Source organism: Brassica rapa, chromosome A02, assembly GCF_000309985.2.
Source record: "Brassica rapa cultivar Chiifu-401-42 chromosome A02, CAAS_Brap_v3.01, whole genome shotgun sequence".
Lineage (NCBI taxonomy): Eukaryota > Viridiplantae > Streptophyta > Magnoliopsida > Brassicales > Brassicaceae > Brassica > Brassica rapa.
In genome coordinates, this window is record NC_024796.2 from 12,716,365 (window position 1) to 13,271,576 (window position 555,212).

The 555,212-nt window shown below is 33.3% G+C and overlaps 85 protein-coding genes, 12 long non-coding RNA genes, 9 other non-coding genes and 6 pseudogenes across 172 annotated transcripts; 53 read left to right on the forward strand and 59 right to left on the reverse strand.

Moving 5' to 3' along the window:
* Positions 1–1,696: 1,696 nt before the first annotated feature.
* LOC103852848 (LYR motif-containing protein 4) lies at positions 1,697–5,690 on the forward strand. Its single transcript, XM_033283047.1, has one exon. It carries the CDS (start codon positions 3,448–3,450, stop codon positions 3,709–3,711), a length of 264 nt encoding a protein of 87 aa, XP_033138938.1. The 5' UTR covers positions 1,697–3,447; the 3' UTR covers positions 3,712–5,690.
* LOC103852849 (mitogen-activated protein kinase kinase 9) lies at positions 5,539–7,097 on the reverse strand. Its single transcript, XM_009129747.3, has one exon. It carries the CDS (start codon positions 6,616–6,618, stop codon positions 5,698–5,700), a length of 921 nt encoding a protein of 306 aa, XP_009127995.1. The 5' UTR covers positions 6,619–7,097; the 3' UTR covers positions 5,539–5,697.
* Positions 7,098–13,014: 5,917 nt separating this feature from the next.
* On the reverse strand, positions 13,015–15,007 carry LOC103852851 (organelle RRM domain-containing protein 6, chloroplastic). Its single transcript, XM_033283091.1, is given in 5 exon segments — positions 13,015–13,330; positions 13,434–13,787; positions 14,759–14,856; positions 14,858–14,937; positions 14,939–15,007. Coding segments are annotated over 4 exon segments (327 nt in total). The 3' UTR covers positions 13,015–13,330; positions 13,434–13,707.
* On the forward strand, positions 13,307–14,718 carry LOC117129876. Its single transcript, XR_004453413.1, has 2 exons — positions 13,307–13,547; positions 13,592–14,718. It is a non-coding gene; the product is annotated as an uncharacterized LOC117129876 (long non-coding RNA).
* A 209-nt stretch (positions 15,008–15,216) lies between the features above and the next one.
* On the reverse strand, positions 15,217–16,224 carry LOC103852850 (nudix hydrolase 21, chloroplastic). The gene is made up of 2 exons (XM_009129748.3): positions 15,975–16,224; positions 15,217–15,869 (listed from the first exon to the last, which is right to left on the reverse strand). Exons 1-2 carry the CDS (start codon positions 16,133–16,135, stop codon positions 15,464–15,466), a joined length of 567 nt encoding a protein of 188 aa, XP_009127996.1. The 5' UTR covers positions 16,136–16,224; the 3' UTR covers positions 15,217–15,463.
* A 64-nt stretch (positions 16,225–16,288) lies between these two features.
* Positions 16,289–17,964, reverse strand: LOC103852853 (lipid transfer-like protein VAS). Its single transcript, XM_009129750.3, has 3 exons — positions 17,576–17,964; positions 17,396–17,434; positions 16,289–17,283 (listed from the first exon to the last, which is right to left on the reverse strand). Exons 1-3 carry the CDS (start codon positions 17,904–17,906, stop codon positions 17,207–17,209), a joined length of 447 nt encoding a protein of 148 aa, XP_009127998.3. The 5' UTR covers positions 17,907–17,964; the 3' UTR covers positions 16,289–17,206.
* A 611-nt stretch (positions 17,965–18,575) lies between these two features.
* Positions 18,576–21,905, forward strand: LOC103853398 (ERAD-associated E3 ubiquitin-protein ligase component HRD3A). The gene is made up of 5 exons (XM_009130314.2): positions 18,576–19,189; positions 19,270–19,758; positions 20,065–20,289; positions 20,842–21,165; positions 21,425–21,905. Exons 1-5 carry the CDS (start codon positions 18,635–18,637, stop codon positions 21,848–21,850), a joined length of 2,019 nt encoding a protein of 672 aa, XP_009128562.2. The 5' UTR covers positions 18,576–18,634; the 3' UTR covers positions 21,851–21,905.
* Positions 21,906–22,600: 695 nt separating this feature from the next.
* Positions 22,601–27,308, forward strand: LOC103852854 (protein C2-DOMAIN ABA-RELATED 3). The gene is made up of 3 exons (XM_009129751.3): positions 22,601–22,750; positions 22,967–23,062; positions 23,141–27,308. The coding sequence occupies exons 1-3, from the start codon at positions 22,631–22,633 to the stop codon at positions 23,429–23,431; spliced, it is 507 nt and encodes a 168-aa protein (XP_009127999.1). The 5' UTR covers positions 22,601–22,630; the 3' UTR covers positions 23,432–27,308.
* Positions 27,309–28,045: 737 nt separating this feature from the next.
* On the forward strand, positions 28,046–31,419 carry LOC103852855 (auxin efflux carrier component 1). The gene is made up of 6 exons (XM_009129752.3): positions 28,046–29,502; positions 29,694–29,928; positions 30,088–30,173; positions 30,587–30,744; positions 30,890–30,966; positions 31,065–31,419. Exons 1-6 carry the CDS (start codon positions 28,275–28,277, stop codon positions 31,129–31,131), a joined length of 1,851 nt encoding a protein of 616 aa, XP_009128000.1. The 5' UTR covers positions 28,046–28,274; the 3' UTR covers positions 31,132–31,419.
* Positions 31,113–37,576, reverse strand: LOC117129883. The gene is made up of 2 exons (XR_004453419.1): positions 32,969–37,576; positions 31,113–32,074 (listed from the first exon to the last, which is right to left on the reverse strand). It is a non-coding gene; the product is annotated as an uncharacterized LOC117129883 (long non-coding RNA).
* A 4-nt stretch (positions 37,577–37,580) lies between these two features.
* LOC117129890 lies at positions 37,581–42,190 on the forward strand. Its single transcript, XR_004453421.1, has 2 exons — positions 37,581–37,805; positions 37,858–42,190. It is a non-coding gene; the product is annotated as an uncharacterized LOC117129890 (long non-coding RNA).
* Positions 42,191–45,230: 3,040 nt separating this feature from the next.
* LOC103852856 lies at positions 45,231–47,821 on the reverse strand. 3 transcript variants are annotated; one of them, XM_009129754.3, is made up of 10 exons: positions 47,320–47,821; positions 47,113–47,182; positions 46,942–47,009; positions 46,793–46,854; positions 46,482–46,563; positions 46,174–46,410; positions 45,962–46,090; positions 45,830–45,891; positions 45,619–45,735; positions 45,231–45,520 (listed from the first exon to the last, which is right to left on the reverse strand). In XM_009129754.3, the coding sequence occupies exons 1-10, from the start codon at positions 47,368–47,370 to the stop codon at positions 45,463–45,465; spliced, it is 936 nt and encodes a 311-aa protein (XP_009128002.1). In that variant the 5' UTR covers positions 47,371–47,821; the 3' UTR covers positions 45,231–45,462. The 3 variants fall into 3 exon arrangements, with proteins under 3 accessions (XP_009128002.1, XP_009128003.1, XP_009128004.1); XM_009129755.3 differs by having other exon boundaries at positions 45,231–45,516; positions 47,320–47,811; XM_009129756.3 differs by lacking the exon at positions 47,320–47,821 and having other exon boundaries at positions 46,645–46,854.
* Positions 47,822–48,504: 683 nt separating this feature from the next.
* LOC103852857 (alpha-dioxygenase 2) lies at positions 48,505–51,897 on the reverse strand. Its single transcript, XM_009129757.3, has 9 exons — positions 51,681–51,897; positions 51,278–51,538; positions 50,664–50,813; positions 50,429–50,559; positions 50,145–50,358; positions 49,678–50,051; positions 49,398–49,600; positions 49,086–49,329; positions 48,505–49,009 (listed from the first exon to the last, which is right to left on the reverse strand). The coding sequence occupies exons 1-9, from the start codon at positions 51,771–51,773 to the stop codon at positions 48,784–48,786; spliced, it is 1,896 nt and encodes a 631-aa protein (XP_009128005.1). The 5' UTR covers positions 51,774–51,897; the 3' UTR covers positions 48,505–48,783.
* A 2,356-nt stretch (positions 51,898–54,253) lies between these two features.
* On the forward strand, positions 54,254–54,868 carry LOC103853400. Its single transcript, XM_009130315.1, has one exon. The coding sequence runs from the start codon at positions 54,254–54,256 to the stop codon at positions 54,866–54,868; it is 615 nt and encodes a 204-aa protein (XP_009128563.1).
* Positions 54,869–57,162: 2,294 nt separating this feature from the next.
* On the reverse strand, positions 57,163–65,428 carry LOC103852859 (F-box/kelch-repeat protein At5g49000-like). Of its 2 annotated transcripts, XM_033285416.1 has the most exons (2): positions 65,411–65,428; positions 57,163–62,112 (listed from the first exon to the last, which is right to left on the reverse strand). In XM_033285416.1, the coding sequence occupies exon 2, from the start codon at positions 62,026–62,028 to the stop codon at positions 61,018–61,020; it is 1,011 nt and encodes a 336-aa protein (XP_033141307.1). In that variant the 5' UTR covers positions 62,029–62,112; positions 65,411–65,428; the 3' UTR covers positions 57,163–61,017. The 2 variants fall into 2 exon arrangements, with proteins under 2 accessions (XP_033141307.1, XP_033141306.1); XM_033285415.1 differs by lacking the exon at positions 65,411–65,428 and having other exon boundaries at positions 57,176–64,237.
* Positions 64,126–65,570, reverse strand: LOC103852858 (annotated as a pseudogene).
* An 839-nt stretch (positions 65,571–66,409) lies between these two features.
* On the reverse strand, positions 66,410–75,207 carry LOC103852860 (ETHYLENE INSENSITIVE 3-like 3 protein). 2 transcript variants are annotated; one of them, XM_033285414.1, is made up of 2 exons: positions 75,203–75,207; positions 66,410–68,148 (listed from the first exon to the last, which is right to left on the reverse strand). In XM_033285414.1, exon 2 carries the CDS (start codon positions 68,099–68,101, stop codon positions 66,683–66,685), a length of 1,419 nt encoding a protein of 472 aa, XP_033141305.1. In that variant the 5' UTR covers positions 68,102–68,148; positions 75,203–75,207; the 3' UTR covers positions 66,410–66,682. The 2 variants fall into 2 exon arrangements, with proteins under 2 accessions (XP_033141305.1, XP_009128008.1); XM_009129760.2 differs by lacking the exon at positions 75,203–75,207 and adding an exon at positions 68,586–68,843 and having other exon boundaries at positions 66,410–68,303.
* A 106-nt stretch (positions 75,208–75,313) lies between these two features.
* On the forward strand, positions 75,314–76,723 carry LOC103852861 (clumping factor B). 3 transcript variants are annotated; one of them, XM_033285424.1, is made up of 4 exons: positions 75,314–75,794; positions 75,885–76,073; positions 76,152–76,406; positions 76,501–76,723. In XM_033285424.1, exons 1-3 carry the CDS (start codon positions 75,593–75,595, stop codon positions 76,400–76,402), a joined length of 642 nt encoding a protein of 213 aa, XP_033141315.1. In that variant the 5' UTR covers positions 75,314–75,592; the 3' UTR covers positions 76,403–76,406; positions 76,501–76,723. The 3 variants fall into 3 exon arrangements, with proteins under 3 accessions (XP_033141315.1, XP_009128009.2, XP_033141314.1); XM_009129761.3 differs by having other exon boundaries at positions 75,315–75,794; positions 76,119–76,406; XM_033285423.1 differs by having other exon boundaries at positions 75,316–75,794; positions 75,885–76,406.
* Positions 76,724–76,957: 234 nt separating this feature from the next.
* Positions 76,958–77,526, forward strand: LOC103852864 (non-specific lipid-transfer protein 2). The gene has a single exon (XM_009129763.2). The coding sequence runs from the start codon at positions 77,021–77,023 to the stop codon at positions 77,315–77,317; it is 297 nt and encodes a 98-aa protein (XP_009128011.1). The 5' UTR covers positions 76,958–77,020; the 3' UTR covers positions 77,318–77,526.
* A 1,324-nt stretch (positions 77,527–78,850) lies between these two features.
* On the forward strand, positions 78,851–88,016 carry LOC103852865 (transcription factor BEE 3). Of its 6 annotated transcripts, XM_033285422.1 has the most exons (8): positions 78,851–83,087; positions 83,174–83,467; positions 83,548–83,616; positions 83,708–83,785; positions 83,919–85,074; positions 85,240–85,323; positions 85,413–85,482; positions 86,041–88,016. In XM_033285422.1, the coding sequence occupies exons 1-5, from the start codon at positions 82,713–82,715 to the stop codon at positions 84,000–84,002; spliced, it is 900 nt and encodes a 299-aa protein (XP_033141313.1). In that variant the 5' UTR covers positions 78,851–82,712; the 3' UTR covers positions 84,003–85,074; positions 85,240–85,323; positions 85,413–85,482; positions 86,041–88,016. The 6 variants fall into 6 exon arrangements, with proteins under 6 accessions (XP_033141313.1, XP_033141311.1, XP_033141312.1 ...); XM_033285420.1 differs by having other exon boundaries at positions 83,919–85,323; XM_033285421.1 differs by having other exon boundaries at positions 83,919–84,911; positions 84,994–85,482.
* Positions 88,017–95,632: 7,616 nt separating this feature from the next.
* Positions 95,633–97,979, reverse strand: LOC103852868. The gene is made up of 2 exons (XR_630022.2): positions 96,201–97,979; positions 95,633–95,966 (listed from the first exon to the last, which is right to left on the reverse strand). It is a non-coding gene; the product is annotated as an uncharacterized LOC103852868 (long non-coding RNA).
* Positions 97,980–98,050: 71 nt separating this feature from the next.
* LOC103852869 lies at positions 98,051–99,133 on the forward strand. The gene is made up of 2 exons (XM_009129767.3): positions 98,051–98,534; positions 98,826–99,133. The coding sequence occupies exons 1-2, from the start codon at positions 98,094–98,096 to the stop codon at positions 99,000–99,002; spliced, it is 618 nt and encodes a 205-aa protein (XP_009128015.1). The 5' UTR covers positions 98,051–98,093; the 3' UTR covers positions 99,003–99,133.
* A 1,075-nt stretch (positions 99,134–100,208) lies between these two features.
* Positions 100,209–100,280, forward strand: TRNAD-GUC. The gene has a single exon. It is a non-coding gene; the product is annotated as a tRNA-Asp (tRNA).
* Positions 100,281–100,611: 331 nt separating this feature from the next.
* LOC103852870 (protein DENND6A) lies at positions 100,612–103,131 on the reverse strand. Its single transcript, XM_033283127.1, has 4 exons — positions 102,895–103,131; positions 101,280–102,849; positions 101,014–101,206; positions 100,612–100,908 (listed from the first exon to the last, which is right to left on the reverse strand). Exons 2-4 carry the CDS (start codon positions 102,785–102,787, stop codon positions 100,744–100,746), a joined length of 1,866 nt encoding a protein of 621 aa, XP_033139018.1. The 5' UTR covers positions 102,788–102,849; positions 102,895–103,131; the 3' UTR covers positions 100,612–100,743.
* A 136-nt stretch (positions 103,132–103,267) lies between these two features.
* On the reverse strand, positions 103,268–106,955 carry LOC103852871 (inorganic pyrophosphatase TTM1). 4 transcript variants are annotated; one of them, XM_033283110.1, is made up of 12 exons: positions 106,787–106,955; positions 106,152–106,496; positions 105,954–106,068; positions 105,513–105,708; positions 105,314–105,427; positions 105,037–105,210; positions 104,730–104,924; positions 104,512–104,634; positions 104,330–104,442; positions 104,082–104,244; positions 103,780–104,001; positions 103,268–103,653 (listed from the first exon to the last, which is right to left on the reverse strand). In XM_033283110.1, the coding sequence occupies exons 2-12, from the start codon at positions 106,486–106,488 to the stop codon at positions 103,435–103,437; spliced, it is 1,971 nt and encodes a 656-aa protein (XP_033139001.1). In that variant the 5' UTR covers positions 106,489–106,496; positions 106,787–106,955; the 3' UTR covers positions 103,268–103,434. The 4 variants fall into 4 exon arrangements, with proteins under 4 accessions (XP_033139001.1, XP_033139009.1, XP_033139005.1 ...); XM_033283118.1 differs by having other exon boundaries at positions 104,082–104,205; positions 106,787–106,954; XM_033283114.1 differs by having other exon boundaries at positions 106,152–106,526; positions 106,792–106,911.
* An 8,536-nt stretch (positions 106,956–115,491) lies between these two features.
* Positions 115,492–116,888, forward strand: LOC108870770. The gene has a single exon (XM_033283181.1). The coding sequence runs from the start codon at positions 115,670–115,672 to the stop codon at positions 116,699–116,701; it is 1,032 nt and encodes a 343-aa protein (XP_033139072.1). The 5' UTR covers positions 115,492–115,669; the 3' UTR covers positions 116,702–116,888.
* An 823-nt stretch (positions 116,889–117,711) lies between these two features.
* LOC108870771 (putative F-box protein At5g62660) lies at positions 117,712–118,986 on the forward strand. The gene has a single exon (XM_018656432.2). The coding sequence runs from the start codon at positions 117,712–117,714 to the stop codon at positions 118,984–118,986; it is 1,275 nt and encodes a 424-aa protein (XP_018511948.2).
* Positions 118,987–121,941: 2,955 nt separating this feature from the next.
* Positions 121,942–122,748, forward strand: LOC103853403 (receptor-like protein 51). The gene has a single exon (XM_018656371.2). The coding sequence runs from the start codon at positions 121,942–121,944 to the stop codon at positions 122,746–122,748; it is 807 nt and encodes a 268-aa protein (XP_018511887.1).
* A 108-nt stretch (positions 122,749–122,856) lies between these two features.
* Positions 122,857–125,588, reverse strand: LOC108870772 (inorganic pyrophosphatase TTM1). The gene is made up of 4 exons (XM_033283186.1): positions 125,410–125,588; positions 123,757–123,951; positions 123,553–123,675; positions 122,857–123,479 (listed from the first exon to the last, which is right to left on the reverse strand). Exons 1-4 carry the CDS (start codon positions 125,554–125,556, stop codon positions 123,363–123,365), a joined length of 582 nt encoding a protein of 193 aa, XP_033139077.1. The 5' UTR covers positions 125,557–125,588; the 3' UTR covers positions 122,857–123,362.
* Positions 125,589–128,712: 3,124 nt separating this feature from the next.
* On the forward strand, positions 128,713–136,708 carry LOC103832998. 9 transcript variants are annotated; one of them, XM_033283159.1, is made up of 5 exons: positions 128,713–129,562; positions 129,638–129,701; positions 129,841–129,899; positions 130,069–130,598; positions 130,994–136,708. In XM_033283159.1, the coding sequence occupies exon 5, from the start codon at positions 134,339–134,341 to the stop codon at positions 135,362–135,364; it is 1,026 nt and encodes a 341-aa protein (XP_033139050.1). In that variant the 5' UTR covers positions 128,713–129,562; positions 129,638–129,701; positions 129,841–129,899; positions 130,069–130,598; positions 130,994–134,338; the 3' UTR covers positions 135,365–136,708. The 9 variants fall into 9 exon arrangements, with proteins under 9 accessions (XP_033139050.1, XP_033139047.1, XP_033139053.1 ...); XM_033283156.1 differs by having other exon boundaries at positions 128,713–129,701; XM_033283162.1 differs by having other exon boundaries at positions 128,713–129,701; positions 129,841–129,867.
* Positions 133,272–133,811, forward strand: LOC117131948. Its single transcript, XM_033285191.1, has one exon. It carries the CDS (start codon positions 133,272–133,274, stop codon positions 133,809–133,811), a length of 540 nt encoding a protein of 179 aa, XP_033141082.1.
* Positions 136,709–139,813: 3,105 nt separating the features above from the next.
* LOC103852872 (NEDD8-like protein RUB3) lies at positions 139,814–145,767 on the reverse strand. 3 transcript variants are annotated; one of them, XR_630023.3, is made up of 5 exons: positions 141,437–145,767; positions 141,123–141,370; positions 140,990–141,054; positions 140,391–140,923; positions 139,814–140,106 (listed from the first exon to the last, which is right to left on the reverse strand). XR_630023.3 is itself a non-coding variant. In XM_033283138.1 (3 exons), the coding sequence occupies exons 1-3, from the start codon at positions 140,876–140,878 to the stop codon at positions 139,968–139,970; spliced, it is 282 nt and encodes a 93-aa protein (XP_033139029.1). In that variant the 5' UTR covers positions 140,879–140,983; the 3' UTR covers positions 139,814–139,967. The 3 variants fall into 3 exon arrangements, 1 of the variants encoding a protein (XP_033139029.1); XR_001957337.2 differs by having other exon boundaries at positions 140,990–141,370; XM_033283138.1 differs by lacking the exons at positions 140,990–141,054; positions 141,123–141,370; positions 141,437–145,767 and having other exon boundaries at positions 140,391–140,456; positions 140,802–140,983.
* Positions 145,768–146,732: 965 nt separating this feature from the next.
* On the forward strand, positions 146,733–148,017 carry LOC103853405 (F-box/LRR-repeat protein At2g40920). Its single transcript, XM_009130318.1, has 2 exons — positions 146,733–147,293; positions 147,382–148,017. The coding sequence occupies exons 1-2, from the start codon at positions 146,733–146,735 to the stop codon at positions 148,015–148,017; spliced, it is 1,197 nt and encodes a 398-aa protein (XP_009128566.1).
* Positions 148,018–149,179: 1,162 nt separating this feature from the next.
* LOC103852873 (protein STRICTOSIDINE SYNTHASE-LIKE 11) lies at positions 149,180–152,231 on the reverse strand. The gene is made up of 3 exons (XM_009129770.2): positions 151,636–152,231; positions 150,188–150,457; positions 149,180–149,725 (listed from the first exon to the last, which is right to left on the reverse strand). Exons 1-3 carry the CDS (start codon positions 151,863–151,865, stop codon positions 149,248–149,250), a joined length of 978 nt encoding a protein of 325 aa, XP_009128018.1. The 5' UTR covers positions 151,866–152,231; the 3' UTR covers positions 149,180–149,247.
* Positions 152,232–152,538: 307 nt separating this feature from the next.
* On the reverse strand, positions 152,539–155,531 carry LOC103852875 (protein STRICTOSIDINE SYNTHASE-LIKE 12). The gene is made up of 3 exons (XM_009129771.3): positions 155,054–155,531; positions 154,403–154,672; positions 152,539–154,127 (listed from the first exon to the last, which is right to left on the reverse strand). The coding sequence occupies exons 1-3, from the start codon at positions 155,284–155,286 to the stop codon at positions 153,647–153,649; spliced, it is 984 nt and encodes a 327-aa protein (XP_009128019.1). The 5' UTR covers positions 155,287–155,531; the 3' UTR covers positions 152,539–153,646.
* Positions 155,532–155,988: 457 nt separating this feature from the next.
* On the forward strand, positions 155,989–158,099 carry LOC117130043. Its single transcript, XR_004453518.1, has 2 exons — positions 155,989–156,851; positions 157,124–158,099. It is a non-coding gene; the product is annotated as an uncharacterized LOC117130043 (long non-coding RNA).
* A 6,835-nt stretch (positions 158,100–164,934) lies between these two features.
* On the forward strand, positions 164,935–167,543 carry LOC117130030. Its single transcript, XR_004453508.1, has 2 exons — positions 164,935–166,100; positions 166,449–167,543. It is a non-coding gene; the product is annotated as an uncharacterized LOC117130030 (long non-coding RNA).
* A 3,843-nt stretch (positions 167,544–171,386) lies between these two features.
* Positions 171,387–173,759, reverse strand: LOC108870858. The gene is made up of 2 exons (XR_001957424.2): positions 172,198–173,759; positions 171,387–171,923 (listed from the first exon to the last, which is right to left on the reverse strand). It is a non-coding gene; the product is annotated as an uncharacterized LOC108870858 (long non-coding RNA).
* A 471-nt stretch (positions 173,760–174,230) lies between these two features.
* Positions 174,231–180,499, reverse strand: LOC103852877 (protein STRICTOSIDINE SYNTHASE-LIKE 12). Of its 2 annotated transcripts, none has more exons than XM_009129774.3 (3): positions 180,211–180,499; positions 179,276–179,545; positions 174,231–174,907 (listed from the first exon to the last, which is right to left on the reverse strand). In XM_009129774.3, the coding sequence occupies exons 1-3, from the start codon at positions 180,444–180,446 to the stop codon at positions 174,430–174,432; spliced, it is 984 nt and encodes a 327-aa protein (XP_009128022.1). In that variant the 5' UTR covers positions 180,447–180,499; the 3' UTR covers positions 174,231–174,429. The 2 variants fall into 2 exon arrangements, with proteins under 2 accessions (XP_009128022.1, XP_009128020.1); XM_009129772.3 differs by having other exon boundaries at positions 180,208–180,496.
* Positions 180,500–183,060: 2,561 nt separating this feature from the next.
* On the reverse strand, positions 183,061–184,648 carry LOC103852878 (60S ribosomal protein L6-3). The gene is made up of 4 exons (XM_009129775.3): positions 184,318–184,648; positions 183,922–184,028; positions 183,479–183,660; positions 183,061–183,399 (listed from the first exon to the last, which is right to left on the reverse strand). Exons 1-4 carry the CDS (start codon positions 184,572–184,574, stop codon positions 183,244–183,246), a joined length of 702 nt encoding a protein of 233 aa, XP_009128023.1. The 5' UTR covers positions 184,575–184,648; the 3' UTR covers positions 183,061–183,243.
* Positions 184,649–189,986: 5,338 nt separating this feature from the next.
* Positions 189,987–192,204, reverse strand: LOC108870843. Of its 2 annotated transcripts, XM_033284279.1 has the most exons (3): positions 190,967–192,204; positions 190,803–190,876; positions 189,987–190,322 (listed from the first exon to the last, which is right to left on the reverse strand). In XM_033284279.1, the coding sequence occupies exons 1-3, from the start codon at positions 191,140–191,142 to the stop codon at positions 190,153–190,155; spliced, it is 420 nt and encodes a 139-aa protein (XP_033140170.1). In that variant the 5' UTR covers positions 191,143–192,204; the 3' UTR covers positions 189,987–190,152. The 2 variants fall into 2 exon arrangements, 1 of the variants encoding a protein (XP_033140170.1); XR_004455103.1 differs by lacking the exon at positions 190,967–192,204 and having other exon boundaries at positions 190,723–190,925.
* A 211-nt stretch (positions 192,205–192,415) lies between these two features.
* Positions 192,416–194,082, reverse strand: LOC103852879 (peptidyl-prolyl cis-trans isomerase CYP26-2, chloroplastic). Of its 2 annotated transcripts, XR_004455102.1 has the most exons (4): positions 193,737–194,082; positions 193,100–193,674; positions 192,775–193,016; positions 192,416–192,554 (listed from the first exon to the last, which is right to left on the reverse strand). XR_004455102.1 is itself a non-coding variant. In XM_009129776.3 (3 exons), exons 1-3 carry the CDS (start codon positions 194,004–194,006, stop codon positions 192,899–192,901), a joined length of 963 nt encoding a protein of 320 aa, XP_009128024.1. In that variant the 5' UTR covers positions 194,007–194,082; the 3' UTR covers positions 192,723–192,898. The 2 variants fall into 2 exon arrangements, 1 of the variants encoding a protein (XP_009128024.1); XM_009129776.3 differs by lacking the exon at positions 192,416–192,554 and having other exon boundaries at positions 192,723–193,016.
* A 249-nt stretch (positions 194,083–194,331) lies between these two features.
* LOC103852880 (transcription factor MYB122) lies at positions 194,332–208,154 on the forward strand. Its single transcript, XM_009129777.3, has 3 exons — positions 194,332–200,589; positions 201,133–201,262; positions 201,645–208,154. The coding sequence occupies exons 1-3, from the start codon at positions 200,457–200,459 to the stop codon at positions 202,384–202,386; spliced, it is 1,005 nt and encodes a 334-aa protein (XP_009128025.1). The 5' UTR covers positions 194,332–200,456; the 3' UTR covers positions 202,387–208,154.
* Positions 208,155–210,123: 1,969 nt separating this feature from the next.
* Positions 210,124–211,485, reverse strand: LOC103852881 (cytosolic sulfotransferase 16). The gene has a single exon (XM_009129778.3). It carries the CDS (start codon positions 211,442–211,444, stop codon positions 210,290–210,292), a length of 1,155 nt encoding a protein of 384 aa, XP_009128026.1. The 5' UTR covers positions 211,445–211,485; the 3' UTR covers positions 210,124–210,289.
* Positions 211,486–214,191: 2,706 nt separating this feature from the next.
* Positions 214,192–219,169, reverse strand: LOC103852882 (cytochrome P450 78A5-like). The gene is made up of 2 exons (XM_009129779.3): positions 216,918–219,169; positions 214,192–216,592 (listed from the first exon to the last, which is right to left on the reverse strand). The coding sequence occupies exons 1-2, from the start codon at positions 217,902–217,904 to the stop codon at positions 215,981–215,983; spliced, it is 1,599 nt and encodes a 532-aa protein (XP_009128027.1). The 5' UTR covers positions 217,905–219,169; the 3' UTR covers positions 214,192–215,980.
* Positions 219,170–220,831: 1,662 nt separating this feature from the next.
* On the reverse strand, positions 220,832–225,721 carry LOC103852884 (cytochrome P450 78A5-like). Its single transcript, XM_009129780.3, has 2 exons — positions 223,793–225,721; positions 220,832–223,467 (listed from the first exon to the last, which is right to left on the reverse strand). The coding sequence occupies exons 1-2, from the start codon at positions 224,777–224,779 to the stop codon at positions 222,856–222,858; spliced, it is 1,599 nt and encodes a 532-aa protein (XP_009128028.1). The 5' UTR covers positions 224,780–225,721; the 3' UTR covers positions 220,832–222,855.
* A 232-nt stretch (positions 225,722–225,953) lies between these two features.
* On the forward strand, positions 225,954–238,800 carry LOC103852886 (acyl-CoA-binding domain-containing protein 4). Of its 2 annotated transcripts, XM_009129781.3 has the most exons (10): positions 225,954–234,751; positions 234,901–235,050; positions 235,126–235,293; positions 235,368–235,520; positions 235,594–235,746; positions 235,835–235,999; positions 236,074–236,323; positions 236,391–236,520; positions 236,609–236,684; positions 236,751–238,800. In XM_009129781.3, the coding sequence occupies exons 1-10, from the start codon at positions 234,580–234,582 to the stop codon at positions 236,789–236,791; spliced, it is 1,458 nt and encodes a 485-aa protein (XP_009128029.1). In that variant the 5' UTR covers positions 225,954–234,579; the 3' UTR covers positions 236,792–238,800. The 2 variants fall into 2 exon arrangements, with proteins under 2 accessions (XP_009128029.1, XP_033141674.1); XM_033285783.1 differs by having other exon boundaries at positions 234,901–235,293.
* Positions 238,801–239,152: 352 nt separating this feature from the next.
* Positions 239,153–244,104, forward strand: LOC103852888 (protein LONGIFOLIA 1). Of its 3 annotated transcripts, XM_009129782.3 has the most exons (6): positions 239,332–239,608; positions 239,958–240,273; positions 240,648–240,718; positions 240,791–242,626; positions 242,715–242,850; positions 243,037–244,104. In XM_009129782.3, the coding sequence occupies exons 2-6, from the start codon at positions 240,138–240,140 to the stop codon at positions 243,876–243,878; spliced, it is 3,021 nt and encodes a 1,006-aa protein (XP_009128030.1). In that variant the 5' UTR covers positions 239,332–239,608; positions 239,958–240,137; the 3' UTR covers positions 243,879–244,104. The 3 variants fall into 3 exon arrangements, with proteins under 3 accessions (XP_033141672.1, XP_033141671.1, XP_009128030.1); XM_033285781.1 differs by lacking the exon at positions 239,332–239,608 and adding an exon at positions 239,153–239,319 and having other exon boundaries at positions 240,648–242,626; positions 243,037–244,069; XM_033285780.1 differs by having other exon boundaries at positions 239,330–239,608; positions 240,648–242,626.
* On the reverse strand, positions 243,688–248,544 carry LOC103852887 (annotated as a pseudogene).
* A 2,922-nt stretch (positions 248,545–251,466) lies between these two features.
* Positions 251,467–256,893, reverse strand: LOC103852889 (receptor-like protein 14). The gene is given in 7 exon segments (XM_033285789.1): positions 251,467–253,348; positions 253,351–253,845; positions 254,324–254,398; positions 254,505–254,579; positions 254,665–254,733; positions 254,902–255,057; positions 255,306–256,893. Coding segments are annotated over 7 exon segments (2,925 nt in total). The 5' UTR covers positions 255,688–256,893; the 3' UTR covers positions 251,467–251,675.
* Positions 256,894–257,115: 222 nt separating this feature from the next.
* Positions 257,116–262,053, reverse strand: LOC103852890 (receptor-like protein 15). The gene is given in 4 exon segments (XM_033285782.1): positions 257,116–259,592; positions 259,692–259,766; positions 259,891–260,046; positions 260,436–262,053. Coding segments are annotated over 4 exon segments (2,967 nt in total). The 5' UTR covers positions 260,824–262,053; the 3' UTR covers positions 257,116–257,244.
* Positions 262,054–262,393: 340 nt separating this feature from the next.
* LOC103852891 (probable LRR receptor-like serine/threonine-protein kinase At1g74360) lies at positions 262,394–266,053 on the reverse strand. The gene is made up of 2 exons (XM_009129785.3): positions 265,075–266,053; positions 262,394–264,738 (listed from the first exon to the last, which is right to left on the reverse strand). The coding sequence occupies exons 1-2, from the start codon at positions 265,160–265,162 to the stop codon at positions 262,484–262,486; spliced, it is 2,343 nt and encodes a 780-aa protein (XP_009128033.1). The 5' UTR covers positions 265,163–266,053; the 3' UTR covers positions 262,394–262,483.
* A 631-nt stretch (positions 266,054–266,684) lies between these two features.
* LOC108870728 lies at positions 266,685–267,165 on the forward strand. The gene is made up of 2 exons (XR_001957252.2): positions 266,685–266,768; positions 266,903–267,165. It is a non-coding gene; the product is annotated as an uncharacterized LOC108870728 (long non-coding RNA).
* A 163-nt stretch (positions 267,166–267,328) lies between these two features.
* LOC103852893 (probable LRR receptor-like serine/threonine-protein kinase At1g74360) lies at positions 267,329–271,455 on the reverse strand. 2 transcript variants are annotated; one of them, XM_018656333.2, is made up of 3 exons: positions 269,977–271,455; positions 268,695–269,693; positions 267,329–268,622 (listed from the first exon to the last, which is right to left on the reverse strand). In XM_018656333.2, the coding sequence occupies exons 1-3, from the start codon at positions 270,056–270,058 to the stop codon at positions 267,430–267,432; spliced, it is 2,274 nt and encodes a 757-aa protein (XP_018511849.1). In that variant the 5' UTR covers positions 270,059–271,455; the 3' UTR covers positions 267,329–267,429. The 2 variants fall into 2 exon arrangements, with proteins under 2 accessions (XP_018511849.1, XP_009128034.1); XM_009129786.3 differs by having other exon boundaries at positions 267,329–269,693.
* On the reverse strand, positions 270,779–274,935 carry LOC103852894 (annotated as a pseudogene).
* Positions 273,539–277,346, reverse strand: LOC103853407. Its single transcript, XM_009130321.2, has 3 exons — positions 276,523–277,346; positions 275,474–276,432; positions 273,539–275,439 (listed from the first exon to the last, which is right to left on the reverse strand). Exons 1-2 carry the CDS (start codon positions 277,167–277,169, stop codon positions 276,225–276,227), a joined length of 855 nt encoding a protein of 284 aa, XP_009128569.1. The 5' UTR covers positions 277,170–277,346; the 3' UTR covers positions 273,539–275,439; positions 275,474–276,224.
* A 240-nt stretch (positions 277,347–277,586) lies between these two features.
* Positions 277,587–279,578, forward strand: LOC103852896 (glycine-rich RNA-binding protein 5, mitochondrial). 4 transcript variants are annotated; one of them, XM_033285784.1, is made up of 6 exons: positions 277,587–277,670; positions 277,886–278,015; positions 278,112–278,180; positions 278,293–278,396; positions 278,830–278,992; positions 279,038–279,578. In XM_033285784.1, exons 2-6 carry the CDS (start codon positions 277,898–277,900, stop codon positions 279,331–279,333), a joined length of 750 nt encoding a protein of 249 aa, XP_033141675.1. In that variant the 5' UTR covers positions 277,587–277,670; positions 277,886–277,897; the 3' UTR covers positions 279,334–279,578. The 4 variants fall into 4 exon arrangements, with proteins under 4 accessions (XP_033141675.1, XP_009128036.1, XP_033141676.1 ...); XM_033285785.1 differs by having other exon boundaries at positions 277,592–277,670; positions 278,830–278,956; positions 279,017–279,578; XM_009129788.3 differs by having other exon boundaries at positions 278,830–279,578.
* Positions 279,579–282,220: 2,642 nt separating this feature from the next.
* LOC103852897 (DNAJ protein JJJ1 homolog) lies at positions 282,221–284,729 on the forward strand. The gene is made up of 3 exons (XM_009129790.3): positions 282,221–284,018; positions 284,103–284,164; positions 284,254–284,729. The coding sequence occupies exons 1-3, from the start codon at positions 282,288–282,290 to the stop codon at positions 284,309–284,311; spliced, it is 1,851 nt and encodes a 616-aa protein (XP_009128038.2). The 5' UTR covers positions 282,221–282,287; the 3' UTR covers positions 284,312–284,729.
* A 1,626-nt stretch (positions 284,730–286,355) lies between these two features.
* Positions 286,356–287,376, reverse strand: LOC103852898 (60S ribosomal protein L35a-1). Its single transcript, XM_009129791.3, has 3 exons — positions 287,160–287,376; positions 287,014–287,049; positions 286,356–286,815 (listed from the first exon to the last, which is right to left on the reverse strand). Exons 1-3 carry the CDS (start codon positions 287,189–287,191, stop codon positions 286,545–286,547), a joined length of 339 nt encoding a protein of 112 aa, XP_009128039.2. The 5' UTR covers positions 287,192–287,376; the 3' UTR covers positions 286,356–286,544.
* A 434-nt stretch (positions 287,377–287,810) lies between these two features.
* LOC103852899 (dolichol-phosphate mannose synthase subunit 2) lies at positions 287,811–289,322 on the reverse strand. 2 transcript variants are annotated; one of them, XM_033285787.1, is made up of 3 exons: positions 288,595–288,613; positions 288,289–288,394; positions 287,811–288,156 (listed from the first exon to the last, which is right to left on the reverse strand). In XM_033285787.1, exons 2-3 carry the CDS (start codon positions 288,376–288,378, stop codon positions 288,004–288,006), a joined length of 243 nt encoding a protein of 80 aa, XP_033141678.1. In that variant the 5' UTR covers positions 288,379–288,394; positions 288,595–288,613; the 3' UTR covers positions 287,811–288,003. The 2 variants fall into 2 exon arrangements, with proteins under 2 accessions (XP_033141678.1, XP_009128040.1); XM_009129792.3 differs by lacking the exon at positions 288,595–288,613 and adding an exon at positions 289,080–289,322 and having other exon boundaries at positions 287,812–288,156.
* Positions 289,323–289,366: 44 nt separating this feature from the next.
* On the forward strand, positions 289,367–293,027 carry LOC103852900 (annotated as a pseudogene).
* An 840-nt stretch (positions 293,028–293,867) lies between these two features.
* Positions 293,868–297,431, forward strand: LOC103852903. Its single transcript, XR_004455632.1, has 6 exons — positions 293,868–294,555; positions 294,644–294,820; positions 294,942–295,034; positions 295,117–295,231; positions 295,325–295,451; positions 295,533–297,431. It is a non-coding gene; the product is annotated as an uncharacterized LOC103852903 (long non-coding RNA).
* A 1,197-nt stretch (positions 297,432–298,628) lies between these two features.
* On the reverse strand, positions 298,629–306,408 carry LOC103852901 (aspartate--tRNA ligase). Of its 10 annotated transcripts, none has more exons than XR_630034.3 (5): positions 305,127–306,408; positions 304,858–305,012; positions 304,704–304,765; positions 304,419–304,608; positions 300,371–303,692 (listed from the first exon to the last, which is right to left on the reverse strand). XR_630034.3 is itself a non-coding variant. In XM_033285786.1 (3 exons), exons 1-3 carry the CDS (start codon positions 305,245–305,247, stop codon positions 304,361–304,363), a joined length of 435 nt encoding a protein of 144 aa, XP_033141677.1. In that variant the 5' UTR covers positions 305,248–306,395; the 3' UTR covers positions 304,162–304,360. The 10 variants fall into 10 exon arrangements, 1 of the variants encoding a protein (XP_033141677.1); XR_004455631.1 differs by having other exon boundaries at positions 304,900–305,012; positions 305,127–306,406; XR_630033.3 differs by having other exon boundaries at positions 304,419–304,612; positions 305,127–306,396.
* A 3,525-nt stretch (positions 306,409–309,933) lies between these two features.
* On the forward strand, positions 309,934–313,019 carry LOC103852904 (transcription factor MYB41). The gene is made up of 3 exons (XM_009129796.3): positions 309,934–310,082; positions 310,626–310,755; positions 310,851–313,019. The coding sequence occupies exons 1-3, from the start codon at positions 309,950–309,952 to the stop codon at positions 311,326–311,328; spliced, it is 741 nt and encodes a 246-aa protein (XP_009128044.2). The 5' UTR covers positions 309,934–309,949; the 3' UTR covers positions 311,329–313,019.
* A 2,297-nt stretch (positions 313,020–315,316) lies between these two features.
* Positions 315,317–315,421, reverse strand: LOC117132308. Its single transcript, XR_004455863.1, has one exon. It is a non-coding gene; the product is annotated as a small nucleolar RNA snoR17 (small nucleolar RNA).
* Positions 315,422–315,498: 77 nt separating this feature from the next.
* LOC117132287 lies at positions 315,499–315,594 on the reverse strand. The gene has a single exon (XR_004455846.1). It is a non-coding gene; the product is annotated as a small nucleolar RNA R44/J54/Z268 family (small nucleolar RNA).
* Positions 315,595–315,739: 145 nt separating this feature from the next.
* On the reverse strand, positions 315,740–315,819 carry LOC117132283. Its single transcript, XR_004455843.1, has one exon. It is a non-coding gene; the product is annotated as a small nucleolar RNA Z267 (small nucleolar RNA).
* Positions 315,820–322,664: 6,845 nt separating this feature from the next.
* Positions 322,665–326,629, reverse strand: LOC103852905 (GDSL esterase/lipase At1g74460). The gene is made up of 5 exons (XM_009129798.3): positions 324,220–326,629; positions 324,011–324,141; positions 323,676–323,915; positions 323,344–323,593; positions 322,665–323,141 (listed from the first exon to the last, which is right to left on the reverse strand). The coding sequence occupies exons 1-5, from the start codon at positions 324,446–324,448 to the stop codon at positions 322,888–322,890; spliced, it is 1,104 nt and encodes a 367-aa protein (XP_009128046.1). The 5' UTR covers positions 324,449–326,629; the 3' UTR covers positions 322,665–322,887.
* A 296-nt stretch (positions 326,630–326,925) lies between these two features.
* Positions 326,926–328,981, forward strand: LOC103852907 (geranylgeranyl diphosphate reductase, chloroplastic). Its single transcript, XM_009129799.3, has 3 exons — positions 326,926–327,668; positions 328,015–328,411; positions 328,551–328,981. The coding sequence occupies exons 1-3, from the start codon at positions 326,970–326,972 to the stop codon at positions 328,853–328,855; spliced, it is 1,401 nt and encodes a 466-aa protein (XP_009128047.2). The 5' UTR covers positions 326,926–326,969; the 3' UTR covers positions 328,856–328,981.
* On the reverse strand, positions 328,702–331,611 carry LOC103853408 (protein RKD2). 2 transcript variants are annotated; one of them, XM_033284444.1, is made up of 4 exons: positions 329,911–331,611; positions 329,714–329,829; positions 329,296–329,630; positions 328,702–329,200 (listed from the first exon to the last, which is right to left on the reverse strand). In XM_033284444.1, exons 1-4 carry the CDS (start codon positions 330,096–330,098, stop codon positions 328,985–328,987), a joined length of 855 nt encoding a protein of 284 aa, XP_033140335.1. In that variant the 5' UTR covers positions 330,099–331,611; the 3' UTR covers positions 328,702–328,984. The 2 variants fall into 2 exon arrangements, with proteins under 2 accessions (XP_033140335.1, XP_033140334.1); XM_033284443.1 differs by having other exon boundaries at positions 329,714–331,611.
* A 5,687-nt stretch (positions 331,612–337,298) lies between these two features.
* LOC103852908 (transcription factor PRE3) lies at positions 337,299–338,180 on the reverse strand. Its single transcript, XM_009129800.3, has 2 exons — positions 338,020–338,180; positions 337,299–337,931 (listed from the first exon to the last, which is right to left on the reverse strand). Exons 1-2 carry the CDS (start codon positions 338,149–338,151, stop codon positions 337,782–337,784), a joined length of 282 nt encoding a protein of 93 aa, XP_009128048.1. The 5' UTR covers positions 338,152–338,180; the 3' UTR covers positions 337,299–337,781.
* Positions 338,181–344,488: 6,308 nt separating this feature from the next.
* On the reverse strand, positions 344,489–355,054 carry LOC103852909. 4 transcript variants are annotated; one of them, XR_004455105.1, is made up of 3 exons: positions 353,677–355,054; positions 353,397–353,527; positions 344,489–353,319 (listed from the first exon to the last, which is right to left on the reverse strand). It is a non-coding gene; the product is annotated as an uncharacterized LOC103852909 (long non-coding RNA). The 4 variants fall into 4 exon arrangements; XR_004455106.1 differs by having other exon boundaries at positions 344,489–353,056; positions 353,279–353,319; positions 353,397–355,054; XR_004455104.1 differs by having other exon boundaries at positions 344,489–353,527.
* Positions 355,055–355,220: 166 nt separating this feature from the next.
* On the forward strand, positions 355,221–356,595 carry LOC103852911 (F-box/kelch-repeat protein At1g74510). The gene is made up of 2 exons (XM_033285193.1): positions 355,221–355,268; positions 355,325–356,595. Exons 1-2 carry the CDS (start codon positions 355,221–355,223, stop codon positions 356,399–356,401), a joined length of 1,125 nt encoding a protein of 374 aa, XP_033141084.1. The 3' UTR covers positions 356,402–356,595.
* An 84-nt stretch (positions 356,596–356,679) lies between these two features.
* On the reverse strand, positions 356,680–358,121 carry LOC103852910 (HVA22-like protein a). The gene is made up of 5 exons (XM_009129802.3): positions 357,886–358,121; positions 357,724–357,750; positions 357,522–357,644; positions 357,192–357,435; positions 356,680–356,933 (listed from the first exon to the last, which is right to left on the reverse strand). Exons 1-5 carry the CDS (start codon positions 357,945–357,947, stop codon positions 356,847–356,849), a joined length of 543 nt encoding a protein of 180 aa, XP_009128050.1. The 5' UTR covers positions 357,948–358,121; the 3' UTR covers positions 356,680–356,846.
* A 445-nt stretch (positions 358,122–358,566) lies between these two features.
* TRNAL-AAG lies at positions 358,567–358,647 on the reverse strand. The gene has a single exon. It is a non-coding gene; the product is annotated as a tRNA-Leu (tRNA).
* A 452-nt stretch (positions 358,648–359,099) lies between these two features.
* LOC103852912 (glutathione S-transferase U10) lies at positions 359,100–360,052 on the reverse strand. The gene is made up of 2 exons (XM_009129804.3): positions 359,685–360,052; positions 359,100–359,608 (listed from the first exon to the last, which is right to left on the reverse strand). The coding sequence occupies exons 1-2, from the start codon at positions 360,006–360,008 to the stop codon at positions 359,234–359,236; spliced, it is 699 nt and encodes a 232-aa protein (XP_009128052.1). The 5' UTR covers positions 360,009–360,052; the 3' UTR covers positions 359,100–359,233.
* A 148-nt stretch (positions 360,053–360,200) lies between these two features.
* Positions 360,201–363,224, reverse strand: LOC103852913 (pentatricopeptide repeat-containing protein At1g74630). The gene has a single exon (XM_009129805.3). The coding sequence runs from the start codon at positions 362,454–362,456 to the stop codon at positions 360,522–360,524; it is 1,935 nt and encodes a 644-aa protein (XP_009128053.1). The 5' UTR covers positions 362,457–363,224; the 3' UTR covers positions 360,201–360,521.
* A 41-nt stretch (positions 363,225–363,265) lies between these two features.
* LOC103852914 lies at positions 363,266–365,711 on the forward strand. The gene is made up of 4 exons (XM_009129806.3): positions 363,266–363,578; positions 363,930–364,245; positions 364,819–364,981; positions 365,050–365,711. Exons 1-4 carry the CDS (start codon positions 363,405–363,407, stop codon positions 365,516–365,518), a joined length of 1,122 nt encoding a protein of 373 aa, XP_009128054.1. The 5' UTR covers positions 363,266–363,404; the 3' UTR covers positions 365,519–365,711.
* A 19,624-nt stretch (positions 365,712–385,335) lies between these two features.
* On the forward strand, positions 385,336–387,345 carry LOC103852915 (transcription factor MYB96). The gene is made up of 3 exons (XM_009129807.3): positions 385,336–385,716; positions 385,811–385,940; positions 386,299–387,345. Exons 1-3 carry the CDS (start codon positions 385,584–385,586, stop codon positions 387,053–387,055), a joined length of 1,020 nt encoding a protein of 339 aa, XP_009128055.1. The 5' UTR covers positions 385,336–385,583; the 3' UTR covers positions 387,056–387,345.
* A 5,823-nt stretch (positions 387,346–393,168) lies between these two features.
* Positions 393,169–397,481, forward strand: LOC103853409. The gene is made up of 5 exons (XR_004455098.1): positions 393,169–395,263; positions 395,804–395,901; positions 396,003–396,527; positions 396,609–396,701; positions 396,781–397,481. It is a non-coding gene; the product is annotated as an uncharacterized LOC103853409 (transcript).
* Positions 397,482–410,112: 12,631 nt separating this feature from the next.
* On the forward strand, positions 410,113–410,882 carry LOC103852917 (gibberellin-regulated protein 6). Its single transcript, XM_009129808.3, has 3 exons — positions 410,113–410,266; positions 410,348–410,375; positions 410,470–410,882. The coding sequence occupies exons 1-3, from the start codon at positions 410,171–410,173 to the stop codon at positions 410,649–410,651; spliced, it is 306 nt and encodes a 101-aa protein (XP_009128056.1). The 5' UTR covers positions 410,113–410,170; the 3' UTR covers positions 410,652–410,882.
* Positions 410,883–411,163: 281 nt separating this feature from the next.
* On the reverse strand, positions 411,164–414,428 carry LOC103852918 (protein IQ-DOMAIN 31). Of its 3 annotated transcripts, none has more exons than XM_009129809.3 (7): positions 414,179–414,428; positions 413,476–413,584; positions 413,135–413,368; positions 412,854–413,057; positions 412,618–412,692; positions 411,607–412,528; positions 411,164–411,512 (listed from the first exon to the last, which is right to left on the reverse strand). In XM_009129809.3, the coding sequence occupies exons 2-7, from the start codon at positions 413,557–413,559 to the stop codon at positions 411,481–411,483; spliced, it is 1,551 nt and encodes a 516-aa protein (XP_009128057.1). In that variant the 5' UTR covers positions 413,560–413,584; positions 414,179–414,428; the 3' UTR covers positions 411,164–411,480. The 3 variants fall into 3 exon arrangements, with proteins under 3 accessions (XP_009128057.1, XP_009128058.1, XP_033140099.1); XM_009129810.3 differs by having other exon boundaries at positions 414,089–414,320; XM_033284208.1 differs by lacking the exon at positions 414,179–414,428 and adding an exon at positions 413,915–413,934.
* Positions 414,429–415,733: 1,305 nt separating this feature from the next.
* On the forward strand, positions 415,734–417,497 carry LOC103852919 (tRNase Z TRZ1). Its single transcript, XM_009129812.3, has 8 exons — positions 415,734–416,115; positions 416,187–416,349; positions 416,428–416,498; positions 416,579–416,674; positions 416,761–416,874; positions 416,950–417,018; positions 417,096–417,170; positions 417,259–417,497. Exons 1-8 carry the CDS (start codon positions 415,915–415,917, stop codon positions 417,331–417,333), a joined length of 864 nt encoding a protein of 287 aa, XP_009128060.1. The 5' UTR covers positions 415,734–415,914; the 3' UTR covers positions 417,334–417,497.
* Positions 417,498–417,729: 232 nt separating this feature from the next.
* LOC103852920 (isochorismate synthase 1, chloroplastic) lies at positions 417,730–428,272 on the forward strand. 2 transcript variants are annotated; one of them, XR_004455097.1, is made up of 14 exons: positions 417,730–423,963; positions 425,040–425,290; positions 425,377–425,494; positions 426,163–426,279; positions 426,355–426,501; positions 426,587–426,730; positions 426,825–426,943; positions 427,048–427,105; positions 427,192–427,302; positions 427,399–427,483; positions 427,566–427,663; positions 427,768–427,860; positions 427,942–428,090; positions 428,130–428,229. XR_004455097.1 is itself a non-coding variant. In XM_009129813.3 (13 exons), the coding sequence occupies exons 1-13, from the start codon at positions 423,661–423,663 to the stop codon at positions 427,990–427,992; spliced, it is 1,695 nt and encodes a 564-aa protein (XP_009128061.2). In that variant the 5' UTR covers positions 417,730–423,660; the 3' UTR covers positions 427,993–428,272. The 2 variants fall into 2 exon arrangements, 1 of the variants encoding a protein (XP_009128061.2); XM_009129813.3 differs by having other exon boundaries at positions 427,942–428,272.
* A 338-nt stretch (positions 428,273–428,610) lies between these two features.
* On the forward strand, positions 428,611–430,056 carry LOC103852921. The gene is made up of 2 exons (XM_009129814.3): positions 428,611–428,883; positions 429,510–430,056. Exons 1-2 carry the CDS (start codon positions 428,743–428,745, stop codon positions 429,951–429,953), a joined length of 585 nt encoding a protein of 194 aa, XP_009128062.1. The 5' UTR covers positions 428,611–428,742; the 3' UTR covers positions 429,954–430,056.
* Positions 430,057–435,529: 5,473 nt separating this feature from the next.
* LOC103852922 (boron transporter 4) lies at positions 435,530–440,586 on the forward strand. 3 transcript variants are annotated; one of them, XM_009129816.3, is made up of 14 exons: positions 435,530–435,773; positions 436,300–436,479; positions 436,564–436,646; positions 436,887–437,079; positions 437,176–437,314; positions 437,649–437,814; positions 437,949–438,115; positions 438,205–438,378; positions 438,724–438,819; positions 438,906–439,022; positions 439,101–439,438; positions 439,569–439,848; positions 440,070–440,189; positions 440,283–440,586. In XM_009129816.3, the coding sequence occupies exons 2-14, from the start codon at positions 436,361–436,363 to the stop codon at positions 440,340–440,342; spliced, it is 2,052 nt and encodes a 683-aa protein (XP_009128064.1). In that variant the 5' UTR covers positions 435,530–435,773; positions 436,300–436,360; the 3' UTR covers positions 440,343–440,586. The 3 variants fall into 3 exon arrangements, with proteins under 3 accessions (XP_009128064.1, XP_009128065.1, XP_033140211.1); XM_009129817.2 differs by having other exon boundaries at positions 435,544–435,773; positions 436,318–436,479; XM_033284320.1 differs by having other exon boundaries at positions 435,564–435,773; positions 436,283–436,479.
* Positions 440,587–440,775: 189 nt separating this feature from the next.
* LOC103853411 lies at positions 440,776–442,605 on the reverse strand (annotated as a pseudogene).
* Positions 442,225–445,827, reverse strand: LOC103852923 (transcription factor MYB1R1). Its single transcript, XM_009129818.3, has 3 exons — positions 443,853–445,827; positions 443,548–443,759; positions 442,225–443,428 (listed from the first exon to the last, which is right to left on the reverse strand). Exons 1-3 carry the CDS (start codon positions 444,100–444,102, stop codon positions 443,222–443,224), a joined length of 669 nt encoding a protein of 222 aa, XP_009128066.1. The 5' UTR covers positions 444,103–445,827; the 3' UTR covers positions 442,225–443,221.
* A 97-nt stretch (positions 445,828–445,924) lies between these two features.
* On the forward strand, positions 445,925–449,453 carry LOC103853412. The gene is made up of 3 exons (XM_009130325.3): positions 445,925–447,976; positions 448,110–448,170; positions 448,272–449,453. Exons 1-3 carry the CDS (start codon positions 447,896–447,898, stop codon positions 448,712–448,714), a joined length of 585 nt encoding a protein of 194 aa, XP_009128573.1. The 5' UTR covers positions 445,925–447,895; the 3' UTR covers positions 448,715–449,453.
* Positions 449,195–452,488, reverse strand: LOC103852926 (mannose-1-phosphate guanyltransferase alpha). The gene is made up of 15 exons (XM_009129822.3): positions 452,235–452,488; positions 451,951–452,048; positions 451,776–451,876; positions 451,612–451,690; positions 451,474–451,534; positions 451,354–451,400; positions 451,186–451,278; positions 451,018–451,108; positions 450,873–450,921; positions 450,678–450,791; positions 450,016–450,163; positions 449,853–449,945; positions 449,717–449,785; positions 449,585–449,627; positions 449,195–449,507 (listed from the first exon to the last, which is right to left on the reverse strand). The coding sequence occupies exons 1-15, from the start codon at positions 452,293–452,295 to the stop codon at positions 449,407–449,409; spliced, it is 1,248 nt and encodes a 415-aa protein (XP_009128070.1). The 5' UTR covers positions 452,296–452,488; the 3' UTR covers positions 449,195–449,406.
* Positions 452,489–453,213: 725 nt separating this feature from the next.
* On the reverse strand, positions 453,214–454,793 carry LOC103852925 (protein TIFY 10B). The gene is made up of 5 exons (XM_009129821.3): positions 454,533–454,793; positions 454,179–454,347; positions 453,825–454,078; positions 453,672–453,729; positions 453,214–453,572 (listed from the first exon to the last, which is right to left on the reverse strand). The coding sequence occupies exons 1-5, from the start codon at positions 454,687–454,689 to the stop codon at positions 453,488–453,490; spliced, it is 723 nt and encodes a 240-aa protein (XP_009128069.1). The 5' UTR covers positions 454,690–454,793; the 3' UTR covers positions 453,214–453,487.
* Positions 454,794–459,066: 4,273 nt separating this feature from the next.
* On the reverse strand, positions 459,067–466,863 carry LOC103852924 (3-oxoacyl-[acyl-carrier-protein] synthase II, chloroplastic). Of its 5 annotated transcripts, none has more exons than XM_033284321.1 (18): positions 466,452–466,863; positions 466,230–466,336; positions 464,945–465,187; positions 464,221–464,829; positions 463,869–464,136; positions 462,201–463,689; positions 461,643–461,851; positions 461,225–461,539; positions 461,050–461,145; positions 460,927–460,972; positions 460,769–460,848; positions 460,588–460,656; positions 460,415–460,499; positions 460,198–460,352; positions 460,010–460,090; positions 459,877–459,936; positions 459,577–459,742; positions 459,067–459,406 (listed from the first exon to the last, which is right to left on the reverse strand). In XM_033284321.1, exons 6-17 carry the CDS (start codon positions 462,586–462,588, stop codon positions 459,626–459,628), a joined length of 1,701 nt encoding a protein of 566 aa, XP_033140212.1. In that variant the 5' UTR covers positions 462,589–463,689; positions 463,869–464,136; positions 464,221–464,829; positions 464,945–465,187; positions 466,230–466,336; positions 466,452–466,863; the 3' UTR covers positions 459,067–459,406; positions 459,577–459,625. The 5 variants fall into 5 exon arrangements, with proteins under 5 accessions (XP_033140212.1, XP_033140213.1, XP_033140215.1 ...); XM_033284322.1 differs by lacking the exon at positions 466,452–466,863 and having other exon boundaries at positions 464,221–464,392; positions 464,660–464,829; positions 466,230–466,338; XM_033284324.1 differs by lacking the exon at positions 466,452–466,863 and having other exon boundaries at positions 462,201–463,443; positions 463,599–463,689; positions 466,230–466,338.
* Positions 466,864–467,080: 217 nt separating this feature from the next.
* On the forward strand, positions 467,081–469,564 carry LOC103852928 (probable 1-acyl-sn-glycerol-3-phosphate acyltransferase 4). 2 transcript variants are annotated; one of them, XM_033284325.1, is made up of 3 exons: positions 467,081–467,582; positions 468,255–468,832; positions 468,922–469,564. In XM_033284325.1, exons 2-3 carry the CDS (start codon positions 468,270–468,272, stop codon positions 469,496–469,498), a joined length of 1,140 nt encoding a protein of 379 aa, XP_033140216.1. In that variant the 5' UTR covers positions 467,081–467,582; positions 468,255–468,269; the 3' UTR covers positions 469,499–469,564. The 2 variants fall into 2 exon arrangements, with proteins under 2 accessions (XP_033140216.1, XP_018512357.2); XM_018656841.2 differs by lacking the exon at positions 467,081–467,582 and having other exon boundaries at positions 467,595–468,832.
* Positions 469,565–470,265: 701 nt separating this feature from the next.
* LOC103852929 (pathogenesis-related protein 5) lies at positions 470,266–471,454 on the forward strand. Its single transcript, XM_009129824.3, has 2 exons — positions 470,266–470,451; positions 470,544–471,454. Exons 1-2 carry the CDS (start codon positions 470,403–470,405, stop codon positions 471,236–471,238), a joined length of 744 nt encoding a protein of 247 aa, XP_009128072.1. The 5' UTR covers positions 470,266–470,402; the 3' UTR covers positions 471,239–471,454.
* A 1,161-nt stretch (positions 471,455–472,615) lies between these two features.
* On the reverse strand, positions 472,616–476,930 carry LOC103852930. Of its 2 annotated transcripts, none has more exons than XM_009129826.3 (6): positions 474,455–476,930; positions 473,553–473,679; positions 473,338–473,477; positions 473,198–473,257; positions 473,028–473,096; positions 472,616–472,937 (listed from the first exon to the last, which is right to left on the reverse strand). In XM_009129826.3, exons 1-6 carry the CDS (start codon positions 474,665–474,667, stop codon positions 472,839–472,841), a joined length of 708 nt encoding a protein of 235 aa, XP_009128074.1. In that variant the 5' UTR covers positions 474,668–476,930; the 3' UTR covers positions 472,616–472,838. The 2 variants fall into 2 exon arrangements, with proteins under 2 accessions (XP_009128074.1, XP_009128073.1); XM_009129825.3 differs by having other exon boundaries at positions 473,198–473,260.
* On the forward strand, positions 475,983–476,054 carry TRNAD-GUC. Its single transcript has one exon. It is a non-coding gene; the product is annotated as a tRNA-Asp (tRNA).
* A 706-nt stretch (positions 476,931–477,636) lies between the features above and the next one.
* On the reverse strand, positions 477,637–479,336 carry LOC103852932. Its single transcript, XM_018656842.2, has 2 exons — positions 479,010–479,336; positions 477,637–478,889 (listed from the first exon to the last, which is right to left on the reverse strand). Exons 1-2 carry the CDS (start codon positions 479,273–479,275, stop codon positions 478,847–478,849), a joined length of 309 nt encoding a protein of 102 aa, XP_018512358.1. The 5' UTR covers positions 479,276–479,336; the 3' UTR covers positions 477,637–478,846.
* A 101-nt stretch (positions 479,337–479,437) lies between these two features.
* Positions 479,438–487,511, forward strand: LOC103852933. 3 transcript variants are annotated; one of them, XM_033285489.1, is made up of 5 exons: positions 479,438–480,831; positions 481,441–481,800; positions 482,311–486,431; positions 486,887–486,946; positions 487,048–487,511. In XM_033285489.1, the coding sequence occupies exons 1-3, from the start codon at positions 480,487–480,489 to the stop codon at positions 482,794–482,796; spliced, it is 1,191 nt and encodes a 396-aa protein (XP_033141380.1). In that variant the 5' UTR covers positions 479,438–480,486; the 3' UTR covers positions 482,797–486,431; positions 486,887–486,946; positions 487,048–487,511. The 3 variants fall into 3 exon arrangements, with proteins under 3 accessions (XP_033141380.1, XP_033141379.1, XP_009128075.2); XM_033285488.1 differs by lacking the exon at positions 486,887–486,946 and having other exon boundaries at positions 487,037–487,511; XM_009129827.3 differs by lacking the exon at positions 486,887–486,946.
* LOC117132278 lies at positions 486,748–486,837 on the forward strand. Its single transcript, XR_004455838.1, has one exon. It is a non-coding gene; the product is annotated as a small nucleolar RNA R16 (small nucleolar RNA).
* Positions 487,512–491,562: 4,051 nt separating the features above from the next.
* On the forward strand, positions 491,563–492,815 carry LOC108870929. The gene is made up of 2 exons (XR_001957599.2): positions 491,563–492,116; positions 492,206–492,815. It is a non-coding gene; the product is annotated as an uncharacterized LOC108870929 (long non-coding RNA).
* A 12,167-nt stretch (positions 492,816–504,982) lies between these two features.
* Positions 504,983–507,206, forward strand: LOC103852937. Its single transcript, XR_630042.3, has 2 exons — positions 504,983–505,999; positions 506,400–507,206. It is a non-coding gene; the product is annotated as an uncharacterized LOC103852937 (long non-coding RNA).
* On the forward strand, positions 506,277–506,367 carry LOC117132280. Its single transcript, XR_004455840.1, has one exon. It is a non-coding gene; the product is annotated as a small nucleolar RNA R16 (small nucleolar RNA).
* Positions 506,685–517,485, reverse strand: LOC103852936 (uncharacterized protein At1g01500). 3 transcript variants are annotated; one of them, XM_009129831.3, is made up of 7 exons: positions 517,364–517,484; positions 517,170–517,212; positions 515,128–516,889; positions 515,017–515,049; positions 508,875–508,927; positions 507,795–508,525; positions 506,685–507,726 (listed from the first exon to the last, which is right to left on the reverse strand). In XM_009129831.3, the coding sequence occupies exons 6-7, from the start codon at positions 508,422–508,424 to the stop codon at positions 507,517–507,519; spliced, it is 840 nt and encodes a 279-aa protein (XP_009128079.1). In that variant the 5' UTR covers positions 508,425–508,525; positions 508,875–508,927; positions 515,017–515,049; positions 515,128–516,889; positions 517,170–517,212; positions 517,364–517,484; the 3' UTR covers positions 506,685–507,516. The 3 variants fall into 3 exon arrangements, with proteins under 3 accessions (XP_009128079.1, XP_009128084.1, XP_009128080.1); XM_009129836.3 differs by lacking the exon at positions 515,017–515,049 and having other exon boundaries at positions 507,795–508,522; positions 517,364–517,485; XM_009129832.3 differs by lacking the exon at positions 515,017–515,049.
* On the forward strand, positions 508,924–510,657 carry LOC103852935 (trichohyalin). The gene has a single exon (XM_009129830.3). It carries the CDS (start codon positions 510,162–510,164, stop codon positions 510,528–510,530), a length of 369 nt encoding a protein of 122 aa, XP_009128078.1. The 5' UTR covers positions 508,924–510,161; the 3' UTR covers positions 510,531–510,657.
* A 355-nt stretch (positions 517,486–517,840) lies between the features above and the next one.
* LOC103852938 (sugar transporter ERD6-like 6) lies at positions 517,841–521,240 on the reverse strand. Its single transcript, XM_009129837.3, has 17 exons — positions 520,806–521,240; positions 520,636–520,698; positions 520,452–520,541; positions 520,301–520,360; positions 520,154–520,219; positions 519,987–520,052; positions 519,825–519,900; positions 519,682–519,746; positions 519,507–519,599; positions 519,340–519,423; positions 519,168–519,252; positions 518,971–519,080; positions 518,831–518,890; positions 518,673–518,738; positions 518,527–518,586; positions 518,321–518,435; positions 517,841–518,232 (listed from the first exon to the last, which is right to left on the reverse strand). The coding sequence occupies exons 1-17, from the start codon at positions 520,998–521,000 to the stop codon at positions 518,120–518,122; spliced, it is 1,467 nt and encodes a 488-aa protein (XP_009128085.2). The 5' UTR covers positions 521,001–521,240; the 3' UTR covers positions 517,841–518,119.
* On the reverse strand, positions 521,099–536,735 carry LOC117131790 (annotated as a pseudogene).
* Positions 536,736–537,343: 608 nt separating this feature from the next.
* Positions 537,344–539,298, forward strand: LOC103852940 (zinc-finger homeodomain protein 5). 2 transcript variants are annotated; one of them, XM_018656174.2, is made up of 3 exons: positions 537,344–537,968; positions 538,146–538,234; positions 538,331–539,298. In XM_018656174.2, exons 2-3 carry the CDS (start codon positions 538,177–538,179, stop codon positions 539,059–539,061), a joined length of 789 nt encoding a protein of 262 aa, XP_018511690.1. In that variant the 5' UTR covers positions 537,344–537,968; positions 538,146–538,176; the 3' UTR covers positions 539,062–539,298. The 2 variants fall into 2 exon arrangements, with proteins under 2 accessions (XP_018511690.1, XP_009128086.1); XM_009129838.3 differs by having other exon boundaries at positions 537,359–537,968; positions 538,146–539,298.
* On the reverse strand, positions 539,228–546,634 carry LOC103852941 (protein RADIALIS-like 6). 2 transcript variants are annotated; one of them, XM_033284684.1, is made up of 2 exons: positions 546,085–546,634; positions 539,228–545,765 (listed from the first exon to the last, which is right to left on the reverse strand). In XM_033284684.1, the coding sequence occupies exon 2, from the start codon at positions 543,872–543,874 to the stop codon at positions 543,569–543,571; it is 306 nt and encodes a 101-aa protein (XP_033140575.1). In that variant the 5' UTR covers positions 543,875–545,765; positions 546,085–546,634; the 3' UTR covers positions 539,228–543,568. The 2 variants fall into 2 exon arrangements, with proteins under 2 accessions (XP_033140575.1, XP_009128087.1); XM_009129839.2 differs by having other exon boundaries at positions 539,228–542,640; positions 543,609–546,634.
* A 240-nt stretch (positions 546,635–546,874) lies between these two features.
* On the forward strand, positions 546,875–548,546 carry LOC103852943 (isoflavone reductase homolog P3). Its single transcript, XM_009129843.2, has 5 exons — positions 546,875–547,170; positions 547,299–547,436; positions 547,624–547,867; positions 547,955–548,158; positions 548,239–548,546. The coding sequence occupies exons 1-5, from the start codon at positions 546,985–546,987 to the stop codon at positions 548,403–548,405; spliced, it is 939 nt and encodes a 312-aa protein (XP_009128091.1). The 5' UTR covers positions 546,875–546,984; the 3' UTR covers positions 548,406–548,546.
* On the reverse strand, positions 548,498–551,141 carry LOC103852942 (glutathione S-transferase DHAR2). The gene is made up of 4 exons (XM_009129841.3): positions 550,987–551,141; positions 549,487–550,906; positions 549,296–549,386; positions 548,498–549,180 (listed from the first exon to the last, which is right to left on the reverse strand). Exons 2-4 carry the CDS (start codon positions 549,545–549,547, stop codon positions 548,688–548,690), a joined length of 645 nt encoding a protein of 214 aa, XP_009128089.1. The 5' UTR covers positions 549,548–550,906; positions 550,987–551,141; the 3' UTR covers positions 548,498–548,687.
* Positions 549,688–550,626, forward strand: LOC117131949 (isoflavone reductase homolog P3-like). Its single transcript, XM_033285194.1, has 3 exons — positions 549,688–549,718; positions 550,137–550,355; positions 550,460–550,626. The coding sequence occupies exons 1-3, from the start codon at positions 549,688–549,690 to the stop codon at positions 550,624–550,626; spliced, it is 417 nt and encodes a 138-aa protein (XP_033141085.1).
* Positions 551,142–553,196: 2,055 nt separating the features above from the next.
* LOC103852944 lies at positions 553,197–554,284 on the forward strand. 2 transcript variants are annotated; one of them, XM_033284682.1, is made up of 2 exons: positions 553,197–553,670; positions 553,713–554,284. In XM_033284682.1, exons 1-2 carry the CDS (start codon positions 553,254–553,256, stop codon positions 554,079–554,081), a joined length of 786 nt encoding a protein of 261 aa, XP_033140573.1. In that variant the 5' UTR covers positions 553,197–553,253; the 3' UTR covers positions 554,082–554,284. The 2 variants fall into 2 exon arrangements, with proteins under 2 accessions (XP_033140573.1, XP_033140574.1); XM_033284683.1 differs by having other exon boundaries at positions 553,755–554,284.
* The last annotated feature ends 928 nt before the right edge of the window (positions 554,285–555,212 follow it).

Genomic DNA, 555,212 nt, shown 5'->3' on the forward strand with positions numbered 1-555,212 from the left:
AACCCTAATTCCAAAACTCTACCCCTTAACTCTAAACTCTAAGGTTTGGATTAATTAACCCAAGGGGTATTAGTGTATATTTTTTTTTTTTTTTTTTTTTTTTTTTTTTTTTTTTTTTTAAATATATACTATTATTATTAATCAGCCGGTCAAACCGGAATTCAGTTTCGGTACAAGCTTGATTCATATTTCTAAATCAACCATTACAAGAATAGCTTCGCTCGCCCACTTAACCGACGCCATCCGCTAATCTGTTTCGGAGATCTTCGAAAATACAATCCCTGTTCTCAACCATTGATGTTGACCGCAAGAAGGTGGGGTTTACCTCGTTGCCTCGGATGCCGGACTTCTCGTGACATCGCCGGAGTAGCTAGATCATGTTAATCTCCTCAAATTCGTACTTCAACTGATCATTTAAGCTCTTGACTCGAATGGATGAAAGTAAGAGATAGCAAACCATAACAGACGCCACCGGAACTTACTACACCATGGACTGGGGAGGAATGAGCACACCATGAACCGCGAACAGTGTAGGCAGCGCAGAACCTCCGGACAAAGCGGGCTGAGATGAAGGCAATCCAAACACCGCGCTTCAGTACCTGCAATAAGAAAGAGAAAAGCCTGCAAAGATCACCAAGGAGCAATCTGAGCACTGGGATGGCTATATGCTCTAATCAAGTCACCCCGTCGAACTAGGAACAATCTGACTCAACGGAAGGTTCCAACCGACGCCTTGACCCGAAACTAGAGAACCTAGCTCGGTCTTCTTGCGCTTCAGAGCTACGCCTCGCTGGTGAAACGAAGAAATAGCCGTTGAGGCGGCACCAAAGGCTCACAACCATTTGCGAAACGGAAAGAGCAACAACACAGGTTTGAAAGTGAAGCGGACAAGCAAGCAGAGAGAGTCATCGGAGGCGCATCTGACTCTGCCATAGACGACAGATGAAGGTGAGCCTCTTAAAACACACATGCAAACCCACAAGGAGACCCTGGCCACACGACCAGCAAGCATCCCTGTGTACGCGCCGACGATGGACCACCGTCGCCTCCCCTGTGCAGAAGCACAACCCGGACCCAGGACGAGACACCAAGCCCTGACTCCACGAAAGCTAGGTACTCCACTCCACAACGAGAACCTCGCCAAATACCATACAAAATGAAGAACAGGAGGAGAGAGCTCGACACAAACCAACACGCGCCTTCACCTCCACGGAAACGGACAGATCTGCAAGACGAGATCCACCACCGTCGTACCCTAAAACGCCGACTCCACTCCTCGAAAGACCTCGCCGCCTCGTTGTAGTTCCAGACGTTCACCACCTACCACCAGATCTAGATCCCCTCGAGGTAGATCTAGGGTTCCGGCGAGTGACGTTCCCCCAGAAGCTCAAACATATCGACGACAAAGATGGATCCAAGGAAGAGAAGCAAAAGGAAGACAGAGTTGAGGGAAGAAGGGACCGCCGGCGCGGCGTTTAACGTCACCGGCCGGAGGCAATCAACGATTTTTTTTTTTTGGGCTACGGAGGAGATAGGGTAGAGAGAGAATAAAAGAGAGCGTGTGTGTTTTTTTATTTACCACATATTAGTGTATATTTACCTCTTTAATGAAACCTATTTTTGTGATTTTGAACCTTGAGTGCTACTTTGGAAACAAAAACTTGGTTTGGTGCTATCTTAGTCTTTTTCTCTTAGTTTTATAGCTAGATTATTGTCATTTTTATATCCGATTGTAAAGGCTGGTTTAGGTTTTAATCAGTCAAGCTCTTTGACGGGTTGTTGTACGATCTCCTCTTCGAACCTGCGCTAGAAATTATCGCTGGTGCCATATTAGTTTGGCTAAACGAGCAGAGTTTAGTTTCATTCAAACGAGGCAATTACTATCACGTGTGAATCAAGAAACTTCTTGATTCATACAAAAAGAATAATATATTCTGCCGAAATTTCTGAGCATATTGAGTGAGAAAAGTAACTACTTAAAAAGTGAGTTTAGCAACTTCTTGGTTGATTTTTCTCAAATCAAAAAGATAGAGAACTGGACTCTTTTGGAGGAGTTTGATTGGTCTCTCAGAACGTTCTGACGCCAGTATATTGTCTGCCATAAATCAATTATTTTGTAACACTTAGTATTGTATCCATATTGATGTGATTCTAGTTCTTTTTTTATATGGGAATCTATTTTATGAGATTTGCATGTTTCCGCTTGTAAATAATTTTCTTAAATTATTGATGTGTGTTGTATGAATTGAGCAATTTGGTGGTCCAAGAACAGAGAAGAACAGTTTGGTAATCATTGTGGATAACTTTTTACAAAGTAACATTTCTATGTTGTTTGACTTTTTTTATGGATAAAGGTAAATTAGCGGAGTTTTTTACTGTCTCAGTTTTTTGAACTAACAAAACTGACATATCTAAGAGCACCCACAATGGGGGATGAAGAGAAATCCTTAGCTCTTACTCCTAGGTTATTACTAATATAATAATAATATAAATACTTAATTAACTAAGGATTGGTCCATGAATAAGGATTTTAAGGACCAAATCCTTATAGAGGTGGTGGCTTGGCATTGGGTGGGGAAAGTATTGTGTTTTGTTTGGAAAGAAAAACATTTTATTTCGACTCAACACGAGAAAAAAAAATTTGCTCTCAGCCACAAAGAGGCGATTGTGCTCTTGTTGATTTCTCTTGGCGACAAATCCGACAAAGGCGAGAAAAAAAATTGTTCGTTTATACGAACTTGGAGTTTCGTTTTCTCAAATTCTATTCTTATTTGGTATAATAGTTGGTGAGAATTTGATTGGATCCTCTTCTGTGAATTAGATGTTCTTGTTTGTGTCTGCAATTCTATAAATTTTCGTGGAGGTTTGAACTTTAGTTGTATGTCTGCTGTTAAGTTTCTTCTTTTGATTGTCTAAGGACGTTGTTTTAGATACAATTTAATCGGTTTAGTTTTAAAAGTTTTGTTTTTTTTATTGCTTCTTTAGCATATTTTTCAATGAAGCTTTTGTTTGCTAATGTTAGATATCGAATGCTGATAAGTGAATATCCTCACTAGTTTGATTTTCTGGAGAGAAAGTTTGGTTCTTTTTTGCTTTTATACAAATCCACACTGTCTATGAATCATCTTGTTGCATTCCCTTTAATATGTGGTTGTTTTAGAGTCAATTTAATCGGTTTTGTTTAAACGTTTTGGTTTTCTATTTCTTCTTTAGCATAGTTTTCAATGAAGCTTGTGTTTAATGTTTGGTTTCCTGGAGAAAATTTGGTTCTTTTTTTTTTCTTAAATCAAATTGCACTGTCTATAAAATCTGCTCGACAGTTCTCAAAGTTTGTATCTTTAGCCCTTATCTTGACTCATTCTCTTTTGTTTTTGGCACTTCCAATCACTTTCTTGTATTCCTTTTGATGTGTTTGTACTATAAAGGTGTTAGTTTCCATTCCCTGCGATGGTAGATAAAGGTCCAGTCATCAGCCTCTGTCGTTCCCTGCTTCGGGCAGGGCATCAGTACCCTGACTACAACATCAGGGAGTACGCTAAGCGAAGGACCTTGGAGGGGTTCCGCATGAACAAGAATCTCACTGATCATTCTAAGGTGGAAGAGGCTTATGCTGAAGGTAAGAAGCAGCTGGAGGTTGTAGAGAGGGTGGTGAAGGTTTACTTGGCATATCCTCCCAGGACCAAGAACATCATGGAACTCAAGCTTCAGTAGTGGATATGTATGTTTGTCACTTTTAATACACTCAAAGCTATTTGCTATGGTTATTGGTCATGTTTCTTAGTTCTTTCCCAACTATGAGACATTTGCTTTGTGTGATTCTCATGTAATCTTTGTGGCATCAGACCTTTATTAAGTGAAGAGATTAATCTTGTATTAGAGCGAAGAGATAAAGAGTCCTTTTTGCTGATTGTTCTTAATAATAAAATCTCACACAGTTCTGCAGTTGTTTGCATTGAAATGTTCCCAGCTTTTCTGTAGTTTATGTCTATCTTTAACACTGATGATGTTAGGTTATAAATCTCTGGATTCAAATACATTCTTGATCTCTTGTCAGAATTTTTGGGAGAAGAATATTATGTAAAGAACAACAGCAATATTGTTGCTTGTGTTGGTTTTCCATAATAAGAACGGTTTTGAGTTTTAAGCAACAAGATCACCGAAGATCAAAACAAAAGAGAGTATGTAATGAACATATATAACTCTTGTTCATATACATGAACAATTGAAAAATAATTTAATTGAAAACATTTGGAACAAATTTGGTGATGAAGATTAATAATTATTGTATTTTAATATTTAATTATGTAATAAATAAAAATTAAATTTTACTTTAAAAGAAAAAATATTTTTTATTTTTAAGGACTCCTAATCAGGGATCATCATTGGACAGACCATTTTTATTAGAGTCCTTAACTATTCAAAAAAATATATATATACTAAAATAATGGTAAGGACTCCAAGAAGGAGTCCACCATTACATATGCTCTAAGAGCTCTTTAATAGTTTGTTTGTGTGACTATTGGGTATCGGTTTTTTTTTTCTTTTGTGTGGTCAAATTGGGTATCGGTTTCTCCGTCATTTATTTAGAATTATGTTTCCCTCTTTTTTTATGAACAACCGAATTATGGTTCCCTCATTCCAACTTTTTCGAAATTTTAGAAGTTGTGTGCATACATTTAGATGATAAAAAGATATAAGTGGACGAAGACACTGAAATTAAGACCGAATAGTCTTAACAATAATTCAAAATACAAAGATATAAATTTGTTTCGCTTGGTCACCATACATATACACATCTCAAGTCAAGGGTGACTTTTATTTCTTTGTCACACTCAAGAGACTGACACCTACGGGAGCTTGGATCATCAATCCTTACGTACGCCAATACGTCAGCGTCTCCATTTCATAATTATTTAGATTTATGAGTGATTTTGTAAAAAAAAAAGTAATTTTGTAACAAAGAAACAAACAAAACAAACAAAAAGTAGTAGAGTTGTTATTATCATCAACTCTTCCACTAAGCTATAATAATCCTCCGAATCTTCCACGAACATCCAAAGATAGATTTGCTCTCCAAGCAAGCTATCATTTGCTCTCCAAGCAAGTTGATAAGCCGATAATATAGTTTTCCTTGCATAAGTGGCAACTAGATTTAAACTTCGACCTGCCCCCCTTTATCTTTTTTTGTTTTTTTAACGTGTGCTCATTGCATTTGTTTTTTTATGATTATTGTAATAATATGCAGATTTAATGGGCCAACAAAACAAACTATAAAATAAAGATATCAAATGATTCGCCAAGATAAACACCATTTTTGCAATAAAATACTATTATAAGATGTCTGATTCTGCTGATAAAAAAAAAGGGTGTCTGATTGTTTTCGCAAATAAAATATTTACTAGCTTATTTGCTTTGTGGTTAAACACCTCTTCAGTTGTATGATTCGCTTTAGATATCATATTTTATACGACGAGCATATGGCACTATAACTTAATTAAAAAACATGTAAAATACCAGCAGATAATTAAATCTAATGAAACTGAAAAAGATTGAAGAAATAGTTTTATCATTGACGGATGATATTACAATGCCAATGTTAGGATTCTTACAAATCTCTCATTTTATCCAGAGTATATATTATATGTACAAAATTCTACAAAAATAAATTAATTTTAATTTAACAAACGAAACTGAAAATCAAAGCTCTTCCTGGAGAAAAGGGTGGCCGAGAAGCTGCGACGCCGTCCATCTCTTAGTAGAATCTTTACGTAAACAACAATCAACAAAGCTCCTAAACTCTTCAGAGCATCCTTCGGGCGCTCGCGGCGGTTCTCCAAAACACACTGCACACATCAGCGTCGCCCAGTCTGGTCTCTGTCCCGGCGGTAATAACGGAAAGTGACCGAGAAGAAGCTCCAACATCATCAATCCGAAACTCCAAATATCTCCAGCGTATACATCAGAGCTTCCTCCTCCCGAGTCAAACCTCTCCGGACTCATATAAGCACACGTCCCGACATAAGAGTTGCAAGAATCCAACGACCGGACCAAGATCTTGCTAACTCCAAAGTCAGCGATCTTAACCTCGTCCTTCGAGTTAAGCAGCAGATTCGCAGGCTTTATGTCTCTGTGTACGATCTTCAGACCGTGCAAGTAACTCAGACCTTTCAAGATCTGTCTAGCGAACCCCGCGAGACGCTGCTCCGTCACGGCGCCGCGGAGAGACTCTAGAGTCCCGCCGTCCATGTACTCCATCAGAATCGATACTTCGCCGACGAGAGGTTTCTCGAAGATTCCGTGACACTTAACGACGTGAGGAGAGTCCGTGCGGCGGAGTATCTCCATCTCTCGCATTAGTTGTCTCGTTAGGATCGGGTCCATGTCGCCGTTGACTGTTTTCAGAGCGTAGAGAGTGTTCTTGTGGCTGACTTTGTAAACTGTTCCGCTGTTTCCGCATCCGAGGACGTTGAGTTTCTCTAGATCGGCGGCGGAGATGGAGTTAGAGAGGACGGTTGAGGTGGCAGCGGTGGTGATGGAGGGGAGGGAGAAGCGGCGGTCGGAGATGGGAGGGAGAGGGAGACGGAGGTTGAGCTGACGACGTTCTCTAACAAGAGCCATAGAAAGAGAGATAGGTAGATAGAAAAGTGAATGTGATGGAAGAAGAAGATAGAGAGACGCTTCAGGTTTTATACGATTTTGAGAGACGTTCAGTGTGAATGGAGACTACTAGGAAGGTGAAGATGACCTAATTATCCCTCTTTTTTCCTTTTTGTTATTTAAAATTTTAAACTTAAAAAAAAATATTATGCATACAATTTTCTTTTGCCAACATGTATACAAGTTTAAAAAATATCAAACTTGTATGTTGACAAAAAAAATAGTACACATAAATTTAAAAGTATTAAAAAAAGAATTATTAATTATTTAACTGAACATATTTCAACCTATACTAAATTAATTTATAAACTGTATATAGTTTTATACCATATCCCTTATAATTTTACATTAATTTTGAAAATAGCATTTAGTATAAAGAAAAAAAAAATCTACAACATTAGAAATGGAAAGAATATTTAATTTCAACTAGTGTTTTATTATCTTAAAATTACAGTCCCATGGGTCGTGCGGCACGTGGTTAAATGCATCAGACTGTAATTTATCCAAACTATATATCATGGAAAATGACTAATCCTATTGCTCTCGTAGTAATCTTTTTTATAAAGAATATTCATTTTTAAATTAATAATACTATACTATGTATAGTAGATAACGGTAACAAAACAATCAGCACTAATACATTTATTTAAGAGTTTTTTCATGCCCACTAATACTAATAAATCATTAACTTACTTGATTGTCACGAAAAAATGGGAAAATGATTTGTTTTCTTGGTGGTGGTGGTGTGAAGGTTCGATGAACCGAGGAGGCTAAAGGACGAGGAATGAGAGCGACCAAATAGCATTAACATTTTTCTCACGCCAACGTGGAAAAGCTTGTTACACCCATCTGCTTAATTTCTAAGGCCGTCGGATTCACGTATAAAGTTCGGATAATGTCCTTAATTTGTGGACACATAAGACCATAGACTTTACATATGTAGTTAGGCTTTCGCATTTGTCATGTGTGTGTAATATTGTGCACACTGCACATTGCACATGCTTATATATTATTTGATGGTATGTAGTAGGGCTGGGCAAATAAACCGAACCCGAAAATCTGAACCGAATCCGATCCGATAAAAATGAATCCGAAACGATCCGAACCCGACATAAATACCAAATGGATCTTGTTTTGTGGTATTTCGGGTTATGGGTATTATCTGAACCGAACCCGAATCTAAATTGATATCCGATAAAACCCAAAACATTCAAAACCTCGAAAAGATCTTGTACCAAACATGATCTCAATTTCTAATATGTATCCAAAATACACTATGAAATATTGAACATCTAAAATACTTATCTATTACATGATGATTGGTGGTTCTATTGCATGAAGGTTGGTGGTACTATTACATGAAGGTTGATGGTTGAAGATGGCCGTTGAATCTTGAAGTATTTAGATTTTGATTTTGTTTTCGTTAAACAATGATTCTCATATTTCATGAGAAATTGGTTTTCATTTTATGCTTTTATTTATTTGGTTTTCTTTTTATCAGTAAATATGTTTACTTTTCGTTTGATTTTGAATGATCAAGGTTGATGTTCCTTATTTTTGAATCGATTTTATTTAAGTTTTGGTTACAAAATAGTTACAAATCAGGTATTTTAAAACTGAAGAACCGATTTTACTCATGTTTTGGTTATAAAATAGGTAAAAATCAGGTACTTTTAAACCGAAAAACCGATTGGGATCCGAACCCGAAAGTATATTGGGTTGTACCGGTTATTTGAAGATTTACTAACCCCGACCCGAATCCGATAGAACCCGAACCGGTCCCGAACCGAACTTTCATATAATCCGAATGGGGCCGATTTTGATAAACCCAAAAAACCAAAACCCGATTGGATAAAACCGAAACCCGTTTGGGACCCCGAATGCCCAGGCCTAGTATGTAGGTGGTTATGTTTTGTTAGACTAACTAGTATATAAACAATTGTCGAATTAAAAACATGAAAATAATATTTTCCGAGATATTTCTAATTTATACTCCCTCTATATCATTTTAAGAGGTGTTTAAGGTTTTTGTACATATATTAAGAAAATACAAATTTTTATGTAATTGGCTTTGGTTACACAAAATAAAATTGAATAAAATTAATTCAACCAATAAAAAAAATTTAATATTTTATAATTGGTCAAAAATTTAAAAATTCAAATGACATTAAATTTTACTTTAAATTGTGAGAACATCACTTATTGAAACAAAATCAAAATTCTTAAATACCAGCTAAACTGATACGAGGGAGTACTAATTAACTCATATAAACATGGTGAACATTTTTTATATAAAATTACTATAAATTGGAAATAAAATACTCCCTCCGTTTTTTAATATAAGTCATTTTACAGCTATACACGTAGATTAAGAAAACCATTAATTTCTTATATTTTCTAGACAAAAACATCATTAATTATTTACCTAACCACAATTCAACCAATAGAAAAATAGAAGATATATTACCATTGGTCATACAATATTAATTATTAATAAATTTTACATAGAAAACCGAAAATGACATATAATTTGGAACAAAAAAGTTTCTCTAAAACGACTTATATTAAAAAACGGAGGGAGTAGTAGCTAGGACAGAAAAAAAAAACACCTATCAGAATCAATAAAAACATGCCATTAGAATTTATTAATTCTTGGTGTCTTTCAGCACATGCTTCTTGTTGTTTAACCGTAGAAACATGTGATATTTTTTCGAGGTATTAATTAGACATATCAATACTAGGCTAATCAATACCACCCATGTCGACACATATTATATACTACGTACATAAGGGGACAACAATTCTCAGAGCTCAAAACCATAAATCGTGTGCTAACGTGCGGCTTGTTTTGTGAAGTGCTGAAAAGAAACCAAATGTAAGATTTTATTTGATGATAAATGCATGAGGGTGATCAACCAACGTAGTTGTCTGGTATATAATTGAGAATCTTCAAAATTCTGAAGAGTAAAAACTCTAACAAATTATGCTGCCATTATCCGTGTTCGATTCCACAATATATATAACAAATACAATAAAAATTCAACTTTGATCAAAGTTGTGACTTGTGAGCCGAAGACAACTAAACTTCGATTTGAAGTTCGTTTGTATCAAAGTTTATAACTAATACTACACATAAATAAAGGAAACTGATTACATTATATATTTGTTTTGAAAGATAAAAATGCATTTTTTTACCAAACCTGAGTCATATAAAATAGCTTTTACTTAATTTAGACAATTTTTTTGTCAACATGTATACAAGTTTTTTAAAAAATATATTTTTTAACAAAGATAAAAGAATTAGTAATAATTTAACTGAACATATTTCAACCTATAGTAAAATAATTTATAACCTGTAATACTTTATAACATAACTCTTATAATTTTACATTAATTTTGAAAATAGCATTTGTATAAAACAAAAGATAAAATATTAAAATGGAAAGAATATTTAATTTCAACTTACTTAAATGGCAGTCTCTTAAAAAAAGAAATGGCAGTCTCTTCTTATTTTCTCATTAAAAATGCAACTTGTTTGAGTGTTTGATTACGCACGTACTTAAATGCATCAGACTGTAATTTGTCCAAACTATATATCATGGAAAATGACTAATCATATAGCCCTCGTAGTAGATAACGGTAACAAAACAAATAACACTAATAAAATGATTTAAGATTTTTTTCCATACCCACTGATACTAATAAATCATTAATTTACTTGACTGTCACGAAAAATGGGAAAATGATTTGTTTTTGGGGGCGATGGAGTGAAGGTTCGATGAACCGAGGAGGCTAAAGGACGAGGAATGAGGTATGAGAGCGACCAAAGAGCATTAACATTAGTCTCACGCCAATGTGGAAAGGCTTGTAACACCATCTGTTTAATTTCTTAAGCGGTCGCATCACTTATAAAATTTTGGATAATGTCCTTAATTTGTGGACACATAAGACCATAGGCTTTATTATGTAGTTAGGCTTTTGCATGTCTCATGTGTGTGTAATTGTGCACATCGCACATGCTTATATATTGTTTGATGGTATGTAGGTGGGTTATGTTTATAAACAATTGAAAAAATTCTGTTAAACAATCGTCCAAAGGATCCTAATTAAAAACATGAAAATAATATTTCCCGCCTGAGATTTATAATTTATACTAATTCACTCATATAAACATGTTTAAAATTTTCGTATAAATTTGTGAGAAATTAGAAATAAAATAGTAGGACAGAAAATAATTCACTGGCCAGAATCAACGAAAACATGCCATTAGAATTTAGAAAAAAAACTGACTTCTTAATTCTGAACTTTCAAAAACAAGTCAAAATAATTTTGAACTCTAAAACAAACCATTTAAAACATGAATACTTTATCAAACATGAATAAATCATGAAATTTCATTGACCAAGCATTTTTAACTTTGTAATTTAATTATACGTTAATTAAAAGTTAACAGACATTAAATGTCAAAACGTCGCCGTTTTGACAACACGAGAAAACTCTAATCTAAACCTAAAAAATTCTCAATTCATTTCTTTTAAATCTTTAATTTCTCATTTCATCCATTTCTCTAGCTCATCTCCTTCATCATCATCTTCATGATAATTTCTCCAAGCCATAAACTTTTTGCAATCTTTAGACTTTTCTTTAGTAACTTCTATTTCTTTATGTGCTCTCTTAGTGAATTTTGCTTTCAGCTGTGAAGTTACAATAGCTCTTTTGACATTACGAACCATGCATTGTCTATTTATATTTTCTAACAACTCAAGCAAAGGTTGCTAGAGAGAGATGATGAAGGAGATGAGTTAGAAAAGAGATGAAATGAGAAAATTAAGGTTTTGAAGGAGATGAATTAAGGATTTTCGGGTTTATATTAGAGTTTAACGGATGATTAATTACTAAATGATTAATCAACGGATGATTAATTACGAAATTAACGGATGATTAATTACAAAATCAATTAACGGATGATTAATTACGAAATTAAAAGAGCTTGGTCAATGAAAGTTGATGATTTATTCATGTTTGACTAAGAGTTCATGTTTTAAATGACATGTTTTAGAGTTCAAGATTATTTTGGCATATTTTTTAAAGCAGGGTTAAGAAATCAATTTTCCTTTAGCATTTATTAATTCTTGGTGTCTTTCAGCATGTGTTATGTGTGTATTTATTATACACATGCTTGTTGTTGTTTAACCATAGAAACATGTGATACATATATTTTCTTCTAGGTATTAATTAGACATCAATACTGCGCATGTCAATACATATTATATAATGCGTACCCTTCTGAGTGGACAACAATACTCAGAACTCAAAACCATAAATCGTGTGCTAACGTGCGGCTTGTTTTGTGAAGTATTGAGAAGAAACCAAATGTTAGATTTTATTTGATGATACATCATACATGCACGAGGGTGATCAACCAACATAAAGTTGTCTAATCTATAATTAAGAATCTTCAAAATTCTAAAAAGTAAAAACTCTAAAACACTGCCTTCTGATGTCAATATCAGTGTTCGGTTCCACAATATATATAACAAATACAATAAAAATTCAACAAATGCATATAGTTACAAAAAAAAAATTTCTACAAATGTGTTTATTGTTTAAAAGTGATCAAAACTTGTGAGCCGAAGAGTGAAGACAACTAAACCTATTAGACTAGGAGCAATGAAGTTGTTGAATGAAAAATTCACTGTTCATTCAACTGTTTAAAATCCAACTTAGATTAATACATGCTGAAAAGATTCAATTAGTTGAATACTAAATGAGTGGGTCCTACAGTGACAAGTGTTTAAATGTGAAAGAAAAAGGTGAATTCACACGCTAAATACATTGTGAGTGGGTCTCCAAAAAACAATTTGATTGGTTGTGAAAAACATTAGAAATTTTATTTCTTTCAAATTACTGAAACTCAATTATTTTAAAGTAAACATTTTTTTAAAAAATTAAAATTTATATTAGAATTTATGATTTTTTATGATTTATAAATAGAGATTAGTCTCATTTCATTTGGATACAAAAATTTCTTTTTATCAATTTTCATTCTACTTTTTTTATTTTTTAAAACTAGTTAAATATAACTAAAAATTATTAAAAATATCTCATTTTAATTATTTTAATTAATTACAATATAAACTATTATTAATATATAGTTATTAATTTATAAAAGATAAAAATATGAATTAAAATAGTGGGGTAGAATGTTGAATTTTACTAAACAAAATTATTGTATAAGTAAAAAATAAGGTGGATGTTGAATGATTAGGTGAAAGAGAGATAAGATGATGTGTAGTGTTAAAAAGAAAAAATTAGGGTGTTGAATTAGTAACCATTGTAGATACTCTTACACCTAAATAAAGGAAACTGATTACATTTGTTTTGAAAGATAAATATGCATTTTTTTTCCAGACTTTAGTTTACTTTAGACTGTCTCCCTCAGTGAAATCTTGGTAGGAGTTAAGCAATGAGTACATTGTATGACCTCAAAAGTGAAAAGAAGATTGAAAATTACACAGAATCATAGTATGGAGACATGATCAAAGTAGCTACCAGGTGCGAAAGGTACACGACGTTTAGTCTGAGCTCTGTTGAAGTCTGATCTGGGTTTAGCTCTTTGAATATCTGACATTGGTTTAGCTTCCTCCACGAATATAACCCTTCCATCCAAAAACTGTACACAAACCAAATCAATAGTTAATACAAGTTGGCAAACTTTTTATTTGAAACGAACCCTTTCTTGTTCTCAACCGACGAGCGTGAGAGTAATGTGTTACCTTTCCGTGCATCCCTTCAATAGCTTTCATTGACTCCTCCTCTGTTTCATACCGCAGGAAAGCAAACCCTCTTGGTCTATTTGCTACTTTATCCATCACCAAGTTAACTAAAAGGTTTAGCAAAAAAAAAAAAAAAAAAAAAAAAAGTTAACTAAAAGGAGACAATCAAGAAAATGAATTACATTTTGAGTTTTCTTACCTGATCATCGTACATGGTAACTAAACAGACACCTAATAAAAAAGATCTGACGAAGAAGTTGAACAAGGGAGGGGGTTATGGGTTACCAAGTGTGAGCTTACCAAACTGTTCAAAAGCTTTTCTTTAGTTATCTTCAGTTGTGCGGAAAGAAAGCCCTGTGCATAATAAAACCATCAAACCCCTTGTTATATGAAGTTCAAGTCTTATACGGTAAAGGTAGAGAGACAAACTAGGCATCAAAAGGTGGTAGAAAGCTAGCAAGTAACAAGAAAAAACAGAAGAGAGCATTAAGACTCTTTTGGCCATTTCTGAACACCACTAATTAACTTGCAATAATCCCCTTTACATAAAGCTTAACAGCAGCAGAAAGATGTATCTATCTCCCCAGTTCATCAGAACATATACCAATTAAAAAAAACATTCTTCTTAATTTTTAAACTAAGGATGTCTAGGCCAAAGGCCAACTAAATCGTATAAGAGACCGGTACCCGGCACCAAGTTTACTAAATGAAACCTAAGACATGGTCTCATGCTCGTTTGGCCAAATAATAGCAACTTAGCCCCAAGTTTGTTAGTCTTTTTTTGGTAAAATAAAAGGTGGTTTCACCTCTTTGCCCGGAACCCAAGCATTTTAAATAGTCCCTCCCACTGTGAATTGAATCCGAGTGGCGGTAGTTACAGTCGTAACCCTTTTACCACTAGGCCAACTCAACGTTAGTAAGTTTGTTAGTTTTGTCAAACAATAGCAACTTAATTCCTAGCCGGAATCAAACCCATGAGAGATATTTTACTCAATGCCCACCAGGCTGCCACCTGCATGGTTAAAAACAATAATTTGATTTGGGTGCTACTCGGGCTTGTAATCGTATTCCCGTTTTCATGTTGATTTAATATATTTGAATTTAAAAAAAAAAAAAAAACAGATAGATTCCCTCGCCCAGAGAATCTCTAGAAAAAACACTAGTCATGTTCAACTAAACAGCAAAGAATAATAACGTACAATGTGTCCACAGGACCATAACCACATTTAGTTCCCTACAGAAGTATCATTCATGAATTTGAGATTAAGCAAAAGATGAAAGAATCGAAAAGAGAACTGGAAGGAGGAGAAAGGAAGGGAACTTACCACTCAAGTAGAGCTTCGTATTAGGACCAGAGATAGACGAAGACGGTGGAGATGTAGAATCCGACGAAGACAGACAACCTGAGATGATTACTAATCCGCCGAGCTGAATTTACCACATTGATTCGTCCGCGCCAGTACCGGGAATAGGCAGACGAAGAGACGCTGCAGGTGCCCCCATAAGTTAGGAGAGAACAGACGATGTCCAGAACACGACGGAACAATGACTATCCCTAATCTATTAACTGCCATTGTTCGCTCCCTCTTCTTCTTCCCCGTATACCTTCATCTTTTGAGGGTCAAATTGGTACTTCCGTATCTTTTTTTCTGCAACACACACAGTTTTGACTCAAAGATTCTGTTTGTTTGCATTTAGCTGCTGTGATATGCGACCGCAATTTTAAATCAAATTTCCATTAATCGCAACTATCAGAGCAACAAGCTGTGTTGGCAGCGACTAGTAAAATAAGAAGCCTTGCAGTCGATTTATTCAAGATCAAGAAGATTGCTGATTCAATTTATATACACAAACTACAGATTAGTTACATGAAAGCCAAAGATTTCAAACAATTAGTGGATTTCAAATGAGTCTATCTAAACTAAATACCCTGCCTACCTAACAAATGAATAAATCAAATCACAAGACTTAACTTTGACCTGCTTTTCACCCACTCCTATTAAATCTTTAATAACAATCAAAAGTTGTTATCACCCTTGGCATTTCCGGTTAATGAACACTTCCAAAGCTTCTCTCATCCACCCATTCCGACACAACTCAATCGCTTCAGACAAACAAACCCACTTCCGTTGTCTAAACCCACATTCAGGCCAAATCTCAAACTGCTCGCTAACGAGCATAGGAAACATGTACCCGTCGTGAACCATCATGTTGTCTCTTTTGCTTTTGTACTGCCACATCCCAAGTGATTCCTCGAGCTGTCCCGTTACACCAGCTTCCTCTATCGTCTCTCTCAAAGCAGCTTCCTCAATTGATTCGTCAATCTCCCAACCTCCTTTAGGTAATAACATCCCTTTCCCTTTCTTCTGTGCGCTTATCAAAAGCACTTCAATCTCTCCACCACCACCGTGTTTCTTGTATCTGTACGGTATACATCTGCAAGAAACAAAGAATCAGATTCCATTTTGAAAGAATAAATCAATTTTTTTTTTAAATTAGTTTTTTTTTTGTTTAATTTTCAATTGGACGTAACGTACGTACCCGACGACTTGACGATACCCTGTGGTGTTGTAGCGTTGCAGATCTCTTCCGGTTCGAGAGACTAAAGAGATTACTTTCTTCGACGGGATGTTGTTGTTGTATGTCGGAGGAAAGTGTGATCCGATGTTTGAGATGCATAGAGAAACATATAACTCTGTCATTGTTTTTGTTTGTCTTCTTCCTTTTCTGCCGAAATTGATTTTGATCAAGTCTGAGTTGAGATTGTGAAGATGATTGGGTTTGGGGAAGTGTATTTATAAGGAAAATATCCCACGCGCTTTGAAGTAAATTTAAAGTTGATTATACACTTTTTCGGTCAACTAACTTCCTTCCTCCTGTATTTGAAATTAGTTCGGTTAAGGGACGGAGATTCCGGTTTTGTTTTCGGTTATTGAATTGACTTTATCGGTTAATCAAGCTTTTGTCTTCTGTTATAATCTGTCTTTTATTATTATTTTGAGATTAGTTCACGTGACAACTGTTCCCACATTGTAAACAAATACAGATTAGAACGAGGTTGATAACAAATTCTACAAATTGAAAATCAAACTCTGTTGTCAACAGACACATCATACATTACCCCTAGGCCTAATTACCCCCACCAACGCGGAAAAGAAAAGAGTGTTGTGGAGGGGGGACGCGCTTATGCGCGTGGAGAATCCAAGCAAGTGGTGAAGGTCACACAATATGAACACGCATGTAATTCGGACACGGTATATACAGAGTATTTAGCTGTGTTTAGAGCCTGATTAACCTAGGTTTTTAATTTGGGACATTTATTTTTTAATTCATGATTTGATATTTTTTAACACTTTTAGACTAAGAACGGACTCTTAGACCATCATTAACCGGCTCTTAAACCATCATTAACTCTAGTCTCTTAACTGGGATTATTAGGGATAATCATGATCTTAGAGCATGATTATTATAGTTTTTTAAGGTGAGATTTTTAACGGAATATAAGAATATAAGAAGAGATTAATCATCATCTTAGCATTGACTTTTTTATTTTATTTTAAGATTATGAAAAAAAGAATTATTACTCGTAGCACGCACATTTCTAATCATAAATCTGGCTTATGAGACAACAATGACATTAATACAAAACACAATACTACGGAGGACATACTAATGTGTTTCGGCCACAAACGTGATTGTAATTTGAAATTGAGACGTATAAAAATCTGAAAATATAAACTTCATTTCTGGTTTTAAGAAGAATCAAAATCATCTCAAAGCCAAAGGAAGCTAAATCCCAAGAAACTCATAGCTAGGGCTGCATTTTTCGTCGTGCTGCCAGAAGAGCTCTCTGTTTCATTTAGAATATCACATCAGTTACATAGATAATTATAAGATTGTAAATTCAATATAGCAAATCTAAAATCTAAGCTTGATATCAGAGAAAGTAATTAAGTGCATACCGGTGGTCGTAGCTCCCGGCGACGTATCAGGCGAAGAAACTTCAGTGGGAAAATAAACATATTAATTAGCATGGTGTCGTTTACATAACACATCGAGGATATATCAATGAGACGCGTATTTACTCTAAGCGATACAATAGTCACACTTAATATAGCTAGAGCTGGACGAAGAGAACTCACCAGTGCTATTGCTACAAAGTGATTCATCATAACTAGCTCCACATGAACTAATGAAATTTAGAGCGTCATCTTGAGTGATATTAATGAGTGCGAGCATGTCCGGATGGTTGAGGAATCCGCATAGACATGTCACGTCTTTCTCGACGATCTCTTTCACCGGATAGCAACACCATGGCGGCGGAGGAGAGTCCGTGTTAATGTACGGATGACACGGTATTAGTTTTTCTACACATCGCATTGCTTCCTCAGTTTGTTCCATTTGTGCTGTGATTTGAATGGAGTAGATAATTATGAGGACGGTGGCTACGCCGAGTGATCTTGTAATATCCATTTTTTTTATATTTGTTATCCAACTTACTTATTTTTCTTATATGATTTTGTATAACGACTATATATTTTTTGTTTTATATAGAACGGATACGTGGGAATTAACTTTTTGTTGATTTCTTGGGTGGGTCAACTATATATTTTATTTCTGAATTTAGGAGCATAATTACCTGATTAATTCTAATAATATTGAATGCGTACAGAGAATTAATTCCTTCAAACTATTAATTAACGTCTTAATCCAGATTCTTGCAATTTGACTGAATATATTAATTACCCGGCCTAATGCATGTAATAATGATATATTTTCCTTATAAATCCATTGAATGAGAATAACAAATATGTAAAGTAATTTATATTGTTGACCAATAAATTGTATATTGTGTTACTAGTCTCACATCTATGATCTCTAGAATATATAACCTTTAAAAGTTAAGGATCGATAAAATAAATCAATAGATTTTTCTTGTTTGGAATTAATTTTCTAAACCAATTAATACTTTTTTGTAAATTAATAAAATAGTATAGAAGTTTTATGGCTTATGTCAACACTAATTAACTTTGGCTACAAAACCCGGTCAAAGGCTGAATATCTTGATTTAGTTATTCGGTGATAATATGAAAGTCCAACGAACTTTATGGAGTTAATCACCCCTGCTTCCTCTCCATCGTTTTGACTTCTTGAGTTCTCTCTCCTTGTTCTTCCCAACTCAATCGAATCACGGACAAGAAATGCGAAGCTGCAAAGAAACTAGAGTAAGTAGAATGAGTGTTTCAAGTCGCAAGATCATAGCCTTCTGTCTGCTCACTTTCTTGCTTTACATTCATCGCGTCCAGGCGCAATACTTCATCCTCAACTTCTCTGATGAAGATTTCCACAATGGCTTCGACAATAACAGCACAAAAGAAGACTCTGACTACGAGAACTTCGGACAAAAGGAACCTAAACCCGACCAGGAGCTTGATCCTGGTTCTTGGCGACCAGTCTTGGAGCTGAACGACTCAGTCGTCGACCCTGCGTTGACTCTGTACTACTCTGCTCTCAAGAAGATGGTCTCGGCAGCGAGCAAAGGAAACGTTAGTTTGATGGAGGAAGCTGTAACCGAGGTGAACGCTTCTGCATCGGCAGGAGACCCCCCAGCACAGTCGGTGATGGGGTTCGTGTATGGGATGGGGATGACACGGGAGGCTAATGGAACAAAGTCGTTTCAGCAACATCAGTTAGCAGCTGAGGGAGGGAATATGCAGTCCAAGATGGCCCTTGCATTCAGATATATACAACTAGATGTAAACAACGTGAAACAAGTGTAACATTCTTGTTATAAATGTTCTTTCTGGCTGAGTTTGTGATTTGATCCTTTTGACAGATGCATGATAAAGCTGTCCAGTTATATGCTGAAGTAGCGGAGGCAGCACTCAGTAACTTCCTGATCTCTAAGGATTTCTCCACGGTTGCACCACTTAGAATTCACAGAGGAGCAGTGGAAGACGAATATGTGCCAAGGAGATTCCGTGGTGAAGACGATGAAGGTATCAAGATATTGAAGTACCACGCACAAATTGGGATGCCTTCAGCAATGTACAAAGTTGGATTGTTTTATTACTTTTCTCTGAGAGGATTAAGACATGATCACGCCAAGGCAGTGTACTGGTTTTCAAAGGCAGCAGAGAAAGGAGAGCCGAGGTCAATGGAGATTCTTGGTGAGATATATGCCCAAGGAACCTGTGTTGAGAGAAACTATACCAAGGCGTTTGAATGTCTCACACTTGCTGCAGAAGGAGGTCTGGATTCAGCATTTACTGGCCTAGGGTACTTGTATCTCAAAGGCTATGGAGTAGATAAGAACTACACTAAGGTCAGTTTGTTCCTTGTTGCTTCATACTCCCCTGCTTACTCTGTCTCTTAATAGAAGTTTAGTTTCTATCATGGCCGAACTTGTACCCAAAAAAAAATAGTTGGGATTCTTGACTGTGTGAACAAATAGTCTTGATTAGTTTTAAAGATACCATAGTTTGATGTCAGTAATATTTATTAAGCAAACATTGAACAAAGGAAGTTGATGTTTCTTTCATTTTACTCCTTAGGACATCTTTACATAAGTTAATTATATATCAGTGCCCCCAAACAGATTACATAGATATATGTATATCTTACATTGCAGGCGAGAGAATGTTTTGAGAAGGTTTCTGATAGTGAAGACCCAAGCGGGATGTACTACCTTGGAATGTTGTATCTTAAGGGCATTGGAGTCAAAAGAGATGTGAAGAAGGCAACCAAATACTTCCTTGTCGCTTCAAATGCTGGCCTACCAAAGGCTATGTATCAAATCGCCAAGATGTTACATGCTGGCGCCGAGCTCAGGAAGAATCCCAACATGCTGAAACTGGTAACTAATTTCCTTACCATGAATGCCAAGTGCAATGAACTTCATTTCCGTAGGGTTCAAGTGAAAAGTCAAAATCAACAAACAATTTATGATAGTTTAATATATAAGGGATGTCTTTTTTAAACGCATAGAAGTGGAGCGTTCGTAGTATCATTTAAGGCCATGGATATCGCTGTTTCTCAGAGTGGTTTCTGCGCAGCCAAATAAGGATCGATGTTAGGGAAGTTTTTTGCACTGTTTGTAAGCTTCACTGACACGTGGCAGTCCGCAATAGGTTCATTTTTTTTAGAACAAATTTTTTTTTTTTAAGGACCCCATACCGTTAATCATGCTCTAAATAAATGTATAAATTAAAGCCTAAAACTTTAAATTATATTTCTCAATTAGACATAATTTTTTTAATATAGCGTTAATATTTTTTTTGGAATAGACCCTAAGATTAATGTGAGACGGCAATATGTCAGTAATTATTTTAAGAGGAACTATTTTGATCGCTTATTCACTTCACTATCATTTTTTCGGTAAAACACTTCATTACAATTTTATATCCAGGCTGCGGCTTTTTACAAGTCAGTAGCAGAAAGAGGGCCATGGAATTCTCTCTCTAGATGGGCTCTTGAAGCTTACATGAAGGGTGATGTAGGAAAGGCTTTTATATTGTACTCAAGAATGTCAGAGCTTGGTTACGAAGTTGCACAAAGTAATGCTGCCTGGATCTTGGATAAGTACGGTGAAAGGAGCATGTGCATGGGAGTTTCTGAATTTTGCACGGCTAAAGAGAGGAAGGAGCGTGCTCATGCCTTGTGGTGGCGAGCCTCTAAACAAGGAAACGATTATGCTGCTTTGCTTGTGGGAGATGCATATTACTATGGCCGGGTAAGTATTGGACTTGTTCACAAACTTTCAATGTCCTGAGCGTTCTCGGCATAGCTAAATGAAATATCGTCTTGGGTCTTCAAATTTTTAAAAATTAATATATATATATAGACATAGGTTCCTAAATTGTAAATAAAACTTGTAAAGTTTTAATAAAATCTTTGGCCCCCCTCCAAAAAAATAATATATATCTTTGGCCCTCAAAATCTTAAGGCTGGCTCGGTGACTTGTATTGGGCTTATATTTGTATGTTTCTCAGGGTAAGGAGAGGGATTTTGTGCGTGCAGTAGAGGCATACATGTATGCAAAATCTCAACTAAATGCACAAGCCATGTTCAACCTCGGTTACATGCATGAGTATGGTCAAGGGCTTTCTTTTGATCTCAATCTTGCTAAAAGTTACTACAACCAAGCTCTCGAGAACGAGCAAGTATCCAGATTGCCAATCATGCTTGCTCTTGCCAGGTTGTGGGTTCGCAGAAACTATGCTGATATTTCCATCATGTTGACTCTTCTTCTAGCCTCTCTTGTAACTGTTCGACATCTCCGGACGAAGAGACCACAACACAGAGAGGTCACCGTGGATTCCATTGGTGCTGACGCTACACAGCCTCTCGTTGAGTATGCTGATTTCCCCAACGATCCGGATATGTTAACATGTAAGCTACGTAGTTGTGAGTTGTGACACCGTACAGATTGATTCCTACGTATTTTATGTACATTATGGTTTGTCATTTCTCTGTAACTCAATTTGATTCTTATATATTATGTTACATGTTAAGATAAATGAGTTTCCAACCTCAAAATCAAGTGCTGATAAATGGATTAACTCATCTATCTTCTATATCATTTAGATCCTTTCCAATGATCGATGTGTGAGACCTAGTTTCTAATCCGTCCCTTTAGGATTCTTTCCAGTGATCGATGTGTGAGACCTAGTCTATAATATGTTCTCTCGAGATGATGGTTATCTAAGCGTCAATTTTGGATGCTGGACAAAGATCAACGGACCAACTTTGAGCTAGATCGATGTGGATCGGACTTCCAACCTAAAACCAATTGGTGATAATTGGATTAACCCATCTGTTTTATATATTACTTAGAATCTTTTCCAACTACTACTGATGTTTGAGACTAGTCTCTAGTATTACCGTAGATGACAACAATGGTTAAAGCCTTCGTTATGAACTTTTGATGTCAAGAACGTGGTGTACAGAAAATGGTAGGGTATTGTTTATGACTTGCATGTCGATTTTTATTTAATTAAATAGAATCCACGAAGATGAACAACCGTTGAATATATACAATTTAGAATCCCACGAACTTGCGCTTGAGTGGTTCTCACGTTAAGCCAAAACAAATAATGTCATGACTCATGATAACAAAGAAAATGAATATATAATATTTCGCGTCATTCCAAGTAGTAGCCAAACATTGCAGTTTCGTTGTCTCTTGTCGGAGAAGAATGTCGCTGATGGATAATCTGTTAGGTATCCTCCGCGTTCGCGTCAAACGCGGCGTCAACCTCGCCGTCCGTGACGTTTCCAGCAGCGATCCTTACGTCGTCCTCAAGCTTGGCCGTCAGGTTCTTTCAAGATTTCCACAAACCTCTCCAACGATTGTTTCAAGTTTTAACCAGTATTTTAAAAATCAGTTTAAGCAGCAAATCGATCATTAGCCAAAAGATTTTTTTTAAACAATTTTTTTAAAGAAATCAATACAGGCGTGAGAAATTTTCTATAAAATGCCTAAGTAGCTCTTCGACATTGGTTTCATCTGCTTACAGTGTAAAATCTTGTAGAAACTCAAAACCAAAGTGGTGAAGAAAAACATAAACCCACAATGGGAAGAAGACTTGACCTTCACGGTTACCGACCCGAATCTCCCGCTCAATCTGGTAACTTTAACTATAACATCATCTAAACCGAGCCGGTTGACAATCTTTTAGAAATCATCTTGGTTTAAACCTGAACAGGTTGTATACGACCATGACTTCTTTAGCAAGGATGATAAAATGGGAGATGCCCAGATAGATTTGAAACCGTACATTGAAGCTCTACGAATGGAGCTATCTGGCTTACCAGACGGAACCATAATATCGACGATCCATCCGAACCGCAGCAACTGTTTAGCCGAGGAAAGCTACATACGGTGGAGCAATGATCGAATCGTTCAGAGCTTTTGTCTCCGTCTCCGTAACGTTGAGCGTGGTGAAGTGGAACTCGAGCTTCAGTGGATTGATCTCCCCGGTTCCAAAGGCTTGTAAAACAAAACTTGTAACACTACCTTATTGGGCTTTGCCCATTATATCACCACAATACGAGGCCTTCGAAGATGACGGTTCGGTTTGGTGATATATTCTTACAATAAACATTTTTAAATAAGAATTAATATTTTAATTATGTGTGTGTGTGTGTGAATGTGAACCATTTTGGTTTGGCGTCTCTGCCCAAGACGGCACGAATTTTAGTGATTGGTGTTTAGTTTAAAGGAATCGTCACGTTGTCGCAAGGAGGAAAAATATATTTTTCTACTTCGTGAAGTTAAAAAAGAAATATATGAAAAAAATATTTTTTTTGTCAACACTTTTATCACTGAAGCCCAAAGGCTTTGAATCTTGAATGAAAAAGATACTTTAAATGCAGCAATAGCAGCTTTTGAAGAACACAATATTTTATACAAACGAAGTAGAAAAAGTTGGTAATTTTAAAAAATATTCTCTGTTCTATTGCTATATACTCTTTTTAAGATCAGCCTTTTAAAGAATCTAAAACCGTGCAACGAAATTTATATTGTTTAATTTTAATCTCTTATAAGAAAATGTTGACAGCATCTTATCTTTACATATGCTTTTTCCACTGATTCGTATATGGAAAATTGCATTCACTATACACAACAAAAACCAAAATTCATTAACTAACTAAAAACACCTCCTCTCTCCTACTTTCTCTTCCTATCTCTCTCTACTCTCTCTCTAAAAATCTAATTTCCCTTATTTTTTTGGTTATTTAGCAAATAAGCCCTTCGTGTATTTGGTCTGATGTTTTTCTTTTGGTCGGGAGAACTTTCGAAATTGTAAAACAGACCCCGTATTCTTACCCCGTATTCTTACTTCATACCTTAAAACATACCCCTACTTTTAAGATATGTTTTAAGGAACAAAAAAACATTGACCATAGACTTTGGGAGCTTAATGAAGGTGACAAGTGCCACGCCTCTAACTTTTAGTTTTCAGTATTCCCCTACCCCATCATTAACTTGTACGCATGCCCTCTTGATTCACTTCTCTACATCTTTCTCATGCGGTAAAAGAGTAGAAGATGCTATTTTCTTTTTACCATTTCATTAAAGCTGCACCCGTATTTCTCACTTGTCACGAGTCTCATTGGTCAACTGTTATACAAATGTTTTAAAATACTATATGGTTTGAGTGAAAACTTTGAATTGTAAATATGAATCACAAAAGGAACTTTCATGATTTGGTTATAAATCATCTGAATAATATCTAAATACAAAAACTACGTGTTTTAAGAAAAAAAAATCAACTCTATAATTAGTTTATTCTCAAGTTACTATGCATGCATGATGATGTATTTCACTTGCATGTATATATATTTTCAAGGTTCATGCGTTTGTGCTAGCCTTCTAATTGAAATCAAATCAAATAATATCACTACTCAGCAATGATGACTAATGAAGTTTGACTGATCTTATATGGATCTAAGTTCAATCATTACACTTTAATTAATATCCAAATTCCTAATACATTTAAATATACGTACAACAAAATATGCAACTTATATTAGACTTAAAAACACAAGAATTTATGTCCAAATAAACAACATTCATTGATTATATTGTGGTTTTAGGTATTATGTCTACTGCTGCATATACTAGCATAGAGCTTAGCTATAAAGATAACGCATGCAGTAACAACTTGAATTAATAAGTGAGCAAAAAAAAAAAAACAATTTGAATCAATAGATAATACGATTGTATAACTAATAACTATAACTTGGTCGAAAAATAACATCTATTTTTTTCAGATCGAATAGGTGTAAATTTGTTAAACATTTTACATCTGAAATTGAGTTTGAATTAAAAAAAAATATAAATGGTCTAACAACCTTATATTTTGGAGTTATCTTCATTATTAATGTAGTATTATAGAGCTCAAATGTTTTTATTGCTACAAACTTCACGATTTAGATGACTAATCTTGCATGTACTAAACATCCAACATCGAAAATTGAGTGTGAGTGAAACTAATATATAAGTGATATGGCAACCTTCCACTCTCAAAATAGTTTTAAAATGTGAGTTAGTTTCACTCTTTGGTCTTAGTGGTTTAATAGTCCCTATCTACGAAATTGAAAGTGAAATAATCTTTATAGAGATTTATAAAAGCGAAGGAAACACAAATAAAGTAACTATTACCTACTTTTCAAATACAATTACAACTCTTTATATATTTATGTTTAAAAATCCACATGAACTGTTAATTATGCAAGTATTATAGGTCTATTAGATAATAGAATATAACATGTTTTCCATATTTATCTTCCTGTTGAGACACAAAGACTCCTCCGACAAAAATTGAGCTTTTATTTCTGAATATTTTATTAGAGCAGCTACGATCAATATTACTCTCTTACTATAATTGGTTAGAACTTAAAGGTTACTTTTTGTTACCAAAAAAAAACGTAAGGTTACGTTTTGAAAATTAACTAATTTCTTTTTATTAATTGCTTGACATTTTCACATTCAAATCATAGTTTATTCTATGCAAAAAAAATTAGAATCAATCGATAAATCATAATTGCCTATATAAATAAATTATAGTGTGATGCAAAATATGTATCACGGCACATATCATTCCCATTGATTAACATACTTAGTTGTGCGGGTTTTATTTTATATATTAAATTATTTTAGTTTATAAGATAAAATTTATTAATAAATTAATATAGTTTAGTATATATATTATCTAACTCTATTATACATGTGTTTATGTGATTTATGATATTATTATTATAAAAATTCAAATTTTGTATTCTTGTAACAGATTTTGTTTTGAAAACATAATTATGTAACACTACTATTTTACATATTTTTTTATTTTTAAACTTGAAATATATATAAAATTTAAATCAAATTGGACGTACTGTTAAAAACTAAATCAAATTGGTAATAGATAAAAAAAATTTGAGATACTGTTAAAAACATCAAATTTTTAACACTATAATATATTGTGCCTGTAAAATATTATGGTGCAATTAGTTAGTTTGTAATTCAGATTTAGTGTATAAAATTTGTTTTATAAATGCAGTATACATATGGTGATTAATTAAACCCATTTGGCATAGTGTTCGTCGTTAGTCTAAAGGATTAGTCAAAATTTGATTTATATTGCATGTTCAGAATAATAACAATAGGATAATGTATTGGTCCACATACTGGTTTGATAATGGTTTATATCTTGACTATCTATAAATTGATTTTACATTTAATAAGGATTAAAAATTGGTCTTATTATTCCGGTTTTGTAAGGATTATAGTTATATTAGTTGTGATATATTATTAAGCTATGTTATTAGTTATAAATGAATGATAACTGATTTATAACGAGAGTCTATTTTAAAAAAAAATCACAAATCAAAGTTGTGATTTCTACTTTAATATATAAGATTGAGATTAGTTTTTTTTGGGTTTTAGTATCAGCCGACCAGGCCCACTTCATCTATATACTAGTGCAAGTCAAAAATAAGCTTTAATTAAAGTGACTAATTAGTCAAAATTTGCTTTATGAAACCTAATTATCTCTACCAGCTGCGACTTTCTTTTCCATTTTTCACGTTCCAAGTGTTTGCTTAAAAGGTCAATTATAATGTGCTCGTCTCAAGTGTTTGCAAATGGTTAAGTAGAAGCGGTGCAAATATAACAATCGGAAACCATCAACACTGAGTTTAGCAGTACATGGAGTCGTAACTGACATGAGGAGGATTCAGTTAAAAAAAAAAAAACTGACATGGGGATCAATGCAAATATTGAAAAGAATGCAGAATAAAAACGATTGTATAGATTTGAAAAAGCTTGTAAACACATATTTGATTTTTAAAAAATTATGATATAATTTTAAAAATTAAAAGATAAATTGTATAAAATAAAAAAGTGATGATGTTAAAACATACTCTATTTTGATTATTCAGATTGCATAAACCTAATTTGTATGTTTTAATTGATCCGCTGTGTATTGGCACACCATAGAATATTTTACGTAAAAATAGAAGTTGATAAAACCAGTTGGAAAAATAAAAAGCTGGAAAAAAGAAGAGTTGTGTTTGTATGGAATGATGGGAAAATTTGAAGAGCAGACTGTTGATGGAATATCGTGTTTCCTCAAATATCAGCACTCCTCATGATATCGACCGATTGCTTTTGTACGGATTTTAATATGTGTATATTATATAAAACGTGTAAAATAAAATATTAAAATATAAACCTTTGAAATTTTTTTGATGTTTCAAGATGTTTTTATATTTTTAAAATAATTTAACTTTATTAAAAATTAGTTAACTAATAATATTTTGCTGTATTATTTATGATTATATAATATATTTTCAATTTATATTATTAATAATATTATTTATTAAAATGTAAAATTTTATATTCTTGTGCGTTCAAACAAAATATCTGACATTTTCGTTTTATAATAATGAGTATATAACATAGCAAAAAAGCATAGAAGAACCCTTCAGCTTATATATATACTATACTCAATTAACTCAACTGAACTGACCTATTCAGAATTTTATTTGCATATTTAGCTCTTAAATAAAGCTTGTTTATAGATAGAAATAAGTTACAAAGTAATAAATTCAGGAAGACACAAAAACACTATCGAGTGACGACAAAAACCAACGAATAATATATCAAGATTTAAAAAAGCATACTGTATTAAATATTAGTGTTTCCTCAACGAAAAAATCAAAAAAGTAATATAAAAACGTGTTCTCTTCTTCACACTCACTTTACTCCCTCTTCCCCTCTCCACCGCTTCTCTCAACACCGAAGACACTTCTTCCTCTCTCTCTCTCTAAGATAACACGATGATAACGGCGACGGACTTCTACCACGTCATGACGGCGATGGTTCCGTTATACGTAGCCATGATCCTCGCTTACGGCTCCGTCAAATGGTGGAAGATCTTCACACCGACCCAATGCTCCGGCATCAACCGTTTCGTGGCTCTCTTCGCCGTCCCTCTCCTCTCTTTCCACTTCATCGCCGCCAACAACCCTTACGCCATGAACCTCCGTTTCCTCGCCGCCGACTCTCTCCAGAAAGTCATCGTCCTCTCTCTCCTCTTCCTCTGGTGCAAACTCAGCCCCAACGGCTCCTTGGACTGGACCATCACTCTCTTCTCCCTCACCACTCTCCCCAACACCCTCGTCATGGGCATACCTCTCCTCAAAGGCATGTACGGCGACTTCTCCGGCGACCTCATGGTGCAGATCGTGGTTCTCCAGTGTATCATATGGTACACGCTCATGCTCTTTCTCTTCGAGTACCGCGGCGCGAAGCTTCTGATCTCCGAGCAGTTTCCCGACACGGCTGGCTCTATTGTCTCGATCCATGTTGATTCCGACATTATGTCGTTAGACGGTCGGCAGCCGCTTGAGACCGAAGCTGAGATTAAAGAAGATGGGAAGCTTCACGTCACTGTCCGTCGTTCTAACGCCTCGAGGTCTGATATTTACTCGAGAAGGTCTCAGGGCTTGTCGGCGACTCCTCGGCCTTCGAATCTCACCAACGCGGAGATTTATTCGCTTCAGAGTTCGAGAAACCCAACGCCACGTGGCTCGAGCTTTAACCATACTGATTTTTACTCGATGATGGCTGCTGGTGGTGGCCGGAACTCGAACTTTGGTCCCGGAGAAGCTGTTTTCGGTTCCAAGGGACCTACTCCTCGGCCGTCTAACTACGAGGAAGACGGCGGAGCTAAACCGGCGGCGGGAGCTGGGAGGTTTCCTTACCAGTCGGGAGGAAGCGGTGGTGGTGGAGCGCATTATCCGGCGCCGAATCCAGGGATGTTCTCGCCGCAGAGCGGCGGCGGAGGTACGGTGGCGAAGGGAAACAGTGCGGTGGTTGGTGGGAAGAGAGGGAATGGGCAAGATGGGAATGGAAGAGACCTTCATATGTTTGTGTGGAGCTCAAGCGCTTCGCCGGTCTCAGATGTGTTCGGCGGAGGAGGAAACCACCACTCCGATTACGCCGCCGCTACGAATGAGCAACACAAGGACGTTAAGATCTCTGTACCCCAGGGGAATAGTAACGGTATGGTCCCCCAACAATATTACTGTTTCGCTTTAGTAGCTCCAAATTATTTCTTTTGCAAAAACAACCCCACACTATCTGTCTTGTTAGATTATGTTCATGTATACATGTTTTGCATCTTCAAATCAAGATTAAGGCTTTGATTGATGTTGTCTTTAGATTAGTTGCTGAAGTGTTTAATCTTATTTCAGATAGCCAATATGTAGAGAGGGAAGAGTTCAGTTTTGGTAATAAAGATGATGATAGCAAAGTCTTGGCCACAGACAACAACATAAGCAACAAGGCGCAGCAGCAGCAGCCAAAGGTTATGCCACCAACAAGTGTGATGACAAGACTCATACTCATTATGGTCTGGAGAAAACTCATCCGTAATCCAAACTCTTACTCCAGTTTATTCGGCATCACTTGGTCCCTCATCTCTTTCAAGTACTGTTTTCTAACAACTCTTAACGTTAATATTTTGACATTTTTAATAAAGTTCCTTGATAAAAATGTAAAGGGCAAAAGTAGTCTTAAATGCGTCTATGTTTGCAGTAAAAAGATTTGAGAGAGATCTTGGAATTAAATTTGATTTGGTATGTGCAGGTGGAACATTGAAATGCCAGCTATTATAGCAAAGTCTATCTCCATACTCTCAGATGCAGGTCTAGGCATGGCTATGTTCAGTCTTGGTCAGTTCCTACTATTTTTACTTCTTTACATTTACTATTACATAATAAATACCATAAACAGTCAATTTGTTCTCTTTATTCCTGACCTTCATTCTTTAAAAGATAACTTAAAAAACTTAATCATGTGATTGCATGATTCTCCCTCCTTTTAAAAAAGGTTTTTTTTTATAAAAGAAAGAAATGTTTGAATGAAAAGAGCAAACAAAACTGGCTTTCACAGAAGAATGCATGCTCCACAGTTCCCTGCTTATTTATCATAATAACATGTCTCTTTTGGAATATATTGGTGGTGGAATAATGGATGTAATGATCATTGTATATCACTCTTTTGAAGTTAATCTGGTAAAAGATTAATTAACCAAATACAAAAGGTAAAACAATAGTATTAAATTATAAGTTTTAATGTGTTTAAGGGTTGTTCATGGCGTTGAACCCAAGAATAATAGCGTGTGGAAACAGAAGAGCTGCTTTTGCGGCGGGTATGAGATTTCTCGCCGGACCTGCCGTCATGACTGTCGCTTCCTACGCCGTTGGCCTCCGAGGCGTTCTCCTCCGCGTTGCCATCATTCAGGTATTTTTGTTTATATGCATGATTAAATAAATGCTTTTTATATTTTTTGTTACCATCACTTTTGTAGTCTTGTTCTATATTTAAACTTTTTTTTAAATTATTCTATTGATTTGCTCACAAAAAAATATTCTATTGATAAAATCAGGCAGCTTTGCCTCAAGGAATTGTACCCTTTGTGTTCGCGAAGGAGTATAATGTGCATCCTGACATTCTTAGCACTGCGTAAGTTTATTCCCTTGTTCATATATGAAATCTGTGAAACTAAGGATACTTTGATTAGGGTCTTTTGTTAACGAGTCTTGTATATTTTTTGGTTGTAGTGTGATATTCGGAATGCTGATTGCATTGCCCATAACCCTTCTCTACTACATTCTCTTGGGGCTATGATGAGATACTACCAAGTATGAAAAGAAAAAAAAGACAAGGACCCTCTTTAAATCTTTTGGGAGATTATGGAATTAGAGAAGAGTAATGCCCATTTTGTTGAATACCCACAAAATTACATCAATAGCACCTTTAGATAAGCTTCTAAATGAATTTGGAGAAAGAAGCTCTTGAAGGAAGGAAGAAGATGTAGCTTTGGAAAAGTTTCTGTTTTCTTAATTTTAATGAGCATTCTTGTTTTTTCTTTCGGTAGTTGTTAGGAATTTATAAAAGCGTTGCTACTTTTCTGAATATGATTAACAGTATACTGGAAACTATATGCATACTTTTTAGTTGAGATGGCGTGACACATATAAGCATGTGGTTCTAATAAATAACAGAGGAGTTTGCATTCAACATAACACTCGATTAAACGTAGAAAGATCAAAAGATCAATGGAGCCCGTAAAGATATTTAGCGTTCATCCTGGTCAAGATTCCTCTTCACTGCGTTTGTGGAACCGTAAAATATTCGTTTTAGTATTGAGTATTCCTTTTCTGATTCTTCTCAGAATCATTATGTACCACTTAAGTGGTGATGCTTTGCAGGGTTATTAACCTTTTCTATGATCATTGAAGACTGTTTAGTCTGCAAATTTCTACGAAGGTTGTACACAAAGATAAGTTTTGATGTTGGTTTATCAAAAATCCTACTTTTAAGTTTAATGAGACATAAAATGCATACATATTAGCTAACTTAGTTTTGTCGTTACCTAAGTTTAAATGGTAAAGAAATAAGAATCAATTTGATATGCTTTCGAGCTGGATTGATTCTTTCTTAAACAAGTGGTACATCTTCTTGTAGTGCTATATTTTAAGAAAGAGTGTTTATGTATTTATTAGTAGAATATTTAAGATATTGGCTCAATTAAAGAAAAAGTGGTTGCGTTTTCTATTTATTTACATACCTAACTAGGGCTGTTCAATATGGTAAAACCAAACCGTACCGAACCGAACCGAACCGAAATAGACAATATGGTTTAGTTTTGGTATATACCATATAAACCGAATGGATATAATTTTATAAAAACCGTAGGATTTGGATATGGTTTGGTATATAACCGATTAAACCGAATAAACCGAACAAAACCGATTAAAAGTAGAAACATGTAAATATGTATCTATTTTATAACAATACATGAAAATCTATTTGTTACATAAGTTAAATTTGTGTTAATAACTATTACCATAATTTTATAGTAATAAAAAACTTTAATTTGTAAAACACTTGAACTATAACTAAATAACAATACATCGCAATTCAGACATCTTATTTTCTAAGTCTTTTTTGATCTTTTTGCTTTATTTTAGTCTTCACTAGATTAATATGAAGATTATAAATTTGATGGACAATAATTAATGGAAAATTTTCAATTGAAAAATCATGACTTTAATGAATACTAAATATGGAAGAGTGGAAAAACTTTTCTTTTATGTTTATGTTTTGTTTCATATTTTTATTTTAAAATTTCAAGCTTTGATTTTAGTCATAGATTTGATTATTTTATTTGATGGTAGAAGCATTTTTACTTTTTTGTTCATTTATTTGAACATGTAATATATTTTTAATAAATGACGGTGTTGACAATATGACTCTAAAATTCATATAATATAATCTCAAACAAAATAATTATGTTTTTTGGTATAAAACCGAATAAACCGAAAACGACGGTATATAAACCGAACCGAACCGAAGTAAATATGGATTTAGAATGGTAGTTATATTTTACTAACCGAAATACCAAAAACAAAAAAAAAACGAACCGAAACCGAACCGATATCCGGATTGAACACCCCTATACCTAACTAATCTCGTTAAAGCAAATATTGAAAGGAGTAATAATTAGAAGAGAAGAAATAGTTGAAGAAAGCATCCCTCAATTCATGGCACGCATCACATAAAAATCTATTATAAATATTTCTGCATGAGACGGCTATAGCCGCCGTTGTAACTCATTCTTCAAAATGTTCAACGTCTCCCATAATATACCTACTATGATAATACTCTCCCCAGTTCTTGTATAAAGGTCGGACTGTTTCAAACGCATCGATTACGATTGCAGTAACGATTTTTAGCGATTTTAAAATATTTGTACGACTAGTTCTGTGATTAAAAATTAGTGCGTTTACAAAATACTTATGACTGGTTAACTATCAAATACAACATCAGTAATATAATAAATTAACAATATTTACATTTTATATAATTATAAAAATATCAAAATCTAAAAATTATATTTAGTAATTTATAGTTTTAAAATTTTTAAAATTATAGAAAATATTTTTATTTTTAAAAATTTATAATATTAATTAAAATATAATAGATATACTTTAGTATTTTTATAATTCTAATTTAAAAATTTTATTGAATATTTTTATTTTTATATTTATATTGTTTAAAAAAAATTATCCTCCCGCAACCACAAACGCTAACTAGAACAAACTTTTGAATTTATGAGGTTTAGAACGGTTTGAGTGATTGTTGCAAAACGCCAACAAGTGCTACAAACCGCAAAAACTGAGTTTGCGGGTGGTAGCGAAGAAACCACCCATACCCTAATTTCTTCTAAATTTATTAAACCTTTGTTCCACAAAAATATAGTACTACTATTTTTTATTTTTTATTTCCTAACACATATTTAAAATATTAAATTTATATTATAAATACATCTTCTATATATTATCTATTTTCAATAAAGTTAAATTAAGAGAAAATGACTGGAATAGCACTAAAATTTTTTTTGTCACAAATATAACCTCTAAGAATAAAAATGATCAAAATAACACTTAATATTTTATCAAAAGAGATAAATATACACTTATACCCCAATGGTAAATTAATTTAGACATTAGAGTTTAAAGTTAAGGGGTGGAGTTTAAGGTTTAGGGTTTAGAGTTTAGAATTTAGGTTTTAGGGTTTAGGTTTTAGGGTTTAGAGTTGGGGAGTGGGGTTCTGGGGATAAGATTTCAAATTTTGAAAAATAAAAAAATTTAAATTTTTCAAAAGATAAAATGCTATTTTGATCATTTTAGTTTTTGAGGCTATTTTTATGACATAAACTTAGAAATGTGCTATTTTAAAGATTTACCCTTAAATTAATAGTAATTCGTTAAGTTTACTTAGTTTTGTGGAAGTTAGTCTACAGTTATTAAAAATAAAAATTTATCAAACATAAAAATCTATTTTTGTGCAACATCTTTTTTCTAACATTTTTATAAACTTTACGAGATCCTAGAACCCTAATTTACCATTGCTCATATACATTTAAAAATAAAAACAAAAACAAGTAAATAAAAGAAGACTGAGACAAGAGAGAAGAAGAAAGACGATGTGCAACTTCCCTTTCTAATGCCACTGAACGCATAAACATTTTTCAGAAGCTTCCATTTCGGGGTTCATTCTCTGCTCTTCTTCACAGTGTATCTGGTACCATTTATCGAAACAGCTATTACCTATAGCCTATTTTTTTTTTTAACACACCTATAGCCTAATTAGATTTTTTTTTCATCAGCTGAGATTGTGATATTACATGAGAGATTGAAACTTGAAAGGACCGAGAATATCATAAATAAGTTAATCTCGTCACGGAATAGAAATCTTTAATTTATTTTGAGATTTTAAAGTAATCTGATTTTAAAAAGAAGCAAGAGAATGACATGGAACAGCAAAATGGTATAAACGTCTTTAAAGGTTCATAGTTGCAGATGTTAGTGTCTGCCTGCCACTAAGCGATGTTGGGTCGGCCGTCGTCCAGACAGAGCTTTGAGAGCTTTCGTTATTTGTCTTTATCTCTATTCTTTTCTTGGCTTTTAATTAATTTTACTACTGTACTCTCTTTTTTTAACACATGTACTTCTTTTTATAAAATAGTATTGGTAGTTTATTTTGAGATTATATTTGAAAAAGGGTAGAAGTAGAAAATAAATGAGTGACGAAAAGAAGATTTATTTTTCTATCCCTACGTGAAGATTAGATATGTTACATATATGATATGAAGATCTAGACCTGAGCATATTATCCAAAACCAAATCCGAATCCAACCGAATCCATCAAAATAACCGATTGGTTTTGATATGCTGATACTTTGGTTATCAGGTATGGTTTGGTTTAACCCAAAATCCAAATTAGAATTCAAAATAACCAAAACACATATATATATATATATATATATATGAAGATGTATTTGCAGAGGGAGATTGCTATAAAGAAGTGATTTAAAGCAAATAATATTTATCACTACTGATATTTGGGTGGCTCATGTAATCCGTAAGTTCTTCAATCTTCAATGAGTATGTATTGATATTATAATAAAATTTTGAATTGATCTTAATGTGTTTGTTATTGTTCACGGAGGCAACTTACATGATGGTGATTGCATATTACATTGATGCTTCTTGGCGACTAAAAAAGCTTATCATCGGGTTCAAACATGTCATCGATATCACAAAGGTTATACAATCTCTAGAGTTCTTTTAGAAGTCTTAGCTGACTGGAGAATCAGTAAATTGTTTTGTGAAACTGTCGACAATGCTACTGCGAATTCATCCGTAATGAGAAGGTTTCAGAGTGAATTCTCTTCACAGTCTCAAGATGCTTTAGTTTTAGATGGAGAATCCATGCATTTGAAATGTAATACACACATCATTAACTTGATTGTGAAGGATGGGATGGCTGATGCAAATAAAATGTGAATGCAGTTCGTAATGCGATAGTCTATGTTAGAGTTTCAGGGAATAGTTTAACATCATTTAAGCAGAAAGTTGATCCAGGTAGACTGACTATGGGAAGCTTGCCCTTAGATGCTAATACTAGGTGAAACTCCACTTATCTGATGTTGAATACAACACTGAAGTTCAAAGTTGCGTTTGATAAAATGGAGGCAGAAGATAAACACTATAACGATCATTTTTTGAAGGTGGAGAAAGGAAAAAGAGGGAAGGACTTCCTCAGTATAGTGACTGGAAATCAATAGAAATATTATGCAGGTTTCTAGTGATCTTCTACAACTCCACTCTAGTTGTGGTTGCGTCTACATCTCTCAACGCTTACTAGTGTTACAAATAGATTGTGATCATAGCCACTAACCTGATCGGGTTGAGCCAAAGCACATATCAAGAACTGAAGGAAAAGGCAGTAGAGATGTTCAGGAAGTTTGACAAGTATTGGGATGGACTGAAGAACATCAACAAAATGTTAATTGAAGATGGTGCTTGCAAGAATGTGTTTTGAAGAGCTTTATGGGGAGGACAATTTGAAAGGGAAAGAAATGTATGAGTCTGTGATGAGTGTGTTGCTTAGTTTGGTTAAAGAGTACAGTGAAAGACATGAGAGAACATCAAGTGGGCAAAGCGATCAAGTTAAATCCAGTAACACTCAATCATCTGAGTGTTCTCGAGAACTGTCCATGATAACGCCGAATTTAGTTGATGATGGTATATGATATAAGAGGATTGACCGAAGGTACAAGTCGATGCTAAAAGAGATTGGACTGGAAGAGAAGCGGGAGAAACTGGATATATACTTAAAAGAAAGAGTTGAGAATCCAGACTTGATGGCTGGTGTAGAGTATGATGTCCTTTCATTCTGAAAAAGAAACTGTACCAAGTTCCCAATACTGTCACAGATTACAAAGGATGTCCTTGCAATGCATGTATCTTCTGTTGCATCCAAGAGTGTTTTCAGTACATGTGGAAGGATCATAGACCGATTTAGGAGTTGCCTTACTCATTTCATGGTTAAGGTACTGATGTGTACTGAGCAATGGTTGAAGCAAGACATTCATTGTGAGTCAATGGTGCTTACAAATGAACAAATCCTTAAGCAAATTGAAGAGAAATAAAAAATAGAAAGAGGTATGTCATCTTACTTGTAACATATTTGCTTAAAATTTGGTTTGATTATTGATCTACCTCTCTTTGTCTTTGCTTCTAAGTTCCATCACCACAAGCTGGTTCCAGTTTAAGTCTTTCAGTTTCTATGTTGTTATTTTCTGCTTTGTTCTATTTCTTTTTTGGTTTCACAGTAAAACTTTCACTTATCTTCAGTTTGTCTTTCATTTAAAAACTTTATGTTTCTATTATCGTTATTGGTGTGTTGTTGCAAACATTTCTACTAAGTTTAAGTGACATGTTTCTTATGTTTACCTTGTGTAGCTATTATCTGTTGCAATCGAATGAGTGTGTGAGAGAACTTAGACATACAAGTAGATACGTTCATGATAAAGAAATTGGAAGTATGAATGTACTGATTGAACCTGCTTGAAATATTTTGTTTAACTTACATGTGTCTTATGTTTCTATTCTTTTTTGTATTTTACTTCAGTAAAATCCAAACCGACACAGAAAAAACCGAACCCAAACGATATACATTTGTTTCAGTATAACTCAACTCAAACCGAAATTACGTGTTATATCTGATTCCGATCTGTATTAAAGAATTTATTAAAATGAGAGTTAGGGAGTGTTACAAAATAGAACCGATATCCGAAAAATTCCATCGAAACCCGAACGCTTAGGCCTAATCAATATTACTATTAGCTTTTTCAAAAAGAAACATGTCAACCCATGATAATACCATTATATGATGGATACTAAAATATACCATTACAATATCCCCACCCAATCGAATTTTACCAAAAGGTGTAAGGGTACGACCTGAAATTTTCCTCCATTCTAACCCTACATGTAAAAGAAAATTAACGCTAAGCGCAATTGATAGATAACCAAAAAAAGGATAACCAAAAATATGTTGCTGGGAAAAAGAGGGTTGAGTTTGAACCTCGAGCACTATTAAATATTTATAGGGTTTTTAATAAGAACATAACGATTTATGAAGTTGAAAAGACAAATGATTCAAACTTTATGTTGTGCCACATGCTCACACGTATAGTTATATACTGCATTTATATTATGAGTTACCACGATATTTTGAATTATATAGTGTTTTGATATGTTTTGATATGACTATCATTGGTAATTATTGGTTATCTCTCCTCTTCCGAGAGAGAGAATTATCTCTATTCTCTCCCCTTCTTCACAATACAAAATCTTTCAGAAGGATAGATAAATCATTTTGTTCTTTTGTTGCAATATAGATTCGATCTTAGGATCAATGTTTTCTTCCGATTAGCGGATTTTAAATTTAGCGTAGGCAATTTTGTTGTAGTTTTCAAACCAACCTTGGATCTGTTCTTCATGTTCATCAATCTTATTTTCCAGTTTTGGTTTGAAATTTAATAAATTCGGATCATGTTTTCGGCTTGTCCGATAGTATATATTCGTTTGGCGACTTTTGTTTTGCTCTAAATAAACTACTCTGATCTTTGTGATTAGAGTTTTCTTAGTTATAATGATCATCATGTTCTGCAAATCCTCTGAATCCTGTTTTGCTTGGATCAAGACTTCTTCTTCAAAGGCTATGCACGAATTCCTTCTAGACAAGAGTCAATCTTTACTCATCCATAAATATGGATTCGATAGCACCAAAGAGTAAAGTATCTTCAATGGAAGAAAGATGCGTTGTGAAATATTTCAGCTGATTTAAAGGAGATCGGTAGAGTTAGCATCCCTTGAGCAAGGATGGTCTAACGAAGATTCTACTCTTCAACCAGTTGGGTTTTTCTTGCTTTATAACCGGAGCGGATATAAGCTTTAATATAAAGTAGCAGCTACGGTGGAAGATCGGAGATGGAGTACAAGGACAGAGGGTTGCAGCTGAGTGGTGAAGCACATGTTGGAAGACACAGTGGTTTGAAGATGAAAACTACCGGCAGCGATTCTATTGTGAATCTCGATTTGCTTGTATTACTTTTGCCACCTAGCTTAATATTCTTTATTCTGCTTACACACGTGTATCTGTGTTTGCACGCATGATGGACAAAATGTTGTACTCCTTGTAATCAAATCAAAGATGTTAACAAAAACAAGATATGACTATCATTCTTTTTGTCGCGTTTAAAATTATAGTGTTTGTTGCACATGAAAATGACTTGGGGTTACTAAAATCCCTAAGAATATTATTAATATAGAGCTATTTTGTTTTGTCTCGATCTATAATAATATTTTAATATAAAAGTTATTTTATTTTAATTTGATTTCAACACTACGTCTCTTCCACCATTCACAATGGAAGTGTTGAAACTCTTGCAATGAGAGTGCTGATAAATTGAATTAATCTACATGGCTCCAACATCCGTTACAAAGTTTCAACAGTTGAAAAAAAATTGTGGACCGCTGCTGTTACATATCGCGTTGTGAGCGGATTTATTGACTGTACAAATTGTTTTTGATTTTTATCCTCACCCAATAATTTAAATGTATTTTTTATATAATAAAACCTTTTTAAAATAATAAAATTATATCAAAATTTAAGATTTTTTCTAATCTATAAACAGAAACTACTCTTTTTTTATTTGGATACAAAAAAATATCATTTTTTTTATAATCAACTATTTTAGTTTTTGAAACCTTTTTTTGTTAAGAAAACTTTTATTAATATTGATTTTGGTATTATTTATTGTACATGGTCTTAGCGAGCAGAGGTTTCGTAAACCATCGTGCCACTTTATTATAGCCGTTGATTTTTCTAACGGAACTGACTTGATCATTTCTCTAATATAAAATTAATTAAAACAAAGATTTCCGATGAGATAATTAAATCGCCGATTCAGTACTCTTTCAAGTAACCTAGTGAATCTTTGCATGTGTGAGTCTGTGTGTATAATATACTAATATAACTTGACGTATATTGTTGATGATAAGTATATTTTGGGAAAATATCCCAACATTCATAATCAGTTACAAAAAGTACAAAATTGAAAAAAGGTACAAAAATCTATACGAGTCCAAAAGACACGATGAGTGAGCTTTAAATAGCTTTTGGAAAATATCCCAACACTTAATCGCAAAAAGACCAAATACAGACAGACTCATGTCTTGCCTATGGATCTTTCTCGTTTTTTGACATATGTTAAATCAGTATTTTACGTATACTATATATACTTTATATATATATATATATATATATATATATATATATATATATATATATATGCTTAATGCTATATTCTATGCAGAATTCGTTGAATTTCAGTTTTTTTTTCACTTATGTATGAATGTCACGATACCATTTTTTTTTGTCATCTGTAATTTTCATTCAAAGACCATAACAAGTCATAAGGTAACAAAACAGTGAGGAACCTACAATTAGATCCAACAACAACCAAGTCTACAAGGATTATGCTCCTTCCCCAAAAATATGATCTATCAAGAGGATCAACATAAGGCCAACCAATGAACTTCACACAAAAAAACAACAAACATTTTCAGCCATCAGCTTAAGGAACCAACTACACATAGGGAATGGCTTCCTCACCTTCAAAAAGATAACGCAACCAAAGCGGGGCGCCCTTTGCAACATATGATTGATAATAACCCCTTTTGATGACGCTTTAGCTATGAGGAAAGCCCATGTATTAGTTGATTTATCTTCCTTCATCACTCTCCACCGCTCCAATTTCTTTAATCTAGTCATGATCTCTGCATACTGACATCTGAAGTTCGGCCATGCTTTTGGTATGAGGATCACATTAGGTAGTGTTGCATCATCTATCGCCAAGATCACTCTGTTTAGATGATGTGCATGGCAACTGTCCAAATCCCAAAGGAGACCATTGTACTTTGCGTCCTGAAGAGAGTTTGTGTCCGAGAAGGCCCTCCGACTGTGCATTTGGACCTTTCCACGATCATCCCTTACCACCCATGAAACTCCAAGTTTGATTCTTGTTCCAAGCTATTCCAACATTGCATTTTAGCCAACCACGCGGAGGAACGGACCAAGATTTCATAACTTCCATCTCTGCCTCCTGTTCTTCCTTCTTTTTCCTTGACTCATTTTGTTGAGCCAAAAACGAAAAGTCTGCCTCTTCCCTTATTTTCAAAACCAGTTCCATCGGAGAGTACTTTTTTTCCTTCAAAAATCACCCTGTTTCTATATTTCCATAAATACCACACTATCCAGGGAATGGTATTTCTCACTCTCTCCTCGATTGCTCTATTATTCATCATCAAGAACAGACAGTGAAAATTAGAGTAATGCGAGATACTGTCGAAACCAATTGAGGGAGAGGGACATTGGCTAAGGCCCACACTAGTCTTGCTATAGAACATCCAAAGATGATGTGATTGATAGATTCACCCTGAAACCCACAAGCTTGGCACACTGGATCCAAATTAATTCTTCTTTTGACCAGCAGTTCACCAACAGAGATTGCATTACTGATTGCTCTCCATATAAAAGTCTTGATCTTAGGGGCAGTGGCCATTTTCCAAACTTCAGCTTTCAATTCATTCAACGAGGGCCTCGCTTCTGCTACTCTGATCTCCTCTGGTCTGTTCAGTTTGTTGATGAACCAATACCCAGACTTGACTGAATAGCTACCATTTTTATTATGTAACCAGACCCAGTAGTCTTGTTGATCAAACGCAGTTTTCATCGCCAGAATTCTGTTGATATCTTCCTCATAAAACAGCTCTTCCAGTTTTTCGGAGTTCCAACATTTATTTTGAGTATCAACTAGTTGATCAACCGTAAGCAGCAAGTCAACGAAGATATTTTTCATCAACAATACCATTTATAAAAAAACAACTTTTATAACACAACAAAATAATATAATGTCTAACCATAAATTATATATTTCCTGCATAACTCCCAAAAAATATAACACAATCTTAAAAACTAAATTTCAAATGCAAAAATGTGAACTATATAACCAAAACTATGTTATACATCCCAAAACAATACATTTTATTCTATGTAGAGCATATATAATAGAATGTTACATTTTCTTTTTGTTAATCTATATTTTCTAACTCAACAAAACAACGTAAAAGCTTCCAAAAAAGAAAAACAACGTAAACCTAAATAATAGATTTAGAAATTTAATTCATCCCCAAAAACTAAGACTAATATAACAAAACTATTACAAGGCCAACAGAAAATGAGAATAATCACGCCTTGTAAAATCCATGATCGATTATTAAATATAATTGAATTACAACCATGCATGCATGTTTGATCTAACTATACCACGTTAAGCAAACAATAAATTCTCAAAGTAATTGAACATTTACACCGCTTATATTAATTAAGGCCCTATTAGTTACGAGCAAAACCCTTTTCTACCAGCAAGACCAAAAGTACTTAAAAGGAAAATTAAATACAATAAACAGTACAAAAGAAAGATCAAGAAGATGAGTTCGAGTTTTTGGGGAGATGTATTAAAGTTTGTCATACCGGCTGGGATTGTGATTATTGGATTAACATGTCTGTCGTTAATCGCAGTTGGTACTTACGGGAACGTGCGATTAGTACAATCTGCTAGCACAAAAGATACAAAATTCAATTTCATGGGTGATATTGTTAATGTCTTGTTTTGTGCATGTGGCTCCGTTTTCTTCCTCATTGTCGCTTTCATCTGCTTCAAACGAGCCGTTCTTCGTATCAAACATTCGATGCAATCACAGAATGAAATAACCCCCGCATAGTTTTCTCTTACTATTTCTAGCTAGTAGCGCACATGTACATATAACATATACTAACTAATATGGGCTTATACAGATTTTCCGTTCAATGATTAATTTTTATAAAAACATGCTGCATAGCCTATAAATCATATAATTGGTAACATCTAGTACACTTGATTTAAGTTGAGTTAAGCATATAAATCAAAAATGTTACCAATCATGAATTAGTTTTAAGATTTTGAAGTTGTGTTTGAGTTATAATTGATTATTATTGAGTTACAATTTTGAGTTATAACCTTTGTAAAAATGATAACTAAAATCTTAAATCTACATCAACCAAAATCTCATGTATTAAGATTTGAGTTAAGGAAAATTTTGGGTTTGTCAATTAACTACCCACTACCTTTTGAATATTAACAATTTACAATACATAATCACTTAGCCTGTACGTTTAGTTTATATTATTTAATACAATATATTTAACAATTTAATATGGTTATATGCTTGTTAGCCAAAGTTTTTCTCTAAATTATACCAAAAATGCTTTTCTAAAATCATATTTTCATTTTAATTAGTTAAAAAAATCTATAATTTTTAATTTTATTTTATGATTAAAAAGTTATGTAAAGTAAAATATTTGTATAGTTTCCACTTAAATAGTCAATTAAAATTTTCAATTAGTTTTAAAGCAAACCGACAGCTGTACAATATATATGAAGTATGACATAGTAACATTATCTTATTTGTGTGATGTATGACGGGCAATTTGTGTGTGTATGAATGGCACTTCAAAAAGTCAGAGTTCTCTCATTTTCAATGATTAATTATAAGAATTTCAAAATTCATTTTATAATATCATGCATTTATCTTGGCTTACAAAATTATTATGTTAGAATTTATAATATATTTATAATAGCCTATATATCATGTATAAAAATATTTATAAGTGTTTAAAAAACATTACAAATGCTTATAAATATATTTATAATTTATTTGCTTAAATCTTGTATAAACATATAATTGTATAGGTATTAAATCACTCAAATATATAACTGGATAAGTATACATAAATTTTCTTAAAGATATTTATATTAATAATAAAAGTATCAGTTGGCAAAAAATATAATTGATATTACAAATTATTATTTATTGCAAAAAAATCCTACTATGTATTAAAAGAGAAGTTACTTAATGATTTTTTTCTTAGATGTCTTTTGTATGAAAAATCTAAAAAAATGATTATTTGATGATTTTTTAATTTTATTTAGTTTCGTTAAGAATTAAGAAAAATAATTATAAAACCAATTAATATTAGTAGAAAATAATAAATAATATTACATATAATGGAGTACTAAAAAGTCACCAAATCATGGTTCATTGGACTAAATTTGTGCAGTTGGATCACCAAATCATGACATTAAAGCCTGTTTTGAGAGTCCAAAGAATTAGAATCTCATTCAAGATTTTTGCCAACCAGGAGAATAAGAAATATGTAATATGTGGTAGCAATGATGAAAACCAAAATAATAGTAATTTCTACTTTATACCTTTTAAGAATTTGCTAGTCAAACTAAAAGTGTTTTGAGATTCAATTTGGATATGTGTGGATAATAAGGTTATGACTTAAATGTCTCGAGAACACTGTAAAATCACCTCAAAAGATAGTTAAAAGCTATCTCTCATGATTACTTTCCTGCTGATTGTGGTTAATTTGTCTACCATATTCATGTTTAATAAAAAATACAATTTAAACTAGATCAGAAGTGTTTAAATTTTGGTAACTTGTTGTTAATTCACAAACTTCCATGATGATATGATAGAGCTGTCTGATTTGTGTTTCCAATAAATTAGACACAATTGAAATAACCATTTTAAAATAGTACACCCCAGTTAGAGACTTTTTTTTTTATCAACACCCCACTTAGAGACTATTTACTAAGACTCTCTCACCTAAATTTTCTGAAGAATTTTGTATTTTGACCAAGAGAGTTGAACTCAATGAAATTCACTATTTTTAACCCGATGTCAAGACAAATTACATTTACAGAGATGTGTTAAAGATGGCAGAGGCTTATTGGTACTTTAGACTCTTGGATTCTAGCACACCATAGAGGAATATGTTGCATTAACATCTTACACGTTTTGAGTGGAATGAGAGTTGTGTTGCCGAACATCCCAAATGGACAAAGGCCAACTGTTTTTTCAATGGACAAGAGCCCAATGGAAGCTGACGTCACAACTTAATATATAGTAAAGAGACTCAAGTTTATCTTTTCAAGCTTCAAAAAGATGACGATCATTAGACAATCACCAATTTTTACTTGGATTTTAATCCAAGTTTCATAAACAAACTATTTCTCAGTCATTAAAGTTACGGTATGGTTTTCCCTTCAGTAAAGTGATTGTGAACATCGACCAAGTCACTGCAACTTAACCGGTAGGCTCTTCTAACAATTGTTGTTTCCAGTAAATAATTAATGTTTTTTTATTATTGGTTTGGAATACTTTAATGATGTTATTATTTTCATGTACAACGTTAGCTTGTGTTCCTGAAGTTTTCCGACTTCGTTGCATAATTCGACTTTGTTATCGTATTTATATACATATAGTCAATCATCTAACTTAAACACATGATCCAATATATAAATAAATCTAACAAATCACAAACTGAGATACGGTTCAATATGTAAACCAAATTCAATATCTTACCAGCAATCTTTTACTTAACATCAGGGAGTCTTGTAGGAATAGAAACTCAGACTGAGTTCACAAATCAGTAATCTTTCAGTTGATACTTTCTCTTTGCCGTTCTTGGAGTCTCCTCTAACTTTCTTGCACGCAAAGATACACCAAAGAGAAAGCCAAACTTATCAGACACTATAACAAGACAAAACAAAGATGAAGCTGAAATTTGAATAGAGATACTTACGAAACAGCAGCTTCTTCAGGGAGATTTCTGCTGTAAAATGGAAGCTCTAAGAGAAAAACTGCCTTGCACCATCCTGGTAAGTTCCCATACACTCCTCTCGGTAACGGAATCAGAGGACTATGGGTCGAAAACGCAAACAAATTAGGTAATACTTCTTCAAGGCTTTTTTTTTTTTTAAACGGTATCAATAGCAAGGTTCATATCGTTAAACCTTGTTGTTTTCTTATAGAATCGGTAAGCTCCCGAATTGCCATGCTTCTTGTCAGACGATGCCTGTTTATATTGAAATTAGCCATGTGAAATTCAGAAAATGGTCTTAAGTAGAGAAAGAGAGTGACAGAACCTCGAGTAATGGTATGCCGCTGACGAATATAAGTAGCAACGTGAGAAAGAGTGGTCCAAATATGACAAGATACTCAGCACCTTCAAGAACTGGTGATGCAGCCACAAATATTCCCCACCAAAGTAATATCTGATAACATATCCCATTTATGCATTACAGTTACCAATTTATACAAAAATTCAACATTTGTTATTATATGTGGAAATACTAACCTCACCAAAGTAGTTTGGATGCCTTGAATACTTCCACACGCCAACATCACACCATTTTCCTCTGTTCTCTGGAGAGTTTTTAAAAGAGAGTTTCTGTTGATCAGCTGCAGCTTCAATCAAGAAACCGAAAACCCACATCGTCCAACCGATTATATCTGCGGGTTTAAGAGATCCTCCACCATCACTTGCAGCGTTAACAACAGTTAGAGGTAAGCTCACTGTCCAAACCCACACGGCCTGCAATGTTAGAAAACAAGAAGTTAAGTAGTTTGACAACACAAGCATCAATGCCAAAAGCAATAGTGTACCTGGAGAGTCCAGAAAACTATTAGTTTCACCAAATTTCCACGCATTTCATCAAAGCGTCGATCTTCACCCCATTGCAAGATCCTAAAACAACAGATAAGGCCATGTTAGTATGATTTTTTTGTCCTAAAAAGGTGGTTTCACCTCTTTGTCAGGAATCCAAACATTGTAAATAGTTTCTCCCAGCGTGAATTGAACCCAAGTGGCAGTAGTTACAGCCGCAACGCCTTTACCACTTGGCCAACTTGACGTTGATGCCGTGCCATGTTAGTATGATCATAGAGGTAATGAAATATTTTGTCTTGGTAGAGACCTCATTAGAAGAAAAATCCCCAAGCGAAGTCCCCATACCACAACAAGCAAAGTCAAGACAATCTGTGAGGAGAAAAGAGTTTCAAGAAAACAAAACATATAAGAAAAAAACACAGAGAGGAAAATAAGACAAGAAGAGATGAGACTTACCTGGCGAAAATGCCAAGTGGACTTGAGAATAAGAGTCAAGAGAGCAAGTATAACAAAGTTTGTGCTTCCTGAACATACAGAGTTAAGATGAAAACTAAATCTTGACTCCTACGTAACAAATACTCAAAGGACAAGAAACCTCTCTTATATTCAGAAATAAAGGTTTTTTACCTGCAAAATCAGTGACTTGATCGATTTTGAAAAGAGCGGTGATTACGAAGAATATAAACTGATAAACCACCTGCAAAACCATGACAAACAGAATTCAGACAAGAACGCATCAGTAAAACACCAGATCAGATATTAATAAAGACAACCAAACACGTAATTTTCCTGAGAAAAAAGAGAGACCAAGATTCAACATGACAGAGAACTTACAGTAACAATGGCAGTGAGAGCCAGAAAGTGCGAATCGAGAACCGTTCCCATTCTACCCAACGAGAAAAGAACAAAAAAAAAATAGAGTATTTTCCCCCAAAATAATTCCCTTTTAAAGCTTGGTGCAACAAAATAAAAATGGATCGAAGAGAGACGAGATGCGTGATCTTTTCTTATTTGTTTCCGACTGTTAGAAAATCAATAAAAAAAAGATTAAGCAGACTTGAGAAAAGTCGCCATTTTTACCGTTCTTGTATGGCTGAGACTGAGAGATTCAGATAAACTTATGTGGATGCAAACCAAACACCGCGCCGTTTTCCTTGGTACACCCAAAAAGACATTAAAATGTTGACTAATACATGATTATACGATACTTGGCTTGTACTCCTTACTTTCAGTATTAGCCTTGAAAAATCAAATATTTGGCAATGTTAAATTGGGTTACAAATTGACAAATCTTCTTTTTCAAAAAAAAAAAAATCAAATATTTGGTATTGTCAAATTGTACAATTTTATTACTTCCAAATACAAGTTAAATATCAAATAACTTTATATACTTTAATAGTTGTCATGTTACTTTGACTTGTTATCTATTATTTGTTATTCGTTTTAGAAAATATGTGCTACTTGTTAAAGTATTTTCTTTTATTGACATTACAAAATAAATCAGAAAAAAATATATTAGATTTTATATAAAAATAGATAACGAATATACTTATTTTGTATGTGATCGTATGTCATTTTAATTATTTCCAAAATAATAAATATTTAGAGGTAAATATTTGATTTTAGCAAATGACAAATCGGATCAAGTAATTTAGCGGGTATGATTTATCTGAGTATTTGATATAGCTATTACTTGTTTACATTTTTATCTCCAGACCCTACGGACGATGGGATGATATTGACCTTTGAACATACTCTATCCCTTGTCATAGTCCCTTGCTATATGGTCTTTAGTCCATTACCATTGCAAGTGACTTCCTGCTTCCAAATGTATCGAGAAACACTTGTTCTGTTCCATGTACTAGTCCCTTCATATCAAGCACTACCAAGTATCCTGAGCTTGGAGTATCTCTGCTTCCTACTTGTAAATCATAATAACACCTGCCACGGTTCAAATTCCATAGACAAAAGAGCTTGCTTGGTAAGACGATCTTCTTGTCGCTTTATAATAAGTATATCTTAATAAAATGGCATAGTAACCTTATCTTATATTTAAGTGGTGCATGAATCTGGTTCTCATTCTCTACATAATACTTGGGCATCTCTTTCCGTTACAAAAGTTGTACAAGCAAACTTTGGTTCTCATTCTCACTCAGGGTACGGGTTTGCTTGTTTTAGCATGAAAACATTATTTATAAAACTTAGTTATCTGAAAAACCAAACTGTACCCAGAAACATATATATACCAAGGACCTAACTACGTGACGCATACAGTTGTGCCACGTGACATCTGACCACTTAAGGCGCGGATCGGAGGTACAATGGAAGCCAATTGGTTGGGTCAGGATCCGAGCTCCAGACCGAGAAAGCGCTGGTACATCGCATCCACTGGTTGGTTAAGTTCGGGAAGTGTCGGTCTATTACATCCTTCAGTGTCTCTGTTGTATTAACCCACTCTAATCCTTCTTTAGTATACGTTCTATCGTTGAAATTCGTCGTGAAAAACCTATCTGCTTCTAACCTCCTAATTAAAATTCAAGATTAGTAAGTTTTATTCCTTGTAACGCAAGTAAAGCCTTTGTTTTAATAAATGTAGTAACCTGGAAGCAACAAGGAGGAAGATGAAGAAAGCAGTTTCGCTGATGGCGAATCCTTTGATCTTTTTCTCCGCGTGCAATCCCACGTTTACATCAACCTTGTCTATATCGTCTTCGTACACTTCCTTTAAAGCATGGATAGCTTCTTCATCATCTGTCAAATCTTCCCATTTTTTGATAGGACTCATCAGCAGATTCTTTCTGAATTCGTTGTATCTAGGAACTCCTCTCTCACGATCTCTATAAACTGAGGAAAAATTAAGCAAATTGTCAGAAAATTGGTGATATAGAAGAAGAAGCATGGGTTTGACTTACTCTCCAAGGCAGCCATATCTATAAGGTTAGGTCTATCTTCTCCATAGATATCTTGAGCCACAAGGTTCCTCATCCAATTAGGGTAATTCCACAATGTCAAGGCACCACAAGATTGGTGTCCCATTGAAACTAGTAACTGCTCAAACCCGATCCTTGAGTCCGTTTTTCCTCCTTCCTTCCCAATTAGTTTTGTCATCGGTACCCTGTTAAAAACATCTTTCTAGGTTAACAAAAACCACACTCGGATCCGCCAATGAACCAAACATTGTATGTGTCTTACTCTCGTTCTATTGCAGGGTTTTCTTTGTCTACATTCTCAGGTCTCATGTCTCGGAGGATGAGTGTGTCTGGAAGTAGACAATGCATTCTGTAGACACTAACGAACTCTTCGGTCAACGAATAAGGAACTCCATGATCTCTCGGTTTCTTCAGACCAACTAATCCGCTAAGTATTGGTCCAAATCTTGCCCCAATCTTGTCCTTCACTTTCTTCCCTAAAAATCCATACCAGTTGATCCTCATTCCTGCAGTAAGTGTGTCTGTCTTCAAGAGTTCTAATGTCCAATCAATTGTGTGAATCTTAGCGATAACAGCTGCAGTTACCAATCTCGAAGTCCTGTAGAGTTTCTCATCATCAAAATCTGGATACCGTTCCTGAAAAAGGAGTCAAAACTTAAGTGTGATTCTCCATAAATATACGTTGCTTGCATCACAAGAAAGATACTAAACCTAAGTTTAATCACTTACTTTTAGCATTTCACATACGGAGTTGTGTTCTTTGACAAAGAGGGCTTGCAACAGAGAGAAGCCTGACCAGCTGTTTCTTATATCACCGGAGATGGGAACACCTCTTTCGTCTCGCTCCAACAAACCATCCCCGGAGATTCTTAGCTTCCCGTCCTTGAAAACCCTAACTCTTTTCATTCCAGCCTCGTCATTTCCATATATTACACTCCCGTCCCTGTTTCCAATTTTTCATAACAGTAAATAACAATTAAGCAGTGATTAGTTAAGCACATATTAATACGTACCACCATGGGGTTCTAGTGTTGACAGCACCAGATTTGTGGTGATCACCGGATAGTACTTTCTTCGTTCTGAAGAACTTAAATGACTTCAATGGACATCCACTTGCTACTTCTTCTGGAGCTTCAAGCTCAATCTTGTTGAGGTTTTAAATTGGAAATAATATAAGTTAAAATAAAGTAAAGTTCAGGGAAAGAAACTTAAAATGCTGAATGATTAAGGGGGATTCAAACTAACAACCTGGTTGGTATCTTCTAAATGATCAACCCAATCATGGATCATGAATTGAATCCAAGAACAAGCTATCACGTTAAATTGGTCTCCATTGTCTATGAATCTTTTTCTCGCTAACAACTTTGTAGCCACCACACTTGGATGTGGATCCAAAATCTGTAATAGTTAACCTTCATAAGTTATAGTATTATAAGACAAATTGATGATTATTCAAGAAAAGATCAGCCGTTTTGCATTTAGACAGAAGAATGAAATGCTTAACAGGATTTTTAATAAGGAAAAAATATAATATAATTTCGTATATTATCTACTAACCATGCAAAAAAAAAGCACATTCATATAAACAAAAAACTTTATAACATGTAAAAGAGCTACATAAAGTTAAAGCTAAAGAAGATCATACATCATGATTTCAACCACTAGTGAGTATAGAGGTAAGAAAAGGAAGTGTATCACAAAAGTTGGTTCTATCGTTTCATCATGCCACTATCAATTCGGTATTATATAATAGATCATGTACAATCTTGATCAATACTTTACTACACACAATTAATCTTAAACTAAGTAATGTGCATGGTATGTAAATGTAATTGTATAAATAAATTAATTAAAAAACGTACGCCGTACTGAGAAGTACATGGAGGCATATTCCGGCCAATAAATGTGCCTTGGCTACCGATAGAGTCATCGGAGGGGTGGTTGCACTTGCCATCAGCCGTGCGATAAGAAAACTCATCGGTGTCGTAACCCTGACCGTTTATTCCACCGACATGTATCAGATTGTAACGTTGATGTAGATGTCTTCGTATCCCCAAGTAAGCTACTCCCAATAGCACTGGAAATCTATGCCATAATCCTAGCTTGTCCACTAAGTGCACAATCTATATGTTAATAAAAAGAACAAAATTTAATTAATCATAATAAATAGTAATCGTCAAACAATTATGATTATTGATTTGATAATTGTCGTAGAAGATAATTAATTATTGTAGTTTATATAAAAAGACAGAGATGTATACTTACATAGAACAGAAAGGAATCAAAGAAAGACATCTTGGAAACAACATGATGAAGCTCAGGGTGAAGAAACCAGGAAGAAGATAGAGAGAAGGCCATTTTTTGGCCTCTCAATTTTTTTTAATGGGTTTGGATTATGTGTGTTTGCTTTGTGCTTTAAATGATAGTCACACAATTGTAATGGGTGAATTCACACGATCACTCGCAATGTATTTATATAGACCCACACGCATACTCGTTTGCATATTTGTATGTATGTAGAATGACTTGATTATTGTTTTTTTTTTGTTGAATAATTATATTAAATAAGTCAACGAGTCTTATAACTAGAGATATCTAATTAAACATTTTTCTATACTAAATCTGACAATACTGGAATAATATACACAAAGAGAATATACTATCGTACAAATATATGGTTTAAACATTATAAATCTTGGACGTCAAATTATTGATATTCGTTCCTTATTTGATCAACCTTTCTTATATTGCATTATTATTAGAATAACTTCTACGTATAAAAAAGAGAGAATTTTACTTCCTATCAAATTGGTCATATTGTTATATATTGATATAATAGTGAGTGTGGCCATGAATTCATGAATTATTGTTTTAATTACACACACACACTCAAAGGCATGCAATTTTTATTTTATTCCTTATTCGGTCAATCTTTCTATATTGCATTGTTATAATTGTTATTTGATCAGTAAAATATTCACATTGATGATAATAGTGATGTATCGTAGATTCATAGTCAATTCATGCATTAGAGCATATGTGCAGCCATTATTCTATAAAAAAAGATTGCAGTACTGATTTTCTATACTATTTAAACCTTTGTAGATAACTATCTAAAGTATTAAAGTGTTATACAAAGATGTCTTCTTATTCTTTTTTTGCTTCATCTTGTTTCAAAACTCTATGGTTATTAGATACGTAACCATTTTATAATTAGAATCAGTACTGTATCTATGATAGCGATACGAAATAAAAGCGACATAACATACTACAATGATAAAAAAAACATACTACAATGCTACAAGTACAACTACTTATTACCACGTGGCGGTTGTTCTTTTTTTTTTCTTTTTTTTTGTCAAACCGTGGCAGTTGTTCTTGCTATGGGTAAAACACCGTCCAATCTCTAATAATAGCTTCTTGAGCATATAGCCATCACTCAAGTTCTGGAAACGAATACAAGGAATAAAAATCAAAATAAATTTTTTTTGAAATGTTGTTGAACCTTCGAAAACAATTTTTTATCTAAAGGTACGTTGTGTTTTCTTATCTAAACCAGTCTTCGAGCTTTTATTTATACTATTAGGTTATATAGTCGGTGATTAACCAAATGATTTTCACGAAAAAAAAGATATTGAACACTATAGCTATAAACTGGTAATGTATTGGTTACTGTCGTTTTTTTTTCGTTAGACGAAGTCATGGTAGATGAAGTAGACCATAGTTTTAATTTGTCTCGGTAAGATATATAGATAATTACAGCACACTATAGTACTATATTTAACCGGCATGTTTATAGATTCCTTTTGAGAATTTGGACTTTGATCTCAAAACCAAGACACGACAAGTGTACGGATGTGTGATAGTGTGTGTCGTAAGGGTTGACTTAGATGAAATGAATGAGTGAGAGCGAAGGATTTGTGACCTAATAAATGCGTAGATAAGCTCTTAAATATGACCTTTATCTGTTTTTCGCTAGAATCTCGGTTTTTATATTAAAGTAGTAAGCATATTTAATATATGCCACTCTATATTATCAGAATATTTGGCTGGTTTCGATTTAAAATATATTTTTTAAATCTGAATACTGAATATATTTCCTATTTATAGGAGTTTGTCTGTTTAGTAACGCAATCAGATTTTTTAGATGGTCGTGACAGGACACCACCAATATTGATACCAATATTTTCTTAACTTGCTCTAAACATTTCCGATTTTCATTAAATTGAATGTAAACTTTACTTGCACATGGTCTTGATTTCCTTTTAAAGTAAATTAGCCCAGCTACCAATTTACCATGCACGGCGTATTTTAGGAAATAGTTCATTTTATATCGTCGTCTCTTCTCTTGTGTGGTGGCCAATCTATATCGCCAAAAGTTCTGCTTACAGTTCACTGTTAAAAATTTAGAAGAGTCTAAAGAGTGGTCTACCAGAAAAGAGTCTTCATTGGTGAAAGACTTGTACTATGCGACTAGAGATACATATGAGTGGAGTAATACTATATGATTTAACACAGCAAGATCGTGATGTATCTCGGAGACTTCAAAATAATGTCAGCGTGACTCGGTAGAAACCTCATTCAAATTGGACGAAATAAACCTAAGATGAAATTTCTTTTGTCCGAAAGGCATAACTAAAAAGACCAGTTGAGTTGTCTAATTGTCTTGGTGAGTTTCCATGGGAATTCTTGTCATTGGTGAGTCTATTTGTGGCGGGAAGCTGAGACGATGATGACAGTGTTATCGATCAGTGTTGCGATGTCTGTGATCATGTCAGTGTGAGCAAGCATCGTGCCCTGCAGCCTTGCTCAACGGTTCCTGAGATGCCAAGTAGGTAATGGGACATATGGCTAGCTTCTGGTATGATTACTGGACGCCAATGGGACCTCTCATTAAGTTCCTAGGTTTCAGAGGCCCTCTTGACTTGGGGATCCCTATCCACTCATCGGTTGCAGAGGCTTGTACTCCAAACGGTTGGAAATTCCGCCATGCTCGATCTCCTGCGGCAGAGCTCCAGATTCATCTATGTATGGTACCCCTTCCCTCTACGGTTATTAACTCCGATGCCTATGTGTGGGAAGTAGATGGTGAACCTCTGGATGATTACTCGGCCAAGTCAACTTGGGAATCTATTCGCAATCGTAGAGATCCTCAATCCTGGACAGAAAATGTTTGGTTTAAAGGAGCAATCCCAAGCCATGCTTTTATGATGTGGATGACCCATTTAGATCGCCTTCCTACAAGATCTCGTATTGCAATTTGGGCTGTAAACATAGTGGACTCCTGCTGTGTTTGCAATGTTTACATGGAATCAAGAGATCACCTATTCTTGCGTTGTGCCTTCAGTGAAAGCATTTGGCTGCTGGTCCTAAAACGATTAGGGTACAGACCTGTCAGGTTTCATACTTGGACTGCTCTTATGGATTGGATGGGTTTAAAGGACACTACATGAGTCAGTGGTTGAAATATGAGTAATCGTTTTCAGATATTTAACTCTAGTAGCTCTTTGTAGTCATTCTCTGTTTTTCTTTTTTCTGGCAGAGGAGGGCTAGCCTGCTTAACCTTTGTAAACACAAACTCTCTCATTTTGTAATGAAATTCAAATACTTAGCAAAAAAAAAAAAGCATCGTGCCCTTCCATACCAGACATTCCGCCATTGTCGATGCTTAGATTAGTTTCTTGAAACTTAAAGGCTTCCCCTCTTTTTCCAGGACAATGGGGTTTCCAACGAAAGGAAAATGTTGAAAATATTTATATGGTAAGATAGTCTGAGTGTCTAAGGAAAACGAGTAGAGATTACACCAATGGCCTTTGGTTGGGTTTAAGTTTTAAACTTAAGTTAAATAATTATTTCGGTAGACAAAATTAAATTTAAAACAAGTAATTACTATGATATTTTACTTTTTCACTTAGCCGATCTGTATTTCGGTTCGGTTTTGGTTTTTTTTTTTGGTTTTATAACAAAAACTAATTATATTTATATTTTATAACAAATTTTAGTTTTTATGACTAGAAATTAAATTTATTAAAACATAATATTAATTTCTTACTCTAAGTTTTAAATATAATATTCAATTTTTTGGTATTAAAATAAAAATAAGAAAATATTAATATTATAATATTATTAAATAATTATATTTAAACACAACTATTTACCAATAAAAATAAAAATAATGTTTTATTTAATTTGATGAAAATAAGAAAATAAAATAACATTTTAACTTGAAAAAGTAAAATATTTATTGAAATCAATTTTTTTAGTTATGAATATCATATTAATAAACTAACTTATGTATTATAAATTTTATTAGAAATTTATATATAAGTATATTGATACTGTATATTTTAAATATTTGGTTTATTGGATTTATTTGGTTGGATCGGTTTATATACCAAACTATATTCACATATTGCAAATTTTAAAATATTAAATTCATCCGGTTTATTATGTATTAACAAATCCAAACCACTTTTTATATTTATTTTATTTGGTTTTGTTTTACCGATTGAATTAAACATCCCTACTTCCCTTGATAATAGAAGAAATAATATTTTACAAACTAAAAAGGTACAAATTCGACCAGGGCTCTACTCGACGTGTTTGAATCACAAAAAATGTATATATAATTATTTTTTTTGCGTTTGGTACTTACTTTTAAGTATTTCCTCTGTTCTACAACTTTTATATATTTTCATAAGTTTATACATATTTAAAAACACATTAAATATATATAATAAATGCATCATTTTATTATAAATTTTCAATAAATTTGAATCAATAAATTTAATTAACATTTTGAAATTTACAATTCACTATTTTTAAATAGTAGAAAATTTATAAAAAAACAAAATTTTATCTTTATGAAACTTTTATTCAAAATATTTTATCATGGAAGAATGGAGAGAGTATGAATTAATGTATGATAAAACTGACAAAGTCGATTTTCAATAATCTCTCATTTTGGTATCATTGACCAACTAGTAACAAATGTATTTTTTTTTGTTTTTGATTGGTATTCTAAGTATCCTTTAAATTTTCTGTGTTAAGACATTTTATGTTTGATATATAAACACTAAGTAATTCTGATTTTTGGCATTAGGTGTTATCTGCATTACACAAAAGATACGGTGTGTTTTATACTGCTTCACGTTGCCTAGTGGGACGGAAATGACTTGAGTGTCAGTCTGATTTTGGGTATAGCCAAGCTAATAATGATAAATTGTGCCATTGCAGCTTGCATTGTATATTTAAAAGTTAATTAACACGTCGACCTTATCATGTATTAAATCATTTGTTTTAGTGAGGCTAACTGTTATTACTGAACGAATGAGAAATAAGCAAACAGAAAGTTACAGTTTAGTCATTACCCTTTTGAGCAATAATAGAAAAACTGCTATATATTCTCTCTGAAACAAGTGATCATACATATATGCACTGTACTATAAATTTTTAAACGTATGTCATTTAGTATAATATTCTACTCTAGACTATTGTAGCCTTCGAACCTTGATAAGTTATCAATTTAGATTTCGCATAAAGAGCCACTATTCAGTGAACTCTTATTCTTCAAGTTACAATTGTTCAAATTAATTAAATTATTTATCCTTCAATGCTTTTACTTTTCTTAATTAATTATCATAATACAAATGGATTATCTAAAATCTTATCAGATCAATTTATTTTTGATTGATATGGGAAGAGTTTATGCAGATCGCAATAGTTCGAACTTTGAACACTGAGATTAACCAGGAAAGATATAATCATAAAAAAGAAAGAAAGCATTGCTTTTGATAATAAAGAACCAAAACATTTAGAAAGTTACAAATAAATATGAATCGTCGCATATACTGAAGCATTTCATTTACCCTAATTACTTACACATCGCTCAAGTATCAAAACAATCACCATAAAAGAACAGCATCTGCAAAATTAACTAGCACCGTCTGCAAAATTAACTAGCACCGTCCTTCGGAGGGATGCTTGTCAATACAGAAAAATCAAAATCAACACTAAATTCATTCATTACTGTAGAGAAATAAATCTAGATAAATTGAAAGATGTAGAGCTCCCTTCAATCCAAAGAAGAGTAAAAGCCATTAAAGGGCAAGTTAAAGCTCCTGAGATATGCAAGCCATACAGCCAAATCCTTTTTCTATTTTAAGGTTAGGGCTTATGGGATCCATAGCTTAGCAGCTTTTCTTTACCCTGCTAAACTCTCGTTTGAACTTTAAGGAGCTCTACTTCTGTATTTTTGTTGTTCTCATGAAAATCATATTGGAAGGCCAAAATCTGACAGAACACAAAGATGCTTGTCAAATCAAGATCCATTTATGATATGCATCAGATCTGAGAAACTATGTAAGCTCAAGATATCTGAACTCATATGATATGTATCAGATCTAAAAAACTATGTAGGCTCAAGAATCAAGATATCTTAACTCATATGATCTAAGCTAAGGAAAACTTCTGTCAGAGATAAACATAATCCTATAAGTTTAAGCCACAAAATAAAGTGGAAGAGAGTAGAAAACTAAAGATTACCCTCATAAAACTATTTAGCTCTTTAAAAAAGAGATATGTGTATATATATAGTGATTTTAGCAAAAAAGAAAACGATATGTTTAAACAATAGAACCAAGCAAAAAAAAAACTTAGATTAAAGAACTTTGAAGAGGCTATAGGAAGAAAGAGATGAAGAACCCTAATTAACTCGAAGCAGATTTAAAGAGAAGGAGAGAGAAGACACGTCAAGTTTTCGGGAGGAGTATAGAGGTTACTTATTAGGAGTATTATACTACTCCAGTAGTTTAGATTATTCGTTATGGAAGAAAAATAGGAAAATAATAAAATGAAAATAGGAAAAATAAACAGGTGGGTGCATATGAAAAGAAATGGGCAGTGTCTGACATTGTTTAGATTCCCTACGCGTCACATGCGTCCTTGTTAGACTCCGAATGGTGAATGCGGATTGAGCGGTGAAGAACAAACGGTTTAATTACGGTACGTTTTAATAATTGTAAAAGTTTATAAATATAAAATATATATAAAGATTTTTGTTACTATTAACTGCCGGGCGGGGCGAAAAACCGGTTACCATTCAAAGCTGGGCGAAAAGCCGGTTACCATTCAAAGCTTTAGCTTTTGTGTGTTTGTTTTCTGCAAAGACTTATTACTACTATTTATAATAATAATTCTACCAACCACTAGTCCATTACATTATTAAGGTGGTCTAACTTTAAAATTAGAGTTGGCCTACCAAATTATTCTATAACGAACAATGTGTTTTTGGATTGTGTAAGACAGACAGTAAGAGTAATCGAAGGTATATTAACCAACTCTAATGCTCCCAAATTAAAAAAAAAACACTAGATATTGAAGTAGTTGGATGTTTTAGCAAAAAAAAAAAAAAAAAAAGAAGTGGTTGGATGTGCGGTCACGATTAAGTCAGATGGTGTGTGCACAAAAGCAGGGAATTATTATGAGACCCTGAGAATCTATGGCTAGATTTCATGCAGATGTTCCCTCTGAAGCTTGCGCCATTATATAAGAAAATAATGCTTGGACCGTATAGTTTTCTAATAGATTAATAGTAATGGACCATTAAGTTAACTTTTTCCTAGTCCCCTGACTTGTCAAATATCAAACCGAGTCAATGTTGAGTAAACTGGACGGGGGTGATTGGTTAGATTGTAGAAACTGGTTTTACTTTTAATTTTCATCTACAACCTTAAATACTATCAATTATACTTTATCTTAATTTTTAAAGGTACAACCAAAAAACTAAAACTACAGCAAAAACAACAAAAAACGGTTGTAAAAATCTTATTTTCTAAAACCCCATTTTTTTAGCTGTAGAAAATTTTAAAGTTATATCCCTTAAAGCTATATTAAAAAATTCTACAGACTAAATTTTAATATAAATTTTTTACAGTTACAGTCTAACCAATCACCCCCTAATCAAACATTTTGGTTTTAGTTATGAACATGAAACGACTTCGCTTCTACGAACGGATTTGAAGATTTCTTCGGTGTGAAGAAACTTACTTCGTTTGTTATTCCAATGGTTAGTGAAGATACTCTAGATTTGCTGTCAAAGATGTTCACCGATAACCTCAATTCTATATCTATTAAGCAGACTATTTAGTATAGAGAATACAATAAAACCAAAGAGGTCATTTAGTTTTGTTCTCTTTTTTTTTTTTTTTTTTTTTGAAAACACATTTAGTTTTGTTCTCAAACCTTTGCTTTTTAAAAAGGTACTTTACATCTCACATTTGCACCAGAGTGTGGATGTCACGAGAAAATCTAGCCATGATGTACAAGCACTAATGTCTTTAGATTAATAGATTTCACCATCCTAACCGAGCGGCCACCATACTCGCCAATCATCATCACCAGGTACAAAACAATTGGTTCAGTCCGTTTTGAGTAAGTTCTTGTTCAGCCTTAATGAAGAGAGCTTAATCGTGATTTTGGTTTTGTAGGACAAATAGATCTAATCTCAAGACGAAACTAGATTTTAGTCCTTGTAGGATATAACGTAACAAGCTTCTTCTTCTTGTCGTTCTCAAGTGTCCATTGTTCTTGCTAGCTAGTTCCCTTCACCATTTCCTGAAATTTTATTAGTTTACCATAAACACAAAGCATATATATATCTTAATTGACAGATGATGATTAACTAATCATCATTTACACCCATCTTTTATAGATATATGTTTATTCATCAACATAAATATGCTTAACAGTATGACATATTTCTTGTCTTGGAAGAAATTGAAAAATAAACAAAAGACATGTCTATTTGACAAAGATTTTTAATATAATTTTGTTATCCAAACTTTTAGAATACATAGTGTTGTGCTTTTCGTCTGACTACATATTTGACTATATGGGTTAGTTTTTGACAAAAATATTGAACTGCATCGAAATAAAGAATTTAACATTTTGTTAACTTTTGACCGTGTGGTTGAGAAGCAGTTACAAGTCACTAATTAATGTAAAACATTCTTGTAAAGGGGACAGAATAATCATATACATCTTAACCTTTCTTATCTACAAATAATGCTTTTGAAACCAAATTAATGGATTGAACAACAATACCAACACTTCCATGGAGAAGGCTTTGTGCTGAATATTTGGATAGTAAGTGATAAACATATGAGATTCCAAAAAGATCCAGATAACTGGAAGAAGATGCTCCATAAGCTTCTCACATTCATAATCAACAAGCCGCCGAGTTGCTCAAGTCAACCACGAGCCTTACCGTTTCCAAGTGTAAGCTCCAAAGAGTCTGTATCCAATTTAGTTGAATAAATAGAGGCATTCATCATTCTATATATAGTAATAGTACTACCCAGAAACAAAGTCGTAAGCATAGCCTATAACAATTACACATGTATATCAATAATATCTTGCAATCTATGTTATCTTTGAAGCTAAAACACTTTGACAAAAGGGACGAGCACAAGAGATATATGTATCTTGGTTCTGACTCAAATTGCAAATTAAATAAAAATTAAAAATGCAGACAAAGATGCTTAAAACAACTTAAGATATCAATAGATATTAGTTTTGAACCAAGGAGGTGAGAACATCGTCATCAGGCAAAGACACTAGCAGCAAACAAGACCTTAACTCTATTTGATTCTGAGAGAGGGTAGTCGAGTTTGTAGACAGAACCGGACCACTCGATCTTCCCCCGAATCTCTAGTCCCTGGCTTGTCTCGATTTGCGTTAGGGAAATCTCCGCAGACCAAAGCTCCAAACTCTCAGTAGCACCACCTTGAGGAGGCTGGGCGTTCCAGAAGATGACAATGTTGGACGCATAGTTTGTGGAGAGTTTGGTGATACCGTATTCAACCAACTGTTGTTGTTGCAGCTCTTCCAAACCCTTGACTTCCTTCCAATCGAACTCTTCTGGCAAACACCAAAGTATCGTCCCGCGGGCACCACGGGAAAATAAGAATCCTCCGATCAAACACCAGTCGTCTCTGTCTCCTGGTTTAGAATCTGTTTTTCTGCACGACACAAACATAGGAGGAAGTTTGCTTGGGGAGAAGGAGAAGATTTGACGATCCTCATCCACCACGTAAACCTTCTTCTTGCCTATCACCACGCTTTGTTTTATATTCTTTGGCCGAGTCGTAGTAGGCACACACAAAAAATTCCAAGTATAGGTGCGGGGATTGTAGACCTCTGCCCAGTTTGAGGAATCAACGTCATCCCCGCACCCTCCAAACACGTATAGCTTGCCGTCGATAACGCTTGCTGAGGCGAAAGCACGAGTCATCTTCATGGGCGGGATTTGGTACCACGCATGCTCGAAACAATCGAACATGGTGACATTCGATGTGGGTTTGCCGTTTACGAGTCCACCGATGATAAATATACCCCAATCCACCACCATAAAAGAGGAACCTGATTCTGTACACCAAAGCGGGAGGAGCGGTTTCAGCTGACGTTTCACCGGGTGGAGGATGAACCACCGTGGGACGGAGTCTGGAAATATGTGCAAGCACACGTAGTAAGATGGCTCAATGCGCTTCATCCGCCATCTCAAGTCCCATAGAGAAGGGGAGGTTGCGAGAGACCGGTGTGCCTTGGAGGTCATTGCTAAGGCCGCGAGGTCGAATCTCGATACATGAACCAGACAGTTCGTAACCACATCAACTGGCAACGACGTTAACCCACACACCTCTTCCTTTCCTTCCTCGATCTTCCTTTCCTTCCTCGATCTTCCTTTCATTGATTTTTTTCTTTCTTTGGTGACAAGTGAGACAAAGAAGCCAGAAACTGTCTTATATAAATTACCGTGAAAAAAGGAAAAAGGAAAAAGGAAAAAAGGAAATTAAGAATTATAAACAATCTCTTTGCTTTTATCAAATTTATCCAAAAATAACAAACAAAACTGGAAAGTTCGACCATTTTTGTAATAGAATCGTAAATTGTTACAAAAGTAAAGGTAAATATATCATGAGATAGGTATTTTATGTCTATGAAAATATAATTTTAATCTTTTTTGAACTGTCGCAGTTTTTATCAATTTAATCTAAGAGCATGTCCAACAACCTCATTGTAAATATCACAGCCACAATTTATTATTATTTTAATATAATTTTGAAGATTTTTCTTTTAATTTAAAAATAAAAGTAAGTGAATGGGAATCAGACATCTAATCTATTAATTTAAAATCCTATTTTTATCTATTGTACAAGAGTCTATGTTGAACCAATTGTAGATTATTAATGTTTTATTTGATATTTGTCTTAACTCATTAAAAATCTAATCAATTAAACAACACATATTATTTGTAATTTTGTTATGGAGAACCTGAAAATTAGGTCAATGGAGAAGAAAAGTTTTGCGACTTAGTTTAGTTTACGTTAAAAGTTTCTACAACATTTTTGTTTAATAATGAAAATTAATTCGTGTTGGTCTTAAGAGAGGCCACTTATGTTATGTGTACTAAACTTTGCCATTTGGGGTTGCTAATAAATAGAGTTTGTTGACAATTTTTAACTATTATATAGGTGAAACATATATGCATTTACTATTTACCTATAAAATGATAATTCTCTCTTCTTTTTAATTGGTAGCAATGTGACATTTGCTCCTCTTTTTACACAAAGAAGAAAAACTAATTAAAAATGTTACGAACTAAGGAAAAATTAAAATAACTCTTTGTTAGTGCAAATAATATTCAGGTTTGTTAATGTTAGTACTTAGTAATTTACTAACACCATATTCATTTTCTGCTTTTACTAGCACTACGGTTTGAGTTTTATTTCTGATATATATTCTCCCAAATCTACTTTTTGAAATTTAAAATTGTCAACAAATAAATAAAATATTATTATTCTAGTTATTAAACCCTATTGTTTACATTTTATTTTCCTATAGATATTCAAAAGCGTTTTGGATTAATGAAAAATAGTTAAAATATGCTGGTTTATTCTGCATAACAAATTGTTTAATGATCATCACGTGTATGATAGTAAAAACAAAGTATTTTATTAAACTCAAATTACTAATATAATGGATATCTGTCAAAAATTAATGTTGAACCTAAATCCACATTATCAACATGAAATCCTAAATAGCTTATAACCTATTTTGTTAACATTTGCAATATTTTTTTGTCGATGAGCTTTATGTCTTGCGGATGGGATGACCAACCGATTCAAGAAATCCAGGATATTGGCAAACAACATATTCTCATGATCATTACCACAGTAAGCTCTATCTACTGTTTTCTATTTTGGGGGTTATGGAACTTTTAGTTCTTAAGACACAGAGTCCAGTAGATGTTAGAAAATCCTACTAAGGCCAAACAATAAAAAAACAAAAACTCTTAGTCACTGATGAAGCCACGAGAAACATAAGTATCTCTTAACCACTAGTGAAGTTCATTCCCACAAAACACAGTTCTCATGATCAGTAACCCTTAAATCCACTGCACAGAAACTCAAGAGGTTTTTGGTTGTTTCTTATGGTCTCCTCAATTATGGGATAACATTTTTAGGATTGAGCATGGTTACTCAGGAAGAAAGCACAAGCTGAAGAGTTTACTCTAGTTGTTGACTTGTTTCGGAAAGAGTGTGCATCCCAATTTGGTTGAATAAATAGAGGCATTCATCATTCTATAATTAATACCACCAAGAAACAAAGTTGTAACTTGTAAGCATAGACTATAACAATTACGCATGTGTATCAATAGTATCTTGCAATCTATGTTATCTTTGAATCTAAAACACTTTGACAAAAGGGACGAGCGCAAGAGATATGTATCTTGCTTCTTACTCAATTGCAAATTATATAAATTAAAAATGCACACGAAGATGCTTAAAACAACTTAGATCCCCGTCAATAAGTCACAGAGATGATATCAATAAATATAGTCTGAAACAAGGAGTAAGAACATCATCAGGTAAAGGCAGTACCAGCATACACAACCTTAACTCTATTTGAGTCTGTGAGAGGGTAGTCGAGTTTGTAGACAGAACCAGACCACTCAATCTTTCCCCGAATATCTGGTCCGACGATCTCCTGAGGGAAATCTCCGCAGACCAAAGCTCCAAACTATCAGCACCTTGAGGCTGGGCGTTCCAGAAGATGACAATGTAGGACGCCTTTTTGGAGAGTTTGCTGATACCGTATTCAACCAACTGTTGTTGTTGCAGCTCTTCCAAACCCTTGACTTCCTTCCAATCCAACTCGTCTGGCAAACACCACAGTATTGTCCCGCGGGGACCACGGGAAAACAAGAATCGTCCGATCAAACACCAGTCGTGTCTGTCTCCTGGCTTAGAATCTGTTTTTCCGCATGACACAAACAGTTTGCTTGGGGAGAAGGAGAAGCTTTGAGCATCCTCATCCACTGCGTAAACCTCCTTCTTGCCTATCACCACGCTTTGTTTGATATTCTTCGGCCGAGTAGTAGTAGGCACACACAAGAAATCCCAAGTTAAGGTGTCGATATCGTATACCTCTGCCCAGTTTGAGGAATCAACCTCATCCCCGCACCCTCCAAACACGTATATCTTGTTGTCTATCCTGCTTGCTGAGGCGGAAGCACGAGGCACCTTCATGGGCGGGATTTTGTACCACTTATGCTCGAAACAATCGAACAACGCGACTTCCGATGTGGGTTTGCCGTTCACGAGTCCACCGATGATATATATACCCCAAGCCACCACCACGAAAGAGGATCCTGATTCTGGAGACTGATACGCGTACGAGTCGATCGGTTTCAGCCGACGTTGAACCGGGTGGAGGATGACCCACCGTGGGATGGGTTCAGCAAATATGTGCAAGCACACGTAGTAAGATGGCTCGATGTAATCCATCTGACATCTCCAGTCCCAGAGCCAAGGAGAGGTTGCGGGAGACCGGTGTGCCTTGGAGGTCATACCAAAGGCCGCCAGGTCAAATCTCGATACATAAGTCAGGCAGTTCAAAACCACCTCATCTGGCAACGACGTTAACCCACACACCTTCGTCTTGTTCTTGTTCTTCCTCTTCCTTTCCTTCCTCGATCTTCCTTTCATTGAGTTTTTTTTTTCTTTGTTGACAAGTGAGACAAAGAAGCTATCTTATATAGATTACCGTGAAAAGAGGAAAAAAAAAAAAGGAAATTAAGAATTATAAACACTCTTTTCCTTTTATCAAATTTATCCAAAAAATAACAAACAAAACTGGAAAAGTCTGACACTTGAGAACATCCCCGGCTTGCTGCTGAACTTCCTTCTATTGATTACAGGAGGGATCAATTTCCAGAGTAATTGCAATTGAGAGAAGAAGAAAGCCAGACCGAACTATCTTATATAAAATTATAATTTACATTTTATTACTAAATTAAATTATTATATTCTTAACCATAAAAATATTTTATCAATGTTACATGAAGTAATAAATTTATTATTGATATATGTAATTTATTTTCACTACATATTTATTTAAATTTGACATAATTAATTAAATTCTGACATTTATTTTCAAAAAAAAACATAGTGGTATATTTACTTAATTTTAATTATGACATACTTAATTAGAATTTGAAAGATTTATTTCTTTTAATTATTATTTTTTGTTTAAAAAAGCTTATTTCTTCTTTATCCACAAATTTACTTAATTTTGTTAGTTTTATTATATTCACAGATTTATTTTTACTTAACCATAAATTCACTTAGCTCTGAGTCTGAGACTTTCTATGGAATTCCTTGAGAAAAAAAAAAAGAAACAACAGAGAGGGCAAGAAAATGAAGAAGATTTGAAGACACGAGGCGGCAAAGATTTTAGGATTTAGAGTCAGTTAGCTTAATGACGTGACTGTCAAGTAACATACTAAAGCGCGAAAGAGTTGAAACTAATAATTTGGTAAAGTGGTAGATACGTCTTATGCAATTCACTGGATAAGATTTCTGTCGATGATCTTTGCAAATCATTTTAAGGTTAAGGTCAAAGATCTCATAATCAAGCTCATAGTTAGCTCATTTAACTTGATGAATTCCTCACATGGTTAATATACACAACAATACAACATACACCCACTGCTTTCCCTGGCAAACATTACAATGGGGGAAAGCTGTGTCTGGCAAGTTATTCAAAAGTAAAAAAACTAAGCCAGACTATTGCCATGTTCTTTTGAACCTGCAACATAACTTGCAAAAAGAAAATTTAAGACAATACCAAAAGATTATAAACTATGATGGTTTGGTGTGTGACATACACATGCCATGTAACCTCTCAACAAAGATGTCAAGAAACTAAGCTCCAAACCATGAGAAGTCATCATCAAATGCACCATACGAATCAAACCCAGAGTAAAATGTGCTACTATCAAACGCCGCCAAGTCATTGAATGGAGACAGAATGTTACTGTCCCTCTGAAACTGAGGAGGCAAATCTCTTCCTGCTACACCGTCTTCATGTAAACCATCAGGTGCACCTACACCTACTGAGGCCTCAAATCCGTTGCTGCGAGGTGCGTTCATTTCTATCCGCGTATGGATGAGGTCTTGTTCCTGATTATTCACAAGCACTGCAGAGGGATTATAGAAGTTGTAACCTGACCCAAACTGCAACTCCTGGTTAGGGTTTGGTCCGTAAAGCATTGGCCTCTCGTCTACAGGCATCATAGCTTGTTCACTGACAGGTGGAAAATAAGTATAGTTGTTATCAAACTCAGGAACTATCACTTCCAGACCGTTCTCCTCTGCTCCTAAGGCAATGTTTGGCTCTAGAACACCTTCCTGATGGTGATGAGTACCGTTGATGTTATGTCCTAGCAGAGAGGCATCAACATGATACATGTCAGGTAAAATATTTCTCTGTTCTTCCTCTTGTCTACTGACAGTTCCTGATATGCTTCTTGGTCTTTTCCTTCTCCTTTGTTTCTTTGCTTTGTCTTGATCTCTTACTGGCTGCGACGTAGCTGTTAGTGAACCTGAAGCCTCCTCTGTCCCATCAACATCATAATCACCGTCACTGTTGACCATATTTTCAGCGTTATTATTACCTCTCCGGCGTATCTCAGTTACATTAGATGTTCCATTATCACTACTATTCTGCTGAATCAAGGACTCCTCTTGGTTCAAAACCGCCAACCAAATCGCGCTCTCTTTCGCCGTCATCTTATCCTGCAAACACTTAGACTGACGAACATGCCTCTTAATCTTCGCAACATCAGGCAACATATGGTTGATCACCGCCGTCAAAACCCCAACTTTCCACATCTTCTTGAGATCGTGCGGCTTCCTATAAGGAGGACTCTGGCTTTTACCCAGACCAAGCTTCACCCACCACTCTTCATCCCCCGTCGGCCACCACGGAGGAGGAGTCCCTTTCTCCAACGGATACTTCCTCTGAGGAGGATCACAATGCTGCATCAAAGAAGACAGCAAAGACCCTAAAGTAGCGTCTTGAAGATCTTGCAGAACAAACTGCGAGTTTCTATTCCGGTCTGACTTCCCAAACGCTAAACACTCCTCTTCGTATTTAGCAATCGCAGCTGGCCCGTTCTTATCAAACTTCACTTTCTCCTTCCACCAAGCTCTTATATTGTCGGAGGAGCCGCTCACCGGCTTCCCCTTTTCGGGTATGATGCCGTACACAAACCCGCGGACTTTGCAGACTTCCATTAGCTTTAGCATGTACTTGAGTATACCGTCTTGTGCTCTAGACATTTTCTTCCTCTGCGCTTGGTCAGAGATCTTCTTGGGCGCTTCCTTCGCTTGAGAACCGCTTTTAGTTCGTTCTTTGATTCTTTTGAGACGTACACGATCCTTCCACATCCTTCTCTCAAGGTCTTCCGCATCAATGTCTTCATCACTCACGTCAATCTCTGCTACATTGTCGCTAGCTATGTCATCAGGCTCGTTCTCCATCCTATACCAATACATAAACAACATAAACAATCAGCGAAACTCATATATTCATTGGTCCAGCAGTTTCGAATGAGATTGAACCTAAAGGCTAACACTTTGATTCAACCACAAAAATATATCATCTCTGCGTATTAAAAGTTAGAAAACTTTTTTTTTGGGAATCATGTCTGTCATCAGTTCGAACCCACCTCAATACAATAAAGGAGCATAAACCTTGAATATTTTAAATTCACAGCATGAAGGAACAAAAACACTGAAACTGAATTCGAATGTTTTTCCTCACCTGATGTCTGCTACGGACATAGCGAGATCGGTTACGCAAGTCTGTTCGAAGAAGATGAAACCTTTCGAAAATAGTTTAAGGTTTTTTTCTTTTAATTCTTCTCCTGTCGTTCAGGTGGAGGAGCTATTATATAAAACTAGATTTTTTATCCGCGCTACGCGCGGATAAGATATTATATGTATTTCACAATTCTAAAAAATAATGTATAATATTGTATTATATTATTTAAAGAATATAAAATAAGATTACATAACATAAATATATTTTTTATTTTTTCTTTGTGAAAATCATTATGTTGTTTGATTGTTGTACTTAATTCACATATTTGCATAGATATTTGTGATAGATGAATAACTATATTTTTATTATCAGTAAATAATATATATTTATTATATAATATAAGAAAAATGAAATTATTTACTTTTTAACAAACTTGTCTCATGTTGGGGACTCGGTTATAGACATATCATATTCGAATGAAACATTTTTACACTTATCAATCTTCTTAACAATTAAGAAACAAATCTGAATATCAAAACAATATCTCATACGATCTCTTTGTGGAATAACTGCTCTGAAGAAATTGAATTTATGCATAAAAAAAGACTGGAAATGGATGTGCATATGTGTTATCTAAGTCAGCTTAAAAAAAAACTATTTATAGTTCATATATCATTTATGTCCATCCTATTTTTTTGTCGATCATTTCTTAAACATCTTGAAATAAGTAATGCTAATTAATAATAAACTTTTTGCTCACAAAATAAAAATCAAATTTGTTTAATTAACGCTTAATTTGTCTAACTGATATATGTATTTCTCAATTCTAAAAAAATAATGTATAATATTGTATTACATTATTTAAAGAATATAAAATATGACTACATAACATAAATATACTTTTTAAATTTTCTTTATGAAAATCATTATGTTGTTTGATTGTTGTACTTGATTCACATATTTGCATAGATATTTGTGATAGAAGAATAACTATATTTTTATTATCAGTAAATAATATATATTGATTATATAATATAAGAAAAATAAAATTATTTACTTTTTAAACAAACTTGTTTCATGTTGGGGACTCGGTTATAAACATATCATATTCGAAAGAGACATTTTTACAGTTATCAATCATCTTAACATTGAAAAAACAAATCTAGATATCAAAACAATATCTCATATGATCTACTTGTGGAATAACTACTCTGAAGAAATTGAATTTAGGCATCAAAAAGGACTGGAAATGGATATGCAGATATTTTATCTAAGTCTGCTTCACAAAGTACTATTCATAGTTCATATATCATTAATGTCCATCCTATTTTTTTGTCCACCATTTCTTAAACATCTTGAAATAACTGATGCTAATTAATAATAAACTTTTGCTGGAAAAAAAATCAAATTTGTCTTATTATCACTTAAATATTTTATTAATATGGTTTAAGAATCTTTTAAGTGATATCATAGTTTAATTTATTAGTTTTTTTTGTTACTTTTTAGAGGTTTTTGTATTTAAGATTTTTTTTCATATTAAACTTCTATTTCTTTCACAGAATTGATATATATATATATATATATATATATATATATATATATATATATATCATAAAAATTACCATCAAATCAGTTTTACTTATTTATTATTTTGTTTGAACGAAAATACACTTTTTAAATAATTTAATTTAAAATAAAATTATATATTAATTTGCTGTATTTTAACAATTTCATTGATATAATTAATTTGCTTTGGTGGATAACCTAAAAAGTTTTCATATGAATCTGGGAAAGCAAGCTTATGTTGTTATATTATATTTATTTTGTGTATATAGAATCTATATATAATGTTAGTTTAATAAAGAAAGAACATTATTTTTTTGTAACTTCAAAAAGATACGTTATTACAATTTGAAATGAATCAAAATTGAATAAAATGGTAATTAAATATTTGTAAATCTAATTGTTTAGTTGGATTCTCATGAAAAAAAAATTGATTGGTTAAACAAATGTTTTAAAAAAAATTGTGGTCTTTTTTTGTCTATAAATTATAAAATTTATTGAATTAATATATTTAATTATTGCATCCTTAAATAATATTTTATTAAGACATTAGAAAAATATGTTTTGAGTTGTTTTGTCAAATTGTACAAAACTCTATGCTTTTTCATATTTGTAACTTCAAAAAGATACATTATGACAATTTGAAATTAATCAAAATTGAATAAAATGGTAATTAAATATTTGTAAATCTAATTATTTTTTTTATCTTGTTTAGTTGGATTCTCATGAAAAAAATCGATAGGTTAAACAAATGTTTCAAAATTTGTTGTGTTATTGTTTTGTCTATAAATTACAAAATTTATTGAATTAATATATTTAATTATTACATCCTTAAATAATATTTTATTAAGACATTAGAGAAGTATATTTTAATTGTTTCCTATGCTTTTTCATATTTGTCACGAAAATTTATATGTTAAACTTACTTTTACAAAATTCTTAACTTTGTCACGAAAACAAAAATCTATGCTTTTTCATATTTGTCAACGTTCTCACACTTTCTAATAATATATTATCTTAGTCACTTACTTATTTTTTTTTTACAAAACAAAGTATCGGAGTCTTGAAAGTTGAATTTATATTATTGTAAATGTACATAAGAGTTTGTGATTATATATTTAGTGGTTCTTGTATATGTGTCCAAGAATGTTTCAATGGCTTAGTGGTAACTGTCCTATATATATATCATACTAACCCGGGTTCGATTCTCACCTTCGCATTGTTTTTTTTATTTTTTACGAAAAGTAAATGAGATGACATTGCAATTTCGGGTTCTCTGATTGGTTGATTTTTCTATCATATGTGGACACCCTCTCCATGGCTTATATCTCCCTTTTAGTATAGTATAGATGGCTGTGCATTGGGAAGGAAGAGGCGACGATTCGTCGGGGACTGAATCCAAAAGTATTTTTCTTTTCTTTCTTTTTTTAACATATTTTGTTTTATTTTACTTTTGTTACAAATACCAAGTTGTGTTCTCTTTCTGTCGTGTTCTGTTTTTTTCTAATCTATACTATACTAAAAGGGGATATAAGCCATGGAGAGGGTGTCCACATAGAATAGAAAAATCAACCAATCAGAGAATCCGAAATTGCCATGTCATCTCATTTTTTTTCGTAAAAAATAAAAAAACAATGCAAAGGTGAGAATCGAACCCGGGTTAGTATGATATATATATAGGACAGTTACCACTAAGCCATTGAAACTTTCTTGGACACATATACAAGAACCACTAAGTATATAATCACAAACTCTTATGTACATTTACAATAATATGAATTCAACTTTCAAGACTCCGATACTTTATTTTGTAAAAAAAAAATAAGTAAGTGACTAAGCTAATATATTCTTAGAAAGTGTGAGAACGTTGACAAGTATGAAAAAGCATAGATTTTTGTTTTCGTGACAAAGTTAAGAATTTTGTAAAAGTAAGTTTAACATATAAATTTTCGTGACAAATATGAAAAAACATAGATTTTTGTAAAATTTTGACAAAACAACTCATAACATACTTCTCTAATGTCTTAATAAAATATTATTTAAGGGTGCAATAATTAAATATATTAATTCAATAAATTTTGTAATTTATAGACAAAACAATAACACAACAAATTTTGAAACATTTGTTTAACCTATCGATTTTTTTTCATGAGAATCCAACTAAACAAGATAAAAAAATAATTAGATTTACAAATATTTAATTACCATTTTATTCAATTTTGATTAATTTCAAATTATCATAATGTATCTTTTTGAAGTTACAAATATGAAAAAGCATAGATTTTTGTACAATTTGACAAAACAACTCAAAACATATTTTTCTAATGTCTTAATAAAATATTATTTAAGGATGCAATAATTAAATATATTAATTCAATAAATTTTATAATTTATAGACAAAACAATACCACAACAAATTTTGAAACATTTGTTTAACCAATCGATTTTTTTTTCATGAGAATCCAACTAAACAATTAGATTTACAAATATTTAATTACCATTTTCTTCAATTTTGATTCATTTTAAATTGTAATAATGTATCTTTTTGAAGTTACAAAAAAATAATGTTCTTTCTTTATTACACTAGAATTATATATAGATTCTATATACACAAAATAAATATAATATAACAACATAAATTTACTTTCTCCGATTCATATGAAAACTTTTTAAGTTATCCACCAAAGCAAATTAATTAAATCAATGAAATGGTTAAAATACAGCAAATTAATATATAATTTTATTTTAAATTAAATTATTTAAAAAGTGTATTTTTGTTAAAACAAAATAATAAATAAGTAAAACTGATTTGATGGTAATTTTTATGATATATATATATCAATTCTGTGAAAGAAATAGAAGCTTAATATGGAAAAAAATCTTAAATACAAAAACCTCTAAAAATTAACAAAAAAACTAATAAATTAAACTATGATATCACTTAAAAGCTTCTTAGACTATATTAATAAAATATTTAAGCGATAATTAGACAAATTTGATTTTTTTTCCAGCAAAAAGTTTATTATTAATTAGCATCAGTTATTTCAAGATGTTTAAGAAATGGTGGACAAAAAAATAGGATGGACATTAATGATATATGAACAATGAATAGTACTTTGTGAAGCAGACTTAGATAACATATATGCACATACATTTTCAGTCCTTTTTGATGCCTAAATTCAATTTCTTCAGAGTAATTATTCCACAAATAGATCGTATGAGATATTGTTTTGATATGTAGATTTGTTTTTTCAATGTTAAGAAGATTGATAACTGTAAAAATGTCTCATTCGTATATGATATGTCTATAACCGAGTCCCCAACATGAGACAAGTTTGTTTAAAAAGTAAATAATTTTATTTTTCTTATATTATATAATAAATATATATTATTTACTGATAATAAAAATATAGTTATTCATCTATCACAAATATCTATGCAAATATGTGAATCAAGTACAACAATCAAACAACATAATTATTTTCACAAAGAAAATTTAAAAAATATATTTATGTTATGTAGTCATATTTTATATTTTTTAAATAATATAATACAATATTATACATTATTTTTTAGAATTGAGAAATACATATAATATCTTATCCGCGCGTAGCGCGGTTAAAAAATCTAGTGAGTTTTTAATGTTACTTTATCTGGCCTTTTTTGTCCTGCCAAAACAATTTTACCTTTTTTATTTGTCCTGCCAAAACAATTTTTTCTCTTTAGATTTCAAAAAAATATTTTATCTTTTTTGCTAGCAACATTTAGTATAATAAAAATTAAAACGATTCAGCTAATCTGGTATAGTATAAATATCTGAATGAAAACTACAAACACTGCATGACTTATTTTGTCTTAAAACGATTCAGCTAATCTGGTATAGTATAAATATCTGAATGAAAACTACAAACACTGCATGACTTATCTGTCTTTGGTATTTTAATTACCCAAAATATATGCCGGCTTTAACACGAAAAACAATAGTATATATTAATATACTAGCTTAATAAAGCTCACTAGAGAGAGTCAAAGACTCAAAGAGATAGAACCTGAGTTTTGGTGGGGATGGCAATGTCAATAGAGTTGAAGAACTTGTTTCTTCGCATACCATTACTTTTTAAAACGGAAATATTTAGATCATGGTTGCAATTACGACTGCTAATCATATGGGGTGTCAAGATTATACACGTAGTTTTTTCTGGGAACCAAACAATATTTAAATATTCTGAAGGCTATATGATAATGAATTAACTCTGTCAAAGAAAATAAGAGAAGATTATACTTGTAGTTTGTATTGGGAACCAAACACAAAGAGATTTTAATATTTTGGAGGCTATATGATAATGAATTAACCCAGTCAAACAAAGAAGAAGATAAGATTATGACTTAAAAAATCTCTGATAAATTGTAAAGCCAAGAATCTTTCACAATGACTCCTAAATTTTTATTTATTTATTTATTTTTGCTTTTCTAATGTGTTAATTAATTCATCGTACTTTGAATCAGTATTACCTCGTTCGTTGTACTTATAATGTTTCCACGGTTATTATGTATTAGTGCTTAATATTCTGATCAAAATATTAGAAAGCTTGATATGAATAATACGTGGTTTAGAGTAACTAACAACTTAACTAAATCAATAACAGTGTTTCTCTCGTGGCAAAGAAAACAGAACAAAGAAAGTACAAAAGAAGTTGACCTTTTACACTACAAACTTTGACTCTACCTACAAGAAAAATCTTAAAGATGATCAAGAATCTCTTTCTCATCGATTCTTAGTGACAGAACCGTTAGTTTCTTTTACAAGGATCATATCAGCAAAACCAATGTCCCAAGTTTAGCTCTGTAGCGACCTGGGACGTAGTCTGCCCTCTTGATGCAGTACACGGTAGTTACTCCACAAAATATTTAACCGCGAATTCAAGATTTAGTTATCTATAGATTGATGTAATCATTAATCGGTGTGCAATGGTGTTGATCTGATGAGCAGAGACTGTAGACTGTAGTAAAGCTGATTCCAGGACATTTAGCTACTTTCAAAGTCTTTGGATCACCATGAGGTCCTCATTATGGCCACCAGGATATGATATGTGATCGAACTGTATGTATGATCAATTTCTCTTCATTCTTATTTTTTCTTCTTAACAAATTATATTGGTTTTATGTTTTGATTATATTCACCCTTTTCTTTTTATCATTACAGGCCTCAAAAGATTAAGTCAACAACATCTCAGTTACCAAAGTTAGTTTAGTTGAATACGAATCGGGGTTTTGTGAGCGAAAGAGTGTGTCAAATTTGGGCTGGGTTGGGCCAGAGTGGGCAAGCTCATCCGTTTTAAAACGAGAACAAGAACGAACCGGTTCCATTCGATCGGACCGGTTTAAGGTATAAACCTCATCCCCTTCCTCATTCAATCATAAACCCTAGTCTCGAGGCGAACCCCATGAGACGATTCGTGCAGAGGTTTCCCAGTTTATTGGCTCGAAATCTCATCCACCACCCTCCCACGATTCTCCGACATCCGAAGATCAACCCTCGCGTTGTTGTTCCTTCACTCAACCGAGTAACTTCCCGGTTCGTCTTCTTCTCTTCCGAGTCCAACTCGGCTCGTGGCTCGGGAAGCGACGAGGTTGTTTCTAAAGAAGGTGACACGTTCATCTGTCTTTGATCTGATCACGTGTGAGCTCGTACAATTTGTGTTTACAGTTTCTTAAACCCTTTTTTGGTTTCTACAGAGCTGAAAAAGAGGATACAAAGCTTCTTGGATGATGGAGACGAGGATGCGTTGCCTGATTTGTTCGAGGCGATGATGACTAGGAAGTTGTCTGGTAAGCACGATGAAAGCGACGATGAGGTGATGGAGGAGGTGCGTAAGTATCCAATTAATGACTCACATAAGGTCGATGACAATGTCGAGAGTGATGGTGACTCGTCTAATCCAGATGTCGAGAATGATGACATGAGTGATGGTGATTCATCTGATTCCGATATCGAGAGTGATGACCTGAGTGATGGTGATTCAGATGAAGAGAGTGATGACCTGAGTGATGGTGATTCAGATGAAGAGTGTGATGACCTAAGTGATGGTGATTCTGATTCGGGTGAAGAGTTTGATAGTCTGAAAGATGTTAACTTGTCTGGTCTTGATGTCAAGATTGATGGCCTGAAAGATGTTGACTTGTCTGAGCTTGGTATCAAGATTGGTGGTCTAAAGCCTGATCACTCGTCTTTTTCCGACTCTGAAAGTGATTAACTTGGTGAGTTTCGATTTCCCATGATTAATGGTATCTTTATTTTATTTGTTGCATGATTAATAACTATCTTAAGGCAAGCGTTTTTGTTCTGTTACAGACTTACATTACATCCTAGTAATCGAAGATTTTTGAGAGGAAGCAACTGCATAGTGAATGGAACCAGAACATGTTTTGGTGCAAGTTGGCCTTAATTTCTAACTTTAGAACCATGTGTTTGTACTTCCTTAGTGGTAATACCTTATATCGTACTCTACTCTAATGAATTTATGTATACTTTTGAACGTGCTTTTATATTTAATTTTAACTGTCCAACAAGTTTATTATAGCAGAAAGCTGATGAATATGTTGGGTGGGTGCACATGGTTTCATCACTTCTCCCAAATGATGTTGTCTGTATAAGCACCTTTTTACAATTTTAATAATCTCTTTGAGCTTAGACAGAGATTGAGTTATAAATCTTGAGATCTCTGTGTAATCATGAACTCTCGTTTGAGTAACGTGACTCGCACAAAGCCATCTCCTATATTTATTGAACGAGAGAGAGACCCACTCTACACTCCAAACCAGAATTCTTCTTCTTATTCTCTCTCTTATAGAACTCCAACTTAGAGGAGACAATGAAGTTTTCTTGCTCAAAACCAGTGTTGTTCACTTGTGCAATCCTTCTCTTGCTCATTGTTGCTCAAGAAAACAGAGTTGTTGCAGGACAGTCATGTGACCCTATGCAGCTTATCCCATGCGAGGAGGCCATACTGAAAGGCTCTAAGCCGTCGGATACATGTTGCACCAGGCTGAACCAGCAACAACACTGTGTCTGCCAGTACATGAAGAACCCCAATTTCAAATCTTTCCTCGACTCACCAAATGCTAAAAAAATCGCCACTGATTGTCATTGTCCTAAACCCAAGTGCTAGTCTATCTTCATCTTCAGTCTTTTGTTTTCCATGCTTTATTGGATTTGCTGTCCTTTTGTGTCAAGTTTGATACCCATAATGTTTTAATGGTTTTCTTCATGGTTCCTACTTTGATTAATGATTTTTCTGCAAGTGTTCGTCTTCAAAAAATCTCGCTTTCTGTGACATAAATCTCAGATTTACTAATAAATATTTGGCTGATAATTCAATTAAGAAAAGATCTATCATCTATGTAACATCCAGTTCAATAACTTTTTTTTTTGTCAACTGATTTATTACTTGAAAATTACAATGGTTTAGAGCCAGAATATTACATATTGCTGAGACATTATCCTTGCTCTTTTTGCTAACTGATCAACATGTTGAACAAAGTTTCTAGGATCATGCTTAAAAGTAAAATTATTCAGCCTAGCTAAAACAAGGACATCTTGAACTATAGTAGATATTTCATTCTAATTACTTCTTTTGTTCTCTCCTTGCGATAAGATGTCCAGGTTGTTAAATAGCTGTGCGCAGTCACTTAGTAACATCACATTCTTATAATATAGGGCATGTAACTGTTGAACAGCAAGCAAAATAGCCATTGCTTCGGCTTGTAAAGCCGTTTCTGTCGGTTCAATTGCTGAGCTGCCTTAGATGAGTAGAGTGCCTTCTTTGCTATGCAAGGACCACCTTATTCCTGCTAGTTCATTAGAAGTTTTCCAAGATGCATCAGCAATACAATAAAGCATTGTATCTTCTCCAATGATGTCGCTGATGGAATTAGGAGGAGTTGGCTGAGAGGGTAACTGCGGCTGTTCCTTGAGTTGGATAGCTTCATCCCATAGTTTCTTATCCATGATAGCTGCATTAATAGTATGGGTGATATGCTCTCTCTTATTTTGGAACAGCAGTTTGTTTCTCATCTTCCATATGAGCCATCCTAGAAACAATGCTAGGTTGTTCTTTGATTCAAAGCTTTCTGATCAAAGGGTATTAAAAATGGTATTTGCATCACATATAAATTAAAAATTTACATCTATGTGGTCATTTTAAATGATAATTGCAACACATAAATATTTTAAAATATTGACAATCTTTTTTCACATAGTTTCTAATTATAACTTAATTTCAGATATTTAAAATATATTTAAATATTTTTAGTTTGCAAAAGAGATCAAAACAATTAACAACAAACAAATCAATCGTAAAATTAAGAGCTAGTTAAAATATGAGATTTTACTGCTGTTCAGTTATTTAAGAAATCTTAAAACTAAATATTGCTGGATTAAATAGATTTAGTTAGGATTAAATAGATTTAGTTAGGATTTAAATAAAAAAACATATGTTTTAAATAAGACAGTGGCATGAATCTGTAAATAGTTTCAAAATAAAAGTTTACCTCAAAAATGCCCTTCTTTTTTAATAGTATAGATTTACCTGTTTTTTTGTCTTCTTTGGTTTAATTATAAAGCCAACGTAAGAGTCTTATATATATATATATATATATATATATATATATATATATATATATATATATATATATATATATATATATGGCTTCTAGTTGTAATGATCTTATTTGTATATAGTTCCGTAAATAGTTCGACTGCCATAACTAAATCACCAAACCTAAGAAAATAATTATTAGTGTGTTACGTAGAGTTTTGGGGTAGTGTTCATCTTGCATTTGCTTATTTTTGCATCACTTGTGCTTAAAGCCTTAAACCAAAGAAGACTTCTACTTTGGCTTTGCTTTTGTTTAATTAGTCCAACATTTTAAGAATTAAGATACTAAGACTCGCTGAAGGTCATTAAAATTTAGATTGAAAAACTATTAATTTGGTACGTAAATTTTTTTTTTTTTTTTTTTGATAATCTAGGTATCCGGATCTCTCACTTAGTCCGACTATCCCACCGCGTCCAATCGGAACTGGCTAGAAAGGTCCTGGATGCCAAACGGAAACCATGTTAAATCCGCTGTGACCAGGGCTCAAACTCGTGATGGCGGGCACCTCAACCGAGGTTCCTTTTCCACCAGACTACGAGGCTCGGTTATTTGGTACGTAAATTTAAAAATATTCAACGACTTTACGAAGTTTTGGAAATCATGCATTCAAAAAAGTTAGTTCTTCCCTCACGTTTTCGGCATTTCTGGTATCTCAGTTTGCTAGTAGGTAGTAGTTACTAGGTACACTAGCATATAGCAATGCTCAAAGTCAAAGTAACTAGATAGAAACCAAACTCCAAAGTTAGAATCCAGAAGAAAAACGTGTTTGATCGGACTACATGTTGCTAAACAAAAGACTATGGAACATTGACTAAAACAATAGTCACAAAAGCAGACAGACATAACTATATAAGTACACTCCATTAGTCATTTGTTCTCACAGTAGATTAGGTATTTAAGAAAGAAGAAGAAAAGGGTACTAAATGATTTTATTTTAAAGACTTCGAGTTCTTTGATCAAAAAAAAAAAATTCTCGAGTTCTTCCCCCTTAGAGCATGATTAATGCATGTCTCTTAGAGTGAAGTTTTTTTAACGAGATATAAAAGATGTCTTTTAGATTTTTTAGTTAAAAGATATAAAAAACGTTTTTTAATTTTTTTTTGTTAAAAGTTAAGAAACTGTATTTTATATTATGCAAAGAACTTCACTCTAAAAAACATGCATTAATCATGCTCTAAGAAGTTGCCTAAATAGACCTCATGGTCCCATTCAAACAAGAAAGAATTACACTCAAAGGCAGTTTTAAGCTATTTATAACACAATAAGACAGTTTATACTACAGACACATTTTTCTCTAACTTCATCACATATCGTTGGGTTTTCCAAGTTAAAACAGAACTATATTGTAAATAGGACCAACTTTCATCTCTCTCTCTTATCTTCTTGACCCACTTTCAGCTATCTTTTATCTTCTTCTTTTTTTCTCTCGAACTTTTTCATCTTCTTCATTTTAAAATCTTTGACTTCTAATCTTTTTATTTTAAAAGATTATCTTTGCAAAATTCAGATTGAGCCACAAATTTAGCTCATAGTGACTGATTTACCATCACAAACCATAGATATCATGATTGATGTAAGTCAACAAGTTTTCCACCATAATTCACAAGTACGACGAGCTCTACTACCATCTCCTTTCTTCTACACAGATCTTTTTTTTGTAGTATCTCAAATCCGATGGAAAGCCTCAACCTTGTGCCCTCAGACTATCTTCCACGGTGTCCCAAAAGGTGTTTGTGGTGATCTCAGTCTGTCTTTGTGCCTCCGGTGGACCGTAAAGGGAAGCCGCCACCGCATCTGAGATTATTTCGCCATTGTTGGACCTTGAAATTAATTTTCTTTAATTTTCATATGTGATCTTTGTAATTTTAAATATTTCCACTGTTGCCCTAAAACTTTCAGATTTGCAAATAAGTCATCTTCAGTTAAACTAAAACTTTTAAATTTGCATTTTAGACCCTTTCGAATGAAATGAAGAAATTTTTTTACCAAAAACCTATAAATACATCTTTTTAGCAACTATTCTCAAAATCATTAGAATTATTAAATATCATAATATGAAAAATGTACAAATGATTATGTGTACATGTATCATTTCATATAATATTGTACATATGGACAGTAGAATATATGTGTACACGTTGATGATATTTAACACACTAAGTACCTTTCAAGTATCATTCAAAATTTGATTTTTTTTTTTGTTTTTGGGTTTTTAACCAGACAATGTGATTTGCAGTTTTAGTGAAAAAACACGATATCTAATTGTGATCTAACCATATAATTTTATTGTAATTATGATATTTTATGCAATTGTGGTGCAATTTGTTTATATCTAAAGAACATATGCAGTGTACACATGTACACTTTGATGTTGATGTATATATGTACATCTATGAAATAGATGTACAAGTACAATATGAGCATTTAGATGTTACTATTGCATCTTATTAGTTAATTTTGATTATTTAAGTAGTATTTAATTGTTAATATTGTATTTGTATACATAATTGCATAATCAGGGTTTGGAATGCATACATGTGTAAATTTGTACATGTTAACATGTGTACACGTGTACATGTTTATATGTGTTTATGTGTCCATCATCACTTGTGTGTATATTATATATCATTAAAGCAATGTACCGTACAATCATGCTTCTCCACTAAAACCGCAAATCACATTGTCTGGTTAAAATCCCAAAATCACATTTTGAATGATACTTTAAAACTATTCAGTGTGTTAAATATCTTCAACGTGTACACATATATTTTACTGTCCACGTGTATCATATTATACGAAATGATTCATATACACCGATTCATTTGTACAAATGGTTGTTCCCACGTTGTCCATATGAACACTGAACATGTAAATGTACATATTTACTTATATTACACAACATGGACATGTTCAAACTTACCAATATCAGAACACAACTGAATGCAATATATCTGATAAAATATTGTACATACTTGTAAATTTCTTTTATAAGTAAATGTTAAACACGCAAACACTTTTATATGTGTTTACAAATTATTAATATAATAGTGTACATACACATTATTATCCATGTGTACGACCCATGAATGTGTACATATTTTGTTTATTTTCAAAATTTTTAATTAGTGGCATTTTAGTAAATATGTCTTCGTCTTCCTCAAAATTTTAGGGTTTTCTCCAAAAAATTTACGGCCGCCATTGATTTCTTTCACATAATCTTTCATTCTTTTACGTTTAATTATATGTTACACTTCAAGATCGTAGTTTTATCATCTATAAAATATTTTTCACATTCAGATTTCAAAAATAGTGAGTTTTTTGTCAAAGAAGATGAGTTAAAGAGCACAAGTGGAGATGAACTGAACACAAGGGCTTTGGCGGTATATATTATTACGGGTCTGGAGTGTTTGAGATCTTCCTGTCTTCTTTTTCTTGTTTGGGAAGATTAAGAGATAATAAAATTTATTTTTGGCTAGAAAAAAAAACAACAACAAAAGAAGAAGAAGAAAGAGAAACGTATGGGTCCCTCTAGTTGGAAAAACCAATGTTTCGTTCTGTTTTAGTTGAGATAAACTACCTTAGTAGTTGAAACTGTCTCTGAGTGTAATAAAAACTCAGAAACTGTCTTTAAATGTAAATCACTCTTCAAACAATAACCTACTTTCTCTATTTGGATATATCTGTTAAATTTAGTGGGACCCATTTCATTACAAAAATCCCTATAACTCTCACTTTCACTGGCCCACCTTTTGATTTTCTTATTGTCTTTTTTTTCTTCTTGTCTTTGCAGTTAAAAAACAAAAATGGGAAACCAGTGTCTATATATAAACAGAATTACTCGATCGAAAACAGCCACTCTCCATCTTCAATAAATAATATATACATATATATATATAGAAATCAATTATGGCGAATCTCTCTTCTGATTTTCAGACATTCGATCCCATAACTCAACTTGCAGAACTCAACAACACTCTTAACCCCTTTCAGACAATGTTCGCTTCTCCTTTCTCTTCTTCTCTCGACTCTCTTTTCTTTCATCACCAACAACACCAACAATTTCCGGAACATTTCCCCGGAAAATCCCCCGAAAACAATGGTTTTCATCAAGGGATTTTACTCCCTAATTATAATACTCACAACAACGACGATTCTTCTTCAGGAATCGATACCAAGAAGAGAAAAACATTAATGGAGTCCGTATCTACGTCGGAGAACAGTGTCTCTGATCAAACTTTATCTACCTCTTCTGCTCAAGTTTCGACTAATGGAACCAAAAATGTATTTAATTGACCTCGAAGCCCTAATTCCACATATAACTATAATAACAATCTATTCTAACTATTTTTACTCTTGTCAAAACACAGAGTTCTTTAAGGAGAGGGAAAATGTCAAAGAACAGAGAAGAAGAGAAAGAGAGAGTAGTTGTTCATGTTAGAGCCAAAAGGGGTCAAGCCACTGATAGCCACAGCTTAGCAGAGCGGGTAAAAATTGATAATCTAATCAAGTATATTTATGAATTCAATATGTTGTTAATGTTAAATTGTATGATTAATGAAAAATATGAATACAAAGATTTTCATGTTGAATTTCAGGTTAGACGAGGGAAAATAAACGAGAGATTGAAATGCCTGAAAGATATAGTGCCCGGATGTTATAAGGTGATTATGATCGATTTAAATCAAATTATAATTTTGTTTAGACTTTAACAATATTTTTTTACTGATTTATTTTGGTACAGGCAATGGGAATGGCTACGATGCTGGACGAGATAATTAATTATGTCCAGTCGTTACAAAATCAAGTTGAGGTATAACAATTATAAGGTTATACTATTACATATTTCTAATTATTTACATTCGTTTCAATAATTGCTAATTCGTTTTTTTATGTGGAATAAGTTTTTATCTATGAAGCTTACGGCAGCAAGTTCGTATTATGACTTTAACTCGGAGGCTGATGCTGTTGATTCCATGCAGGTACAGAATCTTGAATTTTCGCCTAATGAGTAACTTCTTAATGTTTAATACAGGATGAACATCTCTTAATTCTGTTTTGATATGAATAATTATTTAGTTAAACTAAACTTATATGAATAATTAATTTTTGCAGAAGGCAAAGGCACGTGAGGCAGTAGAAATGGGGCAAGGGAGGGATGGGAGCAGGGTCTTCCATTCATCATCATGGACCCTTTGACTTTTGTTTTTTACCTCCCTTTTCGTCGTCTTTCTAATATGCTCCTATTTAAATAAAAATACTTAATTGATTTCAATAATTTGGATACCAAAGGATGATATGTATACTGCGTAATGTCGACATTACAAATTTATTAATGCCTAGAGATTGCAATCCCACTATATAAAAGCAGCTATTTTTAGAGCTTCTAAAAAGTGTCATGTAGGACAAGATATTCCCCACCAATCAAGCTGCCAAGTCATCTCGGATGTTTAACTGACAGGCCCAAACCATTACGGCAGCCCATTTGCAAAGGTTTCTGTTTGTCTTTCCAACTCTGGGCTTAACAGCAAAAATATTCATTCAAAAAAGCTCTATAGTCTCTTGACTCTAACCTCAGCTGCTAATAGACCTTTAACCTTCCTCCTCTCAGAAATCACCCGTTACAATATGGAGTCGTTTATCACAGCAAATATCCCCGTTAATTTCTTCCCCAATGATAAAACCGTCAACTATTTGGCTTCCCCTCACCAATTCTATAAAAGCTGGCATAGTTGGAAAGCATGATCTCTAACAACAAGCTTCTGGTCAGAAAAGCTTAGGAAATTTGCCGCCTTTCTGACGCTCAGTTCAATCATCCATCATCGGCGTTGTAAGACATCACTGGTATTTGACTCCGTTTCATCTATGTTATCATTGGATTTGACTGGGTGAGATCTGTAAAGATGTGATCTATCTGAAAATTGCAGCCTATCAAAAATTCACAATTGAATCAGCTTCAGTTGTGGGTATATCTAAAGTATCTTACTTTTACTTACACCCGTGTCTATTCCATGTTGTAGATTATTTTCAAAATACATGCAGCGATTAAGTTGAGTCGTATGTCCGAAAAGGCATTCACGAGATCATTCAATAGCCTGCAAAACATTAGTAATAAAACGAGATCGTTCACTTGAATTACAAATATTTTCATGAATCTGTTTGTTTAGTTGATTAAAAATGTGCATTTCAGGATTAAGCTTAATATAAAAGCACTAGCAGTTCAGAGTGGCCGAGGAAGAGTAATCAAATCCGAGCAAAACATGTTATCTTTGTAAGCTGTCTTTTCTTTTTTATGGAATATGTATATTCATAGCAGGCTACGTGTTTGATAAAATGCCTCACAGAAACTCCATATTCTTACATTCCAGTAGCTTATGCTTGAAGATTGTTTTTTATAAAAACTAATCAAATTTTGTCTAACGTTATATATTTGCAGGTTATCAGTTTGACATGTATTTGATTGGACAATCTTGAAGTATCCACAGTTTGGCTCTAGCTCCACTCTAGCTCAAAACCAAGAGTTAGTAACATCTTTTTTTTGAGTTTACATAATTTAAAGCCTCTAGAGCATATTATCAAATCCTCACGATAGTATATGTGTTCCAACAGTCGAGTCTTACACGTTAACCAGCTTTGTATCCTCCAGTGCCATCTGGTGAGAGACCAGAGAAACCTTCGGGTGAGCTTTTAACTGTGCTACCCGCATGTGCAATAATTGTTAGCATCTTATCTCTAGAGCTCTATTTGTATACCTGTCACATTGTTGCTAAGTTCCTTCTTAAGGTTTTTTAATAACACATTCAAGATTTCTTTCATTAAGTGCCTTTTTTCAGTTGATGTTCATTTAATAAGTCTATGGTCTATCTCAGTCACTTTAGGCACCAACACTTTTCTATTTCTGTTAAATCTCTAATAGTAAGCTTCATGTAATTTCTATGAAATCAGCAACAACACTTAACAGTTTCATGTGTCATGCATGAGTTGAGTTTGCATGTGTAAATATTCGTTAAAAAGATTTGGTTAGTTTGGGGCACATCTGTTTTAGTTAGTTTAAGATTTGGTTAAAGGGAATGCAAGACAATCATCATTTTGTAACTGCTGTTATTCGCATACATTAACTATGGCATTGTCATTCTACCTCACACACAAAAAAATTCTGAAGCAATTGTGCTACAAACAATCTACAAAATTGTTTGAATAAATATGTTTCTCACATGTTTGGGTATGATTCTTACAGAACCTGCAAACCTGTAGCTTTGGCTAAGTTGATGAAGAAGCAAGAGAGTAAGAAGGAATTAAATGATGAATCGCAAACTTACTGGCTGTTCCAACAGATAATTGTCAAGGTGATGTGTCAAGCTCTGGTCTGGTAGAGACTAAAGAAATGGTATTATAAGCAAAAAGGCGGAGTGAGGAAAGTGATTGATAATTGTATACTTGAGTCAACAATAAAAATTTATATATTCTATACATTTGATTTTGGCACAACAAATTTCAAAAATTTATAAGTTTTTAATTTTTTTTTTCGACCAAAATATTTGTATATAATATGAAGATTTTGATGACGGGGAGAAATAAAAATTAAATATTTTGTTAAACCATTGTAACAATCGTCAGCTTATAATTATATAAAGAAAATATGATATAGAACGCAAAATCATATGTTGTTGAGTCTGAAGAAGGATAAAAGATTTTTTTTTTTTTTGGTATCTAAATTTCTTCATAAGATGAAGAATATGGAAAATGCGTATCAATAGTCTTCCAGCAGAAAAGAGATCACATTGTGAAAGATCATCCTCAATCAGAGCTACAAACACATCACTAAAACCAAAAGCAGAGGCATTGCGAATGGCAGTCAAGCAAATGAGGATGCTAAATTTTAAGAAAGTTGCTTTCATCAGTGATTGCAAACCAATCATATATGTGTTGCAACAATATACCGGTCAAACAACCATCCCAAAGGTCCGTACCACAGAGTCTCCATGTTACAAGATATAATGGAAAGCTCCAAATCTTATGATTTTTCCTTTTGTTATGTCCCTAGAAATAGGCTGACTTTGGTTGATGAATTAGCTAAGAATTCTAGATGTAACAATCAAAGCTATTACGCAGGTTCTAAATTTATATTAAAACATGTTGAAAAAATATAAAAAAATATAGCAAAAAAACTTATTAAATTAAATACAATCTAATTATTTGTTTCACAATTATATGTGCATTGTTCGCCTCAACACCAAGAACACACTTCTACTTTAAAAACACCGTTGACATTATAGATAAACTTGACAAGAGGAACAAAATAAACTCTCAATATGCAGTCAACCAACTTAGTATCCTATGTAAAATACAACCCTCAACAACATATAACAATTACAACAGATACAATTTGTATTAAGTGAGAGTGATTTTTTTTGTCATCGACTTATACAGATTCATACAATATCATAAATTCTAAATTTTTATAAACCAATAATCCGCGCATAGCGCGGACCACGATCTAGTTCAAATAATGATATGTATACTGTTAGTTTTTGAGTTGTTTGGTTTAATATTTAATGTGACATCAGTGATGGGATATTTTTAAATTGTTATTTAGTATAAGTTCAATACTATACCTATATGTTTTGTATTTTACGTTTCATGCAAATTTATCCTTTTCTATTATTTTTAGCTGTTTCATGAAAATTAAGGAATTTAGTTTTTATGCATTATATATTAATGTTTGATAACATAGAATTGAGTATACACTAATATATATATATATATATATTAATTGATGAGCATTACAATTTTTGAGTGTAGCCACGTGTTATCATAACGATGATTATCAGAATCCTTAAAAAAATAAGTTGGTCCATCAAAATTTATATTATACTTTTATTAAGTTAACTATCAAACTGATTAGAAATGCATAAAATAATATTCTCCATTCTTTTTAAAAAAAATAAAAAATTACGATATAACCTAATATGATTAACATATATACGATAATTAATGATTTTCAATAATAAAGATTTGATAATAGCTTTTGTATCCTCCATCATTTTTGCTTAATTTATTATAAGAAAATTAAACAATCACATTAACTATATAATAAAAAATCTAATTTTTTTCTTATATGTTATATTTTGAATTTTTAAAACGACTATAAAATAATAAAATTGTTCAAAATCTTACAATGAAAATTTTGTGAACAATGCTTTTAGTTTTTTTTGTAATAAAAAGATATCATAAAATCATATGAATATAAAGTATCATTTAATATATACTAGGTGACCGGTCCGCACCCTGTGCGGGCATAAGAACATGATCGGCCTGCATCATGTGTTCTCTCGACCCGTACTTCACGAGAGGGAACACAGTAACGTCAGTATGAAGAAGCAGATATTGTGTGTATGTATAATTGCAACGTCACAAAATATTTTGTATGTTTACGAAGATATTTTCATTCAAAAAATGGAATAAATAGTGTATAGTTTTAGAAGTAACAGATTTTATATTATCATTAATTAGAATTGTATTGTATATGTTTGGTAATTCTTTATTTTAGGTGAATAATATTATTTTTCTATAAATAATAAACAAACATTTATGTATATATAATAAAAGAAAATATAATAAAAATCAAAATATTATCCATAAATAATATAAATTATGAACTACATTTCTCGATAAAAAAAGCAAATTCAATTAAAAATTTGCAAAAAACTAAATAAATTTTGTAAGCAATTTAACGGGTTAACATTATTTGATAGATTTATAAATTTCTAAATTTTATTGAACATGAAATAATATTAAATTGGCATACCGTCATCGGTCTCCTAACTCATCACAACCCATCTAGCAAATACAAAAAATAAATAATTGCAACAGTTTATTTATTTTAAAATTTCTATGCCAATTTTATATTATTAAAATTACGTACCGTGACTACGAAATATTCTGAAAAACTTGTTTGTAGACAACATTCAATATTTTTGTTTGCGGCTTCCCTTTTTTACCAGTTATTAGGATTTTTAAACTAGATCTCGACTTAACTCTTGAAAGTGCAACTTTGCCTTGCATTTTGTAAGCATTTTATAAATTATTTTAAAATTATGATAAATTTATTCTTTAAACAATGATAAATAATTTTAAAATAATATTAATAAATATTTTTGAATTTTGTAATATTTAAAATAGTTATTATATAATTATATTCGAACACAATTCATCAAGTAGAGTATAAAACTATTATAATTATCTTATATAAAATTTCGTTCATTGTATTTTATAGTTTATAAATATTAAAAGTAATAAACAAAACATTATTAATCATTCTATAATTTCAAAAATTAGTTTCCATAAATTGTTATTTGTAATATTCGTTAGATTATATGGCAAGTGATGTTAAATGATTTTAGACTTATCTTAAATTTTTAGATCTAAATTAAATAAATAAAAATTAAAAACAATCGACCAATCAAATTATAACAATTTCTTGAAACTTCACCTATGAACCCCAATCTGCGATAGATCAGTCCACGAGATTCACACAAAAAAATCTAAATCCCTTACAGGTTGGGTTACTTAAATGTAGATTTGTCAATTTGACATATATGCACCATGTTGGTAAGTTGACCACGATTATTGGTGGAACTAATATCCGGTATAATAAAAAAAGGTAGCTGGTTCGATTATTAATTTTCTAGGTTTTTTGACTGCTTTGAACATGACCTCATGAATTAAATAAAAAATGCATAATGCTAGCTTACTTATAAGATAGTATATTCAACAAAAAAATAATATAAAATAGTATTACTAAATGATACTATGTAATACTTTCTCCGGACTATATTCAACAAAAAAAGAGAAAGTACTAAAGAACCTCTTCAATAACTGCTTTAACTTGGCTAAGCTTCTCAGCATGTTCAAGGTCTTCTGGATCACTATCACTCTCACGACCTGGTCTACATATAAAAAAGGAAGACCATATTGTCGTTACCAGTATTCAACACATGGAAAGGATAGATCAGACATGCTTTTTGGAAATAAGACACAAAGAGTTGAGTTCATAGTTCTACCTTGTACGGGGAACTAACATTCTTGTTGCATCTAATAGGTCTTGTAACTAGACTGCACTTTTTAGTTTTGTCTACAAAAAGAAAAAAAATATATAAAATGAATCAATGCTCTGATAAAAGATGGATGACAGAAAAGCTAGAGCCTCTCGCACCTCAGCTCTTGGCTTTCCACCATTGTACTTCAGCATCAAGTTTAACAGTTTCTCCTCTGTAACATTTAGTTTCACCTTCTGTTTTGGAGTTCGATCGCCACTGTCATGTAATAACAAAATTTTAACAGATAGAAATATAGATGAGATAAAGGTGATTTATATGCTAAGAAAACATACTGTCAAATAACAGCAATGATACAACGTAGCTCTTCTGAGTTCCCATTGCCTTGGCGGGTTAGTCCTTTATTAGGCTGTACATGTTTATGGAACTTCCAAGGCAAAGAGGGTGGCAGAGTCGATGAAAGATGAGGAGCCTTTGCGTCTAAACACATTTTTCTTAGCACACAAGCAACATCGTCGTAATACCTTAATAGTATGAGAGGAGAGATTTGTGAATAATACTTTAAAGAATATAAAGAGAATGTTTGTATTTTAAGACATTGGGTGTCTCCTATATATATACAGTCGATTTATTTCTTATATTAATGACGCACAATATTTTGCACAATAAATAATGAAATCATTTAAAGAAAGATATTAAATGTGTATTGTCAAAAAATGATTTGCATATGATATGATTTTAACTTGCGCAAGTAATCCATATTAGAAAGGTAAGTTATTAAAAACAAACAACCTAATTAGAAACATTAAAATATTTTGTAAGCAATGTAATAAATATGATATCAATATGCGTAAGTTTACCGTTTGAATAATAAGGAAAGTTTTTAATATTTTTCTTAATTCTAAATCTTGCTCAAGGGTAAACTAAATCGATAATATTTAATGATTTCAACTTGCGCAAGTAATCCATGTTGTGAATAAGTGATTTGCATATTTAATGATTTCAACTTGCGCAAGTAATCCATATTAGAAAGGTAAGTTATTAAAAACAAATTTTGTCAATAAGTTATTTGCATATTTAATGATTTCAACTTGCGCAAGTAATCCATATTAGAAAGGTAAGTTATTAAAAACAAACAACCTAATTAGTAGGGGTGGACACTTTACCCGATATCCGAAGTGGCACCCGAACCTGATCCGAAAATGCATGTCAAGTTTTTTATTTAAAAAATTAACAAAAAGTTACATCCAATTTTTTTAAAAAAATAACTAAATTAATGCCTTTTTAGTTTTAAATTTTTATGTCCAAATCTATTAACCATTCAATCTATTAAAAATAAAAAATTAGTTAACCGAAAGTTATATTTTTAAATATAAGAAACTTGAGAAATAAAAATTTTAATTTTTTTTTTCAAAATCTAAATATCCGAACCCGATCTGAAATAACCGAATCCGAACTAAAAATACCCGAACCCAACCCGAAGTACAGAAATACTCCGAACGGGTTCTACACCTCTATATCGAAATACTCGAAAATCCAAAATATCCGACCCAAACCCGAACGGGTACCCGAACGCTCACCCCTACTAATTAGAAACATTAAAATATTTTCTAAGCAAATGTAATTAATATGATATCAACATGCGCAAGTTTACTTTGTGAATAATAAGGAATGTTTTTAATATTTGTATTAGTTCTAAATCTTGCCCAAGGCTAAACTAAATCGATAATTATTATCCCCTAGTTATATATGGGCTTAACGAAATCGACAATAGTTTTGGGCTTGTCTACATAAGCGATTGATTAGAATAAATGAAAAATAAAATTTAAAAAAATCGACCAATAAAATTATAACAATTTTTCTGAGAAGCTCTATATTAATGACATGTCAGCAGAAATCACTAAAGTGACTTCTCTTTTAATGTATAGGAGGATTCAGACGATATATATATAGTACTTAAATTAAACTACATATTGTATAAAATACATAAATATGTTAATTTCGAAATTTTCATTGAAAAATTATTGAGGCCTGAATATTTTAATTTTGAAATTTGCATTGATTTTTTAAAAGTTATTATAAATTATTAAAATTATTAAAAATTTTATATTGAAAATTTGGTGATTAATGATTTAAATGTTTTTGGTTACAACAAGTATACAAATGTTAATAAAATCATATGGGTAGAAACTAGGAAACTTCAATTAAATATTCATATTAAAATATACTAAATATTTGGTGGTAAATATTTTTGAATGGATTTTGGAAATGTTTTTAAAAGGATCTAGGATATATAATATTAGAGATTAAGTAAATCTAATGGGTTATTTTAGAATCTTTAGTTGTAAAATATGGAAGTTCGTATTATTTCAAAAAAAATCACAGATATTTGTAGCTATAGTTAGGCTATATAAAGTATAATTTAAAAAAAAATATTCTACCTAGAATCAAGTTGGATCCAACTTTGTGATTCTGTTTTAACAGATTGTACATATTAAGATATAAGTGATGTAAATAAGATAAACTAAAACCATTTTAAACATATAAAATGTAAATAATTTTTATTTTGAAAGATCAGTGAACACACTTCTCCCTTCTATATCACATTAAAAAAATATCACATTATTATTAGTCTGAGTGTTTTTATGTAAATAAAAAAAACAAACAACATAATGACAAACATAATATACATAACCTGCCATGCAAGATATATACATGCTATAAACAATAAAAATAATTTACACAAGTAATCTTCGTGCTTAATTTGAAAAGAATAACTATTATAATTGTAAAAATCTAAGTTTTATTCTGCGCTAGGTGCGGATTATCACCTAGTATATATATATTAAACTGCTACACATAATCTAGTCAATTGTGTTAATACATTTTTTTTTGTAACTGAATTGTGTTAATACATTCCTTATACTATTAATCGAATTTAAATTCACATTATCTATGTTGTGAACCTTGGCCTCACAAATTAAGATACTTTATACCGTGATTTTTAGCTATATATATGTTCATTTATAAACCGAACATGGAATTTCTTCAATAAATACAAAAAGTGAAATCAGAATTTTCAAATTGATCAGCCACCTCGTGAAAATCCTGTAGATCAGGAAAAAACAATAGTCATCAAAACTGTAGTTTTTGGAATAATTGTAAAAAACATAAATTTATGCACACTGTAGATTAAGGGGGAGCCCCATTAAAAATGGGTTCAACAGTTTTTAATGTCAAATAAAGACAAGCAAAGATGATAAACTGAAACACCAACTGGATTTGGACCTGAGGGAGTAGTGGATGGATTTACAAAGCCACCCTTGACTCCTTGAGTTCTTGCTATCAATAGAAAGACATAGTGGCGTGTGTCTCCAAAACGATACACAAAGACAAAGAGAAGTTTCATTCAGCTTGTGGAAGATTGTGGATTGTGGACTTCGGAAGGACGTTGTTTAGTCGTGGAGCAAACAAATATATTTTCTTCCTTTTTAGTTTGTGGAATCTGTAATTATACAAACGTAGCTTTTGATTTTCTATTATTGAAATGAATCATTGCATGAGTGACGGTTCATACTTTCATAAAATCTAATTGATGTTCCCGATTCATCATTTATATGATTTGGAAGAACAGAAATTCTAGATAATAGGGTGGGCATTTCGGTTTAGTTTCGGGTTCGGTTTGGGTTCGGTTTGGTTTGGGTAATTTGAGTTTTATAAAACTCAAACCAATTAAAACCAAAGTAGTTTTGGTTTGGGTTCGGTTTGGGTTTAATTCGGTTCGTTCAGTTCGGTTTGGTTTAGATTTAGTTCGGTTTACATTATTATGGTCTAGTTTGGTTCGGTGTAGTTCGGGTTGGTTATAAAATATGAAGACATCAGTTTTATAGTTTTATTAAAAAATAATCAACTCATAAACGATAGAGTGAGAATATAAAAACTTATGCTACATAATTTTATATATAATAGTATTATTTGAATCGTATTTATAATTTTTTTTTAAAGATACGGAAGCTATGAAAAAATGAAAAACGAAACTTTAACTAAAATTTGCAATATGTTAATACATATATATATATCATATATATTTTTACTATATATATATTGGATTATCGGTTTGGTTCGTTTTGGTTCGGTTTAAACCCAAACCAAACCAAACCGTTCGGGTTGAGTAAAACATGAACCAATTGGATTACATAAAGAGCACGGTTTGGTTTGGTTCGGTTTAACTTCGGTTTGGTTGGTTCGGTTCGGTTCGGTTTGGATTTTTTGCCCACCCCTTTATACCCTTTTTAGCATAGTGGTTTTTATAGCAGATATCACTCTTACCATAGTTTTAAGTTAACTGAAGATGTACAATTCTAAAAAGTGAGACGTTGGTGACATTAATAAAACTGAGTAGCATATAAATTTTAATTGGAATATAGTTATTTATATTATACATATTAATTTAATCTATTTCGTAATCTATTACATGCATTGTACCAAAAAATAAAATCTATAACATGCATATCTTCATAATCCAATACATATTTTGTTTATTATATTTAAAATCAGTTTTCTTCTATTCCAATTGGATAAAGTACTCATAAATGGTCAAAATTATAAAGAGAAAGATCCCAAAGTTGGGAGTGGAGTCCAGTCCATGTGTTACTCTCAAATTGGCTGTGCCTTAGTTTAGGGCTTTAAATATGAATATTGGTTAGTTTGAGAATAAATTAGTCGAAAGCAATGTATAAATTTTAACACTAAATAACAATTCTTAATGTATAACAATAAAAAAGGAGAGAATATATGCATTGCATGCATCCATGAAACTAGGGAGTAGGGAGGACAGCTTCAAAGGGACCATGACTTGCCCTAAAGCAGATGGAATCTGTGTGGGGCTTTATACTCTTCTTTTTTTTTGTTGCATGTATTTATAAGCAAACTAAAATTTTAAAATATATGCCTAATTTTTTGTATAGTTCTAGGTGATTAGTGGTTGATTGTTTCTAGTTCAACCGGGCTTTTGAAAATGATTCATATATAAAAACAAAACGAACTTCTTAGTTCTATATAATACACTTTATAGCTCAAGAGGCCATCTTTCATAAATTCAAGTATTAAAACAAAGGTTCACTACATTAAGCAAATACTCCACCGAACAAAAATATTTGGGGGCCAAAAAAATATTCTATAAATAGAATTGGAGAGCACATCACTTGGTCGCAGAAAACAAAGATGGGCAAGTTCAAAGATCCAAAACATTGTGGGAACCACCGTCCACCAACCACCAAAATTTTGGAAATGGCGCTACTTGGAATGTGGGAAAGTTGTTAGCTCCTCAAATCTCTGAAGTCTCTTTGTAGTCTTAACTCTTAAACCCTAAAATCTTTAATTCCCACTTTTAAGTACTCTTAATCCGTTTCTAATAATATTTTAACATATCTACTAACGGTATCAACATAACATCAAAGACATGCTTCCATACCACACTTTATTTTAGCAAAAAATGTTAAGTACAACTAGCACCATAAATACTTCTTTTTACTCTATGATCAAAACATACGTCCATACACATTTTCTAATTAATAATATTTTTATGTTAATTATTACACATGTTGTGAAATAAGAGCTGTTTGTTGCCAACAAAAAAGATGTGAAATAAGAGTTTTTTTTTTTATCTCACAACCTGAGGCGAGAATATTAAAACTTGAAAGCCTGAAAATCTGTAAACAAGACTGGGAAACTTTAAGAGCCAGAAGAAATTTGTCACAGAACAAAAAAAAATCAAGTGAAAGAAAACACTTTTTCTCCAGGGGATATGACCAAAGTATCATGTGTCAGTGATTCACTGAACTTAAAAAATATATAATTACTTCTTTTGTACAAATTATGTCAAACTTGACTCATACCATACATTCAAACCCAAAACCTTCTAAGTTATAACATGGAGAGTTGGAGACCAAGCGATTGTATCAACGAGCTTCACTGTCGGAGAATCTCTTGGAGCTGAAGGACTTTTTTTTGGTAAGATGAGCTGAAGGACTTGATTTCTCTGTTCTGGTGGCAGAAAATTATCACATGTTGAAGCATTCAGTGCCTTCTCCATCTCTGCAGATATCTACACAAATAATAAATACGCCATCAACAACAAAAAGAAAACACGTATCTTTGCTCTGTGATCATAAAAAGTCATTTAGAATTGGGACAAGGACGCAATTACAGCGTCTACTAGAAAAGGAACGTTAAAACTGATTTGATTTAAGGGGCTCAGAATGATAAAACTACACAATCCTTGAATCAGCAACGGTTCAATGGCTGCGTCATTTAGTAGCAATATGGAAAGGTATATTACCGGTTGAGGGCGAGGTGGAGGGCCACTTACAGGTCCAACTTGGCTTGGTGAAGAGACAGGTCCTAAGCTTGGGAGATGAGTAATGTTTGAGCCATCCAAGAAGAACCTCTATCTGCAGCCATCGGACCTCCTAATTGGTGATTTTTCTTTAATAACATAAATTAATATTCCATAAAGATACAATTGATTTTTTTATTTCTTATAGTTTACACATATATGTGTTCTCAAAAAATTTTGTGATAAATCAAAAGTATATATATACCTTTGTTATATATTTTTTTTTGAAGTATATGAAACTATAATTAACTTCAAACTAATATTTATATCCGTCTTTTTTATTATTTACATGTGTTTGATCTTTAAAACTATTTGAGTCTACATATATTTTCAATTCTAACTTAAAAGTATTTCCAACATCACTCTATTTTTCCATATAAAATAGAGTTTAGAGTAAAAATGCTTCAATTGTACTCTATTTTCTATTCTATAAGAGCATCTCCAAGGGGACTCTATTTTTTCCTCTATAATTTACACTAAAATAGAGTAACTCTATTATAGAGTTACTCTATTAAAAAAATAAGATTACTCTATATTTCACTCTATTAGGGCATCTCCAACCCCACTCCATATTTTACTCCAAATTTGAGAAAATGGAGTGAGAAATGGAGTAAAGAACAAAAAATAAAAGGATTACTCCATTTATAGAGTAATGCTTTTATTTTTTGTTCATCACTCCATTTCCCACTCCATTTTTTCCATTTTGGAGTAAAATATGGAGTGGGGTTGGAGATGCTCTTATAGAGTAACTCTATTATAGAGTGAACCATTGGAGCAAATCCAACTCTATAATAGAGTTACTCTATTTTAGAGTGAAATATAGAAAAAATTATAGAGTGCCATTGGAGATGGTCTAATAGTGTAAACCTATTTTTTACTCTATATATAGAGTAATTTTTTTAGTTTTCGTTTATCATTCTATTACTATTGGAACAATATCCGACTTTATTATAGAGTTAATCTACTTTAGAGGAAAAAATAGAGTAAACCATTGAAGATGGTCTGATTGATAGTAAAAAAGAGTAGTTCATGAAACTTTTATACTAGATCAAGTGTCTTTCCCTTTCAATTACTTAACTTTTTTTTTTTGAAAAAGAAATTCAATTACTTAACTTCCTCTCCATTTTTGTAGGTTTCCTGAATAATTTTAGCATAAATCTAATATATAGTCATGCATTAGATATGTAAATTAAATTTACTCAAATATTCTTTAAGTTACCACGTTAACTGAACACGTAACATGCTTTAATCTATAGACCTATATATATTAGAGATATATCTTTTTGAAAAGCAAAACCTTGAAACACAAGTTTACGATTACAAAGCGTGTGACACGGTTTTGGCATCATCACTTTCTCGTTGCTGCAGATATTTTCTTTTAAATTTTGTTTTCATAGTTTCCCCTTCACTCCTTCAGTTCATTACAAACCAATAAATGGAGCAAAGAAGAATTGCAATTGGTGGTGAAGCAACAACACACGTCGGACATCAACTATAGCTTAACAGTGACTTCCTCCTGTGAGTGTTTACCTGTTAATCAGATAAAATTCAAATTTTGTTATATATCCTGCTAGTATAAAATCTGCATGGCTGAATGTATTATATACCAAGCTGTTGTAGTAATTCTCTTTTGTATGATCTGAATTGATGTTTAGTTTTGCGGGGTTTTGCGGTATATGAAAATTGTGGATATAATTTCGATATTTATTTAAATAGTTTTAATAGGGCAAGAAGCGGGTCAAACTAAATCGGGTTGGGTCGGGTCGGGTCAAGGCAAATAAAAAGCCTTATCTTCTTCGCTTCACTCTCTCTCACATATCCACACAACAAAAAGAAATGGCTCTCACCGTGAGCACCGGTGGCGGAGGAGCTAGCTTCCGCTCCATAGACTCTTCTCGTAATCCCTTCTCCACCTCCAGACTCCATTACCCATCGAGAGCCCGTCTTCACATAGTCTCCGCCGCTAAAAAGCCCTCCACCCAAACCGGTCGGTTCGACAGCAAGAAGCGTCGGACCCTCGTCCCGACAACAACCAAAGAACAGCCGGAAGAAAGCAACGGTCTTTACGAAGAGAACCCGCCGTCTCAGATCGACATCTCCGACGATGACGAAGATAGGTTTGCCGTGAACACTCGCTTCAGAGGCGATCCAAAAGACGCGCCAAAGATTTCGGTTAAGGATCTTCCTGGGCTTGAACCGGATCCATTCGAAGGTCCTCAGTGGGATGGTCTAGGCTTCTTCGTTCAATACCTATGGGCTTTCGGGATCCTCTTTGCGGTTAGTTTCACTCGATCAACTTCTGTTTATTAGAGTTTGATCAAATTGCATGATCGGTTTAGTGTAAACCGTGTATTTAACCGGTTCTTCATCTTCCTTTGTTGTTTCTTAGTTTTTTTACTCATTAAAAATGAGTTAAATTGTTTCTTAGTTCTGTTGTTCGGTCACAGAGTCTGTTACTCTGTTTATATATACGGAGGGTTACAAGAACCGGTTTACACTAAACCAATCATACAATTTTGATCTCTCTAATACTGTTACATGTGTTTGATGGTTTTGATCGTGTAACAGTTAATCTCCGGTGCAATTGCGGCGGGGACGTACAACGAAGGTGCGACGGACTTCAAGGAGACGCCAGTGTATAAGGAGGCGATGGAGTCTCGTGACCTTTTTGATGAAGCAGAGGGTTCGAGCTCTGAAGATGTGTTTGATTCTAATCCCACAGAAGTGGCGCCTAGTTTGGAATAGTTTTAAGTTCTGTGGTTTAGATGTGTTTGAAGTATCATGAACTTCTTGTGTTTATAATGTTACAGAATCAAAGAAAAAATGATTATTAAACAAAGATTGTTGTTTCTCATTGTTCTGTTTCTTGATTTTCATTTCAAGAACTGTAAACATAAAGAAATACATGTGAATGTAGCTAAACCGAGATGGTAGTTAATATTCAGACAGATTCAGTTGAATCTCAGACTTGAAGCCAGAGGATCTCAGACCATAACCTAGCCCCAGAAAGCTAGTGGGTCTTGGTGCCACTGGGGTTGCGATTGCTGATGAAGTTGAATGAAATTAGTAACAAATTAACAATTCTTGTGGAGATGTTAACTTTTTTTTATGTTTTGGTTTGGATGAACTTTTTTTAGGGAAAGTGGCTTACCCTTGACACTAGAGTTGTTCTTTGCACCTATAGAAACTTGAGAACCGGTTGAGCTTGAAGGTGGTGGAGCAACAGAGGAGGAATTACTAGGCGCCTCTACTCCTATTATCAATAATGTTATTTCAAGAAATTAATCTAATTTTTATTAACATTGTAAAGAAATTCACATACTAGGGAGGAGCAAGAGGATGAATTTGCTGGAATGTTGCAAAGTGGAGCCAGTTGTAGAGCGAGAGTTTGATTAATTGGAAAAGCAGGGGAAACAGTAGAGGTATTGTTGAGTAAGAGACAGAGACAGCTCGGTTGTTGGCTATAGATTTGGTTTAAGCCGTTACAACAGGGCTGAGCAGGAAGCTGGACAAAGCCTTGGACGAATGGACCACATGGAGCCAAGGAAAGAAGCATGGAGGCACATGTAGCTGGAACTTGAGCGAGAACCAGTTGTAGAAAGATTGGAGACTTGAAGATTAAGAGAGTAATACATAGAATATAAGAAGAAGACATTTTTTTTTCCTTGGAGAGTAAGTTTCTTTCTTCTTTGTTTGAAATAAAGTGGTGGTTTCTTTAGTATTAAAGGTCGGAATCAATTGGTTTGGTCTGTGTGACTGTGGATATGTGTTGTTATTGCACACATGATGTGTTTTTATTTGGTTGCAACACTTGATTTCTTCATGTTTGTGCCTTGTTTGTTTGGTGTTTCGACTTCATTCATAAAATTATGCTTCTTGCTCACCAAAGGAGTGAGGAATCATTATTAAACAAAGTGTGATAAATCATTAATAACAAAAACAAACAACAAAGTCGTTGTAGTATAGTGGTAAGTATTCCCGCCTGTCACGCGGGTGACCCGGGTTCGATCCCCGGCAACGGCGTACACCTTTTTATTTAAAAATTTGGGTCCCTCAGTTTTTAGGTTTTTAGTTCCTCTCTTGATGAAATCAACTTCTTGTGACAGGTGCTTTTTTCAGCAATATGATATATGCTTCCATAGAGGTTTCCATGAGAAATATGTTGCATTGACTAATAGCTGTTGTTGTGAACTCCAAAAGAGAAACAATACAATCATGTTTGATTTACACTGACAATGACATGTCTAAAGGACCTAAAAGATATTTGGTTTCTTTGACCGAGAAGAACTTCTCTTAGAGAAAATAGTGCAGTGATCAGTGAATCCAGTGTTACTTGATTCTCAAGTTTTATGAGTTACGTGAAAAAGAAACCAAGAAACAATTAGAGAAGATGAAGAATTTTCTTTTCACATTGTTAAAAAGAATGAAATCGAACATACGAGAATGAAACCAGAATTCTTCTAGAGATAAAAAAAAAAAAGATGAATCATTGGAGCTCTGATGGATCTTGAAGAAGTGATGCTCTTTGCGGATTTGAGAGCAAAAGTTCTTGCATGTCCCTTGGTAGTACACTGAACACCGCCTGTAAATCCTTCTTCAGTTTCTCAAAACTTGCTTCTGAATCTGCACTGCCTCCTCCTGATTCCCTCAACTGCAAAAGATTTTTTTAATATGTTACACAAGTGTTGGGTTCAGATCCAGAGGGAACAGGTTCATGTCTAGTATCACAGATATATAGCATAGAAGGTAAACATACCTTGACTTCCTCATTAATGTACTTCTCAATGGCATCAAAGGAATCCACAGCTTCCAATTCATTCATCTGAGATGTAATCAGCCGCATATCAGTCCTCATTCTAGCCACCTTCCACAATCTACGTTGTTCTTGCTCAGCTACAGCCCGCCGTCTCTGGAACCATGGGACAAAATTAGGCCCTTGTAGAAACCGCCTGAAACAATATCTGACCAGAATAAGACAACAACTCCAAAGATTGGTCAAACTCAAATGATGTTAATACATACCTATACAAGTCAGGCCAGTTTGATTTCATGCGTTTAGACAAAAACTTCCCCACACCTCTCGCGGATAAGTTCGAAAGAAACTCATCAGCACTGAAGGACGGAAGCGGAGGAGGGGCGACATAAGGGGAAGATCCATCAGAAGGAGCGTTAACCTGAAAGTACGGACCAAAAGGAGCCAAGAAGTTGGTAGTCAACTCCAAGAAATGCCGCCGCAGAATCTCATTATTCACAACAGACATAGACTCCTCAACTCTCGGAGACATCCCAGCATCAACAAGCCTATTCAAAACCGAAGTATCCGGCTTCGTAATCGCAGCGTAACTCGTCCAGACAGCTTCCTTGTGCTCCGTCATAAGACACAACGGTCCATCTCTCCTAAGCTTCACCGCATTTAGCAAGTTTGTAGGAGAGAATCTTCTCAAGGAAAGCTGCTGAACACCTAACCCTTCAGAAGACTTACCACCGGGTAATCTCCCAGCAGAAGACCTACTCGAAAACGGCACACGGTTTGAGTTCAGAGAAGGAGTTCCAACAGAGACAACATGCGGCATGTTCCGAAGCGCTTTGAGGAAAAAGAGATTAGTAACACCCAAAACCATAGGAGGGAAAGCATCTCCTTCCCGGAGCGAGTTTAGTCTAGCAAAGCCAGGATCATGTATAGTGAAATAAGGTCTAAAGTCAACGCTACAAAACAACGGCGCAACAAGACTCACAAGACAAGCAACTGCCTCAGAACACTGCGGCGGCGTCGGCGCTATAATGAGAATAGGTTCCCCAATCAATAACAACTCCCACAGAGTCCAAAGCTGCAACAACAGCCCTCTGTAAACACCAAACAGATCCGCGTCGTGGAAAAGCCCTTGAGGAACAGACTGGTTCGTAGGAAGCAAAGGAGCCATGGAGGAAGCAGACTCTTCATACAACACGCCGTTATTCTCCAAAGGAAGGCTATGAGGAGGAGGCAAGTTGACCTTGAGCGTGGCGTTACCAATGGGAAGCTCCATGAGCTTCCCGGGAACAGGAGGAGGCCATAAAGAGACGAAGCCAGCTACATGTTCAATAGCTTTGTTCCCAACATCGAAATACAAAGGACCGATGATCTGAAGCAAGGGACGAAAGACGCTAGAGTAAGGCGCGTGGGAGAGTATGACAACGGACTTCTGCTCGCCTCCTCGTTTCAGCCTCTCGTCGTGTCTCTGCCTGTTGAACACGTAACCGTACAAGTAGTTGTTGTTGTTGTCTCGACGGAAGCGGAAGAAGAAGATGCAGTCGTGGATGCTGGAGCGGTTGTGTTGTTTCTGGGAGACGGAGTCGGGGAAGGAGTTGAAGGAGACTTCGATCTCTTCTTCTTGGGAGAGGCGGTTAGGCGGGTAGGACTCTTCTAGGATCTGGCCTTGCTCGAGATCGAATCTCATTATGCAGAAGGAGTGGACCCATCGCGATAAAGAGGCGAGATCGGGTTTGATGGTTAGCTCGGGCTTCACGGAGAAGGATGGAGAGCGACTCATCTCAAAGGTTAATCACGAGTTTATGTGATCTTCATCGTTATCACAGCTCATACTTGCGCAATGGAGGAGATTAAACACTATCCCCCTGTGTGGGATTGATTCCCAATTTGCAGCTTGAGATGTTAGATCAGATCAATACCAGACGCTTTAGCAGCTTCGGAGGCTTTTCTTTGAAACGAGTGCAAGAACAGGGAAGGTTCTGAGGGGCGTGCGAAGCTGTGGGAGAAAGAAATTAGGGTTTTCTGAGAGGAGGAGGAGGAGATGATGGCTTGCAATGTGATGAATTGAAATTTTCAAAGTTTGAGTTTTGGCGTTTCGATCTGAAGAAGGAGAATCATCGGAACGGGAGATAAACGATGAAGATGATTGATGGACGATGTTTGGAGTTGTTGTATCTTTCTCTAAATTGCACAATAGGTCCTTTATTTTTCTCACTTCTTAAAAAAAGTTACCGTACACTTTATTCAACAGGAACTCAAGTTGCTTTTTTGTACTGTCTACTTTTATTGCATAATGATTATATACGAATCAGTCTCTTATTCTTAGCACATTGTCAGGACTGAATTATCCAGTTTGTATCCCACAAACTGTGTTATTTACATCATTGCCATTATTTTAACGGTGAAGTAACTTAACTGTTACAGCAACTACTTGAGACGACTGTAGGCAAAAACGCCGAGACAGCCAACGACCAAAGCAAGAAGAACAGGTAAAGTGGAGGCTTCGAGGTTCTGTGTTGTGCTGTTTGTTCTGTTGCTGTCTAGTCTCTCTATGCGAGACCTTTCTCCAACATACTCCCTGAGGAGATTGCTCAGTGTGTCCATTTGATGCATTATCTGACGTTGTCCACGAGCAACCAGTATAACCTGTCCACATGATCAAAGCAAAACAAAAAATCACTACAAGAAATGAAATATTTGTAGGTTCTTTTGAGTCTAAAGCTATCTCTATGCATCTGATGATTCTATTGGAGTGTGAGTTTCAAAACGTACCTCTTCCATCAGAGGAGACTCCCTTACAAGCTGAGATTGGGATGAGGACAGTGATAAGAGGGACCCATTACCATTTTCCATTGGTAAAGCCAAATTGTGTTGACTTCCTGAAGCAGCTATCCTGTTCGGAATCTTGGAGTTTAACTCTTCTATGCGGGATGTGAAGTCATCCATCCTCTCGTTCAGTGTTGATATTTGATCTGACAGCTGAGTGATAACACCCTACAGAACGTCATATGTTCAGTTATACTAATTGTAAGCTAAACTCATGACTTTGGAACAAAAGAGAGAGACCACTTTACCTGATTTGGAAGAGTGGCTGGTGAAGCAGGGGCTCTGGCATCTAACATTCTATTGTTAACAGCAAGCCTTGTCAAGTTAGGCAAGACTTTGTGTCTTTGATTTGTGTATGACTTTGACACACCGCTGTTAATACGTGCATCAATACACAAGTCAGATGATTCCCTGATGTAACATATGTTGTCTTTGTTCTTAGATTCTGTCTTGTTTTCTCAAAATAAGCCAATCAAGGAGAAGGAATAGAGAATACCCGTGAAGATATTTCATTCTACTATCAGCAGAAGCTCTTGAGAGGGCTTCTTTAGGACTAGAAACTGTATCATCATCTAAGCTGAGTTTAGTCTTCAAGTCATCTGGCAAAGCCTGAAACATATCAAACTACCATCATGACACAATCAACCGGATCAATGTGTAATAAAGCACAACTCATACCATAACATCATTCACAAGCCTCTCCAACTGTATCTGTTCAATATATGTATGTGGACAATATGAACCTTCCAATCCGAGTTCGTTGGCCACATTTTCGACGAAGGAACGGTCTCTACCTTGTACCTTCATAATAAGAAATGGAAAAAGGTTAATTACTAGTTTCATAATACCACGCTAACGACAGCATAAGCTTTTACAGAGAGAGAAGCAGACACTACCTGAACGTATGTCCGGTTCAGTTGTTCCAACCAATCAGTCTTCACAATAACCTTCTCATCATCAAAGATATGACTTTTTCTCTTCAAGATTGTTGCGATGGTATAACCCAATGCCATTAATCCTCCCAGAAGTCGAACGCTGACTTCAAAAGTTATTCTGGGTGATATAATAAATGGACGATCTGTAACCCACTCCTGAAAGCAATACAGTCGACGGTAAGCATTCATCCTATTCTACCCATCTGTTCTTAATCTGATATGAGTGTTTATACATAAGAACACTAGTCTGAACAAGTATTAACCAAACCTCAAACATGAGATTGTATTTTCCATCCCGGTTCCTCATTCTGAGGTATGATTGGCATGCTTCAGGATCCTCGCCTGGCGGTAGCAGATAGATGTCGTAAGTTTCCTCTGTGCGTTCCTTGAAATCCTCAGACAGAACTGCCTTCATTTGTTCTGGTGTTACAGCTTTTGTTGACTACAATAAGATAACAAAACTCACTCCAACCAGGAAAAAAATTGCTGCTATAATATAAGAGCGCCACAATATATACACGTTTTAACAATATAAATGTTGTAACCTTTAGAATATAAGTTGGGTTCTGAAAGCCACTGAAGGGGTTAAACTTGTTTTGTATCTTAATATGAGCTGTCTTCAGGTCTGGTTCAATAAACGCCTTGTACATAGGATAAACCTGGTTGCAGAAAAACACAAAAGCATCATTTCATGTTTTATTCATATCTGAAACGACTCCAGACAGCAAGGATGAGCATGAAAACCGTCTCAGATATTTGATGAATGATTTCTTCAGGTTCCTGGCCAGCACGTTGAATGTCCCGCAAAACACGCTTGACAAGATCAAAATGCACTCCACCAGTGACAGAGACACGAAGATCTAGAAAAGGCCGTAGCTTCTCGCTCAAAGCGTATATGCCTTCAAGAATAACAATGCGAGAGCTAGGCACCTCAAGCGTTCTACACAAAAACAAGAGCTAGACGGATAAGTCATGGCAGATGTGTAGCTCTTTTCAACTAACAGTTGTTCAGAAACCACTAACATATCAATCATTTTGTCTATATCACTAAAAGATGTAATGAGGAGTATTAATAAGAGGGAGGACTGTTAACTTCTAAATGAAAACGTTAGTAAAATCACTTTCTCAACTATACTGCAGTTTATCAAGAACTTTTCCAACAGTGGCAAATGAGAAAACCAATACCTGTAACCAATTCTCGAGCTTGACTTGAAGTCATATATAGGAACCTGAACAGATTTTCCATCCTTTAAGCCATGTAGATTATCAAGAAGAGTATCATAGTCAGTCAAACGCGGGTCTACAACAAAAAAAAAACAAAAGCAAACGTTTCACAATAACCTAACAAAGAAACAACTAAACCAAGCCACAAAGTTAACATACCATCAAAGTTCCCATCAATCACACGAGTGCCATCATTGTAATTATCCATGTTAATGATAGCAATACTAGGCATAAAGTTAAGAATTTTCTCCGTAAATACAGTTTTCCCAGCTCCAGAAGGACCAGCTAACCCAACCAAGATGAGCCCATCGTTCTTCTGAGCCAGTAGCTGGCAAGCACGAATCACAGCGTAGAAGCCCTTTTCAAAAGACAGTGAATCCTCAATAGGAACGATCTCGTATCGTCCAGAGTCTTTTCTTTTGATAAGCTGAACCTGATCCCGCAACAAGCCAAGCCTCCGTCGTGGTGACAGAGCCACAGAGCTCTCAAGCACCATTGCAAAATCTGTAAGGCACAAATTAGTGAAGATTAAAACTCTTTTTCATGACAAGTTCCCAAAATCTACTGCAAATTAACAAGATGGATCACAGATTCATCAAAGGATTCAGAAAGTTCCTAATTTTACTACAAATTCAACGCTTGAGATTCAATCTTATTGTAACACAACACTTTGATCATGCGATCAAGACAAACACAAACAAACAGAGACTCAGGTGATAGCGTTCTGAATCTGATCGTAAACAAAATAATCAATACTAAAAGGAGAATCTCTAACTAATCGTTTCAGTCTTCACCTTACTGGAGGAAGAAACAAATCGGAGAAAGCTTCGAAAGGAATCGCAGGAGCTCGAAAGAGATGGGAAGAATAACGGTTGAAGATATTTTCGTTGCAGTCAATGCGAGGAAGACGATAAATCACTAGAGAGAGTAGAGAGATAACCACTTCTACCGGTCACTTGAAATTGAATTTTCTCCGGTTTGTTGATTCGCTTGGTTTATCAAAATGTGGACCTAACCGAAAACACATGATATGAAACCAATTGAAACCGTGATGAACCTAACCAGAAACTGAATTTAGAATTAGCAACGATGATGTGGAAGAAATATCTTTGCGAATTTTACTTGGGTATTAGTATGCATACTTCTTAATCAAACCTTCATACAGGCTTGTATTGGGCTATATTGTTGTTTTTTGTAGGCCTAACCAGGCCCAGTATCTGGAGTTGACTGACGTCACATTTGACTATTGTCTCACTCCTAACCACGTCGGCTCTGTCTAAGCGTTTTCTGATGAACTCCATCACATCTTCCGGTGGAGATGTCACAGCCAAACTCATCTAGAAAGAGGTTTCTCTTCCGATCTTTGATTTCTGCTCTGAGTGCGAGATTTGTGACTTGGCTGCTGTGAAATATAACATAAATCATTGTAGCGTTTTCCATTTTCAATCTCCGATAAAATTCAGACTGTTCATTTTAGAGTTGATGTTTTGTCTTCTGAGATTCTCGTGATTTTTTTCATAAATGAGCAAGCTTGTTCAGTCATATTATTATTGTAGCGTTTTCCATTATATGATTATACGAGTATGAGAAAATTATCTTCACTTCACCAAAAAAGATTACTTAAATAAGAACACCTTCTTCATTAAAATTAAAAGTATAATATACATATCATTCTTCTTCTAGATAAAAGCATAAACACATCTTAATATTCTTCTACTACACTAATGTGGATAAAAACATCTTCTTAGCCTAAGTAATTTACAAGACAACTTAAGAACATAAGAAAAAAAACCTTAATCTTCTTCTTCTTCTTCTTCTTCTTTCACTTTTCCTCTTGATTCACCTCCATTGCCACCTTTTTCTTGCTTTTCTCCCTCTGCTCCTTCTTCTTGGAGGGTTCTTTCTCGTTCTTCTTCTTCTTAACTTGGGCATCGTACACTTCCCCGTAGTAAATGGTTTCCTTGGTCTCTTTGATTGTTGGAGAGGAGGAGCTCATCTTTCTAGAAAGAGAGAAATTAGAAATCAGAGAGAGAGAGATGGAAGAGAAACAAGACCAAACGGAAAGAGAGAGATAGAGAGCTAAACAGATGGTGAGGAAGGATGTATATAAAGTATTTTCGTAGTCATGTGATAGGTAATGTAAGATTAAGAAATAAACACGTTATCAAAGTATTTGACTTTAAAAAAAAAAATATTTGACTTGCCACCTAACGAAAAGTAAAAATCACAGAACAACACTACCATAAATTATAAACTATAATAATGTTTGGGGGAATGATATGGTGGGCCTTTTTGGTTCAACATTCTTTTTGGTAAACTAAAATCTCTCTGGGCATTTTCTTTGCAAAAGAACGACACCGTATCAGCTAGGTCCCCCTAAATCACTTTTCAAAGAAAAGCGGTTGCTCTCGTAAAGCCAGATAACCCCAAGTCCTGTAATCTCGTTAATCAGTTGCCTTTTGTAATTTAACTATTTAACGAACAGTTGCATGTTAACATGCATTCACGTAACTTGTCTTATGATGATTTATGATGAACGTTTCTTCCTCAATTTTTTTATCTTACTACATAATGTTCCTTACATTTTATGAAAATTTATTAATTCAAACATATAATTATTAAGTTTAAACTAACTAAATAAAACTACTTAATATAGATTTCTTGATATCTCAATAATTAATATATGAACGTAGCAACCAGCACACATACATATTTTCCAAAATATTGCAATTCACAATGATCATCTATTGCTTAAATTCCGATTACGATGTTTATGTAAGTTTACAATATTAGTTTCAACGACAAAGCATGCACTGTCTCGCTTTTTTTTTAAAAAAAAAAAAATTTGGATTCATGATTGCATGTGAACATTGGTGAGTATCAATTAATTAATTACAAATTAAAAATATGAAATATATGAATCCAATTGATGAGTAATATATCACTCCGTACACTGACATCTATAATTTGATGTGGACTGTATTCTCATTAAATAATATTAAAGCATTTGACAGCCCTGTAAACTTTTTCAAAAATCAAATTCCTAATAAAAATATAACTAGCAATTCTGATAGGTTAACATTGATTAACTAATTAGCTTGTTAAATACCAAATCTGTTAATCGAAGCTTCTTTTCGTAAACTTAATTTGCACACTAATCATGCGTAGTCATGATAGTGTAAGATTATAAGAAAAACACATTACTAAAGTATTTGACCTTAAACACGTGAAGAAAACAAAAATCACATGCACAGCACACTTGACACTACAATATTGCTTCTAGTATAACGTTATCAATTTTAATATATATAAAATATATCTAAAAAAAGTTAAAATATATCTAAAAAGAAAAGAATGGAAAGCGCCTGCTCTCGTAATGGAATTGGTCCATGCTTATTCAAGGGCCTACTCAAGACTAAGAAAGAAGTGTACTCTGGTCAGCTGTATGAGTTAAGAACACCTAGCTAGTGTTCTAGTTCTACATATTTTGTGGTTGTTATTTCAAAATACTTTAAATATTGGTGTTTTGTTTTATTATATTTTAAATTCTTTAGATGTTGTGTCATTTAACATTTTTTTATTTTTATGATGATATTATTTAAAATGAATTTGATAAAAAAGTATATGCACAACTATAAAAACCCAAATCTAAGTTTTATAGTTGTGATTTGGTGTACTGCATATTCTTGTTCTTGTGTAAAATATAATATTGTTATTTGTAATCTAACTGTTTTTGACCCAAAAAAATAAACCTCACTGTATAATAATCAAGAAATGAATATAATCATCAGTTCTTTTAGTAAAATTTATTTTAACATTGATTTGAAGTATTTACATTCTTGGAAGAATACACTATGTTAAAAAAAAAACTATTACATTTTAGAATTGTAAGTAAATACATTAAAAAGCCCATAAAATCCTTTGCCTTTTGAAAACATGTATAGGCAGCTAATGTATGCAAATGAACAAAAAGGAAATTCAACGGAGACTATTACAGTGCTTGTATCATATATATTTAAAAACTATAATGTTTGGAGGAATACGGTGGGCCTTTTTTGGTTCAACATTCTTTTTGGCAAACTAAAATCTATCGTTTTGGCATGTCCTTTGCAAAAGAACGACGCCGTATCAGCCAGGTCCCCCTAAATCACTTTTCATAGAAAAACAGTTGCTCTCGTAAAGCCACATACGGATAACCCCAAGTCCTGTAATCTCGTTCATCGGTTGTCTTTTTCTGATTTAACTATTTAACGAAAAGATGCATGTTAAGTGTAACATGCATTCACGTAACTAGTCATGTGATTATATGTAAAGTTAAAAACACACAGTATTGTTTTAGTATTTGACCTTATAAATATGAGATAATATTCTTAAAAAATATCACCTTTAAGCATTTTCTTTGTTCTTTGTTCTCCAGCTTAACAATAAGATCAACGTCTCTTCCTCAAATATTGAGATTTTGTTGGATTAAGGACTATATAAATCTTCATTTTTAAATGGTGAGCAATTTTTTTTTTTATCTTACTACATAACATTTCCTTATATTTTAGTCTTATGATAATTTATTACTTCAAACAATATAATTTGTAAGTTTAAACTAGCTAAATAAAACTACTTAATATAGATTTCTTGATATCTAAATTATTAATATGAACTTCTAGCAACTAGCACACATACATTTTCCAAAGCATTGCAATTGACAGTGATCATCTATTGCTTAAATTCCGATAATGATGTTTATTTAATTTTACAATATTAGTTTCAATGACAAAGCATGCACTATATATATCTCGCTTTTTTTAGTTAAAAAATTGGATTCATGTACATTGCATGTGAACATTGGTGAGTATCAATTACTTAATTACAAATTAAAAATATGGAATATATGAATCCAATTGATGAGTAAGTCTATATCACTACGTACACTGACATCAATAATTAATGTGGACTGTATTGGCTCATTAAATCATAATAAACCATTTGACAGCTATCTGAGTTGTGAATCTTTCAGAAATAAATCCTGATAAAAAATATAACTTGCAATTCTGGTATTTAACATTGTTCAACAAATTATGACAAAAAAAAAACATTGTTCAACAAATTAGCTTGTGAAATACCAAATCTATTACTTTAAGCTTCTTTACGTAAACTTAATTTGCACACTAATCATGCATAGTCATGATAGTGTAAGATTATAAGAAAAACACATTACTAAAGTATTTGACCTTAAAACACGTGAAAAAACAAAAAATCACCTGCACACAGCACACTACATTGCTTCTAGTATATGACTATATTCTATAACTTCATCAATTTTCAAATATAAAAAATATATCTAAGAAGAAAAGAAAAGGAAAATGGCTGCTCTCGTACAACGGATACCGGTCCATGCCAATTCAATGCCCTACTCAAGACTAAAAAGTGTACTCTAGTCAGTTGTGTGAATTTAAGAACACCTAGTGTTCTACTAGTCTACATATTTGTAGACCTTGTTCATTCAAAAAAAACTTTAAATATTGGTATTATTTGGTTTATTATTTTTTAAGTTCTTTAGATGTTGTGTCACGCAACATTTTTTTAATGTTAATATTATTTAAAATGAATTTGATAAAAAAGAGTTTATGCACAACTATACAAAACCAAATCTAAATTTTAAAGTTGTGATTTGGCGTATTGCATATTCTTGTTCTTCTGTAAAATATAATTGTTATTTGTAATCTAATTGTTTTGACCTAAAAAATAAACATCACTCCATATTAATCAGGAAATGAATATAATCAGTTCTTTTAGTAAAACTTATTTTAACATTGATTCGAAGTATTTACATTACACTATGTTAAAAATCCTTTACATTAGAACTGTAAGTAAATACATTAAAAGCCCATAAATCCTTTGTCCTTTTGAAAACATGTAGCTAACTTATTATGCAAATGAACCAAAAAACTCAACGGAAGGCACTTTACGCCTTAGGCTTGGACCTGGAAAATATTTGGGCCTAAGAGCAACATTATCGGGCGGCCCTAAGCCCGTCCCTTACCGAATTTGGGCTGAAAAATAAATAAAAAAGAAATGATTTCGATGGGTTCGGCCCTAAGCTAAGGGATTTTTGGACGCGTCCCGTGAGCTACGTGGCAGCGTAGGAGTGGGGGATGTATTCGAGATTGAAGGAAGCCCTAGTCGAGTTGTTTCTTCTTTCTTCTCGCAAATCAGTCTTCTTCTTCAATCTCCGATGGCGACACCGCGATCTCGGAAAGCGAATTAAAATCAAACCGAGAATCGCTCACATCAATACCGTTGGCTAACTCCACCTGCCTCGGTTCGCTTCCGACGTGAGAGATTCATTGGCGACTTCAGTCGTTTCGACATCCTTGCAGAAGCGACCCAATACGGTATGTCTTTAAAACCGAGTAGGACTGTGTAAACGTATAGATTATATGATTCTATGGTTCACTGGTTAAAAAACGTGTAGATTATATGATTCTATGGTTCACTGGTTGATTCACTGGTTGATTTGAAAAAACGCATAGATTATATGATTCTATAGTTCACTGGTAAAAAAATGTGTAGATTCACTGGTTGATTTGAAAAATCGTATAGATTATATATAAACCGAGTAGGACTGTGTAGGACTGTGTAGATTCACTGGTGGTTTGGTATAGATATATAAAAAACGTATAGATTATATGATTCTATGGTTCTTTATGCTTGCAAAAAACGTATAGATTCTATAGATTCTATGGTTCTTTATGTTACATGCTTGCAAAATGTTTGATTTATGTTTGGTTGTATGGTCGGACCTCCTGATCTTGTGTAGATTTATGATGTTAAGGTTGTTTCATGGTTGCAAAATGTCTGTTAAAATGTGAAGTTTTTTTTACAAATTAGAATTAGAATTGTGGTTTACTTCTTCAATAGATTGCAATGAGGGAAATCGTTTATGTGGTTAATGTTACCTATATTAGCTGGATTGCAATGAGGCACTGTCGTCCTGAGTTGATAGCGTAGATAGGTTAATAACTTCAGATTAGACATATCTTGTTTATGGTTAGTCTTTATGTGGAAAACTTAATACTCTTCACCTGCTAACTCCCATCTCATTCCCTTTAAATATACACAGCTTCTTTCTCTCTTCTATCATCTCATTCCCTACAACTCTCACTCAAATCTTTATCTGTTATAACTCGTATGGATCCACGAAACTATCAAACCCCGTCCTCTAGTTATGTAGGACTGCTTAACAGTCAAGATGGTAGTGGTCTGAATGAAAACTTTCCTTATCAAAGTTTTCATTCAAGTGTTAACTATTCACAATCTGAGATGCCTCCCTTCAGTTCACAACAAGCTGAACACACGCCAGTAGAGACGCCAGTAGACACACCAGCAGAGCGTAATGTTAGACGCAAATGGACCCCAGCTGATGATGAGGTACTTATCTCTGCTTGGCTTAACACTTCGAAGGATGCCATAGTGGGAAATGACCAGAAGTTGGGGAAGTTCTGGAAGCGGGTTGGAGAGTATTTTGCAGAGAGTCCACATGGTCAAGATGATGGTGAAAGGAGAGGGGATCTTACTTGTAAGAAGAGGTGGCACAGAATAAACGATCAGGTTACCAAGTTCTGTGGGGCATACTCAGCAGCAGAGAGACAAATAGGCAGTGGTGAGAGTGACACTGATGTTCTCAAGAAGGCTCACGACATCTTCTACTCTGATCAGCAAAGCAAGTTCACCCTTGAGCATGCTTGGTGTGTGTTACGTTTTGAACAAAAATGGCTAAGCCTTAACACTCCAAAAGCCACTGCCAGTTCGAAGAGGAAGGATGGTGAGACAGATCCAAGCACCATTGTCCTTGATCAGGAGGTCCGGCCAGAAGGTTGCAAAGCCGCTAAGCTAAAAAGGTCGACTGTTCAAGGGAAGTCTGTTGCTGACTATACGACCATATGGGAAATGAAGAAAGAGGATTTGGCTATGAAGGAAAGACTGTCAAAGCTGGCCATACTAGACAGTCTCCTCACCAAGAAAGAACCATTAACTGAGCCGGAGGAAGTTGTGAAGAATAAGCTCTTAGCCAAGTATTTTTAAAAGATTAGGATACAATCTCTGTTTTAGTATGTGTTGAATTTGCTTCTATGTCTTTTAAATTCTCTGTTTTAAGTACTCTAATGTAGTTCCTGCGGCTGTTCATTGCTTAAATGCGTAATATTAACTAAGTCTTTTTAAGTTCTTTTGTTGCTTGTCTTCCTTGTCTTGATTATGTGTCATCTGCAGACAGCTTATATAATAACTAATTACTATGTGTTTATGCAGGTCAACTTGAAGATGGGACTTGACTACTCCTACAGCCAGCCTTCCCAGTCAGACGACCTATTTGGAAACTCAGACGACGGTGGCTACAGCGAGACAGAAGATCTCATTAGACGTGACCAAGCTGAGCTACAGGCTCGTAGTCAGGTTCAATATCCGCCCCAACCAGAGGTTGAGTTTGGGTTCCCACAGACTTGCTACTGTGGTGCAACGCCTCTCCTTGCAACAGCTACCACTCGGAATGATCCAGGTATAGTCTGCGTGTGTGCTCATATAGTTATGACCTTTATCTGCGTTTGTGCTCATATAGTTGTGATAAGTAGTGACCATTATCTGCGTGTGTGCTCACCACAGGTAGAAGATACTACACATGTGAGAACGTGGACGATGGCGAGTGCCATGTTTGGAAATGGTGGGATGTCGCCGTGATGGAAGAGATGAGAGCCAGAGATAGACATGTGCTTCAGCTTGCGGAGAAGGTAGAAAACCTTTCCCTTTACAGTGACTATGAGACTGACCAACGGCTCGCTAGAGTAGAGAAATTCGTGTCTGATATAGGCAAGGAACAATCGAAGTTTAGGCAGGGATTTGAGTACTTTGTTGTGGTCATGATTGTCGTCACAGTTTTAGTGGCCATTCTGTTTACGGTTAAGTAAATGAAGATGGTCTTGTGTTATGTGTATCTGAATCATTTCCTTTAATTGACATTATGTAATGTTTCAATGTTGGCTCGTAACAATGTTTGACAATAGGTTTATCTATTTTTTTGTTATGTTTGAATGTTTGACATTATCACATTATGGATATCTATAAAGTTATGATCTAAAAGGAAGACCTATAGAAGACAGAATAAACGATTTTTATAAAAAAAGTAAAGACCATATACACATGACTATATGACTCGTGATCTTCCACTATATTCCAAATAATTATATCAGAAACTAATATATTACAGACAATTATATCAGAACAAGTACCTTGCATTGTTTGTTTGCATCACGGGAAATATATGAGAGTCACAAGATGAATTAAAGAGTCACAAGGTGAACTAAAGACCAACTATAAGTAAGACACATCTTATTTTATAAACACTTGCACTTCTCTCTTTCATATTGTCTTCTCTCTTTCATATCTTCTTCTCTCTTTTATGAAATGGCTTCTTCTTCCCATTATCATTACCGTCAAGCTGATGATGATGAACTTGATACCGTATTTGATGATATATTTGAAGATCTTGATCCTATTCCCGAACCAAAAGAGCGAAAAAACGGATTTTTATCGAGAGAAACCGGGAAGATGGTCACAACAAGCTTTGGAATGATTATTTTAGCGACACTCCAACATACCCGCACTATTTGTTCCGCCGACGATTTCGAATGAACAAGCCGTTGTTCTTATATATTGTGCATCGTCTATCTACTGAAGTTGAGTATTTTCAACCAAAACAAGATGCAACCGGACGGTCGGGTATATCTCCTCTCCAGAAATGTACCGCAGCAATTCGTCAATTGGCGTATGGTGGTGGAGCTGATCCCGTAGACGAATATTTAAGACTTGGTGAAACAACATCTCGGAAATGTTTGCACCATTTTGCCGCCGGCATAATCGACTTGTTTGGCGATGAATACCTCAGACGTCCCACACCAGAGGATCTTCAGAGACTACTCCATGTTGGTGAACAACGGGGATTTCCCGGGATGGTTGGAAGCATTGACTGTATGCATTGGGAGTGGAAGAATTGCCCCACTGCCTGGAAAGGAATGTATTCACGAGGAACCGGAAAACCAACAATTGTGTTGGAGGCCGTTGCTTCATATGACCTCTGGATTTGGCACGCATTTTTTGGAGCTCCAGGTACTTTGAACGATCTCAATATTCTGGACAGATCACCCGTTTTTGATGACATTATTAACGGGAATGCTCCCCAAGTAAACTTCTTTGTCAACGGAAGGGAATACAATTTGGCGTACTATCTGACTGATGGTATCTATCCGAAATGGGCGACTTTTATTCAATCTATCCGACTGCCACAAGGTGCCAAAAATTCTTTATTTGCTCAAATCCAAGAATCCGTTCGAAAAGATGTCGAGCGTGCCTTTGGGGTCCTGCAAGCTAGGTTTGCAGTTGTTAGAAATCCTTCTAATTTATGGGATAAAAACAAAATATCGAATATTATGAGAGCATGTCTAATACTCCATAATATGATTGTCCAAGATGAACGAAATTCAAACACTCTTGAAGAATTTCAAGATGACGATTTCACATACACCGTCAAAAAGGCTACAAGACCCGGCAATATAATTACTCGTCGTAAAGAAGTTCGGGATCCACATATCCATCAACAATTAAAACAAGATCTGATTGAACATATATGGGAAAAATTTGGACATTTTCCAAATAACATATAATGTTATTTGCTTCTATGTTATTTATCAATTAAATAAAATGTTTCCCTGATTTTAATTATGATGTTTTGTATAATTTGTTTAACAACTTTAGAAAATCTTTTCTGTTTTTATTTTAATGTTATATGTATTTTTATGTAATTTATGAATCATTGATTATTAAAAAAAATGATTATTAAAAAAAATTAAAGAGAGACTAAGGGACTTTTTAGAGTCCCACCATTAATCTAATTTTTAAGAAAAATCCCTTATTTTTGTCCTTAACTCCTAAGGGCCCAAAATCAAGGACCACCTATAATGTTGCTCTAAGCGGCCGCTTCTGTCGCTTACGTTGCGGGCCGGACCTTACAGACCTATAACCACCATGAAGAAAATAATGGATTTTTATTGTCTTACTCAGTTACTCTTATTCATATATTTTTACGGTTCAAACTTCAAAAGCAAAAATTTATACATATGAAAACGTATGATCAAACGTATCGAACTTAAGAAAATCCGGTCCGGTTTAACAGCTTATGTGAAATAGAGCACTATGACCATAGCATGGGCACAAAAGTAAGTTTGACAAATGACAAGTGCATATGGCTCTTTATTTGTCGTAGGACATCTTGTGTCTGTTGGATATGCCGGATCATATAAAGAAATACAAAACAGTTAGATAAACAAACAAAATAGAGAACAAACACTAGGCCGGTAGGCCCCTAACAAACACTCCACATTACGATGATTGAAATTAGAAACAAACACACCCGTCGATAATTCCTTGAATGTCCGCCAAGCAGGCTAAGCTTCTTGAAATAAATTGTTTTCAAGGAAAGGTTTATTGATCAAACTGCTAAAAAAGGAAATAAAGAGTATGCGAGTCTATTGACCAAACTGCTAAAAAGGAAATAAAGAGTTAAAAGGAAATAAAGAGTTAAAAGGAAATTAAAATAAAGGAAAATTAACCAAATAAAAGATGAATCACCTCCATATATATACAAAACCATAAATAGTAACGCAATTGAGCTACTATGGACTCTACGGAGCTTCCTATGGATTTAATAACGGAGGAGATTCTCACGAGACTGCCTGTAAAATCCCTGATGAGATTCAAGTGTGTTTCAAAGCTCTGGCTAAGGCTCATCAGCTCACGATATTTCACCCACCGTTTCCTTACAGTCCATTCCCCTCGTCTTTACATGTGTTTATGGGACGCAAACGACTACCTTAACTGTGAAATACTCTCATCCGCTCTTCTAGACGCTACTACTACTACTACTACTCCATCTCCCTTTTTAGTTGACCACTATCTGACCACCCCACGGATGGGAAGGCACATCTTGCAAAATCTTGGTGGCTTCATGTGCTACATCTATTGGAATAAGCCTCGGATGTATAACCCTGCCACCAGACAACTTGTCACCTTACCCTTCAAAAAGTCCGACCACATGATCGTACCACCAGGAGGAAAAAAAATCGTCCGCTACTATTTCGGATACGACGCGCTTAACCACAAGTACAAAGTGGTCTCCTCGATTAGCGTACACCTAAAACAGAATATGGAAGTGATCAGTTCAGAGAATTGGGTATTTGTACTAGAAGGTGGAGTATGTTCCTGGAAAAAGGCTGCTTTAACCTCACCGGACTTTTGTCCTCACGTGCCTTGCAAAATGGAAGGACTGTGTATCGATGGGGTTATATACTACATGGCTTTGCTTGGTCCGTTTGAATATGTGTTTGTGAGTTTCGACGTTAAATCTGAAGAGTTCAACATGATCCAAGTACCTCGCAGGGACGGCGACGAGCTGCTTGAAAGGTTTCAGAATGTGGGTCTTTTGGAGTATGGTGGAAAACCAACTCTTTTTGACCAAACAAATCTTAAAGACAAGGGTGTCGTGGCTTTATGGTCTGTGGAAGATGCCGGGAGCAAGAAATGGTCGTGCAAGAGTCTGGTTGTGCAGCCTTCTCAACTGCATCTGGTCAATACCATTACATTCAATGTGAAAGGTATAACTCAAAACGGCAAGGTTCTCCTGATACCAAAGAATATTCTTTTTCCTTTTCACATTCTCTCTTATGATATTCAAAACAATGATATGAGAAAGATTGAGATCAGAGGTATACCTGACCGCTGGTTTAATATGGACGAAGAAGCTGAGGTATGTGTCGACGTGATGTTTATGGACCAGAGTGAGAGCGTCATTAGTAGCGATTTTGTATCTTCTCTCGACTGGACAGAGAGAGATAATCACGACACTTCCATTCACAGATCTCTACCACTTTCTGTGTCATTACCGATATTGTGAGGGTTGTATCAACTGAAAGGAACCAATACAATTAGCGCGACTCTATAACTATGAATTATATAGAAATATCATAAGGAAATCAAATCTTTATTCTAAAGGAGGGAAACCTATTTCTTGTAGTCACATAAATTTATATGTATGATTTATTATAAATAACTAGAGTCTTTGTCCGCGCTACGCGCGGAAAATGGGGGTTGAAGAAATTATTAAGTAACGTTTTTTAATATTATTAAGAATTTATTTGCTAAGTTCAATTATGTTTTGTTTGGAAGTTGACATTTTCTATAAGTTTTTGACATAGTTGGATGGATTAAAATGTCAGAAAATAGATGATAATAAATTAGTTTAAAGGAAGAAAAACATATGAGAAAATATTTTGTTGGAGTCAAGCAGAATGAAAGATATTGAGGAACAATAATGTTTTTAGGTTGAAAAGAATTGTACACCATAAAGGTCACACTTATCAAAGCCACCTATGCGATCAAGTTTGATAACTCAATTAATTATGAAAAAATACCGTGAAGAATATATTATTTTATCAGTTACAAAAAAAAGAATATATTATTATAATTCACTTAAACTTACAATCATAAAACTTTGGTTTGAACGCTGGTAGATTGCATATCTGGTGGACTACGAAATACATTCATAATTTAAAATGGTATGATTTTGAATAAAGAAATACTATATCTTAGGAGTCATGACACACCTTTTGGTTTGTTGCGTGATCCGAGTGGACGTCCTCTTTTTCTTTTTATGTGTGTTCCCTGTAGAAGTTTGGAAACAAAAAATTTTAGGTGTTAAAATTATTTTATTTTTTTTGCAAAAGAGCTTGATTTTTTTTTTGAGGAGTTGGTTGCATTGTTATCCTATCGCGATGGAATAGGGAATGGATGCTTGTGCATGGTCGGATTAGTAAATATTTTAAAGTTTTTTGTTTTGTCGAATAAGTATATTTATGAATTTGGCTACTTAACGGGAGTTAGGGGATTTGGGGTTTAAGTAGCAGAATATTGGCATTATGTAATATTGACATGGCTATTAATATTGATGACACATTGTATAGCTAAATATGACATATATAATTATATTTAATGTTAATTTATAATTTTGGTTAAGGTAATAACTCATATATTACAATTCATGTTGATATTGTTTTTTTAGTAAATTTTCAAATTATGATAATAATTCATACATCATCACTAAAATAAATATATTCGAATATGATAATCAATTTCGAAATATTGTTTTGTTTTAATATAATTATACAACTTCATAACAAAACTTAAAAAAAAAATTCTATACTTAAATAAATACTTAATCGTTAAATCTTTAGTATTTTATATATCAACAATTTTAAAAAATTAGTTTTAATTTTTGATAACTATACAATTATTTATACAAATTTATTTATTATAAGTAACCAAAATAGATAGATAGAAAAATCTATCTAAGTCTAAGATTTTAGATATATACATATATATTCTTAAAATAATTTCAGAAAACAAATCTATTTTTATTTTAAGTTTAGTTAATTTATATTTAGTTAATTCAATTATATGTAGTTAAAACAAATACTAAAATATGATTCTTGGTATAGCATACAAATAATTCAATGAAAAAAACAATCTATGATTTTTCAAAAATTGATTACTAACCTTCTTTAGTTTTATCAGATTTGTCGAGAGCAGCTTCATCCCATCTATAGTGAAATTCTTAATTTTGTAGTTTGTATGTAATTATACTACAATATATTTTATTTTCTATTTTATTAGGTTATCAAAACGATATATGAGTTATGTATTTAAAAAATATTTTCATCGATTATATGGTTGTTGTGTTTTCAGGAATTTCCAATTTACGTTCCTTCAAGACTTTTGATCTTAAGTTTTGCAAGGCTTTTGAATTTTTTTAGAACAATACGACTTATCATTCGAAATTGGAAGATTCAATTATTATTATTTACTTACGAATTCTGTCAGCAATTTGTTATAAGAAGAATTCACCAGCTATACTCTTCAGCCATTTGATCCCTATTTTAGTAATTCGAATGAGTTAAAATTTTATAATATCTGAGGAGACAAAAAATTGGGTGAAAGCCATTTGTATTATAATTTTTTGTGAGGGTGACATTAAGTTTGGTTATTAAAAATATATGAATTATTTTCAATTCCATTACAAAAGACATTACTCTATACATATGTCAGGCTCAATATAAAAGAAAGATCATGTGGGTGGAGATTATTATATTTTTCTATATAATACTACGTACCTGCAGTTTCCAAAGGGGGTGTAGGAGGTGGGTTATCCATTCCTTTCATATCTGGACCTTAGAAGAAAACCAATTGTCAGATAGAGAGCCATATTAAGATTTGTATTCTTTTGGCTTGTAAAAGAATTTCTTATACTTGCGTAGTCTTTTGGAGTAGTGCTTTGGTTAGAGCTTGGTAGATAGTTCCTATGGTGATTTCACTATTGATTTTGGTGATATGAAACAGAAAGCTAGGTTTTTCTGTAGTGTTTTTAGAAATAGTGTCTTTCCACTTTTTCTTATGACGAAACCTTGGAAATTTAATTCTCTCGGAAGAAGGTTGAAGAAGGATGTTAATGGTTAAGATATGAGAATATTTTTTTTTACGTTATTGGAAGAAAATAACATTTACTCTCTTGGGTTTGACTTGTTCTATAAGACCTTAATTTATGCTATTCAATACTTCTGTTAATTCTTTTATTTTAGTTTTTTAAAATATTTGGAAATGAGATTATTCTTGTGGTTAATTGATAGATTCTGCTGCTTTTACGTGAAAATCTATATTATCAGTCTAGATTGTCTTCTTACCTTCTCTGCATGATCTCATGAGCAAGTTCTTTCGCACCATTGACTGGTATTATTCCATTTTCACAAAGACTACGTAAAAACCCCCATTTTCACAAAGACTGGTATTATTCCATTACATGTCTTCTACACCAAGACTTAGCCTTTACTTCCGTTACCGTTACTCCTCTTCTCAGCCACTATCTACGCCGCTCCTTTCCCTCTCCCCAACCCCATCTCCAACCATCTCCCCCGTCCCACGCACCTCCCCCACTCCCCCTCGCACATCCTCCACCTCCCCACTCGACCCAAAGCAGCTCAAAGCCTTCGAATCCCTCAACATCCCCACCCTCAAGAACCCCTGCGACCACCACCACCCCTCCTCCTCCAAAAAACCCCCCACCACCGTCGTAACCTGCGACACCGGCTCCCCATTCCGCCTCGTCACCTCCCTCTCCTTCACAAACTGCTCCTCCGATCTCTCCATCTCCTCCACAGCCCTCAAAGCCCTTTCCCCCTCCCTCACTTCCCTCTCTTTCCACAACTGCCCTTCCCTCTCCGCTCCCCCTCACCTCCCGGACTCGCTCCACTCCTTCTCCGCCGTCTCCTCCTTCCCCCGCCTCTCGGGACTCTCCCTCGCTCGCCTCGTCAACCTCACCGACATCACTGTCTCCTCCGTCCCTGTCTCCACCTCGGGGCTATTCGTCATCCTCGGGAACATGCACGACATCGTCTCCCTCACCATCTCCCACGCCAATCTCTCCGGGAACATCCCAAAATCCTTCCACTCGAATCTCACATTCATCGACTTATCCGATAATCTCATCAAAGGACCAATACCCACTTCGATTACTCTCCTCTCCAGCCTCAAAGCTTTAAACTTGTCGTCGAACTTGATCTCCGGCGAGATACCCGACAGCATCGGGAGTCGAAAATTGAATGTGTGAAAGTGAATCGATGAGAACTCAGCCGAGAAGGTTTCAAGCGGAGAAGACGAAGTGGGGGAGGAGAAGAGACGGCGTGGATCCATAGTAGGGTTGGAAGCTCTTTTTGAATTGGGCTAATTGCTTTTTATTCGAACTGGGCTAATAACACTCTTTTGACCCACTGTCGTTGGGCATTTTTCACTTAATATAGATACATTAGAAACAAAAGCCCAAAGTTTTAATTGAAATGTTCTGATTGGCTAAATTTAATAAGTGACATGGACAGCTTTAGAAGGCTTTATTAGTTCCTTTTAGTATAGGATAGATATTATTTTGACATTTATATGTATTATTTATTAGAAATAATATTAAGTTCTTTTAGTTAGAAATGTGTTTTTAGATATATATGTAATGTCTAATCTATTTATTTGGGTATATTAAAATTTTTGTTATTATTATTTAGATTGGTTAGGTAAGACTTTGTGTCTTTGATTTGTGTATGACTTTGACACACCGCTGTTAAAATGTGCATCAATACACAAGTCAGAAGATTCCCTGACGTAACATATGTTGTCTTTATTCTTAGATCCCGTCACTTTCTCAAAATAAGCCAATCAAGGAGAAGGCATTAGAGGTTAACCGTGAAGATATTTCATTTTACTATCAGCAGACGCTCTTGAGAGGGCTTCTTTAGGGCTAGAAACTGTATCATCATCTAAGCTGAGTTTTGTCTTCAAGTCATCTGGCAAAGCCTGAAACATGACCAAAACGCCCGAACGTATCAAACTACCATCATGACACAATCAAATAAATCACAACTCATACCATAACATCATTCACAAGCCTCTCCAGCTGTATCTGTTCAATATATGTATGTGGACAATATGAACCTTCCAATCCGAGTTCGTTGGCCACATTTTCGACGAAGGAACGGTCTCTACCTTGTACCTTCATAACAGAAATGGACAAAAAGACCACCTTAAAGACAGCATAAGCTTTTACAGAGAAAAAGAGAGAAGCAGACACTACCTGAACGTATGTCCGGTTCAGTTGTTCCAACCAATCAGTCTTCACAATAACCTTCTCATCATCAAAGATATGACTTTTTCTCTTCAAGATTGTTGCAATGGTATAACCCAATGCCATTAATCCTCCCAGAAGTCGAACGCTGACTTCAAAAGTTATTCTGGGTGATATAATAAATGGACGATCTGTAACCCACTCCTGAAAGCAATACAGTCAACGGTAAGCATTCATCCTATTCTACCCATCTGTTCTTAATCTGATATGAGTGTTTATACATAAGAACACTAGTCTGAATAAGAAAGATAGGAGAAAACACCTTTTTGGAGATTGAAATTCTCTAACCTCTCTCTACTCTTTTAGGTCAGCCGTCGCCGCCTCTCCCGTTTCCGGCGGTCGCCGCGCCTCTTAGGTGACCGCCGGGCCTCTCGTTTTTCTTGCTTCTCCGTCTCTCCCTCTCCGTCGGTCCTCGACGTTCTACGGCTGCTGAGGTCCGTCAAAGCTCTCATCTGGTATAGATCTGGAGCCTTCCCGCCTCCGAAGTCCGGTTGTGGAGCGTCGCTGCGCTTGAGGACGGCGTCGGCACCTCCGCGACTCGGGTTTCTCGGCTTGGGTGAGGCTCTAGCCAGATCTGGTTTTCCCGCTTGGATGAGCCTCGGTTGAGTGGTGGTCTGTAGCGGTCCTGTGAATCCCGATTTGTACTTGGTGTGCTCCTCCGTTGGTTGCGCGGTGGTGGAGTCCGGCGGGTCAGTGGTTTGTTGGGCTTGAGTACTCGCGCGTCTCAAGTCCCTGGTTTCCTCCTTCTACTTATGATCTCAAGTGGACGCGTGCGGGTCGTCGGTGTTGGTCTCCGACCCCGGCTTCTCGGTGGGAGCGCGTAGGCATGGCGGCGCGTGTGGCGGCGCGTGGGAGCCTGTTCTTCTTTCTCGCTGTGACCTTTGCAGTGGCTCCGGTTTTACCGGTGTGTCCTCCTAGCTGTGTCCGAGGTGCTGCTCGGCATTTCACTCTCAAATAAGGTTTGCGGTCGGGTTCTTAGCTCTTACTTTGGGTTAGGACCTTGCTGGTTCGGCCGTGCGGCAGTTAGTCAATCGAGCTGCTCGTTCTTCTGCGGTTTGCTTCCGGAGGGTTAGTTTCTCGGCGGTCCGTTTTCTCTATACGGGTTCTCGGTTCAAAGGGTGCACACGGTCACGGTGGGGCGGACTGGAGGCGGCAATCTTCAGGCTGTCCTTCCGAACGACGACATCGCCGCTAGGAGGTTCTCTCTCGTGCCGTCGGAGGTATTATCTGTCGGATGTTTTGGGTGTGCTTCGTGTTTGGATTCTCTGGGCGTTTCAGGTTTGGGTAGTCTTTTCGGAAGCTGTAGGAGCCGTTGTTTCAAGGTTTGAGGGCGCCTGTCTCTCCGGTAGCTCGCGGTGCCCGGTTCTCTGCCTCGACTAGGCTCGGCTCTTTGGTCCAAGCCCGTCTCGCTGCTTAGCTGCCTTCTCCGCTTTGTTCGCCTTTGGTTTTAGGCTGTTTCCTTCCCGTGTAGTTGTTGTTTAGTTTAATTCCGTATTCCGCTACTAGTAATCTTTGTAACTTCTGTCTCAAATTTGAAAATTGGTATAATATTTTAACATTTTACAAAAAAAAAACACTAGTCTGAACGAGTATTAACCAAACCTCAAACATGAGATTGTATTTTCCATCCCGGTTCCTCATTCTGAGGTATGATTGGCACGCTTCAGGATCCTCGCCTGGCGGTAGCAGATAGATGTCGTATGCTTCCTCTGTGCGTTCCTTGAAATCCTCAGACAGAACTGCCTTCATTTGTTCTGGTGTTCTGTTCTGGTGAAACAAACATGCCCTAAATATTCACTACAAGTGAGGATTGTACTTTTCTTGGAAGCTGAAATATTTTTTTTTGTAATGTATCCATTCACCATTAACCAAATTGTAATGAAATGATTTGTCTTAATAATTTTTTTTTCTTCAGTTATTATCTAGATTTGATTTGATTTGATTTTTCATGCATTTAGAAATTATAATATGAAACCATTGGTTTAACATCAGGATTGTCAAAAACTCATATAACATGAAACCAAACAAATAATAATAGTTTTTGGTTATCATTGAAAAATCTAAAAACCTCAAACATTTTAACCAGATAAATAAACATAATACATATTGATTTAGAATGGTAGTTATATTTTAATAGATTAAAAATAAAAATAAAAATTAATCTAAAACTAGACCGATATCAAGATTAAACAAACCTAATATCTTCTTATCTTAAGAAATAAAAAAATTAGTAATTTCATTTCGTGCATGGCGCAGGTTATTACCTAGTGTAAGATTAAAAACATAATATTGTTTTAGTATTTGACCTTATAATATGAGAGAATTTTTATTTTTTTAAATCACCTTAAACCATTTATTGTCTCTTTGTTATGCAGCAATAAGATCAAGGTTTCTTCCTCAAATGTGGAGCTTTGTTGGATTTAGGCATGTATTATTGTTCCTTTTAAAACGTTGAGCAAATTTTATATTTCCTCCGTTTTTCAATATAAGTCGTTTTATAGAAATTTTTTTATTCCAAATTATATGTCGTTTTCGGTTTTCTATGTAACATTTATTAATAATTAATTTTGTATGACCAATGATAATATATCTTATATTTTTCTATTGGTTGAATTGTGGTTAGGTAAATAATTAATGATCTTACTACAAAATTTTCCTTACATTTTATTCTGTTATAATTTATTATTTCTTTTTATAGATAATTTATTATTTCAAACATGTCATTTTGTAAGTTTAAACTAACGAAAAAAAACTACTTACTATTAATAGATTTCTTGATATCTCAATTATTAATATACTAGTAGTTATATACTAGGATAAGACCCGCGCCTTGCGCGGGATTAAGTTATTATTTTTATTATATTTTGGAGAATGAGACAATAGTTTGGCTTCATTTAGATTACGGGTGTTCAATCCGGATATCGGGTTGGTTTTGGTTCGGTTCGGTTTTTTCGGTATTTGGTTAGTAAAATATAACTACTATTCTAAATCCATATTTACTTTGACTTTAGTCATTCACATACTTTTGAAAGATTTCAACTGGACGACTAAATTGATCAGCCAATCTTGTTGCTTTAAATCATTAGTGTTTATATATATATATATATATATATATATTATTTAGTTTGAATATTTATTAAATAAAAATTCATATGCGTTATATTTTATGATCATTTGTAACTTATTATAACAAAAAAATAATCTATTGATCACAAAATTTTCAGAGTGGGAATATTCAAATTTCTAAATAATATATAGACGTTTTGAAAAATTCAAATATAACATATAAGAAAAAATATAAATGTTTTTATTATATATTTAATGTGATTTTTTAATATCTTTCAATAATATAAAATTAAAAAAAAAAGAACTAAGATACCAAAATTGTTATCAAATATTTATTATTCATAATAATTAATTTTCATATATACGTTAATCATATTACGTAATTTCGTAGCTTCTAATTAAGGAAAGTGCAAAAAAATATTTTGGTAGATTATTTATCAATTCGATAGTTAGTTTAATAAAAAATATAATGTAAGTTAAGATGGACAAACCTATTTTTCTAAGAATAGTATATTTTATATAGTCATTTATTAAATGAGAATTTATAATCATACAGCTCTATGATCATTCATATCATTTTATAACTGAATATTTAAATCATCGATAACAAAATTTTCAATGTGAAATCTTTAATAAGTTTATAATTTATAAATATTTTTGAAAATTCATTGAAAGTTTTAATATTAAAATATTTATGTAATCTTATGGTATATAGTATAGTCTATATATATATATATATAAATATATATGTTTTATTATTAAATGATATTTTTTACTCATATGGTTTTAAAATAATGTGTATCTTCTTATAATATTAAATAAAAGTTCATATTAATACAATTTTATGATCATTTGTAACTTATTATGACAAAAAAATAATCTATTGATCACAAAATTTTCAGAGTGAGGATCTTCAAATTTCTAATAATTTATAGACGTTTTGAAAAATTCAAAATATAACATATAAGAAAAATTTTAAATGTTTTTATTATATATTTAATGTGATTTTTAATTATATTTTAATAATATAAATTTTAAAAAAGAACTAAGATACAAAAATTGTTATCAAATATTTATTATTCATTATAATTAATTTTCACATATACGTTAATCATATTAGGTAATTTCGTAGCTTTTATTTAAGGAAAGTGCAAAACATTTTTTGGTACGTTATTTATCAATTCGATAGTTAGTTTAATAAAAAGTGTAATATAAGTTAAGATGGACCAACCTATTTTTCTAGGAATAGTATATTTTGTATAGTTATTTATTAAATAATAATTTATAATCATACGGTTCTATGATCGTTCATATCGTTTTATAACAAAATATTTAAATCATCGATAACAAAATTTTCAATCTGAAATCTTTAATAAGTTTATAATTTATAAATGTTCTTGAAAATTCATTGAAAGTTTTAATATTAAAATATTTATGTAATCTTATGGTATATAGTGTTTAATATATATATATATATATATATATTTATTTTATTATTAAATAATACTTTTTACTCATATGGTTTTAAAATCATGTGTATCTTCTTATAATAAAAATGTTAAACCATTGATCATTAATTTTTAACATAATAATTTTAATAGTTTTAGTCATTTATTGTCGTTTTTAAAAATTCAAAATATAACATATACGAAAAAATCTAAATTTTATTTTTATAGCTAATTTGATTGTTTAATTTATTTTAATAATATAAAATTAAACAAAAAATGATGGAGGAGATATACATTGTTATCAAATCTTTATTATTAAACTCATTAATTGTCATATATATATTAGTCATTTATGGTAATTCCGTAGGTTTTATTTAAGGAAAGAAAATATCATATCATATCATTATATCATATAGTTTGACCAATTTATGTATCTAACAACATATAAAAAACGAATGTGGACCTACTTATTTTTCAATTGAATGTAATTGACTACCTAATTGAGTGCCACCTATGCATTGGGGTCTCTTTTAATTAATACAAAATTGAGGTTACATCTTTTCAAATGTTCCTCAATTAATATATAAGGGATGAACGTCTAGCAACTAGCACATGCACATTTTCCAAAGTATTACAATTCACAAAGATCATATTTTGCTTAAATTCGGATAATGCTGTTCATTTAACTTTGCAATTTTAGTTTCAACGACTAAGCATGCACTATCTCACATTAAAAAAAAAGCTGAACTCATGTGCATTGCATGTGAACATTGGTGAGTATCAATTAATTAATTACAAATTAAAATATTTAATATATAAATCCAATTGATGAGTAAGTCTATATCCACTACTTTTCTCAAAAAATCCAATTATATAAAAAGATGTTGCTTCTCTCCTGTGTTGCCACCTAGGATCCAGCTAGAAAAGTCTGTTCTTATAAGCGTGACACGTGACCCATCCTCTTATAAGCGGATCGTTTCATTAAGTCAGGTATATTGGACTTCTCTTGGTTATCTGCTAAACTTATACGATTATATTATGTGTGGGCTTTGTTTAATGTGTTATGGGATTAGTAAGAAACAAAAGCGTGGCCAGTTTTCGCCGTCACTTTCTCCCAGAATTTAGGGATCATCAACTCCTCCGAAATCTGATTACGGTTCTAACAATGGAGGTACTGAGAGGTCGTGTGAGAGGAGACTTCGTGAGTAATCTATGTGTCGATGTCTGATTGTGTCGTTACGGTATCGATTCTTCACCACAGAACCGTTACAAGTTGCTTTGATTCAACGTCATTAATTATTTCCTACCCACTACAGCCAGGATCTCTCATTCAATGAATCCTAATCTTCTTCCATACGGTGATTCTCCACCTATATAAAGGTAAGGCTTCATCCTTTGAGTATCATCCTCCCAATTTCTAATATCAAAAGAATTTTTTTTTCCGGGTATAATGGCTACCTCATCTATCCTACTCTCTAATTTGAAGGATGTATGTTGTTCTTCAATGGTATCGGTGCAGGTCAGGTTTTGGGAAGCAAGAAACGTGGTGAGGAGTACAGTCTCCGCCTAGACACTAATGTTGTCCATTCTTTAAACTCATGAGTCATGCTCATCGTAGTTCTAAAATATAATCCTGCACATGATCTCAAAATTTCCAGCTTTTTCAATCCAAACATTTATTTCATTCTTTGCGAGATAGTTTCAATACTTTTTGTTGATGAGGTTTTATTCTCCACACGTGTTTCAGGCGATTATACGACGGCAAGCTGGGAAGCTGTGTGTTCTTTTGTAGACGCCATCAATGGTAGAGATTCAGAGAGACTGTCGTGAAATATAGTTCTATTGAAAACATGAGAAATATCAAATTAAGGAGTTCAGACAACAGTGTAGACACAATGGAAGGTCAATTTCTTTATTTTTTTCTGTGATTATGAATTGATGGCTATTGCTTGAATGTAATTAGAGTTTAATATATGTCACATTCAGTCTTTGATTTGTATTTTGGTTCTTATTGGTTCTGTTTCTTCCTTGGCCAGAACAAAGTGATGTAGGTTGCTCTTGGTCGTTCCTCTTCTGATGAAATCCATCATGCCAACTTCAAATCTTCCAAGGTTGTGTTACTCTGCTTCTTACATTTTTTTTGTGGTCTAAAGCTTCTTACAATATTTGTTTTATATTACTTGGTATTTTACATATTTTTTTTGGAATATTATTTCATCTGCGACATGGTGATGATGGACTGCTTATTATTGATATGCCAAAGGAAGAGGTTGAAAGGTATCATCTGTCTCTCGAAGCCTTCTGTTTTTTTCCATTCTTACTTTACTAAAAACACAACTGTGTGCTTATTCTACTAATACTGTATCTATCTATCTCCTGGCTAAAAGACATGTCCCAGATACATTTTTTTGAACATTTGATTTGAAGTAATTTCAGGTGTTGAAATTTGTAATACTCTAATTATTGTTGGAGATTCAGAGAGAGTAAAAAGATTGAAACATGTTTCGATGCTTTTGTATAAAGGGTTTGACTATTTTTCATATTTTGTCTCAAGCTTTCAAGTGTTGTAGACAATGCACATCAAGTCTACTGAAAATTCATTCATATGATCTAAAATAAGAGTAGTCATTTCTTTCCATGTTTGATGATACATGGCATCTCTGTTTGATCAGATGGAACAACAACTAAGATAATAAGAAGAAGAGAGTAAAGGGATGATGAGGAAACACAAGTCTTTTGCAGAGCTATAATGAGATTTGTCAGATGGAGAGACCAAAAAGAATAAAAATCATGTACATGGCTAACTATCAGACTTGAGAACTCTGTGTTATTTACTTCTTCTATAAAAAACTCCATCATTTCCTGTGGCATGTTACAATATAAACCCAGTATGAGTTTCACCACGAGTGTTGTGAAGTGCTTGAAGAGGAGAACAAAAGATTAGAGTGAAGTAGGAATCTATCATGCATCTGACCCAACTTGATGTGGTCATTAGATCAGCAACTGAACCAGAGGTTAACCCAAAGCCCTACTCAACCAGCCAAGACGCAAACCAGGACATACATGCACTAAAAATACCATATCTTACAAACCAAGAGGGTTTAAATCACGAGGATAATTTGTATGGATTCTACACTCAAGAAGGAGTCCAGGTCAATTGGAATTGGGTCAAAATATTCACGGAGCAAGAAGTTATGAATTTTACAAGTCAGAGGTTTCTCAGCCCGTCCATCTGCGAGTACCCGACTTTAGAAGCAGATTCAAGTCCAAAGAAGGAGCGGCCTGAACCAAATCCCATCATAGGATTCAAGAGGGATCTCTCATATTTCCAAAAAGCTCAATATCAGGAGAAATGGCCACGGAATTATGAAATTATGATCCAATCTCCAAAACCGGCCAAACCAGTTCTACACTTGCCTCAATTGGAAGCTAGCCGGTTCAATCAGCTTCAAACCAGAAATTGGCGACCAGAAGATCATTTCAACCAATCAGGAGACATCATACACGGCCAAGAGGAGTTCTACAATTCCATACCATGCACCAGCAGCCATTGGATCAGGAGGATCCTCATTTACTCAAACCTGCCTTATTTGGAGCAAAACGACATTAATATCAAACAGCTCTTTCCTCTTCAGTTTAGGCACGACCTCAGCACATTCCAAGCAGTCAAGAAGGTTCCCAGGAAGCTTACCTATCCCCTTAAACCATCCAGGTTCAAGAAAGATCAGATTCTTTACTTGGAGCCAAAATCCCACAAAAGACTCCAACGGCTAGTTTTCGATTTCTTTCTTAGTTTTGATTTGTTTCCTTTTCTATTTATTTTAGAACGTTAGGACCTTTGTCTCTGAGACTTATATAAGCTCCTAGACGTCCAGTCTAAAGAGGAACCCTTAATCACCAAGTTAATAAAAAGTTTATTCAGTTTTATCAAAGTTGTTCTTTGTATAAAATATCGGTCTTTAGGATTCAAAGAGAGATTCTTTGTTGTCTTATTGATTTCGTGAGTCTAGTTTGTTTGTGCAAATCAAACAAGCTCAGTACACATATTGAGAGAGTCAATCACTTCGATCCATCATTCCATCAGATTGAGAGATTCAATCAAACCTTCCTCCGCAAATCCACTTCAGTTCATCATCTAATCAAGCTGAGAGTGATACTCATCAAGTAGATTGATTCTATCCTATCTTTTGTTTATTTATCTTGTTTTATTATCATTATCATCATCATCTCATTTGTTTTCATATTTATTTCTGTTGCATCATAAAAACTCTAAAAACTTATAAAAATCGGTTCTCTTTGTTCTCAGGTTGTAGCTTGGATCCAACCTCTATCAATTTGTGGGTTACCCCCCCTGTGCCTACAACATTTTGGTATCAGAGCTGAAGCTCCTGAATCAGGTCACTCTATCCTTGCATCATTCATATTTGTTTGCATTTGTTTTCATTTAAAAAAAAAACAGTTTTTGCATTGTTATTGTTGTTCTTAAGAAAAGAAAACTAAAGAAGAAGGAGTTGTCTAGTTTGAACCACGAAATTCTTTTGAAATACTTGTCTAGTTGTTTGCATTCATTCACCCAGCTCCACTTGCCATATTTAGATTTTGTGCATTCATTTAAAAAAAAAATCTGCATTTCCATATTTGTTTCTTGCATAAGAAAATTCAAAAAAAAATATATAAGTGTTAGTTTTCTTTCCATATTTTATTTTCACTTGTGTTAATTGTCATTCCGTATTGATTCATTTCGTTTTTGCATTGAGAAAACCAAAAGAAAAATTATTTTAGCATAGTTTATTTCATTTCGGTTCATAATTGTAATTTTTTCGGTTTAATTTTAATTAGCTTGCATTTTTGGTTCTTATTTTGATTTGACCAGGATTTTCCATACCTTCACTTGATCTTTGAGAGTGTTTTCAGGAAGCCATGGTAGGAAAAACACACGGCCAAAGTAAGATGGCCAAACAGAACCAACAGTTGACAGCTTTTCAAGAGATCAATGATCGGATTTCTCAGTTGAGGAAAAGAAACAAGGCACGAGTCCAACGTCCACAGCAAGGAGAAAGGATATTTGGAGATGCACCAGAGGCTGTCTATGTCGAGCCCAAGCCACCAGATCCTTCAAGGATCAATCAACATCCAACTTCTCAAACCCATACTCTTCATGTTGCTAATTCTCGGTTTGATCATAAATCTTTTGCTGATAAAATTGAATTCTTTACATTTTCAGGAGGAAGAAGCTACCTATTTTGGGAGAGGAACCTTGATGAATGGTTTCACAACAACAACATTCTGAAAGAAGAGAGACTATCTTATGCCATTGATCAACTAAGAGGTAATGCCTTTAAATGGTGGGTACAAGAAGAAGATGATAGATGGTTTTACAAGGAGCCAGCTATCAAAACGTGGAGAGATCTTAAGGAAGCCATGAGGGATGAATTTTCACCAGAACTCACAAGTTCTAAGATCCGAAGATATACCCAAGGAGGTATCTAACTCATGTTTCCAAAGAAAAGCCAGAACCTGTTATTGTCCAAGTAAAGGCCAAGGTAAGTCCTATACTTGATAAATTTGTTTATAAATCATCTCCCACTGGTATGAGTCACTTGTCTTTGTCCAAGAATGTTAAGACAGGTCCTGAGGTCCAGAAAGACACGAACTCAACATCCTTGTTGGAATCAAAAGCTGTCCATGACTTAAGTAATAAAGAGATTCCAAGTCCAAAGAAAGAAGAGACAACAAGCCAATGTAAGTCTTCTAACTCTAAAAATTTAAAAGATCAGACATGTTATAGATGTCATAAAAGAGGACACTTTGCTGTAGTTTGTCCAAGTAAACAAGTATTAATAGAGACATCACTAGAAAAGAAAACAGATTTATCTTTGAAAAGTGATAGTTTTATTCAATCTGATTTATTGGTTCCAAATTCTTGTATAATGCACTTGTCTTTGTCAAAGGGTGTTGTAACAGGACTTAAGGAGCAATAATTTAAAGAAGAAGAACCACCAGGCGTGACTCTTGTGATGGACCAGAAGATCGTTCAAGAGACAATGCAGTCCATATTGCTTAAAGAAGCAAAACCAAAACAATACCAAGGTAAGGCTTTAGAATCTCAAAAGAGAATGAAAGCTGACTTGCTCTATTTTGGTGCAGAATATACAGTTTCGAGGTCGAAACCTTGTCAAGAGGGAGGGGATGATGTGGTTGTCAGATCAGCAACTGAACCAGAGGTTAACCCAAAGCCCTACTCAACCAGCCAAGATGAAAACCAGGACATACATGCACTAAAAATGTCATATCTTACAAACCAGGAGGGTTTAAATCACGAGGATAATTTGTATGGATTCTACACTCAAGAAGGAGTCCAGGACAATTGGAATTGGGTCAAAATATTCACGGAGCAAGAAGTTATGAATTTTACAAGTCAGAGGTTTCTCAGCCCGTCCATCTGCGAGTACCCGACTTTAGAAGCAGATTCAAGTCCAAAGAAAAAGCGGCCTGAACCAAAGCCCATCATAGGATTCAAGAGGGATCTCTCATCTTTCCAAAAAGCTCAATATCAAGAGAAATGGCCACGGAATTATGAAGTTATGATCCAATCTCCAAAACCGGCCAAACCAGTTCTACACTTGCCTCAATTGGAAGCTAGCCGGTTCAATCAGCTTCAAACCAGAAATTGGCGACCAGAAGATCATTTCAACCAATCAGGAGACATCATACACGGACAAGAGGAGTTCTACAATTCAATACCATGCACCAGCAGCCATTGGATCAGGAGGATCCTCATTTACTCAAACCTGCCTTATTTGGAGCAAACCGACATTAATATCCAACAGCTCTTTCCTCTTCAGTTTAGGCACGACCTCAGCACATTCCAAGCAGTCAAGAAGGCTCCCAGGAAGCTTACTTATCCCCTTAAACCATCTAGGTTCAAGAAAGATCAGATTCTTTACTTGGAGCCAAAATCCCACAAAAGGCTCCAACGGCTAGTTTTCGATTTCTTTCTTAGTTTTGATTTGTTTCCTTTTCTATTTATTTTAGAACGTTAGGACCTTTGTGTCTGAGCCTTATATAAGCTCCTAGACGTCCAGTGTAAAGAGGAACCCTTAATCACCAAGTTAATAAAAAGTTTATTCAGTTTTATCAAAGTTGTTCTTTGTATAAAATATCGGTCTTTAGGATTCAAAGAGAGATTCTTTGTTGTCTTATTGATTTCGTGAGTTTAGTTTGTTTGTGCAAATCAAACAAGCTCAGTACACAGATTGAGAGAGTCAATCACTTCGATCCATCATTCCATCAGACTGAGAGATTCAATCAAACCTTCCTCCGCAAATCCACTTCAGTTCATCATCTAATCAAGCTGAGAGTGATACACATCCAGCAGCTTGATTTCATCCTATCCTTTGTTTATTTATCTTGTTTTATTATCATTATCATCATCATCTCATTCGTTTTCATATTTATTTCTGTTTGCATCATAAAAACTCTAAAAACTTATAAAAATCGGTTCTCTTTGTTCTCAGGTTGTAGCTTGGATCCAACCTCTATCAATTCGTGGGTTACCCTAGGTCTCTGTACTTCTCCAACCTATCTTAATTTACCCTAGGTCTCTGTACTTCTCCAACCAACATAACCCACCCACGATCTCACCTCTGGTAATCACTAATCACACCTTTCATTCTATTCGTTTCCATTATATCGTGTTAGCCATTAATAAATTTCAAATTTTGAACACTGCAAATCATAAATACTTACCATTAAAAAATCAGAAAGCCATTGGTCATACTTTTTTTTTGTCATCTATGAATTGCATTTAACGAAAGTTGAGGTACAACAAGGATGATCCTAGACATGTATGCACTTTACCAAAATCAGATTAACCAACATCATAAGCTGATTTGTCCAGCTATGACAAGGGTCCAAATCTTAAGAAACTATAAAGGATCCTGATCACTCCAACTATGAAGGCAAGCAAAATATATTTTATCACGTATAATCTATGTTCACCTAGAATTTTCTAAAAGATAAAAATTGTTATCATATACATTTTTTTTTGGAAGAAACCAAAGACACAAACCAACAAATCATACAAAAAAATAATAACCTAGAATACAAGTAAAATATATCCCGTCCGTAGGGCGGGCCGACCCTAGTAGTCTATATAACTAAGTACACTGACATACATAATAATGTGGACTATATAAACTCATTAAATAATAATAAATCATTTGATAGCTATTTGAGCTGTGAACCTTTTCAGAAATAAGATTCTTAATAAAAATATACTAACTGGCAATTCTGGTAGTTTAACATTGATTATCTACTTAGCTTGTTAAATACAAAATCTGTTAATTTAAGCTTCTTCAGGTTAACTTAATTTGTATGCTAATCATGCATAGTCATATGATAGTGTAACTTAATTTGTATGCTAATCATGCATAGTCATATGATAGTGTAAGATTATGGTTCTGAGTGGAAGACGGGCTAAAGACGGAGGACACACGTATGCGTTTCGCACACAACATATTTCTTCATTCACCATTTTATTTCAACTAGTAACTGATCCACTTTATTAATTAATTAAATATTGTTGAATCACATGAGGAAATTGCCACAAATACCACATTCATAGTACCACTTTTCAGGTTTACACTAACCATTTTTACCCTCACTTTTAATGAAGAGTAAAATACAATTATACTCTTAGGGTTAACTAATCTAGACTTAGGGTTTAGAGTTGAGGGGTGGGATATGGTTTTTGGAATGTGAAATTTATGATTCTAATAAATATATAAATACTTAAAAAATATATAAAAAATTAAAAAAAAAATAGTTTCAAACATAATTTTCGTTTTTCAAAAAGAAATTTGAAAAAAAAATAAAAAAAAAATTTGAAAAAAATTTCAAAAAAAAGTTTTATAAAAAAATTCGAATTTGAAAAAGTTTTATTTTTATTTTTTATTTTTATTTTTTATTTTTATTTTTTATTTTTTATTTTTCATTTTTTTTATTTTTTTATTTTTATTTTTTTTTTATTTTTTATTTTTTATTTTTTATTTTTTATTTTTTATTTTTTATTTTTTATTTTTTATTTTTTATTTAAATAATAATTTATTATATATATAAATAACAAGAACATAAGAGTCTTTTGTCACTTAATGAAGAATGTATTTTTGAAAATGTCTCATTAGTGATGGTAAAAATAAAAAGTGGTAGCATGAAAGTGGTAAACATGTAATTTTCCCAATCACATGCAGTTCAAATATGTGAATAAAAATTGTGAACCGTCTACAGTAGTTACGCAACAAAGTTAGAGTGTTTCGAGTGGTTCTTATGAATTTATTAATTAATACTATGATTTTAAAATATATATGTCATTTCTTGAAAATGTTTTGGTTATGTAAAAAAATTACAAAATTGCAATTTTGTCCAAAATAATATCATAAAATTTCAGTTATTAAATTTTTTCCAATAGTATGAAATTTTTATATTTCATATTTCAAATATATAAATAGGTAATGTTTTATACTATTAGAGCCATTTTTTTATCAAATCAAAATATTATGTATTAAAAAACTAGAATATCTAAAGTATACATACAACTATTAAGAATATTTAGCTTTTTTATAATTTTAGGTTAAGACTATAATTGATAATACACCAATTATGCATATATGAACTCATGTTAAAACTCAAAAGAATAATATATATGTTTAAAATAATGTTCTATTATATTGTGTATAATTTCGTTATTTATTTAGAAAATACTTTTAAAAATAACTCTTTTAATTATGAAAATAAATAACCTTACAAAATTATATACGACAATTTAAACTTGTACAGTACTTTGAAATATTTTTTATCCGTTTTTGCCATTCAAACATATGTTTTGAACTGGTAGATCTGCTTGATCCGCACTTGTACCACTCGAAACGCTCGATCCACCCTTGTTCCGATTGATCCACTTGTTCCGCTAGATCCGCAACACTTGACCCGCTTTCTCCATTCGGAGCCTATAAGAAAAAACATATTATTAAAATATTTGACCTTTTTGACCCAAAATAAAGTATCTGACCTTAAAACACGTGAAGAAAACAAAAATCACCTGCACAGCACACAATGCATGAATTGCTTCTAGTATAAATTTATCAATCAATTTTCAAATGTATTAAATACTAGGGGTCTTCCGGCGCGGGTTCTTATAATATTATTTATTAATTATTTTGATACAATAATTTAAATATATAGTTAATTGTTAATATACATTTTATTGTAGTTATATAAAATAGATTTTTTTCATCTTAGAAAATAAGATATTTATCAAAAGTATGTAGATATAATTTATTTCACTTCTACATCATTGGTCCTGAGATTATTGTAAAGAAATTGAATTTTAACTTATGCATAAATTAACTAACCATTTATAGAATAATATTTATAACATTTTGTCTGAATTTATGTTACTTTGTGAAAAAAATTATCAGAATAGATATTATGTTCATTTAACCAAAAAAATTGATATTATGTTCTTACATTTTGAAAGGAATTACACATTGATAATTGGTACAAAAAAAAAGTACACATTGATAATGGATGGATAGTCGCATCTCGTCAACTCACATCGATCTTAAGTAAAAAATGAACTTGTTTTCGTACACTGAATATCCAATTAAGGAAAAACCAAGAGAACATATTACTCAAAATATAATAACATACATAAGGGATTTAATATATTTCAATATCATCAAAAAGATGCCTTAAAAGTTAAAAGCGATTAAAAAATATGTAGCATATTTTACTGATTCAATTTGGGAAACACCACAAAACATGCATAAGTGATCTAATATATTTGAATATCAACAAATGGGACACTTCTGAATTTAGACAAAAAAAAAGTGAAGCATACTTTGCTTAATCCATTTGAAACATTTTTTTTCACAAAGACTCTTATTTCAATCTTATAGACAGATTTCACAAAGACTACTACTTCATCAAACTTTACTCGATGAATCCTTACCTTAAGGCTTTTACTCCCATGATTGAAATCAATGGTGTAATATTTGTCAATTATTTTTGAATTAATGTATAATTCATTTTTAACGTTCTCAGGGATACTGGTGAATTAGTAGCTCTTCATATACCTGTCATTATTATTGCCTTTCATTTTTTCAATTTTAGTTTTATGAAAATAATTTAAAAATAAGTCGAGAGAGTTTAAAGATAATTTTATAAAATATAAAAATGAAATAGAATTTGTTTTTGTAAGGTTTTTTGTTTCCATGTTGTGCAGAAACATTTATTTATTTTATAAATTTAATAGTTGCCTGCAATTGCATTCATCTATCATCATCTTAAACTTTGATTCATTTGGTGCAACTACAACGCCTTCTCTATGGCTCTTTTAGCAATACTATATTCTTGTAACTTCATACAAACAGTACTGAAAATACACTATAGTGTGAGACATATCATGAAGAAGTTCACACTGATACTCAATATCTGTAAAAGGTCAGTTTTCTAGCTTTAATCAAGGAAGGAGCAATGATCAGTAAGTAAAAAGATTAAACCGTTTTAACCAATGAAAATAGAAATTAACTAACGTCCTATTTGTCCCGCATGAAAAGAGAAAATTATATTCATGTGCATCTGTAATTAGCTATATTTACTGTCTTCTTGCTGATAAAACCATAGACTGATATGAATAAATGAAAACCTTATAAGAGTTTGACGTAGCTTTTTCGAAAGTTGTAGTCTTTTGCCATCAGCTAGCTGTTTTCTGGCGTAGATGAGCCTGAAGAAAAAAAAAACTCAAGAATCAGTGTTATATGTAATTGCTTAGATTATCAGCTTGCAAACAGAGTTAATCAACTAATGGTAAGAACATGAGAAAACACATTAGAAAGGCCATGCAATTTTCTATGTCACTAAGACATAAAAAGATGTTTTGTAGATTCAGTTTTGACTAAATCGGAAACAACTCCAATGACTTGCGACAAGAAGAACATACAGCTACAAAAAAGTTCAAGAGACTTCCCTAGCAGTTCATTTTTTTAAAGTGAATCAGTAATTTGTTACCTTTGTTGAACAGGAGGGATGCTTTCTTTCTCCTCAACATGTTCCTTCATGCGATCAATATTGTCGGATTTATGCTGACGGCCACCACAATTTTTGTCTCAGACCTGTAGCTTTTGCATTTGTTATGGCATGCAAGAGCTAAGGTGCTAAACATGCACACACGCATACATCCCTGCAAAGATGCAATGATACTGAGCCATTGAGGTTCATGAGGGATACTTTGGTTCTTGTTGTCTTGAAACTGAACCATCTTCATGTCATCTTCTAAGCGATTCATCCAGCTCAAGAGCTGAGATTCATCCTCAGGTGGTCTGATTTCGATGTTGTAAGGAAAGAGAGCAGAGACCCCTTCAGCTACTTCTTGGATATCATCTTCAGGTACTAATACTCTTGAGACAAGAGTCAAGACAGGACCAGAGATCTTTGTTCAAGAGAATCTGGAATAACTTGTAGAATCTTTCTGACTCAAGAAGCTTCTCAACGTCCATGAGATATATGATTAGAGGATTTGTTTCTGATACACAGACCACAACCTGCAGAGAAAGACAACAGTTGTGGAAACTCCATTGGAAATACTTGTGAAAAGGTTTGTTTCTTACCTTGTACAGTGATTGCAGGAAAAGTTTCTCCATGAAGCATAGATCTGTGCTGCGTTTGGTAGAATCTAGAAGCCATAACAAAGACAGATGTGAAGCAAACGCACATAAGAACATGGAGTTGAATAAAACAAACCTCTGAAGTAGAACGACACCGTCGGGATCGTCACCGTCTTAAACCTGGTGAGATCAAAACACATGTCCAAGATCGATACGGCCGAAGTATTCTTATGCAGCGACATCTTCGTCTTAAACGTGCTTCGCAGCGCCGCGTAAGCTTTCGGCGGGAGGTGAGAGATGACGGTTCCGGTTATGCCGAGAAATACAGAGGTGGTGAAAAGCTTGAGACTTCAGAAACGTTACTTTGCCAAGGAGCTTTAAAATCTGTTTGAAAAAAACAATATTAGAAAGTTACCGAAGCTTACATTCTTATTTATATAGATCTGTAACCTTTGAGGAGGGCGAGGGTGGTACTGAATGCAATTTAGTGGAGGTTCTGGTTTAATGGAGTAAATGGAAGCGCTAATTACGCTAATTGAACGAATGGGTTATTCACCGTTTTTGCAGCGGAAGTCCGATCGATAAGAGGGCGACGTTGTCTCGACGCATAGGATGAAACTGTATATGAGACCGTACTTGGACCAACTTAGATCATGAAGCCCAATGTTTGAGCAGCCCAATACGCAAACGTAGCTTACATCGTGTGTTTGAGCAAGCTGCAGGTACACGTGGCACATTTTGCCCCATCCTTCCAAATGAGGTGGCACTCTAAGGAGGGACTCAAGCCTACTTTATTATATAAGATATCTAAGAAAGGAAAAGGTAAACAGCTACTCTCGTACAACAGACAGCACCGGTCCTGGCGGTCAATGCTCATTCAATGCCCTACTCAAGACCATAAAGTGTACTTTGGTGGTTGGGTGAGTTTAAGAACACGTAATATTCCTTTTTTTTTTTTTTTTTGACATCATAATAGACTAGAAGCCTATGGGGCCACCGGTTCAGATAGCCAAACCGGAGGTAAAGAATCGACATATAGCATAGCTGAAGGAGAACTTCTCGCACCACGTGCAAGCTTGTCCGGCATTGTGTTTTGTGCCCTTGAGATATGTCTGATCATGAAGTTAGGGAAGAAAGTCTTACTTCGGCAGAATTCTTCCATGTGTGTAGCGAACGCCGGCCATTCTTCAGGTGAGGACACCATCTTCACCAATTGAGAACAATCCGTCACAAATACTACATCTGAGAACTGCAGGGTCTTCATGCACTCCATCGCCCAAATCAGAGCTTCACATTCAGCATGTAAAGGTGATAGGCTACGTCGAAGGTTCATTGCGCCCATCATTACGTCCTCTGAATCTATCTTCTGGCAATACCAGCCCTGGCCTGTAAAAGCATCATGTTCTCTCCACGCCCCATCAATGTAGCAAACTCGAGAGGACCCCAATGTCTGCCAACTCCCATCTGTCGGTGGAAACCCCTGATTCTCTTGTACCAAAAGTTGGGCTTCAGCCCAAAGTGATCCTTCAACATCCGCTCTGCGCAAAATTTCTTGAGGACTTACAGTCCTATTATTATGAATTTTTTCATTCCTATTTTTCCATATATACCACATAATCCATGGAAAATACTCCAAATCAACATCTGTTGGAAGTCTCCAAAAAAGATGATCCAGACTGGTAAAAAGTGAGGAAGATGGGAAGATTCCGGGAGGGGAAGGGATTCGAGATAAAGCCCATGTTTGAAGTGCTGGTGGACATTCAAAAATAACGTGATAGATGGATTCCTCTTCTGCCCCACAAATACCACACCGGAGATCACACTCTATACCACGAGCCTTCAGATTTTTGGATACTGGTAGTGTCCCAGATAAAACTTGCCAAACAAAGTGTCTTAGTTTCGGAGAACATTTTAGTTTCCAAGAATGCGCCAAAAGGGGTTTAACATTAGGTCCATAACTTAACACTCTTGGACCCCGATCCGGGTATAAGGATTCTGTCCTAAACCCTGATTTTACCGAGTATTTACCAGAGTCCGTAAACGTCCAGCCATATGTATCTGGCCTTTGTGTTCTACTAACTGCTATACCACGAATAATCTTCACATCATCTGGATGAAAATATTCATTCAGGAGATCCTCATTCCAGGAACAATCAATGGGATTTATAAGATCACCCACCATAAGAGACTGACTTAAAATTTGAGACTGAGTTTTTATAAGAACACGTAATATTCTAGTAGTTTGTAGTTGTTCTAGTTCAAAATACTTTAAATATTGGTCTTATTTGGTTTATTACATTTTTTTTTAATTTCATTAGATGTTGTATCATTTAATATATTTTTACGATAATACTATTTAAAATGAATTTAATAAAAAATTTGTGCACAACTATGAAAAAACAAATCTAAGTTTTAAAAGTTGTGATTCGGGTAATACCTCACTCTATATTTGTAATCTAATCGTCTCCTCCGTCGCAACTCCACCCTCCATCTCTTCCGTCGCGACTAGGTCGGATACCCGTTCGGGTACAAGTCAGTTTTTTTGGATATCATGTTTTCCGGGTTTGGAAATTAGGCCCCATTCGAGTATTACAAAATTTCGGACTGGGTTCGAATCGGATCCTCCCGGGTCCGGATGAATTTGGTTCTGATATAAAGAAACATGAAAATAACCGAATAACTAATGTATCTGAAGCGAGTTTGGATAATAATACCCAAAGTAATCATATTTCCTGATTCGATTCAGGGATTTTGTATCCAAGCTACCCAAATACGGTTAGTACCAAAAATAACCAAAAATACTCATTAGATACAGTTTTGTTTGAGTATTTCTATCCAAAATATCATATTTTATCCAAAAATACACAAAAATATTGAAATAACTAATATATTTAATTTATAATTTTAATTTAAATGATTTTTGAATATATATTTACGTTTTGGATATTTTCGGATACTCATTCAGTTCTTGGTTCGGATCAGGTTGGATACCGGTTCTTTGAATACATTAATTTAGGATCCATTTGGTTATTTACCCCGGGCCCGATCGGGTTTGGGACCCTGATTTTTGGGTCGGTTTTGAGTCGGTTCTTCGGTTCTGGATATTTTGCCCAGCCCTAGTCGCGACTCCCCCTTCCGTCGCGACTTCGCCCTCTGCAATTCTAACTCCTGATCCACCACCATGTATGTTTTCCCTTCTGCCGCTTGAAGCTCACTCATCGCCAAAACCACTGGATCCTCCTGACATACCGTTCATTCTCATGCTTCTTCTGCTGTTCGACACAGCCTCTCCTTAACTGTTTTCAAAAACTCCTGATTTGAAATCTCCTTTGTTGAATCTGGTGCATGTGTTCAGTGATGGTGTTATTTCTTTTGTGTATGTTGATGACAGAAGTTGTCTCAAAGTGCTTGTCTCCTGCAGTATGCGGTGTGGTCTTTTACACTGGTGTGTTGATTGGATTTCTCACAGCTTCTCTCCCAACAATTTCATATATACTCTTCTCCCGTTCATTATGCTTGTCATTGTGTTTGTCGATTCAACATTGGGTTGTTCTATCCCCATCTCCTGCTCTCTTGCTCTTCCATTAATCTAGGTGGTCATCTCATAGATTTTATAACTTAATATTGGGTGATGAGTTGATATCATTGGTTTGGTATCTTAAACTCTCCTTTGATCTATCTTTTTTTCTCGCCTTGGTGTGCCCCTTTACTGCAGTATGCAGTTCTATCTTTGAGGTATTCAAGTCCTTATGTGCTCAGTGGCAGCTTAATGAATTGATGCCTCACATATCCACTCATGTGAATCGAGTCGTTTACTTTTCGGTTTTCTGCTTTATGGAATTTTCTCTTCTCCCAGTTTCATCATCTACTTTATGTAGCTTTGGGGTAGGGAATGTATTCTTAAAGATTAGAGATACATCTAACACTAAAGTTCTAATCAAAGGATTTGTAACCATGTTGAAGATTGTTGATTGTGCACTTTTTGTTGCTTCAATCTTGGGATTTATATCACTGATTGTGGTCTTTAATTTCCAAGGCTTCATCTCACTTTACAGTTCGATGGTCACTGAGATTAGAGGACTTCTCGACATCATTAGTTGTTTATGTGTTTTGTATGCCTCTATCTTCCAATGTTGTATTTGTTTCCTTGTAATAGTTGTTTGTTTGATATGAATGGCTTTCTTTTCATGTATTTACACTTTCTCCATTCATGGAAAGTGAGAATTTTATAAAAGTAAGGTTTGATCAAAAAAAAATCATCAGTTCTTTTAGTAAAACTTATTTTAACATTGATTTGACGTATTTACATTCTTTGAAACATACATTATGTTTAAAAAATATTACATTTTGGAATTGTAAGTAAATACATTAAAAGCTCCTAAAATATTTTTTGTCCTTCTGAAAACATGTAGCCAATGTATGCAAATGCAAATGAACAAAAAAAACTCAACGGAAGGCACTCACGCTACGCCTTAGCTTTAGACTTGGAAACTATTTGGGCTCAGCGGCCGCTTCTGTTGCTTACATCGATAACCACCATAAACAAAATAATGGATATTTTTTATGGGTAATTTTCTTAAATTGAACATTTTCAAGTTTTGGTCACAAAAATAGACCACAATAAGAAAAATGACCAAATTTTTTTATTTAATAGGTTAAAAGACTCTAATACCCTAGATATTTATAAAAAAATTAAAAAAATATAAAAAATATTTTTTTATATAGTTTTTGATTATATGTTTTCAAATTCGATTCTTTTATAATTTTTCATTTTTTTATAATTCTTTTTTTTTTGAAAATTGTTTTTTATTTTTTTTTTCAAATTTTCTTTTTGTAATTCGAAAGTGCTTTTTGAAACTATTTTAAAAAAAAAGTTATTTTCAAATTTTTAATATTTATTTTTTATTTTATAAAAATTTAAACTTCGATCTCAAATACCCACCCCTTAACTCTAATCCCTAAGGTTTGGATTAGTTAACCCTAGGGATATAAATGTATATTTACCTCTTTAATAAAACATTTTGGTGACAAAAACTTTTTTAGTGTTATCTAGGGTATTTTCCTATTTTTATCGTCTTATTCTTATTCTTAATATTCTTATTCATTATTTTGTACGGTGTAAAAGCAAAATTTTGTACATATAACATATGTACAAGATATAGAAAAGTTATGATCAGAAGATATCGATAATCGATCCTAAGAAAATCCGGTCCGGTTTAACAGCTTATGTGAAATAGGTAAGAATGAAGAGCACTATGACCATAGCATGGCACAAAAGTAAGTTTGAAAAGTGCATACGGCTCTTCATTTGTCATAGGACATCATTCAGATGTGGTCTGTTGGTCATGCCGTATCATATAAAGAAAATACAAAACAGTTCGATAAACAAACAAAAATAGAGAACAAACCCTCAACATCACGATGATAGAAATTAGAAATTAACTCACCCGTCGATTCCTTGAATGTCCGCCAAGCAGGCTAAGCTTCTTGAAATAATTCTTTTTTTCAAGAAAAGGTGTATTGATCAAACTGCTAAAAAGGAAATAAAAAATATGCGAGTCTACTGATCAAAATCAGAGTATGCGAGTCTATTCACTAGGTCGAAACTGCTAGAAAAAGGAAATAAGGAGTCAAAAGGAAATTTAGATAAAGGAAATTTAAATAAAGGAAAATTAACCAAATAAAAGATGAATCACCTCCATATAGTAAATAGTAACGATTGCTTTCTCTCCAACATTGAGCTACTATGGCCTTTACGGAACTTCCTATGGATTTAGTGACGGAGGAAATTCTCACGAGACTGCCTGTGAAATCCCTGATGAGATTCATGTGTGTTTCAAAGCTCTGGCTAACGCTCATCAGCTCACGATATTTTACCCACCGTTTTCTTACAGTCCCTTCCCCTCGTCTTTATATGTGTTTATGGGATGTAAACAACTACCTTGACACTGAAATACTCTCATCGGCTCCTCAAGACCCTAATATTACTACTACTACTACTACTCCATCTGCCTTTTTAGTTGACCACGATCTGACCACCCCACGGATGGGAAGCCACATCTTGCAAAATCTTGGTGGCTTTATGTGCTACGTCTATTGGAATAAGCCTCGGATCTATAACCCTGCCACGAGACAACTTGTCACCATACCCTTCAAAAACTCCGACCACATGACCGTACCTCCAGGAGGGAAAAAAATCGTCAGCTACTATTTCGGATACGACGCTCTTAACCACAAGTACAAAGTGATTTCCTCGATTAGCGTACACCTGAAACAGAATATGGAAGTGATAAGTTCAGAGAATTGGGTATTGGTACTAAAAGGTGGACGAGGTTCCTGGAAAAAGGCTGCTCCAACTCCCTCGGACTTTTGTCCTCACGTGCCTTGCAAAATAGAAGGACTGTGTATCGATGGGGTTATATATATACTACATGGCTTTGCTTGGTCCGTTTGAATATGTGTTTGTGAGTTTCGACGTTAAATCTGAAGAGTTCAACATGATCCAAGTACCTCGCAGGGACGGCGACGAGCTGCTTGAAAGGTTTCAGAATGTGGGTCTTTTGGAGTATGGTGGAAAACCAACTCTTTTTGACCAAACAAATCTTAAAGACAAGGGTGTCGTGGCTTTATGGTCTGTGGAAGATGCCGGGAGCAAGAAATGGTCGTGCAAGAGTCTGGTTGTGCAGCCTTCTCAACTGCATCTTGTCAATACCATTACATTCAATGTGAAAGGTACAACTCAAAACGGCAAGGTTCTCCTGATACCAAAGGATTTTCTTTTTACTTTTCAGATTCTCTCTTATGATATTCAAAACAATGATATGAGAAAGATTGAGATCAGAGGTATACCTGACCGCTGGTTTAATATGGACGAAGAAGCTGAGGTATGTGTCGACGTGATGTTTATGGACCAGAGTGAGAGCGTCATTAGTAGCGATTTTGTATCTTCTCTCGACTGGACAGAGAGAGATAATCACGACACTTCCATTCACAGATCTCTACCACTTTCTGTGTCATTACCGATATTGTGAGGGTTGTATCAACTGAAAGGAACCAATACAATTAGCGCGACTCTATAACTATGAATTATATAGAAATATCATAAGGAAATCAAATCTTTATTCTAAAGGAGGGAAACCTATTTCTTGTAGTCACATAAATTTATATGTATGATTTATTATAAATAATATTATTTTGACGTTTTTATTAGAAATAATATTGAGTTCTTTTAATAGAAATGTGTTTTTAGAAATATATAATGTCTAATCTATTTATTTGGGTGCATTGTAATTTTGTTATTTTTATTTAGATTGCTTTTTTTTCTAAGATCTATAATACATTTTAGTAATTTTAAGTATAATTTAATATATTTTGTTGAGAATCAAATTGAAAAAAAAAACTAAAGAGTTGATCAATTCAAAGATATATAATTGAATATAATGATAATCTTTTTCATATATAAATTTTGCAACATAAATAAATTGTAACAATTGGTTGATATTTATTTTCATTTATTAGTATATTCTGGTTCATTTTGTAATTTATAGGTATAAAAATAAATAAAATAGTACTCTAAATAATAATATGCTGTTATTTTATTCAATCTATACTTTTGGGTGTAATAATTTGGATTGGTCCATTTATTTAGTTTGTGTGTATATATTGAATTAGACATATTCCTTTAAATAAAGTACTACTATTTTTATTTTAATTAAACCAAATAAGATTAGTTTTATTCATTTTTGGTTCTTCATCTAAGATATGTAAAATACTTTCATAAGTATTTATATATTTTTTATTTGACAAAAAAGTCAGAAAAAACTAAAGTGAAAATCAGTATAAAATTGCATAAACAAACAAAACCAATATAAATTTAAAAATTCATGAACATCTATCTATATTTATAAAATAATTTAAATATTATAAAGTCTTAGTGATTTGTACTTTCGATGTATAAAGGATAAATTGAAAATTATTTTAAATAATCTATAGTCCATAGAAGTACATTTAGTTAAATATATAATTTCCAGATCATATTTAGTCATCATGTACTTTTTGGAATTGAACGGGAAGTTCCCACCTTACTATGTCAAGGCATTGTGCAACGTATCAATAAATGGTTGAATCATTCAGAGAACTCATCTATAGCTTAGCTTGTGCTCTTCTATAAAAGATCTGTGGTTGTGATGGAAATGGAAGAATAAAAAACTTCATATTATTTTTATTAGCATCTGATCACACTAATGTTACATAAAATTAGTTTAAAGGTCAATAATTCCGGCAAAAGGACCAGACAGAGTTCCGACATAAAGCCTTCCTTCGAATTCGTTAACCTCGCTGACTAAAGTATCTCCAAACTTATCCTTCACCGAAATTGTCTGAAGCACTCTACCATCAGAGTTAATTTTAACCGCAGACGGGTTTGTTGGTCCGGTGGCTGTGTTCACGACCGAAGCAACCCAAAAGTTTCCGGAAGAACCGATCCTCTTGATATTGTCAGGGTTCGAGACCGCATTAGTGAAGTCTTCAGAAGTACCAGCTTTAGACCCCTTGATCCAATACCTCTTGATGTTACTCTTGGTGAACTGACTAACCAGCACAAACGAACCGTCTGAGCTAACGGCACAACCGGCTGAGCCACTTAGACCTTCGAGCAAGACAGTCACGACCCTTTTTGATGGATCGTACTTGAAGAGTTTCCCGGAAGCGTCTTTTGATGCCACTGCTTTTAACACGTCGCTACAGTCATAACCAATAGTAAACATATTGCTTAGTAATAGATAAATGAATTTTAACTTATTTCAGTTAATAATATACTAAAAGATGAACATGATTCAAACAAACTGTATGACATCTGTCTATTTAACATATACCCTTACAAAATAAATTAGGTTTAGTTACGTTTTAAGAATTTTAAAAGTTATAAATATAAGTGTTTTTATGAAATGTTCAAAATAATCGTTTTAGAAAAATAGTTTTAATTTTTTTTTTGTTTACATCGCATAAATCAATTGTTATAACATTGGTTCTACGTAAAGATGAATATATTTGATAAAGTCATAAAACTATATATTTTGTTTTTGGAAAGGACACAAATACCAGTTAAGATTATTTTTAAAAAGAAAATTCTACATTAGTTTTGTTTATAGAGAATTTGGCAAGTTCATTATTTATTTAAATATAAGGAAAATGAAACTTTACCCAGGGCTAAATTTTGAGCTGAAGGAAGTGAAGTAGACGACCCCGGTTGTGGGATCAACGTCGAGGCCATCGAGAAACAAGAAGGGCTTGCCGTCAGCACTGTCGGCGATCTTCTTGGCGTAGCCACCACCACTAGGAATGACGTGGAGACCCAACGGAGCATCGGCCACGTAGAGCTCTCCTGTTTTGTTGTTGAATGCTATTCCGGCCGGCCGGCCGCATTTACTCATATAAGCTATTCCAAGTGCTCCATCGCACCATTGCGACTTCCTAAAATAAATCATGTCAATTTTTAGAAAAAGAAACAAAATAAAACAAAGGGGAGCTATGGAATGAAAATTAACATTACAGAAAAAATAATGACAATGGAATGTTGATTTGACTTTTTCACGTTGAGTGGTGGGTAACGTGTACAATAAATGAGAGAAAACTAATTACCCACAGTTAGCAATCAACAGGTAACGTGACTACCCACATGGTTAACGTCATTAACTACGTTTATGGAATGAAAATCAACATTCTCTACCCCCTTTCGTTTCATAAAAGATTTTTTTATCACAATTCACAAAGTCTTGATCCATATCAGTACTAGCAATTTGAAACAAGAAAATACTATATGACTGTGATTTGGTGAAATTGGGGGTGGGGGGAGGGGGCGGGGGGATCAAAGACAATATCACAAAAAAAAATATTTAAAGTTGATCAATTAAGAGTTTGTAGCATTTTCAACACTAAAACTTAAACATTAAACAAAACATAATATAACTATTAAAAATATTTTTAGTGTTTAGGGTTTAGTGTTTTGCAGACAACGTTAAAAATATATTTTTTTAAATTCTTTTTTTTGTAACTATTTTTATTTTTTATTTGTTTTTTTACTTTTTTATTTTACAAACATAATTAATATAACTTAACACTATTTTATTTCTTTTTCTATAAGATATCAAATATGAAATAACGAAATTATGTTGGTTGGTAAACCTAGAGAACCCAAGAATAACCCATACGAAAATACTCCATTAGACTTCACGACCCAATGTTTAGAAATATTTGACCATTAGATTTGACCAAATCTGAATCCATTTATTATGCAGAAGTTTTGAAGGAAAAGGCAACACTAAATGATTTTCATTTGATGAATTTAAAAGTAGGTTGCTGCAGTTGCCGACCCCAGAAGAAAGTAGGTTGCAGTCATTTCTAATTGATAAAATCCTAACATGATACGACTATCAAGTACATAGAGGTATTCGTATTTTCACAACGAAGTTTGTCAATGTCAACTATCTCGGTTATATCTAGGTTTTTCTATGTTACTCTATAATAGCAGGAACGAGTCACGCTGTAATAACGATATAATCCACTTTAATGTTGCACCAAAAAAAAATCCACTTTAATATAACAAAGCCGTGATCTTTCTTTCGTTAAACCAAAAGAATCAAAAAACTTACGAGGATACTGTGATATAGCCAAAATCGACGTAACCCTTCCCCGGTAGATATTTAAAGATTTTACCGCCGGAAACTCCGGTGTAGAAACCTTTTCCGGTGGAATCAAAGGCGAAAGCTTCAGGGCCTGACCTTTTTCCCGGCACCGGAAATTTTTGGAAGGACGCAGCATCTGAGAAAATGGCCAGAGAAAATGAGAGAAGAAGAGAAATCACGGAAACAAACGACGTCATAACTTTTGTTTGTGTGTTTTTGTTTACCAGATTAGTCTTGTAATGTGTATATTTATAGATTTGATTTTTAAAAGGATTCCTTTTATTTATCTTTCTTCTTTTGCATTCAAGTATTTGTAGAAATGAATATTCATATTCATGGAGCAGCAAATCAGACCAAATAAGTAGTTAATTGGGTATAATTTATACCGTATAAAGAACAAAATACGCCTAAATTGTGTTAAAATCTCATGATTGATTAGAATTGACTGATGAAAAGATACGGGGTATCTTAGAATCAATTGGTTAAAAATGAAAAAAAAAAAATTGCTGACGAGAATGGTATATGTACCTTTAAGTTTTCAAAGTTTAATATTATTATTAGTTACCATTCATATAATTTATCAAGCTTTATGTTTTCACGTTTAGAAATTAATTTTGTTATATACTTCAGGTGTGTTAGATATATAGCTAACTAGCTAAGAATGCCATTAATCTCATATTTTAGCAGTTTATGATTATTCTGTGATAATAATATCCATGTCATCATATTCAACTTTTACGACATTTGAAAGTACCAACTTTGGATCCCTTGATATTACGTTTCACTCTCTCGACATTTTCTTTATATTATCAACCGTCATTATGTTAGATATATGTATTCTATTTTTCGGATAGTTAGTCTGTGTTCCCATTTAATTTTGACATATATTGTTGGAGATAAAGTCAAACAAAACTGCTGGTTTTTTTTTTTGATTAATCTGGTAGTATCCCACTCTCATACGGTCATACCTATGAATCCATAAAAAAATGCTAGTCTTAATTCAAAAAATAATAATTTTCTAATCATATTATGATTATTTCTTTTTAATATTTATAAATTTCAGAAATATTATTTAATTTTATGTTTTGTTAATTATACATAACAAAACTTTCCCTTAATTTTATAGAATTTTATTTAATATATATTAACCAAAATAAATAAATAAAAATATTTCCAATATATATATATATATTATTACTAAATATAAATGTAAACAATTATATATATTTTATCTTAATTTTTACATAGAATTAAAATATTGTATGCAAATAATAAAACCAAAAAAATTATTTATAAATATAATTTTGAAATTTTATTTCTTTACATAGTGTAGGAAAACACCTAGTAGCACAATATTAACATAGTCATAGATATTACCAAATACATAAATACTACACTGCATGTTACGTTTTTTACAATATACCTGAGCTGAAGTAATGTTGTTTTCGTTAAGAAGCAACCAAAACCTGTCAATGGTAAACTCCAATTCGTATTTTCTTCTTGACCAGTGTTGTTCGGAAATTATGGAAAACGTTCATAATGCCTTATGGACTCAAATAAAAATTTATGTTTTTCTTTTATGTTCTTTTATATTCTTTTTATTATGTTATGTACACAATTAATTAAATTTATTATATTAAATCGTGATGCACTATAAGTAACCAACTTCTTTGCCTATGCTTCGGATCGAACATGTTCCTAACGAACGATCAAAACTAGGTAATGGTAATGCAACTATATTTTTCTCAAAAATTATTTATTGTTTCAGAGACAAAAAAAAATTTATTTATTTACATATAATAAGACAACTATAAGGAAACATCCCTCCTCAAATACAACCAAGAAAAAAGGAAGGAAGTTGACAAACCTTGTTTAGAATTTTGAAAGGATATTATCACTTTAATTTAGATTAATAATTAATCATAAATAGGGACTTTTTCAACATGGTCACAAACGTGGGCAATCACCTAATACCAATCTAAAGTTTCATAACTCCGGCAAAAGGTCCAGTAAGAGTTCCAATATACAGTTTGCCGTCGACCTCGTTGGCTTCACTGAGCAATGTATTACCAAACTCATTCTTGAGAAAAATGGTCTGAAGCACTTTTCCATTAGAATCGATTTTGACAGCCGAAGGGTCCGTGGGCATTACGACCTTGTTAATAACGGAAGCGACCCAAAAATTTCCAGTAGAACCGATCCTCCTGATGTTGTCGGGGTTCGAGACAGAACTTGAGAAGATGTCATCAGTAGATCCAGCTTTTGGTCCTTTGATCCAATATCTCTTGATGTTACTCTTTATGAACTCGCTAACCAGCACGAATGAACCATCAGAGCTCACGGCGCAACCAGCCGCACCACTTAGATCTTCCATTAACACAGTCACTGCTTTGGTCGCTGGGTCGTATTTGAAGAGCTTTCCACTCGCGTCTTTTACTCCCACTGCGATAAACACTTCGCTGCATTGCATAACCAACAAATATTCATATACAGTATACATGTATCAATCAAACCAAATTAATTTTTTTACAAATACCCTAATTAAATTATAAAACATTATAAAAATTGTATGATAAATATTAAATATATAAATAGAAGACAAAACTTGTAGCATAATATATTAGTCTGTACTAGTGCCATTATCATGCTAGTCGAGTTTATAATCATGAATTTACGTGTATGTCTGACTTATATACGATAGAAAACTATATATATAAGATCGAATATGGTATACCTGGGGCTGAACTTGGAGCTGAAAGAAGTGAAGTAGACGACACCGGTGGTGGGATCAACGTCAAGACCGTCGAGGAACTTGAAGGGCTTTCCGTCAACACTGTCTGCGATCTTTGTGGCCACACCTCCGGCGGGATGGATAACGTGAAGACCCAATGGAGCATCAGCGACGTAAAGGTCACCTGTCTTTGGGTTGAAGGCTATCCCCGCAGGTCGGCCACATTTCTTGGCCAATGCAGTTCCAAATACTCCTTTGCACCACGAAGAAGTTCTATAGTAAGCACAAACCAATTAAAATTTAAATCAGAAAAAATATTTTAATATGAACAACGTTATTAAGAGCTACATGGTGTTTCATGCAGCAATAAACATATTTTGTGTGTAATATTGTCGACAAAAAAAAAAAACATATTTTGTGTGTTTTAAAGGGAAAATAGAGCATTAACAATTCAAACAATGATCAAAGACATGTCTTAATATTACAATTCATGAGATTTAATAATAAACCATTAACTTTCAGTTTTTAAAACTAATTCAAATCCTTAAAAGGGAAAATTTAAATTTCATTTTTTGAAACAATTAAGAACATAATCATCAAAACATGTGATCTTGAAAGTTCAAATTAAGAAATAATTGAGATTGAGGAACTTACGAAGTCTTAGTTATCTGAGCAAAATCGACAAAACCTTTGTCAGGAGTATACTTGAGGATTTTACCACCGGAGACTCCGGTGTAGAAAGCTTTTCCGGTGGAATCAAAGGCAAAAGATTCAGGGCCTGACCTCTTTCCCGGCACCGGAAGTTTCTGGAAAGATGCGTCGTCGGAGACAACAGCTGACAAAAGAGAGAGAAGAAGAAGAGAAATCAAGAAGATATACAACGTCATTCTTTATTCTTAGTTGTGTTTTCAATGTAGAAACTATTGTTAGTACAAGGATCTGTTTATGAGTTATATTTATATACAGATTTAATTTGAAAATAAGAAATTAGAGATTTCTTTTTTTGCTTGTTGACCAACAAAATAGAAAATATGTATTGTTACCGTTGTAGAAAATAGAAAATATGTAGTAACATTTCTTTTTCTGGGGGATTTATGAGATTTTGTGGATAATAAAAGTCAAATACATGCACTCCACATTAAATCCTAAACATTGATAAGTATTTACGGAGTAAATCAGGCTCAAATAAGGAAATTAGCTGAATATAAACAACTAAATATGCTCAGATCATATAATTATGTGTATCTTTGATTAGTACTCATTTGATTTCAAATCCCCTATATATTAATCTTGGAACATTACAATATTTTAGAAAAATTTTACTTTTACACTTTGTTTGGTACCATTATTCAATTTTACCACCAATCAAAAGACATTTTCATAAATACCATATTCATTAATGTGTAAAAGACTAGACTAACCCTTACCTTATCCTCAACATATCTTCCTCTTTCTCGCTCGCCGAGATCCATCGTCTCCATCAAGCTTCACCGTCGAGATTTCATCAAGTTTCGTCGTCGTCTTCATCGAACCTCTCCGTCGTCGTCTTCATCAAACCTTTCCGTCGTTATCTTCATCAAGCTTTGCCGCCGTCGGCTTCATCGAGCCTTGCCGCTGTCGTATTCATCGAGTTCCGCTGTCGTCATCTTCATCAAGCTTTAGTGTGTTGTTTCTGGTTTCTTAATGGATTGCTATGTGATCAAGCATGTGATAGAGAATATCCAGAGCCACTTTTTCATGACTATCATGTTAAACTATCAGATTTTCAATCATACACACGTTTGAATTGATGATGAGTTTCAGTCTTTCAATCACACAAACACACATTTAGACGACACTTCTTATTTGTTTAGTATTATCTAATCATATATAGATTCCTCAAAAGTTTGGATATTTAATTGATGTGTTCGTTAATCTAATCAAATGTGTATATTTTTTTTGATTTTCTAGTTAATTTTTGCATGTTGGATAAGTTTGAGCTAGTTTTGTCTGCAAGATTCATGATTTTGAATGAAAGTTTATACATTTTTCTGATTTATGTTGATCTATGATGCTTTTGATTTGATTAGTATATGTTCTAGCTTGGTCTGTCAAGGTTTGATTCTCTAGACAGTTGATTTGATTTAGAGTATAATCAATAGATCACTTTTTATTGTGTGATTTTATATTGTTCGTCTGTTATGAAACTAATTTGATTTGTTAATACAGTGTGTTTTTAGATTCAAGAAGCAAGGGAAAAAGAGAGTGGTGTTGGTGTTAGTTCCTAGGAGAACTACAATAAAACATGAATTATTGAGAAAGATGCTCTCAGATTCTTATAAATCTGGGTTTTATGATATTGTGCTAATACACTAAAATAATTTATAAGCTTTTATAAAGTAGTATTTGAATAACATATATATAAAGGTTTATAAAACATAAAAGAATATCTTCACTTAGACAATTTATAAGGGTTTATACAAAGATGCTCTAAGATTCTTATAAATCTGGGTTTTATGATATTGTGCTAATACATTAAAAAAATTTATAAGCTTTTATAAAGTAGTATTTGAATAACATATATATATATATAAATGTTTATAAAACATAAAAGAATATCTTCACTTAGACAATTTATAAGCTTTTATAAAGTAGTATTTGAATAACACACATACACATATATATATATATATATAAATGTTTATAAAACATAAAATAATATCTTCACTTAGACAATTTATAAAGGGTTATAAAGGTAAAATAAATCAGTTAGAAGAACTCTAAATCATTTAAAAAGTTTATAACCACTTAGAAAGTCTAATAAAAGAATTTATAAGGGTTTGTAGCATATTTTATAAGGGGTTTTAAGGATATATAAATAATTTATAAGGGTTTATAAAACATTCATAAAGTTTATAAAAACAATTTATAAATACTATACACCATTTATAAATAATTTATAAGGGTTTATAAAAAAATCATAAATTTTATAAAAACAATTTATAAAGCTTATACACCAATTTATGAGGGGTTTTTAAGGGTTTTTAAATGGTTTATGAATCAGTTTATAACACTTTTAAAACTAAAATTAGTTTATAAATAATAATAATTCAACTTAAAACCCCGAAAATTACCTTATAAACCCTAAATCTGTTTATAAAATAATAAATCAGTTTATAAACTCTTATAAATCAATTTATAAAATGTTATAAATGTATATAAACTAGTATTTCCTTTGTAAAAATTTAAAAGGTATTGTGTATCATTCATAAACTCTTATAAAAATGTACCCATCAATAAGAGTTTATAATTATTTATAAGTCTTTATAAATTGGTTAAAAATAAATAATACTTTTATTTATATACGTAATAGTAAGAGTTTATAACAATTTTTACAACGAATTTATAAGAGTTTATAAATCATAGAGAGTTAAAAATCATTTTATAAAGTTTCATAGATCAATTTAAGAGTATGAAAATCAGTTATAAATATTTATAAAAGCTTAAATATAAATACATGATATATGATGTAACCAATTATTGCACCATGAAGGATTGATTACAACATGATCACTTAAAAAATCTAACAAGTCCTTTAATATGGCGTTGAATATTCCATTCTCCTATTCTATGATCATCATATGATTATCAGGTAATCAACACATGAATACATTTTTATATTAAAAATAATCTCTAGATATAACGAAATTAATATTTTTACCAGTCCAGAAGGGTGAGGCACCACATAAGATGATATACAATATGACACCAATACTTCAAATAACAGCTTCTGAATTCCTTTTCAAAGCCTCTAGTGCTATGTAATAAGCATCGATCACCCACTATATCCTTGAACACATCTCCTGGCTTGTAGAAATCGGAGAGACCAAAGTCAATGGTTCTGAAGAGAGTTCTCATCTTCGTTCAGCAACAGAAAGTTCTCAGGCTTCAAATCCCTGTCCCTGTGAATAGCCCCATGTCATGACAAGTAAGCACAATCTGAACAATGTTTCTCAACAAAAAAACAGCTGCTCTCTCCGAGTAACTTCATGTAGCAATATCCTATTGAACAACTCTCCACCTGTGGAAAACCCCATGACCAAATGCACATAATGCTTATCCTCATAAGCTTTTTTAAGCTCCACAATGTAAACAATTTGTTTCTTCATGCTTCTATAAAAGCCCTAAAGTCCCTAAATCATTCATAAGAATCTATAACCATTTAGAAAGGTTTATAAAACAATTTATAAGAGTTTGTAAAATAATTTATAAGGGTTTACAAGAATATGTAAATAATCAATAAGAGTTTATAAATCTTTTGTAAAGTTTATAAAAAACAGTTTATAAAGTTTGTAATTCATTTATAAAATTTGTAAATCATTTATAAATGTTTATAAATTATTTGTAAGAGTATATAAACCGTTTATAAAGGCTTATAAAGAAGTTTAAAAAGTCTATAAACCGTTTATAAAATGTTTATAAAAGAAATCAGTTAGAAGGTCTTTAAATCATTTATAAGAGTCTATAACCATTTAGAACGGCTTATAAATTATAAGAAAATTTATAAGGTTTGTAAAATAATTTATAAGATTTATAAAGGTATGTAAATAATTTATAAAGGTTTATAAAACATTTATAAAGTTCATAAAAGTTTATTTGCCCATGAATACAAGCCAAGACATAGATCACCTTTGGCGGCCTGTCCAAAACATTCTTAACAGTTCAAATAACCTTTTCACAAATACACATACAGAATTGGAAAATCTTGGTCCTAGTCCACCACGTACCTGAGCAATCATCCAAACAGTAAGGGGAAGCTTGTCGTGACCTTGATACTTAGGATCCTCTCTCAAAGTCGGTAATACACTAGTCAACGCCTCAGGTTTACAACGCAAAAAGATGGCTGATGCAACAAACATTCCCACCTACACATGAATATGATGAAGGAGTAAAACGAATTAAACCATTAAATCACATCAACAAGCGAATTTGAGATAGATCACCTGAGATTTGGAGGCGTCACCACCCCCTAAGATGGATCAAAATAAGATGCACAGGTGCCAAATGAATGTACTTTATAGTTTACAAACACTAACTAGAGGCTGAAATTTAAACCCGTTCATCTATTAACTTATTAAAAACTACATCTTTGATCTCATCAACAACTGTATAACAACTACAAGTTTAAACTTTACTATGTTCTCTTCCCAGCTTCCTCAACGTCTTAGCTCCAAACTCAATCCCATGAACTAAGCTCTTATTCATGGGAAGCTTTTTTCCAATGGTTGGACTCTCCATTCCCAAAGGAGACCTCCCTCTCTCTGACAACACCTATGGCTTCACGTGCTGTTGCTTCTTAACCCCATCAGCAAACTTTGCAAAAGAAGTAGGCAGAAAGTAACAGCTCGTAGGTGAATTAGGGATTGACTTTGTCTACCACAGAGAATAGGCAGAGGGGAAGAGGATTCGACTCTGTCTACATGTATAAACTGACCTTGATGAAGCTTATCACTGAGAATCAAATCATCGTGCTCGTCAGGGAGAGAGACGGAAGTGGCGTGTGAGGAGTCATAGACTTTGAGATAAAAGCCTTGGTTTGGGAAAAGCTCACCTCCTGCTAGAGCAGGGACGATGCTAATGACTTGTAAGAGAGAGGACATGTGTTCTCCGGCGATTTTGACGTTGGTGTTCATGTGCTTGAGGAGAACGCCAGGGACTAGAATCGCCATCACCGACGGATCCGATCGTCGTCCTTTACCGGAGCTCGCCGGATTCTCGCCTCACATATCCAGATTGTCGTCCTTTGTCGGAGCTCGTCGGAGCTCGCATCGAGGAAGAAGATATATATGAGTTTTTTTTATCGAAAGTAATTGATTAGTTTATGTTTAATTAATTAGGGGACATAGTGGTCATTTTTCTATTAAAATTTTAATGGTAAATTTGAAAAGTGTAAAGTTGAAAAGTGGTATTAGGAAAGTGGTATTAGTGGCAATTCCCCCAATATTTTTCGTAGCTATCTATAGGATGATTCTGAGAATTATTAAAAAAATAAATTGGTTCATATAAATATACATTATACTTTTTATTAAAATAACTATCAAATTGATTAGTAATATATAAAATAATATTTTCAATTCTTTCCTTAAATAAATGCTATGAAATTGTCTAATATGATTAATCATTTATATGATAATTAATGATTATCAATTTCTATAATATTATTTGAGAAGTCAATTTTTTATGTGTCGCGCTCACGTTAACTCTCACGATAGTTGATTACACTGATACCCTTAATAAATTAAAAAATATTACATTTAAATACTATTATTGAATTTTTAATTTAGTTTCCTTTTTAAAAAATTTCCAAATAACATATATAATAAAAACGAAGCATTTATAAAGTTAAAAAACAAAAATATATGTATATATAATATGATTTCATTAAACATTATAATGTTAAAAGCGAAAATATACGTATAAATATAATATGATTTCATTAAAAAGGAAAGTTCACAAAATAGAAAGAATCCATTTAAATATTATTTTTAAATAACATTATATATACTTTTGAAGTAATAAATTATTTCTTTATATCTATATTTTCTTAGATGAAAATATATATTTGCATGTAATGTGATTTTTTTTTTGATAAAGGATTTTCATTAATTTAAAATAAGAGGTTACATGGAAGTAACATCATCTATTACAGATAAGAGAAGAAACAGAGTTGGGCAAATGGACTTTCAGGGAGGATGCCAAATCTGCAACAAGAGAGAGCCTAAGGCAGATCCAAGAGAGCACATGGCATAGCATTTATCAATGACAATTCTCAGGGAATTCCTGGCCACAACATCAGGAGAATGAGTAAGACCAGTGTGGAAGCGAGTATTTCTCTCAAACCAAATACCGTAAATGGCTGCTTGCCAGCCTTGTAGCAAAGCGACGCGCACATATCTGTCACTATGAGCAGTGGGCAGCCATGTCAAGGTGGCATTCCAGCTGTAAGGAGCAGTATGGAGATTGAGTCTACGAGTGATTAGGAGCCAAACTACAACTGAGTAGGCACAGTCAAAAAACAGATGATCCCGCGATTCTAATCCCGACCCACAGAGGAGACATGTAGTGAGGTTATCCGGGTTCCAACTTTGCAAGCGGTCTAGCGTCGGGTTACGATTTAGGACAAATAACCAGGCAGTGGTAGCATGCCTTGGTATAGCTGCTTTATGCCAAACCAGTGTAGACCATGATACGAGAGGCTTATGGGGCCTGATCACGTTCCATACCGACTTGGACACGAAAGCCTTCTGCAATCTTCCATTGACATACCAATGAGGTACGTCAGAAGCATCATTTAGAGCCAAGGTAGATACAAAGGCTAGAAGCTGTAGCTGTTTATCAGATCTTGCTGATGTAAGAGACCAGCCAGCACCGTTACGAACATCTGCCACAGTAGCGAACAAGGGAACACCAAGACGTGAAGGTCCATCATGGCCGAAGAAGGTATAAAGCATACCAAATGGCGTCCAAGGGTCCCACCAGAAGAATGTTGAGTCGCCATTCCCCACATGAATTTTCAGAAAGTGAAGTGCTTTACTTCTTAGTTTCAGTAGCCTACGGAACATCCAAGAATAACCGTAGTTCTTTTCATTCAATGACCAGAATGGTGCATGAGACAAATATTTTGATCTCATCCATGCAACCCATATCGATCCAGCCCTGAAGAAGAGCATCCATATAAGTTTTAAAGCACAAGCATCACTCCACACTTCCAAATTTCTAATTCCCAGGCCCCCTTCAGATTTTGGGACAGAGACATCATACCATGCCACCTTCGCACCCGTAGGAACTCCTATTTTCCCATGCCAGAGGAAAGAGCTACAGAGAGAGTTTATCGCTTTGATGACCTTCTTTGGCAAGAGAAAGGCACTTGTCCAATAATGAATGATACCTGAGATGACTGAGGTAAGCATAGTGAGCCGACCTGCCAAGGAAAGAGCCCTAGTAGTCCAAGCATTCATCTTCTTTTTAATTTGCAGCAGTAATGGATCACAGTCACCAAAAGATAGCTTCTTAGAGCACAAAGGAACACCCAGATAACGGACAGGTAACTGTGATCTAGATAATCCAAAACGCGAGGACATTCGCTGCACTATATCATCCTGTATACCTGAGCAGAACATGGTGGTCTTAGATATGTTCACTGCCAGCCCAGACATTCTTTCGAAATCCGAGAGAATCCTCAAGACTCCCTCCAGAGAAGCCTCCGTCCCGTCAATAAATATCAGTAAATCATCAGCGAAGCAAAGATGAGTTAACTGTTGTTGCTCACATCCAGGATGAAGCCCAAAGATACCGTCCATGGACGCTTTATTTAGGATTAGAGACAGAATATTCATCATCATGACAAATAAAATTGGAGATAGAGGGTCGCCTTGCCTTAGCCCGGTTTTGCCTTTAAAGTAGCCAGAAGTGACACCATTGATACTTAGCGAAAAGGACGGAGAGCATATACAAGCCCTAATCCAGTGGATAAGCTGAGACGGAATATTGTAAGCCTGCAGAGTACTCAACACGAAGTCCCATCTCACTGAATCAAACGCTTTTGCAATATCTACTTTCAGCGTAATTTTTGGAGTAGCAGACGCTAGATGATAACCCTGTAAAACTTCTGAGGCTAGAAGAATATTCTCTAATATCAGTCTATCCTTGACAAAAGCAGTCTGATTTGGGGAGACAAGGGAGGGCAGAACCAGCTTCAAACGATTGGACAACAGCTTTGAAATCAGCTTGTATTGTGTGTTGAGGCAAGCAATCGGCCTGAACTCTTGAATAGTAATCTTGATATGTAATGTGATTTCATAAAACAACATTCAGACACATAATCTTGATATTAAAAAATACATAATCTTGATATTAGAAAAAAGAAATATTATTTCTTTTAGAACATAATTTTAAACAATACAAAAATATATATTTTCAAAGAAACAGAAATAGATTTTTTTTATATATCTATCTAATTTCTTACATGATTACATAAAAAATTTAAGTAACATAAACTGATATGTGTTTAATTGACTAAAGTTAGTTTATAACTAATATTATTGAAATGTTTTATTTATTTTTCATATATTTAGTTGACTATAATATCTTTCAATTGTAGAAAAAAATACAAATTAAATTTCACTTATATAATATGAGTTTTAAAATACAATCACACAATTGTTTCTAACTGCTTATTTTAATGAGATACTAAAAAAAAATTAACAATAAATATCTTTTGATCAAATAATTACAAAATATTATAAAATAACATAACACTATATACTTTCACGAGGTAGATATATTATTTTTTCATAATATTAAATTTTCTTTTAAATTTTATTTTTTTATGTTTGTGGAAGTTAATATGACTATAATTGAAATACCGAAGAAAATATGAATTCTCATTTAAAGATTACTTAAAATAAATTTCAGTTTATGATTTAATTACTGTAAATATTGATATGTGTTCATGAGCTACCAAAAATGTATTAGTTACTTATGTATGATTTCATATTGATCAATGTTTTATTTTCTGATATTTGTTTTTGAAAAAAATCAACATATAATTTGATAAATATTATGAAACTACATGCCCATTTAAACGATAAATAAAATTAATTTGATTTTATTTGATGATAATAAAAAGTAATTGTACTTCAGTTTAAATTTCAAAGAATATATGTAACTCAATATACTAACAACATAAGTGACTCGACTAATTCAATATCTAAAATCATAGATTTAACTACAATAAGAATAAATAATTTTATAATAATAATTTATGTTATAAATGTAAATTAGAGGATGACTCAAAACATATTAATAAATAAAAATCAAATATTAACCAACTGTTATAATTTAGTTCTTTTGCAAAATTTATATATATATATGCATGATATTGTAGAATATTATCGTTATATTAATTTATGTAATTTGGAATCAGACACTTTAGTTTATTTTATATTTCATTCTAAGCACAATATATTTTTAGTTATACATTAACTTCCTTTAATATATTTACATATCTAAGACAATAACACACGTAAATCCAAATAAAAAAATTAATCATAATTTTAATATATTTAAAATAAAAAATATTATAGTTGAATTCGGAGAAATAGATTCAATCTAATAAATCCAAATATAATTAAATTGACTGTAAAAAATAACAAAACCGACTAGGTATAACATATCTAAAAGCATATGTCTAATGAAAGTAATATAATATTATTAATATAAATTTTGCATACAAATTATAAGTTAATTTAAAATTAAAAATAAATAGTAATCAATTATTATAGTATATTTATTTTATAAATATTTATACCCGTGCATGAGCACGGGAAAATCACCTAGTAATACATATTTGATAACAATTTATGTATCTCTCTATTTTTTGTTAAATGTTATATTATTAAAAGAAATTAAAAATTCACATTAAGCATATAATTAAAAAAATTGATTTTTTCTTATATGTTATATTTTGATTTTCTTAAAACAACTATAATTAGTAAAAATGGTAAAAACCCACATTGAAAATTTTGTGATTAATGGTTTAAATTTTTTTGTTCAAGCAAGATACAAATGATCATAAATCGTATGAATATGAAGTCTCATTAACAAATATTCATATTATATATATATATATATATATTAATATCATTTATATTATATTTATATAATATAAAATATGTTAATTTTAAAATTTGCACTGAAAAATAATTGAGATCTTAATATTAGATGATAACTTATGGAAAGGAAATAAGAAATAAATCAAGAGCAGAAAAACCTAATCTTTTTTTCATCATTTTATAATCGATGTTGTCTATCTGGTTTTAGTGTCGGCCACAAAACTTAATTTCCTTTATATTAAGTCTTAAAAATAATTAAAATACGATGTAATACGTTAATTTTTCAACAACGGTGGTACATTTAAGATACCAACATTTTTATTCGTTATTTTACAATCGATAAATATTGTAGTGTTGTAAAATGTTAAAACTATTTAATGAACAAATATTAATATAAAAAACTCATTCCGCGCATGCGCGCGGGTTATCATCTAATCTAAACTATACTAAAAGCACAATATAAAGCCCTATGAAGCCCTCCACGTCGGATAGAAAAAACGACCAATAGTAATGCAGCAAACAGCCACGTCATCTGTCATCTTCGATTTATTTTGTTTTGGGCTTAGTTTGTTTTCGGCCTGTTTTCTGCATCTTATAGATGAGTATTGTTTTTGTTTTGTTACGTTTTGTTTCGACTGAATATGGGCTTTCGCATTTACATTATATTATAAGCCCAAGAAACTCATCCGTAAAAGAAGATGACGTCTCCTCTTCACTTTGTTTTTACGTTTCACTCTAGCAACCCTAGCCATACTGATTCCCTCCCCACTCGATTCAGCTGAGAAACGGCAGTCGTAATGGCACTCAAGCCTCAATCTCCACTACTTCATCTTCAATGCTTCTTTTCTTCATCTTCAAGCTCTCAGCATGGCGTATATATATAGAGGGTTTGGCAGTCTTAGCCCCATCTATTTGGTCTGCCTTTAGTCGTAGAACCCTAAATCTCTCTCACCAGAATCCTATAAGCACCAACTTCGGTTCTCGGAAGGTCGCAATGTCAAGAAAGGTGGAGAGTTAATGGATGTCGATCTGGTCGTGCTAATGGAAAGGTAACTGAGTAATTTTCTTTTCTCAATTCGATGGATGTTGTATTTTGAGATTGAATCTTTGTTTTAATACTGTTTTGGTTCAAATAATTCATAGTCCATTATTTTTCGCCTTCGTTTCCAGTCTTACAATGCTACTTCTTTTTCAATGTTTATTTCGTTGATTTTGCTAAGATCTTAATGTTCAGGTTGTTGTGTTGTCTCATTTAATTATTACAGATCTCTGATAAGTCATTCAGGACTCGAGGGGTTTCTGATGGTTGCTATGCCGCTGTAGTTATGATACTTCGTCTCTTGCATCTGAGAATGTCTCACGGGTTATTCTTTTGTTCATGGTCAACTCTGATCCAGGGACCTTATCCTGATGGAGTTTTTCCGCTTCTGCAATTACGACCACCTCATATTGATGGTCAGTCAGTTCTGAATTCTTTGACAGTGTCAGAACTTAATTCATGTGTTCTCAAATTCCCATCCGCAGTAAATTTCTAAGTCAGTCCCTTGGATTAAATATTTTTTTCTTATATTTTAGTAACTCATATCCGTTTTTAAGAAGGTACCGTGTTGAGATTAATGTATCAGATACGTCAGACTCTGATATGTTCGCTCCTCTCATACACACATGGAATTGCACATCCAATTTATACATCTCAAGGGTCACAAAACCTGAGGGTTTGTGTTAGGAAAGACTGTGCTAAAAGAAGCTGTTGGATTGGAAAAGGATGACAAGGGAACAAAGGGAGATAGAATCAATGAAGAGAGCCAATTCAATGGAATAGTTTTGTGGTGACAAAGCCAGGACAGGCTGCTCTCTTGACCAAATTGTGATACACAACAAATGTAAGATTCTGATAATTCTCATGTACTAAATTTTTGTCATCAGGAAGAATGCTTTTCATTACTCCTCACAATGACTACGCTGAGAAAGATCGTGTAACCCTCAAATTAATATACTTTCCTAATTGCAGGCTTGAGATTTAGTTTCCATTGTAAGCATACCAATAATGGTTTGAAGCAATTTATTAAAGTATTAACTACTGATGCATTCTCTTCAGTTGTTTCGTGCAGACTATTACGTCAGATGATCAGAGAAACAACAGCTCACATGTGAAAACTGATACAGAGAGAAATATCTCACCTATGCATTTTTGGAGGATCCTTTTGCACATACATCTCAACCTTGGCGACTGGTTTCATTCCGCAGCTCCTGCAAATATATTTGTTGTATGGAGTATATTACTATCAATCTTCTTCCCAATGTCTTTATGTTTGAGACTGTTAAACCCCGTTTTAGTAATCTGTGATTCTATTTCATCTCTCGAGATTACTTTGTTTTATGAATGCTTTTCCATATTTAGAGTGAGAGAGATAAGCAAAGTTGTGAAATGTTATTTAGATGACATGTATTTAAATGATTATTAAACTTATGTATAATTTTATTTTACAATACACTGAAATAGTTTTAGTGTCACTTTTTAGTATTATAGAAAATGTTACTTGGAAACACATGTGATGAATATTACAGAACTTTATCACGTTGTTATAGTTTAAAAATGTGATTTCGCCCTAAATCCACTTAACAATACTTATAAGAATGTGATCAGTGGTGTAGTCAAAATATTTCTTTGTATGCTTGAGTATATAATAGATGTTATAGTTGCTTACAAGTCATTGAAAAATAAGGATAATTATAAGATTTCAAGATATCATGTTGGTCATAAGCAGTAAATCCAAAATCTAAAAATATTTACAATAACTTAATATATACAATATATTTTAAAAATTAATCAAAACAATGTAGTGAAATTAGTACTGGTGGTCACAATACCATTAAAATTATTTCAACTAATTCATAAAAATATAAATAATTCAGAGTTTCAAATGGAAATGAAAAAAAATACAAAAATCACATCATACCATATATAAGATCAAAATAGGTGACATGAGAAAAAAATAACAACAAATTACGTTGACAAAAAAACCAACAACAAATTAAATTACTCCCCTTTGTTAGTTATCAAAGTCCATTTTTATTTCATAAGTTGTAAACATATTTTATAATATCGAAAAATATGTGGTATAATATAAGAAATAGCAAATTATCTTCTAAATTTATTGGAAGAAACAAATCAAATAGTAAATGAACTATTCAGTTAAAACTGCTTAAAATTCAAAAAAAAAAGAAATATGAAAAATAAATTCAAGTTCATACAAAATATTTTATATAGTAATAAGATAAAAATTAAAAATTCAGATATACAAAGGGAAAATTTTACTTTTACACTTTGTTTGATACCACTATTCAACTTTACCACCAATTTAGGGACATTTTCATAAATACCACTTTCTTTAATGAACAAAAGACAATAGTACCCTTACCTTATCTTCTTCTCAATCATCGACTTTTCCTCTCTCTTTTCGAGATTCATCTTCTCTCGGACTTACCGTCGAGATCCGCCGTCTCCGTTGAGATCCGCCGTCTCCGTCGAGATCTGCCATCTCTCTCTCTCTCTCACGCAACCGGCGACGAAAGCGGATTACAGAGAATCGCTATTCAAAGCCTTTAAATGTTGATTCATGTTCAAGATTCACAACTCGTATGTCTCTAATTCTTATATTCTTTTGTTTGTTTCGAGTAAATATTTGATTTTGTTCTTTCTCTTACCAAAAAATCAAACAAGTTTGCTTTAGACTTCTCATTTGAACATGTCGATCCAAGAGAAACAATTTCCATAGTGAACAATATTGAGTTTTGACAACTTAAAACCCTTTATAAATCTGGGTTTCAAGTAATTTTAGGGGTTTCTCCTTTCTGTTATCCAAAAATAAAATACGGTTAATTTGGACTTGTCATTTGAATGGTCCCTGCTAAGAGAGAGATTTTTCGATAGTGAATACTGTATATTAAGGAATTATAACCCTTTATAAATCTGGATTTTAGGATATTGTTGATAATACAACTTAACGATTTATAAGATTTTATAAAAGAAGTTTTTTAACAAGAGTTCATCGCATATGTCTATAGGACAACATATAAATGTGTGAACTAAAGAAGTCTTGTGTTGTGTTATCCTATATTATTTGTAAGATTGTTGTCGAAATACGCAAACAGTATGCTTGGATAAGGTATCTTTAAGCCATGATTAGAAGTTCATATCATCCTTTTATTAAGTTCATATCATTTTTGCTTTAGACTTCTCATTTGAACATGTCGATTTAAGAAAAACAGTTTCGATAGTGAACATTGAGTTTTTTTGATAACTTAAAATCCTTTATAAATCTGGGTTTCAAGTAATTTTAGGGTTTTCTTCCTTCTGTTTATCCAAAATAGAATACGGTTGATTTGGACTTGTCATCTGAATAGTTTCGGCTAAGAGAGAGATTTTCCAATAGTACACTGCATATTAAGGAATTATAACCCCTTATAAATCTGTATTTTAGGATATTGTTGATAATACAGCTCAACGATTTACAAGATTTTATAAAAGAAGTTCTTAAACAAGAATTCATCATATATATCTATAGAACAACATATAAACGTGTGAACTCGAGAAGTCTTGTGCTGTGTTATTTGTAAGACTGTTACCGAAATACATGAACATTATGCTTGGATAAGGTATCTTTAGACCACGATTAAAAGTTAACATCATCTTTTTATTTCGTCTTGCAGTTAGATAGCAATGAATCTTGCACATCTTCATGATTGCCTCCAAGGATTTACGAAGCTGGAACAGAACCACTAGACAATCCAAAAGTGATTATCCAATCGGTGTCTTGGTCAATAATGTTAAGTGTTTTATAAACGATTATAAATGTAGTTTTATAGGGGTTTATAAATTTATAAATTAGAGAGACTTATAATACGTTGTTTATTCTTTGTTACATCTTGTGGTTAATACATTATTTGGATTCTCTGAGGAATACAAACATTTGGTGACCCCAACACATCCTGATCTTGATGACATGGATTTTTACAGTGTTGTGCAATTAGCCCAACAAGGATATAAAATGAAGAAAAGCTAATGGAAACGAGGATTTGTGGCTTTACTTTTTGCAGCATATGATGTAGGGAATAACACATGAAAGAAGATAAAAATGAAGAAAATAAAGCTTAAGAGCAAATAAAAGTTTATAAATAATTTATAAAAATATATATATATATCAGTTTGTAAAGTTTATAAGCTATTTATAAAGGTTTATATATTATTTGTAAGAGTCTCAAAACCATTTATAAAGGTTTATAAAACAATTAATAAAGTCTATAAACCATTTATAATTGTTTATAAAAACGTTATGAAAGTTTATAAACAATTAATATGGGTTATGTATTCAATTTATAAGGTTTATAGGTTTAGGAACCAATTAGAAAGTCTCTTAAATCATTTATAAAAGTCTACAGTAATTTATAAGGACTAATAAAAACAATTTATAAGAGTTTGTAAAATTGTTTATAATGGTTTATAAGGATATATAAATAATTAATAAGAGTTTATAAATCATTTATAAAATTTACTAAAAACAAATTCTGAATTTTATAAACCTTTTAAAAAGGTTTACAATTTTTTTGTAAGAGTCTATAAACCATTTATAAAGGCCTATAAAACAATTTATAAGAGTATGTAAAATAGTTTATAAAGATTTATATGTAAAAAAATAAATAACTGTTTATAAATCATTTATAAATGTTTATAAAAACAATACATAAATTTTATAAACCATTTATAACGGTATATAAATTATTTATAAAGAATTTATAAACTTTTTATAGAGGGTATGTAAACAATTTGTTTGTTCATGGCGTTATAAAGTATATCTTTTGTCTGTATTTTAATCATTTGATATGGAATCCTTACTTACCTTCATAATTTAGACACTAAAAACATTAGAACGACATGTTTCTTTACTTGAATTTTGGATACAATGTGTTATTTCTCTTCTTGTTCTCTCTTCCGTACAAGTTTCCCTTCATGTAACCCATTTGGTCACATGAATATTGGCACAAAATCTAGACCATTCAACGTCAACCTAACCAAGCTTGATTTCTATTACAAGAAACAAAATGTAGTAAAAATGAGTAGTCTCAATTACTTAGCCACAGAATAATAGGCCATTTCATGGAAAGAGCAAGACTATGAGTTGAAAGGACTATATAAGGCTCTCATCTGAACATTAGAGATAATTCCTTGTTCTCAACAAAAAATTGTCATTTCAAACATAATCTGAGAACATCAAGGTTTCTCCACATCACACTTCTCTTTTGTAAAAAAAAAAAACGATTGCAGCCAAACTCACTTAGATGTCCAACTAACCTCTTCAACTTTGCAAGTCTTAGGAGAGATATACGATTGTTTTAGTATAAGAGATGTCTGAAGAAGATGAGAGAGAAGATGGTGTTAAGAAGCCAACTCTGCAACTTTTATAAAGCTTTATAAATCTGCAATTCTTTGATCTCACAAACCACGTTCTTATTCTGAGTCCCTCTTACTTCTTCAAACAGCTCACCAACCTCGTCGATCTTCAAATTCTGGACACAACCCAATCACATATTATTCCTACGCATAAGCACTCACTTCCAAAAACAAGATTCACTGTAATTTAACTAAGAAATGTGCACTTCAAAGTTCAAACACGTCAATTAGATTTGGGGTTTTACATAGATTTAATTGAACTTATTTACTCAATTGAACTCGGAAATCAAATCCACTGACACAAACTATCTTTAAGTTTGTCGATCGTGTTCACCGGAGCTTGTTGGTGTTCACCGGAGCGAGATTTGGTCGGAGCAATTGGATATGGTTACTGGAGCGTCATTGGTTCAATAATCATAACCTGATTATAAGAAATATAGGGATCAAGGAAGGAATTGAAAATATTCAACACAAAAAAAGTCTCAAAACAAGAAAGATCAACAAAAACATATCAAAACCAATAATACATAAGCACTACGTTCTTCACTGATAAATATTTATAAGATTTTATAACCTTGAGATTTGAAAACTTTACGAGAAAAACTCCCTCTTCCTTCGCAGAAACATATCGATTTTGAGAAACAAAAACTACAATTACAGAAAGAGACGAAAATCAACATCTATTATCCTTTGACCTTTGTTAGAGTTTCTTAGCGTCCTGAAAGAGATCGCGGTAGCTTCGTCGGATCTCGCCGCAGCTTCGTACGATCTCGCAGTAGCTTCGTCAGATCTCTTCGTAGCTTCGTCGAATCTTGCCGTAGCTTCGTCGGATCTCGCCGGACAACTCTGCAGAGTCGTCCAATCTCGCCGGAGAACTCGTCACCGCCGGAATCCGTCGCCGATTTGAATCTGAGATGATGAGATTTAATTATCGTGAGATGTAGGAGAGAAGAGTTAGTCTTAGGTTTAATTAGTTAGGGGTACAAAGGTACTTTGCCAATTAAAATTTTAATGGTAAAATTGATTAAGGTAGAAATGAAAAGTGGTATCTCAAAAGTGCTATTTTTGGCAATTCCCCATATACAAACCGCACATAGCATCATTTACCAAAATAATATAACAACAGTTGAATTCACTAACATCAACCATAACCATTCTTTTAAAATGAGATGCACTACTCTTTACATATAAAAAGAGTTACAATAAAATTTCATTAGAAATTAATATCTTACAATAAAAATACGCAAGTTTAATTCAATTTAATAATATTATAGAAAAAATCCGGGCGTACCCCGGACAAACCCTCTAGTGTATAGTTAAAATCGGAAAGCTTAAGAGCCTGACTGGACAAAATTTATAAGCTATGATTTTGTGAATACTCAATTTACTTCTTAATTACAAACTAATAATGTTAATGTATATGTTATTTTTTTGTCACCAATATTTACATACTCATGAAGACTCTGTAAACTATATGGGTAACTCCGATCCATGTGAAAATAAATGACGGTTGTTTCTTGACACTACGTGTAAGATTTGAATTTGATGTTCGTAATACATGAATGATCTCTGAGTTATGAAAACTTCATTTCAAGGAATCTTGATATCTTCCAAATAACTTGCAAAAGCTCATCATTCTTCTGGTTCCTAAATCATCTTCGCCAATTGAAAATAATATGTTGCAAATATGACATGAAACTGATGTAAATTCTTCATATATTCTATTGTCCAGATAAGCGTTTCTACTTATGAGTGAAGAGATGACAGACTAGCCCTAGTGTTTCTTGTCCCTATCAATCTATCAAAACCTTCTAACATACTATATCAATTTTATCCTGAGAAATTGTCCATGACCCATCCGTACAATACCATCTGCATAGATGGTAAAGTCGTGATCTCTATCTTTGTATTTTAGGCCACCCTCTGTATAATTGATACATGTGGCTCAGTTTAAAAGTAAAGATTTCGTTTATGCCAATTTTAAAATGTCCATGAAATCGATAACTATATACCGAAAACTTTGCGGAAGATTCTCCCAAAAAAAGTGGTCCATAAATACATATGTTATTTATAATCGGGCAATTGTCAATAATAGCACATTTTGAAGTTTATGTCACAAAAATAGCACTAGAAGGAGAAAGTCACAAAAATGACATTCATTAAAGGGTAAAATATCCCTAATACCCTTGGTTTAAAATTAAATAAACAAACAAAAATAAATAAAAATAAATAAAATAAAAATAAAAAAATGAAAAAAAGAAAATTTTTTTATAGTTTCAGATTATATTTTTCAGATTCTAAATTTTTATAATTTTTTTTTGAAATTTTTTTTCGAAATTTTTTTTTTTTCAAATTTTCTTTTTATAATTTAAAAATACTTTTTGAAACTGTTTTTAAAATTTTTTATTTTTATTTTAGTATTTATTTTTTATAAAATTTTAAACCCTAATTCCAAAACCTCATCCCCTTAACTCTAAACCCTAAGGTTTGGATTAATTAACCCAAGGGGTATAAGTGTATATTTACCTCTTTAATGAAACCTATTTTTGTGACTTTGAGCCTTGAGTGCTACTTTGGAAACAAAAACTTCGTTTGGTGCTATCCTAGTCTTTTTCTCTTTATAATTTATCAAATTCGAATTAGTTCGTTGTGTTTATAATTCATATTTTATCTTTGAAGAAAAAAACAAGCATCTTTGCAAACTATAATAATTCAGTAAAACATGACCGATCTAATTTGTTCTTAATTATTTACAAAACAATACTATTTGGTTAAAAGAGTTAAAAACATTTTATTTTTTATATAAAGACAAACAGACCATGATATATGGTTGTGACCTTTGACATTCAATAAAAAAATAAACTTTACATATATGGTAAACACCGGCGGCCTTCAAATCAGAGATCTAACCATACTTTTAAACAAATTTAAAGCTTAAGAACTCCAGCAAAAGGGCCAGTGAGAGTCCCGATGTATAAACTACCATCGAACTCGTTAACTTCGCTAAGCAAAGTGTCCCCAAATTGATCTTTTAGAGGAATTGTTTGAAGCACTTCACCATTGGAGTTCACTTTGACCGCTGATGGGTTTGTCGGCACAACGATCTTGTTCACAACCGAAGCGATCCAAAAGTTTCCTGTAGAACCAATCCTCTTGATATTGTCAGGGTTTGAGACCGAGTTTGTGAAGTCTTCAGATGAACCAGCTTTAGGTCCCTTGATCCAATACCTCTTGATGTTACTCTTTGTGAACTGACTGACAAGCACGAACGAACCATCCGAGCTCACGGCACAACCAGCTGAGCCACTTAAACCTTCCATTAATACGGTCACGACCTTTGTTGATGGATCGTACTTGAAGAGTTTTCCGGTCGCGTCCTTTAATCCCAATGCAATCAACACTTGACTACATACATAACCAGAAAAATAAGTATGTTAAATAACAAATGACTAGGTGATAATCCGCACCCTGTGCAGGATGAATTCATTAAAATAATGATATTTGGTGATTATAAACATTAAGTGTTCTACTATACATTTTTTTAATTTTAGTAATAGTTAACAAATATATACAATGCCGAATAATAACCACTTATCTGCACCTTTTCCGATATAAACATTGATTACTTTATATATTATTACTTATTTTACACTTTTTAATAACAAATAATAAATATATACTGGTGCAAACACATAAATCAAATAAATTACTTTTTTTATTTACCATCATATCGTAAATAAATCTAAACAATTAAATTTGTATGTTTTGCATATAATTAAATTTAAATTATATTAACAAATATATATATTATATTTTAATATGGCTATCTATTAAACGAGACTTTATAATTGTATAGTTTTATGAACATCCATATTTTTTAAAACAAATTTTTTAAATCACTGATAACAAAATTTTCAATGTGATATATTTAATAAGTTTCAAATTTATAAATGTTCTTGAAAATTTATTGCAAATTTTGAAATTAAAATATTTATGTATTTATATATATATATATTATTTTAAATGTATATTAAATAAGACTTTTAACTCATAAGATTGTAAGATTATGTGTATCTTGTTATAATAAAAATATCAAATCATTGATCATAAAAATTTTAGCATAAGACTTTTAACAATTTTAATAATTAATAGTCTTTCTAAAAAAAATCAAAATATAACATATATTAGAAAAAATCTATATTTTAATTTATAATTAATTTGATTGTTTAATTGATTTTAATCATATAAAATTAACGAAAATAATGGAAGATACACAAATTGTGATTAAATCTTAATTATTAAAACTATTAATTGTCAAAACACCATTTGTAAAAAGTTTCATATATGAATTACTCCTTATGCTATTTTTTTCTTTTGAAATTATTAAACATGTCATAAAGTCAAAGATATATCATCTAATCTATTAAAACAGAGTCCTATTTGAAATTTACCATGGCATGTTTTAAATTTGGCCTTATTAAAATTGTTGTGACTAAATATATAGACACTCTTATTTCTATAATTTTATTAATGTCATTTTATCTTCTTAACACACCTTTTCCTAATTATTAAATTAGTCATATCTATTAACCAGTTTTCCCAATCAACGAAATTAAACCTATTGTTGCCATATCATCGAAATCTCAACAGCATATCAAAGCCGTCAACGAATCCAAGAAACTGCTAACGATTTCATGATCCTGCTTTAGAGTTTTGACTTTGATCTCAAAACTGACTCAGATAATCATAAACTTCACTGATGTGCTTTCATGTTAATGACTGAACCAAGTATAAGCTGACGACTAAACAACTTTTTATATCTTGGTTGGGTTTTAGAATCTAGGCAAACAATTCCTCTACCAATCGTGTACACCATTTGATCATACCTACCTAACAACTGCTTTCTCTTTGCCATTATACCTGGGGTAGATCTAAGAATCACAAAATGGCAATTGGGGTTGAATCAGCGTTGGAATTGTATCACTGATCTTCATTGCCTTTGGGTTGTTTTTATGGTGGAGACAAAGACAAAACCAAAAGACATTCTTTGATGTTAAAGGTTTGAGAAATTTCTCAGTTTCTTACTTGCATACAATACAACATTCTTAGAAGATTCACTTGAAAGAAACTTATGTTGTAATGGCTTATCAGATGGGCATCATTATGAGGAAGTTTCACTTGGACACCTCAGGAGATTTGGTTTCAGGGAGCTTCAGGTCGTGACAAATAACTTTACCAGTAAAAACCAATTGGGAAAAAGGAGGCTATGGAAATGTATACAGAGGAATACTTGGAGACAGTACGGTGGTTGCGGTGAAAAGTCTTAAAGATGAAAATGCATTAGGAGGGGAAATTCATTTTCAGTCAGAAGTCGAAATTGATCAATTTATCTGTTCTGCATCACACAAACTGAAAAGCTTCTGGTTTATCCTTACATGTCTAATGCAAGCGTCGAGTCTAGAATGATAGGAGCTGGAAGAGGGCTTGTGTTTCCATGAGCAATGTGATCAGAAGATTATTAATCGTGACGTGAAAGCAGCGAATATACTTCTTTATTACTATTGATTACTGTGAAACTATGGTTGGTGATTTTGGTTTGGCAAAACTCTTGGATCACCAAGATTCTCATATCACAACCGCAGTTAGAGGCACGGTTTGTCACATTCCTCCTGAATATCTATCAACTGATCAATCCTCTGAGAAAAACGATGTTTTCAGGTTTGGGGTTCTTCTTCTTGAGCTTAAACGAGAAAAAAAGTTCTTAAGTTTGATAAAGCGTCTAACCATAAAGGTGCTATGCTTGATTGAGTTAAAAAGATACATCAAGAGAAGAAACTTGAGGTGTTTATGGGTAAAAAAATTGCTCAAGAAGAAGAGCTCTGATGAGATTGAGTTATAAGAAATGGTTAGAGTAGCTTTATTGTGCACACAGTTTTTTTCCTGGACATAGACCAAAAAGGTCAAAAGTTTGAATGCTCGCAGAAAATGGACTTGCCGAGAGATGAAAAGCTTCTTTAAAAATCAGACGGTTAAAAACCCTGAAAGAAGATGTTTATGTTTCTTGAATCTGACGGCTTCCTGTTTCCTTCTTTTCATTTGTATAATACGTATAATATAAGGTTTTTTTTTGCTGGTAATATTGTCTCTGTAATTGTATAGGTTAAATTATTATGTAAATTTGATCCCAAAAAAAAAAATATTATGTAAGAAGTTTTGATTTATTGTACTAAAGAGTTATAGGGTTAGATGATAGCTGTTTCCTTGAATTTCAAAGTTTAGCGTTTAGAATTCAAGTTTGACTATTTGAGAATGCAACTTATTATATTTATACCACAAAAACTAAAAAAATTAAACTGAAGTACCACATATGCGTTAGCTTTTTGACTATTAAGTTGGGTACGTTTACAATTGTTTTTGTGGTATAAATATAATAAGTTGCATTCTCAAACTTGAATTCTAAACGCTTACAATTGTTTTGGGTACGTTTACAATTGTTTTGTCATTCTTTTCAACCTACCAACCCACAAAATTAAATTCTAATTTGCCAAATTCCTATACGTTTAAGACCATTCAAATAAATGTGTGTTTTCTAAATAATGAAATTGTAAAATATAATTAAATTTAACGCCAATTTATCTCTATTTATTTTAAAATTTAAATCAATGTTACTTTTAATTATAAAAGTAACTATTTTTAAATTAACTAAATTTTAGAGATGATATAATGTATTACTAATTAAATTAACTAAATTTTTACTCGGGCTTTGAAAGGATAAAATTATTTTAATTTAAAGAAAATAAGCATCAATACTTGAAAATATGTAATTTTTATGTGTATAATTAATTTAAATTTAATTTATAGTATACATAATAAATGTATTTTTTTTAAATTAAGAGAATAATTAAATAAAATTAAATATGTAATGAATATAAACTGAAAATATTCTTTGTACATACTTCAGTCACCAATTCATCTCTCAAACTTGATGATAATTGTTTTTTAAAGATAACTATATTACAATTATTAAAACCCCATTTCCTTCCTTATAAATTAATCGACAATAGTATTCTCAATCTATTTAACTTCCTTATAATTAGTTTCAACAACTACCAATATATAGTGATTGATTACCTAAAATACATCTACTTAATCCTTATTTAGACAAAAAAATTTTACTTCAAAATGATAATGGTATATTCTGATCATAGCTGTTGAATATACATCTTAACTCTATTATATACATGCACAAAATTAGCATATATTTTATAATATGGTATATAATCTTGAGATATACCGATTCCCTACACATAATTTACATATAAGGACAGTAAAATATAGCTACCTAAATTAGAATCAAGATCAAAAACTCTATATTTATGTTCAGATCTATACCCTCAAATTGAAGACAAAATTTTATCAGGTTCCTAACATTGTTATTTGAACCAAACGAAAATAACAAAACCCAATCAAACCCAAAATTATAAATAACCATGCCACTACTATATTTCTTGAACCAAAAAAAATCTATAATCGGACCAGAACCAAACTAAAAACCAAAAAATACAATTTTGACGCAAACCGAAATTTAGAAATTATCATCAAATTATAATTTTTTTATTTAAAAACAGATATTATATATATATATTAATATAAAAAATCCCGCGCAACAGCGCGGGTTAGAATCTAGTTTGTTTCCTTAAAATTATGTTAAAAATATATTTGCCATAGACACTTTTTGTAAATATAATTAGGAGGAAGAGAGAAGAAAAATACATTGGGGTATAGCGTGAGCTGAAGGAAGTGAAGTACACGACACCAGTAGTTGGATCAACGTCAAGACCGTCGAGAAATTTAAAGGGCTTTCCATCAACACTGTCGGCGATTTTTACGGCCAAGCCACCGGCGGGAGACACAACGTGAAGACCCAACGGTGCATCGGCGACGTAGAGCTCACCTGTTTTTTCATTGAAGGCTATCCCCGCCGGTCGACCGCATCTTCCGGCTAAAGCCGTCCCGACTACACCATCGCACCATGAAGAGTTCCTGAATAAGTAAATAACAATCGAAAACAAAGAAATTAAAATATATAAATTGCGTTAGTACTACGTAACATATCTCTAGTTTTGTTTGTGTGTGTATGTTTAGACTTTTGGTTTTGACTTGTTTCAGGAAAAGGCATGTGCGCCGGTCGTCGATAAGCACGAGGGAGAGGAACTTTATGGTTGCATCTCGTCCACTCATCCCCTACTTGTAAAGTTCTTAATCGTTCATCAAATTTTACCGGTTGATAAAATAAATAAACATTGTTTCATTACCCCCATTTTTGTGAAATACGCAACACATGTAGCAAGACTATTATATGCATGTGAAGTTGTCATCATTTAGTGAAGTCTACGTTTTCCACATATACTTGATCATGGTCTAAACCAAATATTCCAAAACAAGGATTCAAATTTAATTATGATCATCTTTTTGAAAAAAATTAAAGTAATGAATTAACACCTCTAATCATTCGTAATACCAAAGTGGTTTCCAAAATTTGCAGTAAAATAAGGAAATGATAACGATTCACTAGATATTAATCACAAAGAAATGGGTTATGTTAATGACCTTAGATTCTAATTTCAACCAAACCAAGAAGAAGCATATATTGTGATTAAATTACTATGAAAATATGATATTTGACATCAAAAGAAAAAACTTACGATGATTCTGTGATCTGTGCAAAATCGACATAACCCGTCTCAGGAGTATACTTCAGTATTTTTCCACCAGAGACTCCGGTGTAGAATCCTTTTCCGGTGGAGTCAAAGGCGAAAGCTTCAGGACCTGACCTATTTTCCGGCACCGGAAGTTTCCGAAAAGACTCGCCATCCGAGATAACCACCGACGACAAAGAGAAAAGAAGAAGCAGGAGAGAAATTATGGAGAAAAATGACATCATATCGTTTCTTTAGTTTTTGTTCTGTTTCTCTATTATTATTACATGAGGCTATGTAATATGTATGTAAGACTATTTATAGGTTTTATTTTCTTTTAAATTATATATAATATTTATTTATCTATTCTATATATTCCTATATAAATTGGACACACACATTTGACCCAAAAAAAATGGAGACACATATTTCCTTCTCAGATTTTCCAGAAGTGTGAAAAATTCAAATAGTTGTAAAATCCAAGTACATTACTGCGTATTATGGTAAAATATTCACAATAGTAGTTGTATTTATGATGACGTCGTGTATTCATTTTTTTCAAAGCATGTTCTAGATTGTTTGGTAAATTTTTGTTAGGGCTTTATGTAATCATAATTAATGATATTTATTCTACATTCTACTGTGTGCGTTTACACTTACAACTGTTGTTCGAGACAAACACACGATATCGATTTCCTAGCAAATGATTTGAATTTTTGAAATTGCCAGTTTCGTTATTTTATTATACCGGCTAATAGATCTGGATCGCTATGTGCTCCGTTGTAACGTGTAACTTATAGACCGAAAATAATTATTGTGGAGTATAAAATTTTGTTGGGTGCACAAAAGAATTAATTTGTTTTGCAAAAAATATATAACGATAATGATAAATATTGGTTGCTATCAAATTAGAGAGAGCTAAAATAAATTGGCCACCTAAGATTTGGTAGCCACTTTTTGTTCTTGTAGATTTTTCTAAAACATGGTGGCCTGGTTGGCTGACAATTTAGAACCAGTTTATCATAATCGTTTTTAGTTATTGTCAGCTTAAAGCATTATTATCAGTTCAAAATCTTAAAATATACATAATATTGATATAATTTTATTGTTAACTTTTAAGTATAATTGAACCAATTAAGAAATTAACACATATACAGTATATGGAAGTTCTTAAATATTTTTAAAGGTACTCAACTAAGAAACATTTTTCATACTTTTCAATTTCTTCTATAGCCTTTTTATTATATTAACCTTAATGTTGATTGAGATACCAACAATTCGAATATTTCTATTTGCAGATAATGACACAATTCCCAATTTAATTATGTGTTTGTGTTCTCACTTTTCTCATAGACAATTTTGAATTTCGATAGGTAGCCGGTTAGACTTCAACAAGATTTTAGAATTTAAGAAATATACGAATACTATATAGCCAGCCCATTGTTTTGTTTTGTGTGTCCAAAGTCAATTGTTTAACTTCTATATTATTAAAAGAGAAGTACAAAATAGAAATACCCCTTAGTTTTACCACTTATTTACATTAAAATGCCATTGAGATATTTATTGAACCTATATTTAAGCATGCTTGTCTTTTCCTAATTTAAATAATAGATTTAAGCATTTAATGTCTTTCCAAAATTTAAATAATAGATTTCTTTTATCAAATCATAACCAAAATAAATTTTCTAATGTATTTCGTATTAACATATTCAATATTTTTAATATTTATAAGTAATAAATAAAAAAATAAAAAAATCACACATCATAATCAATTTATATAACATATAAATAAAATATAAAATAGTTTATTCATATATTAGTATAATGCTTTCACAATATAAGTCCAATTAGTTATAAATATTGGATTTGTTTATATTATACATTGTGATATAATAGATGATTAAAATCACAAAATATAATTATTCAAAGTAATAAATGAAATTGTTATGTTTAAAAATGTTATATTAACAAATGTGTAGTAAATATTCATACGGTCACGGGTCAAGCTCTAGAAATAAATAACAACAGCAAGATTATTTTTCTTTATCAAATTTATTTTAATAGAAATTATAGTTCCAAATATGTTTATATATTTTATGTACTTATAAATTTATTTTCTTTGTCTTTAAGGAAACTTAGATTTTGAAATTGGAAAAAATATGACCACCTCTATATTATTTTAATTAGAAAATTTAAAATTTATATCAAAATATTTTATTAAAATTTTAATTTTAATTTTTATTATAGCTGCAAAGATTAATTTTCAATATAAATTTATGTTTCAATATTACAAATGCATCATTTAATATAAACAAAAAAAAAACTAAAAACATAAAAGAAATACCCGTCCGGTCGGGCGGGTCAAGATCTAGTATGACATTAAATCAACAAACTCTTTGAATCATGGAATATTGATATCACTTAAAAAACATTAAATTTAAATAGCTTACCTAAGAAATATATATAGAAAAAGTAATATGTAATAATTAAGTCATTAGTTATGGGGCTGTCTGTAGATTGCGAATGTTTTGAATTTTGATTACACCCAAATCAAAGTTGAACACGAAACACAACTTACATGTGACTCAAATGTTTTCCCCAATAGGCCATTACGTGCTAGTTGCTACTATGGTCAGCTTTTATCCTTTTGAAGCTAAAAGATAAACAAACAAATTGGGGTAAAAGGAGAGTAGAACTCGCTCACGACTCGTTTGCGGCCACAAGATTGTCAAAAACTCCGAGCTATGCATCAAAAAGATAATGGTCGACAAGTGTATATTAGTATCAATCACATTACAACAAAAGACTCAAGTGGAAAAAGCTATGCTCTCATCCAAGTTAGTTTTTCAACATAACAAGAGTACTACTATCTATTGAAATATATTGCTTCAAAGTTCACATTAAGATCGATTGTTTATACCAAATGTGAAAACATAAAATATAGAATGTATAAGCCAAAATTCTAGTAAGTGGACAAGAACAAAAACAAACGTTGAGAGTAAACAATACTCTAAACACACACATAAAAGTTTATATTGAAATCTAGAAAACAAGCTCATGTGGCTTCATGCCTTGTTTCAGTGAAAACCTTGCGCCAAGGTAAGTCTTCAACTCAGGAACTGACTCAATGGCTTTGATCAATGCTCCGTCCACAGCTTTCTGGTCATCTTTCTTCCCTTGTGGGAACGCCTTTTTCTCCTGCGAAGGAAGATGTGTCATATTATATATTCATCAAAGTAGCTGGTATAGAGATATATATCCCAAAGAAGATGATTACCTCTTTCTCTGCTTCGAAGAACTCGCCTTCTCCCTTCTTGTTCTTCTTCTCAGCCACCTTTCCAAAATACTTATCATCGAATTTCTCAAGGCTAACACCAGAAACATCAACCTTTGTGGACGTTCCGATCACGTAAGACTGGTTAACACGTCTCAGAGGCACACCATTGATCTTGAACGGTCCTGAAGGGTCAATTACAAAACAGGAACAAGTTAGATGACAAGAAGTAGCGAATTGCCGTTTCGGTCCTAAGCAAAGCCTAATGAGACATACGGTTTGACTCCCAATTTTTTTAAAAATAATATATGTTTTTTAGGCTCCACATTATATATATACAAAATTATAAAGCTTATTTTAAAATGTTAATGGTCTCTTAAATTTAAGATTCGGCCCTATGGATACTAGAAAGTGGCAAAGATCATGAGAAGTAGAAAAAAACTCACCGGACACAAGAAGCAAACCAGAGGGAAGCTGCTTCAAGAAGACAACTCTCTTGCCCTTGAACCTACCAGCAAGGATCATCAGCACTGTTCCTGGGGTGATGCTGGATCTGCAATACAGTCATAAGTAGATTGGATTAAATCAGAAACATAACTAAGAAAAGCTGAAAGAGATTACAGCGTATAAATATTCAATATACATCTCATCCTCTAGTTACATATACATATCAAATCAAATTAATTTGTCTTCACATACATGAGAGAGTATAACCAGACCAAACAATACATGTCGGACTTTTAACTTAACTCCACTAACCAAACAACCTAACACATAAATGAAAGTTACATCGAACTAACTTTCTATCTAAGACCACGTGACAGTGTGTATGATAAAAGTACCTGAGCTTGGTCGGCTTTGCCTTGCGCCTGTTGGCGAGAGGTTTCTTAACATCTTCAGCAGGATAGAACTTTGGTGGTTTCTCAGCTACCGCAGCAACCTTGGACTTCGCGTCGTGGCGAGGGAAAACGCCGCCGTTTTTGGCCTTGATAGCCCAAAGACCTCTCTTGTGGTACATCTGCGACCTGGAGTATTTGCCAACTCCCCTGATCAGATCAGGGTTTCGGCTGACCTTCGGCGTCCTCTGTTTTGCCGGCATCGTTGCTTCCTGTTGGGTCTTGGCGCAAATTTTAGAAGGAGATGGAAAATTTTCCGGCTGCGAAAATATAAAGGGAAATGGAGAGACATTGAATGAATGTGGGAAACCCTAAATTAAGGTGGGTTGGGCTTTTCGGGTTATGTTGGGCTTCAGTTGTGAACTATAGTCATTATGAGCTTTCTTTTCCGTTGATTTTGTAAAAGACCGTTTAGAATTTTACTACACATAAACTTGATTTCGTAGACAAAATCAACACAATAATAGTGCTACGTTCTCTCCTGGTGTGTTGATACATCAAACTTTTAGAGTCTTAAGAGGTTGACATGTCATTAAATGAAAAAAAAATTGAAAGCTAATGAAAATATGGTGAATTGGTTTAAAATCCAAAAAAAATAAAAATACATATATGATGTGACTAGTTTGTGTCTATAGAAAATGGTATCACATTGTAAGATTTAGGGTATTTGCTTAATTAGGATAAAAGTCTAATGTATAGGGTGCAATTTCCCATGAAAATATTTGGTTTCTCCACGTCATTCACATCTTAACCTTTTGCTTTTTCTTGATCGAAGACGAGATTGGTTTGGGAGATTGAGAAAGTCGCAGAGAAGAGCTGTGGGCATAGAAATATGAGGCGAGGAAAGTCTTCGGCGGAGATTCCCTTTGATTTTAGGAAGTGATCATAGCGGAGAGGATGATGGGAAGGTTGTCCACCGGTGGAGCAAGTCTGGGATTGTGAAGGATTATTTCGAGATACGGGAGGCATCTTAAATTTTCACGGCGAGAGGTCTGAAACTGAAGATAGAGAGGTCTAGAGTTTGGAGGAGGAAAGGAAGACGACGAGGATGAAGATAGAGGTTAAAAACGAAGTGAAGCATATAGGTAGCCACTGATTCCGTCCTTGCTTCTTAATTTCGCCATCGACGAACAATCCCAGAAGATGAATCATCTTCTTCTGAAACTCCACATCCGAGAGCATCATATGTTAGACAAGTCGACTAGACTGATGATCGAGACTGGAAACGTTTGAGCCAGCGGGATCTGATCTGGCAGCGGCTGTGCATACGGCTCAGCTTGATTCCCGTTGACGTCTCATCCCTTCGCTATTGGGTATACATTGACTAATTGTTAGATTAACTTGTCTAGAGAGGCTGCGGTTTAGAGAACTTAGGGGTTTGCTGGATTTGATCACTGCTACTGCTTAATGCTTCCACTCTGCTTGATTATGAAAATGGGGGATTTAAAGATGATCATGAAGGTGTTTACTTTTCTTTTCTTTTTTTTGTAGGGACATTTGGTTATTAACTATGACCAGAAAGTCATAGGTGGTTTCTACGATGTGTATGGGATTACTTCTAATTCTCTTTAACAAGGGAAGATGTCAGTTCAAGGTTATAACAAACGATTAAATGTATGTTTTTTTAGATTTGAAGAAACTGATGTGATCTATGGATTGGTTATAACATATGCGCTTTGTGTGCGTAGACATCATCACTAAGCTTGAAGAGGCGTTATTGCTTGAGCTAAAGAAACATGCTGGGATTATGGAATGGTTTCATGGTCTCAGAAAATCACGTGATAAGGGAATCTCTTCATGGAGTTGGAATCTGAATGGCTAGCATTCTACTCATCATGCGCTATTTCCTTGGGCATTGACTGTATATGATGGTACTAGCCTATGTGACTTTGTCTGAAGGCTATCTTATTTCTCTCTGTATATTACTTTTAATGTTGCTTCTGTTTGTACGTGAGCCTGACCCAGAGTTAAAGCTTTCATGTCGACAAAGATCTCCCTTTCTACAGAACAATTACCGAGATAGTAGCTTCAAGCAGCTATTTTTCGTATATACAGTAAGTATTATATTTATCAAGTGGATATGCATATCGAAATCTTGTGCTGCTTTTGTAACTAGAGAAAACATTATTTCTGAAAGCATGTGAAATAAGACTTTAAGAAAACAACCTTTGGAGGTCGTGGGACCAGCAGTGATACAAGACATCCAGGGTTTCTTCTCCACCGGTATACTCCGAACCTCGCAAAATGATACTCATGTGAGATTGATCCCAAAGATCACGGGAGCTAAAAGGATCACTGACTATAGGCCGATAGCATTATGCAACGTTTTCTTCAAGATTATATCAACAATGCTATCTATCAGACTCAAACCAGTGCTAGAGATGATTATTTCAGAGAATCAATCAGCTTTCACCGCATCCAGAGCCATCTTAGACAACGTTTTAATAACACATGAGGTACTCCAATATCTCAAGACATCACAAGCTAAAAAACGATGTACTATGGCAGTTAAGACAAACATGTCTAAGGCCTACGACAGAGTTGAGTGGAACTTTCTAGCATAAGTAATGCAAAGAATGGGTTTTCATGAAAAGTGGACTACATGGATAATGCAATGTGTCTCAACAGTCTCCTATTCCTATCTAATCAATGAAACAGCCCATGGATCAGTCAAATCACAGAGAGGCATACGACAGGGAGACCCTCTATCACCCTATCTATTCATTCTTTGTGGCGAAGTCTTGTCGGGTCTATGTACAAAAGCAGAGAAAGACGGAACCCTACATGGAATCAAAGTTGCAAGAGGATGCCCGAGGGTAAATCATCTCATATTTGCAGACGATACAATGATCTTCTGCCAAGCAAGCGAAAAGAATTGCCTAAAACTCAATAGTATCCTGCTGCAGTATGAAGAAGCCTCTGGCCATAAAATAAATGCAGACAAATCATCCATCACCTTCTCCTCTAAGACTCCGCCTAAAAGAAGAACCTTAGTCAAGGAAATTCTGAAGATTTCAAAAGAAGGAGGATCAGGTAAATATCTTGAATTACCAGAACATTTTGGTAGGAGGAAAAGGGACCTATTCACGTCCATAGTGGATAGAATCAGACATAGAGCATCGACAAGATCAACGAGGTTCTTATCTAAGGCAGGCAAACTCACGATGTTGAAATCAGTACTCACATCGATCCTTACCTTCTCCATGTCGTGCTTTGAACTACGTGCAAGCGTATGCAAAAGAATTCAATCAGTATTGACAATGTATTGGTGGGATGACTCAGAAGAGAAGAAAAAGATGTGTTGGGTCTCATGGGATAAATTGTCTAAGCCTAAACCAGTAGGGGATTAGGTTTCAGAGACATTCAGTTGTTTAACCAAGCTCTACTAGCTAAGCAAGCATGGAAATTCCTAACTAAACCAGGAAGTCTCCTAGCACGAATACTACTAGGCAAATATTGTCACAAGCAGTCGTTCCTAAAGGTTCAAACTCCGACTGTCTGTTCCCATGGATGGAGAAGCATCCTCCATGGAAGAGATCTTCTCAAAGGAAATATTGGGAAAGCTATAGGCAATGGACAGACAACTAAGGTATGGCATGAATCATGGATCTCACTCTCGGAACACATAAAGCTCTATGTCCCTATTCAAGAGTGTAACCTGGACCTCACTGTTGCTGACCTACTTACTGATGATCTACGATGGAACACAAAGAGAATAGAAAAAATCTTACCTCAGTATGCAAGTGAGATCCAGTGTATCCAACCGAGTAAGAAGGGGGCAGAGGACATCTACATCTGGCAGCCAGTACAATCAAGAAACTACTCCACGAAATCTGGTTATAATACATCAGCGGCTAGATCAATCACACCGCAAATCCCAAATCCTCAGGAGTATAACTGGATCAAAGACATCTGGTCAACAAAGTGCTCTCCAAAAATGAAGGTCTTCTTATGGTCGATCACCCAACAACCGCTTCCATTAGGAGATAATCTACAAAGCAGAGGTATCCAAGCTGAAGGCCTCCGTATCAGATGCAAGGAAAAGGAAACGGCATGTCATATTTTCTTCAACTGCTCATTTGCTCAAGAAGTATGGAAAATGATACTGCTTCACAATGTAGTTCACCTAGCTACAAGCGCAAGTTTCAAAGAGGTCATAATCAAATTCAGACAAGCAATCTGTCTCCCACCCTCAGGAATCACAGGAAGTATCTTACCGTGGATCTGCTGGACCATCTGGACTGCTTGAAATCTGGTTATCTTCGAAGGAAGACATCTCACAGCAAAGGAAGTCGTGACAAAAGGAATCAGGCTCGCACGAGAATGGACCTTTGCACAGGAGACAGCAAGTAACCCCCGGAAAGCACTCCCCCTCATCGCAAGGCAAACACACCAACCACAGAGCAGATCAATCGAACCCACGACCACATGTAAGTCTGATGCGGCTTGGCTCAAGGACACCAAGAAAGCGGGATTGGGATGGACAATCACAGACCAACGGAACCAGCAAACCCTCACAGGATCAACGACCATGAACTTCGTCAACTCCCCTTGATCGTAGAAGCCCTAGCACTCCGATCGTGTATTACAGCAGCTTTGAACCTTGATCTCATCAGAATCAAGATGTTCTCTGACAATTCAACGCTCATTAGAGCAATCAACAACGGCGTCCAGATCAAGGAAATCTTTGGTGTTGTTAAAGACATCCAAGAAATTGCTTCTTCTTGCGTCGATATCTCTTTCTCTTATTGTCCTCGTAATCAGAATGTTGAAGCCGATACTTTGGCTAAAGACGCCCTCAAAAGCTCTTTTGTTTCCGGCCCATTAGCGGGTTAACTTGGGCCTGAGGCCCCTTTTATATTAATGCAATTCTCAGTTACAAAAACAAAAAGAAAACAACCTTTGGAATATCTAAACTGTGCACATTTCACATATGTGTGTGTCTGTTTTCATACTTTTTCCTTAGTTGATGGACTTCTACACATTGTTATATTTCAATATCTGAAATGGTAGCACTTGTAGAGTATCCTGCAAGCAGAATCTGAGGAAAACCTTAAGATTTACTACTTTTGTTTAGTTGGTGAACACTGGAAAGGAAAGAGCAAAAGTGAGCCTTATTTTTTACATGGGCGGTGAGTTGGCATCTGATTCCTTTCTATTATATTACTTCCAGAAGAGCAGATGTTTGCCAGCTTTACATTTTACATAACTCAATTGGTGGGACCTCACATATGTCAGGGGGTCATGTAAATGAGCCATTCATGTAAGGAGGAATATGTGACATATTTTCCATAAGAGCATGATTAACCCTAAAACTCCTAATGATGTTTTTAGTGATTTTTTTAGTAATAAATGTAACTTAAGAACTTTTGTTAAGAAACTTTTGTTTTGAGTGATTCAATGGAAGTTTCTTAATTAAGGATTCTTAAAAAAAATTATTAAACATTTTAACAGTTGTGAAAATTGATTTTGATAGTTTTGTGTTTAAAATCTGTGATCAAAATGTAGAGAAGGAGAAGAACAGGAAGATCAGAATTTGTTTTAACAATTGTTTGGTGCATACAAACTTTAAATAGAGAATGAGAGAAGAGAAGATGACGTTAAATAGAGAAGAATAGAAGAGAAAGATGACTTGTGATCAAATTGTTTGGTTTATATAACTTTGGTGTTGTGAATACAAGGGAAAGGCACAGACAATAATGCATACAAGCCTGTCCGTGACCTTTCTTGACCTGTCCGTGACATTTCTTTACAGAAGAATACAAGAAGCACTGATGCAATCTATTTCATTGACTGACTCATGACTTGCATAATAGAAGAGTGCAAGTTACACAAAAAATACGACTGACTGATGACAATGAGAAAGCCACTTGAAAGACAGGCACTACATGACACTGAGCTTGACCGTGAGTCCTCCACTTCCAATGCTACACTCTTCCACTCGTTTTGACCTGAAACAAATGACAAGAACATGAGAACCAGACAGTCTTTATATCACCAGAACAATGAACACAAACTTAACAAAAAATAACTCCATGACAAGTCTTTATATAACCAGAACAATGAACACAACAACAACAATGAACACAACCTTAACAAACAATAACAAGAAACAGAAACAGAGACAATAGCTCCATCACATTACAACAACAAGAAACAGAAACAGAGACCATAACTCCATGACAAGTTAAACTGAGAAGTGACTATAAGTATAACCAGAAGAAACACAAGCAAGATCGGCCTCGACCGACGCCATAGAGAGTGCGACCTTGTCTCTTCAAAGCATAAAAAACATCCATCGCCAGAGGCCACAAGAACATAGACAGCAGAGCAAAAAACAGAGTCACTGACCAGAAGAAAGTAAGCAGATAACACAATTATCTTTCATATACAAGATCAAACATTAGTGTTATAAAGTTTCGAGCTTTTACCTCCCCAAAAAAATAGTTTCACGTCTTCTTCTTCATCATCGTACTCATCACCATAACCAAGCTCAACATCTCTTCTGTACCCAGATTCCTTCTCAAATCCCCAAATTTCAAATCCGCAAAATTCAATTTGAATCAACAATACTCTGAATCGATCAACATATTACCTGGTACTGAGGGTAAGAGTATATGGCGGGAACGAGGCCAATAGGCTGAGGATAGACCGTAGCTCCGGGAATTGTAGCAACCGGATGCGCTGGAGCCATGACCATGTGTACTGAGAGGCTGAAGATGATGAAGAAGAAGAAGCTGAAGACGGAGGGATTGACATCGGAGAGATCATCGTCCTTCTTTCCCTACCCTGCTGACACACGTCTATAAAACCTCTATTAAAATCGGTTACCAAACTCACTAATTAAGGATCGATAACTTGTGTTTTATTTTCTTTTTATTTAATTTAAATCAGTTATTTACCTTAAAACCTCACTAAGGATCAGCGTTAAAGATGGTCTAAGTGATTATGACTTCAAGTCAATGTGTAATTGTTTTTTGTTTTGGGTCCGTCTTCCTTTCAGAAGTGAAGATGGGTCTCTGGCGTACACTTAAATCACACGTAAGTCACTTTATCTTAATAGCTTTAAAAGTAAAACTGTTGGTTTGCATATATCTCGTGGTACATGTTGACATTATTTCTTATTGGTTTAATAGAAGACAATTAGGAAAGGCAGTACCTGAAGTTTTATTTGTTACAAGCGACCTTACATTTTAAGTGTGCTAATATAATTGATCTGATGAATGAAACAAAATAATAAGATTTGTTCTCTAAACCTGATGTCAAAGTTTTGTTCTTTAATCGAATCTCTTTTGTTTTAAACATAGGTTCCACTACTCCACGCAGAAATTCACATGCTAGGCTTTGGCACACTGATACTGAGTGGCACCTGTCAATCAGGAGCGTCAATATTCATTATCATCATCATATTTCATTTCAGTATATGTGTTTTTATTATGTCAATAAAAGTAAATATTCCCTTTTTTCAAAAAGAAAACAAAGTATTCCCCAAAATACAATATAACAGTAAAAAAATCAAAAATAAAACAAACTTTAATATCATGCATTAAACAAAAAAAAGTGATTACTAAAAAATCCCTTACACAAGGAAACAACAAATTAACAAATATATAAAGATCCTTATTAAATAAAAAAAAATAAAACTTTTACTAAAAGTTATGCATAACTAAAATATGTTTATATCTACTTATCACAATTTTCACAATATTAATAACATTAAATTTAAATAAATAACAATTATCAAATAAAAACACATTTTAAAAATATTTAAGGTAAAAATCAGTTAGTGTTATAATATTCCGCGGCGTAGCGCGGGTTTTGCCTAGTTTGTCTAAAAGCACATATTTATTAATTATCTTTTCTTTTTGTACAAGCTTCCAAATAAATAAAAAATCATTTTAGATGTGAAATTGATAAAATGTTCATTAACAAACAAAATCTTCAAACTCCAAAGCTATCATATAACAATAATAACTATTGTAAACTAACAACGTTAAAATGCCTAGATTATATAGACTAGTGGTTAGCTGAATGTTTTATATTATTTTCATATTGTTGACAATTAAAACCGAGCGATTATGCTAGTGTTACATCCATGTTAAATATGAAAAATAACAATGACAAGCTAATTCCATAGCTTTTCTCATTGAGGTAAATTATAAAGTTATTCAACATAAGACCATCTCCAATGGTTTACTCTATTTTTTATTTTAAAATAGAGTAACTCTATAATAGAGTTTGAGTTTATTCCAATATTACTCTATTTTAGAATATAAAATAGAGTGATGAACAAAAAAAAATTATTCTCTATTTAGAATAAACATTTTTTAAAATATAATATCATTAGAGCATTTTTACTTTAAACTTTATTTTTGAGTTAAAAATAGATTGAGTTGAAGATGCAATACCAAATCAACATTCCAAAACATACATTTTTAGTACATCTCAAGCTCCCAAAAGAGAAAACTATTTCCACCATACCACAAAAAAGTTCACAGTAAAGAAGGATTTGACCAAGGCTTTGAGACTACTGTGAGTCTTGTGACTCAATGAAACCACAATTGGTGACCTGAACCTTTGTATATGGCCGATTAAACCCTCTTTCCGCTACCACGGCTCTCTTATCTCCGATTACCTTAGCCACCCTGTTTTACACCACAACAACCAACCATTAATCTCAAATAAAACAAAAAAGTTTTAAACCCAACGGTAAGTGTCCAATCCTTACTTGAAGTAAGGAGAACTCGTGTTGTCCCTCACTGTCTTAACTTCCCTCATCTTCTCCACAACTCCCATCCCTTCCAACACTTCCCCAATCACCAACACCGACTCCTCCAGCTCCGGCGTATCCACCGCCGTTATAACAAACTCCGTTCCGTTAGGCCCCACAGCAATCTCCTCCTCCTGCACCTCCAGCTTCCCGTTAGTCGCCACCAGCTTCGTCTTCGGCGGCGGCTTCAACGGATCCCTCACCACGATCCCCACGCTTCCCGCCTTAACCTCTTTGCACCTCTCTCCTCTCCTCCCTCTCTCCCATTCTTCCACTAGTTTCTGCAGACTCCCAGCTGCTGCGGTGGCTCGCTCTGCGTCGGCGCCGTACGATCTGATCCCGCCGTGCTGGACGTAGCCTGGCATTATCTTCACGAACTCTTTTCTCCGGTAACTGATTCCTGCTTTCCCGCTCACAATGCTACTGAATCTTGCCGTTCCCGCCGGCACATCGTCGCCGTATAAACCGATGACGATACGTCCAACTGGTTCTCCGCCGATAGATACGTCGAGGAACGCTTTCTTTGTCGAAACCTTACAAATTTAAGACATTATCTAAACATTCAGACATAAAACTGAAATCAAGATTTACTTACTCTGTCTCCACAACTTGTCGGGTTATCAGTTACTTGAGAGATCGTATCTGCTTGTGCTTTAGAGAGATCGAGCAATGGCGTCAGAGTAGTCTGAGTGCCGAGGAGTAGAAGCAACGAGGATTTACTTAGATTCCTGCGTGATAATTTACAGCTCAGTTCCAGCGACGGAGAGGCTCCTGCGGCGGTTCTCCGGCTGTGCTGCTGTGGCTCTATAGGCGGCGGTAGAAACTTTGAGGTTGGGGTCGAGAGTTTTGCATTGGGTAGCATCATTGTCTTTCACTTTCTTTACTTGAGAAGTGTGTGCGTTAATTAATGGCTTTGGTGGAGGAACAAAGATAGTTTAAAGATTTTTTGGATAAGAAATCGAACATGAGCCATATATATATGTGACATCATCATCTCATTCATCATCACAAATTCACAATAGTCACACCCTCGTCCTTAGTTCTTTTTAAGCCCAACCCAAATTAAATGCCTAGTTCATGCCCATACTAAAGCCCAAGCCCAAATATGTAATTTTACAGTACTTAACAATGCCGGTCAGGTGAGGAAGAAGACCTCAACTGTTTATTGTCAAAGACTTTGGTGGTTTTAGGACATTGTGACGTCACACTGCATGATGCATCTTTTGGAACAAAAATGTTTCAGAGCTGTATACCTCCAAAAGAGACTCCTTGAAAATTCTTCATTAAGGAAAGTTTATATGTTTTCTAAGTCCATACTCTACATAAGAATGTGGAAAATATTTCTAAAGCAGAAACTGATTTAACGATATTTTATGATTTCCTTATTGTTTTCATCCCATGGATATCGTTATAATTATACGTACTTGTCCAGGTCCAGTGTTTTTAAGACCAAGTTGTAGGTTAGTAGTTTCTTAAAAATTGCAACGAAGTAGACTTTATAAGTAGATTTACCACTTTCCTCGAATTTTCAAGATTTGTATAACCAGTCCAGACCGCCAACTATTTTCTTAAGCCGTTTTGTATTTCTTATTTTGTCAGTCGTGTAATGATTTTTTAAAAATATAATGGTTTTGATTCTCAATTCGGTCAGTATAGAAAAGTCTCTCGCACTCCATCTTTTACAGTTGATTTTATTGTGACAAGGAACTTTTAGTACACGTACTAGTTTGGCTTTTTTGTTCTGCGTATCTCGAGGTAAGTTTCATTTTTCCACGATTCGTGAGACATGAGGCCGTGGTGAGCTATGACTTTGGCCAAAATTTGAGCACAATTAGTTGATTTTTTTTTTCTTTGTAACAGCACAACTAGTTGATATTTATTTATTTTTGCTAACATTTGGGACTAGTGGATATTTATTTGTCTGGAAAGTATCTAACGACTGATGAGAATATTCAACCAAAATAAAATGTCAGTACAGTACTATAATACATTTAATGTGTTGACTGTTCATTCGGATCATTAAACTCTGAGGGTCCGTTTTTACATTTTAGTGAGGGGTAGATCAGAACAAATACGATCAAATCTTTAAGTATTTGTGATTTGATTCGTATTTTACAGATATTTATTTTTCAATTTTTTGCTTCCGAAAATACAGATTCTAGAAAACTTGATGTTCAAAAATTTATAGATATTTTGCTGATATTACAAATAATTACAGATACCTTATCATGTTTTCTTAAAACAAATATTCTAGAAAAAAAACTGATAGAAATTGGTTCTTAAAACAATTTTACATAATATATAACCTAAAAATCAAAGGAAGTAGTGAAGTTATATGTTTTTTAAAATTTAAAATTATTTTAAATTATAGAAAGACAAAACTTAAAGAAAAGTTATAGTTGTCATGAAGATTATTTTTTCTTGATTTAATAGTCTTATCAAGAATAATGTGAATAAAGTTTATCAAATTATATGTTAGAATAATAATTATGTAAGTTTTTTTTGGTTGACTATTATATAAGTTTTATATTTAAAACTCTACATTCAATTTAGATATATATGTACTTATACATAGGAGCAAACCGAAGCGAATCTGGTTTCTATAATTTTAGTATTTGTGATTTATTTTGCTTTTTAACAGATAATTGGTTTTGGTATTTGATTTATTCCAAAAACTTTATGAATATTCAATTTTTAATAATTGAAACGAAAAATACCATATGAAAGACTTTGCCGTCCTAACTAAAAAGTCTGAAATTTTATTTTGCATTCGTGAAATATGAGTAATTTTAAAGTCCTGGAAACATATCTGCAGAGTCTCTATCTTCTTTAATTTTGTTGTAAAACTTGGCCAAGCATGGGGCTCTTGAACCATGCCGATCAAATTATTGCAGTCCGTTCTAAAGCTCTGACATGTCAAGTGCTAAAGCATACTCTCCATTGCCAATGTCAATGTTTCTACTTCTGAATGCATGACAAATTTTCGCCGAATATAATTTCGTGTCCAAATAAGTTGAACCTTTCCCAAGCCGTTCATCCACACCCGTTGAACTATGTAAATTTCCATGAGCCGTCTATCAGCTTAACATTCACCATGTTAAAGATTATTGGCAGAGAAAACGTAAAATATTAGCTCGTATAATACCAGGGGCGGATGTGATAACAAAGAAGTAGGGTAAGTGGAGAGTCCACGTAAGCATCTCACCTTGTATCCATTCTTGTTGATAATATAAAATCTGATGAAAAAGCTTCAATAAAAAAACTGACTTCACAAAAAATTAGAGAACATAAAAATCAAAACAAAAAGTTGTAGTTGTGAAACTATTGGGTTTTTTTTTTTTTTCCCAAATTGAAATTCATTCATAAGAGAACCGCGATTGTTTAGTACATAAGCTGGCGGATACAAAATCCCCAGAGACAATAGCCCAAAGAACAGGCAGCTAAAACCCACCCCGGGACACTTTTCGAACATAACCATAACAAGGCAAGGAAACTAGACCATTCAAGGACTAAATAAACTAAAAATAGTAACACTAGAACATACGACAAACCAGTACAAGAGACTTCCCTAAGTAGCAGGTAAAAATGATCTGGATAAATTGATGCTGCCCTCAGCACGCCATCCGAAACAATCCACTTGTAGAACCCGAAGACACCGATGTGCCTTCTCAAACCCGGATCTATCGCTGCCGCCTATGGCCTGCCAAACGACACCATCCCCACTCAAAACCAAGAAACAGGGCTTCACAACCCGACAAGACAGATCGCTTCACGATCCTCAAAACTTTCGGAAACGGCTTGAACGCACTCTCTGACGTCCACTTAACACCTAGATAGAAGCCCACCATAAATCTTCACACAAACAAGCCTCGATCGAACTCCAAACCAAATACAAACATTAACCACCAAGCCGACGAGAGATCACTGATACCGCCACAATAAGAGGAGAAAACTGCAACTGGAACTGTCAAACACTACGCAGAGAGACTGAGGCAACACTACAGCAAGCATACCACAAACTACAATCTAAACAACAATATCAAGACACAAGCAAGAGGATCGAAAAGGTACACCAAAGCCTTGATACACCAGCAAACCGTCCCTACTGTAAGCCAAGCAACGACCGTCACAGTCCGGACTGAAAAAGGCGGGTCTTGACTTTGGAAATGGAGCAACGAACACCAAGTCGCAGCTTCGAAGAGGTCAAAGTACATGTCACCGGAGCAACCACTGAGTTGACACCGGCGCTGAGAAACACGTTTCCGCAACGCAACACCGGCAAGAACCTCTTCTCTGGTAGACCACTCTACCATCGCAGATCTAAACCGTACGTCGCGTTGACTCCGGGAACCAAAGAACATACCTCTTTCCACCGCCTAATGTATATCTCCTCCAACTGTCTCACCGCCGTAGATGGAGGTAGATCCAAGGTGAAGGAGACGTCTTAACTTGCCACGCGCCGTCGTCACGAAGCTGCCGTCGCAGATCTGGGAAGGGAAAATCAGATCTTGACAAAAGCTTCAACCCTAGAAGCCGACTCCCATCTCCACTGTCTCGCCGTGAGTCTCGCCGTCACGCCATATAAAGCCGGACTCCATCACCATCAACCGCAAAAGGCCTGTGGTTGAAGCTTCGACAGGTACAGAGTGACTTGCATATCGACCAAAGAGAGCAGCGAGAGAGGAGAGCAAAGAGAAAACAAGGATAAAGAGTGGAGGGGAACGCCTCCGGCTCCGTCGAGACGGAGGCCGGTGCTAACTCTTCTACGTCGGCGCTTTTATCACGACAAACTCGCCTCTTCTATTGGGTTTAATATAATAATTACTTAAAATTGGATTTATATTAAATTTAAGCTCGGTAATAGAATAATAAAATAATACATAATGTGTGGCCTCTATGAAATAATAACTAGTTTATATATTATGAATCATAAAAATAAATTAAACTTTAAAAAATCAGTTCTTCCGTTTGTTGATATGACTTTTTAATGCATCTTTTTTTTTAAGTTTCAGGTTGGGGTTTTCTATACTAATGTTATATATTCTAAAATGTTGATTTATATTTTATACATTCTTACATTAATTAGAAATAACTGTGACTAGATTTTGATCCGCACTTTGAAAGGGCATAATTATTTTTTTGTTGACAAATTTGTTAATCCGCCTGGTTGTTCTCTAATATATTATGTATTGACGTTCCATCTTCTCTAGGTTTAGTTCCAATTTTTTTGTTCAGTTTTGGTTATGTTGTGTGTTTTCATATGATATTAGGTTAGATGATTTGATAATGAACTTGACAAAAGAGAAGAATATTAAAATATTATGATAATCGAGGAGAAAATACAGTATATAAATACTAGGTAATAATCTATATTAAATAAATAATTTTTATATTTATTTTTAAATAAAAATAATAATATTTTATTTATCTGATCAAGTTAATATTATAAACATATTTGATTTTTATCAATTCACGTATGATCCACACTTTTAAAATTTAAAAATTAAAATATTTATGTACTTTTATATGTTATATAATTTAATTTAATTATATTAAATATATATATATATATATATATATAATCTGACTATATCAAATAAAACTTTATTTTGATCTTGTTATAATAAAAATTTTAAACCACTGATCACAAAATTATCAATATGAGACTTTTAATATTTTTTTTAATTAATCGTTGTTTTAAAATTTAAAAATTAAAATATAAAAGAATTTTAGATTTTATTATATGATTAATGTGATTGTTTGATTTGCTTTGATAAAATAAAATTAAAAATGATAGAAAATATACAAATTGTTATAATGTTTTATTATCTAAAGTTATTAATTATTATGGATATTTTATTCATATTAGCATATTATATATTCCTTATCTTTTAATTAATAAAATATAGAAAAATAAGTTTTAAAATTACTAATTGATTTTATGGTTTATTTTAAAAAATAGTATATGTTTAGATGGACCAATCTATTTTTCTAAAAACTAAAAATTGTTATTTTGTCAAAAATAATTCATATGGCATAATTCACATGTTATAATGGCTATCTATTAATATACAAGAGATATAGTTTTTCTAAGAAAAAATTTCTAGGATATTATTCTTTAGTTTATTTTCACATAAATAGCTTCCAAAGAATAAAGTGATCAAAAGAAGTTTTATTGGGTTTAAAGTTAAGGAGATAAGTTTTGGGGTTGCGATTTAAAACTTAAAAAAAAATAGAAAATAAATATTAATAGTTTCAAAAGTATTTTTGAATTTCAAAAGAAAAATTTGAAAAAATATAAAAGTTTTACTTTTGAAAATATATAATTCGAAATTATAAAAAATACTTATTATTATTATTTATATATTTATAAAGTAAAAGGTAGAGTGATCTTTTGCCTCTTTAATAAAATTATTTTGGTCATTTTTCTTCTTAAGAGCTCTTTTTGTGACAATTTATTTTAAAAAAAACAATTTAATAGAATTGCCCTTTTCAAATTTGTCGACATATTTTTAAATAAAACCTATCAAAAATATCCTAACGCAACTTGATCCTTTATATTTTGATGATCGTTATGATCAATATAACAACGATAAAATGATTTTAATTTATGATTGAAGGTAGATATATTTATTATTTTAGTAATTATATTTTAAAGAATTATTAGTTTTCATATATCTTCTGTCTTAGTATAATAGTTTTCTGGCTCCAGCCGCTCCAGTGACAATATATTGTTACTATAATTTGGAAAGGCTAAGAAAAAAGACTGAATGAATTGGCTAGGAAAATAAGATACGTACAAGAACCTCCATCTCAATCTTTTTCCACTGAAAAATTCTACAACTTTAATAAAAAGTAATTCTATAATCAATAGAATTTAAAATCTATGTGGCAAACACTGAGAAACGACGCCGTCGGCTGCACAGGATCCATGCACGCATAGTCGCATACACAATATAAAGCTCTCCGCGCCTTCCACAAATTTCTCACTTGCCTTAGCCAGGCAGTGAAAACAAACAAAGCTCTCTCTTTTTTTTTTTGGTAAACACAAAGCTCTCTCTTCTCTCTATGGTTTCATCTCAATATACGAAAATAAATCAGGTTTTGAGAACAATATATCAAATATTTATGAAAAAAAAAGAAATAGAGTCTCGAGCAAGAACGAGATGTCGATAAGACGTATCTATCGATGCCTTAATGTTCTCATCAAAAGATCAAGTCCTTCCTTCGTATGATCCAACACAAGACCACAACTCTTTAATCTCTCTCTCTCTCTCTAACTTCAGTTATTACGATCACGAATCAAGATTCAAGAATGGTACGGACACCGTGTTGCAGAGCTGAAGGGCTGAAGAAAGGAGCATGGACTCACGAAGAAGACCATAAGCTCATCGCCTACGTCCAACTTCACGGTGAAGGAGGCTGGCGAACCCTTCCTGATAAAGCTGGTATCAATATTATTAATTCAGAATTATTGTTATTATTTACCTTAATGTTCCTTGGAATATTACTTTTGCGCCATTGGACTACCTTTAAATATATAAACTGCTTATATAACTGCCCATTAGTAATACAAATATTTTGTAACCTTCCCCTTTAATTCTAACAAGTCAAAAACGTATAACCATAGTGGACCTAGGCTAACTGAAACAAATCTAATATGAACTTTAAACCTAGCTAATATTCATTTTGTGTTCTGCTGATCATTAAAACAAAAAATATACCCGCCCTTTAAAGACGGGTCAGAACCTAGTACCTTTTTATTTTTAAAACTTCAAATTTCTTCATCAACAAAATGAATTCATATGCAAGTAAAAGATAAAAACAAAAACATAGATTGAGGATTAGTTGAATAAGTGATCATAACAACTCAGCTTGTGCATACTTTTCCTTTCTTTTTTTTGTTCCGCCAATTTGGAAATATTCAGTCAGCTTTTCTTTGCTTTACTGTTTTATTAACGTTTAGTGCTTTCAATCATAACAAATTATAGGTCTAAGAAGATGTGGCAAAAGCTGCAGACTGAGATGGGCCAATTACCTTAGACCTGACATTAAGCGTGGTGAGTTTAGCCAAGAGGAGGAAGATTCCATCATTAGACTCCATGCCATTCATGGCAACAAGTAAGTTAACAAGTATAGAATATTACATTTGCATCAAAATTGACTCGATTTGTTTCCTTATTTGCTTCCTTATATTTATTAAATGATTCTCTACATAGTTGTTTATGATATCATATCATATTTGAATTTTTCAAATTAAAATATTTGTCAGTTAAAAACTATAAAATCAAATACCAAAACCAAACACATTACATCATTGTTATAAAATAAAACAAAAATATTGAACATAAAAATTTAGTTCGTGTAAAGGTGAACTAAAATTAAATAGAAAACAATTATCCGCATAACAATACTCATAAAACATTGTGTGTTTCCTTCACCGTCACGTTATTATAGTTGCGATTTGGTATCAGTTGGTAATAAATAATGCTTTGTTGATCAGATGGTCGGCGATAGCTCGTAGATTACCTGGAAGAACAGATAACGAGGTCAAGAACCACTGGAACACTCACATCAAGAAACGTCTGATCAAGAAAGGTATCGATCCGTTGACCCACAAATCACTTAATGGTAAATCATCTGACCATCCCGAGACACCGCCGGATAAAAGCAGCGTTCATCAGGATGATGATGATCAAAAGTCAAACAAGAATAATGCGTTAGGATCATTATCAGCTCGGTTCTTGAACAGAGTAGCAAACAGATTTGGTAAAAGAATCAACCAAAGTGTTCTGTCTGATATTATTGGAAGTGGTGACCCATTTACTAGTTTCACTACTCCTACTACAAGTGCTTCTGAATGTGAAAAGTCATCGAGTTCTTTCTCCAAACCAAACTCTTCAGATCTCCTCATTAATGAAAACATGATCCTCGATGCAACATCTTTGTCCTCGTCCACGTTCTCTAGCGACACCTCTGACCCCTCAGTATACGACCATATCTTCGATGACTTAGAAGATATGACCGCATTTTCATCAAGATTTTTGAATGATGTTGTATCTCATGATGATGAAGATTTCTTGATGTTGGATGAATCTTGTTTGGAGAAAACTTCGTTCATGAGGGAACTTACAAGGATTCTTCAAGACGATAAAATTGAGACGACTATGTGTAGTGATAGTCGTGTGACACCAATCAGTGAAGTTGATGTTTCCTTTGAAGGGATTGACAACTATTTTGGATAAAGTAAACATAAATGTCAAGAGTTTAATACTTTTATAATGACGATGATGATGAAAATTGAGTTTGTAATTGATTTTGCTGTGTTTTTAAAAAGTTTGTATGGGTTTCTGGCTTATAGTGATGTTGTTCGATTTGTAGGGAGCTACAAATTGATAAAACTAATGTAAAATGTATGGTATGTTTGAATCAGAAGAGACATTCAAACACTGATTAACAAAATACTCTCTCTGTATAAAGAATGTCATTTTAACTTTTTAATTTTGTTTTAAAAAAGTGTCATTCTATATTTTCAATGTAAATTTTCGCATTAAATCATTTTGTTATCTTTGTAAATGACCAATAGATGTTTAATTATTTTTATTTAAATAATTGTTTAATAAATAAAAGTAAATTAGTATATTTTGTTAATTTTTTAATCTGCGTGAATGTGTTTAAGTGACATTTATTATGAAACAGATGAGTAACAAATAATTTACAAAGACTACATTGTTGAGTTCATTTAACTTTCTCGGAGATATCCATAATTACCTGTATTATTGTTTTGGTGTACTATGCATAATGTTTCATTCCACTACCGGTTTGGTGAGTCATGTGTGGACAAGCTAGCTAACTGCTGCTAGCCGTCGGCAAGCAGGTGATATTCATGATAGTTGATTTACATATTTATTTTAATATGATCCTTTCCGTTCCACTTATGTATTTTTTCAACCGGTTCCACTTAATTTTTTGACCAAAAAAGTCGGATTTGAAAAAAAATAATCACACAAATAATATAAAACTGATTTAATTGTTGTAAAATGAATCCGAATGTATGTGTTTAAAAAAGACAAAATGTTATGTGAAATGATATGGTTGTTTTTCCTCACGAATTAAAAACACCACATGAAAAGTAAAAAGTAAAAAGTAAAAATGACCTCAACAATGGCCGCTATAGATGTCACATGTTAATCATACCGACTTGCTCGTGTACACGCATTGCATAGACACGAACATACTTGCAAATCACATTAAATGTGGTCATGTCTTACGCCTAAGTCCACTTCATGTGGAAGTACAGGCATGACTTCTATATTCACACACAACGGATTCCGCATTTTGTCCAATAGGAGACGCAATATTCGACTGTGTCAAGAATACCCGTATCTTCTATTTCACCTATCACATCAAAATTGTCTTAAGTTCATCAATCCATGTATGAATATGATAACCTGGTCAACACGCCCTAAGTCATGTTATCCTCCATTTCGTACTAACATCGTCTTAGTCATCTTAAGTCTCAGATCGAACATTGAACATTCTTGAGCTTTTAATCCTCTTTTATTGACATTTTCTCAAACATACTATTCAACAACGGCATGACAATTATCAAACTTCATGTGATATTCAAAAAAAAAAATCACTTTTTTATTCACCCATACAATTAAACTTTTTATATATTCATTACTCAATCTTCATAAACACCAATATAGGCAACTATATTCATAACTTGTTTTTATCTCACGTGTTACCAAATTCAATATCATTAACGTAAGCTAATGCAAAATCTCCAACAGCCATATTGACCGACTCATGAAATTCATCTTCTATTTAAAACAATTTCCCATCTTTATGATTTTCCAAAAGAAATTATAACGTTTTAAAATAGTATGGATGGGATGTTACAGGTACGCATAAAAAATATAATGTTATTTAAATTTGGTTGAAAATACACTTTTAGATGATATTTCGATAGCTTTTAACATCAATCGCGAAAAGATGCCGAATTTGACATTAAATTTTCTGCCAATTTTAACTTTACATTTTCTCTGTTACAGCTCGTTTAACAGAATAAACAAGTTTAAAGTAAATTAGATTTTGATCCGCGTTTTCAAAGCGCGAGATTATTTTTGTTAATAAAATTATTAACATGTTTGTTAGCTAATAACAGAAATAAAAAAAAAATCTATTTGTTCAATCCTTTGTCACTTGATAAATATTTTGTATATTCGAAAAATAGCCTAGAAACACGATAATTGTAAAAATGTCTAACCATAAATCGTAGGTTGGTTTTTAAAAAATAAACATTATTTTAAGTTGTTAAATAATAATTTAAAACAATTAAAACTTATTAATTAGGATTTATGTAAAATTATAGTTTTGAAACTGCATATATTATGAATATTTATGTAATATAAATTTAGAAAGAATTACATTTAATTTATAAATATCTGATAAAACTTATTCTAGTATTATTTATTATTTTAAATTTAATATTATCTAATTTTTAAAAATTTGAACTGTATTAACTTATTTTGTATATATTAAAAAGGAATTTTGACCTGTATATTTTGGAAATGAACATTTAAATAATGGAAAATTTTATATTATTTGGTGATATATATTTCGTAAATTTTTGTTAGAATTTAATTATATAGATAATATTCGTAATGCAACGGAAAAAAAAGAAACAGAAAACATGTCATATATTATTAATACACGTAATCTTATGTAACATAAATGGTTTGAATAAGTTTGATAACATTTTGGAATATTCCTTAAATAAATTTATTTACTGGCTGATTTTAACTAATAATAATTTCTTAAAATTAATAAGTGGCATGACTTTGTAAATAAATCAAAAAGTAAGGGCAAAATCCTATGATTTTCTAAAACATATCATATATTATTATTAATACACGTAATGTTATATAATATAAATATTCTGAATCCTATAAAATGTATCATATATTTTTAATACACGTAACATTATGTAACATAAATGGTATGAATAAGTTTGATAACATTTTGGAATATTCTTTAAATAGATTTATTTTTTGGTTGATTTTAATTAATAACTAGATTTTGACAAGAATCTAACCATTATAAGAAAAAACAGTTTTGAATACACCTAGACTATTGTGCCTTTAACCGTAAAAGTGATTCATAAGGCGACTTTACAAAACAATAAGTCAATAACCGTTTTCTCCGGCGGCTCTGTCCGCCGGATTTTATACCCAGTTATTTCTATTTCTTTACACAATGTGACTAGTATGTTTTTGGCCAAGATGATGTTGCTATGGGAGATTTGGGAATTTTGTACTCAAGACTCTCCCATTTCTGATGACAGTAGTGGGTTTATTTTGATCATGTTGTTGATAATTTTATGGCGATTTGGTATGGGCCTTTGATATTCGGTTCCGAAAATAATGCGATGCTTCTCTCCTTCGGGATGAGAATTTCTCCGACACAAGCTTTCCGGTATCGGTGGTTTAGTGATGGTCTTTGTCCTCCAATTTCCAAAATTGATAGTTTATTTTCGGCAGTTGGGGTATGTCTATATCTTCAATCTGTTGGTTTTGTTTCGTCAGTCTACTGGCATGATGATTTACTTCGATTCCAATCGAATGTTTCTACAAAGCCACCATGGCCACCTCCATTGAAGATGGTGCTGTTTTGTGAACCACTTATTACGGTTTTGTTTTCATCAACGATCTTGCTTGGTAGATTAAAGAGGAGCATGCCATTATTTCATATCTTAAAGTATGGGTTCGATGGTTCTTTTGGAGTTAGTAAGGCCTGTGATGAATCTGTTTAAGGTTTCTCGAACCATTATAAAGACCAAGGAGTCGGATAATGAGGAAGCAACGGCACCGGAGTATAATAGGAAGGTTTTTATGATTTTCTCAAAAGGATTTGTCAATTCTGAAACAGAAGCAGCATTAAGGAGCCGCAAGATGTTCCCACAAAAAAATAAATTGAAGATTCAGCTATATTGGGTTCAAAGCAAAAGATTATTATCGCCATGGGCACTTACAACAAAGCATGTTATCTCCTGCAGCGGGAGTGTTTGGAACAGATCGCGATGTAACAGATGGATCGCATCTAAAGATTTATTAAAAGAAAAAAGGCATCTAGTCAAAAGGAATGAGAGCCGAAAGATAGATCTTACAAGACCAAGAACAAAATGGAGGAAAGCTAGTGAATCAGCTTATCCTACGAATGTGTTAGGAAGCATCGTGTTATTGCTATCTCTGTTAAAAGTTCTTCTTAACAATATGTTTATTGTAATTTATGTTTCATGTAATCTATTACATTGATTTGAAATCAATAAAGAAAGATGTTATAAAAAAAACTGATTTTGACATGCGCTTCGAAAGAGCAATTTGGATTATAGACAAAGTTTAATATGAATTAATATTTTGGGATTGTTGTACATTACTATGTACAAAATCGTATAATATTGAAGAAGAGAATCTTATTAAAATTATATATTTTAAGAATTAGTTTATTTAAGATTTTTTTGTAGGTATATTTTTATTTAACTATCTCTCTCTCTCTTAAGCCTATGCATTTACTTCAATCCAAAAAAAAATCTGCTCGTTTCCATGTCCAGAAAAATGTAAATATTGGGTAGTTTTTTGGACCAGCTGATCTTGGCTCAGTACGGATCATACTTAAGATCTAGTCGAGTACCCAAAGTACAAAAAAATAATTTGTGTATATTAGGTATATTTGAGCATTTCAGATATGTTTTTGGTATTATAGATATTTTTTTGGGTTTGAGATTTCAGTTATATTTTCAGGTTTCAGGTAATTCAGATTTTTTTTTTTAAACAAAATTGGGCATTCAGCTAAAATTTTAGGTATTTTCGGTTACTCGAGTTATATCCCAGGAAGCATTCAGATCTTTTCCGGGTATTTGAATATATTTTGGGTATTTGTTGGGTTTTCAAATATTTTTCTAGTTTCAGATCATTTTCAGGTACTTTTAATCTTTTTCAAATCTTAAATATCTGAACCTACCTAAACTTGCTATTTACCCAGTATTACATGTATTTTACATTTATTTGAATAGTGATTCCAAACCGACCCAGACACGAAAGGAACCAATCTAAACCCGAATAAAAAAAAATTCAAATATCTATATGAGTCCAAATGTTTATGACCCAAAGAACCAAAATAGAAAAGAACCGACCTGAATACCAAATACTCAAACCTACTCTCTCATCATATTTTGTGTGTATTTTGTTAGAGATACATTTGTTAAATTGATATGGCTTAAGATTTACTTAGTAGATGTTTTTAACTAATTCAATAGAACATAGTTGTAGGGTTTTTAATATTTTTTATATTTACTTAATATATTTTTGTATTATAATACTTTTTATAAAAATTAAGTTAATGTAATATATATATTCTTGTTTTAACATATGAGTTGCGATTTTTTTTTTCAAATTTGATTTTGTAAATATGTGAAACTATAAAGTGTAAAATGTCATGATACAATATGTTTAGTGATATTATTAGTTGATGTATGGAATATGAAATATTAATTTAGCTTATATATGATTGTGATCTTAGTGACATTAATATCCCGCACACATCATAATGATTGTGATCTCAACATATTATGGGTTGTCACTAATTTTTCATGGTAACACAAAAAGATATTTCGGTAGGTATAATTATTAATTGTGTATAATTAGAGTAATTAATTGTAGGACCAAAAAAAAATTAAGTATAATAAAAGAGTACGACATAAGTAGATTTTTCAGAATGTTTATCTTTTAATAGTATAGATGATTTTCTAAAATTAATGAGTGGCATGGTTTTATAAATAAATCAAAAAGTAAATGCATAATCCTATTCTACTCTAATAGTATAGATTCTATTTTAATTGTATAGATAATAAAGTAAAAAACTATTGTAATGTAATTGTGATATTCCGATACATTGACATAAAGCTAGCAAACTAAACGGAAGGCAAAGTTCACAAAAAAAAAAAAAAAAACTAAACGGAAGATGTTGTCATTTGTTTGAGAAATAGTATAAAAATACTAGTATCCCACTAAAAACAAAACAAAACTGTTTTTTTTTTTTCTCATTTTGAAAGGATCACATGATTTATGCCTAACCTCTTCAAATCACGTAAGGGGCGGTAAAGATTCGAAAGTAAAGAAAATAAAAATGGGCAATAGTCGCTTAATAAAAACAAAAAGCACAAAAGCTAAGATAGTCCAATCCCAACGGCAGCGTGAGTGCTGATTATTTAACTGACTACTACTAATAAACAATACTATTACATCCTGTCAACGTTTTACAAAGTAAATTGGTTATTTCTATCCTCTAAACAATTGTTAAAACGTCGTGAGTTACAGTAAAAACTACAAGATGATGTGTAAATGTGTATGGAATATATTAAAGGAAAAGGCGAAAAGAAGAGTGAATTTAAAAATTTCCCCTTGTAGTACTTTTGAGGTGTGGTGCTAAGTGTGTAAAAACTTCATATTGACTCACTATCGCTATGGGCTGTGGTGCTAAATGTGCTAAGATATGTGGTACTGGTTAAAAGCAAGAGTTGGTGCTATTGCGTTTCTGTTTCAAATTTTGATGGAAGGGTTGTTTTTATGCCATATTTAAGAATTATCATATAATAATTATAGGTCAGAAAAAACTAACGCTAAACTCAATTTTTTGCAGATTACAAGAAATCCAGATTTCAAGTCTCGGAAAAGAACTATTTGTTAATGCAGACTACAAAAAAAAAGGTTTACAAGGAAGCTTCAATATGGTACAAATAAATCTGGTCATGAATGAATCTTCATAGGACGGCTCATATGATGTAGTTAGGCATAGATTTTCATAAGGCATGTAGTGTTACCGGTTGTCGATAGTCTATGTAATGTCATAATAAATCAGCATTAAAAAAAAAATCCAAACTCTTCCTTGTTAACAAAAATAAATTCATATTGACTTCAAAGTTCAAACGTACATAATCTTGGATCTAGAAAAATCTGTTCATTTGAACGAAATTTCATCTTCGGAGACGAGTAGTAAAATGATCTCAAACATTCAGTTCACTTGGTTCACATTTGCCCTGTTCTCGATCATGATTCGGATCAGATCGGCTCTAGGGATACTAGCACTTTCGAGAGTTAAGACTTATTTCCATTCAAATTTGAACCATATCATCTTTAAACGGACACAAACGAATAGGACTAATCTAGTTAATGTATATCATTCTTGAATAATAAGGAGCATGAAATGGACGATTACATATTCTACAAGTACTGTTTCATGCCCACACACTTCGACCTACTTATAATCTTCTGCTTAGATTAGGATTTAGCTTTGATATTCTTTAAGCCTTGTACCGTTATTGCAAGTACCTCAAGTTCTCAAATCCTCTCATCAGCTCAAAGTTGGACTCAAGAGCATGTGGATGGGCATTTCGGATAAAATGTTTCCAACCTGACAGAAGCAAACGTGACTACTATCATTACTGGCAAGAGAGGAACTCCTAACAAACGCTATGGAAACCCTGGATGATTCCTCCGGGGATATAAAATTTACACGGTGATATGAACATCAACAACATGATGACCAAGAGAGTGGCTGTGATTCACTACAATGCGAACAACCGTGGCTAAAATTTTCAATTACTAAGTAATTAAGCATAAACCTTACTGGGACAGAAAACTGAACCGGAGTGGAGCCACTAAAATGCTGAAAGACTTAGACTTTGTTTTCTTAATCAAGTCATTATGGAAACATACATTACATATAGCTATACCTAGTCACGTAAATTCTTACACAGATTTATTAAAGAATAGCAGCAGACTGAGAATTCTACTAGTGAAGTCTCAAGATACTGAAAGGATTTGACTTTGTAGTCATCCATCTTTGCTGGATGTGTCTTGAACTTCTTTTCTATTATATATATTTTTTGGCAGCACTTCTTTTATATTCATGCACAGAGGTGAAGTAGCTCTGAATGTTTATTAATTCAAGCATCAAAGATCTTTCTCTTGTTATAAATATGATGATACAAATTACAAACAATATAGAACCAAACAGAAAAAACAGAGCATCCTCTGTTCCGCACCAAACAACAAAAAGACCAGAAGAGATCAAAGACAACACATTTCACTGATCATGTTCAAGCAAGCCAGTATCTCTAAACTTCTCTTCCACTAACCCATCGATACGAGCAGCCATCTCCGGAGTCAGATAATTCGCCCAATCTCCAACCTTCCCTTTCCTAAAATAAGCACTATTCGCATAAACCGCAGGACGGTCCTCCCTCTCCTTATCTCCTTTATTAGCTTCAAGATTCTTCAACGTCTCGAAACTACAAAGCTTCACAACATTCTCAGCAACCCCTTTCTCCTCTTCCTCAGCACTAAACCCATAACCCATGAACTCAGCCAACCTCTTCACAAACGGCAAAGGATTAGCTCTCATCGTCTCGTACCTAAGGAACAGAATCCTCTCCGGGTTATCTTGGTAAGCCTTCCAGTAACCCAACACATGATCAAGATAAGGACCGTACACCGACAAGCCTTTGCAGAACATATCAAAAGACTCTTCAAGACTCGCGAGTTGACCTTCTTGAGACTTCTCCTTGTGCAAGAAAGTCCACATGGAGATGAACGTGTCCTTGGGGTCTCTCCAGATGTAAACCATCTTGCAACCGGAGTTCACTATCGAGTCCGGTAACGACCCGTTTGGGATATGGGTAGAGAATAGTGGGTTCTTTTGATCTTGAAGGACGTCGACGGTCGGGTAAAACGCGAAGTCTATCTCCACGTAAGGCACGAACTCGTGAGGGTTCCGTTTGAGGAGCGGGTTCGTGGCGTCGTCGAAGCGAGAGCGGTTGACGATGGCGTACGTCAGGGCTTTGAGCCACGTGGTTCCGGTTTTCGGGTAGCTGCAGACGAGGAAGTCGGTGGGTCGGGCTTGGAAGTGGTCTTTGGCGTGGAGGAGGCCTTCGAGGAGACATTCTTGCCACCAGTGTCCGCCGTGTTGGATGAGGATCTCTTTGGGTCTCCAGCCTTTGCTCTTTGGGAGGGAAGCGATGAAGTCTTGGTACTTCTTCTGGGTCTTCTCGAACTCCGAGAGTTCGAGTTCGAGTTCGGATCCGTTCTGGGTCGTGGTTGGTTCCATTGTTTGTTGAAACAGAGGATGGGCTGTGTTGTAATAAGATGAGAGAAGATGGAATGGGATTGTTGAGAGATGAGAAAAGGTTTTTATAATAGAATAAGATAAAGATATTTTGGTAGGTGATGATGGTTTATACATTACAAACTAAAAATAAACTGGTTTTAGTGTTTATAAAAATTCAGTATTGCGTTGGAAAAAAAACATTTTTTTTTTGGTTTTCAAATTCATTTTTAATTGTATTTAGAATTTTATATATTAAGTCTCGTTTGATAGCTTAAAAATAGATTATATATTTGTATGTAAATAAACTGAATATTTAATTACGTGGTTGTTGTTGGAACTAAAAAACACGTTTTAGAAATGGACATTTGTAGGTAGAAGCTTGGTTGGTCTACCGAGCTCCTTCAACGTTTGTCTCTAGCCCGATGCTGAAGTTTCTGTGCAGTTTCCATACCCTGCAAGTTGCAGGCTGCAACACTTTAGTCTCTAATAAAATAAACATTTTTCTCACTGAATTGTTAATGCAGTGCGGCCCAAAAGGCCGTTATATCTATGTACACTATCAGAGGTCTTTTTTATATTTTTGTCAAACAGTATCACAAGTCTAACATATTTTTTTTTGAGAAGAAATGCTAAATTTATTCATCAAAAACCTTTTTTTTTACGGCATGTATAACTTGTTTGAAAGAGGAAACTAATAATACTTATGGTCTTTACATTAGATGTGTTGTCTCAGACCAAACCAAAATAGAAAGAGAGGAGTTCTCCAATTTCGGAGTTGATTAATTCCTCTTTTGATTTTGGTCAATATATAACCCCATATAATTTCACCAATTTTATTTCTCTTTCACATATTTGAATTGAAATTTTTTGTCAAAAGAAACTTCTCCAATATTTAACTTTTTTCTTGGGCCGATTTAAAAATTTTGTGGCCCAAATTTTGTTTTATTTATTAGGCTAGATCGATTTAAATATATATTATTAAAGCAAAATCTCTATTAGGATTTTTCATTTAGTTTTCAAATTAATTATAAGGAAATACCATTCATATAATTATAGCTAATAATATTAACTATTTTTGATATAATTATTTTATATCTCTATTTTTGTTATCATAATACCGTACTTTCCAAATTGACTTAATTACATCATTTTGTCCTGCATGTCACATTTCCTTTGCTATATTTACATGATCCATGTGATTTGAGAACATCAAATCATAGTTGATATTTTCTTATAAGCTGATTTATTATGACATTACATTTATGAAAAATATCATAATGTTAAATAACTATAATATGAAAATACAAACCTAGACTAACATCCGGTTTTAGTAATATATGTGCTTGAAATAGAAGAATTACTTTTATAATGATCATATTAATTTACACACATGTACTACCAAACACCGTTTCTTTAAGAAGTTTAGTCCTATCCCCTATATATTATTTGAGAAGCATTGCAACATTTTTTTGTAGTCACGTGTCATCACTAGAATGATTCTTAGAATCCTTAGAGAAATAGTTTGGTCCATCTAAATATATAATAAGTTTTTTATTAAACCACAATAAATATATTATTAATATGCTTCATTATTTTCTTAAATAAGATTATGGAATTGCCTAATGTGGCTAAAGTATATATGACAATTAATGATTTTGAATAATAAAGATTTGATAAAAATAAGTGTGTATTATAATTATATTTGTTTAATTTTAAACTATTAAAATAAATTAAACAATCATTGTAACCATATAATTAAAATTAAAAAAAAAATATTTATATATTATATTTTGAATTTTTAAGAATGAGCATAAATTACTAAAACTGTTAAAAGTTTCATATTCAAATTTTGTGATCTATGATTTAAAACTTTTGTTATGACATGATACAAATAATTAAAAAATAATATAAGTTGAAAGTCTCATTTAATAAGTATCAAAAATAAAAGATATATAAATATATGTATCATTTTAAATTAAACTATATGCCATATAAAAAATACATAAATATCTTAATTTTGAAATTTACTTTGAACATTTTTTTGATAAAAAATTTGAAAAAATATTGACAACTTAATTTTTTTAAATATTATAAATTACTTATTCCATTAATTCCACAGTGAAAATTTTGTTATCACTAATTTAGATTTTTTTTCTATAATATATACAAATGATAAAAAACAAATATGAGCAAAAAGTATCATCTAATAAATATTAATATTAAAATATACCATATATGTTACTATCATTTAAATTTAATTATATATCATATCAAATAGAAAAAATATTTTTTCGATTTATAAAATTTATTTATATGTTCGCACCAATTTAATTATATAAGTAGTAGATAATGACTTTTTTATTCAATATATATTTATTATTTCATAATATGTTATAAACGTAGAATATATAAAATAATTTATATATATAATGTTCATTCCGCGCAAGGCGCAGATCTTAACCTAGTAGATGTTAACCAAAGAATTTTGTCTGCATGATATCCAGTGTAAGAACTATTATATATGTATAGCAATATAGTTATATATGCTTTGGGTACACTTCTTAACCGACCATCTTTATAGTTGACATGAAACATATGGTTATTCTTCTTTTTATTATATTCCAACAACTATATATACAATATGTATTGTCCATAATATAAATATCTTGCATAGTCTACAGTGGCATTTGATGAAATGTATAGTAATGATTCAGTTTTTTTTCTAATTATATTCAAACTACAATATATACTACGAAAAGTGTGGTTTAGGTATATATATTGTACGTATATGGTTTATGGTATATCTTGCATAATATACAGTGATATTTGATAAAAACACATATGGTTTTTGGTATATTTTTTATTACCATTTACATTTACTGTAATTGATGTAATGTTACAAGATTTCCAGTTTTTCTTATACGCATGCGTATTATTGGTAGTGTCTACAATTAAGTTCAATAAAATTTAATGGCACTTTATATATTGGTAGTGTCTACAATTAAGTTCAATAAAATTTAATGGAAGCTTATATATATAGCAATGAAATTACTAATATTTAGCTCCTTCAATATTTGTAACACAATATTGTATGATATCGTACCGCATTTTAATCTTTCTATTCTAGCCATGCTTTAGTTATATATTTGACATAACATGCTTCGGAATCCATGCTAAAAATTACTTAATATTATTTATTTTCATAAATATAAACTACAGAATTATCTAATATAAATAAAAATATATGACAATTAGTGATTTTTAATAATAAATATTTGATAACAACTAGTTTATCATTTTTTTGTTTAATCTTATATTATTAAATAAATTAAACAATCACATTAATCATATCAGCAAATTTTAGAATTTTGTATATGTTATATTTAATTTTTTAAATGACTATAAATTATTAAAACTTTTAAAAATCTCATATTGAAATTTTGTAATCAATAATTTATTTTTTCGTATAGCAAAATACAAATGATTATAAATATATATGAGGAGGAAGTTTCATTTGAAACATATATCATATTTAAACTGATAAGAATTAAATAATTTAAAATTGTAATTTGATCAAATAGTTAAAATATATTTTATATATCTTTTCCCATTATAGAAAAAAATTTAAAAACATATTTATCTAACAAATATTTTTAAAAATATCTCAATCTGCAAAGGAAAGTAGATGTTTTAATATATTTATATTGTGTGTTAAGACAAGTTTTTAATATAAATTGGAGCGAAATTTTTGTGATATTACTTCGTAAATATTTTCTATGATTAGGCCTATTTGATTTCATCAGATTAATCATAAACCCGTATCATTACATATAGAAATAGGTAGTCTTGAACACATCTCCTCACCACAATCTTCTTCTCAAATCATCATTACCAAAACCATTTTTGCAAGTTGTGATTTTTTTAGTATTTTTTTTATTTTGTTTCTATACAATTTGTTCTTTTCATATTTTATTATTATATTGCATATGTTTCGTTTTATCTTATATTTATAATTTATATGATAAAAACAATAATTATTTTGCTTGTGTTTCATTTTATCTTTAATTCATAACTAATTTTATATAAGTCTTTACTTACTCTTATAGATTCACTTCCACAAGTTATACTTCAATTACAGAGAACCAATAACACAATTTCGTTTAGTCATTCATTATATAACATGTAATACTTGTGTCGATGACTTTTACTTTTTTAATACCTATAGATTAAAAGTTATAATCTTTTTTAGTTCACTCACTCTGCGCAGGGCGTGGATTATCACCTAGTAACTTTATGAAATTGAATGATATTGTTACATAAGATATATATTTGGTGTAGTTAGCTACATTAGTTTATTCTACATTGATAGCTGGTCAATAATGACAATTTTATGTGCATACACCTGTGTATATGGTAGTTTTGGTAAATACTTATTTCAAATAAAATTTCTGATGTTATTACGAAACTATCATGTAACATATTAGGATATTAAACCATGTTATATAGTATAGATTGATTTAAAGAAGAAGTTGAAACAAAAATGTTACCATATATTGGAACTTTTATTTAGATATAGCTACTGACAAAAATGAGTATAAAGCAATAGGAAATCAAACAAAACCAAGAGAGAGAGATAAGAATAGCATAGTTTGATAACCAACGAAGCCCTAATTAAACCCTAGGGATTGCCTTACAAACAAGAGGGTTCTTCATCTCCAAAGAGAGCTTCAAAGTCTCGCTCAAATCTACTTCACCACAAGGGACCCACTTGAAGCGACCTAGCAACTGAGCCAGCCATAGCTCCACTGTGGCTATACCCATAGACTTGCCAGGACAGACCCTACGTCCAGCACCAAAGGGAGCAAGCCTCAAATCAGATCCCATGATGGGGAAGTTACCACTTTCGGGCGCACCAAGAAACCTATCTGGCTTATACTCGTGAGCCTCCGGCCAAACCTTTTCATCATGTGTTATAGCCCACATGTTAACCATAGCAGTGGTCCCAGCGGGAATAAAGTGGGTCCCAATCTGAGTATCGTGAATGGTGAGACGAGCCCATGCGAGGAGAGGACCAGGTGGGTGCATCCTTAGGGTTTCCTTGACGATGGCACGGAGGTATGGAAGCTTGGAGAGGTCTGAGTCTGAGACTTGACGTCCCGATTCACCCACGATAACATCGATCTCGGCCTGCGCCTTGGCTTGAATGTCAGGGTGAAGAATCATTCTCGCAAGGATCCATTCCAATAGAATGGCCACGGTGTCTGTTCCCCTAAAAATCATTTCCTATACAGAAAAAAACAATTTTTATTTTTGTTATTCCATTCCATGCACAAACACATATATACACTCCTACTTACCATAACGGTCGTCTAGTACAGTAGTACTAGTAGTATGTACAATTCGAACTGGAAAAAGTAACAATTTTAATAGAAATTTTTAAATATTTCCAAAATAGATGTGTAAATCAGTATTTATAGAACTTCAGAATTTTAATCACAATTCTAAATTTAGAGGTTCTAAATTATATTATTAATTGTTTAATATACGTTAATATTTTTTTTGAAAATGTAAATTAAAAATAACTTGAGACAATAACACTAGTACTTACCCAAAGGACGGCAATCATATCAGAGTTGGAAAGTTTGCTGTTGCCTTGCATGCCAAGTAAAACATCAACAAAGTCATCCTCATTAGTGCTTTCTTCTTCTTGACTATCATGAAGAGACCTCTTTGATATGTGGTCATCGATTATATTTCCGACAAACACATTCACCTTACCAACAAGGCTACGGCATCTTCTCCTCACGCCTTGTAAATCTAACCACCTCGCTCCCGGGAAATGATCACCCCAGTTAAAGATTCCGAGAAGCTCATAGCCTTCGGACACAAAGTGCTCCAACTCATTGGTACCATCGTTGAAATAAAATGTTCTGCCGAAAACGGTAGACATCACGTTGTTAAGTGATCCAAAATGCAAGATTCTTCGGATCTCCACCTCTCCATAACTCGCCATTGCGCTGTTGATATCTTCTACCATACTATTCCCAATTTTTCTACGGGATTCGGCAAAACCGGAGATCCTCTTAGGGCTAAAGAGATGAGTAGACGAGATTCTCCTCAGCTCTCTCCAGTAATCACCAAAGGGAGCAAACCCCATAGATCTATGAAAAAGCAGCTCGTAAGCAGACTCATTCAGAGGCCTGTCTGCAAAAGCTGAGCTGTTTAAGAGCTCTTTGGCGGTCTCCGGTTCGCTAGTTATAACAAACCGGGTCGAACCGACAGAGAATGCCATGAGAGCTTTTGCATTGCAGGAGTTAGCAATACTGGCGAGGATTCTGTGTGTTGAGGCGTTATTGACGAAGGCCAAGAGGAGGCCAATGATGGGGAGACCTGCCGGGCCAGGAATGGCGGCTCGGGCTTTGGATTGTTGTCGGGTATGGACACGAGCTTTGTAAAGTGCCCAGGCAAAGCCACCTGGGGTCAACCAGAAAACGAAAAGGGATATGAAGAGGACAATGCTGAGACAAAGGTCGAGACTCAGAAATGGAAATGATCCAGTTCTAGAACCCAAAGAAAGACTCGGATCAATAGCCATTTTCTTGTCGAAGGAATTATGGTTTATTATAGATGGTGAGCCAAAGAGAAAGAAAGAATTGATAGTTATGATGATGATGATTATGGGATAGTGAGACTACTTATATAGTGGAGGAACTTCACTACTGTGAGATGGGTTAACAGTATAACATTTAATAACTAATTAGATTTTAAACCACAAGATTATTTTCTATAAAATTTAATGTAATGAGAATTAAGTTTCATATTTTTCTTTAGGAATATGAATTATTTAGATTTTTAGTTATAATTATTATTAATTATTTTTTCAAAAAGTAATCTTGAAAGTGCAGATATTGTAGGAGATCCAAGCCTCATATACTCTTAATTTACCAAGAAGTATTTAGTACATTTAGGAAAAGATTTATGATTTGTAATTGGAATGTTTGTTAAAATTTTACATGATTTTTTATAATACAATGGTGTTTTATTCTTTTAAATTACATGTACTATAAAATAATATCATAATTTTTAAAAATAATATTTTAATTTAGCACTGTAATCATTATAAGTTTAATATGTATTGCGTTAGTTTATAATACTTTTTTATTTATTCTGGTATTTAATATTTAGTAATGCTATTAATTTTTATATATATTATTATTATAAATTTATATTGTGTAAATAAGTCAAAGCTAACTAATATTAATGTATAATAATTTGATAATAATTAGGAATTTATTTATTTATTTAGCTATTTATAAAGTTTTATTTTGTAAAACAAAACTGTATATTTCTGTTTTTGTAACAATACCATAAAATTTAGTTAGATTTCAATCTTAAAAATAAGTAAATGAACATCTTTTTAATTATTATTTTTAAAATAGAAGTCGCAACTTTTTTCATGTGTAATTTTTAAGTTGGACTATCTTTAAGAAATTTTGTTAACATATTTTAAAAAGACTAATAATATATAGAATTTTTGAACTACTTTAATCATAATATATTTGATATTTTCATTTAAATATATATATATATATTAAAATTTTCGAAAATATGTTTAAAAGATTTTAACAAGATCTTAATTTTCAAAAATTATATGTAAATATTTTTACTAATTTTGTAATTAGTTTTGAAATATTATTATATATTAATATATTCAGTTATTGTTCATAAAATGAAAAATAAATATTCTATCTTATTTTATCTATTATATAATCACAACAATTCATATTAAAAAAATATTATGTTAATCTAAATATTTTAACAATATCTTAATTTTCAAACAAATTAAGAATATATTTTCACTAATTTCTTAATTAGGAATGGACTATTATTATGCATTAATATATATTCAAATATTATTTATAAATTTAAAAAGAAAATCTATCTTACTTTTATCTATTTTATAATCATAATCAGTCATTTAAATTATTATATTGAAATAAATATGATAAAATTATATTAAATTGATAAATTGATAAATTTTATTTTCACAAATATAAAATATCTTACTCTATTAAAATGAGAATATAAGCTCCATTGAGCATATCCACCTCAGCAAATTAAATCAACCAATGAAATATGATTTTTTATCCATGTCACTATTTATTGAATCCAATAAAACACTTCATCTTCATTGTTCTTATTGAAGTCTATGAAATTGTTGTTATCCTACATTTAAGAATCTCTATTTTTTTAAACTTAATTACCTCTGTTGATCCTTGCAAGATGAGAGACGATGACGTTTCAACTTCCGTTGTTTCTCTCTTTATAACTCTTTCGCTGAATCTTAGCCAAATGTATGACTTCTTATAATTTGGAATCCTGCTAAATTTTAGATGTAATATTTAGTTTACAAAACGAAATAAAATAACCATACACAACATTCTCATCTTTATTGTGTTAATCATGTTATTTTTTTTTTGGTTTCGTATGATGGAAACCTATTTTACAACACATAATCCATGATACATTTGAGAAACTAAAAAATAAAAACTTAGGCCTTTTTCAAAAATAAAAGTAGAAAACTTTGTACTACAAAATATATACTAGTCTCCCGGTTAATGAACGAAAAAAATAGTTTCTTCTTTTTCTTCAATTATCAACTACCACCATTAGTTCTTCTTCCATCCCCACCACCTTACTCTCCATCACATATCATCACCTTCACACTGTATTTTGTATTTATTGTCTCCTTAACCACCACTTTTTTTCTATAATCAATATCCATTTTTTCATAATCGTTATCTTCTCATTCATAATCACATTCACCATAGCCACCACAACCATCTCCAAATCCATAATCTTTGCTACATACGTCGTCTCCACTTCTGAAATCTACAGACCACGGCGGTGTTACGGGCGAGACGTCTTTATTTGTCATGTAAATTCCCAGTTGTACTATGTTATTTGAACAATATGTACTATGTTATTTTCTTTGTTTGTTACTATTCTATTTTTATAATATTTCATATTATGTGCTATGTGCATATTTTGATATTTGGGTTATGGTTTATATTTTCTTTTACGGTTTAATGATTAGTATTTTGGGTTTAGTTTATGTAAGGTTTGAGTTAACTTTGGAGTAAGAATTACCTCATTCACTGCAATCATAAACATTTAAAATTTGAAGATTATTATGTACTATGCTATTTCGTTTGTTACTACTTTATTTTGATAATGCTTCGTGTTACGTACTATGTGCATATTTGATATTTGGTTTAAGATTTATATTTTTTTTAGGGTTTTTAGTAAATAGTATTTTAGGCTTAGTTTATAGAAAGTTTGGGTTGACGTTATGGTAAGTATTACTTCCTTCCCTATAATCACAGACATTTCAAAATTTGAACAATATATATTATGCTATTTGTTTGTTACTATTCTATTTGAATATTTTAATATTTAAATTTATTTTGATACTTGAGTTAGGGTTTATATTTCTTTTTAGAGTTTAGTAATTAACTAGTATTATTACCCCGTGCTAAGCACGGGATCAATTTTTACTTGCAATTAACTGATGTTTTTTTTTTTTGAAATATTGCACTTTAACGATCTTTTTATTGTACAATTCCAAAGTTGTTGTTTCATTTTTGTTTTCATCAAAATTAAACATTATGTTAGTAACACACACCGGCATCTAAAATTAGAAGTGGATGCATTCAGACAAAGAGTTTGAAGCCTTATAAGAATTATTATGACTTTTCAAAGAGATAATATACATATCTGAAAGCAATTTTTATAGAAAGTTAAGATACATTCAAACATGCATAAAAGTAGTTAAAAATATGTTTAATCAATTCAGTTTTGTCTGTATTTTTTTTGTAAATACGTTTCTTGAAAATATAAATATCCTTATTTCTAATATAATGGAAAATAAAAACAATAAAACTAAACATAATAGATTCGATATATTTAGAATATTCGACTTGTATATAATACACTTGCTCTATTATAATCAGAAAAAAAAGATTTTTGAAACACTCAGATCAACTTACAGATTTGTAAATACTCAGCTGCATCATCAAAATTGTTAATACTCTTTTTCCCCAGTAGAGTGTTTGGTTTTTAATGTCTTTCCTTCTTTCGAAATCTGTATCACATCTTTAATACTGACTGATGGAATTTCTTCAAGCAAAGGCTACAAAAATAAAATAGATACTTGTAAAGAAGAGCATAAGAAAAATAAGCAGATAAGATCAGTTACAAAAAAAAAAAGGAATCAGAGAAGATCTAAAATACCACTTGTTATCAGATTATGGACACCTGATTCTACTCCTTCATTTGTTGTAGAAAAAAGTCCTTCATTTTGTTTCGGCTTTTATTTTTCTGGATTGTATGTTGATCCAATAATGCTTCATTCTTGTTAAAGCCAGTTTGTCTTATTTTCTTCTCTCATGTTTCTGATGGATGTAGAGGTGTACACTTACATAAAATATTCTATTTCGCTCCCTCTACCTCAGATTTCCATATTTGGAAGAAAGAAGATACAAACCTGATTTTTTACCAAAAAAAATACAAACCTGATTTTTTTCTTAAAAACCTTGCATGCGAGCGAAGCTTGATACAAAAATATCATAGTGAAAGGCATAGAAAATAATGAGATCCATAGAAATTAAGCATCAAAAGGAGAGAAAACATGAGATGATACATCAAATATCAATTTATCTTGGAGAAGAAACGTTGTGTGGATTTGAGTAAGAGAACTTTACAATGACATTGCATAAATATAAATGATGGAGTGAAGGTAGTTATAAGAGAGATTGACGTGAATGGTGATCGTGGAGGTGTAGGCAAGAAGAACTGTTGGAAAGAGATTATTGGATTGAACTGGATTGTTAAGAACGTGTGTTACTCTTCTTTTTTCCATTTTTATTTTGCTTTCATTATTTTATAAACAATTTTTAATTTTAAAAATAAAAAACAGGGTCCATGTGTCACAATTTGATTCAATATTGTTTTGCAACCAATAACACAATTTCGTTTAGTCATTCATTATATAACATGTAATACTTGTGTCGATGACTTTTACTTTTTTAATACCTATAGATTAAAAGTTATAATCTTTTTTAGTTCACTCACTCTGCGCAGGGCGTGGATTATCACCTAGTAACTTTATGAAATTGAATGATATTGTTACATAAGATATATATTTGGTGTAGTTAGCTACATTAGTTTATTCTACATTGATAGCTGGTCAATAATGACAATTTTATGTGCATACACCTGTGTATATGGTAGTTTTGGTAAATACTTATTTCAAATAAAATTTCTGATGTTATTACGAAACTATCATGTAACATATTAGGATATTAAACCATGTTATATAGTATAGATTGATTTAAAGAAGAAGTTGAAACAAAAATGTTACCATATATTGGAACTTTTATTTAGATATAGCTACTGACAAAAATGAGTATAAAGCAATAGGAAATCAAACAAAACCAAGAGAGAGAGATAAGAATAGCATAGTTTGATAACCAACGAAGCCCTAATTAAACCCTAGGGATTGCCTTACAAACAAGAGGGTTCTTCATCTCCAAAGAGAGCTTCAAAGTCTCGCTCAAATCTACTTCACCACAAGGGACCCACTTGAAGCGACCTAGCAACTGAGCCAGCCATAGCTCCACTGTGGCTATACCCATAGACTTGCCAGGACAGACCCTACGTCCAGCACCAAAGGGAGCAAGCCTCAAATCAGATCCCATGATGGGGAAGTTACCACTTTCGGGCGCACCAAGAAACCTATCTGGCTTATACTCGTGAGCCTCCGGCCAAACCTTTTCATCATGTGTTATAGCCCACATGTTAACCATAGCAGTGGTCCCAGCGGGAATAAAGTGGGTCCCAATCTGAGTATCGTGAATGGTGAGACGAGCCCATGCGAGGAGAGGACCAGGTGGGTGCATCCTTAGGGTTTCCTTGACGATGGCACGGAGGTATGGAAGCTTGGAGAGGTCTGAGTCTGAGACTTGACGTCCCGATTCACCCACGATAACATCGATCTCGGCCTGCGCCTTGGCTTGAATGTCAGGGTGAAGAATCATTCTCGCAAGGATCCATTCCAATAGAATGGCCACGGTGTCTGTTCCCCTAAAAATCATTTCCTATACAGAAAAAAACAATTTTTATTTTTGTTATTCCATTCCATGCACAAACACATATATACACTCCTACTTACCATAACGGTCGTCTAGTACAGTAGTACTAGTAGTATGTACAATTCGAACTGGAAAAAGTAACAATTTTAATAGAAATTTTTAAATATTTCCAAAATAGATGTGTAAATCAGTATTTATAGAACTTCAGAATTTTAATCACAATTCTAAATTTAGAGGTTCTAAATTATATTATTAATTGTTTAATATACGTTAATATTTTTTTTGAAAATGTAAATTAAAAATAACTTGAGACAATAACACTAGTACTTACCCAAAGGACGGCAATCATATCAGAGTTGGAAAGTTTGCTGTTGCCTTGCATGCCAAGTAAAACATCAACAAAGTCATCCTCATTAGTGCTTTCTTCTTCTTGACTATCATGAAGAGACCTCTTTGATATGTGGTCATCGATTATATTTCCGACAAACACATTCACCTTACCAACAAGGCTACGGCATCTTCTCCTCACGCCTTGTAAATCTAACCACCTCGCTCCCGGGAAATGATCACCCCAGTTAAAGATTCCGAGAAGCTCATAGCCTTCGGACACAAAGTGCTCCAACTCATTGGTACCATCGTTGAAATAAAATGTTCTGCCGAAAACGGTAGACATCACGTTGTTAAGTGATCCAAAATGCAAGATTCTTCGGATCTCCACCTCTCCATAACTCGCCATTGCGCTGTTGATATCTTCTACCATACTATTCCCAATTTTTCTACGGGATTCGGCAAAACCGGAGATCCTCTTAGGGCTAAAGAGATGAGTAGACGAGATTCTCCTCAGCTCTCTCCAGTAATCACCAAAGGGAGCAAACCCCATAGATCTATGAAAAAGCAGCTCGTAAGCAGACTCATTCAGAGGCCTGTCTGCAAAAGCTGAGCTGTTTAAGAGCTCTTTGGCGGTCTCCGGTTCGCTAGTTATAACAAACCGGGTCGAACCGACAGAGAATGCCATGAGAGCTTTTGCATTGCAGGAGTTAGCAATACTGGCGAGGATTCTGTGTGTTGAGGCGTTATTGACGAAGGCCAAGAGGAGGCCAATGATGGGGAGACCTGCCGGGCCAGGAATGGCGGCTCGGGCTTTGGATTGTTGTCGGGTATGGACACGAGCTTTGTAAAGTGCCCAGGCAAAGCCACCTGGGGTCAACCAGAAAACGAAAAGGGATATGAAGAGGACAATGCTGAGACAAAGGTCGAGACTCAGAAATGGAAATGATCCAGTTCTAGAACCCAAAGAAAGACTCGGATCAATAGCCATTTTCTTGTCGAAGGAATTATGGTTTATTATAGATGGTGAGCCAAAGAGAAAGAAAGAATTGATAGTTATGATGATGATGATTATGGGATAGTGAGACTACTTATATAGTGGAGGAACTTCACTATTGTGAGATGGGTTAACAGTATAACATTTAATAACTAATTAGATTTTAAACCACAAGATTATTTTCTATAAAATTTAATGTAATGAGAATTAAATTTCATATTTTTCTTTAGGAATGTGAATTATTTAGATTTTTAGTTATAATTATTATTAATTATTTTTTCAAAAAGTAATCTTGAAAGTGCAGATATTGTAGGAGATCCAAGACTCATATACTCTTAATTTACCAAGAAGTATTTAGTACATTTAGGAAAAGATTTATGATTTGTAATTGGAATGTTTGTTAAAATTTTACATGATTTTTTATAATACAGTGGTGTTTTATTATTTTAATTAACATGTACTATAAAATAATACTGTATCATAACTTTTTTTTAAAATAAAAATAATATTTTAATTTAGCAGTGTAATCATTATAAGTTTAATATGTATTGCGTTAGTTTATAATACTTTTTTATTTATTCTGGTATTTAATATTTAGTAATGCTATTAATTTTTTTTTATATATATTATTATAAATTTATAATGTGTATATAAGTCAAAGCTAACTAATATTAATGTATAATAATTTGATAATAATTAGGAATTTATTTATTTATTTAGCTATTTATAAAGTTTTATTTTGTAAAACAAAACTGTATATTTCTGTTTTTGTAAAGATACAATAAAATTTTGTTAGATTGGAATATTAAAAATACGTAAATAAACATCTTTTTAATTATTATTTTTAAAATAGAAGTTGCAACTTTTTTCATGCATAATTTTATTAAATATATTTTAAAAAGACTAATAATATATAGAATCTTTGAACTATTTTAATCATAATATATTTGATATATTCATTTAAAAAATATATATATATATATGTATATATATTAAAATTTTCGAAAATATGTTTAAAAGATTTTAACAAGATCTTAATTTTCAAAACTTATATGTAAATATTTTTACTAATTTTGTAATTAGTTTTGAAATATTATTATATATTAATATATTCAGTTATTGTTCATAAAATGAAAAATAAATATTCTATCTTATTTTTATCTCTTATATAATCACAACAATTCATATTAAAAAAATATTATGTTAATCTAAATATTTTAACAATATCTTAATTTTCAAACAAACTAAGAATATATTTTCACTAATTTCTTAATTAGGAATGGACTATTATTATGCATTAATATATATTCAGATATTATTTATAAAATTAAAAAGAAAATCTATCTTACTTTTATCTATTTTATAATCATAATCAGTCATTTAAAATTATTATATTGAAATAAATATGATAAAATTATATTAAATTGATAAATTGATAAATTTTATTTTCACAAATATAAAATATCTTACTCTATTAAAATGGGAATATAAGCTCCATTGGGCATATCCACCTCAGCAAATTAAATCAGCCAATGAAATATAATTTTTTTTGTCATGTCACTATTTATTGAATCCACTAAAACACTTCATCTTCATTGTTCTTATTGAAGTCTCTAAAATTGTTGTTATCCTACATTTACGAATCTTTATTTCTTAAAACTTAATTACTTTCGTTGATCCTTGCAAGATGAGAGACGATGACGTTTCAACTTCCGTTATTTTTCTCTTTATAACTCTTTCGCTGAATCTTAGCCAAAGGTATAACTTCTTATAATTTGGAATCCTGCTAAATTTTAGATGTAATATTTAGTTTACAAAACAAAATAATATAACCATACACAACATTCTCATCTTTATTGTGTTAATCATGTTATTCTTTTTTGGTTTCGTATGATGAAAACCTATTTTACAACACATAATCCATGATACATTTGAGAAACTAAAAATAAAAACTTAGGCCTTTTTCAAAAATAAAAATAGAAAACTTTGTACTACAAAATATATGCAGAACATAGTAAAAAACATGAGTCAATTGGTTGAAAACCCAAAAAAAAGTTCATAATTAGGTAAATGCCATAACAGTAAAAGTTGGCAGTCTACAGTATTAAATGAGAATGTATAATTACGTTAATCTCCTTGACTCTAAATATAAAAGTATTCGTATAAAGTGAAAGCTTTTCGTGTGAGGAAACGTCACGGCGGTCAAGGATGGCAGAGATCTGATCGGTGAAGAGAGCTTCAAGCGGCATGAAAGAGGACCAACGCGGCGGTGGATCGGGAGGAGGATGGAACACGCCGGAGGACGGAACACGCCGGTGGACGGAGACACACCTGAGGCGAGTGTGGTGGAGACGCTTGGCGGTGGAGGCGGGGGATCAGAAGGCGAGTGCGGCGGAGGATAAGAGAGTAGACGGGGTTCAAATGGTTCAAATCTAAACCCAAAACCCATCGAGCTCAATCAACCCAAATGCCTTCACACGGTTTCCTTTCAAACTGGTAAGTAAAGACCAGGTTACCACATGATGGTGACTCCATCGGGATCTTGGCTTCTAAGGTATGGCTTCTTCTTGCCTCCGAGTTGATGGTGGAGAAGTGTGTGGATTCCTCGGACTTGGAAATGACATCAAGGCAAGGTATTATTTGCGGTGGCTACGGTTTTGTTTTTTATTCCGGCGGCAGGTGTATGTGGCCGCGGGACCTCTCTGACGGCAGATTAGCTTGACGGCTCGACGAAGCTTGTACTGGCTTGGACATCGGGTTTTGTGTAGTTGCAAAAGTCGTCGAGCTCTCCACCGGTGTTCATCGGGTAGCTATTTGGAGATTAGGTCATCAGAAAAAAAATCTTTAAAAAAAAGTTATGTTTCAGTAGCTATGCATAGAGCCGGTGTTCAATTAGTAATAAGGGTAGAAATGTCATGAATATTTCGAAAAGAGTGACTAAAGTACAAATAGGTATATCGCTAATTAGTAGATATGTTTTGTATATAGAGTGCAAATACTCAAAAAACATTCGGTTTAAATGTGTCAGACAAAAATATATTCTAAATTTACACTAAATACAATCTAGGATGCAAAAATATACATACAAAAATAACAAGTTTTACCAAATTATACCATATCATTCGCGCGTAAATGCCCATGTAGTATATAGAATAATATGTTCAAATAATAGAAAAATTGTCAGATCACAATGATCCAAATAACATACCACTATTTTAAAGGAATAGATAAATATGCAAAGTTATAAATTTTAAAAATACAAGTAATATAAGCTTCATTGAACCTATCCACCTCAGCAAATTAAATCAGCCAATGAAATATAACATTTTTGCCATGTCACTATTTATTGAATCCAATAAAGCACTTCATCTTCATTGTTCTTATTGAAGTCTCTGAAATTGTCGTTATCCTACATTTAAGAACCTCCATTTTTAAAAACTTAATTCTCTTCGTTGATCCTTGCAAGATGAGAGACGATGACGTTTCAACTTCCATTGTTTCTCTCTTTATAACTCTTTCGCTGAATCTTAGCCAAAGGTATCACTTCTTATAATTTGGAATCCTGCTAAATTTTAGATGTAATATTTAGTTTACAAAACGAAATAAAATATCCATACACAACATTCTCATCTTTATTGTGTTAATCATGTTATTCTTTGTTTGTTTTGTATGATGGAAACCTATTTTACAACACATAATCCATGATACATTTGAGAAACTAAAATTAAAAACTTAAGCTTTTTTCAAAAATAAAAAATAAAAATAGAAAACTCTGTACTACAAAATATATGCAGAACATAGTAAAAACATTCGGTTTAAATGTGTCAGACAAGAATATATTCTAAATTTACACTAAATACAATCTAAAATGCAAAAATATACATACAAAAATGACAATATTTACCAAATTATACCATATCATTCACGTGTAAATGTCCACATAGGATATGAAATAATATGTTCAAATAATAGAAAAATTGTCAGATCACAACAATCTAAATAACATACCACTATTTTAAAGGAATAGATACATATGTAAAGTTATAAATTTTAAAATTACAAGTAACACATAAAATTGTAGGACAAAACAATTGAGTTCAATATATAAAATTACATTAAGTTAACGAAATTTTAAAAATAAATGCAAAAAACAATACAAAATATAAACCGCGCGTAGAGCGGTTAAAGAATCTAGTATATGTTAAAAATCTAATATAATGACAGAACGGTTGAACATTAGCAGAATATATAATAAATGTATAAAAATTAACATATCTTAAATTTTTGCATATACAATAATATATTATGTAAAATGAATAAACATATAATATTGATAAAAGGAAATCCATTTTTGAAGGGCATGTAAAAATTTAATATAAACTAAATACAAAATAATTTTCAAATATAGATTTTTCATGCACATAATATTTTGCTTAATTACTAAATGCAAATACAAAAAGATAAATATATAATGAAAAACAACAAATACATGTGAAGGTTTTAAACAATTGGTTATTTACAATATGTAAGCTATAAATTATTGTATTTGAATTAGTTATATAAAATTTTAAATATATGATTAAAATTATAAATGTATACCATTAATGATCTAAAATAAATAAATATGCATATAAAACTGAAATTAACACTCGTGCGGTTGTGTGGATCAAGATCTAGTTTTGTCTTAATAGAATAAATGTGACTCATGATTATGATGTTTATAGATGGAGCATTGACTGCCCCGTAAGCATGAAAAAGATTAAATATTTGTCATATTCTTTGGTAATGTATGATAATGCTGGCATAATATTAATTAGATCCTAGATTTTGATCCGTGCAGTTGTGCAAGATTATTTGTATTTATAATTTGTGTCTTTTCATTAAAAATATTATAATTTAAATGATATTTTTATAAAAAATTGTTTTTCGTCCAGATTGTGTTTATGTTTTTCGGTTTGGATCTGGTTCAGTTGTGAATTGTGGTTTTTGGTTCAATAAATATAATTGTTGTTCAGTTATTTATGAATTAGGGTTTGATTTTGATTTAGTTACACAACTTTTTGGTTTGGGTCCAATAACAATGTTAGGAACATGATGAAATTTCAAATTCAATTCAAGCGTGTGAGTCTGATTATTAAAACGTGTATAATCTACGGTTTTATCTTAGTTACCTACATTAAACATAACTAAAAAAACAAATAGACTTTTTAAAAAATTTGGTTGAGCATATGAAATTTTGATCTTGATTCTGATTTAGATAGTTATATTTTTTTTTAGTTTTTATTTTGTGTTATTGAATGTCTTTATATTTTAAATATGTTTAAGAAATCAGTATATCTCAAAAATATTCTCAAAGTTGTTATATTGTTCTTAACTTTCTATAATTTCAATTTAAATGGTTGTACCCCCAACTTTGTTTAAAGATCTCAATTAAATATCATATATTTGATGTACATTAAAAGGGTATACATTAGTTTGAATTTCAAACTTTTTAAAATAATTTAGTTTGAATCTCTAAGATAATTTTAATACACTTAAGTGTTATTTTCAAAATTAGTTAGTTAGGATTCGAACAATTGATAGGAATGAACTTAACTCTGCAATCCTCCTAAATCCGCTTTCTCCATGTTATACCAATGAAAATCAGAAACAAAAATCATCTCCATTTACTTAATAGTTGTTCACTTCTGTTTCTGTGAGATTTGAATCCTAAAATGAACTAGACACTGACTGAGTCGTTAGTTTCTTGTTGCACGTATGCCTACAAAGAATTTAACAAATAGCATGAGAAGAATCATCATATGAGCGATCACGTGTTACCCATGTATGTTTCTCCTACACTTACCATGAGAACTTATATTTGAAAAGTATCTGTTGAATAAATATTAATCAGTCTCTGACCCTCAAAACTGCAATAAATAAATACTCAAAAGAGAGTCCCTCAAAACGAATCCAAACCAGTAACTAATTCCCAGAAAACTATTTCAGACCACATGATTTGACTAAAAGTTTTTTTAGGAAATGAAGGAATATATGAAAAACTATCGAATAAGTAAAAAACATACATAGAAGAGAAATCAAAGTGTAGGTTGGTTTAATTTAAGTATATTGGTTATCATATATAAAATTAGATAAGAAAAATATTTAGACACAACATGTTTAATAGGTTCAAATTTAAAACATGCCAAAGTAAATTTCAAATAGGACTCTAAATTAATATATTAGATTGTTGAATAGGAGTTGAGGGTGATGATTAATGGATTATTTATGGACAAATCAGATCGAAAATCTCGTTTATGTTAAAGTAAACGAGGGTCGAAAAGTTATTGGGTGTGGATGGCTAAATGTCTCTAATTTATTTTCTCAAATATTTCATTTTATGTTTACTACCCATTACAACGGTTTCACTACAAAAAAGTTTACACAAAGATTTTTACAAAAAGAAAAGTTTACACAAAGAGAAAAAAGGAAAATTGGGTTGTATAACGTCAAAACAAACCATAGTTAAATATCTAACCAAAAAAAGTACATCTATTATTTCTGTAATATATACTATATTTCCTCTAGTCCCCCGGTTAATGAAAGAAAAAAATAGTTTCTTCTTTTTCTTCAATTATCAACTACCCAGTGGCGGAGCCAGCCACAGTTTTCACTGGGGTCATTTTAATTCAAATCATATATTATAGGGGTCACATAACATAACTTTTGCAATTTTCTTTAGAATTGTTGTTTAAATCATAAGTAAACTTTGTTTTCATCAGAATTCATAGGGGTCATATGACCCCCCTACCGTAACGGTAGCTCCGCCACTGCAACTACCACCATTAGTTCTTCTTCCATCCCCACCACCTTACTCTCCGTCACCGTTACAATACGATCATCACCTTCACATTATATTTTGTATTTATTGTCTCCTTAACCACCACCTTTTTTCTATAATCAACTAGGATCGGCCCGCCCTACGGGCGGGATGGTATTTTAAAAATTATGTAAATAGTTAGAGTAAATATTCAATATAAATTGTTATATTTTAAAATATACATATTAGTTAAATTATGTATATGTTATTGTATTTGATGACTAAATATACCATGGCGTATTGATAAGTATTTTTTTCATGGTGCCATCACATCATTTTTAGAAATTTTCTTAAGTTGGATGAATCTAAAGAGTATTAATAGCGAGGAAATAGACAAAATTGTAATTATAGATTAAGTAAGCATTTATGAGTAAAATTTATTATTAGGTCGGTTAATTATTAGTTGTATAAATCGGAAATACTAATATTAAAGTATCGTATCTTGACATGTTGGGCAGCTTAAATTTGATATAAACCAGTCAACGATGCACTGGTGGTGAAAGATATGGTTGCACGGCAATTCGTTGAATTCTCTTTGCTTAAAATATTGTTAATGCATACAGTGCAGAGTTCATCTTCTTTTTAGGTGTGAGTGTGCTAAAATATACATCTGAATCAATAATTACACAATATTTCTGGATATTAGATGCAACTCATAAGTTATTATATAATAACAACTTCCATAACCACAGCACAAGTACCCAATTAAGAGTAAAATATAAGCTAAAATAAAGAATATATATAAAATTATATTTTAAACCCAATAAAGCATTTGGCTGAAATAAATAATATATAATGATCAAATCTTAGTGATTTTTATATTTTTTTCGTACTCAGTATATTATGTGTTGAACTTGAAAAAATGACTATAAATTAATAAGCTGTTAAATTCTCACCAAAATTTTGTGATTGATGTTTAGATATTTATAACATAATACAAAAGAATACAAAAGCGTACGGAAAATAGTTAACAATAAAATATTATTATATTAAACTAAATAACTATTCAAAATTTGATCTAAATAGCTGCATTGTATTTTTAATATGAATTGTTAATTAGTAAAACAAACACCATTTTAAAAATTATATATATATATTGTTTCCCATCAAAATATATGAATGACTATTTCTTCTTAACAATAAATATTTATAAAAAAATATGCAATCTATTTTTTAATATTACTATTATTTTTTTAGTTATAAGTATATGCTTGATTAGTTTTTGTTGTATGGATTATATTTTATGAGGTTATGTTATGCACCAGTTGTGTAGACTTATTTGAAATATAATTATTTTATTTGCTGTGTAAATAAGGTAGTAAATACATATTAGGGACTCTGTATTTGAAGCCATTTATTTAACTAATAATCACATTCACCATAACCACCACAACCACCTCCAAATCCATAATCTTTGCTACATACGCTGTCTCCACTTCTGAAATCTACAGACCACGACGGTGTTACGGTCGAGACGTCTTTATTTGTCATGTAAATTCCCGGTTGTACTATGTTATTTGAACAATATGTACTATGTTATTTCGTTTGTTTGTTACTATTCTATTTTTATAATATTTCATATTATGTGCTATGTGCATATTTTGATATCTGGGTTATTGTTAATATTTTCTTTTAGGGTTTAATGATTAGTGTTTTGGGTTTAGTTTATAGAAGGTTTGAGTTAACTTTGGGATAAACATTATCTCATTCACTGTAATCATAGACATTTAAAATTTGAAGATTATTATGTACTATGCTATTTCGTTTGTTACTACTTTCTTTTGATAATGCTTCGTATTACGTACTATGTGCATATTTGATATTTGGTTTAGGATTTATATTTTCTTTTAGGGTTTTTAGTAAATAGTATTTTAGGCTTAGTTTATAGAAAGTTTGGGTTGACGTTATGGTAAGTATTACTTCCTTCCCTATAATCACAGACATTTCAAAATTTGAACAATATGTATTATGCTATTTGTTTGTTACTATTCTAGTTGAATATTTTAATATTTAAATTTATTTTGATACTTGAGTTATGGTTTATATATATTTTTAGAGTTTAGTAATTAGTATTTTGGGTTTAGTTTATAAAAAGTTTGGATTGACATTGGAGTAAGCATTACCTCAACTATTATTAAACCAATTTAAAATTTCATTATTATAAACTATACCATTTAGAATATTCTATTCCATTTACTCTGTTTATCTTCTTTCGTAACATACTAACATTATCTCTTTTTTCCATCATCGCAGTCATACCATGATCAACATTGCAGTCATACCATGACCAGCATTGCAGTCATAGTAATCTCTGTTTGAAAGATGACTATTTTTTTTTTGATCGACAACGTATGTTTCATCCATAATCACTCGTACCGTAGTCACCATCTTGTAATCACTGCCACTGCCAGTGCGACAGTGCGATAACCACAACCGTCGTAATGATCACTACCCCACAATAATCATCAACGTCGTTTCCTTTGTAACCATTCAAGTTTCATTGTAATTTTTATTGACGTTGCAATAACTAACATCACTGTAAATTTATCAATCGCATTTTTTTCTATTGTTGGCAACCAGTTCAGAAAAATAAAACAAAACGAAAAAATATTACACAAGTGCTATGAAATCTAATAACGTCAAAATCGTTGCTATATTCTTAATTTATTGCTGAACTAGTTGGCAAATAAACCAAAGAATGTAATTTTGTTTATTGAGCGTAGTCGGTAACGTCATCAGTGTAGCTAACTAACCATTGGCCAGAGAGTTGATAAGAGAAGAAATGATTACTCATTGCCACGTTGGCGGTTAACATCGTTAACAAGAAAAAAAACGTAAACAGAGAAACACCTTTTATCCTCTGTATCGTCTTCAATTTTCCCGCACTTTCCCCAACCCAAAGGAAGCATCTTTTTCTCTTTTTCCAGGAAAAAAAATGAGATGGGAGAGGGTCCAACGTCAAGCGGGTCTCGCTGATTCTTCTTCCGGGCCGGGAAAGAGATGGGGACACACTTGTAACGCCGTTAAAGGAGGCAGATTCGTCTACGTATTCGGTGGGTTTGGTAAAGACGGTTACTTCACCAGTCAAGTTCATGTCTTTGACGCTGGTGAGTGTTCTTCGGATGATTCTCGTTAATGGGCTTTGCAAAAGTCCCAATCTTGATCTTTGGATGAAAGCGACTTCATGATTCTGTTGATGTTTTGTGGCTACTTGCTTGCTTTGTAGTTCTGTTTTCAGAATCTATGGTTGTTGCAGGGAGGCAGATATGGAGTGAGCCGATGATGAGAGGGGTACCTCCCTCTCCGAGAGACAGTCACAGCTGCACAACTGTTGGGGATAACCTTTTTGTGTATGGTGGTACTGATGGGAAATATTATCTCAATGATCTGCATGTTCTGGATACTTGTAAGCTCCTTTCGATCATCTCTTCTTGTGTTGTAATCAAGAAAATGCTTATCTTTGTGTGTGTGTTGTTGCTAGCTTCGCATACTTGGAAATGCCTTGAAGTTAGAGGTGAAGAACCTGACGCAAGAGAGGCTCATAGTGCAACGCTTGTTGGCAAACACATTTTTGTATTTGGAGGCCGTGGGAAAGTTCCTGGTTTGGATGATGAAGTGTACTTTAATGACCTTTACATACTTAACACAGGTACAGGCTGCGCTTTAAGTTGGTCTGGTCTGGTTCATGCTTTGTGTAATTGAAGTGACTTGAATCTTGTTTAGAGACTATCACGTGGCAACGAGCTGTAACAACTGGGACGCGTCCCTTTGCACGAGATGGCCACACTTGCTCAACCTGGAACAACAAAATCATTGTAGTAGGTGGTGAACATTTCGAAGGCGAGTATCTCTCCGATGTTCATATCCTTGATACAGGTGCATTCTTGAATCACATCTTCTTTAAATGTGTTTATGTCTTACTGATATTTTTCTGGTTCTGTAATTTCAGATACGTTTGCATGGAAGCAGATGAAAACTTCATGGCAGCAATTAACACCACGAGCTGGTCATATCACTGTTGCGATTGAGAGAAACTTATTTGTGTTTGGAGGGTTTAGGGATCCTCAGAGTCTTTACAATGATCTCTATGTGCTTGATGTTGGTATGTAACGGTGACCTCAATTGCTTTACCTGTCTTGTCTTCTGATATATCTAAAATAAAAGTATAATTGTTGGTTTTGTCTCTATAGAAACGGGTGTATGGTCCAAAATAGTTGCCATGGAAGATAGGCCACCAGCTAGATTCTCTGCTGCTGCAGTTTGTTTAGGTCCTTACAAGGCTGGTTCCTTTTTCTTTTTTGGTGGCTGCAACAAGAATCTTGAGCCGTTGGATGACATTTACTACTTTCACACAGGTTTGTTTTGATCTCTCTCGGTTGGTTATAGTGCATGGTTTCGCTAATTATCCTCTTTGCTTATTCGCTAATAGATGGTGTAGTCGAAGCACGGTCTGCTCAGACTCGTGGGAGGTTGCCTTTAAGGAAACTAAAATGCAAAGAGCAGCAGAAAGAAGCTGTGGAGCAAGGGAAAACGGTTTTTCAAGCCAGGGTTACTGAAAACTCCCCCTTAGGTTACTACACTATAGAAACGATCATAGATGGAAAGGTGCTTCGTGGTGTTTTGCTTTCAAACAGACACCACAGCTCTGTTCAAACGGCTGATCCAAGCTCTACTAGTAGGCAAGTGTGTTGGTTGTAGTTTCTCTTTTAAGCGCATTTGTTCTAAAGCATGTTTGATTGTCTGCAGGAAAAGGTCTGGTATGCTGGATGCTGATTGTGATCATAGAGCCAAGACGCAGAGAACTTTGAGTAAGGATACAGCAGGTAGTAGCCAACAAGCTGGTCCAGTGGATCCTTCTGATGATGCTTACAAGAAGGTTGCAGCTTCAAATGATATAAACATTGCGAGAGCACAGGAGGCAGAGCTGTTTCTTACCAAAATTTATGTTGAATAATCTTGATCAGGCGAATGTAGAGCCATTGAGAAACGAGATGTCAACAGACGTTGGTGCTGGAGGAGATTCATCGCCACAAAAGCAAGGTGACTCATGAACAGACATGATTCAGTATTGGATAATCAGTTTAACTTATTCCTTTTGTTGAACAGATGAGGAAAGAGTTGCTGCAGAAGATGCAGAACCAAAATAGTAACCTCAAAGTACATAAAGGATCTTTTTGGGTGGTGTACAGTAGCAAGTAGATGAAGGCAGGGTTTGGTTTGAATAGCTGATGTAGAAGAAAGTTGAGGATGAGTAGAAGAAGCTAACTCTTGTGTTAGGGCCTTTTGTTTTGTATATTTGAGGCTCTTCAGTACAAACAGCTTTAACTCTGTTGTTAATTACCTTTTGGTTTCAATTTGCAAAGCCTTATGGTGAGTTTTTGTTTTCTTCTAACAAATCATAAACTTTGAGTAGTTACTCTTTTGAAGGTGGTGAAGGCATTTACTCTTCTCGTGACTCTGTTTCTTCAGAAGTACGTTTTGCATTAGAGAAAAAAATTAGTCTATTTATTGTCTCTCTCTCATTGTTTCACCAACTATAAAGATTACGTTTGACATTGGTCTCTCTAATGACTAATGACAGTAAATGTAAAGCGTTGATCAATGCATATAATATGCGCATGTATGGTATGTATGTGTGTTTATGCAGATAAAGAGACAAAAATGCGATGATTACAAGTTCTTGACAAATCATTAACGCCGTGAAACCATGTGCCTCGATAATTGATCATTCTTAGTCTTTGACCAAGACCACCTTTAACTTTACTTATGCTACAATTAATTTTGCATATAATATAACTGCAATGTAGCTTTGAAAATTGTTAATTTGTGATACCATCATTCTTGTATGATGCGTGCATTAATATATTGTTGTACACTGTATACGCATACACGTATACAAGTACAGAGATACCATTTGGATCCAACGACAAAGACTAAATGCTAAAGAAAGTAGTATATTAATTACGAAATAATCATATATTGCCAACCGTAATTATTTCTCTGATGATCATATGGTAATTATTCATAACCATCTCGTTGACGTGTGATACTTTTGTTTTTAACGAGTATTTTTGAAAAAATGATTTTTTCTTCTAACCATTCTCGCGCGCAAAATGTTACAATTTTCAACAAGCATTTTTTCAAAGATAATAAATTAAAATGCAGCCAAAACGAATTCTAAATTTCTAAAATATGTATCATTGGGAGATCATGTTAATGAAAAATCCAAATTGTCCTTGTTGGCAATCCAACCACTAAAGCATGCACTCTCCAACTAATTTTGCGACTAATTAATTTATTTAGTAAGTGTATTTATAAATTCATAGTTTCTCATTTTCTTATAATTTTTTTTTCATTTTCTTATAATACTTGGGATTTTCCAATTCCAGTTATATTTCCTTTCTTTCAATAAGTTCATTGCAACAAAACAATACAAAAACTAAAAGAATTCCACTATAAAAAATGAACAGCAGTTATAATTACTTTATTATGTTTATTACACGACAATTGAGATCCTTTATCTTGATGTTGTCGCTCGAGACATTTAAAAGATACTAGTATTTTTTTCTTTTTGGTAAAAAAGATACTAGTATTTTTATTGTAAAGTGATCTGTAAATTAAATTTATAACACAAAGTTTTTTCTTATTGAATCATTTTAAGCTAATGCGTTTTAGTGAATATTATATTATCTTCTTTTTAATTTATACTGCTACCAAATTTTATTATTGTTAGTTGATAATGACAAGGAAAAGGAACAACATGAATAAGGTGGTGAGATGAAAAAACTACTCTGCATATATAAAGCAAAAGGGAACATAGAAAATGACAAGTTTTCATTTCAATGAAAGAAAGAAGAAAAGGACGTCTTCTTACAAGAAAAACTGCTGAAGATGTTAATGTGTTTACTTGGTTACACATTGTTTTGTTTTACTTACCTTTGCGGATAGGTATTTAATGCAATTCCGTGACCTTACCGGCAAAAATTGATGACAAATATTGCGATATTTTTCTAACTAGATTCATGTACTGTACCTCTGACTTGTAGATTGAAAGATGAAACACCTTTGCTTGCATTTAATCAGTGACCAAAATTAGTGTTAAGATGAAATATAAGTGTGGATTTGGATATATGGTTCATAACAAAAATTTCATTTGCTCAATGAAAACAACCTCACTAAGATGATTTATTCATAAATTTTAAAGAAAATGGTGTCAGTTATGGACATTTTTTTTGAATTTTTTTTTAAAAAGTTTTTCAGTTACATAAATTCTCAACCTTTTTGAAAATTATTAGTTAAATATTAATATAATTAGTGAGAAACTAATGTAAAAGTCGACAAAAAAAAAACTAATGTAAAAACTCATCGATGATAGTTTTATATATGTTTCATACATCAGCTGGTGACAAGAAATTAAGGTTAAAAGTAAAAAAGAAAATGAAAGAACTGAATCCATTATGTGGATATCTTGATGACCTGACACAAAGGTCACATGTATAGATAGGGAAGTCAAACCAGATCAACACCCTCACATGCTTCTGCTAGATGGAGAGCCTCTGTATCTCCACACACCTCTCTTCCAATGTTTTTCTTTTATTTTTTAATAATCTAATAAATAATCTACCAGAAATAATCTAAAATCTCTTGGGCTTTGGGAAAACTAAAGAGCAGAGAGGTAGGTTTTGTTTTACTTAAAAACATTTTTTCTACATTTTATTTAGAAAAAGAAAAAGAAAAAGAGAAGAATACTCCCATTTTCCAATAAGCATTATGTGGCTGTATTTCCGGTTTGTTCTCTGAGCAGTTACCAGTAAGTACAAACAGAGAGGAACATTTAGTCTCTTCTTGGATCTGTAGTGAGATTCCTTTGTTCCTTTCTTTAATCTCCTCTTCTTCCTCCTTCCTTTGGCTGTTTCTCTTCATCTGCAACTCTTCCTCTCTTCATTGGTTCTGTAATTTTTAAGGTACATTCTCTTTTTAACACTGTTTTTTCTTCAGACAATGGGTCACACATGTTCTCTAGTGTGTCTTTTCATCTTCTAAGTTAGATTCTTGTAAGCTTAGATCTAATTACCAAAAGGGTTTCTCATCTCTCTTCCTTTTCCTTTTGTCTTGAGTGGAATCTGAGAATCTAGCTCTGTAAAAAAGGTGGAAACTTTTGCTTTCCTTTTAGATCTGTAGGTGTGGGACTCAAAACTCTGTTTAAAAAGATTAGTTTTTTTCTTTTTAATTTTTTTTTTTTTTGAGATCTTGAACGGCTTTCAAGTTTTCTACAAAGAGAAAAGGCTAAAAATTTGGAGTTTTAAATGGAAGGTTGCATCATTCTCGTCATGGCTTTAATGGTGGTCACTGCTGAATGATGGAGAAAGAAAAAGAAAGCTTTTAAAAGTCATCAGTGAGGCTAAAAGTTAGGGTCTTTGGAAATCAATAAAGGGAAGAGCACACACAGAAGAAAGCTTCTAAGCCAAAAAAAAAGAAGAGAACTTTTTTGAAATGGCTGCAAAGCTTCTGCATTCGTTGGCAGATGATAGTGCAGATCTGCAGAAGCAAATTGGATGTATGAATGGTATTTTTCAGATCTTTGACCGTCACCATGTTCTCACCGGCCGGCGAAAGAGTCTTACTTTAGGTAAATATATTTTATATTTTTTTAACACATTGTTTTGGTCTCTATGGGTTTGTGTATTGTTGTCGTTGACTTGGAGCAGTAGAGATAGATGGTCACTTGTGTAATTGTTAAATCATATCTTTTGCTTTCCTTTCTTCTCTATTTTCTTTAGTTAAACCAGGTCTTGTTACATTGTCAGAGATCTAATTTTCTGGTTTTTGTTTCCTTTCTCAATGGTGTTGATCTGCCAAATCTTTTGGTTAGATTTATTTTTCTTGGTAGATTTTGACTTCTATTAACCTTAGTCTCATAAGTTTCCAACCAAATGTGATAAATAAAAGTTTGACTTGCAATGCCTCATCTTGTGATATGATCCTCAAGCTTGTTTATTGCAGGTAGTGGAAATGCAAATAGCATCAACATTGAGAGAGACTCTGTTGATACATTTTATCAAGCAAAAGACACTGTAAGTTTATTCTTAAGGGTCAATGATCTAATGTTGTCTGTAAGATCCATCCTAAGGCTTTTTGCATTTCAGTTTCAGGACACAAACATTGGTGTGAATGTGAAAGAGAAGCAAAGGGTTTCAACAGAATCATCAAGGGTTTCTTTTTCATCTTCCTGTTCGTCTTCTCCATCATCTCCGGAGTTGATTAGAGGAGTCCAACCTGAAGCTTCTGCCTATGACCAAGCCAATTTTCCTGAATCTCCTACAAGTGATTCTGAGATGGCCGAAGGGAATGGGTTTTCACAGCTAGGATTTGACCTCAGAGATGTTGTGAGAGACTCTATGTACAGAGACGCAAGAGGGCTTTCGCTCAAGACTCCTATGACTAGAGAGGAAGTAGTAAGGCGCAGCAGAAGAGAGGACTCTCCACGGCCTTATGGTTTGAAGCAATCCACACCTGCTGATCTCAGTGAGTCCTTCAGGTTTCTAGCCAAGCTTAGAGAATCACCACATCATTATAATGAGGTTGGAGCAAAGGGTGCACCAGCACGTTACTCTGTTGATTCTCATGATACGCTGAAATCAAGACAGAAGTTGAAAGAGCTGCCTAGGCTTTCGCTGGATAGCAGAGAAAGAGTGGTGCAAAACTCTGTTGTTGATCTTAAACCAGTTAAGCTTCCTGAAAGTTCTTCAAGCAGCAACAAGAAACGGCCTCCAAGTGTTGTTGCAAAGCTCATGGGTTTGGAGACACTGCCAGGTTCACCAGTGGGTAGAGACATCCATAAGCTTGGTTTGAACAACACTTTTGACGATAACAACGATCCATTCTCAAGATCATTGAGGGAGAAAAACCTGAACCGTACAATAAGGTTTTCTCCTAGCTCACCAAGAAGCTTGGGGAAGGACCCTTCTTCTCCAAGATGGAGAAACTCTGATTTTGTTATGAAACCTCTGTCAAGTTCAAGGTTTCCCATTGAGCCAGCTCCGTGGAAGCAAGCTGATAGAAACAGAGTTCTTCAGAAGCAACCTGTGAAGGCAGCAGCACCGCCTGAAGTGGCTAAGTTTCCTCCTACTGTGTACAGTGAAATGGAGAGGAGATTGAACGATCTTGAGTTCAAAGATTCAGGAAAAGATCTTCGAGCTCTTAAACAAATATTAGAGGCTATGCAGTCAAAGGTTTTGCTGGACACTGAGAAACAACCACAATCCTCAAACATGGCAGCTCAAAGAGATTATGCAACTTCTAACCAAGAGACGACATCAAGAACTAGAGTTCCCTCATCTTCATCTAACCAGGTGTATCAATCTCCGATTGTGATTATGAAACCTGCCAAACTCGTTGAGAAGGCTGGTATCCCTGCGTCATCTCTTATTCCAATTCACAGTCTATCTGGTGGGCTTAATAAGATCCGTAGAGAGAAGCCTGATGATAAAGGAGCTTCAACAAGTAGTAAACGGGTGACAAAAGACAGTAGTTCTGGAAAGGGAAGAGCTGAATCATCTCTCAGTTCTGTTGATAAGAAACCTAACAGCAGAAACGTGCCGTCTTCTTCAAAGAAACCTCATAAGGTTACCAAAGAAAGTGGTACTTCAAAGAGTTCAGGATCTGTAAGTCCAAGGTTGCAGCAGAAGAAGCTTGAGCATGACAAACGCTCACGGCCACCGACTCCTCCATCTGATTCTACTAAATCAAGGAAACCGTTAAACCGACAAATGGCAGAGTCTACTTCTCCTGGTGGCAGACGTAGACCCAAGGCTCAGAAGAGTTTGCAGCAAAGTGATGACCTAGTTAGTCAAGGGAGCAATGAGTCTAGGACGTCGAGTCATGACATGTGTACTCATTCTGAAGCAGAAGCTGCCACTGTTATAGAACAAGCATCTGTAATGGAGGCAGCCAAAGCTGTAGTCTCCAACTTAATGCATAATGTGAGTTCCGTGCCTCCTTAATACATTGGTGTGAAATGATTTTGAGTTATTAGTTCTCACAAGTTTTTATTTGTTTTGGTGTTTTCAGAAATCCAGTCCAAGGTTTAGTGAAGATGGATCTTCAGCAAACCTTTCACTAGTTGCTTTGGAGCATCCAAGTCCTATTTCAGTTCTTGACACCTCAATTTACAGAGAGATGGAACCATCTCCTGTGAAGACACAAGGTAGTTAACATATTCTATCCCTACTATTTTTATGGTCTATCAACACTGAAAATGTTGGCATGCAAAAATACATAAAACATCAAATCATTTTAAGATCCTAGGACGGCCTGTGTCTTTAGTTTGTTTAGTTTTAGAAAAATTCTCTTTTTCAATACTTTCTGACTCAAAAACTGATCCTGTCATTAGGTTATGTTGTTGCTCATGACTCTGGTGATGATGAACAATGTGAGGATCAGTGGAATCCAGCATACAGTTTCTCTGAAACAACATCAACCTTTTCGCCAGAGATAAACAGGAAGAAGCTTCAGAACGTTGAGCACTTGGTTCAAAAGCTCAGACGGCTAAATTCTACCCATGATGAAGCCAACCAAGACTACATTGCTTCCCTCTGCGAGACCTCAGACCCCAATACCGATCACAGATACATCTCCGAGATTCTATTAGCCTCAGGTCTTCTCCTCCGTGATCTCGGCTCAGGGTTAACAACGTTTCAACTACACCCTTCAGGCCACCCGATCAACCCAGAGCTGTTCTATGTTCTTGAGCAGACAAAGGGAAGCAGCAACACGCATCTGCTGCTACACAAAGAAGAAAGCAAGGCTCTGAACAAGGAGAAGCTCAACCGCAAACTTGTTTTTGACACGGTTAATGAACTTCTTGTGGAGAAGCTAGCATCGGTTGAAGCCACAACGAATCCTTTGATGAAGTCATCTGCTAAGAAAGCCATGAGTGCGCAACAGCTATTGAAAGAACTGTGTACAGAGATAGAATCACTGCAAAGACAAGCCACAAAGAGATCAGAAAACTTCTTGTTGGAGGAAGAAGATGATTTCCTGAAGAGTATACTTGCAGAAGATGTGATGATTCGGTCAGGGAACTGGGTGGACTTCAGTGGAGAGTTCTCAGGATTGGTGCTGGATGTGGAGAGGCTTATTTTCAAGGATCTGGTGAGTGAGATCGTGCATGCAGAAACTAGCCGTTTGCAAGCAAAGTCAGGAAGACGAAGAACACTTTTCTCAGGCCAGTAAGCTAAGGCTGTTGAAGAAACACTAATTATATATACTCTATGGTCTTTTCTTTTGCCCTGCTGATTCACATGCTTGTTTTTCGTTCTTCAGTATTATACGTCAGGATGATAATCAAATGGTGTGCTATGTAATAACTGAAGTTCTTGAGATGGTTATTGGAAAAAATTGTAATCAGTATAAGAGTAAGAGAATCCATCAAAGCAGAAAAAAGAATTAACGGAACTAATCTGTGTCTAATGTATATTCTCTTGGGCTCACGTGTTTTAATATTTTATTTATTGAAAAGATCACAGTTGTTTGAACACTACATTAGTATGTTTTGACATTACATTTATCTAAAGACAGGGATAGGAAACAAGAACCAAACACCGGTTACATGAAACATGGCAGGAGGTTATTGAGAAGAAGAGCAACAGATGGATCTGGCACCAACCTTAGTTGCAAAACAACAATTTTCTCACCTTGTGGATGAAAACATCAACCTTATAGAACCAGAATCTGCTCCAAGGAGAGTCAAAAGTAAGAGATGAATATTCCAAGAAGTATGGTGACATAAGCAGCAGCAAAGCTCCAGTAGAAATATATCATGTCAATAAGGCCCTCATCATCCTCCACTTCATTACCTGGTTCTTGAAAGAAGTTACCACTGTTGCAGATTATGTTGGTTGGTAGTCCACATAGAAAAGGATTATCTATGAAGCTTGTGGAATGACTCCTGATAAGTTATTGAACGAGACATTGAAGACAGCTAGGTTGCTAAGCTGTGCTAGTTGTGATGGGATCCGGCCTTGTAGCTTGTTGGAGGAGAGATCAAGGCTTTCTACATTCCTCAGACCTGAAAAGCTTTTTGGTATCACACCGGATAATTTGTTGTGAGATAGATTGAGAGCATGTAGTTTGTGAAGATTTCCAAGCCCAAATGGGATCTCACCACTCAGCTCATTTTTTGAGAGATCCATTCCAAAAAATAATTCGAGATTTCCACCCATGTATGAATCATACCGGTGTTTCGTTGCAAATTCAATTTTCGTCAGGGTGGATTGTAAAATGAAGCCACCATTAAACGGATCTAGCACGAGAAGAGAATTGAAATATCTACCAACACCTTTTGTGGAAGTGGAATCCTGTTCCAGAGCATAACCACCCCAAAAACTGCTAGACCTTTCACTGAAGTCGAAATCAAAGTAGTATAACGCATTATCGTTTCCCAAACCAAGTGATGTATTGCTAAGGCATGAGGGTATGGATCCATTCAACTTTTTGTTGGCAAGATCCAGAAAGTGGATGCTTCTTAGGCCACACAACTGTCGGGGAATACGGCCTGTTAAATTATTCCCCCGCATAAGAAGAACACCAATGCTTTGGGTGCTGATGAACTCTGGAATATTCCCACACAATCTGTTATTTCTCAGATCAAGTACGGTAACATTCATAAGCAATGTGTCTGGAATAGCCCCTGATAAATTATTGTCTTGCAAGAGTAATACAAACGGCTTCGAGGATCTGACGTGCGGTGGTAAGTCCCCTGATAACATGTTTGCAGAGAGGTCTAGTAGACTAAGAGTGGATGTATTGAACAATGAAATAGGTATTTCGCCTTCCAACGAGTTGTTTGAAAGTAGTAGTGCAATTAAGGATGGAAGTTGGCCAATCCAACTTGGAATAGCACCTGTGAGATTGTTGTTCGAAATGTCAAGAAGTACCAAGGATTTCAAGCTAAGCAAACCTTGTCCGATCTTTCCTGTAAACTGATTGTTATCCATCAACAACTCTGATATACCATAAAAATCTACTTCTTCTGGAAAAACCTCTCCACTGAGTCTGTTATGTGACAACTTCAAAATTTCCACAAAATAACAACCCTTCAAAAAATCTCTATGTATTTCCCCCTGGAAACTGTTGTGAGATAGATCCATATTTGAAAGCATTGTAATGTTGCTCAGAGAAGATGACAGCTTTCCTTGAAAACTGTTACTCGATATATTCATAGATATTAAGTGAGGAAGTATCAACCCAATGTTATCAGGAAACAGATGATTGAATTCATTCATTGACACATCCAGGAAAGCCAGACCATGTGTAGATTTTGGTAGCTGAAAGCTTGTGAGATAATTATTCTGCAGACGCAAAACTAGGAGTTCCTTATTGTTGTCTAGTAGCCAAGAAGGAAAAACTCCAGATATTTTATTGTTGGAGAGATCAACTTGAAGCAAACCTTTCTGTTGTAAGAGAAAATGAGGAACCTTGTCCAAGTTGCAAGATTCTAGTACAATAGCATTCAGCTGAAATCTTGGCTTCTAAGAACCTTCAGACTCTACTTGAAGTGATCTGGATTTTGAACCAAGTTTTAATACCCTAAGATCTGAGAGGTTTGCAAGCAAACCAACTGAGAAGAAGCCTTCAAAGTTGTCATCAAACAACGATAAGTACTCAAGCGATTCAAGGTTACCAAGGGTAGATGGTAGCTGTCCAGTCATTTGGTTGGATGAGATATCAAGAACTCGAAGTCCAGTTAAGCCAGTTAAACATATGGGAAACTGGCTTACAAGTTTGTTTCGACTTAAATCAAGCTCTTGCATATTCTTCAGGTTGCATATCCCTAAGGTAATCAAATGCACAAGCTTAAGTCATTTACATGAACATGAATTCAACACAACTTATTTTTAATGAAAAGGTGAAATACCAGAGTAAACTTGCCTTGCAATTCGATTGAGCCAGTAAATTCGTTATCACTTAGATCCAGAGCTTTCAGGTTCATCAGGGCAGATAGCTCTGCCACAAAGGGGTAATCAAGAACTTTTAAACACGAACATGTTCATTCGAAAACTAATCCATTACTGTTGTATTGAACTGACATAACTTACACCGTAGTGAATAAAACATTTATGGACAACTAAGTACCTTTTAACGGTATGGTGCCATTGAATCTGTTAATACTGAGGTCTAGCAGCTCCAGGTTTATCAAATCTCAAAGTTCTGAAAGGAGTCCAAGGAATATAAGAAGGATACAGTCTGAATTTAAGACTTAAAATTCTAGCACTATAAACTGTATGCAACAAACAAAATATACCTTTAGCATGAAGAGGACCATCCATATAGTTATCCCGAAGAAAAAGAGTTGTAAGTGATGTAGCGGCATTAAGAAACGGAAAGAGATTGTTGTTGAATGTATTTGAAGAAAGATCCAAAATCTTCAGGTTTCTTAATCTTCCTAAGCTTTTATAACCTGCAAGCTAAGTGTTTTAAAGATAATATACACAAGAATCTTGCTAAGCATACCTCAATCCAATCACTTAGCACACCCTCATTGAGAGTATTTCATGAGGGGTTTTCAAAATATTTGTATAATATAAATAATATATTGAGTATCTCAAAATATCATGGATTGAGTTTCTCATAGTAATTCTTTTTAGTGTTACAAAAAAAAAAGAAGAGTTTCTCATAGTTTTTGTGATATCCATATTTAAATGCTAATATCTATCTATACATACACCTTAATATGGCTGATAACATTATGTTGAGATACAGTCAATGAATGTGCTCTTAGTGTGCACACAGATAATGAACTCTACGCACCAAGAAAATGATAGTAAATGACCGTATGGCAAAAACAAACAAAATCCATATAGGTTCTTTCGAGAAGTCGGCCCCTAACGCAAAGATATGATCAAAGTTCCAGTGGCAAAACAAAAATGTTAAATCTAACCGGTAGGGAAAGACTGTATACCTTCAACATCATCAAAGAAGCCAGAAAATTGGTTGTATGTCTCTTCATCGAATCCTTTCTCATCAAACTGGTATAAGAAACTGAATTTGGACTTGGATAAGTTGAGACTTCGAACTTCTTCAAAGGGATGCAGCAAAGAAAGATTTAGTAGAGAGTTCTCTTTGAGCTTCAATCCACCAAAGGCAATCTCGGTTATCCGTTTGCTTGTTTGGTTGCAGATAACACCCTCCCACTGGCAGCAGTCACTCTTTGTGTCATAAGTCCAAGAAGGGAGAACATAGTATTCTTTTGGCTCGAACTCCTCTTCTTTAGTAATTGAGAATATGTATTTCCTAAGCTCGAGCAAAGCCTTTCTTTCATTCTCAACACAGCTTTTGTATCCATGTAGCCGCCCCAGCAGTACAATCACACATATCAAGTATTTTCTAAAGAACACCTTCCTTTCCATTGCAAATAAAACGAAAACCAAATGAAAGAAAATCAAAGGACTGTTTGTTCGATGCAGATACCTCCACATTTACAAGATATTTTTTTCATAATTGCAGTGGAAAACACCAAACTAAAGAAATAATTGTATAGTAACAAAGTCAACTGTCGTCTATCGTTTACTCTGAGTCGTATGATAAGATATTCGTTTGGCATATATAAAGTCAAGGTCTCTGTCGAATATGTGTGGTCGGCATCTTTTACGTCGACCAAAGCTTTATATCATAGGAAACTGCTTAGTACCATGCAATGAAGTTGATGAAAATAGGAAAACAGATTGGAAAAGAGTTTTTTTTTTTTTTTTTGATCAATGGAAAAGAGTTTTGTCGAAATAATCTAATATATTAAAACAGAAGTCATGACTTCTTTTCATGTGTATTTTTTTTAGTTTGGATCATTCCTAAAAAATATCATATTTTGCATAAGTTCATTATTATATCTTTTAATATCTTTATCTTTTTATTAGAAATACAATGAATATATTTAAAATATTCTAACAAAATCTTTTTAAAATCTTCTTAGAATCTTTTTAAAATTACTTTCGAAAATTAGTTGGTTTGAATTTAAATTATCATAAAATATAATTAGAAATAAAAATTGAATATAGTTTTGGTTTATAAACGAAAATTTAAATAAATGAAATTAATTAATTTCAAAAATACATTTACTAATAATTTTTAAAGATTTTGTTAGAAATAAATATTTATTTCTATTTTAATTTTTTCAAATTTGATTTCTAATAAAATAAAAATCATGATTTTTTGATGAGTGATATTTTTATTTGGACCCAATGATGGAAAAATGATTGAAAGTCTTCCTCTGAGTAGAAATCTGTTGGATGATAGAAATGGATGGCATTTCACTGAAAATGGAAGATACACGGTACAATCAGGGTATCAAATTGAAAGGATATATCCTGATAAGGAGAAACAACCAGAATTTTATGGACCCAACGTGGATATTCTTAAGGCATTCTGCTGGAAAGTGAAGTGTCCTCCAAAGTTAAGGCATTTTCTATGGCAGTTGTTGACAGGTTGTATAGCAGTGACCAAAAATTTAAAATCACGTGGAATACAAGGAGATACAAGATGTGCAAGGTGTGGTGATCCGGAGGAATCAATAAATCATGTGTTTTTTGAATGTCCTCCGGCACGACAAGTGTGGGCACTATCTAAGATTCCATCGAACCCAAATATTTTCCCTTTGGGCTCGATATTTGCTAATATGGATCATCTGTTTTGGAGAGTTAATCCAAAAATGGAGGATCATCAGTTTGCATGGATTCTATGGTACATTTGGAAGGGTCGGAATAATAAAGTTTTTAGTAATATTGATGTTGACCCGAGAGAAACGCTAAACTTAGCTGAATTGGAATCAACACTTTGGGCGGAGGCACAGATTGTTAATGATTCCAGGATGGCCCCTGAAGCGCAGTTCAGAGTTAACTCACAGACTATAGGAAGATGGTGTTTCATTGACGGTTCTTGGAAAGACAAGGATTATTTCTCAGGACAAGGCTAGTTCAGCACGCTTCCGGAGTTTGAGGGTTTGTTAGGGGCAAGAAATGTAAGGGCAAGTCTTTCACCTCTTCATGCGGAGTTGGAGGCTCTAATTTGGGCAATGGAGTGTATGAAGAACTTACGACAGTACCGGGTCACGTTTGCAACGGATTGTTCTCAATTGGTGAAGCTGGTTTCGGAACCAGAAGAATGGCCGGCATTTGAAAGCTACCTGGATGACATTAAGTTTTTGAGAAGAAGCTTTACCAACTCAGAGATTGTTCATGTTCCAAGGACGGAAAACATAAAGGCGGATCGCTTGGCACGTAGTGCTCGGACACAACCGTCTTTCGTCGTACACATGGATGCGGAGTTACCACATTGGTTTACAGAGTCTATATGAGTCTGTAAATTTTCTTGCTGTCAAAAAAAAAAAAAAAAAAAAAGATATTTTTATTTGGACCATCATTTAAATTTTCTATTAAATGTATATCACTAATGCTAATATATATAATATTTTTAACTACTCTAATCATAATATCTTTTATATCTTTTAATTTTTTTAAAAAAATTTAAAATTCTAACAAATCTCTTGAAAAAGATTATAATAAGATCTTAATTGTCATAAATTGAATATAAATATTTTCAACTAATTTTGTAATTAGTAATGAAATGTTACTAAAAGAATAAAATTATATCCTATTTTATCAATTTTATAATAATATCTATCATTTTAAAATAAAAACGTTATATTGAAAAAAATATGATAAAATTAATTTAAATTGATAAGTTAACATATTTTATTTTCATAAATATAAAATATTTATGCTAAAAAAAATATGTTGGTAGAACGGGTTAATATTAGTAAACTATATAATAGATGTATAAAAATTTATCTTATCTTAAACTTTTTCATATACAGTAATTTATTATATAAAATTAATAAACATTAAAAAATTACTAAAAAAATCTAGCGATTTGAATTACGGATCATGATTATAATAAATTAAATAAAAAATTGTTTTCATATATGTTGTTGAATGCATTAAAAAATTTAGTTTAGTAATCAAACCCAAATTCAATAGGACAAATATATAATAAGCAACATATATATGTGATGATTTTAATTTACAGCATGAATACTATAAAATTATTATATTTGGTATAATTATACAAACATTTAAATATGTGAGTAAAATTAAAATATATAATAATTATGTAAAACAAATATCTATATATATAAATGTGAAAATATATACCCGCACGGTTGTGCGTGTGGAAATCTATCTAATATATTAAAACAAAAGTTATGACTTCTTTTCATGTGTGATTTTTTTAGTTTGGACAATTTTTAGAAAATATCATATTTTACATAAGTTTATTATTATATCTTTTAATATCTTTATCTTTTTATTTGAAATACAAATTAATATATTTAAAAATTTCTCTTACATGTATAAAATTTTCTCTTATCTTAAACTTTTTAATATACAGTAATTTATTATATAAAATTAATAAACATTAAAAATTACTAAAAAAATCTAGCGATTTGAATTACAGATCATGATTATAATAAATTAAATACAAAATTGTTTTCATATATGTTGCTTCATGCATTAAAAAAATTAGTTTAGTAATCAAACGCAAATTCAATAGGACAAATATATAATAAGCAACATATATATATGTGATGATTTTAATTTACAGCATGAAAACTATAAAATTATTATATTTGGCATAATTATACAAACATTTAAATATGTGAGTAATATTAAAAAATATATAATAATTATGTAAAACATATATATATATGTGAAAATATATACCCGCACGATTGTGCGGGTGGAAATCTAGTTCAAGTGTTAATAAAGAAGCGAGCCAAAACAGTAGGATTTAATTACTAGTAAATGACTAGGTTTTTGTTTATTTATTGACAAAAGTTGGTGGAAATCTCAGCACTTAACTCCATAATGTATAGAATCCACATATATATGGGAGTTACTTAAAACCAAAGCACATATGCTAACATAAACAGAGCGTATTCAAGCCGTTTTTGCTTGATAAGGAACATCCAAGAACTGAGCTTCAATGATTTTGACAAATCACACTTTTGGCTGAGGCAGTGAAAGAATCAACAAGGCGGAGCCATGCTCGACGCCAAGGACAATCGATGCACATAAGTAGAAGAAAGCCTATTAACGCAGTCACATAAGTTGAAGCAGTACTCCAATAGAAGGCCATCATGTTAACAATAGCTTCATCATCATCTTCTTCTCCTCCATTATCTGCTTCCTTTGTGCTCTTCTTAGCTTCACAACTTTTATCGGTCGGTGGTCCACATAGAAGAGGATTTCCTAAGTAGCTGTTCTCGTTGAAGGTGCTAAACTGCCTTCCTTGGGGAATGATGCCTGATAAATTGTTGTAGGAGACGTTGAAGACAGCAAGAGAAGTGAGGCTGGTTAGTTGACTAGGGATGTCTCCATGTAACATGTTATAAGAAAGATCAAGGCTCTCAATGTCCTTCAGTTTGGAGAAGCTATCTGGTATAGAACTCGACAAGAAATTGCGAGACAGATTCATTGCTCGTATTTTCGAGAGTTCTCCAAGCTCAGCTGGGATAACACCACTTAATTCGTTGCTAGACAGATCCAAGCCATACATATAATCAAGTGTTCCTCCAGTGTAAGAATCATACCTTTGCTTTGCTGCAAATTGAATTTCGACAATCATAAATGTATCATAGTATGCACTGAACTCTTCTACCAAGAATGTATATTTGTAAAATTCGAATTCAAGGCTTTCAACAAAGCCAAAGTCAAATGCCCCAAAGGAGCTACTTGTCATCTCCTCTTCTTCCCTTGATCCAAATGATAAATTATAAAGGCATGAAGGTATGGTTCCATTGAGCTTGTTGTCTGAAAGATCAAGGAGAGTGATATTTCTCATATCACATAGCTTCCATGGTATAGATCCTGTTAAATTGTTCCCCTTCAACAGAAAAATTCTCATTTCCCCGGTATTGACAAACTGTGGGATACTTCCAGAGAGTTTATTGTTCCGCAGATCAAGTATCTTAGCATTTTCCAACAGCTTGACCGGGATTGACCCCGTTAAGCTGTTGTTGTGTAGGAACATACTTATCCCATACATAGAATTCACATGTGACGACGGTAGTTCACCAGATAATAGGTTTCCAGAGAGGTCCAGAAATTGAAGATGATAAACGGCCAGCAGGGAAGGTGGCAACGTACCTTCTAATTGATTATTTGATAGCAGTAACATAATCATATGCGATTCTTCGGGTATCCAACTTGGAATAGCACCTGTAAGGCGATTGTTGGACGCGTCAAGTACTGACAAATTAACCAAGGTAAGCAAACCTGTCCCAATCTCCCCTGTAAATAAGTTGTTATCCATCCGCAACACAATGAGTGATGTTAGGTTAGTCTGTCCTGGAAGAATATGTCCACCAAGTTGGTTGTGAGAGAGCTGCAGGATTTGTAATGAAACACAACCTGTGAATAAGCTTCTAGGTAGTTCCCCAGAGAAGTTATTGTGAGACAGATCCAGGAATGAAATGTTCTTCATCTCACCCATAGATGATGGCAAGTTCCCTAGAATCTCATTATGAGTGCCATTCACATGTAGCAGACTCGGAAGCACATGGCCAAAATAATCAGGGAGCACTCCACCGATATCATTTGCTGAAAAATCCAAGAACTGCAACTTAGGCAGTATTGTAGTAGGAATCTCGAAGATGTGAATGAGTTATTCTGCAGCTGTAGGACTTCAAGTTCTGGATTATTAGCCAACAGCCAGGTAGGAATGTTTCCGGATATTCTGTTGCTGGATAGATCAAGTACACGCAACTTCTTCTGGTACATTAGAAAGTTTGGGATCTTCTCCAAGCCGCAAAACGGTAGTGCAGCTATAGTCAATTGAAATTTAGGAATCCATGTACTTTCTGTATCTACTTGTATTATATCAGCTGGTGATGATAGTTTGAACACCTTGAGATTCGTGAGGTTGGCTATTGCATCGAGTGACAACAAGCCTTCGAAGTTATTATCTGACAACGATAGATATTCAAGAGACTCCAGGGTACTGAAACTAGATGATAGGTTCCCACTTAAATAGTTGTATGAGAGGTCAAGAATACGTAGCTTGTTCAAGCTTCCCAAACACAGAGGAAGCTGACCAACAAATTCATTTCCACTGAGATATAGCTCCTGCAGATTCTTCATTTCACATAAAACTGCAATAAGGTAAACCAGAAACCAAGAATATGATGAGAATAATAAGGATAGTTGTTATCTTCTCAGGGACTCAGGAGACATTTCTCACTCGCAAGATATTATTAAGTCAGATGAACCAATTGGTGATAAATGGTTTGACTCATCTATCTTATATATTACTTAATCATTTCCAACTTTTTATATGGGACATGTCGCTAATACTCCCCTGAGATGATGGCTATTCGAACATTAATCTCGGAATGTTCAGTCAAGGATTGATGGACCAACTTTGAGTTGGATTGATAATGGATCTGGTTAGACTGTGTTAATTGGACTGTGATCTCATATTAGTTAGATGAACTCTCAACTTAAAACCAATTGGTGATAAGTGATTGACTCATCTATTTTATATATTACTTAGATCCTCTATAACTTCTGATGTGAGACATTGTAATAGTTATGATGAATAGTATTAGAGGTGAAGCAAAAGTACATCACCTTCTATTGGCTTTGGTCCGCTGAAGTAATTCCAAGCTAGACCCAGGACTTCCAAAGTAGTCATATTCTTTAGTTCTGAAATAAAGTGAAGACAAAATGATGGGAAAAAAAATCATTTTCGATGAGCTATATTCATCTCCATTCAATACAACACACAAAAGATTAAAAGAAGCAAGCCTGCCTTGCAATTCCATTGAGCTAGAAAAACCATTGCCACTTAGATCCAGAGCTTTCAGCTTTTTCAGGTGAGTAAACTCTGTCACAAGACAAAGAGATACAGAGGAAGATGTCTAATTGATAAGGATAAAGAACAAGACAGTGGCAAGTGACGTAAATGGTACCTGGCATGGAACCGTTGTAGTCGTTTACACTCAGATCCAGCAATTCCAAGTTTGTCAAGTTTTTCAGTTCTGAAAGGGAGTCTAGGAGAATATAGGAATGATCAGAAGTGCAATCAGAACATTGAAAGTTGACTGCAATACACAAATCAATCTAACCGAAGATACATTAGCAATAACTGTACCCTTGTTTTTTTTGCTAAACAATAACTAGACCTTGTTACAAATGGAGAAACACACCTTTAACAGGAAAAGGGCCATTCATGTAGTTGTTCCGAAGAAACAGAGTTGTAAGTGATGTCGCAGCATTAAGAAAGGGAAAGATGCTGTTGTTAAACTCATTTGAAGAGAGATCCAAGATCTCCAGGTTCCTTAATCTACTTAAGCTTTTATAACCTACAGGGGAGAATACTATTAAAAGTTATGCAAAGATATGATAGGTCACCCTAATGACTTCAACAAGTTCAATGACAATTTTAATCTAGTATGCATGCAAGTGGATAAAAAAAGTTGAACTGTATGAACTCGGTAGGTAACGTGATATACACGTCATATCCATCAGCAATTTAATGCCGAAGAAGTTGCCATAACGTTTTATGCAGGGTTAGATATAATGTTTCCAAATAATTTTTTTACAGATATACCTTCCATATCATCAAACAAGGCACTAAAAGCGCACCGGGATAAGTCCAGACTTCGAACCTCGTCAAAGGGATGCAACAAAGAAAGATTAAATAGAGAATGCTCTTTCAGGAACAAATAACCAAAGGCGATCTCAGTCACCCGTAGGCTTGTACGAGTGCACTTAACGCCCTCCCACAGGCAGCAATTGCTCTTTGTGTCATTACTCCAAGTAGGGAGAACAAAGTCGCGATCTCCATCTTGAGAAGTCGAGATCAGGTATTCCTTGAGCTCTAGCAACGCCTTCCGTTCTTTCTCAATACAGCTTTTGTATCCATGTAGCTGCCCCAACAGTAGTAACATCACCCATATCAAGTATTGATTCAAGGACACCTTCCCTTCCATTGAGCCGAAAGAAAATAATAATCAGAGATTGAAAAACTGCTGTTTGACATTGAAGAACTGGAAAAACCAAGTTGCATAAGAAAACTATTTTTACTAAGTCAATATCTTTTGTGGAAACAAACTCATATCATATGACATACGTGTGGCGTGATTAGCACTACCGACTCCTTCCTACGAATCTTTATGCCCCAAGTAACAAAGAAAAATTGTATGTATGCATTAGCCACAACAATTTCTTTTTCCTCAAGAGTACAACTAACAGTGAAATAACTAATTTCAATGATTCAAGTACAAAGTGAAGGGGAACAAGAGTTCAAAAAGATGAAAATGATTTTATATATTTGAAACGTTTCAATAGATAGATGAACATTATGCAGGGTGGGTCCTCTAAAAATCAAAAACTATATTCAAAAGAATTAAACTAAAGAAAGAAAGATAGATAATACTATTTCTTGTGTTAGCCCTGAAGACGACTTCCAGCTTTAGCTTAGAATCTTTTACATAGTCCTTAGTTATTTAAATATGTTGTGATCTTCAAGATTAAACATGATAAAGTAGTAGTTTGGTCTTCATTGCTCTGTTTTTGTGTAATGACTTTGGTAAGAAAAGGTGTTCTTGACAAAAGATTAATTCATTTTTATTTTTCTGCAACCCTTACAAAAAACGATTACAAGCTTATAGAGAGAACATATTCTCTTGTCTAACTATTACAACTGCTCCCACTACCACCTTTTAACTCTAGCTTAAGGTCTTTCTTACACAACTTCAACAACCATTTCTGACACTTAACAACTTCACTAAACCAAACTACAAAATCATTCTAGTTACCTTGATTCTTTTGATTTGGTTTGATTACAAAATGACATTACTCAACAATTCCACGTTCACTTGTATGTTAATCTTTTAGTAACGTCAGCTCGTCGAATTATTAACCAGCATTGTGAAGAAACAGGAACAGATGGGGACAAATAAGAATTTGAAACAAAATAGATTACCTTTCAATCATTTAAATTTCAAGTCAGTGTACCTGAATAATAAGAGTACAAGTATCAGAATTTACAGAAGCATTTCGGATGACAATTTTTTCATAGCATCAACAACACTAGACCAAGCTCTGTTAGAACCAAAAGAGTGTGACGCAAGTATTCACAGCACTATGATCACATAGCTTACAATAAAATTCGCACGGAATGATCTGCAGCATCATCATCTTCTATTCCATCATCTAGTTCTTCTGAAAAGATTGTTAGTACAACTACTATTGATGGATTTTCCACAGAGTAGAGAATTTTCTATGTAGCTGCCCTCATCAAAGGTCTTAAACTATCTTCCTTGAGGGATGATGACACCCGGTAGGTTTTTTGTAAGAGACACTGAAAACAGAAAGACTAGTCATCTATATTAGCTGTTACGAGATTCAGCCTTGTAAACTTTTCAAAGTTCGTTTTAAGCATAAATGATGTGTAAGCATTACATTTATTTTATTGACAGAGAGGGTTTGAGAAGAGTAAAAACGTATGGGGGAGGAGAATATAAGAGCTTGTCACCACCAGAGATCTAAAACAACATTTTTTTCACCTTCTGGATAAAAGCATCAACCATATCGAACCAAAATCTCCTCCAAAAAGAATCAAAAGAGAGAGACGCAAATAATCCAACAAGTATGGTCACATAAGCTGCAGCAAAACTCCAGTAGAAAGACTCCATGTCGATTGTGGATTCATCATCATCTTCCACTCCACTATCTGGTTCTTGAAATGTCCCACTGTTGCAGCTTCTGCTTGTTGGTTGTCCACAAAGAAGATTGTTACCTACGAAGCTTTGCGTATCAAAAGTGTTAAACTGCCTCCCTTGTGGAATAGCTCCTGATAAGTTGTTGTAAGAGACCTTAAAGACCGAGAGGGTGCTCAGCTGTGTCAGTTCTGGTGGGATCCGGCCTTGTAATCTGTTGAAAGAAATATCAAGACTCTCCACATTCTTCATACCTGAAAAGCTTTCTGGTATAGCACCTGATAAATTGTTGTGAGAAAGGTTAAAAGCTCTCAGTTCCATAAGCTCACCAAACTCAGCTGGGATCTCACCACTCAGCTCATTCTCCGAGAGATCCAATCCATACAATAGCTTGAGATTCTTACCCATGTAGGAATCATATCTGTATTTTGTTGCAAACTCAATCTTCGTCTGAGTGCTTGCCTTGTAGTCCATACTAAACGGATCAAGCATGAGCAGAGACTTGAAGTATCTACTGGAATCGTTTGTGGAAGAGATGTCTTGTTGCAGAGAGAAACCATCAAAGACATCAGATGGGAAAGAAATGCCGAAATCATAATCATATGATGTACATTTCTTCCCTGTGACAAATGATGTATTGCTGAGGCATGATGGTATGGATCCATTCAATCTGTTTCTCGAAAGATCAAGAAGTTGGATGTTTATTAGCCCACACAACTGGTGAGGAATACGACCGGTTAAGTCGTTCCCTCGGAGAAGAAGAACACTGATGTTCTGTGTTTTGATGAACTCAGGAATACTCCCAGAGAGTTTGTTGTTCCTCAGGTCAAGTATCTCGACGTTTGCTAGCTGTGTGTCTGACATTTCTCCTGATAAATGATTGTCTTGAAGGAGTAACACTACCCCATTCTGAGAGTTGTGTTGTGGAGGTATGCCTCCAGATAAATTGTTTGTGGAGAGATCAAGTAGCTGAAGATTGGAGTTGTTGAACAGAGATGTAGGTATGTTACCTTCCAGCAAGTTGTTTGCTATAAGCAGTGCTGTTAAGGATGGAAGCTCGCCGATCCAGCTTGGGACAACGCCTGTGAGATTGTTGTTTGAAATGTCAAGGAGTGACAAGTTTCTCAAGCTCTGCAAACCTTGTCCAATCTTTCCTGTGAAAAGATTGTTGTCCATGAACAGCCCCAATATATTAGTAAAGTTGGGTGGTTCTTGAAAAATCTCTCCAGTTAGTTTGTTGTGTGATAACTTCAAGATTGCCATGGAATCACAACCGTTTATAAAACTTCTTGGTAGCTCCCCACGGAAGCTGTTGCGAGACAGATCCATATATTCAGTATTCTTCATGTTACCTAGAGAAGATGGGAGAGTTCCTTGAAAGCCGTTGTTGGAGATATTCATGTAACGTAGATGAGGAAGTATCCAGCCGATGTTCTCAGGAAGATGGTTGAATTTATTAACAGACACATCCATGAAGAGAAGATGATGAGGAGATTTTGGTAGTTGAAAGCTTGTGAAGGAGTTGTTCTGTAGAAGCAACACTTTGAGTTTAGTGTTGTTCTCCAGCAGCCAGGAAGGAAAGTTTCCAGAAATGTTATTGTCGGAGAGATCAACATGGCGCAAATCCTTCTGGTGTAGGAGAAACTGAGGAACCTTGTCCAAGTTGCAAGATCGTAGTGCAATAACATCCAGCTGAAACTTTGGTTTCCAAGAACTGTCCGACACTACTTGAAGTGAGTTGGATTTTGAGCAGAGTTTCAACACTCTAAGGTTTGAAAGATTGGTTAGGGAACCAAGTGAGAAGAAGCCTTCGAAGTCGTTATCAAACAACGACAAATACTCGAGGGACTTAAGGCTACCAAGAGAAGGTGGTAACGTCCCAGTCAATTGGTTGGATGAGAGATCAAGAACTCTTAGGCCACTCAAGTGAGTTAAGCATAAGGGAAACTGACCTACAAGTTTGTTGTGACTGAGATCTAGCTCTTGTATATTCCTCAGTTCGCAAATACCTATGGTAATCAAATGCAGAAGTTTTTGTAACTTAAAGTGAATTCAATGACAGTTCTACATCAAATAGTGAAACATTTGAGGAAACTTGCCTTTGAGTTCTGTTGAGTCAGAAAATTCATTGCGACTTAAATCCAGAGCTTTCAGTTTCCTCATCTCAGATAACTCTGCCACAAGACAAAGCCACACAAAGGTATGATATGAGCCAATCCAACAATTAAAATTTCCAGACTAGAAAAGAAAGGCAAGCATGTAAGGACAACTACCTTGAAGCGGTATGGAGCCGTTGAATCGGTTTCTACTCAGGTCGAGCAGTTCCAAGTTTGTCAAATCTCTAAAATCTGAAAGAGGTTCCAACGAATACAAGAATTATACAAAGATGAATCGAGCCAACAGAAGAGGCATCATCAGTGAATAAGTCATTCAAAGATTCAAGATATGAGCTTATTTAAATGGATCGTATACCTTTAGCTGGCAAAGAGCCACCCATGTTGTTGGACCTAAGAAACAGATTTGTGAGTGTTGTAGCCGCATTAAGAAAAGGAAATATGCTGTTATTGAATTTATTTGAGGATAAATCCAAAATCTTCAGGTTTGTTAATCTCTTCAAGCTGTTATAACCTGCAAACATGGATATGGGTAAGCCATGCTAGATATTAACCGAGGCTTTTATCACTTTTCAAAACATCTACGATTATCTTTTATAATTTTAATGTGGAGGGAACGAAAGTGACGTTATGATGTGACTGCAGCATGCAGCATGGCACACAACTATCAAAGTAAATCCATAAACAGTGAAATCATCGAAGAACCTTATTATCAGATGTTCTAAACACTTCCAAGTTTCAAGAATTAGAAACTGTGAAAAATGATAAACTGACACAAAATACTTTTTTGGATACATATCATAAGTTTGGATACAAAATATATATTGTTATCCAAAAGCAAAAATTAAAGCTCCAGTGAAACAAAAATTGTTAAAACTTAGCCACAAGGAAAGCGCAGTGTACCTTCAACATCATCAAACAAGCCATTGAATTTGTTCAATGCTCCCCCGGATAAATTGAGACTTCGAACATCTTCAAAGGGATGCAGCAAAGAAAGATTTAGAAGAGTATTCTCTTTGAGGTTCAATCCACCAAAGGCAATCTCGGTCACCCGTCCGCTAATACGACTGCACTTAAGGCTCTCCCAAAGGCAGCAGTCGCTCTTTGTGTCATTAGTCCAAGTTGGGAGAACAGAGTTGGATTCCTCTTCTATACTCTGTGAGATCAAGTACTTCTTGAGCTCCAACAAAGCGTTTCTTTCTTTCTCTATACAGCTTTCGTATCCATGTAGATGTCCCATCAGTAGAATCACCCATATCAGGTTGTGGAACAAACACATTGTCCCTTCCATCGCAAATTTTGTAAAGTAAAATAAAAGAGAAACAATAAGAAACTCATTCGCAATGTGGGAATGTGAGTTTTAAACAAATATAAACTACCTACAAGTTTATAATAATTAAAATTTAAAAGTCCTCACTGAAACACAAAGTTCAACGATAAAAATTAGCCGTCTCGATGAAAGAAAACACTTAAAAGTCGTATGATCAACATTGGTTAGTTTGACTTGTGATGATGTAAGACTCGTTTTGGTTGAATGATTCTGGTTGAAATGCCATCGAAGATATAATGAAATATTTTAATGTTTTGGTTGAAATACCATCGAAAATTTTATTTCCCAATCTTAGGATCTAATTGATAACCATTATAGTAACATTAAGAACGAATTAAAAAAAAATTGTTCTTTTCCAAATTTAGTGAATAATATTTTTGTTCTAGAATTTTCTACCAAAAATAAATGTAAAGGAATAGTTATTATTTATATATGGTTTGTTTTAGAAACGATAAAAAATTTAATGTGTTTCTTCATTCTATTGGTCACTTCTTCATTCTATTGGTGACCCAATTATAACCTCAGAAATTCATCTGATAGAAACCCCACAAAAATTTCTTAGAAATAGAATATTAATGTTTTTAATATAACTAAATTATGTAACTAAATTTCTTTATTTAGAAATATAGATCAATAACATGGGATGCCAAGCGTTACTAGAGCATCTAATGTGTTTTTTAAATATCTTATGAAAAAACAGTTTCTCACAATTTTCAATCTCTCTTATTTTTTAGTAAGATAATTTTACTTTGTCAAAAATTTATTTTAATGAGATAATTTCTTAAAATACTTCTGATGGGAACTTTAGAATTCTGCTGAACAACCGCTAAACCTAACGGAGTAACGGTCACGAAACTGCTGATGTAGCTCTATTGTATTAATTACGTAGGGGTTGACGCTTGACAATTGACACGGCCAGAACCAAACGCTGTCGTTTCGGTGGCATTGCTTTGTCTCCATAGAGGGGAGGTGGTCAGCATCTCTTTACTTGGACCAAGCTTTAGTAATTAGTATCATGACGGTGACTGGTTACCAAATAGAAGTTTGAAAAAAAGTTGTTTTCCTTTCACAAACCAACCACAAACCAGTTCCAATAAATGTTGAAAGCATTGCGTCTATTCAAAGATAGAGCAGTTGACAAAACAAAACAAAAACTCAAAGACAAACAGCACATGAGTGAGAACCAAACACATTAAGACATTATGGTCTCACACCTGATAAACAGTTGTTAGAAATATTGCGAGCATAAGGTTCTAGAAGACATTAGCTCTATTAGAGCCGCCTAGATACAAACTGACTGTAAGACATATAAGTTCCAAGTTGGTCAAATCTTAATTTATAAAATCAGAGTCCAACAAGTATAAGAATAATATAAATTGACTGTAAGAAATAAAAAGGTATATGATTATAAATTGATTAAATCTATGAAAAGATGGTTCACCAATGAATAGATTTATGCACTTATTGCTAGTTATAAAAGGGTTATCATATGTTTAATGTTGCTAATCTGAAGAAACAAGAAACAGAGTTATGAGTGATCTGGCGGCATTATGGAAAAAAACAGAGGATTCTCAACCTTCTCTTGGCAAAAGGAATATCCAAGAACTGAGCTGAAACGATTTTAAGACAACATACTTTTCATAGATACCGTGAAAGCATCGACAAGACGGAGCCATGCTCGACACCAAGGACAATCTAAGTACATGAGTACAAGAATGCCCATCAGCGCAACCACATAAAATGAAAACGTACTCCAATAGAAGACCAACATGTCAATAGCAGCTCCATCGTCTTCATCTTCTTCTCTTCCATTATCTCGTTCTCCTGAGCTCGTATTGTTGTTCCCTGGTTGGTTAAAGAAACCAGGAAGCTGCAGCAGCGGATTTCCAAGAAAGGAGTCTTTTTCAAAGGTTGCAAGTTGTCCTGACGATGGTATCACACCAGAAATGAAAGGGTTATATGAGATGTTGAACTTACTCATCTCACTCAAGTCATTCAAACTCGTTGGAAAGTTTCCTGAGAAATTGTTGTAAGACAGATCAAGATTCTGCAGACTGCTTAGGTTTCCGATTTCTTGAGGAATCTGGCTTGAGAACTTGTTTCTGGTCAGGTTAAGAAACGCCAAAGGCAATAGTCCAATCTCTATAGGCAGTTTCCCTTCAAACTCATTGAACCCCAAATGAAGCATACTCAACTTCTTCATCTGAGATATATTTGCCGGAACCTCACCGGATAGCTTGTTTCCACTGAGCTGAAGATAGCCTGAAATATCAAGGGGGTCCACTATAGAACCAGCAGGGCATACAGGAAATATACATTTCCCTTTAAGAACATGGTTCCACAGGGTTCTGCAACTCTTGTTTGTAAAGGTTGCGTACACAAACTTGAAAGGAGGGAACTCTGCAGGAATCCATCTCCTCATCACCAAGCATTCACCGGAACGAGAGATTGTGTTGTCCATGGTTCGCCTATTCACTTCAAACGTTGGAAAAGGATTGCTACCCATTTTAGTCAATTCTGGATGGAATCCACCAGAGAGCTGGTTGTTCGCCACGTTAAACCACAATAGACTCGAGCAGTTTCCAATCTCGCGTGGGATTTCTCCTGACAGAGAGTTATTTGCAAGCATAAGCCACAAAAGAGATGTCAACTTTCCAAAAGAAGCTGGTATTGAACCGGTCAGCCTGTTAAACGAGAGATCAAGTGCTTGAAGCCTCGGAATGTTCCCATACTCATGTGGTATATCGCCGCTGAAGTTATTATAAGCAAGAACCAAGAACATCAAGCTCTGGGAGATTTCAGAAGGCAACCGGCCTGAAAAGTTGTTGTAGCTAAGATCAAGCCTTGAAAGATTAGGCAACGTGAGGATGTTAGAAGAATAGAGACCTCCAACGTATGAGTTCCCATACAGAACTAGATACTCTACTTGAGTGAACCTCCCGAATATTTCCTGTAGCTCTCCTCCAAAGTTGTTTCTGCTCAAGTCCAGAAACACCAAGTTGCTCAAGTTCAGGAGAGTTTCCGGTATGTCTCGAGAAAACTCATTCTTCCCAAAGTACAAACCTCTGAGAGATGATATGGATCCTATCTCAGCTGGAATGTTTCCCCTGAAGTTGTTTCCCCACAGATCCAATACATTCAGGTTCTGACAATTTGAAACTTGTCCCGGAAACTCCCCGGCAAAACCGTTCCCAGACAAATCCAACACTTGCAAAGTGCAGTTCCCCCTGAACATGGAAGCTGAGATATTACCGGAGAGACGATTCCTAGAAACTGAAAACTTGACCAGTCTCCTAAAATCAGACCATATCTCTCCACTGAATCCATTGTATCTCAAGTCGACATACTTCAGATACCTACACTCATTGAAGATGTCATCTATTCTCCCACTAAAGTTATTGGTCGATAGATTTGCAACAATCAAGCTGTTGCATAACAATGGGAAGCTAGAGTGAACATCACCCTCAATCCTATTCACCGATAGATCAAGAACCTCAAGATTGGATAGCCCGGAAAAGCTAAGCTCCCCTTCAATGATATTAAGAGAAAGATTCAGATGCTTTAAGTTGTGGCAGCGGTTCAGGTCATCTGGAATCGACCCTCCGATAGTGTTGTTTGATAAATCAAGAAATGCGAGCTGCGTTAAGGCAGAAAAGTTGCCGAATAAAGGACCTGAGATAGTGGAATCTCTTAGATTGATCCCTATGATTCTACTTCCCTCAGGGGTACATATGATCCCAGGCCATTGACACACACCTTGCTTCTCTGTTGTTTCCCATTCATTGTACTTTCCTCGTTCTGTTGGGTTCCAAGATTGAAGGTAAGATTTAAAGCTCAATAAGACCTCCCTATCACTGTCTCCGGTCACTGCTGTGGCTGTCATCACAAAGCAAAATCTTAAGGTAGCTTTAAGAAAACAACAAAAACCATCAACCACTTTGTTCTACTTGTATTATATATATAATCAGTGCAAGAATGTTATCATGTTCATACAAACAGAGGAGAAACAGAAACTGTTATTCATCAAAATGTAAAAGCCAGAACTGTGATACTTGATGACCTTTATGACTACAACTAAACAAGAGTACTAATCCAAAAGAAAACATGCCGAGCTTGGCTTATAGATTTCAATCCATTGAAGTAAACGTCAAAGAAACAGATGCTCAAACAAAAATTAACAGAGAGAGAAAAAGAGAAGGGAAGTATTATTACCGGTGATCAGAATAAAGAGTAAGAAAGAGACCAAGCTAAGTAGTGAGTTAGAATCACCATCTGCCATAATCCCAGGCGATACTACCATCTTCTTCTAGTTTAAGTTGGTATTAAGGTTTTTCCGTATGAACAACCACAACCACAAGCAACAAGAAACAATTATGTAATGTTTTACAAAGTCCACGTCTCATTTGATGTAAGCACTTATAGTCGTTTGAGAAGACTTGTTTAGGTGTCTATGTAGAAAATTGCTCATAATTCCTTTGATGTGCAGGGCGTTGTCAGCATCTTTGAATATTGATCAAAGCCATTTATTATATTATAGGAAAAGGGTTACTAGAAAACCTAACAAGTAACAAAAGATCTAAACCTTTACCATCACCACAGGCTTATCTCAATTATGGCAACGAAGAGAGTAAATCTTAGACAGACAAAAAAAGTTATGTGGTAATGAGAGATGCTGACCTTTAAACGAATGCTGCCAAACAAATGACCAATCACACTCTCAACGGTAATGCTGATGTGGATTTATTTGCCACGTCATGTTACCGCCAAAACGCAAACGCTGCCGTTTGTCCTACCGCCAAAAAAAAAACAAAAAATATCCCTAAATTCTCACACGAAAGAATAAAACAGCGACCATCGTTGCGTGCGGCGCATCGAATCGGAGTTGGGAACAGCGATTTAGGTCGTTTTAGACCTTACCGTCGGAGATGAAAGCAGCGATTGGGCGTCGAAAGTATCTTTCGTAGAGACTCGGCGAGACTCCGAAGAATATGTATGAGGAGGATGAAAGAGAGAATATGGAGGAGTACGACGATGACAGTGATAGCGATACGTAAGAGAATAAACATGGAGACGGGACATCGTGGGCATTTAAGGGGATGATGACCAGAGGATTTTGTTTGCAATTTTTTTTTCTCTGTGGCTTGGTAAAATACTAAATAGTATACTGAGGTTCCTAAATGTAGAATCTTTTATGAAATTTTGATGTTTGAATATATAAGATGTTTTCATTTTCTTAGATAATTTTTTATTTTATTAAAAATTGTATAACCAATAATATTTTAATAGTCTATTTTGTAATTGGTTAAATACTATTAATTTATAGTTTTAATAATGTTTTTTAGATAAAAATTAGTTTTTTTAATACATGTGTTTCTACCTAAACATTTTATATTTAAGAACAGATATAATATTATTTTGGTAATTTACCAAACGCGATGAATTAACTAATTAATTCAATTATTTTATCCAAAAAAAAAGGAAACTGCAGCTGCATACTTGGTATTACCATTGATCTTTCCTTGAGAGCAACAATAATATCTTTCTGTTCCTTTTTGTACTTTTCATGTTTGTGCAAGTGGATCTTCCTTCTTCCTTGGAACATTTTGTTTAAGCAAGTATTTTTTTTTGTCTTTTGACAGAGAGCAATTGAGGAAGGTACAGACTTCATAGAACACAAATATCTTATCACCCAAAGACGGTGGTGCTTATGTGTTATCCTTGACCCAACAACCAATATTGCGAGTCACAGGGAGTTTAAAAGATCACGTTAGATCGTAAAACAACACACTGGCTTTTTCACTTGTAACGTTCTTTTTTTGTTTCTTATACTTGAGCTGATGCATACCAATGGGTTCTTCTCGGCATAACTTTAGGATCAAGTTGAGGAGACACTTTAAGAAGTATAGGTACGGAGGCGCATATTTTTCCAAGAAGTGGTTGAAAATACCAATGCTTATTCTATGATAACTCTTCTTGTTTGTGTATTCCTCAAAGTTGTTATCCTTCTACTAAAAGTTACTGTCTGATCCTTTAACTTCAGCCAAGACTCGTATAAGGAATACAAGAGTACTGGTTCAATGAGTTTATTGGAGTTGATGGACCTCTTCACCAATTTCACTGGTAGCCTCCATAACTATCAAGAATGGACATCTCCATTACCTGAAGCTTGGTCACCGGTCTGCTTGTAAGATTCCACTCCATCCGCAGTAGTCACATTTGTGTCATTTGTTTCAAGTAGGGAGAATACTCTGATCGATTATGTATTTCTTGAGCGCCAAGAAATTACTGTTTTCTTCTTCGACACAGCTTTTGTGTCCAATGTATCTATCCCAACAATATCATCACCCATATCAAGTACTGGCGCAAGAACACCAGAAAGTCCAGAGTATAGTGACAATCCATGTCTTTTACTTTGGAGACCACCGAAATAGATATTGCACATAGCTTAATAAATTGAACCGCTAAATACAATAAATAATAACTTGCAAGTTAAATCCAAAACACATATACTTACAGAAAGAAAGAGAAGATTCAAGCTTTTTCCTTGATAACTGATCAGAAACGATTTTAAGACAACTTACTTTTCAAAGATGACATGAAAGTATCGATAAGGCGGAGCCATGCTCGAGACCAAGGACAATCAAAGTATATCAGTACTAGAGTGCCTATCAGCGCAACCACATAAAATAAAACAGTACTCCAACAGAAAGCCAACATGTCTATAGCAGATTCATCATCTTCATCCTCTTCTCTTCCATTATCTCGTTCTCCTGAGCTCGTATTGTTGTTCCCTGGTTGGTTGAAGAAACTAGGAAGCTGCAGCAGAGTATTTCCTAGAAAGGAGTCTTTTCCAAACGTTGCAAGCTGTCCCCTAGATGGTATCACACCATGTATGAAAGGGTTATACGAGATGTTGAACTTACTCATCTCATTCAAGTCATTCAAACTCGTTGGAAAGTTTCCTGAGAAATTGTTGTAGGACAGATCAAGATTCTGCAGATTATATATATTTCCGATTTCTCGAGGAATCTGGCCTGAGAACTTGTTTCTGGTCAGGTTAAGAAACACAAGAGGCAATTGTCCAATCTCTGTAGGAAGTTTCCCTTCAAACTCATTGAACCCCAAGTGAAGCATACTCAACTTCTTCATCTGAGATATATTTGCCGGAACCTCGCCGGACATCTTGTTTCCACTGAGCTGAAGATAGCCTGAAACATCAAGTGGACCCACAGTAGAACCAGGAGGGCATACAGGAAATATACATTTACCTTCACGAACATGGTCCCACAGGCTTCTGCAACTCCTTTTTGTAAGACTTTCCAATCCAAATATGAAAGGAGGGAACTCTGCAGGAATCCATCTCTTCATCACCAAGCATTCACCGGAACCAGCAACTATGTAGTCCTCGCTTTGCCGGTTCACTTCAAACGTTGGAGTAGGATTGCTACCCATATTAGTCAGTTCAGGATAGAGTCCACCAGAGAGCTGGTTGTTCGCCACGTTAAGCCACAATAGACTCGAGCAGTTTCCAATCTCGCGTGGAATTTCTCCTGACAGAGAGTTATTCGCAAGCATAAGCCACAGGAGAGATGTTAACTTTCCAAAAGAAGCTGGTATTGAACCAGTCAGCCTGTTAGATGAGAGATCAAGTGCTTGAAGCCTCGGCATGTTCCCATACTCACGTGGTATATCGCCGCTGAAGTTATTATAAGCAAGAATCAAGAAGGTCAAATTCTGCGAGATTTCAGCAGGCAACCGGCCTGAAAAGTTGTTGTAGCTAAGATCAAGCCTTGAAAGATTAGGTAACGTGAGGATGTTAGAAGAATGGATACCTCCAACGTACGAGTTCCCATACAGAACTAGATACTTCACTTGAGTGAATCTCCCGAATATTTCCTGTACATCTCCTCCAAAGTTGTTTCTGCTTAGGCCCAGAAACACCAAGTTGCTCAAGCTCAGGAGAGTTTCCGGTATGTCTCGAGAAAACATATTATTCCCCAAGTGCAAACCTCTGAGAGATGATATGGATCCTAACTCAGCTGGAATGTTTCCCGTGAAGTTGTTTCCCCACAGATCCAACACATTCAGGTTCTGACAATTCGAAACTTGTCCCGGAAACTCCCCGACAAAACCGTTCCCAGACAAATCCAACACTTGCAAATTGCAGTTCCCCCTGAACATGGAAGCTGAGATATTACCGGAGAGACGATTCCCAGAAACTGAAAACTTGACCAGTCTCCTAAAACCAGACCATATCTCTCCACTGAATCTGTTGTATCTCAAGTTGACATACTTCAGATACCTACACTCATTGAAGACGTCATCTATTCTGCCACTGAAGTTATTTGTCGATAGATTTGCAACAACCAAGCTGTTGCATATCAATGGGAAGCTAGAGCGAACATCACCGGAAATTTTATTCACGGACAGATCAAGAACCTCAAGATTCGATAGCCCGGATAAGCTAAGCTCCCCTCTAATGATGTTATTAGAAAGATTCAGATGCTTTAAGCTGTGGCAACGGCTCAGGTCATCTGGAATCGACCCTCCGATCGTGTTACTTGATAAATCAAGAAATGTGAGCTGCGTCAAGGCAGAGAAGTTGCCGAATAGAGGACCTGAGATGGTGGAATCCGTTAGACTGATCCCTGTGACTCTACTTTTGTCAGGGGTACATGTGATCCCAGGCCAATGACACACATCTTGCTTCTCTGTTGTTTCCCATTCGTTGTACTTCCCTCGTTCTGTTGGGTTCCGAGATTCAAGGTGAGATTTAAAGCTCAACAAGACCTCACGATCACTGTCCAGAGAATCTCCGGCCACTGCTGTGGCTGTCATGGAGAACATCAAACACAGAGAAAGCAAAACAGCAAAAACCATCAACCACGTTGTTCTACTTCTATTATACTCAAACAGAGGAAAATTTGGAAACTGTTACTCCTTAATACACAATATCGATACTTATTGAACTCCAAGGACTTCAAGTAAACAACACTAATCGAGAAGAAAACATGTCGAGCTTGGCATATATAGATTTCAATCCATTGAAGTAAACATCAAAGAAACACATGGTATTGATATTAGCAGAGAGAAAAACAGAAGTGAAGTATTTACCGGTGGTCAAAACAAAGAGTAAGAAAGCGAACAAGCTAAGTGATTTAGAATCACCATCTGCCATAATCCCAGGCGATACCATCTTCTAGTTTAAGTTGGTGTTCAGATTTTCCGTATAAACAACCACAACCACAATCAACAAGAAACAATTATGTAATGTTTTACAAAGTCCAAGTCTCATTTAATGAAAGCAACTTATAGTCCAAGAATCAACATCGTTTACTTTGAGTTGTTTGAGATCTTTGTAGAAAGTTAATCCTTTGATACGTAGGGCGTTGTCAGCATCTTTCAGTTGTGGTCAAAGCCATTTATTATAGGAAAAAAGGCTTACAAGTAACCAAAGATCTAACCTTTACCATCACCACAGGCTTATCTAAATTATGGCAACGAAAAGAGTAAATAAATCTTTACACAAAAAAAAAAAAAATTATGTGGTAACGAAAGATGCCAAACAAATGACCAATCACAGTCACTCAACGGTAATGCTGATGTGGATTTATCTGCCACGTCATGTTACCGCCAAAACGCAAACGCCGCCGTTTGTCCTACCGCTGAAAAAAGAAAAATCCCTAAATCCTCGCACGAAAGAATAGAATAGCAACCGTCGTTGCGTGAGGCGCATCGAATCGGAGTTGGGAACAGCAATTTAGGTCGTTTTAGACATTGAGATGAAAGCAGCGATTGGGCGTCGAAAGTATCTTTCGTAGAGCTCTGAAGAATATGTACGAGGACGAAAGAGAGAATATGGAGGAGTACGGGCCGTACTGTCGGTCGAAAATGAAAAAGGGATGACTAGAGAGGATTTTTGTTTGCAGATTTTTTTTTTCCAAGGAGAGGCGTTGGTTGGTAGTTGGTAAAAATAGTACTATTGTTTTGGTAATTTCAGATATTTACCGAACACGACGAATTAACTAATTATTTTTAAAATATTAATTTTTTTGTAAGTAATTAATTTAATTTTTGATATCAGCAAAAAATATGAGAATTTGATCCAAACAAGTTTATATGAGAATTCCAGAGTTGAATGTCTAAAGCTTATACTTCATTCTATTTTCACTCCAAGCTAAGAAAAAAAGTTTGGGTCTTCTTACTGTGTGTGCTGAAAGGACATTGCGCCTAAAAGAGCGAGACACCTAATATTACATAATAATCTCATTTGATAACTTCAAAAGAGCTAGAGACGTAATATGAGGTCCAAGTATTCAACATCACTGGCATTTTGATTTCTTGCAGTTGATTTTACTCTCAAAGAACTAAAGAAACTACAGACAAAACAGAGACATTTTCTATTGCTGGATAGATCAACTAAAAATGCAACTCTTCTGGTACAATGAGAAAGTAAGGGATTTTTCTCCAAGTTTGAAGCATTACATTTATACAAAGATAGACAGTAAGTACACAAGAGCCAAAGACAAGTTATGTTCTTGTTTTGTGATATTATTTTAAATGTTTTGTGGAAACACAGCAACAGATGGGGACAACATAAAAATAAACTAGCACATAAAATGGATTTAGCACCAAGGAGAAGATTACCAGAACAAATACCTCACCTTGCGGAGGAAAGCATCAACCAAGTTGAACCAGGCTCTGCTCCAAGGAGAATCAAAAGAGAGTGATGCAATTACTCCAAGAAGTATTGTCACATAAGCTGCCGCTAAACTCCAGTAGAAGGATACCATGTCGATTGTGTATTCATCATCTTCCACTTCATCATCTGGTTCTTGAATGTTATTACTGTTGCAGCTTTTGTTGGTTGGTTTTCCACAGAGAAAAGGATTGCCTAGGTAACTATTTGCATCAAAGGTGCTTAAATGTCCTCCTTGTGGAATGACTCCTGATAAGTTGTTGTACGAGACTTTGAAGACCCCAAGACTGCTCAGCTCTGATAGTTGTGGTGGGATCTCGCCATGTAATCTGTTGAAGGAAAGATCAAGACTTTCTACCGTCTTCAGACCTGAAAAACTTCTTGGTATCTCTCCTGATAAATAGTTATGAGAGAGATTCAGAGCATGCAGTTTCAGAAGATCACCTCCAATCTCTACAGGTATCTCACCACTAAGCTTATTCTGGGAAAGATCTAATCCACAAAGTTCTAGGAGATTTCCACCCATATATGAATCATATCTGTGTTTTGTAGGGAATTCAATTTTAGTCAGGAAGCTTGCCAAATAGTCCATACTAAACTGTTCTAGCACAACCAGAGATCTAAAATATGCACCAACGTCATTTCCTCTGTGTCCCAGACTAGGACTAATGGTGGTTAAACCATTAAAGATACCATAGACGAAATCAAAATCATTTGATGTGTCCTCTTTCCCCGAACCAAATGATATATTGCTAAGACATGAAGGTATGGACCCACTAAATCCGTTGTTAGCAAGATCTAGAAGGTGAATATTGCTTAGACCACACAACTGGTGGGGGATACGTCCTGTGAAATTATTCCCCCGAAGAAGAAGAATACTGATGTTTTGGGTATTGATGAACTCGGGAATATTCCCAGACAATCTGTTATTTCTCATATCAAGTATGCTGACATTCAATAGCAGTGTGTCTGGAATACCCTTTGAAAAATTATTGTCATGCAGAAGTAACACGACCCGCCTTTCAGAATTTACATGTGGAGGTATATCACCTGATAACATATTTGCAGAAAGATCCAGTAGCCCAAGATACGATAAGTTGAACAGAGAAATAGGTATTTCACCTTCCAACAAGTTGTTTGAAAGCAACAACATAGATAAGTGTTGAAATTCACCAATCCAACTTGGTATAACACCTGTAAGATTGTTGTCCGAAATGTCAAGCAGTACCAACTCTTTAAAGCTCCGCAAACCTTTTCCAACCCTTTCCGGTAAACAAATTGTTATCCATAGACAGAACAAGTATATCAGTAAAGTTGGCTGGCTCCGGAAAAACCTGTCCACTTAGTTTGTTATGTGAAAGCTTTAATACTGAGATAGAATAACAACCCTTTACAAAACTATCTGGTAGATTTCCATGGAAACCATTGTGAGATATATCTAGATGTTCCATACTTTTCATATTACCAAGAGAAGCCGGCAGCTTTCCTTCAAAATCATTATTGGATATATTCATATATTGTAAATGAGGAAGTATCTGCCCAATGTTATGCGGAAAGAGATTACTGAATTCATTCATTGACAAATCCAAGAAAAGCAAATTATGAGTAGATTTTGGTAGCTGAAGGCTCTCAAAAGAATTATTTTGTAGAAGCAAAGCTTCGAGTTTTGAATTGTTAGCCAACAGCCAGGAAGGGAACTTTTCAGCTATTCTATTGTTAGAGAGATCAACATGACGCAAATCCTTCTGGTATAGAAGAAAATTTGGTATCTTTGCCAAGTTGCAAGATCGTAGTTCAATAACACTCAACTGAAATTTTGGTCTCCAAGAACTTTCTGATACTACTTGGAACGAGTTGGATTTTGAACACTCTCAGCATTGAGAGTTTTGTTAGGGAGCCAAATGAGAAGAAGCCTTCAAAGTTGTTATCAAGCAACGACAAATACTCGAGGGATTCAAGGTTACTGAGAGAAGATGGTATTGAACCAGTCAATTGGTTTGATGAGAGATCAAGAACTCGAAGTCGAGTCAAGTTAGTTAAACATAAGGGAAAATGTCCTACTAGTTTGTTTCCAGTGAGGTCGAGCTCTTGCAGATTCTTCAGTTTGCAAATCCCTGCGGTAATCAAATGCAGTACTTTTGTTCAGGTAAATAAACTTGATTTTAACCAATATCTTTTTGAAGATAAAACTTGAAATATGAAATATATGAGCAAACTTGCCTTGCAGTCCCATTGAACTAGAAAAATTATTATTCCTTAGACTCAGAGCTCTCAGATTCCTCAAGGGAAATGACTCTGTCATAAGAAGAAAAAAGCCTTTAGAAAATACATGCTCAGCTCAGCCCAGATTAGAAGTTTTATTATGCAACCCAAATAAAAAAGAACAAGTATTAATGGACCATAGTTCTGAGCTACCTTGTACTGGTATGGAGTCATTAAATCTGTTCCAACTCATGTCCAACACTTCCAAGTTTGTCAAATCTCTAAGTTCTGAAAGGGAGTCCAACAAAAGTAAGAATGCTACACGTTGAGTGTAAGACATAAATTTATAACTATAACTATAAACTGAATCGATCTAACAACTGAGACATCATCAATTAGTAGGTTGAACAGGATATCCACCTCGTTAAAAAAATGCAAAAACACACCTTTAACAGGAACAGGGCCATCCATGTTGTTGGCCTTAAGAGATAGTTTTGTAAGTGATGTAGCAGCATTAAGAAAAGGAAAGATGCTACTATTGAATTCATTTAAATCCAAAAACAGAATCTCCAGCTTTCTTAGTCTCCTGAGGCTTTTATTACCTGCAAAATCAAATCTTGTTGGATAAGTTTTGTGGTATATGGCATAGTTCTAAACAGTATGATCAGCTTTGAAGAATCAGAACAAAGCTATGAGATTAAAAAGGAAACACTTGGGGGCAGCCTGGTTATACCTTCGACAGCATCAAACAACCCACTGAATCTGTTCCAACCCAAGTCTAGAATTCGAACATCTTCAAAGGGATGCAGCAAAGAAAGATTTAGCAGAGAACTCTCTTTCATGTACATAAGACCAAAGGAAATCACAGTCACCCGTCCACTTGAACGATTGCATTTAACTTCCTCCCACCTGCAGCAATCGCTCTTTGTGTCATTGGTCCAAGTAGGGAAAACAAAGTTGGATTCTCCTTCTTTAGCAACTGCGATCATGTGTTTCTTGATCTCTAACAGGGCCATCCTTTCTTTCTGAATACAACTTTTGTATCCATGTATCTGCCCCAACAATATCATCACCCAAATCAGGTTTTGACCCATGAACACCTTCTCTTTCGTTGGACTGAACATTAAAACTCTTGTATGTCGCCCAAAAACAGATATTAAGAAAATGGAGTGTAGATTTTTATTCCAAAATTACCTCCATGTTTATATAAGCATTAGAACTGTTGCTTTACAATTGGAAAAGCCAAGTTGCGTAATAAAATATAATTAGAAAGTCAAATAGTCAGTATCATCTATGGTAATACACACTCATAACTCTTCATATTAAAACAAAAAAAAAATCAGAAGATGATATACTTGTAGACTATATAAACAACAGTTTAAGGTCTTTGCAGAGAATACTTATATAATAATATAATATGTGAATGACTGGTCAGCATCTTTTACTTCGACCAAGCTTTTTATTATACTATATTTTGCTTGTTAGTTGACAGATTGTAAGATATTGATGTTCAAGACATTCACAGATTGTAAGATAATATAGTTTTCTAAATCACTGTTGAATATTTGCAGGTCAAGTGGGCCTGGAGGTAAGAGATTTGAGGATAAAATTGTGGATACTCTTAAGAAGTATGTGAACGAAGGCGCATATTTGTCCAAGAAATGGTTGAAAAAACACTTTGCTTATTCTTTTTCAAAAAAAAAAAAACACTTTGCTTATTCAATCATTTGCCCCATCTTCACACGTGTAAATATTTATCAAACTTGATAGCCTCACCTAAAGTCCTTTTAATAGACGATGTTACCATGCCAACTCAAGATACTAAACCAGGTATATCCTCTTCTTGTTTGTGTATTCCTGAAAGTTCTTATCCTTCTACTAATGATACGTCTGTTAAATCTAAATAGACATACGTAGAGATCACGTTACATACCTACTCCAGCTACATTAAGGAGTATGTGGTGGGATTGGACCATGGAAGGATACAATTGTTCCAGTAACGAACAACTACAGATTTGGTCAAAAGAGCTCACGCTCATAATCTACAGGTAGGATATACGATTCTTCCTGAGATTGAGAGAGTCAGTAAAACATTGCTATTAACTTCTTGAATGATACAATTTCAGGTGCATGCATACAAGCACAGGAATGAACACGAGTACATACACTTTAAACTTTTCAGACAAGACTCATACAAGGAATATGAGTACTAGATCAATGAGATTGATTGATGGACTCTTCACTGCTGTTCACTGGTAGCCTCCATAACTTTCAAGCCTCAACGAAAGCTCCTGGCTCAAATTGCTTCATAGATCCTCCCTCTTGAAGCACCACAGTGTATCCATTGTTTGTCATTGACTTTTACATCATTTTTACAAGATAAGAGGAGTCTTGAGGATCAAATCAAAGAGAAGAAAAAACTTTGTAAATCTTGGAACAGACTTGTATGATGATATTTCAGTTAGACACATGAAGTTGGGCAGCAAGGGAAGCAAGATAACCATCTAGGGTAGCGATTACAGCCACGATCAGCTTCTGCCTTAGGAGTAACAGGTTTAGAAAAAGCTTCCTCTTTCTTCAACCCTTCATCTCCTTCAGCCTCTAAAAAAATCTTCTGTTTCTTTTGTTGCGTTGATCCTTGCAAGCCGCCCTTATCTGCATTCCCGAATCTACACAATAATTAAACAACAACAAAGAACCTGTGTTAAGACAAGACATAGATGATCGATCACAAAGTGTTTCTTGTTTTTGTTGCTTACACTGGAAAAGCGAAAGACTTGACGCTAAAATCTTCCGAACGACGAGAAACCGAATGATCTAGTTTATTGGTTTTGTCTTTATTAGCCATGATAACATCCCTAATACTTGCTGCAGCCTTTTGTTCTTGGTCTTTACTTGCGTGGTACGCTTTGTCTGTTTCAGCTGCTTTCTTGTCTATATGCACCGGAGTTTTGACCTCCTCCACAACTCCACTTGCTCCTCCTTGGTTTTTGCTTTGAGGCGGAGATGGTAAAGTCGGAGTTCTCGGTGAAGGAGGTTGAGGAAAGGTGAGCTCGCCTGATTTGAAGTAATCTATTTCTTCAGTGAAGGTATTGTCTCCCATGTGGATGCTGAAGAGAGATTCGTTGGAGAGAGTGCTCCATTCAGCTGGAGCTGTAGAGGACGTTATTTCGAAAACGTGTGGAGGGATTCTGTAAGGAGGTGTTGAGGTTGCGTTGTTTGTAGATCTCTCCATGATTTGTGTTGGAGGAGATTGATCATCAGGTCTTGGTTCTGCTTCTACGGAAGAACAAGAAGAGAAGGAGGAAGAAGAAGAAGAAGAAGAAGATAGCCGTAGGATTGAATCTTCTGCTTCGTGTTTAGAGGCTAAGGGATTGATAAAGTTCAGCTCATGTGACGTTTCCATGGTTTCAAAATGGAAGTTCTGACAAACTTTTCAATCTGTAGTGTGTATTAACAATGATGAAGACAAAAAAAGACAAGACCGTTATAGATTCAGACAATACAAAAAGATAACATCATTAACTGGCATCTTTAAAAAGATTTTAGTCAAACACCTCCTGATGTTTCAAAAGGACAACGATGAAGACGTGGAACACAAGCAAGAAAGAGACCTAACTTTAGAAAATATCAAAAAGACAAGCTTGGAAGATGCTTTAACTATTTTCGGCACTGCTATCATTTTAATCTCGGTCTCGGTTAACGATCGGTTGAGTTTGGTTAACCATTGGTTCAGTTAAACCGGTCAAGATTAGCAAGCGAATCCAAATCAACGGTCGAGATTACCTCATATTAATGAACGGACAGGATGAGCGAACCTCATTGACATAAGCCCTTGTCTACCGGCGAGAATAGAAAGAAAGACGCTTCGAGAGAGATCGTTCTCCGTTAAACCCTAGTAGAGAGTGTGAGTTCAGTCTCGTCGATACTTCTCTTTCTGATTCGATAGCTGATCTGAATCTCGATTGTTTCTCTGTTTGTTCGTTCTCTAGCTCACCCATTGTTTATGAGTCTCTTCTGTAACGCTAGGAGTCTGATTTGTTGTTTAGATTGTGCTTATTGCGTTTATCTGTTTGTCTAACCACCGTAGTGAATGCTCTTTCGATTGTTTTCGGGATACAGATACGTCACAACATGGCTTTCTTAAGTAAAGTTGGAAGGATATTTAGGCAGACTAGCGCCCATGTCACTGCCTCTAACTCAATGCTACAGAGCATCCGTTGCATGTCTTCCTCAAAAATCTTTGTTGGAGGTGACTATTACTCTTATCTCCGTTGAGGGAGAGAGAGTTTTTTTTTTTTTTTTTCTCTTTGCTTGTTTGCTTCAAAGTTGTCTATGTTGGTTTCAGGTATCTCCTACAGCACTGACGAGTTTGGCTTGAGAGAAGCTTTTAGCAAATATGGAGAAGTTGTTGATGGTAGCTACCTAACTCGCTTTAAATTATTGCAAAACCCAAGATTTTGAAGTTTTCATTTGCTTCCGAATAGTAGTTTTATTTTTGGAGCTGACTAGTTTTTATAAATTTACAGCCAAAATTATTGTGGACCGTGAAACTGGTAGATCAAGGGGTTTTGCTTTCGTAACGTTTACTTCAACCGAGGAGGCTAGTAATGCCATGGAATTGGATGGACAGGTAACTACAAATGTTCCAGCCTCTTTTGATACGAAGATGTCATGTGGCTTATACCTTTGTCATTTCTTTTCATTTCTGACCCTCAGTGTCGTGTTCTTGATTTTTGACATTTCAAAACTGGTTGTGCCTTGACGATGCATGTTTCTAGAAAACTTAAGCTTTTTTGACATATCAAAACATTGACAACAGAGAAATGGCAGGTATCATCATGTAGCTTGAAATATTATTCATTCGTTAGGCAGCAGCTTGCTCTCTCTTAATAAATGGCTGAAACGTGGAGCAATATATCATTGTGTTTGTCGATTGTATATAGTTTCAAAATAAATTCCTTTTTTCAGACTGTGTTTAGATTATTTGAAAATGCTAAAGTGGTTTCTTCTTTGCTTGGCATTGTCAATGGGGCATTTATTGGGGGTTTTGTTTTGGCATACAGGACCTTCATGGTCGAAGAATAAGGGTGAACTACGCTACTGAAAGAGGAAGTGGATTTGGAGGAAGGGGATTCGGTGGTCCTGGTGGTGGCTATGGGGCTCCAGCTGGTGGTTATGGAGGCGGTGGTGGTGGTGGTTACGGTACTCCATCTGGTGGTTACGGAGGTGGCTCTTCTTATGGTGGAAATGCTGGTGGTGGTGGTTATGGAGGTAACTCTGCATATGGTGGCAATGCCGGTGGTGATGGTTATGGAAGCAACTTTGGTGTCGCCGGTGGTGTTGGTGGAAGTGACAACTTTGCACAAGGCAGCTCTTCTAGTGCTGGCTTTGATGACAAGTTTAGCAGCGACGTACCACTAGGCAATGATACGGACCATCAGCTTGAAAGCGGTGAACAGTTTGGTGGCAGTGACAATCAATTTGGTGACTCAGAGAACCGTCAAACAGAGGTTGGCCCAGATGGGTTTGATCAGACTGACGATGGTGATGTTGCCAAGAGAGCTTAATCTCTCCATAATGTTGAGCCTCTGCAGTTTCAGAATAAACTTATGGAAGTTTCTTAATTTATGTTTTTAAAGTTTGGGGTTGTTTATCATGTAGAAACCTCTATTGTTGGTTGGTTTTTAATGTTTTCTGGCATTTGAGGCTCCTAAATAAAAATTGTAACAACTTAATAACACTCTTATTCTAGTTGAGATTTTCGACTAGAGACTACCAGTTCAATTGGTTAATAAGATCTTCGAAACCGAAAGAGGACTCAATTTGCTTTGGCTTAGCATATGAAAAAATCTGCACCACTTTGTTTACTTGCCTAAGATGCACAGGTGAATGAGAAGCATGGTGTTTCTATGCAAATGCTCTCAGTTTACAAGTAGCTCTTGCTTACCTCAAGAGCTGTGGCAACTGGCAAGGTTGTTTATGCAAAGATGTTCTCTTGAGGCAACCTACTTTGGTGTTATTGAGTCCACTAATAAATGGATTGAAGAGTCTCATCCCAACTTAGGAGGGCACTGGGTACATTTTTTAGCAGGAGCTATTGGTACGTTATCTGAGTTCCTTAGAGAGAGCTTCAGAGAGAAAGGTAATAAAAATAACAATGTTGTCTCCAACTTGAACATAGAGAGTAAAAGATCTTCAGTACATGAGGTTAGAGAGAACTAGTGACATGATGGCGAAACTGTGACTTTTGAAGAGAAAGGGGGGAGCGGCTCGTGTTGAGAGTAAAAGATCTTCAGTCCGTCGTGCGGCCGCCGGACCTTGCCTAATCTCCCGTTTCGTCCATAACCGTTTCTCTCCTCGTTATCTCCGTGTTCTTCGGCAAGGGCGAAACTTGGTGGTGTCTCAGATCTGGTTTCTCCGACTATAGATCTAGGGTTTTCGACGGAGGAGGTCGCTAGAGGACGGCTTCTTCTTCTGTCGTGTGCAACCCAGGTTTGGAAATCGGAGCTTCCAGCGTTTTTGTCGAGATCCAGCCAAGCTTCATTGAGATGGAGGCGCGTGCAGCGTCGGGGAGCTCCTCGTCGGTCTCGTTTCACCTCCGGCGTGGCGTCTGGTGGTGGGTGCGGCTGCGTGTGGAGCTGGGGTTCTCGGATTCGCTGGTTCATGGTTTTGAGTGTGAGTTTGAGGCCTTATCTTGCTTGTCTCGAGTTCTCTCTATTGGGTTTGAGGCGTCTCCGTCGTGTTCTCTGATGGTGGCTGCGCGGGGGTTGTTGGTGACTGGTGGAGACGTCTGTCTGTTCTCTGACCTCCCCTGTGGCTCGCGTAGTAGTGTGTGGGTTCCCGTGTGTTCCCTTCACCGCTCAGATCTTATGGCGTCGACTGTGTGGCCTGCTTCGTAGCCATCTTCTTCTCAAATAATCTCAGCAGCTTTGTTTTGTGGCTAGGCAGTGACTTCCGGCTGGTCTTTTACTTGGAGTAATAGTTAGGCAGCGGCTCATTTGCGTGGTGTCGGTTTTGTCTCCTCCGGAGGAGTTGTGCGTTTACCGATCCATATTCTCTTCGGGTTTGTGGTTAAATGGGTGTAGACGGTCCTGGTGGAATGCAATGGAGGCGGTAATCTTCGGCGCAAACTACTGAACGACGGCATCGTCGGTCTTCGACTCTTCCTCGTACCGCTGGTGGTTTCTTTTATCAAGCTTGCTCTGGGTCTGTGGTTGGATTCTTCGCTTTAGTTCGTTCTGGGTTATCGGTTGGAAGCTGTAAGAGCCGTAGTATTCAGGGTTTGAGGGCGCCCTTCTCTCGGTAGCTCGCGGCAACTAATCGGTGATATCATCTAGTTCTAGAGTTGTAAGGTCTGTATGCGCCTCGCTATTACTCCGTTTGAATGCTTGTGCTGCGTTGTTGTTTGGTCCGGTCCTTTGTTGCTGTCGGTAGTGTTCTTGTGTGGTGTTGTTGTTTATTTTTTCTGCTACTAGTCATCTATTGTAACTTCTGTCAAAAAATTGAAAACCGGTAATAATATTTTAACATTTTTACCAAAAAAAAAAAAAAAAGAACTAGTGACATGATTCTTGTAAGATACCGTTAACTACAATCTGATCACTCCTTAATATAAAAACGTACTTATCCTTATTTTCCCTTTTTATGTTATTTATTTTATCCTAAAGAAAAAAAATAAAATTAAAAATATTAACTTAATGAGTCAATTTGGTAGAAACCCAAAAAAGAAGACGATATTAGCAATATACCATATACAGTAAAACTTAGTCTGTCATGGTAGATACTGTATATATATAGTTACGTAAAAGTCCTTCTTTGATCTGTGATCTATATTCTCTATCCAATCAAGATCAAGCACCCAAGCGTTTCGCAATCTTCGCAATCAGAGAATGCGCGAAGAGGACGACGATCGGCTGATCAGAGGGGCAGAACAGGTAGAGGAACAGCCACGAGTCGAGGAGGCAGAGGAGGAAGACGAGAGATAAGGGATGCATCAGAGGAAAAACCCGACGATCGCCATCGTAACAGCGAGGTAATTGACCTTGAGGTAGGAGTAGTTCTTACGGCGCGGACGACACGTCGACTCCAGTTTGGATACGCAGAGCGGTCTGCAAGCTCGGCCCAGGGACAGCGCTCCATTCGTGACGGTTTCGGAATTCTGGTTGATGAATGCGCAGAAGACAGGGGTTGCGATTGGGGGGTTGGGATTCAACGGAGGAATTGGGGTTCGAGATTGGGATTCAACAAAACGTGGGTTGCGATTTGGGTTCGAGATTGGGATGGTGAGAGAGAGAAAGGATAATGTGGAGAAGGGTAAAATAGGATTATCAAAATGTAAACAGTGCACAAAACATTGAAATGGTATTTACTTAATTATAGGTTTTTGTGTGTGTATGGAATGCAAATTCCCTAACTTAATTAGGCCTATCATAAATACACGTTTCGGACAGCTTGAAACTAGTTTTTGTGTTTAAAACGATAACAAAAGAGAGAGGAACTAGTCTAAACCCTAAAACAGGAGATGGCGTCTTCTTCTCGCACGGAGAAACGATGCCTCTACGAAATTCTCGATGTAAACAAAGAATCTTCGCCGGAAGAGATCCGATCTTCCTACCGGCGTTTAGCCCTCCAGCGTCATCCCGACAAGCTCATCAAGGCCGGCGGAATATCGGAGGCTGACGCCACCGCTCAGTTCCAAGAACTCGTCCACGCCTACGAGGTTCTATCCGATCCCAAGGAGCGAGCCTGGTATGACTCCCACCGATCTCAGATCCTATTCGCCGACCAAGGCTCCGCCGGCGGCTCTAAATCCGGCGGAATGCCTGGCGGCTCGGTTCCGGATCTATTCGCGTTCTTCTCCACCTCTGTTTACTCCGGTTACTCAGACACCGGTAAGGGATTCTACAAGGTGTACTTCGATGTGTTCAACAGTGTTTACCTCAACGAGATTAAGTTCGCGAGAACGTTAGGGTTGAGTATGGACTCCGTGAGGGAGGCTCCCATCATGGGGAATCTAGAGAGTCCTTATTCTCAGGTGACGGCGTTTTACAACTACTGGTTAGGGTTCAGCACTGTTATGGATTTCTGCTGGGTGGATGAGTACGATACCATGGCGGGACCTAACCGGAGGATGAGGAGGAAGATGGAGGAGGAGAATAAGAAGGTGAGGAAGAAGGCGAAGAGGGAGTATAACGAGACGGTGAGGGGGTTGGCTGCTTTTGTGAAGAAGAGGGATAAGAGAGTGGTTGATATGATGGTGAAGAAGAGTGCGGAGATGGAGTTGAAGAAGGCGGAGGAGAGGGAGAGGAAGAAGAGGATGGAGAAGGAGAGGTTGGAGAGGGCTATGAGCTATGAGGAGCCTGATTGGGCAAAGGCTCAGGATGAAGAGGAGGAAGAAGTGGAAGAGGATGGTGGTGATGATGGTAAGAAGAAGAGTGAGCAGCTTTATTGCATTGTGTGTAGCAAGAAGTTTAAAAGTGAGAAGCAGTGGAAAAACCATGAGCAGTCGAAGAAGCATAAGGAGAAAGTGGCGGAGTTGAGAGAGACATTCAGTGATGTAGAAGAGGAGGAGGAAGAGATTGATGAGATACCTGAAACTGTAGAGGATCTCGAGGGGTTAAATATGGAAGAAGAGGATATTGAGGAGGAGGTTGTAGGCGAAGCTGAGGAAACTGAAGATGAGTATTTTATGGCAGAGGAGGATGTGAAGGGATCTAGTGAAAGTGAGGATGAGGATGTCGATGATGACGAGCTGTTTCTACTCAAGAAAATGGTAGAAAAGAATAAGCGAAAGAACGTTGTGTCAAGAGAAGAAGATGAAGTTCAAGTTGAGATTGAGAGCGACGGCGAATTTGATAACCAGAAGAGCACAACGGGTAGGAACAGGAAAGGTAAGAAGGAGAGAAACAAACTGAATGCTGGAAAAGACATTACGGATGATGCCAACAAAACACAGATTGCTATGGACGACGGTAATAATTCAGATGACAATGTGAATGCAAGTGACTCAGCTTCGGGAACCGTTGAGGAGTCTCAGAAGGATGAGACGGATCCAATGGAGTATGATAACAGGAAGAGCACAGGGAGAAGGCGCAGAAGTAAGAAGGGTAAGGATAAAAGCAGTGAAGCTGATGATACTACTCAAAAAGTCATGGAAGAGACTCGTTCAGAAACGTTGGAGGATCGAAGTGAATATATAGAACACAAGAAGGCTCCAAGGTCAAAGAAATCAACCAGAGGAATGAAGTCCAAGGTACAAAGCTTTCTTCCCTTGTAGATCATAGTTTCTGGGGTGATAATTCTTGAATTCATATATATTTTACACATCAAAATGCAGGGCACATCGAAGAAAGCCAGTAATAACGAATGCGACAGATGCGGAGAGGAGTTTGAGTCGAGGTTGGTCCATTAGATATTTCATTCTTTGGTCATCTTTTGTTCTCCGGTATCATTCAAATGTTGATCGACCATTTATCTTCCATGGCCAGGTCGAAACTATTCAAGCATATAGCAGATACAGGTCATGCAACACTGAAATCACGATGATCCATTTCTCATTTTAAAGGATTATGCCAGAGAAGAACCAAGAATTGCATTCTTTGATTTAATTTATACACTGGAGACAATGGAGGAGAATAAAGGGTGGAAAGAGAGCAGCAGGTAAGCTCTACGTTTTTGACATTGTTGTAGTGCAAACGAGCTGATGATCAAACTCTATGTACTGGCTACTTAGAGTATCTTTGAAACAAAGATCTTACAGAGAAGAAATCTATCAAAGGTTGTGTTTGTAACAACATTCTTTCAAATATATCATTCCTTTTTCTACTCTATGCTAGGGATCTCAGTATCGGAATGTCACTAGGTTATCTCTGTTGTATTATGTTAAAGACATGTTTTTGAAACTAAACTGTATTGGTAAGGTTGTTGAAGGAGCCTTTATTCATTGTCATGAGTTACTTCAATATATCGATGCCATACTAATAATACTCGATTAAATAGATTTACTTTCCTTATAAAAAAATGCATATTATCAATTGAGACAAAACGTAGACTATTGTCACAATAAGTTATTTGAGAACTTTGCACAACACCAGACGGTCAACAAGATCATATTGTAAAGATAATATAACGAGGGGCTTAAAGCTGAGAGCACCAGTCCCTAGCATTCTGAAACACCTTTCAGGATGAGGCATCATCGCCAAATGTCTTCCATCAGGAGAGCATATAGCAGCTATCCCCAACGGTGGAGCCATTGAGGTTAAAAGGGTAAAGCTTCAGTTCCACTCCCATCATCATCACAGTATCTCAACGGAGCCAAATCTGAGTGAAGCATATGGTCCAACGCTCCTTGGTCCGCGAAATAGGCCCTTCCTTCTCCATGAGTCGACCAAACTCCTAAAGTACTTCCCTCCATACCTTTCAGCATTATCAATGGTGAATCCTTGATGGTCACGCTTGTGAACATGCATGCACTCAAACCTTCCTGACTCATTGTGGACAAACCTAGGCTGGGACGCGTCGTGAGACCCGCCTGGAACCCATCCTAACAAGGCCATTAAGTGACAACCATTGCAGATTCCGAGGCTGAACGTGTCTGGTTACAAACTCCTGGAAATGATTGACGAGTGGAGAGTTGAATCTTATTGAAGCAGCCCATCTTTTGGATGAGTCAAGTACATGAGCGTAACTAAACCCTCCAAGGCTCCAACAAACACAACCCCACGGAACTGGTGAAAAGTGATTGCTCCAGCTAGAAGGTCAGAGACGTCCCACGGTTCAAAACCAGCAGCGTACAATGCAGCTGACATTTCCCTGTCTCCGTTGCTGCCTTCCTCTCGGGTCACAGCTACTTTCGGTTTAACATCTGACAACATATAAACATAGGCTAATGAGAAAAAGAAGCTTCTTACCCTTAGATATGTAACCATCATTGGTCCAGGAAGGAGTGAATGAGAGCTTCCAGTTAGGCTTATGGCAATCTCAGAACTCTTTTTAAAGAGTCCAATGTAATCTCAGGAGAAATATCAAGTGGTTCACGTACATAAGCTAGTTGAACTCAAATGTTTTCTTAGGCATATTCCTCAAGTTCAAGATCAACAGCAGGTGGAGGTAACCCTTCTTTCTTGCACTTCTTTACCAAGTAAAGAAACCTCTGCTCTCAGGTTTTACCAATATTGTATATTGAATGTGATTATGATTTAAGCCTTGCAAAGGCTTTTGAATGTTTGTTGCTTAACCATTACGTTCTTCACTACCTTTTCTACAAAATAAGAAAGAAAAAAAACAACTCAGATTGAACCAGTGTATTGTGTTCAAAACTGTCAAAGAACGAAGGAACTAGATTCTTTGTTTTGTCGGGGAATATAATCCATTGATGTAAACAAAATATACAAGTAAAATAAGGTTGGACATTTATATCCATGACATTACATAAGCTCTACTAGTGCTTCTACCTTTTCTCCAGCTAAGCTATCCGCTTCTACACTGGCTTGCCTTGCTGAGGTTTTATCAATATTGACCTAACTAAAGATTTTACAGAATAGCCAAAACAATCCATAAACCATGATATTCATCTGCTGAAACTTGGAAAGAGAGGAAGAATGATTCTAATTTGAGATAAAAAAAAACAGATCCATGATTCAAAGTCTATTTAAAGATCTTCCAAGCACTTCAAACAAAGAAGGGAAACTGCTTTAAGTATCAAGTACAAAACGAAGAACTAGTAGTAGGCAAAAAAACAACAGCTAAATCAAAGTTTATGCTGTAATACTTTGCTGCTTCAAATGTTGCTCGGATACATGAAGACTCTGACCCTCATTCCCATGGACTTGGGAGGCAAGTTGGAAGTGAATTTGGCACGGACAACACCGCTGTTACCATGAGGCCTTGTAACCTTTCCCCAGATGCAGCGGTAGTGGCTACCGTTCTTCTTGGTCTTAGCCTTGTAGATGTAAGCCATCCTCTTTCCCTTGTACCATGTCACCTCCTCTGTAGTGTTGACTCCTTCGATCTGGATTAGGGATGTGTTTGGGTACTGGTTTGACTTCGACCTAACACAATAAAAAAACGTCAGAGACCAAAGGACATTATCAATTGGTAAGGCAAAGGTTCCCCATTTCGACAACACACTATCTAAGTTGGTTAACAACTTTCTAGTATAGTATTCTCAGACAACTAACTACATAGGTGTTATGGTCCATTAAGCAGAATACAATTGAAAAGCATAGAGATTGAAGTAAAGGTGTCACCTTTTGTATCCCAAGATGGTTCCCCTGACGTAGAGTCTGCAATTAAGATAAAAAAGGATTCAGATTTGGTCCAACGAAAACGAGCAGATCTTAAGTGCTAACGTAAAGAACAAGATTCAACAACAACAAAGATAAAGAATAAAGACCTGACACGTTCTCCTTGGCGTCCCTTCACCATTTTCGCAAGACTGCTGCAGCTGCTACTGAGAGGAAGACAAACCCTAGGACATAAGCACGAGTTTATATAGTGTTACTCTTTAGATTTGATTTAAATGGGTCTATGGGCCTCCAAACTTAGCCTGCTAAGATATTCAAACATAATTAAATGGTTTTTTTTTTCTTTTCGTTGTTTAGGAGAGTATAATTAGATTATGTATTAACTTCCAGTCACAGTTACATTCAATTTGATTAGTTTCTCAATCCAATAACCACCCCCTTAGTTGAAACTTGAAACTAAGTTGAATGTTACGTGATTTCGCAGATAAAAGTATTTTATAAAATATAGAGATTCTATTTTTTTCAATTTAAAACTAAATGCAAATTTTATCCATTATATATTTACTAAAAATATATTTCGTATGTTTATTTTTACTATTTTATTATTTTGTAAAATATGAATATGACTACTGTAAAAAAAAATTATAATTTTATGTATTGATAATTATAGTAATATTGTTATATATGTTTTACTTTCTTTTTTAAGAAAATAATTAAGTTTATACTATTTTAATTTCTAATTGTATTGTAGCTAAAAGTGAATTTTTGATTAGTAATAATAGATGTAATTATACAGCCTAAAGTATAACCAACGATATTTATCAGCTTTGCAAAGAAAAACAAATTGTAACGCATTTTAGGATGAGTAGTAAAATTTGTAACGCATTATAGGCGTAAACCTCTCAATAGACATAAGGTCCAACACAAAGTAACACAACAACGTTAGGGAACCACGGACTGAACTATTTATTATCTGAGGTAAGGTCGAAAAAATCAAGCCTTCTTCTTTTTGGATTTGAGGATGACCATGCCGATGAACACGGAAAGAAGAGAGAGGAGAGTAACGCCAGCAAAGACAGGTACGAGAATGGCATAGTCTTGGGGCAAGAAGTACTTGTGGATGAAGTGATCACTATCTACAAATGGCTGTTGCAAAAGGAACATTATAACATGTGAGTTTCTTTCCAGAAGTATCCAAAACATTAGTACATGAAACTGAAAAGATGTCCTCTTTTAAGGAACCTGGAGGAGATTGGATTCATGTGTGTTGTTACTTACGAGAATGATGACCCAGAAAGTATAGTAGGTGAATATGGATAAGCTGATTGAAGATAATAGAAGCCCCACTGCTCGATCCGCTAACTCCATTTGTCACGTTCAGTACCTGCACCATAGCAACGAAAGATACAGTCAAAGGTGAGATGTGAATGCCACCAAAACCACAAAGAACAGTAATGCCACGGTTTCAGATTTGGAAACAGTGCTATTGCACAGAGCAGAAGAACAATAATGACTGGACCTTAGATATGCTAAACATCAGAAACACGGGGATCAACAAACAGTCTTAAGCAAATCAAAATTGACCTAGGAAGATGCATTAACAACTTGCAGGACTCTTGTACTGGATAGGAGGTAATCATCTCCAGGCTCCTAGATGTTGCTTACACCGCCCTAATCTCCTTCCACTTAAGCTAGAAGGAATACAAACAGAAAATCCAGTTTTCCAAGCTGATAGTAAAAACGACTTCCAGGACTATTCTACTCTACTCTGCCTCTTGAACAAGTTTCAAAGCTACACTAGGGAAGACAAGAACCTCTTTTGTTAAAGCCACAACAAAGACCCCACTAGAGAGCTCTCTGCAATAGAACCAACACTGCCATTTCTTTCTGTAATGGGAACATTGGAGTTGATGATCCTAATCAGTCATAATCGTCCCAACACTGCCATTTCAATAACGCAACGATTCCAAAACTAGGTTACGTTTCCTAAATATCATACAGATTCTGATTCCTAATCTAGACCTATGCGATTATGATTCTATATACATTGAAAATTGAAGAGAACTTACGTTTCAGAGATGCGAAACCACGATTGCTCGATTGATCTGAGTTTTTCGGTCAAATGAGACGAAGATAATTGCAAAGAGATATCCAAAACGACATCGTTTCTGTATAACAAAGCCACTGGGAAAGCGACACGCGTCGCAAGACTTGGAAGCGCCTTTCGAGGTTTCCCTCCGCCACTGATTTTCTCAGCCGCTACTCACCGCAAAACGCAGCGTTTCATTAACGGTTTAACACTCATATTACCACCGACGTCAACTGCTTCCGTCAACCATCGTTCACTTCCGTTATTTTAATGACATTTGTCGGTGCGAGTGAGCTGCACGCGATCCATCCTCTCTTCTGCTTCTGGATCGAGCGAAGCATGTTCCTCCGACAATATATGTTTTTAAGTATGACAATGTGTCCGCGCTATTGGGTTTGGTTTCTTTTCTAGCTAGTGTTCTTCAGATCGACAATGTTTACTTACTCTCTCTCTCTCTCTCTCTCTCTCATCCAATCATGCTAAAGATCTGATCTTTCTTAAGTGAAGTCTAGAGAGAGAGAGAGGAGAGAAAATGTCTTCTCCGGCGCATAAACGACCCTCCGGAAGCGGCGGCGGAGCACTCCCGACGTCAACAGTACCACACGGCGGAGGAGGAAGAGTTGGCCGCGGCGCGTTACCTCGCGGCAGACAGATGCAGAAGACATTCAACAACATCAAAATCACCATCCTCTGCGGGTTCGTCACCATCCTCGTCCTACGCGGCACAATCGGCGTCGGAAACCTCGGTAGCTCAAACGCCGACGCGGTCAACCAAAACATCATCGAAGAAACCAACCGGATCCTAGCCAAGATCCGGTCCGACTCGGATCCTACCGACTTGGATTCTCCTCAAGAGACTGAGATGAGTCCCAACGAGACTTACTCTCTAGGCCCCAAGGTCACGGACTGGGATGGTCAACGAAAGGTGTGGTTGGAACAGAACCCTGAGTTTCCGAGCACTGTTAACGGCAAAGCTAGGATCTTGCTGTTAACGGGGTCTCCTCCTAAGCCCTGTGATAACCCCATTGGTGATCATTATCTGTTGAAGTCGGTTAAGAACAAGATTGATTACTGTAGGCTCCACGGGATTGAGATTGTGTACAACATGGCTCATTTGGATAAGGAGCTCGCTGGGTATTGGGCTAAGTTGCCTATGATTAGGAGGTTGATGCTGTCTCATCCTGAGGTTGAGTGGATCTGGTGATGCTTTGTTTACCGACATTCTGTTTCAGATCCCTTTGGTTCGGTACGAGAGCCATAACTTGGTGATTCATGGGTATCCGGATTTGTTGTTTGATCAGAAGTCTTGGATTGCGTTGAACACTGGTAGCTTTTTGCTTAGGAACTGTCAGTGGTCGTTGGATTTGTTGGATGCTTGGGCGCCTATGGGACCTAAAGGGGTGATCCGCGACGAGGCTGGGAAGGTGTTGACGGGTTATCTGAAAGGTAGACCGGCTTTCGAGGCGGATGATCAGTCAGCATTGATCTATCTCCTGCTTTCTCAGAAGGATATGTGGATGGAGAAAGTGTTTGTGGAGAATCAGTACTATCTACATGGGTTTTGGGAAGGTTTGGTAGATAGGTATGAGGAGATGGTGGAGAAGTATCACCCGGGGTTGGGTGATGAGAGATGGCCGTTTGTGACGCATTTTGTGGGGTGTAAACCGTGTGGTAGCTACGCTGATTATGCGGTCGAGAGGTGTTTGAGGAGCATGGAGAGGGCTTTTAATTTTGCGGATAATCAAGTGCTGAAGCTGTATGGTTTTGGACATAGGGGGTTGTTGAGCCCCAAGATTAAGAGGATCAGGAATGAGACGGTGACTCCTTTGGAGTTTGTAGACAAGTTTGATATTCGCAGAACAATCCAAGTGGAAACCAAATTACAGAACTAGAGGATAGTCTCAGCTCTCATGAGATCATGGACACTTATAGGTAATTTATATGACACTCACAAATGCAAAACACATTTGTTTGCATGTACTTGCTACTGTTACTTCTACTTTTTTTTGTTGTTGTTTGCACGAAAATAGTAGCTGCAAAATTTTTTTTCCATACATGTTTTGCTATTGATCATTACTACTGTATTCAAGTCTGACACTCAAATTTGTTGCCGACTACTCAGTTCCGTTAAGATAAAGGTTTTAGAAGAAGAAAAATTGTTTCATAAAGATAGATTTTTGTGTTTGAAAATGTAAACTTTTAAATAATCAATTAAGTTTATTAAATTATTAATGGTTGATCATTTATTTTTATGACTTAGGAGTTAGGAACCATAAGAATTGCCAAAAGTATACCCATCCATTTCATCCAGCTCAAACTTGGCTTCATTGCATCCAATTCTCTAGACCTGCATCCGAGTTGTTCTTCCCCCTCTTCATAGAGTAAGAGAGACGACAGGTGAAAGCCGGGCCAGATCCTAAAATGAGAGTATTCGTGTCTCGATTAAAGACTTGCATAGAGTTGGTGTGGAGTGTGGACAGTGGAGATAGATGAAATCATCATGTGATGTGTTGAGAGAACAAAGATAGACAGTAATTACGTGCCAAGAGACAATGACAAATTATGCTACAATTTTAAATTTTCCTACTGATTTTATTATTGAACTCGACAAAAGTCCAAAATCCGTATCCGCCCAGATATGTTAAAATATCTAAATGGATTCTATAGAAAGATATGGCTCCGTATGGTAACTGCGGCTTGAGCGGTGCGGGACAAGCTGTTTAACTGCGGTGCGGTTTTAACAGTTATAAACACGTATATATATATGGTATATGTAGAGATTTTTGTTACTGTTAACTGCGGTGCGGGGCGGGGCGGTTCGTAACATTCGAAGCCATAAAATATATTCGAAATTGAATGTTGTTAACTGAACTTTTTTTTGTCAACCTGTTGTCAACTGAACTTGAATGGGTATTTCAAAACTTCGAAAAACACAGTTAGGAAATTTAAATTAATATTCAAAATAAATATCTCAAATATTTAAATTTATATTTATTTTAATATAATATCTTAAAGTACTCAAATTCGTAATCGAAGGAGTGCTCTCAGCCACGTCATCCACATCAGATTGGAAAATTATCCAATCACAGAATATAAAATGACCACATCAAATTTTTCTTTAGTGGATAGATAGTTCGACTTGGCCAACTAATATGGTCTGAAAAAAAAGATTAGATTGGCCCATTTTTGATAGATCCCATCTCTCAGCCGAACACATTGCTTTTAACAATCGTACTGACTTCTCCACTTCACCTTCATCGTTCCAAATCTCTGCAACTTTGCCGTTTCACTGTAATAATCACGATCCACTCTTCTTATTCAATACCTCTTTACTTCTTTCTTCATTAGAGATGTTAACGTTTCACCTCCTTTGGTTTCTACTCTTATATAAACCCCTTCATCGAATCTGACGTCCAACCACATTCTACAACATCCGAAGAATGACGTCACGCGATTCGGTTCAAACCTCTGGAAAGTCTGGAGAGATATACGAATCTCATGACTCAACTGTCCAGCGAGGTAATTCTCTTGAATCCCTAAAAGATTCAAGCTTTTCATATGAAACAAATCCGTGTGGGAGATATGAGATGGAAGCGAGCCGTTGAGTCCATTGGAGGATATATCAAGTCTTTGCATCTATGATGTTTTAAATTTTGCCGGGCAATATTTTATCTGAAATTTTAATCACTGGGGGCCTGTTTGTTTCACCATTTGTCATCTCCATCCAAATGATTCATTTGTATGATATATTCAGATGATCCATTCAGATTTTTGTGATTGTTTGTTTGTCCATCCACATAGCTCATCTAGATGAATAATCTAAATGGATCTTATGTTTGTTTCTTTATTTTCATTTCCATTCAAATGAGTTTAGTAAACAAATTACCAAAATATCATTGTGTTGATTTAATCATATGTTTGATATTAATTTTAACTATATTACATTTTAATTATTTAGTTTAATATATTTACATTAGAATTATTTCAAAATTAACGAGTTTTCTTTTTGCGGTTTGGGCGGGGAAAAAAAAAAGATTTTTCGGTTTTAGCGAGAAAACACATTTTTCGGTTTTGGCGGGAAAACAAAATTTTTCGGTTCTGGCGGGAAAACGAAATTTTTTTCGGTTTTGGCGGGAAAATACAATTTTCTGGTTTTTGGCGAGAAAACACGTTTTGGCGGTTTTGGCGGGACAACACGTTTTTGTGGTTTTGGAGGGAAACACGTTTTTGCGATTTGCGCGGAAAAACAAATTTTTTTCGGTTTTGGCGAGAAAACGAGATCTTTCGTTATTGGCGGGAAAACGCGTTTTTGCGATTTTGGCGGAAAACCGCATTTTTGCGGCTTTGGCGGGAAAACATGTTTTACGGTTTTGGCGGGAAAATTTGTTTTTGCAGTTTTGGCGGGAAAACACATTTTTGGCGGAAAATGTGTTTTTGCGGTTTTGGCGGGGAAACACGGTTTTGGCGGGAAAACGTGTTTTTGCGTTTTTTGCGGTTTTCGCAGGAAAAAAATTTCAGTTTTGGCGGGAAAATGAGATTTTTCGGTTTTGGCGGGAAAACGCATTTTTTGGTTTTGGCGGGAAAACGCGTTTCTTCTGGTTTTGGCGGGAAAACGCGTTTCTTCTGGTTTTGGCGGGAAAACGAGATTTTCGGTTTGAGCGGAAAAACACGTTTTTTTTTGTTTTGGCGGGAAAACACGTTTTTGCAATTTTGGCGGGAAAACGTGTTTTCGTGTTTTAGCAGAAAAATGTGTTTTGGGGTGTTGGCGTGAAAAAATGTTTTTTGTGATTTTGGCATGAAAACACGTTTTTCGGCTTTTGCGGGAAAACACGTTTTTGCAATTTTGACGGGAAAACACGTTTTTACAATTTTGGCGGCAAAAAATAGTTTTTAAGTTTTCGCGGGAAAACGTGTTTTTGTAGTTTTGTCAGTTTTCGTATGTGACAAAAATGATATTATCTTTAGGATTGTAATTTGTGAATTACATTAGGGGCATAATAGATATTATACCATTTTGAATGAACCATCTCCATTCAAATGATACAAATTGGTTCAGCTGAATGGACTTTAAAATTAAGCCTAAATTTCCAAAAGTCATCCGGATGATCCATCTGAATGAGTTGCATTTTTAGTGCCTAAACAAACAAAACTCTTATCTTCATCCAAATGACTTATCGAGATGAAGAAACAAACTAATCCTGGATTTTCAAATCATTAGGAGGGATATCCAAGGAGGAAGTGAAAACGTATTTGTGGGGAAATTTAAGAGAGAAGTAAGTAATTTCGTGTAAACTTTCTCCTCCTTCTTATTTGTCTTTCATATGAACCTATTTCTCCGGTTACCTGTTTATCAAATGCTTGAGGATCCTGGACAGACAAGAAGTTACTATTGCACAGGTTATCTGCAACAAGTGGAACTGTATCACCATTGTTAATTAAAGGAGTTGAAATTTTGGGTGAGTTATTTGAGTCTTTCCTGAGTCATCTTAGTATTTTTATTGGCTGAAACAAACCTCATTCTCACCTGTACAATTTGTTTATCAGGGATAAAACTCAGTGACTGCTCGAGTGTGATTCATTTCACGATTACATGCTTTTCAACACATTCGTTGTGTTTATTTTTCTCCACCAGTTAGGGGACTGCACGAGTGTGATTCATTTGTGTCAGTTTCTGGTGCATAAACTGTTGATCCTATTCCGCTCTCCGGACGCACTGCAAATGTATAAGATTTACAAGTAGAACTGACGCTTTTGCAGCTAAATTGTGTGTCTACTATTAATGTCTGTTTTCGACTGGATATTATTTACTCTATTTCGTCTTTTGTGGATGGGACTGTTGCAGTTAGGGATGTCCGAGTTGGGAAGCAGCATGCGTTAGCTTTCAAGGCACAAAAAGATGTGAATGTCATCTCATGGAACAGGTTCTTTTGCCAAGGTATGTTGAAGACTAGGCTTTATAATTCCGTATCAGTATCTTAATAAGATTCTGATATGATATCATTTGAATCTTGAACTAGAATGGGATGCTCTGGTATCACATTTTGAGAAGCATAAGCATCCTACCACGTCGATTGAGTAAGGCACTCATGAATCCTCGACTCTTGCAGCCTCTTCTGGCGATAACCAGCTCACGTAAGCCACAAAGCTTTATACAGAAAACACAGCTAATCCGGAAACACTTAGAAACTGTCTAGTGGTTTTTGGCTTATCTATCGTATATGCAAGATATGGGATTTATCCTTAGAAAAGGATGAAGAAGAGGAAGCAGAGTTCAAAGCATATACACCAAGGAACAACTGAACAAGTTAAAACGCCTCGTGACTTGCCTTCTTAGCTTCTTTTCTTTTACCAGGTAACATCTTAGTTTAACCTCTTTAGCACAGTTATATTTTATTCATGTTTGTTTGTCTGAAAACCTTGCATTTTTTCCAAGAAAATCAGCGTCAAGGACTTGAAAGGACTTCACTGGCACAACCAGATTCCAGGGATGATCATCTCAGCTGCTTCTGAATTCTGATAGTTTCAACAGTTTCGATGCCTTACAACATGTAGAACACCCTTCCTGATCTCGGTTCCTAAGAAGATTGAGTCTCTGAAAAAATTTCAAGTATTGTAGTCTCTGAAAAAATTTCAACATGTTGAGTTTTGTATTGTCATCTCTCTTTTCTACTGAAATATATTTTCATTGATAGCAAGTTTAATGAATTGTACTCTTTCACAACTTAACGTTTCACAAATAAGTTTTGAAAATCATTCTCATCTCCACGAGTTTCTATTATTTCACAACTTTTAAGCTTTCATCACTGGTTGATTTGCTTGCGGTTGCCACAAAATGAGAAAACAATTTGAAGAAAAAAAGGCCAACAATTCGTGAAACTGTCTGAGATAGAAAAATAATCATTGGAGGACCATTCCTTATGATCATCGGTCCTCAGTCAACAACTACTGGTCGAGGGTGTTTGGATGCGGCACAACTATGTTTCGCTACAAAAGAGAAAATCTACATTTAAAACACTGAAAACTAAAAAAGAAACTGAAGAAAAACAACATTTATATGCATGACCATTCATTAAAAAAAGGTAATGCATCAATTGCTGACTAACACAAGATTAATGAAAAGAAAAGAGAAATATATTTTTTTCAAAATTAGTGGTGCATCTAAATAACCAAAATTTAAAGATAACACAGCATAGCGAAAAAACAAAACTTTAAAAGTTTCAAAAAGTTCTGAGAGAGAGAGAGAGAAAGCTCCATACTCTCCCTAAAAACTCAGTTTCTCTTTTCAGATCTGGTTAAGACCGGCGTGCGTGGGCTTACACAGCCACAACGTCGGTCTTAATCCTTCCTTTAGCTTGCTTTTGGTGTTGGGTTTCTCGTGTTTGATAGAGATTTCTTCTTGGTGGTTGTGTGATTACGGTGGAAGAGGTTTCCCGGTTCGATCTCCGGTCAGAGCTAACTAATCCTTTTGATTATGACGAAGAAGACGCCGGATCTGGTAAAGGTACAGAGCAATTCACCTGCAAATGTCTTCTTCTCTGCATTTTACTGAGCTTCTGTTAAGATCTTGCTGTCCGGGGACCAATTCCATTAACTCTCGCCATGTTTTGAGATCTCTGCTCCGTTCAAGGGTGTTTATGGCTTTAGAAAGGCTGAATCTGAGGTGTCTTTGTTGGGATTTTAGTGTCAATCTTCTTTTACCTTCGTTCTAGCTTCGGTGTAAACGGTGTGCGATGGTGGCGTGGTGGTGTGAGGAAATCAGAACATGTCTAACATCTTTGAGAAGTTTCAGGTTGCTTGTCCCGCTCTAGAAAAGAGTCATTGTCGCGGCCTTTGGATAAGTGTATTTCTCGGTTTGTCTTTTGCTCTCGTGTTCCTCGGTTGCTTCGGCTAATCGAAGCAGTATAATGAGGTTGAGGGTAGTAAGGTTTCTGATGAAGGTTCGTTTGAAGAGGGAGCTTGCCCCAGTTGTAGTTCTTCTCTGGTTGGTATATGATGTTATTCTTGTTGGTTTTGGCTTGGTACTGTGAACTGGAGGTTCAGGTAAGTTTAGTTCTGTTTCGTTGTTATGGCCACTGCATCGCTTCCTCTCTCGTCAAGAGTTCCGGCTGTTCAAATCGTAAAAGGATTAATATTGTTATCCTTTGTCAAAGATTGTCTTTACTTTGGTTATATGAGTCTAGAGTTCTCTTGTGTTGGTTGTAGTTTTATCAAGTGTCACCCTTTATTTGGGTTTAAGTCACCCGTTGTTTGGGTTCATGTCTCCCTGTTGTGGGTTTAAGATCTCACTCTTGTATGTTCTGTTCTACAAGTTTTATTAATCAAAACCAGTTGGAAAAAAAAAAAAAAAGATAACACAGCATATAACATTTAGATTACCAAAATAATGGAAATACTATCATCCAAAAAAATATTGACGAAAATACCCTATTACACTTTATGAATAAAAAAAATAATGAACTACTACGTCTATATATAATTCCAACACAAATCTACCAAGTAACTTCCTTAATTTTATCTAAAATATAATGTTATCAAATATTTATTGATAACACTATTGGAAAATATATCAAGACATATCTTACAAATAATAAATATATATATATCAAGACATAGTAGGTCTAATACATTTCACATACAGAATTAATCTTCAAAATTGTAGCCTTACCTAAGTAAATACAGCCTAGAAAAAAAAAGAGAACACAACAAGCAGCTAAAATTAAGCGCATAAAAATAAAACTAGCATGTCCGCTTTTGTGCGGCGTTCAGTGCTTGCTTCTGTTTTGGTTTGGATATTTTGGTTTTTACTTCTAGAAAACTAGACAACATTTAGGTATTTATAAAATTTGATTTGGTTTTAGTTCGGTTATTAAAGTTTTTAGTTCTATTTAAATAGAAAAGTCGAGAAAAGATTAATATCCAAAAAATTGGATAAAATTTGCTCTATTTTTAATTTCAAACGATATAGATAAAATCAGATAGCTTGAATATTTCACTTTAGTTATTAAGTAATTCAGGTTGTTTGATAAAAAATATTGAATAATTCAAGTACTTTTCAATATTTTTAGAATATCCAGGTAATTATTTTTTTGGGTAATTTGGTTTATAAATTTTATTTTTAGTACATTTGATTTTTTTAAAAGTTGGGTATCCATTTAGTTCTCTTTATGGTTTGGTTTTAGTTTTCAGTTATAGAAATATAGTATCCACTCGAATATTTATAAAATTCTTTTTTTTGGTTTGGTACAAATCGGTTCTTCAGATTTCAATAAATGTACCTATGCTTATGTGTGGAATAAATAAACAGATAATTTCAACCAGTTTATGCTTATGTGTGGCTATCTATATGGAATAAATAAACAGATATTTTCAACCAGTTTTAAGCATTACATATGGGAAAACAATATCAAATCCATCACAAGTATCAACCCAAAAATATATAGAGGTAAAGACAATCAAATTTAATTTGTTATGAACTGTACATATTAAAAATAATTGACAACAATGAAGGGAAATTAATACCTGCCTGAACATCATCAATACGATTTTATTTCAACTCCATATAAATTATTACAAGTTTGATCAGAAAACTAACAAAAATAGAGTTAAAAGAGATTACATCATGAAAAATAAGAGATAGACAAGTTGAAAGACAAAGAAGGGGGGTTGCTCAAAAAAAAAGACAAAGAAGGGAAAAATCTCAAACAACCTTTATTATATTTATTGTGAATCATGGTACTTTTTTTGGTTCTTATTAGATGTAATCTACAACATAATTACAAAAGCTCTGTGTTACAGTGGCAAAAAAAGAACGTTTCATCTAACAACAAATAAACAAGACAAACAAAATTATATGAAATTGGTATAAAAAGCCTACTCTGAATTAAAGTTAGAATAAAAATAACATAAAACAAAAGAATAAAATTAGACACATTTAACATAAATATATAATCCGCGGATAGCGCAGAATAATCTTTAGTAAATATAGTTACAATACAAATTTTGACACATGTTATAAATTATATCTGAATCTAAATACTATTAATTAAATGCAGCTCAAACTAAATTAATTTTCAAACGAAATCTATGAGGTTGAATTTAAAAATCTGAAACACTGCAAAAACCCAAACCCGAAAACCCATATCTAATTGAATTGACTTCAACTCCCTATATATTAATAGAGAAACATTTAAAAAGTTGTAACATGTAGTTTGTAATAATTACAAAATAGCTTTGATGAGTTGTCACTCAATTAAGATGTTAATTAATCTTACGTGGCAGCTTAAGAATTAATTGAAAAAAATATTTATCCAAAATCCAATTACAAGAAAACATTATAATAAATCGAAATATAAAGAAACATGTATTATTTTCTTAAATAAAAACTACAGAGTTATCTTAAATGATTAACATATATATGACAGTTAATGATTACTAGGTGGTTGTCCGCGAATTCGCAGGTACAAATAACTTTTAAAGTTTGATACATATAATATTAATTATGTAATTGATACATTATAATATATTTTTACTTTTCAAATTTCAATAAGAATTTTATTTGATATATATTCTCTAAATAAAAAGATTTATACCTTTTGGTATTGTACTTTAAAAATATATAAATACGACTTTTGTAATATTTTATTAGACTTTCTTTCTATCAACAACTATAGTAAAATGGTTAATGTATACTGCGATTTAATTTATCTACAGTCTTATTATATATTATGTACTCTGATTTCCAAATGTAATTAATTTAATATTAACTTAAATTTATTCATCCCAATAATATTTCTAAAAATAATATATACGATAACACAAATAATATTTTCTAAAAATGATATGTAGACGACAATAATTGCTGAGATCAAAAAATAATTTGATTGGCTAATATGGCTTGAAATAATTCACCATGTTGATTATTTAGTGTTAAATATGCAAGAATTAGATACAAATAACCAAAAAGTTCTGGTTAGTAGAAAGTTCGGAGAAATTATAAACAATAGTCAATGAAATAATTTAGATAAATTAAAACGGTTAGATGTATATGAAATAATTAGTAAATTTGCAGCAAATAGTGATTTTGCAGTAAACAAATATTATATTTACAACCTCAAATCTCTTAAACAATCTTTTATAAAAGGTATGAAATAGTTTAGCAGCTTTCGCAGTAAATAGTAATTTTATAGATTTTTTTTATAGAGAAAGAGCTTTTTGATTTTTATAGATTTGTTGATGGGAAAGGTTAAATATATGTTTCTTATATAATGTTACTTTTACGTTTTACTTTATATTATATTATATGTATATTATTATCTATATAATATATATTTTTATTATCTACAAGATAATGATTTTTTTTTTTTTGCATATGTTGTTTGAGATTTATTTTATAATTGAAATTCGTTTTCACACATAAGTTCAAGTTACTATTTGTATTTTATAATCATGGTGCATAGATGAATTGTTATAAACTTTGTACTTAGGATTAGAAAAAATATTGTACCTAAAAATTTAGACTGAACAAAATCCGAAATAAGAAATTGAATGAAAAGTAAAAAGAAATGAAAGTCAAATACAATACTTATACAATGAATATAATATATTTAGAAAATATTGATAGGATCAATTTAACGATGAACATACAATTGGGATATTAAAGCTATTATGACGAATCTTACTTTGATTTTCTTGCATATGAGAAAAAATCCAAGATTTGTATCAACAGAAAACATTCATAGAATTTTGACAAGAAAAAAAGTAAATATTCAAAAAAATTGACTGTAATGGCGGTGGATTATACTATACAATATTCGATGAAGATGTCAAATCTTGTTACAGAACTCTATATTATGGCTAGGTGCAGTGCAACATTTGTCATTGATACCCATTGTTCATTAATTTGCAAGGGTTTATGACAATGTTCTCTAAAACCGGACCAAAACTAACCTGTTAAATATAGTTTGATCAGATGAAACCTAGTTCAGTAACTTTGGCTTAATATATATTTTTAATACATAAAATTTTAAAATATTAGTAATAAATATGATATAGAATTATATATAGATAAATATTAAATATAAAATATTATAAATATAAAATGTTTTTTTGTTTTTACAGTTGGTTTATAGATTTTTAATAGTTTTAAAAAATTGCATTCAGTTTATAACTTTGAAATCCAGTCTAGGTATGTGATCAATTTATAATTGAACCAGTTATTAGATCTATAGTGGTTATGTAATCGGTTCATGGTTGAACCGGATATTCATATAAGCATCGGGTTGTTCAAGTTTTTAAGACATTGTTTTATGACCAATTGTAAGTATTAATTTTTTTATTTTTTTTATGTTAATACTTTTAGGATGTGACTGTATGGTATTGTGGAGTAAACTTTTACTTTAGATATATATTTATTTTTAGTTGAGCCAAAAAGTTACCAATTAAGATATACACTTTTATTATTTACTCCACATACTGTATACAAACAGAAAAATGCACACTAAATTTTATTCCAGATTTTACAAAAGCAACATGATTTTACTCTGAATATTATTCTCTTTCCTCTTTCCACTTTTTTAATTTCTCTCTCATTTTCACTAATATATTTATTCTCTTTTATTCTCAAGTTTACCAATCACACACTTAACATTATAAGAGCACTAGGGGTCGGCCCGCCCTACGGGCGGGATTTTATTTGAATATATATTAATTTTATAAATTATTTTAAAAATACTCTAAAACTAAAATGACTCTACAAAATAGATAAATAATAAATATAGATCATATTGCTTTTTTAAAAATACTCTAAAACTAAAAGGACTTTACAAAATAGACAAATAATAAATATAGATCATATTGATTTTTTTTTTAAATACTCTATAACTAAAATGACTCTACAAAATAGACAAATAATAAATATAGATCATATTGATTTTTTTAATAGAGATTTTCTGTCTGAGTTTAAAGTGAGGTAACATTCGCTATCTTCTATTTTATAGAGAATACAAAATTAGCAGAAAATCAGAAAAATTAATGATTTATATTTATTTTTATTGCTGTTATTTCACTTTAATATTATAAAATAAAATCTAAGGTATGAATGAAAATACTCTATTTATTTATAGAATTTCAAATTTTATTTCTTTACACTAATTAGTTTTTACATACTAATAAATTAATTCACCTTCTAGCTAAATCAATTGAAAATTATAATACGGGTTAGCCCGTAGGACAGGTAGGTAAATAATTGTATATATATATATAATTTAAAATTTTATTGGATATTTACAAATATAAAGTAATAACTCAGAAGCATCTCAACGCATGTTCGGAGTCTCCTAAAAAAAAATGTTCTCGGCAATCAGTCCATCTGCTCTAACCCTGTCCAGACTTGAAGGCCCACAGAGGTCAGAGCTGTTGATGCAACCAAGACATGAAAGTAACTTATCCCCATTAGGAACTATAACAGCTTCGCCACTCAAACGTAGTGCACCAGAATCTCAACTCCAGCTTGACGCTCTGTTCTGTCTCGGGCCTTCTTCTATGAGATTCCTCTCTGTCTCAGCAGCCTCCCTCTTCCTGTTTCTGTCTCTCACTCTCACTGATATCTAATGCTTTTTTGGAGTAATGCTTAATAGCAGTTTTTCGAGTCCGTGTACGCAGCATTATCCATCTCTTTATCCTTGAAACCTTTCTGCTTCCTCTCCTTCTGTTTTCCAAACTCCGGTTCCAGTTCTGTTTCTTCTCTACCTCAGGCTCTTTCACAACTATCTCATCCTCCTGAGCCTCAGCTTTATCATCCTCCTGAGTCATGAACTGAACGTTGCACAAAATATGAAGAGCTTGCATCATCCTCTAGTCTTTTTTTACCAAGGATCAAGAAGTTGCTGGTTAAGATAGATTTTGTTTATTGTTCAAAAGTAATACAACACTGAAGAATTATTCTAATTGTGTTGGGTCTATACTATAATTTTAGCGATCAAACCTATGCCTTATAAAACACAATTGGAATAAGGTTTCTATTAATTCACAAAGACTATACCTTTCCCATCTCTAGATGAACAGCATGACGATTTGATCTTGACAGCAGGACGATTTTTGATCTAAGAGATTTCTTCATCGTCAATCTCCATGGCGGTGGAGTAATGCTTGATGGCAGTTTCAAAGTCCTTTTTCACGGCATTCCCCATCTCCTTGTCTACACCCATAAGCTTGAAACCGTGCTTCATGTTTCTTTGCTTCCCAGAAAGGCGAACCTCGACAGTGGAGGTACAACAGGCAGCCTCCAAAACAGCGAGGACAACAGCAGAGTTAGCCTTTTTGGAAAGTTTAGAAAGCTGGTGATTGAAAAGATTGAACTGGTGATTTTGTGGGGATAGAACATGCTCTTTTATAGTCGAAGATTCACAGAAAAGAAGTAATGAGGATGCATTCAATGAGGAATCGTGACAGGTTTTGCAAGCTATAGTTAATGTCTACGTTAAAGACAACTCTTCGATTGAGTCTCATTCCGTAACGCCTCCATTTGTCGTGGCCGGTAAGATGATCAGACTGTTTCTTCGACGGTGAGAAGCTTTGATTGTGTAGAAGGAGTTACCTAGAGAAGAATTTTTAATTATTAGAAAAGCCGATGTTATGTTCTATCCAGGCCCGAACCTATTACCAGTTTATCACAAATGGAAGCCCAGCAAAAACACACACAAATCACAAAATTTTGCAAAACGAAAAAAGAACTCGGAACCTCTTCTAGTTAAAACACGTGTCAGCACCTCCTTTCACTATTTACTGACGTGGCAAGAGGAGAAGAGAGTTGAGTTCTTCTTTATAGTATAAGATAAGATGTCCATCCATTAGAACCCATTAGAGGTCCTAATGATTAAATTAAGAATAAATAAGATGATTTGGCAAGTTTAGAATCTTGGTAAGTGGAAATAATTTTTTTCTCCTCCAATGGGAGAACCCCTATGGAGTTCTTAAATAATTGTTTTTTAAAATAAAGATGAAAGATTGTTTAAGAGATTTGAGGTTGTAAATTGTTTGCACTCCCGGAACAAAGATGAAACAAGTTGTTCAAAAAAAAAAGATTGATAGTAAATTCGGTTTGGTCAGTGTAAACAAAGATGAAACAAGTTGTTCAAAAAAAAAAGATGAAAGAAACACAAACATTGAAGTAACATTTTGGTCAAATTGATTGATAGTAAATTCGGTTTGGTCTGTAAACTACAACTCTCAAACTATGTTAATCTTCCTACCTTTTCATGTTAATTAAAAGTAAATCCATTTGAGATTATACACTTGACTTGGCCAAAGATTGTATATGTACCTTGCTATCTGGTAATATTTGTCAAAACCAGAGACCATCAACATTTGTTTGAAGAGCTGCGGACTTTGTGGCAACATGCTCTGCAACCATCCTACTTGCACTCCCGGAACCGGACCGACTCTCTTCTTCTTATTAGTCCTGACACCAAGCTTTGACCTCATAGGATTCAATATTTCAACATGCTCTGCAACTACCTAATGATTACATACGCATCAGATTTCGGGAAAACGGAAAAAGATACATACACATACGGCTAAGCTGAGTGAGAAGAGAAAGCATACATACCTCAAGGACTCCAGTTTTCATCTTCTTGTTGATGGACTCATTTGGCCTAGTACGAACAGTACCTTCCATAGAAACAAAGTAAAATTTTACTTAAGAACTCATTGAACCAACGATTCATACAACATAAGTACATAACTAATTAAGGAGGCAATACAATGCATCATCAGTCCAGGAAAGATTCTAGGATCTTCCTTACACTTGAAACCTAAGCCAGAGTACTCTCTCCTCTAGTCACCTCCATTTACTTGCATACTGTATCTAGAACAGACATAAAGTCTCTTACAATCACGAACACTCTCAATAGCATCACTACAGCAAAGATAATCATAAAACAAAAGAACACATCACAAAAGGCACATTTGTTTTGAGCTCAGAAGCAACAATCATCTAAGCAAAGGGAGGCACAACACAAGTTTGCATTACCAGAGGAAGGAGAAGAGAAGCTGTTCTTGAGATGTGTCTTCGTCGGTAACGAAGGAGTTGATGAAGACACCAAGTTCCTCGTCGTAGTTTCCGTTGAATGGCTTAACGGAAAACGAATCATAATCTCGTTCCGCCGCCGACCGTACTTGCTCGCGCACCTGTCGCTGCTGTAAACCCCTTCGGATACAAATCAAATCTTCTTCTTTTCACTTTGATCCAGTCGTCTCTTCTCTCTCTCTCCACAAACGATTCGATTTTTCTTGCACAAAAACTTCGGAAACATCGACAAAGAAAGACCAAAAAAAATTTCTTCCTTTTTGCCTAAAAGGCATCACCCAAAAGAAATAGTTCTTAAAGTGCTGTGTTTAGTACCGGTTCTCTTCTTTTCTGTATTTTTTTATTTATTTTTTTTTTGTTTTTTCTAAGGAACCCTAACTAAAACCTCTCAATGGAGATGGTCTAAGAAATTAACGGCATCCCGAGGAAATTTAGTGGCAACCTTCGTCGACTTTCCACCGTGGAACTGTCATATGTGCTTTCTTGTAGTGTCCTAACCTTGCTTTTTACGTTGATATTTTCTTGAAAAAATGGTTGAGTACTTTAGATTAGGTTAGATATTGTGCCAACTATAATGGAAAAAGAAAGTTACATGCCTTGCTAGAAAACAAAGAGCAAAGACCAAAGAAGTCTAATTCTACGTACTTTGAATATTAATTTCTTAGTTACAAAAAGAAATTTAATTTCTTTTCTGAAAACCCGTAATTTACCCCTTTTTAATTGAAAGTGTAGTCCTTATATTAAAAAAATAGTCGTTTTAATATTAAACTTGAGCAATTTTAATATTTTGCAGCAAATTTTAGAAAATTTACCTTTTGCTTTTAATAACTGTTTTCTTCTACAATGGAGATTTGGGTGGAAGGCTGGAAGCTCAACTATGTTAATTTAATCTATTATATTGCAGTGTGAATATTTGATTATCAATCTATCAACTAACGTGAATAGTGTTTCAAATGTCTACATTGCATTATCAATTACCACGAGATAATTTAATTATTATTATATTATGTCAAGCGTACAACATACCGGTTTTCTTATATTAGTACACGTTACGTGGCTTTATTAGAAAATAGAAGGTAAGTTACTTATCTTCTCATCTACTAGGGTATAGACAAATGTGAAATGTTATCTACTATTTCTTGATTTTGGAAAGTAATACTATCAATTCAAGCAGGGTCGAAGCTAGAGAAAAAGTTTGTAGGGGGCATATTTAAAACTGTTCATAAAACTAAGTACAGATTTGTTAAAATAGAGGGCATATTTAGAATTAGTCAATACTTTATATGGGATTTTCAAAATGAGTTGGGGGCAGATGCCCCCCTGTTACTCCATGTGCCTCCGCCACTGAATTCAAGCATGGACGGAATTTGTTATCTCTCTAGCTTTCGATCATAATGCTGGCGATCAAGATAAAATTTTACATGTGCAACCGTGGGAGCACCCGTATTAAGATAATATATAAGTTTGTTCTTTTTGTTTGTCTATACATATACACCATTTTTCATTTGATATCAGTTAGGAGTTTGTTGTAGTACTCTTTCCAAATTAATATATAAGTTTGATCTTTTTGTTTGTCTATACATATACAGAGTTAACAATATGTGAAACACCCTTAAGCTACTGTCTCTGCACTATGCGGATGAATGGGAAGAGGTTATCCAGCTTCTAACAGACCAGACATAGAACACACTTATTTCTGATCCGGTATGTGTTCCAAGCGACACTATTAGCTATATGGAAAGAGAGAAATAGGAGAAGGCATAAAGAAAACCCGAACAATCCAGCAACTCTGATCAAAGGCGTGGACAAAGTTGTAAGAAACTGTATCTCTAGCTTGCGTCTCATAGGAGTTTGCAAGTATATTATAACCATGGAAACATGGTTTTCAGTTAGATAAACTCTGAGTTTGTTTTTATTTCAGTTCTCTTTAAAAAAAATTCAATTTATGTTATAGTCAATTGTACAAAAAAAATAATTCTTGAATAAACATTCATTCAAAATAATAACATTATGTGAAACGATTATCATACTAATATTAGTAAAAAGGTTCATGTTAACGAATTCGACTATATATAATTCTCAACTTGTATATTAATTTCAAGCGAATGATGAAGATACAATTTGCAATAAAACTAAAAACGAATGGAGCGTCTAATCAGCCAGGGTTTTTGGTTAGGATGGTTCGTAACAAAATAATAACAAAAAGCTAACTAATACTGTTAACAATTCAAAAACAAACAATGTGCACCCAATATAAAAACAAGTGAAAACACTATATCTATAAATACTTTATATTCTGGGATTAAAAAAAGACTGTACTATGTTATTCTTATGAATTAAATAATATCATAAGAAAATAAAGAGAAAGTACGATGTGTCTGAGCGTTTAATCTGACCCATTATATGTAAAGTGAGGGGGGGAAAAGAACGCAGTATCTGATGCATTCTTAGTGATATACGTAGTGAGTTATATCACTGATCCTCACGCGTCTACATATGATGGTTGGCTGCTTTTATTAGATTCCAACAATTTGCGTAGTATCTTTTTAGACCCAAACAAAATATAAATACCAAATCATTTATGAACTGAGATTTAAAAAAAATTTCGACCCAAACTTGACTCTGTAACATGAAATCCTACCTTGACTAACTTATGGTTAGTCAACCGTTAAATCATGCTTAGTCGGATAAATGAAAAGTGTTGATTTCAACCCGTACAATTTCGGTCGTGCCTTTTTAGACCTAAACAATGAGTAAGTGTGATTTCCTACCCAAACTGAACAATAATTTGAATTTTATACCCGAACTGAACGATAGTTTGAATTTCATAAAAAACTACTCTGGCTAACATTTGGTTAGTCAACCGTTATTTTTGAGCGAGAGAGTGTCTAGGCAGAGATGACATGTCGAGGGAGAGTTAAAACGACGGCGTTTTAGCTAAAATAATAAAATTTTGTTACTTTAGGGCTGAACCCACACCAGACAAGTGAATTAAACGAACATTTTACCATCAGGTCAGTAACTTTTGTCATATTTACATATATACTAACTTATATCTTTGTCTTGTTCGCCAATCCGCTTTATTTTATGTTACACCATTGTTTTACTTCTTCTCGATACTAGGTTTGCTCACAGATTCGTCGCGGATCGATCCCTGATCAAATGGATTCGATTTTTTGGGCTTGATAATGCCTCAGTTCATGCTAATTTATTTTTAGACAAAGAAACTAATCTCCGCTCTTGTTTACGTGTTGTAGCCGAAGCTACTCTTTTTGGCTCCCAACATTACCTTCTCATGCAATTTTAAAATGTTCATTACTATCAAAAATAGAAGTTTCTAAAGAATTAAACTTCTGAAATTGGCAACAAAGAGAGATAGCCAGAGGGAGAAAAAGCTAGTAATTTCTTTACTCGTTTTGGTACCTATATAATTTAGTATATATATAGGTTTTACAAAATTTATCTTAGTCCAGTGGTTTAATGCTTCTCTAGGTGTGGGTTTGAGTCATAGTAAGTGTTTTTTAATTAGTTTAGTTAAAACGACATCAGATGACTAACCAAACATTAGTCAAAGTAGTTTTTATGTTAATATTAAAGTTCGGGTATAAAATTTAAATTATTATTCAGTTTGGATATGAAATTGCACTTACTCATTGTTCAGGTCTGAAAAATCACGACCAAAATTGTTTAATGATTGACTAACGATAAGTTAGTCAAAGTAGAATTTCATATTACGGAGTCAAGTTTGGGTTGGAATCTTTAAAAAAATCTCAGTTCAGGAATGATTTCGCACTTATTTTTTGTTTGGTCTAAGAAAACGCGACGTAAATTGTTGAAATCTGAAAAAACCATTTTCCCTGCTTTTATCCCCTTTGAGATTCTAAGCCTCAGTTAATTAAATATATATTTTGCTTTCACAATATTTTGCTTTTGGATGATGGATGTTTCCCCCCTCGTAGGTCCTTATTCTTCTTGAGTAAAAAAAAAAACAAAACAAAAACGAATCTATCTTTTTTCTTCTCGAAGCTCGTGTCTTACCTAGGAGACAAAGTTATTTAAGCACGTGGAAAATGGAGAAAAAGCCATGGATGGACACAACCAGGCTTGTCATTTCTTTTCATTTATCGTTTTAAATCTTGTCAAATGATCGTGGGAGTTTGAAACGATAGATTTTTTTTTTGTTTCTTTGGGTATTAGTCTGTACGAGAGATTGAATGAACATGAATGGACTCTGATTCAAATACAACGGTTATCATGAAAATGATCATTTGTATCATGTGTTGTGAATGTCAGAATGTGTAACTTCGTGGAATTATCATGCTTACCTATGCGGAATAATTATAGTAACTAAAAAAAATACTATCTTAAACGAAGAATCAAAAATGAAAAGGATGTATCAGCATCAAGATATACATATAAGAATCCAACGGTTGTAATTAGTTAAAATAAAAAGAGAGCAAAAACATGGAAATGACTATATATATATTGACTTCCTCGTTTCCTCACTCAACAAAAGGCCATTCAACTTCTGTATTAAGTGAGAGTGTGAGAAAACCTTACATAAATAATTGAAAGTGTCTTGATAAAACCAGGTATAAATCAAATAAAAACAGTAATCAATAATTCACTTGATCTTTTTGTACTTTTTCTAAAGCTCATTGTTCTATAAGGTCATTATTATCTGACTATACGGTGACTGATTAAGAGGAAAGCTCAAATCGACCAGAGAGAAGTGTATATACTTAGCGATACCTGGTTGGTTCAAAATGGGGAGGACAACATGGTTCGACGTCGACGGGATAAAGAGAGGAGAATGGACGGCGGAGGAAGACCGGATGCTCATCGCTTATATCAACAAATACGGTGTCAGGGACTGGGGTGCCCTGCCTAAGAGAGCCGGTAATAAAATATATACTTACTCAGTTACACTCTATATATATGCATACAATATGTCTGGACCACCTATTTGTGTCTCTTTCAAAGCCGGGATCTATAAATTCCAGTTTATGTCGGATCAAGGATTTTGTTTTTTGTGATTTTCTTTATACTTTGCTGGTTCTAGACTTCTAGTATTTCTCGATTTTGTTAGTTTTAATTTTTGTTGGTTTTTGTTCTAACATAAGTCCTTCTATACAGATTTTAGAAGAAAAAAAAATCTATTTTGGGAGTCTATATCAGAAAGAGTACATGATACTTTACAGCAAAGATGTTTGTAAACCATGATTATCCGATCGTGTTTGATAGACTTCTATAATGATAATATATGAACCCATGAAAACCAAGTATTATCCTGTTACTTGTTATTGTGATTGTGTTTCTCCTTTTTTTTTCCGTGTGATGGAAAAAATGTTCAATCATAATAACAGTATCTGTTGGCCACTATGTTAAAGTGATAATTTCACCTCTTCTGATATATATTTTTTCAAAATGAAATATAAAAAGGTCTGCATAGATGTGGAAAGAGTTGTAGATTAAGGTGGCTGAATTATTTGAAGCCTGGTATTAAAAAAGGCAAGTTCACTCCTCAGGAGGAAGATGATATCATCAAATTTCACTCCCTTCTTGGAAACAGGTAATTTAAATTCTGACTAAGTGAAATACCAAAACGTGTTATAGATTATGATACATAATTAAACTGATTATATATTATGAATAATTACATATAAGGTGGGCAGCAATAGCAAAGCAAATGCCAAACCGAACAGACAATGATATCAAGAATCATTGGAACTCATGTCTTAAGAAAAGACTTCGCAGAAGTGGGATAGATCCGATGACCCATGAGCCAATCAAAGCCACTTCCTCCTCAACGAGGTTGTCTCCAGCACGGAGACATTCTTCTTCTACTACTTCTTTCTCTCTTTCCTCCACAGGCTCTGTACGTCTACTTAACAAGCTTGCTGCTGGAATATCCTCGAGGAAACTTGCACTCGATAGGATCAGGACTGTGATGATATCTTCGGAACCAAGAGAAGTCGATGAAGAAGAGAAGACGATGATAAGCAGCAGGAAAGAAGAGGAGAAAGTGATTGGTTGTTTCATGGAGATTGATAAGAATCTGATCAGTACGATGTCGTTAGATGAGTTGGCTTGTGACTCTAGCTACTACTACTACGACGACTGGCTTCGTGGCTGCTTTCAATGACTACTCATCATTGAGCCTTACGATTTACGTTACGCGGTCGGTCCTGAGACACCCGAGACTCCATACAAAATAAAATATTTTTCTATTATCATAAATATACTACATGATTATACAAAAACTTATTTGCTATAACATTTTTGTGAAAAAAATAAACAGCTTTTTACCATTTTGTATATCCATATTCATATTGTTCTAATAAGTTTATATGTATAAAATCTTTGTCCAAAAAAAATGTATAAAATTTATTAGTGTAATATGTTTTGTTACCATATTATTGATTAAATAAATAAGAATATCAAATTTTTTTTTTTTTTTTTAGATGTGAGTTCCATATAAAAATGTAGGCTCCATGTAAATTTTTGTGTGCATCTCTTCAGGAGCAGCACTTACGATCTATACCAGTCTGATTTCGAACAAGTAACATGAGACTTATGATAAACTTGACCTGTTCACTCTCTTGGCCAACATTCCTCTTGAATTTCATTATTTCTATCATTTAAAAGAACAAGTGTTTAGTTACTATACATGCGGTCATTGTTTTTGAATTTGACTGTTACATTTTCTCTTTTTATTCGGTTACCTCTCCTACACGTGATTATGAGCCCTACATTCATATTTGAGGGTTTCATGCCATTTCAATGAAGCAAGCCTATCGACTACAATATTGCTATGGGTGTTCACCGCAAAAATGTCATGGTGGCGTGTAGTTGAAAGTTGAAACCTTACACCATAGAAAATAATACAATATTACTACTATGTGCAAGTATCCCACAACACTATAGAAAATAATAGTAATAATTAATATCATGTGATTCTATGCGTATCAAAACATTGAAACCAATCTTAGTCAAACATAAGCACCAGATTACTAATTTCAATTATAAAGAACGTATATACTCTCGAATATTTTTTTTTTTTAACGTCACTTGGATATATTTTATCATTGCCGTAGATAATGGATTTATAATATTCCATGACTGTTTTATTTATTTTTTTGCTTAAATTCTCTTCCATGACTGTTCCATTTTGTTCCCGATATTTTAATACTCTTACCAAGTAAGTATCATACTATTTGAGATGGAATTTTAACTACAGTTATACCGCCATTTTAATCTGAAGTGCTTTGGTTTAATCAGTTTTACGACATGTGGAAACTGTGATTAACATCACCCCATGCAGGGATCCCCACCCATGCATATTGGGTGCTAAAATAATAAGATGCCCACTAAAAATTGGAGGAAGGAGTCAAAAGGAAGTGACTGGCCAGATTATTAAAAGAACGGATCCAATATATTCGTAATTAATCAATCATAAGTGTTGATTAAGATTGACAGCTATAAACACGAAAATCCAAAGACGACATGTGTTCTGTTTACTGAACTTTAAGATTTTTTTTTTTTTTGCTTTAATCTGTGGATACCTTTTCTTTGCTTTGTTTTGCCCAGTTTGTGCCAATTAGCACATTTAACTAATTTTCACGTCATCTATATCTATCTATCTATAACTATTATTTTCGAAATAAATTTTTGTAACAGAGCTCTCACGTTAAAAGTTAGACCGGTTAATATCGTTTATACCCTTAATGAATAATTATATAAATTAGTCAAAAAATAAAAACGAATTTCAAATCAATCTTATTAAAAAAGTGATTAAAATTTATAACAAAACGTTTATACTCTTAATGAATAAATTATATAAATTAGTCAAACATAAAAATGAATTTAAAATATATCTGATTAAATAAGTGATTAAAATTAATAATAGTAAGAATTATCTAAAATATAAATAATTAAAAACGAATTTCTATTAATAATATTATATTTATATATTATATTAGATAATTGACTATACATAAATATAATAAAATTTTCAAAAATAAAAACATGTTTAAAACATAAGATAATTCTTTCTGTTGTTATCTGAAAATAATATTTTATTATAAAATCTATAGTTAGATATAAAACAATTTATAATTAAATGCTAATCAAACAAACAAATATATTTTCTAAAATATATGTGAATTTTTTTAAAATTTAACACAACAATAAGCATATATTTATACTTTGATAAAAGCTAATGAATATATATTAATAATATTTTATTTATATGTTATATTTGATTATTGACTATAAGTAAATATAATAAAATTCTCAAAAATAAAATATATTTTTAAAACATAATATAATGTTGTGTTTCATCTGAAATAATATTTTGATTATAAAATATAAAGTTTAATGTTTGATTTATCTTTTAAAAAACATAATTAATATTTTTTTATGTTGATTTTGATTTAATAGTTATAAACAAAAAAATATCAATAAAAACACTATGCTTGCATGCGCGGACAGAACACCTAGTTTATATTTAATTTACAAGAAGTTTTTTTTTATCATAGTAGGACTAGCTCTTCGCGTCGCTTTTTTTTGCCATTAAATTTGAAATTTCATTACTGAGAGAGAGAGTCTATCAAAACTAGTGTTTTTAAAACCGGACCGGGAGCTGAATCGGAAAAAATTTAGGTCACGGTTCAATATGGTTTGCCAGATCAAACCTGGTTCAATAATCTGGTTTAATATACTTTTAATATTTAAATTTAAAACTAATGTTAGTAAATATGATACATAATTAAAATATAAATAACTTTTAAACATAAAACATTATAAATATAAACTAGTTTTATGTTAGTATTGATGATTTATAGATTTTTGATAGTTTTAGTAGTTTTAAAACTTTAAGATCCAATCAGGCTACGTGATCGGTTCATGGTTGAACCAATTATTAGACCCAATCAGGTTATATACTCGGTTCATGGTTGAACCCGGTCCAACCATCGGGTCGGTCCGTTTTTAAAAACATTTTCAAAAGAGATTTTTTTTTTTTTTGGTAATCCCATCAAAAGAGACGACTACAGATAAAATGAACGAAATGTATAAAAAGCAAACCACCAGTAGGTGTAATCAGCAAAGACCAGCAGTGCCATTAAAGGCTATGGCAACAACAGACTTTCGTCTGAGATCCTGTCCCGTAACCAACTGGGGCTTCCACATGCCATACATATGATTTAGTAAAAGTGATGCAGTGTCACATTCCTTGCAATTCCCATGGCCTCGCCATTCCGACTGCTATCGACAAACATTGAAAGACTAACCTGCAATCATATCCAAATTTTGTATATGATCATTTCTTCGTAGAATTAAATGTTATTTAGTTCAAACATTGGAACATAGTGAAAACCCAATATAAAATATTTTGACGCAGGTGGATAGTCACATGCGAAAGAGAAAACACTGTTTCAAATAATTATTTGTCCTCCGTAATTTTCTTGCGTTCATTTTCTTCTATACTTAGTCAGAGATTTTTTCTATACTTTTTAAAAGGATTTATTTAAAAATTATCGGCTACCATGGGGTCTACATGGCAAAATCTGATTCACAAAATTCTCAATTATGGTGGCCTGATTTTATTCCCTTAATATTCTATTCTGGTTGTTTTCATTCGTCATTTCTTAGAAAACTATATAAGAAGTAATATAGTAACAGTCTCGATTGTTGTCTAAAAACCTATTCAGCTGAATAGTACTCTCAACTGAAGCAAGTTTTATCGACGTGGAAGAACAGTTTTTTTTTGTAAGCTCCAATGTTCTTTTTGTTTGTCAAAAAGAACCATGGTATATACAATTGTCAGGTCCTAGAACTGAGTTTAAATTCCAAAAAACTTTGTCACCACTAGCTTGTGGGCAGGGCCTCATAAGAGGTAACCACATGTTTTGAAGTGTTGGTTTGAAGCCTTGCAATTTTCCACGTTGAAAATACTGACCTTAAAATACTGACAAAAGCCAATGAAAGATAACGAATCTGAACAACCAGCACATCTAAACAAGGAGAGCCTTCATATAGAGTAAAGAAAGCTGATTACATTGGGTATTAATTTAGGAGCCCAATCATAAATGTTAAGGCTACAACAAAACCAACCATTCATATCTCCGTTCTTAGATGCAATCACAAGGCTTAATAATAAACACAATTATCAAAATCAAAACGATCAAAATATTGCCTCAGAGGTAGTGACAATTGTGATTATATTCATCACTATAAAAATCTGATGAAAACACATCAATAGATATACATCATAGGCACAATTCAACAAAACAAAGACTCAAAACAAAGCATATGTGCATCAGAGAGATTCCCATTTAGACAATAATCATCATTCTACTTCTCCCTGAGGAGAATCTGATGTCCCTGTCTTTTTATCGTCACTTGCACAACATCACAAAACATCTCTAAAACCCAAACAATTAAAGAGCGAATCATAATATACGACCTAATACACAAGAAAACTAGTCTCGAATACAAACCTAAATTAGCAAACAGGAATACGATTTATGATCAGAGAATAGAAAAATGATCCAAGAATGCCTCAGCGTTGTTTATTTTTTCCTAGAGACTTAGCTCTCAAAGTATATTTAATTAACACCATCACAGGCATTCTCAAAACATCTATCAAAACTATGCAAGAACGCTAACGGAAGACAAAAGATCGAATCTTTACAAAACTATCGAATAGATAACACAAGACAATGGTTCAAAGAGAAGTGGCTATGTTCTGTCTCTTACGAATCGTGATGCCTATAAATAGCAAAGCAGCGGCGGCGAACATTAGGTCAAAAAGAAAGAAGATATTAATGGCCCATTAGAGGCCCAAACAGATTCTAAAAAAAGACACATGGTTCAAAATTTCATAATCCATAACATAATGCAGTTATGGCTACTGAGGTAGTTTTTCTTAACTAGAGACACTCATCTAACTAAGAAAACTCTCTAACTAAATGGTTCCACTTTTTTTTGAAAATTAGTCACCTTTCTTATCTTCTCGGGACTAGACATTTGAAACCTAAAAACTAATTAAAAAAATTCAGAAATTATCAAAGCCTCTTTTTCACATCTTCGCAATTTTCCGCCGTATCCGGAGCAAGCAGTTTCCGTCGCGCTTACAATGTTGTGGTCTGTTGTGGGTCATTGGGTCGGGTTTTTTGTCGCCGTCGCAACAATTCCTTCTCCGCCGCCGCAACACTTCCTTCGATATGATGTGTTGTGTCTGAACTCATCTTTTCTCGTCGTGATTCATCGTCGCCATGACCTTCATGCCTCTCTTATGCGCTCTGAAACTGGCATGATAAGCTTGAGAGCAACAATGGCTAATTTTGACATTTTTGCATATTTGGTCCCTAAACTTATTGTTATTTATTTTGTAACCCCAATACTTTTAAAATGTGAAAATTGATCATTAATTTTGTCTCAAACTTCAGGAATTACATCTATGAAAATACAATTAAACTAAAGACACACCTAAATGACTTAAATGAACAAAAACAAATGTGAAGTATCAAAAATATATGTACACCGAATTGTACGACAATACACATGTACAACAAAAAAACTATGTACACAAATATTTTTACCATCCATATGTACAACAATACACATGTACATCAGATTCACATGTAAGCTGGTGAATTTTTCGGATAAATTTGCAATTTGCAATTTTAAATGAATTAAATGAACTAAAATCAAGTGCTAAAAATGAATTAAATGAAATTAAATCAAGTGCTAAAAATCATTTAGATTATTAGTTATGAATAAAACATGTAATTATGTGTACATCAATTGTCATATATGTTACTTTAGTTTGATTGATTTATTTTGTTTTTTATTTTGGTATTTTGAGTAAGCAACAATCAATCCATCTATATCTTAAAGACACCACATATTTCCAATCAACTTCTATGTACATGTGTACACGAAATACGGTGTACAAAATCACATTACACAAAACAACAATCTTTCTACACGGAAGCATGTTCACATATTGAAACAAATTGATGGGACGAGATTTGCGGAAAATATTTCATAGGTACACATGGTTATGCATTAAAATCTAGGTCTTGGAAGGTTATTATTCTTGTTTAAGCACATCTAAAGGTGTTTGCATATTTAAAATATTTACTTTCAAAGAAATTTACATGTACACTTATGTTTTTGACTATCGACAAGGGCTAAAATGTACAATATACATATTATATTTTATCAGATATTTACATGTACACATATGTTTGAGATACATGTTAGATGTCTAAGATGTTGTAAAGTTGTGTACATTCGTTAGTGTACATGTGTACAACAAATTTGGTAGTATACATCTGTACAACACACGAAAATTAGTTTACATGTGTACAACACTAAATTAAGAGGTTATATTTGCAATTTGCAATAAAAACCGAATGGAAAACTTCCAAAAGTTCAAGGACTCGTTCGTGTAATCAGGAAATGTTTGGTCTATACAATTAAAAAGTCATGAGTCAATTTGAAAGGGATATATTTGCAAATCAAAAACTTTCGAGGGCAAAAATGAATATACTCAAAAGTTGAGGGACCAAATGTGAAATAAAGCCAAAAGTGGCCATTGTTGCTCATCGAGCTTTCGCGACCCGCGGTGGTGAATTCGCTATTCAGTGGTGGATCGCTTCGGAAGATAAGCATAAATCGACGGCAAGACTGCAAAGGCAAGACAGTGAGACGACTAAGACAGAGGTGATGTAATCGAGGGTTTGACGGATGAGCTGCGGCATAAACAAAGTCGAATGTGATCCCGAGCTCGAACCACCACTGTTTCACTTTGCGGTGAATGAGAAGAGAGGACGTTTCGACGGCGGCGACGTCAGATACGAGTTGCAAAACACATGCCGAAGACGAGAATGAATTGCGACGATGTGAAAAAGAAGCTTTGATAATTTCTGAATTTTTTTAATTAGTTTTTAGGTTTTAAATGTCTAGTCCCGAGAAGATAAGAAAGGTGACTAATTTTCAAAAAAAGTGGGACCATTTAGTTAGATGAGTGCCTCTAGTTAAGAAAAACTACCTCAGTAGCCATAACTGTCATATAGTGTTATTAAAAACTTAAAACTGCCTTTGAGTGTAAATAACTCAACATAATATATGATGACTATGGTCGGCCCGCAGGATATTAGTTAATTTGATATTTACAAAATGCTCGAGTTGAAATTTGTTTTAATATTCAAGAATTTGGTTCTGTTATGTGTTACTTATTAGTATACAGTGGTATAGTTGTTTTTCGATTATTTTTGCTTTAGTATTGTATCAAATTAACTAATTGTCCAACTCATAATTATAGATGTACAAATGTGGATTTGTGATAAAGTTTGATGACAATACTGTTTTTTTTTTAATTCTTATTCATAGTGGAGTGTGTATGTGTCAGAAAGAGGCCTATAACAACTTTTATGTTTTTGCGTATGGATTTTAAATATATATTATTTTGTATAATGCATACTTGCTCTACAACATTTGCTTGTAGACTAAAAAAACTGTTTTCTATATTTTTAAAAGATAAAATATTTAATCTAGAATATAACATGGACATATGTATTGACTATATATAGAAGTTGGGTGTTATTTTAAAATGACATATGTATAGAAGTTTTTCAACCATTACTTCACTGGTACAAAACATTTATAACTGCAAATACCTTCTTTTAAAAGCAAAATTAATAAAAGCGTGTACAACAAATGTATTTTTATATATTATTCTTTACAATCTACATTAAAATATAAGTCATTATTTTTTTCATGCGTGATATTTTAAATGAAAAATATCACTGTCTCTAGAAAGTTAATTATACTTTTTTAATACATTTTCATGATAAAATCTTAACAACCTATTTAATTCTCTTTTTATTCCATCAAAATATTATTAGATATGCATAAGGACAATTCTCTCAAATAGCCTTTTCTAAAAAAATTGTCACAAAATAGCCCTCAAGAAAGAAAATGACCAAAATAGTATTTTTTATTTTGAAAATTTTAATTTTTTTTTTTTTAAATTTGAAACCATATCCCCAAAACCCCACTCTTTAACTCTAAACCCTAAGTCTAGATTAGTTAACCCTAGGGTAAAAATAAATATTTTGGTCATTTTTACCTTTAATAAAACTTATTTTGGCCATTTTCTTCATTAAGGACTATTTTGTAACAAAAACTAAAAATGACTATCATAGAAAATTTATCTATACATAATTTCAAAAATATAATATTCCATTAATATATAAATATATTTTCATATAACCATTTATAATCTACTTAATAATAATAACATTTAATTATTCTAGAGTTTATACTTTTATATGATCTAATTAATAATAATAATAATAACATTTATTATGCAAATACAATAATGTTAGAATTTTACCTTGCAAATAATAAAATCAAATCAAATATTAAAAATCCTAACACTATTGTATTTGCATAATAAATGTTATTATTATTATTATTATTAATTATATTATAAATGTATCAATATTTATAAAGGTATTTCGTTAAAAACATGTATTGATAAATATATAATATTTTAAAATAGAATACTATAAATTCAACCATATACAGTTTTTATAATAAATCACTTGATATATATATATATATATATATATATATATATATATATATATATATATATATAGTGATGAACTTTTCATGCGTAATTTTTTAATTTGGACCATTCTTGAAAATTTTATCAACTTTGACATGAATTAATTATAATATTTTATATTTTGTTTGAATACAAATAAATATTTTTTAAGAAAGTTCTAACAATCTTTTAAAAACATTTTCAGAATCAATTTATTTATTTTTTCCAAAAAATACTCAATTTTAGTTTTATTTATCATAAAAATATAATTATATATTAAAAATTATTTTAGTTTTTATTTATATAAATAAAAAAAAATATATATATATATATATATATATATATATTTAATTAAATATTTAATGGTAGTAACAATTTAAACTAATTAATTTTCAAAAATATAATTTACAAAGATTTTGTTAGAAAGATTCATATCTATTTCAAGTTAAAAGAAGATATTTTACCCAACTTAGTGTATTTCTCAAATATGATATACTGCAAAATTATTTTGAAGTACAATGTTATCGCTTCTCTTTAAAAAGAAAATATGTTTTCTTAACAGTATCTCAAAAAATATTTATCTACTATATATGTACAATTTAATTTGCTTCCATAAAAATTTTAAATTTAAAATAAAAATATGTAAAGTAATATTGTTTCATAATAATTTTTTCAAAATAATATTTTTTACAAAAATACAAAATTTATTGTAATAATATATAAGCCACATAAACATAGCTATTACAAAATTACATAATATATAGCACTAAATTACATTAAGTTATTTGTAAATTTTGTTATACTCCCTCCTTATAAAAATATATGATGTTTTAGCTTTTTTATGTATAGAATTGTACGATGTTCCACTTTCAATTAATGCAATTTACTATAAAAAATATATTAATCAAAATGTAAAAATGTAAGTGATTGAATTTTATTGGAAATCAAATCTTATATATTAAAACAGAAGTCACAACCTTGATTCATGTGTGATTTTTTTAAAAATGGACCTATTCATAGAAATTCATACTATATTTTAATTCAGATTAATAATAAATATATTTTTTAAAATATTTTAATCATAGTATCTTTTGATATCTTTTCATTTTAAATATAAATATATTTATTTTAAAATTCTAACAAATCTGTTTAAAAAGATTTTTACAAGATCTTCATTTTTGAAATTATATTTAAATATTTTCACTAATTTCGAAATTAGTTTAAAATATTATTATACATTAATATATTCAGTTATATAAAATGAAAAATAAAAAATCTATAATATTTTAGTTATTATATAATCATAATCAATTATATTAAATTAAAATTATTATATTGAGCTAAATATAATAAATTGGTATTAAATTTATATATTTATATATTTTATTTTCGTAATTATAAAATATTTATGTTCAAAAATAAAATCTAATATGTTGGTAAGATAGGTTAACATTATCAAACTATATAATACATGTATAAAAATTAACATGTATTTCTTTAAAGTTAATAATATAAAACTAGGTGTTTTGCCCGCGATGCGGGCTTAAACATTTTCTTAAATTTTTGAAAAGTTATTTGTACATTATATTCATTATACTAAAATAAATCTTAAAATAACATAATATTCTATTTTTAATTATATAATTTATGTTTTTTAACTTTTTACTAAAAGACTTTTTCAGATAACAATACAATATATATATATATATATATATATATAATTTTTTTAATTATATTTTTAGATTTTGGATAATTCAATATTCTATTTTTAACTATATAATTAAGAATTTTATTTGATTAATATTTAGTTATATAATTATGTTTTTAACTTTTCACTAAAAGACTTTTTTCAGATAACAATACAATATATATAGAAATTATCTTTTAATGTGAGAGCTCGATTCCGAAAATTTACTTCGCAAATAATAGTATAGATCTTTGTAATTACTTTAATCATAATATATTTTCATTTTAAATATAATATATATTTATATATTATATTTTAAAAATTCTAATAAATCTGTGTAATATTTAAACAGTAACTTAATGTATTTTAAGTTATCGTTTAGAAATGAAAATAAACAAATTATATCCTATTTTATCTACTTTTATAGTCATAATCATGTTAAAATATAAGTATTATACTAAAATAAATATGATAAAATTATATTCAATTGATAAATTTATAAATTTTATTTTCATAAATATAAACTATTTATTTAAAATATAATATGATGATAGAACGGCTTAAAATTAACAAACTATATAATACATGTCTAAAAATTAACATATCTTACACTTTTGTATATACAATAATAAATTATCTAAAATGAATAAGCATAAAAATATTGGTAAAAAGAAATCCAGTTTTGAAATACGGGTCAGAATTTAGCATAAATTAAATACAAAAATATTTTTAAAAAATATTTCATCATGAATATATTAATTTGCTTATTAACTAAATGCAAATACAATAAGATAAATATATAATAAGAAGTGGCAAATACATAAGGTTTAAACAATTAATTAATTATAACATGTAAATTATAAAATTATTGTATTTGAAATAGTTATATAAATATTTAAGTATATGATTAACATTAAAAATATATACCACTTATGTTCTAAAACAATAATTTATGTATAGAAAAATGAAAACAAACACCCGTGCGGTTGCACGGGTCAAAATCTAGTAAAACTTTAAACTAACTAAATGAAAAAACTAAAAAGTAATAGATAAAAGTAAATATTTAATTTTTTTTTATTATGTGTGAACAACCTTAAACATTATATATTTGTATCAAGAGAGAATATAAACTAAAATATTGAAGTATAGAAATATAAAGACCTCACGATTGTGTTTATTAAGATCTAGTTTACTATTATAAAACAAATTTGGGAGTGAACCAATACAACGGAATATCAATATATTACAGAAAACAAAGAACATTATTTCACCAAACAGAAAAGGTAAATTAAATCAAGAACAAACGAGACTCTCCTGAGTCTCCACAGCATGATCAACAAAACAGACAGAAACTGAAATTATTACGTATGTATAATTAAGACAACTATCAGTTATTTATCATCGGGAGAAGGAGCTAGATCCGGGGACGGAGAAGGAGCCTCGGAGGTACCGTCATCAGCACGCATGAAGTCAAACCTCTTGATAAGAATATTAGCAACGAGCTCGTTGGCCTTATCGGTGGGATGATACTCATCCCAAAACACATACTTACTTCTGTCTTTACACAATGTCGACGCCGGAATACACGTCAGCGCCGGCCTGATTCTGTAGAACGAGCAACACGGCGAATCCGAGTTGTCGAATCCTATACATATATTGCATACACACAAACATATAAATAAGTTAATACAATGATAATATATAAATAAACTTTAAAAGTAACGTCTATTGAACTGAATATTCGATTTTTGCAGCTATTCTATATAGTATTTTATATTAAATTAAACTCATTATAATAAGATTTTTTTAATACGTTTTTATAATATCTGCTGGTTATACATACATACCGTATTTTTGTGGGTTAGTGATAACATCGTTGACGAGGTTATAAGCTTCACCAAACTTGTAGTTTGCATTTGGGAGCTTGGTTTCAAGATCTTTAAGCATTGTGGTGGCAGCTTTGTTGAATCTCACAGCAAGACTACTCGCTTTGTTTTGACATTTACCATCGAGACTTAAAGCTCTTTGGAGTGGGATACAACCCATTGGTCCTAACCCAAACACCATTAGCTTCCTCGCTCCCAAACTATGCAACACCTAAAACATATCATATATACTGGTCGATATATGATTTAATAAACATGTATATGTATACTAAGTGTTTTATCTAGATACTGACCCTAAGTTGAGATTCAAGTGTTTCCATTAAGTAGTCGACGAATGTTTGATCAGTGTACTTCCAAGAATCGCTATAGACAGGCATCAAGTAGTTGTTAATGAAGTCATTGCTGCCTAAAGAGACGACGTATCCAGCTTGTTGGAAGAATTTCTCTGCTTCTTTTTTCCCTATCTTTGCCACAATTACATCTTGTGTCCCTTGGAACAATTCTATTTGCTTCCATAGAGAAAATTTTTGGATCTTCACAAAATACAAAACTAACCATCAAATATAATATCTTTTGAATCTTTTTCATTTACTTTGTGCAAAAGGATATTAATATATTGGTGACTTACGAAATAACCACCAGTTTCATTCAAGATTCCACCACCTCCTGAGGCGTAGTTCACTCCATTTGCAAGTATTACATCTTCATTCATTGATGGATCTAGAAAGGCTAATGGTCTTGGTAACCCAATTTTATCACCTGAAAGTTCAAATAAAGTAATTCACATGACATGATATATATACCACGTTCGTTATATAACATGTACACATGACTTACTTATAATGTCTGAAACAGTTCGGCCATTAGTGAACCTTCCATTAGGCAAACCGTTGCCAAAATCTATACCGTAAAAGGGAAGATTCGCTTGAGCTAAACTCCTCGGTAGGTTTCTATTGTTACCTACATCGGACAATGAATCTCCAAATATAAACTGGACGATCTTGCAATCGTAGCCATTGATCGCGTTGAGTCCAAGAACGATAAAAAAAACGAGTAAGTACTTCATGTCGTTGAAGAGATCCAAATGTGTGTGTTTTTTTTCACGAACGATCCAAATGTGTGTTCATTGAAAAAGATTTGTTTGATGGTTTTTAAAGGGTGAAAATGTAAGACAGTAAGAAAAGTGGAGGAGTTATGTGAGAATAAAAGGGTGAAGGTAGATTCTGAGTTGATGAACCAACTGATTTTGTTTTTTAAATTCTCTATGGTTTATGTTTGATTCGAACCTACTTTCAACTACTATTTCCTCGTGTTGGTGCATAAGTTGTAAGTCCGTTTGCTGTCCGTAAAATTGTAATTATATTTCTTTTTGGGAATTTTTAAATTGCTTTGTTTTCGTTGAATAAATGATTTCAAGTTTTGGTTTATGAACCCATCCTACTGTATATGTATTAAAAATCTTACTATGTATTAAAAGCGAAGTAATTGTGATTTTGCTACGCATCACTTAAGATTTTTCTCTTGTACGTATTGCTGATTGTGGCCGTTCTCAGAACATTTCCAAGAAAGAACCTCATTCTGAAGATGAAGAATTCTCCAAATGAAAATTCGAGGATGGGTTGCTCCAAAAATAAACTTCAAATTTATTTTTAAAATGTTATATTATTTGCATTTTAGTCTTTACTTTAATAAAAATTAACTATAGTCACTAAATTTTATATAGATAAATAATACATTCACATTAAAAATATTAAACACAAAATTTGAAGATTTGAAGATTTTTTAAAAAGTAAAAACCACAAAATTTGAAGATTTGAGGGCCTTTTAGAAATGCTCTTACTAAACATATATCAAGAAGAATTAAATATTAGAAAAACACTTTCATTGCCAAACAAAAGAAGAAGTCTTTGCAAAGTATTTTCTAAATTTTATGTTTCACTCGTCTGTAACAGACCTCGATATTCAGGGTCCAAATTGGATTTCGGTTTTATCTAATCGGGTCTCAATTTTATCCAATCGAATCTTGATTTTTTGGATTTATCAAAATCAGCCATATTCGAGTTCTATGAAAGTAAAGAACCGGTACAACTTAATGCATTTTCACGTTCGCGTCCTAATCGGTTCTTCGGTTTAACTATACCTGATTTGTATCTACTTTGTAACCAAAAAATAAAATCGGTTCTTTGATTTTTAAATATTGTACCATTTTGTAACCAAAACTAAAGTAAAATAGATTCAAAAATAAAAAAAAAGAACATCAAACGTGATAATTCAAAATCAAACAAAAGATAAAAATAATTATTGATATGAATAAAACCAAATAAATGAAAGCATAAAAAGAAGACCAAGTTCTCATGCATTATTCAATGAAAACAAAACCAAAATCTAAAACTTCAAGCTTCAACCGCCACCTTTAACCATCAACCTTCATGTATAGATAATTATTGTAGATGTTCAATATACATTAGGAACTGAGATCATGTTTGGTACAAGTCTAAGAAAATAGAGCTGAAGAGTCACAGAATTGCTTAAAGGAAGTGAAACGGTGTGTTTCGACAGGTGGCGAAAAATGCCCCTATCTATCTGATCACGTGGAGGGCTGTCTACACAGCACAAGTCTCCTTTATTATAGATGTTTGGTACAAGTCTAAGAAAATAGAGCTGAAGAGTCACAGAATTGCTTAAAGGAAGTGAAACGGTGTGTTTCGACAGGTGGCGAAAAATGCCCCTATCTATCTGATCACGTGGAGGGCTGTTTACACAGCACAAGTCTCCTTTATTATAGATATGTTCAATATACATTAGGAACTGAGATCATGTTTGGTACAAGTTTTTTTTTTTGATTTTGAATGTTTCGGGTTCCATCGGATATCCATTTAGGTTCGGGTTCGGTTCGGATAATACTCATTATCCGAAATACCATAAAACAAGATCCATTCGATATTTTGGGTTCTGATCGGTTCAAATTTATTTTTATTGGATCGGGTTCAATTCAAGTTTTCGGATACAATTTATTTTCCCATACCTAGTTTGTAGCTAAAACCATTTATAAAATGGTTAAATCATGGGCCTAGGTGATGCCCATGATTCGAAGAGAATACTTGGAACATTCAGTGGTAATCTAGTAAGTAGTAAATAACCTAAAATGATGGCTAAACTTGAACCGTTGGACACTGAAGGCTGTTTTGCAACCAAAACGGAGCGAACAGAGAGAAAGAAAATCTCAATCACATACTGAAAAAAATAAAAATGAAGTAAAGCCTTACAGTTGTTTGAACTGAAATATCACTTTAACCCAAATTTGTGTGAACCTAAAATCCTACGGATCTTTTCTTGCCATTGCCCATGAAGTCATATCACAAGACGACAAAAAGGTTAAATTACTATCCTACGTGGCCAAAACTACGCCGTTTAGTCCGCGTAATGGGAGCCACAGATAACTCTATCCTCATCTCATCGTCACCGTCCATTATTCAATCCAACGGTATACAAACCTCGGAAATCTCCAACAATATCTAATCCACTACAATAAAGATACATTCAGACAAAACAGAACGAAGAAGCAGAGAGAACACATTGTACTTACAATGGCGAGTTTCACACTCAAATCCTTCACCGGACTCCGTCAATCCTCAACGGAGCAAACCAACTTCATCTCCAATGTCCCGTCGTCACTCTCTCTCCCCCAGCGACGAACCTCTCTCCGCGTAACCGCCTCCAGAGCCTCTCCCAACCTCGCTAACCGCAAACTCCGCGTCGCCGTCATCGGTGGAGGTCCGGCGGGAGGAGCCGCCGCCGAAACTCTCGCTCAGGGAGGCATCGAGACGATCCTCATCGAGCGTAAGATGGACAACTGCAAGCCTTGCGGCGGCGCGATCCCTCTCTGCATGGTCGGCGAATTCAACTTGCCTCTCGACATCATCGACCGGAGGGTCACCAAGATGAAGATGATTTCTCCTTCGAACATCGCCGTGGACATCGGCCGTACGCTTAAGGAGCATGAGTATATAGGTATGGTGAGGAGAGAGGTTCTTGACCAGTACCTGAGGGAGAGAGCGGAGAAGAGTGGAGCCACCGTTATCAACGGTCTCTTCCTTAAGATGGACTTGCCGGAGAATTGGGACACGCCGTACGTGTTGCATTACACGGAGTACGACGGGAAAACAGGAGCTACGGGACAGAAGAAGACCATGGAGGTTGACGCTGTTATCGGAGCTGACGGAGCTAACTCTAGAGTTGCGAAGTCCATCGGCGCCGGAGATTACGACTACGCCATCGCGTTTCAGGTCAGATCCTTTCTCTTTCCGACATGATCTGTTCAGGGTTTGATGAGAATCATGTTCTTAGGCCAAGTGGAGCAGTCTAATATGGTCTGAAACTTTAGTTTTTTAAATACATATTTTTTTCTAAAATATATATACATAAACCATGGTCTGAAACTTTAATTTTTAAGAGATTTTTAAATTTAGAGTTTATAATTTTTTTTTAAAAACATATATAGGTAAAGATATTGATTTTAAAAACTAATTCATTACATTGTTAAATATACTGTTAATATTATTTTGAACGAGCCTAAAAATTATATGAGACGGCACTATTGTTCTTATGGTGAAAGTATTGAAACTTTTTCAGGAGAGAATTAGAATTCCAGATGATAAGATGACGTACTATGAGGATCTAGCTGAGATGTACGTCGGAGATGACGTGTCTCCGGATTTTTACGGATGGGTTTTCCCGAAATGCGACCATGTAGCTGTCGGAACAGGTACTGTTACTCACAAAGGTGACATCAAGAAGTTCCAGCTCGCGACTAGGAACAGGGCCAAGGACAAGATTCTAGGAGGAAAGATCATCCGCGTGGAGGCTCACCCTATACCGGAACACCCGCGTCCACGTAGGCTCTCCAAGCGTGTGGCTCTTGTTGGTGATGCTGCAGGGTACGTGACGAAATGTTCTGGTGAAGGGATCTATTTCGCTGCAAAGAGTGGGAGAATGTGCGCTGAAGCTATCGTTGAAGGCTCACAGAATGGTAAAGACAACACTTTTTTTGTCTTTATTTGTGTTTGCTTGATTAATGAGAGTGACTTGAGGAACAGGCAAGAAGTGAGTTGAGTTTAAGTGAGTTTTTTTTTTTTGCAGAATCTAAGTGAGTTTTTTTTTTGCAATAGGCAAGAAGATGATTGATGAGAGTGACTTGAGGAAGTACTTGGAGAAATGGGACAAGACATACTTGCCTACTTACAGGGTTCTTGACGTGTTGCAGAAAGTGTTTTACAGATCTAATCCTGCTAGAGAAGCGTTTGTGGAGATGTGTGGTGATGAGTATGTTCAGAAGATGACGTTTGATAGTTATCTTTACAAGAGAGTTGCTCCGGGTAGTCCTTTGGAGGATTTGAAGTTGGCTGTGAACACTATTGGGAGTGTGTTTAGAGCTAATGCTTTAAGGAGAGAGATTGAGAAGCTGAATGTTTAAGACACAATGAAGAAGAGATTCTTTCTTTGTCTTAAGTATGTTTATGTTATCTGTTTATTGAATGATCAGTCAAAAAGCATTTGGCATTACAATCCAATTTCTCATTAAAAAAACATATTTCACTAACCACTAATTAAACTCTTTTGCGAAACCACACAAGTGGTCAGACTTGAGACTTGCCTTCTTCTTCATCTTGTGTGTAGCCTTGAAACAAGCTTGTCTTAGCCTCTTTGTCTTGTCATCAAACTCCAAATCCGGATTCTCTTCAATCCTCCTCTTCTGATTCTCTAGCATCTCCAGCAGTGTGTTCTTGAGTTTTTCTGCATTCTCTCCTCCTTCAAACTTCTGCAGCTCCAATTAAAAATCCATTCAAAATTTAATTCATATTTCTTAAAAAAATAAATGTAATAAATGTGTTGTGTCTGTCTAGTTCTTTATACCTTGACGTTACTAATCAGAGCTAGTAGGCTCATGAGTTTGCGATGAGGCCACCGAGTAAAGCCTAGCTCGCGACATCTTCTTTTTAGAAGAGTTAAACCAACGTCGAGTTCAGTAGCTGCCTGAGTTATTGGCATGTAGAAGTATAGAGATATAGTTTCCATGGACAACGCCTTTGAAGTTGAAAAGGTTGTGTAGGTAGTAACATATCTGTTAATTTTCCTCTTATTAGTCGTCTCTTGCACTGCTTCTTCTTCAGTATTCTGCTCCAAGTCACCTTGTCCTCTGTTCTGGTCTGTTACGTTCAATGATGCAGAGCTATATGACTCGAGTACATCTACAAGACAAAGCAAAACCCATTAGACCTCTACGTGTATATATTGTTAATATAGTAACAACTATGCAAACGTTATAGTATACCTTGAGACAAGGGTTCAAGGTCAGGTAAAGGTGTAGGCAAAGGAAAAGCTTCATAGACAGAGTTGTTCATAAAAAGATGCTCTTCTTCCCATTCAAATGAAGGATACGTTAACAAGCTGCGTGTGCAATATAACATATGAGAATTTAGATTACAAGAAAATAACAAAGTTAAACTAAACAAAAGCTTATGAATTGACCTGTGATCATCAAAGGAAAGTGAATGGGTTAGAACTGAGAACGGGTTCTCTTCGTTGAGTGTATGATCAGCCATTGTACAGTGCGAGCAAGAGAGATAAGGTTGTGTTGTAAAGCTAGAGAGGGAGAAACCATTTATATAGAAACGGGAGAGAGATAGAGAGAAGAAATGAAGTGATGATAAATCCATTTGAGGACGTGGGGTGACGGCTAATTGATTGCTCTGTTAAATTTGGAGTTACAAGAGAGATATGATTAATGTTAATTAGTGGTAATTATAGGTCCGTTTAGGTTTGGATTAGAGTTTTCTTTTCATTTCTTTGGTTCACCATGCATGATCAGCTTCTCCATGTGTATATGCATGCAAGAGAAAAGAAAAAGTAGTCTAGTATATACAATACACAGTTACAATTTACACATGTGTGTATATGTTCATACATGCATACATACATACATCACAATGATCATGATTGTTCATAATTAATAGCCTAATACCTGAATAATATCAATGTGTACTAATTAAGTTCCAAGATGTAACGTATGGATGAAAGTTTATTATAGATCATGGCCGTCTTTATATTTCTGGTTTTTCCCTCATTTGATTATAAGTTTATTTATGAAGTAACCAAAAAAGTTTATGGTCCACAAAAACAACGTTCCAAAATCAACCAATATTTGACAATCAATTATGTGTGTGTTATTGAAAGTGTTACAACCAATAATATGTGCTAATCGAAATTCACAACTATATTGTATGACATAATAATTGACATTCATAACCAATTTTGAATGTTAGTATAAAAATTTATATAATAACAACGGCCAACGGGAATGTGAACAACTTTTGTTTTTTACAACAAAAGAAGATTCTATCACAGGAAATGATCCAAGGAGGAAACTTTTTATCTATGTAGACAACATATGTATGCTAAAATTTTGCATTCAGCGCTGAATTTTGTCGATCGTGGAATTTTGGCGATTGTAAAAATGCTGAATGAATTCGTATATCTCTAAAGTTTCTCTAAATTTCACTATCTTCACCAATTCTGAACTGATGTGAATAACTTTTTATTCAATACAAATTCCGCGTACGAATAAAAAGTAAAAAGAAAAGATCAAACCGAGCATGGATTATGATCTAGTTAAGATATTAAAGCCACTAGATCCTTTCTCCGCGCTACGCGCGGATAATATATTTAAATTTGTTACATTTATCATTTTTATTTGTATGTAAATTTTTCTATATTAAATTATATATAACTAATTTTTAAATTTGAGTTTTTTTATATTTTTAGTTTGAAGTAAATATTTTTATTATATGTAACACAATTAACTAATAAAATATGAAGAATCAAGTCTGAGATTTTAAAGTTATGTAAAAAATATATAATTATGTATAGAACACAAATTATCTTAGTTTAAAAGATCGGAATCTCTTCTCGAATAAATTTACGAAAAAAAAAGTACTCCAATAACCTACTTAAAATATAAAAACTCCTTTTAAAAAAAAAACGTACTTAATAATATTTTTTTACATGTAATAGTTGAAAACTAACAATTGAATATCGATCTAGAATATTATTTTAATATATCTAATGTAAAATATTAATTGTAATAAACAAATTTTGAATTTTGTAATATTACATGAATTAGAAGTCTTTAAAATCTAAAATCTATTTTATTAATATACTATATTTTTTATTCATTTATTATTTTGACGTTACAAAATATTGCTTTAGTTTTATTTGTATATTATTTTGAATTTTGTAATATTACATGAATTTAGTTTCTTTTTAAGTAATTTTAAAATTATCAAGAATGTAATATATTTAAAATTATTTATTTAAATATATCCAAATATAATGTCTCATTTTTATGTGTGTTTGCGTTGAGCATATTTAATTTGTAATTTGTATATTTAATAACACATTATTGCGTGTCGTTCTATGGTTTTAATAAATGTGTTGTCATCTCATTTTTATTACTACTAATATGATTTTTTAGTGATCAATGATAATGTATTTTAAACGTTATGTATTATATTTTATTGTATATTTTTTAACTCTTCGTGCTGGCACTTTTTTTAGAATCATTTTAATTAGATAATAGGTTTTAAGATGTAAATAAAACTGTGTATGTTGTAAATTTAGACTTCTTAGTGTAGCTGAGCACTATCAATTATGGAAATTATATTATGATTTTATTTTACATAATCTTTTTTTCTGTGTATTTTTTTTGTTTTATTTTGTATTTTTACAATTTTATTGCATTATTCTTTAACTGCAGAGAATTGATATTTCTAATTTTTGTTTCATATACCTTAAAAGTCTTCGGTTGATTTTTGTTTGTTTTCTTTCTCCAATTATAATGTATAGTTCGACCGTTTCTTCTTTTTTTTTGGATCAAACTACTAATATCATCAGATAGAAAAGCTTAAACTCTAAGAATTAAGTGAGTATTTGTGCTAGAGAAAACTGATTTAACCAATAATATAGTGAGATATTATAATATTAGAAGGTATGGAAACTCTTCTATGTTGTCCTACGCTGGACATAATTAAGTTGTTGTCAATTGATTTTATATTTGTGATAACTGGAAATGCATCTTTATGTCTTCCTTACATCATCCTTAATTGGTTTGCGGTTCGACTATTTCTAATATACTGAGAGTAACATAAAATTAGATGTTGATTATCTCCTCCCAATTAGGAATGCACAGAATGAGAGAAATTCAAGATGAGACCAGTTTACAATTTTGTCCTCATATCTATATAGAGTTAGTTTATAGATTACTCTATTTGTTTCAAAATGTAATCAATTTTAATTAAAATATGTAATATTTAAAACTTATTACTTTAGAAATCTGTCATTTAATATATAAATTTAATCAATTACACAGTAATTTACATAATTTAATTGGCTACACAATATCCAATAAATATAAAGTTACATTGAAATATAAAAATAATTTATATAGTGAAACAAAAAATACTTTTAAACCATTATTATATTATAAAACAAAGAGAATATTTAAATTATATTGAACATTAGAATAGTAAAAATCAGAAAAGCTGAAATCTCAACGTCGATCATTTACGTTGGCTATGTTATTAACTTTGAAGATAACGTGAATGATCAAGAACAAAAAAGTTAATTTTAGCTTCAGTCATTTTTTTATAATCATTTTACCAAAAAGAAAAAAATAACAGGAAGATGACTAATAAAAAAAGATACAAACAGAGTACTGTAAAAAGGTGTTGATCATAATAGCAAACATTATAGTCTCAAAAATAGTCAATTTTATATTAAATATTAGTCAAAAATAATAAAATATATAATATTAATAAATTTTATTTTAAATATAATTTAACTTTTAAAAATTTTATCATTGCACATGGTGCAGAAAAGCACCTAGTATTATTTGAATTTCAAAAACTATCTGATGCACTAACTTTTTGTGACAAATCAAATTTAAGGAACTGGGCAAGAGATTGAGAAGAGGGATGTGGAGAGGTACAAAGAGTCTTCACTTGATGAGTTATAATGGAGCATTGAAGTGCCATTGTTGTAGTCGTAGGAGTTACACCGGTGAAATTGGGTAGACGAACAGATTTGGAGTTGCTGGAGACGTCTGAGGCAAGTAGGCTAAAGAAAAGGAAGCTATAAGTTATACAATGGGCTGGCTATTTTGATGGTTTTAGATGGTTCGAGACCCATCATCTAAACATTCGCGATGACGTGGCAGTTTGATTGGTAGAGAATATTTTATCCTATGTGGCATTCCTAAAAAGCTTCAAAATTAGTAGCTTTTATATAGTAGGATGGACGTTTAGGCTTTTAACCGTGTGTCTGAGAAACCGTTTTGAAGACAAAGAAGAAGAGTTAGTAGCAAAATTTTTGCTTTTAGTCTTTCTTTGTCTTAAAATTGGAATTTTCTCAAGAGGAGACAAAACCTTAGGCATCGATGGTGTAACCTTAACCTCTCCGATGCATTGCAAAGCCTACAAAAAGACATCATAACGCTGCTTTCTGAGGGTATTGAGCCACAAGCTTAGTGTCCATATTCCTAAACACTTTTCGCTTGCCTTGCAAGTAAGGTTTCACCCATTCCACAAGGTTTTTTCTTCTCTAGTTTTTCTTTTGTTTTTTTTTTTTTTTTGCGCAACATAGAGATATTATAGATGCTAAACGAGTTGGTCCATGGGGCAATACAGAGGTGGGCTTTTGCTAACGCGTACGCTAGCCCATTAGAGGCCCGAGGGCAAAATGAAAAACGACAAACTGAAAACAGAGAGGAAATCGAATCGATATCCGACAACACTCCGTAGAGTTCTGTCGGTCTTCGCTTCATGGTGATCGCCGTGATGAGCGCTTGAGCATCTGATCGAAGCCAGATCGAGGTGAAGCCGAGTGAGAAGGCGTGAAGTAGAGCATCTCTAATGGCTAGAGCTTCTGCAAGAAGTGGTGATGCAACGTGATGATGAGATCTTCCTCCTCTCCCTACCTCTTGGTGTTTGTCTCTGAAGACCCATCATGAGCCTGCAACCACAGAGTCTGCTTTCCAGGCATCATCCGTATTGCAAAGGATTGTCGTGTCAGAGAGATCCATCGGAGGTGGAGGAAGATGAGATTTGGAGCAGTTGATGTCTCATTTAGTTGTTAGATGACCTGACGGGGAAGAGAACAAAACAAGCCAAAGTGTTTTAGAAAATTTCGTGTTGTTGCATTGAATCAATGAGTATTGCTAGATATTCTGGAGCTGTCACGTATGAACGTACGGTCATCTTTTGGACCTTCTCTAGCGAATCCAAAGTATGATAGTCTGGCGTTGAATCCTTAATCGAGAAGTATATTTGCTGCTTTGAAATCTCTGTAAATGACTTGGTTCTTCGCCCTCGCACAGCACCAATTGCAACTTTCATAGGTAGTGACCAACAAAGCACATTGGAACCTCCTACAATAATCAGAACTCAGGCCATGAGGCATGTAGAGGAAAAAAACCATGAGGTGTTGGAATTAAGAAAATGTTTCTTTACATATTTCAAACAAAATGATTTTCCAAGCTACACCATTAGGCATATACTCATAAACAAAATGTTTCGTCTTCCAAGGAGTAGCCAATCAGTTTCACCAGGTTTGGATGATGCAATCTCCCAAGATAAATCACTTCCCTATTTAGTTCAGAGAAACTTCCATTGAAACAGCTTAAGATCATCCCACTCTCTTCCGTACTTTCTGGAAAACACAACCTCCTTCTCTCCATCTCACAAGAGTCAAGACAAGAAATCTCCCAGCTGTCTCTATTGCCTCGATCACGTCAAGGAAGTAACAGAACAGGTAGTGTATGTGAAACTTAACAAGGGTTGGGCTGACATCTCTACGGCCACCCAATATTTTATTTTAAATGGCTACATATGAACCGAAATTTATCAGTACCATATTATTTTTGATTGGTCTTTATGGATTGATCACGAGTCGAAATATGGTTAGTTGGATTGTGTTATAAGTGTTTTCAGGTCGTGGATTCGAGATATTCCGTCCACATTTTATATACTTCTAGGCTTCTAGCTACATAATTACTATGATCGGCTCTGATTGTGAATAGCAGTATCTTTTATTAGATTTTATATTTGAAAGTTCATCAAAATGGTATATATATAATGAAATTCTTGTCACTGAAAATGCCTATGGGCCGGGCTGTGGCCATGTGTAAATAACTGTAATATTATAAGGTCTAATTGATGACTATTATAAGAACATTACGAATGAGTAGAAAAAAAATGTAAAGCAATAAAATTATAGGAATGAAAAGAAAAATTATTTCTCATCAATTTTGAGAAAAAAAAATTTGTTCTATATTCTTCTAGAATAAAAGGAATGAGAAAAAATGAAAAAGTAAAACCATTCCTTATAAATGGTAAAATAAAAAAGGAATAACAAATAATGCATTCTTCCTTTTTATTTCTTGATCACCAGTTAGACCCATGTGATGTTTAAAACTGGAGTAAATACTACAAAAATAAAAGTAGATATTCTCTCATACGTAATTATTTTTTCAGTCCTCTCGTATGTAATCACTTATACATTAAATGAGAAGTATTACAACATTTGTTTTGTAGCCACATGATGATTTTTAGAATTATTAGAAAAATTAGTTGGTACATCTTAACATATACTGTACTTTTTAAAAGTAAATATAAAATTGATTAGTAGTGTAAAAAAATATACTCATTTATTTCCTTAAATAAAAACTACAAAATTACCTAACATAATTAACATTTATAACAATTAATGATTTTGAATAATAAAATTTTGTTAACAATTTTTTGTATCCTTCATCATTTTTGTTTAATTTTATATTTTTTAAAAAAAACTAAACAATCATATTAATCATATGATAAAAATTAGCTTTTTTCTTATATTTTATAATTTTTTTTAAACGATTATAAATTACTAATATTATTAAAAGTCTCACATTGGAAAATTTGTGATCAATGGTTTAACTTTTTTGCTATAACAAGATACAAATGATCATAAATTATACGAATAACAAGTTTCATTTAACATATATTCAGATTATATATATATATATATATTTATTAATATTTTAATTTTATAATTTGCATTGATTTTTTAAAAACGATTATATTGTATATTTATGTCAATATCATTTAAGTTTAATTATATAACATATAAAATAAAGAAATGATTGTTTTTATTTATTTAACAAGTTATTGTAAATATACAAGAAGGATTGTTTTGATTTATGTGATTACTCCAATTTATATATATAAATAATTTTTACTCGAGTCTCAATTATTCAATTAATTTATTATTTCGTGATATGTAATCAACACAAAATAAATAATAATATGTAAAAGTAATTTGTATTTATAATACTAATTCTTGATCTTTATACTGGCAAGACGCAAATCTTCAATCTAGTAAAGTTTATTAATATTCAAATATCTTCTACTAAATGAGTATGTTCGGTGGGAAGGATAGAAAACTACAAAAGTAATTTATAAACAAGAGTGACAACAATCGAAATTAGGGTATGGCATAATATTTGCAGCTTTTTGTGCTTATTTTGAGCGCATAGCGTCAAATTCACCCCATACTCTGGTGCCCATAAACATCTTTCAATCTTCAAGATGTTAATACGCGGAAATGGAGTTTCATCGACGCCTCGGTCTCAAAATAATTAATAATTACTTTGTCAATTTTTTTTTTACCTTTTTAATGTAATATATAGTAACTAACTGTGATTTATTCTATTGTTCTTTAATATTCTGAAGCCCCATAAAACTCAATGATTTTTAAATAAATTTATTTTCTCTAAATTAGGTATGGCATTCGACAGTATATGTCGTCAACACCAAAACTAGCTGTGGACTATATTGAATAAGTTCTTGGATTTTTTTTGGAAATGAATAAAATTTTGTTCATTATTATGTTTCTTAAATTTATGGATTTATCAAATTTCTTCCTTTCTATATTTCAATTTTTTTTATTAATTTCCAAGATTATTGAAGGCTTCTTCTTAATTAATTAACGTAATTTCGATAAATGACTAAGCTGTAAATTTGTGATTATTAGTGTAAGATGATATCTTGCTATGAGATATGATTTAAATTACTAATTAAAAGACAAACAAATAAATTTCAGAAAATGAGCATAGCCAAGTACAAAACCCTAACAGAATTCGAAAAAGAGACAAACAAAATAACCGAAAAAGGGCAAAGATTTTATATGTATGACCGAAGCAGAAGTGACGAACTCGTATCCTTAAACACCTATAAGGTCATCATCTATAGAATAAGAAACAAATTCGCGTACTATTATTATTATAGTAAAAAATAAGAAGATGAAAGTTATTGGGTAAGTAAGCTTCTGAGTAAAGCGGCTTGAGCAGTGTCTGAGTTTGCGAGTAACTCAGATAGCCTCTCACTGAGATCATCAACCTCTCTATGCAGATTCCTTATGTAGTTGCATGTATCTTGCAACACTCTTGCTGCTGAAACCTGTCAATATATTATCTTTATGTACTTATCATTTTCATGCCATATATACATATATTTTATGGCTAGTTAAAACCAAGATTTAGCGTACCTTGTCGGAACGATGACTGTCCCTGAGCTCAGGAAGAAGCTGCTGCAACTTGATTACGAGATCGTTGATCTGATCCTCTGAGATCCTTGTAGTTCCTGATGATTGCCTCGAACGTGATCTTCTTCCCGACATTTTTAAATATGATCTCTAAAAGTGGTAAGGGATAGATATTGAAGCAAAAGACACTTTATCGATGAAACAGGTTATGGAGTTTAGCTATAGGATCAAACAAGTTATGCCGGAAAAAGAAGAGAGAGATAGAGGAAGATGAGAGTATGAATGAAACAAGTGAAGTGACTGTTTTATTTATGTAGGATTTTTTTTTTATCAAAAAATATAAACAAAAAAATGAAACTGGCCATTCTTACTTTAAATTGACATATATATATATATATAGGAATCTTGCTTTTCAAATATTGAATTATAAGCCCCCTCCAGACAACTTTTGTATAATAGATCGATATCAGAGAATCCCATAATTTTAAAATATAAATCTAAGTTTGACATGATGGTATTTCTATAAATCTTATTGTTGAGTTAGACAGTTACCCTATATCCTAAACTTTATTGATATGTTTTGAGTATTGAGTTTGAGACCCACATTACACATCTCATATGTTTGATTTTCTAGACGTATATATATATATATATATTTTATTTTCTAGACGTATATGTGTTCAGAAATTGACTAGCTAAATAATTACTAACCTTTTTTTTTTTTTTTTTTTTGAATGAATGCTAAATTTATTTATCAAAAAAACCTATTTACATCAAGTGGGTCTTTTGTGAAAAGAAATAAGATCCTAACTCTTTACATAAGAATTTTAACTCTTTTTAATCTCCTAAACCTCTGCAAAAAAATTTTTACTCTCTTGTTTCAAACCAGTACTGGAGACTGGAGACTGGAGACTAACCTTAAAGGTAAATTTCCCAATGTACGCCGCCATAGAAAAGTTCGCTTTAAAGAAAATGAGTTCATATGTTCTATCTCGTAAAGATATGATTTAGACTATTTATCAACTAAAATGAAGTAAGAGTCAACGTAATTATTTTTGCGAACACCATAAAAGATTCACTAGTAAAAAAAACGTAAATAGCAACGGTCAAAAATCGTAGCTATGAGTGATTTTTCGTAGCTATATGGAGAGCTTGCTACGAAATGCGACGATTTGTAAATCGTAGCTATACGATCGTAGCAAATTCGGTTCGTAGCAAAAATCGTTTCAACATGCTACGAAGATGCTACGGGCGTGTACGTGGCAAGTGGCCGATTTTTTCCCTTTCCACGGTTCTGGTGATATCTATCTTTCCCACAAAACCGACACACCAACAAGTCTTGATCTTCCTTCCAAAATAACATGCAGTTATCCTCGCATATATCAATCTTCACAACAGGGAGACCAAGCGCCTTTGTCAACTTCTTCGTCTCATAATATGATGCCGGAGCTTGATTTGGTTGTGGCAAAACATCTCTGAAAGTTTGTGATATCTCATCCAAACATGACTCTGACAAATTATGATCGGTTTTTACTTTCATTAAACGTGACGCCAAGTATAACTGAGAAATACCTTCAGAACATCCTTCATATAATGGTTGATTAGCGGCTTCAAATGCTTGAAACACGCTATCTTCATATTGCTCCTCATCGGGTGCTTCCATCACATTCTCCAATACATGAGTTGATCCAGTGCCTCCACCCATAATATCAGGAAAGTTCTCTTGATATGTCTCTTCTTCCGTAGGTAATGTCTCTTCTCCCATAAATGGACCTCCTGCTGATGATCCGCCAACGTCATAGTAATTTTCTCCATGGCTTGACCATAAATAGTAATTACTCTTGAATCCGACTCGGTAAAGATGGCGAGACACGGTTCTCGCGTCACGTTGTTTTCGGTTTTGACATTTAGAACAAGGACATAACATGGTTTTCCCCTCTAAAAAAGAATTTTGATTGGAAGCAAATGCGATAAAAACATCAACCCCTTCTTTAAACTCTCGAGAAACACAATTATTGATCGGATCAATGTGTCGATCCATCCAATCTCTTGAATAAAAATAAATGGACATTGAACGCTCAACTTTTTTTCCAACAATATCAAACTCTCTCTTTGATACAAAACTCGTTCTAACGAGAGTCAAGCGCTCGGTTGTTTTTATAGAAAAAATAGTGCCACGATTTTGCTATGAAATTGCTACGTTGCTTGCTACGATTCTTGCCACGTTTTGCTACGAAAATAGCTATGAATTTTGCTACGATCCATAAACGTGGCAAGCTCCAAAATATCTAGCATTATTTACCCTGCACATTGTCGGATTGAAGAGACATTACTTTAGAGTAAGCGACGAAAAATTTAGTTGCTTATTGTTTTTTTGTTTTTATCGCTGCCACTTGCTCAGGATTTGACCGGTGGGACGTATTTTTCGGTGGGTTGCTACGAATTTGATACGATATGAAATCGTAGCTAGTTGCTATGTTCATTTTCGTAGCAATTTCGTAGCAAAGGCTTGCCACGTTTTGTTTTCGTAGCAAAAACGTAGCAACGTTTGCTACGATGGTACTACGTTTTGCTACGTTTCCTATTTTCGTAGCAAATGCGTTGCAATTTCGTTTCTTTTTCTGATTTGCTACGAACTCATCGTGGCAGTTTCGTTGCTATGTGGTTTTTTTTTACTAGTGATTAGCTTGTGAAATGTGTATTTGATAATATCTTTACACGAACAAATTAACATCGACGTCCTTTTTTTTATCATGTGGCGAATTGTTATTAACCACCCAAAGTAAACAAAGTTCAATGCACAACATCATCCATCAAAGATTAAGATGAGATGATCAACAAAAGAGCTTAATCAAAAGTCATGAGCAACATAAGCCGGACATTCCTGGAAGCTTTGAAACCACTACTAAAACATAAAGACTTGGAATCACTACTAATTAAATTTGGAACAACCATAGACTTCATGTAACATAAATAAATTAACATATATGTTTTGTTTTTCGTTTTTTTCACGGTAGACATGTATCTGTTTATAAGATGCTATATTTATAAATAAATTAGAAGTAAAAAAACGATTAACTATCAAATTGGATGTACAGAACTTTTTTTTTGTAACTACCAAATAATACTTGCCTATTTTAACTTATATAATTTTTTGGAAGCGAAAAACGAACATCTCATTATAATTGATCTATTCATATGTTATTTGTGTGTAACATAAACTACACAAAAATTGCTGAATTATTTTTACATCTCCTAAAACGCTAATCTTCTTTAACTCAAACAGATTACCATCATCAGTAATTTAAAATAAGGTTTTATAAAATCACATCAATTTATTAATATTACACATAATAGATAATTTCATACTGAGAGAAGACTTAGGCATATTATAACGGACATCTGATTGACTTATTGTATTAAAGCGTCTGGTCCAAGAAAAGTCATTTGGTTTAGTTTTTGTAGAGCGACTAACCAGAGAAAACTTATAGTTCATTACAATAAACTGGTATTAGAGTCCGAAATTATGTCAGTCTAACGTATAAATATTAGACACAAAAAGTTTAATATATCAGTAACGTCCAACTTTACTTAGTATAGATTGTTTTTGGGAAATAGTCTTTCTAAAAAAAATTAAAAGTTTTTTTACCCAAGGACAATACATATTAAGCGTAAGTGTTAGATATTTGGTGACAAACATTAGACTGTACCCAGATAAAAACATTGGTCTACTTCTAATAAAACGTCTTTCCTAGAAAATAGATTATATATGTCTGCCACAACAAATTAGTATCGGAGATAAGATTCGTTGGTCTTTTCTTTGAAAGGATGATTATTAGGATAAATAAACAATTCAAACTACATTAGATATTAAACCAAATAAAATCTAATTTAGAAATTGTGTTTAACTCCTTTTATTATGATGTTTTGGGTGGATGCATTTCTAGAAACTAATCCATTAGCTAGGACTTAGACTCATACTAAATGAAAAAATGGAACTCTGATGACGTAAATCTGACTTCAATAACATATTTGGTCCATGAAAAGATATATAATCTGGTTCTAATAGAATTCTTAGCCCAGTAAAAAGTATCTGGTCAGTTGCAACAGTCCTAACAAATGTTTTACACTTAGGTATTTTTTTTTTTTGAACATTACACAATTGGTACGTTGTAATGTACTAATACACTATGAAAGAACATTTCCCCCTAATCAATCCCTATCCCCTTAGCTGCTAAATAATTTTACCAGAAATTTATCCTCTCTTTTCTTTTGAAAAGAAACTTATTATCTCTTCAATCGTCTGTTATAAAATATTCATATTTTTAGCCACGAAAACTGAATATACATGCACATTTGGATAAACCACGATATAAGGCGTTCCTTTATTTTTTTGTAACTTTATAAGAACATCTCTAACATCCCTTAAACTTTCAAATTTTGAGGTTTTTGATTTTTCAACAGATTTTCAAGCCTTCAAATTTTGAGAGCATGAATAGTGAAATCTCATTATTCAAACCCTCAAAGCATTATTTACTTTTCAGTTTGTTCTTATAAATTTATAATTCACATATATTTGTACTAGTATTAATTTTCTTATCACTTCAGTCCTTATAACTATATTTCACTTAAATTTTCAAATATATCTTATATATACAGATATATATATATATATATACTATTAATACATAAAACATATATAAAGATGTTAAAACTAAAATAAAATTAATAAAAATAAAATTACATAAAATATATTTATTATTACATTGAACAATATATTACAAATTAAAGATTAAAATTACAAGATTAATGACAGCATGCATTGTGATGCATAACATGATAATTGAAGATGAACTTGATATCAATGCACCGGTTAGAGATGCAAGATCGGCACCACCAACAACCGTTGAAATGACGATAAATGAAAATGCTCGATTCCAACAATTTTTAACTCGTAATCTTCAGATGAAAAATCAAGCGCCTCATTTCTTACTTCGAAATGCGTTGATTGATCATATATGGAAATACTACCGAAATAAAAATAATGAGTCATTTGTATTTTTATGAATTAATGTGTATTTTATTATTATTTTATGTAATTTTGTGTTATAATAAATTGTATTTATAAATATTGTGTTTAATAATTTCAGTGTGTATGCACTATCTATCTATGAAAAATATAATGATGATAGGTAACTTATACTAAAGTTGAGAACTGAAATGTAAATTACATAAAGCTTTAAAAATAAATTTGAACATTTTTGTTGGAGTAATCCACCCTCAAACTCTCATTTTAAAGGTTATTGGTCTTAAAATGAAGTTTTTTGTTAGAGATGTTCTAAATAGTTACTTTCACGGTAAAAGAAGTGTTGAACTTTGTCCAAAAAAAATAAGTGTTGAACTTAGGTCCTGTTCGTTACCAAACCCAGCAGACCACGGCGGCGACCAAAATTTCTTCCTCATATTCTTTTAGTCTCTTAGGTTAAAAAAAAAAAGAAAAAAAAAACAACGCAGCAATCAAATAATTAGAGGAATCCGGCAATGCTGGGGACGAAGAACAAAACATCGACTCCTTTTCTGTTGTTTATCTCTCCTCAGCCTTTGTTTCTTTTGTCTGAGCTATTGAAAACCAGCGAATTCTTTTTTTTTTTTCTCTTCTCATGTTGTAATTTGTATCGCTGATTGTTGTCTCAGCTTTACCCAAACTAACATACCCTAAAAGAAGATATGAAAGTAAAATTTTGTGCGCTTATCAACACTTTTTATATTTATAGTATAACGTTTTGCTCAACAGTCCTATAAGATTCATTCCTGACTTAATTTGATTTTTAAGGCTTTACAACTGAAATTCCTTTTATAAAAATCAAAAGATTGTTCTGGAAATGTGTATATTTTCCTCCATTAATTGAATCGAAACGTTACTAGTATAACTGAGTGGGTTGACTGGTCAAAGGGTTCATACACATACCTACACATTACACACAAACACACGCCATGCTCTATGATCAGCAACACACACGTGGCATTTCGAGACTATGACGTACACTTAACTTAATACACATACAAGTTAAAACATTTAGAGTAAATTAGCTTGATATACTGAAAAGAGTGAGATACCATTAAATTAGAGGAAAATAGTAATGATGGGAAAAAGAAAATTAAAAAAAAAATAGGGTATGGAGTGCAAATAAAAGGGAAGTTATATGTAAAAAGTACAAATTCTCAAATAATTTCACCTAAGGTCATTTTATTTTATTTACTTATGCACTAATCTGCTGCACCACAAAATAAAACTTTTTATGAAACATAAAGAGTAATTCATAGAGATCGTCTAAATTGTCTTTTTATTACGAAGTCGGTTCAAGGTTTTAAACCCATATACCTGCATTTTAGTTTTTGTTCTCTTTGGAAATTTGTATTATGGTAAAAGTATTTACAAACAAATATGTTTGCCAACTTTATATCTCTTACACGCGGTTTATATGTTTGTGATATTAACTTGATACATGTAACTTGCATGTTCCTTCTAGTTTTGAGCCTGTATATTTTCTCCTTTATTAAACGTATTAGTTTTGGGCATTTGGTTTTTGGTTTGGTATCGGTTTGATTTTTCGATTGTTCGATTTTAGAGGTTTAGGATCGGTTAGAGTATTATTTAGAAAGTTTGGTTTGTTTTCGGTTCAATTATTTCGGTTTTTCGTTCGGTTTGCATAATAAAATTAAGAACAGGCTTATATGCAAAGTAATTTTGGATCCCATTCGGTTTCGATTTTTGATTAAATTTAGGTTAAAATTAAAAAAAAAAATCAGAATTTTTTGGATTAAATTCAAATATTTTGGATAAAAGTATTATAATAATTTGATTTTTAGGTATTTCAACTTATAAATTATATTAAATTATTTGATTATTTTAAAACTAAATATAGCTAATATTTATAAATATATAAACTATATTATAGAAATTTTTGTTCTCTGTCGGATTCGATTCCGTTTCTAGTTTTTTTGGTTCTAAAGATATATAAACCACTAGTATAATTGATAGAACTTAAGTCCGAACCAAAATTTGTTTTTCGGTTTGGTTCAATTTTAGGTTCTAGATAAATGTGCTCAGACCTAAGAACAATCGAATAAAATAAAGAAATATGTAATTTGGCAGAAAGAAAAGGAAATATGTTTTGAAACTTGAAGTGTGTGCTGTGGAGGATGAAACAACAGATCTCATATTTAATACACTGGAGAAACATATGGCAGGCGACCCTTTTGGTAATTTTTGTTTTAGAATAATTTAACTGTAAAGTTTTTTTAAAAAGCAACTTAATTGTAATGCTCTGGTACAAAGTGAACTCCGTTATCATTTTTTTTTAATCTCCATTATCATTCATAAAATGGTTTTTAAAAACTGGCGATAAGAAAATATGAAAAGAGGTAAAGATTTACCGTTTTAAGAAAACAAACTATGTCACTAGAATAAAACTATGTTATAAAATATGAAAAACATAATTCTTACATACGTATATGAAACTAATCTAGCTTTACATCAAATCACATTATTTATGTAAATCACATAAAACAGGTAATTGTTTGTGATTCTGTCCTTGTATCATTAAAACTAGCTATGCAACAAATTCACCTTTATTTAAAACATTTTCCAAGATAAATTAAATTACCCACTGAATTACAAAAGATAACGATATAAATTAGAGACATCTTCTCGATAATTCCATATTAAATCATCAAACAAGTATGATATATATATATATATATATATGTGGATAAGATTGAACATGGTGAAAGAACCAGGAGTATCTAGAGACAATGTTTTGAAAACCGGATCAGTTACTAATTCGGTATTATCATTGGGCTATTGGTCGGACCGGTTTAACCGGATTTACATAATTATATATATATATAAATTTAGAAACCTTTAGTATTATAAAGGAAAAAATAATTAAATAACTTTTAAATAAAAATGTTTGTGATCACTTTTTTTTTAGGCGTGATAACTATTGTTTATAATGGTGTATATATAACTTGTAATAAAATGATTGACCATGAATGAATAATAAGTTATAGTAAATATGTATAACTGAATTGAAGGAGACTGAATTGAAATGCCGGGTGAGCATAAATACATATCCAAGGTCAACCCAAGCCATCAATCGCAACTTTCGTCGCTATAGAAAACAACTTAATTATATTTAGAAGGGACTATATATTAGAAAGATAAGATCTAATACTACTTTTTATTTCATGTAAAAAGATTTTGTTTTAATTAGTTTATATAGAGAGAGCTCAGAAGTGTTAAATGGAGGGAGGTCAGCGTGTCTCTCGCGGCACATGATCTCTAACTCGACAGCGAAGAATAAGCTTTATTTCACGAGCATTCCATTCAATTGTTTATTCGTTTTGTTGGTTGTTTCGGTTTGTCTGGATCCCCTCGGGTTTTAGTTTTTGTTCCATAGAAATTAGATGCAATATATATGTGGTTTTCTTACAACATAATAAACCATAAATTTGATGAAGCTATATAGTTCTACTGATTCACTGATATATTTCGCAATTTAATTTGTTTCTAGTGTGTATATGTATGTATGCTCATCAATATCCTGGATATAGTATATGTCAAAATATATAATTGTGTGAACGCCATTAACTAGTGTGGCTAAAGACATTTTAATATTTGTATAATCCTGAGGTTAGATTTATATTATATTGAGGTTCACTTTTCAGAAAAATACAAATCTATGTAAAGTACTATGATACTATCCCATATTCTAACTTAATGCATGTAGGAAAACGATGGTGCATGGTTGTATATGTTAAAGAACATAACTCTAATGAATGTACATAATTCTTGTAGAACAATTAATTTTGTGATACATACAAAATTCAATATTGTAAATAGTATATACAGTATTTAACATTTTACGCAAAAAAAAAAAAAATCGTATATACAGTTGCTATTCACCATACTTTAATGTGTTTACTTGTTTCGATTGAAATCATTACTTGTAATTAATTAATAATTAAAATTAATGATAATGTATAAAAATATACTCCTTGATTGAGCTCAGGTGTTCAGTTACTTGTAGTATTATGGTCGAAAATAATTATCAGTTAAACTTTTATACATATATGTATTTTAAATAACAAACTTAATTGTTTTATATTTTGTTACTATTTTATAAATTATATTATATCTATAACTAACTACATATATAAATTTGGTAATAGTTTTTTGTCAACAAATTGGGTAATAAATTCAAATATGAGAGTTGCTAAAAAAATAAGATTAAAATCTGAGAATCACATATTTTGTATATAAAGATGATTAAACAATAATAAGATATGATCTATATATCTAACCCTTGATTGAGCTCAGGTGTTCTCTCTCTCCTCTTTGACACCGACAAAACAAGATTAATCGTAATGTATTGCTAAAAAACGTGATCCAATTATACATTGCTCGAATAATCGTACAATATTTATCAAAAGAAAATTATTTCAAACATAGTAATAATTATCTAGCAGCACAATTTTTATGCTTAATGGTACTATTTTCTTTAGCTTAATACTAGTTATCGATCGGTATCTGTAATGTGGCGAATAGTTTGAAGGTTGAAAGGGCACACTCCTTGTTAAGAAAATAACAAAAGAAAAAGAAAGGGCACACTCCATTTATAGGATGCGATTAATTATAAGATTGTGACTTAGGATTAATCCCAAGAGCCTATGAATTCTGAATCTGCACGTGAATTTAATTAAACGCACAAAAGCATCCTTTTCTAAATCCAATGCGTTTACATCACAAAAGACAAAATAAAACACGGCAAAATTTCCAGTTAATCCTTATATTGAGAAAAAAAAATCGGTATAACAGCTTGTATTATTGTGTGTGTGTGTATTATTGGAAATAGAATTATCTGAAAATGTTTAGGGAAAAATAGTACCAGTTGCTTCAGTTTGTGTTTATATGAACTTTTTAAAAAGGAATTGAAATACCTTTTCCATTAAAGATTCTCATCAAATAAAAAAAAAACATTAGGAATATGTAAAAGCAAATGCCAAATAGGAACATATTTTTCTCTATTTCTATTCGGATTTTAAGTTTAAAATTAATAAATAAATTTATGAAAAAGACAGTGGTGAAACGCTACAAAACTCTACGATCACGCATCCAAATTTTGTAAAAGAGTGTCGCAAAATATTCTAAATGTTCAGGAACGTTTTAACATCATGCGTTGTGATTCGAAATAACTTACCCTGAAAGGCTATACCTCTTGCACATTCTAGTTGGTGACCATTCTTAATAAACAACCAGAACTAAGTCAGTAGGTTGCTGGCTTTAACGTGTCTGATCTAAACAACACAAATCAATACTTGGTCGCTCTACGTCATGCAGATTCGTTTTCTATGTTACAACTTGGTACTTAAACCTAAGTTGTCATTATACTAAAATGATCGACAACATCCACCATCGTCTAAGGTTCTTTCCTTGCAAATTTCCTTAGTCATAATTAATCTTCTTGCTTATGTTTAATGATTGTAATTAGCGTCAGAACTTGTTTATTATGTGGTCCCACGGGCCAGGAGACAAAAGAAAAGAGTTTTAAAAGCAAAGTAGTTGCATGCATGAGGTTCCATGTACATATATGATTCGTGGGGGTAATATTTATTGTCACTATCTATAGTCTCGCTCTAGTAAAAAGAACGAGATTTTGTCGCGCACTGGTTGCTTATTACAAAACTAATGCATATTTCAAAAGTTGCTGGTGTGGTCCTAATCCTACCTTAAGTCATCCGAAGTAAATGAAGTCGTAGGTCGAATAATATGGGATAATAATTAACTTTCATCGGCACATAACAAAATATACTATTTTTGTAACACGAAAGATAACAAACGATACTATACCTCTAGGATATTCTCAGTTAAAATTAAATGGAGACTATTGCGAGCTGCCTATAGTCTTAAAATTTCAGTGAGATAAAGTAGTTTCAAAGCAAAGTAGTTGCATGCATGCATGATGCATGAGGATGTGCTATATAACTCGATCGTGTATTTAGTATCCCTAATTAATATCCATAGTCTCGTTCTAGTAAAAAGAACGAGATTTTGTCGTGCACTGGTTATATTTATTACAACTATTGCATGCATATTTTGAAAGTTGGTAGTGTGGTCCGAGTCCCTGCCTTAAGTCATCATATGTAAAATAACTCGTAGGTCGAATAATATAGGGTACTAATCTTTCATTGATACATAATAAGATACTATACCTTATAGGATACTAGGGTCGGCCCGCCCTACGGGCGGGAAGTTATAATAAAAACAATTTTATATAATTTTATAATAATTTATAAAGCATTTAAAATCATTATAGAAATGATATTATAGAGAAACAAACAATAAAATAATTTTGAGATCAAATTATTGTTTTTAATAAATATTTTTGGTTTGAATTAAGATGAGAGTAACTTTCATTGTTCTCTATTTTTAGAGGAAACAAAATTAGAAAAAAAATAATTCAGAAAATGTAATAATATATACAAATTATACTAATAAACTATTTTTATTTAAAATTATCCTAATAATTTTTTTTATTTTTTAAAAATTTCTTTTTTGAAAATTGTGTTTGAAACTATTTTTAAAATATTTAAATATTTTTTAAGTATTTATTTATATATTTTTTAGAATCTTAAATTTCACATTTCAAAAAACCTATCTCACTCTTTAACTTAAAACCCTAAGTTTAGATTAGTTAACCTTAGGATATAAATGTTTTTTATTCTTCATTAAAAGTGGGGGTAAAATTAGTTAGTGTAAACATAATAAATAGTACTACGAATATGGTATTTGTGGTAATTTCTCAAATTGAATAGAGATAAGTTCTATTTTATTATGGTTGTGTGGATATTTTAATCTATTTGTTTTAATCATCTAATTTTTCTTTTGTTTTTTGTGTTTTTTTGCCGGGTTCTTTTATATTGGTCTATCGTTCGTACTATGAAACTATATATATTTTCTATTTTCATATCATTGCTGAAACTATAGTTGACCTTTTTAAACCAGTACATAATTTCTATAAAAAATTATATTTTCTAGATACAATAACATTTGATATTTTGATATATCACGGTATTTTCGGTTTGAAGTAATAAGTGGCACATTTTATCAACAAATTAAGGGCCGTTAGAGACATTGGACTATTACGTTTGTTAATGTAGCCTTGTTTGGGCTTGACAAACGTGTATAACGTTTTCGGATATTGTGGGATCAAATTTTTTTGGTTTTGTTATATTCATCTTGGTTTAGTAATAACTTCTTGATCAAGCAATCGGTATATAATTTTAGTGCAGTGCACTCTCGCCTAATAGTGTATTTATACAGATGTTTTTAAACAATTTGCATATATTTGTATTTGCTGTATTTTTTTAGCCATACTATTTAAGAGTATAAAGTTAAAGAGATTCGTAGTAAAACATTACACAAATTTTGATCATGAAAGAAACTTAACGAAATGCAAGAGCTATGCATAAAAAATTACAATGATCAGTTTTTTTATCAAAGCTATACACAAATATTTTTAGTTCCTTTTTTTCATATATTAAAAAAAAAAACTCATTATAGTTCAATCTATCTTACTTGGTCCCAAACATGTTTATAGTTTATAGACATCTTTCATGTCCTCAGTTCATGCAAGTTTGATAAAAAGAAAAGAGCAATAGAGGAACAATAGAAGAAGTAGAGTGAGGTTCTCCCTTTTGAGCTTTGTATCTTTAACTTCTAAGTCTTAAACTCAATGCTAACTGGGTATTCTTTTTGGTCTTAGCAGGATCAGAATGGCTCAGGCTGGTTGTCAAAGAAGAAGCCGGAGAGACTTCAGCAGCAACGGTTCAGAGCCACCACTTGTGTTGTGGTTTTGAGTTTTCTTGGAGCTCGAAGAGTGAAGCTCTGTGCGTTTTCATCTGAGGATGATGATGATGGAGCTAATGTGCTGAGCAATGAGGACTCAAGAGGGTGCTAGAGCAATGAGGACTCAAGAGGGTAAGGTGTGAGGGGCATGTCAATGACTGAAGAAACCATCGGGCTGTAGCTTAAGGAAGAAGAATAAGAGCTCATGGAGTGAACAAATTTGCAGGTATGCCCAAACTTGCCAATCACACATTGCGGATACTGGCTGCATTGTTACCACATAGCTGTTTCTGTAGACCAAAAAATGAAATGGAGGATAGAAAAACAGAGCTTCATAACAAATAAAGAAATTTTAACTTTTTTTGTCAGCACAAATTATAACTTACCTTCAATTATTAACCAAAATATTATAGGTGAATCATGAGAGTTTCAAGACAGTAAGGTTTAAGCTAATATATCAGATGCTTGGATAATGAGACTTACATGACACAGTGGGAGGCTAATGTCAGTTGAGCATGAGACCATACCGAGAGGAAGAACCATTTTTTACTGTAACCATAGGTGCTTTGAACATGTAAGCCTGGTAAAAGCTTAGGTCTTGGTATAACTACTCTGAATTCCTGCTATGAATGAACAGATTGAGACTGAAACCAAATAAAAATAGTTAGACCAGTTGATGAAGTCAACAGGTGAAACCAAATTGACACTAACATGTTCTCAACTAATAACAGCATTTTTTTCCATATGTGAAGTCCATTACTACAGAAATATTTGAGAGATCATACAATACATTACAGCTACGACACATATATGCTAGATCACATAGAGAGAGAGAGAGAGAGAGAGAGAGAGAGAGAGAGCGATTGAAACCAGACGTAACGGAAATCCCATGTACTACACAGATAAATAAAATATGCTGTTTAGAGTGATACTCTTCACTAGTTTAGAGTGAAGATAGATTTTAGGAAATCAAGTTTTGTAATCCCAGAATAAAGTATGTTCGCTTAGGACCATCATTAGAATAAACACTGTAGAAGTATATAAGGACACATGTGTTCAGAAGATTCTTCAAAGATGCACCAGGAAAATTAGTGAATGAATAGCATTGTCTATCTTACCTAAAAATTTTGGGACAATTAAAAATATAGAGAAAGAGAAGTCAGAGAAAGACCTGAGAAACATTATGATAGCTGAGAGCCTGAGTTGATGGTTTATGCTTTTCATCATTATCTTCCTCAGCTTTTGCAACTGAAAACTGAGATTCAGACATTCATCTCTGCATTATCTTAATGTGCACATTAACTATAATAGCAACTCAAACGTATGTAGCTGCAAAAAAAAGATCGTAACACTTCATTACTTGAGAAAGTCTTATTGTGGAGGCTGGAATAATAGAGAAGACTATGAATGCTTCACAATTTGTATGTATGTATGTTCACAAACGTATGTATGTTCACATTGTGAATTACGATTCGTTGAAGGGCAATGTAATACCGATCCAATTATGACCAATAACATTTAAATCGATTCACAAAAACTCAAGAGGAATACATTCCAATTTTAGAAGCACAAATACACATGAGATTCATCAGTAGCTTAAAGTCCAGAAAAGCCTCAGTAAGAAGCTCATAAATTAGACACAATAAGGTCTTACTAAGAACGTGAATGGAAATAAAGAGATCTGAGTGTCCCCAAACGATATAAGTTGACACTGAAGCACAGTAACGACACTTAAGGGAAGATAACTCAAAGGCAGAAACTATCAAAGCCACTATGCGCATTCGAACACACCCGCTTATTCTATCTGCAATAGTCTTTAGTATGAGATATCATGAAACAATTTAGTTCAATAAAGTAAGGGAATGATGATGATGAGTCACCCGATCCTTGGGATGCAGAAAATGGCCTTCTTATTAATCATACATTTAACTATAAGCAAAGGGTGACTCAGATAGTCGATACCAAACAGAGCAGAGATTTTTTTTTGTGTGTACATAAGATGGTGTTGGGAGATTTGTGTACCTTTGTAAGCTATCAGAAGCAGATAATCTGCAAGGAGGGTCTTTAGACTAAAGGCTTGATATAGACTCAGTTTCTGATTCTCTCCTTGATCATGGTCTCTCTCCTGTTCTGTAAGAAAAAAAAGAAGAACATGTTGAACACTAAACCTGAGCAGAACACAACAAAAACAAACAATTAAAGGTTTTTACTAAGAAACATGATCCGTACATCTGCAGAGAACTCTCGAACTGTTTCTTAAATCTCTCAAAGACTTTTAATCTCAAGGTACGACACCTATGGAGTCAATGAAAATGGGTACATAAACTACATAAAAGGATACAAAGATTCAACCTTTCTGGATTTCTAGGAGCGATCTTCACCATGTCCGAATCCTGAATATTGATTCTTTATGCTTCGCAAAAAAAAGTGATTCAAAGATGTAGATGATTTGGAGAGAATGAAAGCATACCTTTTTAATGCGATGAATCTGGAAGAATTTGTTCAGATTGGTGTAAGGACGTGATCGAAACCCTTTACAAACCGAAGTGTCACGCCGATTTAAGCAGTTTTGTCTCCTTTAGATCGAAGAATCAGAAAACCCTAAAAATGGATCGCATCTCTTGCATCAAATCATTACATATGAGAAAAGAAACATGTTGATATCAGATGAGGACATAGCAGATTTGTCCTAATTAACAACAATTTTTTTTTGAAGTTTATTCTATAATCTAAAGAAAAGAGATATTCACCTACGCGATAGATGGCCAGAGAAAATAGATATTATCAAGCCGGTCAGAGCCGCCGCTGCCGAAGATGGAGATTCCGCAGGCCAAGCAAAGATGTCTGTTTCTAGATTAACTTGTTTTCTTTCTTGACACGGAGACGAAAGTTGGATCTCTCGGGAGGTATCCATAGTTTGTCACCAGTTTCTTCGTCTCAGGCGTTTCAAAAGAAATCGGAGGATTGAAGAATTCTTATAAAATCGAAAATCTAAAAGCAAAAAGAAACGAATTGGAGAAGCTGTAAAGGAAACTTGAAGAATCTAATGAATACATTAATAATAAGGGAAGTCTAAGAGTGCTCTGTGATTTTGTCAGTTCTATGTTTTTAAGAAAGAAATAATGGTTGAAGTTAATGGCGAAATCACCCGAAGTGTGTGAAGCAGAAAATGAAACGTAGAGTTTTATTGTAGGAAGACACGTGTTGACACCAGAAGACCTGAATTTCTTAGGTGGAATCTGACGTGTAGGACCCTGGAGAGAGGGAACTCTACTTTATATATATAGATTCTCAGTTAACCACATATTAAACCAAGGCTATTGCGGCGACGCCGTTTCAGATTCCGGCGACGCCGTTTGCATGGAGGTGGAAGGGCAAATGACCGACTGTGTCTAGGGTTTCCGCGGGATGATGGGCTTGGACTGGGCTCAAGCCCATCTTGCTTTGTATGTTTTTGTGGTTTTCGGATTGGGCCTTGGGCCTTTGTGTCGGTTGGCCGTGGGCCTTTGTAAGGTTAATGGGCTTTGTCTCTTTATTTATCTAAAATCAATTTGAGAAAAAAAAAAAAAAAAAAAACCAAGGCTATTGCGAACTGCATCTATAGACTTTAAATTTCAGTGAAAATATAGTAAAAGAGTATTAGTAACATTAACAAGTCTAGAAATTATATTTTAGCAAAAAAAACAAGTCTAGAAATTATGGCAAAAATAAAATGAAAGAAGATGATAGATTATTCTCAGCAAAGATAATTCACAGCAAAATGGATGAGGTAACAAACGGGCTAAAAGCCTAAAAGCAGATCCAGACCATTACTAGAAGCTTGCATGTTAGGGTCGTAGATGGGCTTAACGGCCTGGGTTGGTTCAATCCAAGCCCAAAGACTGATTTTGAACTTAATAAAAATTCATCACCTTTTCTCTTGATTTTATATATTTGTATATAAATCACCCCACTAGTTCCATTCGTGGTATCCCAAAAAAAAAAAAAATGCAGATCACAACTCGAATATACTACTACCATTCAGCTGACACATCATCGTATCTAAAGTGGGTTTTGGCTTAATTTCAGTTCTTTTTTATTGCAGATCTCAAATCAACGAATCGAGGAGGGTTGATTCTTCGACAACTGGTGAGCTTTGATTTGTAAAGCTCACTTTTTTTATGGAATTTGGGATCTGAATTGCTTTTGATCTGATCGTATTGTGGATTCTAATGATTGTTTTGCTGAGTTAAAGAACATGTTCATAGTAAAGTTGGTGACTTTATTAAATAATTAATGTATGTTTCTTGGATTGATGGGTTTGAGTTTCTGTTTGATTGTTCTCTTAGCTTCCTCCAATCATGTTAGAGGCTCCGAGTGATCTTGTCTCAAGAGACTTACCATCTTCGTGTGAGGTAGAGTGTAACTACGCTTGACAAAGACGCACTTCCCAACTGCATAGCTCACTGTTCCTTATCTGACTTCCCCTCCATCGCCTCAACGGATAGAACCTTCCGCTCGCTTATCAAGGACAAGGGTCTGTACAGGCTGAGACAAGCAAAGGGTATCGTGGAGCATTGGATCTACTTCACCGGCAGGGAAATGGAATGGGAAGCTTATGATCCAAACGGAGACCGTTGGCTACGTGTACCCAAAATGACACTCAACGAATGCTTCATGTGTTCGGATAAAGAGTCTCTTTCCGTTGGTACAGAGCTTCTTATGTTCGGTAAGCAAATGAATACTCCGAGGTCCAATGTGATTTACAAGTATAGCGTCTTGACCCATGCGTGGACGTCTGGTAAGCAAATGAATACTCCGAGGTGCTTGTTTGGTTCAGCGAGTCTTGGTGAGGTGGCGGTTGTAGCTGGAGGGTGTGAGTATGACCGGTGTGGGAAGATATTGAACTCAGCTGAGATTTATAGCTTGGAGAGTGGGGAGTGGACGGCGATAACGAGCATGAACAAGGCGAGGAAGATGTGTTCGAGTGTGTTCATGGACGGGAGCTTCTATGTTATTGGAGGTATTGGAAAGGGGAGCTCGAAGATGCTTATGTGTGGTGAGGTCTATGATCTGAAGAAGAAGACATGGACATTGATACCTAACATGCTACAACAAGGAAGCAACGGAGGAGGAGATCAGGCAAAGGAGGTTTCCTCTGGTTCTGGGGCGCGGCCGCTTGTAGCTGTGGTGAAAGATGAGCTCTATGCTGCGGATTACGCTCAGCAAGAGGTGAGGAAGTATGACAAGAGGCGTAATGTATGGAACAAAGTTGGGAACTTGCCGGAGAGAGATTCTTGGATGAACGGTTGGGGGATGGCGTTTAGGGCTTGTGGGGATAAGTTGGTGGTGGTTAGAGGGCCTAGGGGACTTGGAGAAGGAACCATAGAGATCAATGCTTGTGTCCCAAGGGAAGGTAAGTCTCTGCATTGGAGAGTTCTTGCTTCAAAGCCATCAGAAAGCTTTGTGTATAATTGTGTTGTTATGGGATGTTGAGGAAATACTTGAGCGGCAAGTTATTGACAATGACGTGGTGCAACTGAACAAGTTTTAATAAGGTTTAAAGAACAATCCTCATGTTGTCTAACCTCACAACATTTTAATTTGATTCTAATTAGAGCATGAACTTTCCTCATTAATAAGACTTGAGAGCCCAGTGATTGACTTGTTTATTAGGCCTTTTTGTGTTATATTCTTCATTGTCTTTTGTGGGATTGTTGTTGTTCAGACACAATCCGGTGGAACTGAACAAGTTTCAATAATTTTGAACAGAATTTAAGAACAAACCTCATGTTGTCTAATCTCACAACATTGTAATTTGATTCCATTATTAGCATTTCTTTTTACACAGCAGAGATCCCACACAAAAGAAGCAGCAAAACAGACAACATCAAAGACATGAACTTGCTTGCTTCACACACACACATACACACTCTAAAAGTTAAAAGCTTTTGAAGTTCCCTTCATACTGATACTCCTCACCATACATTGTCTCATGCTCTTTATTATATCTTCTTGATTTATCGGCCTGCAAAATCAAAACAAGAGTCATAAGCAATGTTCGAAAAATCGCTGGGCGGTAACTACACGTATAATAGGGGTGATTATTGATTAAACAGGGGTCTAAACTGATTTTTTTTGAACGCCTAAACCGTTTTTGTAAAAAAAATCGTTCAAAATACCGCTTAAACCGATTTTTAGAACACTGGCTATAAGTAAAGAAGAGTCATATTCTGGAAACTAGAGAGCAATATCTGCTTAAGGGGAGAGAGAGAGAGAGTATTACTCGGCTTAAGATCTTCTCGAAAGCATCAGGACCATTCTCAGCAATGTACTTCTCAGCAGCAGTTAAAACATCGTCAGGCTTTCTGAAGAAATCCATCTTCTTTGGCACATACCAAATGTTAATGCTCTGTGGGTTAACAAACACAGGTCTGACAAAGTGTTCATAGACATAAGCAGCGCCGCTGAAGTAGGGAATCACAAGCCAGCAAGTCAAGATCAGCTTGGCGTATGACCATATCGGTAGCCTAGATTATTACACAACAACAACATTGTCAGCAACAAAAAGAAAGAAAGAAACTTTGGATTCATGGTGTTGTCAGTGATCTTTTACCATTCGATGAGCTTGGCGAATGTGAGCTCGAAGAGTGTGAGTAAGGAGTAAAGGACCCAGTAAGTGAGCCACTGTTTGTCATCAGCGTGAGATTGAGTTTCAATTGCTCTCACTGAGGCATGTCTGTCCATTACAAGAAGAAGAAGGAAGCATTAGATCAAGTAAAGCATGAGCTCTAGAGATCAATCATTGAGACACTTACAGTGGATAAACGAGACTAACAACAGGCCTGCAACAAGAGAATTGCGAGTAGTATCAGTACAAAGATTGGAACTTTAAACATGGGTTCTGTCTAAAAACATAGAAACTAGACTGAGCATTAGACTCAGAGATTTGAGAAGGAGAGAGTAGATTTGAACATTACCCAGCAAGAACATCGAAGTTCCTCAAAAGAACCTTGAGGAAACTTCCAACTCCAGATCCCATCCTCTCTCAATGTTTGATTTTGGCTCTGAATCTGATTCTTCCTCCACTGAAAACAATACTAGTCACTGGAGATAGATTGTTGATAGATAGACAGAGAGAGAGAGAACGTGTGAGAGCGAATAATTGTGTGGCCGACCTGTAGAAAGTTCTTGGCTTTTAATGGTGGGCAAAAAAGGTGTGAAAACGAGATGAGTGAATAAGTAAATAGAAAGCTACCCATTAATCTAAGCTATTATGCAACTGTTGCCGACGTCTCAAAAAAAAAAATAGCAATCTTTTTCTTTTTGGGTAAAAATCCGTTTTAGGAAATTTGGCAAAAATGTATATTGTACATTGAATAAAACTTTTCTTACACATATTTTTTTTTCTTTTGTGTTGCTAAAAAAACACATATATTAATTTTAGTGATTGATTCAAATTTTTATCGTTTAAAACTTAATTAAATAGTTAAGCTATAATAGATACTAATATTTTATTTATTTACTAAAGATTAACTAATAACAATGGTTTAAACTTTAAAGTCATTTAAGTTTTTCTTCTTCATTCATTTCAGGACCACTAGCAAACTACAAACAGTTGCAGAGAATTACTACCTTTCGGAAAAATTCACAAAAAGAAATGTTGACAGTGGGATTTGAACCCACGCCCTTTCGGACCAGAACCTTAATCTGGCGCCTTAGACCAACTCGGCCATATCAACTTGTTGTTCAACCTAGATTGATCATTTTAGAAATAATTTTTGTTTTTTTTTTTTTTTTTACAAATCATTTTGGTCAGACAAGTTTCTTCGAAGTCTCCTGTGTCCTCGAGTAGGCCACCAAACTCCGAAACCAAATCGTACATGAAAGTTCCAACCTTTTAGGGATTTCATTTCAAGTAGTAACCTTTCTCCTAATAGAGTTTATGAAGCTGATGGTGTTATCCATCTGATGGTTCAGAGAGGACTGGTACCCTGAGGGTGTGAATACTATTTTTGATGTTGATAAAAAGGAGGTGGCTGCTCCTAAGCTTGTGTTTGAGGATCTGTTGAAGAAGAGCTGTATTACATATTATGCTTACGAACTTCTTTTTGATGGGATTATAGATAAAAAGGCTGCGCAAGAAAAAGGGTTTCACAGCTGTAGTAGCCATGTGAATCTCTGATGCAGTGGCTTGTACCAAACAAATGCCTTTATTTAGTAATTAGTATCAGTATCATACATTAGTAACTGCCATCATCAGTACATAAACGAAAGGAACAAATTTTGGCAAATGCCTTTTATTTATTATCCTTTTGATACAAATCATTAGGCGTTTGCAGCCTGCTGGAGATGCATTTGTCTATACATCTGGAGAAAGGGCACCAACCTATCACTAGGCACTTCAGCTTCTTTCATCACGGCCAGCTCTTTCAGGCTCTCTATCCAGTTGTATAATGTTGGAGTGTTCACTTGATCAATTACCCCTACACCGAACACGTCATGATAAACTTTGTGGGATCCAAAAGTAGAGATGATGATGATGTCCAAAAGCCCTACATCATCATTCTCTCTGATGGTTTTATTTGGGAAATGCTTCTTTAGTCCCTCTTCAAGAACTTTGAACCTCTCTCTAGCCTCTTCTATAGCCTTTTCTTGAGCTTCACCTTCTTGAAACAGAACTTTACCCATGACCTCAATCACCTTCAACAAGAAACAACAATCATTTATTCCTTACAATAACCATATCAATTTTCTGGCGAGAGATCTGGTACAACACCTGTTGGTTGATGTAGCTGACCCAGAACCGAACCTGGGCCCTTTCATAAGAATCCTCTGGCAAGAGACGAGGAGAGTTGTTCCACGTTTCATCGATATATTCAAGAATCACTTGTGATTCAGCCACTGGTTTACCATCATGGACAAGAAGAGGAACCTTCTTGTGAACAGGGTTGAGTCGAACCAGCGACTCCGTCTTGTTGCTTAGATCTTCTTCCACGTACTCGTAGAGTATACCCTTGAGTTTAAGAGCGATTTCGACTCTCTTTGAGTATGAGCTTGCCCACATCCCATGTAGTGTCACTTTGCTCTTGTTTTCCTCCATTGTTTTTCTTTCCTTCTATACTTCTTGGGGGTTGTCCTCTTTATAGAGTTTTGAGACGTGAGTGTCTTTGCTTTGGATTGTGTTTGTCTTGTTCATCAAGCATATTGTGGTGTTTATTTTATCTTTTGTTCAAAGTTTTGACTGAAAAGTTTGAATTATTCAATAGATATGATGTGACAACATTCGAACTTATTGAATGAAGGATTTGTTTATTAGATATATATTCAAGACTGGTAAAATAGAGTTTAATATTCAAAGTTCTTTGACTGTATTGCCGCCTAAGAAAATGAAAATCATAAAACAAAAACTAGAGTACTGTTCTAGAACTGCCCGAGAGCCTCTGATCATTCAAACGATAAGACTGTCTCCCACACTGCAAGCAATCTCAACTTCAGTCTCCAATTACTTTCAACTGTTATGTCAGAACTTGGGGAAGACTTGTGCATTCAATGTCTGAACATTCTACATTTTCCCCCAAACACTTGAGAAAAAGGAACGTTGTAATCAGAACTTTTACCAGTAATCACGGCAGGAACAAGAACCGTCCTTGAACGAATGGAAGCGGCTTCTGTCTCTGACCACAATTTCTACACCATAAACTCTCGAGGCTAGCTTCATAACAGTGTGACAATCTCTACAGATTCTCAGATTCTTTACTATCCTGATACTTGCTCCTTGGGGACATCTAGCAAGAGCAAATGCAAGTGCAAGCTTCTCACTGTGTTTACTCACTTGATCCTCCTTTTCTTCTTCTTCTATATCATATAAAGCATTTGCAACTTCCGGGGCATACCCAGCTTCATCTTTAAGCCTCAAGATGATTTCCTTTAGCTTCTCGTGGGCCTCTGTAATGATTTTTCCCTTCTTTTTCTCACCGGCAGTGAACTTGTACATGGCTTTATCAACCTCAACCAAGCTCCAACCAGTTACCTTCTTGATCTTATTCACAATCATTGACTTTCTGATAGAAGCAACGTCCTTCCATTTACCAGAGGTAGCATAAACATTCGATAACAGAACAAGATCACCAGGGTTGTCTGGGTCAAGCTCATTAAGCCTTTTTTTAACTTCCTCGGCCAGCTCGGTATCTCCATGACTACTGCAAGCCCCGAGAAGAGTCCTCCACACTACAGCAGTTGGTGGAACCGGCATTTGGCATATGAAACTGTAAGCCTTTTGGAGCTTTCCAGATCGGCCATATAAATCAACCATGCAACCATAGTGTTCAATCTCTGGTTCTATGTTGTAAACTCTCTTCATCTTAGAGAAGTAATCTTCACCTTCTCTGATCAGTCCAGCATGACTGCAAGCGTACAGAAGCGAAACGAAAGATATCTTATCAGGAGTAACACCAGACTCGGTCATTTCGTTGAAGAGTCTAATAGCTTCTTCACCGTGACCGTACATTGCTAACCCCGCAATCATTGAAGTCCAAGACACAATGCTCTTCTTCTCTGCCATACTTTCAAAGACTAACCTAGCTAATGAGACATCACCGCACCTAGAATACATATCGATAAGCGCATTGTTCAAGGAGACTATCCAACTAAACCCTGCTTTATCTACAAACCCATGTAACGCCTTCCCAAACTCAAACGCTCCAGACTGTGAACAGGCAGAGAGAACTCCTGTCAAGCTTACTTCATTTGGTCTCATCTCTCCTCGTCTCAGCTCCCTGAAACAAGAGAAAGCCTCATGGAAGCTACCGTTATGCGCAAACCCAACAATCATAGTGCTCCAAGAGACATCATCCTTGCTAGGCATATCCGAAAACACGCGTTTAGCACTCTCAACCTCCCCAGCTTTAGTGTAACCAGCGAGCATCACGTTCCACGACATCTGATCCCTCACATTCATCTCACCAAAGATCTCCTCCGCTCCCACAACGTCATTCCCTCTGAAACACGCAGTTACCGCAGCATTCCACGCAACTAAATTCCGTTGAGGCATTTCATCGAACACCTTGCGAGCAAACTCCACGCAACCGCATTCCCCGTACAGACCGATCAAGGTAGTGGCGACGAACACATGCGAACACAACCCATGCTTCAAAGCTTGACAATGCAACTGAAACCCAGTTCTCAGATCCCTAAAACTCGCCGCCGCCTTGACTACAAACGCGAAGGAGAAGCTGTCCGGAAAGATCCGACCTTTCCTCATCATCTCAACAAACACGGGGATGGAGCTCTGTGGGTTGTCGGATTGTGAGTACCCTCGGACGAGAGTGTTGAACATGAAGGCGTCAGGGTGAGGATAAGAGAGCAAGAGACGGCGAGCGTAGGGTAAAGCGTTGGGGATGGAGATGGAACATTGTAGGATGAGTTTTCCGGTGAAGTAGGAATCGGTGTCGACGCCGGATTTGATGAAGGAGGCATGGATTTGGGTTAGTGCTCTCAAGGTCTTGCAGGTAGTGAGGAGAGAGTTGTGATGGTGTAGTGCAATAGACATTATTGTCTAAAAGAGACAGTGGCAAGTAACTAATTAACTAAACACAAAACTCGAGAAGCTGAGAGTTTCTCATTGGCATCCTATGCTTCTGAGTGAGTGCATTGATGTGAAATGATACATTATTCCACAAAGTTATACAACTGGATAGAGCGCCTGCAAGAGCTGACCGTGATGAAAAAAACTGAAGTGCCTAGTAGTGTTGCAGACAAGACTGGAATCATCTAAACAAGTTCATGTTTTCTCTGTTTTCACAATATTCTGTTTCAGCAAATAACTAAAGTTTAAAAATTGCTATCCAGTAACTAGACTTTCGTAGAACAGCAAGAATTATAAACATTAATTATACAAACTTTTTAATGACTTGCTAATTTTTTTTTATAATTTACATTAATATTAAATATTTTTTTTAGATTTAATTAAAATTATTTTTATAATTATAAAAATTAGTTATACAAAAAAATTGTCTATATGCATTAGCGTTATTATTTGATTTAATGGTCGTTTAGATCAATTTTAATCATTTTATAATGGTTTAAACTGATTTGAATCACATAATCAATTATTTAAAATTCATTTCGATTTGTTATTTAGACCTATGGTTTCAGCTACTGGCTATCATCAGTGATTTCTTCACTGCCAACACAAACTTTCAAACAATCATAACTTAAGCTAAGCCTTAAGGTCTTTATTTGCAGAGGTTTATGGTTCATATTGTTTATGGGGTTGATTATGACGTTTAACATTCTTCATGGATAAGAACGCAAAATATGAAATATATTTGGACTGCTGCTGAAAATTTCTGAGATTTTTTCCCAACGCCTTTGACGACGAGAAGCAAAATCAACACGTCTGGTGGTTCTAAAGTCTCAACCTTTGAATCGTCGCTTCCTACCAGATCTTCGAAAAGCCTCTAACTTTATTGTATTATCCATCCTCTCCTCTGCTTCCATGGCTGCTTCAGCTGCTTTCTCTGTATCTTCACCACCCTTCGTTCCCTCTTCCTGCAAAATTCGAAGACCGTTTCTCTTGCTTGGTTCAAAAAGTTTCAAACCCGTTTCGGTGAGAGCTTCTGTCGGAAACCCCTCGATCTCCATCGATGACAAAGCTTCAGTCCAAACTAAGGTTAGTTAGTGTTTTGTCTGATCGTCTTTAAAGTTTGATCATTTGACTTCCTTAAGAGATTGCTAAAAATGGTATAATAGTTTTTGATGAAGAGGTTGATGAAAGTTATGATCTTTATGGAACAATATTTAGTTTATTGGTTTCATGTTGTTCTGTTTTGTCTGAACGTCACGCTCTTATTGTTCAATTTCAGTTGAAAGCTTTGATCATTTGACTTTAAAGTGAGATGTATTGGATGCTCTATCAATTGACTTGAGATCGATGTTGTTTATTTTGAAACCAGGATTGAAAAGTTACGATCTTTATGGAATAATCGTTAGTTTATTTGGTTTCCTTGTTGTTCTGTTTTAGACAAGCAAGTGGCAGTGGAAGTTCAAGGGAAACTCGATCGGTATCCACTATGAGGAGCATGAGGGAGAGAAGAGTGAATCAGCGAAGAATATCCTCATGATACCAACGATATCAGATGTTAGCACCGTGGAGGAGTGGAGATCTGTGGCTAGAAACATCGTGCAGCGTGACGGGGAAGTTAATTGGCGTGCAACTATTGTAGATTGGCCTGGTCTTGGTTACTCTGATAAACTTAAGATGGATTACGACACAGATGTCATGGAGAGGTTTGTGGTTGACTTCATGAACTCACCTGAGAGCCCAATGAGCCAGGCAGGTTAGTGTAAAGCTTTATATGAACTGCTTCCATGGCTTTAGTTCTGGGTACATGTTTGTTCGATATGGAAACTGATCCATGTAGACTAGTTATATCTATATTTGGTTATGCACATGGTTCTAAATATCAGTCTAGGCGGGGGTCCTAACCGAAACGATTTATACTACTCAAATCGGTTTAAACTATAATAAATCGATCTAAATGAGTCTAAATATGTTAAATTAAGTAATAATGTTAGTATAAATCTACAATTTGTCTAACTTCTTTTGTTTTGAGTATCTAATTTTGATATCATCCAAACAATTTTATAATTAAACCCAAAAACTAAAATACCTTTATATAAATGTAAAATATATATAAAATAAATCATAAATTCGTTAAAGTCTAGGCTCCATATATCATGCCTAGTCACTAGTCTTCTACAAAACGACTAGTTAGTGCTTAGCGATTTCTTTAACATTGGTTATACATGAGTTTTAGTGAGTGCTAGAATTGTGTAGCTTAAGCTTATTCGGAGACCATGTGTATGGGTATGAAATGCTTTTATCTTGACATGATGTTAAAACGAAACAGGTAACGATGATATAGTAATCATTGGAGGAGGACATGCAGCAACACTGGCAGTACGTGCTACCCAACGTGGGCTACTCAAACCATCAGCTATTGCTGCTGTTGCACCTACATGGGCTGGACCTCTCCCTATTGTGTTTGGCCGTGACTCTTCCATGGTGACAAGGTCTGTTGCTTTCATTAAGTCCTCCTGTCTTAGTCCTGTCTTGATTGACCTGGTTTCTGTCCCAACAGGTATGGTCTCCTAAGAGGAACACTAAGAGCACCTGGTGTTGGTTGGATGATGTACAACATGCTAGTGAGCAACGAGAAATCAATCGAGTCTCAATACAAATCCCATGTTTACGCAGATCAAAGCAACGTGACTGAGGCCATAATCCAAAGCAGATACGAGTTAACAAAGCAGAAGGGATCACGCTACGTCCCTGCAGCTTTCTTAACCGGTTTGCTCGACCCGGTTTCATCCAGGGATGAGTTTCTCCAGCTGTTTGCTGATTTGGAAGGGAAACTTCCGGTTATGGTGATGTCAACGAAAGGAGCTCCAAAGAGATCAAAAGCTGAGATGGAGGCACTTAGAGGAGCCAAAGGAGTTAGCACATTTGTGGAGGTTGAAGGTGCACTCTTGCCTCAAGAAGAGTATCCTTCTCTTGTTGCTCAAGAGCTCTACAACTTCTTGCAAGAGACCTATGCGTCTTCCAAGTAAGTTCACTATGTGAGCCCAGGCCCATACATAGTTTATTGATTGTACGCTACTACACTTAAAAGTCTTACTATATTGTTTTGTTTTCTACCATGTTCTTTTCTTATAAATGAGTGCAACTTTTTTTCTTTTTTCAAAAATGAGTGCAACTTTCTTGCAGTAATTTAGCTTATTTATTGTTCAGTATTTTCTTCGAGTTTTATGTAAAAGCAATTGAATAGAAACGACAATATTACAAGTATAAATCCCATCATGGATCCAAGATCATAATAGTTGATAAATAGATTCTGATACAACAGTTAATGAGTTACAACAGTTTCTGTATCATGGACAAAAGTTCTGCGAGTGCTACGTAGTTCATCACAAGCCATTCATTTAGCCGACGTGGACTTGGGCCTCATTCCCTTATTTCAATGAGCCAATTGCGTATCCAAAGCTGACTAGATCATTTATATCTTTTACTTTTGTATTTTCCAAATGTATAACTAAATTAAAAAAATTCCTACATTATAAAGTTTTCTTATAATTATATGTTATCATGAATTCGATAAAGTAATAGTTTATAACAGTAAAAAAATTGTATGGTTTTAGCTTACTCAAAGAGTATAAGGCAAATACATATATACAACATATATATTATTAAAAAAAATTTGAAACAACTTTTTTTTTTGAAACACAACCTATTATTAAATTACTCAAATGGATCAGTTCAGATCTTATTTCAGTCTCCTTTAGAAATGGGTGATCGGATCTCCATTAGAAATGGATAATTTTTGCTTTCAGAAATATTATTAAAAGAATGAAAGACGTCAATTTTGTTGCCATATGTTTAGGTTACACATGATTATAAATTTATAATGAACTGCTTTACGGAAAACGACTCTATAATAGATTTACGGTGGACAGTACTTCAAAACATGTAATGTCAAAAAAGATGGCTTTACTTACAGGTTGGTTGCAGCATTATTAAACCTTAAAAAAGTTTTGTATTAATTGATATGCAGACGCCGCTGTATTTTATGAGAAACGAATCTTAAATTTGACATTCTTTTTCTTTTAGCTTAACAAGATAAAATTTAAAAAAAAAACAAATGCATCCATGTTCTCTATCTTTTTACATAATATATATGAAAGTTGAAACAAATTTCAACAAAATAATATATATATACATATATATATATATAACCGCGTGGATCCGGCAATTATCGTTCGAAATCTATGGCACTCCACATATTCTCGCCATTTAAAGCAGGGTGACTAACGGTGATCAAACTAAGATTTCTCTGTGTTGGATTTTATTTTTCCTCGATCACAGCTGGTTTCAACAAACAAAGCAAACAAAAAAAAATATTTAACAAAATAATATTTCTAGAAATACATTACAAGAATCAAATAAAATTGATAACTGATAATTTATTACATTTTTCAATATAACCAGGAGCATCTTACGTTTTTAAAATAGACTTATGGTCTAGAAAGAATTATCAATAATATAAGAACTTGGTTTCATAAACCAAAAACAACTATACTATTGTTTGAAAAGAAAAGTAGAAGCTATGGTATTTTGGACTATTCTGGAATAAATCCATCACATACCTCATGTTTCATGAGGGCACCGTATATTCTCAATAGAGACGTTCTTTAGAAATATATGTGGACAAATTTTGATTATTTAAACAAATTTAAAAATGTTCAAAAGTAGTTTTGATTATTTTGGCTTATATATTTTTGCCCATGCACATTTTCCCGTATATAAACTCTAAATATAAAAGGCAATAATAATAGTATGAAGTATGACCTAGGAAACAAGTCACATTCGAGTACTGCATATTGTCACATGTAGACTCACAGAAAATTATATATATTTGTCGAAACATTTGTTTGTCTTTCATATAATTTGAATTCTCAAAGAAAGTTTGGTAGACAGCGAGTTATGACTGTCAAAGAGTTTTGTTAGACATGGTATGGGTATCAAATCAATATTTAACTTGCTTTAGACTTTATCTAACTGTTCATACATTATGCACAGAATTAGTTAAGAACTTAATACAAGTTCATAGTTTATTCTTTGAAGTAATGCTTAACTTAATAGTTCATAGTTACCCATCCAAAAATAAAAGACACCATTAGTTAGTCACTTAATGGTTACCCATCCGAAAATAAAATAGACTTATTTCTCATTTAAATGATTTTATATAAAAATCGTTATATATAGATGTTTTGGTGCTTGAAACTTGGGTTTATATAGCACAGTGAAATAGGTTATTTTGATTTATTTTATATCTCTTAATGTTATCCTAAAATATAAAAATCTAATCTAGCAGGGCTGTTCAATACGGTAAAACCGAATCGAATATAGATAGAGAAAGTGGTTTAGATTTGGTAATACCGAATGGATACTGTTTTTAAGAAACCACGGTATTTGAATATGGATTAGTATATAAACTGATCAAACCGAATAAACCAAATAAATCGAATAAACCGGTTAATTTAAACATAGTAGTATATTTATATGTAAATTATATAGCATAATTAATAGTATACATAATTTATTTTCATATTTAAAATGTTGATTTTAGTAATTTAATATTTTGTATTAATTTTTTTTCATTTTAGCAAATTAATCAAAACATAATTTTTACTTTTTCTTGACAAATATCTGTGCTAATATTTAGTTATTTAAGAACATTATATATTACTGGTTATTATTTTTATTTTGTAAAAATTATTATAATACTAACTTAATAAGTTTACTAATTATTTTAAATAGAGAGAGAGAGAGAGAGAGAGAGAGAGAGAGAGAGAGAGAGAGAGAGAGAGAGAGAGAGAGAGAGAGAGAGAGAGAGAGAGAGAGAGAGAGAGAGAGAGAGAGAGAGAGAGAGAGAGAGAGAGAGAGAGAGAGAGAGAGGTCTATTTAAAAACTGAAATATCTTTGTGTTTTATTAAAGCCGATATACTGGAAAACCAAACCAGGATTCAACACCCTTCTACTAATGTTGCAGCCGCATTATTTTTTATCAAGAATGTCTAATATGGTTTCTTAGAATTTAGAGTCTTAAAGTAGTTTTACAGTTAGCCAATTGATTGTAAAAAATACTTAACAAATTATAACAAACAATACTAGTTTTTATTTTAACTTTTTTAAAAAATTGAATAACATATTTTCAACCGAGAAATAAATCAGTATGTTCTCTTTATTAAAAAGGCTTTTCGTATAGGTTTACTTTAAGATGTTGGCTGAAAATGGAAAATAATTTTGGATGTTAATAGAAAAAAATAGTATGGAATTTCTTCTAAAATAATGGGTTACCAGAACAATAGGGCATCATCATTTCGCTTAAAGTAATGTGTGTAGTTGTAGATGACCCTAATTAGTAGTCTCTTCCATAATAAATATCGTGACAATTACAACAGATAAACAAACGAGCATGTGATCGTGGGCCGACTCATCATGCATGTTCTGCAACCTGTATTAAATTTTAAGATTTTCTATAAATTCTTAAACATTTTGTGTCTAAATTTTAGTATGCCCAAATGATCTCGAATTCTGTTACCATTTTCATATATTTGCTAGAAGAAAAGATTGTTCAGAGTACGGTGTTATTATTTGGTACAGTAACCTGGTAAACTTAAGAATGTTTACCTTATATAATGATATCAGTGTCAAATATTAAGTAAGAATTTGATTATGTATTTGATTAAAAATGATAGCAAACCTACTTTATTAACCAAATTCTAAGATCAATATATAGTTTACCGTAAGACGAATTAGATTAAAGTTATACGAATTTCTAATGTTATGAATGTCTAAGTATTTGAAATTACCTTTTAATTAAGTTATACTTCCTTAGCTTATAGGTTCAACTATCTATCATTTTCCCCTATGTATATATACACTATCTCATCAGAGTTTATAAATTTGAAATATATCTTTTAGTTACTGCAGTTTAACAATATTTTGTATTTTATTATGAGATCGTTTCTACTTAAAGGATGGACTTTTCTCACTCAAATATTTAATGATTTGAAAGAAATCAGGTCGAATATTCAAATATGTCACTATCATATATCACCGAAAATATTTTATTATATAAACCACTGTTCCAATGAAACAGAAAAACAGTTTGCATCAACACATTTATTTGTGTGTCGATATGAGCTGCCTGCGTCTTCATACTATGCTTGCGTATGTCCGTACATCCGTATGCCATCCCTCTCGACGCCACTAAATCTTATTCAAATAAGAAGAATAATACGTTTTTGAACGTAGCTTGATCGATATCACATACAACAGAACAAATTATATCAATATCATGCATTAGACAGAGTTGAATCAAAATCATAATATAATAACGACACTATATATGTAATGGTAGGTCATATAAATAACAATTTGCTAACAGATAATAGGAGAATTAATTAAATAGAACATGACAACAATTGATAACCACAATATTTTCACATTTGGATCGACATGAGTGATTACATCGGAGATATTGCTAGAGGGCTGATATTTAGATCATAATTTAAGTTGTTGATCCCCAAATATTGATTACTTATAATTTTTTTTTTTTGATTACTTATAATTTTTGGTAAAACATAACATAGATTTACTATATCAATTTACATATGCTTCCTCTACTACACAATGCATATATCAACAATCTAAATCTTCATGTGTAACCAGCCGACGAATGACGAAGGAAGCTACTGTAATAAATATAGAAAGGTAACAATTAATAACTGTCTTTCTTATTGCTAGGCCACTAGTTAGCACCGGCTTTACTATGATGGACCAATATAACAGTAATTGGTTTGATGAGGGCCGTCCTTGAAATTTTAGGAATCTGTAGTATTATTGTCTATGTAATTTTTTTTTAAAAATAAATTTGGGAGTTAAAATTTTTTTTTTGAACTTAGGTCTATACAGTATTTTCAAAAAATTTGAAGGGTATTTTGCAAATGTTTCACTAAACATTGCTCATGGCTGTTGTTAAAAAAAAAAGAAAAGCATTGCTCATGGCTGGTCTCGGGTTTGATTGCCGACTAAAGTTTTATCAAGGTTGGGCTTTTAATTGTTACTACAGTTTTTAAAACGTGCTGCACGCATTTAAAACGATTTGCTTTCGTCATACACAAAATAAAAGTATTAACTACATAAAACTTAATCGTATTTATTTGGGGTTTTCGTTCACCTATTTCGACGGTATGTTCGGTGGCTATTAATACACGTCTATCCCATTGGTATTGGAATTGGAATGTGTATCTGCTGGTTGGTAAACATATTCAACATGCATGTTCACGTCATGAGTCAGCCTTTCAGTCATTAGCCGGTCTAAACTTGGACTTCGGTCTAGATAGTTTACATGGTAGATCATAACAGATGATCGGTTCATTTTTTGGTATTATAGTTGGAAACCAGTTCACTCTATAGCATTAAGTGTGTTTCTTCCGAAGCCAACCGGATCAGCCGATATGATTTATAAAAAAAAAAAGAATCAGCCTTTCAGTCATCTGGTTTAGGCCACTAATATCTGACGTGTCTCATAAAAAGTATAAAAATAGGATTAGATATTAATCGATGTTTATCTCTTGGATGTTTACAATAGCTAGCCATCTTCGTACAAAATATTAATGTCTTGTATTTTTGTGGATATGAATTCTTAAAAGCTCTGCTATGATGTTAACAGCTGCTTGAAGTGTGAACTAACTAATTAATTACTTTCTAGGTTGCGTTGCTGTAGTATTGATACTTCAACTATAAAATGTTGCATGAAATAGTATAAGTTACTGCACATTTATTGTGTCATAAACCAAATGACGTGTAACTGTAAACTGTTAAATATGAAGAACAACGACTTAACGTGGAATTGACGATATGGAAATTATATTAATTGTAAACGATTTAACAAAATATACAGTATAAGAGAAAAAGACTTAGAAATTCAATAGATAATTTCGTCAAAAAAAAAAAATCAATAGATAACTAGTCTAGAACTGGAGCACAAGGAAAATGAACATAAATATACTTTTTGTTTTGTTGAAGGGTTTAGCAAATAAATATACTTTTATACATGAACTGGAATATTAGATATATTCATATGAACTCTCATCGAATATACTTTATATTTTGTTATTTGTTATTTACGGTCGTTAATATTCTGACTAATGCATTCTATTATAAATAAAACAAGTCCAAGCCAAATTTTTTAAATCACACGTTCAACAAATAAGTTATAAATTCATAAAACTTATTTGGGAAAGTTGCTTTTTAGAGCAAAAAAATGATAACTCATCTCATATACTTTATGTTCCATTATGCTAATTATTTTCAAAATGACAATAATATCCTTAAAATTATAATTTTTAAATATAATAGATAATGAGTTTGAATCGATCTATCTGAAATTACAAGGTCGAACGGATCGATCGATACTGATCATTATGCAGAACAAAAAAAAATGCGGAGCATATTTTGATCGACCTGAACCATTTCACTCGATCAGCAAATGTCGATTTCATACATATCGACCGATCTTGAATTATAGATCCGTCCGTGCCCATGTAAGTACTCCAAATCGATTTCCCGGTTTTCTTCGGTTATATCCAGTTTAATTTCCACTTGATTTGAACCGACCAAACACGATTTCAACTCTTTAAACTCGATTTTTTTGGGATGAAACCCACAATTTCTCGTCTCATTCACGTACAAAGGGGGAGAAACTCAAAGTCTCAAGTTCATAAACCCTAACTCACTCAGTTTCATACTGATTTAGACGATAATGTGAAATTTTTTGTGAAATTTTTGTGAACAATCAATGGAATATAGAAAACGGCGTGGGAAGAAGGTTACCACATTTTTTTGTTATTTTTTAAATCGATGTTTTCAAAATGAAAGTGAATATTCCCAAATATTTTGTTTCTATATTTTTAGGAACTGATTTCTTATCCGTAGATACAACCAATCTGTAGAAATCGGTTTCTACAGGTTTTTAGAATTATAGTAATATGTAGATTTTGATTTCTACATGTTTTACATTTACAGTAAATTTGCAGAAGTCGGTTTCTACGTGTTTTAGATTTATATTAATGTGTAGATTTTGATTTCTAAAAATTTTAGATCGGTAGATTAAGAGCGGAATGTGTATTCTAAATATTTTTAGAATACTCTTATTTACGTAAATCACGTATTCTAAACATTGTAGATTCAATAAAAAAGTGGATTTCGTTTTCTATTTCGTAGAATGTCATTTTAACTTTATTTAGAACATAATCTGAAAATTATGATTTAAACATTTTTAGAACTGAAAAAATACCACTAAATTCATATTGGTATTTTATCAATAGTTACGATTTTTTCATTTTTTTGTTTGTAAAACTATTTATTAAATTTACTTTCAAAAGTATTAAAGGGTATTATAAACAAAATGATACAAAATAGATATTAGTCTAAAAAGACAATTATTATTTTTTTGCTCTAAAAAACAGTTTTCCCTTATTTATTTTTAATCATAAAACTTGTTTTAACACAAAACGATTAAATTGGTGATTTAGGAGAAGTGGCATAAGAGAGTTAACTTAGGTATTGACTCATATGTAGCATTAAACCAAGTAATGTGTCGACCAGACAGATCTAGGTTAACTCGGATTAAACCAAGTAAAATTTATCTATATTTTTAAAATATAAGGTCTTTTTTTTTGAGGTACCTTTCTATTTTTAAAATATTCACATACTACTGCCATTGAGTTATTTAAAATATATGCTTTTCATTAAATTTAATTTACTTTCTCAAATCATTTATTTAAACTAACAATATATTTTCTTATTAAACTTATCCTTTACAATTAAATCGAGATTCTTATGAGGGATTTATGTGTTTTTCAATTAAAGACTATCATTAATATACATTTAGTTCAATATTTAACCTTATGTCAACATGGTTAACTAATTTAAATAGAAGGAAAGGTACCGATTTATAACCTGATTTTTTTTTAATTGAATGATGCTTAGAAAGGTACAGACAACTTTGGTTCGACATTCAATATTGAAAAACTTGATCCAATCATACAGTGTATTAATAATTTAGTAAAAATTGAAAACTAACGTTCATGAACAATTAAAATAATTTCTTTTAATAGTTATCTTACTCTTGGCACGAACAAAACTTAGGTTCACTCCTAAAGTGAACCTTTAAATTCACCTCTTCCAATTATTACTAATCAAAATACTACTTAAATTAATAATAAAATATATTATTTTTTTAAAAAAATAAATCTAAAATAATTAAAAAAAATAATGACACTCATTTAATAATATTAACGTCATTAACTAAACCCTAAATCTTAAATTCTAAATCATAAACCTTAAATCTAAATCCTAAACCCTAAATTCTAAACTCAAACTCTAAACCTTAAATCCAAACCCTATATCTTAAATCCAAATCCTAAACCCTAAACTCAAACCGTAAACTCTAAACCCTAGATCTTAAACGCAAACCTAAACTCTAAACCCAAATCTTAAATCTTAAAAAAACAACATCAACATTAATCCAAACCTTTAGGATATAGGATTTGGGTTCGGGGTTTGAGTTTAGAGTCTATGATTTGGGTTTATGATATAGGATTTGGTTTAGGGTTTAGGATTTGGATTTAGGATATATGGTTTAGGTTTAGGGTTTACGGTTTGGGTTTAGGGTTTAGGATTTGGGTTAGGGTATAGATTTAAAGTTTAGGTTTTAGTTAGTGGTGTTAGCATCATTAAAATTGACGTTATTATTTTTTCAATTATTTTAAATTTTAAAAAATAAAATTAATCTATTTTATTATTAATTTAGGTGGCATTTTGATTGTTAATAACTAATAAGTAGAGATATGAATTTAAAGGTTCACCCCTAAATCTTGTTCGATTGACACTATCTATCCAGAACGAGAAACCACAATGAGCACTAAACCTTTTGTTTTTGAACACCTGAGCACTAAACCCTTAAAATTATTTTGACTACCTTCTGTATATTTTACATACAGTAAATCAATACTATTAAAAGGCAATAAGTCTTAAAAAATCTATCTATGAAAGTTGTTTGGATCATTTCATTTAATTCATTATTTTTTGGTCTTACCTTAAACTTAGACTAACAATATGTTACCATATATTTCTCTAACAACAATTTATTCAATTCATTTATTTATTCAAATATCACTCCTAAATCTTAATAATTAATATTACTATATTTACCATTTTTACTTTTAATCATAAAAGCATTGAAACTAATGTTTTATATTATCACTTTTATTATAATATTGATTTAAAGCAAGAGAAGTTACACGACATATATATGTACATTCTAACTTCCTCTTTCTTTTATAATAACGTAATCATATCATATATAAATTTTCCTACTAAAATCTCATATTACATACTAAACTTTCAACCGTCTATAATTTGATAGATATTTTCATATTTAAAAATGAGTTTTTTAAAAATATTTCATCGACCATGTTTTTGTACAATAACATTAAAAATCTATATCAAAAGGTTGTTAGATCCGATATAGACGTAATGGTCCACATCTGTTCGGGTATTTAGGATCCTAAGAAATTTCGAAATATCTAAAAAATCTGAAAAATATCTGAAACTCGAAAAGTACTTGAAACTCCAAACAAATACCCAAAAAAATTCAAATACCTAAAAATTCAAAATCTTTTTCAAAATCTGTCACTGAACTGAAAATACCCAAAATTTTATCCAAATACCCATTTTTTTATTTGAAAATTTACCTGAAATAAAAAACTATAATCGTAAACCAAAAACCTAAAAAAAATATCCATAATGCTGGAAATATATTCGAAATATCCAAATATACTTAATAAACACAACATATTTATGATCGGATCTAGGGTAGGATCCGGATTCAAACAAAGACCGACGGGTCCAAAAAAACTCCCAATAGGTTATCTTCTCTAGACTTGAACTAAACCTATATTTTTGGGTCGGTTCGGTTTGTTTTTTTGATCTGGATATAATATTCATGCCTATAAGAAATTTACGTAAACGTGTACATTTAAAATATCAAATAAACTAATTTACATATTATATAACTGTTAAAAGTTATATTTTCGATATAATAAGACTTTGTATTATAATATAATCTAAAAAACCCGCGCTTTTCAAGCGCGGGTCAAAATCTAGTAGTTATCTTACATCGTGTTATTATTTTTACATTATGATAGCATAGTACATTTATTAAATATATTACTGTCATAAACATATTAATATATCAATAAATAGCTTGAACAATATGGGTGTGTAATCAAAAAGATAGCACCCAATCTCTATTTAATTAGACTTCGAATATAAACCATGTTAACAAATAAAACAAAACTAAATTACGGATAAATCTATTTGATGATTTGGTTTTACATACTAAAATATTAATAACTAAATTGAACAATATGTCGATCTATCAAAAAGTTCGCTATCCAGTCCCTATTTTCAGACTCAAAATATTAACATGTTAACAAATATTCCAAAACTAAACTATCTATAAAACTATTCCAAGAAATTCCTGCAAACTGTTTTTTTTTTCCTTCAAACTGTTACCAATATAATATCTTCTGTTTCCAATATTATTTTTTGTTACAGTTCGAGAACCAACGAAGAAGATGACGTTGGTGTAACAAACTTTCTTATTTCTGATAAACTTAAACAAAGTACATGGTGAAGTTTATATAGTAGTATTCGGATAACATTGTAACTATACCGAATAACTAAACCACATTAAACCAACATGTATTTAATCCTTATACTCTAATATACCCCCTCAAGATGGCAAGTAGATAGACTTTAAAGCCATATTGCCAACCAATGAATAAAACAGAGGAGAAAACAGAGCCTTTGTAAAAATATCAACAAGTTGATTGGTAGTTCGAACATGAAGTAGCTTGATGACTCCACGAACAACACGTTTACGTACTTGATGACAATCCAACTCGATGTGTTTTGTACGTTCATGGAAGACCGGATTAGTGGCGATATGAATGGCAGCAGTAGAATCACAGAAGAATGCAACATGATCACTCTGTTCTGACTGCAACTCAGCTAAAAGATTACGAAGCCAGACAACCTCACGGGAACCAAACTCCATCGCACGATATTCCGATTCAGCAGAAGAATGAGAAACAGTTTGCTGCTTTTTAGACTTCCATGAGATCAAAGCATTGCCAAGAAACATACAATAACCCGAAGTAGAACGCCGAGAATCAAGACAAGAAGCCCAATCAGCATCCGTAAAAGCCTGAAGAACAAGAGTAAATTCGGCAGAATAGAAAAGACCAAGACCAATACTCCCTTTTAAGTAACTTAATACCCGCATGGCAGCTTGAAGATGAGAAGCTTTAGGAGTAGAGGTAAACTGACCAAGCTTATTCACGGCGAAAGTAATGTCAGGTCGTGTGATTGTCAAATACATCATGCGGCCAACAAGTCTTCTATAAGCAGCTGGATCATCAAGAAGAGGTTCCTTAGAATCCAAGCAAAGTTTAACATGAGGATCCATGGGAATAGGAGACGGTTTACACGCCAGTAAGCCTGTATCTTCCAACAAACCCAAAATATATTTACTTTGGCACACAGAGATGCCTTTAGTTGATCGAGCAATCTCTAGACCAAGAAAATACTTTAAAATTCCCAAGTCTATGAGCTTGAAAGCATCATTAAGATCAATCTTTAGTTTTGTAACATCCTCATCATTATTACTCGCAATTATTATATCATCAACTTACACTAGAACAGCGGTGTAGATGCCTTGAACATTGCGTATGAATAAGGAATGATCAGAGTTTTATTTTGTGAAGCCAAGTTGAGAAAGTGTACCACTGAGCTTCAGAAACCATTGATGAGATGTTTGCTTGAGACCATACAGAGATTTATGAAGTTTACAGAAAGCATTAGGTGGTAAAGTTTCTCCATTCTTTGGTGTATAACCCGGTGGGAGTGTCATACAAATCTCTTCATCGAGATCACCATTTAGAAAAGCATTGGAGATATCTAGCTGAGTGAGACTCCAGTTCTTAACTGCAGATACAGCAAGCAATGTTTTCACAGTTGTTATCTTAGCGACAGGCGAGAAGGTATCAGCAAAATCTTCACCCTCTTTTTGCGTGTAACCTTTAGCAACTAAACGAGCTTTGTACCTTTCAATGGTACCATCAGGGTTGATCTTGATCTTATAAACCCAACGACAACCAATAGCGTGTTTGCCTGGTGGAAGTGAGCAAATAGACCATGTATCAGTAATCTCCAAAGCAATAAGTTCCTCATTCATAGCCGTTAACCATTCATCGAACTTCTTGGGTTGAGTAAAATTTGTTGGCTCTGGATAATGTGAAACAGCACAGATATAAGCTTTGTAATCTTCAGAAAGACTTTCAAAAGACATGTAAGCGGATAGAGGATAGGGAATTTCCGTATAACACTTAGCAATATTACAATAATAGTCTTTGAGATGAGCAGGTAACTTAGATATCCGCTTGCCTTCAGCTTTAGAATTAGAGGAAGCAGAATCCGTACCGACTGAAGAAGGAGACGGTGAGGCGGAAGAAGAAGGAACATTAGCTGCAACTTCCACCACAGGAGTAGAATCCGTAGCAGATGTATCAGTTACAGATGAAGAAGAAAAAATATCTTCATATGTCTCTGTAGTGCCTGTCGCACAAGGGAATATGGACTCATGAAAAACCACATTCCTTGAGATATGAACATTGTTAGATTCAAGATCAAGAAGTTTATATCCTTTGTATCCTGCAGGATAACCAAGGAAGAGACAAGGCTTGGCGCGAGGTTGAAATTTGTTTCTATTTTTCACAGAAGTGGAACAATAAGAAAGACAACCAAACACCTTGAAGTTGTTATAATCAGCCTCCTTAAAAGTGAGAAGTTCATAAGGAGACCTGTCATTGAGCAAAGGAGTGGGAAGACGATTGATAATAAACACTGCAGTGAGTACACAGTCTCCCCAAAGCTCCTTAGGAACGTTTGACTGAAACATAAGCGCCCGAGCAACATTTAAAATGTGCTGGTGCTTCCTTTCCACAACGGAATTCTGTTCAGGTGTCTCTGGACAGGAGTGAAATGAAACAATCCCCTTCTTGTTAAAGAGATCAACAAACTTCAACTCTGGTGCATTATCTGACCGAACAGCCTTGATCACGCCTTGATATTGCGTTTCAATCATCTGAATGAACTCAGGAAATACAGTCAACACCTCATCCTTCGTACGCATCAGATAGATCCAAGTAACTCCCGTGTGATCATCCACAATAGTCAGAAAATATCGATAACCCTCTGCAGTAGATACTGAGAAAGACCCTCATGTATCAATATGAAGAAAATCAAAAGCATGTTGACTCATATTGTTTTTAGATTGAAAGGGTAGGTGTTTTTGTTTTGCAAGAGGACAGATAGCACAATGAAAATGTTCTTTATTCAATTGTTTAAAACCAAGAACATCTATGATAGAATCTGTTTTTGACATAGAAGGATGGCCTAAACGTTTGTGCCACAAAGCAACATCAACTACAACACTTGAGCAAGAAGCAAACGGTTGTTGTAGCAATGAAGAAATCGCCATGTCCACTGTGTCCAGAACATAAAGATTGCATATCTGCTCACCCTTCCCAATCATCAATCCCCTGGTAGGATCCTGTATCATACAAGTAGCAGGATCAAAAACAACACGAAAACCCAAATCCTTCATGAGTTGGCTTACACTCAGAAGATTGAGTCTAAAATCAGGAAGATATAAGACATTCTTCAATGTCAATGAATCACTGAGGGGTATACTGCCTATGCCTGCAATCTGTACACCAAGACCAGTCGGGAGAGTGACTGATGTACTTATAGAATTAGAGAAATCAAAGAATAGATCTTTATTGTGAGCCACATGATGTGTAGCACCACTATCTATGATCCAAGTTTGAGTACTGAGGGCATTACTCGTAACTCTTAACATGCCAACAAAGCAAAGTGTAGAGGAAGAGAATGCCATACCGGGAAGAGCAGTAATGGTGCCCCCTGAAGAAGATGCCATGTAATTTACTTGCGCTGGTTGAGGTTTCAGCTGTGAGTTAAAATATGCAATAACACCCTCAATCTGATCTTTAGTAAGATTGTTCACAACATTAGTGACAAAATCAACAAATTCCACTTGAGCAACAACCGGTTTAGAATGATTGTGCTGTTTAGGAGTTTGAGAAGTCTTATTTGCATGTTGACGAGTCTTATGTTTGAAGCCAACTGGATACCCGTGAATCTTGTAGCAAGTATCAACAGTGTGTCCATTGTAGCCGCAATGAGTACACACAAGACGGTTTTGCTTCCCTGGAAAGGAGGCCTGAGGAGTAGTAATCAGAGGTGGAGAAGAAGCACTGATCTGAAAGGCAGTAGCATTCGTTATTGGAGAGATAGACCTCTGGTTGAAATCTTGATCAAGAAGGTTGTGTATCTCAGATAACTCCGGCATATGCTTCTTCATTATAATCTGACTACGAATCACAGAGTAAGACTCATTTAAACCAGCTAAAAAATTGATGACCTTAGCATGATTTAACTGAGTCTCTGTAGCTTTGCAGCAATCACAAGTACGACAAGTACTGACAAAATTAGTACCATCTAGCTTACCCCAGAGCGTCTTGAGAGTTGTATGATAGGTAGCTAAGTCCATTGAACCTTGCTGCAAAGACCAAATCTGCTGTGACAAGTGATAAGATCTCGGGATATTGGTGATATGAAAACGAGTAGACAAATCATTCCAAATCTCAGCAGCATCATTGAAGCGAAGGATACTTTTGTAGATCTGCTTAGAAACCGTATTAAAAATCCATGATTTGACCATAGAGTTACAGCGAGACCAGATACGGAAATGCTGATGTGATTCACTAGGTCGTTCAATAGATCCATCAATAAACGCAAGCTTATTCTTAGCATCTAAGGCGATTTTCATAGCAATACTCCAGTTCTCATAATTTGTACCATCTAAAGATTCAGAGACGATAGAGAGACCAGGATTGTCACCGTTCGTAAGATGATACGGTGAATGGATGCTATCGAGAGGAAGATCGGCGATCGGAGCAGAAGGAGACGACAGAGCTGTATTTTCGGGAGCAAAAGCTCTACGAGCTGACGACGGTGCCCTTGTAACTCCGCGACATGACGATCTTCTCAAAACCACCATTTTCGCGTGATTTAACTCGATTTCAAGCGGAATAACTCGAAATCGATCACGGAAACAAAAGAGAAAGATCGATCGAGAGAATCACCGATCGATCGAGGTCGATATGAAAGAGAAAATGAAGAACGGATTGCTTGAGGTTTAATCCTCAAAGCTCTGATACCATGTTACAGTTCGAGAACCAGCGAAGAAGATGACGTTGGTGTAACAAACTTTCTTATTTCTGATAAACGTAAACAAAGTACATGGTGAAGTTTATATAGTAGTATTCGGTTTACATTGTAACTATACCGAATAACTAAACCACATTAAACCAACATGTATTTAATCCTTATATTCTAATATTTTTATTCAATTATATTTAGTTTGTTACAAATCTCCGTTCCCTATATAGCTTTGAAAACAAATTCAGTTTGTAAATCTAACCGAATATGTAGCAACTAATATCAGAATAAAGGTCGACATCTTCTGCATGGTCAGCGATTATTCCAAGATGTGCATAAGATTAAAATTTTCATAGAATCGATTTGACTAATATAATAAATTAGTGACATTTTATTATTTATTGTTAATGAAATATTTAAAGAGTATATTTTAAATATATTCTCGGAGATTTCGGATTTGAGACCATCCTGAGATTAAAAAAATAGCTAACAAGGATATATATATATATATATATATATATATATATATATATATATATATATATATATATATATATATTTTGTTTTTGTTTTTAAAAACTAACAAAGAAGATAACCATTATTATGTATCACAAGGTGTATTCTAAACATGTTGAAATCTGAACCCAAAAGTCCATTAATGTTGTTATATAGAAAACTATTAATCATACAAATGCTTGAATAGTAAATATTAAAAAAAATCAAAAGTGTATATTTTCTGGTTGAAAGATTTTAAAATTTTTTAAGAAAAATATTAAAGTCACTTTTTATAAATAAAATTAAATCTGAAGGAATATTTACTTGTCTTTTAAATCAGAAAACTATTAATTCACTGTTTATAAATAAAATTAAATATGCAAAATGTAGCAAATTACATGTCTTTTAAATTAGAAGTCCAATGTTTTTAAATCATACCCAGACACAGTACCGGACAACTTTTCAAGTCAATAGGTTTAATAAATACATTCAATTTTATTATATTATAATATATTACCTATTGAAAAATATAAGAAATATTTTATGTTTTTTAATATATAAAATACTTAACTTTAGTGATATTATTTATTTTCATTACACATAAAAATTATTTAAACTATTTAACATTTTTTGTAACATTTATTTAAAATTTCAAGACTTAAACTTCATAAGTATTTCATTGTCTAATTTGAATAATAAAATTTAAATTTAAATCCAAAATAAGCTAAAATTCAGATTGTAATAAATTGTCAATACCAAATCACATCAACTATTTTTTTTTTGTTTTCTCTATCATCATCATCGTTTATTACATTGTAAAATTGGCATAGTAAAATCTTCATCAAAATATGAAACTCACAAATAAAAATCAAAACTGCAAAGGTAATGTAAGTGAGATTCGCAATAAACAAAAATAAATAAAAAGTATGGGATTAGTTAATCTAATAATTCTGATGGATTTCATCACTTTGGCATAAGTTTTTTAATATGTTTTATTTATAATAAAATTATAAAAGTCTTATTTTCATCTTCAAGGCTTAACTATATCAGTTATATATATTTTTAAAAACATTTTTATATTGTCATTTTTGTTTCAAAAATTTAATATATAATACTTTAAAAAATAATACTGAAAATTTAATACTTTTGAAGGGTTGCATCACTTTGGCATTAATGTTTTCAATATCTTTTATTTATAATAAAGTTCAATTAATCTTATTTTCATCTTTAATGCTTTTATTTTAACAATATCAGTTATATATATATATTTAAAAATGATACATTTTATTTCCTTTTTAAACATTTAATATGTAATCATTGAAAATTAATATTGAAAATTTAATACTACCACCAAAAATCAGAGTTTTCCTTTGTAAAGTAATCCGAGGTGCTCTGCCTCTTGGCTCTAGCTTGGAAATAATAGGGCTAACTACAAATACGGAATGCATCTTCTGCGGAGCCAAGGAATTAACTGATCTGCTTCTGTCATGTCCTTTAGCGACAAATGTATGGACCATGACGCCTATCTCAAATGCCCATAACATCTCTTCAAGCCCGACTTTTATATCAGCACTCCAGGCATCACACAAGCTCACGAACCTTCCCCCCCACTGGAGTATACCTTGTAGCTCTGTTCCCTTGGATTGTTTGGAAACTTTGGCTAACTAGAAACCAACCCATTTTTCAAGAACAAGAAGTTTGATGAAAGGGAGACACTAGTCAAGGCAATTACGGATTCTAAGGAATGGCAAGAAGCACAACAAGAGATCCCACAACCAACGATGCAGGAGAAGACACCAAAAAAAAACAATCGACGGCAACCATCTTCATCAGCACAGATGCGACATAGAAGGAGGATACAAAAACTGCAGGATTAGCATGGATTTTCTACGACAACACATGGAAGCAGCTCCGACAAGAAAGTACTACAGAGGAGTGGGTGAGTTCACCGATCGACCAGATCATCTCAAGGGACTTTTTTGAAATTGTACAAGACATCCACAATTTAACTTGTCAAGGAACCTCTTTATCGGCATGTAAATTGTTCACGAATTAAATGCATTAGTCGTTCAAAAAAAACTTAATATTAACTTTCCCCCGCGATTTGGCGGGATCCACATCCTAGTAAAAATAAGGACAAAGAAAAATAAAATAAATATTTACAACAATTAAAATATCACATGCGTAGATTCAGGAATAATATTAAATATATTTCAAAAGTATTATAATCAATATATTTATTTTTGTCATTTTCTAATTTAATCTTTTTTGGTAATTCAACTTAATTAAAATCGCTTCATACATATGATAAGGACAAAAAAAGATACTCAAAATGTATACATTTATAAATAGAGTATAACTGTAATTCATCAAGTTAAAAAAAAAGTATAACTGTAATCTATACTATTAAAAGGGAAGCAGTCTTAAAAAATCTACTTATAAAAGGTTATTGGACCCTTTCCTTTTTTTATTTTTTGGTATTCCTTATATATTATATGTTATCCCTATTTAATCTCACTTTGTTATCAGCAAAACAAATATTATTAATTGGGTTTTGGGCGTTTAACTTAAAAAGATAATTTAACTTATACAACCCATTCAGAAAAGAAAATTATAAATCTAATTAACTTTTGTTACAAAAAAAAAATTAACCAAATTAACTTTAGACCCATTTCTTACAAAATCCCAAATTATGAAGACCATTTTATACATAAATACATATAAATGTAACATTATTTAAATTGTATGGATTTCTAATAATAAAATATCTGTCACAAACTGATTTTTTTTTTTTAAAAAAATTGATAATAGTTTGATAGAAAATTAAAAAAGGAAAAAAAATAATACTTGCTTCACTATTTTGGTAGATTGATAATTAATATATTTATAAATAAACTTAACAATATTTGTTAAAAGAAATTTCTCATACAAGTCAAATGTATATTAATGTATCAAAAATTTATAAAACAAAAAACAAATTATATTTTTCTCAGTGGGTTAATAACGGTATTTTTGATTTTCAGATACTTTTACTATATTCATTTTATTATATTCTATTCCACTATATATGAGTTACTAGATCTTACGGTTCGACCACAAGTTTGATTCGGATATGAAAACTCAATGAAAACATTGTACCGGACTGAAATAATAATAATAGAACAGCTTTTAAATATTTTAGATATATATTAATATATATAAATTCATTTAATATTTGAGTTTACGGTCAGCAAAAAATACCCGCGCTTAAGAAGCGCGGGTCAAAAAATCTAGTTCGGTTTAAATGTGTGTCCTTATTTCGATCCAACGAACGACCCATGTAACCTAGACGCTTGTCGTTTCCTTTAACATCATTCAAACTAATTTTTTTTATTTTCTTGTTTTATAATAAAATTTTAGTTAACATTTATTTATAACAATATTATATTACTAATTACAAAATTAATTAATATGTTATTTCATAATAATATTTAAAAAATTTAGTAAGATTTTGTTAGATTTTTGTTAACAGATTTGTTATAAGGAAAAAAGAAAACAAATTGGTTTATTATTAATGTAAATAATCAAATATATCATATTAACTAATTTTTAAGTGGTCCTATTATTACTTATTAATGGTATATAAAAAATATGATCCTAAATTAATAAATTAAATATATTTCACAAGTTTTATAATCAATATATTTATTTTTTCATTTTCTAATTTAATCTTTTTTTGGTTATTCAACTTAATTAAAATCCTTTCATACATATGATAAAGACAAAAAAATAAACTCAAAATGTATACATATATGTAGTGTATAACTGTAATTCATGCGCTAGCGATCAAATCGGTTTAAATGCGTGTCTTTATTTCAATCCAACGAACGACCCATGTAACCTAGACGCTTGTCCTTTCCTTCAACATTCAAACTCTTTATTGAAACCTACCTTGTAATGAGACGACAACAAGAGCTAAATAGAAAGTTTCAACAAAAAATAGGAAACTATTTCATGACGACCCTTTCATGACGAAAGCAACATTTCAAGAAGACCCTTTTTGCAAAAATCCAATCATGGAGTTTTTCTAGTTACTATATATCTTACACACACATTCATACTATACCTACCTATTATATAATAGAGAGAGAAAGAAGAAGAGAAACACAGGAGAGACACGATCAAGAGCGTGTGCCTGTGAATATGGGTAGACCACCTTGTTGCGGGAAGATGGAGGTGAAGAAAGGACCATGGACTCCTGAAGAAGATATAATCTTGGTCTCTTATATCCAACAACATGGCCCTGGAAACTGGAGATCTGTTCCTTTAAACACCGGTCTTGTATTCTTCTCTTTTTCTTATGTATATCACATATATTTTTCTTCTCTTTAAACACCGGTCTTGATATATACATGTATATATGGTTTCAGGTTTGCTAAGGTGTAGCAAGAGTTGTAGACTTAGATGGACTAATTACCTTCGTCCTGGAATTAAACGAGGAAATTTTACTCAGCCTGAGGAGAAAACGATCATCCGCCTCCAAGCTCTTTTGGGGAATAGGTATTTAAAAATACTACCCTAGTTATCCTCCATTTATAGAAATTGTATATTTTATATATTAATCCAGTCACTTTTAGTCAGTTATCAACTCATGAAACTTAAAAGTAAATGGTTCTTGATCTTTATAAATAAGTTGTAAACTAATTTTATAGATGTTTAAAACTTTATATCTAAATGAAATGAGATTTCCAGTAATATATAAAGATTTCCAGTAATATATAATTATATGAGCTATATCATACACTGATTTCAAAGTAAAAGCTCATAAACTTAATAATATTTTTATTTCCATAGCTATCTTTGTTTGTTTGATCTAGTTTTTTCTTGAGTTTAATTGGCTATCGTCTTTGAATATCAGATGGGCAGCCATAGCATCATATCTACCACAGAGAACCGACAATGATATCAAGAACTATTGGAACATTCATCTTAAAAAGAAACTCGAGTTGAAGGTTCAAAATGGTATCACCAACGAAGATAACACCGATATGACAGAGATTCCCTCTTGTAATATTCACAACAATAGCTGTAATAACAACAACAACAACAAAAGAGTCGTCAACAAAGGTCAATGGGAGAAAAAGCTTCAAACAGACATAAACATGGCCAAACAAGCCTTACTCCAAGCATTATCACTTGACCAACCATCTTCATCGATCCCTCCAGATCCCGACTCATCAAAAAGTCATCATTCTGCCACCTCTACTTATGCCTCAAGCACGGATAACATATTTAAGTTACTACAGAACTGGACAAGCTCATCTTCTTCAATCCCTAACACTTCATCACACTCCATGAACCGGGGCTTAACCACCGGTGAAGTAGGAGTTCTTGATCATCAGTCTTTGTTCTCATCGCACTCAGAATCTGGATCAGTTGATGGTAAGTTGAATTTGATGACGGAGACAAGTATGTTCAAAGATGGAAGCGAACCAAACGGTGACATTGAAGCAACTACCGATGCTGCTACTGATGATCATGGCTCCTTGTCTTTGATCGAGCAATGGTTATTTGATGAACAAGGTATATGTCAGTGTGATGACAATCAAGAAGATCTGATTGAGGTTTCTTTTGAAGGTATAGATAATGATAACAACGATCAAGATTTGTTCTAAGAACAAAAAAAAATGTACCAACACCAAAATGAGGTTGCACTTTGTACCCACTTCGAACCTTGTCTGGGGGGGGGGCGGGGAGGAAGGGTGGAGATTTATGTATCATAGGTTTACTGTCTTTTTATTTAGCTGGATTTTATTTTACCGTGTGGCTTGCTTGCTTGTTTTTTGTTTTCTGAACATTGTGTGGCTTGCTTGTTGTCAAGTAGATGAAGATAAAATTGTGAACTGTGTTCTACTTCTATATGTGCAGTTAAAATCTACTGCAATAAACTGAGCTCTTCTATATTTATATTTATATTTTTAAATATTTTTATTTCTTTTTGATACATCCCCTATATATTATTTGAGAAGCATTGAACATTTTTTGTAATCATGTGTCATCACCAGAATAATTTTTAGAATCTTTAGAGAAATATGTTGGTCCATATAAATATATAATAAGCTTTTTATTAAATCATAATAAAAACATTATTAATGTGCTTCATTATTTCCTTAAATAAGATTATATAATTGCCTAATGTGGCTAAAGTATATATGACAATTAATGATTTTGAATAATAAAGATTTGATAAAAAAGTGTACATTATAATTATATTTGTTTAATTTTAAGCTATTAAAATAAATTAAACAATCATAGTAACCATATAATAAATTTTTTTTTTGTCAGCAATCCATATAATAAAAATTTTAAAATCTATTTATATATTATATTTTGAATTTTTAAAAACGACTATAAATTACTAACACTGTTAAAAGTTTCACATTCAAATTTTGTGATCTATGATTTAAAAATTTTGTTATGACATGATACAAATAATTAAAAAATAATATAATTTGAAAGTCTCATTTAATAAGTATCAAAAATAAAAGATATATAAATATATGTATCATTTTAAATTAAGCTATATGCCATATAAAAATACATAAATATCTTAATTTTGAAATTTACTTTGAAGATTTTTTTGATAAAAAAATTTGAAAAAATATTGACAACTTAAATTAATAAAATATTATAAATTACTTAAACCATTAATCCCACAGTGAAAATTTTGATATCACTAGTTTAGACTTTTTGCTATAACAAATACAAATGATAAAAAATAATATGAGCAAAAAGCATCATCTAATAAATATTAATATTAAAATATACCATATATATGTTACTATCATTTAAATTTAATTATATATCATATCAAATAGAAAAAAATATTTTTTTGATTTATAAAATTTATTTATATGTCCACGCCAATTTAATTATATAAATAGTAGATAATAAATTTTTAATTATTCAATATATATTTATTATTTCATAATATGCTATAAACATATTACTAGATTTTGACCCGCGCTTAAAAGCGCGGGTTATTTTTCAGTTGATAAAAGTATATGATATGAATTAGTATTTTAGTCTTGTTATACATTATTATGTTACAAAATTTTATTATATCAAAAAAATATTATTTTTATTTAGTTAGTTAATGTAATTATATTTTTAATCGTTTGATTACTTTTTTCAAAAAAATTATATGGATTGATCAGACTCAGTGCGTCTATTATTTTAAAATAAATTATTTTCAATTAGATGAGAATAATACTTTTATATCAAGTTTGGACCCGTCGTCGAACCAGTAAACATGATGACTTGTACAATCAAGTGTGACCCGGCATTTGGTTGACATGGTAGGAAAAAATTAATCTTCAATAATATTTTAAGAGATGAATGAAACTTCTAATATATTAATGTAATAAAAAATAATTTAACGTAAATATATATAATTTTGTTTTAACAAATGATTTAAAAAAGTTTTTTTATTAATTTGATTTTGTAAATATTTAGAATTATATAATGTTTAATGACATGATATAATATGGTGTATGATATATGCTTTCATTTTAATAATTGATATTTAAATATTATATATCCATCTTTGAGCATAATATATGATGTATATAACGTTATTGAATAACAACAATAACATTGGATGATAATAAGAAAAATAATTAGAGAAGTGTATCATACAAAATGAGAAATAATAATAGGATTTATTTAAAATATTTAAATTATTTATAGTTATTGTAGTTAATGGTAAGATAAAAAATAAAGAGTTTTATATAGATGTTATAAATTCTTTTATAAATATTTTTAAAAATATTTTTTTTAATAATATAATTTTCAATCGTATCTATAATATATTCTTATCAAAAATCATCATAACAATATATTTAGAATATATTGTTAAACTAAAGTACACAAAATAATCTCTAACAATATATTTAGAATAAATTGTAAAACTGTATGCAAAATAACTTCCTTTAAAATATAGTCAAAATTATTAGAAGTGTTAGTCAAGGAGAATCTATGATGTATAAGCTGTGTAAATAAATATTTCCGAAAGGTCAACATATTCATTTGAAAAACTACATTTCGATCAACGAAAAAATGATATGAAGCCTTTGGTCAAAAAATAAATGATAGTATGAAATGTCGCAAAGTTGGTGGCACCAAAGAACAATATAGTTTTGGTATTTAAATTTACCAGTCACGTTTTGGTTATAGATTCATGAGACATGTTTTGGTAAGATGATATTATAGTATAATGGAATATAATTTTTTGGTGTATCATAGTAAGTTGAGTAATAAATAAGAGTATTGATTATTTTATAGTTAGAGAAATATAAGATAATTGATTATTGCATAATTAGAAAAATATAAATTGAGACCAAAAAAATAGTTAAGTCTAATGAAATGGTCCAACAACTTTTCATAGGTAGATTTTTTAAAACTCGTTCCCTTTTAATAGTATAGATATATAAAATAATTTATATATATAATGTTCATTCTGCGCAAGGCGCAGATCTTAACCTAGTTATTTATTATTTTTGACGCAAGGTTTAAACACATTACTTTTTCCAGGATTGAAATTTGTAATCTAGCCATTTTTTATCAGCGTGACATAGTTATACACTTATGCTTATACACTTATCTATCTTATTAAAATACAAGTATCATCTATCTTATTAAAGTAGAAGTACCATTTAAATATGTTTGAAAACATTGATAGCAATGTATTAATTTAATATTTTATAGTTAACTTTCTAATTCTACGTAGACTATACAAATGGGTCTATATAAAAAACAAACATACAGGAATAGACCTTTAATTTTGTAATATCTTTAGACATATTTTTGTGTCGGTCCAATGCTAATCAAACAAGAAATATGACATACGTATAAAATGTAAACGTGAGATTAGAGATCAAACCAAGTCATACACACCCAAAACCATAACTGATCATAAGAATACCATTTCATACAAACCCAAAACCATATAAATTCACTAGAGTTATGTATAAACCACATATAGATGTTAAAAAAAAAAAAACAGATATACGATACTAGAAACAGAATTACCCAACATACAAACCTTATTTTTTATGGACTATCAAACCGGTCATTGTTATATTGATTATTCAACTGATCAAATAATTTGAAATGCCATCGATTTTACCACTCATCTTAAAATTCTTACTACAATGTTTATGGCTCACAACATTGTACGACGTCCATGTTACATGAAACAATGATGAAATACATAGTTTAAACAATAAACAAAAGTAGTTGATAGAATCGTTAAATTTTTCATTTTCTAAAGTTTATATATACTGTAAAACATGTACCCGTGCAGTCGTCTATTATTTAAATAATACCACAAAATTATCTTTTATTTAAATAATAATCATAATTAAAATCACAGTGGTCTTTTTCCAAAAAATTCGAGTGGTCAATTAGATGTTGTCAAAAGCAGCCAATATATAATTTTTAATTAACAGAGCCAAATCTTTTTTTTTCCATGCCATATATAGTTGCTTATCTATACTATTAAAATATAAGTCATGACTTCTTTTCGTGTATGATATATTAAATTTTACATAATTAATTATAATATCTTTATTTTAATTTGAAATATTAATAAATATCTTAAAGAAATGTCTAACAAAATCTTTCAAATATCTTTTAGAAACTTTTTAAAATATATTTTCGAAATTAGTTAATTAAAATTTTAATTATCACAAAGTATAATTAGAAACTAAATTTTAATTTAGTTTTGATTGTATAATTTTTTAATAATTATAAAAAAATAATTTTAATTATATTTTAATGATAATAACAGTTTTAAATTGATTTGATTTTCAAAACTAAATGGGAAAATTTACATTTACCACTTTCATGGTAACACTTTTCATCTTTACCACAACTAAAGAGACATTTTCAAAAATACATTCTTTATTAAGTGGCAAAAGACTCTTATATCTTTGTTATCTATATATATATATATATATATAAAAATCATTATATAAATAAAAAAATAAAAAAATGTTTTCGAATTATATTTTTTCAAATTCAAACTTTTTTATAATTTTTTTGATTATTTTTTTCCAATTTTTGTTATTGATTTTCAAAATTTAGTTTTAAAAATCGAAAATTATGTTTGAAACTATTTTTTACCTTTTTAAAGTATTTATTTATATATTTATTATAATCCTAAATTTTACATTCCAAAAATTCTACCCCACCCCTCAGCTCTAAATCCTAAGTCTATATTAGTTAACTCTAAGGGTATAAATGTCTTTTACCCTTCATTAAAAGTGATTGTAAATGTGATTACACTACAAAAAAAGATGTGAATTGTATCACTTAAATTGTATCACAAAATTAAATGATACAGTTTTCAATCATTTATTTGTAAATGATACAAAATATAGATAATTTAGTATCAGTTATAACAACTGATGTCATTTTTAACAAATTTAACATCACATTGACTAACTGATATAATTCATCTTGATTAGCGTCACTTTAATAAAACTGATGCTAAATTATTAAGTTATATCATTTATATAAATGATGTAAATTTATTCTGGATTAAAATCATTTATGCAAATGTTACAAATTTTACATCAATTAAAAAGTGATTCTAATTATATTATTTTTTCGAAAAAATAATTATTAGTATTAACTTCAATTATAAGAAAATGATGTAATTATCTCTTTCTTTTACATCAATTAAATATAAATGATACTATTTTATCCTAATTTGTATCAGTTAAAATATTTGATATTAAAAAAACTAATTTTCATCACATATTTATGGATATATAACTTTTTATCATAATTATATTTTATGTTGATATACTTTGATAAATATTTTATAGTAGAAAGATAATAAGAGATTTAAGTTGATATTTATCTTTAAGAAAGTATAGAATATACAACAAAAAAAAATTGGCGTTCTCTCCTAATCAGAAAAAGTTTGCTTCGTTACGTTAACGTCATTCACGATCACAGCATCATCACCTTCCATTAGCTTTTGAAAAAAAGTTTGAATTACAAAATAAAGTAAGTTTCTTGTAAATTTAATCAATCCTGTTTTTTTTTTCCTCTTGACAATTAAAAGAGTCTTAATATATATCTCTTTCTCTGGCAAAGATTGTTTTGTCTTTTGGTTTCAAAACTCAATAGTGAGCATCTCAGAAAATCAGACGTTGCATACAATTGAGGTAATTTATTTATATTGTTCTCCCATTACTTACTGATATGAAGTTTGTTGGGTTTTGAAGTTCAATTGTTTGTTGTGAATTTCTAAAAGTCCACTAATTGTGAAAGTCTGTTTTTTTCAGGTTCTAATGGATAAATCATGGATAAACAAACCACGTTTATCGCAAGATTACAGATTAGGAGTGAAAATTTTCTTGGATTTTGCATTTGGTAAATCTAATGCACCCATGGTAAAATGTCCATGTACTTGTTGTTCTCTAGCCAAATCTAAGACAAGGGAAGATATCGAAGGTGATTTGATTTGTCATGGCTTTTTAAGTTCTTACACGAGTTGGATAGTACACGGAGAAGATATGTGTGTCACGGAAAATGCAAGAGTACCTTCTGATAGTGCTCATGTTGAACTAGATTCAACTTTCAACCTCTTGGATGATATTTTTCCAGATATTAGTGCAAATATGAATGAGGAACATGAAGAAGGGTCGCCTGGGCAACCTATGGACACTGATAGACCATCAGCTTCAAGTTGAAATTCTAAAAAAGGAGAAGGTTTTGATGAGATGTTTGCTGACTACAATCAAGAGCTATATCCTGGATGCGATAAATTCACGAAGTTGTCCTTTATACTGAAGTTATACCATATAAAATGTATGTGTGGCATTAGTGACAAGGGGATATCCATGGTGCTTGATTTGATGAAAGAAGCATTTTCACATGCCAAATTGCCAGATTCATTTAATGACATGAAAAAGGTTATTCGCAAATTAGGAATGACTTATGAGTCAATTCATGCATGTCCAAACGATTGTATGTTATATTGGAAAGCTGATGCAGAAAGGGAAGTTTGTAAAGTCTGTGAGGCCTCTCGTTGGAAAGATACAAAGAGCACAGAAGTATCTGGATCAGGAAAAAAGAAGAAGAGATCTCCTGCAAAAATTTTGCGTTACTTTCCCCTGAAGCCACGGTTACAGCGTTTATTTATGTCATCAAAAACTGCTGCCCACATGAGATGGCATGGATCTGCTGCTAACAATGATGGTAAACTACGACATCCAAGAGACGGAAGGGCTTGGAAGGAGTTTGATAAGAAATATCCTGACTTTGCATCTGATCCAAGAAATGTCAGACTAGGGTTGGCGACTGATGGTTTTAACCCATTTGGTACAATGAGTAGTAGTTATAGCATCTGGCCAGTGATATTATTTCCTTATAACTTTCCACCGTGGATGTCAATGAAGCAGACGTCAATGATTCTCTCGATGGTTATCCCCGGAAAACACATGCCTGGTAATGATATTGATGTTTACTTGCAGCCACTTATCAAAGATCTGAGAGCTATGGTCTGATGGTATTAAAACGCTAGATGCTTCCACAAAACAAACATTTGACATGCGAGCAGCCATCATGTGGACAGTAAGCGATTTTCCGGGTTTAGGAAATTTGTCGGGTTTGAATACGTATACAGCATCAGCTTGCCCAACCTGTAACTTTGATGGAATCGGACAACGTTTACGACATGGAAAAAAAAATTGTTTTATTGGTCATCGTCGTTTTCTTCCTCTAGATCATGGCTTTCGGCAGAATCGAGCAGATTTTGATGGAAAATTAGAAACCAGATCTCCACCAGCCAAATTGACAGGTTCCACAATTATTCATCAATTAGAGCAAGTTAATGTTACTCTTGGTAAAAAAGATAAGTCTGTGGTAGGTGGAAGAAAGAGAGACAGAAGTGATGCCGGAGGATCTAGTACTCAGCAGTGGAAGAAAAAAAGCATATTTTTTGAGCTGCCTTATTGGGAATTTACAATGTTGCGACATAACTTGGATGTCATGCATATAGAGAAGAATGTGTTTGATAATTTAGTCTACACATTGTTGGATGACAAAACAAAATCGAAAGATAATCTGAATGCCAGAAAAGATCTTCGTGAGCTAAATATACGTTCTGACTTGTGGCCTGATGATAATGAAAAATATCAAGCTGCATGTTTTTCTCTTAACAATCATGGGAAAGACATTTTCTTAAGTGTCTTAAAGAATGTTAAACTGCCAGATGGTTATGCTTCTAACTTGTCAAGTTGTGTTGATGTTAACAGTCGAAAGCTATCAGGTTTAAAAAGCCACGACTGTCACGTGATAATGAGAGATTTATTATCAGTCGCAATTCGGAATCTGCTCCCTACAGATGTGTCATCAGCCATTGTCGAGCTTTGCCAATTTTTTAGAGATATATCTGCAAAAGTTCTTGATATAGATGAGCTTGATAAATTACAAGATGTTTTTATATAAACTGGCCACCTCTAATAAAATTGTTCTAATTAGGGTTCCTAAATACTAAATCCACGTTCTCTAGGGAAAACTTCCCGCAACCTATCTCTGCGAGTTAACATCGGTGAATTTCATTGGGTAAAGGTGATGTATCTCTCTAATTCTATTTTTTTGGTATTGTATTGTATTCTTCACTTTAAATAATGAGAAGGAGATCGTTGATTCATAGATTTGTTGATTTCAATTATTTTAGATCATGGATTACATGGACTCAGAAACACAAGAACCAGATGATTTACCATATCTGGAAACAGAGTACGACATGCCTCCTCCACTTGCTGCCGAATACAAAAGTTTCAAATGGAAAATAGAAGTTATAGGTAATATAACTAAAAACTATTTCTTTCATTTACTTGAAATTTATTTTCTTAAAACTGTTTATTTTCTTAAAACTGTTATGTTATTTAGTCATCAAATATTTTAAATGTGTAGAGAAAGTTAAATTGAAATTCAGAGAACATATTATTAAACGTAGTCACTACGGCACCGTCATTTCTGTGGGCAAGGAAGATTCAGTTATAGTTAATTTATTTGCTATACCGTATTAACTTAGTTTATCAAGAGAGCTAATGTTTATTCTCCACAATGTCTTGTCTAGATAATCAGCTTTTTTTGTTGCAATGCTAGAATTATTTATATATGCTCCGTTCATAAAAAAAATAGATACTTCATGCTAATTTAGCCTATTATATAACACATATTTTGTTTTTATTAACAAGATACTGCTGGGAAAATCGAAGGCAAAATGATAACATCTAAAGAAGTTTGGAAAATTCAAAATAGCAAAGTGATTGTTCATTTTGACGAAGTTAGTGGCCAGCCAATCGGAGAGTCGGGAGGTCTACTAGGGTCATGGTTAGGTCAACTAAGCAATGATGTGAATTTGCTACCCATTAACTACAGTGACTGGAGAATGGTTAATCCTCACATAAAAAATAAAGTCTGGGAAGTAATACAGGTAATACATAACATTTAATCTCTTTATAAATTTTTAACTTTGAGATGTAAGATAATATATTCGTATGATGAACATGGTTTGGTTTTTTATTATTATTTCAGTCCAAATTCTGGTTTGATGATCCAGCGACGAGAAAAGTGTTTGTGATGAGTGCATTAGGTAGCAGATGCAAAGATGTCAAACTACGTCTTTGGAAAGAATACAAGCGAGACAGTCTAAGTGAGACATTGCTCAATCGACCAGAAAATGTTCATGAAAATCAATGGGGTCATTTCGTTCACATGAGATTCAAAATCGACCAGAAAATGTTCCTGAAAATCAATGTGGTTTAGGAAAAACTTACGACGTTGTTGGGCCAAAAGTCACATGTGACAAACAATGCTATTGCTAGTTTGGATGATGAATATGCACAAGTTTTTGGTCCAGAGCGTCCAGGACGAGTACGGTGTGTTGGTCGTGGACCTACACCTTCAAAATTAGTGAACCATTCACCTGTTACGAGACAAGAGATAGAGAATTCAGAAATGGTTATTGACCTGAAGTCACAAGTGAAAGAATTATCAGATCAAGTCAAGGGAATGACTACATTCATCCAACAAGTAATTGGTACTTCAACTGGTGAACAGGTAATAATATATTTTATAAGTTAATTGTATTTTTATACTTTTGATATATGTAAACTAATATATGCTGAACTAATTATTTAGGCAAGAGTATGGGCTTCAAGTTTTGCTGTAGCTTTTGCTAACATACCAAACCCAGCTTTTGCCAACGTACCATCTCCACCAAATCCAAATCAGGTAAATTATAATTAATTTTAGTTTTATAATAAATAATTATTCAAAATATTAACTGATTTGTTGTATAATTCTATTTCAGGAACGGAGTGATGATGCTGTTAGAGACTAAGACTCAGACGTTGGAAGCAATGGCAGTGATCTTCATCAACATTAGTTTAATAATATTTTCAGTAACTTTCAGTTTATTTTATTTTTATGAATTTGCATGATGGATTAGTTGATTTGATTTCTAATACTTTATTTATTATCTAAATCAGGTTTTATTCATTTAATTAATTTTCCTGCATTTTTATATATATTTTAAATCATAAAAATGTAAATAAAAATAATATTTGTATCATTTATATATAAGTGAAATATATTAAAATCATTTATGAAAACTGATATAGATTTAGCATCAATTATATACAAATGATGATAGAAATTTAAATCACTAAATTGTAAATGATACAATTATAAAAATCACTTCTTAAAATTGATATAAATTTAACATCAATACGTAAAATGATAATAATACTTTAAATCACTTGCTTTAAATGATATAATTATTAAAATCACTTTAAAAAAATGATTTAAGGTTAACATCAATTGTTTAAAATGATATATTATTTAAAATCGCTTGTTATAAATGATACAATTACTAATATCATTTCTAAGAATTGATGTTACAGTTACATCAGTTTATAATAAATGATTTAACAATTCAAATCAGTTTTTCTAATTGACACTAATACTAAAATCATTTCGCATAACTGATCTTAAAGTTAACATCATTTTCTTACAAATGATACATTTTAAAATCATTTAAAATAATTGATGTAAATATATAATTTTATTGCATCAGTTTTGATTAAAATAATGTAAATTATTTGCATCACCACTTTCGAAGTCATTTATTTAACTGATGTAAAAGTTTTTTACATCATTTATAACTAATGCAAATATATAAAATAAATGATGTAAACTAGTCTTTTTTTTTGTAGTGTTAGTGTAAACATGAAAAGTGGTACTATGAATGTGGTATTTGTGGTAATTTCCCAAACTAAATTTAAGAAATATTTTAAAATATGTTTTTTAAAATAAATATTCATTTCTGTTTCTAATTTAAAAAGTAAAAATATTTTATATATTTAGCACATAAATTATGACTTATTTCATGGAAAAAGGGTTTTTAATTCCTCAAGTGTTTTAAATTAGCACTTTTAATACTCAACTACAACTTATGCAAATTTATTCCTGAAGTCATTATTAATTATGCAAAATTAGACTTTAATAAATCAGACGTTAACTCATCGTTAGAGGTGTTAATTATAATTAAAAGAAAAAAGAAAAAAGGGAACATGGCTTTTGCTTTCAAAACTCAAGAACCCTAAAATTGATTTTCTCAGAGCAATTTGGAATCAGTGTGGTGAAAACGTTTTTCGGAAACCCTAGTGGAAAACGGAATAAACTTCCAGTTCAGAGGGCACCACCTCTTTATGTCGAGCTCACAATTCCTAATTCGACAGAGGTTGAAAGGTAACCACTTAAGCTATGTTGTATCATGTCTGAGTGCAGTAAATTTTTTTGTTTGATTTAAGTACGTTAATTTTTGTTATAGGCCTGTTATTGTTGAAGAAAGAGTAACTAATATTGTTGAAAAAGAAGAAGAGATTCATAACGAAGAGGTGATTGCAGAGTCGGATTCTTCTTCATCTGTTGAGGGAGATGATTGTGAGGTTATAGTTGAAGATAGGGATGGATATAAGGAGAATGAGTTATTCGAAGCAGAGGTCAGAGAGACTGACTTGTCTTCTCACTTTGAAGCTGCTGCACAAGAAGATGGAAGTGATTTGTATGATGCTAACGATGATAGTGGCGATGATATTTGGGACGATGATTTTATTCAGTGATGATCGTGATGCGGAAGAAGAAGGTAGGCAATTTAACTACGGGCCTGATGACATTCTTGCGATAGGAAAGACTTTTAACACTGTTGAGGAGTTCAAGTACACTGTTCTCAAGTACTCTTTGAAGACACAATATGATATTAAGTTCTACAAGTCTCCATCTGATCGGCTTGGTGCCCACTGTACACAACATGTAGAAGAAAAGTGTCATTGGAGGGTCTATTGTTCCTTTGAGAGAGGCAGAAACAAGTTAATGGTGAAAGTGTATAATGACAGTCATATTTGTGTAAGATCCGGTTACACAAAGTTTTTTAAGAGTGGAACAATTGGGCATCTTTTTGAGGAGAGGCTTAGAATTAATCCTAAAATTAAGTCACAGGAGATGGTGGACGAGATAAAGAGGGAGTACAATATGATTGTCTCACCCGAACAATGTCGAAGAGCTAAATCAGTGCTTTTAGCGAGAAGAAAGGATGGACATGAAGCTCACTTTGCTCGGCTATGGGATTACCAAGAAGAGGTTCTTAAATCAAATGTGGGATCAACAATGGAGGTTGTGACAATCCCAGGACCAGTGCCAGGAAGCATGCAAAGATTTTACCGTCTTTATGTTTGCTTTGAAGCCTTGAATACTTCTTAGAGGCAGTCATGTAGGCCGATCATTGGATTAGATGCTGCTTTTATGAAATGGGATATAAAAGGGCAAATGCTAGCTGCAGTTGGCAGAGATGGGGATAATAGAATATTTCCTATTGCCTGGGCTGTGGTTGAAGTGGAGGACAATCCTAATTGGCTATGGTTTGTGCAATTCTTGAAAAATGATTTGGGGCTTGAAGATGGATCAAACTGTACAATAATCTCAGACAAACACAGGGTGAGTCTTGTTATATATATATATATATATATATATATATATATATATATATATATATTTTTTTTTTTTTTAAATATTGTTGGAATGATTTATACTTATGTATATGTTATTTGCTTGACAGGATATACTAAATGCGGTTCATGAAGAGCTTCCTAAAGCTGAGCATAGGATGTGTGCTCGACACGTTCTTGAGAATTGGAAGAAGATAAACAAAGACATAGAGCTTGAGCGTATTTTCTGGAAAATAGCAAGGAGCTACACACCAGCAGCTTTTAGGGATAACTTAGAGGCACTGAAGAAGTACAATGTTGGAGCTTATGAGTCTCTGCAAAGTACTGCTCCAACAACATGGTCTCGGGCGTTCTTTAAGCTCGGATCGTTTTGCAATGACAATCTAAACAACTTGTCTGAGTCCTTCAATAGGAGTGTTAGAGAGTCAAGGAGGAAGCCGCTTCTTGATATGCTGACAGAGGTTAGGAGAAAGAATATGGTCAGGAATGCAAAGCGGACTTTATTAACTAATAGGTGGAATAAGAGGTTCACACCAAGAGCAGAGAAAGAGATTGGACTTAATAGGCAGAAATCTAAGGATTGCATCAGGTATATGACCAAGGAAAGCACAGGTTGTTTGTCTCGTTTAACTTATTTTCTTATTGTGTTGTCAATTTTTTCTCGTGTACAACTTTGATTGTTTGTTGTAGGGAGAGTCTTCATCATTTGGAGCTTTTCAAGCTTCTCAAACTTCTCAACCTTCTCAAGCATCACAAGGAGGATTTGGCTTCTTATCCTAGCTTCTGTTCTTCACATTTCACTTGAGATTATTTTGTTAACTCAGTTTTATGAAGAAAACGATTTACTCTGTTTTTAGATTTTTGGTTTACAGTATTTATGTTTGGGTTGCATTGTTTCTGGTTTCTACATGACTCTCGAAACCACATTATTGTTTCTTCAGTGGGTTAACTTTTCTTTGGATCGTTTTCGTTTTGAATTTTTCTTTAACTCAAAAACCAATTAACTTTAAAAAATAATAATTTAAATGGTATTATCATTACTTCATTCTCCAAATCAGGTGCAACTTGGCTCAAGGTTCTCACAGTTTCCCTCTTCGAGAGATCCAAACACCCTTCTTCTTCTTACATTGATGATCATCCTTTGCTATCCAATAATACACATGCTCTAGTATAGCCAAACACCGGACATGAAGAATACCAACTTGTCATCATCACCGAGGAGGATGTTCTCCATTCACATGCCGTTGCTTTCGCTGCAAGAAACAATCAACGATTCCCCTTGCAAGATCGTCTATCTGTGTAGAGATGTGAAGGACACATTAATGTCTCGCTGGTATTTCAGGTGCAGCTATCTCAAAAAAAGAAGTGGATAGACACGTTCTTGAATCTATGTCATGAGGTACGAGGAAATGAAAGAAGACCCTCATGCTCAGCTCAAGAGACTTGCAGAGTTAGCTTTTACGAGAAGGGACCTTGTTCTGATTTGTAGTTTCTTTGATGCCTTGTAATAAAAGTAATTTCTGCACTTCAATTTTTATGTTCCTTGGATATTTTTCTTCTCTTCATGTATGATTAATAACAACATTCACTTGCTACTTTCATGTTAAAGTACTGATGATATATGTGTGTCTAATCTCGATTAGGTTTTACCAAAACTGAATTTATGTATCCAAATGACGTCTATAAATAATCATAGTTAAAATAATACCCAAGAAAAAATAAAGAATTTAAAAGGGAAGAACACATGAAAATGAATATGCAGGAGACAATCAACATGAGTTTGACGAGGAGATAATGTGCTCATGGTAGATGAGCTTAAATAGTTCAATAATCATTATGAACAATTGAATAGTAATGTTACCAAAAAAAACAATTGAATAGTAGATACCATTTTCAAAAGCACGAGGTAAATCAAACCAAAGATGCCTAACTATAATATACATATATAATCTGATTTGAAAGCAAAAGTCATTCCCTTTCTCCTTTTTTAATTATAACTAGATTTCCACCCGCACAACCGTGCGGGTATATATTTTCACATTTATATATATAAATATTTGTTTTACATAATTATTATATATTTTTATTGTTACTCACATATTTAATTGTATAACTATGCCAAATATAATAATTTTATAGTTTTCATGCTGTAAATTAAAATCATCACATATATATGTTGCTTATTATATATGTGTCCTATTGAATTTGCGTTTGATTACTAAACTATATTTTTTAATGCATGAAATACATATGTGAAAACAATTTTGTATTTAATTTATTATAATCACGATCCGTAATTCAAATCGCTAGATTTTTTAGTAATTTTTTTTAATGTTTATTAATTTTCTATAATGAATTACTGTATATTAAAAAGTTTAAGATAAGATAAATTTTTATACATGTATTATATAGTTTACTAATATTAACCCGTTTTACCAACATATTATATTTTTAGCATAAATATTTTATATTTATGAAAATAAAATATGTGAACTTATCAATTTAAAATAATTTTATCATATTTTTTTCAATATAACGTTTTTATTTTAAAATGATAGATATTATTATAAAATTGATAAAATAGGATATAATTTTATTCTTTTAGTAACATTTCATTACTAATTACAAAATTAGTTGAAAATATTTATATTCAATTTATGACAATTAAGATCTTATTATAATCTTTTTCAAGAGATTTGTTAGAATTTTAATTTTTTTTTTAAAAAAATAAAAGATATAAAAGATATTATGATTAAAGTAGTTAAAAATATTATATATATTAGCATTAGTGATATACATTTAATAGAAAATTTAAATGATTTTCCAAATAAAAATATCACTCATCAAAAAATCATGATTTTTATTTTATTAGAAAACAAATTTGAAAAAAATAAAATAGAAATAAATATTTATTTCTAACAAAAGCTTTAAAAATTATTAGTAAATGTTTTTTTGAAATTAATTAATTTCATTTTATTTACATTTTCGTTTATAAATCAAAACTATATTCAATTTTAGTTTCTAATTATATTTTATGATAATTTAAATTAAAACTAACTAATTTTCAAAAGTAAATTTAAAAAGATTCTAAGAAGATTTTAAAAAGATTTTGTTAGAACATTTTAAATATATTCATTTGTATTTCAAATAAAAAGATAAAGATATTAAAAGATATAATAATGAACTTATGTAAAATATGATATTTTCTAGGAATGGTCCAAACTAAAAAAAAATCACACATGAAAAAAGTCATGACTTTTGTTTTAATATATTAGATTATCGCCTCTAACGATGAGTTATAATTTTGCATAATTAATAATGACTTTGAGAATAAATCTGCATAAGTTGTAGTTGGGTATTAAAAATGCTAATTTAAAATACTTGAGGAATTAAAAACCCATTTTCCCTTATTTCATATGCGGTTTTAATCAATTTAGACCATTTAAAAGTCATACTTTTAAATGATTTTACCATTGTAATACAATTAATTTAAACTACTTAAAAGCCATATTTTTAAATGATTTTACCATGTAATACAATTAACTTACACCTCCTTTCATAGATGAAATATTTATATTTATTCATATCGTATATATAAGATTTCAGTCTATTGTTATTAACGTTTGTGTATTTTCCTGAGTTCAAAACTAATTTGGTTTATTATTTAAACAACTATAATAAATTGGTTTAATTAATCATTATATACCAAATTCTCTATTATATTTGTTTAAGTTAATTTGATTTCTACATATATTTCAAATTTAGAAATAAAACAAAAATTATGTAAATTAGTATTGTTAAATAATTTGATTTCTACATATATTTCAAATTTAGAAATAAAATAAATTTTGTTTACAAAAATACCAAATTTATAAAAATCTAATAGTAATAATACTATATGCCACACAAATATTATTATAAAATTAGATAATATATAACACCAAATTATATTAATCGATATATTTTATTGTATAACAAATTTTTTTTAGTATTAAAGAAAATTTACACGGTCGTGCGGGTCAAAATCTAGTAGAGTTTAACCTAGACGATAAGGAAAATTCGATGTGTGGACCGTTTGTGATTCGAAAGAAGTTGCGTATTTTATTTTTAAAATAAACTAGATTTTAACCCGCACGTTCGTGCGGATATTTTTTCATTATATAAATGTATTTGATATTTTTACAAATATTTTAAATATATAATTTTCATTTTAGTATTACATATTGTGTAACTCTATAATATTATTGGTCATATTTTTTATTCGACATTATTAATATATAACATTTTCTCTTCATTTAAAGTAGGTTTGGACATTAAATATGTAACCCAAAGTTTGTACCAAACGCAGAACAAAAAAAAATGATCCATACCCAGTACGAAATGTAAACAATCCCAGAGTAGGTCTTGTACGGTGGTACATCATATATCCGAACCTGAAGTGTTATTAGTCGAACCCGAACTCACAACCCGGAAAAGCAAAAAACTCAAAAAAAATCTGAAAACGATATGAAAGTCCAAATTAATCACAAATATAAATATTTGAAACATAAATATGTATTTCAAATATTCAGTTCTATATTTATTGTAAAATTATATATAAAATATATATTTAAATTTTCAATAAGTACATTAAATATCCAATTCTATATAAATAAAAAATTTCTTAGTTTTGCTTTAAAACTTTGGATTTAATTTCAGATATATCCAAACCGAATCCATATAACATGAATCGAAACAATATGAATGAGATCGAAATAATATATATATATATAAATTAATCTCATGAATTATTTTTTTCTCTTTTCGACCACCAAATTTAATTAATCTTATAAAAAAGGAAGTGATGGAAAATGGTAACAAAAATTAATATATAATTAAAATCTAGATTTAGAAAGAGTCATGTAAAACAAACATTAAAAAGAAAAATAATTAATTAAAATATACAGTGTAACTTGAGTTTGTGAAAAAAAATTAGTGAATAAATAATAATTTAGTGAAAATAACATAACATAATAGAAAAATCATAAGAACAAAAACTAAAAATAAAAAATTTAAAGTATTGTTTTTCACGTTTGTCAAACCTACGGCAACGAAAAAGCGTAAATCTAATAGAATTTTTTTTCTTTGTCACCAAATTCAAATTTAGATAAATTTACAGAAATCGAAAGAAATGATAAAGTCACAACAAGAATTGATATATAAGGAATACAAAGATTTTAAAAATCAGTTTGAAAATTAAAAATAACAAAATATAACAAATAAAAAATAGGAATTTAATGAAAATACATAATATAAGTTTAGTTTTGTGAAAAATTTAGTAAAAATATATAATTTAGTAAAAATATAAATGTAGACATCAAAAATTAATAGAAAAAAATCATTAGAACACAAAAGAGAAAAATCCATTTATAATATTTTTCACATTTTATCCTGCCCAAACCACAAAAGAAAATCTCACATGTATGTTTTCCTCCTTTGTGGTCACAAGCTCAAGTTTAGAGAAATAAAAACGAAAATTATGGCAAAGTACAACCAATGTCTAATACATAATCAAAACAGTTTTTTAATAAAAAAGTTACAAGATCTTATAAATGAAATAATGAAAATATTATGCATGTTACTATCACTAAGACATTGTCAAACACTCATAAAGAAAATAAAATGGCATCATAACACCATTTCTCGCACTTTGAAAAACACCATAACGAAAGTGGGCATTATTTCACAAATATCACTATTTTCTTGAATAAGCGTCACAGCTGATTTTAGCAAAGGCCGCACAAAACTGCCATGTCTGTCAATCTACACTTCATTGACGATCTATCCACTAAAATCATTGCACATATACAACGACTTAATAACATGATCTCTCTCGACCGACAACTTTAAAGCTAATTACATTCGAGGCATAGAAGAACATTTTCAAAACAACAAAACTGATATATATGAATACAACAACAATAAAAGGTTTGTATGACAATGACATTTACCTGTACAACATAATGATATTATAAAATAAAAAAAAAGAGTTTGAGATAGTCAAGTATACTTGGATAATTTAGCAAAAAAAAAAAAGTATACTTGGATAAGATTGGATGGAACTAAGCAAAACTTAAGTGGACCAATGCTGGAAATGTATCAAGAAGTCGCTTCATAAAGTTAGAGTAACCAGATTACTATGTTAGTTAACAACTTATTGAAACACAAAACAACAATTACATGACAACATCACAGTGACAGTAATCTTAGCAACATGGAAAAGTTTAGTTTCAGAATTTAAGAAAGAGATGCAAGACTACTATGCCCAATTACTTATGGAAATATTTAAAAAAAAATCTAATGATTTCAAATTAAAAATACTATCATAATCTGATTGTAACAACAGAAATTCAGATAACTAGTTGCAAAGTCCGGATGAGTGATGCAATATACAAAAAACCGACAAAAAACATATAAGAGTAGACATAACACTAGATTGCATAAAATAAATAAAATAGTTACATCATCTACACAAAAATAAAAAATGTGTCACCAAATATCACAATTCTGACATTATGCAAATTAGTCAACTGTAGCGAGTTGGACTATCAATATTTTCAGATTATATATACACAAAAATAGCATGAAAATAATGATTTTAAAAACGTATATAATTAACTCTCTAAATCTAAAAAAAAGTATCATTTCAAACTCTTAAAATATAAAATCCCTCGCGAAGCGTAAATTTACCCATAGTTTAGTATAAACTACAGTTTTTTGCAAATCGAAATCACAAATTACATTAATTTTATAACTGAATGAGAAATATAGACGATCACTTTAGTTAAAAACAGTAGGGAAAACAAAAGAGTATTACATAATAAGCCAGGTGATTAGCAAATATGAACGTCTCATTCTCACAATAGTTGAATATTATAACAAAATATGCTCGAGACAATATATACTTACACATTATAGAAAAAAGAACACAAACTGTTAAAAATTCAAATGATAATATTCCAGTTTTTACAAAAGATAAAATCATAGATGTTAAAGTATATTTCTTTTTTGAAGTGTAACACGAGAATAATATGTTGTAAAATCAAATGGTAACAAAGAAACATGGGGATTAAGAAAGAAACATGGGGATTATATTGAAAAGACTCTTTGTTTCTCACCAACCGTGCCCTAGTCGTGAAGTTCAGAACCACATAAACCCTAAAATCAACTTATTTATGATGTGTACAGTCGGTATATTGTCTTTTATTCAATTTTTTTTTAATCGATATCAGAGTGAGACTAACAAATGATTTATAATCTCATTTTAGTTATTAGTGATGCAAATATATTCAAATTAGCTGCAGCAATCGAAATGACAAATTTAAAGACAAACCGTCGCGCATTGGCACACAATGATTAAAATAAATTTGAAATATTTAAAATATACAAAAGTTTTAAAGATTAAGACTATGAATGAGAAAATACTTAGAATCATAAATGTGAGATATAATTATTTATAAAGACCAAAATGCAAATAAAAAGATGAAACTTCAAATTTAGAGTTTTGAATTGAGTATTGAAATTTCAAATATGAAGTTTAACTTCTTAAAACTCTAAATTTGAAGTTTTTAAGTTTTTTTTTGGAGAGCAAAAAATTCTATATTTGAAGTTATAGAGTTTCTTTTAGAGATGCTCTAAACATCAGATCTACTTTCTGAATGTCTCCCTGTATGTCACTTCCTTCTGTATTCTTCTCCATTTCTTCCTTAAAATATCGCAACTTTGTTTAATTTAGGGTTGCCTTAATCGTCATTTGGAGTACTTTATTGTTTATCAAAAACAACCATATCCATTCAAACATTGATAAATTATTTTATAATATGGACTTTTAGAAAGCAAGTAATGGGGTTTTAATGTTTTCTCTTTTATACTTTCGGTTTCGGCCTTTTCCATCAGAACTGAAAAAATCTTGAATTATTCGTCTCACTTCGGCTTGGGCCTTGTCCATGCATTGGTGAGAATTTTATTATATTTCTCCTTTCACATGAGTATTTATCAAATATTGGATACATACACAGTAGCTCTACAAAATTCTATGAGATAATTCAAAATTTATTCTAATCTATCTATAGTATTATTGAAGAAGTGATATTTCTTTCGTATTCTTCATATTTTTTTAGAAAATTTTGCTTGTTTATCTTATTCTCCATAATATATTTTTTATTTGTCATGCTCTTATGATTTTGACTGAGAAATCATCAATTTAAATTTATCTTTTTTTGAATTTAATTAAATAAGTAAAAATAAGAATTAAGATAGAAATCTACATATTTAGGTCGACCCAACCTTTAAATTCATATTTGTTATATGATATGTACTGAAATATACATCAACCAATTTGTTAGATGTTTTAATTAGTGGAAATTCTATCATATGTGAATACTATATGGCGTTGTTCGTAATTTAGTTGTTGTGCTTCAGTCTTTCTCGAAGAAAAAATATATATATACAGAATGCATTGGACGTCACTGTATTGATCAAAACTTACATTCAAACAAATAATACCAATGAACTAAGTTCCATCTCTATGTGTCATTTGGTTTGTTTCATATATTATAAGTATAACATGTAATGTATCCTTAGTACATATACATAAATAATTAAACAAGTAGAAGTAAGATTAATATATCTTTCAAAAATTATGTATTATACTATATTAAATATTTTTCTTGAGGCATTCTTTAAAATAGTTTTTTTTATAGAATATGTAGCTTAATGTTTTAACATGTATTAGTTTATTTTAAATATCTAATTTATAGTTTGTTATAATAAAATAATATTATATTTGATTGCAGTTTACTTGATTTTCATCTTTATCAGAATATGAATATAAAGATGTAGGACAATTTTTTATCTATATCAAGAAATTTCTTCAAGTAATCTAATTAATTTCTTAGATATATCTTGATTAGAACCCTAACTTTATTATGTAATATATTAAATTCAGTATATTGTTGATTAATTTTGTACACAATGCAACTAAACCATACCTGAATAAATTTATATTATATCTTAGTAATATAATAGAATCTTTTCAAACTTACTATTTTCTGAATTTGACATAAATACTATATATATATATATTAAAACTCATATATCGTAGTTTATTTTTTGAGTTTTTCATAAATATGAGATGCATGTGTTAAGATGATTAATATAATGTAATAAAATTTAATATTATTCTTACATTATTAATCAATAAAAAATATCTATCAATTTGTATCAACAAATTTAATTTATCGAAATTGTTATAAATTTTAAATATATAAAAAATTTACTTACCGCAAATAATATTCAAATGGTATTATTCGCGATATGTGATAATAAGGATTCATTTAAGGAATTAATATTAAGATTCCATACTAAAAATCATCCTTTTTGGTGTGCTAGCTAGTCTTTCTTTTTCTTTGGTGGAAGAGAAATTGTGAAAGCGCATACGTACCAAGTAGTCCGATCCTTTTCAATTTCAATTGTCAATGTAGTAAAAAAGATGTCTTTCCACTAACAGTATGTTTAAACATAATTGCTATATATATCTTTATGGTCTTTTCATTTCATGTCTTTCTCTTTATTAAACTACATTATAAAACTATAACAAGTTTTAATCGTCAAGAACAAATACAACCAAAAATCTACACAACTATATAAGTATGTAAGAACTCGTAAACGCTTCAAAATTTCAGATTTAGTTATAGAACGATAAATTTTAAATATATTGAACCTTCTCAACAACGGTTATAGGTACAATAATTATACCAGAAAATGCAAACATGAGAAAAGTCGTTAAGTTTGTTGTAAGCATTTAGATCTTCCCCCATGTGAGTGCACATGGAGTCATGCATGCAAGAAAACTGCCTCTACCTTTTTGTCCCTCTCTCAATTTCTTCGTTTTATTTCCCACCTCTTAAGTCTTCATCATCTCTATATCCATCTCTGAGATCTAGACACGTGATTCCTGCTCTACATCGAACGGCTCTCCTTGATCACCTTGATAATAGATAAGAGGAAAAAGGCATGAATCCTAGCCGAGATTGCTCTTATCGTTCCCTTGTTGGTTGGTCCCAACCACTAGCAATGGAGATGTAACTGCTCCCCCATGTTACTCCTCTCTTTGACCTTTATACCCTTCATTTTATACAATTTAGAGTTGTCCCCAAAATTTTCATAATTTGGAGTGTAATGATATCAACTTCTTCACTTTATTTTCTTATTATCTTTATTGTTACCAAAACTAATGTTCGTTACAAAACACTGAGAGTTGAAACTATGTTTTTGTATGTAGTAGACTAGGAGTGTCTAATTGTTTTTGTTTTTCTCTCTTGAATTTGTTAGCCTTTTCTTTTACATTTGTATGTCAAATTAAATTATTGTTTTGTTCAACAGAAAGAAACTATTTTAACTTATAAACGCATTGTGTTTTAAACAAGCAAGTGGTAGGAACTAGTATCAGATATGGCAGCATATATGGAACTGTTATTATAAAATGGATTAAAAAGGCTTAAAGAACTACACACATTATTTGTTTAGTTTCAAAAAAAAAAAGAACTACACACACCTTCTATAAATAGCTGAGACAACTGGTAGTCACACACTCATAAATTTCTCAAACTAAGAACTAAGAGCTTCACTTACACATCTACTCTCTCAACGGAAGACATGGCAAAACTCATAACTTACCTTCTCTTTATCACCATTCTCTTCTCTTTCATCTTTCTCACTATGTCAAAAGAAACAGAGTACAATCCAGAAAGTGTAAGTGTTAATTAGTACTACAGTTCTCTATAGTTATTACAAAAGAGCTAAAACACACATTTTATTTTGTTTTGAGAACAGTATGGAGCTGGAAGTCTCAAATCATACCGTAAGTAAAAACCACATATTCATCTTGTTTTAATCTTAATCTAATATCTGATTATGAAAACATGAAACTAAAACTCGATGTTCACGACTAGCAGAATGTGGAGGGGAATGCACTAGGAGGTGCAGCAACACCAAGTACCATAAGCCATGCATGTTTTTCTGCCAAAAGTGTTGTGCTAAATGTCTTTGTGTCCCTCCAGGCACTTACGGCAACAAACAAGTGTGTCCTTGTTACAACAACTGGAAGACTCAACAAGGTGGACCAAAATGTCCTTGAGGAAAATGAGAGAACCCCAACCTATTTAGTACCTTTATAAAATTAATTCTAGTATGTTTTCAAAGTTATGATAAGGGAATGAAGTTAACTTTAGTATTATTTACATGTATTAAGTATCATCAATGTCATACTTCTTATAGAGTAATCTGTTTCTTTTCTATTTGTATCTTGTAATTTTGTTGTATCCCTATACAAAAAGTTTATGTACCTTCAAATTAAGAAATATATTTGTATCTTGTAATTTTGCTTCGTCAAGATCGAACAAACCGCCCGTATACTGTGGTCAAGTGGTAGGCGAGACCTGTGAATGTGTGCTAAAATATTCGGGTTAAAACATTTTAGATCGAGCTTCCATTTGAAGATACTCTAGACTATTCAGGTTTCTCTGTGCTAAAATATTCGGTTAAACATTTTCTGGGTGAATCTCTTGGAAGGAATAACAGAGGATCAGTGGAAGAAGAAATGGGAGAGACAAAAGAAGAAACGAGCATAGAAACTTCATCCAAAGTTTGTAAACAATGAAGAACATTCTTAAATAATCACAGATTCATATAAACATTAAAAAAAAAAACTTAAATCTGAAAAAGTAATTAAAGTTATGTAATGATAAAACCAGAAGAAGAAAGAACAAGTTCCACCACCCTTGTGATGTAACATTATCCGGCTTAGGACACACTCACAATTGCAGATACTCAGCAGCCAACGGTAACAATTGGCCAAAACATAAACACACACACAATCACAGACTTTAAATCTAAGCTTTTATATTCCTCATGTTGACAATGTTGCTATTGTAGAATCAACAACGACACCTTTCTGATGTCAGCAATCACCTCTTGCGCTCTACCGGAGTTGTCTTTGCTGCAAAAGTCAACAAGAGGATTAGATGCAAGGGAGATTTGGAGAAATCCAGTTTGATCTCATTAAGCATGTGTTGGTTTTTTTTGGCACTAACCAGATGACAGAAGAGGCTTCTCCTTCTTATTCCCGGTTTTGTCACCTGAGCTAGCGAGTCTCGTTGTTCTTGGAGAACTAGAGGTCATCCTGCCATTACCTGAAGACGGTAGAGAGTGACGCCTAGGAACATTGGCTTTCTCAGTCCCGTCTTGCTCAGCAGACTTTGGTGAGCCTTGCAGCCTCAGCTTTGCTTTCGCCGATTTAGTTGCTTGCATATAGCTTGGGATTGATGGACTAGTCTGATGATGATGCCCATTACTCTCTTCACGCTCGGTCTTGTTAGTAGCTGAACCCTTTCTCCTTGACTTCTGGTTCTCCTTCCCTGCTGAACTCTCTTTACTGTTTGGTTTGGTAGTTTTCTCTTCCGTTGCATCTTTAGCTTCACCAATTTGGTTGACCAGCGAGGAATCTAGTGCTTCATTGGTTTCCAATGGTCCAGGAGTGTGTACTTCCACCTCATCAGGCTGCTCAGGCACTTCTTGCTTCTTGTTTTCCTCAAAGACTTTCACAGCTTCTTCTATGGTTTCATGCTTTGTCTCCTCAACTTCTATATGAGGCACTGGTTGAGGTCGGATAGAGCTCTCAACGACAGGATTATGCACCTTCCTCAAGCCACGTTTAACCTTTTCAAGCTCAACCTGAGGATCTTCAACAGCAGGTGGTTCTACAGACTGGCTTGGAACTTTCCTGAAGCTGCGTTTGTGCTTACCAAACTCAAAAGATGTCTGCACTGAGGCACTCTTCTTGGGTTTTGCAGTTTCAGCCTCTGTGACTCTTCTCCCTATTGTTTTCTTAGGTTGGGGAACTGGTTTCCAGAAGCATGAGGCTGACCAGCTCTCTAACCATATGGAGCTTGAGTTTGGATTGGATGAATCATAGGGTATGTGTACAGGCATCACTTTTGGCGATGAAGCAAGAAGCTGTACACAAAAAATATCCATCAAGATCTTTAAAATTAAGATTAGAGGAGACACAATAATGTTAACTTAGCTCTATCAACAAAGGGTACCTTCAGAGCAAAAGCGTTGGCTGTTAGTTTCTTGATTCCAAGGTAAGCATCTGTAGAGTTCACAACCTTGTTCTCCTGACCATTTAAAAAAAAAAGAACAGTTCTAAATTAACGAGAGAAAATCAATTAGACGCTTTACAGTTGTTTCTCCACCACGACTAAGTTTGTATTAAAAGTGCAACCGTTCACACACACCAAGGGAACTTGATCTTACAAAGAAGCGAAAGCATCATTACCTGAAGCATCTTCAATCTGCATTTCCTTGCAACTTGAACTCCAATGTGAGAGTTTCTGATCTCTTTTCCTCGAGCAAGCGCTTGTAACTTGACCATTCCCATGACACAGCAGAGAGTTGAAACAGCTTGCCTCCTAACCAGGTGACCACGGATAAGTGCTTGTAGCCTTATTATGCCTTTGAGTGCCCAAAAGGCACGCCGAGCCTTCACATAACAAGTTCAGATCAGATCATATGCAAGGAAGAGAGCGGAGCCTAAATCCAAATAGGTGAAAATATTACCAAGTAACCTCTAAACGCAGCCTGGACCAACGTTGCTGCAATCTCTTGTTGGATTCTCTCTGCATCAGAGAGTGACTTGTCTTGCACAGGTGCAGCATTTTGAGAATCTGCTGGTTTGCTCTCAGGAAGATGTATTTCATCATCTGAGATCTCTTCAGGTTCTACATGCTGTGATACTACATCAGATTCTTCTACCTTTGCAGTAACCACTAGCTCGTTTCCACTCACAACTCTCTGCACATTATAACAGTAGTTAGACCAATTTAACCAAGTAAAGACTAACACTGAAGCATCTTCATCACATCATGTACAAGTAGAAAACTGTTGTGAAAGCGTGTTACCTCATATCCTTTGGAACCATTACTAGATTTAGAGGATTTCTTTCCAAGCAGTACATTTTTAAACCACTTTGCAGGCTTGCCCATGATGGTATGTAACTAAAAGACACACCTGCATTGTCCAACCAATTAAAAATTTAAACAAGGTTACGTCAGCAAAAGAAAGAATCATAGATCCACACTGAAGCGTATAACAATTCAAAATTTAGAAAATTTATAATCACCCATTTGTTTGATTAATTAGTTATAGCAAAAGAAAAGATGGCATCATTTTGTTATAATCAAACTCTAGTTAAAAAGATTTATAAAAAAAAATCTTAATCATTAGCAAAACTGAAAGAATCAAGAAAGGACATAAGGAACACAATGATTAACCCTAGAAATTAACAAATTTTTGGAATGTGACAAAATAAAAGTCAGGAACCACAGATCTGGAACATACACTGCAAGCAAGAAGAACCCTAGGGAGTGACTTCTAAAATCCACAAACACAATACTTGTTGCTCCAACTGAACAACAAAAACACACACACCGACAGAATCAAACAACAAAACACCACTCTCTAGAATCAACACTACTCGAACAATGTCCTAAAATGTCGGTTCGAGTTAAGTACCCGGTCGGATCTCTGTTCTAACACCCCGAGTTCGATTCCGACAAGGAACAAAAACAACAAAGGAGAAGAAGAAGAAGAAGAGGGATGTACCCGTGAGGGAGAGAGCTAAGATGTTTTTTTAGTTAAATGCTTCTTCTTCTCTCTATTCCTCTTCCCGGAGTACTATTCATCTTTGGTTCTAGCTTCAGTGACCACAAGGTAAGAGAGAAATATTTATATTTCTAAATTTTTAACCCACAAAAAGTAAGCGCATCTCCAGAAACTCCCATCTTACGCCTTTCATTTTCATCCGTTGGATCATCTTCCATATTTAGTTCATTAATTTACTTTCGACAGCAAAATAAAATCAAAATTCAGAACTTGAAGGAGGGAAACCTTTTTTTTTTTTTTTTCCATCAATAAGTTTTTATATTAAAGGAATCGGGCCAAGCCCAGAAAGCATATTACAAAAAAACCCACTAAAAAACTAACCCGGACTAAAATTCGTTATCCAAATGGGCCCATTACATCCGGCCCAACTTGGGGAAACCCTAAAGTCATCGACTCTTGGAAGCGGCCGCCTCGCGTGACGTCCTTTTCGATGCGAGGACACGTGTTTCCATCCTCGACTTCGAGGTTACACGTGTCGCAGGATCGTCTCTCCATCACTGAATCACGTCATCGCCGGCGCTCTAACCTTCGGAACACCGGAGCAAACCAGGCGTCTATCGCTCCTCTAGTCATCACCGCCATCATCTTTTGGGTTCTAAAAACGGAGAGAATCAATCGCCGCGGCGAGATCTCATCCGTCGTCACCGTTAACCGCATAACCCAAAGAAAACCGTCGCATGCATCATACCCTTTCCACCGGAGAGCTTCACTCTCCTCCGACGAGAACATAACCGAACAACACATCTAAACCGCAAAATTAAAAGACTAGCGAAATAAAACCCTAATCGTACTAGGAACCGGAAGCCGGCGGCGCAAGGCTGTGGAAGCCTTCACACCCCGGGAACTAGAGCCGACGACGGCGGAACTGAAAAAGCTTCCCCGCCACGGAGACAAGGACCGGCGGCGACGGAACTTTGAAAGCCTCCGTCTCCCGGAGAAAAGGAAACAACTACCGAAGTCTTCACCGCACCATCCTTCCCGCAGCCGCGTCGTGACTCCAAGACCAAAACCCGCGAGCGGTTGATGGCTGACCAGAGTTCCGACAAACGGAAACCGGAGGAGACTAAGAGGAAATAGGACATGCAACTTAATCTAACAGAAAAAAGGTTTCCGGCGGCGGCACGGACGCTCACGCGCCGACCGACCGCCGGATCCCCTTAACAAAGCTTTTCTCTCTTTCTCTCTCTCTCTCTTGCACGTTTTTCCTCTAGGAGGGAAACCTTTTAAAAAGATATTTTAATTTGTGTATGAGTCGTACAATTTAAATCACTTCAAATATTTTAAAAATTGTTAATTAGTGAAGAAAGCGTTACAGATTTCTTTTCTAACGAATTGAAATAGCTTCACATTGTTCGGGAGCAAGTGTAAGATTGCCGCGACGTTCATCTGAAGCATTCGTATTATATTTACAATAATACCCTTCTTCTTCTATGCGCATCGGGAATTTCATAAGGCCCACCACGCGTAGACCTCAACCGCTCGCTGTAGTATCGTAATTATGGAGGCTAACTCTTATGGGCCTTATGGGCCTTATGGGCTAAAGCCTAATCAAAAAGAGTGAAGAAACCTGATTCTAATCATCATACTGTAAGCAAAAAGCTTCTGCGACTTTTCATCGAACACCTTGTGCTCAATTCCTCAGGAGAGAAAGATTCAAAGTCAGCAGAACAAAGTTAATGGAGAGTGAGACGGAGACGAAGAAGAAGAAGCATCTAATGGAAATCGAAGGCTACCCAATCGACGGACTATCCATCGGAGGTCACGAGACTTGCATCATGTTCCCTTCGCTCCGTCTAGCTTTCGACATCGGCCGTTGCCCACATCGCGCAATCTCTCAAGACTTCCTCTTCATCTCCCACTCCCACATGGATCACATCGTAAGACCAAAACCCTTTTCTTCCTTTAGTCTCACATTCTCAAAAGTTGTAAACTTTACGGTTTTCATTAGGGTGGATTACCAATGTATGTTGCGACTAGAGGGTTGTACAAGATGAAGCCTCCAACGATTATAGTTCCCACATCGATTAAGGAGTGTGTTGAGAGTTTGTTCGAGGTTCACAGGAAGCTAGATTCTTCAGAGCTGAAGCATAATCTTGTTGGCTTGGACATTGGTAATGGATACAACCCCTCTACCATCCATTGCAGGGGGTTTGGTTTTGTTTTAAATTTGGTCCACTTTCTTGGTGTAGGGGAGGAGTTTATTATCAGGAAAGATCTTAAAGTGAAAGCCTTTAAGACATACCATGTCATTCATAGCCAGGTGGAGTTTTCTCAATGTCTTCTTCTTACTTACTAATCGTTTCTTTGTGGGATTGACACTCTTTTTGTGGGATGTTGCAGGGTTATGTAGTTTACTCAACTAAACATAAACTCAAGCAGGAGTACGTTGGCCTTCCTTCAGATGAGATTAAGAACCTCAAGGCTTCTGGTGTTGAGGTTCGTCTCTGGTTTCCCTTATATTGCTAGCTCCTTGTGCAATAGTGTTTTCCTAAGCTATAAGCCTGAATGACATTGGATGGCAGATCACAAACAGCATTACAACTCCTGAAGTCGCTTTTACCGGAGATACAACTTCTGATTTTGTACTTGATGAAAATAATGCTGATGCTCTCAAGGCAAGGGTTCTCGTCATGGAGGTGATTATTTTCTCCTGCTGATTTATTTGAATTAGGACAATGTGCTTGATTCTTTCATCTTTCCACTTGGTGTAGAGCACGTTTCTTGATGATTCAGTATCCGTAGAGCACGCTAGGGATTATGGACATATTCATTTATCTGAGGTTAGGCTCCTCCTTGTCTCTTTGAAAACCTTGTTAGTCTCTCTGTCTCTCATTCTATCCTTACTTGAATACTGCAGATAGTTAAGCATGCTGAAAAGTTTGAAAACAAAGCAATCCTGCTGATCCATTTTTCGGCTCGGTATACAGTGAAGGTGAGTTTTCGTTGTCCAGTCCTGGTTGTCAAGTAGAGATAGCGTTACTCTTTTCCGTTTAGTAAGTGATATTTGTGAGTTTTCACAGGAAATCGAAGCTGCAGTTTCGGCATTGCCTCCACCTTTAAAAGGACGTGTGTATGCTTTAACACAAGGATTTTAAACAGTAGACATTCTTGCAGGTTTTGCACACTTTGGTTTTTCTTGTTTCCCAAGTTTTTGTATCCCACATTGTAAACGTTATATGTACCCTTGTTGTTGACTTTCTAAGATAGAGATGTTTATGTGATTTGCTAAATTAATAAATCCGTACAAATTTTAGTTTTACTGTTGACTTTCATTTTAATTTTAATGGCATGAAAAACTACAATATATGATCAGTTAGTAGCACTTGGATTATTTAAAGAAAACCAGAACTGAGGGAATATTATATAGAGTAAATTAGCTAAATAACCACAAAAAAGTTAGAAATTAGGTGAATACACATGATGTGACAAGTTGTGTGTCTAACAACTAAGGTATTATGTTGTGGGATTTAGGGTATTTAGTTAATTAAAGAAAACCAGAACTGAGGGAATATTATATAGGCTTAGTATCCGAATAATTAATTGATAATTAATCCCAAGCAAATCTCTTGTTTTTTCCTAACCACCCATAGTAAATTGGCATGTGGACAAATATATATTAGTTGATAAAAATGATTAGTGACTTGTTTATGTAACAACTAATAAGTTTGGTACTTTTAAAATAGGAAGTGTGAACATTTGAACTTTAGGCTTTTAGTCTTTAGTCTTTGCATAAATGTTTACACCCTTTGTTATTCACGTTTTTCTTCTATGAACTCTTGACCAATGTGTATTGTGTCATTAATAATTTGACATATAAAAAAAAAGGTATTTGCATCGACTAAACAAAATAGTAAAACACATGTTTTAGACATTTTATATTAATTGATAAAAATGATTAGTGAGTCGTTTATGTAACGATTAATAAGTCTAATACTTTTTAAATAGGGAGTGTGAACATTTGAGCTTTTAGGCTTTAGTCTTGCAGAAATGTTTACACCCTCTGCTATTGATGTGTATTTTTTTCTATGAACACTTGACTAATGTGTACTATGTCATCTATATTTTGACATTTTAAAAAAGTATTTGCATCGACTGAACAAAATAGTAAACACACATGTTTTAGACATTTTTACATTAGTTGATAAAAATGATTAATGACTTGTTTAAGTAACGATTAATAAGTCTAGTATTTTAAATAGGGAGTGTGAACATTTGAACTCTAGGCTTTAGTCTTGTAAAAATGTTTATAACCTGATGTGTATGTGTTTTTTTTTTCCTGTGAACTCTTGATCGACTAATTGTCCTACATCATTTAACATTTAAAAAAAATATTTGCATCGAGTAAACAAAATAAATAAAAACACACATGTTTTGACATTCCTTTTAGTAACGTGATTTGAACATTCTGCAACTCGTGATTTCGTAAAAATCGTTTAGCTCAGTATATCACAATTATCAAAATGTCTTTATATAAAATTTGGTACTGTAGCATACGATATTAAACGTAGAGAAAAACAAAAGTAATACAAGAATAACTTATAATTTCATAAAACAATAGAATCTATCAATTGTTTATAAAACAGTAAATTTAAAACGCTAAAAATATATGTTTAATATTGTTTGTCTTACAAAACCATTCAATTAATTCGTGTATTTAAATATCTCAATCCTAATTGTGGAAATTGATAACAATACCAGTCCATTTAGTCTTTTGTGAAACATGTTAGACCGCAAATAATTTTTAACAGTTTCAATTTCAAAAACTTTGAAAATTTTCTTATGAGTTTTGATAATAGTCTTTTTTTTTATAAATTAAATACTTCAATAGATTTTATAACTTGTTATTATATTATCGAAGTTTTTAGGTTCATAAATAAATTATCATCAGTTATGTCTAAATGTATACTCTAAAAAATTCATGATGTTCTTAACATATATAACTAATAATTCCTAATTCCCTTTTCTCAATTTTATTTATCTTTATACATTAATAAAAATAAACTAAAAATGTCTTCTTGGAGTGAATGCATGAATTAATGATTTTGGTGGCTTTGTCTCTAGGCCGGTTCTGAATTAACATCATGTATTATATAATATAAATTTTGGAGATACCAAGTTAAAATCTTGGTGCATGGGAGAGATTTATTTTCTAAACAATAGTTAAATTATATGATTAGGATCATGGTTTAGCAAAAATGTACGGACCTACAAATTCGAAACCGTATAATCACTAACTAAAATCATTGACGAAATATGAATAAATCCGTAAGATTATGAATCAACCATTCAAAGTCTTGAATCACAGAAAGAAAAATATGATCATCAGTGACCGCGTCCAACATTTCTCGACCTTGAAGTCACGCTATATACTACAATATCGCACGACTAGGACCCTTGTATAGTAGTTACGGTTTATTCTGTTTTCGGTCAGCCCATGCTAGTTGAATTATAGTTTGATTTCATTATAATTGGCTTATTCGAAAGACTTGCTGTTTTTTATACTTTCGTCATAATAAAAAACAATTTGACTTTTAAAGTCAAGTCTTTTATAATCTTAATATATTAGTTTAGACCACGATGGTTCCATTTGATAGAAGAATAATCGTTCTCTAGAAGAACTGGTGACTGGTGAGCCATCGTAATCATCGTATGGACATGGACTAAAGTGTGCTTTGGACTTTGGCTATTTCACGGAAATTTTGGGGAAGTTGCTGCAACTATCCTCTACTATACTCTCGGTCTAAAGACATTGTGATATGTTGTCGATGACGATTTAAAGAATAAATCAAAACAAATATTTCCCCTTTTACATTTTAAAGTAGTTTTATATTTTTTTATATTTTTGGTCCTGAATCACGATGAATTTCACAAAGCCGCCTTCCTAGCTAAGGAGATGATTCGAATGAATTGACTCCTCAGATAATGTAAAGGCCTGAAAGGAGTTTAAAAATATATTTAGCTTTTCTAAACAAACAATGTATATATATATTTACCGAAGACAGTCTGCTAAAAATACAATACTATTTAAAGATCTCTTATTTTCAGCTAATACGATGTTACATGTCAATTTCAGTCACACTCACCTGGTTGCAATAAATGAACGGTGTGATTCAAAATGCTTGGCATACAAGATTTTGAGATTTTTTTTTTACAAATATATATCCTGTAAAATTGTGCATAAATCTGAATTTTTATTTTATTTGTTTGTACTAATCCAAATTATTTTAAACATCTAATCTATTCAGTTATGGTCCTATTTCTTATCTACTGTATAAAGGTTGTCATTTAAATTTGAACATATTCATCCTAGTTACATTAAATCACATGTGATTTACATAAAAATTAATACATGTATTATATTTACACTATATTGTCGGACACTAAACATAAACCAAATCTAATTTAACCAAACCAAACGAGAATTCGGTTATGTAATACATAATAACATAATTTAACAAAGCTTTATCATAAGTTATTGGATGCATTCACTAATGTGTTTTTAATAGAAGCTGGTCTATTTTCTTCTCTTCGGTCAATGAATTCCCCACTCACCGCCATAATCAATTCTTCACACGCTATAATTCAATTTCATATTCTTTCATCATACTAAGTTATTAACCATTAAAAACAATCATAATATAGACAAGCTTTGTTAAATTATGTTATTGTAAAGAAATAGATCATAATATCAAACATTGAGCTTAAACCAAATATTCTTTAGACATATATTTGGTTAGATAAAACCGGTTCTTTTTTTTGTATTTAATAATTTCAAATTTCAAATAACACTATATCTGATAAATATTTCGAATTTATAAACTAACTAATCTTTCAAAAATTACGATCCTGAAATATATCAGTGGATATGAACATGTAACTAACTCGTATTTAATATCACAATCAATGTACATGTTAAATTAAGGGTGAGCTTATTCGCTCGGATTCGGTTCGGATGTATTCGAGTTTTAATTTTTTGGGTTTTCGGGATTAAACATTTTAGCTCCATTCGGGTATTTATAAATTTTGGTCATGTTCGGTTTGGGGTTGTATAACCCGTTTAAATGATTTTACAAAGTGTAGAAACTCACTATATACTATAAATTTCTCAAAAATATAAGAACAAAATAATATATTACATATAAATTTGAATAATATATTTCAATATACATAAACTGAACATATAAATTGGTTTGACTTGAATATTTGGATAGAGCATCAATAGATACTTCAAGTATTTTTTGTGTGTTTGAATATTATTTTAACTAGATTATGATCCACGCGGTTGTGCAAGATTATTTATAATTTATGTTTTTAATTATAATTATGATTTGATGATATTTATAAAATTTGGTTGACTTCCGCATTAATTACATTATGATTTTCATCAAATGATTATAAGATATATTCCTCCCATAAACATATTAAAATGTAAGTAATTAGTTTCAACAACCACCAATATATAGTGACTTATTACCAAAATATAACTAGTTAATCCATGTTTAGTGTATAAATATTTACTATGTCAAAATGATATTGGTTTATTCTAATCACTACTGTTGAATATACATCTTACCTTTATAACATAGAGGTACAAAATTAGCAGATATTTTATGACTTGGTATATAACATTGAGATATACCGATTTTCTAAGCATATTTAAAATATCCATTCAATACAAAATAAATAAATAAACAGAAAATGTAACCGAATATTGCTACCTAAATCAGAATCAAATCAAAAATTTATATCCCTAAGACCCACATGCTCGAATTGAACTCGAAATTTTATTGGGTTCCTAGAGTCGTTATTTGAACCAAACCAAAAACAAAATAACTAAACTCAAACTATACTTAAATTCATAAATAACAAAACAATTCATGTATTTCTTACACTAAAATACAATAATTACAACCGAACGGAATCAAACCAAAAACCATAAAATACAATTCAGAAGTGAACTAAAGTTTATAAATATCATCAGATCATAAAATTTTATTTTAAACACACAAATTATAAATAATTCCGCGCAAATTAACAACAAACAGATCAAGTGCAGCCAAGTACAACAATTACAATAACAAAAAGAGAGAGAGAGAGAGTACAACAATTACCTTCATCACATGCATGTGGTCAGGCAAATTGAATTTTCTCCTGCGGTCCTGTGCCATTAAGATCTACCATATATTTATATTTATAAATCTCTATTTTGGTTTTTTTTTTCAAGAGTAATAGAAAACACATGCAGATAGTATAATGGTTTGTATTTTTGTTGTCGTCCAGTCATGTAATTAAGTTTTATATCCCATCAAATTCTGAAAACATTTCTTTTGTAACCTTTTATAGAAAAGAAGTTTGTGATGTTTTTGAAGATTCTTACATTATTGGGGAAAACTATTCTAGAGAATTTCCCTAGTTTTGGAAGGTGAAAATCTTAAGAGCTTTAAATCCTTTACTAATACCACCAAGTATTATGGTGCTCGCACTATTTTGTTTTTTTCATGTTTTTTTTCTTTAACAACATTGGTCATTCATGAATCAATTAGCTGATAAGTAACATTAAATTATATAATCAGGTAAGTGACAAACTGGCTGATTTTACTTTTTGTATCAGTCAATACTTTTACGTTTTAGTTATTCTAAGTTCTAACTTGCTATGTAAGTTGCTTAGAGTGCATGATCATTTTCAAGATATAAGCTATATCTCACTTTATTTCTTTTTTCATGCAACAAAACATGTTTTCTAATTAAAAATACCTAGAAAACCTTTGAAAGTTTTATTCCCTAGTTTTTGATGAAAAAGAAAACTGAACGAAAAATTAAAATAAAAACCAGCAAAATGGAAGAAAATCTATTAATTTAATAATGCAACAGATCGAAAATGTTTATTCGTCGATTTTGAAAATAATTTGGAGACGAAAGAATTAAAGAAAATGACTAACAAGTTTTGAATGAGTTGACTGGGAGATACTTTTCTTCTTCTTTTTTGACTCGAAGATATATACTTTCAAAGATGAATAATATTTGTCTATTTTGTTTATAACTTTATACACCGTACCCATATAACACTCAAATGTTTTTTCTTCAAACAAATAACTTGTTTATGAAGTAGAATGTTAGACTAATAACAACAAGAAAATTGTTCTTTGAATAAACAAAGATAGAAGCAAAGAAAAGTAGTAATAGAAAAGGAAAACTTCTGAGTAGTTTACTTAACATAACAAGAAATTCTAAGAAATTTAAGTGGGAAGGTGGAATGAATCTTTAATTTTAATGGGTCCCAACTAAACCCCGTCACGTCTATTTAAGACAACCGTACCATAATCCATTGCTCAAATCTAGTCTCTTACTACAAACATCAAAACCTACAAATCAAACAAAATATTTTTAAGTTCACTCACCATCTCTCTTTCTTTCGTTCTCCAATGGCCTCACTTCAACTCTCCTCTCATTTTCTTGGCACAAACACTAAGAAACACAGCTCCATGTCCATCTCTCGTACTTACTCTCCTGTCCCATGCACCAGATTATTCTCCCGCAAGTTTATGTCGTGTTCCATGTCTATGAATGGATGCGAAGGTGATTTCAAGACGCCACTTGGTACAGTTGAGACGAGGACTATGGCGGCAGTTTTATCTCCAACATCCGCCACTGAGAGTCTAATCTCCGCCGTCTCTGAGCTTAAGTCTCAACCTCCGCCGTTTTCCTCCGGCGTCGTCCGCTTAGAGGTACATATATTTCCTCTGTTTTTAAAGAGATCACGCCACGTGGTGTGGTGGTTTGCGATTGGTTTTAAATGATATCGTTCTCTAGTTCGTTTCCTTGGTATCGTTTATGCCTTTGACCAAAAAAAAAAAAAAAAGGTATCGTTTATGCCTAACATTAAAGTTTATACTTTTATAATAGAGCCGAATCATTAAATATCCATTTTGCCTTTTTAAGAAAAACTATTTTGTTATATACCTAAGAGATAATTTTACCAAAGATAATTTTAAAACACTACTTACGGATTTTATGTTATAAAGTTCGTAACCTTTTTTGTGGGCTAATGTTTAAAATAAAAATAAATCATTAAACAAATGAGCTAGATAAAAAAAAACTACCGTTTTTTAGTTCACAAAAAAAAACAGTATACCATAATTTTTTATTACAATGGCCAAGTGGCCCTTTCCACTTACATCAATCTAGTAATTAGGTAGAACTTTGTTTATACAATATTTTTTAAAGACGGTAGGGACGATTGAACAGGTTTAATGCTGATTATCATTGTTACAAACAGTAGTTGCTTTTGTTTTTTTAATCATAAAACATCTTTTAAAAGCCATGGCTAATAACCAACAAGAAAGAACATATGACTATTATAATATGATTACTACCAGTTTACTCAAATATATGTCGTACTAGAATCTGATAGTCAACCTAACTAGACGTTTTTGGACATCCTACATGGACGTCAAAATGGAATAATCTTTCTCCTAGTCAAAATAACGTTGACCAAATCAGCTTTGACCTAAAAAGTCCAATTAACAAACAAAAAACATTCGAGAAAATATAAAAGAAAAAGAGACCTCGAAAAAGATTAATGACTGTTCTTGTACACTGTTAATTAGATTTGATGATTGATTAATGTCCAGAGATTTTAAGCAAGAAAAAAAAAACAATGATTGAGCTTGTGGACCAAAAAACAAACAAAATAAAGAATAATAAATGTCTGGAAAAGCGGGCCAATCATCATCACTCACTCATTAACAGACCCAACCGTTTTGTTCCCGCGCAATACTAATTTCGGTTTGATTCGGTTTAGGTACCAATCAACCAGCAAATCGGAGCAATCGATTGGCTCCAAGCGCAGAACGAGACTCATCCTCGCTGCTTCTTCTCTCGCCGTAGCGACGTTGGTCGTCCTGATCTTCTTCTCGACTTAGCGAGCGAGAAGGATAACAATAACGGAGGCTCATCAGGTCGTGATCTGGTCAGCGTTGCTGGTATCGGTTCAGCAGTGTTCTTTCGTGACCTTGACCCGTTCTCTCATGATGACTGGAGATCCATCAGAAGGTAATGACAAGCTTAAATAACAGTAAAGTTTTCGTTTCGTTTCTCTGTTGTTATCTGATTGTTGAATGGTTGAAACATTTGTGAAGGTTTTTGTCGTCTACGTCACCTTTGATTCGTGCCTATGGTGGCATGAGGTTTGATCCTAACGGCAAGATCTCTGTGGAGTGGAAACCCTTTGGTGCATTTTACTTTGCAGTGCCTCAGGTACCTTCATTTTTTTCTTTTTAAGAGTGTATGGAGTGGGCATGGCATTTTGGAAATCAGTTCGTTTTGGATAGGGTATTAGTTAGTTTGAATAAGGGGCTAGAGGATCCATATAGGAACCGACAAATTTTTGGTTCAAATCGGTTTGGGTAATCTTGTGTTTGGGTTGGTTTTGATAGTAAAATTAGAAACTGGTTCAGTTATTTCGTATAAATCAGATAAAATATCAGGTATTTCAAGTAAAATATAGAGTAATTAGAATGATTCGGATAAAAGTATCGGACAATTCTGATTTTCTCGGATACTTCAAAAAAAGTCTTAAAACTTTCAGATATTTTCGAGTAGCTTAATTGTTTTTTGATAATTTGAGTTTTCAAATACTTTTAGATATTTTTAATAGATTTTTAAATTATAATATATATATATATATATGGTTATGTTTTATGTATATAATTAATATTTTATATATTCAGTTCTCAGTTTGGTTGGTTTGGTTCGGTTACTTCGGATATAAAAATATAAGAATAGTTGGGATATTTGAGGGCGTCTATTCGTTTCTGGCTTTGGTTATTTTGGTTCGGTTCCTGTTAGGGTTTTTGGTTCAGCTTTTTTTTTTTTGCCCAAGCCTAGAATGGAGGACGAGTTGTAATTGGCTCATACATGAACAGGTTGAGTTTAATGAGTTTGGGGGAAGCTCAATGTTGGCTGCAACTCTTGCTTGGGACGATGAACTCTCTTGGACTTTGGAAAATGCCGTTGAATCACTTCAAGAGACTATGCTTCAGGTTAACCATAGATGAATTCTAGCCCTACAGTTAGTGAAATGGTCTTTTATACTAACGAGAGCTTTGATGTGTCAGGTTTCTTCTATTGTGATGAAATTGCGGAGGGAATCTCTAGGAGTATCTGTTCTTAGCAAGAACCATGTTCCTACAAAAGGAGCGTATTACCCTGCCGTAGAGAAGGCTTTGGAGATGATAAATCAAAAGAGTTCATCCCTTAACAAGGTAGTTTTTCTGACCATGTCCGTGTCTATTCTTAGACTACTATTATGTTTTCAACTTAACTAATGTTTTATGTATGCATAACCAGGTTGTGCTTGCTCGCAACAGCAGAGTGATCACAGATACCGACATTGATCCCATCGCATGGCTTGCACAGTTACAGAGTGAAGGGCATGATGCGTATCAGTTCTGTCTTCAGCCACCAGGTGCACCAGCTTTCATCGGAAACACGGTAGGTTATAAGTAGTCTGTTTGTGCAACATACTATTTCATTTTAACATATCTGGAAGAAACAAGTGAGGTTGACAGACTTCTTTGTAAAACAGCCTGAGAGACTTTTCCAAAGGAATCAGTTAGGTGTCTGCAGTGAAGCTTTGGCTGCAACTAGGCCTCGAGGTGCTTCAACGGCTCGCGATAAGGAGATAGAGCTTGACTTACTAACCAGGTGAATTTTTTACTTTAATGTCTCGAGCAATTACAGAACCCATTTCAGTTTCATCCGTTTGTTAAAATATATGCATGCTGACGTGATTTGCTAAATTGCTGCAGCCTGAAGGACGACCTTGAGTTTTCTATTGTACGAGATAATATACAAGAAAAATTTAACGTAAGTTCAACCTTAAATTCACTAATGGACTGTTACAACAGTTATGATTGACGCGTGTTCTTATTCTCCTCCCTTCTTCTCTGCAGTCTATATGTGACAAGGTAGTTGTTAAGCCCCAAAAATCTGTGAGGAAGCTTGCAAGAGTGCAGCACTTGTATTCTCAATTGGCTGGGAGGCTTAGGAGGGAAGATGATGAGGTGAGATAAATAATATTCGAATAGTTTTACATCACATGATCATTTGCACCGCTTGAAGCTAATAGTTGTCCCTTTTGTCTTATGTGTTATTCACAGTTTGACATCTTGGCTGCTCTGCATCCAACTCCAGCTGTTTGTGGACTTCCAGCTGAAGAAGCCAGGCTTTTAATCAAGGAAATAGGTAAAATATCTCTCTTTTCATTTCTTGTTTCAACTCTCTCCTTGTAACTATAGATGCTTACTCAAACATTTAACATCTCCAGAATCATTCGATAGAGGAATGTATGCCGGACCTATTGGATTTTTTGGTGGTCAAGAGAGTGAATTTGCAGTTGGGATCAGATCAGCTCTGGTTGAAAAGGTGAAGCTTATTTGATCTCTCCCCCCTCCCCCCCCCTAAAAAAAAAACACTTTCCTAAGCTTTAGCAAACATATCTAAATTATTTTTCTTTTGAGTTGTTATAGGGTCTTGGAGCATTGATCTATGCAGGGACAGGGATAGTAGCAGGAAGCAACCCAACCTCAGAGTGGAATGAGCTTGATCTAAAGATATCTCAGGTGAGAGTTGTTTACATAAATATAACATGGCTCTTCTTTTGTTTGCAAAAGTCTAAATTTTAAATGTTGTTGTTTTTGTAGTTTACCAAGTCAATTGAATATAAGTCAACAAGTCTACAGAGGGTTAATTGAAGAAGAGTAAACAACATTTGTATTGTATGGGAATGTGGGTTACAGTAAAATTCACTGTGTTGTCATTTGTCAATGTATCTTTGTAACTAGAAAGAATAATTTATGTAACTTTAGTCTCTCTTTTCTTTTGTCAAAAGATTTATGTAAGTTAGTCTGTTTCTGATTGTTAATGGGTCTAGTCTCTCTTGGTTGTAACTAGGCCTTTATGATTGTTAATTTGATTCTATCACTACCAAAGACCTTGTATTAATGGATACGAATACAATCTCTTTTCTTTTCTTTTTTTGGTTAAGCGAATACGATCTCTTGAGTATTAGTCAGTTTTCAATATTGTTGTTCGAATTGAACCAAAAACTTAAAAAAAATAACTGAGTTTAAATCGAATTTCATAAATATTCTAACAATTTTATTTTTAAAACAAAAACATTTAGAAGAAATAGAACCAAACCGTAAACCGAACGTGAGAACCAAACCGAAACTAAACCTGAATTTTTGGTTATCTTTTTTTTTTGAGCAACTAATTCTTGGTTATCTTTTCTTTTTTTTTTGAACAATTCTTGGTTATCTAAAACAAGTGAAAAGCGAAGATAAACCGCTAACGAAAATGATTGGCTGAAACCACAAAGACATCATCTGACGTGGCAGTTTCTCTGTCCTCAGAGAATTTCAGATAGTGTCCGAACGGCGAAACAACACACGAAGACATCTCAAAGCTTTTTTTTCTTTTTCCATAGCTTGGATCTTCCTCCAATGGCTGTCAACGCTCCCATATCGTCTCACCCGAGAACACAGTTTCTCTCCAACCCCGTTCTCCCTCGCTTTCGCCGGTCAAACACCGCCGTGAAATCACCAGCAGCTTTCTCCGTCGTCTCAATGGCTCCCCAGAAAAAGGTAACTCTCTCTTTGTTGAGTTTCTGAGATCTCTTGTCCCTTTTCACGAGCCACTTTATAATATCTGCATAGAATATGAACCTTTACTGGGTCTGAGGATAGAAACTACAGAGTAATCTGTTATAAGTACAGAAACGTGAACACTTTAGTTATTCTCTGCACTTTAGTGATAGAGTGGGGAAGCTTATATAATGAAGATACAAGATGCCGAATGAATTCGTGTATAATAATATTAATTTGGTTTGATATAAACTTAAAAGATTAAGTCTAAATCTTTATCCATAGATGTTGGGAATATTCTTCCCTGTGCTTAAAAAGCTTGTTAGAAGATTATAAATATTTTTTTTCTCGTGCTATAAAAGCTAGTTTAGCTATGAAAGCTTACATTTTATTCAATATCAAAGTTCATATATACAAAACCCTAGAACACCATATTTATACTATACTAAAGATATCACTAATCGTATCTCTTACTCATAATCTACAAGATTGATAATGATCTTTAAAGAAAAATATATCTATCGATTAAATGTAAATAACTCCATGCTTGACGTGACCTGTTTGTTAGTATTCTAGCAGAGTTTTTCTTTCTTTTAATTTGTGTAATTGTGATTAATGAATCAAAGGTGAACAAGTATGATGCCAAGTGGAAGAAACAATGGTACGGAGCGGGACTATTCTTCGAAGGGAGCGAAGAAGTAAACGTCGACGTTTTCAAGAAGCTAGAAAAACGAAAAGTACTAAGCAACGTTGAGAAATCTGGTCTTCTCTCAAAAGCAGAAGACTTGGGAGTCACATTATCATCTCTTGAGAAGCTTGGTGTCTTCTCCAAAGCCGAGGAGCTCGGTCTTCTCAGTCTCCTTGAAACTTTAGCAGGTACATCTCCTGCGGTCTTGGCCTCGGCTGCTCTCCCTGCTCTCACGGCTGCTATTGTAGCTGTGGTGCTGATTCCTGATGACTCAACTACTCTGGTGGTTGCTCAAGCGGTTTTGGGCGGTGCTTTTGCTCTTGGAGCTGTTGTTTTGTTGGTTGGGTCTGTTGTTTTGGATGGACTTCAAGAAGCTGATTAATTATTTCTCTGTAAACAAAACTCAACTAAAAAAACATTGTTGTACAATTGTTTTTTTTTGTAATAAGTTTCTATAGAAGAAGGATTCTAGCTTATTAAAGCCTTATTGACACACAAAATAAAAATAGCACTAATGAGCTCTATAGAACACAAAAGAGAAAGTAAAGGTGCTTGTCTTCTAGAGATAAAAGTATTGATTGATTTAATCAAAGATAGAGTTGCTTGATGTTATATTGGAAGTTCTCATAATATACGTATTTGTACTACTTTGCTTGCATAAAACTCTAACTACATGGGATTAAGACATTACAATAGACTTGTGTTGGTTTTGTGTTGATAGTTTAATGTCAGTTTTGATAAAATCATAACTGTAAGATTCAATAATTTATGGTGAGATCAAGTTCTAAGCTGAGGAGTGAACACAAAAAACAAAATCAGAAAGAAGAAGCTTTATAACAGTTCAACAAATATTAAATTCAAATACATCCATTCTCCAGTGAGAAAAAGCCTAACTAAGCCCATAGCTTACAAATTTTTAACTTCCTAAGCAAAACCAAAAAAAAAAAAACTCTAGAAGCAGAGGGATTATACCGCCAGTCGATAGCTCAAGTGTAACAATCACGTGATGCAGCGTAGCTTTGAGATATTAGAGTTATTTCTATTTTGATTATTATATTTATTTGTTTAATTATCTTAGTTATTTAGATAAACTTTAATAGGTTTTTAAGTTTTTGTTTTAATTGGTTTTTAAGTTTATCTCTAGAAACCCATTATTTCTTTTGCTACAGCTAGAAATTGAAAGTTTTCAACGAATAAAAAACATTAATTCTTAGGTAATTTTAAACTAAATAAGATCGTTGTATTATTATAGGTTCATGTATATCATCACACATCCATAAGATCATCGTAGTATATAGGCCCGTACTGCAAAACTAAACATTAGTATGTGACATCTGTCTTATAAAGGAAGCTATAGATGTATAGAATCTATTAAACACCTTGTCAATGTCAACTTCACGCATTATATCGATCAACATATTGGTAGAAAGTTACCACTTTTCATTTCAAAAAAAAAAAAGAGCTACCACTTTCATCAAAACATTTTGATCTCTGGTTAACCCAGCTGTGAACACTGATGGATACTTTATCTTACCGTCGTCCATCAGTGTAAACATGTCTCTCTGATCACTTTAACTTCTTCAAGAGACAAGTGCTGGACAATTGCCTGGAAGCATTAAAAGAAAGTAAGTGAAGACACCAATCCAACCAATATATAAACGTATCCTAGAAGAATGAGAGGCACTGTCGCACTGAGCAACACGGTGCGTCTGATATTCAATATCCGACATATTTTTTCTGTGACTACGTGTGTAAAACTCATAAAGTGAATGTTTTAGAATGTAAAAAGAAATTCAAACCAAGAAAACCTCATTAAACTTATTGTTAACAAACAAACAATTATGGTTTACTTTACTGGTTGTATAAACACTTTTTTTTTGTTCAACGGTTGTATAAACATGCCCTACATTTTTCTATCACATTTGGATTTTCTTTGATTTTTAAGGTTCTATGTCCATTTTTAACTTAAATATTTTTTTTTTGGTCACAGACTTATTGTTTTAATGGACCTTATCTCGTGAAAATATATAGCAAATAGCCTATTTTGGGCTAAGTGTAACTTCTAAAAAGAAATAGGACCTTAGATGAAAATCAGATCTATTTATAAACCTTTTAAATAATGTTCTATTGGATCAACCGATGGGTCAGAAACCCGTAATTAGTGCTATAATTGGACTGGTTACCATTCTAGCCCAAGTTTGGACTGACTTTCAATTAATGCTAGAGGTAGCAAAACCGTCTGCTGGACAACCTGTAAAATATCTGAGCTGAAACGTAAATCCAAGCTGACCAAATAATATCAGGTTTTTTCCGGCTAAAACCAAATCTTAAACAGACAGATTTAGAGTATATTCCAAATTAGCACTCATCACTAAGCTACGGCTACTCGGTTTACAAAATTTAAGGAGAAGGATCAGAAAATAAGCGTTGAGGACCCTGTCGAAATGACAAAAAGGAACATCTCACTATATATGGCCTAAACGCAGACAAGAACACACGGAAACGACGATCGTTGTTACTTGTTGTTGTTGCCCTCAAGAGATATAAAGAAACATTAAACCTTCCGTATTTTAATAAAGACCCCAACAACTTCAAATTAATTCCTTTATCACTTGAGATTTAGCAACGGATATTCAAATGTTCTTTTTGTTTTTGGATATAAAATTAGGTGAGTAGAGTTACGTAATACGTGAGAACTTCAACTAACCCACCATAAGTTTATTCAAAAGGTCCGACTGATAAAATTATATCGTTAATAATCACTTGAGATTTAGCATTGTCTATTCAATACAGACTTTGCAGAGAAAATGATATACAAATGACCTCATGGCACGGCCCTACTACGGCCGTTTGTTGATGAAATTGAATTTTTTATTTCTTTCTTGGTAACATATGTTTGTATATCAAAATTTAGCAAAAAAAAAATGTTTGTATATAAGATTATGGCTCCAAATGGTAATTGCGGTTTGAACGGTGCGGGACAATCGGTTTAACTGCGGTGCGGTTTTAACAGTTATAAAAATATATAGATATATGGTATATATAGAGATTTTTGTTACTGTTAATTACGGTGCGGGGCGGGCCGGTTCGTAACATTCGAAGTTTGAGTGTTTGACTCAATGATTTTGCAAATTTAAAATGATATTTATTAAATGTTGATGTTTGAGTGTTTATAAATGTTGTCAGAAAAAATGATATACGTATGGTCTCATGGTACGGCGTTTAATCAGAATCTCGAGTACTTATCAACGCTGGATTTCCTTTGTTTTTCAAAATGATATGATCTCAACGATGGTCCCATGTGCATGTAATTATCCCACTTAATTATTTCATTGCTCAATAGAACTTTTTTTGTTTTGTTTTTAATAGACAAGTTGTAAGACCAAAAAATCCAAAATAAACCCCGAGTCTCATAAAATATGGACTTTGTATCACATAAGACGTGTACTGTGTACATAATGGTTGGATATAATAGTTTCACACTTTAAGAGATTTAATCTCTTGTTTAATAATCCAAATAAAAATTCTATAACCTCCCGCCCATATGCATATGATTCTCACACTTAATTATTCTATGATTCAGTTCTTACGATAACACTAGATAGCTAATAGTTTGCTACTTTATTTGTATGTCATGTAGCTCTATACATTTATAGAAGCAAAACTTTAATCAAATCTTTAATATGGGTTCAAAACCGTGAAATCATAACTTGTTTCAACATGTTCGATCATATTATGAATTATACTAGTGATAACATGGCCCTGTAACTTCAAACTAGTTCTTTTATCACTTGAGATTATAAAATATATATAGTTGTTCAACTGCACCAACAGAAACAAATTTGGTCATTCGCTCCCCAAATGACGTGAGGATGGAAGAGTTACGTTAAAACATTTGGCTATAATTGATTCCTTGGAAAAAGAAAAAACATTTTTTCAAGATTTGGACAAGTGGTAGGCGGCACTTGTCATCTTATACTAATGCCATACAAATAAAATCTATATTATCAAAAAAATCTTAATTCTGAAATATTTGAATAATAAAAATAACTTTTAAATGTATTGAACAATGAAATTAAGCTCTTCTATTGATCTGACTTCTAAAATCGATGGAGAGATGATGACTTGCTTTACTATCAAATATCTCTTCAAGCAACGGACCATAGCACATGAAGAGAAAAAAATCGAAAGAGGCATGGAGAAGCTCATTCTACATCAGTTCAGCTTGTTAAAATCATTGATAAGGGAGTCAGAAATTGTTTAAGCTCTATTGTGATTATGGAAGACATGCGATATGAAAGTGGTTTAAGATATTGGTTTAGCACAGAAAGAGAGTAGAAAAATAGTTAGTTTTTTTTAATTCTTTAACAAAGTTGTAAATAAGGTTTTCTGAATAAATTTAACATTAATTTACTCTTCTAGTTTTCTATATTTTTAGAAAATACAAAACAAAAACCCCACCTTAATGCTTAAACACCATGCAATTTGCCAATTTGGTGTGTGAGATAACTGAGCTGCGAAATATCATTTTTCTTTCTTGAAACGATAAACTACGTGCGGTGCATATTTTAGTTATTTGAGTTGAATGGAGGATAAAACCTCGTCCATCCAATATGCCCTAAGATTTTCTTATGTTTTTAATTGAAAAGAAAATAGAAAAGTGAAGAACAAAAATCAAAAAGAAAGTTTTTTTTATCAAAAGAAAGTTATTTCTTTTAAAAAGAGTTTAAAAACAAAATAAATTAAGAGGAATGAAGTCTTCTTTTATTGGCGTTAAAAAGTCTTTTTAGTTATTTGAGAAAAGAACAGGAATAGACTGTCTACAGCAATAAACAGCGTCACGGTCACGGCTGAAAAAAAATAATCAATGTAATATAAAAGATTCGATAAAGAAACCATTTTGGCTGAATATTTTTTTTTACATTTTATCATAAAATCACTATATAATAGTCTTCTTAGTTCTGAATCTTATCTCTAAACGAAATCACATCAAAACTAGGGCTGGGCAAATAAACCGAACCCGAAAATCTGAACCGAATCCGATCCGATAAAAATGAATCCGAACCGATCCGAACCCGACGTAAATACCGAATGGGTCTTGTTTTGTGGTATTTCGGGTTATGGGTATTATCCGAACCGAACCCGAATCTAAATGGATATCCGATAGAACCCGAAACATTCAAAACCTCGAAAAGATCTTGTACCAAACATGATCTCAATTCCTAATATGTATCCAAAATACACTAAGAAATATTGAACATCTAAAATACTTATCTATTACATGAATGTTGGTGGTTCTATTACATGAAAGTTGATGGTTAAAGATGGCCGTTGAATCTTGAAGTATTTAGATTTTGATTTTGTTTTCGTTAAACAATGTTTCTCATTTCATGAGAACTTGGTTTTCGTTTTATGCTTTTATTTATTTGGTTTTCTTTTTATCAGTAAATATGTTTACTTTTCATTTGATTTTGAATGATCACGGTTGATGTTCCTTATTTTTAAATCGATTTTACTTAAGTTTTGGTTACAAAATAGGTATAAATCAAGTATTTTAAAACTGAAGAACCGATTTTACTCATGTTTTGGTTATAAAATAGGCAAAAATCAAGTACTTTTGAACCGAAAAACCGATTGGGACCCGAACCCGAAAGTATATTGGGTTGTACCGGTTCTTTGAAGATTTACTAACCCCGACCCGAACCCGATAGAACCCGAACCGGTCCCGAACCGAACTTTTATATAATCCGAATGGGACTGATTTTGATAAACCCGAAAAACCGAAACCCGATTGGATAAAACCGAAACCCGATTGGGATCCCGAATGCCCAGACCTAATCAAAACATGTAAAAATATACCCTCAAAAAAACTAACTTGGTCAAATTTGTAAATAAATAATTATTTAGCGATACGAAGACCACAAAGGAAACAAAAAACATATTTCTAGGAGCTGTACTTTAATTGTCACTGTCTACTAAAAGAAAAATAAAAGAGACCGAGAGACTTAAGGAGGCGACAAACATTAAGCATGTAAGAATCCGCCGTTAAGAAACTGACACGTGGCAGTAGGGCCATCACAATACGTGTGTGTAAGTAGGTCGGAGGTCTCTGTTCAGTTGCTTCGCCTATATAAATAGATAGTTATTAGAGCAGAACGAACGTTGCCTATTTGACTTATAACTCGAAACATTGTCGGCTCCGGTAAGTCTTTGCTCTCTAGGCCCTCGCGGTAACTTGTTCCAACATAGTTTTTTTTTTTTTTTTGACGAATAGTTATTTCTTTTGTTTAATTCATTTCTTTGTATGAGTTTTGTTTTTGTGAGATGTCAAAGGATATGAATTAAAAAAAAAATCTACTCGATTTGCGTTTTGATCTACCAAAAGATTTACCATGGATGTAATTTTAACGTAGTTGACTGATAAAGTTGGATTCGGTTTATATTTTTGTACATATGTATTTACTAGATTTCTCAAACTAAATATGTCATAAATAGAAATCCTATTCTTTGTGCTTTCTTTTTTGTGTGCTTTCTCCCATTGAGATGGGCATGTCACTTTTTTTTTTCTATTCACATAAAGGAAAAACAACTTGACATTGCTAATTTCCAAGTTTTTGCAATAGATTATAGGAATATTGTTTATATTTAATTATTCCGTTAAATGCAAGATTTGAGTCGTTGACATATGGTGTTTGTTATTAAAAATAACAGATATATGTTTTATATAGATTCCTCTTTGTGGTTAGAGATCATAAACGAGTTGTGGAGAGTGTCTGAGTAATTTTGGGAATGGAGGAAGAAAGAGTGGGAAGTTCGAAGAGGCCATTTCGAGGTATCATAGCAGATCTCAAAGGAAGAGCCTTGTGTTACAAGCATGACTGGGTCGCTGGTCTTCGTTCTGGTTTCGGGTACTTGGTTGGTTTAACTTATCATTTTAAATTCTTATTGACACAAAAGATGAACAAACTTTTTAATGATTCTTTTGTTGGTAGGATTTTAGCACCGACGACATATGTTTTCTTCGCCTCTGCCCTTCCGGTTATTGCCTTTGGCGAACAACTCAGCCGTGACACAGGTCTACTTCTTTGAGTCTTCAAGTCACCTTTGATATTTACTTACGGTTTGTATTCACGTGGAACAAAAGTCTATAAGTGACTCTGATCTTTTTATTACTCACGGTTTGTGTTCACATGCAACAAAAAGTCTACAAGTTGCACTTTACATACGTTTTGGCTTTTGCATGCATCCTATGATTCAAAGAGAGAAGCCAATTTTAAATTTGTTTTCTATTTTATTTGTGGAAAACAATGCATAGATGGAGTGTTAAGCCCAGTAGAAACGTTAACATCAACAGCATTATGTGGAGTGATACACTCAATACTAGGAGGACAACCACTGTTAATACTTGGAGTTGCGGAACCAACTGTCTTGATGTACGTTTACTTGTACCACTTCGCTAAAGGAAGACCAGAACTAGGCAAAGAACTCTTCTTAGCTTGGGCTGCTTGGTACTAACAAAAAAATAAACTCTTTCGATATTTCTTTTTAAATTTTTATTTCTCTATGTAGTTATGGTTTTATTGGCTGTTGTATAAAATTCAAAGGGTATGTGTGTGGACGGCTTTGTTACTGGTTGTAATAGCGATATTCAACGTAGCTGATATCATTAACCGATTCACAAGGATCGCCGGGGAGCTGTTTGGTATGTTGATCGCGGTTCTATTCATCCAACAAACCATAAAGGTAGTTGATATTATATAAAATGGTCTATAGATAAAATAACAATCATGTACATATTATATATTGGCATGCATGTTTGAATTTTTCAAATGGTTTTGGCTTTTGGTTTTATGTATTTTGGATAATATCATAATAGTAACAGTAGTTGCCAAAAGAAAATTAAAAAACTATTAAAAGTTATATGTTTTGGTAAACATGTTCAGATTTATTACCGAGTTTTAATGTTTTTAAAATTTTGATAGATGATACTAAGAGAACTGATACTCTCTGTACTGGAATAATACAAAATTGCACCTTGTCAAAATAACATATGAGATGTTTCAAATGAAATGGTTAGGGAATGTTGAGCGAGTTTAAGATGCCAGACCATGAAGACTCAACACTTGAAAAGTATCAGTTTCAGTGGCTCTACACAAACGGACTGCTGGGCCTCATTTTCACCTTTGGCCTTCTCTACACAGCTTTGAAGAGCAGAAAAGCTAGGTCTTGGCGGTATGGAACAGGTAAGAGAGACTTATCTTTTTTTTTTTGGTAAAAAGAGAGAGAGACTTATCTTGTCATGCTTTGGTCACCATTTCTGTGGCAAAACCCATTAAAGTGCCTTAAAACTCTTTTTTTTTTGTTTTTGTTTTAAAAGGATGGTACAGAAACTTCATAGCAGACTATGGAGTTCCTCTGATGGTTGTGGTTTGGACAGCATTGTCTTTCAGTACGCCATCAACACTCCCCTCTGGTGTCCCGAGAAGACTCTCTAGTCCTCTTCCATGGGACTCTGCCTCTTTAGGACACTGGACTGTCATCAAGGTCACAATAAGTCACTCTATACATCTTTTAAAGATCTTCTTGATTCATCATCTGAACCTCTTTGAGACCTGTTTTTTGGTTCTGTACAGGACATGGGAAAAGTCCCTCCACCCTATATTTTTGCGGGGTTTATACCGGCTTTAATGATCGCAGGGCTATACTTCTTTGACCACAGCGTTGTTGCCCAGCTCGCGCAGCAGAAGGAGTTCAACCTCAAGAACCCTTCTGCCTATCACTACGACGTCCTCTTGTTAGGTTTCATGGTAATCATTCTTAACCCCTTACAACATTCTAGATTTTGTTGTAAACAAACGCGAATCAAACTCACGAAGAAAGCAAGAACACTTAGAGAGAAAACACGACTGAGGCAAATAACATTTTAGAGTTTGTATATTTATTATTTAAATGAACAATTTACAATCTCTTAGACTCATATTTATACGGCTTCAAAACCCCAATATTCATTTTTCTCTTTAGAAAAACTTCCTTATTTACTAAAAGCTATTTCTTAGTCTTAAAAAAAATATTCTGTCTTTTTACTGATGAACCGAGATTCTAATCACTCTAGAATCATTGTTCCTCTCGTTAAAATATCTCAAACTGTATAGGTTTTGGTATGCGGATTGCTCGGTCTGCCTCCTTCCAACGGAGTCCTCCCTCAGTCTCCTATGCATACCAAAAGCCTCGCTGTTCTCAAACGACAGGTTCTTTACACGTGAAGTCTCAACACTCAGACCAAGCTGGTCTTATTGGTGAACCTGTTTTGATTTTGGTGGTTACTTTTGTTCAGTTAATACGGAGGAAGATGGTGATGACAGCCAAAGAAAGCATGAGAAAGAGAGCAAGTTCCTCCCAAGTGTACGAGAACATGCAAGAAGTCTTCATAGAAATGGACAAAAGCCCACTTGTACGTAGTCAGACTCAATACCATTAAGTAAAAATTCAAGATTCAGAATCATAAGCAAACTCTTGTTTAAATCTACAGGTTCAGACAAACTCAACACACATATTGGAGCTGCAAGATTTGAAAGATGCAGTGATGAAGAAAACTGACGAGGAAGGAGATAGCAGCGAGGAAGGTGGTTTCGATCCAGAGAAGCACCTTGAAGCTTTCTTGCCTGTTAGAGTCAACGAGCAGAGAGTGAGCAACCTGTTACAGTCACTGCTGGTGGCAGGTGCTGTGTTGGCTATACCAGCCATTAAGCTCATACCAACGTCTCTCCTCTGGGGATACTTCGCTTACATGGCCATCGATAGCCTCCCAGGGAATCAGTTCTTTGAACGCACAGTGCTTCTCTTCGTCCCACCAAGCCGGAGATTCAAGTATGTGCTCTGAATTTTCTCTGTTTTACTCTGTTTTACTCTGTTTTGCTCTGTTTTGCCCTGTTTTGCTCTGTTTTTCTCTGTTTTACTTTCCTTCAAAGCATGATCACTTGATGATTGTTGTTGCCAGGGTCTTGGAGGGAGCACACGCGTCATTCGTGGAGAAAGTTCCGTATAAGTCAATGGCTGCGTTCACAATGTTGCAGATATTCTACTTTGGGCTGTGCTACGGAGTGACATGGATTCCGGTGGCCGGAATCATGTTTCCGGTACCTTTCTTCCTCTTAATCGCCATCAGACAGTACCTTCTCCCGAAGCTCTTTAAACCGGCGCATCTACGAGAACTCGATGCCTCTGAGTACGAGGAGATCCCCGGAACTCCTAGAAACCCGCTCGAGCTGTCTTTTCGGGTGAGTTAGTGTAGGGCCGGTCCTGAGCATAGCTAAATGAAACATTGGTTTATAACCTCCAAAATCTTAAGGTTTAATATTGATAAATCATACGGTTTCCAAATTGTTAAAAACAAATTTTTACTAAATTGTCTATAACCCGAAAACATATATATTACATTTGATTCTGCGTTTTTATAATCAGAGTTTTGTAATAATCATGAGTTAACATTGTCTTAAAGTCGACTGGATCGATGAAAGACGTCCTAGAGTGTGACGCTGAGATCTTAGACGAGTTAACTACGAGCAGAGGGGAACTTAGAGTCCGTCCAGCTAGTCTTAGTCCAGACAAAGGCCACCAGGTTAACTTCTTTTTTCGTTTGTTTATAGATCTTTGTGTTAGATCTAAACTTACTAAAAGAAGAATGTTCACATGCTCATGTTTTAACATGCAGATTTACCCCAACGAGATAGTAGAAGCAGGAGATGGGGACATGAGTACTCCAAGAGAGTGATCTATCAACGATCACAATGACCATGTGGTATATGTAAATCAGAAGACAGATGGTATTAGGGTTTGCGTCATTAAATAAACCCAAGATGACGTGTTTGTCAAGATAATGTTCTTAGCAGTAAGAATTTATTAAGTACTGGTTAAGTCTTAAACCGTGCAGGGAAAACTATCTTTTTCTTTTCTTTTTCCCTTAATATTAAACTTTATGAATCAATGTTTCATATTTTTTTATTATATATAATTCATGAACCCAAATCTAAAATTTTTTTAGTCACTAAGAATGAAAGAAATGTTTTGAAGTTGAGAATAGGCGTTGGAAGCTTGCTTGTTCTCCAAGAAACCATATAAATTCAATACAAGTTTTATGATTCTGAAGGCATAGCAACAAAACAACGAAGCGTGTGCAAATTTTGAGATATCTGCACTGGAATTGCTTCTCCTTCACTAACATTTAAAACATCTGCAATATGTTTCAACAGTTCACCATTTGACTTAAGAGCACTTAGCCTCTCTGTGATCTCTCAAAGCTCTTTTACTATCCCTTCTTTGCTTACATTGCCTGCTTAGTTTCATCACAACAACACAGATAAAAAGGCTTTTTAGGTCAGAATAGATAAAGAACACATAACCTAGAGTAATATTCTTAAACTCATACCTCTTTCTGAAGTCCAGTCCTCTAAACTTTTCATTTGTACTAAAACACTCGATTCTTCGGTATTACAAGACCATTTTGATCGATGTTTTGGCATGATTTGAAGAACAAACTGGAATATCAGAGACTGGTTTGGTCTCTTGGCAATCGCAATCTGCCCTAGAAATACCGTGTTCCTCAAGAAACTCTTCTCTTGAGGCGTCATCATCCATATATCTCTCTCTGTACGTAAGCTTCAAGTTCCTTCACTTCCTTTTCCCTCTTTGCCAAATCTTCTTGGCTCCAACAGCTGAAGCACTTCTCTCTTCAACTAACTCCATATACAAATCTATCAGTGACTTCTTGTCCAAGCGAACCTCATTCTTGAGCTGATGAAGGATGGATTCACCGTTTGAATCAGCGATGTCTTATATAAAGGTGATTTCCTGAGAGCTCGTACGGACCATCGTGGACATTTTTGCGAGGAATCAGACACAGGAATACCAAAGAGCTTGTTACCTCCATCTTACAAAACTCGGTGTTCTGTCCACATCCAGATCCTTAAACTCAGATTCTTTTTCAGAAACTTTGTTGTGTGAAACCCTAGGAGAAGAAGCAGGAGCAGGAGCAAAGAAAGAAGTGTTGTTCTTTGAAAACTTCTCAGATTTTGTCTTTAATAGTTTTCTACAAGAGGAACAATGTTGTTTCAAGCTGTCGTTTTCAGTGTTGTTGTTGCTTGTTTTGCAAGCAACCAGATGATTTGTTGTCTGAACAAAATTTTCCTCTTTCTTGAGCGCCAAGGGAAGGTCTCGTTCATCATCAATGAGAAGTTCAAGATCTTTGTGTGAGATCCCAATGAGAGACTTATAAGTATCACAGTCAGATTCTTTCTGGGTGGCGAAAGAGAGAAGACAACCTTCACACATATGTTTGATCTCAGAGAGTTTCTTGTGGACATGACAATAAGCAAGGGAAGAGACTTTCTTCTTATGAGAGTCGCAGATTGAGACATTGTAATAGAAATGAGAGTCTCTAGGGACAAGAACGTGGTCGATCCTTGTGCAGAGGAGACAAGGAGTGTTGAGATCGGAGAATCTAGCGTATTGGTTTGATAGAAAGGCCAGAAGCAGAAACAAGAACTAGAAGATGTGAATATTTTATAAATGATAGATTTGTGTCTGAAAGACTTATTGATGATAGCTCAAATGAGCTTTATTATACAGAGAAATAAAGAACATAAAGGATTTGTAAGTTGTCACCAAGAATCTAAAACAGTTTGATTGATCTCATAAAAAGTTTAAAGAAGGCTGCAACTATAGGCAGCCAAAATTCCAACCAAAGAACATCTAACAACATATTTATATCAATCTAGAAACCCTAATACATAAAGTCATAAACTATTGAGACTTCTTAATGGATCATAAGTGGGTCTTTTTAGTGTGGGCTTCGATAGAAGATACAGAGCAGTTGAATAATTATACGAGATCAAATTGAGCAAGAAGATCTCTCGCACACTCTTTTTGTTTTGTTTATGAATGTGTTTCTATTTATGGGCTGGGAGACTGAATACAACTGTACACGAAAGAAACAGAGGACATGCCAACACACACACACACACATTTGACTCATACATGTATGTATGCTGTTGTAAGATTGGTTGATTAGTGAATGGGGATCATGTTCTGTGATTGGAAGATTATTTGGTTAGGAAACAGGTAATGTACCTAATCATCCCACACTAAAAATTTATAAAAAGAATCTGGATTTTTGATGGGTAATGAAAAAGCTCCACTATAATAGAAGTGACCAATAAAATGTGACATATTGGAATCATTCAAGATAATGAATAATCTACAAATCCTACAAATATCTTATCCTGAAAAACCAGATATCTTATTATAAACCCCCATGAATCACCAAAGATTGATTGAGATGGCCACATGGAGAAGCAACTAAGACTATGATTTTGACTGAGAGAACATGAATGAAACAAACCATACCAGATAGTATTACAACAACTTCCAAACATGTAAGGAAAAAAAAAAACAGAAAAGATGAAGGTGGTGGAAACCCTAAAAACACACTTACAATTCTTCAAACTCCTAAGTCTATTATTCTTCTTTACTACACATCTTTTCAGCCAAATACATAAATTTGATTAAAATACAACAAAGTCAAGTCTTATCTGTACAAGAGAGAAACAAACAAGATGTGTGTGTGTGTTGCAGATTCACCTTTTGGGATTTGCATTAAGCGACTCCAATGGTGTTGAATGCTGAATGTCTTGAAGAAGAAGAAGAAGAAGAAGATGGCTCATTTATATTGGATAAGGCTAGTGAGAGGCTGAGAGAGATCGGTTCAGGACTAGCTTGCAAAGTAAATGGGACCAGGTTAACTTCTGGTACAAGAGAAGATGGTTGTGATGTGTTCTCCTGCACTTCTTCCATGGGCATGACCTTTTATGAAAAAGCCAAGCAAATATTTGTTAAAAAAAAAATTTTTGACCTACCACTAGCTTCAAGGTGAATCATCTGAGTAAGTCACTAGAGTGACAAGACGATTATTAAATATTTACCGTAGGAATTGTCATGTCAAAAAGGCTAGATCTTCTCCGGCGGCGACGGTTGAGATTACTTCGCCGGAGAAAGTATTTCTGAGCATGACTAGCTACTTGAGTAGACGTTCTGGTCTTGACAAATTTTTGAGATATTCCTTTCCAATTTCCTTTTCCTACTTTCTCCAGCCCAAGCAAGAACAGCTTGTGCTCTTCCTCACTCCATGGGACTCCTGTTTGGAAAAAACAAGAACATACAAACTCTATTTTTATCAGTCGACTGCTCAAAAACATGTCCGAAGATTAGAAACAGATTTGGACAGTACCTCGTTTCCTCTCACGATTAGAAGAAACCGGAACAGCTTCATCCGCGGAAGCGTAACAGGAGTTGGTTTTGTTCTTATCTTGTCTATCTCCATCCTCGCCACCGATCTTTAGGATCTCATCCGTCTGCTTATAATCAGACAAGTTGTTCAAACTCACGCTCTTTCTCATAGGGTCAAGCACAACCCTAACACCGAACAGCATAATCTCTTTACTTATGCCGCACGCGACCGTGTTACTACCGTCGGCCATGATATTCCACGCGCTCCCTCTTTCACCGCAAGGAATCAAAAGTACAGAGCAATAGCAATGGAGTGGTGTGGTGTGTGTGAAATGCCTTCTTGATGAGTTTTATAAGCCAAAAGGCAGGTGGTTCCTTTGTTAAACAATTACATGTTGTAGCTGCTATGATGGTATTATATGCCACGTGTCTAATTTGTCTTTATTAGTTACCTGCATGTCTCTGTACACAGTTAAATACAATTACATCGATGGTGCTTTAACATGATAAAAGTGTAGGTTTATAGTGTACTATACCAATCAGGTCAACTCAATGTCCCCTCCTAAGCGCATGCAACTTGATCTTAGAAAAATAGTCACCTTCTGAAATGATTCTGTGTACTCTCTGCTCTTATAATATATTTTTACAGCTAAACCATTGTACTTTATTTTTATAAAGAACCATATCTTGTTGATCTATGGGTTTTTCTTAAAAGACGTTACAAGTAATTCCTTTAAAAATTTTAACTTTTAATTTCAACATACAATAATATCAGGAAACTAAATGTACACAGTTATATATAAAGTTTATAAACCAAAATGATTTTTAACCAAAAATATGATATGTTAGTCGGATTTATTGTCTAAAATTAGTCATAAGACGGTGTTAGGAACTAATTCGACTATGTGAATTCTTTTAGAAGAACGTTAGGATGTGATTTGACGTATAAGCAAATGATTAGATTTATATAATGTCATTATTTATTTGATTTTAGATTCATAGGAATAAATTTAAAGATTTATACCCATAGTTTTGGAAGAACTATATACCCATAGTTTTTGGAAGACAACAGGAACACACAAGGCACTAACATCGGTTAGAAAGCAAAGCCACCATTACTTTTATGCACACAAAGTGGAGACCTAAGTGTACTAGTGTAGTGTGTGAAGCACTAAGGAAGAGCTTTCCTGTCTACTTTCTTTTTAGCAATTTGGATGAGTAGCTTGAGTGACGTTTCCAAAATCCGAAAATATACACAAATATGAGATATATAGAGAGGAGAAGAACAAGAAGAGTTTTGCACGATGACCAGTTTCTTTTTATTCTGGGTGGAGTTGTTATGTTCCAATTTAAACTCAGACCAGTGCGTCATTGGTGTGCAATATGTTAGATGTGGAGTCGGAGATAGTGACCGAGAATCAGATGAGGTCATAAGCAAACACTAGAGCTTCAACTAGAGAATCTTGACTGATAGATCCTTTGCATTTGTAACTGAAGCTTCAATAATATATTACATAAGCATTTAGATCAGGACCAGAGCCGGAAAAATGGTCATTTCGTAACCAACATATCACAATATGTTTAATTCAAACCCGACTTATACCACCGTGCAAAAACATACTTCAACTCTCGAAAATTTCAAATTACATAAATGTTCTTTATCTTTATGGCGAAATCATACATCAGTCGCCACAACAAATGTCATGTCATATAATTTTAATGATGTAGATGTTATGTCAGCCAATTTTGCAGACGAGAATGCCACATGTGCAAAATAAAAATCTTAAAAAAAAAACAAAATAGTTTGTAAAAATATTTTTTTAGAAAATTTAATTTATAAATTTATATTATTTAGTAAAATTGACAAAAAGAATCAAGTAAATATTTTTTAATCTTATGTAAGAGATATATTCGTAAATTTCGGATCCTATCACAATACCGTCCTTATAAGAGTTGTATATATGTTGTAGTGATTCAAATTCAATGTTATTGTTGCTTCATAAGTATATATTTCTTATGTTTTTCTTTTAACTTTTAGATTTTAATTCAGGTTATCCGAACCGATCCGATATAACCCAAATCTGAACGATATATGGTTACTTTATAGATTCTAGAATATGATACAAAACTGACCGAACCCGATGTGTTACGAATATCTCTCTCATATAAGATTAAAATTTATTATTTAATTAATTTTTGTTAATTTTACTAAATAATATAAATTTATAAATTTTACATTAATATTTTTATTTTTTAAGAATTTTTTGTAGACGTGGCATTTTTATTAGCAAAATTAGCTGTGGTAGTATCTACATCAGCAAAATTAGATGACATAGCAGCTGATCATGTGGCGACTGGTATATGATTTCGCCAAAAAGACAAACAACATGTGTGTTATTTAAAATTTTTGAAACTTCAGGTGTGTTTTTGCACGGTGGTATAAGTCGGGTATGAATTGAACATATCACGATATATTGGGTATGCAATGGTTTTTTTTTAATTAAACATTAACCTTGAATCATTGATCTCCAAAATTTGTAGAGACTTTTTACAATACAAACCCCAAAAATATGAAAATTTTGTTAAGGTTTTTAAGAAATGTTTATTCCAAAAATCTCATGCAGTAATAGTAAGCAGAAAGACATATGAATGAACAAATTAATCTATGGCTGCAAAATCGTTGGTCTGACTAATGATTCCATTAAAAAAAAGAATTAGTTGGTTTTGCTCCAATGTATGTCTCAATATTTTTTTCTAAAATTGAAATTTCAATTATAGAGATGGATTTTATCTAAGTGCATCTCCAATGTATACTTTTATATTTTCTTCTAAAATAGAAATCTCTATTATAGAGGTAGAACTGCTCGAATGCATGCATCTATAATAGAGTTCATCTATTTTAGACAAAAATATAGAGAAATATTTTTTGTCTCTATATTTAGAGGTGAAAATATCATATGAGGTGATAATATCATATCTCTATATTTTCTCCTATAAATAGAGAAATTCTATTATAGAGGCATACATTGGAGAAAATCCACCTCTATAATAGAATTTCTCCATTTTAGAAGAAAATATAAAGATAGAAATAGAGATGAGTTGGAGATGGTCTAATGTATGGCTTTATAATAGAGTTTTTCTATTTTAGAGAAAAATATAGAGGAATACTACTTTTTGTCTCTATATTTAGAGATGAAAATAACATTTTTGTCTCTATTTTTTTTATAAATAGAGAAATTCTATTATAGAAGCATACATTAGAGCAAATCCACCTTTATGATAGAGATTTTCTATTTAAAAAGAAAATATAAAAATAGGTTGACAAAAAACGAGTGGTATATATATAAATGAAAATAGGGATGGGTTAGAAATGGTTGTGTTAAAAAAAACAAAAGTTGGCTACTTAGTTGACAGCTTGGAACATCGCTTCTGCATATAAATAAGATGACCATTTAACTTCCTCTACAGCGGCTTGGCAACACAGCAAATTATTATATCACACTTTAAGATTATGTAAAACTGTTAAGCAAAAAAAAAAGATTAATGTAAGACAATTTTAAAATATAATAGAAACAAAATAATATGGTCATATATTCAGGAGAAGTACCTTGTAATAGTAATGGAAAAACTCAGTCTTATGCCTTGCAGTGCAAGGTTGAATCGGTAGGGCAAAAAGCCATATATAACTCACAGTCACACTCCAGCGACACGACGTCGTTTTCGCCATAATAATGACCAATCAAAAAAACAGCAGGCGTAACGCTACGCAAATACACAATCAAACCGGAGTAAACCTACGTGACTACACAATCAAACCGGGGTGAACTTTTCTGAATGAGCATAACCGTGTTTATATATAATACACACACACAAGAGTCAGAGAGGCTTGGGTCACAAGGAACGTAGCCAGAGCAGTTTCAGTTTCAGTTCTCCATCTCTCCCTCTCTCTCTCTCTCTCTCTTTCTCCGATTAGGGCTTTGCTACTTCTTCAACACTACAACTCTGTGAGCGAGTGCGTCGGTGTTCTTTCTTCTTTCGATAGTCATGGTTGCTGATTCCATCACCGACGATTCTCAACTCTCTCATGGCTCTCCGATCACGAGAGATGTCTTCAAGAAACGAAAGGTGAGCTTTCCCACTCGACTGCGAAGAGATACTCGTAGTTTCATCGTGATTCTTGAATAGTTTCTAGGAGAATTCTTGTTGCGAATCGTCGTCATGGGATGTTGTATGTTTGTTGACTCTTTGATGATTGCAGGCGAATATGTTAAGGAAGCTGAAACATGAGTGCAAGGTTGATGGTGCTCGCCGTCAACAACGTATGTCTGACGTGGAGAAACTTGATTTCATTTGCAGTTCTTGATCAACAATCTTGTGAATGAATGAATGAATGTTGATGTCTTGTTTGTTATGATGTTAGGGACTGTTGAAGACGACGATGAGACTGTTGTTCTCTCTGGCAACTATAGCGATGATGATTACAGCGACGCCTTAAGCATGTTCAACGAAGAAGAAGATCCAAGCGAGAGTAACAACAAGTCTACTTCTACAACTGAAAAGCCAGAACCTCCTTCACCAGAAGAAAAGGCTACCGATGGGGAGAAAGAAGGTGGTCTTTGTCCCCTTTGCGCTGAAAAGATGGATGCAACGGATCTACTCTTCGAACAATGTGCTTCTTGCGAGTATAAGATGTGTCTCTTCTGCTATAACAATATCAATGAAAGCACCCGAGTTTGCCCAGGTTGCAGGAAGAAGTATGAGAAGCAGACAAGTGGTAACAGCGGAGAAGTGAGTTTCCAGCGACGTGGTGGTGACCCAATCCCTTTGTCTTCATCGTTTCAAGCACTTAATGATAGTGCTTAAAAGATCGAGAGAGAAAGAAGATTATGGAGAAAAGAGAGTTTCAATGAAACGTCAATAGGTTTTTCTCTTTTTTTTTTGTTTGTTGCCTTAGTGTGTCCCAGTTTCACCAGGAACAATAGCTTTGTGGGTTTTTGTTTAGGTTATCTCGGAAAATATCATTCCATTACATACGCTGTGAATCATGTACATAGAAATAAAACCATGTTACAGTGTTCTCTATTATTCAATTCAGGAAATGGTTATATGGATATAACAAAAACAGAGGAAATGATTGGTTCTTAAATGAAGTTGTGAGCAATGAGTTATGTATTTGGCTTTGTGTGTTGTTACTTGTCACTCACATTTGAATTTTGAGTTGACCTGTTGTGATTTTGATGGTACTTTCCAGAAGCTTGTAGACATTATCTGCACTGGATTCTTCAAATTGGTTGAGAAGGGAAGGGTGGAAATATTATGATTAGAATGGATCAGAACACTGTCTTTGAAACTGCCAAACTAAACAAGTGTTTTATTATCTATCATAAGCCAAAACTTCAGTGCCTTTTACAGTAGCTGTGACCGAGTATAGGTGATGGTACTATCTGATACAAAGTTGGATGTAAATTATAAATGTGAATGAGTTCACCAGTAAACATCAAATCTTGGGGGGAGATGGTATTGGCTCCCCTTGGGGTTGGTTCCTTTTTCTCCAATTACAAGATTATCTCATCTTGAACACTGACGTTGAGAGTCTTGTTTGGAAGAACAATACTGCTGGTCACCACAACCTCGTCTTCAACTGCCACCGAGTCTCCTGAAACAATATATTTCAAGTTAGCTTTCTGTCTATAAGTAGATTTTGCTGTCTGTCTGTAATGAAATGAGGAATACCGAGAATTGTAACTCCAAGTTTGGAATTGTAGACTCCCTCAGCCTGTGTAATCAACAAAGTAATAACTTCAGGTTCAAGATTGTAAAGCACACACCAAACATAAACAGGATAAGGAGAGGAGAGAAACATGCCTGGACACGGGACCATCTCCCGATTGAAGATTTCCAACCGACGATAGCATTTGTCACCACTGCATTCTCCTGTGTAAACAGTCACTCAAGAGTCAACCTCAAGAGAAGTTTAGTCATTAATGTAAAGAAGACATACCATGATCTCAACGTCGTCAAGGATGATACAGCTGATAAGCCTGACTCCGGGTCCAACACGAGCATTTGCAGAGATTGAGACGTTGGGACCAATCTGTTAAAATAGACCAAACAGAGTGTAAAAGTTGCTTCAACAAGGGACAACACCAGAGGGTTACTTTTACCTTTGCAGTTGGGTGTACTTTTGCAGAAGGATGTATGTAAACATCACCAATCACTATGGCACTCTTTGTTCCATCACCACTAGCCAACATGTGGGGAGAGGTTAACCGGAACTGGGATAGATAAAGTTCCGAGCATCTCAGCGACATTCTGAGCAAAAGTCAACTCATAAGTCAACGACATAACACTTTCCCTGTTTCAGTTCCTGCTAAGGCTACGATTTTGAACCGAACTGAACCCACCGACCAAAATTTTCGGTTATTCGATTCGGTAGGTTTTCTAAAAAAAAAAACTGTGGTTTTCAGTTCAGCAATCGGTTACTTTGTCTTTCTTAAAAAAAAAAAAAAATTATAACCATACCATGCTAAAAATCCGAACAAAACTAACCAAATTTCAAACGGAAATAACCGAATTTATCCACAATTTTAACAAAATTAAACTAAAATATAACCATAATCAAAAACTTTGGCGGTAAATTTTCAAAAAACAGACTAACCAATACCGAATCAAACTTTATTTCGGGTTAATTCTGTAAAATTTATGTTGAACCAAACTAACCAAAAACCAAACTACCCCAACCCGTAGGCCTAGTTGCTGCTAAACATTTGTGTCCACTACTTGAAGCTTAAAAGAAGTATATGGAAAGGCAAGGCAAAAGGCATACCCAGGAGATTTAATCTGCTCCCAAAAATCCATAGTCTCGTAAGTATAGAGCTGTTTCTTCCCAGCTAAAGGTGAAAGGATGTCTTGATCCAGTCTAACAAAATCTGCCGGGATCCTATTATAAAAAAGGGTGGAAAACATATCGATTCAAATTCAAAGGCTATTCCAGTTATATATGAAGAGATAATCAACAAACCTTGTTGCTGGTTGAAGAGCTTCATAGCTGGAAACACGTCTCAGAGTCGCTAATGCAAAAACAAAAGGGAACAAGAAGTGATGTTGCGTACTACTAAGAGAAGGAAGCATAGACTATGTTGTAAGATCTTTGTGACTGCTTTTACCTGTGTCATTCCTTTGAGAGGAAACATCTCTTATGGCAGTGAAAATTTCAGGTGTGAATACATAAACACCGCAGTTAATACGGTCACTGACCTGTATGTTCCAAGATAAATCATTAGAATTTGAAGATGCTAAAGATCTGAAGTCATCTCAGTGATACAAGTACATACAAAAGTTTCTGGTTTCTCGGTGTAATGAAGCAGCTCATTAGTAACTGGATCTGCAACCAGCTCTCCAAATTGGCTTGCTGATTCAGGAGAGACCTAAGAAAACAAAACACAGAATCAACATTTGATTAAAAAAAATAAAAGACTAAACTTATATACTCAATCCCAAACCTTGATGACTAGAAGAGTTCCAATGCCACCATATTTCCTATGAGCCTCTGTTAGAGTCAAAGTATCAAGAGTAAGAAGGATGTTTCAATGCGCATTAAAAAAAAAAGAGAGAGTACATACCGAGCATCTCAGGCAAGGGGAAGCTGCAGCAAACATCACAGTTAAGTAGGAAGATATGAGACTGCAAGGAAGAAACACACAAGAACTCAGATATGAAGAATAAGAAACACTTTTGGTGTTCATAAAAGTGATACAAACCGGGTTATCTTCCATGATTAGGTTTCTAAAGTGATACAACCCACCAGCAGAACCATGTGGCTTGTCTTCCCTCAGATATCTAATAATGCAGAAACCACCCCAAAACAAAGATGAGCAAAACTGATACTTGAGATGCAAGAAGAGGAGAGAGTTTGATCAAAAACCTGACAGGGACTTTGAGTTCATTGGAAATGGCAGAGACGTAAAGTGCAAACTCCCTTTCCTCATAGAAACCAACAAGATAAACTTGAGCTAGGTTTGGAATCTGCAGAGAGTAACAGATCATGATGCATTGATCTGAAGTTTGAGATCAGGGCAGAGTCAAAGTCAAAGGTTTACCCTTTTACAAGCGGAGATAGGGTGATGCACCATTGGTTGTCCGGCAATGGGAAACAGAGGCTTTGGAATATTCAGGGACAATGGTCGGAATCGAGTACCTGTGGTGGATCCAAGATCCAGAACGGAATCAGACACACGTAAATCATTCGGACCAGAATTGTCTTAACAAGAAGGAAACGTATTGGCTATGCTCAAACACACAAATCTGAATCTAAGGAGTTCGACAGAGATCAAACGAAATATCACAGGCATTGACAAAAGGCAAAGTCTTTAAGTGGTTTTACCTTTGGTCGGACCACCGACAAGGATCACAGCCACCACTTTCTCCTCCGTTGAGCTCCCCATCTCTATAACAGAACCTCGCACACACTAGACGAAGCACGAAAGATTTATATTTTGTCGGAGAGATTTTTTTTATTTAAAAGGAGAAGTCTTTGAATGAGAAGATCTAATCGAACGGGATATTCGTATTTGGAATAGCATCATAGTTTCAAGAGAATTACATATATTTCTTAAAACAATTATCATTCTATTTTTTAACCTACAAAAAAAAGTTTTGATGTCCAGTTTATTTTGAAAAAAAAACGATCTTATAATATTTTATATTATTATTATACATCACCAGTATTTTAGTAAATATAATAATGTATTAAATACTTTTTAATGAAAAAGTTATATATTAAATTTAGTATATGTACTTCCATTTTAATTCCAAACTTAAATACTTCTCAACGTAAAAAAATATTTGGAAAATATAATATTGCATCCTGTCAGTTTTGAGGTTAAAAAGATCTCTAATGTATTATTCTTTTCTAAGTAGACTAATTAAATAATAGTATTGAATGTTATTATGATCTTATTCTATTTTGAAAGTAAAAGTTGAAATTTGATTTTGAAAATAGAGTAAAATTGGAAATACTCTAATCTCATGATGATGAAACTAAAAAAAGCGTTGTAACAAAATTAAGATCTGAAGAACACTATATTAAAAGTTTTTGATCATCCTGATTCTTGGTGTAATTAATCAATAATGCCCCTGGATATGCACCTTGTTGTATATGGTCCGTTGTCAAACACACCTTTCTATCTATCTTTTTGGACCAACTTGTTGTATCTGGGAGGATCAAACATTTTGTTTTGTACGGTCAAGACCGAACCTAAAAGCTATCGCGGGCCAGAATTCCCATGGTCTGATCTACTCCACTACCTTACTGTATATTCTATAAAAGTTATTTCTGAAAAAAATTCATTGCAACTAGCTGGTAATTTTGAATTAAGATGATATTAAAGCCGTCAAAAAAAAAACAGAACTGATATTTCTTACAAAAGTTGCAACCAAATGTTGAGATCGGCAGATAGGTTTAAACCCACAAAAAAAATAGAAGACCACATTGATACAACAGATATTACTGATGGTGCATTGAACAAACAAAACGACTAGGCGTGAAAATCAATTTTATATAAATAATGAACAAGTGAGGAGCTTGATATCTGTAAACGATGGAAGCATCAACAGAATCTTTAGAGATGGTCAAGATTACTGAGAACCTAGCCAAGATGTGTCAGGCCTGGAAGATGCTTCGGTTGAACCGTCTATCTGGTACGGTGCCTTTGATGTAATCCTGTTATAAGGAAGGTCACAAGTGTGATATTTTAGAAACTTGCTTTAACAACACATTAAATTATGGAGCAAATGTTTTCACAAAAAAAAATGCACTGACCTATCCTTTCTCTTCTCCAGGAATCGATGAAGCGAAGCTCTTCTAGCAATTGGAAGTTCTACAAATCCAAAAACAGAGAAGAAAGTTAGTTAACTATAGCTAAAAGCCAAAAGCCCTGAAACAGAACCAAACAGGCCGGAGAAATATATATACCGCATGCTAAGGAAGACGTGTTTGTCTGGACTAGCTCTGGTGCTGCTGCAGTTTTTGCAAGGCTAGGAACTGGATTTGGGGTGGTAGAAGCAATCTCCTTTTGGTTCTTGGCTATGTTTTGAGCATAATCACTTCCTTTGTTAGCCAAGTCAATGACTTGTTTGACTTTCTCCGCAGGAAAATCATCGAACACCATAACTTGTCCACCGTAGAATATGGTCAATTGAGCAGATTGAGACTCCACCTTCACAGATCTGTTCAAGATTAAACATATAAGTTAGTCAAATTTAGCTTATAGTACATGATCAGATGATTGATGCTTTATCACTGTTTTTAACAGATAACAAAACATACTTAGTCTCTATGATCTTCTCGACTTCTCCCTTGGCTCCAGCGGAAGAGGAAGAAGAAAAGCTTGACTGCCGAGGAACCTTATGCGTTGGTTTAACGTCTTGAGTAGGGGAAGCTTCTTCACAAGGGAAGAGATTCATCATCGTTGGCTGTCGAGACACAGCAAAAACTCCTACAAACCAAACATAGAAACATCTCTCTCAGAAACACACACAGAGACATGACATGCAGTAATAACCAAAGCAGAACCGGTTCTTCTATTTGATTCAATTTCCGGTCAACATGTAAACCGGTTTTCAATTCAATCCCAGAATCAGAACAAATTTTTTTAAAAAAAAAAACAGATCTATGGTTTACCAGTGACGTCAGGGTTGCATGTCATCCCCAAGCTCAGATCTCCGAAGCTACCCTTCTCCTTGAGATAACGACTCAAACGGCTACATGTCTGTGAGAAGCTCGGCTTCTTCTGTAACTTCCGACCAGAAAATTCCCGATACTCGGCAGAACTCGACATCGCTCTTCTGCCTTAAAATTAGGGTTTTCTTTCTCTGTCTTGTCTCTGTGCAAAGTGAGTTTTGTGACGAGGAAGACAATGGGGACCTCTCTCTTTATAAAAGACTTTATTCGCTGTTTGCAGATACAATAAATAAATAAATTTATTACTAGTAATAGTGCATTTATTCTTTCAAAAAAAAAAATAGTGCATTTAAAACATGTGTTGTTATTAAATGCCTTTATTCTAACGGCAGACAGACAGTGTCTTTGAGTTCACCGTCATCCACGCCACGTCCGATCCTACAGAAAAGCCATAAAATAATGTTTATTTAAATATCTAATAAATAAAAAGGTTCATCAACATGCATGATTAAATACCTGAAATTTGTGTCACTTAAAACAAATCTCAGTTTAAATAATTCTCGTGTGTGTGTGTGTCAAAACCTCTATTACACAATAGGCCAGTGGCCTTGCTGTATAAACTATGACCCACTCATCCTTAAATCACGTTTTGTAATTACCTTTTTTTCCTTATTGTAAAACTTGTACAACAAATCAAGTACTCGTAAGTCGTAAGAACTAATTTGGGACATGATGTACTCGTCTGTGTTGAATTTCATTCTGTTAGTAATGAAGTTGATGTCACTCGACCAGTTTAAACTTGAGTTTTTAATCTAGACTGTTTATTTGATTGTCTAATAATAGATAACTAGGAAATAATCTGCGTCTTGCACATAATAAAATTATTAATTTCGTTATTTTTTAAGATAAGAAGATGTTTTATATGTTTAATCTTGATATCGGTTCGGTTTTAAGATATTTTTATCTCCCCTCTCTCTCTCTTCTCTTTCTGACCACAAACTTTCCAATTTTGTTTTCCACCCCTCTGGTCGGTGACAGCGAGGGATGCCCAGCAGAGTTTTCTCTTCTCGATTTATTTTCTCTCGGGTATCTCCTCTCGATTTATTTTCGGATCTGAGTAGATTTGGTGGCGAATCTAGTTTTTCCGGTGGATTTTTTTTTGTTTTAGAGTTCTCCAGCGGCGGTCACTCTGCGGTTCTGGATCAATGAGGACGGCTCTAGTTTTTCGTTTTATCAGGGGTTTCTCATTGTTTCGGTTGTCTCTCCGATCCTATGTGGTTGCGTTGTTTGTTTTTGCAGGTTTAGTGAGGTGGTTCTCTCATCAGTCGGCGTGGACGCGGCAGTAGAATTCTTTAGAGTGGAGTTTGCCCGACCCGTTGGTTCTGTCTAGTAAGATCCCGTTATGGAGGACAGCGGGGGTACTTGAACGGAGAGCCGGAGGTGGCTGTTCTTGGGCTAAGGCTTCAGGGCCAATCTGCTCTCTCTCTCTCCTTGCTCTGCCACACGCTCCTTAAAGTGAACACCCTTTTGTAGTGCTTCGCCTGCGGTGACTGCGGGTCTCTCTCGGTGGCGTGTCTTCCGTCTCAGAGCTAGGTGGTGGTTCAGTCACTGGTTGGTTCTCTCCTTCGTCGTAGTAGCTACACCAACAGTGATTGGTTGTGCGGCGCTAGGGTTTCCACTAGTTTGAGCCACTGTTTTGGGTTTTTCTGCTCTTTCTGAAATGTAATTGGACCCATTAGAGGCTTTAGTGGGCTTATGTTTATTTTACTACTTGTATTTTGTATTTTAAAAACAAATCTAAATATGAAAACCTTTTTCAAAAAAAAGAAAAGAAAAAAAATATTGTTTCGGTTTTAGGTTAGTTTTTGGGTTTTTAATATACTAAAATATAACTATCATTCTGAATCAATATATATTTTGTTTATTCGGTTAAAATGCTTGAGGTTTTTGTTTTTTTCGATGATAACCAAAATCTATTTTTATTTGTTTGGTTTCATGTTATTTTGAATTTAAAACAGTCATGATGTCGAATAATGATTTCATATTATAATTTCTAAATGCATGAAAAATAAAATCACATCTAGATAATAATTGAAGAAAAAGAAAAAAATTATTAAAACAAATCATTTCATTAGAATTTGGTCGATGGTAAAAGGAAATATAAAAAAAAAAATTCCAGCTTCCAAGAGAATTAGAATCCTCACTTGTAGTGAATATTTAGTTATATAGGTTCTCACATCAATGTGCACATGTATGTAGGACGAGACAAAATATCCATAAAATTTGATTCGATTTGTTATCATTTTCGATTCGAACAGAAAATCCGGATATCCATAACTCTAAGAAGCAAAGCAAATACTAATATGCAATATCCATAGAAAATGAAGCAAATCACAAATATTAATATTTTTAGAAACATATATCTGATTTGATTCGTTATATGCTATATATACATATATTTAATGAATTATATATATATAAGTTATATAAATAATATATTTTATATAAGTTTAACAATATTTTTATTTACTGAATTTATTAAATTAATTATTAGTATTCAAAAAAAGCAATTTTTTTGTAACAAAATTTTATTTTTTATACTATTTTACATTATTTATTTATTTTTACGGATCAAATCGAATATCCAGATAAAATTCTAAAATATTCATGATATACGGTGTTGCTATGAATCAAATTGAACCAGATAATTAATTATTCGAACAAAACCGATCCGATCAGATAATTAAATTTTACCATATTTGATTTGTGCCCACCTTTACATGTATGTGTATGTAAAATATATATAAAGGTGATTGATAAATATATAAAGATACAATTAACTAAAACTAAAATACATTTTTGTTCAAAATAACACATGAAAGATAAAATTCTTAAAATAAAAATTAAGTAAAAATAAAATAAACCTAGACATTAATGAATTATTTGCGAATTTTTTTATCTAGAACCTTTGTATAGTTCGTAAAACCATGCATATGAGTTTTATATTGAAAAAACGTAAAATAATATATAGTGTAACCACATTTATGTAGAGTTTGGCTATGAAATTTTCTGCACGTGACACATCAATGTATTCATTTTCAAATAGCTGTGAAACTGCCACGTGACAAACATATTGTAAACACATTAAATGAAAATGTTTTTGTCTTTTAATATATAAGAAATCTGTCTTTTTTCTAATCGGAAGTCATTTCAAACTTGGATCAAGTACTGTGAAATCTAATCTAGTTCGTACTACCAAATACATTTTTTCCAAAACCGATCGATAGGGCATTAAGAAACTTGCACAGTAATACTCTTTTTGTTTCATATTAAGTGTCATTTTAGTATATTTTTCTTCTTGTTAAATAAAATGTCATTCTACGATTTCAATGCGTAATATTTATTTTTAGCTCAATATTAATTATTAAATGCATTGATCTTATAAATAAATATATATATCTAAGATGATATTGGTTAAATAAATAATATTAATGAAAATATAAATATATTTTTATAAGTTTTTTTATATGCGTGAAAAAATGTCAAAATGATACTAGTTCTGAAATGGAGGGAGTAGAATAATGTATTTGTGATCTCATTATATGATATTCTGTTTGTTATTATATCCACGCTTATGTATGTTAGGTACAAGCAAGTATCCACAATATAGTAATTGAGAAACAAGATTTTTTTTTTAGTTCAACTCTAACAATACCAATTTTGTTTTATTATCACATAGTATTTGATCAAAGAAAATACATTCTTACCGCATTTAACCAATTATTCTTGCATATAAATATTCACAACCGAAAAAAATAGTGGTACTGGGACCTTCTTGGCAGAGAAATCATGAGTTCCTATCTTTTTCATTCGGTTCATCATGATTTAGTTCAAGTCTTACCAAATATTTTTTACCAAGTCTTCCAAATAAGTAAAACCTAAGCCATGCCATGCCGCAAAGACTATCCAGCCACTCTCTTGGGTTTAAAGTTTAAACCAATTGATTTTGATCAATTTCTTAGAGTAGATATAGCCTATGCTACTTTAAGGAACTCAACAAAAAAATTATAACTAATCATTTTTAAAGAAATTAAAATAAATTAGTAGGAACATCATGACTGAAAGAGTAAAGCATAATTAAAAGAAACATCAATCAAATTTGATTTGTAAAACAGTAAACATGTGATAAGGTGGTTGGGAGAGGGAAGATCTCACATGTAAGAATAAGATGGATAACATGTGACAATATATTTGTCTAACTATATTATGATCGCAAATGAGAATATCTTTTTTTTTTAAGTAAGTGGGAAACATAGTGGCCACCTAAATGCAAGATGGGTCACAAGAAGAATAGATCATAATGTGAAATAGTCTTTCTTTTTTTGTCACTGACATAATGTGAAATAGTCTTACATTTTTTTTCAGGCTATCTAATTATAGTCTCTTCTACTACATGGTTTGAGCGGAGTCTAACGAGAGACTTTAATCCAGCTTTGTGTATGTCCCACCCACTTTATCAGCTGAAAAGACAAAATCATTTCGAAAGGCAACCCTCTAAATATGTTATAATCAGAGTATAACTGCCAAGAGTTGCTAAATTTAACTGAGGATTGATTTGGTATGTTACTATTTCATACTGTATGATTAACAATAGTGAAAATGAAATACTACAAAAAGCTACAAAGATTGCAATCAAAAGGGTATCACACGGAAGATATTCGTTCATGGCAAATCCAAACTCTGCTACGTTTGCTCCTGTCCAAGTTCTCTGGCACAGCAGATCTTGATCCTAAGAAAACTAGCTTTAGCTCTTGGTAGTTTAACAAACTGTGTTGATTCCCGCAACAACATAACATTGGAAGTTCTTGTAAACACTGCACATAACAAATACATGCTTTGAAACTCAGCTTCATCACAGGACAACATTTCATTTCCAGGCTATTCTAATCAATAATCAATCCCGAGTATAGTAACTAATATGTTAAGGTCAGAGAGCAAACTCTCCATTGATGATACATCAGAGAACAAATGGATGTTAGTGTACCTTACAGCAAGTTATACAACCAGGTTTGGAGTACAAGCAATGATTGCTTTCACTTGTAAGGAGCAAAAATGATGCTGGAGTTATGACCACCAAACCCAAAAGAATTTGACAAGGCTGCTTTAATGTTCAATCTCTCCTTCTTAGAACCCACCAGCAATTTTGTATCCTGCTCCAGTTTCATCACATTAGGTAGTATTATTAAAACTTTTCTTATGGACATTAAATGGTCTTTGTGTAGAATACTAGTATCAAAATATGATCATCTTGGAATAACAATAAGGCAAAAAAACAACAACATACCACTCCATTCTCTGGATTGTCTAGGTTGATATTTGGATGAACCCAACCGGTTCTTATTGCCTTTAGAAACCAAAAGAAAATTAGCATGAAAAATGAGAAAACTGCACCCAGTCTATAATATTTATTGTCTTACCTGCACGGTTGCAACAGCCTCTACAGCTCCAGCAGCTCCCAGCAAGTGTCCGATCATAGATTTCGTGGAGTTTACCTTTAGCTGCCAACATAGTGAGAGGAGCAAATAAGAAAAACACATAAAACTACCTTGGAATCTTGTAACATTTTCTAAGATACTAAACTTGAGGACTGAGAAAAGGAAACTACCTCAGGATTTTGACCAAAACAGTGAACCAGGGCTTTGTACTCCTTAAGGTCTCCAGCTGGTGTTGAGGTTGCATGTGCATTGACGTAATTTATCTGTTCCTTGGGAATCCCAGCATGAGCTAACGCTCTCTCAATACATATAATCACACCAGCTCCTGTGGATATTTAGACATGGGTTAATGGCAAACTAATATGAAATAGGGGAAAATGAAACTACCATCAGGGTGAGGCTCGGTCATGTGGTAGGCATCACATGTGAAGCTCCCACCAAGAAACTCTGCGTAGATAGTTGCTCCTCTTTTCTGAAAACATAAAATCAAAATACATAAGTTCTTACAACTTTTTCCATGGCAAGAACGAGATAAGTTTCATTTGTAATAAGTTATATACCTTAGCATGCTCAAGTTCTTCCAAAAGCAGAACTCCAGCTCCCTCCCCAATCACGAAACCATCTCGATTCTGTTACAAAAACATAATACACACATTTCAACACATTAAACTTCCTTCAACATTACAGACATGTAAGGGAAGGTCCTATTGACAGAACTTCGATGCAGTGTAAGAAAATTACACAATCCCAAGGACGTGAAGCTTTTGCGGGATCATTATTCCTTTGTGAAAGAGCCCGGACTGCCACGAAACCTGCCAACCCTGCACTGGTACACATACAATAAGATACATGTATCTTAAACTTCAAAGAGCAGTGCAGGAGAGAGAGAGAGTTTGCACCTATTGGAATAATAGCTGCATCTGAGCCACCACATAGCATTACATCCTGAAAGGTTTAGGAGACAGTCTAATAAAGTAGTTCTACCAAACTTTTGAGTTTCCAAGTGGATGTAGGATACTTACAGCTTCACCCTTAATAATGTGGTTAGCTGAATTCAGAATGCAGAAGTTGCTTGTAGCACAAGCACTTGAAATAGAGTAGTTTGGCCCCATCCACCCCTATTTATCATTTGAAAAGAAACGTCAGTGTTGTTCATTCATATTTTGTTTATATTAACATTCAGATTTAATCAGACACCAGATCAACAGCAAGCATAGCAGAACCCATGTTAGTTGTAGCAAGAGGAACACAAAAAGGATTCATCTTCTTGTAAGAGATCTTCAAAGCTTGAATAGCCTCATGAAAGACCTTCATGCCACCCAGTGCAGAGCCAATCAAAACGCCACATTTGGCTTTGTCAAACTCAGCCATGACTTGTTCGGTTACACCACCATCAGCCAAAGCTTTCTTGCCAGCAGTGAGGAGATAGAGCATGAACTTGTCCATCCTCCTAGACAGTTTAGGAGCAACCCATCCTTCAGTGGAGAAAGATTTGATCTCACCCGCGATTCTCTTGAACAAAATTTAAAAACAAAGGAAAGATAGTAAATAAAGAAACCCACAAAGATACCAAGAAAGTCTTGATATAATATGATAATAATATTTGCTTATTTACCGTAGGAAAGTCAGAACAATCAAAATCCTCAATGTGGCTAATACCACTGTTTCCTTGTAGCAAGTTCTCGTAAAAGGTATGTGGGTCATGACCTAATGATGTTTCAACTCCCATGCCTGTCACCACAACCCGACGCTTCTCCATAGGGGGATTATTCTTGCTAACCATGGCTTCATTTTCCATATTCATAGCAATAGCCATGGCTCTACCTAAAAACAACATAACACATTATAAGTTGACGATAGAGTTACTTAAAATTAATTAGCTACTATTCATAAACCTCATCTCAATGGCATTATATCAATTAAGTTCCATGCAACTTCATAGTTTATATATATAGTTTGACTGCAATTTATGCAGGTCTCCAAACTATGTATCCACATAGTCCTTATATCTAGTCTGAAACTCACAATAAAAATTGCAAATGTACCTACAAGTTTCATCATTTGCCCAATAACATAAAAACCATAACAACATGAAACTAAGACTTGTGTGAGCAAACATTAAAAAAAAAAAAAAACTTTAACAGGAAGACGCGGCAAAAGAAGAATGCTATACCGGAGTTAGTTGCTCGGTTCAATCTACTCTGGTTTTGATTCAAAGAAATACTATTTGATCCGAAGAGAGAAGACAAGGCAATGTTGTTGTTGTTGTTGTTGTTGTAGTGATTGCAAGGCCTAAAGTCCAAATAGGCGTAACAGGAAGAGGCAGCCACCATGGCAAAAGTGAAGCGAAAGAGGCCAGAGAGAAGAAGAAGGAGACGAAGACGACAAGAACGTAGAGAAGCGAGAAAAGAGTGAAGAGAGAATCCAGCGGACTCACGAGAGACGTAAGAAGAATCTCTCTCTCTCTCTCTCTCTCTCTCTCTTTCAGAAGGCGTGCGGAGCGCCTGGTTGCGTAAAATCGTGCACAAAACCTCATGAGAGAAAGATACAAACACTTTCATATACCAAACGACACAGTTCAAAAATATCTATATGCCCCATACTATATTTTACGTTATGCAACTTTTGTCTATTTTTATTGGAAGATTGATATAAAATTGCCATTTCAATCGTAAGAACAAAATACTACATCTTGCTACTTCATTTTGTTTTCAAGTAAAATATATATAGCAAACAGTAATTTAATTTAAAGTAGTTTAAACTTCTAAATCCTGATTGATATTTGACAATTTACTGTATTTTATCAAAAATTGTAAGATTTAAACAAATAAAGTATAACAATACAAAAAAGAAAAATTTGTTTGTTAAATTATTTGAAATATACTTTTAGTTTACTATTCTACTCCAACAAATGGTGCTCCTATTATTAATGGAAGGGAACCTAAATCACACATTCACAATAACTACAAATACTACAAATAATTTCAAAAACAAATAACAACAAATAATTTTATCAGTTTTACATTATTTACAGTAAATTGTTTTATTTATACGTATTATGCTTATGATATACAGTTTTATCTTTAACAAAGGAAATCAAGAACCATACGCTTTCATCTCCAATAAATTTAATTTCAGTAATCTCATATATATTTCCAAAACAAAAAAAAACATCTGTTGATATAAACACACTAACAAACCCTTGATCTTTAATTAAAAAAAATACAAACCAACAAAAATACATGTTCAACTCTCTGAGAGCAAGTTTGTAGAAAAGCCATCAACAAAAAAAATAGCAGATATGTTTTGGCTTCATGATTCATTTGATGATGCTCAATAACAATAACTTATATGTTGTGCCTAAACAACATCTTTTCTGGTCAATAAGAACACCGTCACCCCACGTTTCAGAGTATCTGAGGGGAAAAAAAGAAGCATTAACAGTTGCTCTTTTATCTGATTTTAATTATAAAGAGTTTTGCAAGGGTCACTGGCCTTGTCCCATCAGCATCTATACAGAGGAACTGTCCATGTCACCATCCATCTTTGAAATGTCCAAAGAATATCTCACCTGACTTTGAATAGAACCTTCCTTCACCGCTGGCATTTCCTTTCCAGAAATTTGCAAACCATCTATCACCTTTGTTGAAATAAAACCACCCCTGCAAGGAAAGAACCAAACAAGTGTTGTCTGTCTGATAAGAATCTTTATTTATGTCAGAATAGAAGCCATTTCAGTTGTGTTAGGAACTTGTTGATACTAAGCAGTTTGTGCACAAGTTTGGCCTCAATAAGCTAATCCAAATTCAAAATATCAAAGACTATATTATAGTATAACTACCTTTCCGTGTGTTAAATCTTCTCGCCATGTGCCTTGTAACACGTCTCCATTCTTGAATAGAATGTTCCAAGACCACATCTTTTACCCTTTAGCCACATTCCATCATATATGCTTCCATCTCCAACTACCACACGACCCTGTGATAGGAAAGGCAACAAGACGGTTTCCCTTTCCTTCAGGAAGGCCATCTCCCCTTGAACATTCCTCCTCCTCTGTACTGCATCCTAGAATAGGACTCCATCTTTTTTTATGAATCTCTTTCAGCTTCCTAAGCGAACAAGAGTTTAAAATGGGAGATTAGTCTCTGAAAATGTAAAATGTTAACATCATAGACTGCTAGATTGTTACTTACCAGCATAGACGCTGCATGAGCAGATAGATTTCTTTGCTTTGTGTAAAATCAGCATACTTCTCAGGTAGCAGGGTGGATGCAGTATCACTACTCGAGTCTTTTGTCGAGCGATTAGAGTTGAAAATGATTCATCTCTGTGGAATCAGCTTTCCTAGAGGGTTGATTGATGACACTGAAGGGCTGTTCGTTTGGTTGCCGCAGGTACCGGCGGCAGCGGCAGCGTCAACATTCTGCGTCAACTCTTGTTCGTTTCGTTGACGCAGGAAGCTGCGTCTGACGCCGCGTCCGAACGCTGCGTCCTGCTGCTGACGCCGATAAAACCTGCGGTCGTGATATGATATGCGGCAGCGTCAGCGTCTGCGAAACGAACAACAACTGTCCTCATTGACGATGCCGCCGCCGCTGACGCCGAAAACTGCGGCAACCAAACGAACAGGACTTGAGACTACTGTTCAAATTCTTTGAAGGTCTCACACCAACAGGAAGGTTTACAATAGCAAGGCTAAGCACTGCAGTGTCTCCAGAATCAGCTGTCCATTTCTGCTCACTCTTGATGTCCCGGATCCTTACTCCAGTTAGCAATTGGCTCCCTCTGGATAGCACCATAATCTACAAAAGGCCATGTTCCATTCACTTTTAGAATCCGCAACGAAGCATCTCGACCAATAATTATACATGCCAAAAAAAAACCAGTGAAGAAAAGTTGTCTTTAGAATTATTGTACCTTCTATATTTTCGTCTCCAAGATTCAGACGACTGTTTCTTGAGGGTTCCCCCTCTTTTACTAGGTACTCACTATCACCATTCTCTCTGAAACTGAAACTCCTGGGCGTTCCTCAGAGTCAGTTTTCTAGTCCTTCAACACTCTGACTGGAACTTCTAACATCAGTAGAATCTGCTGCATCTTCTATTGCAACCAGCACATCTTTCTAGTGTGTTGCTACAGTTTTCTAGCCATTTCGTTAACCTGCACACTGTTGGATCAAATATTTTAAAGCCCATGGCTTTATAAATAATTGAGGAATATGTGAATAGAACTGGGCCATTCAGTGGTCTTAATGAGTTAATAAGGAGGGACAGAGTCCCACATCATGTAAAAGGAGAAGAGTCGAGCTGTATATATATGCACTCTCACATACCATGTGTTAAACGGCTCAGAGGAAGAGAGAGCTCCCCATGCGCGCGCTGCCGCCGCCGTCCAGCCGGCTCGGCTCGGCTTGGCGTGGGCTTGGGTGTCACGATAAGAATTATTCTTTTTGAACCAAGTTAAGCTCAACACTTTGCCAATTAAAATCTCAAAAACAACATGCATTTTATTTTAAAACGACAAGCAGTTCGTCTATAAAATAAAAACGTCATGTAGTTCATCCTCTCGAGATATTTAAACGAGATAAGAGAGAGAGAGAGAGCGAGTCTTGGGGAAGAAGTTTGTAACTTGAACTTCCCAAGATCTTTGCCAAATCCCCACTAACGAGCGCACGTTGCGCAACAGTTACGGGAAGTCGCTCCTCGTCCATCCCTTTAAATACAACTCGTTTCTATTCTCATTTCACTCACTTTTTTCGAATCGAAATCCAACAGCAAAAAATCTCTTTGCGTAAGTCTATATTGCGAGAGTGTTTCGTAGAGTTTATAGTTCGATAGGGCGATCACGAGTGAGGCGTGATTCGTCTGCCATGGTTGTATCCTGGGACTCTATATTCGTACAGTCCCGTCTCACTAACGGAGCGAATATTTTGAGTTAAGGAAAGAGATCATATCTCGACTCCATGTCTCTTAGCGAATACAATTTCTTATCGTTCTTGTATTCGTTTTTTACATTCGTCTAATTTCCTTAACATCGCTTTTATTTTATCGTTTTTTGTCAGTCCGGTTTACCGGCTTCTACACACACAACTTGAAAAAAAATTTAAAAAAAAAAGAGAGAGAGAAATAAAACTCCAACTAGATATAGTAAATGCAGGTGAACTTGTTACTTTGTTAGTAGCACAGCAACAAAGAAACGCTACCTCTTCAAGACGCCTTCGCCCTTCAAAGCTGAAAGGCCTTAATAGCACAGAAACAGCTAAGCTACCTTTAGATCTCAATGCACAGAAACATATCCAGCACTGGCCACCTGGTCAGGGGAAGAGTTTAAGCAGAATCAGGTACAAGACCATTACTAAATACATTGTGGCCCCACATGGAAATGCAAAAGAATTGAAAAGATAAATTGTAGGTAAGAAAAGTACAAACAAGGATGAAGGCCCTTGGACCTCAATGAACTCAGCTCCACGCTCGTCTCTCTCCACAGTGGCATGTCTCTGTAGTTTTGAAGCAGAGGGGGGAAATATCCGTCGGAACAATTAATTGGTTAATTGTGAATAAACCCTCATTTGTTACTACGTTTTATTTTATATAGTCCCCTGTTATGTTTTATTTACATATATATACATACCCCTCGTTGTAAGTTGACGAATCGGGGAGGGAAGAATATTACCTTTCTGAACCCGATCAATCACGTCCTCGTATTTTTGGTCTACTATCACTTTTATGTTTTAATACTAGACTTTACTTTTTGGTCAATGATATCTTATAAATCAAATATTTTCTAAAGATCTATTAACAAAAAAAAGAAGGTAGCTTTCTTAGTCTAATAATTTAATGAGTCCAATGTATTTAAGAGAAGAAAATGTTCTTTAATCAACCACTAGAGATTAGAGAAGACAAATTTTGTATAATATACTAACTTAAAATTAAACTAAATATAAATATACATGCTTTTGGAACTACAGATACGATTTTATCTTGAGCATGTTCAAGCAACCTGTTTAATTGCATATTTGCATCTAATAAGATGAAAATAATAGGCATGTGGGTCTCCAAATAAATAAATAAAAACTTAGATCTAAAAGTTTTTAGATCCAGCTTTATAAGAAAAAGGCAGCGTGTTAATTTAATTTAAATAAAGAAAAAGCGTGATTTTCTTCTTTTTTTGTTTGGTACAAATAAAATGGGGTTTTATTTTATTTTATTTTATTTTTTATTAAAGAGGTTGCTTCACGTTTGAGTTTCGTTCAAAGTGTAACAAACACCCCAGGAGAATATTATCGGGTGGTCGTCGCAAAAGTGTCAGCTTCGAGGATTTGTCTTCGCGGCGGCTTTTTAGACCTTGTCGTATACTGCCAATTAGATTGGTTGATTTACGGTACACCCTACCGTCTCTGATCATATCTCCATTCAGATTTGGATCCTTCTACGAAACTTTCGTTTTGAGATTCACATTCATTCATTCCTCTGTTCCATTATAACGTTTTATCCTCTCTTCCTTCCTTCCCTCTTGACCCTCCCTCCCTCCCTCCCTCTCTAACTTACTTCTCCAGGTACTCTTGTTCTCTTACTCGTGTTCTCTGTAGATTTTGTTATTGCTTTGTCGTCCAGACAGGTAAGAGAAGTGTGTTTCTCTTTGTTCTGTCTCTATGGTGTCTTTTTATCACGTGGGATCTGAATTTTCATTAGTTTTGCGGTATTCACAAGTGTTTCCCAATTTGGGAATGTTTTCTTTGTATTTCTGTTTTGAATAGTGATTGTTAATACTTAATTTTGATTGGAGTCTATTCAGCTTTTAGATTCTAATAAGTATGTGCTAAAAAGACAACCATCTATTTTCCATCATTATTCTCTGAGTTTTGAAATTGTAATTATTGAGAAATTCCGCGAATTATAAACTCGAAAAAAGCAAAAAAGAACTAAAGAGAAAGAAGCTATTGAAATAAATATCTAGTTTAGGATTTATTCGTTGATCATGTGAATGAATAATTTCTTTTTACAGTAGTAAGTTTTCATTTTCACTAAAAGAAGTTTCTCTGAAAATCTAAAAAGAATAGTGTATCAAAGTGATCTTTGCACATGATTGTTGGAGAAGGAACTACTTCTGATCTCTGCTTCTTTTTCTTTTTGAGCTTAGAATTAACATTGTTGCTTCTATTGGTTTGCTACTCTCTTGTCTGAACTTTATGTTGGCATTGAGTTTTTGTTTTGGACTCTTTTTAAAGTTTTATCTGGAAAAGATGGAAGTTTGCGGAGACTCTGATAACTTAAAGAACCGCCACTTGACTCCACTTAGGACTCTGAGGGGTCTCATCATCTTACTCATCTTCCTCTCTACTGCCTTCATGTTCCTCATCTACTTCGCACCACCTTTTGCTCTAGCTCTACGCCTTCTCAGCGTCCACCAATCTAGAAAATCTATATCCTTCATCTTTGGTCACTGGCTAGCTCTATGGCCTTACCTCTTCGAAAAAGTCAACGGAACAACAGTAATTTTCTCCGGAGACACCCTTCCCGTAGAGAAACGTGTTTTGCTAATAGCAAACCACAGGACAGAGGTGGACTGGATGTATCTTTGGAACATCGCATTGAGGAAAGGCTGTCTTGGTTACATCAAGTACGTCCTCAAGAGCAGCTTGATGAGGCTGCCTATCTTCGGCTGGGGGTTTCATGTTCTTGAGTTCATACCAGTTGAGAGGAAGCGTGAGGTGGACGAGCCTGTTATGCTTCAAATGCTTTCAACGTTTAAAGACCCTCGTGAGCCCTTGTGGCTAGCTCTCTTCCCTGAAGGAACTGACTTCACGTATACTACATGTTTCCCTCTCTGACTTTAATTACATACGAGTTCTGTGACGTATGCTTAACGTCTTCCTTTTGTTGTTGGATATGCAGTGAAGAGAAATGCAAGAGAAGCCAAAAGTTTGCAGCCGAAGCTGGTCTTCCAACGCTATCAAACGTACTTTTACCGAAGACAAGAGGCTTTAGCGTTTGCTTAGAAGCTCTACATAACTCTTTGGACGCAGTATACGATTTGACCATCGCATACAAGCCTCGCTGCCCATCTTTCATGGACAATGTATTCGGTACTGATCCTTCAGAAGTTCACATCCACGTTAAGCGAGTTCTAGCAAAGGAGATTCCAGCAAGCGAGGCAGGGTCTTCTGCTTGGTTAATGGATTCGTTTAAGTCCAAGGACAAGCTGCTATCTGATTTCAATGCTCAGGGGCAGTTCCCAAATCAAAGACCAGAAGAAGAACTATCTATTCTCAAGTGCATTGCAACATTTGGAGTGATAGTATCTTTGACGGTACTGTTTCTTTATCTGACCTTGTATTCACATAGCTGTTTCAAAGTATATGTTGGTCTAAGCTTCACATATTTGTCTTTTGCTACTTACTACAAGTTCCGGCCCTCACCATCTGTTGGCTCTTGTAAAGGAGGTTCTTGTAAAGAATCAAAAACCCATTAACTCTGTTGTACATACATTTTTTTTCAGACAAGAATATACAGGATGATAAGATTTATTTGACTTGTATATTTATTTGCATTATGGTTGTGTCAAGCTGTTTAGTCTTTGCAGTAGCCACTTTGGGTAATTGATTGTAGGAACTGTGAAACTAAACTCTTGTGTTCACTGAGTTAGAAACAACAATAGGTCATCAACTCTTTGTAGTCGAAAAGTGTTCTATATAACTAGTAAAGAAACTTCCCATCTGAACAAGACTTTGTCAGTGATGGAAGACGCAAGTAAACTGCTTAATTTTGTCCCAAAAGGATGCTACCTTCTTCTAAAGGTGATGCAAGAGAGAAGACCGGTCGCTTGTGCTCTTTAACTGCTCCATTAGATCATCTTTTCAAGAAGAGAATGTATAGAATTGCTTGTTTTATTTACATGCATTTTGCTTGTTCACATGTCATCTTGATTATCCAAGTAGGTGGAAGTGAGATTAGGTTAGCTTTGATAGAACTACCTATAAACTTGCTTTACCTTTTCGGTTGGGAAAGCGTGTTCTTGTGAGGTAGATTAGACAAGAAACTTGTATAAATGTGCACATTAAAAGATTCAAGACATGCAAATAAAACTTCATTTGGGAAAAAGAGAGTGCAACAAAAATGCATAAACGTAAATGATACCGTGTCATTAAGTTTATAAAAGAATCAAATTATAAAGTTTAATTTTTGTATATTATATTAAAAAAATTAAAGCAAAAATAAAATTCATAGTGATAAAGAAGATGGGCTAACCATTGGACCAAGAAGAGTAAAATTTTCTAGTGACCATCACTCATATAAATAGATGATCCGTGACAGTAACTCATATTCATCATCATCAACATTGCATAACACACACTAAACTAAACCCTAATAAAAAGATGGCGAATCTCTCCAGTATTCATATTCTCTTCTTTGCGTTCATCACAAGTAACAACAAAAACAACACTCTGTTTCTCTTTCGTTTCTTGTGTTCCACTTTCACTTATGCCTTTATAACAGTTGTTTCTGTAATATTGCAGGCGGCGTTGCTGTTTCCGCCACCGTCTTCACTTTGGAAAACAGTTGCCCTTACATCGTGTGGCCGGGAATCCTCTCCGGCAACGCCAACACCCTCGGCGAAGGCGGGTTTCCCTTGACTCCCGGCGCTTCCGTAGAGCTCAACGCTCCTCCGGGATGGTCAGGACGCTTCTGGGCTCGTACCGGCTGCAACTTCGACTCCTCCGGCCACGGCACCTGCGTCACCGGAGACTGCGGCGGCGCTTTAAAATGCACAGGCAACGGAGTTCCTCCAGCCACTCTGGCCGAGTTCACCGTCGGTTCAAGCAACTCCGGCATGGATTTCTACGACGTGAGCCTCGTCGACGGTTACAACGTCAAGATGGGGATTAGACCGCAAGGAGGATCCGGAGATTGTCGTTACGCGGGCTGCGTCTCCGACATCAACGAGATCTGTCCTAGCGAGCTTCGGATCATGGACCCGCTGAACGGTGGTATCGTGGCTGCGTGCAAGAGCGCATGCGCCGCGTTTAACTCACCGGAGTTTTGTTGTACTGGAGCTCACGCGACGCCGCAAACTTGTTCTCCGACGCAGTACTCGGCGATGTTCAAGAACGCTTGCCCTACCGCTTATAGCTACGCCTATGACGACGCGACAAGTACCTTCACTTGTAATGGAGCTAACTACGTGATCACTTTCTGCCCGGCCCGTTCTTAAAAAAATCAGAGCTCCGGTTTAGAGTCTGGTCGGGTTTCTCTTGCTTGTTACGCACGGAAAGATGAATATCTTATTCTGTTTTTAAAGATCCTTAAGTATTCAGTTGTTACACTAATTGCAATAATATAAAGGAACTTACAGATTTAAAAGATTTATGTGATCCATTTTTCATGTTTAATTAGCTCTTTAAGCTATAATAAACTAGTAATTATATTTCATGATGCTCCCTTGAAGCTCACACATTCATTTGACTCTTATCTTAAGCTGATTGTGTCGTGCAATGGCCGTGGAGCAAGAGAACTTTGTATACTTGAAAATCATGGGATCACTAAGTTAGAAACAACAGGATGTCATTTACCCTTGCTATTGTCAAGAAAGTGTTCTAACTTGTAGAATCTGAACAAAAACTTTGTCGGTGATGGAAGAAGCATAGAAGGCAATTTTGTCCCAAAAGGATATTGCCTTCTTTATGCCGGTGATGAAAGAGAGAGAAGACCTTTGCTTGGGCTCTTTTAACTGCTCCATTAGATCATCCTTTCAGGAAAAGCATACAGGTAGCATCTCCTGTTTTATTTATATCTATTTGCTTGTTCACGTGTCATCTTATCTCCTTATCTGAGTAGGTGCAAGTGAGATCAGGTTAGTTTTGATAAAACCAACTTTGAACTCTCTCTCTCTCTCTCTTTTTTCCTACCTTTTTGGTTGGGAAAGAGTCTTGCAAACCCAAAACCAAACAAGTCTTTGGTGCTCGTTGCTGCAACATTTGACCAGTCGTAGATCGCAACTAATTGTTCTTTTTGATATCGCATGATTGAAATTATGATTAGTCGCAAGTCACTATTTTATAGTCTTAAAATTTTTATAGTTTAAAATTAATTTTGTAGCGATTTAAAATTAATTATTATGCGATTAGTATGACTAGTCATAAAATCCTATTACATACAAATGAACAACATTTGGTTGCCTAGCGAAGTCACGCTAGTCGCAGCAACATCAAAACGAAGAGGGTTTCTATATTACATTTGGGCTGTCATAATTCATCAACTCACTTAATGAAACCTACAGACCGTTTTCGTGTTTCATAAATGTTACAGCTATTAATGTCTGAAAAAGCTACAAGCGCTTTCACTTGTTCTGGGTCGAATTACTTGATCACTTTCTGCTCCAAACCGGTCTTCAAAACCGGTGCTCCGGTTTAAATTCGGTTGTTTTTCTCTGTCACATTTCTTTTACTTATCATGCACGGAAAGATTATGACTTTGTATTACCTTCTTCTATTTTTAGATTTGTTTAAAGTATTCAGTTCACATTTGTATCTTTTAAAAAAAATTATAAACTATTTATCTTTGGGAAAAAAGAAACATATAACTCAGAGTCTTTGCAATACGTATATAAAGATGGATGCTTAATTAGAGATTATAAAGGCTTCTTTGTTTTTAGGGTCATTGCTTCTTGATGTACTTACATGAGCAAATAACAACATCTACTGTTAACCCAAAAGAGACAGAGGCTTAACTACTAATCAACCTTTGAAGCCACGGTTTAAAAATATGTGACCGTCCGTTAGTCCATTCAAGGGCTTTAGCTGTTGCAGTTAAGATCAGTGTTTCTGGTGTTCTCTTAAATTCCACCTGCAAGCTTTCTTCATTCCTTTTGCAGCTTGAACGAATCCCATTATAACCTGAAGCTCATCCATCTCCTGTAAATCAGAGAAAGAGAAGACAAATTCACAAAGATGTTATAGCTTCTTGACCCTTTTGATTTCAGCTGTTAGAAGAGGAAATGTTACCTGAGACATGAAGTGTCCCTGAACAATGTCAAGTAGTTGCTCCTTTGACGGGTTAGGAAGTGTATCCACCTTACCAAAACAGATCACACATCTTGTCAAAATCAAAAACTCTCTTCCACAGTGAATAAGAGAGTAAAAAAAAAAAAAAGAGATTGTTTTTGTTGACTCACGAGGTTAAAATGTCGTATGTATCTCTGTAATGCAGGCATATCCAGTTTGCTAAGATCAACCTTCTGCAATAAAACCATCTATTGTAACACCAAAAAACTTTGAAATGCATATCCAACAAAAGTCCAAAGACATTAATTACCATGTTCACAGGAGGAGTAATAGTCGAGCTTTTTGAGTGTGAGTCAGAAGATAAGGCCCTGCACATTGCCTTATGTGATAACCGCGCTGATCTGTATCCTCTTTGCTTCGACTTGTGAGGCTTCAAAGTGTCTTCACATGCTGCAAACACACAATCAAAGAACATGTACTTAACACTCAAACATCGGAGAGTTGTTGACAAGGAACCAAGCTTACTCATATCAGAGGGATTCCATTGTGTATGCCCAACTTCGACATCATCGTCTTCTTCGTTCCCTGTAGGAGCTTCAATGACACTAAGCGCATTCCTCTGCAACTTCACTTCGATTCCATTTGTCAAAACCTGAAAAATTCAAACCATTAGGATTGGACTAAAAAGATTGATATCAGTCAAAGTTTGAGACTTTTTTGAGTAGTAAAATAATATGCATTGGGTCATGTTGAGTAGTAAAATAATATGCATTGGGTCATGAACAAATCGTATTAATATATATAATATATATTCAACTCAAGAAAGTATTAAAAAGTATATGCAAAATTTGTTACACAGTAAGATAAAAGATGTATAGAAATGTGAAAACAAATTATATTTTGAGACAAAAACATCTAACCAACTTAATTGAGTACTAATCAGATAGTAACGCAGGGAAGTGGTGCAGTGAGTAATGATCAAATAAATCAGGTTGTGAGTTAAAGTAGCCTAATTAAATCAGGTTGTGAGTGAAAATGACACATCTGAATAAAAAAAATAGGAAGAACAAAACCCTAATTAATATTAAAATTAGTGAGAAATTAAAAAAGCCAGCTTGAACCCACAAAGATTGAAAAGGGATAAGGATTCACAAGAAAATTGAGAAGAAAATACAAAAAGTGAAGATCGTAATGATGCAATTTAGAATAAAGTTAGAATTTTTATGGACAATCAGTCCCATCGGGTATGGTCTTTAATTTTTTTTTGCTTTTCTTTTGATCCATTTTGATTCAGCAAACATCGAACTTACTACCATTGATTTTCTTGCATTATTGAAGGTTTGTAATAATTTCAGATTATGTAATAAAACCCCAGTAAAAAAAAAAGGAAGAAGCTTGGAGGGTGAGTTGATGATTATTGATCTCACCAGCCAATGCCAACCACCGAGCCCGACGGCTTTCTGAACGACGCCTTGAAGACCGACGAGGACAGATTTGGTACGGTTGTTTCCGGTGACGACCACTTTGGTATGACGTGGCAGGACGGTTAGTTCTTCTTCGCTACTGCAATCACCGAAGCAATTCTGAAGCTGAGAGAATCCTCTGTTGAGGACGTTTGAGTTATCAGCAGCTTCCAGCATTTGTCTTCTCTTCACGATCAGAGAAGAAAATAGGGTTTTTTAATTGGTGTCTGAGGAAGAAAGACAGAGTAAGCAGTGAGGAGGGCAAAAGAAGAGTATAGTGTAAGAGAGAGAGAGACGAAGGTAGGGAAGGGACGATAGCGACTGCCTGCTTAGCACGATTACCAATGATATGCGGACACGTGGGTTTGTACTGCAACCTATTTGCACTATGGAAACTGAGCGGTTTTCTTCTTTCATTTTTTTTTTTGTCTTTAATGGTTCCACCTACGGACTGTTTAATCCAGTTTAAATCAATTTTTTTTTTGCTAATATTGTAAGTTAATGGTATGTTTACTGAAAATATACTTCGATGAAAAATTCAAAATGCATTTTTAATTTGTTAATAACATGCTACATTTTGTTGATTCAAACATTTTTAAAAAAAAATTAAAAGGAAAAAAGGTGGATTGAATACTTTTGGTTAAATGCTTATGAACATTTAAGGTAATAATTTGTATTGGAATCCGAATTTTATGTTTTTAAAAGGGTTTAAATAGTTAAAAGAAGAAGGAAACGAGGGCCACACAATAGTAACTTTTGTGCAATGTATACACGCCATCGACGTGAAGCTGAATGGTAGACTGATATATATTTTGTGTAAAAGGACAGCCTTAATGGGCCCATACATTCGTATAATTACGACAATACCACTTTACTTGTTTATTTCTCTATGCTCTCCATGATTTTGAAATTTTGAATCACCCCAGGACTGTATTAAATACTTGCCTCTCATGTATATAACAGTTCACTAGAACCAAAGTCCATGGAGTGATTCGTAAGTCATAACACTACTTAACATTTACACCTATAAAAAAAGTCATTACAATTTTGTAAGTGTTAGGGCAAAATGCAAACATTTTTGTGTGAGTTTACAGTTAATTTTTTGAAATAAATTAAGGAGAAGTTGGCAAGATATCATGGAAATAATCAGAAAAAGCAAAACATATTTGTGAAACAAGTCAATACTTTGGCCTAAAATCAAGAAAGCTATAATCAGGAAAGCATTTGGTGTCAATACACTAAATACTATAAAACTGATATAATCCAAACGTAGACACACTATTATGGAATCTCAATATATTTTGATATCTATACATTCTGTCTCCAGTTTAATTTTATGGAACAATTTTAAGACACCTTGAATCTCCAAATTTAACAAAAGAAAGCTGGTGTGTTCAAAAAAAAAAAAAAGAAAAGAAAGCTGGTTTTGGTCTTTATGATGAAGGTTAGCGTAATGTATTACATAAATGTAATTATTGTCTAGAACACCAAAGTCGTTGTAGTATAGTGGTAAGTATTCCCGCCTGTCACGCGGGTGACCCGGGTTCGATCCGCGGCAACGGCGCTTATTTTTTGCCGAATCTAACTGAACCCTCGGATCCAATCCAAGATCGCTTACCGAACCCTCTGATCCAGTGAGTGTTCTGCTCGCTAGAGTTGTTTAATAATTTAAAGACATGTCACACGCAAAAGCTCCACATTTTTATAGCTGTCGTATTTTTAATGAATTCACAATAAATGAATTATGACGTATATCATATCTCAGAAGTCAGAGCTGCACATTCGATGACAAGGGGAAAAAATGAAAAATAGACGTCCACCTTCATTCGGCAGACAATTATATTTCTGATAGTAACTTTTTTTTGGTCTAATACAAAAGTAACTTTTTTTTCTGATAGTAACTTTCCACCATACAAAAGTAAATATTACTAATATTACAGCCACACATTCTTACTCTTATTATATTCTGAAAAATAACATAATTCAGATAACGCTGTTGGGTCTTGCTGTGGTACACAAATCTTTGAACTGGACAAAAAAATAAAAATAAAACAAAAGCAAATGAAGGACCGACCAATCAATTAATCCAACTTTCCAAAAATATTAACAAGTTTTTTTCTGAAACTAAAAATATTAACAAGTTGCTACTTCATTTTAGAAATAAAGTTAAAGTCTAAGAATGGGCATGACAATATTGTGGAAAGTAAGTAAATATGACCGATCTATAGAAAATGAGTGTTTTGTAACATTGGTAAAGTAAGAAGAATGTTATAAAGAAGTCAAAAGAAATGGAATAATTTACAATACAAACCAGACAGGACAAGTGACCAATTTTCCATGCCAGAAAACATTGAGACTTTGATTAAAATATCACTAATGTTAAAGCACGTCTTTAATCATTAAGAAACTTATTTCACTGGTTCTGATAGAAAAGAACTAATCAAATGGTGTGTGTTTTCACCCATTCAGAAAAGTAGGACCCACTATGTTGACTACCGCACAAGCATTATCCTCTACATCCATCAATACATCCCTTAAGTACAACTTACCCAATCTCACCCTTCAGAAACTACTTCGTGACACGTGGACGGTTAAATATAATTTAAAAACAGATTATTAATGTGAACCCGCCTACTCGAACACACGACCGGAACTCCATCACAGTTATACTTTTTTATTTTTTTTAAACTTAATTTTGATAAGAAAAGAAAGATTCTTCTTCTTCGATTCCAGCGAAGGAAAAGCGTATTCCTCGTGAGCACTAACTTCTTCTTCTTCTTCAGTACTCTGCCTTCACACATAAAAACTCGGACCTTTTCGAAGAAGGATGACGTGGGATGGGGATACGTCGACATCAGCAGGTGCGGCGAGGAGAGAGAGTGAGAACAATCGGAGAAGATGTGTAGCTGCGAAGATATACACTGGTCTAAGAGCCCAAGGTGATTTTAACCTTCCAAAACAAAACATTGCGATAACAATGAGGTGCTCAAAGCTCTCTCTCTCTTCTGAAGCTGGTTGGGTCGTTGAACAAGATGGCACCACTTATCCCAAGGTCACAAATGCCCAAATATTTCAGATCGGATCTTGTCTGTTGATAGCTAGTTTGAATCTGAATTCGTTGGGAATGGAAACAACACTAAGCTTGAGCGAACATAGTGTCTTAATGTTTAATTTAGCATTTTTTCTTACTAATCTCAGTGTGTTATGTCCGAAAGCATGTGAAAACCTAAAAGCATTGTTTTTTTTGCAGTTCTTGTCTAATAAACTAAAATGGGAACTATGTTGGGTTTTTTTTTCTTTTTGACTGAAATTATCTTTAATTTTGCATATTTGTAGTAGGAACTATATTTAGTTGAGATCCACATTCCTTCTCTTGTCTTAATTTTCTGATGATTCACTTCTTAATCAATTGTTCTGCTTCTTGAGCTATAGTACCACTTGATCCAAATCTTTGCATTGTTTCCTTACGGGGATGTAGACCTCCACCTGGTGATATAGCTAGTCCATCGTCTGGAGTCACTCCTTACACATCTCAAAACCAGAGCCCTCTCTCTTCTGCCTTTCAAAGTCCCATCCCTTCTTACCAACTCAGCCCATCTTCCTCATCTTTCCCGAGCCCTTCTCGCGGTGCCTCAGGGGATGTCTCAGGGATTGGTCAAGGCTCTGAGATTAAGTTTGAGAATAGCCAAGTTAAACCGTGGGAAGGAGAGAGGATACATGATGTTGGTATGGAGGATCTGGAGCTTACACTTGGTAACGGCAAGGCTCGTGGTTGACTTTGAACAACTCGGAAGGCATGTTGCTTCTGAATGTGAGAGAACCTATTCTTCTTCATCTTCTTACAGCTATCTGGATCCTTATAGAATCTCATATGTTCTTCACTTACTAACCAAACATGCGACACAAAAAGCCTTTCTCAATGGAAGCATTGGAGAGTTAGTGTCTGTTGTTCAGTTCATGAGTTTGGTTTCAAAATCATTATTTGTAGATAAGAAATGTTAATATGTATGATTATTCTGTTCCCTTACAAATGTTACATTAACTAGCGACTTGAACCTGTTATGTGGCTTGTCTTTGTCAAACTGATTAGTGATGATCCAAAACATATTCTTTTTTACAGAACGTTATATTCTTTATTTCCTTGCAATTCAACACTTTTGTCAAAAACTAACCCACATCATCAAACACCTGGTTAGACAAACGTAGCTGGAAGAAAAGCATAACCAGTGAACACAACTAGCTACAAATGGTACATTTCATAATGGAATACAAAACAGAAGAAAGCTTTTAGTAGAAGTTAAAAAGTAGCTTACCAATAACTAAAAGTAAAAACTAAAGGAAAATTCAAAGGAGTAATCAACAATATTCCTTCCCTATGCAGTTGAGACATCGTTGTACCCTGGGATGATTAAAAAAAACAAACTTTTAGTTTTTGGTTTGGTCTAGAAGCAGAACAATCAGACACGACAATATTTCCATGTCTTCTTTTCAGTGCAAAACGCAGAGAAGCTAGACAAACCTGTGACCATCGCAAGTAGGGCAAAGACACGGGTTGATACAAACTGGATCATACAATGGCGACCACTTTATACTTGCGTTTCCTTTGCATAACTTGCATATGTAAAACCCTTTCCCACGACAACACAATCCGCTTTTCTTCCGTTTCTCGTCTACAGTGAATCGAAATGCTCCTAGAGCTGCCGTGGAAACCACGTTTATGATCACAAACCCACCAAGAACAATGCTTGAGCTTTTTCTCAAGAATTTGATAGGTTCTAGTGGCATCTCTTAATACTGTTATATCTCCTCTCAAGAATTTCGTCGAACAACTTGCCTGCGCGTTTATCCGCTGGGGCTTTTTCACCTTGCCAAACCATCTTCTTCAAGAAACCTTTGTAAGAAAGGAATCACAGGAAGATGTATTATTGGTTGACTGATGCTCCTTTAGTAAAAAATAGTGTGTGTGACCATTTTACCCTGCTCATTTATAGATATTACATACCACCTAAACCGGAACAAACTAGAACCGAAATATCAACCAGTACATCTGCCCAATCTTTTAACTTTGAAATAATTGTTATTAATAAATCGCATTTTCTTTTATAACTCTTGAGTAAAAATAGATTAATCCATTAGAGATGATTGTTGACGAATTAAGTAATACAGTATTATGTAAATGCAGGCTGAATTATCTATTTGCGGGTTACCAGGTGACACAATAAGCATAAATCATTCCGTTCTTTTCTTATTAATTACATGGATTTTAAAAGTGATTTAAGTTCATTTATTTATTTTTAATTTTGTGATTTGAACAAATTTACTTGAAGCGTGAAGGTGATATATGTTCTTTGGACGCCAATCTTCTTTGGTTTCTACTTTCTACAATGGTCCCATTTTACATGAATAAGTAATGTGTAACTGCGCATAGAGAAAGATATTCGATAAAACAACCATTCCGATTGTATAAACTAGATCTTACTCATCAACTAGTTTTATTTTAATTTACAAAAAAAAAAAAACTAGTTTTATTTTATGCCTTCGTAATGTTTTTCTGTATATACACATATTTTTATTTCATTTTATTTTGTGGGTATGAATGGAATTAAGTGTACACATATTCGTATGATATACACAGATTGTCAATTTTCAACGTCCATATATAAGACACAATGGCCTAAATCCGTGTATATGTCACATCAGTATAAGACTATATGAATGCATATAAATACACATGGATAGAGATTGGATTGATCCTCCTGAAATCGTGTTCTCACGATAGCTACGAGCAAGGAGCACCTTAGTTATATATAAAAGCCGGCCAACAGAAAATAAGAAGAATAAAATCAAGAATAGTTGTTTCGTAGTTAATCCTCATGATCCTCTAAAATCTATCTATCTCTATCTCCCGTAATAAAGTTCGGAGAAAGAGGAAAACCCTAATCCTCTCTTTCTCTCGGATCGTTCGTAAATAAACAAATTAATTAATTAATCAATAGATGAAGATGAGGAAGCTTTGTCCGAATCTAGACAATGAAGACGGGTTAGAGACGGTGTTAGAGGTCCCTGTACCGGAAGAAATGTTTACGAAGATGGGAAGCAACGCGACGGGACGGTGGAGGAATATGCACGCTCTTATGAAGGCGCATGCCGTCGTGACAGCAGTCGCGGCTGACATGAGAACGCCAGCGTCTTCTTCGTCGATGAGTAATGTTAATATGCATTTGCAGTCAAAATCAGACAACGAGTTTGTGGCGTTGTTGAAGATCGTGGGAAGTCCTCTTATTCCTTTTCATGTTCCTCTCGAGTTCTGTCTCTCCCGACCCATCAATGACACTTCCATCGTACGTTTATATATTGTTGTGTTATTGTTATCTATTTGTGTTTTTGTTTTTGTTTGCATTTTGTTACTTCCTTGTTACCTAGTTTAACTTAGCATCTTGATAATTTTGTAGGTTTAGATGTAGATTCTTCTAGGATTTTATGTTCAAGTTTCATTTTCATCATAGATATGAAAGTCGCGCGACAAGACAGTTAATTAACAACAGATATGAACATGTATATTGATGCAAGCCAATTAACACCACAGGGTTCAATGTTGTTAAGATTTGTTTATGTGGGTTTATGTCCATTCTAATTTTCCTATCGTGGTTTTAGCTATGGTTTTCTAGTACAATTGTACAAGTGTTTCAAATGTCAAGAAACTTCGACTATTCTATAATTCATGGGATTAGCCTAGAAACAACATGTATGATTGGCAGATAGAACATTCATAGCTAGAGATGAAGTGTGTAACTTGATATAGAGTTTTATCTTTTGTTAGTATGAAAAAATTATCTTATAATCAGTCAGATTTTGAATATACAGTATGAAAAAGCACCTTCGGTCTAATTACTTAACTATGGAAAAACTAGTATTGAGTAATGTTGATGGTCTTGTGTATATATTTAAAGGAGGCGTCAACAGCTAAGTATATAGTGCAGCAGTACGTCGCTGCGTGTGGAGGTCCAGCCGCTTTGAATGCAGTGAAGAGCATGTACGCAGTGGGGCAGGTGAGGATGCAAGGCTCAGAGATGGTTGCTGGAGAGGATGAAGGGACCACTACTACGCCGGTGCGGCTGGGGAAAGGCAATTTTGAAGTCGGAGGTTTTGTTTTATGGCAGAAGAATCCAAACCTTTGGTTCTTGGAGCTGGTGGTTTCCGGTTTCAAGATTAGCGCCGGTAGTGACGGCAAAGTGGCTTGGAACCAATCATCTACCCAACCTTCCCAGGCTCACCGTGGCCCTCCCCGCCCTCTCCGACGTTTTTTTCAGGTACGTACGTACATCTTAAAATGAATGTTGTATTTAATCATTGTTACATAATATCAAAATTTATATGATTAACCATATGAAACTAGAACGACTATAGACTATTGGATTTGCATTGATGGAGTCATGTTCGAACATGTTGTTTATATATAGATGTTCTAACATGGTACCATACATATTATGTTTACAAATATATGGCTTGATTCATTTAAACCGGTTTCGTATATGAGTTAATCTATGACCGGTTATGTGTTGGACACAGACCAGACCACCGATGGACAATCCTCCCATTTGACACTTTATGAATATATGTGTTTTGCAAACGATGAAAAAAAAACTAAATGGAACTAAACCAGACAATTCACACACCATATTAATACATGCAATCAGCCAATCCTAGTTGTATACCAAGAAACTAACGAAATTTGGTTGCATATTGGTAATATAGATAAATGTAGCCAATAATACTTGTCCAACTTGTTACAAAGTTTGCATGTATTGACCATGTGGCAGGGACTTGACCCGAGGTGCACGGCTAGTCTATTTCTAGACGCCGTTTGCATCGGCGAACAAACCGTAAACAACGAAGACTGTTTCGTCTTAAAGGTAGAGACACCGGCAGATATTCTCAAGGCGCAGTGTTCGCCTAATACGGAGGTGATCCACCACACGGTGTGGGGTTACTTCAGCCAACGGACGGGACTTCTCGTGAAATTCGGTGACACAAAGCTCGTGAGAGTCAAATCCGCTAGGGGCAAGAGCGACGGTGTATTTTGGGAGACAAGCATGGAGTCAATCATTGACGACTACAAGTACGTTGACTCGGTTAACATAGCACACGGTGGTCGAACGTTGACCACGCTTTATCGTTATGGAGGAGCTGTTAACCACCGGAGACGAATAGAGGAGAAATGGACGATTGAGGAAGTGGATTTTAATATTTGTGGTTTGTGTTTGGAGAGCTTCTTGCCACCGTCGGATATGAACAATGATCATTAGCTACGGTCGAGATCGTTACCCTCTTCTCTGATCTATCTTTCGTTGTTAGAATATTGGTTTGGTTTTGAAAGTTAGGTTTCTTAAAAAAAATGGAGATACACTTGAGATTTGGTATACGTGGGAGGGAGTGGTTTTGATTTTTGTCTACAGAAATAGAGGATGTAAATGAAACGTAATTGTAAAATATATATTTTCCAATCGACATCATGTTTTTTTTGTTTGTTTGTTTACACCCAAACGACAAATCAGCTTAATTAGTAACTACAGTTAAGCTGATTGGCTTTACCTACATGCATAAACAAAAACAGTGTGTTAATTCATTTTTGGTTTATATGTACTTTCTTTAGCATTATCTGTTAGTTACTTCTATGGCCTTGATTGGTAGAGCATTAACATTAGCAGTATGCTATAGAAGTATAGAAGCAGTATGCTGCAAGAGCTGTATGTTTTTGCTAAACTGTTTGATAAGATGATTGGTAGAGCAGTATGAGTATGTTATTTAAAATTATTATAAAAATTAGTATATAATATATAATATATTTATTTTTAATGAATATATTTCTAATATATATAAAAATATATTAACTTATAAAATTAAAAAATAATATAATTTATTTATTTTATTTAATAATTTTAAAATTATGCTTATATCGAAAAATTTTATTTTAAAATAAATTTTATAATTAAAATATCTATTTTTAAAAATAATATTTCACATTTAAAATAAATTAAATTATATAAATTAATTTATATTTTAAATGTGAAATACTATTAAAAAAAATATTTATTGTAAATTAATTTTAGAAATCAAAATTTTATTTTCTAGATATAAAAGTAATTTTATGATATTATTTAAGAAAATAAATAAATTAATTATATATTTTTATTAGTTTTATAAATTATGAATGCAAATGCACTTCTAAAAGCTTCATATGAGAGCATTGGCCAGAAAGCATGTGAAGAGCATTAGCATTTAGTAAATGCTTTTTTAAATGCTTTTGTAACAATTATTGATTGGATACTGTAGAACATAATGCTAATGATAATGCTCTACTAATCAAGGCCTATGTATCATGATATATATAGAACTTCAATCTTTATTCCAAATTAACAAAAAATGTTTTTAGAGCAACTCCAATGGTGTTACCCACCATTAGAATCTTTAGTAATATAATAATGTTTTTTTTTGAATAGTTAAGGACTCTAATCATAATTGTAGGTCCAATGGTGTTATCCAATATGGAATCCTTATATATATATATATATATATATATATATTTTTTTTTTGAATTGAATCTTAGAAATTTAGATTTATTAAATTTTAAATTAAAAATTTTCATTTATTGAATGACTACTCGAGATAATGACTTTGGTCGCGTGTTTTTTCTCTCCCCTTACGAAAGACAACCCTAAACCCGAACCAATCCCGTTACGCCAGCACATTAAGGACTTGGTCCTTCTTCTCCTTAATTAAGGATTTATCCTTAGCTTTCCCGTTTTTTTTAATGTTTTTTAATCCTAAAACGCTAAGGATTAACGCTAAGGATTAGCTAAAATCCCGCGTTGCACATGCTCTTAGGTCCGTAAAAATTCTTAGAAACCAGATAACTCTCTCTCCTCCCCCATCGCTCCAGCCTCTCTCTTAATTAACAAAGCTTTCAAGTCAGGTCCGGTGTCCGGCGGCGCGTGAGAGCGGGTGCCGGCGCTGGAGCTCCCTTTTCTCCTTCCTCGTTTTACTCTTTGCTTCTTCTTCAGCCTCGCTCCTTTATCGTTTTGTGTCTGGTTCTGGGTTGGCGTACATCTACGGCTTTGTTCTCCGCTCGCGAGGAGTGTCAGATCCGACGGTAGTTCGGCCCTTCCTGGAGGCAGCACGCGGTGGAGTAGTTTGGGGTTTTGACGGAGGAGTCGGCTTTTCAGGGTTGGTGAGTAGATCATGTTTCCCCTTTCAGATCTCTCTCTGTTGGTCTTGGTGCTCGAGATTCGGCGTGGAGGTCTCCCCTCTGCTCCGGCTTGTGGTGATTCGCGGGTCTATGGAGGTGGTTATCAGGTTAGCTTGGTGGTTCTCGCGGTCTGTTGCGGCGTCGTGGAGGCTCAGTCTACCTAAGTGAACCCAAGTTAGCTCCGGTGAGTTTCTCGGAGGCGAGTCGCGTACTGCGGTATGCAGTCGGTAGTGGTGCCCAGTCCAGTTCCTATTCGTGAGGCTCTCTTTTTAACTCGAATTCCAGTCGTCTATGGCTGGTTGATGTGTTCTTGGGAGATCCTTCTAGCTTTGGATCTCCGTATCTCGTCTTCGTCTTGGGCCTCTTAGGATGTGGCGACGGTCTTGTTCTCTGGAGGTTTTGGTCTCATTGGTTCTTATGTTCTCGTCTTCCTCTGTTGACACTGGAGGTTGGATCATTCATGTCACTCTCCATCGTTCTTTGGTTCTCAAAGGCGACAGCCGGTGTAGCGAGTTCTGCGTCATTGCTTTCTTCAGTGTCTCGGTTGGCTAGGGACATATCCCAGTTCTGATTGGGTTCCTTGACCCTGCCAGTAGTGTCGTTGGCTGGTTGTGTGCAGGTTTAGAGACTTTCCTAGGCAAAGTGTGGCTTCTGAGATCAGGCCCGACTTTGGTGTCGAAGGTGAGTGTCAGTGGGGTTCGTACAACTCTCCTCAGGTATGGGTGTTCTCGTCCCTTCTCTCCTTCTGATGTCTTGCGCGTAATCGACAAGGAAAAATGCAAACTTGGCAAGAACACCGACTAACAGCTACTTCAGGCGACGTCTCGGGAACTCCGGCGTCAGAGGCAACGAAGTAAAACCCACCTTCCCGGGGTTAACTTCAATAGAAGAGAACGGTCATCAGTAGTCTAGTGATTACTAAGCAATCTAGCAGAACGCGTCGGATAGGTGGTATTGCGAAACTAGAAATTGTAAACATATTGATCTAGATCATTTTGTTCGAGTCTGGTTTGTATTCGACTTTGATGTCCGTTCGGGATTGATTTATATAATTAAAAAAATTAAAAAAAAAAACATGTTTTCAACATTGAGTTATCTATTACAAATTTTGAGAATTACTTTGCAACCAACAAATCTGTATAATTAATTATAAAGATTCAAGTTTAATGGTCTTATTTGTATTATAATGAGTCGTTTACAAAAAAATTATGCTAATGGTTGTACTTACACCATATTGAAAATCTCATGTAAGTTATAATTAATCACAGTTTTTGTAATTCGAACCTCAGACATTGTCCAATGTATGAACATAAACAAATTCTTAATCAAAACTTAAATCAAACCTTGAACTAAAAGATTTCCACTGTTAACAAAATATGTTAGTCGGCAAAAAAGAGACTGATCAGCCTTAAATGATTAGAGAGTGTAAGACCATCATTAAGCAGTATGGATGGAGTCGAACTGTAGAAATCCTAGAGACATGAATTAAAAGAACAAAATTTCTAGATAAGTCAAGTACCCTAATGACTAAACTAAAACGGGCCGTATTATTGATCTCTGGCCCATTATAATAACCCGGTTAAAAGGGAACCCCTAGATGGCGAGAAGGATCTCGCTAATTTAAATAATAACGATGAACTCCAGTTTTGAAAGTAGAATCTATCTAACACTTTCATCACCACTCACCAGCAGCAGGTTCTTTCCGCGCCTTTGAGTGTATTGATTTGTTTATGTTTTTTGTTCTTGAATATTGATTGATTTTCCTATTTATATTTTTTGTATTATTGTTCGAGTTTTTTTAGTGAATCTTAATGCATCTGTTTACCCACTTTTCTAACCAAAGTGAGTAAAATCACGAAGAATGGTAGAGAGGTTAAGAACGGATGCAGAGATCGAAACGGTTATCTTACCAACCCATTGCGTAATTTTTCTCTTTGCTTTGGCGTCAAATGAATCGACCGAAACTTCTCCTTTTAATTTAGAGTTTTTTTTTTAAATTAGCGTAATTTTAGATGGCAGATGAAGAATTGATTAATTTATGCTTAAAAACGCAGAATAATAGTGTTTGACAAACAATCTCCGCTTATTATCTGATGCCAATGTCTTTATCAAAATTAGAATTTTAAATAGTTTTGTTTTGTAATGGGAAGAAACAATGATGAGATACTAGCAGACGGGCGGTCTGAATTGATGCCACCCGTTTAGTTTTGGTATAATATTTTTTTTTTAAAGAAATAATAATAATTCGGATCCAAACTGAAAACACGTTTTTGTGTCACTGATTACATCTGAATCACAAGGTATTACTCAGATCTTCCGATGAAGCTTCTGCGAACAACGACGACGACGGGAGAGTTATTCTGGGGATACTTCTTCGAGATAATTGGTTCCGTATCCTTCTTCGGATTCGTCTTTGCAGTCATCGCTTCAACTTTGCTACCGCTCTCTCAAAATCCCTTAAACCAAGGTCTGAAGAATGATAGGTACTACTACTGCTTCTTGGTCCCCTTGACTATACCTGTTATAACGGTTGCCGTCTACTTTCATTGGCTAAGCATGAAGCTCTTCAAGCACGCCTGATACATCCCATTAGAATTTGTGAATTTCAATTTCACTCTCTCAGCTTGATGAAAGCTAATTTGATGAGAGTGTATATGCATTCTTCTAGAGTTTTGATGTATTCAGATGAAATTAGATTTTTCAATTTTATGTGGTTATCTGTTTATGCTCAATCCATTTGATGATAAATATGCAAGAATGACGTTTGAAATTTAATGTTTTTAACTCAACTAAGCTTAGAACTCACATGAATGACGTTTATGGCGAAATTAATAGGGATTTTTGCAAAATTGACCTACAACTTAAAGTCAAACACAAAACTAACCTCCCTTTTTTCTGAAAATTGGTTTTGCCCTATTCACCCCACAAGTTCATATAATTTACGAAAATGCCATCAATTTTTTTTTTTTTTTTCGAAAATGACATTTTTACTCTCTCACCATCATCATCTTCAAGTAATTACAAGATTACCATTGTCATCAATACCACAACCACCATGAACAAGCAATTTGAAGCTCTTAATGCTTCCAAAATCGATTTACCCTTCTTCTTTTTCCATTCTTGTGAACTAAACATAACATATCTCTCACTTTCTCTCTACAATGAGCTAAAAAACCCAAGATTTTGATTCTAAAATTTTTATGGTTCATAGAGTCATAGAAGCTAACGATTATGGGTGGGTGACTTTCGTTTGTGATTCTGTGTGCTTGGAGAAGCCTTATGTATGCTAAGGAACTTATCTCACCAATTTAAGGTATGACATCGAGTTTTTTTCCAGATCTGTTCGTCAGACGACTTACTTGGGAAGTCGTCTGGCTGTAGACGACTTACCTTTCAGTCGTCTGACTGTAGACGACTTACCTGGAAGTCGTCTGGTCAACGCAGAGGTTATTTTTGCAATTGACTTTGAAAACTGTAACCTGAGACGGCTGAAAGTTAAGTCGTCTACTATTGTTTGGTTTCAAAAAAAATTCCAAAGAACCTAGACGACTTACATTTCAGTCGTCATAGGTTAGTTTTGCATTTGACTGGATAATTTCAGAAGTTTGACTTCCCCAGACGACTTACATTTCAGTCGTCTGGCGAAAATTAAAATAATAATATTTTTTTTAAAGTAAACGACTTACAATTAAGTAGTCATAGGTTAGTTTTGCAATTGAAAAAAAAAACTTCAAGATTTAATTATACACAGACGACTTATAATTCAGTCGTCCACCAGACGACTTAATTGTAAGTCGTCGAGGACTTTTTTCCGAGATTCTGGTCAAACCTCGTAAATCCTGGACGACTTACATTTCAGTCGTCTCGTGGACGACTGAATTATAAGTCGTCTGTATATAATTAAATCTTGAAGTTTTTTTTTTCAATTGCAAAACTAACCTATGACGACTTAACTGTAAGTCGTCTACTTTTAAAAAAATATTATTATTTTAATTTTTACTAGACGACTGAAATGTAAGTCGTCCAAAAAGTCAAACTTCTGAAATAATCCAGTCAAATGCAAAACTAACCTCTGACGACTGAAATGTAAGTCGTCTAGCTTTTTTGGAGTTTTTTTTTAACCAAACAATAGTAGACGACTTAACTTTCAGTCGTCCGAAATAACAGATTTCAAAGTCAATTGCAAAAATAACCTCTGCGTTGACCAGACGACATATAGTTTAGTCGTCTAGACAACTTAGATTGAAGTAATCCGCGTCTTCTCCACTAGTTTTTAAGTCTTCTACGTTAGTTTTTGAATAACTTGTATTTTTAAGAGTGATAAGTAACTTCAAGATATGTAAAACTCATATTTACAAAATATGTTCTCTCCCTTAGTTTTACTAAATTTGACTAAGTTTTTCAATGCAAACTTATAAAAAATATGATATGCTTTGACTAGTTACTATTGTTTGTTTCCATCTCTTACCAAAATTCTTGTTTATTAAGATGAGAAAAAGGCCATTGGAGTTTATTATTGCATATGAGAGATCCAAAGATAAGAAAAAGGCTACTGAAGTCTATTATTTCATTGATTTGTAAATGTGTAAACACATTGTTAGCACATTTAATACATCTTGGAAAACATTATTACTGATTTTACAAAAAATTCACAACTAAAAGAGTATACATGCAATTCACAAAACAGACCACAAACAAAACTATTATAGATCATTCATCTACAAAGACAAGCTTGGATTCCACTTGAGTAGACAAGACCAGACAACTTTTAAGAAGTCCAGACGACTTCTAAGAAGTCCAGACGACTTCCAGGAAGTTCAGACGACTTTGCCAGAAGACTTTTAGGAAGTTCAGACGACTTCCAGACGACTTTACAGGAAGTCCAGACGACTTCCAGACGACTAACAAGTAAGTCGTCCCAGAAGTCTTCCAGATCTGAAAAACCTGCATATTAAATCCAGATCTGAAAAACCTGCATATTCAAAAACGTTCAAATGGCTTAAAAACAGAAAAAATGAATGGAAGATTAGATAAATCTACCTTTACAGAACACACAAAAATACATATCTAAAAATAATAGATCTACCTTTAAATTAGTGGAAGATGAGTACCATCTAATTAAAAACCTGCAAAAAAAAAAATAGATTAGTAACAAAGACATGAGACAAAATTGAAAAATTCATATAAAGTTTGGTGTTTTCAAGTAAAAGAGATTAGAGTGGGTTTGGAAAGTTTTAGTTTGGGAAAAAAGTAAGAACTTTATACAACAAGAAGTTACCAAATGAAGAAAAATCAGACATAAGAACTTACCAAAACGCTCAGAAAAATCAAGACGACTTCCTAGAAGTCCAGACGACTTCCTAGAAGTCCAGACGACTTCCTGGAAATCCAGACGACTTCCTGGAAGTCCAGACGACTTCCTGGAAGTCCAGACGACTTCCTGAAAGTCCAGACGACTTTGTCAGAAGACTTCCAAGAAGTCCAGACGACTTCCAGATGACTTCCAGACGACTAACAGGTAAGTCGTCCCAGAAGTCTTCCAGATCTGAAAAACCTGCACATCAAATCCAGATCTGAAAAACCTGCATATCCAAAAACGTTCAAATGACTTAAAAATAGAGAAAATGAGTGGAAGATTAGATAAATCTACATTTATAGAACACACAAAAATACATATCTAAAATTAATAGATCTACCTCTAAATTAGTGGAAGATGAGTACCATTTGATTAAAAACCTGCAAAAAAAATAGATTAGTAAGAAATACATGAGACAAAACTGAAAAATTCATATAAAGTTTGGTGTTTTCAAGTCAAAGAGATTAGAGAGAGGTTGGAGAGTTTTAGAATGATGAACATTACATTTTTGTTGCAGCCATTTGAGAGGAGGAGAGAGAATGTGTAAATTTTTCTTTATATAGGGAGACAAAAAATCCAATTAGATTAAATATTTTTGACTCAGACGACTTCCTGGACGACTTACATTTCAGTCGTCTGGTGAAGAAATTAAAACAGACGACTTACATGTAAGTCGTCCAGAAGAGTTTAATATTTTTAGCGGGAAATTAAATATTTTTAGCGGGAAACTAAAATAGAAGACTTTCCAGACGACTTACAAGTAAGTCGTCTGGACGACTGAAATATACGTCGTCCGGGTAAATTATTCAACAGACGACTGAAATATAAGTCGTCCACACCCTAAACATAACCCCTAAACTTAATTATCTAATTAAACACTTCATAAAACCAAATCAAACTTGAAAAGTATTTACTATACACAGAAATAAACACATATAGGTGAAAACTAATTTTTGAAAAAAACATTTTAGTTTTCCAAAATCTAACCCTAGCAATACATACAATACTACAACATATGTTTGCCAAACTCCTAAACTAAAGTATTTCATGATTCACTATTTCCACTCATCTATCTTCAAAACAAATCAATTTTATCATATCTTAATTTATATCAGTTAAAACTGTTTATAATTACTTGATTTTTATTTTTTACGCATCAAAATATTTTTTTACAAGATTTATAAATTATTTTTAAAATAAACTGGTACCAGACGACTTACACTTCAGTCGTCCAGACGACTTCCAACATCTCAGACGACTCAGACGATTTACTGGGGCTATATTCGTAAAAATGTCTTCTATTTTTTTGTTTGGTCACAAGGGGCTGAGCTGTAATTTCACTAGGCTTTTAGGTTAGTTTTGCATTTGATTCAAGTTTGGGTATAGATTTGGGATTAAAATCAAGTTGTGGGTTAGTTTTGGCAAAAATCCCAAATTAATATTACATATTTTGAGGTTTCGGGGCTTAAAACCTCATTTTATTCAAAAAAACACAGAATGAGGTTCTGGATTAAACGCCCCTACTGGCTACTGCTAAGTTTTGCAATAAAAAGATTATGAAGTAGCATACAAATTACAGGTTTGGTCCAGTGGTTTAGACAATGTTGAAACTATCCCTAGACATTACATCATCTGATGAATGTTTTGACTTGATTGCTGGTTTTATCGAGCACAGAGATTGTACAGTCTTGATGATGAGGTGAACACCGAACTATCCATGATCTGTTCTGGAATCTTATAATCAGGAGACTCTGATAACTTAAAGAACCGTCACTTGACTCCACTTAGGACTCTGAGGGATGTCATCATCTTACTCATCTTCCTCTCTACGGCTTTCATGTTCCTCATCTACTTCGCACCACCTTTTGCTCTAGCTCTACGCCTTCTCAGCGTCCACCAATCTAGAAAATCTACATCCTTCATCTTTGGTCACTGGCTAGCTCTATGCTTCAAATGCTTTCAACGTTTAAAGACCCTCGAGAGCCCTTGTGGCTAGCTCTCTTCCCTGAAGGAACTGACTTCACGTATACTACATGTTTCCCTCTCTGACTTTAATTACATACGAGTTCTGTGACGTATGCTTAACGTCTTCCTTTTGTTGTTGGATATGCAGTGAAGAGAAATGCAAGAGAAGCCAAAAGTTTGCAGCCGAAGCTGGTCTTCCAACGCTATCAAACGTACTTTTATAGCCCTGTTCGTTATAAAGACGCCGCGATCAGCGTCAACGGCCAATTATTACACTGTAACGGAAGAAAATTCATTGATAGGGCTGTTCGTTTGGTTGCCGCAGGTACTGGTAGAGTTGTAAACTGGGCGAGCCCATGTCCATTAGCCCATATCCATTTGTCCATTCATTGTTTGTGGACAGCAAAGTGACCATGTCCATTAAGAACCATGTCCATTAAAGACCATACCCACTAACACCCATATTTTTATGGGCTGCCATGGGGTCCATAATGACCATATAAGAAAATTTTAAATTTTAATTTATAAGCATACAATTATATATAAAAGTTCATAAAATTAAAATTCATCCATAAATTCAAAAGTACAACAATACATAAGTTCATAAATACAACAATTACGGTTTTGGTGGGAAAAATTGATTTTGCAGTTTTGGCGGAAAAACTCGATTTTGCAGTTTTGACGGAAAAACTCGATTTTGCAGTTTTGACGGAAAAACTCGATTTTTCAGTTTTGGCGGAAAAAACTCATTTTTGCGGTTTTGGTGGAAAACTCGATTTTCTGATTTTGGTAGAGAAACTCGATTTTTCGGTTTTGCCATGGGGTCTATAATGACCATATAAGAAAATTTTAATTTATAAGCATACAATTACATATACAAGTTCATAAAATTAAAATTCATCCATAAATTCATAAGTACAATAATACATAAGTTCATAAGTACAACAATTTCGGTTTTGGCGAGAAAAATCGATTTTGCGGTTTTGGCAGAAAAACTCGATTTTCCGGTTTTGGCGGGAAAATTCGATTTTGCGTTTTGAAGAAAAACTCGATTTTCTGGTTCTGACGGGAAAATTTGATATTAAAATTTAAGCGAAAAAATCGATTTTACGAGTTTAGCGGAAAAACTTAAATTTTATAAACCTTAGGTTTTGTGACCATTGGACAGTCCACGTCCATAAAGCCCAAACCCAATAAAGACCATTTTTTTAATGGTCTTCCACATTTTGTCCAATGAAAACTAATGGGAAAAATGGGTTTGTCCATATTAAGCCCGTTTGTATATGGACATGGACAACCATTGGACGGCCCGCCCATTTGACACCTCTAGGTACCGGCGGCAGCGGCAGCGTCAATATTCTGCGTCAACTCTTGTTCGTTTTGTTGATGCAGGAACCGGCGGCAGCGGCAGCGTCCGAACGCTGCGTCCTGCGACTGACGCCGATAAAACATGCGGTCGCGATATGATATGCGTCAACGTCTGCAAAACGAACAACAACTGTCCTCATTGACGCTGCCGCCGCCGCTGACGCTGCTGCTGCCGCTGACGCCGAAACCTGCGGCAACCAAACGATCAGGGCTGATGTTGAAACTAAAACAGACGCAAGCTGATAATGAAGGGCAGTAAATCGGAGTTGCCGTTGTCGCTGATATTTTCAGCGTCGTGTTTACTGGTTTTTATTTGCCGCGCGACTTAATAATCAGATCCGTTTTATCTTGACGGTGCTGTGTTTTCCGTAACCATAGAGAGAATTTTGAGTGGCTGCCGCTTGTGGCCGCGTTGATGAAACTAACAGGACTATCGTCCATGAAAGATGGGCAGCGTGGCTTGTATGCAATGTTCAAATCATAAACTGCGTCCAAAGAGTTATGTAGAGCTTCTAAGCAAACGCTGAAGCCTCTTGTCTTCGGTAATGTATTCGGTACTGAAGCGAGTTCTAGCAAAGGAGATTCCATCAAATGAAGCAGAGTCTTCTGCTTAGTTAATGGATTCGTTTCAGTGTAAGGACAGGCTGCTATCTGATTTCAATGCTCAAGGGCAGTTCCCAAATCAAAGACCAGAACAAGAACTATCTATTGTCAAGTGCATTGCAACATTTGGAGTGATAGTATCTTTGACGGTACTGTTTCTTTATCTGACCTTGTATTCACATAGCTGTTTCAAAGTATATGTTGGTCTAAGCTTCACATATTTATCTTTTGCTACTTATTACAAGTTCCGACCTTCACCATCTGTTGGCTCTTGTAAAGAATCAAAAACCCATTAACTCTGTTGTACATACATTTTTTTTTTCAGACAAGAATATACAGGATGATAAGATTTAGTTGACTTGTATATTTATTTGCATTATGGTTGTGTCAAGCTGTTTAGTCTTGCAGTAGCCACTGTGGGTAATTGATTGTAGGAACTGTGAAACTAAACTCGTGTTCACTGAGTTAGAAACAACAATAGGTCATCAACTCTTTGTAGTCGAAAAGTGTTCTATATAACTAGTAAAGAAACTTCCCATCTGAACAAGACTTTGTCAGTGATGGAAGACGCAAGTAAACTGCTTAATTTTGTCCCAAAAGGATGCTACCTTCTTCTAAAGGTGATGCAAGAGAGAAGACCGGTCGCTTGTGCTCTTTAACTCCTCCATTAGATCATCTTTTCAAGTAAGAGAATGTATAGAATTTGCCTGTTTTATTTACATGTCTTTTGCTTGTTCACATGTCATCTTGATTATCCAAGTAGGTGGAAGTGAGATTAGGTTAGCTTTGATAGACCTACCTATAAACTTGCTTTACCTTTTCGGTTGGGAAAGCGTGTTCTTGTGAGGTTGATTAGACAAGAAACTTATATAAATGTGCACAATAAAAGATTCAAGACATGCAAATCCAACTTCATTTGGGAAAAAGAGAGTGCAACAAAATACATAAACGTAAATGATACCGTGTCATTAAGTTTATAAAAGAATCAAATTATAAAGTTTAATTTTTGTATATTGTATTGATGAAAAAATCTGAAAATAATTCTCATATATCTACAAATATTTTTGTTATCCTAATTTCTAAATCACAAACCCAAATCTACAGTATTTCTTAAAAAATGAAAACTTTCCAAAAATAGCAGATTTTAAGAAAATTATTTAAAAATACAATATATTGATGAAAAATTCTGAGATAATACTCATCTATCCATAAATATTCTTGTTATCCTAATTTATAAATCACAAACCAAAATCTACAGTATTTCTCAAAAAATGAAAACTTTCCAAAAATAACAGTTTTTATGAAAATTATTTAAATATAAAACCTATTGATGAAAAACTCTGAAAGAATACTCATCTATCCACAAATTTTTTTGTTATCCTAATTTCTAAATCACAAACTCAAATCTATAAAAGTTCTCAAAAAATGAAAACTTTTTAAAAATAGCAGCTTTTAAGAAAATTATAAAAAATACAATATATTGATAAAAAATTCTGAAAGAATACTCATCTATCCACAAATATTCTTGTTATACTAATTTCTAATCATAAACCTAAATCTACAGTATTTCAAAAAAAAATGAAAACATTCCAAAAATAGTAGCTTTTAAGAAAATTAATTAAAAATACAATATAATGATGAAAAATTCTGAAATAATACTCATATATCCACTAATATTCTAGTAATCCTAATTTCTAAATCCCAAACCCAAATCTACAGTATTTCTCAAAAAAATAAAGACCTTCCAAAAATATAAGTTTTTATGAAATTTATTTAAAAATACAATATAATGATGAAAAATTCTGAAATAATACTCATCTATCCACAAATATTCTTGTTATCCTAATTTCTCAATCACAAACCCAAATCTACAGTATTTCTCAAAAATGAAAACTTTCAAAAAATAGAAATTTTTATGAAAATTATTTAAAAATAGAACCTATTGATGAAAAACTCTGAAAGAATACTCATCTATCCACAAATATTCTTTTTATCCTGATTTATAAATCACAAACTCAAATCTATAAAAATTCTCAAAAAAATGAAAACTTTCCAAAAATAACAGCTTTTAAGAAAATTATTTAAAAATACAATATATTGATGAAAAATTCTGAAAGAATACTAATCTATCCACAAATATTCTTGTTATCCTAATTTCTAAATCACAAACCCAAATCTACAGTATTTTTTTTTAAAAAAAGAAAACTTTCCAAAAATAGTAGTTTTTAAGAAAATTATTTAAAAATACAATATATTGATGAAAAATTCTGAAATAATACTCATCAATCCACAAATATTCTTGTTATCCTAATTTTTAAATCACAAACCCAAATCTGCAGTATTTCTCAAAAAAAAAAACTTTCCAAAAGCAGCTTTTAAGAAAATTATTTAAAAATACAATATATTGACGAAAAATTCTGAAATAATACTCATCTATCCACAATTATTTTTGTTGCCCTAATTTCTAAATCACAAACACAAATCTACAGTATTTCTCAAAAAATGAAAACTTTCCAAAAATAACAGTTTTTATGAAATTATTTAAAAATACAACCTATTGATGAAAAATTCTGAAAGGATACTCATCTATCCACTAATATTCTTGTTATCATAATTTCTAAATCACAAACCAAAATCTACATTATTTCTCAAAAAAATGAAAACCTTCCAAAAATATAAGTTTTTATGAAAATTATTTAAAAATACAACCTATTGATGAAAAACTCGGAAAGAATACTCATCTATCCACTAATAGTCTTGTTATCCTAATTTATAAATCAAAAACTCAAATCTATAAAAATTCTTTAAAAAAATGAAAACTTTCCAAAAATAACAGCTTTTAAGAAAATTATTTAAAAATACAATATATTGATGAAAAATGATGAAAGAATACTCATCTATCCACAAATATTCTTGTTATCCTAATTTCTAAATCACAAACACAAATCTACATAATTTCTCAAAAATATGAAAACTTTCCTAAAATAACAGTTTTTATGAAAAACTCTGAAAGAATACTCATCTATCCACAAATATTTTTATCATCCTAATGACTATATCACAAAATCAAATCTATAAAAGTTTTCAAAAAATGAAAACTTTCCAAAAATGGCAGTTTTTAAGAAAAATATTAAAAATACAATATATTGATAAAAAATTCTGAAAGGATACTCATCTATCCACAAATATTTTTGTTATCCTAATTTCTAAATCACAAACCCAAATCTACAGTATTTCTAAAAAAAAATGAAACTTTCCAAATATAGCAGCTTTTAAGAAAATTATTTAAAAATACAATATATTGATGTAAATTCTAAAATAATACTTATATATCCACAAATAATTTTGTTATACTATTTTCTAAATCACAAACCCAAATCTACAGTATTTCTCAAAAAAATGAAAATTTTCCAAAAATAGGACTTTTTCTTAAAATAATTTTAAAATACAACCTATTTATGAAAAATTCTGAAAGAATACTCATTTATCTATTAATATTCTTGTTATCATAATTTCTAAATCACAAACCAAAATCTACATTATTTCTCAAAAAAATGAAAACCTTCCAAAAATATAAGTTTTTATGAAAATTATTTAAAAATACAACCTATTGATGAAAAACTTGGAAAGAATACTCATCTATCCACTAATAGTCTTGTTATCCTAATTTATAAATCAAAAACTCAAATCTATAAAAATTCTTTAAAAAAAATGAAATTTTTCCAAAAATAACAGCTTTTAAGAAAATTATTTAAAAATACAATATATTGATGAAAAATGATGAAAGAATACTCATCTATCCACAAATATTCTTGTTATCCTAATTTCTAAATCACAAACACAAATCTACATAATTTCTCAAAAATATGAAAACTTTACAAAAATAGCAGTTTTTATTAAAATAATTTTAAAATACAACCTATTGATGAAATATTCTGAAAGAATATTAATCTATCCAAAAATATTCTTGTTATCATAATTTCTAAATCACAAACCCAAATCTACAGTATTTCTCAAAAAAAAAAAACTTTCCAAGAATAGCTGTTTTTAAAAAAATTATTTTAAAATACAATATATTGATGAAAAATTCTGAAATAATACTCATATATCCACTAATATTCTAGTTATCCTAATTTCTAAATCTCAAACCCAAATCTACAGTATTTCTCAATAAATGAAAACTTTCCAAAAATAGCACTTTTTATTAAAATAATTTTAAAATACAACCTATTGATGAAAATTTCTGAAATAATACTCATCTATCCACTAATATTCTTGTTATCCTAATTTATAAATCACAAACCCAAATCAACAGTATTTCTCAAAAAATGAACACTTTACAAAAATAGCAGTTTTTATTAAAATAATTTTAAAATACAACCTATTAATGAAAATTTTTGACTAAATATTCATCTATCCACTAATATTCTTGTTATCCTAATTTCTAAATCACAAACCAAATCTACAGTATTTCGCAAAAAAATGAAAACTTTCCAAAAATAGAAGCTTTTAAGAAAATTATTTAAAAATACAATATATTGATGAAAACTTCTGAAATAATACTCATCTATCCACAAATGTTCTTGTTATCCTAATTTCTAGATCACAAACCCAAATCTACAGTATTTCTCAAAAAATGAACACTTTACAAAAATAGCACTTTTTATTAAAATAATTTTAAAAATATAACCTATTGATGAAAAATTCTGAAAAAATACTCATCTATCCACTAATATTCTTGTTATCGTAATTTCTAAATCACAAACGCTAATCTACAGTATTTCGCAAAAAAAATGAAAACTTTCCAAAAATAGAAGCTTTTAAGAAAATTATTTAAAAATACAATCTATTGATGAAAAATTCTTAAATAATACTCATATATACACAAATATTCTTGTTATCCTAATTTCTAAATCAGAAACCCAAATCTATAGTATTTCTCATAAAATGAACACTTTACAAAAATAGCATTTTTTATTAAAATAATTTTAAAAATATCACCTATTGATGAAAAATTCTGAAAAATACTCATCTATCCACTAATATTCTTGTTATCCTAATTTCTAAATCACAAACCCAAATCTACAGTATTTCTTAAAAAAAATGAAAACTTTCCAAAAATAGTAGCTTTTAAGAAAATTATTTAAAAATACAATATATTGATGAAAAATTCTGGAATAATACTCATATATCCACAAATATTCTTGTTATCCTAATTTCTAAATCACAAACCCAAATCTACAGTATTTCTCAAAAAAATGAAAACTTTCCAAAAATAACACTTTTTATTAAAATAATTTTTAAATACAACCTATTGATTAAAATTCTGACAAAAATACTCATCTATCCACAAATATTCTTGTTATCCTAATTTCTAAATCACAAACCCAAATCTACAGTATTTCTCAAAAAATGAAAACTTTCCAAAAATCGCACTTTTTCTTAAAATAATTTTAAAATACAATCTATTGATGAAAAAATTCTGAATGAATACCCATCTATCCACAAATATTCTTGTTATCCTAATTTCTAAATCACAAACCAAAATCTACATTATTTCTCAAAAAAATGAAAACTTTCCAAAAATAGCACTTTTTATTAAAATAATTTTGAAATATAACCTATTGATGAAAAACTCTGAAAGAATACTCATCTATCCACAAATATTCTTGTTATCCTAATTTATAAATCACAAACCTAAATCTAAAGTATTTCTCAAAAAATGAAAACCTTCGAAAAATAGAAGTTTTTATGAAAATTATTTAAAAATCAACCTATTTATGAAAAACTCTGAAAGAATACTGATATATCCACTAATATTCTTGTTATCCTAATTTATAAATTACAAACTCAAATCTATAAAAATTCTCAAAAAAATTAAAACTTTCCAAAAATAACAGCTTTTAAGAAAATTATTTAAAAATACAATATAATGATGAAAATTCTGTAATAATACTCATATATCTACAAATATTCTTGTTATCCTAATTTCTAAATTACAAACCCAAATCTATAGTATTTCTCAAAAAAATGAAAACTTTCGAAAAATAGCACTTTTTATTAAAATAATTTAAAAATACAACCTATTGATGAAAAACTCTGAAAGAATACTCATCTATCCACTAATATTCTTGTTATCCTAATTTCTAAATCACAAACCCAAATCTACAGTATTTCTAAAAAAAATAAAAACCTTCGAAAAATAGAAGTTTTTAAGAAAATTATTTAAAAATACAACCTATTGATGAAAAACTCTGAAAGAATATTGATCTATCCACTAATATTCTTGTTATCCTAATTTATAAATCACAAACTCAAATCTATAAAAATTCTCAAATAAAAACCTTCCAAAAATAACAGCTTTTAAGAAAATTATTTAAAAATACAAGATATTGATGAAAAATTCTGAAATAATAATTATCTATCCACAAATATTCTTGTTATCCTAATTTCAATATCACAAACCCAAATCTACAGTATTTCTCAAAAAAAATTGAAAACTTTCCAAAAATAGCAACTTTTAAGAAAATTATTTAAAAATACGACATATTGATGAAAAAATTCTGAAATAATGCTCATATATACACAAATATTCTTGAGTTGGTTACATTCAGAGACACTTTTTCACTTTCTCTTACATCTAGAGACACTTCTTACATGTGACACACTTTGTTGTGGGCCACCAACAGATACTGGACAATTTTACCCTTAATAAAAACAACAATTGTGGACGGGTGATGCGTGGATGCGTGATTTATACGTGGATGGGTGATGTGTGGATGAGTGATGAATAATATGTGGACAGACGATATTAATGCGTGGACAGACGATGTTAATGTGTGAGCATATGATGTTAATGTGTTTTATAGTAGATAACCCTCACCAAAAGAAAACTTTTTTTTTGTCCATACCTAAGTTCTATGTTTTGATACGATAAATTGTGGACTGAATCAAAGCCAATACATATGTTTTTGAAATAATTACTTGTCACTGCCAAAAATTTTAAGGAAAACCAAAAATAAATGGATATAAAACAAAAGTTGTGGACAAGGTTCTGTACACATGAAAATTTATCCATAAATTTATGTCCACATCTACAAACAAGTGTAATCAAATATACCATCTTCCTCCAAGAGAGAGAGAGAGAGAGAGAGAGAGAGAGAGAGAGAGAGAGAGAGAGAGAGAGAGAGAGAGAGAGAGAGAGAGAGAGAGAGAGAGAGAGAGAGAGAGACTTTCTCCATGACCACATCCAATCCAACGCAATGTAACTAGCTCTCGATCTCAGATAAAGTAGCTCTACCAATGGATAGACAGTTATGATCGAGCTATCTTATCATATTTCGATAGCTAGTTGCGTTAGATTGGATGTTATCACATGAGAAGTCTCCAACAGATCGGTGTACATCAGTTCAAAATATAAAACCTTTAGTGAGTTAGAACCAAAACTCAATCATGGTGGGGGTGTCGGCGGTGCCGGTGATGATGGGAATAACGGTGGAAACATGGTTATGCCCGGAGATTATGGCGAAGAACAAATTTTTAAAGGTATCAACCAACGTCCTTCGTGTTAAAAATGTTCACGTCCACAACTAATTTATAATTCTATTATCCACGCTTTGGTGTCCACATCCACATTCAAATTTGTTAATATATATATAATATATATATATAATATATATATGAAAATAGATCTTAAAAGATAGATAATTTTATATATAATTTGTTGTGACAATTATTTTTTTTTAATATATTTTAAAATTTGAGATAAAAGTAAATGAAATCATAAAGTGAAATGAGAAAAACAGAAAATAGAATAAGAGGAAGAGAGAGATTAGTGTGATACATAAGAAAGAATAAGGTCATATGAGTCATTTTCACAAGAGAAAGTGTGTTTCAAGTGTAAAGTGTCTTATAATGTAATTAGAATGTGGAAAAGTACCTATAAATGTAAAAAATTCAATATTCTTGTTATCCTAATTTCTAAATAACAAACGCAAATCTACAGTATTTCTCAAAAAAAATAAAAACTTTCCAAAAATAGCAGCTTTTAAGAAAATTATTTAAAAATACAATATATTGATGAAAAATTCTGAAATAATGCTCGTATATACACAAATATTCTTGTTATCCTAATTTTTAATCACAAACCCAAATCTATAGTATTTCTCAAAAAAGTGAAAACATTCCAAAAATATCAGCTTTTAAGAAAATTATTTAAAAATACAATATATTGATGAAAAATTCTGGAATAATACTCATATATCCACAAATATTCTTGTTATCCTAATTTATAAATCACAAACCCAAATCTACAGTATTTCTCTAAAAAATGAAAACTTTCCAAAAATAGCAGCTTTTAAGAAAATTATTTAAAAATACAATATATTGATGAAAAATTCTGAAATAATGCTCATATATACACACATATTTTTGTTATCCTAATTTCTAAATCACAAACCCAAATCTACAGTATTTTTCAAAAAATGAACACTTACAAAAATAGCATTTTTTATTAAAATAATTTTAAAAATATAACCTATTGATGAAACATTCTGAAAAAATACTCATCTTTCCACTAATATTCTTGTTATCCTAATTTCTACATCACAAACGCAAATCTACAGTATTTCGCAAAAAAATGAAAAATTTCCAAAAATAGAAGCTTTTAAGAAAATTATTTAAAAATACAATATATTGATGAAAAATTCTGAAATAATACTCATATATCCACAAATGTTCTTGTTATCCTAATTTCTAAATCACAAACTCAAATCTACAGTATTTCTCAAAAAATGAACACTTTACAAAAATAGCACTTTTTACTAAAATAATTTTAAAAATATAACCTATTGATGAAAAATTCTGAAAAAATACTCATCTATGCACTAATATTCTTGTTATCCTAATTTATAAATCACAAACTCAAATCTATAAAAATTCTCAAATAAAAACCTTCCAAAAATAACAGTTTTTAAGAAAATTATTTAAAAATACAAGATATTGATGAAAAATTATGAAATAATAATCATCTATCCACAAATATTCTTGTTATCCTAATTTCGAAATCACAAACTCAAATCTACAGTATTTCTCAAAAAAAAATTGAAAACTTTCCAAAAATAGCAGCTTTTAAGAAATTATTAAAAAATACGACATATTGATGAAATAATCTTAAATAGCACTCATCTATCCACAAATATTCTTGTTATACTAATTTCTAAATCACAAACCCAAATCTACAATATTTCTAAAAAAAAATGAAAACTTTCCAAAAATAGCAGTTTTTAAAAACAATTAATTAAAAATACAATATAATGATGAAAATTTCGGAAAGAATATTCCTCTATTCAAAAATATTTTTGTTATCCTAATTTCTAAATCACAAACCCAAATCTACAGTATTTTTCAAAATATGAAAACTTTCCAAAAATGGCAGTTTTTATGAAAATTGTTTAAAAATACAACCTATTGATGAAAAACTCTGAAAGAATACTCATCTATCCATTAATATTCTTGTTATCCTAATTTCTAAATCACAAACCCAAATCTACAGTATTTCTTAAAAAAAATGAAAACCTTCCAAAAATAGTAGTTTTTATGAAAATTATTTAAAAATACAATATATTGATGAAAAATTCTGAAACAATACTCATATATCCAGAAATATTTTTATTATCTCATTTTCTAAATCACAAACCCAAATCTACAGTATTCTCAAAAAATAAAAACTTTCCAAAAATAATAGCTCTTAAGAAAATTATTAAAAATACAACCTATTGATGAAAAACTCTGTAATAATACTCATCTACCCTCTAAAATTCTTGTTATCCTAATTTCTAAATCATAAACCCAAATCTACAGTATTTTTCCAAAAAATGAAAACCTTCCAAAAATATAAGTTTTTATGAAAATTATTTAAAAGTACAATCTATTGATGAAAAACTCTGAAAGAATACTGATCTATCGACTAATATTCTTGTTATCCTAATTTCTAAATCACAAACTCAAATCTATAAAATTTCTCAAAAAATGAAAACTTTCCAAAAATATCAGTTTTTAAGAAAATTATTTAAAAATACAACCTATTGATGAAAAAAATCTGAAAAAATACTCAGCTATTAACAAATATTCTTGTTATCCTAATTTCTAAATCACAAACTCAAATCTACAGTTTCTCTAATAAATGAAAACTTTCCAAAAATGTAAGCTTTTAAGAAAATTATTTTAAAATACAATCTATTGTTGAAAAAAATCTTAAAAAATACTCATCTATCCACAAATATTTTTGTTAGCCAAATTTCTAAATCACAAACTCAAATCTAGAATATTTCTCAAAAAATGAAAACTTTCCAAAAATAGCAGGTTTTAAGAAAATTATTTTAAATACAATATATTGATGAAAAATTCTGAAAGAATACTCATCTATCCACAAATATATTTGTTATCCTAATTTCTAAATCACAAACCCAAATCTACAGTATTTCTCAAAAAATAAAAACTTTCCAAAAATAGCAGCTTTTATGAAAATTATTTAAAAATACAATCTATTGATGAAAAAATCTGAAAGAATACTCATTTATACACTAATATTCTTGTTATTCTAATTTATAAATCACAAACTCAAATCTATAAAAAATCTCAAAAAAATGAAAACTTTCCAAAAATAACAACTTTTAAGAAAATTATTTAAAACTACAATATATTGATAAAAATTTCTGAAAGAATACCCATCTATCCACAAATATCTTTGTTGTCCTAATTTCTAAACCACAAACCCAAATCTACAATATTTTCAAAAAAAATGAAAACTTTTGAAAAATAGCACTTTTTTGTTAAAATAATTTGAAAATACAACCTATTGATGAAAAACTCTGAAAGAATACTCATCTATCTACTAATATTCTTGTTATCCTAATTTCTAAATCACAAACCCAAATCTACAGTATTTCTCAAAAAAATGAAAACTTTCCAAAAATAGCAGCTTTTATGAAAATTATTTAAAAATACAATCTATTGATGAAAAACTCTGAAAGAATATTCATATATCCACAAATATTCTTGTTATCACAATTTCTAAATCACAAACTCGTAGCTATAAAATTTCTCAAAAAAATGAAAACTTTCCAAAAATAGCAGCTTTTAAAAAATTATTTAAAAATACAACTTATTCATGAAAATCTCTCAAAGAATAATCATTTATTCATGAAGAGGCGGGCCTTCTACGCCTTACAAAAGAGGCGAGTTTATACTTTTCTTTTTTTTTTTAATTTGCCTTAAGAGGCGTCATTAAAGCTTGCGTAATGATTGTCTTATTTGTAGATACTAAGGAGGTGTTATTGGTTTATATATTTTCATTGATTTAAAAATCCATATAGTATTTATAAATCTAAGTAAAATATACAAATTTTTAAATTTTCTCGGATTAGTATTTACAAATCCGAAGGTTTTCCTTCGGATTTGGGCCTTTGTATTTTTCACAAAGAAATCCATACAGATCCATTCAAATACATTATGAAATTAAATCTATTAGTAAAGCCGTATGATTGAATAACACTTGATTTGAATTAGAATTTATGAATCATTAAACGAATAACACTTGATTTGAATTAGAATTTATGAATCATTAAACGAATAACACATGATTTCAATACATATTTTAAAATCATAAAACCAATAACACTAGATTTAGTTTGGATTTTCAAATCCATCAAAATACACCAACCAATAACCCCCCCCCCCCCCCCCCCCTAACTAATAAAGGTGCTCTAGTGAGCAAACTAAAACGGGCCGAATTATTTATCTCTGGCCCATTGTAATAACTCCGCAAGCCCGTTAAATGGGAAACCCTAGATGGCGAGAAGGATCTCCGCTCCCATATATAAATAATAACGATGAACTCCAATTTTGAAAGTACAACCTATCTAACACTTTCATCAGCAGCAGCTTCCATCCTCGTCTAAATCACTTTTGAGTATATTGATTTTCCTATTTATCTTTTTTTTTTTTGTATTATTGTTTTAGTTTAGTGAATTTTAATGCATCTGTTTACCCACTTCTCTAACCAAAGTGAGTAAAAATCACAAAGAATGGTAGAGAGGTTAAGAACGGGTGCAGAGATAGAAACGGTTATCTTACCAACCCATTGCGTAATTTTTCTCCTTGCTTTGGCGTCAAATGAATCGACCGAAACTTTTCTTTTCTATTTAGAGATTGAAGTTTTTCTTTTCTTTATAGTTAGTCTAATTTTAGATGGCAGATGAAGAATTGATTAATTTATGCTTAAAAAACGCAGAATAATAGTGTTTGACAAACAATCTCCGCTTATTATCTGATGCCAACCAATGTCTTATCAAAATAGTTTTGTTTTATAGGGGGTGTTTTTGTAATGGGATGAAACAGTGATGAGATACTAGCAGACGGGCGGTCTGAATTGATGCCGTGTAGATTGTCTGCCACCGCTACAACTTTAGTAGCATTCTCTGAGTTTTTTTATCCTTTTTTTTTCGTGATTTATGTTGCAGTTTGATGATTTTTGCGATGATGAATTTGCTTCTAATTTATGTCTGGACATATGAGATTATTCAATCTTTGATATGATTGGTGCAAATTTTCTGAGCTTATTTTCGGTTTTTATTTCATTGATTCCAGTTTTTTTATAATCAAGTAGTAAATGTAGGCTTTTGGTAAAAGTAAGTGTTGTCTCAATGTCGGTTTTGTTACTCATCTGTCATCACAGTAGTTTCACAACAACTCTCTTGATGGTCTAAAGCTATATGTGGATTCTCGTCTGGCCACGGTTCCTGTGACTTCAAGATACTGATAGTGGTAGTTCGAATCAGTTTCAGAGTTGTTGGGTGTTTTAGAATCAGATGATCAGCAAGAACTACAGCTGATCATACAACTTCGGAGAAGAATTTCATCAAGATATAGGAAGCATTGAATAGCAAAACATAGAGGGTCTGAGATGATGAAAGGCAAGATTGGTGATTGTGGTGCATCAGCTTTTACAGTAGTGCAATGAAGTTAGTTGTAACAGTTGTTAGCGAAGAGGACTAGTGAACATTTGTGGAGGATATGAATGGTATATGTGAAGACGTTTGTTGTGGTCTTTTTACTGATGTATGTTTGTTGTACAATTACCTGAAAAAATACATAAATCTAAACCCCTGGATCCAAAATCATCTTTGTTTTGTTTATATATTTATCTCAAAGGGACCATACTATAAGTAACTCTTACAGTCTTCTAAGTCAATCCAAGAAATCTTACAGATACTAATATAGGCAGTCATAAGCTTTGTTTCTTTCTGAATCTCAACAAACACAAGAAGAGAACAATCTTTCAAAAATTGAAGGCACACAGAGAAGAGAAAAACACTTGAAGAAAGTCTATTACTACACACCAGTATTAGCTATATAGCAGTCAAAAGAGATTGGTGATTGAGTGGAGTTAGAGAAAACAAAGAAGCTTGAGGCAAATTTGAGTTGAAACTAGAAAAGCCTTGCTCTGAAGTTTCTGGTGGTTGATTGATAGGTTCGAACCAGAAGTCCAACTCCAATGCCGAGTCCTACACATACTCCAAGCCCAATTCCTACACCAACCCTCACACCCGCATTGAACCATGACATCTCTCCATCTTCGTACTCTCTTCCCAAATACATATCATCATATTCTTCTTTATAGCTTCCGTATTCTGTTACCTACACACACACAAATAAAATAACTCCAAAAGAAGTCAGCAACAGAGAGAACTCAAACTGAAACTTACCTCAAAATCTTTCCGTGGCTCACCAGCTTCGTACTCCGGAATCGAATCTAATCCAGTCCTTCTACTCTTCTTCTTTCTGGAACCAAGCTGTAGCGTCTTTGTCAAAATAATGGGTGTTCCTGAGAAGCAACCAGTGACATATACTACTTCAACAATTGGCAACGGAGAAGACAACTCCTTCAAGAAACCATACCCTGTAGCTTCACAGTTCATTCCCCACCGCTGCTTCACGCTATTACTACCACCACCAGACATCTCTAACGTTCCAGACAAAACAAGCTCATCTTTGTCGTATACCTCCAACTTCACATTACCAGATAGCCTGATGTTGTCTGTGCTGATGAAAGTAGCTGCTTCTGAGTTCTTATCAACACGATCTCTCCTTAGCTGAGAGGAAACGATGCTCGTTCTGACACCGTTGATCTCGACAAGTGTATCAGGATCAAGAGGGATGTGAGTGATTGTGAGGACCTCAGGTGTGGATTCATCCACCTTCAAGTTGCTGATTCTGACGTAGAACACTCTCAATTCTAGCAATGATGATGGTATCCTGGAGTTGTGATGGTTTTGATAACTAACCATCTGATATGCTTCACCGTTGTTGTTACATGTCTCGCAAGGCTCCACCATGATTTAAGAAATAACCAAAACTGACTTTCTATATTTCTTAATGGATCGAAACCTTGTTGGCATCAGAGAGACGTATGTGTTGGATCCGGATTGCTTTGCTGCTGAAATTTTGGATCAATGGAAAGTAAATAACTTTTTCATTCATTCATTCATTCCCAAAATAGAAACTTTTACAAGGAATCATCACAAAAGAATTGTAAAGATTCATACTTTACTTGCTTTTTCAGAAACAGAGAGAAACAATGAAGAATCAAATCTCAGGTGAAAAAAGGTAACATACTTTCAGTGAGAGATATAAGCCAATGTTATGTCTGGAAAAGAATAGATTTTGAACATTTTAAAACTATGTTTCAATAGCAAAGGAACTATTTTTAAAAATAAAAAAGAAACAAAAAATTAGAATTTTTCTCAAAAGCGCAGAAAAATCAGGAGAAGAGAAAGGAGGCTCACCAAGAAGAAGTTCCATCCACGAAGTCACAAAGAGTGCTTCTTAACCTTCTTGTCTGCGTCTCCAAAATCAAAACAGCAAATAAGTATTAAAATATAAAACCATTTTTTAAAAAATACACGAAAAAGGGTTTTGTCTTTATCGAAAATATTTGTATTTGGTGAAACCACGAAAAGAAATATATAATGAGGAGAAAATAATCAAAAATCAAGAAAATATTTGATGGGGAGGATTTGAGTTTGTATTTGTTGGGTATGATCCAACGAGAGAGAAAGAAGATGGACTCTTTCTGACTTCTGATCACGTGATGTCGTGATCCTTATCCCTTTTGGACCAGAAGCCTATTCTCTGTTTACGAGACACGGTCACTTTCATTAAAAACGACGCGCATTCTCTTGTTGTTTTTTCAAAAAGGTAAGTGGTTCGTTTTAAAAAAATTATTATCCCGGTTAACTTTCTTGATGAAAAGTGGACGTCGTGCCGTTTCTACTTGTCCTAACTCATAAATTTTGTTGTGATAAACGACGGTTTGAATCTACTCTCATATGATAAATAAGTCTTTCAAGTTTCAATTAATATTGCATTCAAACCATGATCATATATGTATGCAATCTCCTACTTTTTTTCAGGTATCACTAAAAGAAGAAACGATGTACAAAAATGAAATAAAATCAGAGAACGTGCAACATACGTAATTGTATATAGTTAAAGAAATGAGCAATATATAGCAACGAATGGAATCACATCTACTTGTCGAAGCATGTGAAATTTATTTATGGGTTTGTTTATAGAATTGGAACCTTTTTATTAGAACTCAAACCTAACACACAAACTGCAGCTACCAACCGGTGGTTACAAGATTGCAATATTCTTCACTAGATTATAAATTTCAATCTTTGAAGCTTTATAGTTTGATTTAGTATTTGACACTAGTATACGAATAGAAGTAGCACATTATACGTGAACCCTGTCTCCAGTAATAATCTATCACATTTATGTATAATATTGGTGGATAATATAGAGAAGAAAAGATAACCGACGGACAAACATAAAATCTTCTTTATTTTCAAAAACATAAAATCTTCTTTTGATATTAAATACTATTGTTGGTTTTGTTTCTGTCTGTAAAACATTAAAAACAAAAATGCCCGATAAATTATTGCCCTTGAAGATATTTTTATTTATTTTACTACTGTTGTTGAAGATAAAAGTGATTTAAAAAAATATCTTGAAGATATTAAAAAACAAATAAGCCGTTAAAAGAAATTGTATGCTGTTGAAAAAAACTGATGGGAAAGAGAAGGTTTCAGAAAGCAAATGAACCGTCAGTGACGGTATCAGAAACTTCCTGTCCGTCGGGGTCTCAGACAACAAGGAGACGAAGGGGAAGGCCGAGGAAGAATCTTGAGAGTTCAGAAGAAAATAAGGAAGAATCTGAAGAAGACGAAGACTACGAAGTTGAGATTATTGACAGAGAGAAACAGAAGAGGAAAGTTAGACGTAGCACTAGTGTGGAAGAAGAGCAAAAGTGGAAACATGAAGACTTACAGAATGAGGAGGATGAGAAGAAGCCGGACACGACGGTGAAGGCGGTTGCACCGCTGTCACATAGACGGTCGAGGAGGAAGAACACACCGGTGAAGAGCTGGTATCAATAGGCTTAAAATATTGTGTGTGTTCATCGTTTAACTATTGTTGAGTTATAAATTAGTTAAGAACCATGATGAGAAAAAGACCTATGATTTATAATTTCATGAATCCGATAAAAACAAGTTTTGCCAACAACTGTTTGGTTTTAGAGAATAATTTATGGCGATTTGAAATAAACTAAAAATTAATTGTTTCATAAATAATGCTTGATAGGGTTTTTAGTTGTGGTAGGTTTGTTTAATGTTTGATTTATGTATTTGATGGTAACGTCACTTTCGGATATTTGAATGATACCAAAAAGATGCACATGGTGAATAGATAAGTTAAGAAACTAATGGATATTGCTAGTGTAACAACTTGTCTATTATCTATACTATTATTTGCGAAGTAAATTTTTGCAACGGAGCTCTCACGTTAAAAGTTAGAGCGGTTAATATCATTTATACCCTCAATGAATAATTATATAAATTAGTCAAAATATAAAAACGAATTTCAAATCTATCTGATTAAAAAAGTGATTAAAATTAATAATAAATCGTTTATACTCTTAATAAATAAATAATATAAATAGTCAAAAATAAAAACGATTTTAAAATATATATATGATTAAATAAGTGACTAAAATTAATAATAATAAGAATTATCTAAAATATAATTTAAAGCGAATTTCTATTAATACTATTATATTTATATATTATATTAGATAATTGACTATAAATAAATATAATAAAATTTTCAAAAATAAAAACATGTTTTAGGACATAAGATAATTGTTAGATATATTTTGTTGTTATCTGAAAATAATATTTTATTATAAAAAATTATAGTTAGTTATAAAAAAATTTATAATTAATGCTAATCAAACAAATAAAAATATTTTCTTAAATATATGTGAATGTTTTTAAAAATTTAACACAACAATACGCATATATATATTTTGATAAAAAAAGTAATGAATATATATTAATAATATTATTTATATGTTATATTTGATAATTGACTATAAGTAAATATAATAAAATTCTCAAAAATAAAATATATTTTTAAAACATAAGATAATTCTTAAATATGTTGTGTTTTTATCTGAAATAATATTTTTCATTATAAAATATAAAGTTTAATGTTTGATTTACCTATTTAAAAATATAATTAATAATTTATTATGTTGGTTTTGATTTAATATTTATAAACAGATAAATATCTATTAAAACTCTATGCCCGCATGTGCGGGCAGAACACCTAGTTATATATGATTTACGATGTTACTATGTGAAATATTTGATTAGATAGAAATAATACACTTTCATTCAATACATCCCCCACCGAAAAGATTAAATGATTCAATTACTTCTTTTGGTTTTAGTCTTTGAAGAGAAAAACAAATTTCAGAAAACATTTGTAGGCAATTTAGTTCCTCTTAAATTTCAGATTATTAATGGTTAAACTACATTTAAGTTAGTTGGTTAAATTATACAAAGTAAACTATATTTTATGATATAAAACTCAAGTAAAATCCTGTTAGAAATTAATGTAATACTCTATTAAGTTATAACACTTTATAAAAATATTACAAATAGCATGAGAAATAATTTATTAAAATAGTTTATAAAAACATAATTATTAAAACACTAAAAATATAAGAAAATTTCATTATAAATTGAATATCTAATATAAACTGAAAACATATATTTAAAACATCATTTGTTATAACATAATATATACTAATTATTATTTATGACATTATTTAAATTTTTATTTATTAATTTAAAATATAATTATTTATTTTTTTTATATCATTACATTTGATTTTCAGTTGATTTAGCTTGGAGGTGGATATATTATTATCGGGAGAAAATTAGTTATTGTAATAATATTAAAAATCTGATACTATTAGAAATATAAAATATTAGTTATTCTTACTTTATATTTTCTTAAACTATATCAAATTGCAATAGATATAAAAAAATATAAATTATTACATTTTCTTTATTTTTTTAATTTAATAATTTAATAAAATTTACCATATGATCTTAAAATATATAAAATTTACAGTATAATCTTACAATATGGTCTTTTAAACTCATACCAACAAAATTTAATAAAATTTACAATATGATTCTAAAATAAAAACAGCACAAAGTAAAATTTTAAATGTTTTATAAAATTAAAATTATTTCAGAATAAAATAATTTATTGTAAATTTACCCGCCCGTACGGCGGACCAACCCCTAGTTAAAAGGTAAAGCTAGATTTAATAGAACTTGATGTATTTATCATTCAACTAATTAATCAATTTACCAACACTAATTATATTCAAAGAATCAAGAAGCAAACGTCAAATTTGGTAAATATCAGCCGAAGCCAAGAATAAGCAATAGACTATATCGATAGGATGACCAACCATAGTGCAAGAAACAGATCTTTCTAACACAAAGCTATAAAACATACAGAGAACATGATTGTTCATGCACATAAATGATTAAGAAATTCAAATTGTCTATTTAAAGAAGTAATATTTTTTTTTCACTAAACATTACAGTTGAATCTATATACGGTAGTCATAATCTATAACATGACTCTTTATTAGTTTAGCAACTACATATGCCCGTTTCTTAGAAACACTCCTATAATTTTCTGTGATAGTAACTCAGTGTGTTACTTTGCCTTAGCAACAAAATAAAAACTTGAGGATTTTGTAATAAACTAAAGTCAAGAACTTCCAAATCTACCACCTATTAAAGAACACAACGGTTCCTATTAACCGAAACAAAACCTTAGATAGAAGATAATATCAGAGCACCTATTCCACATGGCTACAACAGGACTTTAGATACTTCTAATTTCTTGAATTTGACATTAATCCTAGAAAATCAAGAAAGGTGAATTGCACATTCTAACTACACACAAGGATTCAAAAGATTTTCAAGCTTCATCAACTGAGTAAGACTAGGAGACCAAGGGATAGTATGTAACAATTATAGAGTGTAACGAAGTAATTAACATCAGCATATGAGCATTGTGAACTTGTCATTTCACATGTTTAGAAATGATCACAAAGGGTTTAGAGTAATAAAACAAAGCCTAAACACTCAAGATTCAAGAAAACTATTACCACAAGCAGCAAGATACATCATACATTCAAGCACCAAACAAAGTAACAATATAAACACGAAATTAAATATAACTTTTCATTAAAGGATATATTACCAATCAGTTTAGAATTCTACAGATAGTTAGTAATTATATGAAAAGACTTTTTAAGAAACATTTCTGATGCTTAAATAATTTTTTTTTATAAGGATTAACAAGCAATAAGTTTCTACAATCTCACGAATACTAGACCAATGACAAAAATATTGCCAAGACTCATAGACTTGATAACAGATAAAAATCACTGTTACTGTAAAAACTCAAGTCCATGTATACAATTTATAGAATCTAACAAAGTAATCGTTAGCTTACTATGCGGAGTTGTGAATAAGTCATTTCACATGTTTACAATGATCACTGATGATTAAGACTTAAGAATATAACACAAAGCAGAAACGTTCAATATCCAAGGAAACTACAACCACATTCACCTACGTTGATCTAGAAGTAACCTCATAAAAATAAGATACATTATAATACATACAAACACCAAACTGATTTAAAATAGTAACTTTTTCTAATCAACATACATATACTAACGTAGTTTAGAATGATCATTGAGAGAACGAGGATCATACACACAAAACGGATACATTCAAAATTCAAGGAAACTACTCACACAATCCATATGATTTTCGCCTGTTGCTCTACAAGGGACTCTAAAATATACTAGTTACATTTGTTTATCTAAAGGGAGACCTTATTCATAAAAGCATCAAACTAAATAGATACTAACAACATGATGGAATCTCTAACCTATGTTGATTTAGCAGAGAATCCAAGATACATTGATTTCATAAGATGAGAGACCTTATAATACATACAAGCAACAAAATAAGAGATTCTAACACGTTTAGAATGACCACTGATGGTTAAACGCGTGACACAAATCAAAAACATTCAAGATTCAAAGAAAAAACTACTACCACAGTTTACAGGAGTCTCTCACCTACGTTGATCTACAAGAGACTCCTAGATACTTTATACGTCCAAGCACCAAATTAAAGATAACAGAGATTAAACATTGTAAACACAATGTAATGTTCCAATATTAAAAAAGAATCTACTTGTTCATCAATGGATATGTTAGCAGTCAGTTTTTAGAATCTCGTGGATGCTAAATCAATGAGAAACGTTGTCACTTATTTAGATTAAACATTGTAAACACAATGTAATGTTCCAATATTAAAAAAAAAATTTACTTGCTCATCAATGGATATGTTAGCAGTCAGTATTTAGAATCTCATGGATGCTAAACCAATGAGAAACGTTGTCACTTACTTAGTTTGTATTCATATGTAAGAATATCAAATTGTAAGAGAAAAAGTGCAGAAAAGCATATACCTGAACAAGCGTCAATGAGGATATGAACAATACCTAAACAAATGTAACTAGTATTCACTTCATAATTGAATGTATCAACTAAGTAACAAACAAGTTTTGAAAAGCACATACCTGTCAAAGAAATCTGATACACTTGAAATCGTCTCTGAGTCTTCTGAAGCACATACAAAACCTGAGGAAATCATAAATCTAATTAGTCTTTAGTTGACGCAAAATGCCTCATAGTTACCCTGTAAGTGTAAAATAAGGTTATATATAGTCTTTTTCTTAAGGCTTAGCCTTTTGTCTTAAAGACATTTTGCAAGCCGATGGTTCTTTATCCATCCATCAATTTCATAGTCATAGCCATAACCATAGTCATTTTATGTCTTAAGACTATTTTAAGCCGATGGTTGTTTTGTAAAAAGCCGTGGGTACTAAAGACTTTCTTACAATCAAGACTTGTTTTTTAAGCCGTTGATACTAAATTGTGTCACACTTTGCACCCTCAAACATCCTTTGCTTCATAGAGCTGTGGTTAGGCAATGGACCTGGTTTAGATTTAAAGTAGTCTTTGTCTGAAGACTTCTTTCAAACCGTACATACCAATATTGATAAAGCCGTGGGTTTACTTACTTTTCAGAACTTGTGATCGTTATTTTAAACCAATTCATAGCCTTTGTGTTAAGGAATTTTTTCAACGATCTCATAGCCTTAGACATAGTCATGTTCTGTCTAAAGACATTTTGTAAAGCCGTGGGTACGAAAGTAAGTTTTACTTACCATCCCCAAACATCTCTCGCATAGACATGCACTACGAACCAATAGTTTTTAGAGCAATTGGGACGATCTCATAGCCTGTCTTAAACTTCTTTTGCAAAGGCGTTGGTATTTACTAAGCCGTGGGTACTTTCTAAGCCGTGGGTACTAATGTGATGAATACATTTTCATCAGTCTCTATCTAAAGACTTTTTTTTTGCAAGCCATGGGTATAAATGTGATGAGGACGTTCTCAATCACAGTTTTTGTCAAATGATTTTTTTTGCATGCCGTGGGTACAAATGCGATGAAGTTCACAGTCTTTGTCAAAAGACTTTCTTGCAAGCCGTGGGTACTAATGTAATGAATACAGTCTCTGTCTAAAGACTTTCTTACAATCAGAGTCTCTGTCTAAAGACTTGTTTTTTAAGCCGTGGGTACTAAATTTTCTCACACTTTACACCCTCAAACATCCTTTGCTTCATTGAGTTGTGGTTAAGCAATGGACATGGTTTAGATTTAAAGTAGTCTTTGTCTGAAGACTTCTCTCAAACCGTGCATTCCAATATTAATAAAGCCGTGGGTTTACTACTTTTCATAACTTTGTTCGTTATTTCACGCAACGGGACTCGGGACAATTATTTTTCAGCACTTGTGGTCGTTATATCCATCCAACAGTTTCACGCAACGGGACTCGGGACAAGTAGTTTTCATCACTTGTGGTCGTTATATCCATCCAACAAGCTCATAACCAATTCATAGCCTTTTGTCTTAAAAGACTTTGTAAGCCGATGGTTGTTTTGTAAAAAGCCGTGGGTACTAAAGTAGGTGTTACTCTCAATCCATCCCCCGCCAAACATCTCTTTGCACTACCAACCAACCAACAGTTTCTAGGGAGATAGATTTAGATTTTGTATTGGGACTAAGCTAGCTTTCACGCAACAGGGACTCGGGACAATGTCCCCAAAATAAGAATCTGGCTAGAACACTATTAGATTAGTGTCTGCCTATGATCTTTTTGGAGTTTGATAAAAAAAAGTAATGTAAGAGAACTTATCTGCTTTTTGTTGCCGTTGAACTCAAAGATTCACACTTATCTTCAATCTGTCAATGATCCTTTCTCCACATCCACATTCTGTAAAACAAAAAGAGAGAGAGATAGTTAGGCTAAAGTGATCTGTAATTGTCCACTTGTACAAAGAATACATAAGCAATCGGCACAAGAAAGAAACGTATGTATACAAGCAATCGCTTTATACAAACCAATTTCAAGTGGTAAAGATATAGATAACATCCATAACAGAACATCAAGTAGCCCAGATCTAAAGCATGATCAAGTTCTAAGTCAGATATGTTCGTCTTCGTATACTCAACGGTAGAAGAACAAAAGCAATTCGCGTAGACAGAGACGTTACCTCAACGATGATTCCAAACGGATTCAGGCGCTTTCCAAGATCTCTGCAACAATAAATACATGAACGATTAAGGAAACTTGAAACCCTAAAACTAAATCGCAAAAACCCAATCAATTGCATCAAACCCTAATTAAATAGGAACCCAACAAGACAAATTCACCATCAAGAGAAATCGAAGAGGAGAAAGAACTTACTATTTTAAGAATGCCGTGAACTTCCGCTTGTAAAAAGTCTTTGAAAAAGAGTTATCTCCAGACAATTCGAGAGAGAAAACTCTAACACCCTCTAAGAAGTGAAGAACCGTGGATCCCTTTGATATATACGCTTTAACAAAGTATCGCAACGGATACATTTTTAATTGTACGGTGAGTGTTTTTCCACGTGTCATGCTTTTAATCACACGATTTAACTTTCTCCTCAAGGTTTCATTTGAGTTTCAAATGTAGGCTCAAGAGAGTTTTAAACTAGGCCCAACAAGGCCCATTTCAAATATTAGACTTATTTTACGTTCCATCTGATTCGTCTTTGTCACTCTGGTTTCACCAAATATGCCTTCTTTGTCACATAAGCTTTCAAGAAACTATTTAACTTGAAATTAAATCCTTACAAACCAGATTTTAAACTAGTTTCGAGTATTTTTCTGGAGGAACATTGCATCAACAAATAACCTGTAAAGTTAAAAATTCTAGATCATCATTGTTCATTTCTGGCAATGCATAATCTGTAGTCTATGAGAATAACTTGATCAAATTACAAACAAAAAAAACTTGAAAGTGTGGTCATATACATTGTAACAAAAGATTATTGACACATAACAAACAAACAAATCTTAGTAACTTCTCAGCCCAACAGCTGGAAAAATCTCACACTTCTTTGTTGCTTCTTCCGTCCTTGTCCAAAACAGATGTAGAGAGAGATAAATGCAAAGAATGAACTTGTTTTAAGTCTTCTCATCTGAATAAGGCTTGAAGTTCTTCAAGCGTTTTCCCTTTGGTCTCAGGAACCCACAGAGTCACAAACACCACTGTGAATGCACAAACCACTCCGTATATCGTGAAAGTTGCTGTCCAAAAATAACCAAAAACCACATCAAGAAGATGATCTATGCTGACAGAGAGAAAAGAAGAAGAGAGAAAGAGAGAGGGAGAAACCTCCGCTGCTCCAGGCTAAGAGCAAGTTAGCAGTCATGGTGATCAACCAAGAGAAGAACCAATTGGCTAAAGTTGCTATACTCCCAGCTAAACCCTTTATGTTCACAGGAAGGATCTGTTTTATCACAACAACAACAACAACAAAGCAATCAAAAAGTAGTTTCATAAAGCTTTTTAAGTTCTAACTTCTAAAACCAACTCTATACCTCAGACATAATGAGCCATGGGATTGGTCCCATTCCCAATGAGAAAGAAACAACCATTGCCTGTAATGATTTAAAAGAGTTAAAAGCAAAGACAATAAAGCTCAATGCATCAAGAAAGTTTCAATACATAACAAAAACAAACTTACCACTACTCCAACTACTGACAAGATGCTCAGCATACTGTACATGTCTGAATCAGGAGACACAAATCCCTATAACAAAGAGATGTTAAAAACTCAAAAAGAGTCAAACCTCAGGATTGGTGGAGAAGATAACATTAGTGTGTTTACGGAAATTAAAGTACCTTAAGGTAGAAAGCAGCTGCAACAATCACAAGGCTAATCGTCATCCCAACCGAAGAGATCTAGAAAACATTTCCGTTTGCCTCGTTAGTTTTCAAAGAAGAAGTCTTAAAGATAATGAAACTAACGAAGTGATACTCACGGTAAGCAGAAGCCGACGACCTGCTTTGTCCACCAACCATGTTGATATTGCAGTCGCCACTACTTGAATAGCACCAACCCCAAATGTTGCTGCGTTACTCGATGTAACTCCTATGATTGAAAACACACACAAAGAATATTAGATTATGTAATACTACGAAACAAGAAGCATTAAGTGTTATTAGGGTAAGGTCCTACCTGCAGATTCAAAGATTGTACTAGAATAAAACAGGACGCCATTGATTCCACCGAGTTGTTGAAGTACAAGCAACCCTATACCAACCTATTTTGCACACACAACAAAACATGGGAGTGTATGACAATGGTTCTTAAAGTAGAAAAAGTATTAACCAAGGAAAAGTATCTGCACCATAAGAGGGAAATAGTATCTCCTGCGCTTGAGATCTACAAACCGAACTGTAGATGATCTCTTTGTAGATGATGCTACAGATCTCTGCACATTTGCATAAAAAATGTTCAAACATCTGTCTTCATGGTACCTTTTGAAACCAAGAACATTTTTTAGTAGTAGTTTACCTTAATCTCATTAACCTCAACGGTAATATCAGTCTCAAATCCCCTAAGAACTTGTAATGAAGTCTCAAAATCATCAGTCATACCCATCTTTGCCTACATTTAACAAAAACAAAGCGTCCCATCAAAGTGGATTAACCATAACATGCACTGAGCTAAAAAGAAAATTAAGGCGTACCAGCCAGCGAGGAGACTCTGGGATGAAAAAGAGGCCTGGTATAAGAACTATGCACGGCAATGTCCCTAAAGATTAAAAGGAATACAATCAAGAAAGTGCTTAGAGCTTACAGATAAGAAAAAAAAATGGTCTCAGGCTTTTACCAAGAACTGCTAGAATTCTCCATGGAACAAAGAGTCCAAGTAAGTAGGCCAGCATTATTCCAATTGTTACAGAAAGCTATAGAAAATATATTACAGGGAATCTACAATTAGGATAGAAGAGGTGTCAGGTTCATCAAAATACAAATGACGAGTATCTCAAACCTGGTTAACTGAACCCAATCCTCCTCTCATGTTTTGTGGAGCTATCTCAGCTATATATACAGGCACCTAAGACCATTTGAAAAAAAAGTTGCATATAATATACCAAACGTGTTACTTCCATAAGCAAAAAAAGAACAAACAAAAAAATAGATGAGTTGAGTGGTTACCGTGTAAGAGATGATACCAACACCAAAGCCTTCTAAAAGCCGTCCCATGTAAAGAAAAGAAGTATCCTACCCAAAACCAGATATGATCATGTCAACCAACATATTCAGAAGCTGAATGAAGAAAATTGAATGACAAGAGATACTCACTTTTGCAAATGATATGCAAAGCCATCCAATGATATTGGGAATTGCAGCAATCATCAGAGACTGTCCAAAACAACAAACAAAAAGGTTCAAGAAAAAACAAGAAAGAAGAGTTCATTACTAATAATCAATAAATAGCAAAATAATATTTTACCCCTTTTCTTCCAATGTATTCAGCGATCTGACCGCTAGCAATTGCACCAACCATAGCACCCACATTGGACAGAGAACCAAACACAGAGTACTAAATACATGAAGCAAGAGAACCAAGTCATGAGAGAAGCCCATTATAGAAACCAGACAGACAGGCCTAGACATAGAGACATTGGTCTAATTACCTCAGATACAGTTAAACCAAGATCCTTGGTGATTTCAGCTTGTGTTGGAGAAGAATAACCACACTGAACCCAAAAAGACACAAACAAAAACAGAGTTTTTCCCAAAAGGTCAAACCTTTCTTCAAAAATAAAACAAAAACAGAGGAAAAGTTTGGATTTTTTTTTCTTACAGTGAATCCGAATTGAATAGGACCAAGAGCAACGATCAAGACACAAGCAAGAACAGAGATTGAGTTGTCTTTAATAATCTGAGACGAACCCATCATACTAGATTGTCTCGAACCCATCCTGTACCAGCTTCCCGTGTGGATGAACGGTCGTCGCAGATCATTCCTCGCATCCTCTGTTTCATCCCTGAAACTCATCTTTTTGATTATGTCTAAATCTCTCAAGCCAAAGCTTCAAGATTTCGAAGTTAAAATGCAGATTCTAAACCGGAGAAAGGTGTTGGACTTTCTTGTTCGGTTTAGAGGATCTACAAGATTGGTGTTCGAGGAGGAAAGACTTGGATACGAAGGGATTATTAAGAGACGCCGTCTTATTTAGAAAATGGAGAAAATGGGAATGTGGGTATGTATGGCTGTAATGTAGTGATTATTCGCTGGAGAGACTGCTTCAGAGGTTTTTTAGATCAAAGTTAAGGTCTTCGCTTAAATCAAATTTAGACAAAACCAAGGTTCTTTCTTGTGTTGGATATAATGATAAATGGGTATTTATTTCTGTAGACTTTCTTTTTTTCTTCTTAAACTATAAATATATGTAACCATTACAAAAATAAAAATTTACTAAAATCACAAGGGATTCTATTTCTAAAAAGCTAATATTTCTATTTCTAAAAGAAAAGCATTTTTTTTTAAATCAGACATATTAAAAAAAGTTATTTAGTAATAATATATTGTATTTTTAAAATAACTGGGTTTATCAAATTTATATTGATTTAATGTTATTAAAACTATTAATCATAAACTTATGTATTTATAAATATGTGTGAAGAGCTAAAAAAAATCTATTGATATAAAACATTATAAGTACTATTTTGTGAAACTTTAGGAAATATCCAATCTTTGAAGACCAGCTAGTATTATTTGACGAGTTTTAATTTGGAAAATATGATACTACAGATAACTACAATAATTAACTGAAGGAAATGTTTTTAAAATAATTTAATGATTTTTATTCTTTGGATAAGACATCCACGTCTTACTGACATCACTAATGCAAATGCATATCAGAAATAAAAAGAAGTATATCAGAAAATAAATTTAATGGAAAAAAATAATGAATAGAAGAGCAATAAAAATCTTGTTTGAATCCAGACAACATAATCGGTTGTTTGAAGTCATGTAGATATGTTTACAGAAAAAGTCTGATTATAATTATTTGTAAAATAATTTTTTTACAAATAATATGATACTTGTAAGAAAATGATTTGTAGCTACTAACTTTTTTTTTTAACACATTTGTAGCTACTAACTAATTCATATAAGAAAGGTTGAGACCTTTCTTTAAACAAAAGAAGTTCGATCTACAAGTCTTCAGTGTGAATTTTCCAATCGCCACAAATCATTTTTATCCGTGTGGCATCATATCGAGGAAGAATAAAATATGTAGATTTTTCCTCAACATCATGAATAAAATCATGATCTCTTTATTACATTAACTTGTCAATCTGTGAATATTATACACTACTCATGTACACATTTAATTAATCATGCATCAATTATTTCATACCATTTCCAACTTATATTATTGAAATTCAATTAACTTTTTTTGTCATCTTTAAATTCAATTAACTTACTGTTTACATTTGTAACTAGCTATTTGACGTATCAAAAATGTGTTTATATGATGATATGGAATCTTTAATTCTTCAAGATACATGAGACATAATATAATATGTTGTTTAAGATTTTAAACTAAACCAAAACCGTTTAAAATTTTGTTGTTTGGTAAGAAATATATAAGGCAAAACGAGATAAATGTGAGCTAAGAGAAGGCCATGACAGACAAAGACAAAGTATCATATCATACCAAACACGTCTTTGTGATCTGATGCTACTGTCTGCATTCATCACTTATAGTTTTTTATGTCTTGTATACTATAATACTGTTGTACCTAGCTAACATTTGATAAAGTCTTCTGTTTCCTCGTTTCTCACTGGTACAATAGTCCCTTCTTCATTAGATATTTTATTCTTTAACCCGCATTGTAAAAATGATGATAACATTAATCAAAAAAATTAACCAAAACATTACTCAATCAAATTAAAGGACAAAATAAATTAATACACAACGTTTTTAGATCGAAAAAACTGTCATTAAATACCAAACTTGTTTTTGTTTGCCAAAAGAAATACAAACTCTTCAATAACTCAAATAAACACCAAACTTATTTTGACCGAGCCATTTTAGTATTACTTTTTGTCAACATATATTGTCGTGTATATGGCTTTTAATGTTAACGGTGATTGAAAACTTTTGTTTTAAAATTAGAACAGAGAACAAAATTCCCGAATCAAAATACCTAATTCCAAAATTGATTTCCTCTCATCTCTCTTCTACCTCGTTTTTTGATATCAAATCCAAGACATCCTTGAATCAATCATTCAAATAGAAACAGAAAAAGTTGCATATTCGTCGCCCCAAAGCGAGAGAACTATAACCTACTCATGATCCTTTTCCCATAGTTGTACTGGGACAGGTCGAGCTGAGAAGATCAGTGTTGGGTTTTTGTTATTGAATAGCTCAACATTCATCATTATGTTCGTTTTGGTCTTTTTATTTTCCTTCTTTTAAACATTTCACAACTACGACAAGAACAATAACAGCAACAAACAGTTTCAAAGAAACAATTAATAGTAGTTGTTAAAAAAGAAACAATTAATACCAAATAAAGACATTATACTCGACCATGACATCAAAACCATTAAGCTTATAAGTCTCTGCCTGTGCATGGCCTCTAGCGAACTCGAACTCGAACGCACCACTGCCTCCTAAGATCGGAAACTCTCTCACCTTTTTCAGTATACGATTCCGTCCGTACATCGAGACGCGGTGATGCCGTTCAACTCTCCTTCCGCGAACACCAAGGGGCTGTTTGTTTCACCATTTGTCATCTTCATCCAAATGATTCATTTGTATGATCTATTCAGATGATCCATTCACATTTTTGTGATTGTTTGTTTGTCCATCCCCATGGCTCATCTAGATGAATCATCTAAATAGATCTTATGTTTATTTCTTTATTTTCATTTCCATTCAAATGAGTTTAGTAAACAAATTATCAAAATACCCTTGAGTTGGTTTAATCATATGTTTGATATTAATTTTAACTATATTATATTTAATTATTTAGTTTAATATATTTACATTAGAATTATTTCAAAATTAACGATTTTTTTTGCGGTTTGGGCGGAAAAAAAAAGAAGATTTTTCGGTTTTATCGAGAAAACACATTTTTTGGTTTCGGCAGAAAAACAAGATTTTTTGGTTCTGGCGGAAAACGAGATTTTTTGGTTTTGGCAAGAAAACACGTTTTTGCAGTTTTGGCGGAAAAATATGTTTTTTGGCGGGAAAACGCGTTTTTTGCGGTTTTGGAGGGACACACGTTCTTGCGAGTTTTGCGGGAAAACGAAATTTTTCGGTTTTGGCGAGAAAACGAGATTTTTTCGTTATTGGCGGGAAAACGAGTTTTTGGCGGGAATGCGTTTTTGCGGCTTTGGCGGGAAAACACGTTTTTACGGTTTTGACGGGAAAACGTGTTTTTGCGTTTTTGGCAGGAAAACACGTTTTGGCGAGAAAATGCGTTTTTGCGGGAAAACACATTTTTGCGATTTTTTGCGGTTTTGGCGGGAAAATACGTTTTTTGCGGGAAAATACGTTTTTCGCAGGAAAACGCGTTTTTGAGTTTTTTGCGGTTTTTGCGGGAAAACGCGTTTTTTGCGTTTTTTGCGGTTTTCGCGGGAAAACGAGATTTTTCGGTTTTGGCGAGAAAACGAGATTTTTCGGTTTTGGCGAGAAAATGAGATTTTTCAGTTTTGACGGGAAAACAAGATTTTTCGGTTTTGGCGGGAAAATGAGATTTTCGGTTTTAGCGGGAAACACGTTTTTTTTTTGTTTTGGCGGAAAAATGCGTTTTTGCAATTTTGGCGAGAAAATGTGTTTTTGTGTTTTGGCAGAAAAATGTGTTTTGGGGTGTTAGCGTGAAAACAAGTTTTTTTGTGATTTTGGCATGAAAACACGTATTTCGGTTTTTGCGGAAAAACACGTTTTTGCAATTTTGACGGGAAAACACGTTTTTGCAATTTTGGCGGAAAATTATGTTTTTGGGGTTTTGGCGTGAAAAAATAGTTTTTAGGTTTTCGCGGGAAAACGTGTTTTTGTAGTTTTGTCAGTTTTCGTATGTGACCAAAATGATATTATTTTTAGGTTTGTAATTTGTGAATTATATTAGTGGCATAATAGACATTATATCATTTTGAATGAACCATCTCCATTTAAATGATCCAAATTGGTTCAGCTGAATGAACTTTAAAATTAAGCCTAAATTTTCATAAGTCATTCGGATGATCCATCTGAATGAGTTGCACTTTTAGTGCCTAAACAAACAAAACTCTCATCTTTATTCAAATGATTCACCCAGATGGAGAAACAAACGGCCCCCAAGTTAAAGACCATTGTGAAGCTTAAGGTGTTCATATCCGTCGATGCGTACATCCCTGAGCTCTCCCGACGTCCTTGGAGCTCAGGTCGAGTCCCTAGGTGATCAACATGTTATCGGCAACCACAATCACACCACACGAGATGGCGAAGGAGTTTGTAACTGGGGGTTGGTGACTCTGATGGCGATGGGTTTGTCACCGGAGATTACGTCATGGAAGTAGAAGTGTAGTTGTGTTCTTCTCCGGCTCGTGTCCTTACGACAAAGTTTCAAGACAAAGTTTTGATCACCGTTAACATTAAACGGCATATACACGACAATATAATGTTGACAAAAAATAATACTAAAATGGTTTGGTCAATGTGAGTTTGATACTGTATTTATTTGTGTTAGTCAAGAGTTTGTATATTTTTAGGCAAAATGAGTAAGTTTGGTATTTAAATGACAGTTTTCTCTTTTTAGATCAAAATATCACACACTTTTTTCCTTGGCAGATCAAAGACTTTTCTGTCTTTTGGAACTTAAATTCTTTTTATTGGGCCCAAATCGAAGACCCAATCAATCTAGTTTATACTAATGAAGACCCACTATATTTTTTTGTCAAAACATCCCTTACAGAGGACGTTGGAGCGTGAAGGCCACTCTCGTTGAAAGCGCATTACGAAAGAAGACCAAGACAACATGATAATACGAAAGAAGACCAAGACAACATGATAAGTGGTGCTTTTCTCATCCAAGTCACTATTTTTTGTTGTAATTCTGAATACTTGCTTTGTGAATTAAGGACTAGTTATTGTTATAATAACGAAGTTGATAATACATTAGTCTTCTTATGAGGAAAAGTCAACAAACAGAGGATGTTATGTCATTGTTGTGTTGAGTTGTCAAAACACACTAACAAATCATAGTCACATGGAAGAAAAAGAAAAGAACCCTTTTGATGATGCATTAGCCTTGGTATCTTCTATTATCAGTTTGAAGACAATATAGTAGATGAAAACTACTGTTTGGTTTCTTGCCTCTGTCACTATAACAGTAAGACAACAGATTCTTCATTCTTCATTTGTCCTCCACACAGCCTAAAAACTGTGTTAAAGTAAGCGGGGAGTTTAGTGTAAGAAAGTGAAGCATGAAAGAGTGGGGAAGACTTGAGAGACAAACAAAACTCATTAGTTTTGTTTTTGTAGAAAACAACAAAGCAAGTGTTCCGAAACAGTGAAGTAGTAGGAGTCGTTTTGGTTTTGGCTACAAAACAAGTTGGCCGCCTACACATAACCCTTAAGTTTTGTTTTTCAGAAAGAAAGAGAGCTGATAGGGACAAATCACTGATTTCCTTTTTATCCAGCTAAAAAAATCTTATATATATACTATATAGAAACGGTGGCTGCCTGGCTGCTAAAAATATTTCATTAGCTTAATCCAATCGCCAGGTTGATGCAACTTCAAATGCATCTAATTAACCAGATATCAGTTTAGGTGGACTATGCATAAAATTGAATACTTTAGTTAAACCAAGTTGGTGCAATTTGGTGCAATTTTTTAAAAAACCAAATTGGAAATTCCAAATCCCAAAATGTTCCCACAGCTATGCTTAGGTGTAAAAAAGCATAGCAAGAAAGGAAAAGAGTTGCTTGGGGGAAAGCGTGGAGGGTGGCAGAGAGTAGAGAGAGAGAGATTCAGATATTGTTGGGTTCTTCTACAGTTGTTATTACATCAAACTGCCCTTTTTGGTTTGATTCTCTGTGTGAATGTATACATTTCATATCGTAACAATTCTCAATCGTGTTCCCTCTTGCATAATCTTATTTAGTAATCTTTCTTAGCATATATTACTCTGTTGTATTTTTTTTAGAGCATTAACAAATCAAGATTCCAGTATTATAGTGGTTCTGCAATGTAGCTAATAGCTTGATGGTACTATAAATATTGTTTTTAAGAATATACATTTTTCAATAGTAGCATCAAGCTATTTTAACCTGAGGATGTGATTCACGAACCTAATTAATTTCAAGAACAGTAGTAAAACCAGGACACAATAGTTAGTAAACTTGCCAGTTTTTGGTTGGTTAAACTATAAATAGGTTTTAGTTCGATTCGTTTTTAAATTAAAGCCAAATAAATTGTTAGAAAGTGAATGAGGTCATAATGCTAAAGGGGACAAAACATGTTATGGTAGAGAAGTAATTATCGTCCGACAGGCTGTCCATGGAAAATTCTGCAGAAGCTATGACGATTACTTTTATTATCTTTGTATCAATTCAGTTAATTAAATTACGACATTTTAACATTTTCGCAACATTTTTACCTCTTTTACCTTTTTCACATTTATTCATCACACGCATGAATTGTTATATTGACGATTAGATATGCTGATGCTGTATTTACATCTTCTGAAAGTACAATATGTTACGTAGCTAAATGGCACAAAAATGAATGAATGAATGCACGTCTAATTACATCAGTTTTAGGATATAAAGAAAATATATTATATATGCATGATGACTTCATCGGATATGAATAGGGAAGAAGATTAATATTCGTATTTAAATGATGAAAATTAATAAATAGTACACTATATTAGTTTAACTAGCTTGAACATGATAAGTATAAGTTTTCTTTAAAAAAAAAAACAGAAAATAGAACAAATATCTCAGTGCATGAAGTTATGGTGGAAAAACGGTCATTTTATATCTAATATATCGCGATAGATTCAATTTATGCAAACATTTTCAAAAATTTCAAAGAATATACATTTTGTTTACTTTTTGACAAAAATATATATCAATCACCACATCACCTACCACTTTATCTAATTTTGCTGACGTAAATATTATGTCAGCTAGTTTTGCTCACGAAGATACCACATATATAATAATTAAAAAAAACAAATAGTCATTTAATAAAAAACTTTTTCAAAAATGCAAAATTTTATAATTTTTTATTATTTATCAAAATAAACAAAAATTAATTAGATAATAAAATTTTAACCTGATAAGAGATATATTTTTAAATTTTTTGATCCTATCACAATACCGTCCTTATAGAAATTATATATGTGTCGTAATGATTCAAATTCAATGCTAGTATTGCACTCGTGTACTCTCGATTAATCATGATTATGTTGTTTACAATTAAAAATTTAACATATACTAAATAGTATCAAAACATTATTTAAACTATCTCTCATATATAAAATTCAAATTTCATTATTTAATTAAATTTGGTTAATTTTACTAAATAATAAAATTATAAAAAATTTACATTTAAAACAAATATTTTTATAAAACAATTGTTTTGATTTATTTTATTTTAAGCAAAAATTGTGTACACATGGTATTCCCGTCAGCAAAAATAGATAATGTGGCTGCTGATGTAGCGAGTAATGTAAAATTTGGCCAAAAAAATAAATAACATGTATGTTATTTGAAACTATGTGTTTTCATGCACTATGTGTAGTAATAAAATTTTAAAATCTAATTTATATTTAGAAACAAAATTTATTATTACTTTATATTTTATTATTTTCTTACCAAATATTTACTGTAAATTTTGATTTAATTGAACTTAAATTAAGATAAAGTAAACATTTGTTTTTAATTATATTTAAGAATAGATATGAATATATTTAAAACTACAATCTTAGATATATTTTAATCTATTTTGGATAAATATATTACATCAATTTGCATAAAATTAATAAAAAAATAATATAAAAATTGTATAATTATCAAAAAGTATAACTAAACATTAAAATTTGTAGATATATAAAAGAAGTTAATAATATTACTGTAAAATTATAATTTTAAAAATTGAAAAGATCTTTTTAGTAATAAAGCTGTACAATTATAAAAAATAGAAATATATAATATTCGAAATATGTAAAATATTATATATTTTATTATTATATTATTTAATGTCATATTTGAATTGAATAGATTTAGTTTAATGATGATGTATAGTTTACTAAAAAATTACCAAAAATATAAATAAGGATTTAATGTAATTATCCATGTTACATTTAATCATAACCTATGCCATCAATTTTACTATCTTATGTCATATTTATTTAGTGAAAGTGATTGAAGAGATTGACATATGTCAAAATTACTTTGTAAATAACTTCTAGAGAATTTTTGAAAGTATATGTATGTTTTTGCACCGTCATATAAGTTGGTATGAGTTAAACATATCATTATATGTTAAATATGAAATGACTGTTTTCCGATGATATGGTCTACTATATTTTAAACCAGAAAACTCTAATGATAGAACTCCGATAACTATCTCAATTTTTTTCATCAAGAATCTCACTAATAGAAAAGAAATACTGTAAATACAGTTACTGAAACTCATGGAACTTTTTATAGACTTATCAATTAATTATTAGTTTAATTTCTTTAAAATTTTGAAATTTAGTTAAATAGTTAAGTTGTTAGGAAAAAATAGTATTTTAACTTAGAAATTCACTATAGAAACTTTGACAATGAAGTGCTCTTAGATATTTGTATTAAACTCCTACTTTTTTTATTCTAAAAAGCTTAAAACTCTAGTATATCAAAAGGGATAAAAGGTATAAAATAGGCAGAAACACTTCATATGTTATTCTGTAGTGTTACAAAAATAAAAATAAAATCAAAGTTTTTAGTGATACTAAAAACTAATTAAAAATAGTAAAAGTTGAGTAAACGGGTTTTGGATGAAAAACATTCAGATTCGATTTTTCTGTTTTAGAAACTAAGTCGCATTATTCTATTCACCGTGGTTGTGAATCTGTCCATATGAATATCTGGGAGATAATTTATCGTAGGCTGCATTTTACACTCAGGATTTACATCTGCTTATTTAATAGATAGATCTGAGTTTAACCATTTCACTTAAACAAAATTGGTCGTCAGACAAGCAAAAGAAAAGGGATCGACAAAAAAATAATGAAAGAGGAAGGAAGAAGAGATATGAGTGAGGGTAAATGGTGTTTGGACAAATTAGGGTTTAAGGGTTTGGAAAATCAAGAGAGATAAGTAATAATGAAGGAGAGAGAGAGAATGGGCGGGGCCCATAATGTGGCAGGGCATGTGGCTGGGCTTCCAACTTGACTTTGTCGGCTGTTCTCTGCACTGCCCTTCTCTGCGACCCACACACTATAAAGCCTAATTTCATTTCATTTTTCATATTAATTTAACTCTTCTCTCTTTTTTGTAAATTCTGAAAATAACCGTATATATGGTTATTAAGTTTTGATTAATTATTTATTAATTTCAGTGTCCAAACAAACTTACAACGTTTATATTTAAACAATTTTAAAAATAAACAACAAACTAAATAATATTAATATGATTATAATTATTTTTGAAAATATTATTATATTATTTTTGAAAATATGATTTTCTTATAGAATAACTTGGAAACAAAATCGCAAATATCCAAACTGGAGTATGAAACAATCAAAGAGGACCTCTGCACCGACTGAATCAAAGTTCTTAGATAGATTCATTAAGAGTGTTTGGGATAGTTAACCACTAGGTTGCACGAAAGTTTCATCGAACTTTTAGTTCTCGCTTTAATATCAGAATCAAAATAAAAATCTTGTGAAAGATTATAAAATATTATTTACAAGAAACTTTTAAAATATTTTTAAAAACACGTTGGAACTTTACAATTTTATATTAAAAATACAATGTTATAAGTAAATATAAAAATATAATCATGTCCTTTGTTTTCATAGAAGATATAAACTTTAATAGTAACAAATAGTGATAATATAAATATACAAATATTAAAATTAATACTATAATTAGCTTTTATGCATTAATAGAATAACCGTTCGAAATATTTTTTTTAAAAAAAATTATGCATTGAGGTTTTTGTTAAAGATATATGATATATATTTAAAATATATTGAGTCAATTATTTATGTATTTTAAAAATAATTTCAATAATAATTTCTTATAAACTTAATTTATGTGTATTTTCACAGTTTTGATATAAAATCATTTAAAATGATTATAAATGAATTAATGTTTTATTTTAATTAGAATCATATAATTTTTAGTTATAATTTTTTAAAAATATTATATTTTAATATATTTAAGTTTCAACACGCATCTCCTTTTTAATTTTTTGGAAAAATTCTGCTCATAACTTTTCATACGGTTTCACTTCCTCGTATATATCCTATTTACATAGGTTAACCACCTCAAAAGCTCTTATTTACATGTGTTTATATCCAAGACCTATCCACTACCACTGGATAACAAGGTCCATTGAACAGAAGAAGAAGTATTACGTAATAAGATCATCCTATTACCAATGTACATATGATCCACATGCACAACCTACAATGTTTTGAATTGATTATTGTGTTAGTGTACATTTAATTATCATGGTAATGCACAACCTACAATGTTTTGAATTGATTATTGTGTTAGTGTACATTTAATTATTATGGTACTGTTTATTTAACTATTATAAGTTGATTATATAAATATTTATTATGCTTAAAGGGAATTAACTGTTGGTACACACATGGAACAGTCTTATTAAGGCCTTACAGACTGATTTGCATTTTAGCATTATGCATTAACAACAAAAACAAAATCACAATACTGTTGAAATTTCAATTTTCACCAATTTTTATTGTATTTTATACATATCAAGCACAAATGACAAACTGTACACAATAAAAAAAATCTATTAAAAAAGGATACACTTCATACTTATGACTTTTTCAATGTTTTCAAATCCGACCTGGACACTGAACCGGATGATTTACCGGGTCGCTGGGTTACTGGGTCTACCGCGGGTGAACCACATATTAATAAATGAATTACATTTTATATAATAATATATTAGCTATGAAAATAAAAATATAATCTAAAGTTTAATATTTTTAACACATAAAATAATAGTTTGGATATGTATATATTTTATGTTTAAAAATATTTAGAACATACTTGACTTTAGTTTTTTTTTATTTTTTTTTTTTCATTTGACATACAAAATATCAAAACCTAATTTAGAGTATTTAAAATTTGCTGTAACAAGATAAAAGTTATGACATCTAAAAAAATCAAGACATAAAATCATAAATATTTAAATGTCTAATGTGAATAATAAATTAAACTTCAAATCCAAAATAAACCAAAAGTAAAATATCATTGTAATAAATTGTCAATAACGGAAATAAACTAACTCCAAATCACATCAACTAATTTCGGTTCTATCTGTTGTTCACTTCATTTTTTCAGATGGCATAGTGAAATATTTATCAAAATCTAAAAATCACAAATATAAAAACTTAAAAGAGAAAATCTAACCCTTTTTTTTGTCAGCATCTAACTTCTTAATTGGAAACTTAGAATATAAAACATAATTAAAAACTAAAAAAAATATTTATTGCTTCAATAGGTGGTTCAACCGGTATCGGGTTATGGGTTTTAGTTTTGCGAGTATTTAATTTTTAAATATTGGGGTTTCACAAAATCCAAACTGTATTTTTTCTAGATTACTAAATTTACCGGTTTAACCGTAGATCCGGATCGGGTTTCAAACACACAGTTTTTCTCTAAAAATCCATACTTTTCAATGTAAATCGTGTCATTTATCAACGATGTTTTGGACATTAATATATCTACCGATTCTGTTGGTTTTAGGCTTGGAATGGGAAGTGGAACAAAAGATGGTTCCTACACCAAAGTAGAGCATCCATCAATTTTTCCCATTCATAAAATTTTGCAAATGAATTGAGAATAATGGAAGAACCACAAGTGGTCTAATCTTTTTTGTCCTTTTGTTAAAAAAAGTGGAGGAACCACTTAGTTTATAAAACACATGACAAGAGGAGTATTTCCTCCACTTTAACTTATAAAACAGTTTTTAACTTTTTATTTATTTCTTTTCATATTTTAATGATAATGCTTTTTGTAGCATATGTAAACATAATATTATAGTTTTTATCTTGTAAATATTATTTCATTAAAATATTATTTAGTTTTGTATTTACACCATATTTATCATGTGTATCTTTAATTTAATATCATATTTTATTTTTAGCATTCTTTCATTTAAAATTATTTTACATATAATACTAAATATATATTGATTTATATTGTATTACATATTGAAAATTTGTTAATAGCTACTACAATGTATCATTATTTGAAATGTTGAAATTTTTTAATTTAATATTATATTTTGAATAGAAATTTATATTTGTTTTATTTATAAATTATTTTTTTATAAAGTAAATACTTTTAATTATGAAAATAGAAATAGTAATATAAAATTTATCTAAATTATTTTAAATTTGTATAGTATTTTAGACCGCTTTTATCCATATTCACCATTCAAACATATGTTTTGTACCGCTAGATCCGTTTGATTCACTCTAGAACCGCTCGATCCGCTTGAACCACTCTTGTTCCACTCGATCCACTTGATCCGCCAGATCCGCAACGCTTGATCCACTTTTTCCATTCAGAACCTTAATGTATACATTGAGATTTTATCAAGATATATCTATATTGAAAACCAATTTAAATGGTTACAATCCCAATGATTATAGGAACTAATCAATCTCAATAAATATAGGAACTAATAAATTATTAGTAATAACAAATAAGATAAGGAAATAAAATTAGCACGTAATTTTCTAAATTACATTAATATATTCCAAACAATATATTATATGTGTTGATATCTTTCGTCTAACTAATCTACGCTTAAGAGTATTCTATATATTTATTAGTTTAAAATACAATCATATTTAAAGCAAAAATAGTATAGATAAGAATATATCTATTAATATTTTAAAGGATTTTCAAAACGTTATCGAAAAATAATCGTAATAACTACACAATATCTTTATATTGGGAAATACTTAAAATACTAATTACACATTTAATATTGTCGTTTTTTAGAATATTCCGATTAAACAATACTATTTCTATTTTGTAGTAACTTGAAACAATATATGGTATAGATTTCGATCAAGAGATTAATATCAATTATTATTTTTATAATTAACAATTTCAAAAGATATGATACACTAATATTTGTATATGTATGAAAAATAATATATCAAATATAAATAATTGTGCATGTTAATTCAAAATTATGTTAAATATCTATAGTGTGATATGTCAATAAAAAAAACTGTTGTAATCTACTCCATAAAACTTTCCTTTTCTTCTTATATATATTTTATATATATATTTTTTTTTATAACCTTGGTGTGATCTCAAAGGCTTTCTAGGCCCAAAGACTAATTACCAAGAGGCCCATAAAAATCTAGGTTTTCTTGCCACTTAAGGCGTCCATGGGTGGCCAAGGGGAATCGAACCCAGGGCGGAAGCTCCAGCTGGAACCCCTTTACCACTAGGCCAAGACCACTTGGTTATTATATTTAAATATATGTATTGGAACATGTCAATAAAAAAAATGTTGCAATTAAATAACGAAATATCTTTTCTTCTAATTCATGCATTTAATATTTAAATATTTATAATGAGATTTCTCAACTCAAATTCTTGTGAAATTAACTCATGAAATATTCTCATTTAGCTTTACTAACAAGATATTCCAAAACAATCTTACCTTATAAATATAATATTTTGAGAATTTGTTAAAGAATATTCTATTTTATAGCTTATAGTGAAACCTATATCATTTATAACAAAGAAACGAAGTCCTTGAATTTTTCTGATGTTAGCTTTTTGATGCTTACGATTTAGTAAATTTGTTTTATTTTAGAATGTTAAAGTATATATATATATATATATTTTTTTTTTTTGGTTTGCTGATTTTGGTTTTAGTTTATGTGCAAATGGACTATCATTTGAAGTCACATATGATTTGATCATTTTCCATTTTTCTTCAGATTTTTCCTGTGAACTAAACAGTTGTCACATCTATAAATCTCAAGTAAATTCCTTATCTTTACATTTCATATTTATTTTATGGGTTAGATCTAATCGTGATCGATTTAATATAGCTACAAAAATAGTCGATCAAAGAATCCAAAACTATTTTGACTTCAACTTTCAAACACTCGATTTTATCGGTAAGTTTTCTCAACTTATATTTGTAGTTTTAATAGTATATATGATGTAAACACCAAATAAACCAGAACCAATGTTGTTATTTTTCGTCTTTCCTTTTGTATTTCTCATTTGTTTCAATTATGTTATTTAACAGTATATTTATATTTCTCATTTCTTTCAATCATTCACAATTATCAGTTTTCATAAAAAATAGAATCAAAACCGGGAAAGTGAAATAAAAAAATAGTAAACACACAAAAAACATCGAATTCTCTTATAGTTTTTTTTGTTTCACTCAATCTTGGCTTTTGATTTTTTAGATGGCAGCAGGAAGAGGAGTCATTCATTCCGAAGTTCTAGAAGAAGAAAGCAACTTTGGATCAATCTTCCTTCCATTCACATAATGTAAAAGAAAACGTCAAATATCTTCATTGTTGTTTATTACTCTTAACCATGTAAAGACTTTAAACTTTGACCACCAGGCCACTTAGATCGACAAACGGTTCTGCATATACGATACCACGATGAACATGCTCTCTTTCCACAGCACACGACCACAACGAACGACTCTGCCTACAACATGTTGGAACCTCCGAAAGCTTGTATCCTATAATCTGCAAAAAAATTGTGCTTCTTCCGGGAATCGAATCCCAAATATAGTGTATAACCTTTAAACTTTAACCACTAGATCACATGGCTATGGCTTCGCCTAAGTTTGATATATAGAGCAATGTTTTCAGATGAGATCCAGATATAGTGGCACATTAAGTAATTGTGTTGCTATTATAATCATGAAAATCTAATATTAATATATGTTATTTGTGATTTAAAATGAAATAATTTGATTATACGAATTCTAGAAATTCAGTGGAATATTGATGAAAATGATCGAGAATATTTGGTTCGATGCATTGATATTTTATTTTGTGTTTATATACATTTTGATATTCAAAATTTTAGATTTATATTGTAATTGTTAAACATGCTATTTAAAAATAAAGATTGTTATGGTTTATATAAAAATTATATATATATATATATATATAAGTAAAAACATATTTATCACTTAACCTAGTCAATTTGGATTCATTGCGTAATGACATAAAAGATTGTCCAGTTTGTGTTGGATAAATAACTCTAATCCCTATATATTAAAAGAAAAATATTACAACATCTGAGTTAAACATGTGTCATCACCACAATAATTTTTAGAATCGCTAGAAAAATACGTTGGTTCATCTAAATATATAATAAGCTTTTAATTAAATTAATAATAAACTAATTATTAATGTTCTTTATTATTTTCATAAATAAATATTACGGAATTGTCTAATGTGAATAAAATATATATGACAATTAATGATTTTAAATTAGTGTATCCTCCATCATTTTTTCAATTTAACTTATTAAAATAAATTAAACACCCACATTAACCATATAATAAAAATTTAAAATTTTTCGTATATATTATATTTTGAATATTTGAAAAACTACTATAAATTACTAAAACAGTTAAAAGTCTCACATTAAAAAATTTTGTGTGGTTTAAAATTTTTATTATGACAAGATACAAATGATTACAAAATTATATAAGTATAAAGTCTCATTTAATAAATATTAAGATTAAATATATATATATATATTAATATAGTTTAAATTAAACTATATACCATATAAGAATATATAAATATTTTAATTTTGAAATTTGCTTTGATTTTGTTTTTTAAATTATAAATTACTAAAGCTTTTAAACATCACACAATGAATTTTTTTGTTATCAATGATTTAACAATTTTGTTATAAAAAGATACAAATAATCAAAAAATAATATCAGTAGACAAAATTATTTAATAAATATGATTATTAAAAATATACTATATATCTATGTTAATCTTATTTAAATTTATTTATAGACCATGTAAAATAGAAAACGTGTTTGTTTGGATTAATAAAAATTATTTATGTATTCCCATCAAATTAATAATATATGTAATAGTTACTGAATTTTTAATATATAATATATATTTCTTATTTCATAATATGTAAAAAAATATAATACGTAAAAATAATATATATATATATATATATATAATGTTCATACAGCACAAGTAGCAGATTTTAACTGGTTATAGTTAATTAGTCAAATACCCAAAATAATGAACTTTATTATTTATTCATGTTTCTGTTTTTTTTTTTGTATGTTTAATATTTGGTTTTCCTCAAAACCATAAGGACCTTAATAAATATGTTATGATAAATATAATAAATAGTATAATATATAGTAGGGTATGAGTATGGCCTAGTCTCATCTCTCACAAGCAAGGTGGATCATCTCTTATCTCTTTCCCATGGCCTCACCACAAGCAACCAAACTGTCTCTTATAATCAGATCTCAAAGGTTGGCTTGTTGGCAGCACTGAGACATCAACCATGGTTTCTCTCTTTCACTCTTAAAATCAATTAACCCTAAAAACACTTTTTCAGTATTAATCCCAAAAGTTCCTCTCTCATCTCTCTATCTCTTTCCATTAAAACAATTAACAAGCAAAAAGATCTGAGCTCTTAAATGAGTTTAAGATCTTCTTCGGTTCCTCCCTGCAAGAACTGGGTCTTACCTCGTGTACTTTCTCTAACCTGTAAGTCTCTCTGAATCTCTGTCTTGGATCTTTTTTTTTTCCTTATGAGTAACCTCATTAATATGTTCTTTTCAGACATAAAATTAAACAAACTTCAGTATATGAGCTTAATTATTTGTTTTTGGATCTCCTTAATTAAAATTAAATCCATTTTTACAGCAATTAAATCCTTTTCAGGGCTTTGATTTTAACTAACTCAAGAAGAAAAATGGATATGAGAAGCCATGAAATGATAGAGAGAAGAAGTGATGACAATGGAAACAATGGTGCTGGTAACATCAGTAGCATTATTACTAATGAAGATAATTGTAACGGTAATAATAACAACAACACTCGTGTCTCTTGCAACTCTCAAACCCTAGATCACCACCAATCTAAGTCTTCCTCCATCTCCGCCGCCGCTAAAACCACCGTACGGTACCGGGAGTGTCTTAAGAACCACGCGGCGAACGTCGGAGGTAGTGTACATGATGGATGCGGCGAGTTTATGCCGAGTGGTGAAGAAGGAACATTAGAAGCTCTCAGATGCGCTGCTTGCGATTGCCACCGTAATTTTCACCGGAAAGAAGTCGACGGTGTTGGAAGCTCTGCTCATCACCACCGTCACCACCACCAGTACGGTGGAGGAGGAGGGAGAAGACCGCCGCCACCGAATATGATGCTTAACCCACTCATGCTTCCTCCGCCGCCGAATTACGCTCAGATGCACCACCACAAGTACGGAATGAGTCCTCCTAGTGGGATGGTGACGCCGATGAGCGTCGCTTACGGCGGAGGAGGTGGAGGAGCTGAGTCGTCTAGCGAAGATCTGAATATGTACGGACAATCAAGTGGAGAGCACGGAGGAGGTGCCACGGTGGGGCAGATGGGGTTTTCTAAGAAACGGTTTAGGACAAAGTTCACAACGGAGCAGAAGGAGAGGATGATGGAGTTTGCGGAGAAGCTAGGGTGGAGGATGAACAAGCAAGACGAGGAAGAGCTCAAGAGGTTCTGTAATGATATCGGAGTTAAGAGACAAGTGTTCAAAGTGTGGATGCACAATAACAAGAGCAATGCCAAGAAACCAACAACAACAACACCAGGAACTCTCTAAGGGTGAAATGATTAAGTACCTAATTGAGATATTATGTCAGAGATTTTCTTTTAATCTATTGTTGTTGTTTTTTTAATGTTATCTAGGTTTTTGTAGCTTGTACGATCTTTGGATCAATCAATGGATGCTTTGATTGCGTAGTTAATGTTTTTAATTTGGTTTGCTTTTTTTTATTATTTTTTGTGTTTTGTCTTTTACCCAGATCGTACTTGTAATTGTAATCAGTAGCTTCTTTTACTTGGTAGTTTATGCTTGTATCTTTTTTGTTACGTTTAGCTTAATACAACCATTCTGTGTTGTAACAAAGTACAAACTTTGATATATAGCCTAATACAATCCACATTACTATTAAGAACTTGATACTAATCTTATAAAGGAAACAAAATATGCAATAGCTAAGCTTCATATGCAAACATTCTAAATTTTTATGTTTCTTAGTTCGAATATAAAGAATCTTATAGATAAGCATTACTTGGTGTTAAGTGTTAACCAAACAAAGAACAGGTACGTAGTGTAAAGTTGTAAACACAACATTTTAGCAGGTTAACTTATATATAATTTTATAGACCAAAAAAAAAAGTTATATATAGTGTGTATATAATATATATATGAATATTTCATATTTTTGTTATGATTTTAATTTTTGTTCTATAGATACATGATAAATATATGCATACGCAAGCGTTATGATTAAAGCTGAGCTATTTTTATATGTTTGATGTGAAATAAGTCCAAAATTGTAACCATATGATTTGAGTCTACTGTAGATCTGTCACCTTCCAGCTTTGTACCAAAACGAGAAAACATGAGAAAAATAAATTAAACAAACAAAAGAGATATTCTCACACATATCTCACCGATAAGGCAAGGATTATATATAACTCACGACCAATGTATCTTTTCTCTTTTTCTTTTCTGTATCGTCACGACCTATGTATCTAAGCTACCATATGTAATAATTGGTTATAAATAAAACTTTTCGAGTTTCTATTTTCTTTTGCGACCATCTTTGTGTGTGAGACTGTTGATAATTATTATTATTTTCATCGATTTTATGTTTCTTTTTCTGATAGAAAGAAAGTGGGCCAAAAGAACTATACTTGAAAGCTTCGCGTATGAAAGTCGAAAGTTCTGTAAAATACAGAAAAGTATATAGGTATTAGCGTTAAGATCCTTCTCCATACGTAAAGACTCGTTTCTTGTTTTAGTTGGCTACCATGTTCACCTTTGAAATGAGTCGGTTCGACGGATTAGAGGCCCCACTTACCTAAAACAATTAGCCAGGAAGCCCACAATAGCCCATTGTAATCACTAATCACCTACAGATAACTACAACCTTATCACCAAAAAGGTGCTTACAACCAGAAAGCAAATATAGACCTAACTATACAAACGAGTAAAAAAAAACTGGTAACCAAAGAATATCTCAACTCTTTCACTTACCTTCAACTCTTCTTCTCTTCAACTTTCTTTACCACTCTTACTCTGCAAAACACACAGACTATCACACCTTCTGTTACTGGAATAATCCCAGCCAGGTACCAAGCACAGTTGTGTCTGTCCTTCTAGGGTTGTGAACTCTTGACAAGATCTCAAGACGTACTTGAATGATTTGCTTCATCTCAAAGATCACCGCCTGAGCCGGTCAAAAACTCTGGTTATGGATTTAGGAATTCCTCTCCTTCCAAATATAGTATAATGATGCTTGAAACACTAGCTCAGTGATCAACTTCACAAACTCATCAGGCGAAGGATTTCTAAGCCATCTCAAAATGTCTTCAAACAAGGCCGGGGGGTTTATATTCAATCTTGAACAGAAGAACGCCCACACTTCCGAGCTGAAGCTACAATCAAAGAACAGGTAATGTCTTGTCTCATCTGCCACATTGCATAGAATGCAAGTTGCAGGTACCTGCAATCCCCAACTCCTCATTCTGTCTCTTGTACCCAATCTATTTCGTGCACTCACCCAAATAATAAAAGCGTGTTTTGGTATCCTTCCTTCAAACCAAACTTGTCTATGCCAGAACACAGCCTCCCCTTGAGGATGCAAAGCTGTCCAAGTATCTGCAGTAGAGAAAGAACTCGAAGCAACGCTGTTCCCTGGTTTCCACAGATAGATATCAGTTGCTTCAGAGGAAACAATAGGGGCTACATCTGGTAAGCACTCTCGGATCAGTGAGATAAGCCTATTCCTGCTACGGCTCCTACTTAGCCACCAACTCCCTTCTCTAATTGCTTCTGCTACGACCGCATCCACATGTAATTCAGTAACCCCTGGCCCTTTAGGTCATGTTAGATCAATCAACGGACCTAGAGAAGTCCAATTATCATGCTAAAAACTCGCAATAGAGCCATTCCCCACCTCACAAATTAGCATAGGCCACGCAATATATCTTAAGTTACACAAACTCTTCCAAAGCCAGCTATCAGACCTTTGCGATTGTAACTCCCAAAATTCATATCCCCACATATATGAATATGTATTAAGTAAAGCACATAACAGTCTATTAAGTTAATTATTAACAACAGTATTAGTGAAAAGAAAATAACAATGAACTGTTTATGGATGTTATCAACAAGACGCTATTGAGTTTTATTGGAGTTATTTAAGTGCATGTATTTTCTTATCTCATATTAAATGATGTTTAATCTTGCTTAGACCTACTTTATTATGATAATTGATATTTACAGTTTTAATGAACTTTTTTATTTGCTTACATATGACGGGTATCATTACTGATCGTTTTTAACACGTTGAGTTTTTCACACACAATAAAAATGATTAAGAGATATTTATATTTTTAATAATTATAATTATTTGAAAAATAATGTTTGAGATAGTTAAAAGTATTTATGAGAATATTTATTTTACAATTTAATATTAATTTATATATATATATATAAATTGTATTGAAAAAATTAAAGTGATATTTTTTTTGTCAAAAAAAAACATTCTCAAAATAACACTTTTGATGAAATAGAAAAAAATACTATCTAATATTTCGGCCATATACAATTTTGGAGGAGACAGCAAAATAGATAAACTAAGTATATAAAGTGTTTCAAAAAAAAGAAAAACTAAGTATAGAACTCGCGTGATCAATAACCACGTCGTAGACGGGATAAGCATCAGAGTATCCTTCGGCTACATTTTATAGTTTAACCTAAAAGTATTGATTATAATTTATGAAGATCCTTCGGCTACATTTTATAGTTTAACCTAAAAGTATTGATTATAATTTATGAAGATCAATATTGCTTAATTAAAGACAATTACCACCTTGTTGTTGTATTCTTCTTTTGGGACGCTCTTCGTATAAATCACTCTTCCCCATTTGCTAAAATAGGAGAACACAATATTCTTGTCGGGTTCCCCTTTATACTCTCTAGTTGATTTATCATAATTCAAATCTTTAACAAAGTTTCAATTCTTCAATTATAGTACATTAAACAAAGACAAATATGAAAGCGAAAGAAGAATACATAATCATAAATCAATAGACTTGAGAATATGTGATACTTGTCCTTACAATTGATCACAATAAACTTCATTATATCTTCATATTCTTCATTAGCCTGCAAAAAAAAATAATAATACAGTAAAACAAGAGCATGTGTAATTAAGTTATCGGTCGTCCAAGCATGTTGATTAGATTCCAATCACATATTTAATTAGCAACTTGAAGATATGCTTAATTAAAGGTTTCCCTACGTACCTCGAGTGTTGCTTAATTAACAGCTTGTAATATTAATAAACACTCGATATGTCGACCACCGACCATGTACAGAAGTAGAAATAACCAATATATCTATTTATGCAGCTTATCATGACATAATGTTATGAGCTTCAAAAATAATAAAGACAATTTGCATGTGATCAATAATAACAAATATAGATTAATTTTCACGTAAACATTTTCCTTTGGTGTGTTAATTTGTGTGTTTGTACTAAAATATTTTATGTCAAAATTTATGCATTTACATTTAAACAAACATTGTGTTATTTAAGTTTTTTTATGAAATACTCCATCCATTTCAAAATAATGTATATTCTAAAGTTTTCACACTTATTAAAAAAACACGTTAAATTTTGACAATAAATACATTGTTTTCCGTGTTTAGCTATTTCATATGATTTTTAACCAATCAAAATTCAGTAAATACAATTAATGTCTTTGAAATTTATAATTTGTCATTTTTACATACATTGAAAAGGTAAAATATGAATCTTTTATAAACAATTTTTTTTCTAAAACATGGATAATTCTGAAACGGATGGAATAGTTTCTTATAACTTTTTGTCGTTTTCTTTAAATGTTTGATAGAAAAGAAACTATAGTTTTGTATTTTTATAGATCGTTTTTGTAACACATACTAGTGGTTATGTTATTAAGATCTAAGCACACTATTAACATATAAACGCAATCTAAAACAAGACCATAAAATCCATATTCCAACGTTCATAATTAATTTATCTGGACAACCGAAACTTAAGCATGTTAAACTAAAACAAATATATATCATAGATTAAGATAATTAAGTACCTCGTGTCAAGGTCATTGATGCCTCTTGAGTTAGATTTAGTCTTGTAATTGGGCAAAGGGACACGACCAGTTTCGATGCTGATGAGATCTTCGACGAGAATGTCATAGTGACGCTTAACTTCCTCTGCAGATTTCCCTCCGACTGCGTTTGCCACATTGTGCCACCGATCTGGTGTGTCCTTGTCGTAAACTGCCAAGGCTCTCTCGAACATCTTGTTCTGTCTGAACGTCCATGACGAGCCCGAGCTTCTAGACTTTGACGCCATTAATAATATTATTTGAGGAGAGAGTGGATGAAAAAGTTGCTATAAGAAGAATGGCAAGGGAGGGCTCCTTATAAGGAGGAGACAAAGGGAGTTTTTAGATTCTGCAAGTTGGAGAGTTTATCAATTTTTATGTATGAAATTATTCTTTCATTAACTAGTCAAATTTATATAAAATACATTTTGTAACACATTAATGTCCATATATGTGGTCTACAAAAAGTCAATCGTAACACTGGTTGAATGTTTTCTAATCTACTATCTTCTGAATAATTAAACAATAATGTATTGATATTTCAAGTTTTTGAAGGAATTGTTATATATTTATGTTTTAATTGCAATATCAATATGATGATGTTATAAGCTTGCCACGTTTGATGCAATTTTTTGAACCGAGCGATCATATCGACAACCAGTTTAAAACGTAGGGTTGAAGTTGGTAAGTTGAACAACTTGGCCTAATATACTTATTATAGACAAAATTATCACGATGCAATATTAATATAAGTACTCCACTACTTGTTTTCTTATAATACATATCTATTATTTCACAGTTTTCGATATGATAACGTAAGCCATCTATTATAGTTCGTGTTGTGAATGACAGATTTAAGAAAATATTAGTAGATAATCATAGTGGACGTATAATATTATCCATGACATTACTGGCCCATCAAAACAAAATGGTAATATATGCCAACATTTTATATCCTGCAAAGCTTAATCGTCGGTCCAAAAATGCTTATAACTAAATAATGATAAGCCATCACTATTTGAGAATCGTCTCTGACTAAATTTGTAGGAGAAAAAGTGAACTAGCAGACATAAATTGCGTAAATTTACCATTAATTATAGCTATCCAGCATATATTACAAGATATCAAGATATGATAGTTCATATTCTATTATCAGCATCTACTAATAATGAGAAGAAAAAAAATCCAAAAATGCTTAGAACCGAACAAATAAAGGATTCGACATGTCATCATCATCATCTCCAAAACCATAGTTCGTGGATCTTTTTTTTCTTCTACAAAGCATATTCATTTACAATTTTCACCAATTCAAAATGATAGATAAATGTATTCTCCGGGACCTTGAATCTAATGACTAATTATGTGTGTTGTAGTGGAGTAGACCCATCTGAATGACAAGCATTTTTACAAGAACCACCAAAACTTTGATTCAAAAGAATAAGGACATAAGGTATATTATCATTTCATTTTGTGATAAAATTCTTATATCCCGATCTAATCTATTTTCTGTTTTAAATACCTCATGTCGACCCCCAAAAAAAGTATGTCTAACGAAAATGACGATAGAATGGTAAAATTCATTTGGTTAATTAGAAAAATGTTTTTAGTCCAAGTTAAATGTTTCTTGGATGGAGAATATTGTTAATAAGCAGAATCGACTTACATTAATTAAGAAAAAAAGAACTACGTACGTATAGTCCATTTTAACATTTGCTACAGCGAAAGTCATGTATCAACTACGCCCTCCTCGTCCTGGAGGGATCGCTCAGGCCTCAAAGCCAGCCACGTCGCTAGAAACAAATCCCACGGTGCCTCCGTCTGTCAAAGGAAAATTTGGGAGTCTTGCGGCCATTGCAGCTTCTTCATATATGTCTCAGTTGCCTTCTTATAAAACAGCTCAGGAAGAAGAGAAAGAAACCTAAAAACTTCAGTGTAAAAGAGTGATCCAGGAATTTATGAGTTTGAGATTTGAAGAATCGAAGTAGAATGATGAAACTATTCCGCTAGCGAATGCGGCTAAACAAAAAAAAAATATTACGTTTATAAAGAATACTGAATACACAATCATTTGTATTTTTGTATTTGCCATTAGGCACTCGACGGTCTCCACTTACCACCAATTGATTTTAAATTGGAAGCCTACGAAAATTTATCATGGTATCAGAACGGACCCACACCCTAACCCATTAATACAGTTTAGACAATGATTCGTCAACCCACTAACGGTTTAGAAAGTTCAGTTCCTCCGAAATTGCTAGAAAAAAAACATTGCTTCGAAGGGGATAAGATGGATTCTACAAAATTAAGGTTATACACACCACTATCTTGAGGAAGGGTGTTGGAGAAAAGATCTCACATTGGAAATATGTAAAAAACTAGAGTAATATATAAAAGATTTGGATCAATCCACGTACCACCAATTAATTTTAAATTAGAAAAAAAAATTTAAATTGAAAACCCAAAAAATTTATCATAATGAAGTTGAAGAATGAGTCGAGGGTGAAGAGGAGATGCTTGAGAGGGTAACTTGCAGAGTCGAGGGAGTGGGAACCGGACACTGCCTTGAATCCCCGGAGGCTGAGACATGGTTGGCAGTTTTTACTTGTAAAGACAAAGATATAGAGAACACTTGACCATGTTAATTATATGGAATCTATGTAAATGCTCCTCCATTTGACCAGTTTCTATTTGTTCAAGAAAATGGAGTGTGGAGTGTAACAAATATTGTTGTTAATTTGTACAATGAATCGCACTCATTGAATGTTTAAAACGTGAAGTATGTTTTAAATATTTTCTAGGTGGTTTTCCTTGAAGCCTTTATATCATATCTTGATATTTACCGAAAGAGTCTTTTGACACCTGTCTCATCTAGAAGCTTTGACCACCAATACATGGAAATTTCTAGCCAAGCTTTTTGACCTTGGTGTTCTAGAAAGGCGTAATTTTTAAAATTAAGCGAATTAGTATTGCATCAAAGAAAATCACTCGCAACTTTTTTTAAAAAAAAAATTGGTATTCTAGAAAAGTGTAATTTCAAAGTTTTAAATTTATTTATTAAAAATGACAAATGAATAAGCTAAATACTAGTGTTTTACAAAAAAAAAACATGAATAAGCTAAATACTATCCATAAAGAAAAATAGAAAATTCATCGCATGGCGTGACGTTTGAATCGGAAGAGATAAAAAGCAGCCAGAGACTAATAAAAGTCACAACCAGAGACTCTTCAGACAAAGGTCACTTTCGTAAATTCATAAACTCACACGGTCACGGTTCCTATATAATACATTCATCCGACGGTCTGAAAGTGATCAAACAATTCAAAAACTATTTTACCAAATCAACACAACACAAAATCAATGACGACGGAGAAAAGCAAGATTCTGGTGATCGGAGGAACCGGTTACATCGGAAAGTTCATAGTCGAAGGCAGCGCCAAATCCGGCCACCAAACATTCGCTCTCGTTAGAGAAGCCTCTCTCTCCGATCCAGCCAAGGGCAAAATGGTCCAGAGTTTCAAAGATCTTGGTGTCACCATACTAAATGTACGTAGCAAATCGAATGTTATGTATTATCGAAGTACCGGAACTTAAACCATCTTTCAGAAATTCCGATTTAAAATTATATAAAAAGTTGAGCAGATCCATAATATGCATTATTCAATCATGCTCAGGGAGATTTAAGCGACAAGGAGAGCTTAGTGAAGGCGATTCAACACGTTGATGTAGTTATCTCAACCGTTGGTCTCTCTCAACTCATGAACCAGCTCAATATCATCTCTGCTATTAAGGAATCTGGCAAGCATATTAAGGTCAGAGTTTAATCTTTAAAGCAATAAGAAACAAAAAAAATACAAAGTGTTATTCTTTAAATCGGAATTTTCTTACTTATGATATGTAAGACATTATATATGAGATTGAAGTCTGGGCTATAAAATAGGTAATAATTATAATAATAATAATAATATGTTTGTTGATTTACTTAAAAAATGTTTACAGAGATTCTTGCCGTCTGAGTTTGGCAACGATGTGGACCGAACGTTGGCGACTGGACCAGCAAAGTCGGAGTTCGCAATGAAGGCTGAGGTCCGTCGTGCTGTTGAAGCTGAAGGTGTACCATACACATACGTTATCAACAATTGCTTTGATGGCTATTTCTTAGCCACATTAGCTCAATGCGAAACCAGACTCACTTCTCCTCCTAGAGACAAAGTCACCATCTATGGAGATGGTAACGCTAAAGGTAATAATCATGCTTTTGACATTAAACATTTGTAAGAGAATGAGATGAGAGATATTTTTTTCTAATTTGTTTTGAATGAAAATGCAGCCATTCTAAACAAAGAAGAAGACATTGCTGCATACACCATGAGAGCCGTTGATGATCCGAGGACTCTCAACAAGACTGTCTACATCAACCCTCCAAAGAACATTGTTTCACAGAACGACGTCGTTGCCTTGTGGGAAAGCAAGATTGGTAAAACTCTTGAGAAGACTTACGTTTCAGAGGAAGAACTCCTCAAGAAAATCCCACGTGAGAGAGCAAACTTTTACATTTTTTTAATACAATGCATAAACTTGTGCTTTGCTAATATTTTGGTAACGTTGCTGCAGAGTCTCCCCATCCTCTAGATCTTCTGTTAGCTTTGAATCATGCCATCTTTGTTAAAGGAGATCAAACCTGGTTTACAATAGAGCCTTCCTTTGGAGTGGAAGCTTCTCAGCTTTATCCTGATGTCAAGTACACAAGCGTCGATGAGTATCTCAGCCAGTTTGTCTGAGAAATGAAACAATCTTCGTCTTGTAGCAAGCACTTACTACTGTAATGAGAGTTTAATGACCGACCACTGGTCTGTAATAGTACTAAATTGAATAAAGGACATGATTGTTTTTTTTTTGCATCATTATTGATTTGATTTGATTTGATAACACAAGAGTATTCGCTGATACTGATAGTACTTGAAAGCAACAAACCCTTATTTTTTTAAACTTTAAAGCAACATAACTTTTATTTATTTATTTTAAAGCAACATAACTTGAAGCAGCTAATATAGATCCGCACATCACTTGTTCACCTTAGATTCCCAACCAGCGACCACAAACTCCTTCTTAGCTTTGGTTTTCTCGAACGACTCTCTAGAGAACAAAGCGTTAGCGTAGCTACGAACATTGGTCAAGCTCTCAGGGACAGACCATTTCTTGTAGTGACCAAGAGCCATCTCAAGATGGTAAAGCTTTGGTGCTAAACTCAGATCAACCGCAGTGAGTTTCTCTCCAGCTACAAAAGGACCAGGACATGTCTTAAGGTGATTCTCCAGGGATTCTAACTCGTTAAGCAAAGCCTTGTCGGAACCGTCACTGGGGTCTTTGCTTGTCAAGAAAGTCACAAAAGAACCAAAGATTTTGGATCCAACAGAGGCGAACTCAGGAGGAGTCTTGAGAGAAGGCTCTGGATATTTCTCCTCGAGGATTCCGACGATGACGTCTGAATCAGCCACCCATTTTCCGTCAAGCTTCATCACCGGAACTTTGCCTTCCGGGTTAATGTCTAAAAACCTATAAAGCACAAAACATATCAGCATCACAGAATCTTGTGCCCTAAGAAACACTCGATAGATCTGCTACATCAAATAACATGGTTATATCAATTATAGGTTTCACAGAAACTAACCATTGGGGTTTGTCGGAGACGTTAGCGAGATGAATCTTGTAAGGAAGTTTCTTCTCTTCGAGGGTCAGAAGAACCCGTTGGCTGAACGGGCCTGGAACACATTTCAAAACCCTAGTTTGTGAGATCAAAGCTTGATGTAAAAGAAAACAAAGATCGATGATCTTAGAGAGAGAGAGAGGGAGAAGACATACAGTCACCGAGAACATCAGGAGCACCAACGGCACCCTTCACGCAGATCTCAAGATCCGCCATCGATCTTCAGATTTCGCACGAAATCAAATCAAGAGAATATATTCTTTATTGGTGAATGTTTTAAGCAGATGTGTAAATGAGAATTAAATAATTTATAAAAGCTTTTGACTGATTTAATTAGAAAATAATTAAAGGAAACTATGGCGTCACAAGTGAAGTGGTCGTCACGAAGTTGGTTTCAAGTTCCGACATTATCGAACCTTAAAATTTATAATATTTCCATTTTCAGTAATCAGTGGTCAAACCTTAAAAATTTGTCCAATCAATTGTACTTTTCTTATGTTGAACTGCGCACCATTTTAATACTTCTTCCAGATTAAATGATTTTAAATATTTAGTTTGAGTTTTATATTTGAAAACATGATGTTGTGGAGTTTAATTAATATATTTATTTTATAAATATTGAACAGAAATTTGTTTAATTGCAAAACAAATACTAAAATACTAAATTAACTAAAATATTTAATAAATATATTTAATTAGCTTAATATGTAAAATCATAAACATTTTTAAATACATAAAAACACTATTATTTAGTTAATGTATAACATAAAATTATTTTTATAATCAAAATTATTGTTATTGGCAGCTGTGATCAACAAGGAGGAAGATATTGCTGCTTACACAATCAAGACAGTGGATGATCCCAAGACTGTTAACAAAATCCTCTACAATAAACCTCCCAAGAACACGTTGTCAATGAACGAAATGGTCGCTTTGTGGGAGAAAAAGGTCGGCAAGTCGCTTGAGAAGACTCACATCTCAGAAGAACTAGTGCTCAAAACTCAAAAGCACCCAAGGCTTATAAGTATCATGCACCATGAGGCTTTTAGCATTTTGTATTACTTACCGCCTTTTTCATTATTTAAATTCGTTAAATAAGAATATATGTTCTTTTTTTCTTTTTGGCAGTGTCTCCGGTTCCCATGAACGTTATTCTGTCGATAAACCACTCAGTGTTTGTGAAGGGAGATCAGACAAATTTCACTATAGAGCCTTCCTTTGGTCTTGAAGCCTCTGTGCTTTACCGTGATGTCATGTACACATGCATTGAGGAGTATCTCAGTCACTTCGCTTGAGGAAAATTTCTTTTTTTTTTATGGTCAAGAGGAAAATTTCTTAAAACACCTAAACTAGCACGATGATGGCAACAACATTATTATTCATTAAGGTTTCAAAAGGTGTTTAAAAGCCAAGCAAATGAAGCATTATAGCATTTTGAGCATGCATGCGATTCTCAGCCTGTGGGAAGACAATGGAATAAGGAGCCCCCACGACTCCATTAGTCACCTTCTCTGCAGGCAAACAATGCATGAAATAGGCTTTTGGTCCAGCCAACTTCATAAGAGCTTCATCCACCTGCAAGCAAAGCAATATACCCAAAACATGTTCAAAATCTAAACACGGGAGATTCATTTACTGCATATACTGTATGTTACCTGGAATCCTTGGAATGCTTTACGGCGGTATTCAGCTTCATCCTTTTGCCCCATACTGGCCCATACTCTGAGCACACAACATCAGCTCCTATTACAGCTGCTTTAGCATCATTTACGATCTCTATCTTACTTAATCCAGCTTGCTCTGAACTGGGTTGATGATGCTCACTCTTCTTCAGTGACACTATGTTTCCTTTACCTTTCCAGCGGCAGCGGAGATTCACTGGTGGTTTTTATATTGGGCCTTATGAGGTCCATCTTTGGGTTGTTTAGGCTCAAAGCTCATCTTTATCTGTACTTATACCTGTGTGATTTAGAGTTTTTGATTTATTTCATTTTGCTAAACAAATATTTGCATTGCCAAAAGTCATTTTGAAACACTCCCTACATCTAATCAGAAATTGAGCTTCTTTGCTATAGAAGCAACACATGATATAACAAATGAAAGTTGGGCTGGAGACAGTATTGTGTATGTGGGTCAATAGGTCATGCCCCCAATACAATAATGTCATTCTGTTCATTTCAGTTTGGAAGGCAAACACTAGTTACTGGGATTTTGTCTCTTGGGGTTAATGTAGAAGGAAAGAAATGGCTCAATCAAGTTTCCTTTTTTGTTAATGGCCAATCAACTGTTCAGTGAATAGATTTCTTTCTGCTAAGAGAGGGTTGTACAGCTAAATTGTTAGTAAAATCAGAACTGTGAGAGCAAAACAATGTCTTTAAATACTCTTATGTATGCAGTTGGAGCTTAGGAGTTTCTTTAACATCAGTATGTAAAAACTAAAATTAATGAACAGGGAGTATAATTCGGTATCAATTCAAACCCAGGATGAAGTTCGTTGGAGTTGTATATCCTTTTTATTGTTAGAAAAAAGTTTGCGATCCTGACTCAACTAGATGTAGATTTATATATATCATATACAAAGCTCAGAAATTCTTAAACTCACCTCCAAAAAAAAAATCAATAGATCAAAGAACAATTTGTGTTTCATGTTTCATAATCCTAACACAAGCAAGATCAAAGAGTTGGGTCTGTTGACCATGTCGTCTAACCGTATCTAATTAGTTTCTTGATTATGATGGAATAATTCAATTTGTTCTGTTTGTGTCGGATTAAATAAAGACAAATGTTTGCTGTCTTGTAAATTGTTTGTTTAGTCCAAAATAATGCAATGGTTTGTTCCGCGCCAAGATCAGACAGTTTTGAGCTCTGTTGCTACACCTAACCAGTCTTTGTCTGCAATAAATACAACTACGTACTAGCTCCCTCGGTCTATTTTTATAAAATGTATGCATCAAACCGTTAATCATTAGTATTAACCTTAATATAATGTTTGCAAATATATAAACAGTAAGAAGAACTAAGAAGTTCTCCTCGTGCATGTGACTCATCCCATTCTCACGTGATTCTCGACCATTTGCCCAATACGGCAATACCCCTTTTGTTTTCGAAAGTCCCATGAACTTCGTAAATGTGAGCAAGGCCTAGTATTATTATGTGTGTGGATAAGCTTGTGGCTCTTTTACTTTGACGCCTTGTGACTGTCACGTGTCCTTTTCGAAAATTTTACAAGTTTTGTTTCATAGGCTGCTTAAACAAGATCCATGTAATCAACTTTTATTATGATAATTTTCTTTCCGAAATGTAACATTCGAATATTCTGCAACAAATAGCCTCGTTAAATTATACTAAGCTGGAATATATCCAGTATATGTACCACGGGAAACTATATCTTCAAATGAAAAATATATAGAAATAGATCTCTTTATCAACATGGAAGTTTCCATAGAGAAAATATTGTAATGAGATGGCATAATAATTAGTTGTGGTAGGCAACTAATCATTGTTTCCAACTTTCCATAGACAGGAGACAAAACATGATAATAGTAGAATTCACCAAAGGTTAGGAAACTTTTATGTATTGTGCTATCATTATTGGTTGAATGTCCAAACAAGATTACTAATAATTTTATTTTTGAAAAAAGCCAAACAATATTAGATCGAACAATTAAAGAGCATTAAAATATTTTAAAGTTGTCTATATAAATAAGATCATAATCAGTGGCACATCAAATATTCTATCGATCGCTTCACTTTCCTGATTTAAATTTCCGAGAGGGATTGGATAATCTCAATCTTCACCGTATTCAATTTCTCAAACTCAGATCAAAGAGACAGAGCAAAGCATTTATACCTTCGCTGTTTCACGGAAACATAACAAACAAAACGATTCAGACAACTACAAAAAAAAAAAAAAAAAAAAAACATGACGAAACCGTTTGAGTTCCATGGTGTGGAGGCGGAGAAAGCAGAAGCGATGAGGAGATACAACAACCAAAAATGCTTCCGGAACATTATACGAGCATGCGCCGTCGCTTTACTGTTTTACTTGTGGTTTCCGACAGTGACGGTTTCACTGCTAGCTGTCGGCGACTGGTTTTACCGAACCGGAGCGGTTATCGTAACCAATCGTACCGTTGTCTTCGTCTCCGCAAACTTACTCGTCGCTTTGGTTTTCATTCTATCTCGCGATCGCGACGACGAGAGTAGTTCCAAACCAGATCTATACGATCAGTACACCTCCTCCTCATCCTCCTCCGCCGTTATCGTACCCGCCGCTGATGAAAAAGTGGTAGACGATGATGGTCCGAAGAATCAAACCGTTGCGGCGTTGGTCGAGGAGGTAGTTGGGGAGAAGCAAACCGTTGCGGCGTTGGTCGAGGAGGTAGTTGCGGAGAGGCAAATCGTTCCGGCGTTGGTAGAGGAGGTAGTCGCAGAGAAGCAAATCGTTCCGGCGTTTATTGAGGAGAAGGTGGCTGTGGAGGAGGTGGAGGCGGTTACAACAGAGTTAAAGAGGACCTATAGGAGGACGAAGTCGGAGAGAAAGAAGAAGGTTAACCGGCCGGTGACGGAGTTTCGAAGGACAGAGTCGGCGAACTCGGGGATAGAGAGATTGAGCAGCGAGGAGTTTCGTTTGAAGGTAGAGGCATTTATAATGGAGAAGAAGAGATGTCTTGTTCAGGAAGAAAACGACGTCGTTGCATGTGGACTTGAGCTGGTTGGTGCTGCTGACTCTAGCTATGGATCGTACTAAGTAGATGTGCAGAAATGTGATAATCTCAAATTATATTATCTACTTTTGATTAGTTTTAGGAGCGCTCTTCAAAACTAGACGCAAAATCATTGGCTATATTTTCATTGCTGATGATTATGTTTTGTGACGGTGAAGCGAGATTAGCTGATTTTCTTTGTTACAAAACGTATTTGAATAAAATATCATTCGGACGGTTTGTCGTATCAAACTTAGCTTCGTCTTTTCAAAAAAAAAAAAAAAATTGGTTGCCACTGATCAATGCTGGTTCGATTCATGTTCCTTACCGTTTCAGTTAGCTAGCTGAAAAATGGGAATTCCAGTTGATCAGTCAGAAAATGGATCATTTGTTATTCTTTTCCCTTCTTTTTCTTATACCAAGACCAATGTTAAGAAATCGTTAGATGATGATCATATGTTTTATGGAGAATTAGTGCACAAGAAGACACCTAAATGCAGTTTAGACTGTCTAAAACATGTTTTTAAAAATCTTTTGTTTATGACTGATTTGCCGTTTAGATAATATAGAAATCTATATGATGTTTAAACCGATTTTTATTACACTAACTAAAACTAATGTGGTTACACTTTCCATGAAATTGTTATTGTAATAAGACATATACCCAATATCTACCTACTTAGTCAGATTTTATTCTGCGATTTTGAATGTATCAATGTAACTTGTAATCTTATTAATTGTCAATAAACCTTTTTTTTTTCATTTTATTTGTTTCCTGATATTTTCTAACTCGTGTATATAGGTTGAAGCTATTCGGTCTCTTCTTCAGCAACTTCTTTTGTCATGAATAATTGGCAATTATTGTCACCAACATTTCCACTTAGTTTCCTAAGAATATTTCTCAAAAATATTCACTGGGTGTGTTCCAAAGGACCAACCAATGATACTTTCCTTTACCAAACTGTTTGACATTGGTTTTCTAAATGAATCTAACATTTTGTTGCAGGAAGAAACAAATACTTAGAGAAAACCCGTAACAAAAGATGGTAGTAGAACGAAGGACATGTTACATATATTAATAGTATCCTTGGATTCCTACCAGCTTCTTGATTCTTTAATTGTTACTTTTCTAGTGTCACATGAATTGGTTATGTTTTGGCCTTTTGACATGAAGT

Coding starts and splice junctions, on each gene's coding strand:
- LOC103852943 (XM_009129843.2), top strand. CDS start 546,985: ATGACGACGGAGAAAAGCAAGATTCTGGTGATCGGAGGAACCGGTTAC. Junction 547,437..547,623: donor AATCTGGCAAGCATATTAAG/GTCAGAGTTTAA, acceptor AAATGTTTACAG/AGATTCTTGCCGTCTGAGTT. Junction 548,159..548,238: donor ACTCCTCAAGAAAATCCCAC/GTGAGAGAGCAA, acceptor ACGTTGCTGCAG/AGTCTCCCCATCCTCTAGAT.
- LOC103852879 (XM_009129776.3), bottom strand. CDS start 194,006: ATGATGCTACCCAATGCAAAACTCTCGACCCCAACCTCAAAGTTTCTA. Junction 193,675..193,736: donor CGACAAGTTGTGGAGACAGA/GTAAGTAAATCT, acceptor TAAATTTGTAAG/GTTTCGACAAAGAAAGCGTT. Junction 193,017..193,099: donor ACGAGTTCTCCTTACTTCAA/GTAAGGATTGGA, acceptor GGTGTAAAACAG/GGTGGCTAAGGTAATCGGAG.
- LOC103852873 (XM_009129770.2), bottom strand. CDS start 151,865: ATGACGTCGTTTGTTTCCGTGATTTCTCTTCTTCTCTCATTTTCTCTG. Junction 150,458..151,635: donor GGCTATATCACAGTATCCTC/GTAAGTTTTTTG, acceptor GATTTATTTTAG/GAAGTCGCAATGGTGCGATG. Junction 149,726..150,187: donor AGCTCAAAATTTAGCCCTGG/GTAAAGTTTCAT, acceptor TTATGACTGTAG/CGACGTGTTAAAAGCAGTGG.
- LOC103852917 (XM_009129808.3), top strand. CDS start 410,171: ATGGCAAAACTCATAACTTACCTTCTCTTTATCACCATTCTCTTCTCT. Junction 410,267..410,347: donor CAGAGTACAATCCAGAAAGT/GTAAGTGTTAAT, acceptor TTTTGAGAACAG/TATGGAGCTGGAAGTCTCAA. Junction 410,376..410,469: donor TGGAAGTCTCAAATCATACC/GTAAGTAAAAAC, acceptor CACGACTAGCAG/AATGTGGAGGGGAATGCACT.
- LOC103852912 (XM_009129804.3), bottom strand. CDS start 360,008: ATGGAGGAAAACAAGAGCAAAGTGACACTACATGGGATGTGGGCAAGC. Junction 359,609..359,684: donor TCAGCTACATCAACCAACAG/GTGTTGTACCAG, acceptor TTCTTGTTGAAG/GTGATTGAGGTCATGGGTAA.
- LOC103852897 (XM_009129790.3), top strand. CDS start 282,288: ATGGCGTCTTCTTCTCGCACGGAGAAACGATGCCTCTACGAAATTCTC. Junction 284,019..284,102: donor CCAGAGGAATGAAGTCCAAG/GTACAAAGCTTT, acceptor ATCAAAATGCAG/GGCACATCGAAGAAAGCCAG. Junction 284,165..284,253: donor GGAGAGGAGTTTGAGTCGAG/GTTGGTCCATTA, acceptor TTCCATGGCCAG/GTCGAAACTATTCAAGCATA.
- LOC103853398 (XM_009130314.2), top strand. CDS start 18,635: ATGCGAAGCTGCAAAGAAACTAGAGTAAGTAGAATGAGTGTTTCAAGT. Junction 19,759..20,064: donor TAGATAAGAACTACACTAAG/GTCAGTTTGTTC, acceptor CTTACATTGCAG/GCGAGAGAATGTTTTGAGAA. Junction 21,166..21,424: donor ATGCATATTACTATGGCCGG/GTAAGTATTGGA, acceptor TATGTTTCTCAG/GGTAAGGAGAGGGATTTTGT.
- LOC103852865 (XM_033285417.1), top strand. CDS start 82,713: ATGGCGAATCTCTCTTCTGATTTTCAGACATTCGATCCCATAACTCAA. Junction 83,088..83,173: donor CGACTAATGGAACCAAAAAT/GTATTTAATTGA, acceptor GTCAAAACACAG/AGTTCTTTAAGGAGAGGGAA. Junction 83,786..83,918: donor ATGCTGTTGATTCCATGCAG/GTACAGAATCTT, acceptor TAATTTTTGCAG/AAGGCAAAGGCACGTGAGGC.
- LOC103852859 (XM_033285415.1), bottom strand. CDS start 62,163: ATGAAAGGAAGATCGAGGAAGGAAAGGAAGATCGAGGAAGGAAAGGAA.
- LOC103852886 (XM_033285783.1), top strand. CDS start 234,580: ATGAGATGGGAGAGGGTCCAACGTCAAGCGGGTCTCGCTGATTCTTCT. Junction 236,324..236,390: donor GATCCAAGCTCTACTAGTAG/GCAAGTGTGTTG, acceptor GATTGTCTGCAG/GAAAAGGTCTGGTATGCTGG. Junction 236,685..236,750: donor TTCATCGCCACAAAAGCAAG/GTGACTCATGAA, acceptor TTTGTTGAACAG/ATGAGGAAAGAGTTGCTGCA.
- LOC103852910 (XM_009129802.3), bottom strand. CDS start 357,947: ATGGGATCTGGAGTTGGAAGTTTCCTCAAGGTTCTTTTGAGGAACTTC. Junction 357,751..357,885: donor AACTTCGATGTTCTTGCTGG/GTAATGTTCAAA, acceptor CTCTTGTTGCAG/GCCTGTTGTTAGTCTCGTTT. Junction 356,934..357,191: donor TCGAGAAGATCTTAAGCCGA/GTAATACTCTCT, acceptor TTGATTTTGCAG/GCCGATAAATCAAGAAGATA.
- LOC103852888 (XM_033285781.1), top strand. CDS start 240,138: ATGGCTGCAAAGCTTCTGCATTCGTTGGCAGATGATAGTGCAGATCTG. Junction 240,274..240,647: donor GCGAAAGAGTCTTACTTTAG/GTAAATATATTT, acceptor TGTTTATTGCAG/GTAGTGGAAATGCAAATAGC. Junction 242,851..243,036: donor ATCTCCTGTGAAGACACAAG/GTAGTTAACATA, acceptor TCCTGTCATTAG/GTTATGTTGTTGCTCATGAC.
- LOC103852925 (XM_009129821.3), bottom strand. CDS start 454,689: ATGTCGAGTTCTGCCGAGTATCGGGAATTTTCTGGTCGGAAGTTACAG. Junction 454,348..454,532: donor ATGCAACCCTGACGTCACTG/GTAAACCATAGA, acceptor TTTGGTTTGTAG/GAGTTTTTGCTGTGTCTCGA. Junction 453,573..453,671: donor CTGGAGAAGAGAAAGGATAG/GTCAGTGCATTT, acceptor TCCTTATAACAG/GATTACATCAAAGGCACCGT.
- LOC108870771 (XM_018656432.2), top strand. CDS start 117,712: ATGGACTCTACGGAGCTTCCTATGGATTTAATAACGGAGGAGATTCTC.
- LOC103852922 (XM_009129816.3), top strand. CDS start 436,361: ATGGAGGAAGAAAGAGTGGGAAGTTCGAAGAGGCCATTTCGAGGTATC. Junction 438,379..438,723: donor TCCTCTTGTTAGGTTTCATG/GTAATCATTCTT, acceptor CAAACTGTATAG/GTTTTGGTATGCGGATTGCT. Junction 439,439..439,568: donor CCACCAAGCCGGAGATTCAA/GTATGTGCTCTG, acceptor TGTTGTTGCCAG/GGTCTTGGAGGGAGCACACG.
- LOC103852848 (XM_033283047.1), top strand. CDS start 3,448: ATGGTAGATAAAGGTCCAGTCATCAGCCTCTGTCGTTCCCTGCTTCGG.
- LOC103852913 (XM_009129805.3), bottom strand. CDS start 362,456: ATGTCTATTGCACTACACCATCACAACTCTCTCCTCACTACCTGCAAG.
- LOC103852920 (XM_009129813.3), top strand. CDS start 423,661: ATGGCCTCACTTCAACTCTCCTCTCATTTTCTTGGCACAAACACTAAG. Junction 426,944..427,047: donor GAGCTTGACTTACTAACCAG/GTGAATTTTTTA, acceptor AAATTGCTGCAG/CCTGAAGGACGACCTTGAGT. Junction 427,664..427,767: donor GATCAGCTCTGGTTGAAAAG/GTGAAGCTTATT, acceptor GAGTTGTTATAG/GGTCTTGGAGCATTGATCTA.
- LOC103852915 (XM_009129807.3), top strand. CDS start 385,584: ATGGGTAGACCACCTTGTTGCGGGAAGATGGAGGTGAAGAAAGGACCA. Junction 385,717..385,810: donor ATCTGTTCCTTTAAACACCG/GTCTTGTATTCT, acceptor ATATGGTTTCAG/GTTTGCTAAGGTGTAGCAAG. Junction 385,941..386,298: donor CAAGCTCTTTTGGGGAATAG/GTATTTAAAAAT, acceptor TTTGAATATCAG/ATGGGCAGCCATAGCATCAT.
- LOC103852938 (XM_009129837.3), bottom strand. CDS start 521,000: ATGAGTTTCAGGGATGAAACAGAGGATGCGAGGAATGATCTGCGACGA. Junction 519,901..519,986: donor GATTGGGTTCAGTTAACCAG/GTTTGAGATACT, acceptor TATTTTCTATAG/CTTTCTGTAACAATTGGAAT. Junction 519,253..519,339: donor GATACTATTTCCCTCTTATG/GTGCAGATACTT, acceptor TGTGCAAAATAG/GTTGGTATAGGGTTGCTTGT.
- LOC103852880 (XM_009129777.3), top strand. CDS start 200,457: ATGGTACGGACACCGTGTTGCAGAGCTGAAGGGCTGAAGAAAGGAGCA. Junction 200,590..201,132: donor AACCCTTCCTGATAAAGCTG/GTATCAATATTA, acceptor AACAAATTATAG/GTCTAAGAAGATGTGGCAAA. Junction 201,263..201,644: donor CATGCCATTCATGGCAACAA/GTAAGTTAACAA, acceptor TTTGTTGATCAG/ATGGTCGGCGATAGCTCGTA.
- LOC103832998 (XM_033283143.1), top strand. CDS start 134,339: ATGGACCAGAAGATCGTTCAAGAGACAATGCAGTCCATATTGCTTAAA.
- LOC103853405 (XM_009130318.1), top strand. CDS start 146,733: ATGGCCTTTACGGAACTTCCTATGGATTTAGTGACGGAGGAAATTCTC. Junction 147,294..147,381: donor TGATAAGTTCAGAGAATTGG/GTATTGGTACTA, acceptor CTTGCAAAATAG/AAGGACTGTGTATCGATGGG.
- LOC103852872 (XM_033283138.1), bottom strand. CDS start 140,878: ATGGACGTTGAGAAGCTTCTTGAGTCAGAAAGATTCTACAAGTTATTC. Junction 140,457..140,801: donor TTGAACAAAGATCTCTGGTC/CTGTCTTGACTC, acceptor TCAGCATAAATC/CGACAATATTGATCGCATGA. Junction 140,107..140,390: donor ATCCCTCCTGTTCAACAAAG/GTAACAAATTAC, acceptor TTTTTTCTTCAG/GCTCATCTACGCCAGAAAAC.
- LOC103853400 (XM_009130315.1), top strand. CDS start 54,254: ATGGGACATATGGCTAGCTTCTGGTATGATTACTGGACGCCAATGGGA.
- LOC103852908 (XM_009129800.3), bottom strand. CDS start 338,151: ATGTCGGGAAGAAGATCACGTTCGAGGCAATCATCAGGAACTACAAGG. Junction 337,932..338,019: donor ACAGTCATCGTTCCGACAAG/GTACGCTAAATC, acceptor ATATATTGACAG/GTTTCAGCAGCAAGAGTGTT.
- LOC103852850 (XM_009129748.3), bottom strand. CDS start 16,135: ATGACAGAGTTATATGTTTCTCTATGCATCTCAAACATCGGATCACAC. Junction 15,870..15,974: donor GGGTATCGTCAAGTCGTCGG/GTACGTACGTTA, acceptor TGTTTCTTGCAG/ATGTATACCGTACAGATACA.
- LOC103853407 (XM_009130321.2), bottom strand. CDS start 277,169: ATGGAAACGTCACATGAGCTGAACTTTATCAATCCCTTAGCCTCTAAA. Junction 276,433..276,522: donor AAGTCTTTCGCTTTTCCAGT/GTAAGCAACAAA, acceptor ATTATTGTGTAG/ATTCGGGAATGCAGATAAGG.
- LOC103852861 (XM_033285423.1), top strand. CDS start 75,593: ATGAGACGATTCGTGCAGAGGTTTCCCAGTTTATTGGCTCGAAATCTC. Junction 75,795..75,884: donor CGAGGTTGTTTCTAAAGAAG/GTGACACGTTCA, acceptor TGGTTTCTACAG/AGCTGAAAAAGAGGATACAA.
- LOC103852932 (XM_018656842.2), bottom strand. CDS start 479,275: ATGCCACTAGAACCTATCAAATTCTTGAGAAAAAGCTCAAGCATTGTT. Junction 478,890..479,009: donor CCTACTTGCGATGGTCACAG/GTTTGTCTAGCT, acceptor TAATCATCCCAG/GGTACAACGATGTCTCAACT.
- LOC103852853 (XM_009129750.3), bottom strand. CDS start 17,906: ATGGATATTACAAGATCACTCGGCGTAGCCACCGTCCTCATAATTATC. Junction 17,435..17,575: donor ACTTTGTAGCAATAGCACTG/GTGAGTTCTCTT, acceptor TTCCCACTGAAG/TTTCTTCGCCTGATACGTCG. Junction 17,284..17,395: donor GCCGGGAGCTACGACCACCG/GTATGCACTTAA, acceptor TAAATGAAACAG/AGAGCTCTTCTGGCAGCACG.
- LOC103852918 (XM_009129809.3), bottom strand. CDS start 413,559: ATGGGCAAGCCTGCAAAGTGGTTTAAAAATGTACTGCTTGGAAAGAAA. Junction 413,058..413,134: donor CTGCGTTTAGAGGTTACTTG/GTAATATTTTCA, acceptor TGTTATGTGAAG/GCTCGGCGTGCCTTTTGGGC. Junction 412,529..412,617: donor CCAACGCTTTTGCTCTGAAG/GTACCCTTTGTT, acceptor TTTTGTGTACAG/CTTCTTGCTTCATCGCCAAA.
- LOC103852930 (XM_009129825.3), bottom strand. CDS start 474,667: ATGCTGGAAGCTGCTGATAACTCAAACGTCCTCAACAGAGGATTCTCT. Junction 473,478..473,552: donor ATGGAATCCCTCTGATATGA/GTAAGCTTGGTT, acceptor GTGTGTTTGCAG/CATGTGAAGACACTTTGAAG. Junction 472,938..473,027: donor AGGGACACTTCATGTCTCAG/GTAACATTTCCT, acceptor TCTGATTTACAG/GAGATGGATGAGCTTCAGGT.
- LOC103852856 (XM_009129754.3), bottom strand. CDS start 47,370: ATGGGAACGGTTCTCGATTCGCACTTTCTGGCTCTCACTGCCATTGTT. Junction 46,855..46,941: donor CCACTTGGCATTTTCGCCAG/GTAAGTCTCATC, acceptor TTCTCCTCACAG/ATTGTCTTGACTTTGCTTGT. Junction 45,736..45,829: donor TTCTATAAGAAAACAACAAG/GTTTAACGATAT, acceptor TTCGACCCATAG/TCCTCTGATTCCGTTACCGA.
- LOC103852849 (XM_009129747.3), bottom strand. CDS start 6,618: ATGGCTCTTGTTAGAGAACGTCGTCAGCTCAACCTCCGTCTCCCTCTC.
- LOC103852921 (XM_009129814.3), top strand. CDS start 428,743: ATGGCTGTCAACGCTCCCATATCGTCTCACCCGAGAACACAGTTTCTC. Junction 428,884..429,509: donor CAATGGCTCCCCAGAAAAAG/GTAACTCTCTCT, acceptor AATGAATCAAAG/GTGAACAAGTATGATGCCAA.
- LOC117131949 (XM_033285194.1), top strand. CDS start 549,688: ATGGCGTCACAAGTGAAGTGGTCGTCACGAA. Junction 549,719..550,136: donor AGTGAAGTGGTCGTCACGAA/GTTGGTTTCAAG, acceptor TGTTATTGGCAG/CTGTGATCAACAAGGAGGAA. Junction 550,356..550,459: donor AAAGCACCCAAGGCTTATAA/GTATCATGCACC, acceptor TCTTTTTGGCAG/TGTCTCCGGTTCCCATGAAC.
- LOC103852924 (XM_033284321.1), bottom strand. CDS start 462,588: ATGAAAGTGTTTGTATCTTTCTCTCATGAGGTTTTGTGCACGATTTTA. Junction 460,500..460,587: donor AAGAACTTGAGCATGCTAAG/GTATATAACTTA, acceptor TTATGTTTTCAG/AAAAGAGGAGCAACTATCTA. Junction 459,743..459,876: donor ACAATCCAGAGAATGGAGTG/GTATGTTGTTGT, acceptor AAACTGGAGCAG/GATACAAAATTGCTGGTGGG.
- LOC103852857 (XM_009129757.3), bottom strand. CDS start 51,773: ATGGCCTTCTCTCTATCTTCTTCCTGGTTTCTTCACCCTGAGCTTCAT. Junction 51,539..51,680: donor TTGATTCCTTTCTGTTCTAT/GTAAGTATACAT, acceptor ATTAACATATAG/ATTGTGCACTTAGTGGACAA. Junction 49,601..49,677: donor AACCCTGCAATAGAACGAGA/GTAAGACACATA, acceptor TGTTTTTAACAG/GGTACCGATGACAAAACTAA.
- LOC103853412 (XM_009130325.3), top strand. CDS start 447,896: ATGGTTGCTGATTCCATCACCGACGATTCTCAACTCTCTCATGGCTCT. Junction 447,977..448,109: donor ATGTCTTCAAGAAACGAAAG/GTGAGCTTTCCC, acceptor TGATGATTGCAG/GCGAATATGTTAAGGAAGCT. Junction 448,171..448,271: donor TGGTGCTCGCCGTCAACAAC/GTATGTCTGACG, acceptor TTATGATGTTAG/GGACTGTTGAAGACGACGAT.
- LOC103852860 (XM_009129760.2), bottom strand. CDS start 68,605: ATGTCCGTAGCAGACATCAG. Junction 68,304..68,585: donor ATGTCCGTAGCAGACATCAG/GTGAGGAAAAAC, acceptor GTATTGGTATAG/GATGGAGAACGAGCCTGATG.
- LOC108870770 (XM_033283181.1), top strand. CDS start 115,670: ATGAACAAGCCGTTGTTCTTATATATTGTGCATCGTCTATCTACTGAA.
- LOC103853403 (XM_018656371.2), top strand. CDS start 121,942: ATGTCTTCTACACCAAGACTTAGCCTTTACTTCCGTTACCGTTACTCC.
- LOC103852911 (XM_033285193.1), top strand. CDS start 355,221: ATGGGTTTGAGTTTCTGTTTGATTGTTCTCTTAGCTTCCTCCAATCAT. Junction 355,269..355,324: donor TCTTAGCTTCCTCCAATCAT/GTTAGAGGCTCC, acceptor CGTGTGAGGTAG/AGTGTAACTACGCTTGACAA.
- LOC103852896 (XM_009129788.3), top strand. CDS start 277,898: ATGGCTTTCTTAAGTAAAGTTGGAAGGATATTTAGGCAGACTAGCGCC. Junction 278,016..278,111: donor CTCAAAAATCTTTGTTGGAG/GTGACTATTACT, acceptor TGTTGGTTTCAG/GTATCTCCTACAGCACTGAC. Junction 278,181..278,292: donor ATATGGAGAAGTTGTTGATG/GTAGCTACCTAA, acceptor ATAAATTTACAG/CCAAAATTATTGTGGACCGT.
- LOC103852929 (XM_009129824.3), top strand. CDS start 470,403: ATGGCGAATCTCTCCAGTATTCATATTCTCTTCTTTGCGTTCATCACA. Junction 470,452..470,543: donor CTTCTTTGCGTTCATCACAA/GTAACAACAAAA, acceptor GTAATATTGCAG/GCGGCGTTGCTGTTTCCGCC.
- LOC103852898 (XM_009129791.3), bottom strand. CDS start 287,191: ATGGTGAAGGGACGCCAAGGAGAACGTGTCAG. Junction 287,050..287,159: donor CGCCAAGGAGAACGTGTCAG/GTCTTTATTCTT, acceptor TCTTAATTGCAG/ACTCTACGTCAGGGGAACCA. Junction 286,816..287,013: donor ACCATCTTGGGATACAAAAG/GTGACACCTTTA, acceptor TTATTGTGTTAG/GTCGAAGTCAAACCAGTACC.
- LOC103852878 (XM_009129775.3), bottom strand. CDS start 184,574: ATGCCGGCAAAACAGAGGACGCCGAAGGTCAGCCGAAACCCTGATCTG. Junction 184,029..184,317: donor GCAAAGCCGACCAAGCTCAG/GTACTTTTATCA, acceptor ACTGTATTGCAG/ATCCAGCATCACCCCAGGAA. Junction 183,661..183,921: donor TGGTTTGCTTCTTGTGTCCG/GTGAGTTTTTTT, acceptor TTGACCCTTCAG/GACCGTTCAAGATCAATGGT.
- LOC103852869 (XM_009129767.3), top strand. CDS start 98,094: ATGGCTCTCACCGTGAGCACCGGTGGCGGAGGAGCTAGCTTCCGCTCC. Junction 98,535..98,825: donor CTTTCGGGATCCTCTTTGCG/GTTAGTTTCACT, acceptor ATCGTGTAACAG/TTAATCTCCGGTGCAATTGC.
- LOC108870843 (XM_033284279.1), bottom strand. CDS start 191,142: ATGATCTCTCCGATGTCAATCCCTCCGTCTTCAGCTTCTTCTTCTTCA. Junction 190,877..190,966: donor ACTCTTACCCTCAGTACCAG/GTAATATGTTGA, acceptor ATCTGGGTACAG/AAGAGATGTTGAGCTTGGTT. Junction 190,323..190,802: donor GAAACTATTTTTTTGGGGAG/GTAAAAGCTCGA, acceptor CATTTGTTTCAG/GTCAAAACGAGTGGAAGAGT.
- LOC117131948 (XM_033285191.1), top strand. CDS start 133,272: ATGGCCAAACAGAACCAACAGTTGACAGCTTTTCAAGAGATCAATGAT.
- LOC103852942 (XM_009129841.3), bottom strand. CDS start 549,547: ATGGCGGATCTTGAGATCTGCGTGAAGGGTGCCGTTGGTGCTCCTGAT. Junction 549,387..549,486: donor TCCTGATGTTCTCGGTGACT/GTATGTCTTCTC, acceptor AATGTGTTCCAG/GCCCGTTCAGCCAACGGGTT. Junction 549,181..549,295: donor GTCTCCGACAAACCCCAATG/GTTAGTTTCTGT, acceptor TGTGCTTTATAG/GTTTTTAGACATTAACCCGG.
- LOC103852884 (XM_009129780.3), bottom strand. CDS start 224,779: ATGGCTATTGATCCGAGTCTTTCTTTGGGTTCTAGAACTGGATCATTT. Junction 223,468..223,792: donor ATATGATTGCCGTCCTTTGG/GTAAGTACTAGT, acceptor TTTTCTGTATAG/GAAATGATTTTTAGGGGAAC.
- LOC103852944 (XM_033284682.1), top strand. CDS start 553,254: ATGACGAAACCGTTTGAGTTCCATGGTGTGGAGGCGGAGAAAGCAGAA. Junction 553,671..553,712: donor TTGCGGCGTTGGTCGAGGAG/GTAGTTGGGGAG, acceptor TTGGTCGAGGAG/GTAGTTGCGGAGAGGCAAAT.
- LOC103852907 (XM_009129799.3), top strand. CDS start 326,970: ATGGCGAGTTTCACACTCAAATCCTTCACCGGACTCCGTCAATCCTCA. Junction 327,669..328,014: donor ACTACGCCATCGCGTTTCAG/GTCAGATCCTTT, acceptor AAACTTTTTCAG/GAGAGAATTAGAATTCCAGA. Junction 328,412..328,550: donor CGTTGAAGGCTCACAGAATG/GTAAAGACAACA, acceptor TTTTTGCAATAG/GCAAGAAGATGATTGATGAG.
- LOC103852933 (XM_033285489.1), top strand. CDS start 480,487: ATGAAGATGAGGAAGCTTTGTCCGAATCTAGACAATGAAGACGGGTTA. Junction 480,832..481,440: donor CCATCAATGACACTTCCATC/GTACGTTTATAT, acceptor ATATATTTAAAG/GAGGCGTCAACAGCTAAGTA. Junction 481,801..482,310: donor CTCTCCGACGTTTTTTTCAG/GTACGTACGTAC, acceptor ACCATGTGGCAG/GGACTTGACCCGAGGTGCAC.
- LOC103852893 (XM_009129786.3), bottom strand. CDS start 270,058: ATGGTATCGCCTGGGATTATGGCAGATGGTGATTCTAAATCACTTAGC. Junction 269,694..269,976: donor ACTCTTTGTTTTGACCACCG/GTAAATACTTCA, acceptor TCTCCATGACAG/CCACAGCAGTGGCCGGAGAT.
- LOC103852870 (XM_033283127.1), bottom strand. CDS start 102,787: ATGAGTCGCTCTCCATCCTTCTCCGTGAAGCCCGAGCTAACCATCAAA. Junction 101,207..101,279: donor AACTGGCCTGACTTGTATAG/GTATGTATTAAC, acceptor ATATTGTTTCAG/GCGGTTTCTACAAGGGCCTA. Junction 100,909..101,013: donor ACATTAATGAGGAAGTCAAG/GTATGTTTACCT, acceptor AATCTTTTGCAG/TTGAGGGAATCAGGAGGAGG.
- LOC103852936 (XM_009129836.3), bottom strand. CDS start 508,424: ATGGTGGAGCCTTGCGAGACATGTAACAACAACGGTGAAGCATATCAG. Junction 507,727..507,794: donor AGCCACGGAAAGATTTTGAG/GTAAGTTTCAGT, acceptor GTGTGTGTGTAG/GTAACAGAATACGGAAGCTA.
- LOC103852904 (XM_009129796.3), top strand. CDS start 309,950: ATGGGGAGGACAACATGGTTCGACGTCGACGGGATAAAGAGAGGAGAA. Junction 310,083..310,625: donor TGCCCTGCCTAAGAGAGCCG/GTAATAAAATAT, acceptor AAATATAAAAAG/GTCTGCATAGATGTGGAAAG. Junction 310,756..310,850: donor CACTCCCTTCTTGGAAACAG/GTAATTTAAATT, acceptor ATTACATATAAG/GTGGGCAGCAATAGCAAAGC.
- LOC103852914 (XM_009129806.3), top strand. CDS start 363,405: ATGGCTGCTTCAGCTGCTTTCTCTGTATCTTCACCACCCTTCGTTCCC. Junction 364,246..364,818: donor GAGCCCAATGAGCCAGGCAG/GTTAGTGTAAAG, acceptor AAAACGAAACAG/GTAACGATGATATAGTAATC. Junction 364,982..365,049: donor GACTCTTCCATGGTGACAAG/GTCTGTTGCTTT, acceptor CTGTCCCAACAG/GTATGGTCTCCTAAGAGGAA.
- LOC103853408 (XM_033284443.1), bottom strand. CDS start 330,098: ATGGATTTATCATCACTTCATTTCTTCTCTCTATCTCTCTCCCGTTTC. Junction 329,631..329,713: donor CCTTGAACCCTTGTCTCAAG/GTATACTATAAC, acceptor TTTGTCTTGTAG/ATGTACTCGAGTCATATAGC. Junction 329,201..329,295: donor CTCTGATTAGTAACGTCAAG/GTATAAAGAACT, acceptor TTGGAGCTGCAG/AAGTTTGAAGGAGGAGAGAA.
- LOC103852891 (XM_009129785.3), bottom strand. CDS start 265,162: ATGGTAGTATCGCCTGGGATTATGGCAGATGGTGATTCTAACTCACTA. Junction 264,739..265,074: donor ACTCTTTATTCTGATCACCG/GTAATAATACTT, acceptor TTGTGATGACAG/CCACAGCAGTGACCGGAGAC.
- LOC103852905 (XM_009129798.3), bottom strand. CDS start 324,448: ATGAAGTACTTACTCGTTTTTTTTATCGTTCTTGGACTCAACGCGATC. Junction 324,142..324,219: donor AACTGTTTCAGACATTATAA/GTAAGTCATGTG, acceptor TTGAACTTTCAG/GTGATAAAATTGGGTTACCA. Junction 323,916..324,010: donor ATGAAACTGGTGGTTATTTC/GTAAGTCACCAA, acceptor TATTTTGTGAAG/ATCCAAAAATTTTCTCTATG.
- LOC103852901 (XM_033285786.1), bottom strand. CDS start 305,247: ATGATTCGTTTTCCGTTAAGCCATTCAACGGAAACTACGACGAGGAAC. Junction 304,766..305,126: donor CTTCTCTTCTCCTTCCTCTG/GTAATGCAAACT, acceptor TTTCTATGGAAG/GTACTGTTCGTACTAGGCCA. Junction 304,613..304,703: donor TGAAAACTGGAGTCCTTGAG/GTATGTATGCTT, acceptor TGTAATCATTAG/GTAGTTGCAGAGCATGTTGA.
- LOC103852941 (XM_033284684.1), bottom strand. CDS start 543,874: ATGGCGTCAAAGTCTAGAAGCTCGGGCTCGTCATGGACGTTCAGACAG.
- LOC103852919 (XM_009129812.3), top strand. CDS start 415,915: ATGGAGAGTGAGACGGAGACGAAGAAGAAGAAGCATCTAATGGAAATC. Junction 416,875..416,949: donor CAAGGGTTCTCGTCATGGAG/GTGATTATTTTC, acceptor CACTTGGTGTAG/AGCACGTTTCTTGATGATTC. Junction 417,019..417,095: donor GACATATTCATTTATCTGAG/GTTAGGCTCCTC, acceptor TGAATACTGCAG/ATAGTTAAGCATGCTGAAAA.
- LOC108870772 (XM_033283186.1), bottom strand. CDS start 125,556: ATGAAGGCAGTTCTGTCTGAGGATTTCAAGGAACGCACAGAGGAAGCA. Junction 123,952..125,409: donor AATACAATCTCATGTTTGAG/GTTTGGTTAATA, acceptor TATTGCTTTCAG/GAGTGGGTTACAGATCGTCC. Junction 123,480..123,552: donor GGCTTGTGAATGATGTTATG/GTATGAGTTGTG, acceptor GTCATGTTTCAG/GCTTTGCCAGATGACTTGAA.
- LOC103852923 (XM_009129818.3), bottom strand. CDS start 444,102: ATGGCCGACGGTAGTAACACGGTCGCGTGCGGCATAAGTAAAGAGATT. Junction 443,760..443,852: donor TAATCGTGAGAGGAAACGAG/GTACTGTCCAAA, acceptor TTTTCCAAACAG/GAGTCCCATGGAGTGAGGAA. Junction 443,429..443,547: donor TTGACATGACAATTCCTACG/GTAAATATTTAA, acceptor TTTTCATAAAAG/GTCATGCCCATGGAAGAAGT.
- LOC103852854 (XM_009129751.3), top strand. CDS start 22,631: ATGTCGCTGATGGATAATCTGTTAGGTATCCTCCGCGTTCGCGTCAAA. Junction 22,751..22,966: donor TCCTCAAGCTTGGCCGTCAG/GTTCTTTCAAGA, acceptor AAAATCTTGTAG/AAACTCAAAACCAAAGTGGT. Junction 23,063..23,140: donor CGAATCTCCCGCTCAATCTG/GTAACTTTAACT, acceptor AAACCTGAACAG/GTTGTATACGACCATGACTT.
- LOC103852882 (XM_009129779.3), bottom strand. CDS start 217,904: ATGGCTATTGATCCGAGTCTTTCTTTGGGTTCTAGAACTGGATCATTT. Junction 216,593..216,917: donor ATATGATTGCCGTCCTTTGG/GTAAGTACTAGT, acceptor TTTTCTGTATAG/GAAATGATTTTTAGGGGAAC.
- LOC103852881 (XM_009129778.3), bottom strand. CDS start 211,444: ATGTATAAACCATCATCACCTACCAAAATATCTTTATCTTATTCTATT.
- LOC103852928 (XM_018656841.2), top strand. CDS start 468,216: ATGTTGGCATTGAGTTTTTGTTTTGGACTCTTTTTAAAGTTTTATCTG. Junction 468,833..468,921: donor CCTGAAGGAACTGACTTCAC/GTATACTACATG, acceptor TTGGATATGCAG/TGAAGAGAAATGCAAGAGAA.
- LOC103852899 (XM_033285787.1), bottom strand. CDS start 288,378: ATGGAGTTAGCGGATCGAGCAGTGGGGCTTCTATTATCTTCAATCAGC. Junction 288,157..288,288: donor CTTTCTGGGTCATCATTCTC/GTAAGTAACAAC, acceptor CTTTTGCAACAG/CCATTTGTAGATAGTGATCA.
- LOC103852855 (XM_009129752.3), top strand. CDS start 28,275: ATGATAACGGCGACGGACTTCTACCACGTCATGACGGCGATGGTTCCG. Junction 29,503..29,693: donor ACCCCAGGGGAATAGTAACG/GTATGGTCCCCC, acceptor ATCTTATTTCAG/ATAGCCAATATGTAGAGAGG. Junction 29,929..30,087: donor TGGTCCCTCATCTCTTTCAA/GTACTGTTTTCT, acceptor TGGTATGTGCAG/GTGGAACATTGAAATGCCAG.
- LOC103852926 (XM_009129822.3), bottom strand. CDS start 452,295: ATGGGGAGCTCAACGGAGGAGAAAGTGGTGGCTGTGATCCTTGTCGGT. Junction 451,109..451,185: donor CCGAGAAACCAGAAACTTTT/GTATGTACTTGT, acceptor TGGAACATACAG/GTCAGTGACCGTATTAACTG. Junction 450,164..450,677: donor GAGCAGATTAAATCTCCTGG/GTATGCCTTTTG, acceptor ACTTTTGCTCAG/AATGTCGCTGAGATGCTCGG.
- LOC103852864 (XM_009129763.2), top strand. CDS start 77,021: ATGAAGTTTTCTTGCTCAAAACCAGTGTTGTTCACTTGTGCAATCCTT.
- LOC103852935 (XM_009129830.3), top strand. CDS start 510,162: ATGGGAAAGAGAAGGTTTCAGAAAGCAAATGAACCGTCAGTGACGGTA.
- LOC103852877 (XM_009129772.3), bottom strand. CDS start 180,446: ATGATGTCATTTTTCTCCATAATTTCTCTCCTGCTTCTTCTTTTCTCT. Junction 179,546..180,207: donor GCACAGATCACAGAATCATC/GTAAGTTTTTTC, acceptor TTACTTATTCAG/GAACTCTTCATGGTGCGATG. Junction 174,908..179,275: donor AGCTCACGCTATACCCCAAT/GTATTTTTCTTC, acceptor TTATGTATGTAG/TCAAGTGTTGATTGCATTGG.
- LOC103852875 (XM_009129771.3), bottom strand. CDS start 155,286: ATGACGTTGTATATCTTCTTGATTTCTCTTCTTCTTCTCTCTCTTTTG. Junction 154,673..155,053: donor GCTCAGATAACTAAGACTTC/GTAAGTTCCTCA, acceptor TGCTTACTATAG/AACTTCTTCGTGGTGCAAAG. Junction 154,128..154,402: donor AGCTCCAAGTTCAGCCCCAG/GTATACCATATT, acceptor TATGCAATGCAG/CGAAGTGTTTATCGCAGTGG.
- LOC103852871 (XM_033283110.1), bottom strand. CDS start 106,488: ATGGTGCTTGAGAGCTCTGTGGCTCTGTCACCACGACGGAGGCTTGGC. Junction 105,428..105,512: donor TTCATCAAATATCTGAGACG/GTTTTCATGCTC, acceptor TTCTGCAACCAG/GTTTATCCTATGTACAAGGC. Junction 104,635..104,729: donor TGAACCGGACATACGTTCAG/GTAGTGTCTGCT, acceptor CTTATTATGAAG/GTACAAGGTAGAGACCGTTC.
- LOC103852940 (XM_009129838.3), top strand. CDS start 538,177: ATGGATATGAGAAGCCATGAAATGATAGAGAGAAGAAGTGATGACAAT.